The sequence below is a fragment of the Carettochelys insculpta genome, chromosome 1, assembly GCF_033958435.1.
Source record: "Carettochelys insculpta isolate YL-2023 chromosome 1, ASM3395843v1, whole genome shotgun sequence".
In the NCBI taxonomy this organism is placed as follows: domain Eukaryota; kingdom Metazoa; phylum Chordata; order Testudines; family Carettochelyidae; genus Carettochelys; species Carettochelys insculpta.
In genome coordinates this window covers 152,278,278-152,843,178 of record NC_134137.1, presented here as the reverse complement: position 1 = coordinate 152,843,178, position 564,901 = coordinate 152,278,278, and the positions used below count along the sequence as shown (strand labels likewise).

Genomic DNA, 564,901 nt, shown 5'->3' with positions numbered 1-564,901 from the left:
TGGGTAGTGGAGCACCTGCAGGGGGACACATCTTGCAGAACCCCTTCAGTTACTGTTCAAGGTGAGTAGTGACTCCCTGGGAGCTTCACTTCAGCTGACTTCTGAACAGCATCTCCAGATGGAGGAGTGAGCTTCAGGAAGAAGGCCAGAACCGAAACCAGCATTGCAGAGCCACAGTCTGTATTGGATCTGACAGCATGGAGCAGGGTGTAATGTTTCAAAAATGTATGTATTGAGCCCCATGTAGCAGCCTGATATATTTTGGACAGTGGTACACGCTTCAGTAATGTAGAGGCTGCTGTCAGGCTGACTGAACGTGCTGTCTCCCTTCCGGGGGGATGAATGGCTGCAGCATCATAAGCGACAATACATCCGGATATACATCTCAATAGTCTAGAGATCAAGGACTCCATGGACTTAGCTGCAAAACCCACTATAGAAATCATAGAAAAGCCAATGCATGCTTGAGGCAAACATACAGGGGGCTGTGTCTCGGGCTGAGGCAACTGAGAAGACATTGAAGGTGGTCTGTCCCCACCTCCATGCCCCATATCACTTTGGTATCCAGTAGGAGGGGGTGTGGGCTAAATGGAGACTGCTAACTGAAAATCACCAATCACGGGCTCAAGTGGCACATGAACAGCTGAACTGGAGCACCCATAGGGACACTACTTGAAGAAAGAATCATGCGAAAAATAGAAACAAAGGAAAATTGCCAGGGACCCACCAAACGAATGGCTGAAGCATGTGTGGAGAACATTTAAAAAGGCTGAGGCACAAAATGAGTAATACAAAGGACACAACAATCAAGAAGAAGTAGTTCCATGAATACATAAGGAGCAAGAGAAAGAAGAAGGGAAGTGTAGGTCTGCTACTTAAGGGAAAGAGCTAATAACAGATGATATCAAGAAGACCGACGTTTTTAACTGCCTATTTTGCTTCAGTCTTAGGTAACAAATTTTAACTGTGACCCCCATGCTTAAAAATTAATATAACAATGAGGAGGAAGGAACACAAGCCAGTATAGAGGAAGAAAAAGTTGAAGAATATGTAGATAAGTTAGATTTATTGCAGTTGGCAGGGTCTGATGGAATTCACCCTCTCATACCTAAGGAACTAGGTGAAACAATGTTGGGATCCTTAGTGATCCCAGAGGTCTGGAAAAGGACACAGTACCTATATTTTAAAAGAGGAAAGGGGACACAAGGGATTATGGATCATTCAGTTTAACTTCAATGCCTGGAATGATACTTAGTATTAAACAATCTATCTGTAAGAACTTAGAGGATAATAATGAATAGGAAACTTGGGTTTGTCAAGAAAAATTAAGCCAAGCCAACTTAATTTCCTTCTTTGAGAGCGGAACAGGCCTACTGGAGGGGAAGCTGTAGGCATAGCTTCAGTTTAGTAAGCTCTTTGACACACTCTCATATTATAGAATCATAGAATACTAGAACTGGAAGGGACCTCGAGAGGCCGTAGAGTCCAGCCCCCTGCCCCAATGGCAGGACCAAGTACTGTCTAAACCATTCCTGATAGATGTCTATCTAACCTGTTCTTAAATATCTCCAGCGATGGAGATTCCACAACCTCCCTTGCAATTTATTCCACTGTTTGACCACCCTGACAGTTAGGAACTTTTTCCTAATGTCCAACTTAAACCTCCCTTGCTGCAGTTTAAGTCCATTGCCTCTTGTTCTATCCTCAGAGGCCAAAAAGAACAAGTTTTCTCCTTCCTCCTTATGACGCCCTTTTAGATACCTGAAAACTGCTATCATGGTGCCCCTCAAATTTTCTCTTTTCCAAACTAAACAAGCCCAATTCTTCAGCCTTTCTTTATAGGTCACATTCTCTAGACCTTTAATCATTCTTGTCGCTCTTTTCTGGACTCTCTCTAATTTCTCCACATCTTTCTTGAACTGCAGTGCCCAGAAATGGACATAATACACCAGCTGAGGCCTAACCAGCGCAGAGTAGATCAGAAGAATGACTTCTCATGTCTTGTTCACAACACACCTGTTAATGAATCCCAGAATCATGTTTGCTTTTTTTTTTTTTTTGCAACAACATCACACGGTTGACTCATATTTAGTTGTGGTCCAGTATAACTCCTAGAGCCCTTTCTGCTGTAGTCATTCCTAGACAGTCTCTCCCCATTCTGTATGTGTGAAACTGATTATTCCTTCCCAAGTGGAACACTTTGCATTTGTCCTTATTAAACTTCATCCTGTTTACCTCAGACCATTTCTCCAATTTATCCAGATCATTTTGAATTATGACCTTATCCTCCAAAGCTGTTGCAACCCCTCCCAGTTTGGTATCATCTGCAAACATAATAAGTGTACTTTCTATGCCAATAGCTAAATCATTGATGAAGATACTGAACAGAACCAGTCTTAAAACAGACTCCTGGGTAACCCCACTTGTTATACTTTTCCAGCAGGCTTGAGAACCATTAAGAACTACTCTCTGAATAGGGTTATCCAGCCAGTTATGCACCCAGCCTATAGTAGCCTCATCTAAATTGTATTTGCCTAGTTTTTTTATAAGAATATCATGTGAGACCGTATCAAATGCTTTACTGAAGTCCAGGTATACCACATCCACCACTTCTCCCCTATCCACAAGGCTCATTATCCTATCAAAGAAAGCTACCAGATTGGTTTGACATGATTTGTTCTTTACAAATCCATGCTGGCTGTTCCCTATCACCTTACCACCTTCCAAGTGGTATGACATTCTTCTAGGCAAACTAGTCCTATGGAGGTAAATGCAGGCACCGGTATTATTCAATATTTTTTAATTAATGATGTGGATAATGGAGTGGAGAGTATGGTTATGGATTTGTGGATGACACCATGTTGGAAGGGGATCCAAGCACTTCAGAGGACAAAAAGTAGCATTCAAAATGGCCTTGACAAATTGGGAGTTTATTTCAGATAAGCAGGATGAAGTTAATAAAAGCAAATCCAAAGTGTAGCATTTAAAGATAAATCACACACACAAGTATAAAATGGGGAATAAGTGGCTAAGCAGTACTGCAGAAGTTGATTTAGGAGTTATACTGAACCACAAATTGAATGTGAGCCAATAAGGTGATGCAGATGATGCTAATAAAATTCTGGGGTTTATTATAAGGAATGTTGTACAGTAAACCCCTGACATATGCGATTTCAACTTACGCTTAACTTGCGTTAATGCAAGTTGAAATCTTGGGGTTCCCAGGGGTTTGGGGCTGGCGGGAACATAGCTCCTCTGCCTGCTCCAGCTCCTGGCTGCCCCAGCTGGGGGAAGCCAGGCCAACAGATAACTTCAGTGGTGAGGCTTCTCCCCAGCTTACCCCATCTGGGGGATCTAGCGCACTGGTCAGTTTCCTGGCTCCTGCCAGCAGAGGGGAACCAGGAGCCAGGATGCTGCCTGGTTCCCAGTCCCCCCACTGCTTTGTGAGCCAGGAAACTGACCAGTGCGGGTGCACTGGTCAGCTTCCCAGCTCCCACAAGCTCAGGGGAACCAGGACCCAGGCTGCTGCCTGGTTACCAGCTCCCCTCGACTAGCTCAAAATTTGAGTTACGCGAGGGTTTTGCAGGAGCACAACCCTTGCATAACTTGGAGGTCTGCTGCATATAAAACAGAAGATGTGTGCTACTCTGCTTGACATTCCCAAGGCCTCAACTAGCATAGTAGCTAATTTGAGGCACCCCATTTTTTTAAGAAAGGTGTGGACAAACTGGAGAGAGAGAGAGAGTCCAGAGAAGAATTTCACAAATGATAAAAGGTTTAGAAAATTTTATAAGAAAAGGTTTTTAAAAAATATCCCTGGGCATGTTTAATCTTGAGCCATGGAGATCTGATAAGTCTCCAAATATGTTAATGGCTGTTATAAAGAGGACAATGATCAATTGTTCTTGATGTCAGCTGAAGACAGTACAAGAAGTAATGATCTTAATCTGCAGAAAGGGAGATTTAGGTTAGATGTGAGGAAAATCTTTCTAACTATGACAATAATTAAGCACTGGAATAAGCATCTAAGGAATCTCCATCACTGGAGGCTTTTAAAAACAGGTCAGGCAACCATCTGTGAAGTCTATATCTACATGGTCCTGCCTTAGTGTAGTGGGCTGGACTAGATAACCTCTTGTGAGTCTTTCCAACCCTATATTTGAATGATATACAATTTTATATTTGTATACAGATTCCATGCTAGAGGGTTGAATTAACTTACTCTGTTGTACAAACAAATTAGTAAATTTGCTCCAAAATCTGTGTACGCCTACAAGACCTTAGGGTTACTTAGGATAAAATGTTTAAATAGTCCTTCAGTGGGTCCCCCTTGGACCTTCTTTCCCATGTAGAGTACAATTTCTCCTGAACCAACTTCAGTCATAGACATTTAATAGTCTAGCAATCTGTGGTATAGGCGAATTGATGGCATATTAAAGATCACTTTGGACTAACACAATGACAAAACTACAAAGCAATGCGAACAGCCTGACAAAAATATCTCTAAAAATTAATCAATAATGTGACATAACTTTCTCTTTTAAATTTTGATACATATTACATAAGAACGGCCATACTGGTTCAGACCAAAGGTCCATCTAGCCCAGTATCCTGTCTGCCAACAGTAGCCAATGCCAGGTGCCCAGGAGGAGGTGAACCGAAGACAATGATCAAGCTATTTGCCTCCTGCCATCCATCTACCACCTTCGACAAAAGGCTAGGCACCATACCTTACCCCTTGCTAATAGCCATCTATGGACCTAACCTCCAAACATTTATCGAGCTCTTTTTTAAACTCTGTTAGTGTCCTGGTCTTCACAGCGTCCTCTGGCAAGGAGTGCCGCAGGTTGACTGTGCGCTGTGTGAAGAAAAACTTTCTTTTATTAGTTTTGAACCTGCTACCCATTAATCTCAATTGGTGTCCTCTAGTTCTTATTTTATGGGAACAAGTAAATAACTTTTCTGCATTCACTTTCTCCACACCATTTATGATTTTATATACCTCTATCATATCGCCCCTCAGTCTCCTCTTTTTCTAGCCTGAAAAGTCCCAGTCTCTCTAGCCTCTCCACATATGGGGCCTGTTCCAAACCCTTAAGCATTATAGTTGCCCTTTTCTGGACCTTTTCTAGTGTCAATATACCTTTTTTGAGGTGAGGAGACCACATCTGCACACAGTACTCAAGATGTGGGTGTACCATAGTTTTATATAGGGGAAGTAAGATATTCTTTGTCTTATTTTCTATACTTTTTTTAATTATTCCTAACATCCTATTTGCTTTACTGTCTGCCGCTGTACACTGCGTGGATGTTTTCAGAGAACTATCCACTATAATTCCAAGATCCCTTTCCTGATCTGTTGTAGCTAAATTTGCCCCCCATCATATTGTATGTATAACTGGGGTTATTTTTCCCAATGTGCATTACCTTACACTTACCCACATTAAATTTCATTTGCCATTTTGCTGCCCAGTCACTCAGTTTGCTGAGATCTTTTTGAAATTCTTCACAGTCTGCTTTGGTTTTGACTATCCTGAACAGTTTGGTGTCATCTGCAAATTTTGCCACCTCACTGCTTACCCCTTTCTCTAGATCATTGACAAATACGTTGAACAAGATTGGTCCTAGGACTGACCCTTGGTGAACGCCACTAGTTACCCGCTTCCATTGTGAAAATTTACCATTTATTCCTACCTTTTCTTTCCTGCCTTTTAACCAGTTCCCAATCCATGAAAGGATCTTTCCTCCTATCCCATGACCACCTAACTTACATAAGAGCCTTTGGTGAGGAACCGTGTCAAAGGCTTTCTGGAAATCTAAGTATACTATGTCTACTGGATCCCCCTGTCCGCATCCTTGTTAACCCCTTCAAAGAACTCTAGTAAGACACGACTTCCCTTTACAGAAACCATGTTGACTTTTGCTCAACAAATAATGTTCTTCTACATGCCTGACAATTTTATTCTTTACTATTGTTTCTACTAATTTGCCTGGTACTGACGTTAGACTGTTAGACGTTACAGACGTTAGGTCTGTAATTGCGAGGGTCTCCTTTAGAGCCCTTTTAAAATATTGGTGTTATATTAGCTGTCTTCCAATCATTGGGTACCGAAGCGGATTTAAACAATAGGTTACAAACCACTGTTAATAGTTCTGCAATTTCACATTTGAGGTCTTTCAGAACGCTTGGGTGAATACCATCTGGTCCCGGATACTTGTGATAGTTTAGCTTATCAATTAGTTCCCAAACCTCCTCTAATGACACTTCAATCTGGGACAGTTCCTCAAATTTGTCACCTATAAAGGACGGCTCAGATGTGGGAATTTCTCTAACATCCTCAGCCGTGAAGACTGAAGCAAAGAAATCATTTAGTTTTTCCGCAATGGCATTATCTTCCTTGATTGCTCCTTTTATGTCCCTAGTGTCCAGGGGCCCCACTGCTTTTTTAGCAGGCTTCCTGCTTCTAATGTACTTAAAAAACATTTTACTATGATTTTTTTAATTTATGCCTAACTGTTCCTCAAAATCTTTTTTGGCTTTTCTTATTACATTTTTACATTTAATTTGGCAGTGTTTACGTCCCTTTCTATTTTCGTCACTAGGATTTGACTTCTACTTTTTAAAAGATGCCTTTTTATCTCTCACTGCCTCTTTTACATGGTTGTTAAGCCATGGTGGCTCTTTTTTAGGTCTCTTACTGTGTTGTTTAATTTGGGGTATATATTTAAGTTGGGCCTCTAATATGGTGTCTTTGAAAAGTTTCCATGCAGCTTGCAGGGATTTTACTCTAGTTACTCTACCTTTTAATTTCTGTTTAACTAACCTCCTCATTTTTGTGTAATTCCCCTTTTTTAAATTAAATACCAGAGTGTTGGACTGTTGCGGTGTTCTTCCCAACACAGGAATATTAAATGTTATGTTATGGTCACTATTTCCAAGCAGTCCTGTAATAGTTACTTCTTGGACCAGATCCTGTGTTCCACTCAGTACTAAATCAAGAATTGCCTCTCCCCTTGTGGGTTCCTGTACCAGCTGCTCCAAGAAGCAGATTTAAGGAATCAAGAAATTTTCTCTGAATCCCATCCTGAGGTGACATGTACCCAGTCAATATGGGGATATTAAGGCCCATTTTTAACATTATAAATCAAATTAATTTGTAAGATAACAGTTGGACATGATTAGTCTTAGTCTTGACAAACAAAGTCAATTCATAAGTCTATAATTAAAGCAAAATCTTTGGCTGTGATTTCTTGCATGTCTTCTTGCTGTAAGTAAAGTATTAAAAATTAATTATTTTATGCAAAATCAAGGTTATTGTATACAGCAAGTGTTCCACAAATCTGTGTCAACCATCTCAATATGGTCTGTAATAAATCCATTCTCTGCCTCTCAATCATTCAGAAAAAAAATTAAGAATTAATTTAGAGTGGACATAGTAGTTGTAATCTATCACCTCTTAAAACAACTGTCAAATTTCTAAAGGACTGCTTCTTTCAGCTCAGAGAACTTGAGACAGCAATACATTGACAGTAAAGAATGACTGAAGTCCACCAATTAATGCTGGTGAGTTAGTTGAAAGAAGTATCTAGTTCCAGAGCCTCTGCAGAACACGTCATCCCCACCCCTACCAGCACCAAGATCTTTGCCACCTGCTATTCGCTTCTGGAATGGAGAGGAAATGGTGCGGAGGCCAGAGGCTCTCTGGTCTTATCAAAGGGAAACTGGTAGCAAAACATAGCATACTGAAATTTCCCAATGCCCTGATGAGCCATCCAGTGTAACAAATGTTAATGTTTACAGTGTGAGAGAAAGCGTCAGTACCAAGCGTAGGAGGTCTGACTTCCCACAATTACAGAGCCACGCCCCTGGAAAAACTCATTTTGTGGGATGGGAAGAGCAGAGGTGGTGGATTGTCCCTTAACATTCCTAAGAGAAAGACACTCCTTAGAGTGTCTGGGACTTCTTGGATTTTTTTCCTTTTCAGATTCACTTAACTGTCCTGTTTTGGGTTGTCCCATTTTCTCTGGTGTATGTGTGCGCATGAGTGGGACAGAAATGTGGTGTCAAAGGTCATACCATTGTCTTTTTGTCTTCATCACAGCAGCTATCCCTGTCTTTCTATCCTTTCCAGAATACCAGGAAAATAAATAGCCAAATACACAAGGTGGTGTGAAAATTATTGCTGAGTACCCCAACAACAATTTAACCATTAAACTAACAAAAACTCTGCTGAAGGATAGATGCAACAAGTGAGCATGGGATGCTGAAGGACAGGAAACACACTATAAAACTCCAGGTACCACTGAAAATCCATCTTAAAGAAATTTTCTTTTGTTGAGCTATAGACTAATATTGCTGGTCCTAATTTTCAGATCAAACCCCAATTCTCCGGGCTAACTTGGTCCTTTCCCCAAACATGGATATTTTTGGCAGGAAAGTTGTCTACAAAAATTTATATAAATTAGCTTCCTACCTGTAACATTGTAATATTGTAGAGAAGCCACTGAGTGTAACTTGTTTTATTTGCCTTTATACACTTTGAATATAGCGGACTCCACTGCTAATTTCTAACTCCACTGGCAAGGCCACGAAAATCGGCTGCTACTTAGCAGAGGAGAAATACAGGGTCAGAAGAAGAGCCTACAATATAGTAAGTAAAATAAAAGGACATGTTGCTACCCACTTTGAAGGAACATAATTCAACATACTGAACTGGGCATAAATTGCGAAGTATGGACTTTGAGAACACAACACATGATTTATAAAAAATATTTTAGCTGCCATGAAGCTGCTTCTAGGAAGAGTGACTATAGTTTTTCATCACGTACAAATCCATAGGCCAAGAAATACTTTACTTCAACCACCTAAATTAGAAATAGTTCAAGGTTAACAAAATGTGTACGCCATTAGGCCTCACTTTAACCTTATCTATAGTAAACAAGGTTCTGACCCTCCCATGGCTGTCTACACTTACTTTAGGGCCAGTTTACACAAGCAGCACAGTGTAAAGAAACCAGAGCACCCTTGGTTTACCTGGTGGCAGGAGAATCTAATAGTTATTCCTAAGCTTAATGTTTTGCAACATACAGTAAGTAATCTTGCCCTCTGAAATGCTACAAGTTTATCACAATATTACTATAAAACAGTTTCATAAACCTTTGAGAACACAAGTAGATTTTAAAAAGTGAGTTTTTGCTATCTTGCATTAGATCAATGATGAAGATTATTTATCAAAATATTGGTAACCATAGTTAACAGGAGAAGGCCATTTGCATAAAAAATGGCTCATTTTTTTCCACTTCATTAATCCTATGTGCTAACTTGGTTGGAGAAGAGTTATTATGGAATGCTTACTTAACAAAATCTCGACACAAGGGAAATAGAACATAACTTAGTCATAAATGACCCTCATTTGTGCATCTTTGAGATCTGATTAGGGAGAAGGAAAAAGTACTCCTTGCCAAACCAAATCAACTCCTGATAATACACCATCAAGAAACAAAATCTGTCTGTGATAACTAAGCAAGTAGACATAATGGACAATACATTTGTGTTTTCTAAAAGTTATGCCTGATTTTAATTTTACATGTCCATGAAATAAGGGATCCAGTTTTCAGAAATATATCTAGACTGGACAATCACTTTGCCAAAGAATGACTGGACACAAGCAGATGTTAGGAATCTGAGTGCACATAAAACTGTCAAGTATCGGAGGGGTAGCCATGTGAGTCTGGATCTGTAACAGCAACAAAGGGTCCTGTGGCACCTTATAGACTAACAGAAAAGTTGAAGTGAGTCTGTGCTCACGAAAGCTCATGCTCAAAACTTTTCTGTTAGTCTATAAGGTGCCACAGGACCCTTCGTTGCTGTTATAAACCCGCCAGTGAACAAAGTGGGCCATACTATTAAAGACCTGAGACGATGCCTCCTACAACAAACAGACTTTAACAGCAGCTTACAAAAGAAGACATCCAAACTGGAATTTATGCTCAAATTTGATAATCTTGACAGTTGGCCTCAATAGTGATAGCAATTACCTTGCACGTTAAAAAGACAGGTTCGCCATCTTTGATATTTGTACTTATCTTAGGCAAGACACTTACAGTTAGAAATTCTCTCCCCTCCTCCTGTCTCATATATCTGATCTGTCAGTTTTTATTTCAACTTTTTTCGTCTCTCTGTGTTATAAAACTATCGTGCCAATTCATTTCCAGTACAGCACTACCTCCAGATCTGAAGAAGTGGGTCTGCCCCACAAAAGCTCATCAACTAATAAATTATTTTGTTAGTCTTTAAAGTGCCACAGGACTGCTGTTTTGTTTGTTAGGATATAGATTATCTCTGTTGCTATATCTCAGAAAGGTACTGTGCAACTTCCCCCAGTTATTTCCATTAGTTAATAACTTAGGTCATTTAGATTGTTGTTAAGCCCTTCTTTATTAAATATAGCATTAAGCCACTGGACCATTACACTCTTTCAGCATTTTTAGATTGTTAGCTAAGCAACAGTTGGCATAATCTAAGAGGGAACCTGGTACTTCTGACTAACTAAATGGTCTCTGGCTTAGAACATTCTTTTCTAAAGCGGAAAATAGAATAAATAGAAACTAACACAGATGCAGTAAATCGTTTTTGAATGTATCAGATAATGATTATAAGCTAGTCAGCCCAAAAGAAGGTAACCAAACTTATGTACTACAGATTTTAGAGAGTTTTTTTCTGTTTGATCAAGGACTCCTCCAAAACTGTAGGAGCTAAGACCATCAAATTCAATATACAGTTTCCTCTTATAACTTAAAGCAACATAAGGGTTTGGTTGTGCGTTGCCAGGAAAATGGTGTGTGCCTGGAATGGCATTGATGTGCCAAGATGTGCCCGCAAAACAGGATGAACCTGGAATAGGATTGCTTCTCAATAAACCTTACAGAAAAGAGCTAAAACAGAGAACTTCTGAATAACACTCTGTTTTAGCACAGCTAAATCAAAGCTTACCATTTCAAAACTATAACAAAATGTTATCAGAACTCAAATTGACTATGGCCCTTTTTGTTAAAAATACAGTTAGAGTTTTATGAAGATGAATTAAAAATACACTTGATGGAACTCCCATTGAAAAAATGTGCTAAAAGAAACTAAACATAAAAATTTTAACAATCCCTTGCGTAAGAAATCCACCATAAAAACAAACTTCATAAAACACTGTATTTTTGACAAATACAATTATTTACATAAAACAGGTACATTTTACTTTTATTTTCAGAAACAAACAAAAACCACAACCATGGGTTCAGGGCCAGAGCAATGCCAGGTACACCTGCTTGTGTTAAAGTGGCCTGATGGACTTAATTTACTTTTGACACAATGCAGAAAGACAGGGTAGACACTGTGTAACATTACAAAAGCATTCTGAATATAATGTATTATTGGAAAACTTCTGTAGAGTCACTTTCTAGCATCTATATTTTTGTAGTCCCTCCTTTATTTTGTTAACTTTACTAATGTGTATGTGACTTTTTAATTTTAACAATGCTATTCTCCCCTTGCTTATGCATTATAGTGAATATGAACAGTTCAAAGGGTTAAAAAATGGAATATTTAGCTGAGTTTGCACTAAAATTTGGCTTGCTGACCCCACACAGGCAGAAGAAAAATGGCTGAAACTGACTAACGTATTTATCTATTCTTTACCCACATGTCCAAACCAACCTTCTAAATTCAGTATCAATTAATCGCTCAATGTGCATCTGTTTGGGAGAAATAGTGTAGTTTTAATTATAAAAGTGGTCCTTTCAAAATGCATGAGCTCATATATATAATGTGAAAAGCTGTACTAATTTTTTTGCTTTACTTGTGGTCCCAGCATTTATCAAAGCCTCAACAGGTTGCAGTCAGCAAAGAAAAGACAAGCATCTGGTCTGTCCACTCTGCTAGACATTATCTCTTCAGCAGGCTGCAGTGAGTAAGGGCAGGACCTAGGCCCTGGCCCAGCTGCTTTCACTTCTGTGTGCCTCTTTAAAGCACCCACACCCCATCCCGCCCTCTTTCTCATATACCCGCTTAAGCAAGTCTGAACTTGGCTTCCCATGCTTCCAGGGAAATGTTTGTAGGGCCCGAGTTCCTTTGGGTGAAGCCAAAGATACAGAATGGGTTGAACTGAGCTTTGTGCAGGAAAAAAATCGCTGCTTCTCTTCACACAAAAGATGATGGGGGACAGAGACACTTATACCTTGGGCCTTACCAAATATAAGTTCATGAAGAATGTGTCACAGATTGTGAAATCTCATCTTCCCCATGCAAAATCTGGTCTGCTGTGTGTTTTTACTCGGTACTACACAGATTTCACAGACAAAAGGGGTGAGTATGGGGTTACTCCATCACAATTTGCTACCTCTCGCCTTTCCCTGTCCTCTAATCCAAGGGTAGAATTTTGTGACACGTTGTCATTTGTTACCTCTATCTTTCTCCATTCTCTGGTCCAGAGGTAGTAGACTGTGATGGATGTGAGTACGCCTGTCACACTTTGCTCTCACCTCTGAGCTAGGGACAGCAAGTTGTAATGGTTACCGGCACTTTACTCCCAATTTGCTTCCATTATGAAATCTCTAGCTTTAAATTTGGACACAAATATAATTTTTTTTCTAATTTGCAAAAGCATTCTATGAAATTAAACTGCAGGGCTCCTGTATGTAGACCCTTGCATGAAGGTGTTGTGCTTTCATTTAGTGTTCGTCAATTTGTAGATCAGAAACCGTACCATAAACAAACCTTTACTACACACAAAACAACAAAACGAGCACTAAGCATAGTAAACCTTATTTGAAATACAATGAATTAATTTTAACTGCAAACTACCGTGCAGAAAAATCTAGCCTGGCTCCTTACACAGACTGCCCCTCCTCACTGTCTCATAAATTTATCAAGTTCTCAAAACAATATTTGCACTTTTCCCCAAAGAGATGAGTGTTTTGTTTTCTCTTATTCCAGTGACATTTTCTCAAGCCTTTCTCTTACTGCAGGGGTCTCAAACTAATGGTGAATGCGCCATCCCCAGCCAGAGCAGTTGTGCAATTCAGCCCAGCAGTATTGGTGTGCACAGTCGGGGTGCGGGAAGGACAACCTGTCAATTCCCATCCTTGAAGCCCACTCCTTATGAATGGTTTGCTTGTCAAACTTGAGAACATCGTTTAGTGGGGTCCTGCAAAGATTAGTCCTGGCTTCAGTTTAATTCAATATTTTTATTAATGACTGAATTAATAGAATGGAGTGTATGCTTATAAAATGTACAGATGACACCCACCTGGGAAGGGCTGCAAGTACTTTGGAAGACAGGGTTAGCATTCAAAGTGATCTTGACAAACTGGAGAACATGGTCTGAAATAAATAGGCTGAAATTCATTAAGGACAAATGCAAAGTACTCCACTTAGGAAGGAATAATAAATTACACAAATACAAAATGAGAAATGACTGCTTAGGAAGCATCACAGCAGAAAAGAGATAAATATGAGTCCATGTAATATTTTGGGGGGAAAACATTGTTATGTATTAGCAAAACAAGTGGTGTAAACAAGACACAAGAAGTAATTTATTTGCTCTTCCAAGAATAGGTAAGGCCGCTTTGGTTGGCGGGGGTGAAGGGGGATGTCCAGTTCTGGGTGGCAAAACGTTAGGGTAAGATGTGGGCATTTTGGCAAAAGACCAGAGGGGAACAATGTATATAAGTAAAAATCTAGAAACATGATATACAAGAAAAGACTGAAAAAAAACGGGTTTGTTTAGTCTGGAGGGGAGAAAACTGAGGAAGGCCATGCTAGTTTTCAAATACATAAAAGGTTGTTTTAAAGAAGAGTGTGGCAAATTGGTGTCTTAATCCACTGAGGAGAGGACAAGAAGTAATAAACTTGAATTGCAGCAAGGGTGATTTAGACTGGGCCTTAGGCACACCTTCCTGTCAGGGTGGTTAACCACTGGAACAAATTACCTCTGGAGGGTTTCGAATTTCTGTAATTAGCGGTTTTTAAGAACTGGTTGGACAAACACCTGTCAGACCTGGCTCAGATAATGCTTAGTCCTGCCTCAGTGTCAGTGACTGGACTAGATGACTTGTCAGGTCCCTCCCAGTCCTACCTTTCTGCTCCATTACTTCACTCCTATTTGTACTAAAAAAAAAAATTGAAAAAAAAAAAGAAGGGGGTGGGGGAACACACTAGAACAGTACAAAATTTTAAAAATATCCACCAAAACTCAAAATCCTGCTGATTCACAGTGTGTGAGGGAAGGACTCCTGGTTGCCCTGAATACCAATGTCTAAACTACAGTCAGTTTTACTTCTGAACTAGAGTGTCCATACAGAAATTCAAGGAGATGTATAGGGATTTTGGCAGTGGCAGCCAGTCCATGAGAGTTGCTAACCTCAGTGCTATTTCGTATATATAGTAACATCATATCTTTAGTGTCTTCTCATGTAGACATACCCTTAATAAGGGAAGGGAATTTGGGGTGAGGAGCAAAGAGGGGAAGAAGCCTCTGTTAATTCCTTTAGTTTAACAGGGATTAATGGGTTAAGAGAATGTCTAGTTTTATCATGGTACTGATAACATGCATTAGCTATCTCCCTGGGGAAACAGACAAAACAAAAAGCAGTCAAGTAGCACTTTAAAGACTAGCAAAATAGTTTATTAGGTGATGAGCTTTCGTGGGACAGACCCACTTCTTCAGACCATAGCCAGACCACCTGAGACAAGGCTCTTTACTTCTCAAAAGGCAACGAATTTAAAGGCTAGTGACAAGATAATTCACCAAAAAAGTCCTTGATGTTGGCAGTAAAGAACAGTAAAGCTGTCAGGAGACCATCTGTGAAATGTATCTCAAAAATATGTGGCATACATAAAAGGATATTAAAATATGCAACTGGAAGCATAAACAATTCAGTAGAAAAATCAACATTTATGTAAGCAACAAATAAAGTACCAGAAGAGTGAAGCGTGAACTTGAGTATTTGGAGGATGGGGAATCAGAAAAATAAGTTTTCAAGGGTAAGGATATCAGAAGTATGAAGCTATTATGCCATAAAGACTCAGAAACAAAAATGCAAATTAAAATAACCCCAAATAATTAATGTTAATATTCTGACTTGAAGGTGTAAATTATGATTTTTGAACCCTCGTGGACAATCCATCTTGCTCACGGTTGTATAGCTACATTTAGTAAAATGGTACAGTGCAAGTTTACCTTTCAGTAGGATTTTATATCAAGACAGTATGGTTCCCTTCGGCCCAAATTTTAAAAGGTATTAGGCAACTAGTAGGATTTTCAAAAGCATCTAGATGGTTTCAGCTTTAAAAAGTATGGTGAAAATGTACAAACCAAGTTATAAACATGAAGCAACCCCTGAAATAGCACTGTGCTGGTTTGGAAAGTGATTGATCAAAGGAAACTAAAGAAATTTTGATACCAAATCAGGAAAACAGGCAGCCTTAAAATCATGGGATCCCAAAAAATAAACTTGTGTACTAAAAATAAAGGATAAAATTAAAAACAAATGCTGCAGTATCAACAGGAAGTGCTGCCCTGGGAAAACTGGGAGCTGGGACTCCACAAGCTGTTCCAACTTTTAACATATCAGTTGGGGAGGAGGGGAGAGGCACCCATCTGTACCAGGGTAAGGAGGAGAAACCAGGTATTGCACATGCTAAGACAATAGGGTGACCACATCTCCCTGTCCCAAATATGGGGGAGGAGTGGGGAGAGGGGAGAAAGGGTCAGCTCCTCTCAGGTCCACTGAGGCATGGGGAGCTGGGAACTATGTGGCAGCTGCATGGTCAGACTGCTGGCTCCCACCAGCCGTGGAGAGCCAGGAGCCAGGCGCAGCCACTCCGTTCCAGCGCCTGGTTCCTGCCAGCCACCAGGGGCCAACACAGCTGTGCCCATCTGGCTCCCAGGAGCTGTGAGTAGCCGGAACCAGCCAGCAGCTACACTGGCGAGAAGCAGGACCCCGGTGGCAGCCGCTCTCCCCCCCAAACATGGGGCAATTAGCCCTGTTTTGAAAATAAATCCGGACCCCTTCCTGGCGCCTGAAATAAGGGGCTGTCCGGCCAGAGCCGGGGGGGGGATGATCACTTTATAACAGAAGGACCTTTGCAAAGGAAGCCAGGGGAAACCTGCAGGGAAAGGCGGGGGCCAGTGCAGGCAGCAGGAACAGCCACCCAGACACTGCAGCGCCCAGACCCGAGCAGGAGCCTTTCACCCCCAAGCGCGCCGGCGAGGGTGGCTGCAGGTGACGCGCGGCCTCCCGCCGGACTCCTTGCGCAGCGCGGCACGTGCTGCGGACGGGGGACGGGCTCGGCCTTTGCAGCCCTGCCCTGCGACGTGGGGACTGAGGGGCACCCTCTGGCGGGGGGCGAGCTCCCCCCCTTCCCGCGCCGCCACTGCTGACAGTCGTTGTACCCGCAGCTCCTCCCCCGGCCTGGCACCGCCCCACCCCGCCCCGCCGCCAGCGGCTCGACCCTGGCGCGCGGGGTGAAGTGCAGACACCGCCCGGGAGGGAGCGACGGGGTTGGCCGAGGTTGCCCAATTCTTGCCCGGCCGCGGGGCTCGGGCTAAGCCTCCTGTCCCCCCACCCAGGGGCTGCTGCTGTTGCTGGGCGGGCGGCCGGCAGCGCCCCCTGTAGTGCGGGGCGGGGAGCAGGGCCATGGAGCACGGCGGGAGCAGCGCCGCGGCGGACCAGCTGCCCTTCAGCGGGGAAGAGGAGCAGCAGCCCGGGCCGGAGGCGGGCGCGGAGGCGGCAGCAGCCGGGGAAGGCGGCGGCGGTGGCGGTGGCCCCGGGCCGCGGCAGCGCTCCCTGCGGGCAGTGTACGTGCTGAACGACAGCCCGAAAGCCGCAGCCGGGGCGCGGAGCCCGGAGGCGGGGGCGCTGCAGTGCCTGGTGCGAGCCTGCGAGGCCCAGGGCGCCCAGCTCACTTCGGTCAACTTCGGGGAACTGGACTTCGGGGAGACGGCGGTGCTGGACGCCTTCTACGACGCCGGTGAGCGGGGAGGGGAGCTGCGCCCGGGTGGCCCTTGCCCTGGTATCCGGCGCGGGGTGTTGGTGTTGCTGCTGGTTGGCGCGGGCTTCCGCCGCTAGGGGGCAGCACTGGGCGGAGGTGGGATAGCTCAATGGGCACCCAAACGGGGCTCTTCCCCCCCGGCCCCCATACCAACTGCTTGGATTTAGTCCCCTGAGGCAGAAACACTGCCCCGCCCAGCGCATGGACCCTTCCTGGAAACGGCACCGCAGCTCCTAGGAATGCTGCAGCAGACTCCCCACTTTGCTGCTTGTGTTCCTGGGCAACCACGCCAAGTCAAATTTCGCACAAGTTGGGACCGGGTGGGAGAAGACCCTGCTGCCTTCGGGCCCTGGTCCTGGCTGCTCCTGGCTTCCGGCTCCCCTTTGCTTGAAGGAGCCGGGAGACTCTGCTGGTCGATGTCAAGTGGTGGGGAGCCAGGCTGCTGGCTGATTCCTGGCTCCCAGCCACTCCCAGGAGCCAGGAAACTGACCAGCGCTGCAGTGCTACTCTATTTCTCTGCTCCCCAAAGCTGAGGGGAGCCAGGCTGCAAGCCTGCTCCCTGCCACTCCAGGCAGTTTTTGCCACTCCGGGCAGTACTGGTCAGTTTCCTGCCTCCGGCAAGGGAAGGGGAGCTGGGAGCCAGGCTACTGCCTGGTTCCCAGCTCCCCACCACTCACTATTTTGACTGTGTTATTGAAAGAAATGCCAAAGTGGAAATCGTGTAAGTTGTGGGGGGGAGTCCTGCTGTATTAGCCAACACTTACAGGACTGCAGCCCCCTGCTGAGAATGGAACCTCTAACATTGGCTACTGTTAGCAGATAGGAAACTGAGCTAAATGTACAATTGGTTTGATTTCTGTGACCCTTCTCCTGGAAAATAAATCAGATCCTTTTCACTTGGTCTGCTTGGGGCCCTAAGCAATATCTTAGTTTTCTTATGCCTAATGCCTCCTTTTTCTCCCATGTTGGAGACGCCGGTGTGAGGGCTTTGATTCAAATGTTGCTCTGCTTAATCTTCATGTTGCTGGCTCATTAGAGACTGTATGATTCCCTCACAGCCCTTGAAATCAGGAGAGAGGCAGGAACAGAACCTGCCCTAGGGGTGTGTGACAGCCTGACAATCCCTGCTTGACAAAGGGGCTCCCGTGGGTGGCTCTAGAGCTGAGATGTCCAGCCAGTTCTGAAGCTACTGCTGTACAGAGCTAGCTACGTTATTCTGAAAATGTATTTATTGTTCAGGCCAACTAGGTACACTCAGCTGGTCAAATAGCCACAAGTGTCTAGCTGCTAACGTGCTGGACATCACAGCTACAGAGCGTGGAAAAAGCAGGCCTGATGGAAGGAAGAGAGCATGGGGGCTTCTTGGAGGGGAATGGTGTGAGCACACTAATGGCCTTGCTTTGTGTGGAGGAGAATGAGTGAGTGTCAAAGATGAGACTCAAAGAAACTGGCCCCCACCCCCTGGGAGCTCTTACACTTTCCCTATGTGAGGCGTCCTTAGACCTTTCTATTGCATAAATCTTTAGAGAGAGAGTGTCACATGGACAGATCCATTCTGATAATCTTGCGGACCTTTCCTCCCTCCCTCCACTGCTTCCTCACAGCGCTGCAACTTTTGGGATCACTAATGTCCTTTTGGCAGCTGTTGCTTTCATGGCAAAGTGATGTAGGGAGTACAGTAAATCCTTGAGATCTGCAGAAATGCAACTGCTGCCTCTGACAGGAATGGGAAACTGCTCTTGTCAGGCTGCGGTCCCTGACAGACAGCTGCTTGCAGCAGGGGTTCTCCCAGATAGGAGAAACCAGGCAAAAGTCTCTGTGTGCACACCAGGCTTCCCAGCGGGGGAGCCCCATGAGCACACAGCTCCTTGCTGCATGGTTTCTCAGAAACTGTGGCCCAAGCAGCTGTGTGCCCCCCCTCCACAGCTGGGAGAAGCTGGGGGCCACATGGCTGCCCCCCCAACCTGCTCCCAATTTATGCAAAATTCCATTTACACACATGTTGCCCAGGACACAACCACCATGTAAATCAAGGGATTACTGTATGCTTAATGTGTAAGATGACTATAGTTGTCCTTTAGTGAGATTTAATAGCTGGAAAGAGGAAGAAGTGTAATTAACTAGCTCTCTACAGATTACAAAAATGCTCCATGACTCACAGTCTAGAAACATCTTCTGTTCTGTTCTGGACTGGCACCGGGCTGCAATGGAGGGCGTTTGCCAATTGGACACAAAACCTGTTGTGTTTGTATCACCTAACAAGTTGAGACAAGAGTAACTCATCTCCTTTAGGTGCCTCTTTAAACCCCAGCCATAGCATCTGAAGATATTAAATACAATTACCTGGTTTCGTCATTTTTTAGGACCGTCAGTCCAACACTGTGCATAAAAACTGTATTTAATTTTTTTAAAAACAAAAAGTTACAAAATGTTGTAGTGAAAAGCCTGTTGTCACACTGGAAACAATCAGCCAGAAAACCTGTCGTCTTCTAGAGGTGTGTGGTGGGTGAGTGAGACCATAGAAGCAAGAAAGATTGGGTATTAGAAGAGACAAGTGGATTTAAATTTTCAAGAGCTTACTTAGCAGCTGTTGAGTTTGTGAATACATAACATGATTTGGAAAATTTTTGTAGTTATTCTGTTTAAAATATTTAAATGTACTTTTAATTTTCTTTTGCTTTACATTTTCTATTTCTATTTGAGACACCTACCCCCCAGTCCTTCTGGTTCCTATCGAATGCTGCTGATATTTGAGTTAAGTAGCCAGAACTACTATTCTTAAACAGGGCAAACATATTACTTTTGAATAATTCCTGGAATCCTAGCCCATCATGAGTGTGAATTCAGTAGACTGTCATGCCAGTGAGATGAAAATAGGCCTATACCGCCTTAAATTTGCCGACAAAACTGTTTAAATTCTAGTTGCTATTGTATTTTCTTCAATTCATATATACCCACTCAGTTTATTTCTGGTATCTTTGCTTTTGTGACAATACTATACCTTGGGAAGTTGAAGAACTACAAACAGGTGTGGTATCTCTTATCATGTGGTTTTTATTCTAAATTGAAATATGTAGTGATGAGTCTAAACCATCATCTATTAATTTTCAACATGACACGTAGCGAAGGCAGTGGGCATAGAAGTGGAGAAGTTTCTTAAAGGTGGTAGGGAGATGTTCCTTGAGTGTTGCCAAGACCTTCGTTATGGTGCAAGTGTGGGCAATGTTTTTGGCTGAGGTCCACATCAGATAGGTGTGCTAGGTAGGGAAGGCTGGAGTAGGCATAGCCCGGTGTGGCCCATTCTCTGCACCTTATCCAGCGCCCTCACTGTTTGTCCCCTGACCATGCCACACAGAGCATTGGGACTAGTGGCACAGCAGTTGCACTGTCTGGGCACTGGGGGAGCTGAAGGTGTGGGGAAGGGAGGGTCTGGGGGAGAGGCTAGGGTGCCCCATGCTGTGTAGAGGTTGGGCTGGCTCCTCCCTGCAAGGCTGTCTGGACCCGTAACTACAATGGGTGCTATGGAGCTGGACTGAATGGTCCAATGGGCTGTATGTGCTCTATGGTATGTAATTTGCTCCCCTGTGGAGCATGACCCTCTGAAGTGCTGAACCATATGAAAGCATAACTTGCAGGGCAATAGGGCCAATTGTGACATTTGGAATGCTTAAATCTAGTTTAAAATACTTTTCATTATGGACTGTATAAAATATCGAACACTGGTCTGTCCTTTTCTTTTTGTGAGTTACTGTTCAACCTTCATATTACCACTGATTACACAATAGTTATACTTTTCTATACTCTTTATTCCATGCACTCTCTTAAAGGGGGATGGAGAGTCGGTAATCATATCTAGTGTGCCTATGTCATGTTGTTGTTCTGTCTGTTTATTAATAAAAATTAGAAACCAAAATGAATTAAGCTTCAATCTAGGGTGTGAACTGAGTAAAATAAAGTAATGGCATGTATGTACCTGGGATTGCAGGGGCAAAATACTCTTCTCTGCCTTTAAGGGTCTTCAATCTAATTTGTTGCATTAGGTCTGGAATAATGTCTTTGCAGACTTTATACAATTCGTTGATTTCCCACTTCCTTGGTTTCTGTTGTCTTTCCTATATACCGTACTTCACTCTTTCAGCCTCAGTGATTCTCCACATTTTGAGATGTCCCAAGAAGCCTATAACTTCTAAAGAATGAGGTTAACCCAGGGGTGGATAATACACACACCTCCTAGCACTGGCAGGGACCTCAGGAGGTCATCTAGTCCATTCTCCTGCCCTCTCAGCAGGGCCAAGCAGTATCCCTGACATCTAGTTGCCTGAATCCCTTAGTGGCCTCGTCAAGGATTGAACCCCCAAACTTGGGTTTAGCAGGCATATGCTCAAACCAGGAAGCTATACCTCTTCTCAGCCTGCCTGTGATTTGAGGGGTGGGAGTTAACCTCTGGTGAGCTTCTGTCACTTTATTGACCTGTGGTAGGTATGGCTGCTTGCATCTCCTATTGCCCATGATTCATTGTTCCCAGCCAATGGGAATGGCAGGAAGTAGTATCCCGGTCTGGGCGGCTTCCCACAGCTGCCATTGGCCAGGAACAGCCAATCAATCAACAGCTGTGAGCAATATCTGCAGGGCTTGGGATCACCAGCTGTAAAGCAGGATCAATTTGTGGTAGCCAGTTTTTCTCACTACTGTTTTATGTTGTCATGAGAGGCTGACTCTTCTTTATAGTTTCTCTTCTTGTCATGTGAGCCACAGTCATCTTTATCGTCAGTCTCCTTTACATGGCCATGAAAACTGGACAATTACCCATGACTTTCCTCCCTTTTCCTCTCCTTATCGTAAAGTAAATCTGCCAATTCCTTCGTAATAGGCCTTCCATCATTTACAATTGGTCCTCAGTTTCCTTTGCTCTGCGAGTTTCTCTACTGCCTAAAGCCTGGTCTATGTTGTTCTGTTTCATGTAATTTCCCATCGGATTTGCCCCTTGCTGCAAACTCGATTGCAACTGATATTTTTGCTTCCTATACTGAGTTCCTGATAGCTTCTTTGGGGGCACCTTTTCTTTACTACAGGGGGAAAACATGCAGTATTAAGGAGAGCAGAAGTCTGTGGCCATGTCTACAACGAGCCCCAAACTTTGAAATGGCCATGCAAATGGCCATTTCGAAGTTTAGTAATGAAGCGCTGAAATGCATATTCAGCGCTTCATTAGCATGCAGGCGGCCACGGCACTTTGAAATTGATGCGCCTCGCCGCCGCGCATCTCATCCCGACGGGGCTTCTTTTTGAAAGGACCCCGCCTACTTTGAAGTCCTCTTATTCCCATGAGCTGATGGGAATAAGGGGGCTTCGAAGTAGGCGGGGTCCTTTCGAAAAGGAGCCCCGTCAGGACGAGCCGCGCGGCGGTGAGGCGCATCAATTTCGAAGTGCCGCGGCTGCCCACATGCTAATGAAGCGCTGAATATGCATTTCAGCGCTTCATTAGTAAACTTCGAAATGGCCATTTGCGTGGCCATTTCGAAGTTTGGGGCTTGTGTAGACGTAGCCTATATTCCACAGTTTTAGAAAGTCACCACACACTACATGCGAAGCATGAGAAAAGGAGTAACCATATTGTTTCAAATATGGGGTTTTAAATATGCATTTATACTTACAGGTCTTGAATCACCATATGCTTTCATAATGACACAGTAAAAACAAGGTTCATGGTATTGCAGCTGAGGCTTTCACTATTTCATTCTTATATCAAACTGGGTGGTGCCATTGCACCACTTATGTGCCTATTAGAGCATTTCTGACAACATTCTTGGGGCAGTTGATCTAGGGTGTTGAGAGAGCTCGCTCCTGTGGCATAGAGTGGCGACACAAGATCTAATTATGGTGCAGCTGCATTAGTACAGTTCTCTAGTGTAGATGTGGCCTAAATTTATGACTAGGACCTCTCCCCAAATCTACACTGGAACTGATACGAACAGGGTGGCACAAGGATTGAGTGTAGAAAATGCTCTTTTATATAATGGTAGTTATCTTTATTTGTTACACTGGCCATCATTCAATGGAAAAATAATCTTGCTGTTAGAAATTGTGGTGGTCCTTTGTTTTGTTTATTTTTCCTCCATCCAAAAGGTAGGAAATGTTCTTTCCATGCATAAAACCATTCTTGGAGTGATTAACTGCAGCACATAATGTTCCAATGTAAAAAGTGCTTTAGTTTAATCATATTTAGTCAGTTAAAAAAGAACGATCTTCCACTAAAATAATCAAACCAGGAAACAAATGTTTTGTTCCAAGACAGTGATGCTCACCTGTTTCCTTGACACCCCAGTCACAGCTGAAAAACTTCCCTAGTAGCTTCATGTTTATTGCATTTAGAAAAACTTGTAAATTATATATTGTGTGGCCTGAAAAGAAAGACATTACACAAAAAATCTGAGGGGAATATCACTTTCTTGATCCTGCCTCGAGGAACAAAGTCTTAACGCCAACTTCAGAATCTGAGAATGGTGTAACATACACAACATGTGGCATTGTTTCCGTATACTCTTACCTGCAGAGTTTCCTGACATCACTGTAAGACCTCTGTAGATTTCCATGACTTCCCCCAGTGCTCTTAAAGTAATTTACATCATGCTCACTGAGACTTACTGCAAAAATTCTTCTTCTTCGAGTGGACCTGTGCATGCTCTACAGTAGGTGCTGGGCTCGCCCCGGCACCGCAGATCGGAAATTTCCAGCAGTCTCCGTCGGGTCGCGCATGCTCCGATGCGCGTCGGTCCTTCGCGCTTACGGTCATGTGCGCAATCCGGTCCCCGCCAGTTCCTTCTCAACCACCAACGGCTGCAGACGGAATCCACTCCGGCTCCAACGCCTCAGACAGATAAACTCTGATTTACTTCTTGTTGATAGTTATTAGTTGATACCCTAGTTATTATAGTTGTTTATGTTGGAGTGTATATAGTTAAAAAGAAAAAGAGAGCAAGGAAAAGTACGGAGGTGGCTGCCTCTGGCGGGTCTGCTACCCTAAGGCTGTGAACGTTATCTGTTATCTGTTACCTGTTACTGGACTGAGTAACTGTTAAGTGCCCTGTTAGCACTCAAAGACTTTAACATTCAAACAATGTCCTCGCTGGGCTTTAAGAAATGTGACTCATGCCGGGAGGCTATGCCTGCCTCAGATGGGCATAGCAAATGTATCCGTTGCCTCAGGGAAGCCCACGTCCCTCAGAAATGCCCTCATTGCTCTAAGCTTACAGCTAGAGCCCGAAAGGACAGGGAAATGAGGCTAAAAATGTTTCTGTTCGATAAGGCCCTCCCGCCTGGGCCATCAGAGAAGCCCCACAAAGAGGGATCTTCGCTCTTGCCCAAGAGGAAGACGGCTTCCTTAACGTCCTCTGTGCAGAAGAGGAAGAAGCTTTCACCAGCTCGATCCCTGCCAGTCACTTCTGTGAGTGGGACGAGCGGAACACAGGGCCCCAGCCCTCTGGCTTCTCATAGCGGGAAGGCCGCGGCGCATGTACCCGTGCAGGGGCCTCTGACTGTTAAGGAGGCGGCACTGAGGGCCCTGCAGGCGCCGGAAATGGCGGCACCGAGCCTTGCGGCACTGACGGCACTGGATCAAGGGTACCCGGCACAGGGCCCATCGGTGCCGGAGGAGACTCCCCGTGTGACACTGCACTCAGCGGATCCGAGCACAGCACCGCGAGCAATGGAACCAAGCGCGGCACTGACTACGGTACCGAGGTCCCCGGCACTGGTGGGAACACCTACGTCTCAGGAACGGGGGAAAGCGAAGACCAAGACCCGGCACCGCAGTCCTTCCCCAGAGGTCATCGTGTTGCCGTTACCACCTCGCTCTCCGCCAGAGATTCACCAGGCAGCAACTCCAACAGCCTGCCTTAGACCTCCTCCATCTCCATTCCTTCAGCCACCATCCCACTGGCTTGGACACTTTTCACCAACCTCCAGCAGGGATCCCTATGAATACTATCACAGGGGATCCCCGCCATTCTCAACGTCATCTCGACGATCACGCCCCTCCACGCGTCACATCTACACTTTCCGGTCATGGTCCAGGTCCCCATCACCGGGCCTTTGCCCCTGTTGTTATGGCCGTCCTTACCATACAGGACACCGGCACAGGGGGTCTGGATCTCGGGGTAGATCCCCGTCCACGCCTCGTCAGCACCCCAGCACACAGTTTCACCCTGGGGGAACATCGCAGTTTTCCCAGTCAGAGAGTGGTCCAAAGGATCTGGACCCTCATCCAGAACCTCAAAAGAACAAGCACGTGAACAGAGTCAGGAACCTGAGGACTTAGAGAAGATGTATCATAGCGATGCCTCCTCGTCCTCCCCAGATGAGGCAGTTGTTCCTGGGGATATCTCTCCCCTGGACGACCTTAAACAGTTTCAAGAATTGTTCAAAAGGGTGGCTCAAACACAGGACATTCAAGTAGCAGAGGTGCAGGAGAAACACCATAAGCTCCTCAAAAATCTGAGACCCCTGGCTTCATCCAAGATTGCCATCCCATTAGACGAAGCGATTATGGAGTTGGCCACCAACATATGGCAGACTCCAGCTTCCATCCCTCCTACAAATAAGAGGGCAGATAAGAAGTATTTTGTCCCAGCGAAGGGCATGGAATTTCTGTTTAGTCATCCACAACCGAATTCCCTAGTGGTTGAATCGTTGCAACACAGAGCTAAAACGCCCCAATATAGGTCAGGGGGATCAGATAAGGACACAAGGAAATTAGACCTGCTCGGCAGAAAGGTCTACTCCTCATCTACCTCACTGCTGCGAATGGCAAATTATGCTGCTCACTTGTCAAACCACAATTTCGACAATTATTCGAGACTTACCTCCCTCATGGATTTTCTTCCGGAGGACAAGAAGCCGGTCCTCAAAGCGATCGTCCAGGAGGGCTACACAGCCTCAAGAGCAGGAGTTCAAATTGCCTTGGATGTAGTGGACACAGCAGCTTGTTCCACAGCCACTGCGGTAGTAATGCGTAGGGAATCGTGGCTCCAGACGTCCGGGATTCCCAGGGATCTGCAAGTAAAAATCACAGATCTTCCTTTTGATAGGCAGAAGTTATTTGCAGACTCAACCAACTTGGTCCTACACTCCAGCAAGGACTCGAGAGCTACACTGAGGACCCTGGGTATATACACTCTCCCCCCGTACAGGAGGAAGAAATTTTACCCACAGCAAAGGCGTTATGCTTACCAGCCACAGCGTACTCCATATCAACGGGGGTATGACCAGGGGTGCCACCAACAGCAGCAGCAGTACAGGGCCCCTAGACATCGCCCCCAGCAGGGTTGTGTACCCTCCGGGCAAACCCTGAGACAGCAGGTTTGACGGGTACGTCGGGGACTGCGAAACCAAGACCGTCTCTCAGTGCCAATCTCAACACATGTTTCACCATCGGCTCAAACCGTTCTACTCTCAATGGCAAAGCATCACCACAGACAGATGGGTATTGGAGATTATAGCCACGGGGTACACGATCCCCTTCCAATCACTGCCACTACTGAAACCTCCCACCAGGTCCTTTTTCAAGGACCCGTCTCACCACACAAAGCTAATACAGGAGGTAGACTGCCTCTTGTTCATAGGGGCAGTGGAGAGAGTACCGGAACAATTCCAAGGGAAAGGCTTCTACTCACGGTACTTCCTGACAGAGAAGAAGACAAGAGGCTGGAGGCCAATCCTGGACTTACGGGCCCTCAACCGGTATTTGCGCAAGCAGCATTTCAAAGTGACTACAATTGCTTCCACAATCACAGCACTGGACCATGGAGACTGGTTTGCAGCCCTTGACTTACAGGATGCGTATTTTCATATAGTAATTCATCCGGCACACAGACGTTTTCTCCTATTCACAGTAGGCGGGAAGCATTTCCAATACAGAGTTCTTCCATTCGGTCTTTCTTCAGCACCCAGAGTTTTTACCAAAACGCTGGCGATAGTTTCACCGTACCTACACAGACAAGGTGTCTTCATTTTTCCATACCTAGATGACTGTCTACTGAAAGGAACCTCGAAAGCAGAGGTCTTACGCGTGATACACATCACCACAAACACATTCGCCTCGTTGGGCCTAATCATCAACCTCTCGAAGTCAAAGACCGAGCCCACGCAAAATATAGAGTTTATAGGGGCGCGAATAGACTCTACTACATCAAGGGTATACCTGCCCGATGCCCGTTTCTGCTCCATCAGATCCCTGGTACAAGTAATAATGTACAGCCCCACTGTCCCAATCCTAACATGTCTACAACTGTTGGGGCACATGGCAACCACCACGTTTGTGGTACAGAACGCCAGGCTGCATATGCGAAGCCTGCAGCATTGGTTGGCGAGTGTTTACAAACCAATAGCTCATACTGTTCACAGGGCAGTATCGCCCACAATGGAGGTGTGAAGGTCACTGGCATGGTGGGCAGACCCCAAGAACTTACTAGTAGGGGTGCCTTTCTGCCAACCGCAAATTACCGCTTTTCTCACGACAGATGCATCCCATATGGGATGGGGAGCGCACATCGGCAACGAAGTTACTCAAGGTTTATGGTCCCCCGTGGAAAAGACACTGCATATAAACATACTAGAGCTGAGAGCAGTGTTCAATGCGTGCAAGCGTTTTTGAAATTACCTGCACAGCAAAGTAGTCGGGATAAATACCGACAACACTTCCACCATGTTTTATATCAACCGACAAGGAGGGGCCAGATCTCGTGCGCTCTGTGTGGAGGCTGTCCGGTTGTGGAACTGGTGCATTGCCAACAATATAACCCTAAAAGCCTCGTACTTACCGGGTGTCCACAACGTGAAGGCGGACCAACTCAGCAGACGCTTTGCACGCACACACGAGTGGCAGATCCATTCCGACCTGCTCCGACGAGTGTTTCACAAATGGGGGTTTCCCCCAAATCGATTTGTTTGCCACTCACAACAACAAGAAATACCCCCAGTATTGCTCCAGAGCGGGCATAGGGCAGGGATCATTGGGGGACGCCTTCATGATCCCATGGAAGGGCCCTCTACTCTATGCTTTCCCTTCCACAACACTCATCCACAAGGTTTTGGAGAAAGCCAAAAGGGAGAGAGCACGCATGATACTCGTAGTCCCAACCTGGGACCGACAGCAATGGTTCCCCCTGCTTCTGCGCATGGCGTGCCGCCGGCTGCTTCCCCTACCGGCATTGCCGGACCTTCTCACGCAGGCTCGGGGGTCAATAGTGCATCCACATCCTCAAGGACTCCGCCTACAGGCGTGGCTAATCCATGGCTCAGCGCCTTAGAGAGCACATGTTCGGAGGGAGTGAAACAAGTCCTGGAGTGCAGTTGGAGGACCTCCACCAGGAAGACTTACGAGCAGAAGTGGACACGATTTACCTCCTGGTGCTCTTCCAAGCAGTTAGCTCCTCTGGATGTCCCTATAACTGTAATTCTAGACTACCTGCTGGAGCTCAAATGGGATGGACTCTCCCTATCCTCGCTAAAGGTCCATCTGGCGGCTATATCAGCTTTTCGACACAAAGAGGAAGGGCCAACCATATTCGCCCATCCTGTTGTCACTTGGTTCCTAAGGGGGCTGGCAAACCTGTACCCCCCTCGGAAACAGCTACCACCATCATGGAGTTTGGACTTGGTCCTCCACACGCTGTCGGGACCACCCTTTGAACCATTGGCCACAGTTCCCCTCTGGTTACTTACCATGAAGACAACCTTCCTTCTTGCGATTACGTCAGCCCCTCGGGTGAGCGAACTTGCAGCAATAATGACGACACCGCCCTGCACAGTGTTCTCAAAGGAAGCGGTGATCTTATGATTACACCCAGCCTTTGTTCCAAAGGTTGCCTCAGAGTTCCATGTTAACGAACCAACAGTATTACCCTCGTTTTATCCTAAGCCTCACAACTCCAGCAAGGAGGCGTGGCTGCGCTTATTAGATGTGAGGAGGGTGTTGGCCTTCTACATAGACAGGACTAAGCTTTTCCGGAAAACGGACAGACTCCTGGTGTCCCTCGCACCCAGGTCGAAAGGGGAAGGCCTATCCTCGCAAAGGATTTCAAACCACATCGTATCTTGCATAAGACTGTGCTATGAGCTTCGCAAGACCCCTCTGCTAGTTCTGCCCAGGGCTCACTCCACTAGAGCGATGGCAGCATCGACGGCCTTCTTCAAGGGAATTGCGCTAAGAGACATCTGCAGAGCGGCGACTTGGTCATCCTATGACACCTTTGCCAAGCACTATGGCATACACCGGGTGTTTGATGAGGATATGCGCCTGTTGACAGCAGTCCTTTCAAGGGCAAGCTGCACATAAATTGGGTACCCACCTCCTTTTTTGGGGTCACTGCTGGGTAGTCACCTACTGTGGAGCACCCACGGGGACCACTCGAAGAAGAAAGGGAAGTTACTCACCTGTGTAGTAACGATGGTTCTTCGAGATGTGTCCCCGTGGGTGCTCCACTACCCACCCGTTCCTCCCCACTTCGGAGCTCTGTTTCGTGTTTTTCAGAGGCATCTGGAGCGGTTGATCAAGAACTGGCGGGGACTGGATCATGCACATGACTGTAAGCACGCGAAGGACCGACGGGCATCGGTGCATGCGCGACCCGATGGAGACTGCTGGAAATTTCCGATCTGCGGCACCGGAGCGAGCCCGACATCTACTGTGGAGCACCCACGAGGACACATCTCGAAGAACCATCGTTACTACACAGGTGAGTAACTTCTCTTTTCCTTTCCCGTCATTCTTGCATTCTATGAACCTTCCGGATAGCTCAGTGGTTTGCTCCTTGGCCTGCTAAACCCAGGGCTGTGAGCTCAATCCTTGAAGAGGCTATTTAGGGAGTGGGGCAAATAGATGTCAGGGATGGTGCTTGCTCCTGCCAAGAGGACAGGGGACTGGACTAGATGACCTCCCAAAGTCCCTTCCAGTTCTAGGAAATGTGTGTGTATGTGTGCATAGGATCCAGCATGTGTTGTGAAATGGACAAAAAGCATATTGTAGGCACTTTAATTCCAAAAGGATATCAACAAATGGTGAATTTGAAGCAGTTACTGAAATTTTGATCAACAACAAAGTGGGAGAGTTTTACAACTGCAGTGCATGGTTATCTGTCTGTACTAAGTCTCAAGTCCTGAAGCTAAACGTTTGCACATTTGCAAGTGAAATGATGGAAGTATTTCGGTACTAAATATCATGTATTCCTTCTACAAAGCTGAGGAAATGACAGTAATTCATTTCATGCCTTGCTTTGTCATGATATACTTCTTATGTAAACCACTAAAAATGAAAAGACAAAGTGCTTCATAAACATTACCACACTTGTAAGTTAAATCAGTATTATTATTCTTGTTTTTCAGATGGAGAAACTTGAAGTAAAGTGCTTATGACACCGTACACACAGCTAAATAGGCAAAGTACATCTAGCTAAAAAGCCCATGAACAATCTCAGTCATGCCGCTAAAAAAAGTATATGTTAAATATATCATCCAAGGTTGAGTTGAAACAATGATTAATCCTGTTCATTAGCAGCTGTATCATCTTTGTCCCTGAATTTTACATTAAATTATGAGAGAGAAGTTCCAGATTTTGCGCCGCAGTATTTTTCTGTTTCCTCTTATTTCTTTTCACCATAAGGCATGGGGATCGTGCTGTAGTTCTGTTTCTGCTGATGACAAGTAGCACTTAAACTGGGAGGGATACTATTCAGATCATTGCCCAACATTTTGGAGCCTTATTTCAAATACGAAAAATTTCAGAATCTGCAAAATCTCTCAACAACAGGCCCTTTCATAAAAGACTGGTACTTGCTGCTTCCAGTAATGTCAGCAGTGTTATGAGGAAAAACTTTTCTTCAATGGTAATATTTCACTGCTTCCAAGCCTGAGCAAAATGAAGTGTTGAGGAAGGACAAAAATCAGAGGCTGGCAGGATTAATGGAGGGGAAAAGCTATTCAAGCATGGTTCAAATTTTGCGTGATAACCTAGGTCTGCACTTACCGATTCTATTTTACTAGCATTACTAGTTATCACAGTTAACCTATAGCTTGTAGTATAAAAATTAAAACGATCTAAAATCAACATGGCATACAGATTCCAAGTGTGTTTATTCAGAGTACTCATGGATTCAGTCCATTTCCCTCAGCAGTCATAGATGTAGGGTTGGGATAACGCAGAGGATTAATTATATGACATTTAGGTTAAAACAGCAAATGAATTATCTGCCATGATAAAAGCTGAAGTTGAATTTATTAGTCCGTGAAAACTACTTCCCTTGTTGTCCCATATGTGGCAGTTGAAAAAATATTTGCGAATCTGAGTTTTTTAGTATGTCTTGTTTGTCTTACCTGCAAAGAGATTGACAGGTCGAAATGGGAGTTTGGAATCTGTAAATGAAAACAGTTACAGATTATACTGTGCGAGTCACTTTCAAATGGTGCTAAACCAGTCAACTCTATGGCTTAATGTAAGATGAAAGTCTGCAGTAGGAAAGCTAATGTTTACAGTGGTATTTACTTCCTGACACCAGGTTTCCTTGCTGAGCAGAACTGCTATTTGCGTTATTGCATAATGGTCCAACTGTCCACTTAAATTAGAGGCAGCTTTTCTGTTCGTGTGCTTGGAAGTTTGTGTATCTGAATTGTTTGTTTCTGGTTTTCTTTTTTTAATCTAAACGCGGGGTGGGGAGGGGTGTGTGAAGCTGCTGCTTGAGCTCACCAAGCTGTGGCCCCACTCGTACTCCATCCCTGCTTTTCCCCAGCCCCTTCTCCTCCCTACTGCCCCAAACCTTCCCCACTATTTCACTTTTCTGTCTGCTCACCCATTCTAGCCAAATCCCCAAGCCCAAACATAACAAATGATATTTAAAATAAAAATAAAACCTCTTCTAAAATTTTTCTTAAGAAAATGGAGCATGTTTTCCACTGCATGCCAGATTATGAACACTGGACATGCAGAAGGTGTGTAATTAAAAGGACCAGAATTGGGAATAAAAACGTTAAGGCACAGTTTTTTTTGTATGCCGTGAAGTTTGTCAGAGGTTTACAGTAAACTCTCGATATAACAGACTAATGGTGGGGAAGGGGTATCCCTTAATCCTGAAAGCTCATTAAATCTAAGGGTTTACTCACTGACCTTCCCGGCTCCTTTCTACTCAGCACTGTGGCTCTTCGGTGACTCCTCTAGGTCCCAGCTTCACTCTGCTCTAAGTGCTGGGGTGCCTCCTGGCTCCAAACTGCCCTCTAAATAGGCTACATTGCCTGTCAATGCTTCCAAGTTAGCTTCGACATTTCTGTGACAGCCGTTATGCTAATGAGGTGCTGCATGTGCATTGCAGCAGCTCATTAGCCTCCTCTGACCTGCCTGCTTAGCATGCCCCCTTCGAAGGAGGGGGCTAGTGTAGACGCACCCTAAATGTATGTAGCTTGGTTAGGAGCTTGATGCTTCCTGTGGGCTCTTTTCTGTTCATGTCTTTTGTAGACTTTCTAATCATGTCTTGGGGAGAGGGGAGTGGCACGTACCCCTTAATATCCCCCTGCGTTACCCACAGCATGTCTCCCCACCATACATGAGAATGCTGAGTACACAATTTTGGTCTTGATGGTAACCTTGTGTGGTGTTCCATGCACTTTTAGTTCATGAAAAAGGCATGGTAACCTGAGTACAAGGAGGTACACCGTGTAAGGGAGAAGCAATCTACAGGTTTATAGATAATTAAGACAATGTCATTACTAGTTCACTAGCTTCCATGAATGCAGAGCAGATGTAATTCCCAAGCATATGGCATGTTAATGTAACATGATAACATCCCTCTTTGTTCTGTCGTAAGAACCAAAATGGGTCAAACACATTATAATCTCTTAGCAGTCCTATGATCTGCACAAACCGGTGAATTGCCTCATTGTTCTACCCCAAGCTGGCAGTCTGTTACAGCATCACACCTGGGTTTTAATTTACAAAGAGAATTGTAATTTGATGGGAAGGAAAGAGGTTGGTTGTGCTGAGTCTGTGTTGCTCAATTCTGTATCTGGTAAGGACAGAAGCCTGAAGACCAGTCATTTTGTGTTTGACTATATGAATATGTTTTTTTTTTCAATACGTTAAAAATATATTTAAAAAAAAATGGAAGAGTTCATATTAAAATAAATAAAACTTTGGAAAAAATAGGCATCTTATTCCCCAGTGGAAAATTTGAAATTCAGAAATATTTTGCACCCTTTTCTTGCAACATCATATTTTGTTCACTTTTATGTTATCAATGTGCATTCAGTGGGAGGAAGATACTGACCAACGCTACTATATTTTTTTCAAATGTTTTCATTAAATCAGGATGAGCAAAATCTGACTTGCAGGAAGTGTGCAGCCTTGGCCGTTGCTGCCCATTCATTCTACGTTAAATGTATTCAATGTAAAATAATAAGTGACCATCAAGAGGTTTGGTTTGGATAGTAATCCAGAAATTCAGAGCTCGTCTAAATGTCTTAATCTAGAAATACATCTGGATGTATTGTGGAGATTGAAGGAGAACAAGCTTTCTTCATATACCTTTAAATACATTTACTCCAAAAATACCCCATGAACACTCTTGCTCAAGATACTTCACAGTTTTTCACTATGAGGAAATTCAGTACATCGGGGAAATTTTAAATAAGTAGAGTTAAGGGTTTTTTTAAAGTGGCAAGAAAGGTTCAGCTTTGTTTCCATTGTTCAGACTAGGTCACCCAGCCCTAGTTAATGCAGTAGTGCAAACGTTGTTATGTGACTATTGGCACATTTACTAGTCTAGGTGGTAAGGGTGCAATGTCAGTTTTTCAATTTGCAGTAATCTCTTGAAATGTGCAATTTCGAGTTGCGCTTAAGTGCAACTCAGAATCCCACTCCCCCTGGCCCTGGCTCAACCCCCCCAGCTCCGCATAGCCCAAGTTCAACCCACCCCACATAGCCCCAGCTTACCCCCCCCCATGCGGTTGTGTCCCCGGCTCACCACCTGCTGCACCTCCCTTTCACGAGGACTAAACTGGGCATAACAATGATGGAAGGATTTTAGGAACAATTTTTCCTCTCAGAGCAAGAATGGATGTGTCTCAAAATAAGTGGCCCTAATTTTCAAGGTGTTAAGGGCCTTTTAGTTCAGTGGAAATTTTGAGAACCCCCCACATTTCTGAAAATAGTCCCCAAAGACCTGAAAATATTCTATTTTTAATAGCTGATTAGTTCAAGAAGTGATATTTTAGCTCTGATGAAGTGAAGGGCAAAACTCCTGTTAGTTTCAGTGTGATCAGGATTTCGCGGAAGGCTTTTTCAGGTTACTGAAGTAGGCATAAACATTGGATACAAGGCCCAGAATAATTTAGCAGTAGCTGGCAAGCCAATATTTAAGACAGGTTTTATATTAGGGGAAAATGCCAGACTTCTAGCCATTGAGGCTGGTGATGTTGTTGTTACTTTATTGGATAGATAGAATATACAGAAATAGCAGTGTAAACTGTTTTATATTTTCACTGTTCTATCTGCTCTAAATCCAAGAGGTAATATGCCTATGAGTGAAAAAGTGTGTGGCCCAGCCTTTATGCAAATTATGCTTTGAATTTAAAAAAATAATAAATGTCTCATGGGTGTTTCTGTGGGGTGCTCTCATCACTGTATCATCATAGCCGGTGCCTGGGAACTGGTGCCTGGGCAGTGTGGTCCTGGCCAGCTCATGTACCCCCTCTCCTTTCCCCACAACCTTGAGTCCAGCACCCTCCCACACAGCTCCCTGCTCTGAGCCCCTACTCACCCTCCAACTCTGACTCTTGCATCCCCCAGGCTCCCAGCCCCCTTCTCTGATTTCTCCACACCCCAAGCCCCTTCCCTGATGCTTGCACTGCCCCCCACACCCAGTACCCTGCCCTAAAGGACATGAGTAATGCAGTGCACATTTTCTAGAAAAAAAAATTAAAAGCTTCTAGCTTTAATGGTGGTAGAAAGAGCCTGAAAAACTGATGCAAACACATCCTAAAAGCTCAAAAACCAGAAAGCAAATAAAAAGATTCCAACATTTAATGTTTAAAAAATCATGAGGATTTTTTTTTAACAATGGAGGTTGGCAATGCTGATGATCTGTTTTTGTCCGTCATTTCTTTAATTAGAATTAAGTATAATTTCTTGGGTAATAATTTTTGGAGCAATATAGTGATGTCTCATAATATTCTCATTTGTATCTTAGTTGTTAAATGTGTTGTTCAGTCTTTTAGTCACTGGTGCTGAAAGATAAACTGTGCTCAATTTTTCCTATGAGACATGATAGGTGAAAGAAGAGTGTGATAAATACTCTGTAGTTCTATTTTTGATATATATTCTTTATACTGACTGTACATGTGCTGTTTGGATTGTAACCCAACACAATGCTGCTGGTATATATTTAGTAGTTATGCTATTTGTGTATGATTGTAGCCTTGTGCTGGAGTTCAGTGTATTACTAGTATATATAGTCACAGAATTACAGAAATTAGAGAAGGAAAAGACCTGTCAGTGTTGTCAGTCTGTTCTCTTGTTTGTCTCATTTTGATGGGCACCTAAAAAGTGCCGTGACTTTTTTTCCAAAGGCGCTGAGCTATGATAGCTCCTATTGATTTAGGATAGATTTTAGCCCTTAGTAAGTCTGAAGCAACTTGATCAGGCTGGCCAGGCATTGAGGACAATAACACTATAGAACATCCCAGAGGCATGCTCCATTGCAAAATATTTACAAATGACCACTGAACTGAAGAATGGTGCCACTTCTAATTTGAAAATCTCCCATGTAAAACCAAGACAATATGTTTCTTTAGTTTGTGTGAGCCCCCTAGCTGGATTTAGGCTATATGTCTGATTAGCTCTACCAAGAACATGTATTATTTACCATTTAAGAAGTCCCCTGGTTGAAGTGACTATAATTATGCATGCCTTTTGATCCTTGAAGACTGAATTACTGTACACACATCCCTCATTAAACCATAGCCATACCAGAACAGACTCAATATTTAAGGCACAGAGAACCAAAAACAGTAATCAAGGTGGACAAATCAGAAACAAAATTATCAAGGTGAGCAAATCAGAGAGTAGAGGGGCAGAACGTGGGGGGTGGAGTGGAGGCAAGAATTAGATTAAGCCAAGTATGCAAACAAGCCCCTGTAAGTGACCCAGAAAGTTCCAATCTCGGTTCAAACCATGTGTTAATGTGTCGAATTTGAATATAAAAGAGAGTTCAGCAGCCTCTCTTTGAAGAGCATTGTGAAAATTCCTCTTCAGTAACATGCAAACTCTTAAGTCATTAACAGAATGGCCCACTCCATTAAAATGCTGACTAAGAGGTTTGTGGATCAGGAGTGTTTTTATGTCTGTTTTGTGCCCATTAACTCTTTGTCTAAGGGAGTTTGAAGTCTGTCCACTATACAAAGCATCCGGGCATTGTTGGCATATGATGGCATATATTGTGTTAGTTGAGGAACATGAGAATGTGCCCGTGATTCTGTGAATAACCTCATTAGGTCCAGTGATGGTATCTCCAGAAGAGATATGTGGACAAAGTGTGGCATCCTGATTAAGGATAGGTTGTAGGTCTTTAATAATTCGTTGCAGTAGTTTGAGTTGGGGGCTGTAGGTGATGACTAGTGGATCAGAGCAAATGTGACTATACCTAAGGGCTTGACTGTAAACAATGGATCTAGTTACGTGTGCAGGATGGAAGCTAGAAGGGTGTAGGTAAGTATAGCAATCAGTGGGTTTCTGGTACAGTGTGGTACCTACTGACAGAGACCAAAAACTACGAGATCTTTACCAAATATTCATAAACCTGAATTACCCACCAGGAGAAGTAAAAAAACAAATCGACAGGGCCAGATGCATACCGAGAGACCAGCTACTCCAAGATAGGCCCAAAAAAGCCAAGAACAGAACACCACTTAATCAGGATGCCACACTCCAGAAGGCCCTGGGTGACATGCCTGTTCTCTCCTACAGACAACCTCCCAACCTCATGAGGATTCTCACCAACAGCCACATCTATACCTGCTGGCCCCACAGCCTGACCAGCCCCGCAGCCCCAACCCACTGCAGCCTGACCCCCTGCTGGCCCTACAGCCTAACACCCCACTGCTGCCTGAACTCCCCCCTGGCCCCGCAGCCCCAAACCATGGCAGCCTGATGCCCCTGTATGCCCCACAGCCTGACACCCCTGCCGGACCTGCGGCCAGACCCTGCTGCTGCCTGTAATCCCCATGGCCAGACCCGTCCCCCCCTCCCCTGGTGGCTGCCTGTACATCCCCCGGCAGCCCCATGGCCAGACCGCTCTGCGGCCACCTGTACCCCCCCGCAGCCAGACCCCCACCCTCCTGCGGCCACCTGTACCCCCTGCAGCCAGACCACTCCACATCTTCCTGTAACCCCTGCGGCCAGGACCCCCCCCACCTGTAACCCTGGTGGCCCCACAGCCTGACCCCCGCCAGCCCCACGGCCCCAAACTGTGGCAGCCAGATCCCCTTACCAGCCCACAGCCAGATCCTGCCCCTGCAGCCCCAAACCCTAGCAGCTTGAACCCTCCCTCCCGCTCACCGCCCCAAACTACCCCCAGCCTTTAGCCCTCCCCAACACATGGGTCACTCACCTTTCACAAGCAGCGCCACCAGCTGCCACTCCTTCCATGAGTTGGGAGCTATAGGAACTATTCAGAAACTTTTACATGTAATTTAATAGGAATTTAGTTTCCCTCTTATGAGTTTCTGCCTCCGAGCAGAAAGTTGGGAACCAGTTGTGCTCCTAAAGTGAAGGATGAGTGTATATGCTTTCCTTGATGGTAAAATTCATCATTTGAAATTTCACCTAGTATGAAATGTGGCTCTTTGTTAACTTATGGGCTCACTCCTGCTCATATTGAAATCAGTGGGCATTCTCAGTTCCAAGGTTCGTACCTGGTGAGGAGATGGTGGCTGCTACAGGATAAGAAGGCGGCCTTGTAATGCTGCTTGTGAGCCAAGTTATCATGAAAGGGTGGGGGCTGTGCAATGGGTGGGCCTGCTGGGTGGCGGGGGGGCTCCCTCTCAGTGTAGGGATGGGGTAAGAGCGAGGGTGGGGAATGGTTTGGGCTGAGGCTTTGGGGCAGTGCAGGGGCTGAAACACACAGTGCCCTTGGCCCCAGTGTCAGCCCCTCTTGTGGTCGCTGTGCCATATATGATCCATCGCATTTGCTGCTCCCCTGTGGTTGTTGCAGAGCATAACTATCTCTGGTATCAGACCCCTATATTTCTGTTGAATGAGAAGCAATCAGATTCCAGGCACACCTCATTGTCCTGGCACATCCAAACACTTACTGTAACTCATGATAAGAAGAAGCTGGATACCAATTTGGTGGTCCTAGTTCTTATAGTTTAGGAGGAATTATTGAAGAAATACACTTGCAAATGGGTAAACAGATGCACGTTTCTGAAATATATAGTGAGATTCCATCCAGTGTTGTACAGTAGTTTCAAATTCTTTTCTTCACCAAAGGCAGTGTTCTCAATCTTTGTGATCCTGGGTCTTTATCTCTAGCTGATCCAGTCTCTAAGATGTGCTGGCATTAAACTGTGAAATAACAAGCACTACATACAATGTTGCATAATAACACAGAATACCTAATTAGTAGTAAAGTGTTGTACACTTTGTTAATAGTAATAAATTACCTTAATGGAATTGAGCCTATGTATGTATTTCAGTTGTCACAATGAAGAAAAGTTTAAAAATATATTTTCACCCTTTTTCAAGAAAGTGCTGAAATCCACTTGAAATTTTGTAATCACAAAAATCATGTTCAGAAAGAAACTATTTCCTCCTCTAACATGGATAGTACAAGGCAGCTAAAATTACTTTTTATGCTTCAGAAGGATTGAGAAAGTACAGATGTGTCGGGTTGGCTTCTTTGAATGTAATGGAAGTGATTGCTCCTGCTTAAACAAAGCCCATCTGAGTAACATTGCTTCTAAAATAAAATATTTTGGTATGTCTGCTGTCATTTTAATTAAATGAATTCCTGCAGTTAATGCATTATCTATATGTTTTTGTAGGATGTTAGGAAAATCTTTCCCTGGAACTGGAATGGTGCAATTTTACATCCACTGCATCAAGTTCAGTTCAGGAAACAGCTCAGACAGTGCTTTGAATCTTGGTGAACTTTTATGTTTAATAGTTATTAGATAACATTTATGTGATACCTTTTGTGTACTTTTATGTAGGAGAGAGTTAGTAAGAGCCTGCCATCTATCAGAGACGCTGACGCAGTCATCATTTATTTATGGGTGTCAGGCACTCAGGGTGCCTTGCTGAGCTACAATTCATCTGCAAATTCAATACCCTCAGCTCAGGATTAAACAAAGACTGTGAATGGCTGGCTAAATACAAAAGCAGCTTCCTCTCTCTTGGAGTTCACACCTCCAGATCTACTGATGACAATACAACTCAGCCTGCCTGACTGAGCTAACCTCGTTATCCCCAGCCTTGCTCTGGCCTATTTATACCTGGCCTTGCAGATTTCCAGGACCAGCATCTGAAGAAGTGAGTTAACTCACGAAAGCTCATGCTCTAAACTTTTCTGTTAGTCTATAAGGTGCCACAGGACCCTTCGTTGCTGCTACAGATCCAGACTAACACAGCTACCCCTCTGATACTTGGGTGTTTGGGTGGCTAGCAATCCACTGAGCTCAGATGATGCAAGTAAACCTTCACTAAGTCACTAAAAAACCCCAAGAAGTTACCACTGAAGACCTGTAAGACCATCAGCACTGTAGCTGCCCAAGGCATTCTATGCGCCACTGCTCTGACGGACTGTTGTCTTGTCTGGCCCTTTTTTCCACCTTTGCTTGTTCTGGCGTAGCCATAGTTCCTGCCTACCTCTGACCTTCTAATTTCTGGCTCTGACTACTGGCTTGTCTTCTGATGCTGCCTCAGCTTCTACCCTCTGACTCTGTTCTGACCACTGGTTGTACTGCCCATACTGCAGAGTTTGACCATAGGAACTTCTTGTTCTAGGCCTTCAAGCATACAGCCTAAATTTGGAATGGGAATCCAAGGCAGCACAGTTGGTGAACAAGCTGCTCTGCCATGGAGAGTGTGAACCCAGTAAGAACTGTATAAGTGTTTGATCTCTTATATCATTATTTCCACTGAGTGTCACTAGAGCGTGAGATTTCCCTGTGGATTTCTGGATGTCTGTAAGCAAGCTAATCCTTTGTTTTGTTTTACAACAATATTACAGCTTCAGTTTAAGTGCAAGGCCCTATGTCATGGTATGGAGGTCTCCAGATGATGAATTTTACCACTAGGATGGCATAGGCCATTTGGGGTGAGTGTACTCTTGGAGATGGGTGGGTAACCATCAGCAGAGTTTACGAGCCCACCCACAAAACTATATGCAGCAAAAAAGGTGACTGTGCCCTTGTTAGCAATGGGATAACAGAATTTGTAAAAAGCCAATGTAGGGAATCCCAGGTACCAGCAGTAACACCACCAGTCATTTGGAAATAGCCACTGGGCTTCCCTTCTTGCCCAGCAAAGGAAGAGAAATGAGGTTTAACCACATTTTGTTGAGTGTTTGTGGCTGATTTGTTTTGCCCCGACCTTTTACTACAGTTCCTGTGATTCATGGGACTCAAAAGCCACACTTTTGTCTTGAATTGACATAGCCAGTTTGGAAAATATAGCTTTCCTTTCCAGTCCCTCAGCGCACCTCTGGAGGAGGATGCTTACAATGCTCCAGAAAATGGGGTGTCTCCTAGCTGATCTACCCTGGATCCTAGTCATGTCCAGGAGCTAGTACTGGAGTGTTTTTTTTTCTCTCTCTTTCACCTTTCCATTTCTGCCTTGGCTCTGTATCCTGCCCATTCAGTAGAGGACTCTTTGTATTTCACTGTCATGAGATTGCCTGAAGCTGAGGTACCGACACTAACAATTATTTTAAAAATGAGAGGAAAAAAGATCCTGTTCTTTCTGCCTTTTCTTGTGATGCTCCTGTTACAGTCATGTTAACTGTATTGTTCTCTCTTATTTTTTTCTACATAAAAAAGTCATTAACTTAGAGTTAAGATGCCCAAGTGTAGTTTTTTCTCAAGAGGACAAATAGAAAAAAGCAAGGGAACTGAAGTAATGCTAGATTCATGCTCAGCACTATACCAGGCTCTGAGTATTAGCTAGCTACCGTCATGATGCTCAACTGCACTTTTACTGTAGTATGCACCTTTAGAACTGAATGGAAAAAGTTGGGGTAGTGTTTTCAGTTGGCAGTAAGAATTTCTAATTAACTGACAACCAGGAAATGCATATGTTTCTATTCTTGCACCAATTCTGCATCAATTTAACGTTTTTTGATCAGAACCTAATGTACTACAGTGTACCAAAGGTTGAAACTCTCTAGTCCAGCACATTCTTGTCCAGCAACATCCATCGTCTGATATGATTTTAGTTAGCTGGATGTCCACTTATCATGGTTGTAGCCAATTTTCCAATTGTCCCATAAAATTTGCTTACAGCCACCACTCCTGACTCTCAGTGTTCTGTGCTGTTATTTAGCTGTAATTTACCCCTAAATAGCTATGTCTACAACTGAATGCTACATCGAAATAGCGACATCGAAATAAGCTATTTCGATGAATAACGTCTACACGTCCTCCAGGGCTGGTGCCGTCGACGCTGGGCAGCACTACATCGAGGTAGGCGCTGCAGGGGAGCGTCTACACATGAAAGCAGCCCACATCGAAATAAGGGTGCCAGGAACAGCTGCAGACAGGGTCACAGGGCGGACTCAACAGCAAGCCGCTCCCTTAAAGGGCCCCTCCCAGACACACTTGCACTAAACAGCACAAGATCCGCAGAGCCGACAACTGGTTGCAGACCCTGTGCCTGCAGCATGGATCCCCAGCTGCCGCAGCAGCAGCCAGAAGCCCTGGGCTAAGGGCTGCTGCACACGGTGACCATAGAGCCCTGCAGAGGCTGGAGAGAGCATCTCTCAACCCCTCAGCTGATGGCCACCATGGCGGACCCCGCTATTTCGATGTTGCGGGACGCGGATCGTCTACACGTGCCCTACTTCGACGTTCAACGTCAAAGTAGGGCGCTGTTCCCATCTCCTGTTGGGGATAGCGACTTCGACGTCTCGCCGCCTTATGTCGTTTTCAACTTCGAAATAGCGCTCGCCACGTGTAGCCGTGACAGGCGCTATTTTGAAGTTGGCGCAGCTACTTTGAAGTAGCCGGCACGTGTAGACGCAGCTAATGTCTTCTAAGTAAGCAGTGGAAGTGTTGGTAATGCTTTTCGACAATACTGACCTCCTGTGATCCAGCAAATTCTCTCATTTGGCACCGGTCAAGATCCCAAGGGTGCTGGACTAGAGCGGTTCAGCATGTACTAGTCCAGCACCGTGTTCATTTGTTTAGACTGTACTGTCACAGATGAACAGTTGAGGAACCCCTGCTTCAACTGTGCTGATGGAGTCCATTGCTATCAGTGAACTAACTCCTGATTGTCACCAGTTTTTATGGAGTTTTAATGGATTAAATTATGCTCTTGCTGCTTCATACATTGTCACCTAACATGCAGTTAAATAAAATATATCTCATATGTAGATTATATTATTTTCTGGTGATGAATTGTGAATTTGAAAAAAAAAGTCTTTATTTTAATAAATTGTATTGTGGTTTATCAGTTATACACATTGCCAAATGCAGTATCTATGTCCTACAGTAACAGAGAAGTAGCCAAGTTCGTCTGTATTCTAACAAAACAAAACAGCAGTCACGTAGCACTTTAAAGACTAACAAAATTATTTATTAGGTGATGAGCTTTCATGGGACAGACCCATTCCTTTCGGTCTATAGAATTTCCGATCCACACCCAGATATACAGCACAGAGGTCCAAAAATATTTCAATGAAAACTGAGAAATCAAATATATGAACGGAAGGAGGGGAGTGAGGGATGGGGGATGTTAATGTTCGTATTGATCTCAGGCATGACACCTAATAAACCATTTTGTTAGTTTTAAAGTGCTATATGACTGCTGTTTTGCTATCTCCTACATGCCCACATTGTCTAGGTGCTCTCATCAGGAAGATGGTTATTTTATTTCATTGCATTTTTTCCACAAAAATAATTTACACAGGCACAAAGCCCACTTTTTTTTTTTTAGTTTTAGACTTTTTTTTCTGAATGTTAGCATGGGGATCCATAATCAAATTCTCTAAATTCTCCCTAGCTAGATACCACTTACATTTCTTAACTGTAGTGTTGAATTATTGCAAGGGGGGGAAAAAACCTGTAGATTTTCATATATATTCTGAGCACTGTGTGTTCTGCATCAAACTCTCTTGGTTTCTGTAAGTCTGTATGTACTATAGTTGGGAGGTGTAGTTCCCACTTAGGTAGATGTACGCATACTAGGCATGCTCAAACTGTGTGCTGAAATAGCAGAGTGGTTGCGGTGGCATGTACTGCAGTTCAGACAAGCCATCTGGATTACGTACCTAAGATATCAGATGGAATGATAGTCAGATGGGTACCCTGAGCTGTCAACCTGCAACCACAGTCACACGACTTTTAGCTCTCTAATTCAAGGACGGCTGGAGAGCGTGGTTGCCTACTTTAGCAGGGAATAAAGCTGCAGTAAAGACGTAGCACATGACATTCTGATACTGAATTCTTTAGCAAGTTGGAAACTCTGCATGGATGCTTCGAGAGGATCAGTTGAATGGGTTGGAAGGCACACCAATAAGTGGCTGGAAGGCACCCATTCTGATTTGGGTTGTGGGGACAGAGAATTCATTTCCCGTTAGACCCTCCCCCGCCATGATTTCTGAAAGATATCCAAAACTAAGGAATGGGAAGAGAGTTTGGTCTCATGAGGTACATTGAGGCCATGGTATGTTGGTACATTTTGGTCACCTGTACATGAGTTTGAATTGATTATTGACCTGGTGTTGGCTGGCATGCCCTGATATGGTTTTTCTAAAGTGGGCCCATGCTATCTCATGATATAATGGCATAGGTGTAGGCCAGTGTTTCTCAACCAGTGGTATGTATCCCCTTGGGGATACACTGAGATCTTCCAGGGGCTGCATCAGCTCAGCAAGATATTTGCCCAGTTTTACAATAGGTTACATAAAAATACTAGTAAAGTCAGTGCAGTCTAAAAGTTCATTCAGACAGTGACTTGTTTCTGCTGCTTCATATGCCTTTTGCTGGAATGCAAGTACAATATTTCTGTTCCAATTAAGTTATTTGATAATACGATGGTAGAAAGTGAGCAAGTTTTCACTAGCAGTCTTCTGTGGTATTTGTACATGTTTTTGTAAGTAAGTAGCTTTTAAATGAGGTGTAACTTGGTGATATGCAAAACAAATCTGACTATTGAAAAGGGTACAGTAATCGGAAAAGATTGAAAAACACTTTTTTTTCCCAAGACCTCAGATTACCTCAAGCAGTGGCATGTATACCCTTACTGGCATGCGTGCAAAGTCTGGAGGTACTTATAGTTTTTGTTTGTTGAAAAAAGGGTAGTTCATTTAAAAAAAAAAAAAGAAAAAGAAAAAAAAAAGGCTGAGAAACACTGGTGTAGGCAAACAGTGCTTGCTTTCCCTCTAATTCAGCATTCTTCTTTTTGGCATTATTAGTAACTGATGAGGATAGCATTTTAACCATTTGCTACGTTATTTACTAAGGGTGTGTAGCTGATGCAAACCTTATTTTTACGTGGACAAAATGTTGTATTAGATATATAGATTTTCATTTATCCATATTTTATTCCAACTTTTATTATTTTAAATTCTGTAAAATAAAAATCTTTGTGGAAATTAATTTTGATTTTTATTAGATATTTTTGTCTCTGTCCCTTATGACAGATGTTGCAGTAGTGGATATGAGTGATGTTTCCAGACAGCCATCACTCTTCTACCACCTTGGAGTTCGTGAAAGCTTTGACATGGCCAATAATGTTATACTCTACCATGATACCGATGTTGACACTGCTCAGTCACTTAAGGTAAGGTCCTCACTTCAAAATTCACTCAACTGCAGATATCCCTTTTAATTATGTTGAAATCGTAGAGCCTGATCCTGTAAACACTTGTGTACTTTGGAAACTTTACCCATGTTGCCAACTCAACAAAAGAGGAATACATGTACTTCTAAAATGGCAGGCAGGCTCATAGACCCATATCATGGTAATTGTTTTTTCATCAAACTGCTAGATATGGAAATGTGTGTAGTTCTGATTTTCTTTAATTCAGTCATAAGTAAGGTTTGTTTCTTCTTCTTGACTGTTGTACGTACCCTGTAAAAAGAGGCTAGGACTTTTGTTTAATAATGACATATGCTTTTATTGTTAGCCAGCTTACTCATCTAAATCATTATAGCCTTGCTTTGTATTTCCTTGAGGCTGGGTGGGTGGAACTATGTGCACACATGCTCATCATTTGCTTTTGCGGTGGGGTGAAAATAAGAAAGATGTCATCACAAAAGCTTTTTGTAAGCTTGCCATTTAATTTTAAATTAGGACAATAAATGTTACTACACTTTAAACACTGTCTGATTGTGGATAGATGGATGTTGACACAAATCATAACTCATGGGTATTTCTTCTCTGCTTGAGCAGAACAGAGGCAAACATCCTCTTCTGTGAAGTAGATTCCATTTAGACTTCTCCTTAATTTCACATCCTGTAGTGTTTGTTATCTCCACTGCCAAAACATTGCTCACAGAAAATAGAGTTTAAGATTGGAAGAGGCTACTAGATCATCTACTCTGACCTTCTGTGTATCACAGGCCAGCAACCCCACAACACCCACAAACTAACCCAAAAATGGAAATGAGACCAAAGTAAATGAGATCCGTACAAGACTGGATTATTATGTGCTAAACCCAGAAATTCAGGGATGGGGATGAGTTGCATTAGTGCTCAATGCTAGGGCAATGACAGCGAAAGTATTACTTGAGTGACACTGAGGTAATCCTGGCCAGTGACTTACACCAACATGTTGCGGTACAAGGAGAAAATCCCAATGTCACTGCAGCTCTGATCAGAAGAAAATTCTTTCTTAATCTGCCTATGGGGATTAATTATACCCTAAGCCTATAAGCAAGAACTAAGCATCTGAGAGGGAGAGCAAGAGAGAGATTGTATGGTGCTGCATCAGAGCCCAGGCCCACCCTTTGCAGTGCCCCATCTCCAGCACTGGCACCATCCTTCGTGTTCTGAGGAAGGAGATTTAAAGACAAATTCCCAGCATATATTGGAGTTGGGGACAGAAATCCCTTTCTGACCTTCAGCAGTGGCTGGCTGAAACTTTGAGGCATGGGCATTAGAAACATAAGATGCAAACTGCAGTAAGCCCTAGGGCTGTTGAGCCCTGCTCCCTGCAGTCATTTTATAATTGCATTCATGAGTTGTCCAGCTCTTTCTCAAGACAAATAAGCTATTGGGCCCAACAACTATTCCAAGGAGACTATTCCAAAGTCTTACCTATCTCAGGTTTAGAAACCTTCCAACTGTAGCTTGGATTTATATATAATTTTAAATTTATTTTTCTTCCAACATTGTCCTTTAGATTAAATGGCTCTTCATTCTCCTTAATATTTACTCCATAATATATATAAAAAGACTTTTCATAATCTCTCCTCAGGCTTTTTTGTACAACTAAACAAACAAAGGTACTCCAGTGTCCCCTGATAGGTCCTCCAGTCTCCTGTGGAATGTAACCAATCAGTTCAATCAACTTCTGTAACAGATGACTGGAGGACAGCTAATGTGATGACAGCTTTTAAAACGACTCCAGAGACAATCCCAGAATTTATAGGCTCTTAAGCTGACTTCTGTGGCCCCTTTTCATCTCAAGAATCATTGGTTAGCAGTGGCGGTGAGGGTCTAGGGGCAGTGTTTGAGTCTGCAGCTTCTCTCATGGCTTATCTGCTCAATATTGGATTTGCACAGTTGACTGCAAAAACCACGTCAGTCTATTTCCAAATGCTTGAGTCTGAGAGCTTTTCCTTCTAAGGCAAAGTTCTTTTGCGTGGCTTGCAGATATGCTTTCTAAGGATGATGTGCCCTGGCATAGCAGTCGTCGCCAGGTATTTCAATCTGATGATGTAGATAGCCAGAACTTTGGATCAATGTTGAATTTTTTCATGGTGTTTTTGCATGTATCCTTGAATCTTAGCTTTTGGTCTTACTTTTGTTCTCAACCCACATGACAATTCACCGAAAGGATTTCTTTGGGAAGACATTCGTCGCCCATTCTTCTCACATGACCAAGCCAACGTAGTCTTCTGCTGTTGAGGATTGCTATGAGGCTGGGTATGCCAGATCTTGACAGGACATCTGCATTTGAAACTTTATCTTGCCAGTTGATGTTCATAATTCTGTGGAGGCAATAAAGATGGAAGCTGTTCATTTTTTTTCTCTTGGTTCCAGTAGGTGGTCCATGCCTCAGAACCATATAACAAGATACTCAATACACATGCCTGGTAGATTAATATCTTTGTTTTCAGTTTAGGATTGTTTCATGCACATTTCGGAAGTCTGCCAAAAATGGTAGCTGCCTTCCCGCTTCTGATTTTCAGTTCTTCGTCCATGGATAGGTTTGTGTTGACCATAGATCCAAGACAATAGAATTGTTGAGCCACATCTAATGGGGTGTTATCCAGAACAACATTGGGTCACTGAGGTATACCTTGAGTGAATACAATGTCTTCTTCATGCTTATGTCAAGGGAAAACAACTTTCAGGCTCTGGACACAGAATCCATCAGTGACTTCAGCATGTCTTCATTATGAAGCTGACTTCAGTACCAGGAAAATTGCTCAAAACTGCCATAAAGAACAGAAATACTACACACACAAAAGAAATACATTTGTGATGGATTGTGGTCATTTTATTGAGGAAGAGTCAACACGACTTTTGTAAAGGGCAATTATAACTTACCGTTATATTAGAATTCTTTGAGGGGGTCAGCAAATGTGGACCAGGGTGATCCAGTAGATACAGTTTACTGACAGTTTCAGAAACCCTTTGAAATGGTCCCTTCACCAAAGGTTCTTATGCAAAGTAAACTGTCGTGGGGTAGAAGGGAAGTTTCTGTCACAGATCTGTAACTAGAGTTGCCAGCTGTCTAATACAAACCCAACCACCCTTGCCCTGCTCTTCCCCTTCCCCAAGGCTATGGCCTCGCCTGCCCTTTCTTGGAGACCCCACCCCTGCTTCCTCTCCCCCACCTTCACTCACTTTCACTGGGCTGGGGCAGGGGATTGGGGTGCAGGCTCAGAGTTGAGGGTGGGACCGAGGAGTTCGGTGTGTGGGAGGGACCTCAGGCCTGGGGCATGAGATTGGGGGTGTGGGCTCTGGAAGGAAGTTTGGGTGCTGGCAGGGCTCACACTTGGTGCAGTGGTTGGTGAAAGCTCTTTCCTGTTGGCTTAGGGTGTCTTCACCACAAGCTCTACAGCAGTGCAGTTGCACTAGTGCAAGTCAATAATATAGACCTGCCTTCAGACAAGTTAGTGGAGGAGAGTTCTGTCAGTGACTATTAGCCATTGACACAACCCCACCTGCTTGGGTCCTGAGCCTCTAACTGCCGCAAGCTGAGACAGAAGGACAGGGCAGTTATTAAGGGATCCATCCCCTGTCCTCTGCATTCCCTCTGAATAATTATTTGGCATTACCTGCATCAGAAGACAGGATCCTGGCCTTAGATCAGGGAGGGGCAAACATTTTGGCACTGCTCCCACAGCTCCCATTAGCCACAGTTCCCTGTTCCCCGCCAACAGCTGCTGTGAGGATGACGACTGTTAGTGGTAGCAACTCACGGAGCCCTCTGCCCTCCCTCTCCCCCACCCAGTGGTGCAGAGAGCCTGCCTTAGCCCCTCTGCCCCCACTGCACTGGTAATCCTAAGAGCTAGATTTAAAGCCCTGATGGCCTGGATGAAGCCTGCAGGTCATAATTTGCCCCATCCTGCCTTAGATGGACCACTGGACTGACCCACTATGACTGTTTGTTTTTGTTTTTATGGTGACTGTATTTGTACACAACAACCCAGATGATGTTTTATCAGTGTCCTGTATGATGGCATCCGTACTTCCATATCTTGGTCTTCTCCTGTTTTGATTACTATAACCTCCTCTTCATCTGCTCTGTTTTTCTCTTCTTCCCACTCCAGTTCTGTTAAAAAAAAGCCATTGCTCAATTCTGCTTGTTGTTGTGACAGTCTAACTGTGGTGAGCACCTGACCTGAGGCTCTTCATTATCTTTTTTGTCTGTTCTCAAATCATATTCTATCTCATTGTCCTCTTCTTCCCCTCTCCATTTAGACAAAGAACCTTTTCCAGTCTTTATGTCTTATTTTAACTTCACTCTCAAACCATCTCCTGTTTTCTTTCCACTTGTTCACCAGGCATGCTTTTTCTTTCTTTTGGTCCCTACTTGAACACTACTTCCTCTAGAAAGCCCTCCTCAGTTCTTCTCACAACAGCCTACCTTATCTGAACTCTTATGCTATTTCTTGTCTATCTTAGTTTGAACGTTAGCTGAGGTGGGAAACATGAGTTCTTCTGTCTGTAAAGCAGCATGTACATTGATAGGTCTATGCAAATTATTTTTTATTGAAAATAATAAATCCAGGCAAATGTTCGTAAATGTTTTCTTGATCTCTTTCTTTTCTAGGACATGGTGTCTCAGAAAAACACAGTAAGTACTAAATCTTAACTTTTTTTTAACATAATGTAAGGATTCCACAAAAGATTTGACCTGAAGTGACTAACATGAAAAACACCACTCAATATTGCACAAGTGGATCTGCCAAGTCATGCAGTAGTTATAATGTAATCAAGAAGGCAAACTTTCTTTAAATGCAATGTAAACTACTGTAACTCATGCTAACTTCCTCTCCAAAACACATTGTTGGTGATAATTTCAGAAAGTAGTTTGTCTTTGATTGCTGGGAAGATATATATAATAGATTTTCGTTTGACTACATGACCCTAGAGGTCAGGGAAAAAGCTTGAGAGTGATTTTAACTGTGATTATATGCAATGGATAGACAACCAAAAAAGCACATTTAAAAATGGGTTTTTCCGTTTTTGTTTATGTGCTGGGATGCATTTTGAATTCCAGGAAACATACATATAGAAAGATTCATGATCCTTACAAAAGACTTATTGATATGAAAGCTTGGTTCTCTAAGAGGTTGTTAATGCACATTGAAACTCTCTAGGCTGGCATCCTTGGGACCTGGCTGGTGCTGAAGGAGTGAACTTGCTGAACCCCAGGAGGTCAATATTTTCTGGCAGCATTACCAACACTTTCACTGCTTGCTGGACTCTTAGAAGACCTTTGGGGATAAATTACAGCTAAATAACATCACAGAATGCTGACAGCAAGGACTGGTGGCTGTAACCACACTTCACAGGTCTGCAGGAAACTTAGCCATACCTCTGATTGGTGGACATCTGGCCATCTCAGGGGTCTGCAGCTTGTGGCTCTGGAGCTACATGCGGCTCTTTAAGGACTTCTTGGCAGCTCCTGACATTATAATTGCAAAGTATAAAAACAAACAAACAAAAAAAAACCAAAAAAAACCCCCCAAAAAACACAAAAACAAAGCCCTCCTGATTCTTTTTGCCAAATAGTGAATGTCTAAAAGCCCCAAAATGAACAACTCATATCTAAATAGCAAACGATATGTGATCTCAAAACGTTGGATAACTCCCCTTAGCCGCCTCGAGAGAGAGAGACAGAGAGAGAGAGAGATGGTTGGGGAGTGAAAGTCAGGAAGACGGGTACAAACACACATATAAAGTGTGAGGAAATAGAATAAGTAAAAAGTTGGTGAACATACAACAGTAAACATGTATTGCATTACAAATCGTGTGTGTGTGCTGGTCTTAAAACAGAGGTTACAGAAAGTATAGTTTGATGTTATCTATTAAAAAAGTCTCATTCACATGCATTACAGCTCTTGAATTATTAATTTTTTTACTGAATTGGAACAAATGGCTCCTCTACCTGTTTTGGTTGCCAGCTCTTAGGCTAACTAAAATCATGCCAGATGACAGATGTTTCTGGAATCGAGAGTACAGGACTAGAGAGATTCAGCCTGTGTTACATATTTTAAATGCCAACTAAAACTAAACAGGCCAGAAAACTTAGTCCAATATAAAACATACTTTTGGATATTTTAGTTGTTGGCACATTACAGCTGCGTCTACACGTGCACGCTACTTCGAAGTAGCGGCACCAACTTCGAAATAGCGCCCGTCGCGTCTACACGCGTCGGGCACTATTTCGAAGTTAACTTCGATGTTAGGCGGCGAGATGTCGAAGTCGCTACCCTCATGAGGAGATAGGAATAGCGCCCTACTTCGACGTTCAACGTCGAAGTAGGGACCGTGTAGACGATCCGCGTCCCGCAACGTCGAAATTGCTGGGTCCTCCATGGCGGCCATGAGCTGGGGGGTTGAGAGATGCTCTCTCTCCAGCCCCTGCGGGGCTCTATGGTCACCGTGGGCAGCAGCCCTTAGCCCAGGGCTTCTGGCTGCTTCTGCGGCAGCTGGGGATCTATGCTGCAGGCACAGGGTCTGCAACCAGTTCTCAGCTCTGTGTATCTTGTGTTGTTTAGTGCAACTGTGTCTGGGAGGGGCCCTTTAAGGGAGCGGCTTGCTGTTGAGTCCTCCCTGTGACCCTGTCTGCAGCCGTGCCTGGCATCCCTATTTCGATGTGTGCTACTTTGACGTGTAGACGTTCCCTCGCTGCGCCTATTTCGATGTTGGGCTGAGCAACGTCGAAGTTGAACATCGACGTTGCCGGCCCTGGAGGACGTGTAGACGTTATTCATCGAAATAGACTATTTCGATGTTGGCTGCACGTGTAGACGTAGCCTACATGTTAAATGATGATTTAGCTCCTTCTGAAGTTAAAAATGTCATAAGTGGCCATTCTTAGTGTAATACAGTATTTTCTAATTTTGAGTATTTTTTGTATAGAGCTGAAACCTTGCTTTCTCACAGTTTTTCATTTCCGCATGTACCTAAAATGTTTTTTGTATTTTGCACTACAGAGTAAGAATCAAGACAAATACATGAGTTTTTTTTTTTTTTGAAAACAAGCAGTTTTAAAATTGTAATTGCAATTAGTGGTTAAATTTGGTAATTTTAACACACAGCATAGATCGGGGTCAGCAACCCCCAGCACGGGTGCCAAAACTGGCACGCAAGCCAGCTTCCTTCATGTGCGAGGTGGGAGCTCAGCCCTGCCTCTCGTCTCCTATGCAGCTAGGAGCTTGTTTAAAGCTGTGCCATCTGCATATTAACAAAAGACCAGCTAATGCCACCAACCACTACCTAAATGGTAAATTTCTGTGTCTTAATTAATTAATGAAGCTGTTGTAAGTAGGGCTATTAGGCTATGTTTACCCTAGAGTGATCTGTCGACAGACATTTCTGTTGGAAGATATCTTCTGACAAAAATTATGTAGACAGAGAGCAGCCAGACTGCCAAGCGCTCTTTTGACAGAACAGCCAACTGGAAGCACAGCAGACAGGGTTGCCCGGTGTGCTGGAAGCCTTGTCTGTTGACAGAGGACCCCCCAGAAAGTCCAGACTGGCTTTCTATCAACAGAACCTGTTGAGAGAAGCGTTCCGCCTCTTGGGGGCACAGCAGAACACTGTTGACAGAAGTTCTGCATTCTGTTGATTTACCATTGACAGAACACCTTCGGAATGTGGACACTTGGCCGGTTTTGTGGACAGAATGCTCTAGTGTAGGCATAGCTTAAGTGACTTTAAAAAGTATCCTTGGCACTCAGACTGTACTTGGAGGTCAAAAGGTCATATTTCAGAACTATACCTCAGAAAGTCTGATGACCCTTAGTATAGTCAGACTTTATTAAGCATCATTGCAAGTATTGTTCCATTTGTTCACCATGTCAAAGTAAAAATAGAGCGAGACCCATTTGCTTCAATACTCACTGCCCCTGGCTCTGCAAATTCTCTGGTTCAACTCTTGTGAGTTCCCAAGGGTGCTGGACTAGAGAGGTTCAGCCTATATTATCTCCATGTTCTATTTTTGTCCTAGTTATTATCCATTTGTGAATTTCCAGAGGATAACAGAACTACAAAGAGTAGCCAGCATGGATTTGTCAAGAACACATCATACCAAAACAACCTAATTTCTATCTTCAGCAGAGTTACTAACTTACTGAGTGGAGGGAAGCTGTAGACATGATACGTCTTGATTTTAGTAAAGCTTCTGATGCGGTCTCAAAAGACATTCTTGTGAGAGAACCAAGGAAATGCACTCTTCCTACATCTTGTGTTTTCTAGCTCTTGTGCCTTAGTTTTTGTTATATCTAGTAGAAATTTTCTGACTTTTGATTCATTGACCAAAAATTATTAATCTGTTACAAAATTTTTTGTGAAAAGTCAAGTTTTTGGCCAGCTCTGGTTCTGTTTTTTCTGAACTTGCACTCCTACAATCAATCAGTCTTGATTACAAAAAGAGAAGGTAGGAAGCATACAAGTTCATCCTGACCCTCTCAGGATAAATACACCATCCCCATACACTCTTTCTGCAAGTCTAAGAACATAACCTCAAGACAGCTCCCAGACTTTCACTGCTCTACGGTAACAGTGAAAAGATAAGACTGTTTCACAAGGCTGGATATTTATTTATTTTATGGATAACTGCTTTGACAGAAACAGTAGAGCTGTGTTTACACCATCCCTGAGTGAAATAAGCTGCTGACTGCACTTAATGCTACAATTAGTTCCACACAAAGGGAACCACCTAATGGAAGGAACATGGAGAATTTTGACCTTTGGTTACATGACAGGGCAATTCTACCTTGGGAACCGAGCTCCCTATTGCATACTGCATTTTTTAAACACCTCGGTGGGGCAGTAAATTAACGATGCAGAATTTTAATTGCTTGCTTTGGGGGAGTCAGATAGAACAGATTCTTATCCCTGTCTTATCTCAAAATATTTCATGACTGTTGGGTTGGAAGCTATATCTGCAGTTTTCCCACCCTAATACTTTTCAAATAATAAATTATTAAATCTATGTTGCAGTCATATTTCTCAGCCTTACAGAGCTGATCTGTGGTTTTCACGTTTCTGCTGTGGACACAGGCCAAGTCCCAAATGAACTGCTGGACCGTTTGCAAACTAGCATTCTTAGTTTATATTCAACTTTCTCTCTATTTCCTCTTTCCCTGAAGCAAAATTTGGTATAATGATTTACATTTCCTTAAAGGGGAAGCATTAATTGTTTTTCTAGGTTTATTTGAGATGAAGAAACAATCACTGTAAAGGAAACATTTGACATCTGCTCTGCATCTTTATGGGTTTCAACTACTGTTCTGCACTGTGATTATCTTTGCCCTTTTATGAGATTTGAACTTTCCAAAATAAAGGGCAACACTAAAATATTAAGTCCTTAAGGATAAGAATTTTGCAGTGTCTCTGCACCAAGTGTACAACATACAGAGGCCTGCTTGTGCGGTGCTGGGAAAAAGGCATAATGTAGCAAGGGATAGTTTCAACTACCCTCTTCCCCCAATACAGCATACGAGGTCGCAGGCATCACCACTTGCCTGACGACTACAATAGTAACTCTGTGGATTATCCGTGTCTCAAAACAGGGAGAAGAAATAGTCTTTTCCCTACTGGTCTCTACTGCCTGACAGAACACAGCCAATTTATGGTGCATACTGAGCCAAGGATTTCCCCAGTGGAGAACAAATAAACCAGAAATAAACAAAAAACAAACAAACAGCACAATATTAACCATTTAAACATAAAGGGCTAATCAGCAGTTCACTTCCCCTGATTTATATTTATGTTTACATTGATATTGTAATTATCCAAAGACTGAAGTGACCCTCCTTATCCAGGAACTTCAAATGAAGCATTGTTAGAATATTGTAAAAGTGACAGTATGCAATCTTGTCCACACTACAGCATGCAGTTACTTCTGGGGGCGGGGGAAACATTCTTGTTTATGCAGAGACAGCAATTTCAGCTTAGTCACACAATTTCAATCTACTAGTGTAATTAGCTTCTTAATTTAACAACATTGTAACTGTAATTTCAGATAAACCCGATCAGAGAGAATAAATTAATGAAATAAATTTAAACAATCTACTATCAAATTTCAAGCAAACCATATTTTTTTTCAAAAAGTCAAGAATACATGCTTGATACTGATAATTAGTAATTCTCTAATGTCATTTTATCACAAAAAATCAGTAAATACTTCAGTCAAAGACATCAGGAGTTACTGTAGGCTCTGTGGTGCTTTTGTGATCAGTCCTGAATGATCACATAACTTCTCCATTCCAAGAGCAAACCCTAGAACAGAGGTCGGCAACAAGGATAGCAAGAAGAGCCATTTTTTCCAATTGAGTTAAAAAAAAAAAAACCGCGGTAGTTCAAGAGATGTAATGCATGTGGAGATGAGATGGTTCTTAATACGTAACGTCAAACCATACTTTTTATACCCTTTATTTTAAGAACAGTGTGCATACAATGATTCGTAATGTGATATTTACTTACTGCAGGACGTTCACAAACTTTTTACATATTCTATTTCCTTCACTTTAGAAGTGTGTTTGTACCGCTCTTCTCCTGACTTTTACTCCCAAAGCTTCTCTCTCTGGGGGATGGTAGGACAGGGGCCAGCAACCTGCAGCTCTGGAGCTGCATAGGGCTCTTTGAGAGGTCACCTGCAGCTCCGAGAGCTGCTGCAGCTGATGCCACGTGTGGCTCTGGAGGCTACTGCTGCCGCTGCTGTTTAACCAAAAAACTAAATTCAGTTGCGCTCTTTTGAACGAACTGAATTTAGTTTATTGTTTAAGTGGTGGTGGCTGGAGCCACCGAGCAGTCAGCTGTGGCAGGGCTGGGAGCCCAGGAGGGGAAAGCTGGCTGGGCAGGGGGCTGCCCCACGTTGGCAGAAGTCTTAATCGGTGTGAAAGCTACAGGAACCGGTGGCCGAACCTGCCTCTGCCGAGGCCTCGTGGCGGCGGTAGGGAGGCAGTGGCTGTGGCAGAACTATGTGCTGAGGTGAGGTTGAGGTTCAGGGGGGTTAAGCCTGGGGGCAAAGAGGGGGAGGGGCAGCTCAGAACAGTTAATCCTGGTGATGGGTTGGGTTTGTGGCATGGGGCGGTAAAGCCTGGGGAGAGGGGAGGTTTTGGGAGCTGAGACAGGTACAGCCTGGTGATGGGGCTAACAACTTTCTAACTGGGACAAATCATTGTTTGCGCTCTTTCTTAAAATAGGGGTGATAAAAAAATAATGTCAAGCCATGCTTTTTAAGGACTGTCTGGTATTCATGTGCATTGTGGCTCTTGAAGGATTAATTTTATAACCGAATTTGAAAAAATGGCTCTTCTCATGATATTGGCTGCAGAGCCCTGTGCTAGAAGGAGTTATCCAACGATTTGAGATCACATATCATTTACTACTTAGATATAAGTGATTTCATTTTGGTGCATTTAGAGGTTCATTATTTATCCAAAATAATCAGAAGGGGTTTTTTTTGTTTTGTTTTGTTTGTTTGTTTGTTTGTTTTAAACTTTGCAATTCTAGTTATCAGGAGCCACAAAGAGGTCCTTAAAAAGCCACATGTGGCTCCGGAGCCACAGGTTGCAGACCCCTGGACTATACTGTTGCCTCCTATATAAGCCTACATCAAGCCAAGGCTGACTAGCATGTTTCATACGAAAGTATTAGTGCTATTACACAATTTTACTGTATTGGCACAAGGATATAAGTAGAGACAGCATAAAAAATATTCTTACGCTTAACAGCATTTCCAACTCTTCCACTGCTTGCTGGGCCCTTAAAGGATATTTAGGGGTAAATTTTAGGTAAATAGCAGCACAGAACATTAAGAGCCAGGACTGGCAGCCATAAGCCAACTTTATGGGCCAGCAGCAAACTTGGCCACACTCAAAATAAGCTGACATCCAGGTAACTGAAATCATGCCGGACCACGGATGTTGGCAGGCTATGCTCAGTTCGAAGTTCAACCTGTAGAAAGGAAATCCTTGAAATATGATTTTTCCTTAAATAGGTGGTTTTCTTATGATCTAGAATTAACAATCTGTTGTACTGTTGATTTGATGAAGGCATTTAAAGAAAATTAACACCAGGATTGTAAAAGAAATCCATGAATCAAGCTGGTTATGTTACTGAATATCTATGAGTCTGATTCAAAGTCCAGTGAAGTCAATGCAAGACTTTCCATTGACTTAGATGGGCTTTGAACCAAGCATTCTGTTAACTCTTTATTGAAATCCTGCCTCCTTTGAAGTTAATAATAAAACTGACACTGAATTCGATAGGCAGCATTTTACCTAGCCACCGGGGTGGGGAACCTCTGGCCTATGGGCCACACATGGTTCATCAGGATTAGCCACTGGCAGGTTGCCAGGCAGTATGTTTACTGAATGTCCACAGGCAGGGTGGCCTACAGTTCTTAGTGGTTGCCCTTCCTGACCAATGGGAGCTGCGGGAAGCAGTAACCCAACCTGTACCATTTACTGCAGCTCCCAATGCTGGGCATGGTGAACCATGGGCTGTGGGAGTGGCATGTGGCGCGTGGCCATGGCTATGGCTGCTCAAGTAAGCAAACTGTCTGGAAGACCACAAGGGCTAACTTGGACAAACCACCTGCAGAGTTTCCCCATCCCTGACCTAAAGTCATTGCCATGGTGGATTGCAATGTTACCGTCTAGGTAAGAAACCTGTATAAAGTTTCAGTAGTTAACTAGATTGTAATATTACCTGAAATTAATGAATCTGCAGGAAAGCTAAATATATCGGACCAGACTCTGCCTCCTGTACTCACAGTATGGAGTGCTTTACACAGTGCTTCCAATCAAACTGCACTGGGAGCCCAGAGACTACAGCAATCAGTGCCTTCTGTAGTAGTGCAGTAAGGAAGTGTAAGGGTCCAGATTAGTATGTATTTTAAATTAGTAATTTTTTCATACTCTTACTATAACTGTACTTCATAAAAATTTCTATGATGTAGTTATTTTAAAAATCAAAAGTGTATTTTTAGAGAAGCATCTGAAGCAGAAAACCTACCTCAAAGACTTCTGGGTAGGACACACAAATGAAAACTGTTTCATGTAGGATTAGACTCTTTATAAATACAGATAGGCAAAATTTAAAACAAACAAAAGCCTCTTACTAGGAAGTTTCTTTGAAGAAAGTAGTATCAAGAAACGAGTAACCAAATAAAATATAATTAGAAGTTTTTCTGTGTATTAATCATCCATGTAATATATGTTTGATTTTAATACTCTGCAAAGTAAACATGAAAAAAGTTAATGCAATTTAAGGAAATGCATTTAAGTGCAAGGAGGTCTATAAATGTAAAACGTAATTTTTAATAGGCATACTAGTCCTCTATTGTGTATATGTTATTACTAGCAGATGTTGCTCGGGTCCTGGCCCACCCCACCTGTCCTGGTGGGGGGTGATTTGGGTCGCAACTTCTGGCCCCTCTGCCTGCCCCCAGGTTGGGGGCCTGGATCAGGTCACAGCTCCCAGTTTCCCTGCCTGTCCTTTTGGGCGGGAGAGGGCTGGGTCAGGTCCTGGCTCCTGGTCCCTTCAGCCTGTCCCAGGGGTGGGTTAGGGTTAGGCCCTGAGTCCCGGCCCCAGCCTGAGATCCAGGGGACTGGGCCACAGCAGCCCTGGTGTATGATGGCAGGGAGGGTCTGGGCCACTTACCCCAGCCCTGGTGTGATCTCCCTGTGGGGTACAGGGGGTCCATGGAGGCCATCATGCTGGGCCTGGGCTGAGCTCTGGAGGTGCGGGAGCGAGGCAGGGGACCATAGTGCTGGAACTGGCCTTGTGCTGAGCTCCAGGAGGGGGAGGGGTTGGGCCAGGATGTGATCTGTCCTCTGGGGTGAGCTGGGGGGGATACCCCAGCTCTAGGGATGTGGGGGGTGCATTATGAGGGCCAGGTTGTGGTGCTTGGCCTGGCCTTGGGCTGTGTACCACAGGAGGGGCACTGGGCCAGGCCCCAGCCTGACGTCTTGGGTAGGCTGAGGGGCCACTGCAGCTCTGGGGGAGTGGGTGCGGAATTTGCACGGACGACTGGGTTTCTTGGAACCAGCATGGCTGGAGGGCTAATTGGGGGTGGGTTGTTTGGGGAGCAGCAGTGCTTCTCCTGTGGCACTTGCGGGGGCACTTACCCATCCAGAGGCAGGCAGGATCAAGAGCCACATCTCCACACAGCCACTGTGTTCCTGCTGAGGATGCCCCAGTGGTCACTCTGCAGTATGGCTGCCTGTTGCCCTCCAGTGATGAGTCTGAAGTATGTTGCTCCTTTTCTTAGTGCCCCTCCCTTTCCGTATTCTGGAAAATCCTGGGCTTTCGGGCATTTCCCACGTTCCAGGCACCTCCAAACCTTGACCCTGGTTTGTTAAAGTAAGAGGAAGCTGCACACTAAATTTTGTGATCGTGGCTTTTACGATTTAAGAGGACTTCTCGAACAAAGGTAGCACCAACACAGGCACACTCTAAAATATATGATTTTATATATATATATATACATATATATATATACACACACATATAAAATAATGTAAATGGTGATCACAGAATCACAGGGCTGGAAGGGACCTCAGGAGGTCATCTAGTCCAGCCCCCTGCTTCAAGCAGGATCAACCCCCACTAAGTCATCCCAGCCAGGATCTTGTCCAGCCAGGACTTAAAAACCTCAAAGGATGGAGAATCCACCACCTCTCTAGGCAACACATTCCAATGCTTCACCACCCACCTGGTAAAGTAGTTTTTCCTAATATCTAACCTACACCTTTCCCTCTTCAACTTCTGACCATTCCTCCTTGTTCTGCTATCTGACACCACTGAGAATAGTTTCTCACCCTCCCTTTTAGAGCTCCCCTTCAGGAAGTTGAAGGCTGCTATTAAATCACCTCCAAGTCTTCTCTTCTGTAAGCTAAACAAGCCCAAATCCCTCAGCCTGTCCTCATAGGTCTTGTGCTCCAGACCCTTAATCATTTTTGTTGTCCTTTGCTGAACCTGCTCCAGCAAATCCACATCCTTTTTATACTGGGGGGGGGGGGCCCAAAACTGGACACCAATATTCCAGATGTGGCCTCACCAGTGCCAAATAAAGAGGAATAACTACTTCTCTAGATCTGCTTGAAATGCTCCTCCTAATCTACCCTAGTATACCATTAGCCTTCTTGGCTACAAGGGCACACTGTTTACTCATATCCAGCCTTTCATCCACCATAACCCCGAGGTCTCTTTCTGCTGTACTGCTGCTGAGCCAGTCGGTCCCCAGCCTGTAACAATGCTTGGGATTCTTCCACCCCAGGTGCAGGACTCTACACTTCTCCTTATTGAACCGCATCAGATTTCTTTTGGCCCAGTCCTCCAATTTATCCAGGTCCCTCTGGATTCTCTCTCTACTCTCCAACGAATCTATCTCTCCCCCTAGCTTTGTGTCATCCGCAAACTTGCTGAGGGTGCAACCTAGTCCCTCATCCAGGTCATTAATAAAGATGTTGAATAAATACGACTTTCCTGAAAGCATGTTAGTGATAAAAGAAGAACATGACAACCCTGTAGTTATACTGTAATTTCTGACAGGTTTCACTGGTTGTTGTATTAGTCTGTTGCAGCAAAAACAGTGAGTCCAGTGCACCCTCCACCTGAAAAGCATGCCACCAACCATACATCCCAAAACAGAAGCCCTAACCTCAGAACATTCCCAGTAACAAACCCTGTTGCCAACTTTCCCCACACATCTACCCTAGTGGCACCATCAGAGAACCTAAACACATCAACCATACCATTAAAGGCTCATTCACCTGCACATCTATTAATGTGATGTATGGCATCATGTGCCAGCAGTGCCCCATGCCATGCAAATTGGACAAATTGGACTGTCTCTATGCAAGAGAATAAATGGACATCAAGAATGGCAACATACATAATACAGTGGGAGAAATTTTAACATCCCTAGACACACAGTTACAGACTTTAAAGTTGCCATCCTCAAGCCAAAAAAAAAAAAAAACCTTCAAAAGAGGCCTGCAAGGTGAAACTGCCAAGCTGGAATTCATATGAAAATTTGGCACCAACAGAATGGGTCTGAATAGGAACTGGGAATGGTTCTCATTACAGTAAGTAATTTTCTGCTTGAGGTATTCTCACCTTCTTATCCACATCCACCTGGACTGAATTAGCTTTGATGCAGCACTCCCATTTCTGTATTACCTGTTTCTTTTTCTTTCCCTTCATGCGTCTGATGAAGTGAGTAACACCTCATGAAAATTTATGACGTAATGAAACTTTAAGGTGCCACTGGCTCCTTGTTGTCATTTCTGAAAACGTCCCTGAGCGTAAAAGTTATACAAACTTGCTGAATGTGTGGTATATTTTTATTTTTTAGTTGACCCCTCTCTAATAATTTCTCTCCATGTGTCCTCTGTCTGTCTGTCTGTCTTTATGATTCTATGCTCGTGTGTTTTTTATCTTTTTTATTTTTTATTTTTCCACGCTATTTCATTTTGATTTGGAGTAGGCTGCAGTTGCCAACTACAAAGCTTCTCTTCGGGTCCAAGTACCGCCTGAATACCACAGTGATTATGTGATAGTCAAAGTATGTATTTCTTTCTATTCTGCCTTATGGCTGATTAAAAGACATTTTAAATTTTTCATTACTGTGCCTTCTAATCATAGTTATTTAAGAATATTTTAAAAGTAACAGTGGGCTGTCTCTTATTTTTCAGACGGTTATCTTGTAATAGTTTTTATTTAGGAGTTCTATCCTGTAGCCTAGAGTTGCATGGAGTTGTGTTGGAAAAAGACACCCTGCATTTAAACAAACATTATGTTCAGATTTCTAAACAGATGCACTGCATATCAAGTACTCTAATTTTGTTAGGAAAATAGTTGTATGCAATAGTTTTCTATGGTGTCCAGCATGTTTTTCTGTATTGTTGAAAATTGCCTTGATTGTTCAGTCAACTAATGACTTGAACTCCCTGGGTGTGTTCATTTAGGTAATGTGTTTAAAAGCACGGTCTTCTAATCCAGTGGTCCTCAGCCAGAGGTCTGGGGCCTCCTATGGTACCATGAGCAGATTTCAGAAGGTCCACCAAGCAGGGCCAGCTTTAGATTTGCTGTGCCAGGGGCAGAAAGAAGAAGTCACAGCTCATGGGGCTGAAGCCAAAGCCTGAACATTGTATAGCTTCACAAGGGCCCTTGTTGTGTAGAGCCCTAGCCAAGTAACTGCCATGCTTGTGACCCTCTGATGCTGGCCCTGGTTTGTATATGCCTAAAACCAGTTATTTTGACACAAGTGAGCATGGAGTTTTTATTGCATGCCGGGTGAGCCTCAGATTCATTGAATCCTGTAGTAAACACTGGCCAGTGAACATACTTCAAATACTTTTAATTTTGAAAGCCTTCAATAGTAAAGTACTAGTTCACAGGGGAAGGAAGGAGGCATGTTTTCATCTTGATTGCTTTATGCCAATAGAAATTAACTAGTTTGGAATTGCAGACTGTCGCAAGGCACACGTTTGTGAAGATAGGAGAGAAGGTCAGTATTGTTTTGTAGCTTTGTGAGGGTCTTAATCCATAATCTACAGATCATGTTTCCACTGGGGAAAAAGTTTGTCTTCACTAGAGTTCAAATCCTAGTTCAGCCAAAGGAGGCAACTGTGGTTTTAACGCTAATGAGCTTCTACTGTTAAACTCAAGTTCCCTGTATTTTTTAAGACGACCTGCTAACTCATGGGGTCACAGGCACTGGAACTGTGGATGCTGGGAGTATTGCCACACCTCCTTGCCTTGGAAGTGGTTTCTTTCACATACAGGGTTTACAGTTTGATCCAGTAACTCTCAGGACCCCCTGATACAAATGTAATTATGTACTTCATTGCTTGACAACATCTTTTTACGTTCTTAAAATGTATCATTTCTAACTCCAAATACTTACTTTGCTTGTAATTTAGATTAGAAATATTTCAAACTAATTAAGGTAACTACTGTCTTTAAATGATGTGTGCTGTCTTGTGCAGGCATTAATTTTGTCTCGCAGAAGTAGAACTGCAAATTAGCAGGTCCTCTTTGAGTCCCTGAGTAACAGCAATTGCATTTTGTTGTGCAAAATAAAATTAGAAAAAAAATTGGATTCACAGGACAGTGTTTTTTTTCCTTTAGACTTTTACAAAGGACTCTCAGCTGATGGCATTAGGAATTCTAGTTGGTGGAAAAATCATAGCGCATGGCTTCAGGATCAGGTTATATATTCGTTGCAGTAGTGAGCACTTACTTATGAATGTCAAGGTTTGTCTACACTAGCTCCATACTTTGAAGGAAGCACAGTAAGTAGGGTGTTGGGAGATTATTACTGAAGTACCGCTGTGCGTATGCAGCACTTTGTTAAATAAATTCCTCCTTCCACCCCCTGCGGCAACTCCAAAGTTTTAAACTTTGAAGTGCTGGCTTGCATCTAGCCGTGGCTCACCTGACGGTACTTTGAATTGCTCAAAATTTTGAGGAGTAAAGGGACTTCAAAGTACCCCGGGCATTTCAAAGTACAGGCGGGTAAACCGCAGCTGGACGTGAGCCAGCACTTTGAAGTTTAAAACTTTGGAGTTGCTGCGGGAGTCGGGGGGGGGGAGGGGGGGCAGTTAGCTTAATGAGGCGCTGCATACGCACTGCAGCATTTCATTAATAAACTCCCAACACCCTACTTACCATGCTCCCTTCGAAGTAGGGAGCTAGTGTAGACAAGCCCCCAGTGAAGTGTTCCCCTGCATGAATAAAATCTATATATCACAGGGATGGAAAAAACTACAGCAGACATCTATTTCATGCATTCTTGCTTTCTTTCTGTTACTTCTTCCACTTCCTTACGGTTTTCTTGAATACCTGTCATGATATTGCTTCCCCTATTAGCTTTCATTTGTGGTTTTTTTTCAGGTAATTTTAGGCCTTTACAGCTTATTTTGCAATACTTTTAAATACAAACCAGATCTCCTAAAATATTTTGCACAATAAAGCTCTCTTACATCATTCTGTTCCTTGCTCTTCCTAAAACATCTTGCTGCTCTTCACTTCCTCTTTGCTGAACAACTTCTGTGTTTATGGTGAAATTCTGATTATATGCTGCATGGAGGGCCATTTCCTGCTCACATTACTAAAAGCCATAGGACTGTTCATGTAAGGACATTGGGCCCATAGAGGAAAGATTTCCATTGATTTCAATAGGCCTTTGATCAATCCTGTGGCTTATAAAATGTAACAGGGTCATTTGCAGTAAAGGGACTATGTAATGTAAATAATTGAACATCATTTCACTTCTGGTAACAATAATTAGTGTGATCAGTGTTAAAAATAATCTTTCCTGATTGGATGGGTCACCAGTTTAGTTCCCACTCCTGCAATGGAGTCTGACTGTGCTCATGCATCTAGTTGAAGGACAGCGTATTGTTTGTCAAGATGGAATGTTTCCCTTAGGTCATAGGAACATGTGACCTGAGTCTGCATATTTTAATATATATATATATATATTTTATAGAAACAAAATAACATCAAACAAAATAAAGACCTGCAGCCACCGAATTGGCAATTTTAAACAGTTTTCAGACATCTCTGTCTAGGATATATCTTCTATAAATCTTTAACCTTTTTCTTATTTTCCCCTTATGCAAGACTGAAAAAAGTTCCCAGTGTTCCCAACTCTCATAATTTGATCACAAGTCTCAATACTTCTGTTTTTCTTAAAAGACCTAGCTTTTTTTTTTTTTTTTTTTTTTTTTTTTTTAAAGTTTCTGTTCTTCCTGGTTGTAGAGCCTGCGGGGTGGGAGAGACAATAAAAAAGCAAGCATCCTGCCAGGGTTAGTTCCCAGTAGGCCACTGCTGCTGTATTTACCTGTATCTCTGCAGGTATCAGGTGATCACACCTCTCGTTGGCTGCAGATCACCATTCGCAGACAATGGGAGTGACAGGAAGTGATGTGGACAGGGACACCATTTCTGCCCCACCCATTGGCCACGAATGGCAATCCACAGCCAATGAGAGCAGCGATCACCCAATATATAGTATTTATAGTCCCTGGCGGACAGGATCCAGCTGATATTTGCCCACCCGTTTGCAAAGAGAGCTGGAGAATACAGGGGTAAAGCACTGAAACATCAGTAAGTAGCCAAAAGAAGCAGAAATGATGTAGGTGTAACTCTGATTTTCACTGTCCTTTTCTGAGTCAGGGGGTCAAGCTTTGTGCCTTCCCCTGTCCTGGGATGGAATTCTGCCATTCTTTTGCTCTTAAACCAGCATGCGGCATATCATCTGTACTTACAGTGACACTGTTCGGTATTAACCAAGGAATCCTGGGTAAATCTCTGCCACCTGCTCACAGCAGGAGCAAGTCTCATCTCTGCTCACTGAAACCCTCCACGTTGGCAACACAAGTGGTTGGGTCCAGGCTCAGCAAGCCCTACACTTTCCCAGTGCAGCTTAGAACTTCGCACACCCCACTTCGTTACTTGTGTGCACATTCTTTTGTCTTACGGACACCTGCAGTTTACACAGGTCTGCTGCCTGTGCGGAAACAGTGCACCCTCGTTCACCTCTTTCACCTCAATTCAACACTCTTCTTAGGACAAGTTGTCTGTACGTGTCTGTAGTACAAACAAATTTAATTGTGTTTAACAGAGCTCCAGAGAAAAATGCAAAATAAAAGCAAGTAAAAGGGCCTGGAATCATAATGTTACCTATTTAAAAAAAACCCCACAACAAAAGCCACGAACCGTAATCTATAGCCTATACTTAATACTTGATTTATTAATAGTTGGGGTAGGTAACAGTGTTCCCTGTAAGCTGAGCACTTGGGCAGCTGCTCAGGAAAGATCCAGGTGCTGCCCAGCTGATTAGCAGACCACCCATAGCCACCCACAGTGGGAAGCACGTTTCTATTGTATACATCCACACATGCCTGGTATGCATAAAAAATTTATTCAGCACATGGATGGAAAATACAGGATCTACCTCTCTTAACCAGAATTCTGTTATCCAGCGACATCCCTCGTCTGGCAGCCAGTGGGTTCTGGCAGTCTGCATCTGCTGTCAGCCGCCAGCCTGGCTCACAGCTGCCCGTGGGTCCTAGCAGCATATGCCTGCTGTCAGCTGCAGGCTGCAGGACCCGTGGGCAGCAGAGAGTGAACAGCCACAGGGAGCCAGGACCCTTGGGTGGCAGAGAATCACAGGGAACCAGGGCCAGTGTCTGCAAACATCACAGGCTGGTGGGATCTTTGGGCAGCAGGGGTCTGCAGTAGCCAGTGTCTGCTAGGACCAGGGGCAGCCAGAAGCTGGGACCTGTCTGCCAGGACCTTTGGTCAATGATGAGCCAGCTAGGGGACTGTGGGCTAGCGGAAGATGACTTTTCCTCATTCAGAAAATTCTCTTATCTGACTCCGGTCAGGTCACAAACGTTCTGGATAAGAGAGGCTCAACCTGTATTAAGCCTCGTCTACACGAGCCGGCTACTTCGAAGTAGCCGTGCCAACTTCGAAATAGCGCCCGCCATGTCTACACGTGGCGAGCTCTATTTTGAAGTTGAAATTGACGTAAGGCGGCGAGACGTCGAAGTCGCTATCCCCAACAGGAGATGGGAACAGCGCACTACTTCGACGTTGAACGTCGAAGTAGGGCACGTGTAGACGATCCGTGTCCGGCAACATCGAAATAGTGGGGTCCGCCATGGTGGCCATCAGCTAAGGGGTTGAGAGACGCTCTCTCCAGCCCCTGCGGGGCTCTATGGTCACCGTGTGCAGCAGCCCTTAGCCCAGGGTTTCTGGCTGCTGCTGCGGCAGCTGGGGATCCATGCTGCATGCACAGAGTCTGTAACCAGTTGTCGGCTCTGTGGATCTTGTGCTGTTTAGTGCAAGTGTGTCTGGGAGGGGCCCTTTAAGGGAGCGGCTCGCTGTTGAGTCCGCCCTGTGACCCTGTCTGCAGCTGTTCCTGGCACCCTTATTTCGATGTGGGCCGCTTTGGTGTGTAGACGCTCCCCTGCAGCGCCTACTTCGATGTAGTGCTGCCCAATGTCGACGGCACCAGCCCTGGAGGATGTGTAGACGCTATTAATCGAAATAGCTTATTTCGATTTCGCTACATCGAAATAAGCTATTTCGACGTAGCATCCCCGTGTAGACGTAGCTTTAGAGGGAACACTGGTTGGCAATACTAAATAAATTGCTTAAGAGATTATATGCTGCTTATTCCTCACCTAGAAGAGTAGTAATTGCATTTTCCACAGTGGCTGATTTTGATGAAACAGAGGGTGTTCTTTAAATATGGAACAGGTAACGAGAGCAGAAACCTCCTAAGGAACAAAGATGTTATTTTTAGAAGTCTGTGGTTCATAATGAAAACAATACAATTTTTTCTAAGTAGTGAAGATTCAAAAGAATAGTTTAGAAATTTGTCAACATATTGTACTGCGTGGAACATTTGGGTTTAATTTTTTGTCTATATATGTAAAACAGGCAAGAGAAACTGTTCATCACTAGTCATGAGACAGCATAGATGTCACTATTTAGCTTTGACAAGTATTCAGAAATATTTTTACCTCTGCCAGGAGGTAGCCTGTCTCCTTCTGTATAACACTGGTGGCTTATGTTGGAAACTGAATGAACTGGGTGATCCTGCTTTAGACAGGGGGCTGGACTCAATGACCACCTGAGGTTCCTTCCAGCCCTGTAATTCTATGATAGTGTGGCTGCCTTGGTATAACAAATTTTTGAGGCTAAATTTCAGCTGAAGTCCTACTGCTTGCCTCTCTGGAACCCTTCATATTAGACAATACGTGTAAAGAGAGAGAGAGGGCTTAATTTCTGCATAAATACAGGTGCTTCTACATAGTGTCTGCAAATTTGTGGAAACTTACATGGGATACAAAAATCCAAGAGGAGGCAGGGATGATGAATAAAATGGTTAAACAGTGTATTTCACTATTCCACCCAAGTAACTTTGAGAAACATTTCTGAATGTTGGTTGTGAAATTTAAATCTTTCCTTCTCCTGGCAAATAAGTACAGTTTTCATTACTGTTATAAATTACAGCCAAGAAATTTATATAAACTATTAAAGCTGATCATCATCTCCCACAGAACAACCAGCTCATGAATTGCTTGAAATTTAAAACCAAAATTCATACACAAGGCATATTGCTGTTCTGAAGTGTTTGTCTTTAGGGGCTTGAGAGGTGGGGTCAGACTTGCTTTCTCATTAGCTCACACTGTTCCATGGTAAAGACAACTTTAAAAATAAATTTAAAAAGCAAAACTAAGTTGTTGCAAAATGTACACTGAGCAACTTCACATACTGATTGCCTCAGTTGAGTTTGATTTATGCAGCTAGTTTTGGGAAAGCAGGTTTGTAGAAAACAAAAACAGAAGTGAAGTCCATGATCATCATGTCAAACGTGAATAAAGTTCTGCAAGAGTAGTCAATAGGCAGACCCTGGGCTGATCTGGACCACCAGATCCTTTTTGAATGGCCTGCAAAATCTTTTTAACAATAGTTATTTTATTAGTTTCTTAGGAGTCCGGACCTTAACTAGAAACCTTGGTCAAGAAATTTGGATCTTGAAAAAATTAAACAGTCCCTGCTGTAGTGTGTGATGAGACTTAGTTCAAGCATACTAAATGGGAATGTGGCGTTATTTTTATTAGAAATGTCGGCTCTTTTTATTGTTCTCGGTCATAACGAGCTCAGAGTGGCAAAAGGGACATAGTGTCTCGCTTACTTCCTCTTTCTCTGTCTTTGAGGTAACACGTGCCTGAAATAAGGATTCCAAATGAAAAATCTCTCCTTCTAGTGTCTGGTTTATTGACGTACAACAATCCGTTGTGCTCTCTCCGCTCCTGTATCAGGGCTTATTAACCCTTCCATTCCAAGGCTGTGCCATCCTCCCCTGTGTCGCAGCAGCTGGTGCTTCACTGCAGGCCGCTAGCTATCTTTCTACCCATCTTTAGAGCAGACTGCACAGTCTTTTCCAGTCTTTGGCACTTCTGAGGCTCAATATAGAGTGCTGCTCTGTATAGCCCTGCCAGGCATCCCTATGTCTCCTTCTAAATGCATCTGCACCAATTTCAAACAGCTTCTCTGCAGTACTTCAGGAGAGCACTAGGGTTAACGCTATTCCTACTGGACCAGGGGATGGGATCTGCATATGTCATCACCAAAAGCAATAGTTATCCTTTTTTGTTTCTCTTCAGATCTAGAGCCTGCTTCCTTCACCCTTAGTAATGTGTATATTCCTCATATATGTGAGGAGTCTCTCACTGAAGGTAATTTTGTCAAAACTTGTGATTTTCTGCAAATCTCACGATATATGGTGTTTTAAAGCCACAGCTCCTGAAGTCATGAATTTCGCCCCTGCCCCACACTTTTTTTAAGTAAGTTTTCAGCCCTCATCATTACAAGGGATTAAAAAGATTGCAGATGTGAACACTGATGTCTCACAAATCAGAAAACATATATAGAAAGGTTCATTATTGTTTAAAACCCCTTGATTTGCAAGGGCTTGAGTCACAATTTTTGGATGCTTAAGAGTTGGCAGTACAGATCTGGGCGTCTCAGTCTGGAATGCAGAATTCTCTCTGGACCTAAAATATTAAGTATGCCTCTTGGCATTGTTACTTCCCGCTTTCCTCCCCTCTGTTCCCCTCTCATCCTCTAGAACCATGGTGGGCAGCCTGTTGGTGGCATGCAGCCCCTCAGGGTGAAGTGACTGCTGGTTGCCAGACATTTTGCTGGCATTGATCATCCACAGGCACCATCCCCACAGCTCCTAATTCTCATTTCCCAGCCAATGGAATCTGCAGGTGTGTGCCTGTAGGTAAAGAGGCCACAGGGACTTGCTGGTGACTGGTTCCCAAAGCTCCCGTTGGCCAGGAACAGAAAACCGCACTTATTGGGAGCTGCTGGGGACTGTGTCTGAGGACAATCGACATCAGCACAATGGCCAGTGGCCCACAGTCTGGTTATCCTGAGTGGCCTCCTGCCACTTGCATGCTGCAGATTGCCCACCACTGCTCTAGAGGGAACCTTCCATCAACGCCTACAACAGCTGCTAATCCTGTTTTCTTTGACCACAGAGACTGTTTCCTAGCAGCTGCTTCCTTCTCTAGTTCTGTCTCAGTATGGGTCAGATAAAAAACCCACAGAAGTGGACTATATATTAATACCAGCTTTCTGTTCATTGTATATGTATCTCTATGAAGTGTGTCTTTTCAGTTACAAGAATGCTTCCCCAGCACCTTTTATTGTGATATTGTGGGACTGATCTACTGTGTAACAGTGAGAATATCATGGCAGCTGTTACCCTGAGCAGTTTGTCTTACACATATAGAAAATATTTAATTTAAAATGTCAGTTAAATAAAGACAATGTAATATTTAAAATTAGATTTATTATTATTTAAATTCTGAAGCTCTGGTGACACCACTATGACATCCTGATGGCTGCTGCTTCTTCATCGAGTGTCCCCGTGGGTGCTCCACAATAGGTGTCGTGCTCGCCCGGCGCCGCAGATCGGAAATCTTCCAGCAGTTTCTCCTGGATCGCGCATGTGCCGGCGCGTGCCGCTCCCCTGCGCGCCCCCGGCCACGTGCGCGATCCGGTCCATGCCAGTTCCTTCTCAACCGCCATCAGCTGCAGACGGAATCCTCTCAGGCTACGGCCAGAGTCAGATTAGATAGTGTTTCTACGTGTAAATTGTTGTATTTTTCCAGTAAAAAAAAAAAAAAGAGGACAAAGAGAATATAAAAAAAAAAAAAATATATATATATATATATATATATATATATAATAAAAAGAGAGAGAGGAGCAGAGAAGAAGAGTGGACGTAAGGCCAGTAGGCCGCCCGCTGCCCTGCAGGCCGGTGTCCGCAATTCGGGTAAACAGGCACGGATTAAGTGCTAAGTACCCTATTAACAGTAGAAGACTCACCGCGATGGCCTCTTCAGGCTTTAAAAAGTGTGAGTCTTGCCGTGAAGCTATGCCGGCCTCCGATGGGCACAGTGAATGTATCCGATGCCTGGGGGAATCACACGTTACCCAGAAGTGTTCCCACTGTGCTAAGCTCACAGCTAGGGCCAGGAAGGACAGAGAAATGTGTCTTAAAATGCTCTTGTTTGACAAGGCCGTCCAGCCGGAATTGCCGGAGAGGCCTCAACCAGAAGGGCCCTCTGGGTTCCACAAGAGGAAGGCAGCTTCTTTGACCCCCTCGGTGCAGAAACGGAGGAAGCTCTCCCCAGCTCGATCCTTGCCGGCGGTTTCAGCGAGCGGGACGGGCGGAGCACACAGCCCCCAGCTGCATACTCAGGCAAGCGGCAGCGCACGTGGCAGAGGCTGAGCCTCCGGTTACAAAACAGCTGGCACGCGCGGCGCCTAGAGCGTCGGCCAGGCAAGCGCCGGAACCGGCGGCACTGACCCCCGCGGCACCAACGGTGCAGGGCCAACAGGCACGGAGCCTGCAGGCACTGGAGGACGTTACCCGCGCAGCACCGCAGCTGAGCGGGCCGAGTGCGGCACCGACAGCGGGGCCGAGATCCCCGGCGCGGGACGGGGCGGTGCCAGCCCCACAGGGGAGGGGAAAGGCAAGAACAAAAACCCGGCACTGCAGCCCTTCTTCGGACAGGGCTGCGCTGCTACTGACAACAAGCCCTCCCCCTGTGCTACACATGCTGCCCAGAAGGCCTGGGTCTCCACCCCCTGTGCTACACACGCCGCCCAGAAGGCCTGGGTCTCCACCAGCCTATCCAGAATCTCCTTCTCCATTCCTCCAACCAATGTCACCATGGCTTGGGCCACCTTCACCTTTTCTGGGATTGGATCCCCTGGAGTACTACCACAAACCAGTTTCACTGCTATCTCTGTCATTGCGGAGGTCTCGCTCTCCCAGACATCGGGGGTACACACCCCGAGAGTGGTCCAGGTCTCCATCCCCAGACCCAAGCCCATGCTGCCATGGTTGTTCTTATCATGCTGGACACAGACACCCCAGGCCTACGCCCAGGGGCAGGTCCCCCCCGGCCGTCCAATACCCCCGTGGACACTCTCGATTGGGGATGGAAACACAGTTATCTCAAGGAGAGTTAATTTCAGAACCCCGAGACTTTCCTTCGCAATCCTCCAGTGAGCAGGTGTATCATCGGCCACAGGAAACTGAGAGTTCGAGGGAGGTTTATCCTAGTGGTTCCTCCTCATCCTCCCCAGATGAGGCCATGGCCCCCGGGGATGTCGCTCCCCTGGATGACCTCAAACAGTTCTAGGAGCTGTTTAAAAGGGTGGCTTTCAAGCAAGGCATTCAAACGGCAGAAGTGCAGGAGAAACATCACAAACTCCTGAAAAATTTGAGACCCCCGGCTTCATCCAGAATTGCTATCCCGCTGGACGAAGCCATTATGGAGTCAGCCACTACCATATGGCAGGCTCCGGCCTCCGCTCCGCCTATGAACAAGAGAGCGGATAAGAAGTACTTCGTGCCGGCAAAGGGCATGGAGTTTCTCTTCAGTCACCCACAACCAAATTCTTTGGTGGTCGAGTCGTCCCAGCAGAGGTCAAAGACTTCTCAGTGCAAATCGGGGGGATCAGACAAAGATGCCAAGAAGCTAGAGCTGTTTGGCAGGAAGGTATATTCCTCTTCCACCCTGCTACTGAGAGTGGCAAATTATGCGGCACACCTAGCGAACCATAATTTTGATAATTACTCCTGGCTTACTTCTCTCATGGATTCACTTCCAGAAGATAAGAAGTCGGTGTTAAAGGCAATTGTGCAAGAGGGCTACGCAGCTTCGAGAACGGGAGTCCAGATCGCCCTGGATGTGACAGATACGGCGGCACGCTCAACGGCTACAGCAGTGGTCATGCGTAGAGAATCTTGGCTCCAGACATCGGGTATCCCGAGGGACCTACAGGCGAAGATCGTGGATCTTCCCTTTGACACGCAAAACTTGTTTGCAGACTCAACGGACTCTGTCCTCCACTCTAGTAAGGACTCGAGAGCTACACTTAGAACCCTGGGTATTTATACTCCTCCATATAGGAAGAAAAAATATTACCCTCAGCAAAGACGCTACCCGTACCAACCACAGCGTGCGCTGTATCAACGGGGCTATGACCAAGGGCGACATCAACAACAGCAACAGTACAGAACTCCCAGACGACGTTCTCAACAAAGCAGTACACCCTCGGGACAGGCCCAAAGGCAACAAGTTTGACGGGCATGTCGAGGGCTGTACTATCACTACCATCGCGCAATGCCACTCTCATCTCATGTTCCATCATCGCCTCACTCACCGTTTCACTCCCAATGGCAAAAGATCACTGCAGACAAATGGGTGCTGGAGATCATAGCCACGGGTTACGCGATCCCCTTCCAGTCGCTCCCACCGACGAAGCCTCCTTCCAGGCCTCACCTCCGGGACACTAACCACGAGGCGAGGCTCAAGCAGGAGGTGGACCACCTTATGTTCATAGGGGCGGTGGAAAGAGTGCCAGAACAATTCCAGGGGAAAGGTTTTTGTTCACGCTACTTCCTCACAGAGAAGAAAACAGGAGGCTGGAGGCCCATCTTAGATCTTCGGGGCCTCAACCACTACTTACGCAGGCAACGTTTTCGGATGATTACAGTCGCCTCCATACTCACAACACTGGATGATGGAGATTGGTTTGCAGCCCTCGACTTACAAGATGCTTACTTTCATATAACGATCCACCTGGCACACAGGCGCTTCCTCCGCTTCATGGTCGGCAAGGAGCACTTCCAGTACAGGGTTCTTCCGTTCGGCCTCTCCTCAGCCCCCAGAGTCTTTACCAAAACCCTGGCAGTGGTGTCAGCCTACCTGCACAGACAGGGCGTGTTTATATTCCCATACCTGGATGACTGCCTACTGAAAGGGGCCTCGAAGGCAGAGGTCCTACGCATGATCCGCGTCACAGCGGACACGTTTTCTTCGCTGGGCTTAGTCATCAACCTCGCGAAGTCAAAGACCCACCCCACACAAGACATAGAGTTCATAGGGGCACGTATAGACTCTATCACAGCAAGGATGTATCTGCCCAACGCCCGCTTCTGCGCCATCAGTTCACTGGTGCAAGTCATCACATACAGCCCCATGGTGCCGGTCTTAACGTGCTTACAGCTGCTGGGCCACATGGCGGCAGCGACATTTGTGGTACAAAATGCCAGATTGCATATGCGAAGCCTGCGGCATTGGCTGGCGAGCATCTACAAACCGGCATCCCACACTGTCCACAGGGTGGTGTCGCCACGACAGAGGTGCGCAGATCCCTGGCGTGGTGGGTAAACCCCAAGAACCTGGTAGCAGGGGTGCCTTTCCACCAACCACAAATTTCTATTTTTCTTACTACCGACGCCTCCCACATGGGATGGATAGCGCACATCGGCGACGAGGTGACACAAGGGCTATGGTCCCCTGCAGAACAGACACTGCACATAAACATACTGGAGCTCAGAGCAGTGTTCAACGCCTGCAAACATTTTCGAGACCACATATATGGCAAAGTAGTCGGGATCAATACCGCCAATACCTCCACTATGTTTTATATAAATCGACAAGGAGGAGCCCGATTCCGTGCCCTATGTGCGGAAGCAGTCCGACTGTGGAACTGGTGCATCGCCAACAACATAACGTTGAAAGCCTCGTACTTGCCGGGTGCTCACAACATGAAAGCAGATCAGCTGAGCAGGCGCTTCGCACTCATGCACGAGTGGCAGATCCACTCCGATCTGCTACGACCGATCTTTCATACATGGGGGTTTCCCCAGATCGATCTGTTTGCCACCCAGCACAACAAGAAGTGTCCCCAGTACTGCTCCAGGGCAGGAGTGGGGCGGGGGTCCCTGGGGGACGCATTCATGATTTCATGGAAGGGCCCCCTACTTTACGTGTTCCCCCCCCACAGCGCTTATCCACAAGGTCTTGCAGAAAGCCAGAAGGGAGAGAGCTCTCATGATACTAGTAGTCCCAACGTGGGATCGGCAGCAATGGTTTCCCTTGCTTCTGCGCATGTCGGACCGCCCACCGCTCCCTCTACCGATGGCTCCGGACCTACTCACGCAGGCTCAGGGGTCCATAGTGCACCCGCACCCTCAGGGCCTGTGCCAATAAGCATGGCTAATCCATGGCTCAGCTCCTTAGAAAGCACATGTATGGAGGGAGTACAAGTAGTCCTGGAAAGTAGCCAAAGGACCTCCACCAGGAAGACTTACAAGCAGAAGTGGACTCGATTCACAGCCTGGTGTTCCGCCAAGCAGTTAGCTCCCCTTGACGTTCCTATACCGATAATACTAGAATACTTATTGGGCCTCGAGAGGGGCGGGCTTTCCTTATCCTCGCTAAAAGTCCACCTCGCCGCTATATTAGTCTTTCGGCATACAGAGGAGGGGCCCACGGTATTCGCCCATCCTATAGTTACCAGGTTCTTGAAGGGGTTGGTAAACCCGAACCCCCCTCGGAAACCGCTTTCACCATCGTGGAACTTGGACTTGGTGCTCAGCATGCTAACGGGTCCACCTTTTGAACCATTAGCCACAGTTCCGCTACGTCTCCTTACGATAAAAACAACCTTCCTCCTTGCAATTACGTCAGCTCGCAGGGTCAGTGAGCTCGCAACAGTTATGGCAACGCCGCCCTGCACAGTATTCTCAAAGGAGGCGGTAACCTTATGGCTGCACCCAGCCTTTGTTCCAAAAGTTTCTTCAGAGTTCCATCTTAAGGAACCAACAGTGTTACCCTCGTTTTACCCGAAGCCTCACAGCTCCAGCAAAGAGGCACGCCTGCACCTCCTGGACGTGAGGAGGGCGTTGGCCTTCTACATAGACAGAACTAAATCCTTCCGGAAAACGGACAGGCTTCTAGTGTCTCTCGCTCCCAGGTCAAAAGGGGAAGGCCTCTCTTCACAGAGAATTTCAAAGCAATTGTGTCCTGTATAAAAATGTGCTACGAGCTTCGAAAGACTCCTTTGCTGGCCCCGTCTAGGGCTCACTCCACCAGGGCGGTGGCAGCGTCAACAGCCTTCTTCAAGGGCATCGCCTTGAAAGACATCTGTAGAGCGGCGACCTGGTCATCCTACGACACCTTCGCCAAGCATTATGCCCTACATCGGGTATTCCAAGAGGATACCCGTCTGTCGACAGCAGTCTTTTCGGGGGCAAGCTGCATATAAACCGATTACCCACCTCCTTTCTTGGGTTACTGCTGGGTAGTCACCTATTGTGGAGCAACCATGGGGACACTTGATGAAGAAAGAGAAGTTACTCACCGTAGTAACGGTGGTTCTTCGAGATGTGACCCCGTGGGTGCTCCACCACCCGCCCATCCTCCCCGCTTCAGATCTCTGTCTAGTGTTTTTCAGGAGCATTCGAGGCGGTTGGTCAAGGAACTGGCGGGGACCGGATCACGCACGTGGCCGGTGGCGCGCAGGGGAGCGGCGCGCGCCGGTGCATGTGCGATCCAGGAGAAACTGCTGGAAGATTTCTGATCTGCAGCGCCGGGCGAGCCCGACACCTATTGTGGAGCGCCCACGGGGACACATCTCGAAGAACCACCATTACTACGGTGAGTAACTTCTCTTTTTTAAACGAGCAAAGTGTGCACCGTAAAGTAAACTTGGATGTTTTTTTAAAATCCTGATTTCCAAAAATGTCTATATTTAAATATAGACTCAGTTGTACCCTCAAGAAGACAACTCTTACTGGAGTCAGTAGGAACTGTGGTCCTTGACACGTCTGTAAAGCAGGCCCAAAGAATCTCAAGTTAAACACCCAAAAGTGGAGGCATGCAAAATGTAATGTACATTTGTATAAAGCTAGCAGTCCATTGTTTATTATTAAGCAATTTAATTAGAAGATTCAGAATGAGATCACTCCAACCAATTTCAGTGTGTTTACTGCTCCCATTTTGGCATCTGAATGTGTGTGCTTTTCCTTCTAGGCTTCCAGTGGGAATTACTATTTTATTCCATACATTGTAACACCTTGTGATGATTATTTTTGCTGTGAAAGCGATGCCTTGCGGAGAGCCTCTGAGTACATGCAACCTAACTGGGACAACATCCTGGGACCTCTCTGTGTTCCACTGGTGGACAGGTTTATTTGTCTTTTGAAGGACATTCACGTTACATCATGGTAATTTTGCCCTGTTTACACTTCTTGCCCATGGATATTTTTTCCTACTCTACCAGGGGCTTCAGAAAGTCAGTGTTGAACTTGTTTAACCCTGAGTTAAAAGAAATTCTTTAATTTCAGCTAAACTGTATTGCTATCATGCAGCTGTTGTAGTAAACTAATCATCTTATGACAGCTGTGGATTGAATTTGCTCTCCAAAATATCAGTCAGCAGACTCAGCAGCTTGGAAAAAAGAGGAGGGTTTAGAAAAGAAAATATAGTGCATGTTGCTGTGATGAGACCCGTTCCTCCTCCTCCTCTTTGGAATTCTTAAAGACAGTCTTTTCTCAGCACTTTGTGAATACACTATGGTGTTGATGGCAGTCACACAGACTAGTATCTGAGTGGCACTGTGTTGGCAGTTGAATTGCCCAGTAATTGTAGAATGCTGCTCTGGGCTTCAGCTGTCCAATAGTGACACTTGTTTACTGACACGTTTTAATAACACTTTGTTTAGTAGGCACTGCCCATTGTACCACTTCTGCACTTTCTGCATTCTTTTACTCAGTCAAAATGTGTAATGTCTGTTTTGTGCTATGCCCTCCTTCCTACTTCTGTCTCCATAGTGACAAGAAACTCCTGTCCTATGGCACAGGTCCCATGTGATGGGTAAACTCCATGATCATTATCACCCTTCAGTTGTGCTTGTTGGCAGGTCATAGCACCATCATAGGCAAACTCAATTTGGATGCATGCTTTGCATTATTTGAAGCTGCAATGCAGCCTTAAGTAAAGCTCACCGGCACCTAGCATGTGCTGGTGCTATTGTTATTTATTACATAAGTTAGTGTAGCAGATATCAATGCTAAGCATGTACCAGGACCCCATTATGCAAGGCTGTGAACAGACACAAAACAAAAGCTGGTCTCTGCCTCAAGGAGCTTACTGTCTATTTCAGTTGCTGAACTGCAGCCATACTGTTAAGCAGAGTTGTCTTCATTCATTATCAATAAAGCTCAGGTTACAGTTGGTACATTTGTGAAGCTGCTGTGAGGCACTCAGTTCTTACAGTGACCCAGAGTTTGTGATGTATTTTTTTACTAATTTAAAAATAACTAATTATGATGTTTTGCTTCTCTATTTCTTACCCTGCCATTTACAAGCATATTAATATGAATGGGAGGAGGTAAAGGTGAGGGTAAGGTGACACAGTCAGTAAGGCTTTTATTTTATGTTGTGCTTTTTCTAGAAACTCTCTCCTAAAATTCTTAAAGAAACTAAGTGTACAGTTAGAGAGTTAGTAAGAGTAGTGGCAGATGGATGTGACTATTGGTAGTAGAGGCAAGTGACAAAAGACAAGTTTTAGTGAAAACACTGTTGAAAATGGGATTCTGGCTTTAAAGCCGCTTAGATGGACACTGGGTAAAACTTAGATGCTTTGAAATTTTTTGAAAATTGAAAATATATCCACGTGTGTTAATGCAAAGAGAACAGATTAATATAAACCTGGAAAAAGTTCATGAAACTAGGAATGATAATATGCAACAAATTAGATATGAGTGTGCAGAGATAGTAATAAAATGAGAAAACCTTCTGTTGGATTCCGTGGTCATTTCTTATGGCCTTCACTATATTATCTCATGAGAATACTTTGCAAGTGAGTTATGCTGTGGATATTAGTGTCACAGTGTGAGTGGATGTTAAGAGAGAGCTTAATATCATCTGCTACATTTAGAACTTAGGAAGAGAACACTTCAACAAGAAAAGGAGTTATATGTTGATTAAGTACATAGCAAGATATGGATATTTATTAGTAAGCCCCAATGTTTGCTACCATTTACATTTTAGATAGACTACATTTTTTAAACCTTCCAAATTTGTGGTATAAATGGATTTTAATAACAAAAAAAAAGTACAGTTGCTATTATGGCTTTTAGATGCCTCCTATGTAAATAGTATGTATTATGTTTGCTGGGTGAACTACAGCTAGTCAGATAATTGACAGCTCTGATAGGTGTATTTAATAAAAGCTGCTATAAGTAAAGGATTTTGTTTTATATCGCTGTTGTATCTTTGTTTAGCTTGCCATTTTCTGCTTTCTTGAGGATAAATGTGTAGATCAATGTGTTTTACTTTGGGCATTGTTCCTCTACCTAACTAGGTATGTTAAATAATAATTAAAATTTAATGTGTAATTTAATAACGCTTCATATAAATGTTTCTTAAAACTATAAACTGCGAAGAATAGTTATCTTAAACTTCATTCTGATGAAGAAATATTGCTGCTGTGTAATAGTGTAACCAAACTTCCATTTAGAAAATTCTAACACTTTTTGTCTCCATTTTTATTTTTAGTGCATATTGCAAGGAAACACTGTTGAATGATATTAGAAAAGCTAGAGATAAGTATCAAGGAGAAGAACTAGCAAAGGAGCTGGCAAGGATTAAGCTCCGTATGGATAATACTGAAGTCCTTACTTCTGATATTGTCATAAACCTGCTTCTTTCTTATCGAGATATCCAGGTATAATATTGATATGAAAGTAAGGAAGATTCCCTTTGCAATTGGTTTAATCCTTTGTTCTTGTTTGTTGCCTGTTTATTGGGTATCTTCTTGCATCTGGAGCACTGTATTTTGGTTTCAAGCTAAATTCAGTTATACTGTAGTTTTAAGGGAGTTTCTTTTTACTTTTTACCTATGAAAACAGGAAGTTTATTGGGATTTTAATTCTACATCCAAACTTTAAGCCAATGGAAACTAAGCAAAATAATTTGTTGTGATTTCCAACATTTTTTACATGAGCCCAGATTACTATAATAACTGATATGAAAAGGAATGTTTTTGTTTTAAAACCCTCCTGAAAAAACTCTCTTTTGGATTTTTTTGAAAAGCTCTGCTTTTGCTAAGACAGGGCCTCTTGTATAATACTTATAAACTGCCCAACTTTGTGAGTGACATTCCTCTTAACACTTGTTTTCACCAATCCAATAGGATTTGCTCTGCTGACAATGGCACTTTTGATTCTTGTGACCCTCCCTCACATTAAATCTACTCTGCAAATGAACATGGGATTGCAGTGTGCACCACTCTCTCTTTAATCTAGCTGGCCTGGGTACGCTGGCACTGAGGAAGTGGTGGTGCAGACTTTGGCACCCCATTACAAGCCAGCTGGCTTGCTGACCCTGCTGAGGTCTGTGACTCCATGTTTTGTTACCTGCCCTACCTACATCAGAGTTAGCTGAGTTAGGCCTCCCCTTTCTGCAAAAGCACTGTCATTTTTAGTATAGATGTACCTTAACTGGGTTTTTGTCAATTTTTAGCAGGTCAAAAGAGAGATCGATAGTGGTCTTGTTTTATCCACCTCTCCATTGTAGGTTCCCTTTTATCCTACCCCAGTTTATCTATCTGTTTAATTGCCAATGATGAAGTTCCCGGTAATCTGTTACCTTTGGATGCTTCTTCCGATTCCTTGGAGGGCTTTCTTCTCTGGGCAGTTTAATTATATTTAAGCACCCAACTTGACTGGTCTTCAAATTGTAAGAGAATGTTGGCCCCATGGGAGCTCATTAGTATATTCCCAAACATGTCATGGTCAGTAACCTGTCAGCAAGAGGAAACCAGAATGTTTTCTTTGAGTGGTGTCCCAGTGGGTGCTCCACTGTAGGTGTGCTTGCATACCTGTGCTGCTGATCAAAGAACTTGGGTAGCCGTGTCCATTAGATTGGCATATGTGCTGTCCTTACTTGTGCTGCATCATGAGGCTGGCCCCCCTCAGTTCCTTCTCAACTGCTTCTGCCTTAGTTTTTAGTAGTAATTATTCTGGTATATTTTCTCTAAGAATATTTATAGATAGGGCAGAAAGCAAAAAACAAAATTTTTCTTGTTTGGAGCCCTTTCCCTTAACAAGACATGTCTTGTTGTTCAGGCACCAAGAAGTACCTCTCTTATAACAAGACTGTTCTGGCTGCACACATGCCCTGACAGTGCATTTATTGTCTCAGGGAAGGACATAATCCTCAAAAGTGCACTCTCTACCCCCAGCTTAGACCTCAGTCACACAAGGACAGAAAGCTGAGGCAGATTATGTTCATGGAGGCAGCTCTGATGCCCTTGCCGGACCCATGCTAAGGGTCACTAGGCAGACATGAGGCTATGGGATGAAGAAGTCATTGATCCCTCTCATAAATCAAAAAAGAGAGTGGGAAGGACCCACACTGAGCCATGAGCTAGCTGCAAACGATCTCTGGCATGTATGGTAATCTTGGCATTCTTGACATCGAGGGAGGCCAAACCTGGTACTCACCGTGCAAGGAAGACCAGCTGCAGGTACTCCTGATGTGCCTACAGACCCAAAGGGCACAGGCACCGAGTCAGTGGCACTGAGGAGAAGGTAGGAGTAAGCACTCAAAGATGCAACCTGTGTGTGATGCCTCATCAGTAGCAATGCCCCATCTGGCACCTGAGCATCCAGTGCAGACAAGATGGCCATCTTTCCTGGCCCTGTCACTCGTGTTAAGTAATTCCAGCAACTGGGGATCTCTGTGTAATCAGTACGCTGAAGTCTCCTCTCTTCAGTACTAGGACCTCCATGTTTAATCTTTCTCAAGAATGGAGATCTTCCTGCTGCCCTGCCACGCTCCCCTGCTCTCTGGTGCAGACTTGGATGGTGAAATAATGGAGGAGGTACCTCAATACTCCTACAGTGCCCAATACCACCCATACCCCCAAGCATATCTTCATATGGCCCCACGGGCATCATCCTGATGTGGGCAACCATGGCAGCTCCACCACCAGACTTTATGCCATTGCAACTCCAATGGTCATACTGGGGTCCCTAGGCTGCATACCTCCCCCATATCTATCAGGCATCTGCTCCCACCAACACACCCTTCATTCCCTCCACCACGGTGTCCCAGGCTTTGGAATCTCCAGGAGAAAGTTCTGGAGGAGTGTGAGGGCAATGTCAAGGAAGAAGTGACCGCAAGACCGTATCCTCCTCCCCCTAGCTAAGGCTGTCATGCCTCCCTCACTGTCCTTGGCAAATGACTTTCACCACTTCCGGGATCTCATGAAGAGAGTGTTGGACTCTCCTTAGTTACCACTGGAAGAAGTCAAGGGCCCACACACCACAAGTTCCTTGTCATTTTCTTTTCATCTTCCAAAGGTGCTCGCTCTCTCCCTATAAATGAGGCTCTCTTGGACTCCACAAAAACCACATGGTAGAACCCAGCCTTGATCATGCCAGCCTGCATGTGAGTTGATCAAAAATTATGTCCTGGCGAGAGAAACAGAATTCCTCTTCTTCCACCCATCCCTATTCCATTGTGGTGATTGCTGTAAATTCTCAAGTTTAACACTAGATGAAGTCCAATCTCTGCAATAGGGACTAGAACATCTAGACTTGTTTGGGAGAAAGGTATACTGTACTCCTCAGCTATGCTTCAGTTTCAGAACACCAATTAACAAGTCCTCATGGTGAAATATGATTATGTAAACTATTTAAAATTGAATGATGATGTTGATGTGACTCTGGCTGGTGTCTCAGATCAGTTTAAAGGCCATCATTCAGGAGAATCAGCAGTACAGGGAGCACTGTAATCTGCCCTAGGTGTAGCTGATGCCGTAGCTAGGTCTGTCTCCATGGTGGAAGTGATGCTGCATGCCTCTTGGATCTGTCTGTCAAGCTTTCCAAAGAGTTACGGTCAAACAGTCCTTTGAGGGCAATGCCCTCTTTGCAGAGAAGGCCAGTGCCTCTCTTCAGGACTTGAAAGATTCTCAGGCTGCTTCTCTGTTTGCTGAATATACAAGGACAAAGAAAATTTAGTCAGCAGCCACATGCCTCCTAACTCCACGCTTAATGCTATTGTGAGCCCTGGAGAAAGAAAACTAAAATTTCAAGATCTAAATCATCTGGCCAGCAGTCTTCCTTGTTCCAGTCATCCATACCCAGGTATCCATTTCGATGTGTTAATCGGGTGGTTCTAGTGGACCATTCCCCACCACTGCTACCACCCATTTGCCCACCACCTGGCAATGTTCTGCAGCACCTGAGAGCACATAATGTTGGATCAATGGGTACTCTGTACACTTTACTTCCCCACCCCCTCCACAACACCTTCCCCATCCTTCTTCAGGGACACTTCTCACAGGAGTTTACTTCAACAAGAAGTAAATCATCTCCTCCAGTTAGGAACCGTGAAACCAGGACCTCAGTGTATTCGAGGCAAAGGATTCTACTTTAATTATTTCCTAATACCCAAGAGGAAGGGAGGTTGCAGACTCCCTTCTAGGCTTCAGAGCTCCCCAAAAGCTTGTCAAGACAAAAACTCAAAATGGCCACTTGAGCAATGATATTCCAAGGTGACTGTTTTTTCAGCCTCCGGGTTTCAGGATGGCTACTTTTATCTGAATCCTACAGACTCAGGAACAATTTCTCAGATTCATTCTGTAACTAGACCACTACCAGTAAAGACCACTGCAGCCCTTCAGGCTATCATTGGCCCCAAGAGTATTTTCCAAATTCTTGCAATTTCCCCACCTTTGATATTCGCAGGAATGGCACCCATCCCACTTAATTTACTTCTTCCCCTGTTCCTATTAATGACAGGTGACTTCCCCTCCACAATTTTTCCCCCCTTCTTCCTCCATCCTTCCCTCGCTCACCACCCCCTAGTATATAAATCCTGGATCCTTATTATCTGCTCCAAATCTGAATAAGTGGGTCTTAGCCATGTAAGATAGTTACCTAATAAATACATTTTTTAGTCTTTAAAGTGCTACAGAGCTGCTTTTTTTTAAAGTGATAAGACTATGCCAGACTTCACATGAAGTGCCTTCAGAGGTGGTTCATCTCAGTTTACAAATCAAACAGGGACAAACTAAATAAACCTGTTACACTACCCACCAAGGTTCAAATCTCCTTAGACTGGCAGAAAAACGCACCTAATGTTTGCAAAGGGGTTCCCTTCTTGTACACCCCACATCATTGCTTCCTGCACCAATGTGTTGCTCATATGGTGAGGTGCACAGCTAAATGGCTGTCAACACAAGGCATATGATCACTCACAGAGAGATCCCTTCAAATCAACCTCAGAGAGCTAAGGGCAGTCAGGAACCTCTACACCCACTTCCTACTGCTGATCCAAGGAAAGCACAGGAGTTCTAACATACTATGCAACCCGCTTACTGTACCTGAATTCGGAAGGGAGAGTACAGTCACCCTCTGTTGGCATGGAAGCGATGAGACTATGGAACCAGAGTACCGCCCATGACATCACTTTGTCAGCAGCTTGTATCTCAGGCACACAAAACTCAATAGCAGGGAGTCTCAGCTGCAGATTCCTACATGACCACAAGCGGGAGCTAGGTCCCGTAGTGCTTTGCAATCTATAAAGTCAGTCAGAGAGGCCTACTATGGCCTAGTTTGCCATTTATCTGTCCAGGAAATGTCCAGGCTACTCTTCCAGAGCAGAGATAGCACAAGAGTCCTTCAGCTATGCTCTCGTACTCCTCCCCCTCCCCTAGGACAGGGACCTCCTTTACACCTTTCCTCCTTTTCACGTATTATCAAAGGTCCTGTTGAAAATAAAAAGATCATGCATCATTCCAACTGCTCTTACTAGGCCAAGATAGACATGGTTTCCTTACCTGTCACAGCTTGGGATGCTCCTGCCAATCTCTCTGCCAGTCACTTTGTATTTCCTCTCATGGAACAGAAGATGTACCCTGCATCCCAAACTGCCAGTTCTCCATCACAAGGCACATTTCTGCCTCAGTTCAAACACACAGAAAGCTCCTATTCAATAGAGATGCAAGAGGTATTGCCACGCAGCAGAAAGTCCTTGATGTGCTGTGTTTACTTGCAAAAATGGTCCACATTGTGGATTTAGTGTATTTCCCAACACACCTCCCTGACATCTATAAATCTTCCATGCATCTTAGACTATGCACTGACCCTAAAAATATCGGGTCTGTATCTAAGCTCTCTGAGTCCACCTAGTGGCTATAACAGTCCTCCACCATCTGGCGGAGGGGTATTCTGTGCTGTTGTATCCAACCACTGAATGGTTCCCCAAGAGCATAGTTAACTACTTCCTACAACCTCAGCTTCCTACACCCACATGGTACTTAAAGTAAGTACTGAAAGGATTAACTAGCTTTCCCTTCAAACCCAGGGCCACCTATTTGCTTAACGTAGCTCACAATGAAAACAGCCTTCCTGATAGTGCTTACTTAGGCTAGGAGAATAGGGGAAACAGTGGTTCTGATGGCATATCCCCCCTACACGTTATTCTTTTGGGACGTGGTTATACTTTGACCACATCTTAGGGTAACCTCCCCATTTCACAGGAACCAGCTGATTCATCTTCTAGTGTTCTATTCCAAGCCTTACTTAGACAGCAATATTATATACTCTGGGTGTCAGGAGAGCCCCAGCCACCTATCTGGACAGGAAAAAGGCCTTCGGGGACTCCCCACAGGCTTCTTCCTCTGTGTTGTGGAAAGGTCCATTGACTCGGCAATATCAGCCCAACAGCTCCCCAAGCTGGTCTCAAACTGCACCAGACAACATCACCCAGTTCACAATATGGCCTGTCTAGATTCTGTTTGTACACATTCCACAAGGTCATTGTTCACGTGCCTCACCCTCTTCGAGAATGAGCCTATCCCAAAGGTCTCTAGTGGGGCAACGTGAGTGTTGCGTTATATGATCACAGGGGACTCCCTGTCGAGTGCCATCTTCAGCTCCATGGTGCTGACATCAGTAAGTGAGCTGACTGAAGTCCCAGCCTTCCATGGGGGATACTATTCTGGAATCATGCACAGTGGAGCACCCACAGGGACCCTGTTCAAAGAAGTGATTCACCTTGTCTAATAATGATGATGCTTCAAGATGTGCCCTTCATGGGTGCACCACAACCCACCCTTTGTCCTCCTTCTACCCTACTCCAGACTTCTTGTTGATGACTTGAAAGTTGAGAAGGAGTTAGTGGGGGAAGAGGTTAGACTGCATGTGTGGACTGGACTGGTGGTGTGACACAAGGAGAGAGAGTGCATGTGCAGGCCTAATGGACATGCTACAAAGTTCTCTAATAAGCAGAGCCGGGATGCATGCACACAGGTAGTGAAACTCCCAGAGGGAGACATCTTGAAGAACCATGGTTACCTCACAAAGCAAGTAGCAACTTCTTGTGCAGAACTAGCTTGCCTGTTGATGAAATTGGTGGTGGGTGTCCTCTCTGACCAGGAATAATTATTGTAAATACTTGGATAACGTTTCCAAGTGAAAAACCTGGTTCAGATGGAAGTGATACTGGTTTAGTGATATTTTCTTTGATTGGATTTCTTTTTTATTGATATCAGGACTATGATGCTATGGTGAAGCTGGTAGAAACGCTGGAAATGCTACCTACCTGTGATCTGGCTGATCAGCATAACATTAAATTTCATTATGCATTTGCATTGAATCGGTAAGGATAACTGGTGAGGTTTTTTGCTTGTCTTTAGGTATTTACGTATATCCACAAATTTAAAGTATGTGTAAATATACTTTTATGTGTATGTGTGTATGTATATATGTGGAACATCTTTCTCATTCACACTCATGACTCTGGGGTGATAGTAATGAAATAAATTACTTTGGCTATGTCTACACTAGCCAAAAACTTCGAAATGGTCATGCAAATGGCCATTTTGAAGTTTATTAATGAAGCGCTGAAATACATATTCAGTGCTTCATTAGCATGCGGGCGGCTGCGGCACTTCGAAATTGATGCGGCTCATCCCGACAGGGCTCCTTTTCGAAAGGACCCCGCCTACTTCGAAGTCCCCTTATTCCTATGAGCAGATGGGAATAAGGGGACTTCAAAGTAGGTGGGGTCTTTTCGAAAAGGAGCCCTGTTGGGAAGAGCCGCGCGGCAGCGAGGCGCGTCAATTTCGAAGTGCCGCGGCCGCCCGCATGCTAATGAAGCACTGAATACGTATTTCAGTGCTTCAGTAGTAAACTTTGAAATGGCCATTTGCATGGCCATTTTGAAGTTTTTGGCTAGTGTAGACATGGCCTTTGTTTGTCATAATCATTTGCACCAAGGTAGATTTTAAGGTTTGAAATCTCAGAACAGCTTTGAAACAGCCATCATTTGATAAATGAATAGCCTGCCCAGAGGAGTAGATGAAAGGCTTGATTCACAGCCCAGTGAAGTCAATGGAAAAACTAACTATAAGCCCAAATTGCTTAAAGGTTTGAGTTCTTGATTACCTTTAACTAACAGTAATTTAGCAAAAAGGAAACATGGGTGAGTTATTAAAATAATCAATGGCAAGTGGTAGTTGAACCATAAATTGTAGCTCCAAATGAGGGAAGAAAAGTCCATTTGAGCCTTCCTGCTTTATCCACTCTACCTTTCCAGGAGTGACAAAGATAAATGTTCTATTTTCTCCACGTATTCCTCTAAGATGTTTTTTTTTTCATAGCACTTATCTACAGTGGCTACTACATTTTAAAATTGTAGTAAGAAAGCTTCTAGCTTGTTTTTGTTTTGCTCTTTTGATGAGATTACAAGTTTGGCTGATAAAGGTGATTATATAAATGTAATATACTTACATTATTGTAAGACATTTGACTTAGCACAGAACAACATTCTTACAATTGTGCCCAAACGTAACCTTTCGGCTGAAGTTTTCCATTTTTTTTGCCCATCTGACTGCATTTTTATGTACGTTATGAGATGTTTTTTTTTAAACAAAAAGGTTTCAGGCTTTCTGAGAATGAAGCTTATCCAAACTGCCTAATCTCCCCCGATGTAAAAATGTTTGCCTACTTTTTTTAATACCTCTATGGATTTGGGGATGTGATGTAAGAAGTTGGTCAGGGAGGTAGTTCTGGGATCAGGAAAGTATCTTTCATTGTTTCTGTGCAAATTTCTCTGTATTGGACCAGATTATGAGCTGCAAAAAGCTACCCTTTGCATGTCTGCAGTAGAGGTTATTAATTAATCATGGTTATTATCATAATGCCTTAGGGTCAACCTAGAATGGTGCTCCATGTGCTAGGCCATACAAGGAGAGTAGTAGACAGCCCTTGCTTCCAGTCTAATTAAACCACACCGAAAAAAGCGGAGTGTACAGTGGAATGGCTGCAAAAGTCATGTTAATCCCATAATTTTAGTTATTTATGTACACAGGTGAGGATGAGCTGAAGGGGAGGAAGAGGGTGCATTTAAAAGAAGGAAGGACAATACATAGTTAAGGATGAGCAGAGCAGATTTAGTTATGTTTGCATATGTCTTAAAATGTAGGTGTCTCTTTGCTTCAAACTGAGTGATTCCGGGGTGAGAGTCTGGATCATACAGCTTTTACTGTGGCGCTTTGTCTGGGGTGGCGCTTGAGTGGCCTGCACTTTTGCATTATGTAATTTCAATGACAATATGGATAAGAGCTCTTCTCAGCTGACTTGGGATTTCATGGTGTTTTTTGTGGCAAACATGGGTCTCCCCCAAATAATTTCGGGCGGTATGCATAGAAGTAGGCACACCGGTCCTTAGTATGGTTTTGTATTTGAGGAAGGTGAAGATTAGATGTTGTAATACTCTTGACATTTGAGGTCAGGGATCACCTTTAAAGAATTAATATCCTCTGCCCCTTTGGGCATAGTCTGTCAAAACACATTTATGAATCCATTTGGATTTTATATGTCTCTAAGGGAGAATGTGCAGCATTCAATGGCTGTAAAGTGAGCCTGTCACAGTCTAGAACCTTATTAATAGCTATCTTTTGTCCTCTGCTCCCAGTACAGTGGTTCCTAAGCGTCTTCCCGTTCCATGTCCTCATGAGTCAGCGTTTGTCTGCCTCAGGCTGAAAGTGTTTGCAGAAATTGACCCAGAATGGCTTGGCCATGGTTTCTTTTGCTCATGCAGAAAAATCATCTTTTTTTAAAGCGCGCTAGCGTTTAAATGCTTTGGAGACAGTCACTTAACATTTTTTCAGCAGTTGGGCGGCTTTGTATCAGGAATGTGCCTTTTCCTGCCCCATGAAATTCCACTCAGATTTGGTATGCTTAGTGGGCTCTTCTTAGGTTTTGTCAACTGAATTCCCCCAAACTCCATCCCTTCCAGTCATGCTGTAGTCTGAGCCTGAGCAGGACTTGCAATTGCAGGTCTTTGTCTCTTGTAGCTGCAGGCTTTGCTGAGCCTGGGAACCTGAGCTGAGGTTTGGAGACTGTCTCACCTGTGCTGTCAGTGCCGTGCAGAGGGAACAAGAACTGAACCTGTTGAGAAGTAAATGGAGACAAGGCTGAGGGAAAACTAGGGCTGAAAACCGAGGCTGTCCAGGGAAACTGGGGGACTGGTCTACGTGGAAGAGTTCAGTCAACCCAGTTGTGCTGTGCAGGGGTGTGAAAAATCCACCTCCCGGGGCCATCTTGTTCACCTGACCGGACATGCAGAGTAGACAGAACTAGGCTGATGGAAGAGATTTTTCATGAGCTGCGCAATTGTCTCTTGGGGAGTTGGTTTGAATAAAGTTCAGGGAGAGCCCTTGCCGTCGCTGTAGAGAGCATCCTCACCGAAGCGCTACTGTCATGCAGATGCAGCTGTGCTGCCGCCGCCGTGTTTTAAATGTAGATGTCGCCTGAAGTAGGGTAGAGGATGACTGGGGCCATGAGCAGGGTGACCAGGAGAAGGAAACGGACTGGGAAATGGGAGGAGGGAATCTGATATCAGGTGAGGATTTGACGGGTGGCAAGAGTAGAACTGGGAAAGTAAGAAGACTGGTATGGAGAATCAGAGGGGCACGAGATAGGAGATCAGAATGGGAGGGAAGCAGATCTGATAAGGTGAGGAGTCTGGGGGTAGAGCTGGGATGGCTGAGTAGAGAGAAAATGACAGAGACCTGGAAGGGGCAAGGACACAGACTGGATGAGGAGCCCTGGAAAGGAGACTGGGACAGGGCATTTGATTGGGGATCTGGAGAGGAGGTTGATTACAGGCTCTAACTTGCCTATAATTAGGTATTTTAATGTTCTGAGAATAATCAAATGGCACATTAAATTGGTGCTTGGTTGTTTTACTTGTTATGGTAGTTTGAATATTAATAAAATCTAAATTTTTACTGTGAGTAGAATTTTACCATGATGACTGTCCGTGGCTGATTTAGAGCCTTGGTCATGGCAAAAAGGATTTCGATCAACTGAAAAAAAATGTAACAGTTATTTTGAAGAGTCCTTGTGGACTAAATCAGGGCAGTCCAAACATTACTAAAGTGATGGCTGCTTTGGCAGCTTGCCCAGCGACCAAGGGCTACGTCAGATTTTTCCTAAAGTAGAGCAGATTGTAACTACCTTAAGGCTGATTTCATCTCTTGCATAAGGCCTATGGCGTAGATACTACAGTTCCCACTATTAGGCATCCTGGAGTGTGTGATTGCGTTTTAATCCCCAAGCAGTTCCATCTTGATTCATATTAAAGATGAGGGAGGTGCAATCATCACTGTTTATTAACAGTACACTAGAATAAAATGAGCATGCTGTTAGAATGATGGGAATAGCACTAAGCAAGGGATTCATTAGTAAATAATGAGTTATTACAGTTAATAATAGCCATAAGAAATTGTTCTTCTTGGAAGTGATTAGTGGCTTAAAGTGTAGTTCTTCCATAAAAATAGCATCCTGAAGGGTTCACAGTGTACTGTAGATCAGTGATTTGCATCTGACATTCGCAGAATTTAAAAAATACAACTTTATTTTCCCTAACTGGAGCTCTGCATATTCAATCTACAATCTGAAAATCAAGCTTAGTTCTCATCATGTTGTGCCTTATCATCAGTATTGAAGGATCTGAAGGCCAAATTGTGACCTTACTGACACACGCATAACCTCATTAACCTTCGGGGGACTCATTATTATATTTTGAGTGACATGCATGTGGAGTACTACTAGTTTATCTGTTGTAAATTATTCTAGGCCTGTTTCCTGCCATAGATTTTAATATATTTAGTGGCACTTCAGATTACCCATCAGTATTTGTAAACTCCGCAAATCTGACATGGGAATAACTGAGATACAGTAAATGTTGTGATGCCATTTTTTCAGCAATCAACTCATCTTCAGTTTAACTTCTTTGCTATACATATGGATGCATTTTTGTTTATTAGTACAAGTAAGTGTTCCCCAATGTATTAAGTCACAGTAAATAGTAAACGCTGCTTTTCAATGCCATTTATTTTTGAATAGTTATATTAATTTTTATTGTGGACTGTACTGCCTCATGCTCATTACTCTGCAATATGACATTGAGGTCATGTTTATAAATTCTAGCATTCATAGTAAACTGTTGATGACAGCTGTTACAAGGGTGATGTCATCCATCTGAACAAAATACTGGCTTGTGTGGATGAAGTGAAACCTGGTCACCCTAACTACTAGCCCTGACCTGTGTGTGGGAAGACGGGAGAATCTGTTCCCCCTTATGCTGATATTCAAAAGGTATTGTGTAATAACCAATATGATGAGGTCAGAAAATACGGAGAAAATATTTAATGTCCACAGAGACAAATACAGACAAGATGAAGTTAAAGATAACGGAAACCAAAGCCCCCTCCCCACCAAGCAACTTTTCTTTTGCTTGAATTAGAGCCCTTCTATAATCGAGTCTCTCTTCCAGAATAAACAGGATTCTATGTACCTGTTTAGCCGTGGTGTAAACAGAAGACATACAAGGGAAAATGTCAGCACAGTTTTACAGTGTCAGTGCTTCCACTTCCCTAATCCCAGCGGGCCAAACCCTCTGCCAAACCCCAGTGACAACAGGCCTGTTGACTTCAGTGGGGTAAGGATGTGGCTCACAGTATAGCTCTGGCTTGTTAATTCCATTAGTAATAACTAGGAGGCTGTGTCCCCTGCTCACTATGCTTGCCAATCTTCCTCTTTTCCTGTGGGTGGTAAGAGGGGTTTCCTGGGGTCTCCCCTCTGCCCTAGCCCCTCTCCCTGCCTCCACCCCAACCCCCCGCCACCTGCCCTGGTCTGTCTGTCTGCCAGCCAGGAAGGCCTGGGGGAGGTTTCTGTGGATGGCTCTGTCAGGGCGATAAGGAAGGCAGGGTGGAGCTGGGTCACATCCAGCCATGGGCGAGGGGAGGAGCTTCTCAGAGCTGAGTTCTGGCTGCTGCTATTAACTCCACCTGCCCCTAACCTGGGCAGCAGGAAGGGGCTCCCCTGGCAGTAGCTGGAGCTGGAGCTTGGCACTGAGCAGTTCCTTCCCTCCCTGCTAGAGAAGATGGCTCTGACTGGGCCCTCCCAAGCACAGCTGCTGCTACTGACGTGAGTCATGTCCTGCAGCCCAGCCCAAGGACGGGGGGAGAGGGAGGGGATCATTAGCAGCAGCCAGAGTGCAGCCTTGAGAGGCACCTTCTGCACGCCCCCCGCTCCCCACCATGGCCTGGCGGTGACAGCTCCTCCTACTCCTCCCATCCCAGGCACGTCCCATGGTCGGGAGGAGAGGAGAAGGGCCAGGCAGTGGGGAGGTGACGAGAGGGGATCGGGTAGCCGCAAGGCCAGCCCTAGCCTTCCCAGGGCTGCTAGCCTCACCCCCTGGCCCCTTTCCCCACCTCCACCCTCCCTACAGGCATTTGTGTCATGACATCATTCTGTCGCCTGGCAGAAAACAGAGCCCCACCAAATTCACAGTCCATTTTGGTCAATTTCACGGTCACAGATTTTTAAATTAATGCATTTTCTCATTTCAGTTATTTAACTCTGAAATTTCATGGTCTTGGAATTGTAGGGGGTTATGAGGTCATTGTCGGGAAGGGTTGTTGTACTGCTACCCGTACTGCTGCGCTGCTGCTGGTAATGGTGCTGCCTTCAGAGTTGGAGAGTGTCAGAGCCACTACCGGCAGCAACACAAAAGTAAGGACGGTGTGGAATGGTATTGGTACTCCTCTCTGCTGCTACTGGCCGGGGAGGTGGTGCTGCCTTTGGTGCTGGGTGCCTGGCTCACAGCTGACACTCTCTGGCCATCCAGCTCTGAAGGCAGCGCAGGAGTGAGAGTGGCAGTACTGCAACCCCCCTCCAAAGTAACCTTCCAATCTCCCTGCAGTTCCCTTTTGGGTCAGGGCCCCGCTTTGAAGAACCCTGGTCTTCCCTGTGACATCTGTGTAGTATTAGGGTAACAGTAAAGAGAAGACCCAATTTCATGGGGGAGAGATTTGATGGTCCATGGCATGTTTTTCATGGCTAAGTATTTGGTAGGGACCTAGTGATAATGGCACAGTTACTGGTGAGAAATAAAGAGCAGAGGGAAAGCTTACGTGAAAAGTGAAGCCTGGAAAGGATAAAAGAAAAAATAATAGTGTGTGCTTGCTGTGGTGCAGAGCCAAGAAAACAGGAAGTGGGGTTTCAAAGTTCCCAGAGCTTTATGGAGGGGAGGGGAGTATGTCTGTTTACCTCGCATCAGAGCTGCTGGCAAGAGCAGTCCCCTCACCTACGCACTGTGGGATATCCTCTGGAGGGTAAAAACTGTATAATCAGGAAGAACTTGTCACAAAAGTACCACCAATGAGAACTGTACAGCCCTTGCAAAGGTGGTTTTCTGAGTTTCACCACAAAGAGACATTGGCAAGTGTAGATATTCCCCCAGCGTTTTTGCACAAAAAGGGTTTTTTTTTTTTGCACTTGAAATGGCAAGTGTGGACATGACTTATCCTTGCCGGCTTTATTTGTCCTACCATGGAAACAAACAAACAAACAAGCAAACAAGCAAACAAAAAGCCTCAGTAGTACATGAAGTACATTTGGGTTTCTAAATCCGAGCAAAAATTCCTTTAATGAGAGCTGCCAAGTTACAAATCTATACTGCATGGTTGGGGGAGACAATCCTTTCATTACTTAGTGTTAAAAAGTTTTCAAAACATATCCTGGCTTTTTAAAGAAGTCCAATTTATTCCAGTGTGTAGAGTATGTATAAGTATGACACAAGTTTACGGATGACACAAAACTAGGGGGAGAGGTAGATTCGTTGCAGGGTAGAGAGAGAATCCAGAGGGACCTGGATAAATTGGAGGACTGGGCCAAAAGAAATCTGATGCAGTTCAATAAGGAGAAGCGTAGAGTCCTGCACCTGGGGCGGAAGAATCCCAAGCATTGTTACAGGCTGGGGACCGCCTGGCTCAGCAGCAGTACAAAGGAAAGGGACCTAGTGGTGATGGTGGATGAAGGGCTGGATATGAGTAAACAGTGTGCCCTTGTAGCCAAGAAGGCTAACGGCATACGAGGGTGCATTAGGAGGAGCATTTCGACCAGATCTAGAGAAGTAATTATTCCTCTTTATTTGGCACTGGTGAGGCCACATCTGGAATATTAAGTATCAGAGGGGTAGCCATGTTAGTCTGGATCTGTAACTGCAACGAAGGGTCCTGTGGCACCTTATAGACTAACAGAAAAGTGTTGAACATGAGCTTTCGTGAGCACAGACTCACTTCATCAGATGCTGGTCATGGAAATCTGCAGGGCCGGGTATAAATAAGCCGGAGCAAGGCTGGGGATAGCAAGGTTAGCTCAGTCAGGAAGGGTGAGGCTTACATTTGCATATTCGGCACCTCACTTGGATATTCTAATTTCAAAAGAGCTTCTTTCAAAAGAAGAAAGCCAGTGTAGACACTGCTCTTTCGAAAGAAACCCATCTTCGAAAGAATCCTTTTTCCCTTTATTTAATGGGACGAATGATTCTTTTGAAGATAGGTTTACTTTTGACAGAGCAACATCTACACTGGTTTTCTTCTTTCGAAAGAAGCTCTTTCAAAATTAGAATACGCAAATTGGGTGCTGAATATGTAAAGTTATACCTGATTTGCATTTTGATTTACCTCCTTTGCATACTTCTTTTGAAAGAGGAATGCACGTGTAGACACACCCATAGGAACATACTGAAATAGAGGTTTCTGACCCTACTCTAGAGTCCGGTGATAGCAAGGTGGAGCTGGATAGAATGCTAAAGGGCTGATGTAGCAGAAGTGCATGGAGGCTGTAACGGTGTGTTACTGTTGTGGAAGCTTCCTGCAGAGAGATGGGGCATGCTACCAAAAGCCAGTATTTCCATTAGCCCAATTCCTTCCTGCGTTACCTCTCATGGTGACAGCTGGAGTCAGACCCTACCTTGAATTACCAAATATGCTGGCTACCTCCTACTGGTATGTGGTTCCTTAAAAACCATTACAAGGCAGCAGAAATAAAAGCTGTCTAACCCTTTAGACCAATATAGTTTTGTTTGATTGTATATTGTTAAAGACCTTTAATCGCAATATGATTGTGGAGATGAAAATAACAATTACCAAAGATGTCATCCTGCAAAAACTGAAGTATGTGTTTATCAGTAAGGACCATTTATTTCAGTGATACTGTTTGTGTTCTTAAGTTATGCACAATTACAAATGTTTGCAGCTGAAGCCCCATACACTTACGTGCATTTGCTGGCTCATTCCTGCAGACTGGCCTGCTGTCGTTCATCTTGTGATCTTATTTTCTACTAAAAACGTTCTTTGAAGTTCTGGGATTGATCTTCATTTCCTGGAGCTTTGATTGCTGATTGAAAAAAAAACCCCACTCAGTGTAACTTGCTTATGCATTATTTTAAATGATAAGGAATAAATAACTTTTATTGCACTGATGCACAAGATGGTAAGAGAGAGGGAGCAGCAGCTGTTATCTTAATTCAAGTGGCCCAGGGTATAGTAGGAAGTATACTTGATGAACATGCATGAACTTGATCCTTCGAAAAGGATATTTTTAGTCCCCAAATTAACTAGCGCATACGCTTGCTGCTGCTAGTAGAGTATGTCACAGCAGGTTGGCAACACAGCAAAAGCGCACAAAACACATTGGCCGTGGCTACACTAGCACCCCCCTTTCAAAAGGGGGATGCTAATGAGACACTTCAGCAGATGCTAATGCAGCGCTGCCATGCATATGCAGCACCTCATTAGCATAATGGCGTCCGCACGCGTTCTGAAAGTGCTGATTTCGAAATGCACACCGCTGGTGTAGATGGGGGCCTTTCGAAAGACCCCTCACATTTCGAAAGCCGCTACTTCCCAAAGCCAAATGGGAAGAAGGGGCTTTTGAAATCCGGGGGGCCTTTGGAAAAGCTCCCGTCTATGCTGGCAGCGTGCATTTCGAAAGCGCCACTTTTGAAATGTGCGCCTCTGCCATTAAGCTAACAAGGCACTGCATATGCATGGCAGCGCCTCATTAGCATCTGCCGAAATGACTCATTAGCATCCCCCTTTCGAAAGGGGGGTGCTAGTGTAGTCACGGCCATTGTGATGTTTTCTCAAGTTTTACTTTTGCCAGTAAGATTTCTTAGACAGAGGACATGCTTAACTTCATTAGTTTGTCCTCACTGTGCTGACTCACACATAACAAGAAAATATGTTATGTCTCTGTTAGCTCTGCTGGGACATTATAGCAGAACGTACTTTAACTCCGCCACTCTTCCTTCTGCTGTAAGGACACTGAATAAAAAACACATTAATACAATTCATGTTGGGTCAGTGACAATGTTAAACAGAATTACCATTTTAAACAAACAAAAACAAATCACGTAAGCTGATTCAGTTGCCATATTGAGAGCACCAGAGCCTGAAATATATTTTTAGACTTTGTCAGATATTTGATACCGTACTGATGAGCAGGATATAAATAGCTAGATAAATAGGAATTCTCCATCTGCAGAGCAGGTGTAACAGTGTTACACCAGAGCTGCGTCTACACGTGCACGCTATTTCGAAGTTAACTTCGACGTTAGGCGGCGAGACGTCGAAGTCGTTAACCTCATGAGGAGATAGGAATAGCGCCCTACTTCGACGTTCAACGTCGAAGTAGGGACCGTGTAGACAATCCGTGTCCCGCAACGTCGAAATTGCTGGGTCCTCCATGGCGGCCATGAGCTGGGGGGTTGAGAGATGCTCTCTCTCCAGCCCCTGCGGGGCTCTATGGTCACCGTGGGCAGCAGCCCTTAGCCCAGGGCTTCTGGCTGCTTCTGCGGCAGCTGGGGATCTATGCTGCAGGCACAGGGTCTGCAACCAGTTGTCGGCTCTGTGTATCTTGTGTTGTTTAGTGCAACTGTGTCTGGGAGGGGCCCTTTAAGGGAGCGGCTGGCTGTTGAGTCCGCCCTGTGACCCTGTCTGCAGCTGTGCCTGGCATCCCTATTTCGATGTGTGCTACTTTGACGTGTAGACGTTCCCTCGCTGCGCCTATTTCGATGTTGGGCTGAGCAACGTCGAAGTTGAACATCGACGTTGCCGGCCCTGGAGGACGTGTAGACGTTATTCATCGAAATAGCCTATTTCGATGTTGGCTGCACGTGTAGACGTAGCCTAAGTGTGGTAAACTATCTCACCAGCACACCTCCATGCTGACTTGGAGTTGCTACCTTCAGATATTAGGAAAGTGGCTTACTTTTCCATTCCATTTGTCCCTTGGCTTCTCAGATGAAATTGCTTTAGAGGCTGATAATTTATGCCCAAGACTTACTGTGGTATAAATGCTTACCCCACAGAACCTGGATTCATTTCACACAGGCCAAAACCAGCTATCCTATGTTAATCACTTTGTGAATACTTACCCTGCGTTTAGTGTACATTGGGTGCATACCGGGATTTAGTTATCTCTTTAAGGGTGCATCTACACTAGCTGGCTACTTCGAAGTAGCTGCCACAATGTCGAAATAGCATGTGTTGCGTCTACACGCACCGTGTGCTATTTCAAAGTTGAAATGGACATTAGGCAGCTAGACGTTGAAATCACTGTTCCGATCCAAAGATGGGAATAGCACCCTACTTGGACGTTGAACGTTGAAGTAGGGCGTGTGTAGACGATCTGTGTCCCGCTACTTCGAAATAGCGGAGTCCTCCATGACGGCAATTAGCTGAGGGGTTGAGACGCTCTGTCCAGCCCCTGCGGGGCTCTTTGGTCCCTGTGCACAGCAGCCCTTAAAGCACCACGGACCCGGATTTCCTGTGGCAGGAAGCTGAGAACATGCAGGCAGCAGTGCACACATGTGCTAGCCCTGCACGCCCTCTACAGACCCCGAACATCCCACCTAGTGCCATGGCATCCAGCCAACCCCCCCGCAGACCCCCATGCCACCCTCCCCGCCGCTCCACCCAATGCCCCACCTGCCATGCCCCCTGCCATGCCACCTGGCACTCCACCTGCTGCCTAGCCTGCCTCGCCACCTGGCGGCCCACCTGCTGCACAGCCTGCCGTGCTGCCTGCCAGCCCCCCAGGACCGGAGCCAACTGGGGCTGAAGACCGGCCGGTGGAGACATCCCAGCCGTACCGCCCGGCCCCCAGCCAGCCACGTCGGGGACCGTGGACAAGGGGGTGAGGTCGCGACCTGCACCCACTGGGGGTCGCTCCTCTCTACACCCACCCCAGACTGATGGGACGATGGCCAAGCCATCCGCTGGGCCCCCATTTGTATATAGCCATCCCACTTGTGTATGGTTGTCCTGCTTTGTATATTGGTTGCAGTTTTGGTTGTGCACAAAGCACAGTTACCAGTTTTCAATAATTCAGCTTTATTTTCCAAAGAACCTGAGACGTGTGCTTGTTGGGGGGGATGGTGTGGGGGCAGTGTGTGGGTGGTGTGTGGGGGGCCCTCTGGGGAAGGCCATGGAGGTTCTCAGGGGTCTCCCTGATCAAAATGGGCCCGCAGGGCCTCGCGGACCCTACCCCCTCACGGTGGGCCTGGCGACAGGGTGTGGCGGCCAGCTGGGGGAAGCCCGTGACGGCGTTGACTGCCTACCCCTGGATGAAGGCCTCCCCCTTGCTCTTGATAATGTTGTGGAGTGTGCAGCACACGCCCACAACCTGGGGGATGTTCTGGAGGCTGATGTCCAGGCAGGCCAGGACACACCACCAGCGGCCCTTCAGGTGGCCGAAGATCCTCTCCACCACCTGGCGGGCATGGTTCAGGCAGGTGTTGAACCGCCCCTGGCTGACGTTGAGGTGGCCGGTGTATGGACAGGGCTGGAGGGGGTAGGCCGCGTCCGCCACGAGGCAGAGGGGCACGGTGGTGCCCCCAGAGGGAGATCCCTCGGCGGGATGTAGGTCCCCGCCTCCAGCCGGCAGCACAGGCCTGAGTTCCAGAAGACGCGGGTGTCGTGTGTGCAGCCGGGTCAGCCCACGTAGACATCCTGGGAGCGGCCCCGGCTGTCCACCAGGGGCTGCAGGACCACGGAGTGGTCGTCCCTTTGGTTGATGTATCTTCCCCCACTGTGGTCCAGGGCACGGATGGGGATGTGGGTTCTGTCCAGGGCCCCGAAGTAGTTTGGGAACCCCATGGCGGCAAATCCGGTGATGGCTGCGTCCAGGTCCCCGAGTCGGACAGCCCTTGCAGCAGCATGGCATTAAGCGCACGGACCACCTGTGGAGAGGGAACACAAGTGTCCATGAGGGTGTGCAGGATGCCTCAGACCCCCCCTCCCGGGCACCTCCCCAGGTACCCCCCCATCCAGTCCCTCCCTCCTCGGCACCCCTCCCTCCTCAGCCCCACACCCAGCCCCTCCCTCCCTGGCACCCCTCTCTCCCCAGCCCCACACCTGGGCCCCCAGCCCCAGCCTTCCAACTCCCACCCAGTGGGTGCGTGCCCAGGCCTCCTTATCTCCATGATGATGGCCCCGACCATGGCCTTTCCCACTCCAAACTGGTGTCCCACGGAGCGGTAGCTGTCTGGAGTGTCCAGCTTCCAGACAGCTATTGTGACCCTCCTCTCGATGGGGAGGGCGCGCCACATCCGGGTGTCCTGGTGCCTCAGTGCTGGGGTGCGCCACTGGCAGAGCTCCAGGAAGGTCTGCCGGCACATGCGGAAGTTCCGCAGCCACTGGTCGTCATCCCACTCCCCTACGACCAGCTGCTCCCACCACTTGGAGCTGATGGGGTAGCTCCAGAGGCAGCAGAGCACCCAGCGGGGGAGGAGGAGGGGAGCCCGGTGGTCAGGGGCGTCCCGGTCTGCCCCCTGGGAGGGCTCCTCTGGCAGGAGCTGCTGGGCAGCATCCCGTGCAGCACCTAGCAGGGTGCTTGGTCTCTGGGTGACTAAGTGGAGGGTTTCCAGCTGCTGCTGCTGGGGGTCCATAGCTGCTGTGCAAGAGTGTGGCTAGCGCTCTGCAGACCTTGTGCTGTGCAGGCCGGGTGTGTCTGGGAGGGGCCCTTTAAAGGAGCGGCTTGCTGTAGCCCCAGAAGGGCTAGTCCAGCCTGTGACCTGATCCGCGGGCTTTCCTGGCCCCTTATTTCAACAGGGAGTGCATGTCTGTGTGGACGCTCTGCATTTCCTTCTGGGGCAGCTCCTTTCAACGTTCCCCGTTGCTACTTCGACGTTGAACATTGACGGCACCAGCTCTGGAGGATGTGTAGATGCTACGTGTCGAAATAGCCTATTTCGATGTTCTTACTTCGAAATAGGCTACTTTGATGTAATGTGCTAGTGTAGACATAGCCTAAGTGCCTAAGGATATGTCTACATTACAGAGTTGTACTAGAATAGCTTATTCCAGAGTTATTTCAAAATAAGCTATTCCAGAATAACATGTCTACACTACAGGAAAGCCCCAAAATAAGCAAAACTTATTCTGAAATAGTGTGTCTTTGCACAATAGAGCCTATTTCAGATTAGAGCAGTGCTTCCAGGGGCTCTAATCCAAAATATCCTGTCTACGCAGTAGCATTATTTCAGAATTCTGGAATAGTTTTATTTTGAAATAAATAAGCCATCAGCTATTTTGAAATAGTGGTTGTGTTGTGTTGACGCTCACAAGTTATTTCGAAATAGCAGCCTTTATTTTGAAATAACTTAGGTGTGTAGACACACAAGCTGTGTCTACATGAGCCCCTTCCTTTCGGAAGAGGCATTTTAATGAGCAAGTTTGAAATATGCTAATGAGGCACTGTTATGCTGATGAGGTGCTGCATATTCATAATGCCAGCCGCAGCGATTCAAAAGTGCCGCTTTTGAATCGCACGCTGTCCGTAGAGATGAGCCTTTTGAAATGACGCCCCCCCCCGAGTCTTCAAAAGCTCTTTCTTCCTATCTGGTGTTAGGAAGAAGGAGCTTTCAAAGACTGGGGGGTCCTTTCGAAAGGCCCCTATCCTCCACGGGCGGCGCACGATTCAAAAGCGGCACTTTTGAATTGCTGCGGTTGCCTTTATGTTAATGAGGTGCTACATGTTCAGGAAACCGTAAGCAGATCTGAAAATGGGTTGATAAATAGCTGAATCCTTCAAGTTATTAGCAAAATGCTGGTAAGTGGATTTTAAGTTCTGAAACTGTGCTTGTTTTTCACTTGCAAATATGTTTTTTTCCTGTTCACAATGATGTGTCTTTTTGATGTAAACCATAAGAGTCTGTTTTAAACTTACTCAAAGCTACAAGGTAAATCTAAGAGTAATTAGCTAGCAGTTCTGAAGTTATATTAATAAAAACGTTAAGAGTATATAATATTTTACCTACTTGAGTTTTGTTACGAGTATGAATGCAAAATGTTTTTAATTAGAAGCTTGTTACAGCTGTTAATTTTAGACTCTTTTTCCACCCTTTATCTCATATCCACAAAGGCTATGTGTTGATCTTCCTCATTGTACTGGATAAATTGAGATCGTTCTGGCTTTCTCACACAGCCAGCCAATATTACCACAGAACTGGCTGGTGGTGCTCACTTCAATTATGGGTCCATCTTTGTAAACATTGCTAGGCATAGTGCAGTGGTTAGTCCCATTGAACACGAGGGGCATATGACGATCACCTGTGGCAATAGTTGTGGGCACTGAGCCTCATATGAGGTGCTTGTTTCCCCTTCACAGCGTGCCCAGCGCTTGTCTGTTCCTGGACGGAAGAACCAGCTGAGAGACGGAGGATCTTTAACAATCTGAATTGTCTGAACTTCATTCAGTTGTTGGATTTAACAAGTAGCGCCCCCATGACAGGGTTTTTTTTCTACCAGCCAATATGCAATTACATTTCACTGACTTTATAGCAAATCCTAAATCTGCTGTGCTTCTCAGACTTGTGAATTTCAAGTCATTAGTCTCATTTTCTGCTTTGATTTTAGAAGGAACAATACAGGTGACAGAGAGAAGGCGTTACAAGTGATGCTTCAAGTCCTGCAGACTTGTGATCACCCTGCTCCGGATATGTTCTGCCTGTGTGGGAGAATCTACAAGGACATATTCCTTGATTCCGACTGCAAAGACACCAGTAGCCGAGACACTGCCATTGAATGGTAAAAGAAAAAGCAAACCCATTTAACAGCATTGTCAAAGTTTTACACTCCATCTAAACACGGCTGTGCCAAATTATAAGGCTAAACTCCAAGGTCTTTATTTGCTTGTAGTCCTTTTTTAATCAGGTTCCTCCTGAAGTAAAATGTGTCCCTGGTATAGTAAGAATCGAGAACCTTCAGTAAGGACCTCCTACAGTTTTGGCTAACTGTATCTATTGGTGGGGGGTGGCTGTTTTTTAAGATGAACAAATTCCTGGTCCTTTGCTCTTCTTTGTGTAATGGCATGGGCTGGGAATGCTGCCCGGTGTATTCGTGGTAAAATTCACTTTTCCGCAGGGACTTCATACAAGACCTTGGGTGGTCACATGTCACTTAAACCCCACTTGGAGGGTTGAAGTGAGATGCAGGTACTGTACCAGCCTCATGCTGGCCTTCTGCAGAGGGAAGATTTCAGTTGTAGGTCCCACACGTGGGTGCTGAGAAAGGAAATAGCTTACGTTGTTCAGTTGTAAGTTGTTCAATTCGTTAAAGAAGCTGAACTGATAAACTCCATGGCAAGGTTTGTTAGGGAGGCCATGGTGCACAGATGTGCATGCACAGAGATACATATATGTATAAGCCACCTGTTGTATCATAATTATTCAAACTCCTGCAGATTCCGGTAATGTTAATTATGTGTTTTCTGGATTGTTACTGTAAAATACGGTATTTTTTTTCAAAAGGGATGTCTCGAGCAAGAGTAATAGTACAGTGTGTGCAGGGAATAATGAACTCCCAAGATATAAATGCGTTTCTCTTGAAATTAAATAAATGTATAAAAACAGTTGGCCCTAGATAGTTTTGCAAAGTTCATGGAAGTTTTGCTACTAAGGTACCGGATATTTTGCATAGAGATGTGCAGTGGTAGAACATGTATAGCTCACAGCCCTTTATATAAAATTATCACTAAAAAGAACATTTTGCTGCATTTTCTTTGCTATTTCTATATCACCAATAGAACAGAAGGATGGGGCACCTGGCAATGACCACTGCTGGAAAACAGGATACTGGGCTTGATGGACTTATGGTCTGACCCAGTATGGCTGTTCTTATGTTCTTATGGTTTGTTGCATTAAAGGTTAATTTAAAAAAAAAATAAGGAAGATTTTCCCACCTTCAAATCGTGCAAATTCATGGGACACAAACTTGAATGCAGAGGTTCTTCTCTCCTCTCTTTTCTGACAACAGGGTAAATCATGTTGTCTAAAGTGGGCCCCTTCTAAGATGGTGTTGGCACAAAGCAGGGGCCTGCAACCAAAATAGCAAGAAGAGCCATTTTTTTTCAAATTCAGTTACAACATTGATACTTCAAGAGCCACATGCATGTGACTACGAGACAGTCCTCAATAAATAACGTCAAACCGTACTTTTTGCAAGCCCTGTTTTAAGAACAGTGCATACACAGTTAGAAAGTTGTTACCTCCATTTCCAGGCTTTACCCTCCTCAGCCCCCAAATCTGCCCCCTGTCCCAGGCTTCACCCCCCACCCCACCCCCCATTCCCAGGCTTAATCCCTATCAGTGCCAAATTTTACCCCTGTCCCAGGTTTAACCTGCCTCAGCTCCCTTGCCTCAACCTGCCCACTGAATCCGGATCTTACTTGCCCACCCTCTGTTCTCCTGCCACACGCTCTGAGTTCCCTCCCCACCCTCTCGCCTCCTGCTCTGGGTCCTCCCAAACTTCTCAGGCCACAAGGTTCCTGCAACTTTCCCGGCTACTCTCCACCCAGCAGCACCGGCACCGGCTTCACTGGGTGCCGGCTCCTGGGGGAAGTGACCTTGCAATGCCGGGTGCAGCTCCAGGCTCCGGCAGCTGCTGCAGAGTGAGAAGGAACTATGGGGCTCTGCACTTCCCAGAAGGAAGCACTAGCCCCACAGAGAGGGAATCTGATCACAGGAGGCTTCTCCTGGCCCTTTCCCCCTTAGCATGGTTGAGCAGCTCCAGCAGGGTCAGGCATGGCCGCTCTTCCCCACTCACTTCCCCCATGGCCATTAAACCAATTCAGTTTAGTTCCGTTGTTTCAGCGGCGGCCGTGCAGGGAGCCTCAAGAGGAGTCAGCAGCAGCAACACCCAGAGTTGCAAGTGGCTCCTTAAAGAGCCATATGCGGCTTTGAGCCACAGATTGCCAGCCCTGGTAGAAAGTAATGAATGTATTACCCTGTCACTAAAAACACTGTCTTTCCTGGATACTTTCAGCTCAAATCACATTTTTTCCACCAACTATGCTCTGTTTTGTATTTAAAGTATAATAAGATGTAAGCTCCAGACTCATTGCCTCTACAGGTACCGCAAAGGATTTGAGCTCCAGTCTACCCTGTATTCTGGAATTAACCTTGCAGTTTTGCTGATTGTGGCAGGGCAGCAGTTTGAAACCTCTATGGAACTAAGAAAAATAGGTAAACAACCAAGAAGTTTGTGTTCTCTTTAATAAAGAACAGTTTTATTTTGCAGAGTTGCATCTGAGATTTATTCATCTATGCCTCTTGTCCTTTTATGCAACCATAAAAGGGGTCCACAGAAGAGGCATAATTCTGCCCCAGGGAGCAAACCCAAGATATGAGCAACCCCTGCACTGGCTGTAGAGGCAGCTCTGTGCCATCGTCTCAGGAGCCCTGGGGACAATGGGAAATTAGAGCACACAGCAGACACAGAGGAAGGTGATCTGGGCAGGTTTGAACCTGTGGTCCGACTATTTTGCACCACTGCAGTGGTTCAGTGTCGGTGTTGCAGCAGAGGTGCAAATTAAAGTGTGCTGAGGGCCACTACAGCCACTGACTCAGGGAGTCTTGTACCAAAGGACAGAGCTTATTCTGGGTCAAAATTCAGCCCATCACGGAGATAGGAGCCAGTTGCTCAACTCAGATTCAAATTTCAGGAGCTTAATTGAAACCCACATTGATATAGATAGTTCTTCTTCGAGTGTCCCCGTGGGTGCTCCACATTAGGTGTCGGGCTCGCCCGGCGCCGCAGATCGGATCTTCCAAGCAGTTTCTGTCGGACCGCGCATGCGCCGGTGCGCGCCGCTCCCCCGCGTGCTCCCGGCCATGTGCGCGATCCGGTCCCCGCCAGTTCCTCTTAACCGCCATCGGCTGCAGACGGAATCCAACTAGGCTAAGGCCAAGTAGCGTATTCAACGACCTTATCTGTTTTTCTTTAAAGTTTTTTTCAGGCACTTAGGCTACTACGAGTTAGCCGGTTGTTATTTTGTAAAAAAAAAACAACAAGGAACAAGCTACGAGCGGGACAGCTCAGCCAGTCCCAGTAACAAGCGCCGGAGGCCAGGAGCTAGGGCCATCAGCCCTCCTGCTAAGGCAGGCTATCGGATGGGGAAAACGGCACAAAGAAGGTGCTAAGTACCCACTTAAAAACTCAAAGACTCACCAACAATGTCCTCTTCAGGCTTTAAAAAAAAAAAAAAAAAAAAGTGACTCCTGCCGAGAGGCGATGCCAGTGTCCAATGGGCACAGTCTACGCATAAGGTGCCTGGGGGAGTCCCATGTGGCACAGAAATGCGCCTTCTGCGCTAAATTAACAACCAGAGCACGGAGGGACAGGGAGATGAGGATAAAAATGCTGCTTCTTGATAAGGCCCTCCAGCCAGAAGCGCCGGAGCGGCCGCAGCAGGAGGGACCCTCCGGGGCCCTTAAAAGGAAAGCTGCCTCCCTCACTCCATCAGCGCAGAAACGGAGGAAAGCATCTCCAGCCCGATCCCTGCCGGCAGCAACAGCGAGCGGGATGGGAGGAGCAAGCAGCCCCCAGCCGCGGCAACAGCTGATCGGCGGCGGCACGGAGAGCCACGTGGAAACGGCTCAGCCTCCGATACTCAGCCAGCCACCCCACACCGCAGGCAGGGCGGCAGCTAAACAAGCGCCGGTACCGGCGGCACCGCAGGCAGCGGCACCGACCCCCGGGGAACCGGCGGTGCAGAGCGCGCAGGCACGCAGCCTGCCGGCACCGGAGGACACCACACATGCGGCACCGCCCTCGAGCGTGCCGAGCTCGGTGCGGACGGGGCCGGAATCCCCTGTATGCTCCCCAGCCCGATCCCTGCCAGCAGCAACAGCGAGCGGGACGGGAGGAGCGGGCAGCCCCCAGCCGCAGCAACAGCTGATCGGCGGTGGCACGGAGAGCCACGTGGAAGCGGCTCAGTCTCCGATAATCAGCCAGCCGCACCGCACCGCAGGCAGGGCGGCGGCTAAACAAGCGCCGGTACCGGCGGCACCGCGGGCAGCGGCACCGACCCCCAGGGAACCGGCGGTGCAGAGCGCGCAGGCACGCAGCCTGCCGGCACTGGAGGACACCGCACGTGCGGCACCGCCCTTGAGCGTGCCGAGCTCGGTGCGGATGCCGGAATCCCCTGTATGCCCCCCAGCCCGATCCCTGCCGGCAGCAACAGCGAGCGGGACGGGAGGAGCGAGCAGCCCCCAGCCGCAGCAACAGCTGATCGGCGGCAGCACGGAGAGCCACGTGCAAGCGGCTCAGCCTCCGATAATCAGCCAGCCGCCCCGCACCGCAGGCAGGGCGGCGGCTAAACAAGCGCCGGTACCACCGACCCCCGGAAAACCGGCGGTGCACAGCGCGCAGGCACGCAGCCTGCCGGCACCGAAGGACACCGCACGTGCGGCACCGCCTTTGAGTGTGCCGAGCTCGGTGCGGACGGGGCCGGGATCCCCTGTATGTCAGGGGCGGAGTTACCTCCTCAAGGGAGGGGGAAGACTGCACACAAGAGGAGGCATTGCAGCCCCTCTCCGCACAGGGCTGTGGAGTTGCTTTCTCACAGCCCTCCGCTATGTTGCAGACTCCAACTAGGAGGCAGGGGTCCCCCCCCAGCCTACCCGGAGCCCCCTTCTCCATTTCTGCAACCAGCCTCACCCTGGCTGGGACCACGCAGGGCATAGACACCATCGGCAATCTACTAGGGAAAAATCCCTACAAACGATCTCGTACCCCCGAGAGCAATTGCGACTGGGGACAGAGACTTAAGCATCTCAGGGGGGACTGGTTATGGAACCCCGAGATTTTTCCGCGCAAACCTCTAGTGAGAGGGTGTACCATCATCAGCAGGAACCGGAAGGGTCCAGAGAGACATACCCCAGCGGTTCCTTGCTCTCCTCCCCGGATGAGGCTACGGCCCCGGGGGACGTCCATCCTCCGGACGATCTCAAACAGTCCCAAGAGCTGTTTTACGAGGGTGGCCTTCACGCAAGGCATCCAGACAGCAAAGGTGCAAGAGCAACACCATAAGCTCCTCAAAAATCTGAGACCTCCGGCCTCCTCCAAAATAGCAATACCGCTGATGACGCAATCTTGGAGTCTGCCACTATGATATGGCAGACTCCTGCGACTATTCCGCCTGTCCTCAAGAGAGCGGAAAAAAAAACAAAACAAAAAAAAAAAAACAAATACTTCGTGCCGACGAAGGGCATGGAGTTCCTGTTCAGCCACCCACAACCAAATTCTTTGGTGGTGGAGTCGTCGCAACGTGGGGGAACAGACAAACATGCCAAAAAGCTAGAGCTGTTGGGCAGAAAGGTCTACTCCTCCTCCACGCTGCTGTTGCCAATGGCAAATTACGCAGCGCATCTAGCGAACCATAATTTCGACAACCACATTAGGTTAACCTCCCTCATGGACTCGTTTCCAGAGGGCACGAAACCAGTGCTCAAGGCCATCATCCGACCATTTTATAACCAGTGGCAAAGGATCACCACAGACAAATGGGTGCTGGAGATCATAGCCACGGGGTACGCCATCCCCTCCCAGTTGCTCCCACCGCCATGACCTCCACCCGGGGCCCCACCTCCAGGAAGCCTCCCATGTAGCGAGGCTCAAGCAGGAGGTAGACCATCTCATGCTTGTAGGGGCAGTGGAAAGAGTGCCGGAGCAACTGCAAGGGAGAGGGTTCTACTCGAGGTACTTCCTCACAGGGAGGTCCATCTTAGATTTTCGAGGCCTCACCGGTACCTGCACAAGCAACACTTTCGGATGATCACAAACGCCTCCATCCTTACGGCACTAGACGATGGAAATTGGTTCGCAGCCCTCGACTTACAAGGTCCTACCGTTTGGGCTCTCCTCAGCCCCCAGAGTCTTCACCAAGACCTTGGCAGTGGTGTCGGCCTACCTGCACAGACAGGGGGTATTTATATTCCAGTATCTGGATGACTGCCTACTCAAAGGGGCCTCGAAGGAGGAGGTACTACGCATAATATGTGTCACAGCAGGCACGTCCTCTTCGCTTGGCCTGCTTATCAATCTGACAAAATCAAAGATAGACCCCACACAGGACATAGAGTTCGTAGGGGCACGCATAAATTCTATTACAGCGAGGGCGTATCTACCAGAGACTTGCTTTCGGGCCATCGGCTCCCTCGCGCAAGGCTTCACCTTCAGCCCTATGGTGCCGGTTCTGACGTGCTTACAGCCGCTGGGCCACATGGCAGCAGCGACGTTTCGTAGAACAGAACGCCAGGTTACACATGCGCAGCATGCAGCATTGGCTGGCGAGTGTATACAAACCGGCAGCACACACTGTTCACAGGATGGCGTCGCCCACAACAGAGGTGCGCAAATCCCTGCAATGGTGGGTAAACCCCGGGAACCTGCTAACAAGGGTACCCTTCCACCAACCACACGTATTGGTTTTTCTTACTACAGATGCCTCCCTCATAGGGTGGGGAGCACACATGGGCGAAGAGGTGACGCAAGGGCTGTGGTCTTCCATGGAGCAGTCACTGCACACAAATATACTGGAGCTCAGAGCAGTGTTCAACGCCTGCAGACACTTTCGAGACCAAATGAAAGGCAAGGTAGTTGGGATCAGTACAGACGATACCTCCACCATGTTTTATATAAATCGGCAAGGAGGAGCTCGGTCCCATGCCTTATGTGTAGAAGCAGTCCGGTTGTGGAACTGCTGCATCGCCAACAATATAACCTTGAAAGCCTCGTACTTACCAGACGGTCGCAATGTGCAGACGGACCAGCTGAGCAGGCGTTTCGCACTCACGCACGAGTGGCAGATGCGTCCCGATCTGCTGCAACCAATTTTTCCACGCATGGGGTTTTCCCCAGATAGACCTGTTTGCTACTCAGCACACCAAGAAGTGCCCACGATTCTGCTCCAGGGCAGGACTGGGACGGGGGTCCCTGAGGGACGCCTTCGCAATCTCATGGAGGGGCCCCCTGCTTTACGCTTTCCCTCCCACAGTGCTCATCCACAAAGTGTTGCAGAAAGCCAGGAGGGAAGGAACCTGAATGATCCCGATAGTCCCAACGTGGGATCGACAGCAATGGTTCCCCCTACTCCTGCGCATGTCGGACCGGCCACCGATGTCCCCTCCGGTGGCGCTGGATCTGCTCACGCAAGCCCAGGGGTCCATAGTGCATCCGCACCCCCAAGGCCTGCGACTACAAACGTGGTTAATCCATGGCTCAGCTCCCTAGAGAGCACATGTACGGAGGAAGTGCAGCAAGTCCTAGAAAGTAGCAGGAGGACTTCCACCAGGAAGACCTACAAGCAGAAATGGACTCGCTTTACGGCATGGTGTTCTACCAAACAGCTAGCCCCCTTTCGGTGCCTATGGCTGTGATATTAGAGTATTTACTGGACCTCAAGAGAGGAGGACTCTCGCTATCCTCGTTTCAGGTCCACCTGGCCGCCATTTTGGCGTTCAGACACGAAGAGGAAGGGCACACGGTGTTCGCCCATCCCATGGTTACCAGGTTCTTCAAAGGGCTGGTAAGCCTATACCCCCCTCAGAAACCGCTTCCACCTCCGTGGAACTTGGACCTGGTGCTTAATGCGAAAAGGGGACCACCGTTCGAGCCTTTGGCCACGGTTTCCCTCCGCCTCCTTATGATGAAGACGACCTTTCTTCTCGCAATCACGTCAGCTCGCAGGGTGAGCGAGCTTGAGGCAGTTATGGCAACGCCACCCTGCGCTGTTTTTTCCAAGGAGGCGGTAACCATACGGCTGCATCCAGCCCTTGTTCCTAAAGTTTCTTTCTGAGTTTCATACTAACGAACCTATTGTTTACCCTTGTTTATCCAAAGCCTCATAACTCTAACAAGGAGGCGCGCCTACACCTCCTGGACGTGAGGAGGCGCTAGCTTTCTATATGGACAGGACCAAGTCCTTCCGGAGAACGGATAGGCTCCTAGTCTCTATCGCTCCCAAATCAAAAGGAGAATGTCTCTCTTCGCAGAGAATCTCTAAGCACATCGTATCTTGCATAAAAATGTGCTACAAACTCAAAAAGACTCCTTTACTGGCCACGCCCAGGGCTCATTCCACTAGGGCGGTGGCAGCATCAACAGCCTTTTTTTCAAGGGCGTTGCGCTAAAAGACATTTGCAGAGTGGCGACCTGGTCATCCTGTGACACCTTCGCCAAACATTACGCCCTTCACAGGGTATTCCAAGAGGATACCCGTCTCTCGGCAGCGGTCCTCTCGGGGACAAGCTGCACATAATCCGATTACCCACCTCCTATCTTGGGTTACTGCTGGGTAGTCACCTAATGTGGAGCACCCACGGGGACACTCGAAGAAGAAAGAAAGGTTACTCACCGTAGTAACGGTGGTTCTTCGAGATGTGTCCCCGTGGGTGCTCCACTACCTGCCCATCCTCCCTGCTCCGGATCTCTGTTTAGTGTTTTGCAGGAGCATCCGAGGCGGTTGGTCAAGGAACTGGCGGGGACCGGATCGCGCACATGGCCGGGAGCGCGCGGGGGAGCGGCGCGCACCGGCGCATGCGCGGTCCGGCAGAAACTGCTTGGAAGATCCGATCTGCGGCGCCGGGCGAGCCCGACACCTAATGTGGAGCACCCATGGGGACACATCTCGAAGAACCACCGTTACTACGGTGAGTAACCTTTCTTTCTCCAAAACAAAATTGCATTACAGCTTCATCTGCTTTCTAGGAACATAATAGCCAAAAATAAATCAAAGTTCTACATTTAGAATCAGCTCCTCAGTTGCACCAGAACAGACCTTGCTGCAGTAAAGGAGATCAGGGGATGTACAAGTTGCTTTAAACCATGTTTACACCTCAGTTCTGGGACTGTTTTGCACCAGTCCCTGATGCAGACTGTTCCAGCACAAGGATTGTCTCTGGAACATAGGGATACCTCAGTGCATCCCCTACACAAGAAGCCGGGAGGAAAGAAGTGTAAGGACACTTAAACTGTGGCACTACAGAAAAGAAATCCTTTGCTGGCTCAGTTGAGCCAGGCTGGAGATTACGCTTTGCCTCCATAGCTGCAGAAAGTAGCTTTAATGGGTCAAGCATTTGGCCCTTTATTTCTAGGTAAGAATAACATTTCCCCATTCTTTCTTTAATGACAGTTCCATCTTTTAATCCATTGTTATACTGATAGTCTAATATGCAAGAATGTTCATTTAAATAGAAGTTTTCTTTTAATGTAAAATTTCCAAGGTGTACGGCTGAACAGTTTATTGGGAAGAAAAGGAAGCTTGGAAAAAATGAATAATTACTGGGACGTGGGGCAGTTTTTCAGCGTGAGCATGCTGGCCAGTGACATTGGTAAGGCAGTGCAAGCCGCAGAGAAACTGTTTAAACTGAAGCCTCCAGTTTGGTAAGTTGTGTGTGTTAATGCTGTGTGCCCTATCTTTTGGAATTTTCATAACTGGATAGCACAAAATGCTAGAAAATGTCCAGTAGAGAATAATCCTCCATAGACAGTTGCGAGAACTTAGATGGTGGAATACATTGCAAATCTCAACCTGTTGCAACTCTGCTCTGAGATTGGAGCTTGATTCTTTATTGTGGGATTTTTTCTGGTTGAAAATAAAATTATCCCTCAGAGTGATAGAGCAGGTTTTTAGATTTCCCTGAAATATGTATGGTCAGAGGAGGAGGATGGTGGAGGTGGCTCAGACTGAAGTAAAATTCTCTTCTAGGTATTAATAGATGCAATCCATTCTGCCTCCTGTCCCATCAGTACGTTAGCATCACGGCATAGGGATCCATGTAACGATGTACTTCTCAAATCAGATGTGCATAAAAGCACACTGTAGACTCATGTTCGAGCTTGGTATCAAGCCTATAAATCTGTAAAAAACAACACAATCATATGTAAATGAGAGTACCCAGTAGAGTATATTTAATTGCATTTAAAAATTACATTGAGCTACTAACTTATTCAAAGCTGCGGGAGCAGAGGTGGATTTTCAGTCTCTCTCTCTCTCTCTCTCTCTCTCTCTCTCTCTCCCCCTCCCCCGCCTTCCCTTGACTTACTGTCTGTGTTCTAGGTACTTGAGGTCATTAGTCCAGAACCTGTTGTTAATTCAGCGTTTCAAGAAACTCACCATAGAGCATTCTCCCAGACAAGAGAAACTAAACTTCTGGTTAGATATCATTTTTGAGGCAACAAAAGAAACAACTAATGGACTGAGATTTCCAGTAAGATGCCGAAATAGATTTTGTAACCTATACTTTTCATATGTTGTATTTAATATTAGATTGGCAGCAATAGGCATTAGAAGGCTATAAACATAGGCACTTAAATGCTGCAAAATCTTAATTTCCAAGATAATATTGAATGGGATTAACCAAAACCTGGTGTGTTCTCAATCTCCCTTCTTTTAAGTGGTCATTTGACCAGCCTAAAAACGGTTAGTCATAAGTATGCCACAATAGTGTTGTTTTATTATAAATAGGAAAACACTGATTTTATATGGTAAAAAATATATGTTGTGTCTGGTTAGAGATTGTTTATTATCCTATATCATTATCCTTCCTGAGATCTTACAGTGTAGGTACTATTACCTTTCACTAAGCAGAACTTTGTGTTTTTAGGTTTTAGTGATAGAGCCAACCAAGGTCTACCAGCCTGCATATGTGTCAATCAACAATGAAGCAGATGAGAGAACTGTCTCTCTGTGGCATGTCTCACCCACTGAAATGGTAAGACAAATAGCAAACGCATTTCACATGGCTAATGATGCTTTGTACTTATTATATTTGTATAGCTTCTTTTTCAATATTGATCTTAGAGCACCTTAGAAACACTGAAGCCTCACTACATCTGTGAAAATACGTTACTTAGTATCTCCATTTTAAACATGGGGAAACTGAGATATTATAGACTAGGTGAAATTACTTGAAGAACTGGGATTATTCAATGGCAGACCACAGATTAGAATTGAGGTGTGTTTGGCTCCTAGTCCTAGGCTCAGTTTGCTAAAACAGGCTTCAGAAAAGTGCTTTTGGGTAATGAGATTGATACTGTTTACTTAACTCTTTAATTTTTGGTTTTACATGAGCATCTGTGACTTTTCCAGAGCTACAGTTCAGAGATAAGATCCATGGATTATTAGTTATTACTGGTAAAGCATCAGTGCTGTAGAAATTGTAAAGATTTTCCAAACTTTGGAGGAAGCAGGAAAGAAGATTTAAGGTTGTGAGCCATGGAAGGGCAATAGGAGTCAAGAGATGAGCTTTATTGGAATTTGGAGTTATAAGAGAGGCTGTAGGAGGGTGTTTAGGAAAAAGAGTTGATGCAGCTAGTTGTGGAGCTATCCACATCCCTGAAAGTGAGAAGTAACTTTAATTTGATGTGAAAGGAGACTAGAAAGCTGAGAAGGACCAGTAAGGAGGGAAACATTTTTGGAAGACATAAGAGGAGAACAGCTTTTTTGAAGCCTCAGTGAGGTGAGCTGTGGAAAAGAGTTGTGATAGCCAGAGAGGTTATGGTAGCCAGAGTAAGATATGATTAAATAATGGGCACATTAGTGCTTCTCTGAAAACTAATATGATCATGGTTTGGTGGGGCAGGATGCACATATAAGAGACAATTGTATCTACAGAGCAGATTCTCTGTGGGCTGCCCTAAGCTGTGTTAGCTGAGAGCAGTACACAAGGCACAATCCACAAGCTGGTCTCACTCGGTCCATCTCTCTCTGTCGCTGCCTACAAGGCACTTTCTGTGCCAGAGCTTCCAGGAGAAGAGAATTCATAGGAATCAATTATGCTAGCTCTATATCTCCTGCAAATAGAAGGGTTCAGTTCCAATATGCACCATCAAAGAGAAGAGCAGGGCAGTGAGTCAGCCTCATGTAGCTTTTTTAATGTGAAAGGTTAACTTATTTAGTTGAAAGATGAACAGTTTGGTAAAATACGCTTCAACTTTTCTTTTGAGACTGAATGTTACTCTAGAAAATGTCTCTTAATCCACTGTGATTTTTTCTAAATTGCTTTTCCTCAGGTGAGTACATGTGGCATTTAATATAGATCCTACATTTACACAAATCTGTTCATCATGTCAAATTTCTAAAAACGGAGATGTGGCTGTTCTTGCCAGGCTTCTATGGGTTCTGTGACTTTGCTTTCTGAGATTGACCTGTGGTTGACTTAGATCTTTGTTCCTCACAGAAACAGATCCATGAATGGAATTTTACAGCTTCCTCCATTAGGGGAATAAGGTTGGTATGTTCGAAAACAATTATGGTTTCACATTTTGTGTTTCATTTACATCAAATGGGCCTGCCTTATGAGTTGATAGTAAGAACTCTGCTTTTCATTCCCTGTTAAATCTTTCTTCTGCCTAAGCTGCTTCAAAATGTAGCAATAGGGGAGCATTTGTCTTTCCTCGAGTCAAGCAGAGCAATGGTGTAGAGTCTGACCTAAAATGTGTGAGTGCTAAAATGTGTCATATACAGTATTTTGAACTGTATTTGTAATTTTTATATTCAGCTAAGTCAGAGGTTCCCAAACCTTTTCCCTCCCTGAATTTGTTTTAACTAGAAAATGACTCCCTCTGCACAGTGAGACCTTGTACATATGGTGCATGTGAACTCATGCTGTGTGGAGCGAAAGTGGTGTCCTCCAGGCATGGTGACTTTGCACACCCTTTACATGAAACGTCACACGATGTAGAGCCAAATGGCAGACTCTGCACACCAGCAAGCACCACACCCCTTCTGCTAATGGTGTGATCCCATTTGGAGTCATGACTCATAGTTTGGAAACCACAGAGCTAAACCTACCCTCAGTTGGTACAATTACACTTTTAGTTCCATGTCATTAAGTCTAGATTTCTGGGAAATAAAATATTCTTTTCCATGGTTCCTCGTTTTCTTTTTTAAAAATGGAGGCCAGCTGAAGGCCTCTCTTGCATTAGGAGTGTTCCCTGTTAGGCTATGCACTTGTGTGGCTGCTCAGGAGAGAGTCAGATGCCACCTAGCTGATTAGCAGAGTGCTCACAGCTAGGTTTGTGTTTCTCCTAGGGGTACATGTCACATATCTTGGTGCACAGAAGAGAATTGTTCCACCCATGAATGGAAAGTATTACAGGGGACGTTGCTCCAGCCTCTCACTTGTGTGGGTCCTGGCTTGTTCTCCACCCAGTGATGTTGAAAAAAAATGGCTGAGAGAACCTTATATCCCCCTCACTGGCTGTTCTTGGCCTGCCCCACAAATGTTCAGGTGCAACAGCATGCTGAGAGCCTCCACAGAGTTGTTGGCCCCTTGGTGCAAGGAACAACAAGGTTCCAAGAGAAATTAAATGATTAATGTTGCTGTCATGCATGGTAACCAGAAAAGGTGTCCCTTTTGCATGCTAATTTTCTAAAACATGCATTAATTACTTTACAATAGGCATAGTTTGTATAGTTCATCATTGCTTAGCATGGTAACTTTAATTAAATAATGACCAATATTTCATTTGCTCTAGCTGTTTTCTGAGTTGCTGCTGGGACTTTCAAACCTTGGGAGGGATAGTTTTTAATGAGATTGAAATAGGTTTGGTTTCTTTTAACTTTTGTATTTGCTGATTTTGAGTTATTTTGACCTCTTTTGTGCTTTTGAAATGGTCATCAGTTATTTAATATGTAATGGTACTTGTGACCTTAGTTCACAATTTCATTAAATGTAATTGTTCTCTTTATGGGAGTCAGCAAATCTTAAATTCATGAGGCATTCTTCCTCTACAGCTTCTATTATATTTAGTAAACTGAAAATCTTACATCTGGATACTGATTTGTTCCACCTGTGTAACCTTTGAAAACTAACATTGTTTTTTATTTTAGTTTAGTCAAGTAGATTAATCTGCCTCATACACTTCTACACCAGAACTTGCTTCATCAAAACCAAGTTATGCAGTAGCGTTTTAAATGGAGAATTGTATTGTATGTCCTGGAAAGTAATAGAGCTGGCCGCAAAAAACTGGAGTTCCCCCACCCCACACTTACCATTCTGGAATGGAATGAATACAGCTTTAAAAAAACCCATACAAAATGGTTCTTTGTTTTTGGCAGAATTCTTATTATGTATTTTAGAATACGTTTACATGTTACAGCAAGCAGAACTATTGAGCATTCAGTTATTTCATGATCTCAAATGAACAATGCTTTTACCAAACAAGGTACCTCAGTTGAACTGGGCTTCATGATAGTTCTGTGCAGTGTAATGTGGAGGAAGAGCCTGGCGACTGCTCAGTGAAGAGGAAGAGGTTGCAGGACTTTGCGGTTATGCACATCATATGATTAAGAGTCAAGGGACCGGGGCACTTCCGTGTGTATTGTGCATGGGCTAAAGGTAGATTCCATTTCCCCCAGTTCCATCATAGTTCCTCAGCCCCATTTACTTGATCTCTGTGCAGGGTTGACCATAGAGTGTCAGTTTTTCTGAAAAGGGCCTGTCCTCTGTAGAATATATGGTTACATATTATGCTGATATCTTAAGGTTCTAAGAAGTTGCATGCTTATGTTTACTACCATCATTTCCTTTTTACGATTCATTGCAAATTACCTAAAGTGTAAACTAAATTTGTTAACTTAGTCTTTCTCCTGGAATATAAATTGACCTTAAATTGGTTTAATTTTCACTGAGGGGCGGTGAAATATGAAGAAATTAGATAAGTTTACTAAGTAGGAGCAGGGGAAACATGCGGGATGAGGTTTGTCCCTGTCAAAGTCAACAGTATTTTGCCACTGACTTAAATGTAGGCAGGATTTCACCCTCAATTATATGTGACATATTTTATACGTAAAGAGAACAACACATGTATCTTGCATTTATGAGGAAAATTAACTGTGTCCTTGAGAAAAGTCTAAAATTAAATAATTTCTAAAATACTAGTATTTCTTCCTCCATGGTCTGTAACATGAACATCGAGAGTAAAACCTTTTTGATGAAAATTTTACAGCATATCCAAGTTTGACGAACGATGTTGTTTTCTTTATGTCCATGACAACTCTGATGACTTTCAAATCTACTTTTCCACAGAGGACCAGTGTAGTAGGTGAGTTCATTTTACTACTAATCAAACTTCTATTGTATGTGACTGGCAAGGGCATTGGAGCTTCCCCAGAAGTGTGGGTGGGGTTCAGGGGCCCAGCCCCTCCTCTTCCTCCAGAGGCCCTGACTGCAGCCAAGCCAGATGCTGGAGCGGAGCCAGGGAGCTCCTGCGCCCTGGAGGGGATCAAAAGCAGCCTCTTGCCTTTGTCTCTGCCCCAGAAGCCCCTCATCCAAGGCAGAACCTCAGAGCTGCAGCTTGGCCATGCTAAGAGCCATGTTGGCAATTGTGGAGGTCTGCTGCAGCTCTCCCCATGCTTGCAAGGTGGGGGTGGGGCCCACTGAGAGAAGCTCCCAGCCAGTATACTCTTCCCCCACCCCCGGGCCAGAGCCATGTGAGTAGCAGCAATGAGCTCCTGCGGAGCTGAAAACCTTCCACCTGCCTTGGGCTGGGCAGGGACACGAACCAGTAGCTGCCTATTGCTCCATGCCTTGTGGGTAGGTGAAGGGCCCACACAACTCGCAGGATCCTCAGTCAGGCTCCATGCTGGCTTGGCTGCGGGGAGAGGAGAGGAAGGGGCTGTTCCATCTTACAAATAGTGCCTGTCCTCTTTCAGAAAGTGGGAGAGCTATGGTCCCCTGGCTTCCCCCAGTTCTGACAGCCCTGGTCACTGGAAAATAGCGCTTAGTAGAGTACAAAACCTGACAATTCTTCAGAAAAGAAAGAAATGTTCATTTGTGCGCTTATCATCTTGAACTTTTTTTTTCTGATAAAGAAACTATGGGGCAAGTTCAGAGATGAATATGAGTTAGATCCTCTTATACTCAGACTGCCCTACATCTGGAGCTTCCACCAGGATTGACTTCAGCTCTGTTTGTCTTTAATATGTCTAATATTTTCCCTTGTTTAGACTATGATCTGTGCTGTTATTTATAGCGCGTATATAAAATTACTAACAAAATATGTGAAATGTAGGGCTGTCAATTAATTCACATTAATGCCTACAATTAACGCAGGACAGATTTAGCTCGTTAAAAAAGTTAATGACTTAGTCACAGGTGGTAACTGTTAATTGACAGCCTGAGAAAAAAGTAATTACTGGCCATGCTGTTTCAAGGCAGTGGTGGGAAAACCCTGGTAGCCTTGCGGCTCAGAGCCAGCTGGAGCATAGAGCCCTACTAGCAGCTGTGGGGACCCTGCAGCTGAGATTCGTCTGGGGCTCATAGTCCCACTGGCAGCCCTGGAGCAGTGGGGATCCCAGCTGGAGCAGGGGGAGCCGCAGAAGCCTGATGATTAATCACTCAATTAATGGCATTTAATTTTTTAATCACACGATTAATTATTTTTTTATTGTGTGAAAGCCGTAGTTAAGTGTCATTAAGGTTGTAAAGAAAAGTTTGGCAAATGCCAGAATTTGGGTTGTTTGTATAAGTTTAAATATAGCCCCTCATGTGTATTCATTAAGAGAGACCTTGACTCTCTCAGTGGAGAGGCGACACCTGCCCTGAGGAGAATGAGGTTGTATAGTAAAGTAGATCAGTAGGGCTATGCCTTATTTGTTTTCTGGAGTTGGAAAATGTGCAGTTAACAAGGCAGGAGGTTGTTAGAAGAGGTGCTCAGTGGGGTGTCTATTTTGAAAGTGTAACGTTTATGTAATACAAAGTACTCAAAATTGCCTCCAGATTAGGCACACAAAACTATGGGGTAGGGATAGCTCAGTGGTTTGAGCGCTAGCCTGCTAAACCCAGGCTTGTGCACTCAATCTTTGAGGGGGCCATTTAGAGATCTGGGGCAAATAGAAGAGAACAGAAAAAGGGATGGTGATAGGTCCTGCCAAGAGGGCAGGGGACTGGACTCAGTGACCTCCTGAGGTCCCTTCCAGTTCTGAGGTGCACATGTGTATGTTGTTTTTCCTGCCTTGAGGGCAGGGGCTGGACTTGATGACCTCCCAAGGTCCATTCCTGTCTTAGCATTCTATGATTCTAACTAGTGCAAACTTTTGACCGTGCTCGCTCAGGCTAAGGCTATACTACCATTTCTATTTGGGGATACATTTGTAAGTAGGAGGGGGAAGTCAGGTGGACTGCTCATCAGCAGTGCTCCTGGGCCAGGGCTGCTCCTTGCTGGTGGTGCCTGGTAACATGCCAGGTCTTGCCCCCATTTCCAGGACCCTGAGTTCTAGGCACCCCTGCCCAGGGTGGCTGACAGGGGACTTGGGTGGAGGGGACAGGGCTGGAGGCAGGCAGCCCTCAGCACCGCCCAGAACAACTTCCCCACTCCCACAGCCAGCCACGGCCCAGAGTGAGCTGCCTGGAAAGGGCGCAGGGCTCTGGCCACCACCGTTACTCCAGCAGCGCTGGTGGTGGCCAGGAGCCCTAGGCGCTTTTGAAGCCCTGTGCTCTGGGGCAGCTGCTCCCTTAATCCCATCAGTGGGCCTGCCCCTGCCAATGGTATACACAGCATGTAATATCTGTATGTTCAAAGGCAACACTGCCTGAGTTTCATAGGTGCCCAGCACTTATCATCTAAAAGGCAGCTCTTACCAAGGTGTCTGAGATTGTGCACCCCAAAATTGAGGTACTGGGTAGCTCTAGCCACTTCTAACTACCCTGGTTTTCATGTTTCTATAATTACATTCATAAATCTTAGGCCACATTAAGGCAGGTCTGTAGATTTATCTAAGTAAAACATAGTTAAAAGCATTACTTTTCAATTATGATAAAAGCCAAACACATCCTCAGGTATACTTCAGCTGATTAAACTCCTTAGTAGGTAAGGAATTCTGTATTTTTCAAGCTCTCTTTCCTTATTAAAACTAGAGTAAATCTGAAGTAAATGAAGGAAACCTATTACAGATTGTTAGCAAACGTATTGCTTGGTACATGGATTATGAAATTCTAGCTAATCCTGTGTGATTAGCTAATTGGCTGACTGTGTGATACTTACTGCTTGCAGGTTCTGTGGCTTGGTTAAGGAGATTTTGACAGATGCTGTGGGCAATGCTTTGGAGTTAGAAGGAGAGATTGATGGAGACACACTGGAAGTAAGTTATGTTTGTGGATAAAACGTCGAAAATCCCTAAACCATTTTCAGATACATAGGACACTTTCAGCAACATTTCCAGTACAGTGCTATCTCCAGATCTGAGAAAGTGGGTCTGCCCCATGAAAGATCATCACCTAATAATCCACTCTTTGCCCCTCCTTCTATCCTATGTGTCTGATTTGTCTGTTTTTATTTCAGTTTTTGTATCTCTGTGTTATATAATCGTCATGCCAATTCACTTTGACTATTTCCAGTACAGCACTAGCTCGAGATCTGAAGAAGTGGGTCTGCCCCACAATAGCTCATCACCTAATAAATTATTTTGTTAGTCTTCAAAGTGCTACAGGACTAAATGTATTGTTAAAAGTTCAGTACCCATCTGAACCATACTAACACAATAGTGAAACTTCTGGATTCAGCAATGAGTTTCTGGGTGCTCAGCTTAGGCCTAAAGCTTTGGCAAGGGCTTGCATCTGGTCTACCAACATCGCAGTGACACCATGAAAAATGCCAGGAGACATATTCTTCTTGGGCTTGATGAGCATGTAGAGATTGGCAAGCTTCACCTGGAAACCATACATTGCAGTATTCAAATGAAAAGAAACTTCGAAGGGAAAAAGAAAGTCTGTGTGAATTGTCTGAACTGTTGTTGCAGTTTTCAGTCTAAAGTCTTTTTTATTACAGTAGACCCTCAATTTAACAGACTAATAGGGGGAAGAGGTGTCCGTTAATGCTTAAAGTCCATTATATCCGAATGGTTCTACTGTAGGATTATGCACTGACCTTTCCAGCCCATCACTCACGCCTGTCCTCTGCCTCTCTCTTCCTTCCCCTCTCCTGCCCCATTCTTCCCCTCACACCTCCATCTCCCTCTCCCAATTACCAGGAGAGGAGCTGCATGCCGGCCTGGCTCCTTCCACCTCCCACAGCTCTTGGCATGCTCAGCACTGTGGCTCCTCTGGCCCTTGAGGCTCCCTACAGCAAGTCCCCGGTATTTATTGGGAGGGCGATGTGACAGACCACATCCATTATTTCCAAAGTCTGTTATATGAGGGTTCGTTAAATTGAGGCTTTACTGTACAAATGTTGTCTAGGTAAAGGGTTACAAGAAGGGACAATGGTAGCGTTTGAAAATTATAGTGACATGAAGTAAAAGCTACTGTTAACAAAGATTTAGATTTAGAACAAGAGCCAATTTTGGGAATTATTTGTATTATCTTTCGTGCATGTGTGGACACTGTTACTGAGGAAGTTCATGTCAGTTGAAGAGCTCTTACTGAATCCCAGATTCCCACACCCTAGGATCATTAGACTGCCTTGACCAAGGTCTTAAGAGGAAGGCCTGCTTGTTCATAGCTGCAGTTGAATCGTGCCTCAGGGAGGCTGGCTCAGTAGTTGATCATGCATACAGACTTTCTGCAATGGCAAACTAGTACGGACTTACTGTGGGCCTAAAGAAAACAGAATGGGGGCCTATAAGATTGAATTCAATACACAGTCTAGCCAACTTACTGTCTAGCTTTGAACTACACATCTTAACAGAATTCATGTATGCTGGTAAACATGCTAGGGAACCTGGACTCCTAGATGGAGAAAAATTAACTTATGATAAGTATGTTGCAGAGCTGCAATCCAACACCAAACTGTCATGCAGCTGATGTCTTCTGTATGAACAGGGTATCATTTCATAGGTGTGAAACCTGCATGTGCTACTGCTGAAGAACTTGACAAATTTTATGTATGACGTCATGTTCAGTTTTTCATTACAAAATAATGTTATGAATATCGAAGAGCTGAAACATGGAAAATGAAACTGTATTAAGGCTGCATTAATTCAAATACAGATTCCCTGAGTAGAATGTTAAACAGCAACAGAAATTTTCAGCACGTTCTGGTTTGTAGTGCTGTAAAGACAGTGATCGTTTTGTAAATAAACAGAGAATTTTGAAGAAACTCTGTAACAGTAGTGACCCAACTGGGACATGCTCGAAGAAGACAGAAGTCAGAGCTGAATTTACGTACAACAGCCGGAGTTGCACATTTTTAACATAGCAGAATATAAAGCTACATACCTCTTTGTAAATCAGATCTCTGTTTTCTGTTTGTGTAAAAGCTTTCCAAATGTACTACGCTAATTCTTCACTCTCAGATTTGCATATGAATCAAGAGCACACTGTTCAACACATCTTCCGCATCATAACAGAGGTTCATTAGTAACTGTGAATTTGCTTCATGTATCAATAGGCCTTTTGTCAGGAGAGAGCTTTGCAACAAGTGTTCTCTACAGAGAGATCACAGTAGAGGACTAGGTTCTCAGGTGGTGTAAATCAACATAACACCAACAAAGTTAATCACCTGCACTGATTTATGCTAGCTGAGGGCATGACTCAGAATTTTCCAACAGAAATGTGTACAGCTACTTAGCTTTGGGCTTGTCTACACTACCACCTTCCTTCAAAGGAAGGATGGTGATTAGGGTGTTGGGAGTTTCTAATGAAGTGCTGCCGTGCATAGGCAGCACTTCATGAAGCAAATTCCCCCCCACAGCAACTTCGAAGTTTTGAAGTTCTGAGTACCGGCACGCCTCTAGCAGTGGCGCACCTGTCGGTACTTCGAAGTGCCGGGGCGACTTCGAAGTCCCCTTACTCCTCAAAATTTTGAAACTTGAGTTTAAAACTTCGAAGTTGCCATGGTGGGGAATTTGCTCAATGAAGTGCTACCTATGCGCGGCAGCACTTCATTAGTAAACTCCCAACACCCTAATTACCATCCTTCCTTCGAAGGAAGGTGGTAGTGTAGACATAGCCTTTGTGTTTTTAATTTCCTTTTAGAAGATCAGCATATTTTTCCTCTTTAGAAAAAGCTTCTAATGAGGAGAAAATACCCAAAATAAATGAGCTACGGTTGAGCTAGAAAACAAGTATAATTTTTTTTTTAAAACAAAGCATAGGCATTGTAATGAGTTTTTTTTTGTTTTGTTTTGTTTTGTTTTTTCCTTTTCTATTGCTACATATAGGTTTCAAAATACTTGGGGATTTTCCATTTGTTTTTGTTTATTCTGACTGGTCTTTTGTAAACTCTTTCTTACTTAAGTACTCTTCTTACAGATGTCATCCTCCAAACCTTCCTGGGCCCAATCTTGCATTCCTTATTCAGGCAAATTTTCTGTTGAGTATATATATTTAGCAATTATGTATCTGGACACCTGTTAAAAAGGCCACATTTTTATAAAGCAAAAAAGTAAATAATAAAGAGGAGCAGTGAGCTTTAAAAAATGATGTATGCTTGTGGGCTAGACCAATAGGTAATCATTCTGACTAAACCTTACAATCTAGAAGATGGCTTCTATTGTAATTATTTGTGTACCATTGTGCCTGCCATTCTGCTTTCAGTATGAATATGACTATGATGAGAATGGTGATCGAGTAATACTAGGGAAAGGTACTTATGGAATAGTTTATGCTGGAAGAGATCTCAGCAATCAAGTCCGAATAGCCATCAAGGAAATTCCTGAGAGAGACAGCAGGTGAGTATTAATGTACTAATAAACCTGCCTCACTAATGAAAACTGCAGCTTGTTGCAGATAAGATTTTTCTCCTTCTAAAATGTATTTACATGTAATGGATTTTAGTGTAGTGTTCTAGTATATGAAAATTTAATTAGTTTATTAAAATTATGGCTTTAATCATTTTGTTTAGGGGCAAGTTCAGTTTTTTTTTTTCGCAGTGCAGGTTTAACCTCTCTCACCTGGAACTCTCTTGTCCGGCAACATCCGTTAGCCTGCATGATTTTAATTAGCTGGATGACCACTTATCCTAGGTGTGGCCAGTTTTTCCATCATCCAATAAAGTTTATTTCCAGCCACCATTCCTGGCTCTCAGTGTTCTGTGATGTTATTTAGATCTAATTTGCCTGTAAATAACTTTTAAGAGCCCAGTAAGCAATGGAAGTGTTGGTAATGCTGCCAGACATATTGACCTCCCATGGTTCAGTAAATCATCTTATTCAGCATGGGTCAGGTCCTGAGGGTGCCAGACGAGAGTGGTTCCACCTGTACTGACAAGTCTCTCCAAAAGTATATGCTTCTTTTATAAAGGTCGTGACTATGCTGGCCCCCGCCTTTTGAAAGTGGTATGCTAATGAACCACTTCCGCAGATGCTAATGAGCCACTGCCATGAATATGCAGCACCTTATTAGCATAATAGTGGCTGCACGCATTTCAAAAGTTCTGCTTTCAAAATGCACGCCACTCATGTAGACAGGGGCCTTTTGAGAGGACACCTGGACTTCAAAAGCCCCTTCTTCCCATTTGGTTTTGGGAAGAAGGAGCTTTCAAAATCCAGGGGATTCCTTTCAAAAGACCCTTGTGTACATGAGCTGCGTGCGTTTTGAAAGTGGCATGTTCGAAACGTGTGCAGCTGCTATTATGTTAATGAGGCACTGCATATTCATGGCAGCCCCTCATTAGCATCTGCTGAAGTGGTTCATTAGCATCCCCCTTTTGAAAGGCGAGGGCTAGTGTAGCCACGGCCAAAATATTTTGTTTAAGATGATTTAATTGTTTGAAAAAAGAGTCAAACATTATTTCTTTCTAGAAGCTTTTCTTGTAGTCTGAACAGCCAGCCAGTCATATTGCATTTTGAATTTAGCAATGGAAAGTTTTCTATGCAGTTGGATAAGATCACTAGACTCATTTTATTTGTAAACCATTAAGTAAAACTAGGTTTCCAAAGATGTTAGTACAATATATTTGCCTTCATCTTCAGCTGGTCCTCAATTTACTTTCTTTTTGATAGATATTCTCAGCCACTGCATGAAGAGATAGCACTGCATAAATATCTAAAGCACAGGAACATTGTCCAGTACCTTGGTTCTGTTTCTGAAGATGGGTACATTAAGATCTTTATGGAACAGGTGCCAGGAGGTTTGTATCATTCTGGGCTGGGATTTTTAAAGGCGCCTACTGGTATTAGTAATCCACCACCTAGGAACGGTCAGGAGGAGTGGGGCACTTAGCTGTCTTAGGAGCTTCATTAAATGGCAATACTTAATGTGTTGTTATGCTGCACATGTCCTTCCTGTTGAGAGGTTAATTGCATTTTTCTATTAATAAACAGATTCTCTGTATGTGAACAATAGATATGGAGTGGTGCAGGTCTTGTGATCCTATGAAATCCCTTTCTGTAATAATTACACACACACACACACACACACATGCACACATGCACACACACACAGATTACTCAGTAATTAAGAAATGCCAGAAGTAAGGTCAACAAAACAGCAGTCATGTAGCACTTTGACTAACAAAATTCTGTTAGTCTTTAATGTGCTATTTGACTACTGTTTTGTTTTGTTAGAATACAGACTAATATGGCTACCTCTCAGTTACTATTCAGAACTAAGGTTGTTTCCCTTTAGCCTGAGCAGTTGGTGAGTATTCAGCTAAGTAACTTAGGCTGTCTCAAATTGGGCATCCAGCGTTAGTTGAAAATTTTTAACTTAATCTTTGTGTACCATTAGGTTCTCATCTGTGAAATGAGGAAGTTTTTCAGAATGCTTAGCAATAGTTAGGACTTCATGGCTACGTCTACACATGCCCCAAACTTCGAAATGGCCACGCAAATGGCCATTTCGAAGTTTACTAATGAAGCGCTGAAATGCATACTCAGTGCTTCATTAGCATGTGGGCGGCAGCGGCGCTTCGAAATTGACGTTCCTTGCCGCCGCGCGGCGCGTCCAGACGGGGCTCCTTTTCGAAAGGACCCCGCCTACTGCGAAGTCCCCAAGGGGACTTCGAAAAGGAGCCCCATCTGGACATGCTGCGCGGCGGCAAGGAACATCAATTTCGAAGCGCCGCTGCCGCCCGCATGCTAATGAAGCACTGAGTATGCATTTCAGCGCTTCATTAGTAAACTTCGAAATGGCCATTTGTGTGGCCATTTCGAAGTTTGGGGCACGTGTAGACACGGCCCATATCTTCAAAGCACAGCTCCTATTGACATCAGTTGCTACTTTGACTGTTCGGCATTTCAGCAAATCAGAATCTCATGCCTCAAGAAGAGCACCCAAAAAAGGAGGAAACCCCATTTTGTGACCACTCGTGAAAGCTGGGCTGAATGTCTTGCCATACAAAGAACTCTGTAGCACAGGCAGGGATTGAATCTGGTTCTCGGGAGCATCAGTCAACTGACTTAACCACAAGACCATCCTTTCTCTTCTTGACGTCTCCTACTTCCTTTACTACACACCTTCCAAGTTCTGTAATAAATGAGACGTGGTTCTGTAGACACAGCTGCTTTCACTGTACACTCCTGATCCACTCTCCTACCCCCCAGGGCAAGTACAGTTTGTGCACTGCATGGGGCAGGGGTCCTGGGGGGTAAACATAATGTGATCAGGTAATTAAAGACAGTATTATAAATGCATACGCACAAGGGAGCTACCTTAATTCAGACATTTCATAGCTTTTGTGTGCTTAATAATGCTGTTTTTTACATAGTTTTTTCCTGGATGTTTAGTTGCCTAGGTTTTTAAAAATGGAAACTTGAAGACCAAATTTCATCTATAGAATCATATTGAAACCCACATGGGTTGTTGGCATGGCTGTAATTTTAGACTGATCATACAGTCCTCTGTCAATTGATGTAACAGAGTAAGTGATATCTCTAGTAGGTTGTCCTGTGCTCAGTGGACTAGCGCTAATAAGAGGTGATACACACACTTTGCTTGGTCTGGCATGGCCAAGAGAAGCTCAGAGCTACATCTGGAGGGGAAGCTCTTCTGAACCCTGAGCTGGAGCATGCCTAGTGCAAATGAAATGTTAAAGGCTTTTAACCACTAGATTCACCAAATTTTCTACTGATCGTGGAGAACTGTAGTTGTTGTTTTCCAAAAAAACTTGGCATCAAATTTGGATTAGATTTTTCAGATGGGTGGCAAAAAGTACATGCCCGACATGGAGTCTGCCCCCTGCCAAATTTACCAGCTCCAAAAATTATAAACATGGGCAAAACAGCATAATTTCCTCAAGCCTCATTCTCTGAAATAGCAGAACTGTTTTACTGAAATTTAAAAAAAAAAGAAAAAAACGCAAAAATTAAGCCTGAAACAGCTGCTTAGCATAGAAAATTCAGCCCAAATAGCTGCAACTTTGGCAAAAGGTTATGAGGAATCCAAACCAGAGTCTTCTAATAGGAAGGGGAGTAGAGGGGGCAAAAGACCTAACTAGCTTAAAGACAGAAGTCAGTAAGTGGATGGAGGGAATGGCATGATGAGACTACCTACAGCAGCAAGTAGCTGACCCGTGTCTGCTAGCAGCAAATAACTCCAGTGGCCAGAGATGGGACAATAGGTCTGGAGGGCTCTGAGTCACTGCAGAGAATTCTTTCCCAGGTGGCTGGCTGGTAGGTCTGGCCCTCATGCTTGGGAAGGAGTTATCCCTTGGGTCAGTTCGACATAGACATTGGGTTGGGATCTTTTGGTTTTCTGTTTGTTTCCCTCTACAGCATGGGGAAAAGTCATTTGTTGGTTTCAACCAATGGGGAATTCGCTGAAATGTGAAGTCCTTTAAATCATGATTTGAGAGCTTCAGTAACTCAGCCAGAGGTTATGGGTCTACTACAAGAGTGAGTTGAGGAGAGGGTGAGGGTTTGTAGTGTGAAATGTATGGGAGGTCAGACTAGTTGATACAAGTCTGAGTGACACATAACCATAAGAGTAAAGCCCCTCCCCCCCCGGCCCCCGTAATAATTCCCAGGCAGGTGCATTAAGTGGAGAGCACATAACAATATTTTGAGGGTAAAAATCTTCCCTCATGGTGTGTCAGTGCAGCTGTTAAAAAGGCAGGAAGATTAAAGTTATAAACGTCCAAGATTCAGACTCAAAAAGGGTGATTCAGAGTGCATTTTACAAGTACACTTGAGAGGCATGAGGTGCTAATCCTGTCTCCACTGTTCTCTCATCTTTAGACCCCACTCATAGGTGCCAACTACAGGGGGAAAAATAGTGAGTGCTCAGCAGCTACCAGTGACCCTGGGGATCATCTCCTTCTCCTGTCCTCTGGTGGGCTCCATCAATCAGCTCCTCCACCACCCTTTCAACACCTCCTGCCCACCCCAGTCAGCTGTTCAGTGGTGTGGGGAAGGGGTGGAGTGACTGCGGGGCATGCTCGGGGGAGGGGGAAGACCAAGGTAGGAGGAGGCAGAGCAGAGCAGGAGGAGATGGAGTGGGCCCTTGGAGTCAAGCACCTTTGGGCAAATGAGGAAGCAGGGGCCAGTTCTCCCATTGTCTCCTGGCTGTAGGGTGCACACTTGCCAATGAGGGCTGGCAGCTTTCTAACTGCAAAAGAAAGAACACACTTGCTGTGTCTTGAGGCTCTGCTCCCAGCTCTCGCCAGTCTTCCTCCATCCATCACTTGCTTTCTCTCTCACCCTCATGCCCTCATTTTCATTAGGCTGGGGTAGGGGGTTAAAGTATGTGTTGGGGGAGGGGAGGGGGAGAGCTCCAGCAGTGGACGCAGAGTCTGGGGTGGGGCCAAGAGGTTCGGGGTACCGGAGGGGGCTTGTGCTAAATGAATCCCAACGTCGCCACTCACTTTTCTGCCCCTGGGCAATACCAGCTGCTGTTGCTTGCCTGGTGCTTTTTTCTGTCTGTGCACTTCCCCTGCCATGTGTGTTATAGTTCATTCCGAATAGCTGCTGGCCATAGGGTATGGCTAACTAACACATTTTCTCGCCCCCAGCGCGTGGGCATGACAGCCACTACGGGCCCTGGGACAAGGTCTGGAGCCAAAGCAGGAAGGAGTGGGGCTTAGGGCAGTCAGACTCAGACTGCAGCGCTGAGCCTCCTCTGCCCTCTCTGTGCCGCCACAGCACTTGAAAGGGGCCTGGAGCAGTTGCAGCAGCCAGATTTCTGGAGCAACTACCCCTAATAGCCAGACCTCCGCCCCAACCCCCCATCAGTGGGCCTGCTACCAGCTAATCTTAAATGAACACCTACTTAGGCCGTGTCTACACCAGGGAGTTACAGAGCAGTAAATCTGCTCCCAGTGCTGTAGCACCCAAGATGTCCATGCAAGCAAGTCACTTTGCGTGCACCAACTTCACAGTTGCAGTGGCTTAGAAAAGCCACCTAGATGAGAGACACCGAGCTTTTTGTGCCGGGGCTCTACATTTATTATTACTGACCTGCAAAAATTGTACCTTGTGACTTTGTAATCTTGACATGTTTTCCTCTTCATCTAACCCAGGAAGCCTCTCCGCTCTTCTAAGATCAAAATGGGGCCCAATGAAAGAACCTACAATAAAATTTTACACCAAGCAGATTCTGGAAGGCCTTAAGTATCTCCATGAGAACCTTATTGTACACAGAGATATCAAGGTAAATGTTCTCCGAGTATTTGATTTTGTGCAGGTGGGGTGGAGAGCTTAATTTCAGCACCTCTTGCAAGATAGTTACTTTTGTTATAAACAGGAGTTGTACTTTTAATAGGAAGGAGCTTTAAAAAAAAAAGCAACCACCCCTGCCACTGCGAGTTCCCTTTGTAAAAAGTGTTGGTGTCATCTTTGTTATAAGTCTTGCTGGAATCTTGTTGTCAGCATGCTGGACTCTGTTCACATATATCTACCTCTTTCTTGTCTCCAGGGAGATAATGTTCTGGTGAACACATATAGCGGGGTGGTAAAAATTTCTGATTTTGGGACTTCTAAGCGGCTGGCAGGGATCAATCCATGTACTGAGACATTTGCAGGTAAGAGGAATTGAACACATTTCTTAAGTCTGCCCTTTGATGCTCTAGTTGGCATTCTTATTCAGGGTTCAGTTTTATCTTCCTCCCAGACCCAAAGCTTCTTTTGAAGCTACTGAGAGCTTTTAGTCTGCAAAGATAGAAAGACCTGGGGACTTCTGCTTTGAAGAAAACAGAGATAAAGTAAATTGGTGTATGCTGCCTGAGAGGATAGGCTTTTTTGAACCTTCTAATTTAAAATCTTAGATCAAAGAGATCTTTGAAAAATTGTGTTGCAGAATGTTGAACCTCTCCACATCACATAATACCACGAAACTGCACCATGAGGACCAGGGAGAATCTAATTTCAACTGACAAAGCTTTCAAAACTTTTTTTGGTGGGTGGATCCTCTGTAGATTTTGTCCCCATAGTTAAGTGTGCTGTGTGTTTCAACCACAGAATAGGATTTTGACCAGTGGTTCCTGTAAGCTGAGCACTTGGTGGGGGGCTGCCTGGGAGAGATGCAGGAGCCACCCAGCTGATTAGCAGAGTGCAGGCAGCTGGCAGCCTGTGATTTTTATTGCTGGTGCACATAACAAAATTTATTCCAGCCCTGGATAGAAAAAATTCAGAGGGGACACTGGTTGTGCCAATGACAAATACTTAAAATGTAAGCTGCAGTCAGGCCTACATAATTTTATGTATATCATCCTTTGTAAGAAAACTGGAGGAATTGCATAACTGTCAGCAGCGTGAGATTGTGAAAAAGCTTTTCTGTCCTTCTGAATGAGTACACGCTTGAGAAGCTGGAGGCAGTTTTCCGTCTCCACCATCTATGACCAATCACCATGTCTGTATAACTTTTTCCTAGCTCCAAAGGATTACTGCTGTTCTGAAAGCCAGTATATTATCTGTACTGTGATATTTAGAAAACAGATGATAATTCTAGGGATCTGAAAACATTATGCTTCCAGTTTTTCGCTCTTTATACTGAGCAAAGGATTGAGAAATTACATAAGCATGTTTTCCTTTTCATATCTATAGCTTCTTTGTTATATGGCAAGTTTTCCTTCCCCCTTGACTTTGCAAGCTTTTACTTCCTTTATTGTGTAAGAGTTTTTTTCTTTACGCAAATAAGTATCTGGCTAAAAGCAAACAGCCTTGTATTTCTAAACAATGTGAGCTCTTTTTTTATTGACCATAACAAACAGTGGGTCAACCAGTTGGTATCTATTTTGTAATTAACTTCTCAAATGAAAGTATTCAACATGAAGACCATGTCTCAGAAGTGTGCATTCCCAGATCAAAAGGAGCGATTTTAATCAAAATTTACTATTTTGGTTAGATATTGTTAGATATTTCCAGAGCTCTAATTTCTCCTTCAATAAAGAGAAGTACTGTTTCATGTAAAAAATAAAGTACTTGAAAGGAAAAGTGGTTATCAGTTTAGATATTTCAACTGCATTCGTTATCTTTGGGGCCATATGGCATTAGGTTTATGAATAGCTTATGTTATCACTGTGGGCCACTGTGCAACTCTGGGGAAGGGGAGAGTTGCCACAGCTCCTCCAGGAGCCAAATCAATGAGGGCTCACTTAGGTGGTAAGCCTATCCGGAGAGGTACTTCCCCACAGAGGCTTACATAGATTATCTCAGGATAAATTTTCCAGATGCCAACAGACAAAGAAAGGGCTTATGGTATAACAAGGCTGAGTTGAGTCTTTTCTGATTTGGCAAATGGACAGGACCTTTTCCCCAACCTTTGGAAAGGATTGGGATGATTTTGACTGTCTAGGACCCCATAAGACTGGGGGTTGACCTCTGGTGAGTTTTAGCACATGTAGGCTACGTCTACACGTGCAGCCAACATCGAAATAGTCTATTTCGATGAATAACGTCTACATGTCCTCCAGGGCCGGCAACATCGATGTTCAACTTCGACGTTGCTCAGCCCAACATCGAAATAGGCGCAGCGAGGGAACGTCTACACGTCAAAGTAGCACACATCGAAATAGGGATGCCAGGCACAGCTGCAGACAGGGTCACAGGGTGGACTCAACAGCCAGCCACTCCCTTAAAGGGCCCCTCCCAGACACAGTTGCACTAAACAACACAAGATCCACAGAGCTGACAACTGGTTGCAGACCCTGTGCCTGCAGCATAGATCCCCAGCTGCCGCAGAAGCAGCCAGAAGCCCTGGGCTAAGGGCTGCTGCCCACAGTGACCATAGAGCCCCGCAGGGGCTGGAGAGAGAGCATCTCTCAACCCCTCAGCTGATGGCTGCCATGGAGGACCCGGCAATTTCGACGTTGCGGGACGCGGATCGTCTACACGGTCCCTACTTCGACGTTGAACGTCGAAGTAGGGCGCTATTCCTATCTCCTCATGAGGTTAGCGACTTCGACGTCTCGCCGCCTAACGTCGAAGTTAACTTCGAAATAGCGCCTGACGCGTGTAGACGCGACGGGCGCTATTTCGAAGTTGGTGCCGCTACTTCGAAGTAGCGTGCACGTGTAGACGCAGCCGTACAGGAGCTTTTGTTGACTTTTATCTATTTTCTGTGTAATACTGTTACCTTAAAGATAAATGCATTTTGCTTTCTGAAGACTGGTTGGTAATTTGTAGACACTGTTGTAGCCCTTGGAGGAAGGTTAATGACAGGTGTGACAGGAAATCACAGTGAAATTCAGAGGGACTGCAAGCCTAACCCCATAGGCTTAAGGGAGAGAGATGTGGCTCTGTGCCTGAAAGAGTTTACAGTTGGAAGTCTGAAACCTTGTTAAATTGATGAATTAAACAATGATGAGTTACTGGACCAGCTAGTATTCACCCAAGAGTTCTGATAGAACTCAAATATGAACTTGTAGAACTAAAAACTTTGGAATATAACCTGTCGCATAAATCAACTTTAATACCAGATGACTGAAAAAATAGCTAATGTGATGCCAATTATTAAGAAAGGATCCAGAGGCAGGAATATTGCTTGGAACTACCATAAAGAACAGAATTATCAGAAATTTGGATGAATACAATTTGTTGGAGAAGATTTCAGCACTGCTTTTGCTGAGAAAAATCATGCTTCACCAATTTTATTAGATTGCTTTGAGGGTCAACAAATGTGGATAAGGGTGATCCAGTGGATATAGTGTGCTTGGACTGCCATAAAGCCTCAGAAAAGGCTCTTTAAGAAAGTAAATAAGAAAGAAAGGCTCTTTAAGAAAGGGATAAGAAAGAAGGTCCTCTCATGGATCAGTAACTAGTTAAAAGGCAAGAAAACAAGAGTAGGAATAAATGGTCATTTTTCACACTGGAGAGAGATATAATATTTACCTCTAGGAATCTGTGTGAGGATTGATACTATTCAACATATTCAGAAATTTATTTGAATAATCTGGATGTATATTTCTGAACTGACTTAGGCTCAGAGTGAGCTGGTCCTGTGAGAGTAAGAGATTCAAGCTAATTTAAAGTCTTTCTCGTAGGCTATGCCTACACAGCAGGCACCATTTCAGGATACCACAATATCCCAAAATAGCTGCTCAGCCTGAATGGACTATAATCAGTACACGGTGTAATATCTCCTTTATATTTCAAAATAAGCACCTCAAACCTTGTACACTATTCATCTGGTGTTTTTCTTTATTACAAATATTATTGAACAAGCCGGTAAGGACTTGATGTCTCCTTTCCTTGTGCGCTCGCTGCACCTGTCAATACTACTTCTGGCCCTGAGTCTTTCTCTTTTTTTCATTTCGCTAAGTGCATCTGCAACCTCCTCCTCTGGTATGCAGTCTGTCATATCCCAGTTTAGTTTATGTATTTTTAATTCCACCATTGCGTTCTCCTCACTCATCATGCTTTCAAAATAAACACTTTGTTGAGTAATTCACTGTTTATTTGCAAATACCATATTGATTTCTAATGTAAGCAAACATACTTCCCTCATCATTTTCTGTCCTGACTTGGCAAGTCTATACGTGATCTTCCTTTCCTTGTATCCTCCTAATTAGTTATTTAGCTCATAACATGCTTTTATACTTTAAGCTGTTGCAACCTTTCTTATGGTCTCCCTTTTCCATCCTCATATGCCATCTCATCACTACTGAAACACACTGGCCTCTCATTTTTTTCAAGGTTGTCTTTTTCCTCCTAACTTGAGGATTTAACTGCCAAGTCTTTTTTTGTTTTAAATCCTTTTCAGATAGTTCCATAGCCATGGTTTCCTGCACTGCACATGTGCAATAGCACTTCCTCATGCTATCTGGGGTACGTGTGATGCGGGCCCCTCAGTTCCTTCTCTACCAGTCTCAGTAGCAGATAGAGCTTCGCTCTTTCCGACTGAGTGACAATCACAGAATCATAGAATACTAGGACTGGAAGTGACCTTGAGAGGTCATTGAGTCCAGCCCCCTGCCCTCATGGCAGGACCAAGTACTGTCTGGACCATTCCTGATAGTCATTTATCTAACCTGCTCTTAAATATCTCCAGAGATGGAGATTCCACAACTTCCCTAAGCAATTTATTCCAGTGTTTGACCATCCTGACAGTTAGGAACTTTTTCTTAATGCCCAGCCTAAACCTCCCTTGCTGCAGTTTAAGCCCATTGCTTCTTGTTCTATCCTCAGAGGCCAAGAAGAACAAGTTTTCTCCCTCCTCCTTAGAACACCCTTTTAGATACGTGAGAACCGCGATCGTGTCCCCCCTCAATCTTCTTTTTTCCAAACTAAACAAGCCCAATTCTTTCAGCCTTTCTTCATAGGTCACATTCTCTAGACCTTTGATCATTCTTGTCGCTCTTTTCTGGACCCTTTCCAATTTCTCCACATCTTTCTTGAACTGCGGTGCCCAGAACTGGACACAGTACTCCAACTGAGGCCTAACCAGCGCAGAGTAGAGTGGAAGAATGATTTCTCATGTCTTGTTCACAACACACCTGTTAGTGCATCCCAGAATCGTGTCTGGTTTTTTTGCAACAGCATCACACTGTTGACTCATATTTAGCTTGTGGTCCACTATAACCCCTAGATCCCTTTCTGCCATACTCCTTCCTAGACAGTCGCTTCCCATTCTGTATGTGTGAAACTTATTGTTCCTTCCTAAGTAGAGCACTTTGCATTTGTCTTTATTAACTTCATCCTGTTTACCTCAGACCATTTCTCCAATTTGTCCAGATCATTTTAAATTTTGACCCTATCTTCCAAAGCAGTTGCAACCCCTCCTAGCATGGTATCATCTGCAAACTTAATAAGCATACTTTCTATGCCAATATCTAAATCGTTGATGAAGATATTGAAGAGAACCGGTCCCAAAACAGGCCCCTGTGGAACCCCACTTGTTATACCTTTCCAGCAGGATTGAGAACCATTAATAACTACTCTCTGAGTATGGTTATTCAGTCAGTTTTACATCTACCTTTATAGTAGCCCCATCTAAGTTGTATTTGCCTAGTTTATTGATAAGAATATCATGCAAGACCGTTATCAAATGCTTCACTGAAGTCTTAGGTACACCATATCCACTGCTTCTCCCTTATCCACTAGGCTCATTATCCTATCAAAGAAAGCTATCAGATTGGTTTGACATGATTTATTCTTTACATATCCATGCTGGCTGTTCCCTATCACCTCCTACCTTTTAAGTGTTTGCAGAGGATTTCCTTAATTACTTGTTCCATTATCTTTCCTGGCACAGAAGTTAAACTGAACAGTTTGTAGTTTCCTGCTTTGTTCTGATTCCCATTTTTATAGATGGGCACTATATTTGCCTTCTTCCAGTCTTCTGGAATCTCTTCTGTCTCCCATGATTTTCCAAAAAGGACAGCTAAAGGTTCAGATTCCTCCTGTATCAGCTCCTTGAGTATTCTAGGACGCATTTCATCAGGCCCTGGTGACTTGCAGACATCTAACTTTTCTAAGTGATTTTTAACTTATTTTTTTTATCTTATCTTCTAAACCTACCTCTTTTCCCCTAGCATTCACTATGTTTAGCATTCCCTCCTCAGACTTCTTGGTGAAGACCGAAACAAAGAAGTTTTACCTCTTTCTTCAATGTTTGTTTCAATAATTTATCACAATCTTTAATCTTGGTCTTGTAAACAGATTTGCACAAACAGGTTGATGGCCATGGGACATGCAGATGCGATTGCAGGCATGCAGATGAGATTGCAAGATCAGGGCCTCATTTTGTTAACATGTAGAGTTGTAAACACTTGTAAGTTTAAGCACTGCAGTTCAGTATTCCAAGAATAGCCATTTTTGTTGTGTTATATGGGAAATGATTGCTTTCCAATTTTATGATAACATAAATCAGCAATAAAATGCAAAAGCTAAGTTCTATTTAAAATCAAAAAATCCATATGCAAACAGCATTTTATAATGAAGCAATTTTATACTTCATTTCTTACTAAAACACTTCAACCTTTGCAATCAACATATAAAATTGAATATCTTTAGGGAAGGTAAACCTTTTCATTTAAAAATGTTGTGACTTCTAAAAATTTGATTTACATTTCCCTAGGTTTTAGGTTTATCTCACTTTTCATACTATGTTGTTATTTTCCTTCTGACTGCTCCTGCCAATAGCACAACTCCAAAAAGTGGTGTTTAGGCATTTGTTTTTAGTGGCCTTACTAGACTACTATGTTTATAAGAGTTTAGTTTGTTTTCCTCCTATAAACAAACTGATCTTCAAGTGTCACTTCCTGGAATATGCATGTTTTACGAAGTGCACTGAGGTAGGTGTGGTAAATAAGTTGCTAATGCCTTTTTTTTTTTTTTTAAATTATACTGATAATACAAGGTAAAGCTATTTCTTAATAAATGAATTTTACATTAGTTAACATTCCAGGCATGGCCTTTTCACTTTGTTATTAGCGTCTCTTATACCCCAGAGGAAACTGTGTAATATGTATGTTACTCTTTCATTAGAGTTCATATATTTCTTCACAATGTGTGTTCATAATGTAATATTATAAGTCTTTTAAGTCTATTTCTTACTCAATTACTTTTGATGATTTTAAGTTACTGAGAGCCCTCGCTAGGTTCTGTTTCCTTAGTTTATTTCTTCTTGAGTAGTTTGCTATACTTACGAAGTTAGGGAAGAATAGCTTTCAGACTTCTTTTTCCTTGAAGCAATGAGAATGTGTTTATACTCTGGTTCATAACTGGGAATGGAAAGTGGCATTCTTCCATAATGGCAAAAAAAAAAAAAAAAAAAAGAACCCTTCCCACCCTAAAAAAATTTTTTTCTTTGCATTAATTTATATCTTGTTATATTTTGTTATATTAATTTATATATAACAAAAGCTTTCTATAAAGTGTATGGAACTATGTCTTCTCATCAGTAATCATGGAATGTCAAACACACGTTTCAGCCTGTTTCCTGTCTCCCCCATTTCTCACACACACACACACACCCCTCAGATGCAACTCTCTTCCCTGTGATTGGATCCAACTGCTGAATCACATGTGTTTGTAAGTACCTGGGTCTTAATAGGGACTGGTCACATTTTCCTAACTCTGGGTCTCACATGCAAAAGCTGAGTCTGACGCTCCCTGGGCAGCAGGACCTTTCAGTTAGTTGTGTAGACCCGGGAACCATCATCACAGTCCTTCCAAGGACCCAGTTGGTTACATCAGCTTCCCCAAAGATCACCTAGCCGTGGGAGCTCTGATTTCCTAGTTAATCCCTTTAGGGACAATGTGTCAATGAAGTAATTAATACAGGTTTAGAAGGGACTGTCTTAACCACAATTACATTTACTCTCAACAAAGCACAACTGAGTTACAGATCCATGGAAAACAACAAAACACTGAAGACAACTTCCTGGTCTGAACTCAGTCCATCTGAGAGCTCTGGTTCTGGTCAGCATTTTCTACCAAGAGAAGAGATTTCCCTCCCCACCCACTCCCCTCCAGTCACCTTCCTTCTTTGTTCCCTTCCTCTCTCCAGGTGAGTCTTCTGGCTTTCAGTGTTGGATGGTCCCTTTGTTCAGAGAAGCAGCCTCCGAGTAGAAGTCTCTTCTCTTTAGTCAGATGGTCAGGCAGAGAAATTGCATGTGCTACCACAGAGCCATCCCATCCGTAGGATGAGGTGGGGTGGCCACCCCAGGCCCCCTGCTTTTGGGGGCCCGGCAGCGGCCACTTCAACTGTCCTGTGGAGGAGAAGGGGGATGATTACTTGGGGCAGGGAGCAGCAGAGTCTCACCTCCCCAGTCCCTACCCTCTGCGCTCACTCACCTGGCCTCCGCTCCCAGCTGCCCACAGGGAGGCAGGGCTCAGCAGGCCGGGAGGCTGTGGCAGAGGAGATCAGGCTTCTGCTGGTGGGTGAGTGGGGGAAGGGGAGGAGAGGAGAGGAGGTGACTACAGGTGCTGTTGCTGCTGTCTGCCTGTCCCTGCCATCCACACCCTGCCCCAGGCAAGGAGGCAGGGTGGGGCTGGAGTGGGGGAAGGGGTAGGGCCTGTGCTGCGGGGCAGTTGCCTGGGGCCCAGCGCCTGGGGTACTGGGGCAAGGGGATTGCCCCATAGCCCCCCCTTCTCCCGCTCAGAACAGCCCTGCTCTCCCAGGCAGGTTTTAGTGTAAGAAGCCCGTTCAGAATCGCTGGTGCAGCTAGAAGAAAACCCATTGCTCCAGCAGCAAAGACATTCATCGTTAGTGGTCCTTGAGGGCTTTCTCATTATTAGCCTCTTCGAGGTGTCCTGCCCCCTCCCACAAGCCAAGAGAGACCCCCTGTGTCATGGTTTCATCAGCACCTGAATGTCTGACTCTACTATGGAGATTACAATACAGACCAAAGGTCACAGGGAGGGTTACAATCACTGGTGTTTTCAAAAGGAACAGGAATCCCAGAAGATGTATCATTCGCAATTTTACCCAGGTAGTCACCCTGTTGTCACATAGCTCTGCCACTTGCCTGCACAGGGCTGTTACTTTTGGTTTCTCTTACTCCACCCCAATACTTTGCTTATAATCTAGGACACTTTTTGTTGTTCTGCCTAATTTCTTGTCCAAATTGCTTCTCTCTAGCCCTCCCTCTTTCCATTTCACTCCCTCTTCACGAACCCTCATTCAGCTCCTGAACCTCTGCTACCAGGCCGGGCCCTCTCTTGCTGGACTAATTCGCTTAGTTATTGCTGGCATTCACCTACTCTGTGTTCCCCCTTGCTGCCTACTTGCTCTAAAAGAACCTGTCAACTCATTTGCTGCTTTCTGTGGCACTTTTTATTCTCGTATCTTCCTAGCTTGTTGTTTGTAGAGTTGGAGGTAGGCTTAGCTTAAATAAGGCATGGGAGAGCTTTCACATTGTACCATAAATAGATTTTCTCCCATCTGAATCCCTCCATGTGAGGGGAAGAAGAAGTTGTATAGAAAAGACATGGGAAGATAAAACCTTACCAGGCAGTGTTGGTGGTAGAGTTTGAGTTGCCCATCAGCTGCCTTTGAAGTGACAGCCTGCAAAGGATTTAATGATAATGGTGCAGTATGTTTGTTTGATAAGAAAAGCAAATATTTGACTTGCGTGTTCTTCCCTTTTTTGTCTCGATTCAGGCACTTTGCAGTATATGGCTCCAGAGATTATAGATAAGGGGCCTCGGGGATATGGGGCACCAGCTGATATCTGGTCACTGGGTTGTACCATCATTGAAATGGCAACAGGAAAACCTCCATTTCATGAGCTCGGGGAGCCGCAAGCAGCTATGTTTAAAGTAAGAATCATTTTATTTCCTGGGTGGCACGTTTGACTTGACACAATGCCGGCTAAGTACATTTTTGTATAAATAATATTTACAAGTTAAATATTCTGATCAATTTATTCTACATTGGCAATGCAATTACCTGTTAGAAAAGTTACTGTGTATAAGATCAAGGTCCAAACTGTGATTGCTGTATGCATGCAAATGCTTCAAGATGCCACAGTCCGAGAGGTGCCATTTCCATTGGGCAAAAAAAAATAGGTCAGCGCACAGTGTGCTACAAAATTAGGATTTCTAAAAATTGCTGGTTTTGACCAAACCTCTCATTCCCTGTGTTCCTTCAATCCTGTCAGCATCTCCCTTCACTGCTCTTCACTATATACCTGCTTTCTTGGCACTTCAGAGAGTGAGACAATTATGTGACAAATGTCCCCTCCGCTGCTTTAAATCTGTCCTTAAAAGCTTCCCTTCCTGAAAAGCTGTCTAGCCTGTCTTTCTAATACTCCCATCTTGTTAGGTGCATAGTGTCTCCTGAAATACACTGAGCACTTTCAGCTCCCAGTAGTTTCCATGAGAGTTGGGGGCACACTACCCCTTATTTCCTTAGATTTCAGAGACTTTGGACTAGGGATACATCTTTCTCCATTTTATAAAGTAATGTATACATGGACAGTGCTATAGGCCTGGTCAGAGTTCTTTTAGCTAACTTCTAAAGTAAACTTATTTTTATAACATCAGATTTATTTTTGTTCATTTTGTGTTCTGAGCACCAATTATGGCACATGATGAGATGTTTATGATCTCATAGTAAGATACGGAAGCTGAGAGGCAGAAATCTCTTCCTGGCTCTGCTACTGACTTGCTGTGTTCTTGAACAAGACACTTAAAGTCACCTGTGTAGTAAGGAAAACATCATCCCCCTAACCTGGCATAACATGGCTTAATTAGTTAACATTTATGAAGTGGTTTGTGATCTTCTGGTAAAGCTCACTGTGCAAATAGTGTTGAAGCTATCGAGAACTGTCATAATAAAATCAAATACCAGCCATTAGACCCAGTAAATTAGACTGCAGTCCAGCAAAGCACTTCAGCACATGCATCATTTTAAGCACAGCCAGTCCCACTGAACTCAAAAGGAAAAGAAATGGAAGAGGGAGGAATTTATTATAATCTTTTGGTTATGTAGTCTGATTTATTAACTTCTCAGATCCATGAAAAGCACAAGTTATTTCCATGTCACAGTCAATTTCCATTGTGATCTGTTTGTCAGCAGATGCCTTTTTTTAGCGTCTGGCCCTTTTTGTAAAGCCGTTCTTCTCTGCATGGGACATGAAAGGTATCTTTCCTTTAAGATATGCTCCTGAGCTGTTATTAAACTGTGGATCAAAGTCCTGAATGCCCTGGTGGGCCCTGCACAAGTTCTCAGGATGACTAGGGAGGGAGACAAGCGGGGCCTTGTGTGTTCCCTGATTCTACAATTGTGGCATTTCCACCCAATTTAGTTATGCTGCAAACCTGTTCCTGAACCACCTCTCACTTGCAATGTTTAAATTAGTGTTTGATGTTGCTTTATTTTTTAAGGCTGACTTTCTTGCCCTCCTGATTGTGATCACAACCTTGAAAAAATGCAGTGAATGCAAACTACTCGCTGCCTGAGTCAGCTAAGAGTCTGAAACTATGACTGTGGCCGATGTAAGCTGTCTCCCTTTCATCTCACTTAGGGCTCTGTGTAAACCATTATGCTCTGGCCATGGAACTTGATATTTTTCAAAGAATACCACATAACTCAGCATTTTAATAATGCGTTACAATATTTTATTGTAGCTACACATGCAATGTTTTTGCTTTTTAGTCTCCCTCCATACTGGGACCTGCCTGCAGTTATGTCTTGCTTGGCGCCTTTCCCCAAAGGGGGAATGAACCAATTGGTGCATGTTCTCCTCTATGTTCTATAGAACCAGTGAGGAAGGGGGCCAGACTCCAAGTTACAGCCAGGAAGCTGGTAGCACAGACAGAATAGGTAGGAGGCCTAAGAGAGGCGGGGCGAGAGCAGCAAGTACCTGAGGCCTGGATAGCTGAAAAGACAAACGACTGAAACTGACTATGAGCTCCCTTCCTACTTGGGTGTGACAGAGCAGAGGAAGAGGGCTCCAAGCAAACTGCCCATGGAGCATTATAACTGCTAAGGCCTATAGAGTTGAGCCATCCAAAAAACACGGTGAAAACATCCATCATTGCTCAGTTGTACAATCTGGAGTATTTTCAACTATGAGCCATAGTTGTGTGTGCATAGGGATGGCAATAAAGGGTATTTCACAGAGATATAATAAACTAACTTTGCTACAGAATGTAGGGGTGCTTGCTGTCAACTTTGGTTCCGTAGTGCCATGGAAAACATAAGGCCTTGGAGACAGGGGAGCAGCTGGCTGTAAAACAACATTGACAAAACTTCCTGTACCTCTAGGAGAGTTTGACTAAGGTTGGCTGAATGATTTGGGGAGATGCACTCAGACTTGCACTAAAGCTCCCAGACTGCACTGAACGGTGATATATTTTGGTGTCATCTGTGTCATAATGCTTCTGCTTTTTCACTGTCCCAGAGGAAACTGCATTATGAGAACCCTTTCCTTGCATGCATGGAGCAGGAGAGAGCCAATGCCATGGATTGACAGGTCAAGAAGAGCCCTGCAGTGTGAGGATCCATTAACTAAGCACTGGAGAGAAATGCCTCCAAGGGCTGGTTTCTTCTGCCATATGTGCTGCCTGGTACATTATACCAGGCTGGCACTGAGAGACAATAGCTGTTTGATTAGCAGAGCACTGTATTTGGTGTGTATGGTGCTTTACAGATCGAATGGAGATGGTCCCTCTGACAGGTTAACTGAAGTGCAGAGGGACCAGATGGCGTGCTGGTCACATCGTAGTAGCAGAACTTAGGAGAAGTTTGTGCCAATGAATTTGCAGCCCGGAATCTTATGCTGTGCACAGGAAATATTAGGTCTAGTTTTTAAAATCATAGCTTTCGATATGCATGAAGACAGAGTTTGGGAGTGCCTAATGCATTGATATTTTATACTCTGCACTACAATTCAAATACAGACTCCATTGCTGAGCATTGTGGCTTCAGCCTGCATTGTGGGCAAGCTTTACTGGTTCCGACAAAGCTAAACTTCTATTGTAAATGTGTAATAATGCTTGTGTGTTAATACAGTTATCCAGTGTGATTATTTAGACAAGTCTTTATTTCAGCAAGCTGCTGCCACTTGCTTCATCACTTAGCTACTATCTGCCTTGTGGCCAGCATAATTTTCAGGCCTCTGCTGCTTGTTTTTCAGAGTCTATTTTACATAAATATATCAAGGCTGAAGACAATAATTCTGCCAGATTTGTACTGTACATGCTGAATGTATGGTACAGCTCTGTCCTAAAGGGTACACCTGTGGGGCAAAGAACTCCCTCCCCGGCTGCCACTGCCACAAGGAATGTCAGAACTCAGGTCAGCTACACGGTTCCCAGCGATGGGGCGAAAGATAATAGTATGGACATTCAGACTCAGGCTGGTCCCTGTGCTTCGGGCCTGGGGAAGGAGTTGGTGCCTAAGCTTGTGATCCAGCCCTCACCTGAATGTCCACAAGGCTTTTTATTAGCTCTGCCTGAGAGTCACAGCTGTGGGTTGTTTGTTTTGTGTGTGTTGTAGACATGCCCAAAAATGGCTGTGGAAAATCAGCACTGGGATTAAAAATCGATAGCTCACACCAGAGGCAATATTGAAATACTGTACAGTGATGTTTTGAAATAAATATCTGTCTAATCACATTATCACATGGAATTACATTGGTTGTACAATTTCCAGGTGGCCGTCTGGGAAGATTCTTAGCTGACATGGGGTCTTAACTTTGGGGATCATGAGTGCATCTGGCTGCAGGCAGGGGCTGGGTGTTGGTGCTTGTGCCTGAGAATGGGTACTGGGTAGTTTGACACCTGCAAAGCAGGACAGGTCTGGGCGCCAGACAGAGGGAATGGGGTATGAAGGGAATCAGCATTATGGCTGGAAGCTGGTTTTGATACGTGGAGAGAAGTGTCTGGGGAGGGGTAGCACTGGCTGTGCTAGAGAACAGAAAGGCATGGCAGCTAGGAAGGAGAATAAAGTCTGGAGCATTTGCAGTGGAGATAGTTGGATCTGTCCATGTCTCAGTGTTTGAGTTGAGCCAGTGTAACCAGTTAGGGGTACACGTCTGAAGGTGCCAACATTTGCAGTAGATATACACCCAGACCCCCAGCTGGTGTAAACAGAGCCTCACTGATGCTCAACTGACTTCAGTGGACTTCTTCATTGCAGCTGTCAGACTCTCCACTCGCAGTTATTGGAGCTATGCCAATATATGTCAAGCCAGGAGCTTCTAATGGCCTTCGTGTGGCTGTTCGTTGGAGGCCACATAATTTTGTATCCATATTTTATTTACAGGTTGGGATGTTTAAAATTCATCCTGAAGTCCCAGAATCTCTATCCGCTGAAGCAAAGGTCTTTATTTTGCTCTGCTTTGAACCTGATCCGAATAAGCGTGTCACAGCATCTGATTTACTCAAAGACCCCTTCTTAAAGCAGTTCAACAAGGGCAAGAAAAACCGAATTGCATTCAAGCCTTTAGGTAAGGACTTATCAGCCAACTCACATCTGCATTCGTAAGTGTTACATAAGAAGATCTGAATCATTAGCCAATTCCTCTTTTATTTAGGATCTTGAACATACCAAGAAATCAACTGGTACTAAACTGTAAAAGGTACCTTGTGGTTGACATGTATAACTTCTTTTGTCTTGTTGCAATCTTCCCATTAGCCCAGGGAATGAACCGCTTTTCATGGAAAGAGGAAAGCTCATTCTGCCAAGATTTTCCTAAGTTTCTTAAATTTTTGGGTGCTCACCAAGATTCACCTCAAAGATGTCAGATTTTCACAGGGTAGGTGCTCGGCACCTTCTGAAAATCAGGTCTCTTTTCAAATGTGCGAAGGTTGGGACCCAAATTTTAAGATACCCAAAGTCACTAATCATTTTTGAAAATCCTGGCAATACATTTTGATGTTTTATGTTCAATTTGTACATATTGGAGAGGATTTTCAAGCTTTCATCCTGTCACTGTGCATCTGTGGTGCATAGGACACAAGACTGAGGACACACTGCTGAGAAACAGGGGGAAACTCACCCCAGACTGTTCTTCATCTGTTGTTAGATTTACCAAGCCAGGAATATACGCAAAGTTCTGTCTCACCGCACTGGCGAACAAGGAGTCAGAAGTGCAGTCATATTAGCCACTCCAGCTTTTATTCTACCCCTCCGACATGAGATTTTGTGATGAGTGGTTGTTGAAAACCAGTTGCTTCAAACAAGGGGTTCCTCTGATCTCAGAGAGATCAGCCACACAGCTATAACTCTGATCTTGCCCAATAATCATGCTGCTGCCACTTCTTTCATTATTAAAATCTAATGGATTGTTAATTCAAATAGGAGAGAAGTAAATTGATTAATAGAACATAAACTACCCTGGCAGCACCAGGTCTTCAGCCCCTTGTTGGAGATTTTGTGTGAGGCATGCCATCCACCTGGTAGCCACCCACCCATCTGGAACCAAGAATACCCAGGCAGATTACCTCAACAGGACCTTCTCCTCTTACCCCAACGGGTCACTTCCTCCGGAGGTGGTCAGTCTCAGCTTCCAAGGTGGGGAACTCCACAGACAGCAGGGGATGCATCACATTTTCTAGAATCTTCATGACCACTTCCTGGTACTGTGGTGGGGAGCCCTGGTGTATACATTTCTGCTGGTGCCTCTGATCCACAGGGTTATGCTAAAGGTAATACTAGACAGAATGCCTGTCATCCTCATAGCCCTGACGTGGCGTCACCAACGTTAGTTCAGCGTGCCACTGAGCCTTTCAGCAGCTGACCTGCTGCAGGTACTTCTCCAGCCAGATCAGCTGTCCCAGAACCACAGCAATCCATTGCACCCAAACCTGATGGTGTGGCTGCTGCATGGCTAAGTATGGGTTAGTGGCAGTGATCTGCAGCAGACCAACAGGTCTTGCTGGGCAGCAGGAAGCCTTGAACTGGGGCTACCTATGTGGCCAACTGGAAGTGCTTCACATATTGGGCCTTGCGCAAGCACAGTTCGTCCCGAGGCAGCCTCAATGCAGGAAATTCTGAACTGTCTGCTGCAATTTAAGCTCTAGAGCTTTTTGTTGTGTTCAGACAAGGCACGCCTGGCAGCCAGTTTGGCACTCTGCTTCAAGGCAGGTTGACCTTCACCTATTCACTTATGGCACTGTTCCTGAAAGCTCTAGAGCACCTATACTAGCGTATTCAGGACCTGGTCCCGCTGTGAGGCCTGAGTCCGATGTCATTAAAGCTCATGGGTATTTTCAAACCCTTGGCTTCTTGCTCTTTCCTTCTTTCCTGGAAGATCTCCTTGGTCACTAAAGTTTCTGCCCAGTAGATGTCAAAGATCAGGTCACTCACATCGGAGCTGTCTTTTATTGTCTTGTACAGGGACAAACTCCAGCTCCAGCTGCACCTGCACCTGGATTTTCTGCCCAATATTGTTTCCCAGTTGCACACTGGTCAAGACATTTTACTTATGATCCTCTGCTCAAAGCCTCGTGATCAGGCAAGGAGTGTGCAGATGGCATACTCTAGATATCATATGGGCGTGGGCCTGCTCCACTGATAGAATGTGTCCCTTCCATAGGTCAGTGCAGTTGTTCGTAGCTCTCATGGACGGGAAGAAGGGGCTACCCAAAACCAGTCCAGAGAGTCACCTTGGATCATGGCCTGCATCTGCTACTACTATAAACTGGCAAAGGTGCCCCACCAGCACCTGTGACATCTCATTCTACTAGAGCATAGATGTCTTCATTGCCCTTCCGAGTGCAGGTGCCAGTCCAAGAATTTGTCAGGCTGCCACCTGGATCATATATTCGCATCGCACTATGCGCTGACCCAGCCAGCTCGAGGTGACATTGGCTTTCACAGCACAGTGTTGCAAGCTGTGCACGGCTGTGAACTCTGAGCCCACCTCCATTGTTACTCTTCTGAGTCACTTAGAATGGAATCGACGTGAGCGGGCACTCGAAGAAAAATGGTTATCTGCATATTTTACACTCTTGTTCAAGATGTTGCTCATGTCCGTTCTAGTACCAGCCCTGCTGCCTCTCTGTCAGAGATGTCAACAAAGAGGAACTGAGAGGACGTGGGCCAGGAGTGCCTGATATACTGCAGCTAGAGCACAGCACGTTAAGGGGGTGCTACAGTCAGCCCTATAGGTACCGCTAAGCGGAAATCTCTGGCTGCACATGTGGGCTCGTGCACACCTAGCATGGACTGCACATGAGCAATGCATCTTGAAGAACAGTTGTTATGAAATATAGGTGACTTTTTTTTTTCATTGACACCATATTTGATTTACTTTTTACAGGATTTGCTGCAGTTGTCTGAGAGTGGCACTACTAATGATAGTACCTAATGCCAGAGTATCAATATTTTAGCACACAGGGTTGTAATTTTTCAGTTACTGCTGTTTCCATTGAAAATCTGGCCAGTTTGTTAGCAGGATAAATAGTGAGACTGAACTTTGACATGCTGAAGAGCCCCACTACAGCAAGAGAAAACTTCGTGTGCAAAGATCACAGAATGCAAACTTGAAAAGTCCTTTTTTTCCTCAGCTCATCTGTTCTCATCGTCCCACCCACATTGACAAGAAAGGTCTGCATATGCCTTCCTCCCATGTTAGGAACGGATCTATGCCAGGCAATCTTGCTTCCTTGCCTTTCCCTGCAACTGGTGTCTCCTTGTGTAACCAACTTGAGGTGCTCCAGCTCTTCCGAGTAGATCACAGGCAAATTCACACTGTGACGAGTGGAGCTGGGCCTACACTTTAAACACAGGACTGTGAACAGCCACATATTTCCATGTTGTTTTCTTTTGCTGACAATTTAAACTCCCAACTCTTTGAAAATGAGCTGTGTCCTAAGGACCATGCCTGGATTTTAAACCTAATCCTCCCTTCCAAAGTATAAACAGTTTGCAGTGGTGGAGACAAAGGCCATGTCTACACTGTCACAAAACTTCGAAATGGTCATGCAAATCTAACAATGCATGGCCATTTTGAAGATTACTAATGAGGTGCTGAAATGCATATTCAGCACCTCCTTAGCATGCCGCCGGCCGTGGCTCTTCAAAATTGCCGCATTTCGCTCACGTGCGGCTCGTCCACATGGGGGTCCTTTTCGAAAGGACCCTGCCAACTTTGAAATCCCCTTATTCCTAACAGCAGATAGGAATAAGGGGATTTTGAAGTTGATGGGGTCCTTTCGAAGAGGATCCCTGTATGGACGAGCAGCGCAGGAGCGAAATGTGGCAATTTTGAAGAGCCGCGGCCGGTGGCATGCTAATGAGGTGCTGAATATGCATTTCAGGACCTCATTAGTAATCTTCAAAATGGCCATGCATTGTTAGATTTGCATGGCCATTTTGAAGCTTTTTTGCCAGTGTAGATGTAGCTAAAGTCTCAAAAACTTGCACGACCTTTTAGCATCCCAATCTGAAACACCCGCCATTCAGTGTATTTTGGTAAATAGATCTGTAGAGCAATAATGGTCACCTAACTACTCATTTTTTCTCACTTCCACTTCATCGCCGTTGGAATAGCTCCTGTTTTGAAATAGTTATTTTGAAAAGTTAAGACGTGGGATAGTGCTTATTTTGAAATAGCTTTTTGTGTTTAGAAAATTTATTTCAAAATAGCTAAGTGCTATTTTAAAATATATTTCTGTGTGTAGCAGCATTATTTTGGAATAGCTCTTCTGGAACAACTTATTTTGAAATAAAAAAGCAGTCATGCAGCACTTTAAAGACTAACAAAATCATTTATTAGGTGATGAGCTTTTGTGGGACAGATCCACTTCTTCAGATCAGAGCCTTACCAGAACAGAGCTAGAAACAGAAACAGAAATAGAACTGTTGTGTAGATGTAGCCTGAGAGAGCAAATCTTGGTCTGAGTCCAGGGTTATTGAATCCACCTGGTGTTAGTTCTAGCATAGGATCACAATGTAATTTAATTAGATAAAAATTCATCATATGCTCAATGACCAACATCACGGGATTTCCCCTTAGGTATTTTACCACATGTGGGTTTTATGGCATTCAGTATGTTTGAGTTCTGCGGTTTGGTTTTCAAATCACTGCCCTCTCACACAATTGTGTGACATGCTTTATTTAATGATGGGTGTGGTTTGCTTGATTGCTCTCGCTTGTTAGACTATAATCGCAGTACATCCCTCCCACTGCCAGTCCAGGGGGAGCAGGCTGGCAGTAGCAGCAGTGAATATGGCTCTGTGTCACCAGATTCTGATGTACAGCATGACGTGTTCTTTGAAAAGACAAAGCGATCTATTTCAGATATCCCAACGAAGCATCCCATTTCTAATTTACTAAGGTAAAGCTCTCTAATTGCTTCTGACCTAGCCTTCGCAAAGCTAGAGCCGCATCACATTTTACGCAAGGCAATTTGTGCATATAACTAATGGATAGCCAGATGTGTTCAGTAATTAAATCTATTGCTTAACCAGAGTGTCATAACATAGGAACGACAATACTGGGTCAGACCAAAGGTCCATCTAACCTAGTGTCCTGTCTTCCAAGAGTGGCCAGTACCAAGTGCCCCGGTGAGAATGAAAAGAACAGGCAATCATGAAGTGACCCATTCCCTGTTACACATTCCCAGCTTCTGGCAAACAGAGGCTAGGCACATCATTCCTGCCCATCCTAGTTAATAGCCATTGATGGACCATCCCACATGAATTTATCTAGTTCTTTTTTGAACCCTGTTATCGTCTTGGCCTTCACAACATCCTCTGGCAAGGAGTTCCGCAAGTTGTGCATTGTGTGAAGAAATACATCAGTTTGTTTGTTTTAAACATTTTATCTTAGTTCTTGTGTTATGAGAAAATGTAACTAGCACTTCCTATCTACTCTCTCTGCACTAGTCACCACATTATAGACCTTAGTCATATACCCATTGTGCACATACACACATTCATGCTTCTAAATGAACTATCAGACATATCTAACATTCTAACAGCTAGGATTTCTTACAGACTCAAGGTATCGATACACAATTGCCCTCTAACTTATAATACACAACACAGACCCAGCAGCCACTACAAAACAAAGCTTATAAAACAAAATATAATTATATAGAACAAAGCTAAATCTGTAAAACAAAGCTACTGTTACAAAGCTTACAGAATGTTACAGGACTTAAAGCCAGCGATGACTGAAAGTTACAGAACTTACGTCTGCATTGTACTGGACTGAGAAGAGGCTTTATACAACACATACGTGGTCTCTGAGGAGCACAAACTCCTTGGCGGAATCACACATATGCCACTTGCCCACAGGGCAGGTAATCATACATGCTGCATTGGGTGCAGTAAACGGGTTAGGCCACATTTAAACATTTGATTATATTTAATGTATTCATGGCGATTTCCCCCCAAATTTTTCCAAGTATTATCATAGAATACTAGACTCCTAGGACTGGAAGAGACCTCACAAGGTCATGGAATCCAGCCCCCTGCCCAGAGCAGAACCGGCCCTATGATGGATCAAACCTATTATGCAGGTTTATAACAGCAGATAAAGCATGGGGAGTATGGGATCTCCCAAGCCTACTGGAGTCAGAGGCAGTCTTTCTGTTGATTTTGAGCAGGATTTGGTTCAGACCCTTGAACAGTAACTGCAAGTAAACATGAAGAAGCCTTGGAAGAAAATGGTTTCCAGATCAGAAACATGACACCTTCAGATAAATTTGTTGCAACATTTGATTGGAATAATATTCATTGTTATGCTCATTCTATTTTACTTTCACTATTTGTTGTTGGCTGACTTGGATCAGCAAACAGGGCCACGCTATGCCGAAATGAACTGGTGTTGTTCCCTTGACTTCAGTGGAGCTAGATAAAGTATGCCAGATGATGACCTGAAGTGTTTAACGATTGTTCTGAAAATTGCGGTGACAGTAAAATAGTACTGATTATTATGGACTCATCTGTGTACATCTCTCTACCCACTCCTGGCTGTTTTATTTCTAATGCTTAATTATGTGCCTCTTGTCTTATCTCTGGTCTAGTGTTCCTGACGAAAATTCTGCCTCAGAGGACCGGAGTGCTTCTCCTTCCTTTGAGGATAGAGATTCTGGTCTCTTCCTGCTCAGGAAGGACAGTGAACGCCGAGCAATTCTCTATAAAATTCTTAAAGAGGAACAAAATAAAGTTGCCTCAAACTTGCAGGAGTGTCTTGCCCAGGTAATATCATTTTAATGCTGCTTTTTGTGTTCAATGAGGAAAATTAAAAATCTAGACATATGTAGCATTTCTCTTTTTAGTGTTCACAGTAACTCACCCTTCCACAGTCTAGGTTTATACTGTAACCCCTTTTGATGGGCACTAGCTACTAATCACAGCTGACGATCTGATTTTGTATTTCTTCACTGTCTTTTTACTAGAAGAGGTTTCTGTAATGGAGTGCTAAATTAGTATTCTGGTATGTGTGACATTCCTTACGTGAGTGCGTAACAGCTATAGGTGGCAGTGCATTTAAGGATCTTGTAAAGCAGTTTTTCTTCATCTGTGTTCCTGAGAACACTGGTGTTCTGGGAACAACGTGGAGGTCTGCCGCGAGAGTTTGGAAAAATACGTTGATGGTCTATATTTTCTATCATTAAAACCAGATACAGTGTTCTTCACTGCTGTGATACCTGATTAAATGCCTTCATTTTGTTTTTGCTGCATATGTTGCTGGTTTGGGGCTGATTGTTTGTTGTTGTTGTTTTGGTCTGACAATTTTTAATAGGCGCTTCACAAAAAAACAAAAAACAAAAAACTATTGTTTGGTGTTGTGGAGTCTCAAAAAGTTTAAGAAACACTGTTGTAGAGCACTGATCTCTTGTACCACTTTCTGCGATGGCTGCTCTGTAGCCAGTCCATATCTGGTGTCAGACATTGACCTGCTAGTAGCAATCTGACAGCTATAGTGTTCAAGAAGTTTAGGTATATTGTGTCAGAAGTGAGTTCTGTGACTATTACTGGCTCACTGAAACACAAGGGAGGGGTAGGTAGGCAGAATGTAATTATCCAAATTGGAAACTGGCCAGGAAACACGAGGTTATGACCTTACTTGTAGGAGAAGCTCCACAAATGGTATACTTTGTACTGGGGCGTTGTTTCAGTACCAAGGACAGTCATTACAACCGTGGGTTTTGTTTTGATGAATAAAATATGGGAGTAACAGTATATATGATTCTTAAGGTTTGGCAAGGACAGAGAATACAGTCTTAGTAAGGCTTACAAATAGGCTTGTGTGTGGTTGTGTGAGACACTGTAACTTGTTACATTAGCAGTGCTAAACAGTCAGGTTCTTAAATGCAGGGCATTTATTGTTTCCTTCCTTCGTTTTATTGTGAGTCTTGACATAGTGCATTGCAAACCTTTGCTCCAGAATGCTGAAGAACTGCAACTTTCAGTCAACCACATCAAGCAGATAATTGGGATTTTAAGGGACTTCATACGCTGTCCCGAACACAGAGTGATGGCATCCACAATATCCAAGCTAAAAATGGATTTGGACTTTGACAGCACTTCCATCCATCAGATTCACCTGGTGCTGTTTGGATTTCAGGATGCAGTAAGTCCTCCATTTGTCAGCAGAATCTAGAAACAGAGAGAACAGGCATTCCACTCTGATAAACCAAACCCCCATACTTCTCCTCCTACCCCATGGGTTCTCCTGGCTGAGTCCCCTCTGCTTTCCCTGCTCCTGTCTCTGCTCCTTCTTAATGGTTTCCTCTGAACAACCATTCCCTCCCTTAGCTCCTCTGGGGCCTTGTATGTGGTGTGTCAGAGGAGCAGGGGTAGGCGTGTGGGGCAGTGCAAGTGGTGTTTGAGGCTGGTGAGCTGGGAGGTGAGGAGGAGTGTGATGTTGGGGGTGAGGGAGAAGGGTTGTTTGGCTCTTGGGTAGTAGGGAGCCCAGCTGTATGGGCAGCCTGGGGTGAGAAGGAAGCCCAGGGCTTCTGTGCTGAGCCTCCAGTGCTAAATTATCTCTCTGGCATTCTGAGCACTATGCAGAGCCCTTGTTGCATGAAAATCTTAGTGCAGAACCACTTGGGGTCCCAGGCATGAGTGAGCCAAGGTCATGGATGCTTTAAGAGCTTCCCAGCACTATTTCTAGTGTAGGTGATCCCAGCAGCCTTGCATAAAAACTGCATCTCAGCATGTCCCTGATATATCCTTGGTGCCCCCTCCCCTCCATTACAACCCTGCCCATCCCCGCTCTCTGTTTGTTGCCTCATCCCCATTTATACATCGGAACCCTATTAATCTTATTTAACTGGGACTGGGGCCAGAGCAGATCAGAAGTTCAGATAATCCAGTATCAGAGGGGTGGCCGAGTTAGTCTGTATCTTCAAAACCAACAAGAAGTCCTGTGGCATCTTATAGACTAACAGACATTTTGGAGCATAAGCTTTCGCGGGCAAAGACCCACTTTGTCAGATGCATGAGTGGGGGAGTTTCAGAGCAGGGTTTTAAGAGGGAGTCTCAGTCAAGGGATGGGCCAGAGTTGACAAGGTCTGTTCGCTCATGCAGGATGTAGCCCATTGTCAGTTGCTAATGTGGAGGTGTGAACGTCAAGAGCGGAAACTGCTTTTGTAATGGGCCAACCACTTCCAGTCTCTCTTCAATCCTTGGTTAATGGAGTCAAATTTGCAAACGAATTGCAGCTCTGAAGTCTCTCTCTGGAGTTTGTTTTTGACATTTTTTTGTTGTAGGACTGCTACTTTTAAACCTGTTACTGAGTGATCAGGGAGACTGAAGTGCTCTCCCACAGGTTTCTGTACATTACTGATCCTGACGTCTGATTTATGTCCATTTATTCTTTAATGTAGAGATTGTCCAGTTTGGCCATTGTAAATTGCAGTGGTGCATTATTGGCCCATGATGTCATATATTATATTAGTAGATGTGCAGGTGAAAGAGCCCCTGATGGTGTGGTTAGGTCCTGTGATGATATCGTTGGTGTAGGTATGTGAGCAGAGTTGGCAGCAAGGGTTGTTGCAGGGACTGGTTCCAGGTTTAGAGTTACCGTGGTGTGGTCTACTGTTGCTGGTCAGAATTTGTTTAAGGTTGGCAGCCTGTCTGTGGGCAAGGACAGGCCTGCCTCCCAAGGTCTGAGAGAGGGAAGGATCATTGTCCAGGATGGGTTGTAGATCACTGACGATGCTCTGGAGAGGCTTTACCTTAAACTGATACAGACAGACACCATCTTCCTCTCCAAATGCAAACAGATGCACATCATACCAAAAGAACTGAAGGTGAAAAACCCACTGAAATCAACATACTTTCCGGCTTAATGGTGAGAGATTGTGCCACACACTCTCTAAGAAAGTGAGGAGCCACCTGATCAGCATCCTGTACAGCAAACAGGAAAACATCAAAAAAGAGCTCCTAAGTCTGGAGACTCCCATAAAAAAAAAAACACAACCTTCAACACAAACCTCCACATGGCTGGACTTTACTAAAACAAGACAGGAGGTTTACAATACACATTTCTCTTCTCTACAGAAGAAAAAGGGCTGTAAACTGTCTAAACTCCTGTTTTCCACATGGGGCCGCAATAGTGTCACCCTTAACTCACCCAGCAATATTGTAAGTATATCCAGCTACACACTCAGCCCAACAGAAGAGTCTGCCCTTTCTCGAGGACTGTCTTGTTGCTCCACAACCCCCACAAACTTGATACAGTTCTGCAGGGATCTGGAAGCCAACTTTCACTGTCTGCGACTCAAGGAATACTCTGAACAGCACACTGACCCACAGGTACGCTCCCACCTACGGTACAAGAAAAAGAATTCTTCGTGCACTCCCCCTATGGTCAAAATGACAAACTGGCCCTATAGATAGAATGCTTCCATTGACACGCACTGGCAGAAATTGTGGAAAAGCAGCATCGTTTACCTCATAACCTCAGCCGTGCAGAACGCAACGTCATCAGCAGCCTCAGAAACAGCTCTTGACATCGTCATCCAAGAGGCTGACAAAGGTGGTGCTATTGTCATCCTGAATAGGACAGACTACCAAAAGGAGGCTGCCAGGCAACTCTCCAGTACCACATTCTACAAGCCACTGTCCCAGGATCCCACTGAGGAGAACACAAAGAAACTACAGTATCTGCTCAAGATCCTCCCTATAAAAACACAGGAACAGATTTACAAAGACATACCCCTTGAACCCAAACCAGGTTTATTCTATCTATTACTCAAGATCCATAAACCTGGGAATCCCAGACACCCTATCATCTCAGGCATTGGCACCCTCACCACAGCATTGTCTGGATAGGTGGACTCTCTACTCAGACCCTATGCTACCAGCACCCCCAGCTTTCTTCAAGATACCACTGACTTCCTTAGGAAACTGCAATTCATTGGTGACCTTCCTGAGAACACCATCCTAGCCACCATGGATGTAGAGGTCCTTTACACCAATATCCCACATGAAGATGGACTCCAAGCTGTTAGGAACATTGTCCCTGATGAGACCGAGGCATAAATGGTGGCAGAGCTTTGTGACTTTGTCCTCACCCACAACTATTTCAGATTTGAGGACAATGTATACCTTCAAATCAGTGGCACTGCTATGGGCACCTGCATGGCCCCACAGTATGCCAACATTTTTACGTCTGACCTGGAACAATGCTTTCAGTTCTCGTCCCCTAGCACCCATCCTCTACTTGTGCTATATGGATGACATCTTCATCATCTGGACCCATGGAAAAGAGCCTCGTGAAGAGTTCCAAACCGTGACTTTAACAGTTTCCGTCCCACCATCAACCTCAGCCTGGACCAGTCCATGCAAGAGATCCACTTCCTGGACACTACTGTACAGATAAGCGATTGTCACATAAATGCCACCCTATACCAAAAACCCATGTACCAGTATGCTTACCTTACATGCCTCCAGGGCACACTACACAATCCATTGTCTACAGCCAGGCACTAAGATTCAACCGCATTTGCTCCAATCCCTCAAACAGAGACAAACACCTACAAGACCTCTACCAAGCTTTCCTGAAACTACACTACCCACCTAAGGAAGTGAAGAAACAAATTGACAGAGACAGACGTGAACCCAGAAGCCACCTGCTACAAGACAGGCCTCACAAGGAAAACAAGAGAACACCACTGTCCATTACATACAGCCATCACATACAGCCCCCAGCGAAAACCTCTCCAACGCATCATCAGTGATCTACAACACATCCTGGACAATGACCCTCTTCTGTCATAGACCTTGGGAGGCAGGCCTGTCCTCGCCTACAGGCAGCCTGCCAACCTTAAACAAATTCTGACCAGCCACTGTAGACCACAACACAGTCACTCTCAACCTGGAACCAATCCTCGCAACAAACCTCGGTGCCAACTCTGCTCACATATCCACACCAGCGATATTCTCACAGGCCCTAACCACATCAACCACACACTCAGAGGCTCTTTCACCCGCACATCTACAAATATATGTCATCATGTGCCAGCAGTGCCCCACTGCAATTTACATGGGCCAAACTGGACAATCTCTACATTAAAGAAAAAATGGACATAAATCAGACATCAGGAATGGTAACATACAAAAACCTGTGGGAGAACACTTCAGTCTCCCTGGACACTCAGTAACAGGTTTAAAAGTAGCAATCCTACAACAAAATAAAACTTCAAAAATAAACTCCAAAGAGAGACCTCAGAGCTGCAATTCATGTGCAAACTTGACACCATCGCCCAAGGATTGAACAGAGACTGGAAGTGGTTGGCTCATTTCAAAAGCAGTTTCTCTGCTCTTGATGTTCAGACCTCCACATCAACTACTGATAAAGGTCCACATCCTCCCTGACTGAACTGACTTGATTGCTCCGCTCTTGATGACTTCACATGAACTGGGGATAATGGGCCACATATTGGTGTGAACAGACCTGCTCAACTCTGGCCCGCCGCTTGACTGAGACTCCCTCTTTAAACCCTCCTCTGAAACCCCCCACTCATGCATCTGATGAAGCAGGTCTTTGGCCACGAAAGCTTATGCTCCAAGATATCTGTTAGTCTATAAGGTGCCACAGGCCTTCATTTAACACAGAGGATGGGAAGTGGTGAGGCTGCAGCACCATCTGGTGGCCGCAGGAGAAATCAGCCACTTCTGGACCTACGTGCATTGGCTGTTCGGGTAATTGAGAGATGGTTAATGGAAGGTCAGTTTGACTGAACTGCAGATCTCCGTATAGTCCCATCTCTTTTGTTGTGTCATCCCACGATAATCAGATCAGGCTGTGTTGTGGAGGAATGAATGTGGGAACTCTTATAGGGGATTTTGTAAGGACGTCAGATCCTAAAGGCAGCTATATGATCTTTCCTGCCCCAGAGACCACTCCCAGACATGCTACTGCCCTTCGTCTGGGTTTTGTATGCCTTAGTTTTGTTTGTTTACAAAATATCAAAAGGATTATATTTTTGTTAATCTGTGGCAGAAAATATTTCAGAGCAAGGTCCTTCAGCACCTCCATATGCAGAATGTCCGCTGGGTGTCTGTGGGTGCTGGAGCTGCACAGTGACAGTAGCAGCATTGTGCCTGTTATAGTGCACAATTTCCTTGGGACCCCTTTTAAGGTTGGCTAAGCACTCTTAACCACACGACAGAAAATCCTTTGGCTTTTACATTCCATGTAATCATTTTAATTATTTGCATTTAAACAAATGACTGCTTGGTTCCATCATCTCAGTTGGAGGCCCACTCACCAATTTCCCTGTAAAACTAATTCTCACATTCTTCTTATGTACTTGGTATATTCCCTTTCTGTTCTTATTCTTGTCTCGTTCCATCTTCTCTTACTCTTATTCTGTCAAGGCTAAATAAGGTTTTGTCAGGCTCCCTTTATCTGTGAACCTCTCCATTGCATTTATCAGTTTTGTTATTCTAAGCTAAATTGGAGCATCTTCAAGACACTTGTGCATAATTTTAATTTTATTCCATGTGGCTACAAATGCTGAGATAGCTTAGTGGCTGCTGAGAGCACACACAGAATTTTATCAGCAGATGGGAAATTTGGAAGTTGCTATCCATGAGCTGATGAAGTCTAATCTCAACATGTAAGTGGAGAGGGCTGGGCTGACATACAGTTCCAAGACCAGCATCTGATGAAGTGAGTCTATGCTCACGAAAGCTCATGCTCAAAACTTTTCTGGTAGTCTATAAGGTGCCACAGGACCCTTCGTTGCATATACAGTACAGACTCCTATTAATTTACAGGGTGTTATGGGAATACTTAAAAAATAAAATTTTGTCTGTGCTCTGTGTCCTTTGCTGATGCTTTTGCTTACTTCTGTGCTTGTAGGTGAATAAAGTATTAAGGAATCATTTAATTAGGCCTCACTGGATGTTTGCAATGGATAACATAATTCGCCGTGCAGTCCAAGCAGCAGTCACTATTCTTATACCAGGTAAATCAAAGCAAGTTAGTTCTAGTTTCTAAATGAAATACATAAACGATTTCCCTTTCTTTCTATCCAATTGATCTGTCTCATTTCTGAAGTTTGTTAATATGAGGAAAATAGAGGCTTGAGTGATTTCAGCTGGGGGCAGGACGGTGGACAGGGACTACCCATTTTCACGTTACCAATGAAGTGGGCTGTACAGATTGAATTGGATTTACTCATTTGTACTCTGCAGTTTTACAGCTGGGGAGCCTGGTTCTTTTGGAACTAGGCCATACCTTAAACCAAAGGCAAATAGAGGGAAAGGGGCTCAGGGTGCAGCAGTTGTCGCTCTAATTATTTTTGCAGTTTGACAATTTACAAGTTTGATTGTGTCTGTGTGTTTTGCAGTTGAGGTGCACATGCGCTTCATACCCGAGACCAGAAGCCTTTGCGTTATGAACGTCCACTGGTCCATGCCTCTGGTGGTTTTCTCCTAGTGCTCCAAACCAACAGTGTAACGAACAATGTAGATGAGCTAGCTCTCAGGTTCCTTTTTATTACCTGTGATCTGAGACAGGGCTCCTCCAGTGTCCACAACTTTGGGTTCTTTGTTTGAGTGTATATCAGAGAGCTGGAATAACTGGTAGAGTGGAGGTGTGGAGAGCCATCAAATCAAAGTGGGAGCCCTGCATATAATGGAAACAAAGCCACGGGGTGTTGCAGCACCCCCAGCATCCCTAGTTCCAGCATTGACAGTTTACCTAGTAGAAAACGATTTGTTTTTCTACAAATTTCTTCTAGAGTTAATTGGTGTGAGAAACCACTGTTTGGGTGTCACTGGACTTCCCACGCCCATGTTAAGGGTTCCTAATATGCCCAAGATGCCAGGATTCAAGATCTCCAGGACCAACTTCCAGGTCTTTCTGGTCAGCGACAACCACAACACTTACTGTTGCCTCAGGGAAGCTCACATCTCTTCCAAGTGTAATATCTGTCAGCAGACCTGCCGGTGGAGAGGAGGGCAGGTGGGAGAAGGGAGCAACTGCCCCAGACCCTTTATATTGCAGCTGGAGTCCTGTGCAGTGCACTGAGGGCTGGCTAGGATAGGTGCAATGTGCTTAACGGCTGTCTGGGATAACTTAGCCCCAGCCTCAACTCTTCTAGGGGCACAGAGTGCCACCCCCCACATCTTGTCCCAGGGCCAGGCGAGTCTGTCGGCCTCACTGTTTTTGGTCCATCCATCCCTTAGTCAGCCCAGCAAACAAGTTATTTCTGACTTGAAACATTGCTGCTGGGCACTCAAGGAGGCCACTGTCCAATCTTGGCACATCAGACCCCATGTACATTGGGCTGAGGCATTGAGAAGCACTCCTAGACTGTGGCTGTGTCTGCACTGGAGCAGAATTAAGAACGCCAGCAAATAAGCAAACATGAGAGAGTGAACAATTTTACAAGGATATATGTAAGAAATCCCTGTCAAAGTCCCCTGCCATATGGGAGGACAGAGGACAATGATCTTGACCTTTTACCTACAGTGGACAACATCCTTCCAGAATTTTCTGAACTATGTCTCCTTTGTTCTCCTCCCTCTTCTTGGCAGTCTCCTCACAGAGACTTCCTAAATGGATTTTAGCCTGCCTCCTCTTTGCTATGACTTGACAGCAACCCATCCCCCACAACTTGAGAGAGCCCACTTTTCATCTGTAACTTCACTTCAAGTTCCTCTTCTAGAGATATGCAGAGCAGCAACAAACGTGGGGCTCTGTACATACCTTTGACATATATTGCCCTGGTACAAACTTCTACAGAAGACGTATCCTTCAGTCTGTATTGCAGCATGGTTCCTCACTCCCTTCTGCATCCTGCTTGTGAGTCACCTCAAAACGAATACACGTATGGAGCATTGTTCAAAGAAGACAGTCTGGCTAGTTACCTTGCACTGTAACTGGAGTTCTTTGAGATGTGTCCCACTGTCCACCTTTCTTCCCCTCAGCTTCTGACCCTTATTATCTAAAAGTTATTTGTGATAGAGGGGAAACTGAAGAGAGTCCACAGAACCCCATGCCCTTGGTTTGTCACAGGAGAGGATGCATGTATTAGCCAATCAACCATGCTCATGAAAAACCTTCTGGTCTCAGGGACATGGAGTTCATTGCAGCTCAAGTGGAATACAGGTGGGAGCAATGCATCTTGAAGTTGCCAGTTAGTGCACAAAGTAACCAACCAGACTTTTCTGGAATGCTCCTTCCTCTAAAAGCAGCTCCATTTCCCCATTATGTAAAGAGACTCCTGAATATCTACCAGTGTTTCCTCTAATTTTTCCATCCACAGGCAGGATAAATTTTATGTGCATCAAGGTACGCACAGATGTGCGCCCCCAGTGGAAGGACATGTTACCTACTGTGGGTGACTGTAGGTGCTCTGCTAGTCAGCTGGGCAGTACCTGAATCTCTCCTGAGTGGCTGCCTAAGTGCTCAGCTTACAGGTAACACTGGTATCTACCCATCTATCCACACTATTACTTCTGCTACACGGGTGCACCAGTCATTTTATAGGCAAGCGAGAATGTGACTGCCATTACAAACAGGGACCAGTCCACAGATGAGTGCACTAGTCCTCTCATTGGTGTCATTTAATGCTTTTTAGAAATGGTATCACAAAGTCTATAGTCCAGATAATGCAATAAACTGATACGATCTTGTGCCAGTACTTCCCAAGGTTCCATTTCACTCCCCACTACCGGTATTTGCCTTATTTAACACCATATAAAAGTGCACACCATGTAGGAAATGTTAGTGAAAAATCTCATTGCTGCTTTATTGAGCTGGGGCAGCTTTTTCAATTAAGGAGGAACTCTCCACCCATAAGAAGTCCAGAAAAGGTATTGCTTTCTTGTGGTTTTACCACATTCATCGTCTCCAACAAAGCAAGTGTGAATGGTGCTGTACTGATTTTTTTTCCCACTGGTCTGTGCAGAGCTTCGAGCGCACTTTGAGCCAGCTTCAGAGAATGAAGCAGTGGAAAAAGATGCTGATGAAGTGGAAGATGATTACCAGCCAGTGGTGCAAAATGGGAATGAGGAGCCAGTTGTGACATCTGGAGTGAGCACACTCAGTTCTGTGGTGTCACATGAGTCGCAGCAGCACAGTCTTAATCTGCAGCTTGCCGCACTTAAACAAGAGACCAACAGGTAACGTCTCTTGTAGAGCTATGTCTTTTTTCCACATGGTCTTCTGAAAACTTTCAAGAACAAACAACATACTCGAAAAAGAACGTTTATTCCGAGGCATATTTTCATCCAACCATGGTATCCACTAGTCAAAGTAGAATTTGCAGGAGTTCACACAGATAAATTGCTGACAACCTTTTCTGAGACTAAGTGTTTATATTACTTTAATCAAATACTTAAAACACAGTTTAAGATCTTGAAATCCACAGAAAGCAGTACACCAAAAAAATGTTGGGAATCCCACTAAGCTTTGACATGCTTTTTATTTACAAGTAAGTGTTCTCAGAGAAGGGAGCTAAACACTGGATATTAAATAAAAGCACGAGATTTCCAGTGTGATCTAAACTACAGTTTTTTCACCATTACTGTGGAGTAGTGGCACATAAAATGAGAATTTCCCATTCACCAGGTGTCTAAAATTTTACATCAGAAAATTCCAGATTATCACGGATGAGTACTAGTTTAAGAACTAACTATATAACACCCATTGACGGGGAAACAGTCTGCATTAGACCACTCAGAAGGTTTTGTAAATCCCTGTACAGTAGGACTCACCTCAACCACTTGGCCCGAATAATGATTTTCAATTCTCAGTGCCCCTCAGGAATTCTTCTCTGATTAAAAGAGAATGAGGAAAATATGTGGAGTCCTGATACTAGATGACACTATGAAAGCTGTAGCATTGTCACCACGGACTTTATATGGGACTGTGCGGTAAAAGAATTAATGCTTTCATTTGTTGAATTATTTAGATTTTTGGTTCTCTGGGCATTGGCAGGATGATGATAATCTGTCAGGATTGGGGCACAGTAGAAGAGGTGCTGTGCAAACATTAAGGGAATATAGTGCTTCATGGGGGGAGAAAACTCAGTGTAGATGTAGAAATTGTTATTGATGAAAGAACAGCTTTTTGTGCCATAGTCACTATGGTTATTGTACAGTAAAGATGCATGGTTCTTTGCAATGGGTTGTACATATATGTTCCAGTTCAGGTGCACTCATGCATCATGTATGCAAGATTGGATTCTTCGAGTAGCAACATCCATTGAGGCTGTATATGTGTCCTTCCGTGCTTCATAGCTGAGGGTGTAAAGTGCCGCCACTGCTGTACAGTTGCTTCACTGATGCTGCATCCAAAAGGGCAAGGACCATACCGGTAGCTTGGAAAGTGTAGGCCATGGAATGCATGTGGGCAACCCATTCTGCAGTAAAGATGGTGACCAATTTTGTAAATAGTATTCTTCAAGATGTGTTGCTCGTGTCCATTCCATGTTAAGTGTATGTGTTCGCCCATGCATGGTCCCAGAGGTTTTTCTCTCAGTGGTATCTGTAGGGGACCAGCCCTGTTTCTCCCTGGGGTGGCACCCATATGGTGTGGTATAAGGTATGCCACCGGCTCCCCCTACTCTGTTCCTTCTTGCCAGAAATTCTGACAGTGGAGAAGGAGGGCACGGAATGGACACAAGCAACACATCTCAGAGAACACCAGTTACCAAACAAGTCTTTACTTCGACTGCTTATTCGCGTCCATTCCTTGTTAGGAGACTTCCAAGTAGCATCAATGGAGATGAGTAGAATTCATGGATGTGAAGCTTGTAGTACAGCTCTGCCAAAGCCAGTGTCTTCTCTGGTCTGTTGGATGATGGCATAACATGCTGTGACCGTGTGAAATGAGAACCATGTTGTGGTTGTACAAATGTTCTGGATGGGCACATGGGCCAGAAAGGCCACTGAAGATGCCTGCACTCTTGTTGAGGGGGCTGTGCCCAGAGGTGGCAGTTGAACCCATGTTAACTCATAATCATTCCAAATCCAGTACCTAATCCAATTGGAGATCCTTTGAGAGGAGACCAGGAAGCCCTACATCCAATCTGCTGTGGCAATGAAGGGGTGTGACAACTGGCAAAAAGGCTTGATCAGCTCCAGGTAGAAGCCAATCCTCGGCAGCCATCTAGGGCATGTAAACACCTCTCCTTGCTAGATGCATGCAGCTCAGGGCAAAACACCAGTAGGAAGATGTCCTGGTTAATGTGGAAAGAAGAGATCACCTTCAGAAAAAAGGCCAGATGAGGTCGCAGTTCTGCCTTCTCCTTAAAAGACCATTTTCTGAGGACAGTGCTTCAATTTCCAACACACACCCGGCTGATGTTCCCTGTCCCATGACTTCTGGGAGGTCGCCATATTGGTAGGAATTACAAGAACCCTGGGGCTCAACTGATGGCGCTGTGTGCCTAGCTATAACCACAGTAAGGACCTGTTGAGAGGCAGGATCCTTCATGGTTGAGAACAGATGCTCTTAGGCTAGTGAAGAATCGCCTTGGCATCTTGTGTGGGAACACTGAGGAACCTTGAATTGGGAGGATGAAAAGCTGAAATGGCAGCTCTATGGACCCTTTTTGTTGAGGCTTAGCGTTTTTACAAAAGCAGCACTTGTCACTAATATGCACCTTGCCAAAACAGCACATCTGAGAATCACTGACCAGCATAAGCTTCTTGCATCAGTCACAGTTGTTAAACCCCAAGGAACAGGCCATGCCTCATCCCGAGGGAAAGGCGCTTTCAGAGACATTAAACATTAAGGCTGGGTCTACACTACAGAGTTTTGTCAATAGAAGGGGCCTTCTGTCAATATAACTCAGGGAGCAGCTACACACTCAAACCATCCTGTCAACAGATTCTCAACAGAACTCTGCATTTGCCTCGACAGTATTAGCCTTCAAAAATTTGAGGCACAACAATCTCTGGACATAGTACTGTTGACAAAAGTGCAGTGTAGTAAGACACTTCTGTCGACAGAGAGGGCTTGCATGTGCTGAGCGGCCCTTTGTGCAGAGCTGCCATTCTGCTTTTTGGCACCAGAGGGCAGTGCAGTCTGGCAGTTCTCTGTTGACAGAGCAAGTTGTGTGTAGAGGCAATCTGTTGACAGAGGTTCTGTCAAGATTTCCGTGTCAACACGTGCTTCTAGTGTAGACATAACCTAAGGGATAGCCACTTAAGTGATGAAAAACTATAATCTAACAACTATATGCAGAAAAATTTGGGTGAACAGTCTGAAAAAGAGAAACTGTGCTAGAGCAAACGGACATTCCATGCATGATGGTGTGGGGAGCCAGCAGAGCCCAACTACTGTGCCACACAGGCATCACCCCAGGGGGCACCAGAGCTGGTTCCTTATGACTACCACCGAAGGAAAAGCTTCCAGCACAGGCATTTGTGGCGAGCGTACACGCACGCGCACACACACACACACACACACAAACATGAAATCGACATGGAATGCAATCGAAGAAGAATCACAAGGTTTGTAAGATAAGTTACCAGTCACTCTAAGTTGCTTGTCCACGCGGATTCCACTTTTGGTGACTCCCAAGCAGTGACTCATGTCCTGGAGGCAGGTGTTCTGAGTCTGCTAGAATGATGGCTGCTGGCCAGTTCTACAAAATCAGATGTCACAGATATGGAGCTGCCTACCAGCAAACAGTGAGGGGTGGAAATGCAAACTGAATTCCAGATAGCTGTGCTACACAGTTCTGTGATTCAGATGCCTCACAGAAGCAGCCCAAGCGCTGGTGCAAAGGGTCCTAATCTGGCCTTCTGCAACAAAGGGTGTCATTACGTAGCATGCCTTAATACAGTCAGAGACCCACTTTGAGTTTTTTCAGTGGATTTAGATCAACATCCCCACCCCCCCACAACAAATGCTGTGAGCAAATGCTAGGAACAGCGGAGGAGAGTTCCTAACTGGTCCATTCAGATAATATTTTGATACCTTACAGTGGCAGGAGGAAGGCTCTGAACATAGTCCAGATGGCCCTCTATTCCAGGCTGTTTAAGTGAATATTGGCTTTTTGTGGGGGGGGGAGCAGTCTTTGGATCTAACAGCTCAGAAGCACTGCCCCGCCCCCCCCCCTCCCCCTATGCTACTATGGATAAATCTGTCACAAGTATCATGCTGGGGAGAGATGTGGAACACAAAACTGCTGGAGATGTGTGATGTTATCTGATTGTGGTGTGACCATCTGATTGTTACAACCTGTTCCATATGTGCCAGAGATTGTTTATAAATGTTAGTGTGAGATATTAGAAAAGTCCTGATTATCCCATTTGTGTTCATGTATAATTGTTGTCTGTGAAGATATGAAGACTAGCTGTGTTCCTGTATTTCAAACATTGGCGCCTGGAGTATAACCCACAAAACTAGTCAGCATGTCGTGGAAAGACTTTTTACGTTGACTGGCTCATCAAGAAATAGTCAAATGAAAGTGAAGCATGGGAGGCACCTACTTATACTGAACAGACTTTCCTGCCAGTGTTCAAACTGGAATTTGGGCAGTGGTTTCCACTGCAAAGAACTGAGTCATGCATGGGCAGGTTACTTGATCATGTGACTCCAAACACATCTTGTTACTGTGCTTTTTCACAACATAAACTATGCACTTCATGGCACACAGCAGCAGATATAAAAGGCCCTAGAAACTCTTCCATTTGGTCTTCAAGCCTGCTTACACCTGGAGAGCTTTGCTGCAGACTGAAGCTCTCAACAAAAGGACTGAATGACCTAGTCAAGCTGTGGATATGCTCCAGAAATTTAACCCAGCAGTTTATTCCATCACTGATACAAGCGTGCAATTATTTGACCCCTTTAACCAGTTTTCTCTCTGTTTAAAAAAAAAACAAAAACGAAACGTTTAGCTTTTTTAGACACTAAAAGATTGGCAATAGTGTGATTTTTTGGATAAGGTCTGAGTTAGAAACAGGCCTAGGCATATGGCTTTGGGATCGGAAAAGTTTGTTTAATGAGACTGATTTTCATAAGCACTCATCCATACAAGGGGCGCTACGGGTGATGATACAGGAGAAATGGAGGGTCTTAGGAAATCACTTGTATGACTTCTTCTTAGCTATTGTTGTGAAACAGGAGTTCTCTTTGGGGCTGGGTTGGGGTACCTTGTTAGTGAAGAATCCCCAGTTTTGGACTGTGGCAGCCCTGTTTCTAAGTTCGCCCTCAACCAGATACTCTCAGTAGTTTTCCAGAGCACCACCTTCTTACGTGCAGAAGGTCCTTTAGTGAGAGGACTTCCTTTAGCATGACATAGTGTATAAACACTACACCAGTGTTGTATCACAGTCCCTGGCAGGTAGAAGCAACTGGAGTGCAGTTATAGCCACCTTTTAGCATGTTAGGTAGATACGCTGAGATCAATTATCTTTGCATGCCGTGCAGGGACACTGGCTATTTCGCATGGCATGAGACACATGACGTCCATGCACATGCAGTATTACAAACTTGCTTGACTGAATTTTAAGAACGCTCCAGAAGGTCTGTTTTGTCAACAGCACAGACGCCCAGGGTGTCACAAAATGAAAATACCCTAGGCATAAATCCTCCAGCTATGTTTACATGAGCTCTGAACTACATACCACTTTTACCATTTTAACTTTTCATAACGTTATGTTTTGAAAAGTGTATATAAAGTAGTAGTTTGATTAGCTGTTTATATTTAAATTGCAAGTTGAAAATGTAATGGAAATTGTCAGCCTTAAATCTAAGGACCATTTTGGTCAAAAGGGCCCGTAGACCAGAAAAGTTGTTTGACCAATGTGCATCCCTCGTGTATGAGGGAGAAGTCTGATAGAGAGGTGAGGTTTGTCTAAAGCAGGAGACTTGGTAGGCATGTACAGTTACCAGAAGCCAGACATATGAGCCTTCCCACCAAAGGAAAAAACAAAACAAAACAAAAACCTTCATTTTAAAATCTCCGCAAAGAATTTATTCTGAAACACTTAGTGATGGTTAAGTGGCTTATCTAGGTGTACATATTTTGTATTTCAGTGCAAGTTCTTAATGTATTGTGGGAATAGTAATTTGTATAGCAAGGTCATTTGCTGCTGTAACCAGTGACTAAAGTAAAAAGCCGCTTCAGTAGAGATTTATATTAATGTGGGGAACCAGTTCTCTAGACCTGCATAAGCAAATTACTTACCAAGAGTCACTTCTCTACTGCCTTCTTGAATGGCTATTTAATTTTCAAGACTGAAGTTTAAAGACTATTGAGAGCCGCTAGACCTCAACATATGATAAAAGGGTATATGGACCCATCTGAAAAACAATCTCAATTATTCAACCCCCCAAAGGAATTTGATGGAGATAGAAGGAAAAGTTTCAGCTTTTGCTGGAAAGTTCTCAGAGCACTTTTAAAGTCAATATAGCCAGTGAATAGAAGAAAAATTAAAACTCTGACGCATGGGCAGTAGCAGAGAGCATGTTTCTGAGCTGAAGGTGTTGCTACAGTCAATCCATGAAAACAAAGTCAATGAAAGAAACTAATATTTTAATCCAGCAAAAGAGGGGTATTTTCCTCCTTCGGTAAGATTATGGAAAGATGAGTAAAACTCTTGTTGTGCTGAGCAATCAGCAGCACTTGGCTTACGTCCGTCATTTCAGCAGGCAATACTCAGGAGGGGACACAGCCTGTTTGACACTTGCAAGCAATAACAACAGTTGGACAGCAAAGCAAGAGGTCACAAAACAGCATCAAGATGCACTGATCTTCCAGTTCAGCATGATGGATGTGCCATTATTTGCCAAAGGACTGATGAAGAACTTAATTTTTTCTCATAAAGACTTTTAGAATATTGAACTGCTATTGTCATTCAGGGTCTTAACAGCTTCTGTTTGAAACAAGATTGTTTAGACTATGCATTTCTACAGCTCTAAACTCTAACCTTGGCAAACAGTGGAATTAAATTTGGGTTTAAGATTCAGGATTATTTTGTCTGTCTCAAGACATCTCTGTGAATGGGATCTTTTAAGTAACTGATGTGTCCAAAGAAAGTATTTATAAGACAGCCTCTGATCACTGACTTTTGATATAATAAAACAGTTTGTAGGGGTGCCAACAAGCTTCACGCTTAAAGTTCATTTGCCCTTCTGAAAGCTGTTTACACTGACACTGGACTCAGTACTTATCTGGGGACTATACTATGGTCTTAATTTAGGAAGAGAAACACTCCTCCACTAGAGTCAGGCACACTTTTAAAAAGTGTAATCTTGTTAAATCTTCACAGGTTGACTGAAGAGATTGTCACTGAAGCACTGTTCGTTGCTTGCTTGTTGAGTTTTAATGTTATTAGTAAAGGTAATTAATTGTGATTTCACTTGTTTTTAATGTGTCTCCTGTGGCCTGGTAAAAAAACTCCACCTGATTAAAACAGGGTGAGGCCCATTGCTGAACTGGAACATCATGAAGATTTAGCTTACCCTTGCTCGTTTCTCTACGCTAGAATACAGAGTAGTCCAGAAAAGAAAATTATGGGCGCTTTGTCAGCCTTGAAACATTTTTTTTTCTGCTCCCCCTACACAGAAGCCCTAATAAAGCATGACATGTTAAGACAGGATAAATTTCTCTGAATGGCCACTTTTATACTTTGTTTTACAGATGCTTAAACATCAACATGTACTTAATTAATAAAAGAGCAATAGTTACAAATATCTGAATACATTTATTGAATTTGTATGTTTACAGAAAAGCCTTTCAACTCTGGGTTAGGAATTTGACTGCATTATGCTTGGCTGACTACTTTTTTCCAAACACAACTACATAATCATTTGGAAGGGAAATTAACTCAACAATGTGTAGAAATAGCACCTGTATAAATATTCTTGTTCAACTAATTTGTGGATGTACTCAAGATACTTAGGTTATGAATAAAATCTATATTCACTTTTATTACCTCTGGCTTTGGTCACGTTTGACAGGCTTTTGGAAGTGTTGGTCCAGAAGGAGCGTGAGTATCAAAACCTCTTACGGCAAACTCTAGAGCAGAAAACCCAAGAGTTACACCTGCTTCAGTTACAGTCCAAGCCTGGAGGTAGGAGGGGGCAGTATTTGTTCATTGTTTTGCACTCACTTATCAAAACCTCTGCTAGAATCAGACAAATGGAATTTGCTAAATAACTTTGCATGATTGCATTTTTGGCCTTGGAATAGTCCAGCAGTTCTCACACTGTAGGTGAGGATCCCAAAGTGGGTTGACACACATTTTAAAATGGGGTCACCAGGGTGGGTGATAAACTTCAGATTTGTGCATCCCTGCCTACCCGGCCACCAGTGATGAGCGAGCTCTGGCTTCAGCTTTGTGTCCTTGGTACAGTGAGGCTCAGGCTGGCTCCAGCCCTACAAGTACGTAGTATTTTCTGTTGTCAGAAGGGGTTCATGGTGCAATGAAGATTCAGGAGTAGGGGAATAGTCTATGAAGATATGTGGCCCACAGACCTAGACTCCCCTTACTGTGAGGAAATCAACAGGTTGCTGATGCTAACTGCTTTGGCCCTAGAAAATACTGATTCATTTGTACAATTCTATATGTGGACCTATTAACCCAAATATTTACATTACATTTCAGGAACTCCTCTACACAGGGTAGACCAGGAGCTTCTAGACTGGTTAAGACAACAAGGAGCTGACGCAGATGCAATTGAGAGGGTAAAACCAAACAAAAAATAATACCCTTTATTAAAACTAATTTGGTTCAATAAAATAATTTAGGGCTAACTCTGCCTTTCAGTTTACTGAAGAGGATTACACATTAAATAATATCCTCAATGATATCACAAAGGATGACCTGAGATACCTTAGGTTACGGTAAGGCTACATTTAAATAAAAAACATCAGAATTGTGTTTGCCTAGGGTACCTGCTTGCCAGTCTATGGGTCTTAACAAAGATGTCAAGGATCACCGTAGTGGCCCTTATTAAAATTGTTTTGCAAGAGCTTCTCTAATAGAAACTCTTTAGAAAGGCTCTTGCTAGTATAGCAAATATTTAAACATTTAAGTGTTAAGGCACACTGAGAGAAGTTTAATTTTAAGCTGAAACAGGTATCAGAGGGGTGGGTGTGTTAGTTTGTATCCACAAAAAAACAACAAGATGTCCTGTGGCACTTTATAAACTAACAGATTTATTGGATCTTAAACTTTCATGGGCGAAGATGAACAAGCATCTGATGAAGTGGGTCTTTGCCCATGAAAGTGTATGCTCCAATTGTGTTAGTCTAAAAGGTGCCACAAGACTTCTCATTGTTTTAAAGTGAAACAGTTGACATACTACAGGCTTACTCTTAAGTAAGGTTTTCATTACACAGTTTTTTTTTGCTGTAAGGGTCCTTACAGGTGGGTTTTTTATATTCCAGAAAGTTCATGCAGTTTGAATTCCTTACTAGTTTACAAAGAGCATGTTTGTAAATAAATACCTAATTTTTTGAAAAATTACTTAAAGCCTTTGATAGGTAAAGGATGTGTAGTTTATTTTAAATCAAATTATATATTAACCTCTGACTGTACTGGGAAAAGTAGTTTGTGTTTAGTGATAGATGAAAATTATTTTGGTCAGCGCTCCCTTTTATCACTATTTAGAATTTCCTGTTCCTTCATAGCAATCACATAGGCTGTGGCCACACTTGGCCAAAGTGAATACTAATGAGGTGCTAAACTGAATATTCAGCACCTCATTAGCATTCACAAACCTCTGCCCGCACTGCCTTCAAACGCATGTGGCTCGGCGCATTCATCTGATAGGAATAAAGGGATTTCGAAACATGCAGGGTCCTTTTAAAAGGACCGCCCCACCCCCCCCCCGGTAGCTGTGCCAAGCCAAGTGCATTCAAAAGCAATGCTTTTGAAGTACCGTGAGTGGAGGTATGCAAATGCTAATGAGATGCTGAATACTCAGTTCAGCACCTCATGAGTTTTCCTTGATTTGGCCATTAGTATGGCCATTTCGAAGTTTTGGCCAAGTGTGGCCACAGCCATCCATAGGTACATCAAAAAATCTTCCAGTGCTTTCTATAACTACTGTTATTAATATTTTGGAAGCTTAAATATAGTTTCTAATTCACTGCTATTTTCATTTCATCTTTATAGCGGTGGTCTTCTCTGCAGAATCTGGAGTTCAATATTAAACCACAGAAAAATGGCTCATAAATCCTCCGAAACCAACAGTTAAATCTTTCTCACAATACAGCACATTCCAAGTAGTCCTTAAATGATTGGATTTTTGCATATTTGTCCTGCAGTTTTGCACAGCTAAATTGCCTGTTATCAGTGTAATAATTCAGCTTCAAAATGTAAGCACATTACAGATAGCTTTCAGTCTACTCTAAAACTTATATTAGGTACCACTTAATGTAAATACATGCCATATACTTGCAGCAGACTGTTGAACAGGCATATTTAAAATGCATTTTATTGTAGACATCCTATTTTTTAGAATGTATAGTTCTATCATGGACACTGATAAATGTCAACCAAATGTACATAAGGTCAGGAAAATGTATGTGGTTACAGGGGCATCTAGAGCTTCTGTACAGCTTTTTTTTTGGAACATTAAATATTGAAATGTTTGCTTGTGTTGCCAATTTAATACACTCAAAACATGAATTTCTAAGAACTTGCTTTGGAATTCGTAAGTTTGTAGTAAGGGATTATACAAAGAGTTCGGCTTGACATCTAGCAACAGCAAATAAGTTGTACCACAAGCCTCTTAAGAGAAGTAGGCAGGCAGCCCATTTTAGTGTGATAGTTAATACATTTATATACTGTACATAACATGATTTTTTTATTCCAAACACAAAGTACTAACTTTCATGAGTAAAGCAATCCAAAACCACCCGAGGCAAACTTATAGCAATTGCTTTATCCGAATTCAGCTCCATCAGCATGTTCTCCTGCATTCTTCGACATAAGGTGTTCTCAGTTTAAAGCCATTTTATTCTTCCAAGCAAACTTTAAATATGAACAGTTTTCTTATAATACAAAATTTAATTCTCCCCCACCCCCAAGGCCATAATGTGACAGACTGTTGGAGTAAATGCCATTCATTTTAGCCAACTGACTTGTATTTGATCCACTGACTTGGACCTCGCACTTCAAAAGGTGGTTCATTTTTGTAGATATGGTTGCCTAATTCTTCCAATGATGGTTCTGGATCAGTGGTAGCAAACTGTGTAGCGTCCTCAATTTCCTTCCTTACCTCCACATCAATCTCCTAAAACACAGAAGACAAGTAAGCTTTGACTGACTGTTCCACATAAAAGGGAGCGACAGATGAAATGGTCATTGCCCATTGCTACATTTCTTCCTTTCAGCAAGTAACATTGAGAGAGGATCACAGCATCAGATCCATAGTCAAAACAAACATCTACAGGCATAACCTGTCCTCATCCCACACCCTCAGGACCTGAACAGTGCTGAACCCCAGGAGGTCAATATTGTCTAGCAGCATTACTTCCACTGCTTTCTGGGTTCTTAGAAGGAATGTAAGAGTAAATAACAGAACTAGTGGCTGTAAAACTTTCTGGAACCATGAGAAACTCAGCCACACTATGATACATGGTCATACACAGCTAATTAAAATCACGCCAGATTACAGACATTGGCAGATGAGAAAGTGCCAGACTTAGAGAGATTCAATCTGCAGTGACATCCAACAGGAATGGCAAGGTTTGGCTGTAATGCAAACATAGGAGTTTCAAATGCCTAAGAGGCTAAAATTACAATTCAAGCCCAAAGATCACTCTTGTAATGCCACAGGGATCATCCTATCCCTTTCCATTACAGCTGCTGAGTGCTGATTCATGTGGAGACAACTTTTGCTTTACCTGTTAGTTAAGCATATAATTAACACTCAAGCATGGAATAAGCCATTTTCTGAGAGATTAGTGAATTCTGACTACTAACTCCTCCCCACCACTCCAAAGGCTGTACTGCAGTCATTAACCCCAGCTAGGTCAATTACTTTTTAGTTATGCGCAGGACAGTCAGACTTAAGTGGTTATTGTAGAGAAAAGGTTACAATCACAATCAATCAGACTTGTAAAAACTCTTTAGATAATTGTCCAATGCTCCCTAATTTTTCACATTTTGACTCAATGTCTCTATCTTATCAAAGAGTACAGATGCACTCAAGTGTTACCTCAGTTACAGGTAGTTTGGTCTCAGTTAAAGTTATGAGATTCTTTTTTTTTAATTTCAAAAGCAATTAATATTTTCATTAATCCCTTATTTTTCACCAATAGCAATTATATGCTGAGAGAAGAAAACTATTGGCAGCACGATCACAGGGCCACTTACTACAATCTACCACGCTTTCAAATCCCACCACCAAAAGTTGTCTAAAAAATTCAAACTTAATACCTTCAATTCCTCTACACTAGCAAGATTGTTGTTAACCATTCTGTCCTTCAGCAGAGTAATAGGGTCACTTTTGCTTCTGACTTCTTGAATTTCTTCTCTAGTACGATAGCTATGAGAGACAAGCAGACATACATTATGTAAGCTCCACATAAGTTATACACATCTCAGAACTGGAAGGGACCTTGGGACATCACTGAGTCCAGTCCCCTGCTCTCTTGGCAGGACCAAGCACCATCCTATTTTTTTTTTTAAAACATCTATTTGCCCCAGATCTCTAAATGGCCCCTTCAAGGATTGAACTCACAACCCTGGGCTTAGCAGTGATTACCTACTCACAGACAGTAGTTCCTTCAGTTATGCAAGGGTTACGTTGCCACGCACCCTTGCATAACTCAAATTTTGCATAAGCTGGGGGGTGAGGCAGCTTTCTTCCCCCGGTGGATCGCATGTTCTGCGGCCAGGGAAGCACCAGGAGCACCTGGAACTTCTTTTGAAAGGTGAGTCCCAGGGTTGGGAGGGGGAGGGGCAGTTGGGGCAGGTTAGAGCTGCAGAGAGCCAGAGCCATGCGGGGGTGGGGGTGGGGGGGGTGAGCTGGAGCTGGGCATGGGTGGGGGTGGGGAGAGCCAGGACCAGCAGGAGCAGCATTTTGAAGTTGTGTTTAACTTGTATTAATGCAAGTTAGTGTGATGGGGGGGTGGGGAGAGATACAGGTGTGTATGTGAGTGGCTCACAGAGGGTGTGGGGCTCCTGCTGAGGGTAACCGAGACAACCAGGTGACACCTCTGGGCTACAGACAAAGGAGGAGATGGAGCCTGAGGGGTTTTAATTGGAACTGGGAGTTGGAAAGCAGTTAGTCTGGGCTAGGGGAGACAGAGACAAAGGAGGGGGCAAGGCCCTGGCTCCAGGGGGGCCCCTTGGGGCCTCCTCTCTCCAGCGTGGATTGGATTGGCTGTCTCTGCCTGCTGTACTGACTTTTCTGTGAGACACTGTGCCCTGTCAGTTAATAACCCCCCTGTTCTCCTGCGGAGTTTGGGGACCCCTGAACCTCATCACATTAAGCACAACTCAAAATCGCGTAGCTTGTGGGATTACTGTATAGCAATAAAACGAACAGTTAACTTACTACTGAAATAAGATGAAAAAAAAGTAATTATTGGTGTGAAGACTAATAAAATTATTGTGTTGGGACTTAAGTACTGGGTCTAACTCCCACTTCACTAGATTTTCAGTATGACTGGGCAAATGACTTACTCCCTCTAAGGCCTTGTCTGCACTACAGGGGTCAAGTGACCTAAGTTACACAACTCTGGCTACAGTAAAAACATAGGTTGGGTTGACTTACTTCATTGTCTTCACCACTCTGCATTGATGGATTTGAACTTTTTTTTTTTTTTAAAAAAAAAAAAAAAACATGCCTAAATGTAGATTTCAGCAAGGTACAATTTCAAAATTTTGATCAGCAGCATTAATGTTTTGAGTGAGTGTGCAGATACAGGAAAATGACCATCCTGCCTACCGTTCACGAGGCCTCGTATGTATATTAACCAAGACAGTAAGTTCATGCAATCCTTTTTACCGTACCTGATTCCAGGGTCACTCATACTGTGTCCATGATAACGATATGTCTGTAACTCCATCACCATTGGCCCCTGCAAAAAACAGTTCATGAATGTTTTCATAATCCTAAAGATGAACAATAGCATATACTACACAACCAGCATTACCCAACTGTCTCAGCTACTCATTCTGTGTTTGAATGACATCAGTGCTGCCATAAACCACATTTCCAAGTTTGTTTTTGTATTGCATAACATTTCTTGCAACATGAACAAAACATATTTCATGATTAAATCGTAGAAGAACCTGGGATCCACATTTAGTGAAGGCAATTCAGTAATCTCACTTGACAACGTGCGCACACAACCTGATTCTTATTAAAACAGCTGATCTAACTCCTCAGCTTCAGATGTCCTCCATGATTCAGCAAATGTCAGTTGTGTAACATTGTCCTTCCTTTTCAACAGAGCTGACCTTGCTCCACCAGTGGTGAGTATGTCTCCTGTGCTGCTTTCATGCCAGTACACTTCTGGTGTCAAAAATACTATTAAAAATAACTTATCTCCTTTAGAACCAAAAAGAGTAAGACGTACGAAGTGGAACAAACACTCCAGTACAGAAGATCTTCATTGTGCTGAGTATGTGCAAATCACAGTACAGGTGTACCTCCTGGTCTAGCACCCTTGGGACCTGACTGGTCCAGAACCAGGGCATTTGCCAGACCAGGGGAGGTCAATGCCAGCCCCTCTGTTGCTGCTCCACTTTGGCAGCAGCCAAGGGGCCGCCTCTGCCCAAGCCAGGAGTGTGGGGGTAGATGGGGGAAGGCTGCTCAGGGGAAGAGACAGGAGGGTTGCAGATCCCCACCTCTGGCCACAAGGCTCTGCAGCCATCCTGCTTCTTCCTCCACACGTTCCCCCCTCAACCTCCCACTCAATGCCAGGCCCATTGCTGCCACAGACTGTGGGGCTCCACTCCGGCAGCAGCAGTGATGCCACCATTGACCAAGCAGGCAAGTGGTCACTTGGGGGAAGAGGCAGGGTGGATGTGGAACAGACACAGCCTCATGGCAGGTGGGCTGCACTCCCCTGTCCCCACCACCAGCTGTTGGTGCCTCGTCTCCCTCTCTGAGATTGTGGCACCCTGGAAGCTCTGGAACAGGTTAAATAAAAATGGGGCTTTTTTTAAAATTGTTTTTTTTTTTTTTTTTTTATTTAAAGTGGATTTTTGATTTTAAAATGAAATACTAAATTTCTCATTTTAAAATCAGATGCAATTAAATCTCATTACAAACGTGCTACGCATATATCTGATGTTCCACAAAAATGAATTAATGGCTCTAGTGTCTTCAGCCTAGCTACTAGCTCTTGCTTCTTAAAAGTCCTGGGCTTCCACTTACTTTCTAATCTGCTGAGAAACAGAAACATGTGCAAAGACACAAACTGGATGGGATTGTGTTTGTTCTGTGCTTATGTGATGATGGACCTTGACCAAGCACAACAGAGGAGTTAGTTAAGATATCTTCTTAAAGACAGAGAGAGAATATATAGGAAAGGACAGAGCGTAGAAGGGAACATTGAAGAGGACCAGAATGAAAAAGGGAAGATGTTATTCAGCACGCATACAGCCTCTCCTATTGCCCCATACTTTTGTGATAGAAAAACTGACACGGCTTCTGGTTGTAAGAAAGACCCCATGTGAGACTACTTTGAAGAAATTAATTCCCCAGGTTAAAAAAAGAACTGTGTGCAGTGCAAGATGATGATACAGGACTTAGCTGCAAGAATGAAAGTTCATAGGAAAACTGCTTATTGGGAGAAAGACGTGGGTATGTGAGTGTATCTACTTAGATAGCAACGAAGGGTCCTGTGGCACCTTATAGACTAACAGAAGAGTTTTGAGCATGAGCTTTCGTGAGCATCAGAGCATCTGATGAGGTGAGTCTGTGCTCATGAAAGCTCATGCTCAAAACTTTTCTGTTAGTCTATAACGTGCCACAGGACCCTTTGTTGCTGTTACAGATCCAGACTAACACAGCTGCCCCGCCAATACTCTACTTAGATGATAATGCACTTTGCAATGCATCATTCTCCAAACATGATCTATACCTTTTAGAACCAGAGAATAATCACAATAATAATCAAAGAATCACTACCCTAGGTCTGCTGGAAATGCTTCGCTTAATGCACCCCTGTATGACATTAGCCTTTTTGACTACAGAATTTTACTGTTGACTCATGTCCAGCTTCTCATCCACTGTAATCCCCACATCTTTTTCTGCCAAACTGCTACTTACCCAATTGGTCCCCAGCCTGTAACACTGTTTGGGATTCTTCCGGCCCAAGCACGAAACTCTTCACTTGTCCTTGCTGAACCTCATCAGATTTCTTTTGGCCCAATTACTCAATTTGTCTAGGTCACTCTGGACCCTGTCCCTACCCTCCAACGTCTCTACTCTCCGCCTAGCTAAGTGTCATCTGCAAATATGCTGAGGATGCAATCCATCCCCTCATCCAGGTCATTAATAAAGATGCTGAACAAAACTGGCCCTCAAACAGATTCTTGTGGCACTATGCTTGAAACTGTCTGCCAAACAGACATCTAGACATTGGTCACTGCCCATGGAGCCCAAGAAACCAGCCAGCTTTCTATCCAACTTAGATTCCATTTATCCAATCCATATTTCCTTAACTTGCTACAGTCAAGTTATATCACATCCACTGACTTCCCCGTGTCCAGACAACGAGTTACCTCTTCACAGAATACACATTTAGTGTGTGATTTGACAAGTAAATTCCCAAGCTGTTAGATGTTGCTAGAAAAATACTATACCTTAGCTAATCCTTATGGCTTGTTAGATTCAAAACCTAGTTAATTAATCAATCACTCACATACAATACCGGAAGTAGGGATGCAATAGAGTATCCAGTTACATGGCTCACTGATAAGCATCTGCTTATCGGATAGTAATACTGGTTACTCACACCCTCCCTTCCCTGCTTGCCCAAGTAAATAGGGACTAGCTGGCTCAGTCTCTGTCCTTGCTTGTGCCAGTATCAGGCAGTTCCTCATACTTCCATTCTGCATCTAATAGGCAGACCCAGCACAGAAAGAGCCTGATCCCCATGGCACAAACAGAAGCTGAGCCAGCCTGCATCCTGGCCGCAGACCATAATGGTGATAGCAAATCTATTCACTATTTTACTTCAGCATCACTCAGCTTTTCCAAGGCACCCCCATTCTGTACTTGTTTTCTCAAAAAAAAAGACATGCCAGTGAGTTCAATGGGGCTTATTCCAAAAAACAAGTGCACTCTAAGCACGGTCAGTTGTAGATTTTTTTGGTAACATGATTTAAACCAATGGATGTCCTCTTTCTCAGTAAATTTATATCAATCCACACTGCTCTGGGAAGGCAGGGCAGGAATTGCTGAATAGGGGGATGGTTTTTCCCTGTAAGTGCTCCAGCTGGGGGAGCTCCCAAGGGGATGCCAGACCACTAATGGTGCCGGACTATAGAAGACCAGTCCATGGAGTTAAAGCCAGCATATGCCTTCTTTTACAGTTTTACTCTGAGTGCCCAGCTCACAAAAAATTTAATTTGGTTATTTTATAGTTATTGCAAATAGAGTAGGATTATTAATTTTCCCCCATTGACCTTTTACCTTTAAAACATAGTAAGAATACTCTCAGCAGAAGATGCAAATGGTTGAAAATACACACTTTTCGGTGTTAATGATCTTTTTACTGAAGTCAACTGATACTAGTAAAAAGGTCTGTTTCTGTTTAAAAAAAGTCTTTCTGTAAAACTGAGAAGAATCTTAAATATTATATAAACAAACATTTGATACTGAAACTTCCCTTAGTTGGGTAGAGAGGCAAAGAGAATTTAAAAAAAAAAATTATCTGCAGAATCCTGGCTAGGTATGAGATTTTTGTATGCAAGAATAATACAGCACAAAATAATACACACCAAAGGACTGATATTTGGTAACTTACTTTTCCAGATCTACAATAATTGGCTGCAAATTTTGTTGCCTCCCTCACACAGAGAATATCCATGCCATCCACCTGTTAACAGAAAAGCTTTTTGATTAGATAACAGAACAACAGATACCAGAGGGTGAACCAACAACTGAAATGTTCCCCAAAATTCAGTATGAATTCATGATCTCTAACACACTGCTCCATCACAAATATGGAAAAGATGGAAATTGTTCTTACTCTTATCCCTGGAATGAAGTCTCCTCTTTTGTAATAGTCAGTGCTGGCTGCAGCTCTTTCTACTGAAGTACCCATTCCATACCTGTTGTTCTCGCAGATGAAAATGCATGGCAGCTTCCATAAGGCTGCCATATTATATGTTTCAAATACCTGACCCTGGACAAGAAACAGAGAATATGCAAGTTGAATCCCTCTTTGGATTCTTTGAATTTTAAGTATCAAGGGCTAACAAGGATTCTTTCACTTCCAACAAAAGTTTGGCTAATATTTAACACTGATAATGAACTTAAATTCTGAAACAGTTCAGTTTGGAAAGAAGAAAAATCCTAGGATGTAAAGATCTAATTTTCATCTTAACCTGTATGTAATAAAATACTCTCACTTAAAAAAAATATCCTTAGCCCATTGACAGCCATAATCAGGATAAACTGTTGCACTAAAGAGTTCAGAATACAAGTATTTTCAAGAGAAAAATTGAAAATTGCATTAATAAAAGCTAAGTTGGACTACATATGTAAAGGATTATGGCTCTACTTCAGCTACATAAAGACAGCCCCAACAACACTGTTTATCAACTACTGTATGCAAGCAGAGGTCACAGAAAAGGTCATCACTTGAGAACTCCATATGCCAGTGGAAACTGGGATGGCTTCCAAAGCTGTTACAAGACGACATCCTAAAGCATACATTTCAGTAGAAATTGCTATAGTTATGTTTATAGCCCTTACTGCTAAAATAACTTCATATATAAATCAAACATAAGCTGATGAGGTTCTATTCCCCACCCCTGGAAGATGTATTGTGTCTCCTACTGCTCATGGATTTCCCCCAAGCATCATCGCATCATCATCAATAACTGTGGGCTCAGCGCCTGTTGGTGTCTGATGCCTCTCTCACTATTTCCTTCCATCTTTCCCTATCCAGTGCAGAGTGGCTTAGTTTCTGTAGACTAGCACCAACAGAGCAATCTCAGAATGAAATTAACGAGTGCTGTCAAGAGATAAATTTTTATTCTCACCATTAATTGCACCATTAAATAACAGAATACCATTTATTTAAATACTTTGGATGTTTTCAAATATACTGATTTCAATTACAACACAGAATACAAAGAGTACAGCACAGTTTATTTGTATTACAAACATTTGCACTGTAAACAAAATAATATTGTTCAATTCCCCCTTTACAGTACTGTAGTACAATCTTTTTAACATGAATTTATAAACACAGAATTACATTAAAAACCTGAATTCAAAATATAAAAAACGTACACTTTTAGATCTGACACGTCCACTTACTCCTATTTCTTATTCAGCCAGTCACCAAGACAAATAAGTATCTTGACATTTGCTGAGCAAATGCCTATTCTCACTTTCAGCTAAAATTGTAAATAAGTAGCATGTGCTGTAAATATCAACAAACTTGTTTGCCTTAGTGATTGGCTGAATAAGAAATAGAACTTAATGGACTTGCAGGGTCTACATTTTTACATGGTTTTGCTTTTGAGTGCAGTTATGTAACAAAAACCACCTCTGCATTTTTAAGCGGCACTTTACTATGAAGAGATTGCCCTTCAATACTTCTATCAAGTGAACTGAAAAACACTATCATTTTTAGAATGCAAATATTTGTAATCAATAACAAAATACAAAGTGAGCAGTGTACATGTTATATTCAGTGTTCTAACGAAAGTCAATATATCGGAAAATGTAGAAGAAAATCCAAAAATCTACTATATATTTTAGACAGTTTGATCAAGAACTCCTCCGTAAGGGTAAGAACTAGGACCACCAAACCAGTATACAGCTTCCTCTTATCATAACTTAAAGCAGTTTAAGGGTCTGGTTGTACTGCCAAAATGGTATGTGCCTGGAATGGGATTACTTCTCATAAACTAAAAAGAAAAGAGACTAAATGAAATACAATCCTCAAAATTTACATAAATGAGTGAATCTTGAAAAGAGGCTGAACCAAGATGAGCCAGAAAAAATAAGCAGAACTGGAAGAGGATTGCTTCTCAATAAAACTTACAGAAAAAGGATAAAATGAAGAAATTCGGATTAGTGCTCTATTTTGGCACAGCTAAAACAATGTGTAAAGTTTGAAAACTAGAAAAACATGTTATTGGAAACCAAACTGACTACAGCTCCTTTTGTTAAAGCATAGTGAAAGATGAGAGTTGTAGAGATGAAGAAATACACTCAATGGAATCCCCATTTTAAAAAGTGTACTAAAAAAGTTAAAATGTATCCATTTTAACCATACTTTTTTTTTTTTTCCAAGAAATCAAATAAAAATAACTTCATAAAAATAACACTTTTTTCAAAGATACAATCATTTAAATACAGCATATACATTTTCCTTCTATTAAAAAACAAACAAACAAACAAGCAAACAAACCACCGCTACCCAGCCCTTAACTAAGTGAAGCATCTGAGCAATGCTGGGTAAATCTGTTACTTTTTAATATATTTTCAATTGGTATTCTATTGCTTAACAGTGCAATTAAGCCTGAAATTGTCATGAATTTTTTGAGTTAACTGCAGTTAATCAACAGCCCTGAAATTAACACTGCTTAGTCAGTTTTGAGTGCTGCATTTCAGAACTCTAGACAGCAGAGAAACTCAAGCATCATGTCATTTTTTTCCTACTTAAAAAAAGCTGCTAGCAACAGCAGAGGCAGGTGCTGAGAGCTGTTCACAGGGTAGTTCAGTATATGCAAAGCCATCTTCCCTCAGCATTAGGAGGCTGAGGCAGGGCTAGAATTGGGAGGCTCCAACTCCACCCTCACAGCTTTTTGAGAGAGAAGAAAGCTCTAATAGTGGAGAGTGGTTGAGAATATGGTGCTTCAAAATCATAAGGCACTCACTAGCAATAAGGTTAAGTGAAAGATGTGCTCTCAAGCAGGTTCAAGACCCTAGTAGGAAAGGACCCTTTGCACTTCCAACATGTGAAGAAAACCTGGGGTAAAGACTTTATCATCACCACTTCCCTTGTCTTTCAGATCTAGCTATGGAGAAAAAGCCTAGTTCCCTTACTTACATGATTTCCAAACTAAAAATTTTCAACATCTAAAATATTTTCAGAATTTAATCAGTGTGAATGTTTGAAGTACGTAAAGCAAGGAGACAGAGCACCAGTCTGATTGTGAACCAAATGTATCTGGTAACTGCTGAGCAATCTATACAACTGGAGTTTGGCTTTTAACCAATTACCACTAGGCAACTGCCCACATTATAAAACTCTCCCCCATCACAACTGCTAACTGACTTCTACATACAAGTCACAAAGTGACTGAAATGTCAATAGGGCATACCTAGGACTACTTTCACTATACATGTTTAAATCAAGAAAGCTTACCTGATTGGCAGCACCATCTCCATATAAAGTCACACAGATCTCATCTTTGCCAAAGTACTTGCACGCCAAGGCAATCCCAGCTCCAAGAGGAACCTACAGTTAATTATAAAACAAACTGGTATTTTAGAGCAACATTTGGAGACACAACTTTGAACTATAAAAAGTAACTCTTGTAAATGTATGCAATTAATGAGTATAACTACAAAGACCATTCCTATGTTACCATGAAATTTGATTTGTGTTACAATCCAAATTCTAGTGTTCACAATAGTTTAATCTCTGTTTGTTAAGCTAATTGTTTTGGATTCTAAAAGATTAAGTGAAAAACAATTAAGCATACAGCAATGATTGTAGCTGACACAAAGCCCCTCTCAGAAAAATTAATTTGTGATTTTAAAATGCTAGACCTTTGCATATAGTAACATTTACCATACCTGAGCACCAACAATGCCATTGCCACCATAGAAGTTCCGGGCATACATATGCATTGATCCTCCTTTGCCCTTAGCACATCCTCCTCTTCTACCTGAAAAGCACAGGCATACAATGAAAAGAAAACCCATTTTCCAAAGAGGCTGCATTTTAAGTATCTGACAACAAGTAGCTACAAACAGATGGGGAACAGAAGAAAACAATGCAACAATTTTAATTAGAAAATACTAAACGACAGGGAGAGAAACGAAACATCTACTGGAAGGACCCCATTCATTCTATGACATTTTAGTATTTTCTAGCTTGAAAATACTATTTGTGTTCCAACAACCCCACCATCTCTCTGTCTCACACACCATGCTGTCTGTTATAGCAGAGAAACATTGTGGGTGTGTCTACACTAGCAGGCTACTTCGAAGTAGCTAGCACAACGTCGAAACAGCACGTGTCGTGTCTACACACACCATGCGCTATTTCGACGCTGAAATCGACGTTAGGCGACGAGATGTTGAAATCGCTATTCCTATCCGAAGATAGGAATAGCACCCTACTTAGATGTTGAACATCAAAGTAAGGCGTGTGTAGACAATCCACGTCCCACTACATTGAAACAGCAGGGTCCTCCATGGCAGGCATCAGCTGAGGGGTTGAGAGACACTCTGTCCAGCCGCTGCAGGGCTCTATGGTCGCCATGTGCATCAGCCCTTATCCCATGCTGCTGCTGCAGCTGGGGATCCATGCTGTGTGCACGGGGTCTGCAACCAGTTCTGTGGACCTCGTGCTGTGCAGGCTGAGTGTGTCTGGGACGGGCCCTTTAAGGGAGCAACTTGCTCTTGCCCCAGCAGGGCTAGTCCAGCCTGTGACCCTGTCCCCAGGCTTTGCTGGCTCCTTATTTCGACGAAGAGTGCTTGTGTGTGTGGATGCTCCGCATTTCCTTCTGGGGCGGCTCCTTTCGATGTTCCCCGTCGCTACTTCGACGTTGAACGTCGACGGCACCAGCCCTGGAGGACGTGTAGACAATACGTGTCGAAGTAGCCTATTTCAACGTTCTTACGTCGAAATAGGCTACTTTGATGTAGTGTGCTAGTGTAGACGTAGCCTGTTAGTCACAGCCTTGTGTAAATATGGTTCCTGAAAGATTCTAACATGGGTTTTCCTAACGAGTCTAATCTATTACCCCCCACCTTCTCTATAGAATTACTACGATAACAAGATCGCCCTGTCACAGTACAGGCGTGCTTTATAGATGAAGCCATGCTGTGCTGTGCTACAGTGCTCTTAAAAATCAAAGCAATAGTATAGCAGAGTCTAAGCCATCCAAATTGCAAGACTGGAGGGTGTCAAGTGCTATCATGAATACATAAGGTCCACCAAAACACAGCTTACATGAGACCTGTTGCACAGATGATGATAAAGCTACTGCAGCAGAACATGCTTTAGATAATGCTCATGTATAGAGTCTATGATATCAAGCTTCCAGAAGTGCTGTTAACTGAAAGGAATAGCATTTTGTATGACTCAAAGTTATGACAAGTATGTGAGTATTAAAGTTACCTTGCGACTTGATTGAGAGGCATCAGGAGAGGCCACAGAATATTGCTGATTCACTTTGTCACGTTACCGTATGACAGCCCATGTCCCAATTTATTTAATACAGTAAGGTCTCAGGGTACGCGAGTTCCATGCACCCTTGCGTAAACATGGATTTCACGTAAGTGGGGGGTCTGTTTTTTCCCCCCTGGCAGAACACATGTTCTGCAGCCAGGGAAGCAGCAGAAAGGTAAGTCCTGGGGTGGGTTAAGCGTAGCGGTAGTTTGGGGCTGAGGGAGGGAGCTAAGCCGAGGGTGGGCTGGGACTAAAGTGAGGGTGAAGGGTGGAGTTGAGCCAGAGCTGTGCACAGGTGGTGAGCTGGAGTCCTGCTCAGCTGGTGAGCTGGATCGCAGGGGGTTGAGCCAGAACCAGAGCTGTGCGCAGGTTGTGAGCCAGCAGGGGAGTTGAACCAGACCCATGTGGGGCGGGCGGCTTGAACCAGAGCCACGCAGGGGTGGTTTAAACTGTGGTGGGGGGGGAGGATGAGCTGGAGCTGTGCATGAAGGGTGGTACGCCAAAGCCAGGAGTGGGCATGCAGGGTAAGCCGGAAGTGTGCACAGGTGGTGAGCCAGCAGGGGTTTGAACTGGGGCCAAGGAGGTTGAGCTGGAGTCACGCTTGAGGGGTGGTGAGTTCGAGCCAGACGTGGGGATGGGGGGTGAACAGGAGCTATGCATGGGTGGTGAGCAGAGCTTGTGGAGGGGGAGGCTGAGCTGGGACCCTGCGGATCTGGGGGGTGATTGTTATATATTTTAGTCTCATAGCAAAACGATAAAATATTGTTTTATCAACTAAATTGGTTAGCAGCACAGTAAAGAAGCATCTTGATTGGTTAATTAAATCACAGTGTGTTTGAGCATCATGTGCTGCAAGAGATACACTAGAGTCACTTGCAGCTCACGAGCCTGAGTCTGAATATTACTGGTTTAGATGTTATCTGGCAACATGAACGCAAGCAAAACACAGCAGTGACTGTACCCCCTTTTCTCTTTATTATTGGTATTCAGCATGAACCTGTAAGCTCAGCAAGGACCTCTCTGACAGGAGTGCCACGCGTGTAGGTATACCCATGAGCCCGGTATGCTGTTATCAAGTGATCGGTTGGTTTTATAGCAGCTTCAAGTCCAACACAGCACGCTTCCTGTTGTAAAGGAAAAATAAGTCTGAGAATGGGGTAAAACATGAGACTGCCCTAGCTAGTTCTTGAGGCTGGGGGCTCCGGTCCCCATTCATTCCATACTCAGAAGAGCTCTAGTAATGGAGGGCACTAGATACAATCAGCTGTCAGGCACCCCAAAAGAGACATATGCCTAATATATGAGATGGGAGCTAGGTCTTTTGAAAGTCACACTACAACAATCTCCAAAATACAGAAAACCAGTATAGGACACTGATAGTTAGGGCAAGGAAGGTGCGAAACTGGGAAAGCTTGTCGATCACTGTCACCGCCTCTCTAATCAATCACTTAAGCATTTCCCATGCTCACCAAGGCTGGCCTTTGTATTCTCTGTGATTATGGCTAAGATTTTGTCATATGCATTTTTCGTAATGTCAAACATTCACAGAAGCCCATGGCTTATCCATGACTTTTACTAAACTTGACGAAGTGGAGAGCTGATGGTGCTTCATGCCTCCCAGAGGGGCCTGGCTCAGAGCTTCAGTTACCCCTCTGCCAATCGCACCACCCATGGCAATTAGGGCCTCAGAATCTCCCCTCTACCCGCCGTGGCTGAGATCTATGGAGCAGCCCTAACACCTACAGTGGTCAGGCACTGCAGACCACCCTCACTGCCTGTAGCAGGTGGGAGCTCCAAGGGTGCCCCTTCCCCCTACCTTGGCTGAGAGCTGCAGGGCACTACTGCCAACTTCTGTGGCAGGGGCTTAGGCCCCTGCAGCTCACAGCCACCAAGAGTGGCAGGGGATCTTACAGATCCCATACACCAAGGGCTCAAGACACCAAGGTCTCTGGAAGTCATGGATTCTGTGACCTCCATGACAAAAATCACAGCTCTACACAGGACTGGCAAAGGGTGAAGACAAGTATCACCAGCTATCTCCCACGAGAGAGGATTTTGCATAACAGACCCAAAAAGGGGGAAGGTGGGCAGTAAAACTAGCTCACAGACATCTCTCAAGTTTTTTCCCTTCTGGCTGATGCTATTTTGGAGGCCAAAGGATTTTTGCCCCAGCCTTTCCACAGGACCTCTGGGAAGCCTGACGTAGAGGAAACAGGCAATCCCACCTCTGCCTCCACCTCCAGGTTAATTGTAAACAGAACACTGCAGATCCTGGCTTCCTGTGCCCATCTTCAGCAGCCTCCTGCTTTCTCCCTCCCCACTGCTGCTGTGAGGAAGCTACAGGAAGATCTTCTTACCTCATTAGCTGGGGTACATATGATCTAAAGTGGGTTTTTGGGCTTTTTAAATAAGGACAAATTGACTAGGTTTTGTGTCTGTACATATATTGAAAGAAAAAGGAGTATCCATGATCCAGCTATACTTGAAAACGAAGAAACTAAGTTATTTTCCACTGTTACATGCTTCTAAACTTAGCTCCCTCTTCATTCAAACCCCTACAATAAATAAAGCTCCACAAGAAAAATCCACAGTTTTTTTTGTTTTAAAGTAACTCTAGGGACTTATAAACTCACCTGACCATCATATAAATGGCAGAAGCCACGAATAATCTTCTGTTTATAAAGCTGGTCTGCTTTCAGTTCCATGCGCCGAATAGTCTGCATAGTCCGATAATAACAGAGTCCCTCCTCCCGAGTCAGCACTGCTGTGACAGGAGGGCCTTCTTCCAGGAGATGAGTATCGCATTTCTAAACAAACAGTCAAGGAGTTATTTTAATAAGGTACATGTTTGTCACCTCAGCACTAAAGATCTGCATATGCAGATCTAAACTAATGGGTCTCAATCTTTCCAAGTTGGTGTACCCATTTCAGGAGTCCAATTTGATTTGTATGTCACCAATCTTCACTCAAATTAAAAACAACTTGCTTACAAACTCAAATATACAGGCGTGTCACAACACACCAATGCAGGAAAACTGCTGACTCATTTTTATCAAATAATTATAAATCAGTTGGAATAGTGTACTTGCACTTCAGTGTACACGATGTAAAATAGTATAAACGGACGTTGCTAAGGCTTTTTCATGAAGCCTGTTGTAAAACTGGACAAATATCCAGAGCAGCTGATGTAGTGCCTCAAATATTGTAGTATACCTCTATTTGATATCACTGATCCAAACAAATAAAACTGAAGTTTTCATGCCACTTCAAATCTCAGTGATCATCAGAGATGGCATTGGCCTTGGGGTGATAGCCTTCCTTTCTTGAGACGAAGAACTGCAATACCTACTAGTTATGGATTGAACTGTAATACTCATAAAATGCTGACAAGACACAATCCACTGCAGTTTGTTGCTCAGAATGACTACTCTTGAGACTGAACTATACTGTTCTGGTGAAAGTGCTGACCAACAAAACTTTTCAGATTGATTTCTGAATCACCACAGGCCTGCATGGCACTTTGTAAGTGCAAATGCCTATCCAGCAGATCATACAATTGCTGGCATTGATCCTGCAAACTGTTATGCAGATGGCCAGCTGTGCCCATGCAGAACTCTGTGCAGGCATACATACCTGCATGCATGAGGCAACTTGCAGAATCAGGGCCTACATTAGGTACGTAATTATTCCAAACCAGGAGAGGTGAATGCAGGGGAGGGATGAAAAAGAAAGACGACAGAGACTAAAACAAAGAGAGAGGAAATACCATCTTTGGACAGTCGTTTCCATCCGCCCACAAAGAAAGCAGTAAGCTTCTTCTAATTTTTTTTCTATTATTTCCTTTTCATGTCTTTTAGGCATCATTGTAACCATCCTCTCCCACCCCATTCCCTTTAATGCTTCAAGAGATACCCAGTTCTTCAGTAAGACTAGCCCTTTTTAGCAAGCCAGTCTAGGATGTCTGTGCCCTACCAAAGAGCAGGAAAAAAAGAGCCATAGCCTTTTACATGTCTAGCTTTTTTGTAGAGGAAGGGGTCACACAAGGAAGTCATGGTGATCTACTTAAGTTCTGCCCTCAAAACTGTGACTATCAGAATGTTTGTTAAAGCGAGTCAACTGTAAAAAATTAAAATTAACAGTAGACTTATAGTCTGTTACAGTCAAGGCTAATGCTCCATTAAGAGCATGGCAGCATTTTGTAGTCCACAGCCAGAGGTCCACGGACAGTTCAGGACAACAGCTCCTCCCCGGGGACTGGCAGAGAACCTGGCACCGACACCTGAGATGCTCCTCCTGCCCTGCACTCACCAGCAACAGCAGGAATTGGAGCAACCTGGTCCTAACTCACTCCACTCTCCCAGCTGTTACACTCAGGAGGAGCTTTGGGGAAAGGATTGCAACACACACACTCCAGCCCACCTGCCCACTCACCAATGGTAAGAACCAGAATGACGCGGCTGAGAACCAGGAGAGTGGAGCAGGTAAGGGCCAGATAACTCCACTTCCTGCCACCACAGGTAAATGCAACAGGTGTCAGGCCCCCACAAGTCCCCTGGGCATTGCTCAGGGGAGAGAGCTTGAGGTAAAGGGGCCAAATCAGATCAGGGTGGAGCAAGAAGATGCAGGTGAAGAGAACTGTACTGAGTCCCACACCACCCTAGATCTACTGCCACTGTAGATGCCTACGTCTATTAGAGCAGCTTCAACTCCAGGGCCAATCCACTAACACCAACGGGCTCATATGAGGAAGAGGCTGACCCAACCATTTGATCTGCAGACTCAGGAAGACAGCACTGCTGTAGCAGTCACATTCCAAAGAATCTTAAATACCATAATGGCTAGAAACATAGGTGTGACACACTGTACCTCAACGTGGCATCCTGGGCCCCCCATATTCACCAGGGTGATGTTCTGATAAATTTTGTACACAGAATAACTTGAGAGATATCATTTCCTAAATCTTGATCTGTTGAACATTAATATCCTGTGGGATTGTATATATTCTTATTGTATGTGACATTACCAAGTACGGCTATGTGTGTTAAAGAAACATTCTGAGGTCGGGATCACCCATAACCAACTTTTCAGTTTCATCAAAGGAGTAGCCAGACAGAATTAATGACTCATTAACACCCAATTAATTATTCCCAGAGACTTATCAGAAAAGGCATGTAAGCTGCTGGTAGACTAACATGTCACAGCAAAGATCTTCCCAGCAAGCTGTAAGAAAAGTATGAGACACGTACAACAGGCCACTTTCCACACACATCCACCTCTCGGAAGAAAATCTGAAGGACAAAGACTTTGAACTGGAGAAGTTTTGTCCCAGCCTGGAAAGTGTCTCCAGTATGTAGAGTGAAGAACTATGAACTGCTTGTACAGGTTGAACCTCTCTAGTCCAGAACCATCAGGACCTGACCGATGCTGAACGAGATAATTTGTTGGACCTCAGGAAGTTGATCTTGCCTAGCAACATTACCAACACTTCCACTGCTTACTGGGCTCTTAGGAGACATTCAGGAGTAAATTACAGCTAAATAAGAGCATGGAACACAGAGCCAGGACTGGTGTCTGGAAACAAATTTTATGGGTGTAGCCAAGTTTCCCATGGTCCCATCATAAGCGGTTGTTTGGCTAACTAAAATCATGCTGGATTAGGGATTTTGCCAGATGACAGAGTGACAGATTAGAGAGGTTCAACCCGAATCATCTGTCAGGATAAGAAAAGCTGTTTGATCCAACACTTGCTTATAGTAGTTTAGGGTTTAAAATGCATGTTTCTTTTTATTTCTTAAAGTAAGTATAAGTGATATACATATAGGTCAGAGATAACCATTCTGTAATTAATAAGCCAATTAAAATGTTTTCTCTTACTAGTGCGTTTGTCTAAAGTGCTTGGGAAATCCACTCATGTCACAAAGGCTGTTGCATGTCCATTTTCCTATGATGCAGTGGTGAATTTACACTGGCCAATGCAAGATGGCACAGATCTGGGGTGCAAGACTAGAAAGCTGGGAGGAATTAGTCGGAACCTCTCTAATGATGGCTTATAAATTGCTGGGAGATCATTCATGTCACTTGTTTTGGTGTGTCCCTGTCTGTGGACGGCTGTGTAAGTGCAGTGCTGCCACAGGTATGTAGCTTGACATCAGCATCATAATGTGAAAGGCAACCCCAGTTGGTGGCTTTGGAGGGCTCAGTGGTTCAACAGTGCCGGTTGCACCCCATGAACCTGATCGCAATAGGATCACGTCGGATTTTATACACCAGCACAGAGGACCTTTTATGCAGGATCTCCCTTTACCTGCCAAGCTGCACCCCCTCCACCCTTATACTATACAGGAAGATTCTGTGTTCTGGTTCCAACCGTTTGGATGAGTGGATACTTCCCAAAACCTGAACAGGAAGTGAACATAAATTACTGCAGATAAAGTCTGAAGAAACTGAAGCTGTGCTCCCCCTCTCTGTGCTTCAGAACACACTCTCCTTTCTAGGGTAGCTAGCGGCAAAGAGAACACGATCTCTAGATGCTGCAGCAAATCAAACAATTATAGTGGATGACCCATTACTTCTTACATGTTCCCCAGCACCCACAGAGACCTGAAGGTAAAGCTGCATGTTTGGGATATGGAACCCATGGCTTCTGCTGGGGTGTGACGATCTGGGAGTCCACCAAGACCAGGTTGCCTGACCTCTGGATGACTTGGTGCCGTGCAGTTGTGGTTCATAGCTCTGACACCAGCAGCCAGCTCATAGGCATAAAATAAAAGCTTCTTTCACCCTAGCTTTCACCAGTCCACTTATTCGTTGGAGGCTGACACTAGCCCTTCCAGTCCCAACTCTCCATAAATTTGTCCTTGCCAAGTTCTTAACAACCATATACTTGTATTTTTCATATCTGGTCAATCTTCCCTGAAGACATGAATCCAGTCCCCCAGATACAAGTTGAACCTCTCTAGTCAGCCACCCTTGGGACCTGACTGGTGCCAAACTGGAGAATTTGTCAAACCATGGGAGATCAATAGGTTTAGCAGCATTACCAACACTTCCACTGCTTATTGGGCTCTTGGAAGATATTTAGAAGTAAATTACAGCTAAATAACACAGAACACTGAGAGCCAGGACTAGTGACTTTATGGGACCATGGGAAACTTGGCCACACCCATGATAAGTAGACATACTGCTAAATAAAATCATGTCGGACCATGGATGTTGCCAGACCAGAGTGCCTGACTAGAGAGGTACAACCTATACCAGCTTATTTTGGCACACACACTCCACAGAGTTTGCACAACAGAGACCTGGTTGGTATGAAACTAGAGATGACCACAGGCTTTGCACTTTCTTATTAAAGTCCCTTTTCTGAGAAGGGTTACATATTGTCTTAAAAGTTTCCCAGCTTGCCCCCTTAGCTATAAAAAGAGATCCAGTATTCAGAGGTGCCAGCTTCTTTCTTGATGCATGGGTGCCCTACTCACACTCCAGCCCTCTTCCCAAGTCCCCAACCCCACCTGCCTCTTCCCACTCCTCTCTGCCAGAACAGCTGATAGGTGCAGGTGGGAAGTTTTTTCCCCCCCATGAATACTCTAGGACTGAAGCCCACACAGAGTTGGCACCTATGCCAGTATTCACAAATAGCCTCCTCCCTTGACACTGTATCCCAAGCCCAATTCAAACCATTTCCATTTCAAAATGGTTTGCCTTTTACTTTTCTCTACAGTCATTACTCACAATGGATATTCCAAGTGGGGAAACTCCCTCCTTTCATTGCATCCTCCTTGCCTCTGATGAAGCGGGTCTTTGCCCACGACACCTTATGCTCCAAAATATCTGTTAGTTTATAAGGTGCCACAAGACTTCTTGTTGTTCTCCCTCCTTTCTTATTTTTCAAAGGCTGCATTTTTCAGCTTCAAAGCATTCCCATTTCTTTTGATGGTTCCTCTGTTTTTTCTTGGACCTGCCAAGGGCTACATGTTTGAAGCTAATCTCCTCTTGCTGGGAAGCCAGTTCCTCTCTGTTTGATTGATTCACCACCCTGTTGTGAGGTGATGTTGAAGTCACACCAGTTTCTATTACAATTCACAGACACACACACACACACACACACACTTACAACCATAAATAATATACTTCTGATAATGACTATTAAGGTCTGTTTATGACAAGCTTTCATGACAGATCTTACATGTTATAGTTTTATAGTACAAAACCAGAACATACAATCAGTAGTGGTGCTTATTTTGGGGGTTTATACCCTCTGTTCTCTCCTTATCACAGCTGGGGGGTCAGCAAATGCTAAAGCAATAAGAGAAGACCAAATAGTAGAGAAAGACTGAGCTGCTTTAAAAAAAAGCCACTGACTTCAAACTTTAGATTTTGCAGAAACTCAAAAGGACCAAGAAATGAACAAAGTAAGAGTCAGGTCAATTCAATGCCTGCATGTATGCTGGGTATGAACACTGTCCCTCATCTTCATGAGCCCATGCAGATGGATAGCTCTCAAGATGTACTAAAGGACAAAGCTCACACAACAACAAATGGGTATAAACTAGTCATGAATAAATTTAGACTGGAAATTTGAACATTTTTAGCCATCAAAGGAGTAAGGTTCTAGAAATGATTTCTAATAGAATTAATGGTGGTAAACAACCTACCTAATTTTAAGATATATCGTGAAGTCCTTTTGAACAGGATTATATGTGAAGGTTGCTTCAAAAGCAGAAGATTGGGTTCCATGACTCAGGATGTCCCTTGCAGTTCTACATTCAGAGTATTTTAGTTTTTCCATCTCAATAATATATGCTATTTTCTGTATTTTGGTTACCACAAAAATCTTACATTAACATTTTAAATACCCCAACCATCAACTTTATTTTTGCCATGTACCTTGACATTTTCCGCCCCCCCACCATGCACTGAAGAAACATTAGCAGGTGCTGAGTGCTATAAAAACTTCTGGTTCTTAATATTTAGAATTACATCTTTTCTTACAGAGAATGAATATGTGAAATCCACAGTGATGGTATCTATAACAATGCTTCTATTTAGTGCTAATTCTCAAGACTGAAATATTCAGCTTTCTTACCTTAATATCAAATGTAGCCTCAGTTGTGAAGTCTGCATAGTTACGAGATGCTACTACCACACGGGCAACCTATAAAAAGCCATAATATTATTTAAATTTATAAGTGTAGAAGAATCCCAAGAAAAAAGAACATTTCCCCTGTCATTTAAAGTCACCATTACAAGTAGCACACACAGTTCTCCCACATACCACTGGAAAGTGCTTAACTCTCACATTATTTTCGTCTTCCCACAGCACTGGAGTAGTTTGGATTTTAACCCGCAGCCCACCTGGATAATAGAATACCTTTTCTAACTTCATTTTAGATTGTTTTTTTGTTTTTGTTTTTTTTTTAAAAAAAAGGCAAACCAGAAGATTGGGAGTCATATTAAGCTCACAATAGTGATTAATAACTAAGTCATAGTGGAAACATAAGGATTGTAAACAGCTCCTAAAATCCTATAAGAATCAAGAGCAGGTTGGGCGATAATTTTTGCAGATGGGCCACTCCAGAAATTTCGGTAAGTCATCTGTGCTCAGCTCCTAAATGGGACATGGCCTCACGGCTAGAGAGCATGTAAGAATGTGAGAAAGAGAGAGACTTTATGACACATTGTGTGTGCGTGTGCGCATGCGCGTTCATTCCAGAGACTAGAAGTATGTGGATGTGTGATGGAGTGTGTGTACTGGCTCTTGCTGCGTGAGATTCTGAGAGATGTCATACACAGTCTCTTTAAGACAGGGAAAGTTGCCCTGCTCTATTGTCCTCTAGTCCCCCGTGGGGCAAAGATGGGCTATATGAGGGGAAGTGTGTGTATGTAAGTGAATGAGAGAGTGAGAAAACTGCCTGCTTGGGGGCAGGGGAGGGGGCAGAATCAAACAGTACATTGACTCCTAAGACAGGCACTCACCACACTTCAGCCTGGAGCAGCCTTGTTGTGTGTACCTGTCTTCCCAGCCCTGGCTCTGCAGGGGACATCCTGACTTCAGTACTCCCCTCTCTCTCCCGCATAGCTAGTAGCAGAGTCCTGGGAGCAGCTCAGCTGCAGGACTGAGCAGGTGGGGAGCAGGGGACAGCTGATCATATGCTGCCAGCATACTCTGCTATTCAGCTGAGTGGGCTGGATCAGATACAGCCCGTGGCCTGTATTTTGTCCACTCTTATAAAGAGCACCAAAATCGAAGCACAGCCATCTTTTTGTGTGTGAAATTTACCCTGCACAAACACAGCTTGAAAGGGGCATAGGATTTGTCTTGATTCTCTACATAGGAGTGAATTTCACCTATATTAGCATAACAAGAAGAATATGAATCTTCTGAAATTTAGGCTGCTCTAATCATTTCAAGTTAACAGCTACTCTTCTTCCCTTGGCTGGATTTTCAGAATAAATTATTCACTTTTAGGCGCAACCCAGACCCACTTTAGAAAGATAATGACAGAAGCAGTTACAGGTTGAACCTCTCTAATAGGGCACTCTTATCCCGCAACATCTATGATCCAACAAGATTTTAGTTTGCCAGATGACCACTTATCATGGGTTTGGCAAAGTTTCCTATGATCCCATAAAGTTTGTTTATAGCTTTGTTTGCTTGAACCAGTCCTGGCTCTCAGTGTTCTGTGCTGTTACTTAGCTGTAATTTACACCTAAGAGCTCAGTAGTCAGTGTAAACGTTGGCAATGCTTCTAGACAATATTGACCTCCCAAGGTCTGACGAATTTTCTCACGTGGCACCAGTCAGCTCCTTAGGGTACCAGACTAGAGAGGTTCAGCCTGCAGTTGAGGAACGAAGAACAGCACAGACTAAGCCAGAACAACACAGTCATAGCTTGGAAATAAATGTGAACGCATAAGGGACAGGTACCTAAGACACAGAAAAACCAAGAAAAAGTAACAGAACAGGCAGTACATTTTAAAATAAGTGTGCATGAATTTGGGAGCTGCTTGAAACTCAACATTACACACACACACACGGATTATCCATATATTCGCTGTCTTTACAGTATAGTGAATACAGTACTTCACCTTTGGTTCTAAAATCCCAAACTGCTATCCAGTTTTACAAAAGAGCAATTCCAATAACTCGTTCACCCAAGCAGCTGACATATATATATGGCCATCTAAAATAGTCATAGAGCAAAGCTTGTAGTTCACCTGCTGTGATGGATGGGAGGGCATCCCAACGTTCAGTTAACTATATTGATGATAAAGATTTAACCCCAGAGACAGCGAGACCCTGAAAATCTCTAAAAAGTGCTGGCAAGCAGCCAGGCAAGCAAATGGGAAAGGAAAGTGATTTTCTGAATTGAAGCAATGATTTGCCTGTTGCAGTTTTGTTTGAGAAAAGATGAGCAGAGAGATTAAGCCAGGAACCAGGAATGGAATTTTCAGAAATATCGATACCTAGAGAGGAATTTTGGAATAAAATATGTGTGAGTAGCAAGGGGATATTTAGTCAGACATGCTCAGGTTTTTTTGTTTTTAATTCTGCGTTTGGTTTGTTGGACTTCTTTGGGTGATTTATGTACCCCCTGCACACTTTTAAACTGTATCCCAGGGAAGCAATTCCTTGTGTTTTAATCTACCTTTTTTCAATTGCTCTGTAATACCTAGCAAGTAGGTATAATTACCAAGTACATCATCTTTGTTTTGCTAATAAAATCATCTTTTAAAGACTATGACCTGATTCCTGCATTCCAGAAGGCAGAACATTCTTTAGGCAAATGCCTGTGATTGAAAGGTCAGCTATTAAGCAATTGCAGTTTGTTTTCAAGCTCTCTCTTGAATGAGGGTTAAAATCTTGGGGTTACCCCACAGGGAGATATCCCAAGTGTCTGCCAGGGTTCTCAAAGGGGGTTTTCCACTTGGATGGTGGCAGCATATCTCCCAAAGTCCAGGAATTTGTGACCTTGGGAAAGTTTGTTTTTTTTTTTTTTTTTTAAGCAGAAGTCTTTTGTAGCGGTCTACTTAGAAGTTCTTGCAGGCCTCCACCTTTGGCACTCAAAGTGCCAGAGGAGGAATAGCCTTGATACATATCACCCCATGATTTGTTTAAATTAAGTCCATATGGATGGATGGATGTTACTCTAGTATTAGGATTGTGATCTTACAAGTTACCTTAGCAGCTTGTTCTATTGTTCTACTGATTTCACAATCCTAATGTTTTTCCTAGTATGACCAGGTAAGATATGCTAACATTCTATCCAGTAGCAGGCGAACAGAGAAGCCAGTATGTAATACTGCATTCACACATTAAGAATCAGAGTTTCAGGGGTACATTTCTACACTATAGAAATACCCAGTAGCACTATAGTGTATTCACTACCAACACTGGCACACAAGGTTTTCCATCGATGTATTTAATCCACTTTTGAGAGGTGATAGCTACACTGATGGACGAATCCTTCCATTCACTTCACCGCATCTATACCAAGCGTTTGGCCAACCTAACTCTGGCACTCAGGATACAAAATTTTTTCATAAAGTTGTAATTAATTACCAGAACCCAGAGCGAACTGCAGGCCTAAGTTTGGTCTACAGTTTAAACTTAGGCTGACCCAGGTACAGTACTCAAAACTGTGGAAAAAAAAAAAATCACACACACACACAAAATTTATATTACATCCACACACGCACGCATGTGCATGCACACCTATGTACAACTACTACGTTATTTTATACATATATTGTGTCATCTCTTAGGCATATTATACTTCAAAATACTACAAACTTACTACCAGTCTTCAGAACATCAGCAAGCTAAATATATCCCCATTTTCCCATCTTAACCTTTGAACCTTCAGCCTCCAACCCTTAACTTACCATTCATATTTAACAAAATTTGGTGTACAGGACATTACATGACTGAATGCACTGGTACTATCCCTAAATTTAAAAGGACACTGACTTCTTTGTATCTTCATTATTTACTCTTTAAAGTCTTGTGGAAAGGGGCTGTGTTTTTATCCTGTTTTGGTAATTGCACATGGCATTTTTCACCAATAGTTTCAATGGAACAGGTGATGCATACAGTTACCTCTCTTTTCAAACTTTGGCCAGAGATTTGGTAAACATCTTTCTTCGAGTATGACCATAATTCCTATCAGTCATTCCGGGATTTGAGATACCTATTGTTAGTTTGTTATTTGGCATTAACTGATATAAATAGTTCTGTTCTTCTACTCAAGTACTGTTGTTCTACTTTCTCAGAAAGTGAGTACAAATTAAAAAACAAAACTGAAAAAAAACAAAAAAAAACAAAAACAAATAACCCTCTGCTTTTAGATGCTCAAGGACTTTCCTCAGACTATAAACCAATGCAACCTAAAAACCCCCAATATCCTTTTAACTCTTCTTTAATGCAAGAGATTAAAAGAAAATACTAAGATTAAAGAAAAAAGTCTGAAAATTAGATTAAATTAGTAAAATGTACCAATACAACCATGTGCTCTCTAGCCATTTTATACGTGTAGTTTAAAATGAGCAAGGAATTTACGTTTACATAAAAATACTTGAAAGTTTGCTAAGCAAATTATGTACATGTATAATTTTAACTGACTAAAAGCAAACTTAAGTGACATGGGCCTTACCTCACTAACAGCTCCCTAAAGTAGCAGCAATTGGAGGAAACAAAAGAAAGAAGAATCAACAGCTGTAATAAAGCATTTCAAGGAAAAATACCCAGTAGATTACTAGTAAAATAAAAAAACAGTACTATAATTTCTCTTCTTTATGGATATACTTTAAGGACTCATAGCTTGATTCTTCCCTGGTCTTCATGAAGACATTTAACACCTGTGCACACTGCATACAAAGCAGATGTAAAACATTACCTTATGAAGTAGATGTAAGTATGTTAACACTGACTTTGCATCACTATGGCTGTGTCTGGACTAGCCCCAAACTTCGAAGGAGGCATGGTAATTAGGGTGTTGGGAGATTACTAATGAAGTGCTGCCGTACATATGCAGCACTTTATTAGGCTAAATCCCCACCGCTGCAACTTCAAAGTGCTGGCTTGCGTGCAGCCACAGGTCAGCTGTGGGTACTTTGAAGTGCCTGCGCTCCTTCGAAGTAGAGGGACTTTGAGGCTACGTCTACACATGCACCCAACTTCGAAATAGCTTATTTCGATGTTGCGACATCGAAATAGGCTATTTCGATGAATAACGTCTACACGTCCTCCAGGGCTGGCAACGTCGATGTTCAACATCGACGTTGCGCAGCACCACATCGAAATAGGCGCAGCGAGGGAACGTCTACACGCCAAAGTAGCACACATCGAAATAAGGGAGCCAGGCACAGCTGCAGACAGGGTCACGGGGCGGACTCAACAGCAAGTCGCTCCCTTAAAGGGCCCCTCCCAGACACACTTTCATTAAACAGTGCAAGATACACAGAGCCAACAACTAGTTGCAGACCCTGTATATGCAGCACGGACCCCCAGCTGCAGCAGCAGCAGCCAGAAGCCCTGGGCTAAGGGCTGCTGCCCACGGTGACCACAGAGCCCCGCAAGGGCTGGAGAGAGAGTATCTCTCAACCCCCCAGCTGATGGCCACCATGGAGGACCCCGCTATTTCGATGTTGCGGGACGCGGATCGTCTACACGTCCCTACTTCGATGTTGAACGTCGAAGTAGGGCGCTATTCCCATCCCCTCATGGGGTTAGCGACTTCGACGTCTCGCCGCCTAACGTCGATTTCAACTTCGAAATAGCGCCCAACACGTGTAGACGTGACGGGCGCTATTTCGAAGTTACTGCCGCTACTTCGAAGTAGCGTGCACGTGTAGACGCAGCTTGAAGGAGCGTGGGCACTTCGAAGTACCTGCAGCTGACCCGTGGCTACACGCAAGCTGGCACTTTGAAGTTGCAGCGGTGGGGATTTAGCCTAATGAAGTGCTGCATATGCACTGCAGGCCTTCATTAGTAATCTCCCAATACCCTAATTACCATGCCTCCTTCGAAGGTCGCGGCTAGTCTAGACACAGCCTGTAAGTAACAAAACCAAGGGAAAAGAATCAGATCTCAAATTTGCAAACATGGAAGTCTAGAATTAGATTTCCAAATCTATATTAAGGTATTAATAGAACTAACGTAGGCACTCAAATGTGCAACATGCCAGAAAGCCCGAGCAATTTCTAACTGAGTGCCTCAGTGTAGGCTTAAGATCTGCATATCAGTGACTGGACTTTATGACTTAAAGATCACAGGTGGTTAAACAACATGCATTAGAAAGGAAATATCCAATGAAAGATTACTTCCCAACTTCCAGAAAAAGCAATCTGCTACTTCCAGTTACAAAAACAGCCCTTTAACTTATTAGAGTTCCTGTTCAGGGGAAAATCATGAAGTTTCCTTCTGCAGGGACTATCTTTGTCGAAAAAAAGGTTAAGGAATGCTTAAATTGGAGTATGTAGTTCTGTAATAAAGTGTCCTGAAATGTATTTAAGATTTCAGTTCCTGACTAAAATGACCTTTACAAAAGCAGCAACAACATGTATTGCCAGGAAGTAAAGCCAACGTAAAGAGTTAAAAGCCTGTTTCTAGCTTGCTTTCTACTGAGTTCATAAATAGTCAAACAGTATGTGGTATGGAATAAGGAGATGGAAGTAATATGTTACCCTGCTCCACTCATGGGTCTGCAACCTGCAACCCGTGTATTCAGAGCCACATGCAACTCTTCAAGGGCCTCTTTGTGGCTCCCGACACTATAATTGCAAAGTAAACACACCCTCCTGATTATTTTCGATAAATAATAAATGCCCCAAAATGAACAACTCATATCTAAATAGCAAATAATATGTAATGGTGAAACACTGGATAATTCCCTCTGGTGTCCTTCAGAGAGTGAGAGTGAGAGTGAGAAGGAGAAGGAGAAGGTTCAGGAGTGAAAGTCAGGAAGATAGTGCTACAAACACGCATGTAAAGCGTGAGAAAATAGAACATGTAAAAAGTTCAGGAACAACCTGCTGTAAACATGTATCACACTACAAATAATTGTGAGCACACTGTGCTTAAAATAGAGGTTACAAAAGGTATGGTTTGACGTTATTTATTAAGGATCGTCTCATATTCACATGCATTGCAGCTCTTGAATTACTAAGGTTTTCACCAAATTGGGAAAAATGACTCTTCTTGCTATGTTGGTTGCTGACCCTAGTCTGTTATATTCCTACTCAGCCCTCAAACTTGCCAATCTTCATTTACAATTTTTTTCTATTATTAATGGCCTCAGAATGTTTCCCATTCATCCATTTTGATTAATGGATAACCTTAGGCAAGTTATTTCACCTCTGTGCCTCAGTTTCCCACTTCTGTAAAATGGGGGTAATTCCTCTTCTGTAAAATGCTTTGAGATATTTGGATAAAAAATATATTAGAGTTAAGTATTACTAACCATTTTCACTTTCCATTTTTGCCCACTAAATCCTCATCTTTGTCAAAGTAACTCCTACCCATGACAAGACCCCCACCCACCCAAGGTCCTCTCTCAAAACAAGAAGCTGGATTCTGGCTTGATACCAGAAATAACTTCACTGGAGTCAGAGCTACACAGGAATAAAACTAGTGTAAGAGATAAATGGTAGAGAGAATTGGAGATGATAAAGAAAATTCAGGAAGCAGTCACAAAAAATCACTGCCAAGCAAAGAACCAAACAGAGTTTGAAGGTTCTCCTGCACTTAAAAAGCTACAGTAACACACACATGCAGCTGTCGTGCTTCAGTGTGGATGCTATCCACCTCAACAGGAAGGATCCCCTCACTAGTGAAAGTTAGCTGTCATCTCAGGGAGGTGAATTATCTCAATTAAATAATTTGTCTTTTAACTCACCCTGTCTACACAGGGATTTGATTTAACTACACTGCTCCAGGGTGTCCGTTTTCACTTCCTGACTGATGTAGTTAAACTGATTTTCTAGGGTTGGCCTGAAGAAGTGGGTCTTATCTATGAAACCTTATGACCTCATAAATTTGTTAATCTCTAACATGCTACATGACACGTCTGCTTGCCAATTTTTTTAGAGTAAATCGGGACTTGAGACACTGAACCGGCTACTCTGGGCAGTTCTACACTACAAAGGAAAGTTGAATTAAGGTATGCAATTCCAGCTACGTTAATTATGTAGCTAAAGTCAATGGACCTTAATTCAGTCTTTCACACAGTCTCAACTAAGGACGGCTGACGGGATTCTCTGCTCCTGGTGACTTCCCTTACTCTGAACAGAGAGCAGGAGTACCACGGTCAACAGCAGTACCTTCTAGATTCAATTTAGAGCATCCCCAGGAGGTACCCTCAATCGAACTTCGGAAGGTCAACCAGGGCAGGGCTCTTCTCTGCAGTGAAGACATACCCTCAGCTGGTGGGAAAGGGCACCCATCTACACCCACTAAGGCTGTGACCTGAATTAGGCAGCAAGCCCGAAAGCGATGCACCGAGGGACAACAGACAACAGACGCGCACGGGCAATGGAAGGTGACCTCAAGGAAATGTTTTTAACCGGTACTGAATCTAAATAAACCGACCACGTATACCCGTGTCCCGCTTGGACCCGCAAGCGCGCGCCCCTGGAGGCAACGTCCTCTGACTTGCTAATAGAGGGTCTCACTCCAGCAGCCGGAGCCCAGGCTCGGCACTCACCCCCTCCGGGCCGGGGGAGCCCCGCCCACGCCCACGCCCACGCCGGGGTTTCCCTCGGCCGCCGCGAACTCGCAGGACTCCGGCGTACGGGTGACACCAACGCCTGCGGCAGCCCAGAGGGTCGTTTCTATGTCAGCCACAGAAACTGGGGCGCCGGGGGCGGCTCCACATCCCCGCCCGGTAGCGGCCCCCGGGCCGGTCCCACTTGGGAGCCACCCTGGGCGCGGCCCTTGCGCGGCGGGCCCAACCCCAGGCGAGGCTGCAGCCTCGGATCCCCTCCCCGCGGGCACAACGGCCGGGCCCGATCGCGTCCCCTCACCGGTCTCGCGGCGGTGGCGGCGGCTGCGGCTGCGGCCGGGCCGTGCAGCACGCGGGAGAGCGCGGCCACCAGCATTCTGCGCATGGGGGAGGGGGAAGGGCGCAGCGCCTGGCGCGAGCGGCCTCCTGCCCTAGAGTCTCCTTCAGCGAGCGCTGCGCCGCTGGGCCGACCCCAAGCGGCCCGGAGTGACGGCAGCTGCAGCTGCAGCAGCTCGCGGCTTTGCTTTCCGGCCGGCCGGCCGGCCGACGCCTTTCCCTGAGTTCCGACGCGGCGCGCGCGCCCCCAGCAGGGCTAGAGCCGCGCCCCGCCGCGCGCCCGCTCCTCTCGTAAGAGCGGCGCACGTGCGCCGAGCGCTGGAGTACAGGCGGGGCAGGCAGCTGGGGCTGCTTACAGTGTCCTGCCCAGGCAGGGCGGGAATGTTTGCAAAGCCGGACGTGAAGCGTGCGGCGCTGCGAGTTCGGGGCGTGCGCCGAGTCCGTGGGCGCCTCGGGTTCCGCGGGTGGGAGGTAAAAATGTGCGTTTCTAGCCTTCCCGATGGCCGGAAGACGTGAGCGCTCAATGATCAGAGGTCGGGAGCCTTCCCCTCCCCCCCGGGATCACCAGTACTGGCTCTTTGTCATTGCTTTAAAACAAACGCACGTTTGGGAGCGGGGGAGAAGTAGGCCCGCGATCTTCCAGAGCAGTGTTCAAGACGTCGTCGTCCGACACGACGGGCTACCTACAGGTGTAGTGCAGAGGGGAGTTAGGAAGGAGGCAGAATGGGAATCTAGCTAGAAAAGCAGGAGTCAGACTAGAGGTGACTGAAAACAAAAATGAGATTTTGCAACAGAAAGACATATATTTTAAAATAAATTACATTTTTTTCACCTTGCTTCAGTTAATTCCTGTCAATGCTTAGACTATCCAAAACGGACTAGCTCTCCACAAAACAGCAGAAATGTAGCACTTTAAGGACTAACAAAATGATTTATTCGGTGATGAGCTTTCGTGGGACAGACCTACTTCTTCAGACCATAGCCAGACCAGAACAGACTCAATATTTAAGACACAGAGAACCAAAAACAGTAAGCAAGGAGGACAAATCAGAAAACGATGATCAAGGTGAGTCCTTGCAATGTGTGAGGTAATTGATGTCTCTGTTCATTTCATGTGTTAATGTGTCAAATTTGAATATGAACTCCGATTCACAGCTTTCGCTGTAATCTGTTTCTAAATTCTCTATGTTGCAGGACACAAATTCTCAGGTCTTTAACAGAATGGCCCACTCCATTGGAGTGTTCACTGACAGACTTATGTGTATTGAGTTTCTTGATGTGGGCAGTGTGTCCATTTATTCTTTGACGAAGGTTTTGCCCAGTCTGTCCAATGTACATGGTGACAGGGCACTGTTGGCACATAATGGCTGCATCTACATGTGCACGCTACTTCGAAGTAGTGGCGCCAACTTCAAAATAGTGCCCGTCACGGCTACACGTGTTGGGCGCTATTTCAAAGTTGAAATCGATGTTAGGTGGCGAGATGTCGAAGTCGCTAACCCCATGAGGGGATGAGAATAGCGCCCTACTTCGAAGTTGAACGTCAAAGTAGGGCGGACGATCTGCGTCCTGCAACATCGAAATAGCGGGGTCCGCCATGGCGGCCATCAGCTGAGGGGTTGAGAGACGCTCTCTCTCCAGCCCCTGCGGGGCTCTATGGTCACTGTGTGCAGCAGCCCTTAGCCCAGGGCTTCTGGCTGCTTCTGCGGCAGCTGGGGATCCATGCTGCATGCACAGGGTCTGCAACCAGTTGTCGGCTCTGTGGATCTTGTGTTGTTTAGTGCAAGTATGTCTGGGAGGGGCCCTTTAAGGGAGCGGCTTGCTGTTGAGTCCGGCCTGTGACCCTGTCTGCAGCTGTTCCTGGCACCCTTATTTTGATGTGTGCTACTTTGGTGTGTAGACGTTCCCTTGCAGCGCCTATTTCAATGTGGTGCTGCCCAACGTCGAAGTTGAACGTCGGCGTTGCCAGCCCTGGAGGACGTGTAGACGTTATTCATCGAAATAGACTATTTCGATGTCGCTACATTGAAATAAGCTATTTCGATGTAGCGTGCATGTGTAGACGTAGCCAATAGCATATATAATGTTGCTGGAAGTGCACGAGAATGTGCCTTTGATCTTGTAATTAACATGGTTAGGTCCAGTGATGGTATCCCCAGAGCAAATATGTGGACAATGTTGGCAACATGGTTTGTTGCAAGGAAAAGTTCCAGGATTAGTATTACAGTGGTCTAGCCTGGTGAGAATCTTTCTCAGGGTGAAAACAAAAAGCAGTCAAGTAGCACTTTAAAGATGAGCAAAATAATTTATTAGGTGAGCTTTTGTGGGACAGACCTACTCTATGGTCTGAAGAAGTGGGTCTGTCCCATGAAAGCTCACCTAATAAATTATTTTGCTCATCTTTAAAGTAATACTTGACTGCTTTTTGTTTTGATAGTATATAGACTAGCACGGCTCCCTCTCTGTTACTTTCTCAGGTTAGGAGGCCATCTATAGGAAAGGACAGGCCTGTCACCCAGGGCCTTCTAGAGTGTAGCATCTTGATCCAGAACAGACTGTAGGGTTTTAATGGTGCATTGCAGGCATTTGAGTCGGGAGTTGTAGGTGATGACAAGTGGTGTTCTGCTATTGATCTTCTGGGACTTGTCTTAAAGTAGCTCATTTCTGGGTATTCGCTATGCTGTCCAGTCTCAGAAATAACTTGGACGTTGTAATCAAACCAGCTGACAAAGGAGTGCTATCATCATCATGAATAAGCCAGACTACGAACAGGAGGCAGCAAGACAAATTTGCAACACCACATTTTGTAGACCTCTTTCCTCAGATCCCACTTTAGCATTCCAAAATAAACTACATCATCTACTTAAAGAACTCCGTGCTTCTACTCAAGACCAAATTCACTCCCAACACCCCATCTGAGCCTCAACCTATTTATTGCTTAAAATCCACAAACCTGGAAACCCGGGATGCCCTATAATGTATGATTGCAATGTACTGCACTATCTTGAGCTAAAACACTTGAACCCTACTCCAAACACTGACAACACAACAGAGAAAGAGTGTCCCATTGCCTAACTGAGCCAAACAAACACACATAAGCTACGTCTACACGTGAACGCTACATCGAAGTAGCTTATTTCGATGTAGCGACATTGAAATAGGCTATTTCGATGAATAATGTCTACACGTCCTCCAGGGCTGGCAACGTCGATGTTGAACGTCGACGTTGGGCAGCACCACATCGAAATAGGCGCTGCGAGGGAACGTCTACACGCCAAAGTAGCACACATCGAAATAAGGGTGCCAGGAACAGCTGCAGACAGGGTCACAGGGCGGACTAGCGCTTCCGGGGCAACAGCTAGCCGCTCCCTTAAAGGGCCCCTCCCAGACACACACAGCCTGCACAGCACGCGGTCTGCAGAGCCATAGGCACGCACACCTCAAGTGACGCAGTCATGGACCCCCCAGCAGCAGCAGCAGCAGCATCCAGAGGTCCACACAGCCGCCCCTGCAGGAGCAGTGCTTGCCATGCTCGATGCCATGCAGGAGGCAGCTGAGCACCTCCTTGCCACAGAGGAGGAGCTGCCCGCAGGGGAGGAGGACTCAACCCCCAACCCTGCAGCACCCCCCCCCCCCCCCCCGCCGCACACGCCGCTGGCTGTGGAGCTACCCCACGAGCACCGACTGGTGGGAGCGGCTGGTGCTCAGAGAGTGGGACAACAACCGCTGGTTCCAGAACTTTTGGGTGAGCCGGCAGACATTTCTGGAGCTATGCCAGTGGCTCACCCCCACACTGAGGCACCAGGACACCGCCATGCAGCATGCCCTCAGCGTTGAGAAACGGGTCGGCATCGCTGTCTGGAAGCTGGCCACTCCAGACTGCTACTGATCCGTGGGCCAGCAGTTTGGCGTCGGCAAGGCCACCGTCAGGGCTGTCCTCATGGAGGTAAGAGGACCCACGGGGGGAGGGGGAGGCAGCCCTGGCAGGGGAGGGGAGGGGGGCCCTGGCAGGGGAGGGCCACACACACACCCTGCACACCCCTCATTGGTGCTCTCCCATGTGCTTCCCCTGCAGGTTGTCTGCGCCATCAACGCCCTGCTTCTCCACAGGCGCGTGAGGCTTGGGGACCCGGATGCCGCCATCGCCACCCTGGGCTTCCCCAATTGCTTCGGGGCTCTGGATGTGACTCACATCCCCATCCGCGCCGTGGAACACAGTGGAGGACGCTACATAAACAGGAAGGGCTACCACTCAGTGGTCCTCCAGGCCTTGGTGGACAGCCGGGGCCGTTTCCTGGACATTTATGTGGGCTGGCCTGGCAGCAACCACGACGCCCGGGTATTCTGGAACTCAGGCCTATGCCGCCGGCTGGAGGCGGGGACCTACATCCACCAGCGGGAGATCCCTGTGGGGGACACCACCATGCCCCTCTGTGTCATCGCAGATGCAGCATACCCCCTCCGGCCCTGGCTCATGCACCCGTACATGGGCCATCTGTCTGCCAGCCAGGAGCGCTTCAACCAGCGCCTGAACCATGCGCGCCAGGTGGTGGAGCGCACATTTGGCCACCTCAAAGGGTGCTGGAGGTGTCTCCTCACCCGCCTTGATGTGGGCCGCACCAACATCCCCCAGATTGTGGGTGCGTGCAGCGCCCTACACAACCTGGTGGAGAGCAAGGGGCAGGCCTTCTTTCAGGGCTGGGCTGTGGAGGCCGGCAGGGCCGATGTGCAGCCACCCGCTGCCCCCAGTCGCCAGGTGGACCCCGAAGGGACCCGGGTCTGGGAGGCCCTGCAGGCCCAGTTCGATGAGGCCGCGGGGTGAACACTGGCAGGCCCCCCACTGCACCCCCCCCATCCTCCACAACACTCCTTGCCCCTACGCCCACACCACAGAGCACCCAAGAGCACACCCCCCCACTTTTCTTGTAAAAATAAAAGCAGACAGTTGTTTGTCAACTCAAACATCTTTACTGGAACTCTTATTATTATGATTATTATTATTATTATGAACAAGACAAGCTATGTACAGGGGAAATCTAACTGATACATATATACACATTATAAAAATCGGGATAACATGAAAGGGGAAGACAAGGAAGGGGAGAACTATTTACATGGGTGGGTAAGGATCAGCATAGTAATGGGTCACAAATACAAACTATTTACAACAAAATAACAATAAACTGGGGGGAATATATACAAGGGGGGGGGACCATGTCCTGGGCCCCACACCCCTACAGTCCAGCGCTGGGGGTGGGCGGCCGGGATCCCCGCCTCGGCCACAGCCCTGGCCAGGGCTGGCTGGGGGCTGGGCAGACCAGGAGATACGGTTGGCGAGTGTCAGCTGGCCCCAGGTCCCCCTCGGCAGAATGGCCCTCGGTGGCGGGTGGCGGTGCAACGGCGGACGGCGCAGCGTCTTGGGCAGCAGGTGGAGCAGGCAGGGCGGGCGCTGTGGCGGACGGCGCAGCCTGGGGGGCCAGAGAGTCCGCGATGCGGTTGAGGGTCCGCATGTAGGCCCCCCATGCCTCCTGGCGCCAGGCCAGCGCCCGCTCCTGCAGCTGGAGGCGGCGTTCCTCCACCCGCAGCCACTGCTCGGCGACCTCCAGCTGCCGACGGTGGAGGGCCAGCAGCTGGGGGTCCGTCGCCGGCGGCTGGTGGTGATGTGTCCGCCGTCTTCCCCGCCGTGGGGCCGGTCGGTGCTCCGCTGAGGGGCTGGCCTGGAGTGATGGCCCTGGAGGGCTTTCCGGGACCACTGATGCCTCGCCGGCGCTCTCCGGTCCTTCCGATGGTGCAGCTGCGGAACACAGGACGGGGGGAAGAAGAGTGGAGACAGCCGTTAGTGTGGGCCCTGAGCCGTGGCCCTTGTCCTCCCACCCCTCTGCTGCAGGTTCCCCATCCCCGTCCCCGGGAGATGCTGCTGTGATGGGGTTCTGGGGTCCCCCTGCACTGCACCCCGTCCGCTGGCAGGAGTGACTCTCACTCAGCAGGTACAACAGGAGGTTTATTAGGCAACAGATGCCCAGTTTCTCACAGAAGCGACAGTACAGCAGTCAGAGACGGTCCTTCCAACCTATCCTGGGGAGAAGACCCCGAGGGGTGCCCCTCTGGGGTGTAGCTTTCCCTCTCCTCAGGCTGGCTGCCTTCTAGCTCTCCCTTCCCCTAGCCTCTAACTGCGGCCCCCGATTCAAACCCAGCTCGGCTCCTCCCTCCTCTTTGTTCAGGGCAGAGGTGTAACCTGCCAGTTGTAGCCCCAGGATCATCCTTAGCCACTGGGAGCTATTCAGCTTGTTTCTCATATCTAGCCTGAGTCTCGCATTTGCACTCCCCCCACTCTATCACGTGCTGCTGCTGCTGGGTGTCCCACCCCCTCCCCTTGGGGGACCCTAGAGATTCCGCTCCCCCCAGCCCCAGGGATGGGGCATGGCACTGTCGTGCTGGGGGCGGGGCAGGGGCTGATGCACTCTTCTGAGGGACATGCCACTGCTGTCCTTGGGGCCATGGTCATCTGGGCATGTGGAGGGCCCTGGCCATATCTATTACCCCCGCCCCTCAACCCTGGGGGTGTGCACCAGGGGGGGTACATACCTGACAGTCCACTCCCACGGTCGGGGGACACCCGGGGGGCGGACGCCCGGCTGGAGCTCCTGGATGGGAGAAGGATCTGGAGGCCTTTGTCTATGGAGGAGGAGTCCCCCTCCTCCTCCTCCTCCTGCTCCGGTGCCCCAGGGGTGGGCTCCTGGGGGGGCCCCCGGGATGCGGGGCTTGCTTCTGGGGCGGACTCCACCTCCGGGGCCTGCTGGGGCTCCTTGGCCGAGGTATCAAGAGTGGCCGGAGGGGAGGAGGTGTGCCGGGGGCCCAGGATGTCCCTGAGCTCCCTGTAAAAGGGGCAAGTGACGGGGGCGGCCCCAGATCGGCCGGCCGCATCCCGGGCCCGGGCGTAACCCTGCCGCAGCTCCTTCACTTTACTCCGGACATGATCTGGAGTGCGGGCAGGGTGACCCCGGGCGGCCAGGCCCTCGGCCAGCCGAGCAAACGCATCTGCGTTCCGCCTCTTGCTCCCCATTACCTGGAGCACCTCCTCCTCGCTCCAGAGCCCCAGCAGGTCCCGAAGCTCGGCCTCCATCCAGGAGGGGCCCTGCTGCTGCTTCCCGGCCTGGCTGCTGGGCTGTGAGCCCTGGCTCCCCTTGTGGGGGGTCCCCTGGGGGGGCTGGCGGGCAGCCATCACGGCGGGTGGGGGTGTGTGTGGCTGTGGAGGAGCGTGCAGGCTAGCCGCGTGTTACTGCTGCTGCCTGCACGCTCTCTCAGCTTCCTGCACAGGAAGGCAGGGGGCGGGGAGCTTTAAGGGTCCACTCCACGCAGCCACCATTGAGCTCAGGGGCTGGAGAGAGTGTCCCTCCACCCCTCAGCTGATGGCCGCCATGGAGGACCCTGCAATTTCGATGTTGCGGGACGCACAACGACTACATGTTCCCTACTTCGACGTTGAATGTCGAAGTAGGGAGCTATTCCCATCCCCTCATGGGGTTAGCGACTTCGACGTCTCGCCGCCTAACATCGATGTTAACTTCGAAATAGCGCTCAACATGTGTAGCTGTGACGGGCACTATTTCGAAGTTGGTGCCGCTACTTCGAAGTAGCCAGCACGTGTAGACGCGGCTATAGAAACTTAAGTGATACGTAATCCACTATTAATATTTAATATGCTAATTATCTGAGTGCCAGGTAATAGGGCTTTTACTACCTAATATTTTAAGCACTTTGTTTTTGCCAGAAATTAAGGGAGAGATCAGGTAATGGGTGATCAGACAATAATTATTTAATGATAATAGATGTTGAGATTCAAGAAGTTTATAACCATTAAACAGATTTTATCAACATCACATGTCAAAACTTACAAAATAAATAGCCTTAAATAAAACTGCAGTAAGTTCTCAAGCAGCATTTTTCCTATTTTGTCTATCCTTGAATTTCAATTACTACCGAATATTTTTTGTGGTTTTTATGTTTGAGGAAAATGATGCTTACCAATAAAAATCTAGTCCTTCCAAGCCCATGTATAGTGGATGGAGGATCTTAGAGATGTTTTCACAGTTACTGAAACAGTCAAACATCATTTATCTGAACCTCAGGTATCCAACGTCTGAAAACTGTTCATAAGGTTTGTCTTTAGGACATAAAAATTACTTCCTGCCACCTCCATTAGCCAAATCTATGACTATCTAAAGAGTTAGGTGCTCCCAAAGTTTTTGGATAAAAGTTGTTCTATAGATTACATGTCTGAATTAAAACAGCTGGAAGCCTTTCAAGGACAAAGACCATGTAACCGAAAACATAAAAAAGCATCTGGTATGGCTATGATCTGAAGAAGTGGGTCTGTCCCACGAAAGCTCATCACTTATAAATTATTTTGTTAGTCTTTAAAGTGCTACTGGACTGCTTTTTTGTTTTCATTGTAACAAAAATGCCATAAGGTGTCGCTATTTCATAAGGCATGGAGAAAAGTCTTCCTTCCACACTTTCAAATATTGACATCAAGTAGCTATTGAGAGAGAGTCACAGTGGTGACTCAATTCATGTTAGAAGAAAAGCACTGTTACTTGGTGCTGCCCCCAACCAGCAAATGCACATGGATGGGGTCCACATCTGGGATGCCTTGTGGGAGAGCTTTGCTCATGGCCCCCAGTGACCCTCCCCAGGGCACCCCCCAGCCCTGCACCCCTCCCTTCCACCACCCACCCTCAGACCCCGCACAGCAAGGAGGGATGCTGGGGTGGTGCATAAAAATAATCTTTTACTTAACAAAATAGAACTTGTGTAAAAAATAAACTGTGGTCAACCAACTATCTAGAGTGGGGAGGGGGGCAAGGGGGCATCTGAACTGGAAGAGGGGAGGCCTTAATTGGGGGTGGGGTGGAGGGCTGCAAGCTGCGTCAGCCATAGGATCCCCTCCTACCCCATGTGCAGACACCCCCTCAGGGCTGGGTTGGGCCTGGGAACATGGGGAGGTAGGGAGGTGGGGAGGGGTGCCACAGGGTCCAGCCTGGCCGGGGGCGCAGGGAGGATGGGGGACACTGGGGGGCATGGGCACCAGCCCTATCCATTGCCCACCACAGGGCCTGTTGGAAGACATGGGGCCAGGGGGACCATGGGTGGGGGGTGACGGGGCAGGACGGGGAGTACCAGCTGCAGTGGGGAGGGGAGTGGTGGTGTCCACGGGCAGGGTGGTTCAGGCCAGCTAGGCCTCCACAGGTCCAGCAGCCGGTCGACCTGAGCCAGCCACTGCTTGGAGGCCCGGTCCTGGTGCCACTCCTTCTCCCACCATAGCCGCTGCTCGGCAATGCCATTTTGCTGCCAGAGGGCAGCCATGTATGCCTGTAGGGTGTCCTCCGCCAGTTGGTGCCATCGCGTCCGGGCGTGGGCATGGACTGCCATCTCCAGGGGCGCAGCTCCGGGTTCCGCCCGCTCCAGCTCCTCCATGGGGCTCCCTGGGTGCGCGGGGAGGCTGGCCTGGCCCTCGGACAATGGTGCTTTGGGGGAGGAAGGGGAGAGGGTGAGTTTTTCATGCAGCAACGCCCCCCCCCGTGCTTTGCCCCATGGCCCCTGTGAGCAGCAGCCCCCGCCCCTGGGCCATAGGACAGAGCTGTCCCATGTGTGAATGTCCATGCCCCCTGCACGATGGGCCCCACCGAACAGGGAGCACATGGTGTCATGGGGACCAGCCTAACCACTGCCACCCCTGCCCCAAAAGACTGGCCACAGAGGGGTCCTGTCATGGGTGTTGGGTGACCCAGGTGCAGCTGTGCCCTCCCGGACCCCCACCCCCCCACACTTGTGCAGCTCACGCTACTGTCCCTGCAGGAAGTGCTGCACATTGCTTGGGTTCTGGCCATTGGCCGTGTGGCCGTCCCACTCCCAGCCTTGGCGGGAACTAGCTGGCCCTCCCACCAGGACCCAAGGTTCCTGTCAGGCTCCCTTGAGGCCAGCAGCAGGCTGGCAGCTGTGCCTGGGGGCTGCCTGCTGGGTGTGGGAGGGACATACTGCCATGGACAAGGGCTCATGTGCCGAGCTCCCAGCACAGGTGCCTGCCTGAGCTATCCTGGCGATCCCCATGGCGTGCCCTGTCTCCCCCCTGACCCAGCCCAAGGGTGTGCAACCTGCGGGGTACTCACTGGATGGTCCTGCAAAGTGGTCCAGAGACGTTCATGCTGAAGTGGTGGCACTACAGGGCCCCAACTCTAGGGCTATGGCGAGGGTGCCCTGGCTGAACTCAGGGTCGGAGGGAGGGTCGTGGGCTGGCTCCAGGGGGGTTCTGGGGACGGGGGACACCATCTCCATTGGGGGAGCCTCCTCCCCTCTGTCCATTGTGGCACTGCTGGGGGCCCTGTCATCACCCACGAGGAGATGATCCAGCTCCCAGTAGTAGGAGCAGCTGGGCCATGCCTGCCCTGGACTTTCGCTGCACGTCCAGGGCAAGGCCACTTGTACCTATATGCTGCAACACACCTGGTGCGGACACCAGCCTCTCCAGTGATGCTTAGCCTCCGTGCAAGGGCTGGCTTGGAACAGTTTGAGTAGGGTCATGACTCTGCCTTGTCTGGTCCTTTACTTTATCCAGTGGTGGCGTAACCTGCAGGTAGCGTGTGCAGGGTTCTCTTTGCTTGTCTTCAGCCATGCCTCTCGCTAGTGACAGGCACATTAGCCTCGGGGTGTGGAGCACAACTGGGAGACCTCAGGACAGAAGGGCTCTGGTCTCAGGCAGAACTCACTGTCCACATCAAGGTCAGAGAGCTGTGTACCTATCATACCAGACTTTATGAGCCAACTTGTGGGGAGGTGTGTGTCACTTATGAGAGAAAACACCATGGTGATGTTTTATAGCAACAAATAGTAGGGTGCACACTCCTCTCTCAAGAGTCAGGAAGCCCTCAGGTTGTGGGGCTTTTGTGCAGAATACTTGATACAACTACAAGCATCTCACCTTCCTCGAGCACAGAACAAGTTGACAGACTATCTCAGCAGGTCATTCCACAGCCAGGAGTGGTCCTTACACCTGGACGCTGCAAACAACATCTTCCAACAGTGGGGCTTTTCACAAATAGACTTCTTTGCTACGTGACAAAACAGGAAGTGTCAGCAGTCTTGCTCCTTCCTGAATTGCAACCCAGGCTCCATCATGGATGTGTTCCTCCTTGCATGGGGCAGCCATCTTCCAAACATATTTCTTCCTATCCATCTCATTCACAAGGTGCTTCTCAAGATACAAAGGGAACACGCTTCAGTGATATTGATAACTCTAGCCTGGCCATGCCAATACATTGCTTTTGGAAATGTTCATGGAAGCCCCAATCACTTTGCTGCTCTTCCTGGACTTAGTAACTGAGGATCATGGCCATCTCCAGCACCTGAACTTTGAGTTGTTACACCTCCGGGCATGGAAGCTTCATGGCTTAACACATTGGAGCTCTCCTGCTCAGACAGGATTAGGCAAGTTCTCTTTGGTGGGACTTTCTATGAGGGCTACCTCCCTACCTTGCCAAGTGGAAGAAATTTTCATCTTTTGTCCCTGACATTCACCTCTGTGCCAGTCATACTGAACTACTTTTTCCATTTCAAGCAGTAGGCACTCTCTATGTTGTCAATAAGGCTTCACTCGGAGAGGGCCAGTCACTCTTTGCCAGCTCTATGATCAGCTATTTCCCGAAACATTTCGACAGGCTGTATGCACCTGTCTGACAACTAGTTTTGACCTGGGCTCTCAGTCTGGCCCTTTCCAAATGGATGGGTCCACCCTTTAAACCATTGGCAACTTGTCCCCTTCTCTGCCTCTCATACAAGGTAAAACAGCAGCTATGTAGCACTCTAAAACTAACAAAATGATTTATTAGGTGATGAGCTGTTGTGGGGCAGACCCACTTCTTCAAATCTATTGCAGAAGAAGTGAGTCTATCCCACAAAAGCGCACAACCTAATAAATCATTTTGTTAGTCTTTGAAGTGCTACATGATTGCTGTTTTGTGAGAATACAGACTAACACCACTACCTCTCTGTTACTATTCTCATACCAGTTATGATTTCTAGCAGTGATAACTCAGCCAGGCGGGTGTCTGAGCTCCAGGCCCTAACATCAGATTCCGCTTACTTGGTGTTCTGTAAGGACAAAGGTCAGCTCAGCCACATCCAGCTTTCTGCCCACAGACTGTCTCTCAATTTCATATCCACGAGGACATCTTCCTTCCAATGTTCTATCCTGAGGCCCATGCAAGTGGCAGGGAGCCGAGGATTCACTTAGATGTCTGCAGGGCAGCTGCCTTTATATTGAAAGAATAGATGTACAAATGCATATTTCTCACAAATTATTGTTGTTGCTGTATACCTCCCACAGGATTTGGCAGTTGTCTGTGAACATCAGTAGTCTTTCCCTGCAGAGCTAGTTCTCTTTATTACAGTGACTTGAGGACAAAAGGTTGCCCACAAAGCCTGCTAAGTGGAACATTTGCTATGTCTCCAGTTGCCATAGCAACAAGAACTCATCTGTCAGAACACATCTGATGGAGCCCAGGAGCAGGTCATATGTGGACTTGCACTATCTTGATGAGAAAAAAACATTTACAATGCTAGTTTTCAGCTTAGGGACCTGTTCCAAAGGCCCCTGAGTTGATGGAAAGTCTCCAAGGATTTTCATCGATTCACTGGTCTTTGGATCAGGCCTGTTATGCATTAGTTTTCAAATATATCAATAAATATGCTTATCTGTGGTCATGCCTACCTGAATAGATATACAAATAAACAAAATACTTTTGTGTCTAACAGTCCTATTTTTGAAAGGTGAAAGGCTCAAATAACATGGGGTATATTGTATGACCACCACTTTGAATAAAAAATATGCTGCATTTGTTGACAAACTAATTTATATTCTTAGGTCTTAGTTTCTGTGCCATTAGCTTATCTGTTTTAGCTCACCAGCTTTAGTTGTTCTTGATTGATGCCTATTTTACATAAAGATTATGTCTGTGATATTTTTTTCCAATGAGACACTATGTCCCTTGACTTTGCTTTTTCTTCAGCGTATCTCTCCAATTTCCTGTGACAAGCAATGCTCGCGTACATCCTTCCTCTCCTCTCTCACCAGCTAGACCCCAATAGTCTGGCTGCACTGCCATGGAGAGTGGCTCAGGGTCAGCTGTCATTCTGATCACAAACCCTATTGTTAACTAATTTGCTTTAAATGACATTGTGTGGAACTTTTCACATTTGGGCATTCAGATGACTCTATTCTCGAACACAAAACATTGTTTACATTGATCAGTTACTTCTGATTATCAGATTGGCTAAATAAAATAACCTTGCAAGATGGCCTATTCATCCACGTGGTGGGGAGCAGGGGATGGGTATGTGGGGGAGGGAACATTCTTGAGTTAGATCGTAGGTTCCCAAACTGGGGAGCATGCCCCACAGGGGGAGCATGAGGTGGCTCAGACCCCCCCGTCAATCACCCCCACCCCAGCAACAGCCCACGCTGGTGTTACCTCCTGCAAAAATAGAGGTAGCGCCAGCTTCCTGCAGCATGTAGTGGGGGGTGCAGGAAGTCCCACAGCTGCATACCAGAGCCAGCATCTCAGGAACCACATGCGCTGTTTCCTCTCCCCAAAGAGCCAGCGTGTTTCCTGAAAAGCCGGGCCTTCCTTCTGCCTGTTGCCTTTCTGAGCTGGGGGAGGAGGAGTCCTGGGTCTGTGCCAGCTCCAGCTGCTCAGGCAGCATGCAGCTGCCATGGGGAGTGAGAAGCAGGACCTCAAGGAAGGGGTGGGGTCTCCAGGCTTGCCCTGGCATTTAAAAAGGGATTTGGGGTGTAAAAAGATTGGAGACCATAAGCATTTTTAAATTTCAAATTTCATACCACAAAATGCCAATTTTTTTTTTCTTTTTGACATGTAGGTCTACAAATTGAATTTTTTGTTAAAAGGGAGGTTGGATGATGGTAAAGAAGTGGGGGGGGCATGAAGGTGTCTCAGAAATCAAAAAGGGGGCATGATGCTGAAATATTTAGGAACGACTGGGATAGATTTTTCCACTGCAGGGTGGCAGTGATTCCCAAAAAAGCTGGAGGCAGTTTCTCTTCTCCTGCTGGAGAATTAGGCTCATTAGTATTTTGCATCATCAACTTTACAGCGAGGGTGGATGAGCAGATTGTGTATCTGGCCTCATGCATTTCCATGATAAATCTGCAAGGCTGAAAGGAAGAAACTGATTTAGATTTTCGATTTTCAGGGTTATTGTGTTTTCTGGCCAACCTCTATGTCACAATAAAGTAACTTCTAAAAATAAAATATTTTAAACTGTTATTAGTTGCAGTCCACAGTCCTTTTTATAGTCAGTTAAATCAATACAAGTATCACAGAAGTAGCCGTGTTAGTCTGTATCTTCAGAAACAACAAGAAGTCCTTGGCACCTTATAGACTAACAGATATTTTGGAGCATAAGCTTTTGTGGGCAAAGACCCGCTTCATCAGATGCATGAGTGGGGGAGTTTCATAGGAGGATTTAAAGAGGGTGTCTCAGTAAAAGGGAGGGCCTGAGCTGACAAAGTCTATTCAATCAGGGTGGAAATAGCCCATTCTCGGCAGTTAATGTGAAGCAGTGAACATAAAGGCTACGTCTACACGTGCACCCAACATCGAAATAGCTTATTTCAATGTTGCGACATCGAAATAGTCTATTTCGATGAATAACGTCTACACGTCCTCCAGGGCCAGCAACGTCGATGTTCAACTTCGACGTTGCTCAGCCCAACATCGAAATAGGCGCAGCGAGGGAACGTCTACACGTCAAAGTAGCACACATCGAAATAGGGATGCCAGGCACAGCTGCAGACAGGGTCACAGGGCGGACTCAACAGCAAGCCGCTCCCTTAAAGGGCCCCTCCCAGACACACTTGCACTAAACAACACAAGATACACAGAGCTGACAACTGGTTGCAGACCCTGTGCCTGCAGCATAGATCCCCAGCTGCTGCAGAAGCAGCCAGAAGCCCTGGGCTAAGGGCTGCTGCCCACGGTGACCATAGAGCCCCGCAGGGGCTGGAGAGAGAGCATCTCTCAACCCCCCAGCTGATGGCCGCCATGGAGGACCCAGCAATTTCGACGTTGCGGGACGCAGATCGTCTACACGGTCCCTACTTCGACGTTGAACGTCGAAGTAGGGCGCTATTCCTATCTCCTCATGAGGTTAGCGACTTCGACGTCTCGCCGCCTAACGTCGAAGTTAACTTCGAAATAGCGCCCAACGCGTGTAGCCGCGACGGGCGCTATTTCGAAGTTGGTGCTGCTACTTCGAAGTAGCGTGCACGTGTAGACGCAGCTAAAGAGAGGAGAAAACATGTCAGTTCATTGGGGGGATGTGGCCCATCGTCAGATGCTAATGGGGAGCAGAGAAACTGCTTTTCTAACGGGCCAACCCCTCCAAGTCTCTGTTCAACCCTTGGTTGATGGAGTCAAATTTGCAAATGAATTGCAGCTCTGAAATTTCTCTTTCCATTTTCTTTTTGAAATTTTGTTTTTGGAGGACTGCTACTTTTAAACCTGTTACTGAGTGTCCAGGGAAACTGAAGTGCTCTCCCACAGGTTTTTGTATGTTACCGTTCCTGACGTGTGATTTACATCCATTTGTTCTTTTAGGAAGAGACTGTCTAGTTTGGCCAATGTAAATTGCAATGAGGCATTGCTGGCACATGATGGTATATATTATATTAGTAGATGTGCAGGTAAAGGAGCCCCTCGATGGTATGGTTGATGTTAGGTCCTGTGATGATATTGCTGGTGTAGATATGTGAGCAGAGTTGGGAGGCAGGGTTGTCCTCGCCTACAGACAGCCTGCCAGCCTTTAAACAAATTCTTACCAGCAACTATAGACCACAACACAGTAACTCTAAAACTGGAACCAATCCCTGCAACAAACCTCGCGGCCAACTCTGCATTACAAAAGCAGTTTCTCTGTTCTTGATGGTCACACCTCCCCATTAGCAATGACAATGGGCCACATCCCGCCAGTGAACTGACTTGTTTTCTCCTCTCTTCATGTTCACTACTCCACATTAACTGCTGATAACCCTCACTGAATAGACCTTGTCAGCTCTGGCCCTCCCTTTTATGAGATCCCCCACTTTAAATCCTCCTCTGAAAGCCTCCAACTCATGCATCTGACAAAGCAGGGAAGGGAGTGGGGGAAGGATCTAGGGAGGGACCCCGGGAGGGACAGGGGAGGTAACAGGAACACCCTGACACGCACTCACGCTGCACTTGCCCTCTGTGCCATGCAAGTCATCCAAGCAATCAATGCCATTCTCCTGCGGAGGGTCATCCACCTCATGGACCTCAATGCCGTCATGGAGGGCTTCACCAGCCTGGGCTTCCCTAACTGCTTTGGGGCCCTGGATGAGACCCATATTCCCATCTGGGCCCCGGACCACAGTGCAGGCCATTATGTTAATAGAAGTGGGTACCTGCAAGCCCTCGTGGATGCCCAGGGCTGCTTCCTGGACATCTGTGCGGGTGGTCCGGGCGGGCCCGTGATGCCCAGATCTCCTGGAACTCCTGGCTGGGCCACAGAACACAGGAGGGGACCTCTGTGCCCCCACGGGACTTCAACTGGGGACACCACCATGGCTCTGTTCATAGTGGCCGATGCTGCTTACCCCCTCCACCCATGGCTCATGCATCCCTACACGGGACACACCGATCCCACCCGGGAGTGCTTCACCGAGCAGCTGACTCAGGCCTGGGGCATGCTGGAACAGCCTTTGGCCTGCTCAAGAGGCGCTTTCGGTGCCTCCCCACAAGGTGGGAGGTCAGCTTGAGGAATGTGCCCATGATGGTGGCCGCATGCCTCACTCTTCACAATACTGTGGAGAACAAGTAGGAGTGCTACTTCCCGGGCTGGGCCGCGGAGGCAGTGCCTAGGTACAAGCAGCCCTTCCCCCATGCCCTATGCTGCCTGGAAAACTGTGACAGGGTGCGGGTGAGGCAGGTCCTCAGAGTGGCCTTCAATGAGGGGCCCCAATGACCCTCCCTCCAGCACCCTCCACCACGGCCCCCCATGCATTCCCCACCAGTGCCCCCCTGTGTGTGCCCCTCACCATCGCCCCCCACATGCACACATCTCCCCCTCCCCCACCTATCACACGGGCCACAGGGGTGTTGTCAAATAAACTTGTTGAAACTTAAAGTGATCTGTCATGAAACGAGTACAAATGGGGGAGCTGTGAATGGGGAGAATTATATACGCCAGGCGGGGGGGCAGTGGAACCAGGAGGGTGTGGGCCTTAGTGCCTTGTGAGGGTGGGTGGTTGTGACCCACGTCAACTGCAGGGGGCCCTACTGCCCTGGGTCCGGAGGCCCCAGCTGGGCTGGGCTGGGGCTGGGACCGTAGGGAGGTAGGGGCATGCCGGGGGTGCAGAGACCACTGCCTGGGAGCAGAGGTGAGTGGGGGTGGCAGTGCAGCATGGCCCACCCTGAGCAGGAGACGCTGCGCCAGCTCCAGCAGGGCAGCTGGTGGCACATCAGGCTGGAGGAGGGCAGCAGGTCAGGGCAGCAAGGGCACTGGCGGGAGAAGCAGCAGGGATGTGGCACGGAAGGTAGCGGGGGCAGGCGCCAGGTGACAGTCTGGGTGAGGGCCCATAAGGCCCCAGCAACCTTGCCCCAGGCCGCACACTGCCACCCCATGTCTGCCTCCTTGAGACTGAACCACTGCCAGAGCACAGCCATCGGCTCCTGAATCACTGCTGTCTGGGAGGCGGCCTCCTCCTCCTCCTCCTCGTGGCAGTGGCAGTGGCAGTGGCAGTGGCAGTGGCAGTGGCAGTGGCATGGCCTCCACACACAAACCCACACTCGTGGTGGGTGGCCCCACGGTCCAGCCCCCTCAGCACGTGGGTGTGGTGGTATGCTGGCCCTGGACAGGGCTCACCTGGCCCTCGGTCAGTGGTGCTATGGAGACAAGAGGGGAGGGGGTGACCCATCAGCCCCTTGCCCAGGGGCCGTGCCCTCCCCCATGGCCAACCCTCCCTCACTGGCAGCCGTTGGGCTCTGGGGGACCCGGGGCACCTGGGGGTCCCCACATTGGTGGGTTGTGTACCGGGAGGGCCCCTTCCCCAGGCTTGCGGGTTGTGGTGCTGTCCACAGCACGGAGTGCTGAGTGCCGTGCGCAAGCCATCCTGCGGGCCGCAGCCAGCCGGAATGTGTTGGGACGGGACAGGTAGCCAGGTGGCCGGCCCGCTGCCAGCTGTGAAGGTTGTTCCCCCACCTCTGGCCCAGGGCATCCGATTCCCTGGTCATGTATCTGATGGTCACTCGAGGACTTCGGGGGTGGCCCAGGTGGAGGGTTCCTTTCTGGAGGAGCCAGAGGGGATCTCAATAACCAGGGCCCCTCCCCATTCGAGGACGAGTCCTGCTCTTGGCCAAAGTTCATGCCAAGGGTCCCGCCTGCTCACCGGGCACAAGCTTGCCGCCATGTTCGCCATGGTCTCTGACTTGGCTGCGTTCCTTGGCTCCAGCAGCTGGTCGAGGGCTTTGTAGTGGGGGCAACCAGTGGGTGCTGCCCCCGAGCGTCCGGCTGCATTCAGGGCCCAAGCGTATGCCTGGCATAGTTCTTTTACCTTCGGCCGGAATTAGTCAGCCAAGGTGGTGGGGTGACCCCAGGTCTTCAGGCCAGCTGACAACGGTACGAAGGTTGTGGCATTCCTGCAGTGGCCCATGGTGTGGAGGAGCACCTCCTCCTCCCCACACTGCTCCAACAGGTCTTTTATCACCCTCTCGTTCCAAGAGGGGGCTCGTTTTTTTGGTCCCTGGCTACCTCCCACGGACTCCTCAGGTGGGTTGGAGGGGTGACCCTGAGGTCCACGGGGGTCTTGGAGCGTCACCATGGGACCAGTGGGATGCCTTGCTGGCCTCTCTCGTCGCTGTAAGACTGTGATGCCGCAGGCTCGTGCGGTGCCTGCAGCTAGCACACTCACAGCTTCCTCCTTGGGGCTTCTGGGCCAGTGTTTCTTTAAACATGGCCGGACATGATGGCCATAGAGCCCCTCATGCTGGCAAAAGCAGCTCTGCATGCCAGCTGGCCAGCACCATGCAGGATGGGTCTTTCAAAAGAGCAAGTCTGAGGCACATCTACAATGGCCATCTTTCAAGAGAGACCTTTGAAAGGAGGGCCTCTTCCTGAAACAGCATGGGCAGAGCGATTTTGAAAGCTGCTCTGTGATCTTTTGAAAATAATTTTGAAAGAGCACTTTGTGTGTGTGGGCATGTCGTGGGTTATTTCAAAAGGGGCCCTCCTTTCGGTTTCACTTTCGAAAGGGCTTGCTAGTGTTGACGCGGCCTCAGTGTTTTTTGTGTCCTGAGAGTTGTCCCTATTTAAAGACCTCAAGTTTATTTTAACAAGTCCAATAATATTTTCAGAAGATTATTTTGGAGAGCTAGTAAGAAAACTAGATTGGCTCTGAGCAAATTACAGTTTCTACTATCTCTGAGAGGATTTCATTTTCCCAACTTGGAAAATGATATCATCTGTTAATTCAGGGATCTTAGTGGCTGTTAGATATGTTGGGTTCAGGTTGAACAAGAATTTGAGAATTGCTTGGAATGGAGATTTGGATACTCAACTAACTCTGATGCAATGGAATAGAAGTATATCTAAAATTAAAAGAGCAACTATAGACCTGATGCTATGGCTTATTCCCCACAAGACACTTTTTTGAATATACTAGTCTACACATAGACTAACAGTAATGAGCCTTATAAGTGCCAAGTGTTGTTGGAAATGTAACTCTGCTCATGCTAAATTAGATTGTATCTTTTGGAAATGCCCTATATCAAGAATTTTTAGGCTGAGGTGGATCAGAGGACCTATTTGATATTGTATGCTCTGTTGGAGCATTCCCCCTTAAGTTTCATTCTTGAATAGATTCCTGATATCTGGAGCTTACCTGTTAACAAGGCAGCTTGGTTCCAATGTGCAGGTTTGCTTGCTAAAAATTTAGTTCTACAAAAATGGAAAAGTCGATCCTATGAAATATTGATGCCTGGCTCAGAGATTTGTCTGACATCACTGCAAACCGACTACTGGCATTCCAAACACAGTGCCTAAAACGTTCAAAGAAATTTGGCAATTTTAGAGGTCTATGACTAACATGGACCCTGGCTAATACTTTTAATTTACTTTGAATCTGGTATTTTGGTATATTTGTTGTATTTGGAAAATTAATAAAAATATAAATATGAAGATCCCCAAAATATGGGACATCAAACTTGTTTGCCTGGTTCTGGGGCCAGAGAGAGACTGGTGGTACAGTCACAAAATTTGGGGATGATGGCTTTTCTGAATCTGGAATCCATGCTGTTTTACTGCTTTAATCAGCCATTGATTATTGATTAATTTCACATGTTAAATCTTTCAAGTACAGTCCTGAATCCACATAATGACCCTAATTCTGCATTTGGCATCCAATATAGCTGAAAGACTTACAAGAACTTATGTAGCAAGACAGCTCCCAGTTGGACACACATCCAAGGAAATTCAAGAGCATAAATTATTCTGGGAAGGATCTGGAATACATTACTGAACAAATTGCCTCCAGAGCCTTCTTTTTTTTTCCTGACAAAAGAATAGGAATAACTTACTCATTCACCTATTTTTGGCCCAACTAGGCCTCTTTGTATAGGCTGGCCATCATGATTGCAAAGGACAGGTGGACAGTGGACCCACACATTCTGCAGGTGAGGAGAAGAATGTTGGTCAGACAGAATATTTGGAATGAACAAAGCAGTCAGATCCTCCAAGGCACATTTAATCTGAGAGTGGTGCAGTAGTCATTAATTTTGATAATGTTACTAAACTAGTCAAAGGAGATTATGACTAGAAAACACTATTCCATATCTTCTCTCCAGGCCCTCTATAACCCACATTAGAGTTAATGGGGAATCCGGTCACCCACTGAAGATTTCTTACTGTGCTTATTTCTTACCATTCTTAAACACTAGATGATAAAATCATAGAAATGAAGCATCTTTGCGCAATCATTTAATCCAGCACCAAGTCTGAGGCAGAATCAGGGTAAACCTAGACCATGCCTGACAGGTGTTTGTGTAACTCGGTCTTAAAAACCTCCAATGACAGGCTTCCACAACTTCCTCAACAGCCTAATCCAGATCTCAACTAGAATTAGATTTTTTTTTCTGTAATAGCTAACCTAAATCTCCTTTGCTGCACACAAAGTCCATTACTTCTGGTCCTATGTTCAGAGTGAACATTGAGAATAACTGATCACTGCCCTTTTTGAACAGCCCTTAACAGATCTGAAGACTGTTATCAGGTCCCTCCCAGTCTTCTTTTCTTGAGACTAAACATGACCAGGTTTTTTAATCGTTTGCCAAAGATCAGATTTTCTAAATCTTGTATCATTTTTGTTGTTCTCCACTGGCCGCTTGGATTTGTTTATTTCTTTGTTAAAGCAGAGTGCTCAGAATTGGACACAGGGCTGCAGCTGAGGCCTCACCAGGGCTAAGGAAAGTGGAACAGTAGCCTTTCATTTCTCATACATGATGGTTTTGTTAATGCACCCCACAATAATAATTTCATTTCTTTGCAACTGTGTCAGAATGTTAGTATGTATTCCATTTGTTATCCAATATAACTCCCAGATCCTTGTCTGCAGTACTACTGTCTAGTTGGTGATCTCTTGTTATGTATTTGTGCTTCTGATTTTTAACTCACTAAGTGTAGTGCTTGACACTTGTCTTTATTGAATGTCATCTTGTTGATTTCAGGTCAATTCTCCAATTTGTCAAGGTCACTTTCAATTCTAATCCTGCACTGCAAAGTACTTGTAACCCCTCCCATCCTCATGTTATCTGCAAATTTTATAAGGCTATTTTACATCATATTGTCCAAACCATTAACGAAACTGTCAACTAGGACCAGACTCAGAACAGACCCCTGCAGCACACTGCTAGAAACATCCCTCCACCTTGACAGCAAAACTCAATATACTATAAATATCAGGTATTAATGTATGCTGACAATATTCCTTCCCTCCCACCTTGCAACCACTTCTACTGGTATCTACAATATTTTTGACTGGATAATGATCTGTAACTCCTGAAAACAAACTAAAGACCCAATCCTGTATTTGCATGTACAAAATTTCCACCATTGTCAATGGGAGATTTACGCACCTAAGAAATCATAGATCAGGCTCTAAAATAGGAATTCAAAAGGTTTCTGTAAATAATCTTTAGACAGATATTTTACTGATGAATTTGAATATTTAAGGTTGCTAAACTAAATTTTAATTCTACCGAGAGGGAATTAAAAATGTGTGTGCTTGTTCTGCAATCCCCAGGCATGTCAGTAGCCTTACAGTCTTTCTCTCTGAAGCCTATAGAACAATGAAATCAATAGCACTAGTCACATAACCAAGGATTGCTTAAGTAACTAAGACTGCAGGTTTGGGGACATGTTTCAGGTCACAGGGAGATCTAGAGTTTGAGTCATATTGCAAATGAATCTTGAAATGATCCCCATTTTCAGAAGGGCAGTGGAAAACCCCAAGTCAAAATCTTAAGCCTGATCTTCCTCTTGCATCAATTTTACGTCCACACAACTCCACTGATTTAAAAGAAATTACAACTGATTTTCATTGGTGTTACAGAGCAGAATATGGTCATGTGATTGCATGCTGGGGACACAATTTAATTTTAATTTCATCAGCCATGAAATCAGTTATGATTCAGATATGATAACTTAAACATCTGGTACTGGCATTGACTAAGACAATACATTTTTAAAAATTTTAAAGTTTAATCTCCAATATATCTCATGTATAAGTAAACCAAAACAAATCAGCTTCTCTTATGGATTCAGAGCAATGCCTACCACATGCTAAGTAAGTATGGCGTGCTTAATGGTGTCCCAGCTGCCACTTCTTATTAGTGCATTTATACTACTCTTGTGAGGAGATGGGTAAAATAAAGAAGCAGTGTGTTTTTAAAATGTAATCTTCATTGTCACCAAAAAGATTTTAATCTTTTCCTATTTTACATTACTACATGTTTGTTTATATTCAATTTATAAAAGAAAAAATGGAGGTAAGACTCACAAAGAGAATCTGGGAGTTCTTTGCTTTTATCAGCAATCTTGGCTTCCTTTATCAGTTACTTCTGTTTCTTCTTTCAAAGGTCCTATAAAACAATACAAAACCACAATAGCTCTTGAACAACAGTGCTCCAGATGACTTTGAGAAGGTTTTTCCCCTTCTATTTGGATAGAGTCAAAGCAGGGCAGACAGTGCAGTTGGTTTTTAAAATCATTTTAAAAACTCAAGAAATGTTGCCAACTATATTGCTGACCAGGACAAAGGCTACCTTGGGTAGAAATTGACAGATCAGCTTGGCTTGGCTTGGCTTGGCTTGGTCAGCAAACAGATGGTAAAGTTGTTTTGTTTTTTTTTATAAATTAAAAACTCTTAATGTGCCTGCTGTGCTTCATCTCCTGCCAGTGATGGAAAATAAATCAATAGGAAGCCTATACTAAGCAGTGTGCTCTTCAAACTTGCTACATATTAATAATTTTATTTTAATGAAGTACCTAGTCTCTAGAATCAAAGCCAAAAATGTCCAGTTGCATCATTTCTGGACTCTTTGGCTACGTCTACACGTGAAGCCTACATCGAAGTAGCCTATTTCGATGTGGCAACATCAAAATAGGCTATTTTGATGAATAACGTCTACACGTCCTCCAGGGCTGGCAACGTCGATGTTCAACATCGACGTTGTGCAGCACCACATCGAAATAGGCGCTGCGAGGGAATGTCTACACGCCAAAGTAGCACACATCGAAATAAGGGTTTCAGGCACAGCTGCAGACAGGGTCACAGGACGGACTCAACAGCAAGCCGCTCCCTTAAAGGGCCCCTCCCAGAAAACAGTTGCACTAAACAACACAAGATCCACAGAGCCGACAACTGGTTGCAGACCCTGTGCATGCAGCATAGATCCCCAGCTGCCGCAGCAGCAGCCAGAAGCCCTGGGCTAAGGGCTGCTGCCCACGGTGACCATAGAGCCCCGCAGGGGCTGGAGAGAGAGCGTCTCTCAACCCCCCAGCTGATGGCCGCCATGGCGGACCCCGCTATTTCGAAGTTGTGGGACACGCAACGACTACAAGTTCCCTACTTCGACGTTGAACGTCGAAGTAGGGCACTATTCCCATCCCCTCATGGGGTTAGCGGCTTCGACGTCTCGCTGCCTAACGTCAATGTTAACATCGAAATAGCGCCCAACACGTGTAGCCGTGACGGGCGCTATTTTGAAGTTAGTGCCACTACTTCGAAGTAGCGTGCACGTGTAGACACGGCTTTTACCTGTCACACTGTGTAATGTAAGCTCCCGGAGGGCATCTTGACAAGGTGCTGGTTTTGATCTCTGGGAGAACAAAGTGTCAAAGTTATTTTTTACATTTGCCTTTTGGCAGTTTGATTTTTTCATGCAGCCAGTATTTTATGAAGGATGGTTATGCCACACAGTTTATTTTAGGAAAGAGACTGCAATCAATGGGTATGTCCACTCAGCAAAGTTATTTCAGAATATTGTCCGTTTACAGCCATGATTTCTGGGCAAGGATCCCAGAGATTCCATCAACGCTGATAACTGCAATGGACTGAGGATGATCATACACGGCCTTCCGTGAAACTCATACCTACTCAAGTGGATTCTGGAAGGAGAGGCCAGACTCTGAAAACTCTCACAGTCCTGACCAGGAACATTGTGGAAGCCACCTTACCACTGCAAGCTGTTATTGTTGGCGGGTTCAGAAATGAGGCAGCTTGCAACTATGTGGCTGTGCTGAGAAATTTAACTCAGTAAGAGGCCTCAGGCCAGAGTGAGTTATGAGCAGTGTAGGTTAGTGAAATGGCCAACCTCCTCATTTTTGCACGGTGCAGGGTACTCTGGAACAGCCTGGGGATGGATTAATATGACTCACATTATAAACAATGCTGATTTCTATTCATCGACTATGATATGACTGAGTTGACATTTGACTTCTGTTGTGGTTAAGCCTAGGAGGTACAACTTGTAGAACAAGTCAGATATGACTGAGAGAATTTTGTGTTTGTTTTGTGTTCAGAATGTGTTAAATTTGTGCTGGAGGGAATGATCTCGCTAAACATAAGCAGAATTTGTGCATCACAGAAGCTGTGTCTACACTAGCTCCCAGCTTCGAAGGGAGAATGGTAAGTAGGCTGTCAGGTGATTACTAAGGTACATGGAAAATGGGGGCAAAATTCTCTGGCTTGTGATATACAGATCAGGCTAGATGATATAAAGATCCCTCTTGCCTTAAAATACTTCTATCTATGAAATTCTATAGACCTGACTGATCCCGCAATTCACATGCACATTTGTGTTTATTTTAATGGGCCTACTGTTGTGTCTAATGGTTTCAGGATCAAGCCTTTCTGTTCTTCTTCTCCCCTCTCTACAGCTTGCCATTTGTTGTAATGGCAAAGAACACCTTGGTGCATTATTATGCTTCCTGAGACATTGTTCTACCTTAAAACTTCCTTGAGAGACACACCTTAGTGAGGAAAACCATATAGGTTCCCTTGAAAAAGACTGTGAAAATAAATTGATATTCTTGGCCCATTAGTAGCAGGGTAAAAATAAGCCTTAGAGCTTCCAAGATTTATAGCATTACATTTGTCCATTTAATTGTTTTTATCTGAAACAGAGACTGGTCATAACTCTGAGCTCAGAATAAAAATAGCATATTTATGGCCCAATTTATTTCTTACTGTGATATTTCTCATTTGACTTTACTTAAGCCTTCACTAAGGAGGAAGTCTATTTTGCCATCTCGTTTTATTTTTGAGAACTTATGTCTCATCAGCTTATGGCTTCATAAACAATTTATGAAGGAACTTTTGATGGAAAGTAACACTAAATCCTATCTGTAACAGCATTTAAAGTCATAGCCTGATTTAAATTATATATATTGCAAACACATTTCATTTGATATAACAAACTCGCCAAGTTACTAATTTGTATTAGCTCTAGATTTATATTTAATGCAAAGAACATTAACTGCCAGCATACCTGTGAAGCTCATATACAGGATTTTTCATAGACCAGATCATTTTGAGTGAATGAAGTCATGGGCTTGTTTACACATATAGCAGCATAATTTCATCATCTTTAATAGGTTTATTCCAGACTGACCCCCTTTTAATGAGAGCAGAATCAGAGTTGTCCATTATTCGATATTAATGCTGAATATCTGCTCTCATGGAAAATCATGGGCTATCTTCCATGTGCAGTGAGAGGACTCAGTCCTGCAAAGGTACAAAGCAACCTCAACTCCCATTTCCTCAGACTCAGTTGACACAATCTCGCTGAATCCAACTGGAGCTGAAGGATCCTCAAAGGTATTTAGGTATCTAAATTTCATGGAAATCAATGGGAGTTGGGTGCTTAGATATCATTGAGGATAAAGGCCCAGGTTCTTTGGACCATACAGAAGAAGAACTACAGAGACATCAACAGGAAGTGTAACCAATATATAGGTTGAGCCTTTGTAATCCAGAACTCTCTCATCTGGCAAACTCTGTAATCTGTCATGATTTTAGTTACCCGGATGACCATTCATCATGGGTGTGGCCAAGCTTCCTTTGATCCCAGAAAGTTTGTTTACAGCCACCAGTCCTGGCTCTCAGTGTTCTGTGCTGTTATTTAGCTGTAATTTACCCTTAAATATCTTCTAAGAAAGAACCGAGTAAGCAGTGGAAGTGTTGGTAATGCTGATAGACAATATTGATCTCCTGTCATCTGGCAAATTCTCTTGTTTGGCACTGGTCAGGTCTCGAGGATGCCGGACAAGAGAGGTTCAACCTCTACTAATAATTATACATATATGAAGGAGTTAGAAAGCTGATTCTGAACAATTTCTTATTCTATGCTGAGCGGAGTACCTCAGCCTAGAATTTAGTTCCATAACAGCATGCTTCCTTTGCAGCAAAGGCATTGACTCATTCTAAGGAATGTATTCCATTACAGCTCTGCTGGCTTGTCGTATGACTTTATGTAGAACCAGTTAGTTGCCGTGGTGACTCTGACCAACAAACAACAAAAAAAAGAAAACTTATGAACTCTTTCAAGACTCTTCAGAGTCCTTTTTAATGGCGGTATAAAGCTCAAGGCTAGCTTTGTTTTGTTTTTTAAAGAAAGGGTCAGCCTCTCCTGTAAACATATCTCCTTGAAGCCATTCATGTTAATCTCAGAGAAATCCTGGCTATGTTTCTTATAGTTCTTGGATTTAAAAAACATAAACTAAAACCATTACTCCATTGTCACCTAATCTGAAGCCAGGGTAACTGAACCACAAGGTAGACCACGTTCACCCTTGGTGCAGCTTCCAGGTTTGAATATGAGTTAGTTTGCTTCGAGTAGTTACCACTTCATATTTAGATGCCTTTAGATAACACTTTGGTGACTGTAATGCTCCGGAAAAGTATGATTTATTAGTAATTACACATACACGTACACATATGCTGCTTAAAAACTGCACACAAAAAAACCCAAAGGCCAGGTGATCCTTTCTGTAGGTGGTTTTACTATTTAAATATTGTAATCATCTTTAGAAAGGTACATTGTAGAGGAGAATTTTTGAAAAATTGGTAATTTCTCCTTGTTAATGAGAAAACTACTCACAAGCAATATTCCCTATAAGCTGGGCACTTGTGTAGCCCCTCAGGAGAGATTCACATGCTACCCAGCTGAGCAGCAGAGCGCCCACAGGGAGGTTTTTTTCTAATGGTGGTGCACATCACACATGTCTCAATGCACATAAAATTTATTCTGGATGTGGATGGAAAAGATTAGAGGGAACATTGCTCAGAATACCCCTGATTCAATGTTGAACTTGGTATAATCTCACTTCGCTATGTTAGACCACTCTTCCAACCACAAGTGCCCATCCTATGAGTAAACTAACCAATAATATGACTGATAGGATGTAGGATTGCTCTTGGCTCCCTGGTGAATGAGGCATTTCAGTTTCCCACTCTGGTTTCACAGGTGCTCTACAAAAGAACTATAAATTAGCTGCTTTGGTGATTGACTACACATGTAGGGATCTCAGTCTAGGTTGAATTCCAAACTGGGGCTGGGAAGTCTTTTCTGTTCATTTTTTCCATATGTTGACTGTTTCTATTTTCTTGCTGTAAGCATTATTCTGCTGGGTAAAAGACTGCTGAAAGCAACTGTTACTGTTTAGGCTTTAGTTTCATATTTTACAGTGACTGTAAAGAATGCAGTAATAGATCTTCCTATTGTGTAGTCGTGGGAAGAGAGCAAGGGGTCTTGCTCACTTTCTCTGCATTATATAACCCATGGAGACATGTTAAAAATAAGAGTGAGAAGCCGTGATTTTAGTACAACACCTGCAAACTGCTATAAACGTACCAGCTTCAGAAACAGCCTCATGGAAACTTAAAGGATTTTTGAATTGCAAAAGCTCAGTGTAAAACTATGCAATTTTACAGTTTTGTGCAGCCAAGTTTTTGCATAGCACAGATCTGGACACATGTGCACAAACTGCATTTTCATACACCTGAGCAAGTCAGTGTTTTTCTTGATCCATGAAAAATAGCACATGCAAAAACCTACTTGGGTTTTGTTTGGTTCTCTAGTATTTTTATACTGATGCATCATCTGAATGAAGAATGAAATACATAATGGAATAATACAAGAAAGGCTGGTCTGAAGAAGTGGGTCTGTCCCACAAAAGCTCATCACCTAATAAATTATTTCGTTAGTCTTTAAAGTGCTACTGGACTGCTTTTTTGTTTTGACAAGAAATGCAGTAACTCATCATTTATTCTGAGATCATATTTATTTAATTTTAGCCTTTTCTGACCTTTCCAAGTGCTGCAGAACTTTGTGACTGATGCTGCATAAGCGTATCACAGAAATTCTCAGGAGACATCAGTCAGTTAGGCTATGTCTAAACTGCAGGCGTCTGTCAGGACACCAGAGATCTCTTGGCAGAAGTCTGCTGCATCAGGAGTGTTCTGCCAACGTCGGGAAGAAGGGCTTATCTTGGCAGAGGGGGGGTTTTCTCGACATTTGGCCCCGTGTGGATGGGCTAAATGTTGGGAAAGCCTCTCCCGACAGAACTGTCAGTAGGAGATACACAAATAGGTTGAGCAAGTTGCATATCTTTTTGCAAACAGTTCTCGGCAATCTAGACATAGCCTTAGGGAGCAACTGTGGCTTTTGGCATCTGGGGAGCCAGTTTAGATTGTGGGATAAGCACATGGGCTGATAGCTTCTGTTAACACGATCGGACAAAGTGAAAAGTATAGTTTACGTCTTTCAAAGTAATGGCTTCCGCCAATCTGCACACACATGAAGGCAATGTTTACACTCAAGAGTTTATATTTTTTATTTTATTTTTATACCCATATGTGACTGAAAAATAATTTTTCACCTACGGATCTGTCATGGGGTGTATACTCTACTGCCAGTCCTCACTCTAGTATTTGAGCACATTTCACTTAAAAGTAATACCAGTAGTGAGGGTTCTCCTGGAACTCTGAGAGAAAGGAGAGATTATTCATCTTGTGCCGTAACTGGAGTTCCTTGAGTTGCATCCCTGTGTATGTCCCACTTCAGGTGCACTTGTACCTTTGCTTCTTGGTGCCAGTGCCCATTCAGCCTACACAAATGCCTGGGCCAATACGTGGGGTGGGCAAGAAGGGGCACATGCACACCCACACTGTGGGTGGGAGGGGCAATGGCCTGGCAGCAGAAGGGGAAGCAGAGCAACGCATTCCAGCTCACTCTTCTCTCCCAGCTGGGTCACTCGGAGGAGGGGTGGGCCCGCTCCTGTACTCATGGGCAGGAAACAGAACGCAGAGATGGAGGGGGGTGTGAAAGCGAGCTGGAGCTACGCTGCTCCACTTCCCCGCCACTGCCAGTGAGGGGGGAGGGGCTGGGCTCCCCCTGCTGGTGCCAGCCCCCCAGCCCTGATGTTCTCCTGGGCCAGGTGACTTGGGACAAGAGGGGGCAGGGGCAAGGAAGAGACCAGGAGAGGGAGGAGCAGGGGCAGAGAGGGGTGGAGAAGGGACATGGAGAGGAGAGACCTGCAGTGAAGGGGGTTGTCCTGGCCTTTCCCTGAGCTGGGGGGTTTCACATGGCCGATGGGCCCCTCCATGACCTCCTTCCCCTGTTGCCCATGCATGTGTGCCACACAGCCTCATGCCCCTCACTAAGGCTGTTTTGGGGCTGTGCAGGCAAACTGTCATCAGTTCGACCACAAAGTCTCACCAGGGAGGCCCCCAGGGACACCCCCTCAAAGCACACCAGGTGAGTAACCACTTTTTCCCTGAGTGGTGTCTCTGTGGGTGCTCCAGTTCTAGTGATTCCTGAGCAGAACCCCCTTAAGGAGGTGGGAAGTTTAGAAGAGAGTCAATATAGAAGAGACAGCTGCATTGCCTGCAGCAGCATCTGGTCTGGCCACAGAAACCAACGCATAATCCATAAATATATGAACAGAGTTGCCACTCTATGTATTTTTGCACCTGATACAACCTTAAACCATAGGCAGTTTAGGGGCATGTGGGGCCACAGTAAGGGGGGACTCCTCCCCACTCCTCCAGCTGTAGTCCCCCTCTCCCCCACCTCTCTCCTGGTGCTACTGTGGGGGAGCAGGGTTAGGATGCAGGGGCTTCCTGCTCACCAGTAGGCATCTCACCAGGGATGGAAAAGGGAGTGCTTCTCACCCCGATCCTGCTTCCTGGCAGGACAACCAGGTGGGCATAGCTGGCACCCCAATTCTGCTCCCTGACAGTTGTGGTGGGCGGGTGGAATGGGGCAGGTCAAGTGCAGAGGCACCCTAATTTACTGGGACCTCTGAGTGCAGGTCCCTTTGGTTCAGTGGCTAATCCACCACTGCCTTTAGAACAGGCCACAGAAGTAGGAAGTGCTCTTGTGGAATGTGCTATCACCCTTCAAGGGGGCTGAACGTGAGTTTGGTCATACCAGATCTTAACGCACCTGGAGATCCACTTCGACACTCTCTGTTTCAAAATTGCTGAACCCTTGTTTCTGCAATGGATGCAAATAATCCCGATCATCTTCTAATGGATTGGTCCTCTCTAGATAAAAGACTAACAACAACCTCACATTTAGGGTATAAAATATGATTTCCTGAGTAGGTCAGTGTGTTTTTTAGGAAAATACAGAATAAGACAAATGGTTTGATTAATATGAAATTGTGAGGACATCTTAGGTATCTTGGATGGGTCCATAGCAATATTTTCTCTCTGGTGAATACTGTAAATGGGAGGGCTGGAGGTCTGCCCCTGAAGCCCCTAGTTCTCCAGGCCTTTGAGCTGAAGTGATAGGTATCAGGAAGTAGCTTCACAGATAAATCCAATAAAGAGCACAGAGGAAGTGGCTCAAAGGAAGGACTGGGTGGAGGTCCCAACTAGGAGTAGGGATTTGTGAGGGCAAATTTGACAAACCTCCTAGGAATTGTGTTGTGGTAGGGTGACAGATAGGATACTTCTACTCCCAAGAACCACCAAGAAACCATGCAGGTTCTTAGGGTACCTAAATCCCTGTGGCATCAATAATATCAAGGACAAGATCAAGTGAGAACATGTAGAGAATGACTTTGGTACTGATGCAGCTGGTACTGAATGTTTGGCATAAAAGTTAATTGATTCCATTTCCACCAGTATTTAGCCAGCAGAGAGGTCTTTGGTTACCGAGTGCTGCTCAGGGATTGGCTTAGAATTCTGGGAAACACAGTGGTGTGATTCAAATGGGTCGGGGAGGAGTGCAAGAAAAGAAGAAAGTTCTATTCCTTTAGATCTGCCATAAAGCATTCAAATACTTGACATGCAGCATGTTCAGAAGAAGACATCCTTGTTGCCCAGTTGTTCCAGTTTCTTGGGGGTTATGCCAGAATTGGCGACCTAAAGACAGCAAAAAAAATCATGAGCTTGGCCTTGAAATCATGACATTGAAAAAACAGACTATACTGGGGTGGGGTTCTTGGTCTGTCTTTTCCCATTAGAACTCCCTCTGCCCATTCACAATGTGTGAGAGAGAATTAGTGTTGCGGATTGGATAAGGCTCTTTTAACTGCAGCTTCAGCAGCTCTCACTCCCTTTCTCCACAATAGCACCCGACCATTAGTTTTGTTCCCCCTTCCCAAACTCAGTCGCGAACAGTGCTGTCCCTGCCTCCCCGCTCAGCCTCCCCAGCCTCCCTTTTTCCAGACCTGGGCGTGCTGCAGCTCAATCCATTGTTTCCCCTCCCCAGATGCGGACAGCACGTATAAGGACTTCGCACTTCCACTCCCCACTTCCCAAGCTGAGCGCTGGAGGTGGGTGGTGGGGAGGAGCAGAGGCATTGTCCTGTCTGTATGTCTCACAGAAGTGGTGGGGGCAGAGAATAATGGAGCCAGAGGTGCTGGGGGGGGGTCTTTGCTTCATCCTCTCTTCCCTCCTCATGGGAGAATGGTGAGTTAGAAAGAGAGACCTTGACAGCTCCTGAAGACTCAAACTTGGCAAGGGAGCTGGAGCTTCTCCCATCATCACAAGAGGAGCTCCAGCCCCCTCTGGAATCTCATCACTCATAAAAAAAACTGCAGAGGGTTGGCCAGAGTGATAATGGGCTAGGTCACTGCCTACGTCAGCTCAGCCACACCAGGATAAGAGAATGCAAGGAGACTCCCCTGCCTTTTATACCATTCCAGCACTTCAGCAACATTCAAGCACAGTTGCAGTCCTTAGGCTCACCTAGGTACAAAGATAATGTGGTGACGCTAGCCGAGCCATTCTAAAGAGAAGTGTGGGAAAAGCAGGAACATGGTCCCTGTACCTCTTCCAAACTTGCCTGCAGAGATGTCTGGGGAAAAAAAGAAGCACTTGTCGCATCTATTTTTTAGGTGTGCCACGGTGATCACACTCCTATTACACGTCACGGAGCTCTGGAAAATATTGTGCCATTGATGTACAATTTCTTCTGGGCAGGACACTCCCTAAAGCACACAATCCAGACTTATATATTTATGCAACCTTAAATCAATGCCAGCATCAAATGCTCAGAGATAATCCTTTTGCTGATCTACAGTAGAACCAACGATGTACATACCTGAAATTGTCATACACAATGACTAATAGAGCTCAGAAAAACAAAGAACCCCCTAACACTGCAGATTAACACACATTTCTTCCTCAAAGCACGCCAGCATTAAGCCACCTGAGTGACAAATGCTGTCACACCTCTATTAAAAAAAGCTCTCAATGCTCTTACATAGAGCCATTTCATCAAGGGCTTCATTTGTTTGACCTGTTTTGTTTAGTTAAATGTTAAGTTTCATGACTCCCTTTCAGTTCTGCATAATAAATAACACAGTATGTGTTCAATTATTACTTGGACACCCAAAGGTCTTGAGCAGATGAAACATTAGTCAGAGGAAATTTCTATCGGTCACTCTAATCTATCTAATTTTGAATACCTCTGATTCAGGAGATATCTACACTGCAGTGAATAACTTCTGGTATAGAGTCTCTGAACTCAGCTCTATTGGCTCAAGCTCGCAGGCTGCAGGGATAAAAATAGCAGTGTAGATGTTTGGACTCAGGCTTGAGTCTGGACTCTGATACCCAGCTGTCTCTTAGGGTTTCAGAGCCTGGGCTCCAATCCAGTATCAGGTTTCCAGTGGTTGCCATGATGCCAGGCCCACTCTCACAAGGGGCTCTGGCCCTAGTGGAAATGGGGGTGTGGAGCCTCAGGGTGTAGAGTGGGCAAAGTTGGGGGTGGCCTAAAGTCTAGACTCCAGAGCCCACAAAAGATTAATCCAACTCCGATCCAGCCCAAGCCTGAATGTCCACATCACTATTTTAGCTCCCCATCTGAGCCCCATGAGCCCAAGTCAGTTGAGTTAAGCCACCTAAGCTGCGTCTACACGTGCACGCTACTTCAAAGTAGCGGCACCAACTTCGAAATAGCGCCCGTCGCGTCTACACGCGTCGGGCGCTATTTCGAAGTTAACTTCGACATTAGGTGGCGAGACGTCGAAGTCACTAACCTCATGAGGAGATAGGAATAGCGCCCTACTTCGACGTTCAACGTCGAAGTAGGGACCGTGTAGACGATCCGCGTCCCGCAACGTCGAAATTGCTGGGTCCTCCATGGCGGCCATCAGCTGGGGGGTTGAGAGATGCTCTCTCTCCAGCCCCTGCGGGGCTCTATGGTCACCGTGGGCAGCAGCCCTTAGCCCAGGGCTTCTGGCTGCTTCTGCGGCAGCTGGGGATCTATGCTGCAGGCACAGGGTCTGCAACCAGTTGTCAGCTCTGTGTATCTTGTGTTGTTTAGTGCAACTGTGTCTGGGAGGGGCCCTTTAAGGGAGCGGCTTGCTGTTGAGTCCGCCCTGTGACCCTGTCTGCAGCTGTGCCTGGCATCCCTATTTCGATGTGTGCTACTTTGACGTGTAGACGTTCCCTCGCTGCGCCTATTTCGATGTTGGGCTGAGCAACGTCGAAGTTGAACATCGACGTTGCCGGCCCTGGAGGACGTGTAGACGTTATTCATCGAAATAGACTATTTCGATGTCGCTACATCGAAATAAGCTATTTCGATGTTGGCTGCACGTGTAGCCGTAGCCGTAGGGTGTTATTTGAAGAGTAGAAGTGCCCTCTGTCTGTAAGCCTGGACTTCTCAATTCTCAGGTTTATCTCTATAACAGCAATGTTCTATAATACTGAGGTTCACCTATCCAGGAGTCTTTTGGGAAAAGAACACAGGAAGGCACAATTACCCAACAAGGTCTTGAACTGCACTGGAGACAATTTTTTATTTCAGAAGGTAGAGAAAGCTAAAAGGTGGAGGCTGTTTTAGACTGGATTTTAACAAACAGGAAATAACTGGTTGAGAATTTAGAAGTGGCAGACAGTTTGGGTGAAAGTGATCATGACATGATAGAGTTTATGATTCTAAAGAGTGGAGGAAGAAAGAACAGCAAAATAAAGACAAGGATTTCAGGAAGGCAGACTTCAGTAAACTCAGAGTTCGTAGGTAAGGTCCCATGGAAAGCAAGCCTATGAGGAAAAACAGTTGAGGACAGTTGGTAGTTTTTCAAAGGGACATTACTAAGGGCATGAGAGAAAACCATTCCTCCACATAGGAAAGTCAGAAAGTGTGGCAAGACACCAGCTTGGCTTAACCAGGAGATCTTGAATGACCTAAAAATCAAAAAGGGATTGCATAAAATATAGAAACTAGGTCAAAGTTCAAAAGAGGAATATAAACAAAAACCACAGGAATGTAGGGGCAAAATTAGAAAGATGAAAGCATAAAACAAGCTCAATCTAGTTTGAAACATAAAGGAACACAAGAAAACATTCCAGAAGTATATTAGAAGCAAGAGAAAGACCAAGGGAAGGGTAGGCCCATTGCTCAACAAAGAGGAAGAGACAATAACAGAAGACGTGGAAATGGTGGAGGTACTTACTGTCTTCTTTGTTTCAGTTTTCACCAAGAAGGTTGATAGAGAGTAGATGCCTAACATCATGAATGCTAGTGGAAATGGAGTAGGTAAAGAAGTTCAAATATGGAAAGAAAATATTAAAATTACTTAGAAAAGTTAGATCTTTTTCATGTTACGAGGATCTGATTAATTGCATCCTAGAATACTAGAGGAGGTATCTGAACCACTAGCTATCACCCTTGAAAAGTCATGGAAGTCAGGAGATAGTCTGGAATACTGGGAAATACTGCCTGTCTATAAAAGGGAAATAAGGACAACCCAGGAAATCACAGACTGGTCAACTTAACTTCAGTGCCTGGAAAGATGATGGAGCAAATAATTAAGGAATCCATCTACAAGCATTTGGAAAATAATAAGGTGATATGTAACAGTCAGCATGGATTTGTCAAGAACAAATCATGCCAGCCCAATCTCATAACTTTCTTCAATAGGAAAACAAGCCTTGTGAGTAAGGGAGAAGAAGTGGAAATGGTACACCTAGACTAAGAACCAGCAACTAAAATAGCAAAAAAGAGACATTTTTTTCGAATTCAGTAAAAACTCAAGAGCCACAAGGCATGTGAATACAAGACAGTCCTTAATAAATAAAGTCAAATCATATTTTTGTAACCCCTATTTTAAGAATAGCACACACACAATGATTATTTCCTTTTCCTTTTCAAAATCAAGACTTTGTTAGCAACACATTCAAAACACAGATAGGCTACGTCTATACTTACCAAAAACTTTGAAATGGTCATGGTAATGGCCAGATCGAAGAATACTAATGAGGCGCTGAAATGCATATTCACTGCCTCGTTCGCATGCCGCCAGCCACGGCACTTCGAAATTGCTGCATTTCGCTCCCATGTGGCTCGTCTACACGGGGGTCCTTTTCGAAAGCACCCTGCCAACATCGAAATCCCCTCGTTCTTATGAGATCAGAGGAATAAGGGGATTTTGATGTTGTGGGGTCTGTCCAAAAAGGACCCCCATGTAGACAAGCTGCAGGGAAGTGAAAAGCAGCACTTTTGAAGCCACAGCTGGCAGCATGCTAATGATGCGCTGAATATGCATTTCAGCCCCTCATTAGTATTCTTCGATCTGCCATTAGCATGCTCATTTTGAAGTTTTTGGCAAGTGTAGACACAGCCATAAGCTGCGTCTACACGTGCACGCTACTTCGAAGTAGCGGCACCAACTTCGACGTTAGGCGGCGAGACGTCGAAGTCGCTAACCTCATGAGGAGATAGGAATAGCGCCCTACTTCGACGTTCAACGTCGAAGTAGGGACCGTGTAGACGATCCGTGTCCCGCAACGTCGAAATTGCTGGGTCCTCCATGGCGGCCATCAGCTGGGGGGTTGAGAGATGCTCTCTCTCCAGCCCCTGCGGGGCTCTATGGTCACCGTGGGCAGCAGCCCTTAGCCCAGGGCTTCTGGCTGCTTCTGCGGCAGCTGGGGATCTATGCTGCAGGCACAGGGTCTGCAACCAGTTGTCAGCTCTGTGTATCTTGTGTTGTTTAGTGCAACTGTGTCTGGGAGGGGCCCTTTAAGGGAGCGGCTTGCTGTTGAGTCCGCCCTGTGACCCTGTCTGCAGCTGTGCCTGGCATCCCTATTTCGATGTGTGCTACTTTGACGTGTAGACGTTCCCTCGCTGCGCCTATTTCGATGTTGGGCTGAGCAACGTCGAAGTTGAACATCGACATTGCTGGCCCTGGAGGACGTGTAGACGTTATTCATCGAAATAGACTATTTCGATGTTGGCTGCACATGTAGACGTAGCCAATGTGTCATATCCACAATGCACTGCACATATTAAAGGAAGAATTATCTAACATTTCAAGATCACATATTGTTTGCTATTTAGATATGAGTTGTTCATTGTTGGGCTTTTAGATGTTCACCATTTATTGAAAGTAATCAGTAGAGGTTTGTTTGTTTGTTTGTTACTTTGCAATTATAGTGCTGGAAGCCACAAAGAAGTCCTTAAGAGTCACATGTGGCTCCAGAACTGCAGGTTGCAGGCCCCTCACCCAGCCTTTAGTAAAGCATTTGATACAGTATTGTGTGATCTCATCAGTAAACCAGGGAAATGCAAACCAGATGGATCTACTATCAGAAGGGTGTGTAACTGTTGCATAATCATTCACAGAGAATAGGTATTAATGATTTACAGCCATGCTGGAAGGGAATAACAAGTGGGGTTCCACAGAAGTCAGTTTTGGGGCCAGTTTTGTTCAACATCTTAATCAATGCTTTAGGTAATGGCATACAGAGTACGCTTATCAAGTTTGCAGCTGATACCAAATGGGGAGGGGCTGCACGTGCTTTAGAGGGTAGAATTCAAAATTGTCTGGATAAACTGGAGAAATGGGCTGAGGAAAATAAGACAAAGTTCAATAAGGACAAATGCAAAGTACTCCACTAGGGAGGCACAATCATATTCACACATGCAAAATAGGACAGAGTACTGCAGAAAGGGACATAGGGGTCACAATGGATCACAAGCTGAGTATGAGTTAACTGTGTGACACTGTTGCAAAAAAAATGCACAACATCATTCTGGTATCTTTTAACAAGAGTACTATAAGCAAGACACAAGATTTAATTCTTCTGCTCTATTCTGTGCTGATGAGACCTCAGTAGGAGTACCGTGTCCAATTCTGGGCCCCACGTTTTAGGAAAGATGTGGAGAAATTGCAGAGGGTCCAGAGAAGAGCAACTAAAATGATTAAAGGTCTAAAAAATATAACCTACGGGAGAAGATTAAAAGAACTGTGTTTGTTTTGTTTGGAAAAGAGAAGGCTGAGAGGGGACATGGTAGCAGCTTTCAAGTATCTAAAAGGGTGTTACAAGGAGGAAAAAAAAACTTATTCTCCTTGGCCTCTAATGATAAGACAAGAAGCAATGGGCTTAGATTGTAGCAAAGAGAGGTTTAGGTTGGACATTAGGAAAAACTTCCTAATTCATAGTATGGTTAAGCCCTGGAATAACTCACCTATGGTAATTTGTAGACTCTCCATTATTGGAGATATTTAAGAACAGGTTGGATAAATATCTAACAGGGATGGTATAGATGATACTTGGTCCTGCCATGAGGGCAGGGGAATGGACTTGATAACCTCTTGAGGTCCCTTCCAATTCTAGCATTCTATGATGTCATGATGTCTCAGTCACTTACACCATTTGTTCTTCACCCTTCTTTCCCCCTTTCCTTCGTATTTTCACCTGCCCTGTACTCTTCATGCTTTGTTATTCAAAGTCCTCTCTCCCTTTGACTTTTCACTAAGCGGGTCACAGTATACTATCCATGGCAGGACCAGGTACCATCTAGATCATCCCTGATGTCTATCTAACCTGTTCTTACATATCTCCCATGACAGAGATTCCACAACCCTTCAAGGCAATTTATTCCAGGACTTAACCACCCTGACAATTAGGAAGCTTTTTCCTAATGTCCGACCGAAACTTCCCTTGCTGCAGTTTAAGCCAATCGCTTCTTGTCCTATCCTCAGAGGTCAGGGAGAACAATTTTTCCTCCTCCTCCTTGTAACATCCTTTTAGGTAGCTGAAAACTCCTCTTCTAACTAACCCCACCACCACCTGGGCACCACAAATTGAAGCACCACTATGGTGTTTGCAGAGCACCTCCTTGCACTTGTATTCTGTCCCTTTTCCCTTTTTGTCTGTCTTTTCTATTTAGATTGTAAGCTCTTTGGAGCAGGGGCTGTATTCAACTCTCTGTTGCTACAGTTCCTAGCACAAAGTGCTCACTCTCTCCTTAGGGGCAACACCACAAATAGAAATACTCCTGAACCAACAGATGTGTGTTATATGAATTGTTGTCAAGAGTAGGTGTTCTCAACCTTTTTTCCTTATGAGATCCTCCCCCAACATGCAATAAAACACTCCACAGCCCACGTGTGCCACAACTGTTTTTCTATATAGCTGTATTAAATTGCTAGTTATAGAGTTATGCACCCATACACACATACATACAAAATGCACACATACCTATAATATAAAAAAGAAAAGGATAATAAAGGTACAAAAATAAAAACTGAAAATTATTTTTGGTTTATTTACTCAGTGTGAAACTTGTTGCTGGTCCTTATCCAGTGGCTGGATGTCTCACTGTAGTGAGTCAGGGGGTGGAGGTGGCATTGCTTCCATGAGCCCCCATTGCCCACGGCTGATGCCCAAACCTGAGTCCCACCACCTAGGCTGAAGCTGTAGACCCACAACTTGGGACTGAAGCACAGTTAATTTTGTCAGATCCCCCTGAAGCCTATTCATGGTCTGCTGGTTAAAAACTGCTGCTTTAGCCTTCTTATTTAATTGCCATACAAACGATCCCATTGAACAAATAAAGGCCAGTTTAAGCATCTGTTCAGCTGATCACTGACCTAATACAGGAAAAAGTTGGGGACAACATATTATGGTAAATTTGCTCTGAAATATAATTTCCTTTGGAAAATTACAAACTCAGTGGTTGCTGTCACATCTGTAGTTGCAGAATGGAATGAATCCCATCCGTAGGCAGAAATGAACGGGAAGGGAATCACCTTAGTAAAGTAAGCTTGACAAGTCCAGGAGAGAGAGTTAGACAAAACTTAGCTGGGCCTTCCCTTTCAGGTCACAGTTTTGACCTTTTTCACTTGAGATGGAAGTACTGAAACATCTGTACGCTACAGATTTTCCTTGATCCATACAATTTGGCTGTTCTACAATTTTTTTGTAACCAGCTGAAACTGTTGGACACCAAAAATAATCAGATTTCATCAGCTAACAGAGCTACTTTAAAAAAAAACCAAAATTGCGCTTGGATGGTTACCAGTGAATTCTGGGTTTGGATATTATCCTCTATTTATATCAGAAACAGATTTTTTCCCCTTTTTCTGAAAAGAAAAACACTGGTATTTCTCAGCCAGGACATTTTTATTTTTATGAAGGTGTTTCTGTGGGTCAAATTGTTTTTATGTAGTGGCAAAAAAGTGCAATTAAAAAGTCAGTTTAAAGGTCAACAAAACCCAAATGAAAGATGATTCCATACCAACAGGGTCAAGGGTGAAGTCAATGTCAAATGAAAGTGTAAGTTGCCTAAGAGGTTTTGTATTAGCATAATAATTATTGAATTTATTGAGTCAACAAGTTTTGGAATCAACTATTGCAAACTGTTTTGTATGCAGTTCTATAATAAATCTCTAGCAAGATCCTACTCTCACTTGTATATTGTCCTTTTAACATATCAGACCACAAATGCATGACAGTATGTTGACAGAATTTAGCTCAGTCCACGTTTTGCTAATAACTTCCTGTATGGGCATGCCTTCTGTATGGCTTAGGTGCTTATTAGAACTAGAAATAAGCACAAACTCTTTTTTCCAAATACCAATTAAGATGCCTCAGATATCCTGACAGCAATTGCAACCTACACGGCTTGTGTCTTCAGACTGGTGGGGCGGGGGATGGGGGATTCAAATTAATCAATGGTGTAGTTACACCAAATTCTGTAGGATTGCACCAGAGTTTAGCCTGGCCCACTGGGTCTTTGTTACTTTCTATATCAGGCTTCAAAAACCTTTCTGAGGTGGAGAGCTGAAATTTGACTTTTTGACCTCTGTGTATGGTCCAAGTGCCTAAAGTCACTAATAGCTCTTCTTACAACGGGGTCATTAATGAATAAATCAAGATGCAGAGCTTTACCGTTCAGGTAGTGGTTGGCAGCATGGGGGAGGAGGGGTGAGGCTGGAGTAGATGATGGCATCGTGCTGGAGCACATGACCAGAAAGCACCAGTCAATGTCAATAGTCTTCACCATTGCAGGAGTAAGCAGATGAAAACGTACAATTGGAGAATTACAAACCCTCTTTGAAGGCAAGTTGTACTTTGAGATTTCTAGGTCTAATTATTAAGTTAACTAAGGATAACAATTAAAATATTATTCTTAACTTGATAATATTCATTTAAACATATTTAATCTGATGCCTACCACATGGTCACTATGAAAAATAAGTGACCATTTGCCAGCTCTTCCTTAGATAGGGAAATACTGTGGCATCTCTATAGTGACTCTTGACTATAATGGCCACCACTTTACACATTAACCAAATTCAAAAGGAAAACTAAAACTGTTACTTAACTAGGAAGTAAAACATGTTTTGTTTTGTTTTTTTTTAAGTACAGCACACAAAGTCCCTCTCTGGAAGTTTTTGGATTGCTGGCTGTACTTGTTAGCTTGTCCACCATATGGCCTGAAGTGTGACACTTTATACAGTGAAGACACAAAACAAACATTGATAGGTAACATAAGAACAACCATATCAAAGGTCCCTCTAGCCCAGTATCCAGTCTGCTGACAGCAGCCAATGCCAGATGCTCCAGAGGGAGCAAACAAAACAGGTAGACATTGAACAATCCCTTCCTTGTCATACATTTACAGCCTCTGACAAACAGAGGTGAGGGAGACCATTCGTATCGATCACAGTCATCTAGTTTCAACACACAATCCCCATGAGCTTATTATTCATCCATTTAACTAAATATGTCATAATAACATACCCAAACGTAGAGCAATGGGGCTTTAGGTTTTGAGACTTGCTTGGGCTCTGGTAAGAGGAAGAGGTGCTCCAGGAAATGGGGGTGAAGCAGTAGTATGCGACTGCATTTGTCTACCTGGCCAAAGGGCTGTCCGCCTGAGGCCACCTGCCCACACCCCTGAGCAAGAATGCAGGAAGGTGAAGGAGCTGTGGCAGGGATATGCCTGGGCCTGGGACTCTGCCGGCCACTCAGGGGCAGGTCCAGGGACAACTCCCCACCCTACCCTTCATCTCATACATAGCAGCAGGTGAGCCGCATCTTGGGGGAGGGGAGGAGGAGGATCCCAAACCTACAGAACATGCTGTGTCCATGAACTGCTATCCATGAACTGCTATCAATATGCGGAGTTAACGACCGTGTGTCTATAGAAAGCAGGGATGGGGAATCTCTAACACGCTGGCCTCAGGTGGTTTGTCTGGGTTAGCTGCTGGTGGGTTGTGAGACACTTTGCTCACTTGTGTGTCTGCAGGCATGGAGCTCCACAGCTCCCAATGGCCACAGGTCACTATTCCTGGCCAATGGTAGTGGCGGGAAATAGCACAGGCTGGGTTACTGCTCGTTGAAGCTCCCAGTGGCCAGGAACATCAAACCATGGCCACTAGCTGCAGCGAATGGCTTTGCCTTTGGACACTCAGGTAAACAATTGTCTTGCAGCCTGCCAGCAGCTAATCCTGATGAACTGCATGCAGTCTGATATAAGCCGTGTCTACACGTGCACGCTACTTTGAAGTAGCAGCACTAACTTTGAAATAGCGCCCATCACGGCTACACGTGTTGGGCGCTATTTCGATGTTAACATCGACGTTAGGCGGCAAGACGTCGAAGCCGCTAACCCCATGAGGGGATGGGAATAGCGCCCTCCTTCGACGTTCAACGTCAAAGTAGGGACCGTGTAGTCGTTGCGTGTCCCGCAACTTCAAAATAGCGGGGTCCGCCATGGCGGCCATCAGCTGAGGGGTTGAGAAACGCTCTCTCTCCAGCCCCCGCGGGGCTCTATGGTCACTGTGTGCAGCAGCCCTTAGCCCAGGGCTTCTGGCTGCTGCTGCTGCAGCTGGGGATCCATGCTGCATGCACAGGGTCTGCAACCAGTTGTCAGCTCTGTGTATCTTGTGTTGTTTAGTGCAACTGTGTCTGGGAGGGGCCCTTTAAGGGAGCGGCTTGCTGTTGAGTCTGCCCTGTGACCCTGTCTGCAGCTGTGCCTGGCACCCTTATTTCGATGTGTGCTACTTTGGCGTGTAGACGTTCCCTCGCAGCGCCTATTTCGATGTGGTGCTGCGCAACGTCGATGTTGAACATCGATGTTGCCAGCCCTGGAGGACGTGTAGACGTTATTCATCAAAATAGCCTATTTCGATGTCACCGCATCAAAATAGGCTACTTCGATGTAGGCTTCACGTGTAGACGTAGCCATAAAGAAATAATCAGAGGAGGAGCAACTAGCTTTTGAGGTCAAGTTATGAATGTGGCACAAGAGGTTATATGCTGCACTAGGGTTTTTATTAATCAAATTAATTATGTATCCTGTTTTGTGTATTTAATTAAATTCCAGTTACCCCCCTAATTAAGGTTGACCCAAACCATGAACAAAAAGTGAAATATCTAGTAAATAAGTAATATAGCAGTCATCACTTTGTAACATACTACAAATGCACTATTAATTAATAAGAATCTGAAAATATCAAGCTGCATAATTGTTTAAGTAAACATATACATTTATAGTATACCCCCTAGGTAGCAAAACGGTGTACCCAATTTGGCATAAAGGCTATGTTTAGTGGTAAATCAACATATTTTAGCAGTTGTATCACAAATGAGAATGCACCTTTTGGTAGAAAACTAAGTACAAATGGAAAGCTTACATCTGTAAGTTCACCTTTCATGATAAGAAGCTTGCACTACAGCATTTGTAATAGAGGAACTGCTTTTATTTTTACATTGTAAATATTTATATTAAAAATGAATATAAAGTGAGCACCATACACCTTATATTATGTTGTAATTTAAATCACTAAGTTTGAAAATGTAGAAAAGATCCAAAATAATTTTAAAAAATGGTATTCTGTCATTGTTAAACAGTGTGATTAATCACAATTAACTTTTTTCATCACTCAACAGCCCTAATGTAACTTAGTCCACCCTGAATATTTCTATTGCATTGTTATCAAGTTGGATGTGTTAATAATAAAAATTTATAAGCAGAGCTATATATACATTTCCTGAGTGTACACATAACACTTTAAATTCCAGATCTAATTATTGGATCTGCCCCCTCCCCCATTTATTTTCTTGCTCCTAAATCTGCCAAGCTGTAGTTTATCGATGGGCATGTGCAGCTATATGGTTCACATAAGCAGGATTGATGTCCAGTCTTCACCAAATCAGATAACAGAACAAATGCCGGATAAATCTGAAGTTGCCTATTGACATTTTTTATAGTGCTTATCAACCTAGCATCTAGGTGTTGGAATGGGACAAGTTTCTCAGTTAACAGCTTCTAACAAAAATATTTATCGTCCAGAACCTAGATTCATATCTCAAGTATGTGAAACTCAAGTATTTTTACTCCAGCCGAGATCAGAAGCAGTAGTGCTGAAACACAAGAACAGCTGTTCTTGGTATTTCTGGTCAGGTCAGGTCAGGGCAACCATATCTCACTGCCCCGTATTTGGGACAGGGAGATACGGGGGGAGGGGTGACTCGTCCCAGATCCACCAAGCCCTGGGGAGCTGGGAAGGAGGTGGCAGCCATCCATGCTCTCCCCACTTCCCCAAGGCTCAGAGAAGTGTCTCCCGCCAGCAGCTGAGCTTGCGCAGCTGTTGGTGGAAAAGGTCAGCGGGGGAGGGCCCAAATAAGGGGACAGTTAGTTCCTTTTAAAAAATAAGTAGGGATGCTTTTTTGGCATCTCAAATATGGGACCACCCCACCTAATACTGGGCAGATGGTCACCTTAGGTCCTGGGGTGGAAACCTCATACAAGCCTATTCTCTCGAAACCTCCAATCCAATGTTATAGAGCCTACTATTTTTGATAATTCTTATTGGAGTTCATTAAACAGCTAAAATATTATAAATGGATGAACACCTACAATTCACAGATTCACATTAGTCACAAATATCTGAATAGCTTCCAAGTATCACTGAAATGTTTGTTAACCTGGAAAGTTTCAAATTTTTAGCATGAAGATTAATTGGCTGATGATTTCAACCATAAATGCCTTATTTACTATCCTCTTCTTTAAAATATTTCAAGCCAAGTAGAAACAATGACCTGTTCACAGAAAAAGTTAATAACCAAGGCAAATGGCTTGCAAAAAACTCAGTGTCAAAATTATTTATCCAAACTATAAATTAAAAACATATGAACACATTATTGCCCAAAGAAAATCAGGGTCTGTTAAAAATCACTCTCCAAAAGGGATGGTAAGTGAAGAGTAAATATGTTTTATAGCAAATGCATCACTCAGCTCTGATCCTGGTAACCTTTTAAATGAAGAGACCAGGGGCCAAATCTTGAGGTCCTTATTCAGGCCCAGATTCTGATCCTTTTTCACACTAATACCCTACTGCACAGTAGTTTAACCTATTTCTGTGGGATTACTCAATAAGTAAGGTACTAATCAACATAAAGCAATTAGACTACGTCCCTCAGTTGAGACCTTCTTCTGACAAACTTCCATGGACTTCACCCAGAACTTTCCGGATGACTAGTTTAAACCAGAACAAATTCTTCTTGTATACACTCAATCACTGGTCTCTGGTTTCAACTTGTTCCTCTTCCAGATCTTCAGCTGGCATATATTAACATTGATGGATCCATGCCAGTTTACACCATAACATACAACCTTTTCAAATACTTTATGTATAACATTGCATCTTCCCCACTAAGAGGAAAACCATCATCGTTTGAGGACACTGTAATTTGACCAGTTGCTCTCCAGCTCAGGGTCTGGATTTTATTTCTTCCTCCACCAGGACAACTGCTGTCCTACCTGGCCTCGTCTCTGTCAGAATGTAGAAAGAGATGTTTAGAGCTCCAAATAACGAGCCTGTTGGTGTTTGCCAGCTAATACTCAAGTTTCCTTTATGGCTCTGAATTAACGAAGTGGGATGCTCATTTCCCAGCTTCGTTACTAAGAGAAAATATTATTTCACTGCCCGGGGAACATTTATGATCCTGATCCTTCATAGAATCATAGAATCATAGAAGAGTAGGACTGGAAGGGACCTCGAGAGGGCATTGAGTCCAGCGCCCTGCCCTCATGGCAGGACCAAGCACTTTCTAGACCATCCCTGAAAGCCATCTATCTAACCTCTTCTTAAATATCTCCAGTGATGGAGATTCTACCACCTCCCTTGGCAATTCGCTCCAGTGATTGATCACCCTGACAGTTAGGAACTTTTTCCTAATGTCCAGCCTGAACCTCCCCTGCTGCAATTTAAATCCATTACCTCTTGTTCTATCCTCAGAGGCAAGGAAGAACAAGTTCCCTCCCTCTGCCTTATGATGCCCTTTTAGATACCTGAAAACTGCTATCATGTCCCTCCTCAATCTTCTCTTTTCCAAACTAAACAAGCCCAATTCTTTCAGCCTTTCTTCATAGGTCATATTCTCTAGACCTTTGATCATTCTCGTTGCTCTCATCTGGACCCTCTCCAATTTCTCCACATCCTTCCTGAACTGCGGTGCCCAGAACTGGACACAACACTCCAGCTGAGGCCTAACCAGCGCAGACTAGAGCGGGAGAATGACTTCTCGTGTCTTGTTCACAACACACCTGTTTATGCATCCTACAATCATGTTTGCCTTTTTTTGCAACTGCATCACACTGTTGACTCATATTTAGCTTGTGGTCCACTATAACCCCTAGATCCCTTTCTGCTGTACTCATTCCTAGGCAGTCCTTTCCCATTCTGTGTGTGTGAAACTGATTGTTCCTTCCTAAGTGGAGCACTTTGCATTTGTCTTTATTAAACTTCATCCTGTTTACCTCAGCCCATTTCTCCAGTTTATCCAGATCCTTTTGAATTATGACCCTATCCTCCAAAGAAGTTGCAACCCCTCCCAGCTTGGTATCATCTGCAAACTTAATAAGTGTACTTTCTATGTCAATATCTAAATCGTTAATGAAGATATTGAACAGAACCGGTCCTAAAACAGACCCCTGCGGAACCCCACTAGTTATACTTTTCCAGCAGGATTGAAAACCATTAATAACTACTCTCTGGGTACGGTTATCCAGCCAGTTGCTCACCCACCTTATAGTAGCCCCATCCTTATCCTGATCATTTTATTAATACTGTTTTGCTGCAGGAATCTCGCCACGGGGATTTTCAGGCAGCCTCAGATTCTGCTTGATCATGCTATCCACGTCAACTGCCAAACGCCACATATTCTTCTGGCCAGCAAGTTGCTCTGTGAGTTCCATTGATCCTGCTTGTGCTCTTCCCAAGTTAGAACACATGAAGCCAGATAAGGAAGGCTGTGGTGAGTCCACTGTACTTCTGTGTACGGCCACAGCTAGATCTTAACCAATAAATTTATATCAACAGCTTGGATCAGAGGAGAATGCTGTGTTGTCCCCTCACCTTTTTGTGTTCCTTGCTTCAGCATCAACTCCTTTCTTGAATATTTCCCATATGCATGTACTCTCAGAGGAAGCAAGGCTCCAGCTCAGGAAGACAATGGAGCAGAGGCTGTCCATCTGACCTTTCCCCTGCCCCCACTTCATTTGTTTTTAATATAAAATTCATTACCATCGCCATGCTGTTAGTGCCTGGAACACAGCTCTTTGAAATCCATGGGAGTTTTTTCACTGGCTTCAAAGGGGCTTTAGATCAGTGCTCTTGATGCAGAGTCTGCCAATTAATTATTAAGCCACTGTTACTGGGTAGTTATTTCCTGTAATATGTATTAGAAAATTACTGTAGACAAATTGGCTGGCTACTGGAGAGCAAGAAATTATTTCTTTACCCATTATAGGTTTTTCTATTATAAATTTATTGTTTTAATAATTTTGTGTAATTAGCCTCCTGTTTTTCTACATATTTGTATATTTAGAATGTGTCTTTGCTACAGCTTGTCCTCTGCACCACGGGGCTTGATATTAGGACGAAGAGTTATTTTTCTTCAACATTTTGGGATAAGAAGGATTTTTGGTTTGTTTTTAACGTCTTGCTTGAACAGCAGTTCTTTACATTTGCCTGTTACTCATAAGCACCAGACTGTTCCTCCTCGGTGGGCGGTATATTACTGTATTCCCCAAGGGGAGCTACTGGAGGCACTGTGCTAGGGGAGAGGGCATGTTGGCCAAAGCTTCCTTTAGATAGAAGGTCACATGGTGTGCTTCCTTCCACAACTGGCTGGTATAGAATAGATTTATGCCCATGGCCCTTCTCCTCCCTATGCCTCTATGACTCTATTTCAGCGGTTCCCAACTTTTTCCAGAGGGGGACCCATTTTGACAATTCAGGAAGGCTTGGTGGCCCATGGCAATTCAAAAGTGGGGGGTGGGGAGAGAGAGCAGTGCCAAAGCTAGCTAATTTTCACCTGAGGCAAGAATATAAAACTGTGCCCCCTCCTGTTTATATATTAATGGTTATCCATAAAGAGGGAAAATACATTCATAAAACAGCACTGTTCATTTATTATAGTTTATTTTATTATTATAGTTAATCTGAGTTGTGGTGGGGGAAAAACATCTTCAAACTGCTACCCCCTACCCCTAGCTTAAACCCCACACTCTGAGGCTGGGGGGAGTCACAAACAAAAAATGAAAGCTGAGAAATCAGCCACAAAGAAGAGAAGGGGCAAAAGAGGGGAAGCAGGGGTGAAAATTACTGCTAGAGACTATTAAGCGGCTTGCCTGGGATCACTACAAATATCAAAGACACAGAAGCAGTCTTTGTAATCTGTAAAGCAGGAGTGACCAACTTTTTTTACACTGGGGGCCACATGGCAATTTTTTAAATGTTGCAGGGGCTGAACACAAAATGGCCCCAAGCCACCACCACCACCCAGCCCCCAGTCTTAGAAACCCCCCTGAAGCCCCAAACCACACCCAGCCTTAGACACCCCCCCAGCAGCCCCAAACGGTCCCCAGCCTTAGGTTCCCTGCCCCCACAGCCCTAAGTGGCACCAGCCTTAGACAGTCCCCCTACTCCTGCAGCCTCTTCACAGGGGCTGCTACGCTGGGTGGCTTCCCCAGCCCTCCTGCTCCCAGCAGGTAACAATCATTAAAACCAACTAACTCAAGTGTTAAGTTTTCGGCACCTAGGCATAAGGTAATTGCTATCCCTAGTGATAGAGGTAGCTGCTGGAGATGGCAGCTATCTGTATTGACAGAGATATGCCTGAGGCAGCAGTATTAAGAAACTGCAAATGGCTTCTATAATAGTCACCTGCAGCTGGGAACTGCCCAGCTGCCGACCTTTAACAAAATCTAATGGGACCCATGTTTGGGTCCCGACCCACAGGTTGGGAATCCCTGCACTATTTGGAGCGACTAGTTCCTGCCCCTCCCCACACCCACTGGGGGTTGGCAGGGAGTAATCCCTATGTTCAGCAGAGAACCTGGCCCACACTAATGTTTGGCTCCTATTGGTAGGGTGTGCAAAGAGAAAAAGGCCAAGCTGGGATTTTTGAAGGGGCCTAAGGTAGTTAGGTGCCAACTGCCACTTGCTTTCAATGAGAGTTGGGAACATAAATCCCTTATTTCTTTGGAAATCCCTGCCAGGGTCATGGCACTGATTCTCTCCACCCTAACTTCTGCACCCACCTCAAGTCCCAGGACAAAATAAAAAATAATTAAAAATATTTTAAAAAAAATAATTGAAATTAAGCAAAGTGAAATTTATTCTGAAGAGCAGAAAAAATTCATAACATTGAATTTGATTATGGAATAGTATCCCAAAGGAAATAGTGGAAGCTTAATTGTTTAAGACATTTAAAACAAGGCTGGACAAAGCATTTGATAATAATATACCACAGACTAAAATTCTGCACTGATCAGAGATGGAGTGGATGACCTAACAGGTCTTCTCCCTCTCTACTATAATTTTATGACTTATTACTGCAGAAGACTATAACTTCAAATTAACAATGATTGTTAACAACGCTTGGTTTTCTGCCTCCAGCCTTCACACCTTAGTCCCACATATACTCAGATTGCAGTTATGCCATGAGATTACCATTTGGAAGAGGAAAGACACATTCAGATAAAACAAGAATCCAGCATTTGAATTTAACCTGTTGTATTCATAGAAGAAATGTTAAACTGGGAGGCTAGGATTACTGTATAAAAGACACATTCATTTGCCATACCAAATATTTTGCCTAAAAGACAACAAGGAAACCAATGAAAATGCATAGAAGAAGTTTATTGTAAAAGTGGTATGAGGAAGATTCTTTGTGAGATCATGAAGACAAAAGTTCCTTCAATCTAAAGAACAACACCTGATACAAGAGCACTTAAGGAACTTGGCAACTAAAACCTGTGATAAAACTAGTTGATCCTGCATTGCAGGAAATTCAAGTTTTAATGTTCATGCCTATCTTAGGCAAAACAAAAACGCCAGAAAATGAAAGAATAAAGTAAAGTACTTAAATACATTGACTGAATTGCTGTCTGTAGAACAACACACTGATCCTGAGAAACAGCAGTAGGGTTTAGACCATCTGTATTGTGAAGCGCTATTTAAATACGCCGAGATCCAGATCCACGAAAGTTCTAAAAATCATAATGAACAGGATTAAATTACAGTAATAAAAATATCATTGGGAAAAGTCCAGTTTCTGGAAATGGTTCTGTTAGGCTGGTTCTGACAGGACTTTTCCATCATTCTAAAGGATTTGTCTTTACTGATAATATTCTGTGGACCTCAAAAGATTCAGATAAGAGAGATATCTGAAACAAAAGATTAAAAAGCTGTGTCTGTGAAGATAGTTAAACTCTGGAAAAAAATGGGGTCAAAATCCAGGCTCCATCTCTAGCTTAAGAGTTTAGTTTGGATAAGGCAAACCATGAAATTCTTATCCAATTTTCAAAAACTCTGGAGTATCATAGATTTTGTATCACCAGCTTTCTTCAAACACCTGGAGGCCAAGGACCAGTACATTTAATTATTTTCCAAGCTGTCTTCCATTTGCAACAGCAATGATTTTTCCCAATATTCTTATTCCACATTAATGAGTTTTGGCCTGTGGCACTGAATTCATTCCAGGCACAAATTGCCTAAAACCATCCATTCTAATATCTGTGTTGCCACATGGAAAAGCTACATCAACACTTCAGTTATTTCTGCACCATAAATATCTAAAAGAGATTTAGGTTAGGTAAAATCTTAATTCATTAATCTGTGAACATTGACTGAATGTTTTTTCTACCATGTATGCCTTAGGTCTCTACCTACGTTCAGTCATGTTTTCAAACACTTGCGGGTAAAGGACCTAAGAGACAATTTTGGTACATAGGCAAAATATTAGCTATGTTCTATTATGGTATATTTAATTATACTTTTCTATCTCTACATTTTAGAAATGTGCATCTATCTGTCTGTCAGTCCATTTGCCCATGAACTCTGCCTAAATCATAAGAGATAGGACCACCAAAATTGATATGCAGCTTCTCCTTATCACAACTTAAAGCAAGGGCAGGATTAGGTCGTGCCAAGAGAATGGTATCTGCCTGGAGTGGGACTGTAGGAAGGGGTCTGCTAGGGAGGACAGTTATACTGAAGAGCGACCACAGCTGGGAGGCGGCACCAGTTAGACAGTAGCTGGCTTCAAGAGAAGCTCTGAATGTTGCAGACCCTGCAACTGTTCACAGCTAATGTTCCCTTTTTGGTGCTGGGCGAGGCTCCTCCACCCCTCCCATGCTGGCCCCCAAACCCCACAGCGCAGGGCCATCCTTACAGATTAAAAGGTGGTATGCAACTGAGAGTCTGGCCCAGATTCTTCTGGGGCCTGGGGCTACCCTCTCTCATCCCCATGTGGCTCCTGTGGGGAGCTTGGGCCTTCCCTCCTCCCCCGGCAGATCTTACTGGAGGCTGGGGACTTCTCTCTTGGGCCCACTCACCCAGCATGGCTCCTATGAGGCCTGGGGACTTCCCTCCCTTCTTACCCTCCTTCCTGTGCTCCATCCCCTCCAGCTGAGCAGGACTCAAGGGCTTCCCCGGGCTGGAGCAGAACTGCAGAGGCTGGGGCTCCTGTCTGCTCCCTATCTGACAGCAGGAAACCCTCTGCTTGCTGACAGAAGCATGTGCAGGAGGGGACGGGGAAAGCCCTGCTGCGTCCTGGGCATACAAGCCCTTAGGACTTCGTTAGGCCACCTGAATATGCAGCACAGCCCCTGTTGCCCCTCCCAGCCTCAGTGAGCCACCAGTAGCTAAAAAGCACAGCCCCAGGTGCCCCAGGGAGCCCCTGCTGCCATCCTGGTAGTGCCACTCCCCCACACCATGTGTGGTCCCAGTGAGCCCCCCATACCTCTGAGTCTCCTGCTCTGAGCCCCTCCTCATCCTGAACCCTCGCTCCTGCACCCCAGCCCCCTCAGCCCCCTGCCATGTGTCTCTCCTCATCCCCAAACCCTCACATTGACACCCCCACAATGTCCTCCCCCTGCTCTTAGCCGCTGCTCACCCTGAAACCTCACTGCAACTCTCCACACCAATGCCATTCCCTTATTCCCTCCTCATCCCCCAAGCCCTCAGTCCTACAACCCTTACACCCCCAGACCTCTGTCCTAAGCCACACCGCATCCTCATTCTCTCACTCTAGCCCCCACACTAACTCCCTGTCCATAGTCCTCCTATAGCCAACCCTGCCCCCCAGCCTCCTGCATCCCTTCAAACTCTGCCCTGACTACTGAATCCCCCCGCCCTGCCTGCCACCACCTTGCCCTGAAAAGGTAAGGGACCAGCAACGCTGGCACATCTCCTGCTGCTTAGCTTATTTTCAAAAACTTTTCTCCACAGTAGTGAAGATTAACTGGTGTACCACACCCATGAGAGGTGGCCTGGAATAATTTGTATAGAGTGATTGTTCACTCTTTCCTTCTATACTGAGAAATTCACTTTTGTACTTCTCTCATTTTCAGATTATGTTCTCTCTTTTGTTTCTCTCCTTCTAGTTGCTTTTGCTATGTTATTATTGTAATTAATACCATAAATTGCTGAATACAAGCCGTTCACTCACTACAGCCTTCCCTCTTTACCAGTCACCAACAGTCACAATTTCCACAGCAAGGGACTTCAGAAGGTTCCCTGCAAGCCGGCTAAGATGTTTCAGCAGTATCACTTGCCAAGGATCAGCCCCTTGGAGAGCTCATTGAGCAAAATAAAGCTGTTAGGGGTACTGACAGACAGCTTGGAAGCTGTTGCTCTTATTTCCCAGTTCTCTCTTATTTTTTCCCCACATCCAACCAACACTGCACTCTGCAAAGTAATTTGGACAGCCATGCTATAAGCCCAGTTCAAAGCCCTATGATGCCAGTGGAAACCATTCAAGTCATTTCAGTGATTGGATCAGGCTTGGCCATTCTCATGGATCGCTTTTTACCACACCACTTCCATTTGGCTTCATTTGGAAACATTTGTAGTTGAAGAACAATAACTGGTTACCAAATTTGTGGGATACATAGAACCAGTAATTCAGTGGGGTGATCAGATGTGATTGGATGCCTTCAGCAGAACAGAAAGTTACTTATATCGTGGGTGAGGTGATTCAGGAGTAATCAATTATTTTTATCACAGTTCAAATTTATTGGTTAAGGTATGGTATAATCAAGGTCCAGACTCCAGAAAGAACATGTTTTCACACTGCAATAGCAATACTGATAATAAGTAAATAAAATGATTTCCTAGTCTGTTCAAACGCATCTGGCCGTGTAGATTTGGACTGTGGTGCACCTTCTGACTACCTCTGAGGTAATGTCTTTTATTGGACCAAATTCTGTTGATGAATAGGAACAGAGAGGTAGCTGTATTAGACTGTATCTTCACAAAACAAAAAACCAGTCCAGTAGCACTTTAAAGACTAAGAAAATAATTTATTAGGTGATGAGCTTCTGTGGGACAGACCCACTTCTTCAGATCTGGAAAATTCTGATCAATTCTGAAAATTTTCCAGATCTGAAGAAGTGGGTCTGTCCCATGAAAGCTAATAAATTGTTTTATTAATCTTTAATGAGCTACAGGACAGCCTTTATGTCTTCTGTTGATGAGAGAGACAACATTTCAAACCTACGCAGAGCTCTTCTAGAAAAAAAGAGCTTGAAAGCTTGTCTCTTTCACCAGCAGAAATTGGGCCAATAAAAATATCACCTCATCCACCTTCTCTCTTCAATATCCTGGGACCAAAACTTCTAGAATAACACTGTATATTGTCTATATTGTAACAAGCAAAGATTGTTTCTGCTAGAGTTTAGATTACCAGATACAAAGGCTAGAAGAGACAACTGTCAGAAAGTCTGACCTTCTGTATAACACCAGCCATTGAACTTCCCCCAAACAATTCTTACAGCAGAGTCTTTAGAGAAGTATGCAATCTCAATTTAAAAATTCTCAGTGGTGGAGAGTCCATTACAAACCTAGGTAAATTGTTGGTTAATTATCCAAACTTAAAAATGTACATCTTACTTCCAGTCTGAATTTATTTAGCTTAATTTTTCAGTTTGCAGACTGTGTTATATCTTTTATTGCTACGTTGAACTCTGCTACACTTAAAGTTGCAAAAATGATCTCCACTAAAAACTGTTTATAGGTGACTTTTTTGGAAGTATGAGCAAAATCCGTTCAGCTGCTTTTGAGTTTGATGTTTTAACGGACAAATTCTAAAAATTGGCAGGGACATTGTCTTCCCTGAGGAGAACGCACTTTGTTGGTTTCAGAAAGAACAGTTTAAAATAAAAATTATGTGTGATTGAAAAATCACTTCCAAGTATGCTAAGAGGGGATCTACTAAGATTTTTAGCTTATCCTAATGAAGCCTCACCCTTTCATAAATCACATTGTCCTGGTCTGCGGCAAAGGGACACTGCTGCTAACTTGCGGGAAGTGTCAATTATCTAATTGGCACTCACACGAAAAAATCCTCACCTCTCCCCACACAGAGGGGACACATGACAATAGGAGACATGAAAAGAAATTATGAATCCCACTATTAGTCTCTCTGGTCATTTTTCATGTGTTCTGGAAAGGCTGACTTTTCATTTTATACATTGTATTTACAGTTTCAGCCATTATGATAATGTAAAACAGACCTTCTACACTTATCTCTCTCATATATATAAGGCAAGCTGTGAAAAACAAGGCAATTAAATGCAAAAACCAGATGGATCTGTTTTTTACTGCTGTCCTGTTCATATCACAAAATCAGGAAATGCAATAGCTATAGTTCCTATAGCAAATTAACTTGCCCAGACTGTATCTATTTACCATTCCACCCACTTTGTTTTTTACTCGTATAATTTTGGCTTCATGGTGCCTTCCCCTGCAGAGAGACTGGGCACTGTGCTGGACTCCAATTGTGCAATCAATGCAGAGGTGCTCAACTTTATGTGCATGACCAGTCCAACTGGCAACTGTGTGCAGAAGCAGAGCCTCACTCTCTTATTGAGGGGAAAAGACAGACAGCTCTGGGATAGCACCTGCAGCAATGACAGTTTCTCGAAAGAAGGAATAAAGGAGAGAGATTGGTGGTAAAGCAGAATCGTCCAACCACAGAGGGATATATGCATGCTACACTCCTTTGTAGAGTACACCAGAAGCAACACTGATATCATTATCATCATCAGAATCAACAAGCATGGGCTCAGCACCCATTGGTGTCTGCTGCCTCTTTCATTATTTCCTTCCATCTTTCCCTGCCCAGTGTGGAGTGGCTTAGTTTCTGTAGACTAGCTCTGCACCAATCTATTATATCATCTACCCATTCTCTTTGGGTCTGCCTTTCCTGTCCAAACTGTCCATTATGCTGAACAGCAGGCTCTTGTTTTTTCATTTGTCATTCATTCTGCAGATGTGCCTGAATAGCTGTAACTTGTATTGTATAACCTTCTGCAGTAAGTTCTCAAAAGGCTGTATCTGCCTATATAATTCCACATTGGTGACTTCTGCACCCATCCTGGTCTCGGGATCTTTCTATAACGCCACTTGAATGCTGATATCCTTCTCTTAGAATCTTTTGTTCTCACCCATGTCTCACATCTGTACAATATGCTCTGAATATACATTTCCAAGGTGCTCAGCTTTGTTCCTAAGCTAATCGCTTTGCTTTTCCAGATCTTATGCATCACCTTCAAACTCACTCTTGATTTGTCCTCCTTGATTACTGTTTTTGGTTCTCTGTGCCTTAAATATTGAGTCTGTTCTGGTAAGGCTATGATCTGAAGAAGTGGGTCTGTCCCACAAAAGCTCACCTAATAAATTATTTTGCTAGTCTTTAAAGTGTTAATTGACAGCTTTTTGTTTTGATAGCATATAGACTAGCACAGCTCCTTCTCTGTTACTATTGATCTTCCTTCCTTCCTATTTCCTTATTTCCAAATACCATTGCTTTTCTTTTATAGATGTTCATAACCAATCCATACCTCTTCCCTCCTCTTTTAGCACCTGCACCATTTTCGCTAGCTTCTCTTAATCTTCCTCAATGATATCATCCGTGAACCTCAAGTTGTTGATTCTCATCCCATGCACAGATATCCCTTCTGTGTCATCCTTGATCCTGTCCATTGCTCTCTCTAAGTGCATGATGAAGATACTCAGCGATATCGGATCTCTTTGTCTCGTACCTCTACTCAGTCTAAACCAACTTCCCAGCTCTCGCACATTCTCACAGCTGCCTCCGCATTGTTGTTGATATCCTTCAACAATTCTATCAGTCTGCTATCCACTCTGTATGACTCCAACACCGCCCAAGTCACTTTCTGATCTATAATGCCAAATGCCTTCTGAAAATCGACAATGCAATTGTAGATGTTCTTCTTTCATTGAGCTTTCTCTGCTATCAATCTTAGTGCAACTACCTGCTGTATGGTACTTATATCTTTCCTGAATCCCACTTGCTCAACCACTAGATGTTCTTCTACCTGTGATCTCAGTCTCTTGGTCAGTATCATCATCAGCACCTTGACTAGATGACTTGTTAGGGCAATTGTTCTGTAGTTCTTGCACTCCAATCTACTGCCTTTCTTGTGTATTGTCGCTAGCATGGATTTTGTCCATTCCTTAGGTGCCGTCCCCTCTTTCCATGCTACATTACATAGTCAGTGTATTTCCCGAATCATACTTTCTCCACTATATTTGATCATCTCTCCTGTGATCTTATCATTTCCAGGGCTTTTGTTGTGCTTCACTCATTTCACTGCTTTTTCTACTTCCTCCTTTGAAATATTGGTCTCACTCTCAGTTTCTCGGCGGAGATATTTCTTTCAGTTCGTTGATCAGTCCCTCTGAGACACTCGGGTCCAACTGTGCATTGTACAGATTAGTGCAATATTTTGTCCATTGCTGCACAACCTTCTCCTTGTTCATGAGCACCTGGTCATTCTTGTCTTTGATCACCATCTGCTTCAGCTGCCACTTCCTATTAATATTCCTAATCATTTTATACACTTGCCACAATACCTCTCTATATCTTCACACTGCTCCTCTAACCATTACCTCTTATCCATTCTGTCTGCTTTCCTCACGTCATTGCATTTCACTCTACATTGCTGTTCTGCCCTCTCAGAAACATCCCTTCTAATCTTCAATATTCTCTTCTCTTGGACCAACTTCAGTGTTTCCTGCATAATCCACTTCCTGTTGATCTTCTCTTCTTCCAGAATAGTCTGCTCAATTGCCTCTTCTATCACTGTGGCTATCCCTTCGACTCTCTATCTTGGTCTTTTTCTGTGCACACGTTCCTAATCTTCTCTTTGAGTGCTGCACTGTACACATTTCCTATTTCTTCCTTGCTTAGCCTTGCCACATTGCTTTTTTTCTTAAACTGTGTCTGATACTTTCTTTCAAGTTTCATCTTGATGTTTGCAGTCACTAGACTGTGTCTTAGTCTATATCTGCTCCTTGGAAAGTCTGACACTGCTGTACTGATATCCACTTCCTACACTCCTTTTGTTGGAATCTCATGTTGCAGATCACCATCTCGTGCTCCATAGCAAACTTTAGCAGTTTCTCACCTTGTTCATTTCTTTCTCCATATCCAAACCTTCCCATGATTCTATCCCGACCTTCATTATCTATTCTGACTTTTGTGTTCCAATCTCCTCCGATGATCAACATATCTGTCTTCAGTATCTCCTCCAGTGTCTTCGTCAAGTCTTTATAGAATAGCTCAATCTCTTCCTCCATACTGTCCGACCTGGGTGCATACACTTGAATGACAGAGCTGTTGAATGGTTTTGCTTCAAATCTCACTGCCATCATTCTTGCACTCAACAGTTTGTATCCTAACAATGCTCCTCTAGCTCTTTTTCTATGAAGGAATCTGACTCCTGCCTCATGTTTTGTTCATTCCTTGACCAAATGGCTTTGCAACCACACATCTCTCCCAATCTTGTCCAATGCAACCTGCCAGTCCAAGTATATAACATTGGTATCTCTCCATCTCCTTTCGAAGCAGCTGTAACTTTCCAGTCACACAAAGTGTTTGGACATTACAAGTTCCAATTGACAGTATTTGTGTTAGTTGTAATTTTCTTTTGGTAGCCAACTTATTGACCCAACCCTGATTGCTCGATTGGTGGCATGGACCTTGTTTTTCTGAGAGACATCCAAGCCACCACCTTTTGTCATTTAGTCATACTGGCATCAGATTTCATTCATATTGTTGTTTCTTGATCAGCACATTGACAGTCATCTGACCAACCTCCTCCTCCTCCATCCAGGCTTGGGACTGGCACGGAACTCCTAGAGGCATCATGGAGGAGTTACATTGAAATACCTTACCATTTTATTGCAACTCTTGTAATATTTATTCATTTTCTTAATGTCCACACTTCTGAAATTGAGAATCTAGGCTTTTATTTTAAAAATTCTAATTCTCATGATTGAGGAGAAGAGACTGAAAATGTGAATTAACTGTGCCATATGTAACCAGACCTCCAAAAACCAAATAAACAGTACTGACAACTGATTGCTTTAAAAAGTGTCATTACTTTTAAGCTACTCTCATGATCTGGAGTGGCTTGATGTGTGCATTTGCATTCTTGGTGTTGGCAACACAATTGCAGCGACTGTGCTCATCCTGCACTAGAAGTCAGAGAGTGCCTCCCTTCATGGAGAGAAAATATCTTAAATTCCACAATTCACCCCTCACCCTCTGTTAATGCCATAAAATACTATACACTGTGGTGGAATGTAAGGCAGATGAGTTAATGTTGCTATGGAAACTTCAAACGTTTGTCTTCCTTAGTTTTTTTAATTTTAATTACATGACCCAAATGTTGTATTAACATAGTCATTTGAATATAATTAGATCAGAAAGCTAGAACAGCATAAGTGTCAATTACGTTAGGGGTGTGTTTGAAAGAGATGAGTTGGCGCAGAATTCTCTAAGTGATGTTTTCTTCATGTAACCATGGCCAATAAAGTATTTACCCAAGTGTTGTACAGTTATTAAACTTTCCAACAATACAGAGTGGATCTGTCCTCACTTAGAGTATTACCACATTTCTGAAGTTTCCAAGAGATTTTAAGTGAGCACTGGAAATAGAAATCCCTCTTCTACTTCTCTCATTATTTCCGACATAAGACAACAAATGTTTCCTAGTTCCTTTTTCTGAACTTAATTTAGAAGTAAAAAAAGGCCACTTATGTTGCAAATTGGTTAACTATAACTTGACATTCACTCAGATACCAGATAAGGCACATTACCCAATGTCTGAAAAAGGAAGAAGAAGTCAGATTTATTTCAGCAGCCTAAGTAAAATTAAATAAGTAAGAGATAATGGTGTTTTATACTCAGCACCGCATGGCCTCCATTTCATAGGAAGACCTCATTCCTACAACAGATAGCTTTCAGGTGGACTGATGCTCCTAGAGATAGAGCTCTATTGATTGACTTTTGTTTTACATAATCTGTGACAGGAGAAAAAAACTACTTGCAAACTGAAACCTGTGATTCTGATATTAGTAAGTAAAATAAATGTTCAGAGTGTTAGACAAAGAGATGGGCTGAAATCCTGGCCCAGTCAAACACAATGAGTGTTTTGCCATTGAATTCAGCGTAGCCAGGTTTTCATTCAAAATCCCACATGTGCTCATTACATCTTGAGCACAGCTTTCCTTTACAGGTTGCTGGATTAGTAAAGTAGTTATCTACCCTTCACTTTTATGACATCAGACTCTCCAGTTCCATATCTATTGGCCCAAGTGTGTTTGTACGATTGGCTCGTTGATGGCTGTTAGTAAACTCAGATCAGTTACAGCACATAATAAGCGGGGTATGACACATCACAACATCAACAAATTATCAGTTTCTCTATAAAATGTGAGTGGGGTGATCATACATATTTCCCAGTTTCAGATTAATAATGCATATTACACCAATCATGAAAGCATGCACTAATGACTTCCTAATGCAAATACAGAGTATGGCCCCTAACTTAGTTACCAATCAACACCTGACCCTGGAGAAGTCTGCATGGCAGAGATGCTCAGTAGATGCTGCTTATGGAAGCCATAAGCTGCACTGCTTTGGAGATAAGGACTCTTTAAGACCTGGGATCCTCAGCAGACTGCCAGGCCTGTCAGGACACCAGGCAGGTTTTTCCATAGAAACCTGCCTGTGATTCACTGAAAACTTTATGAAACAGATAGGTTGCCACAAGATATTTAGGTTTAATTGAATGAGCATTTTCTGATGATAACATGTTTCATTGTACAAGTCTCGACTAACTCTATTATGGACAGTGTTTGCAGCGCTAGAGTTAAGTGGCTATCTAGAAAACTTATAGCTGAATTGGTCTTACTAGGTAGCCACATGTATTGGGTAGCATAGTAATCCAATCTTCCAAGCACAGCAAGAGCAATGAGTAGTACTAGAGACAGCACTGATTCTATAAATAGGAAAGATACAAGCATCATGGCCTTCTACTAGAATGGAATGGAATCCAGAACTGAACACCGCCTATATTATATCACACTTCTTTTCTCAATCAATCATTCTAACCACAAAACATCAAGATGGAAGTGTTTGAGATTAAAATAACTGTTGGCCTAAATCCTACAAACTTTACATATTTGCTAAACTTTATAAAAATGAGCCATTCTATTGAATGCAAGGGGACTATTTAAATCAGTAAAATTTTGCACAAGTGTGTTTATAGGATTTGGGCATTGATGGTTGTTAGATCAATTACAACACATGATAAATTGGGCAGGACACATCACAACATCTACAAATTATTACCTCTAGTATAACGACAAGTATCAGAGAGGTAGCCATGTTAGTCTGTAGCTTCAAGGACAACAAAAATCTTGGGGCACCTTATAGACTAACAGATATTTTGGAGCATAAGCTTTCGTGGGCAAAGACCTGCTTCATCAGATGCGTGCCCCCCTGTCTGATCTGACTTGTTTTTTTCCTCTTTTGATAAGTACTGTTGATACTGGACCATTTCCACCTTGCTGAATAGACCTTGTCAGCTCTGGCCCTCCCTCTTACTGGGACCCCACTGTTTAAATACCCCTCTGAAACCCCCCCCCACAACTCATGCATCTGATGAAGCGGGTCTTTGCCCACAAAAGCTTATGCTCTAAAATATCTGTTAGTCTATAAGGTGCCACAAGACGTTTTTTTTTTCTCTATTACAATGTGAGTGGGGTAATCTTCTCCTACCTAAATTAAATGAACATAAAAATTTATAGCAGCAGCAGCAGGATATGGCAAATGACACCACTTTAATAAAATATTTAGAAATGGTTCATTGTAAAATATGCAAATACACGCATGCAAAGGAAGCACTTTACCATTGATTTTATGTGTCCAAACCAAGATGTGATATCACAAAATAATCATGAGCTGGGCATCTGGCTTTGCTGCACAGCATTTCTGGAATTTCCATTTAAAATTTCTCTCCTTCAAATCCCTCTTCAACACTTTCCTTTTTCCACAGCCTTTGGAACAACTGTTCCACAGGCTACAGCAGAGTTGTGGTTATGAAGTTAGAAATGGGCAGCACACATAACATGTGCCTCTTGGCAAGTACACATTTTAAGTAATGTATTTGTTGCTCTTCGCAAGCAGCCATTCCCTTTTTTGCATTCATATCTTTCAGGCTGTGTCTACACTAGCAAATTCTTTTGAAAGATTTTTCAAAAGAAGGGTGCTCTTTCGAAAGATCCCATGGAATGTCTACACACAAAAAGTATTCTTTTGTAAGTAAACCAAAAGAATGTGGTGCTCTTGCTCCTTTTGAAATCACTCTTCCTTTCCTGTTTCAGGAAAAGCGTCCCATGTCGAAAGCTTCTTTCAAAAGAAAACGTGCGTAGATGCTCTGCAGGCCTTTTTTTTTTTTTTCAAAAGAGCAGTTCTCATGGGGCCTGTTTTTTCGATCCCTGGCCCATTCTTTCGAAATAGCAGGGGTGTGTGTGGATGCTTTCTTGCGAAAGAGCAGATCTCTCTGTTGATTCACTTTTTTGTTTGTGGATGCATTTTTTCAGAAGAAGTTCTTTTGGAAGAGATCTTTTCGAAGGGCTTCTTTCGAAAGACCTGTGTAGGGTAGATGTAGCCTCAGTGTCTCTGGTTTGGGTCATGAACATTCTTTCCTCTTTTGAACACAGGGACATTAAATTAAATCCCCAGAATAACACAGCCATTCACATAATTCCAAATGAAATAATACAGAGGGTTTTACTTGGTACAACATCATTGTAATGTGTGACACCTAACACTAAAAAGGCAGACTGGGGTAGTTAATGATTTTATCACTGATAACTGTGACTAGGTATTGTACCTACAGCCATGTGATGTGCCCCGTTCACTCTCAAACTACAAAAGGAGGAAAATTGCTTGTAGTGAGCTAGCCCTCCCAGTCTCTGTTCAGGCTCAGCCTGAAAGTGACAAGTGTGCAAATGAATTCCAGCTCTGCAGTTTCAGGATGCAGTCTGTTTTTGAAGGGTTTTTTTGCTGAAGTATGGCGACTTTCAAATTTGTTACTGAGTGTCCTGGTGTGCGTGTGCATGTGTGTGTGTGTGTGTGCGCGTGTGCACAGTGCTTTCCAACTGGTTTTTGAATTTTACCTTCTTGATGTCATATTTGTGTCCATTATTCCTTTGCATAGAGACAGTCCAGTTTGGCCAATTTGCATGGGAGAGGGGCATTGCTGGCAAGGCATCGATCATGTTAGCAGATGTGCGTGTGAACGAGCCCCTAATGGTATGGCTGATGTGGTTAGGTTCTATGCTGGTGTCACTTGGGTAGATATGTCAACAGAACTGGCAGCAACTTGTTGCAGGGATTAATTCCTGGGTTACTGTTTCAGCTATATGGTGTGTAGTCGGTGGTGAGTATTTGCTTCAGGTTGGAGGCTAAGGACTGGCCTGCCTCCCAATGACTGTGAGAGTGAGGGATCATGGGGATTGTAGGTAATGACCAGTGGTGTTCTGTTGCTGTGTTTGTTGGGTCTATCCTCCTGTAGTAGGCAACTTCTGGGTCCCTGTCTGGCTCTGTCAGTTGGCTTTTTCACTCCCCAGGTAGGTATTGTAGTTTTAAAAATGCTTGACAGATATCTTGTACGTGTTGATTTCTGTCTGAGGGACTGGAGAAAATGTAGTGGTGTCTTAGGGGACCTGTCTCATCACTGTCTAGTGGCTGCTCCACATGGGAGATGATGCTAGGATATATATATATACAGGCCTGCCTGTAGAAACTTTACTTAAAAACATTAGGGTGTTCATAAAAAATTAACAGCACAGTCCATCTGAGGCCTTGTATGGCATATTCCAAACATTCCAAACCAGTCAGGAAGATACAAACCATACAAGTCACTGAAATTTAGTTTGATGGCTGGCTGGCTGGTAAGAGCCCACTCCCCAGCTCTCTATAGTTTATCTGTCTGGCTCTGCCTGTGTTTGTCCATGTCTCCATTATAAGTAATTTTGCTGGGTGTAAACCAATTAAGGTGATGGCATGTAATTGGTTAGACAATCATGTTGTAATATGTTAGGATTGGTTAGTTTAATTCCAGTAGTATGATTGGTTAAGGTATACCTGAGAATATATTACTATATACTTTGGGGGCAAACAAGAAGTAGGAAACAAGGCAAAAAGGAAAGGAAACTGGATTCATGCTTGCTGGAAGCTACCACAAATAAACATTGACTCAATTGCATCTCTGGACTTTGGGTATTGCTGTTCTCTGGTCATGTGAAAAGGACGAAAGAAGGAAAAGGCTGAAGAGACAAGCCCTTCAACAGATGTTAACCTACTACTGTTACCACTAGCAGTTCTGTTAGCGCAAGTGGTAAAGAGAGCTGAGCTGTGGATCTAAAGGCTTGAACCCTGCTGATCAGCCAAACCAGGAGGTCAGTGTGGTCTCCAGTTAAAAAATTGGGCAGCTACATCCAAAACACTATGGCAACAGTTACACTGATCTGAACTGCAGGCCGCAGTATGCAAATAGGCGGTATTAAAAATGCAAATATCAGCTCACTTACATATTTGCTCACTGGCAGATGCTGCTGCCGGCAGAAAAAAAGCAGTGTAAACATGGTTCTGCCGGTGAACCCCGTCCCCTGCTTTGTCGGCAGCCTTTTATGCCTGATTTTTTGCATTGTAACAGAGAGGTAGCTGTTATTTTATTTGATTATCCATTGATTTGTTCATCTTTAAGGTGCTACTGCTGGTTTGTTTTTTCCACTGGATGTTTTTCCAGCGAATCCTCAATTATTAGGAATTCTACCAAAGTATGCACTAGAGTAGATTTGTGCACGGTTTGGATATGAACAGGACAGCTGCATTGTCGTATTCTTTAGAGCTGTCTGGAGGATAACAATTCCATTTAAAGACAGCTTCTGATGTTTCAAAATTTGCTTGGTAGTTGGGGCACTGGCTTAGCATGTGGGGAAACCCAGGCTCAGGTTTCTGTGCTGGCTGATTCAGAGCAGAGTTTGTCATGCCAGATCACCCTGAAGTTTTCATTGAAACTGATATGTCTCCACTAAAAATATCAGCTTTGTTGAAATGAACTAGCTCTATTTTTTATGCACTACGGTCCTGAGAAAAACAGTGGGTGGTTTAACAATTTCAAGTTATTTTAGATGCTTTCAAAATCTGTGGATATTAATTTGGTGTTCAATAGTACTGAAGCACTTATAACTAATTAATTAACCTGCATGCTGTGAGGTGTGAATTGTCTGTAATAAAAGTTGTTATGTCCCATTTTAACTAGACAATCTGTTTTTTTCAGGAAACAATTTTCTCTTTGACCGGATGTTCCGCCTCTTCAATGTTTACGAGAAATGCAGTGCCAAAACTTTCATCAGAGGCATCTGTTCGCATTAGGAAACTTTTGGTAAGAATATAAATAGGCCAACACAGGATAGTTCAACAGAGCCATGTTGAGCTGCTGAAGGCAGTTGAGAACACTTGAAACAACATAAGTTCATGGTTGTTAGTCTTGATTTTTTAGTTGAAATTTGCATGGATAACAGTTTCTTGCTGTGGGGGTAGCATAAATGTTTTTGAGGTAGGTATTCAGTCACACAACTTATTGTCTTTACCATGCCTTCTGTACCACCTTTTATCAGATACTCGGAAAATCTTCTGTTATAACAGTCTCCCTTTAGCTATACTAATAGTTATTGCCTATATTGTGGAATATTTCTGTTAGAAATTACGAACACTGGATATGGTTAAGAGGTATACAACTGTAAATTAGTTTGGATTATATGGAAATTCTCTCTCTCTCACACACAAAAACTTTAATTAAGATGCATTTAAATTACTGATTATATATATATATATATATATATATGAGCTCACAGATTTTCCAAATAACCAACAATGTGCCCCTGTTCCTGTCCCTGTAATGACATGAAATGTCCAAACTCTCCTTTATATTGTTCATATTCAGGGTCTGATCCTGAATACTCTTACTCATACGAGTAATGGTTTTCAGAAGCAGCTACCTACTTTGTCAAATGTGCTGTATTTGGATCAAGTTTACTGCGGATTTAAGAAGTTACAGACTATGGCTCAAATTTGAGTTAATCTCAGCACAGTTTAAGAGTAGGGAGCAATGGCTGATACCCATGGTTGTGGAGATTCCCTCTGTGGTTTTACAGATTTTAGAGCTGGCTGGCAATCATTCTGGTCCCTAAGTAAATAAGAATAATTTGCATTATATTGTAATGGACTCAGTAGCTGAGAGCAGGCAGAGTGTGGAGGTGTTTGGCTGTGTTCCTCACTTCCACTTTTGTAGATAATCTCTAGGATTGCAGAAATCAGTATGGAGCAACATGGTCACAGCTGTCTTTCAAATATGATAATGATGCTTTTGCAAAGGTATTAAACAATAATAGAGCAGATCTGGTGTTGCAGTTAGGCCTTAGCAAATTATCCCACTTGAGCCAAATAACTTCCCCTTTGGTAAAAAAGATACATCTTCCATTCCTGAAGGTTTTTTGTTTTTTTTTTCAAATTTTCATCTCCAGGGCTTGCTTGTTTGCTTGTTTGTTAAAGGATTGCTTTTCTTACATGGCTATGCAAAGATTTTTTTTCCTTTGAAGGAGAAACACCTTTGTTTACCAGATTCATCTGCTGCATCTTTTGTAACTCATGAGCTAGCCATTTATAATACAGCCAATAAAATATTTCATGGCAATAATTAAGATTCATTACTTTTATCAAATATTTCAGGTATACTGTACCCAATTTTTCAGCACAAAGGCAGGATGTTTCAGTGTACACCTAGGAAAAGCACACATTTTTAATAACTAATATCTGGGGTTTACAAAACCGCTTAACATTTTCAAGTAAGAGCCCAATGAAAACTGAATAGTGTATACAGTATTATCTGTGGGGACTACAAAAATTCCTTGTATTAATTCAGAAGGACTTTGAGCCAAAGTAGTTATTAAATAATCTTACATACTGTGGTGTTTACTAGTATGGCATTGTTCAAAAAATCACTATTGACACTGAAGGATGTATGATATTTCCTGATGCAGGCCAATTTTCAGGCAATATTGGTTAGCTTTTCAAGAGCAATAATTCTAGGACAGGCTCTGCTCTTATTTTTCATTTTTCTTACTTCCATGTGTAAATCTGGGAGATTATCATAGGAACTACTTGAATGACTAAGACTATGGGGAAAATTGACATGTCCTACTACACTAAATTCTGGAAAAAAGGTTTAGAAAATATTTCTCCTGGATCTCCCTTCTCTGATTCCATTCACTGCCCTCTTTCCTTTTGTCCATGCAGCAGAGATTTTCCATGCAGGAGTTATTACAAATTCAGGATACATTTTCAGCCAATCACAGTTCTATGCTAAAGCCTCCAGAGCTTTTCTGCTGAGCCAAAGGTGGTCTCATGAGAACATTAAGAGTTGTTTCCTCATAGTACTTTTAAATGTATTATGAGTTAAATAATGATTTAAACACTGTTTTTCCTTCATTTCTCTTGTATTCCGCTTTAAGCTGTGAATATGTATGCCAGACAAGTATCATTATGGGGCTATTTTAGGAGGAAATCCTGGTTTCCATCCAGTAACTGAGGTGAGACCCATCAGAGCCCTGCAAATTTGTGTGCTTCCAATAGTCCATTATCTTTCCCTTCTGTCCCTGATTGCTCTTTCCAGTGTGAAACTTGCAGCAGTTAGTCTCTCTCTCACTCTCTCTGGGTTTTCTGTAGTCGCAGGTCTTTTTTTCTGGCCGTACATGGTAGTATTGCATACTGGCACCTCCTCACCAGGGTTCCCACAACTGGGGCTGCCAGCTGGGCTCAGCACCCCAGTCGGTACCCAGCTGTGGGGCTGCAGGAGACATGCCCTCCCCCCGGCCCCGCAGTTGTGAAGGGCCTAGAGCTGGAGCTCCCATTTGCCTGCAGTAGCGGGGGCCATGAGCTAGAGTCCCCCCTACCACTCCTCTGGCAGCCCCAGCCACTGGAACTGGTGGGGGGCGGAAGGGAGGTGGGAGAGGCGAGGAGCCATACCGCCTCCGCATTTTTTACAAAAAAGCACTGGTAGTTCCTATCGCTGTATGATGGAAGTACTGTTTCAACACCAGGAGCAAACAAATCAGAACCTACACAATAGAACGTAAGGATCTCAAAGCACTTCACAAATATTAATTAAGCCTCAAAACATCCATATATAATACCTACGTTTTAGTAAATTTCCCTTTCATAACTAGAGAAACAGGAAGACAGAAATGTGAAGTCATTTGTTTGAGGACCAAGGTTGTAGAGCAAGTCACCAGCAGTCACAGGAGTGTGGACCCAGGAATATCAGAGGCAGGGCTGGTGGCCGTTCCCCACATAAAATCCTCTTTATGGTTGCTCGTAACTCTTTTGTTCTAATTCCAACAAAATCTGTTCTGCTCTTCCGGAGACCAACAGCAGCCTTCATAAAACTGTTGCCATCCCAATGCAGCACCCAGGCTCTGCTTTGTGTCCTCATGTAGCATGTAGCTCTGGCTTCAACTTGCTGGGCTGCCAGTGTCTTTTTAAGATGGTAACATGCTCTGCGCCTATGGTTCTATGCTCAGCCCTGTTTCACTGTAGGGCCTGTGGACCCCAGCACACTCCCAGATTTAAACACCTTTGAAAACTCACAGATCACACGTGCTTGATTTTTGCAGCTCAAAATCTCTGGGCATTCTATTCTCTGTGAGTGTGTTCAGATCCCTCATAGCTCCTTTTGCTGACTAGACCAGAGTTGTAAGTTTGATCCTGGAGGGGGCCATTTAGGGATCTAGGGCAAATAGTTTTTTTTTTTTTAAAAAAAGGGAGAGGTGGGGTGATGGTGCTTGGTACTGCCAAGAGGGCAGGGGATTGGACTTAATGACCTCCAGAGGTCCCTTCCAGTTCTATGAGATGTGTATCTCCTTTTGTCCCCTTCCTCACAGGGCGACCGAGCATGAGCTGTCTCCTCAGAGCACCTGTGAGTGACAGGACTGCACATATGCCACCCCCATATAGCTGAGAATGCTGCTGCTCAGGACTTTCACTGATATTTCCCCCCAGAGAGGGAAGAGGAGGAAGCTACCCAAACCAAATGCAGTGGGGGACAGAAGCTGGACCTGAGGGAAAGAAGGGGATAAATTAGGACCAAGAGTCTGGTCAGCTGGGAGTGGAGGGGGAGAAAGGAAGTGCAGCTGAGAGTTGGAGGTAGGCGACTGGGAGTGCCTTGGTAAGGAGACTAAGAGGGTGTATGTGACAGACAATTTTCTGCACTACCCTTGAAAAACCTTATTGAATAAAGCTTAAGATTTGTTGGAGCCTATTTTATTAAATGAAAAGATTATGTATTATTGTGGGGCAGGGTTCTGTGTGACCTCTCCAGGTAGGGTGATGTGACGTGAACCTTGGGAAGTGTTGTGGACTTCATAGGACTGTACTGAACAATTTGCCACACAAGGGTGGACTCTGGAGACAGAGACAAATAGTTTGCCTGGTGAATCTCTAGGAGGAAGTGAATGAAAATGCCTCACTTCCATTATAACCCTGCCCCTCCCACCTTTTGAAACCATGCACCAAGGAAATACCCTTTCTCTGCTGTTTGCCTCTTCTCAGACTCTTGAGATCAATGGTTCAAACGATGGAAAGGAAAGACTGAACTATTCATGCATGTGCTGGTTGTGAGCAAAGGTTGTTATGAACTTACACCCACAAACATACCCCCTGGGTGGAGTCTGAAGGACTGACTCCTGCCAGAACCCTTGTTGGAGCTGGGGATGATCTCTAAGCTTTTTAATATGCATGCACATTCCTTTATTGTTTGTAATGTGTTTTGCTCTGTAATGCTCTCACCTTAAGAATAAATGTGCTCACTTGGTAAGAGCAGTCACTGCTGGGAATTCACACTGTCTGAAATGCCACACATGTTGCTACCATATATGCCACAATTCAGGGCAACTGCACCTGCATTCCCTCTCTTCCGTTCCTTGGGAAAACACTAGGCCGTTGGTTCTTCAGTTATCTCCCTTTTGGGGAGAGGCCCATGTCTCGCTCCTTCCACACCAATATTTTTCCAATGTACACAGTGCCTTGCTCATATTGTGATAACCCCAGCAAGCCAGACTGCCTAAAGAGGCCAGTGCCTGTACTTTGCTTTCTCTTTGAAAGCTATGAACTGCTGCATCCAGTTTTAGGCACCACGCTTTAAAAACGATGTGGACAAATTGGAGAGAGTCTAGAGGACAGCAACAAAATGATAACATGTTTAGAAAACTTAACCCACGAGGAAATGTTACGAAAACTGGGCCTATTTAGTCTTGAGAAAAGAAGACTGAGGAGGGCCCCTATTAACGGAAACATGCAGATCAGAGGGAATATATATAAAACCATGCTCCAAAGACCACTGAAGTCAATGGAAAGACAAATTACTTCAAAGGGATTTGGGTAAGGCCCTATTTGCTTTATTATTTTTAGTGCAATGCATTTCTTTGTACCAGACAATCCAAATAAAGTATTTCCTGTGACTCACTGAACAGTAAACATGTTTTAATGTGATTGCCGTGTTAGTTTTAATGGCAGCAATCTAACACCTGTCCAATGTACAGGAAGTGTTACACAATGCAGTAAAATACTGTGTGTTGCTGACATGTTAATAAGGGAATAACAATTAAAACATCATTAGCCAGAAAGCAGTCCCTGGGGATTGGTTTAGGTAAAAGGAATATTTGATTAAAGATTATTTATCTTGCAGCATAAATTGATTTGTGAAATCCTGCTCTTTATTATTGGTTACATAATTTATTTACTGAACTCCTGTATTTCTTTTCTTTTGCCATAGAAAATGAGTTTGTTTAGTCATTTATTGATAATTAAATGCACTGAGATATAATTACTTACCATAGTAACTTTCTGTTTTTGAAAATGGAATCTTATGAAGACAAAAGAACTTACATCCCCATTTCATAAACTTTAGTAAAACTGTTGGGAACATGGGGAGAGAAAATATATAGAATCCCAGCTTAAGAAAAAGACCCAGAATTCTTTTTCAAACAAGCTAACATGAAAAGGAAACCAAGACTAGTGATGATTTCTCTGGCTAACTAACATTTAAAACAGATTGAAATTATTTTTTATTGCAATGTAGTTGTTACACCCATGTAACTACACAATACGTTCCATTATGTGGCTCTCTTATTACATAGGACCAGGACTATCCAGAGACATTTAATTCAAGTTGTGTGTTATATTAGGACCAACAGAATTGTCTTTGAACTAAACAATAACAGTGTACCTGAACATCTTAAAATGTAGGTGGATTTTAAGTCAACAGAAAGCTCTTCCTCTGCTTGCTAATTCAAATGAAACATGATCCATTCTAAAACCTAGAAAAATGTCAAGGTCACTGCCAGTAGCTCAGATAAGCAATAAAAAGGGACATAGAAACAGGCTAATGGTATAAAGACATTAAAAATTAAAAAGGAGCTATTGATCTAAAGGTGCTATCTCAAAGGTTAAATGGCCTTAACTATTGACTAGATGGTGAATCGTATATTTCTTGCAACGTGTGCACCAACCTATTAGTGTTTATCAGTCTTTTCCAGTCGCCTTGTAAATGTTACCCATTCTATATTTTGTCTGGACAGTTTGCATGTAGTTTTTAAAACCATAATAACTAAAGAAAATGGGCATTCCAACCGTTTCACAAATCATTACAAACACTAATCTGAGCTTCTATAGTTAAGAAAAAACTAGGAAAGGTAGTAAAGAACAGAGATTATTGTAGGCCACATGAAAAGGTTTTGCACTGTAGTGCAAATCTCTCTGAGCACTATACTCATGGGATCTCTACTGATGGAGCTGGGGAATCCCCTTTGGAAGACAGAATATCCTTTTCTTTATGGGTGGAGGGTGGGCTTGCATAGATGCGATCAGAGAACAGGTGAAATGATGCATCGTCTCTTCTCTGGTCCTCCAAAATTTTGCTCACATCTTATGCTCTCACTGTACTGCCAGGAATGTTTGCACATGAACAGAGGTGAGGTAGAATTTGTCCCTATGGGTTCAATTTATAAATGTAGACATTATCTACAGCGTGGGTCACTCAAACGTGCGATTTTTTCTATGGATGTGACCTCCCCCACCATGGTATACTTGTTGTTGCATCTCCAGAAACCTGCCTTTGCGGTAGCTACTCTTAAGAGCATGACCTGCTTGAAATGCGCGCTGCCACAGAATCTGCTGCCTCTTGAACCACAGTTCCTGCTGACTAGGGAGCAAACTACTTTACCCACTTTTGAAGTGCAACTTACTCCTGCTTTGCTCTCAGGGAGCCATTCTTCCTTTTCCCTGCCACCTTGCTCATGGGGGGACTGTAACGAGGAAGGGGCAATCACCTCATGTGAGCACTCGCTCTGCTGAGTACACGTGCCTGCCCTCTCTCTCTTTCTCTCACATCATCCTTGCTCCAAGATAAAGCAGTGCCTGGAGCTTCTGCCCTGAAGGCAATGTCTTTGCCCCACTGGGCTTCCTGGCTACAGCTGTTCAGCTGGGCCACAATAGTTCAGTTCCCTCCCTGTGGTGCCTCAATGTCCAGGCCATTTCCCCTAATGGGGAGTGGTGGCCTGGGCACACCCTCTATTCTGTGTTACAGCCCAGGCACCCTGTGGATAGCAACCATCTGCTGTGTCCTTTATTTAAGGCACACTGCTGCTTGATTTCCCGGGCCACTTTCCCACAGCTCTGCTCTATCTTCACACTTACCTCAGGGCCTCGTCCTCATGGTGTCCCGGAAACCGGTTCAGTGCTCCTTCTTGTTCTCACAGCTTCTGGCCTTCTGCAGCTTTGTCAGCCACCCACACATCATCCACATTCCACCAGCTCCAGCAGGGAACTGGACTCTCTCTGGCCCCACAGCTCTTCTCATACTGGGGCCCAGAAAGCCATTCTAGGCAGCTTGGAAAACCTTCTCCGCTGTACTCTGTTGGGATGGGGTGTGTCAGGGACACAGGGCCTACAGCAGAGGCCTCAGCAGGTCTGGTATACCTCCTTATACGGGGACTATTGCGTGGGCTGCCACTGGCTGCTTCATTCTGCTGAGAGCCACCATGTGAAGTAACAGGGCCTGACACACCTTCAAGAGCAAGGAATGGATAGGGAGAATGTAGACCTGCTACATTTATGCCTGTGGAGAATCAAACACACACAGGAACTGATGCTGGATTGAGTGAGCTCAGATTGAGAGATATCGCTGGAAAATTTGTTGTTTACCACTGTGTATATCCAGGGTAACTTCATCAGCTTCAGTGTGCTCCCCTGAGAGGGAGCTAGTGAAGTGAGACAGAAAACCAGATCAGCTACTGTAACCTGATCTAAATCACCCCATAGGGTGAGGGAAGGTACAAATGCATCCCCGCTCCCATGGGCTGTCCCACCCCTTCTCACTCTGCCCCCACCCTGACACTGGGCCCCCTCCCCAGCCAGCCTGGCTGGGGATTACTGGGGCAGGGGGTGGGCAGCACACTTCAGTGGCAGCCACAGGAGATTGCCCCCCTGCAGCCTCCCTCGCCCCCTATACTAACCACAGGGTGCTCAGCTGCATCCTCCAGCTCCACTGAGCCCTGCTGGGCAGCTGGAGGCCTCCCAGACACCCAAGGAGAAGCGGGCCTCCGGAGGCCAGGAGACCAAGGCAGAGCTCCACGTGGTGAGTGCTGGGAAGGTGGAAAGGAGGCCGTTGGGTGGCTGCTGCTGACGGTCACCTTCCCCCTGTCCCAGTAATCCTCCTCCTCCTGAGCTGAGTGTGTGTGGGAGGAAATGTACGGGATGATCTGCAGGGTAGTGGGGTGGAGGCATGTCCTTGGGCTGAGCGGGGATGGGAGAGATGGTTTCGGGCTGAGCGGAGATGGGGTGTTTGGGCTGAGGTGGGTGCTGGGGCCTTATGGGGGCGGGTGGGTGTCAGTCTGAGCAGGGGTGTAGGGCGTCCCTGGCCTGTAATCTTCTGTCTCACAAACATTGTGGCAATTAGCTCAAGATAATTTATCCAATGACCACATTCATACACAGTTTACCACAATCTTCAAAGAGACATAGAAACAATCGTACAGGCTGTACCTCCCTCATCCGGCACCCTCGGGACCTGAGTGGTCCTGAATGAGGGGATTTACAGGACAAGGGGAGGTCAGACCAGCTGTCTGGAGGGGCTCCCCCACAGGGCTATCAGGCTCCCCATCGCCTGTCAGCGGGCCCGGGGGCTGTGGGGTTGCCAGGGCTCTGTGCCCCAGACAGCTCCCAGCCACAGAGCTGCTGGGATTCCTGGACCAGGTTCCTTGGAGCTGTGGGGCTGTGGGCTGGGGTGTGGGCTCCCTTGGCCCCGGCTGGGGTTTCCACAGCTGTGGGGTTGCTGTGACTCTGTGCCAGGATCCTCGTGACTGTGGGTCTGCCAGGGCTCTGAGCCCCAGCTGGCTTCCCACGGCAGGGCTGCCGAGGTTCCCCTCCTGGGCCCTGAGGCTGCAAAGCTGCTGGAGAGTCTCTGCGCCCTAGCCAGCTCCCAGCAGTGAGGCTGCAGGGTTCTCCCTGCAGGGCTGCTGGCAGGGCTAGGTGCACCATCCAACTCTCCCACCCCACCAGCAGGGCTCTTGGCAGGGCTCCCTGCTGAGACTGGGCTCCCCACAGTTGGGCTCCCCAACCCCAGCCAGGCTCCTGGTAGTGGGGCTTCCTGATGTGCATCCCTGCCCTGCAGCTGCCCTGCAGCTGCCCCTGGGGCTCCCCAGAGCAGACTGCCAGCGGGGCTCCCTGCCACCAGCAGGACTCCGTTGTTCTAGGCACTGGTCTAGGTGCTCTCTCCTCCACCTACATCCATTGTCCTGCCAGACAAAGGGATGTTGCAGGAGGAGGGAGTTACAAACTGTACTACTGCAATCAAGTTTTCTTGTAGAATGCCAATATTCCCTTCTCATCTCAAAGCAAAGCTATAGTAACAGACAAAGATTAAGTTAGAAGCATTTTTTACGCTACTTCCCTTTTCTCTCCTAGGAACAGAGTGCAAAAGCGCTTCTCTTTTCCAGCAACATGTTAGCGGTTGGTCAAAGCCTCAGTGATTTTTGCTGCTGAGGCTTACTTTGAAATCACAGGTTACAGGCAGATAGACTGTTACCTGGGTGGATTACATGGGCTGGGCTAAATGCATTGTTACAAGGAGAACAAAACTTTGGGACTTTCTGCAAGGTAAGGTCCCTTGTTTTGCTGATCCCTCTCAGTCAACCATTTCTTTATATTAGTATTTAATTCTTCTCCTGGGATTTTTTAACATTCTCTTTTGGTGGAAGTGGGATTATATTCAGTACAGTGCTTAGGCTTCTAGTTTTGTTTTGTTTTTTCATCTGAGCATTATGCACTGACAAACATTAGTTTTATATTACCTTAGATGTATGACCATATGACTAAACCCTTCCCCCTCCGCCATTAGAGTGACTGAAAATAGCCTTGCTATGTGGCATTTGTACAAATCTTTCCCCCTGACCTTTCATATATTCATATGTTTCCAGCTGACTACAGGTTGAACCTCTCTAATCCAGAACACTTTAACCTGGCAACATCCGTAATCTGGCATGATTTTCGTTAGCTGGACAACCAACTATTATGGGTGTGGCCAAGTTTCCCGTGGTTGCATAAAGTTTCTTTACAGTCACCAGTCCTGGTTCTCAGTGTTCTGTGCTGTTATGTAGCTCTAATTTACCCCTAAATGTCATCTCAGAGCCCAGTAAGCCGTGGAAGTGTTGTTAATGCTGCTAGACAATATGATCACCTATAGTCCAGCAAATTCTCTCTTCTATCTAGCACTGGTCAGGGCATGAGTGTGCCAGACTAGAGAGGTTCAGCCTGTACTTCACTTCCTCCAAGGGCTACTCCAAATGAGCTCAATTTAATCTCATTAATAGCTTTACCCTAAATCTACACACAACAAGCACTTAACAATATATATAGGCAGAGGTGTCCCTTCTTCAGTAATTAATCCCTTAACCCACTTTCAACAACTATTTAAACAACGCACAAGAAAAACAGAGAGGAAGGGGATTTTGTTCCCTCTATCTTCCCTGGATGTTCTTAGCTGATTGAGAAGTTACAACCCATTTGGGACATACTGAGAAGCAAGGGGGAAGCTGGAGGCAGACAGATCTGGCTGCAGTCCAGGAGAACTGAGGGGATGGAAATTACAGTAGGTCAAACTGTACAAGTTCTGAGTTTCTGAGGCTTCTTGGTGGCAATTAAAACTTAAATCAATCAATTCCTCTGTCACCTCAGAGTAGGGTCACCAGCCCCTGTGAAACTGCTATTTTAAACTATTATTGGTACCTAATAGTACCTTAATATTACAAGTGGAAGCTTCCTTTGTACATATATAAACACCAGAGATGTGTGAATAATATCTAGTGAGGAGTGCAATAAGGTGGATGTCCTGCATCACACTGCTTGCATCCTGTCACTGGCACGCCAAGTAAATCTGATGGTCAAGAACTCGAGCACTTCTTTCTTTACTGTGTCTGTGTTACTACTCTCCTCCAGGAGGAGGGGTGACTTGGCTCCTCAGTCAAAGCCTTTGCAAGCTGGACTGTTAACGTAGGTGAAAGCTCTTGTAGTTGTAATGTCTTTTTGGAGTACATAGGGGAGCCACACTTTCTACCAGTCTCTCATCCAGGGCCCTATGGTGGACAGCTCCAGCCAGCACTTTTGGATGCTAAGCAGCCACCTCCCTGACCACTTCTGACCCTGGCCTCCATTAGATTCCAAAAGTAAATCATCCCAGTTTGTTCTCTGACCTGAACACTCCATCACCGGCTTCTTCTGGGACTTTTTATATAGATCTGTGGTATCAGGTCTCAGGCAATGAGCTTCTGAGCAGCGCTTTCCCCACACAGCAGCTGTCTGCTCCTGTCCATTGTCTGCCAACCCTCCCCTCAGCTGCTCTACTCTCCTTTTTCCTGTCCTGTCTCTCTATCTCTGAAGACTTAGAAGTGTGTCCAGGTGGGGCTGTCTGAGCCCAGACCTGTTCCTTGCTCTCCAGTGTGGGGTTTTTATACACCATCACAGACTCAAAAAAATTACATTGTACTATTTGTGACCATCATATCTGGGGCTTAGAAGTACAGTTACTTCGGTGATCATGGGGCTGGGATTACATGACGTTCATGGTACTACATGATTGACCTCTGGGGACATTCAGGTAAAGATTGAAGTTAACTACTTGCCCCGCCCCCAGTTTGGTAGCTTTGAGGTACAGGTTCTGCTATATGTGAGGTTAGATTTAAGTGAGGGCTGGTGCTTCAGTGTGCCGGAACGAGTCCCATACTTAGCTTAACACAACCTCTAATAGGACATCATCTTCTGTGACAAACACTAACCGGAAAATGTTCATGTTTGTGCTAGGTAATCTGAGAAACTTTTTGTGTCTTATCCCAGACAATATTTGAGAACAACAGGAAGTCCTGGGCCACTTTACAGACTAACAGATAATCTGTTAGTCTGTAAAGTGCCCCAGGGCTTCTTGTTGTTCTTAAAGATACAGACTAACACGGCCACCTCTCTGACACAGACAATATTTGCTAAAACTATCAGACGTCCTTAGTGTTCTTTGCAATTAAATTAGAAATACCGAAAGAGCTTGTTTCTATCAAGGTAAATCCTGTTTTCATTACTGGAACTTACTGAGAAGGTAATGGCTTTTGATTCATATTGTGGAAATACAGATATTATACTCAAAGCCACAGATGCTGGTTACTAAAAATGATACTTTCTATGCTTATTCTATGGGGGGATGAAGAAGGGAAGGCAATAGATAAACAATTTCTTATTATATTTACAATACTGGCAGTGAAGCAAACCTCAAGAACCTATTGTATTAAGAAATAAATACATACCCATCTGCAGCTATATATTCAGTATCTAATACCAAGGAGTATAGTTGGAAGACTAACAAGCAATCTTCAAGGATGAGTAGTTTGACAATTCCCATTTTCATTCAGTTTGAGCTACTTTCGATGCTCTTTGCTCCTAACCCCAGCCTTGGCCTGCAGAGCTCTGGAAATGCTACAGTAATTGACTTCAGAGCAATATTCAGTGGGTTTGTTTGTTTAAGGTTTATCCTCGGGAAATCCAAGTAATTGTTATTCAGTACATTAACCCACAGCCGGAAGACAGGCAAGAACCTGATGATTCCCTAAGGATTCAGCCAAAGAAGGCTATTAGATTACTGTTGCTCGGAAATTATCAACATTGGTACAGGACCCAAATTGGGTCAGAATTAGCGGCACATATTCCAAGCTGCTTGTCCCTCCTTGTTCTGTGTATAGAACCTCTTTTTAGCTGGGATATTTTTCAGATGATTCCCCCTCCTTAGGATGACCATCCCTCCCATATTGGGCAGGACAGCCCTGTATTTCAGGTGCCAGAAAGGTGTCACAACTTATTTTTTAAAAGTGGCTAATTGCCCTATATTTGGCCCCCCACTGGCTGACCTTTTCCCTCAGCAGCCAGTGCAGGCACAGCTGGAGAGCATGTGGAGAGCTTCTGTGCTCTCAGACCACAGGAAGAGGGAGCCAGAAAGGGGCCCTCCAAAGATAGGGTAGGTTGGTGCTCTGCTTCCTGGCTCCCTGCGTCTTTGGGAAGCCAGGGAAGCACCAATGGCTGCTGTCTCCTTCCCAGCTCCCCGAGGCTTGGGGGGAGCACCCGCCGCTGCCTCCTCCCTCCTGGCTCCCAGAGGCTTGGGGGAGCACCAGCAGCTGCCACCTGCTTCACAGCTCCCCAAGGCTCAGCAAAGCCAGGGAGCCCTGGCAGCTGCTGCCCCTTTCCCGGCTCCCGGAGGCTCAAGGAGCTGGGAGGAGCACAGGCGGCTGCTGCCTGCTTCCTGGCTCCCTGCACCTCAGTGGGGCTGGAAGAGGCACCCCTCCTCTCCATATCTCCCTGTCCCCTATTTGAGACAGGGAGATATGTTCACCTCCCTGCTCCTCATCACATTACATCAAAAGGAAGAGACATTTGAACATTTCTCACTGAATACATGTCAAGGAAATAATTTTCAGCATTATTTTCTTTTCTGATCATTTCTACTTCATGAGCAAAAATATATCCAGAAAGAAAGAGTGAGTGCTGGTGGAACAGAACTGGCAGTGAGAAAGGGGAAATTGAAATCCCTTTTTGTTTTCCATGTGTGAGCCAGGGGAGATGGTACACCAAGTTCTATCCATTGTTTTACTTGACTGACAACCTACAAAAACATTATTCTGATTGTCAGTGATCAACATTCTGTGCCTTCACTTCAGCAGTGACAATATATCTCATCCATTCCTCCCCATGACTCCAACATCCATGACTGTTAGGTTCATTCTGTAGCCCAGTAGGAAGAAGGACCCTAAGAGCCACTAATGATCCATGCACCCTATGCTGAGAATGGCAGCTGAGTGAGAGATGAAAAGTCAAGATCTACCTCTCCTGGGCTACGTCTACACTAGGACACAACGTCGAAGTAGCCTATTTCGAAGTAAGAACATCGAAATAGGCTACTTCGACGATTATCGTCTACATGTCCTCCAGGGCTGGCAACGTCGACATTCAACGTCGAAGTAGTGCCGGGGAACATCGAAAAGAGCTGCCCCGGAAGGAAATGCGGAGCATCCACATACACAAGCCCCCTCTTTCGAAATAAGGAGCCAGGAAAGCCCACGGACCAGGTCACAGAGCACACTAGCCCTTCTGGGGCAGCTGCAAGCCGCTCCCTTAAAGGGCCCCTCCCAGACACACTCGGCCTGCACTGCACAAGCAGCCCTGCATTGGTGATACAAGCCTCGCAGACCTCGAGCCCGCAGACATGGACGTCCAGCAGCAGCTGGAAGTCCTACAAGCTGCCTCCCGCGGAGCAGGTGCCCTTCTATATGCTGCCTGGGCAGCCGCCCAGCAGATTCTGGAATGGGAGCCCTCCCCAGGAGCACCAGGAGACGCTCCCAACCATCGGACACTCCTCACCCTCCCCCACTGGGTGCCCCACCGACTCTGGAGCTACCACTCCAGCACCGAGTGGTGGGAGCACCTGGTTATGGGGGAATGGAACGATGACCAGTGGCTGTGAAACTTCCGCATGAGCCGGCAGACCTTCATGGAGCTCTGCCAGTGGCTCACCCCCGCACTCAGGCACCACGACACCTGCATGCGGCGCGCCCTCCCCGTCAAGAAGAGGGTCGCAATAGCTGTCTGGAAGCTGGACACTCCAGACAGCTACCACTCCGTGGGACAGCAGTTTGGAGTGGGAAAGGCCACAGTTGGGGCTGTCCTCATGGAGGTAAGGAGGCCTGGGGCTGAACTCCCTGCTGGAGAGGGGGGCCTGGGTGAGTGGGGCCTGGGAAGGGGGCCTGGGGAGGGGGCCTGAGGAGGGGGGGCCTGGGGAGGGGGGCCTGGGTGAGTGGGGCCTGGGAAGGGGGGCCTGGGTGAGGGGAGCCTGGGTGAGGGGGTCACACTCTGCCAACCCTCACAGGCACCCATGTTCCCTCCCCACAGGTGGTGCGTGCACTCAATGCCCTGCTGCTGAAGAGGGTCATCCAAGTTGGGGACCTGGACGCGGCCGTCGAGGGATTCGCCGCCATGGGATTCCCCAACTGCTTTGGAGCCCTTGATGGGACCCACATCCCCATCCACGCCCCAGACCACAGTGGTGGCCGCTACGTCAACAGGAAGGGCTACCACTCTGTGGTCCTGGTCATGGTCATGGCCATGGTCGACAGCCGTGGCCGCTTCCAGGACATCTACGTGGGCTGGCCCGGCTCTACCCACGACGCCTGCGTTTTCCAGAATTCAGGACTATGCCACTGACTGCAGGCTGGGACCTACATTCCCCAGAGAGAGATCCCTCTGGGGGATACCACCACTGTACCCCCCGCCTTGTGGGGAATGCGGCATACCCCCTCCAGCCCTGGCTTATGTGGCCCTATACAGGCCACCTCTCTAATAGCCAGGAGCGCTACAACGCCCAACTCAACCATGCCTGACAAGTGGTCGAGCAAGCCTTCGGGCACCTGAAAGGCCGCTGGTGTTGCCTCCTGGCATGCCTAGACCTGAGCCTCCCAAACATCCCCCAGGTTGTGGGGGCCTGCTGCATACTCCACAACTTGGTGGAAAGCAAGGGGGAGGCCTTTATGCAGGGCTGGGCACAGGAGGCTGCAACAGCCTACCCCCAGCCAGCTGCCATCCCGAGCTGCCAGGCCCACCAGGACGGGCTCTGGGTCCGGGAGGCCCTAAGGGAGTACTTTCACCGGGGGCCCAGTGAGCAACCCCCGGCCATCCCTGCACCCCGCCCCAGCACCCACACCAAAAGCACACAGGACACAGGTTTTTGGAAAAATAAAACTATCATTATTTACAAGAACAAAAATGTCACCTCTTTTTGACAAATAATATTAGCAAATAAAACAGATTCAATGAAAATAATAACTATATACAAGTGGGGACATCTCTAATGAACTATTATGGGGGAGTCAACTATAAATAACTATATACAGGGTGCGGACAACTATGTACAGGGGGGAGATGTGGGCAGGCCACACATAGGCCCATCATTCTGGGGCGGGGGTGGAAGGGCGCGAGCCCCGCCGCGTTCGGCTGGCCGGTCCCCTCTCAGCTGGGGTCCCTGTCGAGGCCAGCTGGGGGCCAGGAGCATGGGGAGGTATGGCCGAGGCGGGTCCTCGGCCCCAAGTGGCTTGTGCTCTGAGGAGCTGGTGGATGGGGCAGCAGGCGGGGCAGCAGGCAGGGCAGCAGGCAGGACCTCAGCAGGCGGGGCAGCAGGGAGGGCAGCACGGAGGACATCGGGGGGAGGCAGATGGGCCACCAGCTCCTCAAAGGTGTTGGCCACCCGGTTGAAGGTGGCCATGAACTCCTGCCAGGCCTCCCGTCGCCAGGTGGCCTCCCGCTCCTCGAATTGTAGCCTCCGCTCCATGAGGTCTGCCTGGTGCCGGAGGGCCGCAGCCACCTTGGGGTCACTTGTGGTGCGGCGGTGTCCTCGGCGGGGGTGGGCCTGTCCTGGGGCAGGCAGTGACCCTGGGAGTTGGTGCTCCGGTGGTCTCGGAGGGCTGTCTGGGACCACGGATGGTGCGGCTGCAGAAATAGGGGGAAAGGGGGAAGGGAGGCCGTGAGTACCCAGCCTTGACCCGTGGCCCACCCCCCCATCCCCCCAAGGGCCTGTGTCCCCCGCCATCCATCCCCCATTGGTGCGTGCAGTGATCCTGTGGGTGGCCCCCTCCAGTGGTCCTCCCCTCTCCCCTCCCCGGGGTTGGGGCACAGCACTGTCCATGGGTGGAGGTGCTGCTGGGCACTGGTGGCTGTGGCACTGTCCCTGTGCTGTGGATTGCCCGGGCCATGGCAGGCTGGGGTGTTGTGGGGATGTGGGGGGCCCCCGGTCAAGTGGTGCCCCCGCCCCATGCTCAGGGGGTCTGTGCCCTGTGGGGTACATACCTGACGGTGCACTGCCAGGATCAGGAGATGCCCATCTAGCGGACACCCGGCTGGAGCTGCAGGATGGGATGTCCAGCACAAGCTCCCCCTCCTCGCTGGACCACTCGGTGGCTGGGGTGGAGGGTCCGGGCTCTAGCCGTGGGGGGGCAGGGCTGGCCTCTGGACCTGACCCTGGCTCCGAGGCCGGCTGGGGCTCGTCAGCTATGGTGTCAAGGGTGGCTGGGAGGGAGGAGGTGCCCCGGGGGCCCAGGATAGCCCTGAGCTCCCAGTAATAGGGGCAAGCGGCGGGGGCAGCCCCAGACCAGCTGGCCGAGTCGTGGGCCCGGGCGTAACCCTGCTTCAACTCCTTGACTTTACTCCTGACATGGTCAGGAGTGTGGGCAGGGTGACTCTGGGCAGCCAGGCCCTCGGCCAGCTGGGCGAATGCCTCCGCGTTCCACCGCTTGCTCCCCATGATGTGCAGCACCTCCTCCTCCCCACAGAGCCCCAGCACGTCTCGGAGTTCAGGGTCAGTCCAGGAGGGGCCCCGCTTCCTACCCTGCCGGCTGGAGGCCTGGGATCCCTGGGATGGCCCGGAGGGGGAGCTCTGGGGGCACTCAGGAGGCTGGCTGACTGCCATGGTGTCCCTCTGGCTGTGCAGTGACACCTCGCGGCATGGCTGCTGCGCGCACGCTGCCAGCTTCCTGCTACGGGGTTTCCGTGTCCCTGTGGCTTTAAGAACCGCTGGGTGCAGAGATCATAGAGCCCCCCAGGGGCTGGACAGAGCGTCTCAACCCCTCAGCTGATTGCCGCCATGGAGGACCCTGCTATTTCGAAGTAGTGGGATGCGGATCGTCTACACACACCCTACTTCGACATTCAACGTCGAAGTAGGGCGCTATTCCTATCTTCTGATTGGAATAGCGATTTTGATGTCTCGCCGCTTAACGTTGATTTGAACGTCGAAATAGCACACAGCGTGTGAAGACGCATCATGTGCTATTTCGACGTTGTGCCGGCTACTTCGAAGTAGCTGGCTAGTGTAGCTGTAGCCCTGGTGTGCAACAAAAACTACTGCAGTAAAATCATTTTCTGCTTGTTTAATAAAGGTTAGGCATATGCTCTTTGAACCTCTAATTCACTTGGAACTGTAAACCAAATATTAACAATATGACAGCACAGGTTCACATACAAGTACTGGATCAGAAATGGGGCATCAGAAAGAGAAATTCTTTTAATTTACTAGCTCTCTGAAAACAGTCAAACAGCCTAGTAGTAGGCAGTAAAATGTGCGTAGGTGTGGAACAGGTTCTTCTTCTTACATTAAATAAAACTTTCCCTTCCTGCATAATTTCTGCATACACCAGGCACCGAGGAAGAGAAGTGCTGCAGATCGGATGGCTTTGTCATCCATGAATCCCCAATAATTTGCTAGGAATGCACAGTATTCCTTCAGACATTCTTGCTACGTGTATGAGGGAAAAAATTGAAAAAATTCTACTTTTTGTGAATTTGACACTAGAGCCATGTCTACACGTGCACGCTACTTCGAAGTAGCGGCACTAACTTCAAAATAGCGCCCGTCATGGCTACAGGTGTTGGGCGCTATTTCGATGTTAACATCGACGTTAGGCAGCGAGACGTCGAAGCTGCTAACCCCATGAGGGGATGGGAATAGCGCCCTACTTCGACGTTCAACGTCGAAGTAGGGATCGTGTAGTCGTTGCGTGTCCCGCAACTTCGAAATTGCGGGGTCCTCCATGGCGGCCATCAGCTGAGGGGTTGAGAGACGCTGTCTCCAGCCCCTCAGCTCAATGGTGGCCGCGTGGAGTGGCCCGTTAAAGGTCCCCACCCCCTCCCTTTCTGTGCAGGAAGCTGAGAGCGCGTGCAGGCAGCAGCAATAACATGCGGCTCACCTGCACGCTCTTCTTCAGCCACCCACACCCCCAACCGACCTGATGGCCACCCGGCAGCCCCCCCAGCACCCTCAGGGAACCCCCCCGAAGGGGAGCCAGGGTTTCCAGGGCAGAAGCCAGGCTGGGAAGCGGCAGCGGGGCCCCTCCTGGACGGAGGCCGAGCTTCGGGACCTGCTGGGGCTCTGGAGTGAGGAGGAGGTGCTCCAGGTAATGGGGAACAAGAGGCGGAACGCGGATGCGTTTGCTCAGCTGGCCGAGGGCCTGGCCGCCCGGGGTCACCCTGCCCACACTCTGGACCATGTCCGGAGTAAAGTGAAGGAGCTGCGGCAGGGTTACGCCCGGGCCCGGGATGTGGCTGGCCGATCTGGGGCCGCCCCCGTCACTTGCCCCTTTTACAGGGAGCTCAGGGCCATCCTGGGCCCCCGGCACACCTCCTCCCCTGCAGCCACGCTTGACACCTCGGCTGAGGAGCCCCAGCAGGCCCCGGAGGCGGAGTCCGCCCTGGAGGCAAGCCCCGCACCCCGGGGGCCCCCCCTGGAGCCCACCCCCGGGGCACCGGAGCAGGAGGAGGAGGAGGAGGGGGACTCCTCCTCCATAGACACCGGCCTCCAGATCCTCCTCCTGCCATCCTGGAGCAGCAGCCGGGTGTCCGCCCCCCAGGTGTCCCCCGACCGTGGGAGTGGACCGTCAGGTATGTACCCCCCCGGTGCACACCCCCAGGGTTGAGGGGCGGGGGTAATAGATATGGCCAGGGCCCTCCACATGCCCAGATGACAATGGCCCCAAGGACAGCAGTGGCATGTCCCTCACAGGAGTGCATCAGCCCCTGCCCCCCCAGCACAACAGTGCCATGCCCCATCCCCGGGGCAGCAGGGAGCGGAACCTCTAGGGTCCCCCGGGGGGAGGGGGTGGGACACCCAGCAGCAGCAGCAGCAGCAGCATGTCATGGAGTGGGGGGAGTGCAAATGCGAGACTCAGGCTAGATATGAGCAACAAGCTGAATAGCTCCCAGTGGCTAAGGATGATCCTGGGGCTACAACTGGCAGGTTACACCTCTGCCCTGAACAAAGAGGAGGGAGGAGCCGAGCTGGGTTTGAATTGGGGGCCGCAGTTAGAGGCTAGGGGAAGGGAGAGCTAGAAGGCAGCCTGCCTGAGGAGGGGGAAAGCTACACCCCAGAGGGGCACCCCTCGGGGTCTTCTCCCCAGGACGGGTTGGAAGGACTATCTCTGACTGCTGTACTGCCGCTTCTGGGAGAAACTGGGCATCTGTTGCCTAAGAAACCTCTCCTGTCAGACCTGCTGAGTGAAGTGAGAGTCACTCCCGCCAGGGGACGGGGTGCAGTGCAGATGGACACTTGAACCCCATCACAGCAGCATCTCCCGCGGATGGGGTTGGGGAACCTGCAGCAGAGGGGTGGGGGGACAAGGGCCACGGCTCGGGGCCCACACTAACGGCTGTCTCCACTCTTCTTCCCCCCATCCTGTGTTCTGCAGCTGCACCATCGGAAGGACTGGAGAGCGCCGGCGAGGTGTCAGTGGTCCCGGAATCCCCTCCAGGGCCATCGCTCCAGGCCAGCCCCTCGGCGGAGCAACGACCGGCCCCACGGCGGGCAAGATGGCGGACCCAGCAGCAGCAGCCGCCGGCGACGGACCCCCAGCTGCTAGCCCTCCACTGCCGGCAGGTGGAGGTCGCGGAGCAGCGGCTGCGGGTGGAGCAATGCCGCCTCCACCTGCAGGAGCGGGCGCTGGCCTGGCACCAAGAGGCATGGGGGGCCTACATGCAGACATTCAACCGCATAGCGGATTACCTGGCCCCCCATGCCGCACCGGCCGCCACTGCGCCCGCCCTGCATGCTCCACCCACTGCTCCAGTCGCCACGCCGTCCGCCGTCACCCCGCCACCCACCACCAAAGGCCATTCCGCCGAGGGGGACCTGGGGCCAGCTGACACTCGCCGGCCACTCGCCATATCTTCCGGTCTGCCCGGCCCCCAGCCAACCCCGGCCAGGGCTGCGGCCGAGGCGGAGATCCCGGCCGCCCACCCCCAGTGCTGGACAGTAGGGGCGTGGGGCACAGGATATGGCCCCCCCACTTTGTATATATTCCCCCCACTTTTTTGGTTTTTTGCCCTGTACATAGTTTGTATTTATTTATTTGTGACCCCCATTTTCACTGTCTGATCCTTCCCCCCCCATGTAAATAGTTCTCCCCTTCCTTGTTATCCCTGTTTTTATATTAATATACATACATGGGGGGGGGTTGTGCTGTTGGGTGCTCTGTGGTGTGGGCGTAGGGGCAGGGAGTGTTGTGGAGGATGGGGGGGCAGTGGGGGGGCCTGCCAGCGTTCACCCCACGGCCTCATCGAAGTGGGCCCGCAGGGCCTCCCAGACCCAGGTCCCTTCGGGGTCCGCCTGGTGACTGGGGGCAGCGGGTGGCTGCACAGAGGCCCTGCCAGACTCCACAGCCCAGCCCTGAAAGAAGGCCTCCCCCTTGCTCTCCACCAGATTGTGTAGGGCGCTGCACGCACCCACAGTCTGGGGGATGTTGGTGGGGCCCGCATCCAGGAGGGTGAGGAGACACCTCCAGCGCCCTTTGAGGCGGCCAAATGTGCGCTCCACCACCTGGCACGTGTGGTTCAGGCGCTGGTTGAAGCGCTCCTGGCTGGCAGACAGATGGCCCGTGTACGGGTGCATGAGCCAGGGCCGGAGGGGGTATGCCGCATCTGCGATGACACAGAGGGGCATGGTGGTGTCCCCCACAGGGATCTCCCGCTGGGGGATGTAGGTCCCCGCCTCCAGCCGGCGGCACAGGCCCGAGTTCTGGAATACCCGGGCATCGTGGGTGCTGCCAGGCCAGCCCACATAAATGTCCTGGAAACGGCCCCGGCTGTCCACCAAGACCTGGAGGACCACTGAGTGGTAGCCCTTCTGGTTGATGTAATGTCCTCCACTGTGCTCTGGGGCGCGGATGGGGATGTGAGGCCCATCCAGAGCCACGAAGCAATTGGGGAAGCCCAGGGTGGCAAAGCCCGCGATGGTGGCATCTGGGTCCCCAAACCTCACGAGCCTGTGGAGGAGCATGGCGTTGATGGCGCGGACGACCTGCAGGGGAAGCACATGGGAGAGCACCAATGAGGGGTGAGCAGGGTGTGTGTGGCCCTCCCCTGCCAGGGGACCAAAGCCTGAGCCCACTTGAGCCCTTCTGACTGGGGTCAAAAGTCACAGACTTTCAGCTCCAGGCAGGGGCCCTGTTACCTGAGCCCCACCACTTATAGCTGACACTCTAAGGTTTTGGCTTTGGCTCTGGGCAGTGGGATTTGGGCCCTAGCCCTCAGCAATTCTAGCACCAGCCATGGAAACCCCATTATAAAAGGGTTGTGACTCACTTTGAAGTCTCATCCCACAGTTTGAGAACTTCTGAACTAGCATGTCTTTTTGTAATCTCTCAATTCTAATAACGTGAGTCAATTGCGGTGATATTCTACCGACCTAGCCAGCGATTTCAGTCTTTCCTACCTACTAATTATATCTGTAAAATAATTATTTTGGCTTTGTTTTTAGCTTCCTTTTTTTCTGTCTGTCCTTACTGGCTCACATGACAGCAAAAAGCGGATAAGACACACGCAACAGAGCAGTAATGTACTAAATTCAACTTTTCAGCCCCACCCTTTCCTTGGCTCTCTGTGTGCCCAGCCTACCTACAGAAGGTTCTGTACAGAAGAAGGTGAGTGATGATGGGTCTCCTTAAGAATGAGATAAAGGAGGTTTTTGGAATGTACACTGCCAGTACAGAGATATTTTTCTGCTCTAATTTTAGCCAGACCTCTAAAACGAAAGTTTTTATTAATGGATGGAGCAGAGGTTTTTGGTTTTTTTTTATTAAGTTAAGGCCTCTGTTCAGGAAGACATTTAAGTATTTGTTTTCATTGATCTCTATACAGCACCTCACTTGATTTTTGCTTTTGCGTTCACAGTCACATCTGTGTGTTTCACAAATGCAGATAGGTCAAATCCTCATGTGAATACTCGGTGTTTATTGAGGCAAAGTATCAGTGATATAAGTGGCATTTTGCTGTCAGGAGAACCGAAGAATGTAGGATTTATACTTATATTTGGATTAAAAAATCACTTCCAACTTATTTTAAGTAGCAATTGTTGTCTTCTTTTACGGAATTGTAGTTTCATACACAAAGCCACATCACTCAAATAAACCTTACAATGGAATTTTAGACATCTTACAGGAAAAGGTCAGTACCATATAAAACTCAAAGGGCCTGGTCAGGCCCTCTACAGGAAAACCTGCAAACAGACCCACAGATACTGCCAATGTCTGACAAATGGCTACATCAGTGATGGGAGAGAATTCACCTATATCAAGCACACAAAGGCTCTGGCCTACTGATCTCAATACATCTTTCCAAGTCTGGAGCATTTGCATAGAGTCCCAGTAACAATATTTTTGTGCCTGCACATTCCTTGTGGCAAAATGGCTTCTACAAGAGACATGGTTTCACTTCTGCACTTGTCCCTAATTTAGCTCTCCAAGGAGCATAGGCTCTCAAATAAAGTCATAGGTAATGCAGTCAAGACCAGTACTGCACAGGGAAATCTCTGTAGAGCAGACGGGATAGATGCTGAAAACTGATGCTCTCAGGTTTCACCACTAATTCGTGCCCTCAAGTACTGATCAAAAACTTTCCTTTGGGAAAAAGTGTTGAAAGAGGAAAATTGGGTTTTTGAATATATGAAATGTGACAGATTTGCAGAATGTGGAAATTTTGGCTTTCCTGGATATTTTCCTAATTTTTGTTGGAAACCTGGAAGTATGGAAAAAGTGCCAAAACACGAAATACTCATTTTCATTGACATTGGTGGTAAAATTTTTTCACTCTTGATCAAAAACTCAGAAACCCAAAAATTTTTACAACTGATTTGGCTGAAAATTTGGGGCCTTCCAGGTTTTTGGCTTTTTGATCAATAGACAAAACATCACTGCCAATTTCAATGCAAATGATTTTTTTAAAAATGTTTGTCAATATTAGCAGTGGGGAAACCCCTCTATTTTTGACCAACGCTATTGCACTGTCAAAACTGCAGAATGACAAAAACACAGAAAGGGGCTTTTGTTGCTCAGAGGAAGGATTCTGATGAGTTAAGAGGGATCATTTTTCTATATACATGCTCACTAAAAAGCATTAGCCTTTTTGCAAACATGTATTGGTTTTCCTTTGCTGGGTGGGATTCTTGTGAGGACACAGCCTAGCCCAAAGTAACTTAGTTAATCGTTGATAATCCCTCTGTGGAACAGTTTCAAATCATATGACTGTGTAAGTAATAGATTGAACTAGTAAAATGGAGGAAGAATGTAGTAAATAAATATTTAGTCAATAGCATATTAAAGGCATGTGCATTATGTAGAGCAAACAGAGCTATTTCCTTGCTATGGAAAAGTATTGGTAATACCATTAAATATGCTGATTTTACTGAGCAATAGAGTAAGTATAGGTTTTTCATACTGCCATTTCGATCAATAGACAAACACTGGTCCATTAGTGAATATTTTATGTGCTGTCTTTATTTATTCAATTATATTGATTAATGTTGAAAATAATCTTATGGAATTACAGTAGAGTCTCAATATTTGTGAACCTACCGTTCGTGAATTCAATTATTTGGCAGCAGCTGGAGCCGCTGTTTCCCCAGGTAGAAGCGTCAGCAGCCACTGCTACGCTGGGGCCCCAGGCAGGAGAGCCAGCAGCTGGGGGCTGCCATATTCAAGAAATTCAACATACTGAAGGGTTCCCAACATAGAACCCTCACGAATGTTGAGACCCCGCTGTACCATGGAAAAGAACAGACATAAGATTTTAAAAGAATCTCAGAGTGTTATAATTACATTTGTGTTTTAAAAATTATTATGCAAAAAGACCAACTGTAGAGGAATGGTTCAAAAATACGGTAAATTGAGGTTTTGGAAATATTAACACCAGTTACATAGCCAGCAGAATAAGCAGAGGACAAATACATACTAAAGGTACATCTGATGTAAGGAATGTGCCAGCAGGAGCTCAATACTGCTGAAGGAGTTGGGGCATCTGTCCTGCAGAGATCATTTGCATGAAAATACAAAAATATGTATATGTAATGCCTTGTAAACAAAGCCTGCTAGGAGCAGGCAAAGCAATGAGGGTTTGTCTATGGTAAACAACATGTTGTAAAGTCACAATTTATGCTATCACCCGGTGTAAGAATTGTGAAGTGTCAACAATGCTTGAAGTTTCGTGGGGGTACAGGGCAGTTATCACTACTGTATAAGATATGGATTGCAGAGGGCTCCCCCACTCCCCCAAAGCATTGTGGATGGGAAATGGGGGAGGCATAGTGGTTGAACCAGCTGGCTGGAAGCCTTTCAGCTGTACAGCTGCAGAACTGGTTTGACTAGTTTTCTACCCCCCACTGCTCACAGGTAGACCTAAATTTGGATCTATAGTTGTTCTGTGAGCATCCACCTTGGTGGATACTGGCATGTGGCTATGCCCAGAGCTGAGTACTACTATGAGCTGAAATCACTGAGAGCTGGAATCACAGGGTTTTGCCTATAGCAAAACCCACAAGACAACAGTGGGTGGACAACCAGTAGGAGGAACAGCAGGCAGATGGCAGGCGCGACTGGTGGACAGCTGGTAGGAGGAGCAGTGGGCAGCCAGCGGGCATGACCAGTGGGGCAGCTGGCAGGGAGCAGGCAGAACACCAGACCTCACGTAAAGGTGGTATTGTCTCAGGTTTAATGAGAGAAAGCATCGGAGTGATGTGTCAGGGCCTGCACAGACTGGACCGAGTTGTAAGTGGGGCATTTGAAAGGGAGGTACGAAGAAAATTTGGGTGCATGGTTTGGCTGGTTACAGTACTGGACTGGTGAGCCTGAGAGGCAAAGGACAGTGCTTGATCAGCCTGAGCTGGGACAGTTACTTGAGGATTGGTTATGAACTCTGGAGTCGTGTCTACACGTGCACGCTACTTCGAAGTAGAAGCACTATCTTCAAAATAGCGCCCGTCACGGCTACACGTGTTGGGCGCTATTTCGAAGTTGAAATCAACGTTAAGTGGTGAGACGTCGAAGCCGCTAACCCCATGGGGGGATGGGAATAGCACCCTACTTCGAAGTTGAACGTCGAAGTAGGGCACGTGTAGACGATCCGCGTCCCGCAACATCGAAATAGCGGGGTCCACCATGGTGGCCATCAGCTGAGGGGTTGAGAGACGCTCTCTCTCCAGCCCCTGCGGGGCTCTATGGTCACCGTGTGCAGCAGCCCTTAGCCCAGGGCTTCTGGCTGCTGCTGCTGCAGCTGGGGATCCATGCTGCATGCACAGGGTCTGCAACCAGTTGTCGGCTCTGTGGATCTTGTGTTGTTTAGTGCAACTGTGTCTGGGAGGGGCCCTTTAAGGGAGCAGCTTGCTGTTGAGTCCGCCCTGTGACCCTGTCTGCAGCTGTGCCTGGCACCCTTATTTCGATGTGTGCTACTTTGGCATGTAGACGTTCCCTCGCAGTGCCTATTTCGATGCGGTGCTGCGCAACGTCGATGTTGAATGTCGACGTAGCCAGCCCTGGAGGAAGTGTAGACGTTATTCATCGAAATAGCCTATTTCGATGTCGCTACATCGAAATAAGCTACTTCAATGTAGGCTTCACGTGTAGACGTAGCTTGGGTGTGGTATTTTCCCAAGCTTATGCCATATCACTTTTCTGCCTTTTTCATTAAAAGTTTCTTTTCTACACTTAAAGGGTGCGATCCATAGTCTATGCAGACTGAAGGATGCCTACTACTACTACTACTACTACTCTGTGCTTGTGAGTGGGGAAGCACTGCTTCTCTCAGGCGCTCAGGGGTGTATGAATTTCCCAGGCTCCTAGGTGAGGGCTGGAGAAGGTTCTGTGTGAGATAGATGAGAAGGAACCCCTAGATGTTGAACCTGGCCCAGGTTGCTGCCGACTCCTTCCAGCAGAAGGGTTACACTACACTGCAGCTACGCTCCCAGCACAGATAGACTTGCTCTACCAGGGTCTGAGCAAGCACGTCGAAAATAGAAGTGTGGATGTTGCAGCTCTTGTGATGACTAGGGCTGGACACCCAGACTGAGACCCAAAGGAAGTGGTGGTCTAGGGAGTCTGAGTTAATGCCCAATCTCCGTAATCCACACTGTTATTTTTAGCATGCTCATTCCAGTCCTGTTGATGTGAATCTGTCTATTCAGCCTGCAAAAACAATAAGAAAGAAGAACATACTTGTCCAGTTTTTAATATTAACATTTGACAGATATGACGATCTTTTAAATATGTATAATCAGGGATTTCACTCAATAAAATCACTAGAAACCACATGTCATAGGTGCAGTGGGGCACACTCTGTAATACTGTAACATCCTGTTAAATAGCGACATCGGATGACAATATTTCTGTATAATTATTTTTAAACAAAAGCTCACAGCTGCTACTCTAATTGCCCTTCATTACATAGCAAGGATGAATAAACTCTGTAATACTTTCCATTTATTTTGAATGTATTTACACCGATTTAAACTTAGTATTTGTTTCATGGGCACTTTACATTGGCCTGTTTCCCAGTAGGCGCAGTTCCCTATATAGAATGCTTGTGAGCTCTAAGATTTAAAATGTTTTGTGCTATGATTATATCAATAAGGTGACTTGCACTGATTTAATTTCATATTGCACAGTTAGTAATTTAACCACAGATTTCAAGTTATCTGCAGATCCTCAGGAAAAACAGAAAAGAAGGAAGCTGATGTTATCCCCTGCCCCTAATAGTACTGGACAAATTATGAGATTGTTGCTATATAATCAGCATGAGCAAGACACTGAGGTGAAACTGGGAACAATGCAACTAGTTCTGCACATTCCAATGAAGGAGACACAGAATACTGGTACTGATGTGTTATTAAGCACTCGTGTTTTCATGTAAAAATAATAGATATGTGCTCTAGTAAGCCATTTCCTCTTCCAATTTTTACTGTGAAATGTAACTTTAGATGCTCTATTTCACAAGCTGATGTTGTCTTTTACATCAGATGTGTTCGTGTGTTCAGTTGGTGCCATTTGAGGTTATGTTTAAAATGTTGTATTGTTGGTTTATTCATTATTTGCTATTCAGTGCTCATTAATCTACCATCTAAAATGTTTTGGTTGTTCAGTGGGAAAGTTGGGACAATATCATGAGATAAAGAATAATCACATACCATGAACCGTGAACAGCCAATAGTCAAATATTCTGAAAAACAAGTTGTGAAATATGTGTGCATCAAAGATTGAGTGCATATCTAACAATAATAAATGTTTGTCATAATTAGGATCAGTTGTAAATTAACCACAAATGGAAAAAAAGGCTTATTTGCAATAAATAGTTAGACTAGCGCTAAGAACAGTAACTACTAACTGAGAGAGTTGATAATATATAAGTAGCTGTAGGACATTATCTCCCAGTGCTTTGTCTTCACTGCAAATTAATGTACTGCACTTGAGTTACCCTAGTCAGAGTGATCTGAATAGCTGTTGGTGAGCTGTACTAACTCACTGAAGCTACATCTCCGAAGTATTGTTAGCTTCAGGGTCAGCAAGCACTTGAGATTTAACCCACACCTCTGAGTGGTGAGCAAGCTTGAGTGTAAAGCTCCATTAACTTGAGCTAGAACTCAGTATATGAGAACCAGAGTTGGGTTAGGGGCAACACTTGAAGTATTCTTCATGCAAGTACTGCACTGAGATGAGGCCAGGAAGAGATAGAACTACTTGGACATGTTTAATGCGCACAAAATCTATAAATGGTCTTTGAGCTCTTCTTCATCCCATATTTAATTCAGCATACCCACAAGGTTTTAGGCAGGATAATAGCCTTTAAACTCCTTATCTTCATTTTATTTTAAAAAAGGAAAGTAGAGGTAATTACTTTAATTGTTATCTGGATGTAAATGTTAACATGCTACAAGCGTCACAGGCTCAAGGATGTTTTTAGACAGAGGTGATTGGATTTCCTGCAATACATCTTCTTGATATCATATAACTGAACTTAAGTGCACTCTTGAAGTGGACAAATCGGATCAAGTGAACTATACCATGTCATAGTTGTCTGAAGAGTTGGGCAGAGATAAGACAGGTATGATCCATTTTTAAGAGAATTCCCCAGTCAGAAAAAATGGGGACGTCTGCTTAAGAATGAATAACAACAGGGTCAGTAACTTCACACTCAAGCTCACTTAGTTTATAAATGAAAATTTAAATAATGTTTTTTCTTTACCTTCATAAGTCAGGCTGGGATTTGAATGTCCAAGTGGGACTTTTTTGGCAACATCAATAGGGATTCTGCAATTGGAATATATTTGACAATTCTGTTGACGTTAAGGTTAACTGAATAGAAAGTCTGGTCCATTAAGCATATTGTTTCCCTCCTACTTTAGTTTTAAAGAAATTACTGCAAACAAATGTATGTGTGAGCTGTTACCATCGGTGACAGGGTGGCCTAGTGGCTAGACCTCCTTGCCAGGGCCTGGGGTGTGGGTCTTCAGCCCCACCCGAGAGTCTGTTGGATAAGTTTGGGGCATGGCCTTGAGAACCTAGTTTCCTCTCTGATGGGACAGGGTTCCCCCTCCCTGCTTTTTGCCTGGGGGAGGGTCCTGAGGCTCTGCCCTCTGGTGGCCAGCTGGGTGGCAGCTCTGGCCCTGCTGCCTCAGAGCCAGCTCCTGCCCCTTGGCTGGTCAGCCCCAAACTGAACCAGCTTCCCTCCCTTTGTATTCCTCCAGGCCTGTTGCTGGCTGCAGGTGAACTGGGGTGGGACTGATTGGGCCAACAGGCCCTGTTTAACCCTGCCCTGTCTGGCCTTGCTCTCACACTTTTGCAATATGTTAACACCTTTCCTGATGCCTAGCCCTCACTGAAAGCATTAGCCCACGATGGGATTCTCATGTTGAACAGCAATCTGAAAACAGCCCTTCCTTCTCACTCTTCTACACCTGTATTAGCCCTAACAGCAATATAGTGGTAATACCTTATATTTGCAAACAATGTAAGCACCTCTGCCTTGGGACAGATGCAAGGAGATTGTTTAAGAAGAAGTAATTTTTGTCTACAGCAATTATTGCTGTAAAGTTAACATTTGCTCATAGCTACCACGTTATGGTATCTGAGATAGTAGAGCATTTTCTTACCTTAGATGAAATTCTGATCGCCTTACTCTTTTTGAATAACACTTTATTCTACAAGCAGTCCCATCAGTTTTGATGGGACTTCTGGAGGAGTAAAGCTAATGCACAATATTGTTCAAGAGTATCAGAGGAATCGCATCCATTATTGTGTCTCAGAGCTGATCTCTACTGTGGAGGGAGACCTATCTCAGTTCCACAACTTCAGCTATGTGACTAATGTATCTGAAGTCAATATACTTAGATCTATTTACTGTGGTGATTTCACTGTGGGGTGTTGACAAAAGGTGTACTTCCGTCAACTCCCCATGTGCTTCTTGTTTTGGTGGAGTACTGTAGTAGATGGAAGAGCAACTGTTGGTTGATTTAATGAGTCAGTACCCATGATTTATTATGCCACTTAATTATTGGTTTTCAGGTAGTTCACAAGGCACATTTTGTACAAAGATTATGGCAGTGGTATGTAGGATTTGGTGGTTCCATGGTATTATGTAGTGGTTCTATGGAGTAGGGGTTAACCTAGCTGTTTCACATTGAGAAGGTCCTAGGTTTGTGTCCCAGAGCTTAGTTCTTTGTTTTTAATAAGCATCAGGTTTAAAACAAACATAAGAAAGTTTTTTTTTGCTTTTTTCCACACAATGCACAATCCACCTGTGGAACTCTTTGCCAGAGAATATCATGAAGGCCACAATTATAATAGGTTTATAAAAAACCAAGATAAATTCATGGCAGATACGTCCATCAATGGGTATTAGTCAGGATGGACAGGGATGGTGTCCTAGCCTCTGTTTGCCAGAAGCTGCAAGTGGGCACCGGGAATCAGTTGATGACTCGCTGATATGCTCATTCCCTCTGAGGCATCTGGCACTGGCCAAAGTTGGAAGACAAGACACTGAGCTATGTGGACCTTTGATCTGATCTAGTATATCCAGTCTTTTTCTTGTTATTGTTTGTTTCTCTATAGAAATATTTCTATTAATTTTGGGGATTTTGTCAGTTAAAAAATAAAGTATAGCTATAACATCAGAATGTCTTCACCACAGAACAGGAAAGCCTAGAAACTAGAAATCACAAAATCCAAAACAAGGTACCAGGTTTGATCCTGCAAAGGTCTGAGCATTCTCACCCAGATCCAATAAGCACATGAGCACATTTTTTAACACTAAGCTTGCTAGTATTTCCATTGACTTGAATGGAAGCACCCATCTGAGTAAATGCTTTGCTGAACTGGGGTCACTATTTAGCATCTCACCGGATTGAGCTCTAAGTCCTGATTTAACTATGAGAATTGCAAAAATCTAATATATCTGAACAAGATCATAGAATTATAGAAATGTGGATCTGGAAGGGACCTTGTCTAATTCTCTGTTGTCAAGGCAGGCCCAAGTATTATTAATACCTTCCCTCACAGTCTAACCTGCTCTTAAAAACCTCTAATGATAGAGATTATACTCCTTCCCATAGCATGTTATTCCAGTGCTTAATTACCCTGACAGGAAGTTTTTCCTAATGTCCAACCTAAACCTCCCTTGCTGAAATGTATGCCCATTGCTTCTTGTCTAGTCCTTGGTGGTTGAAAACAATTTATCACCTTCCTACTCTTAATAATCTTTTACATATTTGAAAACTCTTATGTCCTCCTCAATCTTCTGATCATCAAAACCACTTTTTCAATCTTCCCTCATAGGTCATGGTTTTTCGACCTTTAATCATTTTTGCTGCTCTTCACTGAACTTTCTCCAGTTTGTCCACATCATTTCTGAAGAGTGATGCTCAGAACTGGATACAATACTCTAATGCAGAGGTCAGCAACCCTCAGCATAGGTGCCAAGAGTAACACGTGAGCCAATTTTTATTGGCATACAAAGCAGGAGCTCAACCCTGCTCCTCTTCTCCCACGCAGCTGGGAGCTTGCTCAAGGCCATGCCAGCTGTGGTTTAACAGAAGACCAGCTAATGCTACAAACCACCACCTAAATGGTAACACTCTGCATCTTAATTTATTTATTAATGATGCTGTTCTAAGTAGAACTAGTAGTGACTGGAAAAAGTATGACCGGCACTCGAACTGTACTTACAGATTAGAAGGTCAAATTTCAGCACTCTACCTCGGAAAGATTACTGACCCCTTCTGTAATGAATGCCTTATCGGCTTGGAGTGGTGTGAAAGAATTACCTCTCTTGTTTCGCTTATAACACTCCTGTCAATACATGAATGGTGTTAGGTTTTTTTTGCAACAGTGTTGACACCTATTAGCTTGTGACCCACTATAACTTCCAGATCTTTTCCAGCAGTATTCCCTCATTCCTAGGCAGTCACTTCCCATTTTGTATTTGCATAATTTATGATTTATTCATAAGTGTAGTACTTTGTACATACTGAGTTTCATCCCATTTAATTCAGACAATTTCTCCAGCTTGTCAAGATCATTTTGAATTCTAATTCTGTCCTCCTACACACTTGCAACCTATCCCATTTGGAATCATCTACAAACTTTATAAGCATATTCTTTATGCCATTAGCCTCCTCACTTATGAAGATAAAGAATAGAACCAGACACAGGAGAGATTCCTGGGGAACCTTACTTGAGATGCCCATCCAGGTCATATGTCAACCACTGATAACTACTCTGAGTATGGTTTTCCAGCCAGTCGTGCACCCAGAGAAGGTTTGTCTCTAGGCTCTCTTTCTCTAGTTTGTTTATGAGACTCAAATGAGACTGTACAAAGCTGTTGTTCAGTTTGTGCAGTCTTATCCTGCCTTTCCCAAATGTATGTGGTTTACACAGAGATTAGAATGGGTCTGAGGCCAGATTTTTGCAGGTATTTGGGCATCGCTGCACTTGATGGCTGCGTCTACACGTGCACGCTACTTCGAAGTAGCGGCAGTAACTTCGAAATAGCGCCCGTCACGTCTACACGTGTTGGGCGCTATTTCGAAGTTGAAATCGACGTTAGGCGGCGAGACGTCGAAGTCGCTAACCCCATGAGCGGATGGGAATAGCGCCCTACTTCGACGTTCAACATCGAAGTAGGGATGTGTAGACGATCCGCGTCCCGCAACATCGAAATAGCGGGGTCCTCCATGGCGGCCATCAGCTGGGGGGTTGAGAGATACTCTCTCTCCAGCCCTTGCGGGGCTCTGTGGTCACCGTGGGCAGCAGCCCTTAGCCCAGGGCTTCTGGCTGCTGCTGCTGCAGCTGGGGGTCCGTGCTGCATATACAGGGTCTGCAACTAGTTGTTGGCTCTGTGTATCTTGCACTGTTTAATGAAAGTGTGTCTGGGAGGGGCCCTTTAAGGGAGCGACTTGCTGTTGAGTCCGCCCCGTGACCCTGTCTGCAGCTGTGCCTGGCTCCCTTATTTCGATGTGTGCTACTTTGGCGTGTAGACGTTCCCTCGCTGTGCCTATTTCGATGTTGGGCTGAGCAACGTCGAAGTTGAACATCGACGTTGCCAGCCCTGGAGGACGTGTAGACGTTATTCATCGAAATAGCCTATTTCGATGTCGCAACATCGAAATAAGCTATTTCGAAGTTGGGTGCACGTGTAGACGTAGCCGATGAGACTAAATCTCATTTTCAAAGGGATTTAGGCATTCAACCGTTAATGGGATTTTGGCTCCTAAATGCCTAGCTCTCTTTTGAAAATGAGATTTAGGCTCTTAAATCTGTTAGGCATTGCAGCACTGGGTACAGCAATGCTCAAATAGCTTTAAAAATGGGTTTGGATATTTTCCCCCTGCTGCTACATATGGATACAGATAACTTGCTTTGAGTATAATACACTGAAAATGTGTTTAACTATGTAAGCATTCATTTTTGTTCTGCATCTGTACAGCACCTACTGCAATGTCATCCTGATCCACCCCGTGTGTTGTTAAGGTAGTCAAGTGGGAAAAAAGTAGAAAGCACAAGCTTTTTTGTTTGTGTGTGTGCTTCATAATATAAACAGGACACATTTTTTTACATATTTCAAAAAAAAAGAGATCACTTGGGGGATAATAATTTCCTAGGCAAATTTTACAGCTTAATGAACACCTTATGTTATGCATATTCATATGCAAAAACACATTCCCTAAAATGTGAGCATTAATTAATATTTATAAATTATCTATTAATTATATTGAATACTTAAGAATCCCCAGTTATCACATTAAGGGTTGACAGGTTCTTCTCACAAGATCAGGACTAGTATTCAAATTATTATATAACTGGAAACCTCAGTGTGCAGAGTTGCAGTACTGCCACTATAGGAACTCTTCCGTATTACAAATAGTTTATTAATAGGTTTAGCACAGTCACAGGGAGGTTGGGAGAAGCTGAAGCACAACAAAGGAAAAGAGCTTTCACAGAATTGGCCCTGACCTTTGGCAGAACCCAAACGATCGAGGTGGTTGTGTGTATGAAATCTCTGCCTCTACCTTATTTATGGAAGAGAAGGGTAGGGAGGGGAGAGCACACACCTGGGCTGGTCTTACACTAGTATAATTCCACTGACTCCAGTGGAGATACTCCAGATTTCAATTATGGTGGGAAGAGATTGTCTCACCAAACCCCTACAATTCAAGGAAGCGTTTTATACTATTCTACCGATAGGGAGAGTGGGGTATGGATCTTTCTCCAGGACGCTGAGCAAGTAAATGGCAGAGTCAAGAATATAATTGTCTCAATTTTCATGTATCTGCTCTGATCATTGAACACCCTGCAAATATGTACAATGGGCTCTAACTATATCTAAACATTTGGAATCACAATAAAATACATATTGACACTGAAGTCACTGGAGCACTGCCAATTCACAGAGGCAGAGAATCAAGACCTGCACTTTCTGCATATGTGATGTTAAAACATGACCAAATTCTCCCCTCTGTTTCACCAGTGCGACTCGTCTCATTTCAATTATTTACTGAACTCATGTATATATTCAGTCTTAATTAGTATCCTGCACATTGCTATATTATGTTGATTAAGCTTATGCACTAGCTTTAATAGCGTTCTCCCCATGCTTCTTGTGTTAACATCAGCATTAGCCCCATGTATCTTTAGGCCAACACTGAAAAGAGAAAATCTTGGGTTTAGGCTCTGATTGACGTCGAAGACAAGGGAGCAATATTTTTTTCCTTTTCACATATAAAATGTGGCCGCACTTGCAGTGAATGTAGTTCTCTGAGAAAAGTTCATGATAAAGTCACACATATTTGCTTTCATACAAATTTCAGATTTGCACTGACTACATTCACACTCTTTTTGGCTGAGTCTACACAGACTTGTAGTGTCAACAGCTTCATGGAAATGAGCAGTCTCGCAACTGCAAATGGTTATATATATATAATCATGTAGCTAATTAGCGTAGAAGTGCGACATCTTCCTGCCAGCAGAGGCTGCTGCCAGCAGTAAACAGGCCATGTAGGTGTGCCTTTGCCAGCAAAAACCCCTTCTATCGCCAGCCACTTATGCCTGAATTTTTCCAGGCATAAGGAGTTGGCAACAGCAGGGATTTTTGCCGACAGAAGCACGTCTACACCACCCGTGTGTTGCTAGCAGCAGCCTCTGCCAGTTGGGAGATCTTGCTCAGCTATGGTAATTAGCTGTGTGATTATGCTAATGAGCAGTCATTTGCAATTGCAAGACATCTCATTTCCATGAAGCTGCTGCCACTACAGGTCCGTATTGACCCAACGATGCAGTTTACACAAAAAAAGTGATTAAGTTCTCATGCTTGTGTAAATCAGGAGTAATCAGCGAAGTCAGTGCAGTTACACTAGTGTGCAGCTGGAGTGAGAGCAGAAAGAGGGTTTGGAGCATATACTGTACAATACAAATATATGCATTTTCAGAGATATAAGGACTTCCTTATGATTTGGTCAACTGCTAATGAAAAATAAATACACTTTAAAGGTGTTATTTCATTACTAAAGATAATTAAAGGTTAAAATGTTATTATGTCAGAAGATGGTTGAACGCCAAGTTCGGGAAGCAAGTCCTGTACTTTTGTACTATAATTATTTCTCCTGTTGCTAAGTTTACTAAATCTTAAAACTTGAGCTTTCAGCTTTTTTGTTTCCAGTTAGCAAGTGTGAAATTAAATTCTAATTATTCACAAGTTCTTAAACTTTAAAGTTTCTTTTGGTCACTTTAATCACATAACAATAGTGAAAGGCAAAGAGATGAAACATCTGCTACCGGGATTAGCAGAGTTACCAGGACCTTAAAAAAATCTCTTCTATTATGCTGTTGCTAATCCAGTTACTATAGTCAAGTTCCCTTACACTTCAGTGGACATCTTTTAAACTTCTGTTCTATTTCCAAATAGAACTATAGAAACCGAGTGCAAATAAAAGAAACCACTTGCATGAGCAAACTTTAAAAGACCAATTGAACTAGAGAACAGCACTCCATAGATTAAAGTAAGAGGGTCAGGTATTTGTGCTGATTTTATAGAAAGAAAAAAAAAAATTTCTTGGTTTTGAATAAAAACAAAAAGTGATATTTTTTTTGTTGACAAAATGCAAAAAAAATTTGCTTTCAGAAATGATTTATCAGCAAAACAACAAAGTTAAATTGTGAAAATAAAGACTTTTCTCCTGGGGCAAGGTGGGAAAAAGTGATTAATTAGAGGTCCATCATGTAAGAATCTAATGTGGATTTGAATATTAATGTATATATTTTTTCAAAAATATTCTGTGGCATTTTTAGTCAGTGTGGTAGCTCTGTGCCCTGGTTAAGGTGCCTCTGTCAAGAAAATCAGTACTCCTCTTACTTACAACTGTTCTACACTGAAGTCAGCCAAGAGAGTTACACCAACAGTCTTCTGTTTTACATTGTCTAATGAGAACTGAACCATAAAATTCTATGTGGTGTATATTATCAAGCACATAACAATATGTGTTTTATTTATAGCATGTTATCGTTTCTTTAATCATTTGTTTTTAATTTGGGGGAAGGAGTACCATTAGCTACTTTCTCCCTTCACACTGGCACAACTTTGTTTGATCAATGGAGATGCACTGAAGGAAACATTCAAGGCACTAATCACTACATTTTTGAAACACCATGAAGACTTTGTGTCCCTCACTAAAGTCAATACCTGCTGTATGCAATTAAATCCCACATCATACCTTTTGAAACTTTCAGCATACCAGAAATTACTTTTTCAAAATAATTATTTCTCAGAGAAACATGCAATTAAAATATTAACATCATATATTGAAAGCAAGAATTGTTGAACTGGTTACCTTACTAAATTACCCTTAAATAAAAACAGTGACATGACTTGTTGTTTTGAACTGGAAGCACATTTCTTGACCAATATCTCAGCATATGTTAAAGGAAATAAACCAGAGCGAATAAAGAAGCCACAACTAGTGCACAGAAATTTGAACAAGAGCTATGGCAATTTTACTACAGGTTGAACAAACAACAAGAAGTCCTGTGGCACCTTATAGATTAACAGATATTTTGGAGCATAAGCTTTCATGGGCAAAGAACCATTCTAATGCGGCACCCTCAGGACCTGTTTGGTGTCAAACAAGAGAATTTGCCAGACCACAGGAGGTCAATATTGTCTACAAGCATTACCAACACTTCCCCTGCTTACTGGGCTCTTAGAAGACATTTAGGGGTAAATTAGAGTTAAGTACAGTAAACTTTTTTATATCTGGCAGCCCCAGAACTGGAGGTTGCCAGATATTCAAATATTCTGGCTAATAGAGAGGCACACCTAGCAATGCATAACACTAAAGAAAAACGAGTTTAAATATTAAGAAACTAACAAAAAAGTATGCGGAGTACTTTATTTACCAACAACAGTAGTATTGTAGTCTGTAAACTTATACTGTATTTATTTGTATTACTTTCACTATACTGTATGTATGGAAAACGTAACTAAAATTTACTTATGATTAAATTCCGGTTATCTGAGTGTTCCACATGATAGAATGCTGGATATGAAAGAATTTACTGTAGCAGCGCAGAACACCGACAGCCAGGACTGGTTGCTGTAAACAAACTTTACGGACCACGGGAAATTCAGCCACAACCATGATAAGTGAAGGTCTGGCTATCTAATATCATGCCAGATTACAGATGTTGCCAGACAAGAGAGTGCTGGACTGGAGAGGTTTGACTTATAATTTTGTATTGTTCTGTGTATTGTTTACCCATGGTGGTGAGGGTGTCACTTCTCCAGTGGCAGCTGCTGCCCGGGAGCCAGGGCAGCGCTTCCTGGAGAGTGGCTCCTTCTGGGAGGAAGGAAACCAGGGCTTTGTGTTTGCTGGGTGGGAGCCCCAGCCTCCAACTGCTCTCCCTGGCTTTCAGCCTGTCTGGTTGTTGTGGGGGGGGGGGCACAACACTCTGGGGGCAGCCTCAGACCTGCTGCTGTTCCCATAGGCCTGCAGCTGCTCCTGGGGGTCTTGACTTGGGGTAGTTCAGCCTGTTGGTGGGGTTGGTGCTCTGTAGGCTGTCCCCAGGCTCCAGTTGGCCCCTCAAGCCCTGCACTGCTCTGGGAAGCACCACTTTGGGGCTACTCCCAGCCTCCAGTGCTCCCCTCCATCTTGCAGCCCATTTGGTGGGGTGCTTCAGGGGCTGGCCAGGCTCCAGGGACTGCCTGCACCTCTGGTGACCTCTGTGACCTACAGGCTGTCTGGGGTGGAAACAGCTCTGGGGGCTCCCTCTCCCTCCAGCAGACACCTCTCCCCTGTGGCCTATAGGCTGTTGAAATTGGGGCAAGGGTCCTACTTCAACAGTGGCCCCCATTTGGCTTGCAGGCTCAGGCATACAGCTCTGGGAGGTGTCCCCCAGCCTCTAGTGGGTTCCCCCTTGCCCACAGCCTGCAGGCTGTCTGGGGTGGGGAGTCAGGCTCTGGGGAGCTACCCATCTCCAGCTACCCCTCCTTGGCCTGCAGGCTGTCGGCAGACGGGGACAAGATTCAGTGGGTGACTCCCCTTCCAGCTGCCCCCAAAGTCTGTGGGTTGGCTGGGGAAGCCAGGCTCCAGGTGCTGTCCCCACTCCAGTTATACCCTGCCTCTAGCAGCCTTCCACAGCCTACAGGTTGTTTGGGTGGGGTGGGGTGAGGCTCCAGGGGCTGCCATCCTCTCTTGTGGCTTGCAGGCCGTCTGGGGGTAGCCCCCCACCTCCACCAGCCTCCTCTGCAGCTTGTAGACACGCCACAAGGGGGCAGTCTCTGTTTTTGGGGCAGAGGAGCTACTTCCCCAGTCTTTGTGGCAGGCTAGATGGTGGAGCCCAAGCCGGCTTTTCTCTTGATGCCTGCCGCTGCCCCCAGCAGCCACTCTCAGTATTGCATCCCTCCTGTCTTTTTCTGTCCATTTCACCTCTCTCTGCCTTTGGCCTTTCTATGTTTTGGGAAACAACCTTTTTCTAGCACCTCCAAGTGTCCAGGCACAACCAAATCCTGATCTTCATTTAAGTTAGGGTAAGAGGAAACAGCAAACGTATTGCTCATAGCTCGTACAGTTTAAGAGGAGTTCTTGAACAAACATAGCACAGACAGACACACTGTAAAATATATGGGGAGATGTTCAAAATAGAATTCATAAGAATTCTTCTCATCTCTGAAAGGGTGTCCCACAGATGCACTTGGAAGCTTTATTCTGCATACGCTACAAAGACAAGTTCTTTGTAATTATGTAACTGTGACTTTTTAACCATAGGGCAAGAGTTACAATATGTAATTGGTTTTAAAGTTACAACACTAAGCTCAGACTCAGTGTAAAATGCAGATATTTTAAGAGACTTAAATTTTAAACAAGCCTATTTGGGAGCAATGTGTGGCAATATTTGTGGTGCATGCAGTTATGATGTATTATATCTTTGTTTTCTCTGTACCGAATCTGTAAACTTTTAAAAACTAGCAACAAAGGACAATAATTGCTCTGGTTTGCTGCAGCCTGATACATAAAATAGACATGTTGTGTGCTCTCATAAAATATTACTTTTATTCTTTCTTCTTGTTGTTTCAGTGCTCCAGAAATAAAGGTAATTTGAACTGAAACCCTATGGTTGCTCTTTGAGTATGGAAAAATAGATCAATAATATCTTTCTGTAATATATGGAGCCATCTGGTCATTGCAGCATGGAAAAGATATTGCTAAGAATGTGACGATGCGGTGCAAGAAAATGGATGTGCTGGTGTGGAAACTTATTCTCAATGCAATGACCCTTTGACTTCGATGACAGTGTTTGTTAACATAAGACTTACATCAGCTTATCTATTTGCAAACACAGTGATGTCCATTTAAGCAATGTTTCTTTTTAAACCATTTGCAGTGGAGTAAATAAATGTCCGAATTCATGATCTTCCTAAAAGTAGCCAATCAAATTTTATCAGTTCATATGAACAGCAACATTGGAAGTGGGAGAAAGTAGTGGTAGCACGGGGGCGAGGTCTAGATTACTGCAATTTGTTGACAGAAGTTTTTGTCTGAAGCTATCTTCCAACAACACTTCTGTTGACAGATCATGGTCAAACTGAGCAGCCAGACTGCCCAGCTGCTCTATCAGCAAAACAGCCAACCAGAAGCACAGCAGACAGGGCTGTTTGGTGTCCCCAAAGCCCTGTCTGTCAGCAGGTGTGGTGGGGGGGCGGGCAAAATGTCCAGACTAGCTTCCTGTTGACAGAACTCTGTCAACAGAATCCTTATGCCTCATGGGGAGTGGGGTATATGGCTGTTGACAAAAGTGCTGTGTTCTGCCACTTTAGTGTCAATAGAACGCCTTGGGAATCTGAACAATACCCAGGTTTTGCTGACAAAATGCCAGTTTTGTTGACAAAACCCTCTAGTGTAGATATATTCTGGGTGCGTTAGGTGTGATCAGGAAATAATACACAGCAAGCAACGAAATCGAACTATAGGAGGTAGCAAGGATTCAGCAGAAGAGAATCAACGGAGCTGCTCCCATTTACACCGGATGAGTCTCTGGACTGGAGAGTGCTATCCAGCAAGTTTTTGAGAAACAGTTCTAATAGCAGAGTGATGAAGTCTGGAAAAGGAAAAGTCAAAGCCAGAAAGTATCTTTCAATAACACCAAATGTAATGGTAATTATAAAAATATGTTTTATTAAACTGGGTCATTTCTGTTGAGAAAAGATATGCTTCTTTAAAATAAAGTTTCATGACAAATCTAGAGTGTTTTTTAAAAACATCCCAAAGTATTTTAGGCAATAGACATGATGAAAATAATGAAATTGTAGTTTTCTGACAACTGAGGTATGATTGTGTTATTTTTTCAATATCAGTCAGCAAGTATTTGATACTATTTAAAAATCAGAAAAGATATTCAATAAGTATTTAGAACTGCAAATTATTTGGGCAGAAATAGGGATTCCACACATAGTTTTTCGTAACTGATCATTCAGCTAGATCATTTTAGGTAGCTTTGAATTGTGATTCATCATTAAATCTGCATAGGTTTTTAATCAGATGACAACTAAGGTGCAGCAGTGAGGTTTATTAAAGTTCCTGTGGTTTACTTACTCAGCTTTCTGGCATCACAGAAAATGACATATTATGACTTTCAGTTAGGATCAGCATCGCTTCAGCATTTTAAATAATAACTGCATACGAAAAGGTTGAAGAATTATATTTAGCTAGAAAAAAATAAATATCAAAATCATTTTTAATATGAGAAGCGGACTTTTTTTCTCTACCAGATAATGGGGATGTCACTGGCAATCGTGATCCTGTGCACTCTGATGTTGCTAGGTATGTCTCATGTCCATGTGATGGCTCGCACAAAGTGCATGGTATGCCTCCAGTTAGATTTAGGGGCACCAGAGCATTGCTAGAAACTCAGCCAACATCCAGGTCCTACAACAGGCTCCCCAGCTGTACACGGCCTCGCTGAACAAAATCTTCTTGGAAAGTAACCAGAAAAAATGCTAATCTCCCTTGTGAAGAACTTTTCATTTCTAAATCTAGACTAAATTATATGGAAATCTAGATCTTTCTTTCATGCTAGCTCCTACACAGTGAAGCAATACAGCTATTGGGCACTGCTGCCTCTCCTTCCCACATTCAGGACTGTCCTTAGTGTGTGTGGGGTCTGGGACACAGGCACCACATTTCTAATCTGCAGGGGTTGCTCCTCCCAGCTCCACGTAGGACACCCCCCGACTCCACCCTTTCTCCGAAGGCCCCACCTCAACCCTGCCTCTTCCTATCAATGCCCCACCTATTCCTTGTCAATTTCTGACCCTGAGCCCTCTAACTAGAAGAATATTTGAACTTCATAATAATCTATTATATACATGGCACACATCTCATACTGGAGGTCTTGTAATCTGATGCTTGGGCGAAGTATTCTGGGGGTCCCTGGTCTCCAGGGCTAAGCAGTTTCTATTCTGTATATTGTTGTTGTAATATGGACCTAAAGATCTTCTGTGACCATTTGTTGCTGCCTTCCTTCAGATGTGAGTTATTAAGCATTAATGTATGTTTTGCCATTCCCAAGGGCCAGTATCCAGTGTTGTATAGGCACACAATAAAGGAGTCAGTGAGCAATTTTTAGCTCATGAAAACAAACAATTTTCTGGAAATAGTTAAAAAACCAACTGGAGTGAAAACTTGTTCATTATTTATTTATCTAAGCCTGTGTATTGGAACCAGTGTACTCAAGAAGATAAGCCTTCTCATGGGACTCAGCCTTTGGCTTGTATGTGATAGTTATAAACTCCATAAGTGGTCTTAAAGCTGTAGAGATGGATTAATACTGAATGCACAAAGGATTTTTTGAGCTCAAGGTAGTTATCAGAAATATACTTTCAGGCTGAAGTTCTTTTATGTAGTCTGGTATTTCAGTTTTTCATTAACGACCAAGTAAGAAATCCTGCTTGCTTTATACTTCTGAATATGTTAGCAGTCATGATCTAGTTTTACATAATGTACTGGAAAACTGCAAACATTAATGAAGTAGATATTTTTGTCTTTTGTATTGGAAATTATACAGTATTTTCCCCTTCACTCAAGTCTTTATGGTTAATACTTTCTTCGTCAGGCACACTGCTACTTGATGGTTTTTCTCCTAATAATGAGCTTAATCCAAAAGAAGAGGGAAAGGAAGGAGAGAATTAATTTCTCTAGCTGCTGATAGATTTAAATGTTTAAAAATTCATCAGCTGGTTGGGTTTTCAGAAGTTTTATATAATTTATCCAGAAGAAAGTATGACTTGTGAAAGGTGCTAGACTGACAGTTCTAGATGTACGAACATTTTTCTATCAATAGTTACTATTACTCTCTGCACAGGTAGCAACACTGTCACTTTCCTTCAACTGCTGTGCCACTTGCCATCTCTAGGGTTAAGTGCGTGCTTCAGTTTCCATGTCCTTTCAGTCACTGGCCTTTCTGCTGATGTTTCCAACAAACCAGTAATTGTTAAGTGGCATAGCTGTCCACTAGGGACTGGTATGGAAGTCCCTTGCCAACAACACACAATGCTCAGTGTCATGTTTTCTGCTCTTCTCTTATTACTGTGAGGTCCCAAAGCATTAGTTTCCAAATAAAGCAAGTGAGATACCAATTAAATCTTTAAAGTTCTGAGAATGAATATGATCTCCTTAAGGATCCAGAAAGTGGACTCTACTGCAATCATTTAATACTTATCAGATGTGGAGCTTTCCAAGCCGCATCAGTGAATTGCAGAGCCCTCAGATCACCAACACATTTAACCACTGACTATTATTGGCCATGACTGCATGTGGAATCCTGCTGATGGCCTCAGGTGTGTAAGACTACTGCATAGTGACCGTGTCCCCTTCCAAATTGGTTCAGAAATGTCAATGAGAGGCATGGTAAATAAAAGTCAGGTACACATTTGGTTGGGTCCATTATGAGAGACTGGTGTCTGACATTGGCAACAGATTATTCTTTACTACACACTGACAACGTGGAGAAATATGGTGTAAGCAGCCCTCAAACTGCACCTTTTGCACTGGTGCCAATGACTTGTGATGATGACAGATCAAGTGTCCACTCTTGCCAAGGCTTTAGGTCACAGCTGACCACTGACAAATTCATTGCTGGAAACCAGTCTGTTTCAGCTGTGCATTAGTGTAGGTGCAGATGGGTATCGGACTCATAACCGTAGGTGCTGACTTCCCCGTTAGCCAGTGAGTGCTTGACTCCCTCTGCTCTGTCCCCACCCCACTTCTTCTCCCTAAGCCTCCACCTCTTCTTGTCACAGATCTGCCTCCATCCTGCCCCACATTCCACCCCTTTCCCCGAGACCTGCCTGTCTCTTCACTGCCTCTTCCCCCAAGCACTCCCTGTCCCTAATCCCCCCGCCTCTCCTGGAGTTTTCTGAAAGGTGTGAAACAGCTCTGTTGCAGTGGGAGGGAGGGGGAAGACAAAGGACATGGATCACTTCTCAGTGTCAGGACCTCAAACCCACTGATGGATGAGCGGTGCCGGGGGAGGGGAGAGCTTGGCTGCAGGTGGGCACTGAGCAGTCACTAATATTTTCCCCTGGGTGCTGCAGCCCCAGAGCACCATGGAGTCAGCACCTATACTTATAAGAATGTGTTTAGTGTTTGGGCTTTATGAAATGCTTTAATCTCACATGCAGCATCTTTATGTAACTTTAGCACCCTGCTGGCCAAGGTGGTGTCTGCTCTGCAAGCACCTCTGGCCAAGAAAAGGCATGAACAGCAATGAAACAGGGAAGCTCCCATACCTGTTCCAAACCCCCAGAGGGACCATCCACCCTGAACAGTATAAGGCATATAACAAAGGGATATATTTATTTACAGAGGGATAAATAGAGAAAAATAACAGGGAGAGGAAAAACAGGATTACACACACCACCTGGCCTCACAGGCCAAGAGTTATCTCAGCCTGGAAGGGTTGTCTTTAGGATGGGGCCCTTTGCAGGACTATTAAACTGGCGTACCCATGCCCAATAGTGGTGGGGCGGGAGGATGGAGGGGCAATGACAATTTTTTAGAATGTGATTTTATAATCTTCAGCAACAGACTAATGAAATGTTTTAAAATAAATTTTAAATGAAGGTCCCATAGACAAACACAGTAAATTCAGAAAGTGACACTATATTCTTGGGGTTGGCAAATGCCTGTTAAATGGCTTTATTACAGTTTGAATGGCTCTTTCACAGGTTCAGTGTTCTGCTAATAGCTCTGGCAGCTTTTCCACTTTTAAGTTAATTAGCCACAAAACAGAGATAGGAAGAAGTGGGTGGACACAAAGACCCAGAGGAGCCCCAGAATTTCAGATACCCTACAGAGCGGCATATTCTGCACGTGGTTAAGGGTGGTCCCAGCCTCAGGGGAGCAGACAAGAGGCACAGGTGGTAGCAAGCGGCACAAGTGTTGTCCAGAGGACTGTGGAGAGGCAATAGGTAGTTATGTAGCCAGTGGCTGGAGAAGTGGTGCTTTGAAGGGGAAACCGCTGCTTCTCTCTGGCCATTGGCTGCAAGGCTGCTCCCTGGTCTCCTGGAGCATTCTGGCTCATGCCACTCGCTGAATCCTGGTAAGAGAGGGCTGTATGCAGCTTGTGGGAGCTAGAGATGGGTGGCAGGGGATGGAGTTGGCTGCAGGAGCTGACGCAGAGCCTGAGGGGGGAGTCTGGGAGAAACCTAGACGTCCCCCTCAGGCTTACTGTCTAACTCCTCATCTTCTAATTAAACCTGCTTTTCTGCAAGCACCAGCATTCAGAGTTAAATTTAGAAAAGTATTTCTTAGTCAATTTTATAACTTGTCTGTTTTGTTTAATTACAGTATTGCAACAGTACTATTTTCTACTATATTTTCATTACAAATATACAGTATTTCACCTACCCTATGAGTTAAATAGGCTTTTGTGGGCTAGTCTGGGAATTTAACCACCATTTATAACATTGGTTCTATGGGAAAATGCATTCCAAGTTCCAAACAACCAACTTGAAAACAAACTTTTGGAACATAACCCCTTCGTAAGTTGAACACGTCCTGTAAATCCTTGAATAGTTTGCCATAGGACCTGCCACCAGCATTGTCTTTGGTGTGAAATATAACATACCAACTGATCAGGGATAAGCATCCGGTCTCTTGAAACTGGGGACAAAGTGAATATTTTGTGATCTTCGCGCAGCAGTCACCTATCACTAAACCCAGCTTGCCTTGGTGGTAAGATGGACTATCCGTGACTCTAGTCTATCTGCCAGTGCTCTAGGATGGGGGGAGCAAACTTTTTATGCCAGGCCCCACTTTTTGTCACTGCAATTAGCAACCCTCCCCCAGCCTGTCTAATGTAATCCAAACAAACAGAAATTTCAGTTATATTCATATGAAAACAAACCCCTTTCAGCACGTGCAAGAAAATAAGTATGTAAAATGTAAAAACTTTTATTAATTGGTATGTAAATGCGAATACACATACATAGAAACAGTAACATATTTCAACATTTTTAATGACATGGGTGAATCCGAGGCTCAGAGCTGATCATACTGCACCCCCTGTTCCAAATTTCATGCCCCCCCAGGGGGCCCATCCTTCACTTTTTGCACCCCTGCTTTAGGAACTCATGCTTGTTCCTGGCTTAGTGAAATCTAATTATAGAACAAATTAAAAAAACCATAGTAGGGGAACCATTGAAAGCCCCACCATGGCTAAAAACAAAATAAAAGAAGCAGTGAGAGACAAAAAGACAGTTTAAAAAATGGAAGTTAAGTCCTAGTGAGGAAAATAGAAAGGAACATAAACTCTAGCAAATGATGTACAAAAACAGAATTAGGAAGGCCAAAAAGAATTTGAAGAACAGCTAGCCAAAACCTCAAAAAGTAATAGCAAAAAAATGTTAAGTACATCAGAAGCAGGAGGCCTGTTACCAGAGGGGTCAGCAGACAAATGAGGTGCTGCAGGAGCACTCAAGGAAAATAAGGCCATTGTGGAGAAACTAAATGAATTCTTTGTGTCGGTCTTCATGACTGAGGATGTGAGAATGATTCCCAGCCCTGAGCCATTATTTTTAGGTGACAAATCTGAGGAACTGTCCCAAGTGAGGTGTTATTAGAAGAAGTTTTGGCACAAACTGACAAACTAAACAGTACTAAGCCACCAGGTGTAGATGGCATTCACACATGAAGGCACCCAAATGTTAAATTGCGGAATTACTAACTGTGGTTTATAACCTATCATTTAAATCAGATTCTGTACCAAACGACTGGATGACGGCTAACAAGATGCCAATTTTTCAAAGGGTTCAACAGTGGTCCTTATGAATTCTGGTGCCCTAGGCAGCCCAAGCACCAGCACCCTCCCTCCCTGCTAGAGAGCTGAGCAGCACCTCTGCAGTGGAGGGCGGGAGGCTGTGCTCAGGGCTGTGGAGGCAGGAGCAGGACACGGAGGCTAGCGGGGAAACAGGTGGAAGAGGAAGAGGTGCAGCCCATCCGTGACGTCGGTTGGGAGGCGGAGCAGGGGGCCAGAGGTCTGGGATCACTGGAGCTGGGGGGAAGGTCTGAGGGATTTGGCCTTTGGGTCTAGAAGGCAGAGTGCGGAGCGGGGGGCGGGGGGCAGGGGATTGGGCTGAAGAGCCAGGAGGCAGAGTGGGGTTGCAGAGGGATTGGAGGTGTGGCTCTGGAGTCCAGAGGTGGAGTGGGAGTAGGGGGGAGGTGAGGAGCTGGGGGACTGAGCCATGGAGCCGGGAGGTGGAGCGGGGTGGGGGCTGAGGGGCCAAGGGATTGGCCCATGGGGCCAGGAGGTGAAGCAGAGGTCCAAGGACCATGCGATTGGGTGGCTCCAGGGCCAGGAGGCAGTGAAGAGGCCAGGAAATTGGGGCTGCTTGAGGCAGCACTGACCTTCAGCTACTCTAGGCATACATGGGTGCAGCACAGGGCACTATTTAATTTGGGGTAAAATGGTGCCCTAGGGCTTGAGGTTATCCTGGCAAAAAAATAGGAAGAAGGGTTCTTTTGAAGATGGGGATAACTTTCGAAAAAGCCACATTTCCACTGCTTTTCTTCTTTTGAAAGAATATGCAAATGAGGTGCTATATATGTAAATATGTGCCTCATCTGCATTTTTCATTTCGTTCATTTGCATGTGTCTTTCGAAAGAGGAATGCTAGTGTAGACATAGTCTCTCTTGACAGAGTTTCTGTCGACACAATTCTATTGAGGGACATTGCTGTCAACAGATGCTTCTAGTGTAGATGTATCCATGGTGCCTGATTTTTCCATTCCTGGCCCATTCTTTCGAAAGAGCGGGGGCTGTCAGGACACTCTTTCTAAAGAGCAGATTGATCTTTTGATCCACTTTTTTATGTGCGGATGTGCTCTTTCAGAAGAAGTTCTTTTGTGAGAGATCTTGCGGAAGGGCTTTGTTCAATAGATTGCTGTGGTGTAGATGTAGCCAATATCTTATTGCCGTTATATAAATCCTCGATACACCCACATCTTGACTCCAGAGTGCATGTGTGGTCACCTCATCTCAAAATGATATATTGGAACTGGAAAATGTTCTGAAAAAAATAACAAAATTGATTTGAGGTGTGGAACAGCTGCCGTATGAAAATAGATTAATAAGACTTGGACTTCTCAGCTTGGAAAAGAGATGATGGGGTGGGGTGGGGTCAGATGGGCAATGTTCCCTGTAAGCTGGGCGCTTGAGTGGCTGCCTGGGAGAGATTCAAATGTCGCCCACAGCCAGCAGCATATGTTTCTATTGGTGGAACACAGCTACACATACCTTGCAGCACATAACAATTTATCACTCACACGGATGGAAAAATTAGAGGGAATGCTGGGGGAATCTCAGGATAGAAGTGTATAAAATCAGGACTGATATGGAGAAAGTAAATAAGAAATTAATAGGCAGAAGGTTTAAAACAAACAAACAAAAAGGGTTTTAAAGAGAACTGGATAAGCTCGTGGAGGATATGTCCATCAGTGGCTATTGGCCAGGATGGGTAGGGATAGTGTCCCTACCCTGTTTGTCAAAGCTGGGGATGGGTGACAAGGGATGGATCATTTCATGATTACCTGTTCTGTTCATCCCTCTGAAGCATCTGGCAGAAGACAGGACACTGAGCTAGATGGACCTTTGTTCTGACCCACTATGGCCATTCTTAGGTGAACAGACTGCCAGTTTGGAGTCTCTGCCAAGGGTTCCATTTTGGGAGGGTGGCAGCTGCCATGCTTTCTGGGACACTGCTCGATCTTCTTTCTGTTTCCTGAACTATCAGCAGCCAAGGGTAAAGTACACAGCTTGTGAGCATTCCACTCACTCCTAGATGGTGAGTGCAGGGGCGGAGGTATACTTCATGCAGTCTGTGTACTTTCCACTTGCTTCCTGATAGGAGAACAAGAAGAGCAAGTGTAGCTGCTGACAGGCAAAACCGAGCCTGGGACCTGTAAGCATAGAGAATGAATCTATATAGTTTGAGGTAAAAGTCAGCTGGCTCTCAGCTAAGGTTGCAGAGGGGAGACAGTCCTTATCTTTGGAGGTGAAACAAAAAAGCAGTCCAGTAGCACTTTAAAGACTAACAAAATAATTTATTAGATGATGAGCTTTCGTGGGACAGACCCACTTCTTCAGACCATAGCCATATCAGAACAAGATTCAATATTTAAGGCACAAAGAATCAAAAATAGTAATCAGGGTTAACAAATCAGAAAAAGTGTAATCAAGGTGGGCAAATCAGAAGAGAAGAGGGGCAGTAGGAGGGAGGGAAGTCAAGAGTCAGATAGAACAAAGCATGTAAAAGAGGCCTTATAATGGGCCAGATAATTGCCATCCTGGTCAAACCACGTGTTAATATGTCGAATCTGAATGTAAGAGAGTTCCGCACTTTCTCTCTGTAAGTGATCCTTAAAGTTCCTTTTCAGTAAAACACAGACTTTCAGGTTGTTAACAGAATGGGCCACTCCATTAAAGTTCTGGCTGGCAGGTTTGTGAGTTAGGAGCTTTTTGATGTCTGTTTTGTGTCCATTCATTCTTTGTCGAAGAGTGGAAGTGATTTAAGTGCCACTACATGAGACATCTGATGAAGTGAGTCTGTGCTCATGAAAGCTCATGCTCAAAACTTTTCTGTTAGTCTATAAGGTGCCACAGGACCCTTCGTTGCTGTTACAGATCCAGACTAACACGGCTACCCCTCGAAACTTGACTACATGAGACAGTGAAACAAACCCAGTAGGTGTGAAGGTTACACAAGCAGCAGCTGGGTACGTACAGCAGCTCCCCTCTGCCCTCCTTAAATGACACCTTTGGTCTCTGCCCAGCTTCCTGACAGTCTGTCTTGAAATTGGCATTCACAGGGGTGAGCCATTCCAGACAGCGTGACACCCAGGAACATCTGGCCCACCACTGCGGAAATTGAAAGGTGCTTTTTCCCCACTTGTTCATCCGAGCTTCTACAATTAGAGTTAAGGTGAGTGAGACATGCCAAGTCAATTTTATGTAGCCTGTCAATCTGACCACTAGCAGCATCACTGCAATTTCATATTGGTGTGATAGACCTTACGCAAGTTGCAGCAGTAGAATGCAGACTAACCAGTCCATTTTGCAGGCATAAAGATCACCATATTCATGCACAGTACTTCCTGCAACTGTTTCAGGAGTGTTAGACTCTTGCATGTATCCCACAATTTCCAGCACAGCTTCCAAACAGAGAGACATTGTATATGTTATTCAATGTAAATTTTTAGTTCACTGACTGAGTTAATTGTACCACTGAAGCTGCACTACTTTCCTGTTCACAGGAAACTGGTCCTGCAAGAGTGCAAGATGATATAGTGGTGCTTAAACTTGCTTATTTTATAAGTATTACAGGCATGTCAGGATGTTGCAACCACTCAATGTTAGATCTAGTGTGAACAACCCTTTAGAAGCACTGATGGCACACACCCCTTCCAAGCAGGTGAAAAGGTCGTACTTAAACTTATGCTCACCACCTGGCAGCCTCTTTGCACAGACTTGTTTGGGAGTTTGTGACACTCCTTTCAGTGCTCTATGAATCAGTCTTGCCTCTCCCAAATGTCTTGGTCCAGCTTGGTATCCAACCCCCAAATGACTTCCCAACACACATGTGGGTATCCATTGCCCTAATGCATTTCCATCAATCTCCTGGTGGCTTTCTAGACTTCTGCCCTGGTTTTCTCTTACAAGGGGATTGTAACTCTTTGGCAATTATCCCATCTCATGTATACATGGGCTTCCTGCCCTTCTCCCTAAGTATACTGTTTATACTGGTGCAAAACCCAAGCCTGTTACAGTCAGCAATCCAAAGAAGCAACAGAGTTGCTGTCCTGGCAACAAAATTCTTCTACAGCCTGAGCACTGTGCCATAGTTCCCTTTCCATTCCTTGCATATTAACTCCACCCAATTGCAGGGTGCCCAGAACTTACAAAAACAAAATAAAAATGATTAAATTAAAATAATTTTGTGTCCAGTCTCTGCATACGATTGGCAATCCATTTCTTTAATACATTGCTCGGAACAATAGTTTGACAGGATATTTTAAAAAAATCGTTGTTTATTTATTTATTTAATTTCTACAAACCTGAGACTGCTAGAGCCAAACTTGACCCATGGTAGTTTTGGCACTTCAAAGAGCCTGAGTCTACCAAATCCCACTTCACTGAGCAATGGAGGGTGATGGACTGGAAAAGGGGAAAGACAACAACACTGAACAGGAGATACTTCAGGGAACTCTCTTGCAGTCTGAATGGAAATGACCAATGAGAAAAGACTGAAAAAAATTGGACATATTTAATCTAGAGCAGGGATGGGGAACCTCTTTTCTATTGGGGGCCAATGACCCACAACAAAAATCAGCCACAAGCCATATGCAGCCCTGTGAAGAAGCATGCAAGCTCAGGGCTTCCCTAGCACTCCAGGAAGGGCCAGAAATGAGGGGGTTGAAGTGCAGGGGGTGGCACTGGACTGGACCTAAGGAGTTTATAATGTGAGTGCAGGCATGTGGCTGGGGCATAGGGGTAGAGGTGCAGGCTCTGTGAGGGAGTTAGGATGTGAGAGGGCTTCTGACATTAGTGAACTGAAGTGCAGGTGAGGCTGCAGAGTTTGGGAGTGAGTTAAGGTGCAGCAGGGTGTTCTGATCTGGCACTGGGGGTTCAGGTTCAGGGGCTTGGGGCTGGGGTCAGTAGTTTAGGTCTGAGATGGTGAGGAGGGTGGGCTCTAGCTGGCATTGCTTTCCTCAGGCAGCTCCCAGTTGGTAGTGCAGCAGGGTTAAGGTCATCTCTCCTTCTGCCCTTATCCCACGCTACTCCTAGAAGCTAAAACAAGGTGCTGCATACTTCCTGCACATGCTGCCCTGTTCCCACAACTCTCAGGGTTCCTGGCCAATGGGAGCTGCAGACTCAGGGCAGCGTATGTGTCCTCAGAGCTTCCCTGTTCTGTCCCTGAGTGTACCTCAGTGTTTCTGCACACAGGGGCTGCAGGAAGACAACCTTCCTTCCCCCTGCAGTGCACCGAGTTGGCACGTGCAGTTTCAGCTCCTCAGAAGATGGAAATGCTCAGGGCTTCTGGCCCACAGCAAATCTTCATACTGCAGGCCAGATCAAATTAAGCAGGGGGCCAGATCCAGCCTGTGAACCATAGATTTCCCATCCCTGGTCAGGGGAGCCAACTGCCTCTGTAGGCCCCTGGGCAGGGTATGCATTTGGGGGTGGCTCCATGCTCCTAGAATGGGCAGGATCAAGAGCAGACAGCCCAGAGCACACTAATCTCCCCCTTCAATCCCCACCCCCCCGCCCATGGAGCATTGCCCAGAGTTTGTGGTGTGGCACTCCAGCAGTGACTTAAAGGGTCCGGGTCTCTGGCTGCTGCTACTGCCTGTCTCTGGTATAGAGAAAAGAAGACCGAGGGGTGACATAATCTTCAGCTATATTAATGGCTATTATAATGAGAATGGTGATCATTGTTCTTCATGTCCACCGAATGTATGCCAAGAAGTAATCAGCTTACTTTTCCACAAGGGAGATTTAGGTTTCATATTAGGAAAAGTGTTTAGTTATAAGAATAGCTAAGCAATAGAACAGATTACAAACAGGGGTTATTGAATCCCCATCACTGGAGTTTTTAAGAGCTGTTGAGAGAACTGTGTCAGTGATGCTCTAGGTATTCTTAGTCCTGCCTCAGCATGAAGCAGCTGAACTAGATGACCTGTGAGAATACCATCTCTTAATATCACATTTTGGATGATGGATTTTTCAGTACTTTGTTTTTTTATTACCTTGTCCTTTCTGTACCAAATCACACCTTACAAACCTCTTGCTCTCCCTGGGTATCAAAAATAATATTCTCCCTCCTCCTTAAACTAATCACTGAGCTACAGAAGATAACATAATGCTATAAATTATAAAAACACAGATTTAATAAGATGACCTTGTTTCCTCATTACTTTAGACTATTTTTTACTTTCCTGTGAACCTAAGACATTTATTTCATTATACTGATATGATTTATATGTGTGAGTTCAGTTTGGATAGTTTTGTGTAGTCAAAACATCTGCCAACTCAACGAAATGTCATCTATTGATCAAATTTTCCAACATAATTTCCTTCTCTTAGAACAAGAACAACAAAACTAAGTCTTACAGGGGAGCTTGTCCTTATTTAGAAACATTTATTAACATTAATATTCATGTTTTCTAAGACACATTTAACCTAACCCAGTCTAAAAGTGTTCTTTTGCACTGCTAAGATTTTTGCATGTTCATTACTTCAGCCTACAGCAAATCATACTGACATTTAACATATTGCAGTGTGTCCGCTCTGGTTTATTTGTAAGGATATTTCAATATCCTTAATTCAACATTTACAATGATGACTGCCTGACTTTAAAGTGGCTCATCAAAGCTCTATTGGCTCCAGAGATTTTTATTACTGCCTCAAGCAAACTGACCTGCCAGCTTAAGTGTTGTAACCCTGTGGGTCCCCGGATATTAAACAGACAAGGTGGGTGAGGTAATACCTTTTATTGCTCCAACTTTCCTTGGTGAGAGATGAGCTTTTAAGCTCACACACAGCGTTTCCCAGACCTGAAGAAGAGCTCTGGGTAACCCAGAATTTGGGAAGCTTGACTCTCCCACCACCAGAAGTTAATCCATCCAAAGAAAGAAACTGTCCCTCACCCACCTTGTCCCACCACCTGAAGGCACTTCTGGTGGGAGACTGGGAAGGGGGTATTTAGACAGGCAGGGCTGATGTCAGTGTTGTTTCCTGGCAACATCTGTCCCTTAAAGCCCATCAAGGATTCAGGACAGGGGTGCCCAGCTGGGGGTCTGCAGACCTGGGAGGTCTGTGAAGGTATTGCAGGAGGTCCTTGAGAAGAGTGAAATAAAATGCAAAGGGAGATGTACCAATCCCACAGAGCTGGAAGGACCTTCAGAGGTCCTTGAGTCCAGCCCCCTGCCCTCACAGCAGGACCTAGAACCATCCCTGGCAGATTTCTTTCAACTCTCTTTGCCCCAGACCCCTCAAGGGCTGAACTCACACGCCTGCGTCCAGCAGGGCAGCGCTCACGCCCCTGAGCTGTCTCTCCCCCTCCCCCAACACGGCCACGAGCACCGGCTGTGAGGGGCGCAGGAAGGGTGGGGGGCACAGGGCCGAGCCGCACTAGGGGAAAGGTCGGGAGCCTCCTGACCAATTGCACCCGAGGGAGCGAGCGTCTGCGGCCGGGCTCCGCGCCCCGCAGGCTTGTGCCTGGAGCCCCAGCCGGAGGGTGAACGGCTCGGGCGGAGCACCGCGGGGGGTGAGGGGGTGAGTAGGGGTCAGACGCACGAGGGCGCGCGCTGAGGAAACCCGCGCGCGCGCGCGGCCACCACGGCAGCATCTGGCGCCCGCCTCGCGCCGCCTTCCACCCCCCCCATCACGCCCCCCCCCGCTGCGGGCGGCGGTTGCTGCTGCCTGGGCTGGGCGCGCCGCGCGCTGCCCCGCGCTCAGAAGCGGCCGGGAGGGCAGAGCGGCAGCAGCGGGCGCGGCCGGGGCCAGGTGAGCGCCGCCCTCCGCGGGCGGGAGGCGGCCAGGGCAGAGCGGGGTACCCGGGGCCGGTGTCCGCAGAGGGAGGCGGCGGGGTACGGGGCTTGGCAGCGGGGGGGCGGTCCGAGCCCGGCGCCGCGGGCTGGGTGTCCCGCGCGCCGCTTCACCCGAGCTGGGCGGGAGCCTCCCTGCGGCCGCAAGGGCCCGAGTTTGCGCGGCCCCTTCAGTTCCCCTGCGCGCTGTGCCGGGGGAGCGCCGCTTTGGCCCGGCTGAAGGAAGAGGAGCTACAGAGGAGCCTCGGGATCGGGCCCCAGGCAAGTCAGCCCCAGAGAAAGAGCTCCCCGGTGCGCGCACACCTGGCCCAGATCCAGCCTCAAACTGTGCACCTGCCTGTCCCCGGCCAGGCTCCAGTGAAGTAGCAGAGGCAGAAAGGGAGGGGCTGTCGCCTTAAGCGAGCGGGGTGGAGTCGGACAAGTGCAAGTGCCAGAGGGGTAGCCCTGTTAGTTTGGATCTTCAGAAACAACAAGAAGTTCTGTGGCACCTTATGGGCTAATGGGCACTTTGGGGTGTAAAGCTTTGGCGGGCAAAGACCCGCTTCCTCAGGCGCAGGGGTGGGTCCTGGTGGGTCTGAATGTACAGCCTCATGGAAAGGAGGGAGTCCCTCCCAGTCAAAGGGAGGGCCAGAGGTGACAAGGTCTGTTCAGTGTGCGGGGGGATGTGGTCCATTATCAGTAGCTGATTTTAGAGGTGTGAACATCTAGAGCAGAGAAACTGCTTTTGTAGTTGGCCAGCCACTCCCAGTCTCTGTTCAGTCCTCGGTTGATGGTGTCAAATGCACAAACGAATTGCAGCTCTGTGGTTTTGCTTTGGAGTCGATTTTTGAAGTTTTTTGTTGCCTTGCCCATGCTGTCAATGGGACCGGGATTTGACCCTATGGTGTTTGGTTCAACCACTGCTCTGGGGTTCTGTTTCTGGCATCAGGAACAAGCAGCAGCAGTGCTGCAAGTTTTGTTAAGGTGTGCCCACAAACAATGGCTTGAAATGAGTGGCTGGCCATGTAATTAGGTGTGTTTAAGAAACAGGGCTGCAAGGGGTACTTTCTGACTGATCAAGAGTGATGAATTGATTAACTCCTCTTAAGGAGTCAATGCATTTTGCAATAGAGTGGTCTTCTTAAGTAGTAGTCTGGGGTAATCAGGTGTGGGGGGAGTCCAACAGACAGGGCCAGGATTAGACTCTTGGAGGCTCCGAGCAGAAAGCTGAAACCTGACAGCATGGGGCTGAGGTCAAGAGCCCTGAGCCTTACCACCTGGGGATGCAGCTGAAGGCTGAGCAAGTTGGCTTTGCTGGGGGGCCCTGTGCAGGCCTGCTGATGGTGGGAAAGGGAACAGTTGCTTCTGGGCCTGATGTTTCAAAGGGGCTTGGAGTTCTGGCTCCTACCAAGCCCCTTTGAAATGCCATGGCAGCGTTGCTCTGCTGCTGTACATGACTCTGAGGGAGTGTGTGGGTGTGCGCAGCTCTGTGATCCAGGCAGTGTTGAATACTGTAGTCCCCACCCTTTTGCCTTTGGTCCTGCTCCTTCTGGGGCACAGAGTTGGGTTCTCCTCTCACCTTGCCCCGGGGCCCACAGTGGCTGCTGGTGCTGCTGCCCCTGTGGCGTGTAGCTCCCAGCAAGTTACCCTACTTCCTGTCCACTAATGCTGGCCCAAGCTTTTATATGCAGAAAACCAGTTGTTGTGGGACAAGTGGGCAGTGGTGTTTTTACAGCATGTTGAGGTGAAGGTGGGGAATTAAGAAAGAAAAGGTGAGAATCTGTGGTAGGGAATACCTTATTTCTGTAATGTTTTGACTGGTGGGTTTCTAAAGTTTGGATAGCTCATTCTATTTAATATCTGCATCATGACTATAGTGATGGGGCTGTGGTCACAGAAGACCTCTTGAGATGTTCGCCGGTGTGCAGGTCATGCCACTGACACCGACTTTCTTGCTCTCCAGGGCTCCCACACCACCCTGTCTTGCTGGGCCAGATCCTCCGGTCTCCCTCTGCCCAGGGCTAGAGTTAGTGTTATTGCTCCCTTACAGAGCAGTGCAGACTTGGATTACCACAGCTCTGGCAGGATGCAGTTCTAGGTCACAGCACCTGTGAAACCATGAGGTTCTGTTTTCAAGAGGCTAATGGGAGTCAACCCCTACTGAGGGTCCAGACTTCACCAAAGGCATAAGGATCTTTTGGCCACCAACCAATTCCAATTCAGCCAAGTGCTCAATTAGGATATCTTGTTTCCTAAGCAAATCCCTGTAGAGTACAAAAATTTCTGCCACCAGTGTCTCTCCAGGCGGGGTTGATTTGTCCTTTTACCTTGACAGATTTCATGTCCCCAGCTTTAAATTAGCAAACTTTACAAACCCCTTCTGTGTCTGCACTGCATTTTCTCTTTTTCTTCTGATGTTGCAAGGAAGAAATAAATAAAGTCGAAAAATTGCATTTACATAGCCACAAAATTGCAAAATAGAGCATTCACATTTACAGCCACAGTTCACAGTCACCACATTGCAAAAGGAGCGTTCACATAAGCTGATAATAGCTATGCTTTGTTCACACATATTCAGTTTCGACCTTGAAGAGGGAGCAGGGTTGGGTGTGACAGTGAAAGTCATTTACAGAGCTGGAGTTATTATTTTGAGAGAAAAGCCCTCTTATCTCAATTTTTCGTTCATGAGCAGTGTGAATGTTTTCCTTTGCATTGATACTCATTTGATCAGTGGAATTACAGTGATATCTCTTAGGTACTTTTGTTTGCACAGGAGAACTGGGATGAGCAACAAGAGAGTGAATTTGGGAAGGACACCCCATCCCCCAGTCACCCTCCTTCTTCCCAGGGATAAAGTGGGATCCTTGCCTTCTTCACCTCAGCCATAAATCCATCTGCTTGAGGTTTTCCCTTTCCAGGTGCTTGTGACTGCTCAGACTGGTCAGCAAACTTAACAAGAATTTGCACATTTTCAACTGCTTTGTCCCACAAACACTGTTTTACATAATCTTTAACCATGTCCAGGAAATGTTCCTGTGAATACAAGCCTTCAAAGTTTGGGATTTCTCTCCTGCTCACTAGCTTGTCTAGCAGATCTCTCATTTGGTTAACACAAACCACATAGTTTAGTCCAGTACCTCTCTCAAGGTTTCTAAATTTCACCCTGCAAGTTTTAAGTGTAATCTGAAACTGTCTTAAAACCAAATCTTTGAATTTATCTTAATTAGAAACCTTGACAATAGCCATCTCATTGAACCTGCCCAAGGCCCTCTCAGTTTTGCAGCCAAAATGGTCATTTTCTGATACTCAGGAATGGAGTGGGTCTTTCAAAGGTGATGAAATATTCAACGATGTTCCCTGATTCATTGTAACTTGGGCACATTTTATCCAACTTGTGGACTTTTGGGGAGATGGGTCCTTCAGCGCTGGGGTGCTTACTATTCTAGTCCAGGGCAGCCAATTCATGAAGCCTGTCTTTCTTCCTTCCCACTTGAGAAGCATTTTGGGCTTCCTGTGGGCTTCCATCCCTTTGACTTCCAGTTCCAGGGTTGCTCTTTGGGCTCTCTATTCTTTGAACTTTTCAAGATCCATATCCCACTCATGGGCTTCTCTCTGGGCTTCCATCTCATGCCTTTTTAATTCATTCATCTTTCTTCTGCCCCCTTCTCTGCTGCTTGGGCCCTGTGACATTCCAGTTTCTTTTGGACCTCTCTCATTTTGCTGATTTTCCTGCCTCTACTTCTCTTAGTCAAAATAAGCAAACAGAAAACAACAAACCAGTAACAACTTTGTCTGTTCTCCAGTCACCACACTTACAACACACTTAAAATCACCACTAGAATCCAGAGCAACCAGCTGTGCACATCACCCTGCTCACTGCGCCACGATGTGGTTGCAGAATATCCCTTGTGATATTCCCCAGTGTACTAATAATGACACTGATTCCCACCTTCTTGCACTCTGGGGCTCTCTACCTCCCTGTCCTGCTTGGCCAGATCCTCTGGTCTCCCCCATACAAGGCACAGAGGTGGGGTTATTGCCCCCCTGCAGAGCAATGCAGCACAGATTACCACGCGCTCTGGGAGGATGCAGGTTTACAGCACAGCGCCCAAGGATGCAACCCCCAAAAGCGATCAAAATTCCAAATAAATGTGCCTCTCTCTGTGCAAAATATATACAGAGTCAGCAAATTTATATTAAAAATGATAGGTACAAATAGTGTTATGTCCAAAGCATCTCCACATTATTCATACTTATATTCATAACCCAAGTTTCGTAAAGCATGGGGGAGGGCTGTCATACGCATGTTTCTGTATTAAGCACAAAAGGTCAGTTTCACTCATTTACACCTGTACTTGCCTATTGTTTTTTATGAGGATAACTGCCTTATAACTGAGAACTGAATTTAGGCTAGTATTTGTAATAGCTTATCTTTTCATCTTATAGGCTACGTCTGCACGTGAAGCCTACATCGAAGTAGCCTATTTCGATGTGGCGACATCGAAATAGGCTATTTCGATGAATAACGTCTACACGTCCTCCAGGGCTGGCAACGTCGATGTTCAACATCGACGTTGCGCAGCACCACATCGAAATAGGCGCAGCGAGGGAACATCTACACGCCACAGTAGCACACATCAAAATAAGGGTGCCAGGCACAGCTGCAGACAGGGTCACAGGGCGGACTCAACAGCCAGCCGCTCCCTTAAAGGGCCCCTCCCAGACACACTTGCACTAAACAGCACAAGATACACAGAGCCGACAATGAGTTGCAGACCCTGTGCATGCAGCATGAATCCCCCGCTGCAGCAGCAGAAGCCCTGGGCTAAGGGCTGCTGCACACGGTCACCATAGAGCCCCGCACGGGCTGGAGAGACAGCGTCTCTCAACCCCCCAGCTGATGGCTGCCATGGAGGACCCCACAATTTCGACATTGCAGGACGCGGATTGTCTACACGGTCCCTACTTCGACGTTGAACGTCGAAGTAGGGCGCTATTCCGATCCCCTCATGAGGTTAGCGACTTCGACGTCTCGCCGCCTAACGTCGAAGTTAACTTCGAAATAGCGCCTGACGCGTGTAGCTGCGACGGGCGCTATTTCGATGTTAGTGCTGCTACTTCGAAGTAGCGTGCACGTGTAGACACAGCTATAGACTGAAACAAAAATGGCGAAACAGAGGTATTAAGATATTCTGAAAGTTGTCTGTGTATTGTAGATCATTTGAAACTGTATATATAGCAGCCTATCCTCTTATGTTGCCTTTCATAAGGAATGATGTACATGCTAAATACTAAAACTGTCTTTTTCTGATGTTAGAGAGAAAAGGTGGGCCAGGTACAAGTTTTCAAACTGAAATAGGTCTTGACGCAAGAGCTTTGAGTATATTCAAAAGGTTGTCTCTTTTCACTGGCAGAAGTTTGTCTAATAAAAGTTACGGGTTGGACCACCCTGGTCTGGCACCCTCCAGACCTAAGCGGTCCAGAATAAAGTCAGGCCTCCCAACTCTCTGGCTGGGGAGAGAAGAACTGCCAGCCTAATGGCTGGGCTCCTGGCCCCTGCTTCACCAGCCGGGCTCCTGACCTGCCAGCGCTGACCTCCTGCCCCGCCCCCGCCCTCCCTAGGCTGTGTCAGATTGTCTCAGCCCCAATATGCTGACAGCCTCTGCCTCTGGGGCTCTCTGGTGTAGAGGCTCTCTGGTCTAGCAACATCTGTGGTCCTACCAGAGAATTCCAGACCAGAGAGGTTCAGTCTGTATAACATCTATTACCTTCTCTCTCTAATATCATGGGGCCAATACAGATGCAACACCACTGCATTTCCCGAGCTTTATCATTTTGTTATCCTGAGTTCAAAGAAGATATGTATTTCTTTCATCATTTAGAGACTGTATTTGTAAGTGTCTTTTGTATACATCTTTTAAATTCTTTTTATGCAGAACAGTTTTACATTAATTCTTTACAGTTGCTGTTTGCTGTATGTGTGAGGCTGTTGTTTTGATTTGTTCAAAGAATGGTAAACAAAACAATTGTAAATTATTTCTTAGCTTTCTGTATGTCACCTTATGTATTGTTAAGTTGGCAGATACGATCATATTCCCTTTACTGTTTTACACACTAAAATTATGGGCCAAATCCTGCCTGCCTTCAATGTCATCACTGATTTGCAGGATTTGGTCCTATGCAAGGTAACACGGGTGGTGTTTTTGTTTGCCTGCATGTTCGATTATTTGTTTAAAAATGTTGGTCATTAAAGAGTTGAAAACACATTGAATTAGACCAAAGAACAGAAACTGCTAACTTTGCTATGTTGTCGTTAAAATATTACACATTGCCAGGAAAGCACACATATTGTAATTTGTGGCTGAAAATAGTTTAAAGAGTGAAAAAATTTGTAAGTCAAGTTTGCTTAGGTATGAATTGGAGCCAATGAAATCTTTCACGTACATGAAGTGGCAGTTTGATTTTAATATTATTATTTATCTGGATCTCTGCATCCATGAACAACTTTTTCCTCCACAGTACGATCCAAATTGAATTTCAAGATTTAGTATTTAATACCTCAGAGTATGTGGCTACAGCTGGGTGAGTGCGATGAAGATGAAACTTGATTTCTGCTATTAAATTAGCTGGTTTTGTTTACCGCACCTGCATATGGGCCAGGGAAGGGTGGTTGTATTCAGAATTCACCTTGAATGCAGTAGAAATGACAATTTTAGATCTTAGTGTGAGATGTGAGTAGCAGCCTAAACAAATATGTTGCTTTTAATATTAAACTCCATGTCTGAGTTACGAATGTTGTATTTTTATCTAAAAGCTAAATCAGAAGGTACTTGAAAGCCAAAATCTTAATCAATATTTTTAATGTATAGAAATGTATCTAAGGGTTTCACTCTAATTTCAGGCAAATGAACTAAAAAATATGATGTAGAATGAATGTTGTGTACACATCAAGAGATTATTGATATTTTATAAAACGAACAATGTTTTATACAGTTATGTTTAAATGCTACTCATTTGGGACCCAGTCCTGTATTTCTTATATGTCAAAAATTCCGTTGAATAAATTAGAAACAGGGTGGATGAAATCAGGCTTAGCCTTAGGGCAAGGTGTGCAAGGTGGTTGCCTTGGGCCTCATACCTTCAGAGTCCCATGCTCCAATTGTCTATAGAATCCACTGCCCACTGGCTGGACCCCCACTGTCAGTGTGCCACCGAGGGCTCTGCTGGGCTGGCTCTGAGTGAAGTAATATCTTTTATCAGACCAACTTCTGATTTTGAGCAAGACAAGTTACAACAACTTGAAGCACATTCTGGGTGCACAAGAAATGTAGGATTATACCCTTTGTTCAAAGACCATGAGCACAAACAGGATTTGTCTCTTGAACAGTACCACTCATGTGAGTGGCTGATCAAAATTTGTCCCCAGATATAAAGTAAGGATCCAATTCTGAAATTCTGCAAGATTTCAATGAGTATAATCTGCATGAGGACTGTGGGATCAGGACCAAGTTTTTCAGTCACAATATCTAAAAGTTATAGGCATTTAAAAAGTTGAGAGATACTAGATTTGATGTATTAGTTTTATGCCTTAAACTAAGGGTTTTCCACACATTAATGGATACGTAAATAATAACTACACAGACAGCTAAGGTATCTAGTATATGAGCAACTTTGTGGAGTTGTGCCACTGTTGTTCATTCTTTATTTCAAGAGCTGAGACTCAAAACAATATCTTATTAAAATGGTGGACATCTCTTTTGCTTTTATGGTCCTCGTGTTTTCATAGACAGCTACTCAATTGCAGTTTACTGTTATAGGATCATTTTGTAACTTAAAAATGCAAAATGTTTTTGAAGAAAAGATGTAGAAAGCCATGTGTATATGAAAGAGCAGATGAAAAAACATACTAGCATTTTGGAAAAGTCTGGTCAATTTAAGATACTTCATGGCTTGCAGATGAAGTTATTAGAATTTGTCATTTATATTTTGTAAAATTAGAATGAGATAATGTTGGTCAATTTCTTAGGCTGTGTCTACACTTGCATTCCTTATTCGAAAGAAGAACACAAATGAGGGAAATTGAAAATGTAAATGAGGCACTGATTTACATATTGTGTGCTTCATTTGCATACTCTCTTTTTGGAAGAGATTCTTTCAAAAGAGAGAAAGCAGTGTAGATGGGGCTTTTTTGAAAATAAATCCTATCTTCGAAAGAACCCTTCTTCCTATTTTGTTTCGGGAAGAAGCGTTCTTTCGAAGATGGGGTTTATTTTTGAAACAGCCTCATTTACACTGCTTTCTCTCTTTCGAAAGAATCTCTTCCAAAAAGATATTATTCAAATGAAGCACAAGATATGTACATCAGTGCCTTATTTGTATTTTTGATTTCTCTCATTTGCATTCTTCTTTCAAAAGAGGAATGCAAGTGTAGACATAGCCTTAGTCACCAAAACACTAATCACAATGCAGCATTCTTATTTATAGAGCGCTTTAGTGGGTATTTGTCAAAGAAGCAGTCCTGCAAATTTTTATGATGGTTAAACCTGAAACTGTTGCCCAAAGTCAAACAAAAATGTTTAGGAGCAGGTCCAGACTGCTTGTACCAGGAAAGTGAATAAAGTGTATATACACTGTTTAGGAACACAGTATTGTGAACTCATTTAAAAACAAAAACTGGTATCTATGGATATTTTAAATATTAAAATACACCACTTGTACTCAGAGAATAGTTTAGGTTGGCTCTCTGCCTGGATTTGAGACTTTGGGGCATGCTGGAGTATGGATATTGCCAAATTCTGCATTTTAAATTATCTTCCAACCATTGGATTTTGGATTGTTCTATACAGATTTTGCATAAAATTAATTTCAGGTGTTGTTGCTGATTTCAGTGGAGTTAAAAATAAGTCTGGCCCATTATGTCTGAGAGTTTTGATGTTTTGTTCTGCCATTATAATAGTTATTCTGTGCATACACCATTTTTTCCACAATGAAATGAAAAAGTGAGGTGATTACATTCATGTTAAACTAAGTCAGCACTTTCCTGAGTTTGGTTCATTATTAAGGAAGCTAATCTGTTGAGGACGAGGAGGAGGAGGAAGGAAAGAACCCAGAGCGAGTGTCAAGCCAGACAAACTTACTCCTGGTTGAGACATGGAAATTGACTTGAATTTAACTAAAAATTGCTTTTTACAGAGATGCTGGAACAATTTATCTAGTGGGGGTGCTGAGAGCCTTTGAAAGAAACTGTAAGCCTTGTATATAATGGGAACCACTGCAAACCTGGGGGTGCTGCAGCAGCCACAGCACCCCTAGCTCCAGAATGCATGGCTTTTTAAATCAGTGCTTTCAAAACCTTTCTAGACTACTCTACCCTTTCAGGTATCTGATTTTTCTTGTGTACCTTAAGTTTCACCTCACTTTAAAAAAATCAGACATAAAGATATACAAGTGCGATAGTACACTTACTGAAAAATTCCTTACTTTTCATTACTACAATATAATTATAAAATAAACAAAATAGAATATAAATATTGTACTTACTTTTCAGTGTATAAAATATAGAGCAGTATGAACAAATAGTATGAAATTTTAAGTCTGTACTGTCTTTACTAATGATTTTTGTGTAGGCTATTATAAAACTACTCAAAGGGTTTTGTACCCCCTGAAAAACTTGTGTCTAACCCCCAGGTTCAGAACAACTATTCTACTCTGATGAGGAGTCATATGGCACCTTACATGATTGGCAGATTTATAGGGCATAAACTTTCATGGATAAAAACCTCACCCTCAGATGAGTGGGAGTGGAAATTAGAGGCAGGGCTGTATAGAGGAGAACAACAAAAGAAATACTTGTCAAGTACAAGTACACTAATTGGAATTAATTTACAAAGTTAACTCCCTTAACTGTGGCCTGGACAGAAGATCTTAACTGGGTTTACAAGGGCAATTTCCCCACCTTTTGATAGTCACAGGAATGAGACACATCTAGCTTAGTTTGCTTCATTAACTGGTCCTAATAGTGACAGTTACTGCCCCCTGCACAGCTGTATAAACCATGCATTCTGTATTTCCACTGCAAATCCAAGCTGAAGAGGTGGTTTTACCCATGAGAGCACATGACCTAATACATTTGTCAGTCTCTAAAGTCCCAGAGGAGTGCTTGTTATTTGTGAAGTTACAGACTAGCATGGGCAACATCTCTGAGACTGATTTTAGAGGTGGCTAATATAAATTTAGCTTAATTCAGTTATGTTAACCCAATCTCATATCCTGGTTTGGCATGACCTTTTTACTGCCTTTTCTCAGTTAGCTTCTTGTGGGGACTCTGTCATGTACTCTTTGTACATTGTGGTTTTGCAGGGCTGCTACTACCACGTAGGGCTTCAGTACTATATATGAACTGGCTTCAGAGTTTCTGTTCCAGAGAGATACAGCAGATGCAGTCCCTAGGTCAGGGTTCAACAAACTTTCTCAGGCGGTGTGCCAAAATTTGACTTTTTGACCTCTATGTACAGTCCAAGTGCCGGTGATACTTTTTAAAGTCACTACTAGTCGTACTTACAACAGCTTCATTAATAAATGCATGAAGATGCACAGCTTTACCATTCAGGTGGTGGTTGGTAGCATTAGCTGGTCTTTAGTTAAACCACAGGTGGCATGGCTTTGAGCTAGCTCCTGGCTGCATGGGGGAGGAAGGGTGGGGCTGAGTTCCCACCTCTTGTGTGGATAAAAATTGGCTTGCATGCCACTCTTGGCACACATGCCGGGGACTGCTGATGCCTGTCCTATAAGATCCTTTAATACACTGCCAAAAGTGGCTGTTGTTGTGAGCTTATGTATACCACACATGGTACCACTTAGGGGTTAAACAGTAGTATAGTACAATTTAGCACCATGTAGGGGCAGGGGTTCTGGTGAGACAGCTTTTGGTGTGGGAGGGACAGCATTTGTATGCCTCTTTATGGGCATACACAAAAAAATTAGTGCAGTTCCCAGCGCAACATGCTGCTTTCTCCATGCTCTGCCCTCCTCATGTTATATCAAAGCTATGCAAAGACTTTACAATATACAATCTGAGCAAATCATTCCATCAAAATGAAGAGGCATTAGTTTCTGTGCTTTCCATCTGCTTGGCTACAATACATGTCAGCTTTGATTTTTTTTTTAAACAATTCTCTTAAATATTGCCCCTTGTAACTCCCTGGAATTACAACAGCTTTGAGGAGGGGAGCTAAGAGGCCTTCGTCATCAAGGCATCTTACTCCTTGCTGCACTATAGACAAGCCCTTAACGGTTCCTCTTGCCTTCCAGATCAAATTCAAGCCCTGTGGATGAATTCCAAGACTTTATAAAACTTTGCTTCTTCTTGGAGTGATTGTTCATGTGCATTCCAAGTTGGGTGTTCACAGGTGCATACCCAGTTGCTGGAAGCTTTTTGCCCTAGCCAGTAGCCCTAGGGTTGGTGCAGCACCTCCTGGAGTGGCACCCATATGGCGGCCCATATATGCGCTGCCCGCCCTGCCCCCCACTCAGTTCCTTCTTGCTGCGCTGTTGTTTGCTGGAGCTCTCTCACTCCTTGTGTATTTGCTGGTAGCCTTTATTTGTAAATTAGTTGATAGTTAGTGTAAACAGTTGTAAATAGTTTAGATGTCTTTTACTTGTAAATAGTTCTACTTAATGATTAGTGAACCAAGGAGGGACTCTAACCCGGCTCTCCAGGTTTTAAAACCTGCTCAAAATGCGGCAAATGAATGCCCAAAAGTGACCCACATCAGACTTGTCTGAGCTGCCTCAGTGAGGCTCACCTCTGGGACCACTGCTCTACATGCAAGGCCTTCAAGCCTAGAAAGTTGAAAAACAGGGCTCAATGGCTGAAGGTGCTGCTGATGGAGGCAGCCTTGAGTCTGGACATTGCCCCGGAGGGAACTCAGAGAGATTCATCATCGGTGCAGAGCATTCTGGCACTGTCGATGCCGTCAGAGACCTCCTGGCCCTGAGGACAGGACTTGGCACCTAGCGCTCCTTGACGCCATAGGACCAATCCCCGGTGCCTCACAAGAAAAAGAGGTGAGACTGGGATCGATCTCATAAGAGGACAAAAAGATGGCAACCCTCTGAGGAGTCTGCCAGATCGCATTGTGACCAGGGTCATGAAGTTCAGGTGTTGAATCTTTCACGAGGTGGGAGCCCGTGCTCTCCAAGGCTGCCCTTGACGCTGGAGGCTTTCAGTGCTGTGCAGGGCGTCTTACAAATAACAATGTCGTTTCCAATGCTGCTCTGAGAGTCTTTATCACCACCTCAGACACAGGCACTAGGGCAGTCTGCAAGGTCAGCAGCATGGTTCCTGACACCGATTCAACCCCCGCAGACAGTTACTTCCTTCGGTGCTCCTTATCACACGGTACAAGGCACGCAGGAACCAGCAGGCACCATGGGCCCCTCTGCAATGCCATGGTCATTGGTGTCAGAATCGGCATCGGAGTTGGACTCTTTTTACTCCAGCTCAGCTTGAAGCGGGAGTACGAGGTTGTCCTGGCACAGTGGACATCGGCACTGGTCCTGGTGTCCCGCAGTGGGGGATTGGCAAATGCCCCCCCCAAGATGTCCCCCAATGGCCTTTTTGGACCCCATGGGCGATCCATGAGGCACAGGGGCAGGCCATGGGACTCCTTACTAGGGCATCTGACACTCCCCAGGTGCCAAGATTTGGCACTGTCCGCTTTGCTGGGAGTGCCCCCACGAGAGCTGGCTCAGGAGCTGACAGTTCAGGAGGTGCCTGTAGTTTCTTCGGCACCGTCGTCGGCACCCACCCAGATGTGGGCACTGCCCCTGCAGGCGCCAGAAACTATGGTGCCATTGGTGTCGTCAACAGCAGGCCTGGTGACATCCCAGGCACAGAGTTACTCCACCATGATGGCACCACAGGACGCATTGCTATGGGGCGCTCCACCCCAGGCACTGAGCACGGCACCACACACCATGGTGCTGGGGACTCAAACAGGAGAACTTGAATCCCCTGGGCTGGCGGTCTCGGAGGGCATGGGGGTGTTGTCCTTGTCCTCTTCCAGATGAGGCATCGGCTGGGTCCTCAGCATCCCCAGTAATGGAGGATGGAAGGGCGTACCAGCAGTTACTGAGAAGGACAAAAAGCAGTCAAGTAGCACTTTAAAGACTAGCAAAATAATTTATTAGGTGAGCTTTTGTGGGACAGACCCACTTCTTCAGACCATAGCCAGACCAGAATGGACTCATTATTCAAGGCACAGAGAACCAAAAACAGTAATCAAGGAGGACAAATCAGAAAAAAAATCAAGGTGAGCAAATCAGAGAGTAGAGGGGTGGGGGAGGAAGGTCAAGAATTAGATTAAGCCAAGTATGCAGATGAGCCCCTGTAGTGACTCAGAAAGTTCACATCCCGGTTCAAACAACGTGTTAATGTGCAGAATTCGAATATAAAAGCCAACTCGGCTGCTTCTCTTTGAAGAGTGGTGGGAAAGTTTTTTTTTCAGTAACACACATACCTTTAGGTCATTAATAGAATGCCCCATTCCATTAAAATGTTGACTAACTGGTTTGTGGATCTGGAGTGTTTTGACGTCTGTTTTGTGCCCATTAACCCTTTGTCTAAGGGAGTTAGAAGTCTGTCCAATATACAAAGCATCTGGGCATTGTTGGCACATGATGGTATATATGATGTTAGTAGAGGAGCATGAGAAAGTGCCTGTGATTCTGTGAGTAACCAGGTTAGGTCCAGTGATGGTATTTCCAGAGAAGATATGTTGACAAAGCTGGCAGTGTGCTTTGTTGCAAGGAAAGGTTCCAGGACTGGTATTCCTGGGGTATAGACTGTGGCTGTGTGTGAGGATCCTCATAAGGTTGGGAGGTTGTCTGTAGGAGAAAACAGACCTGTCACCCAGGGCCTTCTGGAGTGTGGCATCCTGATTAAGGATAGGTTGTAGGTCTTCAATAATTTGTTGCAGTGGTTTGAGTTGGGGGCTGCAGGTGATGACCAGTGGTGTTCTGTTCTTGGCTTTTTTGGGCCGACCTTGGAGTAGCTGGTCTCTGGGTATTTGTCTGGCCTTGTCGATTTGTTTTTTTACTTCTCCTGGTGCATAATTCAGGTTTATGAATATTTGGTAAAGATCTTGTAGTTTTTGGTCTCTGTCAGTTGGATCAGAGCAAATGCGATTGTATCTAAGGGACTGACTGTAAACAATGGATCTAGTTATGTGTGCCGGATGGAAGCTAGAAGGGTGTAGGTAAGTATCATGATGAGTAGGTTTTCGGTACAGTGTGGTATTGATCAGGCCATCCTTGATTAGTACTGTAGTATCCAGGAAATGTATCTCTTGCGTGTTGTAATCGAGGCATAAGTTGATGGTGGGGTGTAGATTGTTAAAGTCTCTGTGGAATTCTTCTAGAGCCTCTGTACCATGGGTCCAAATCATAAAGATGTCATCAATGTATCTTAAGTAGAGGACAGAACAGAACACCACTGATCATCACCTGCAGCCCCCAACTCAAACCACTGGAACAAATTATTAAAGACCTACAACATATCCTTAATCAGGATGCCACACTCCAGAAGGCCCTGGGTGACAGGTCTGTTCTCTCCTACAGACAACCTCCCAACCTTATGACGATCCTCACAAACAGCCACAGTCTATACCCCGGGAATACCAGTCCTCTCAATACCTGCTCTCAACCATGGAACTTCCACGCTGTGAGATGTAGCGCCCGGAGATTGGGATGCTGCAGTCTCCTCTCCTCTTGTGTCACCAGGTCCAGGTGTGATGGGAGTGTCATTGGGTCGCAGACAGACATCTCCAGGAGGGTCGAGTACCAGTGTTGCCAAGCCCAAGCTGGGGACACCAGAATAACTGATGCTCAGTTTGACCAAATTTTGAGTAATGTTCGGTGGATGAGTGGTACCAGTGGGAAAGCATACAGCAGAGGGCCCGACCAGTGAATGCTGAAGGCATCTGCCCAAGAACCCGGGCTTCGATTCTGGTCAGAGCAGAATGTCCGGCACTTCACATTGAGATGGGTGACGAAGAGGTCTACCTGGGGACATCCCCACTTCTGGAAAATTAAATTCAGCACTTCCGTGTGTAATGATCACTCATGGTCCATGAAACACCTGCTGAGCCGGTCCACCAGGGAGTTGTAAGCCCCCGGTAGGTAGAACGCTTTCAGGAGAATCTGGTGCCAGATGCAGAAGTCCCAGAGTGCGAGGGCCTGGAGACATAGGGGAGAAGAGCGTGTGCCCCCTTGTTTGTTTATATCATAGATCACCATGGTATTGTCTGTGCTGACTGCAACACACTGCCCCATTAGGTCACTCTGAAACACTTTGCATGCCAACCGAACAGCTCTGAGCTCCCGCACATTTATGTGGAGCTGAGCATCATTCTTGCTCCACCGGGCCTGGGTCTGACAGTCCCCCAAGTGCGCTCCCCAGCCCAAGTCCAAGGCATCTGTGACTAGAGACAGGGAGGGTTGAGGGGGATTGAAGGGCACTCCCATGGAGACCAACTGGGCATCTAACCACCAGTGTAGTGCTCTTAGTACTTGTGGAAGGACTGTCACTAACTTGTCTATATTGTCCCTGACAGGCCTGTATATTGAGGTGAGCCATAATTGGAAGGGGCGCATTCGCAACCTGGCATGCTGGACTACGAACGTGCATGCTGCCATGTGGCCCAACAGCCTTAGGCACCCCTGCCAGTGTGGGACTCTAATTTGGTATTGTCTAAACGTATGGTGCCCCCATTTGAACCCCTTGCTTCCTGCTCCCTTTTATTTCTTAGTTACAAGACAGCGTTCTTGGTGGCCATTACCTCGGCCAGGAGAGTGTCAGAGCTCAGGGACCTGATGGTGGACCTGCTTTGTACAGTGTTCCACAAGGATAAGTTCAGGCTGACACCCTACCCAGTGTTCCTGCCAAAGGTGGTCTCCCCCTTCCATGTTAACCAAGACATCATCTTACTGGTGTTCTATCCAAAGCCTCATGCCTCCCCTAGGGAGCAGAGCTTACATACTTTGGATGTTCGGAGGGTGCTTGTCTTCTATATGGACAGGACCAGACCTTTCCGAAAGCCTCAACGATTGTTTGTTGCAGTGGCAGACAAGATGAAGGGGCTCGCAGTCTCCTCTCATTGGATCTCCTCCTAGATAGTGGCCTGTATCAGGGAGTGCTACAGACTGATGGGGGTCTCCCCACCCCTAATCAGAGTTCACTCTACCAGGGCACAGGCATCCTCTGTGGTGTATTTGGCCAGGGTCCCTGTCCAGGATATCTGCAGGGTGGCCACTTGGTCCTCCATTCACACATTGTCAATGCATTATGCATTGACACAGCATGCATGTGAAGTCACTGCAGTGGGTAGGGCTGTCCTACATTCCTTCCGGGGCTCCAACCCTGCTTCCTAGGCATTGGCTCACATTCACCCAACTTGGAATGCACACGAGCAATCACTTGAAGAAGAAAAGACAGTTACTTGTTCTGTAACTGGTGTTCTTGAGATGTGTTGCTCATGTCTATTCCAAAAATCTCCTGCTTTCCCCACTGTCGGAGTAGCTGGCAAGAAGGAACTGAGCAGGGGACGGGACGGGTGGTGCATATATGGGCTGCCATATGGGCGCCACTCCAGGGGGCACCACAGCGACTATAGCACTACTGACTAGGGCAAAAAGCTTCCAGCAACTGGGCATGTGCCCATGCACACCCAACTTGGAATGGACATAAGCAGCACATGTAGGCTACGTCTACACGTGCAGCCAACATCGAAATAGTCTATTTCGATGAATAACGTCTACACGTCCTCCAGGGCCAGCAACGTCAATGTTCAACTTCGACGTTGCTCAGCCCAACGTCGAAATAGGTGCAGCGAGGGAACGTCTACACGTCAAAGTAGCACACATTGAAATAGGGATGCCAGGCACAGCTGCAGACAGGGTCACAGGGCGGACTCAACAGCAAGCCGCTCCCTTAAAGGGCCCCTCCCAGACACAGTTGCACTAAACAACACAAGATCCACAGAGCTGACAACTGGTTGCAGACCCTGTGCCTGCAGCATAGATCCCCAGCTGCCGCAGAAGCAGCCAGAAGCCCTGGGCTAAGGGCTGCTGCCCACGGTGACCGTAGAGCCCCGCAGGGGCTGGAGAGAGAGCATCTCTCAACCCCCCAGCTGATGGCCGCCATGGAGGACCCGGCAATTTCGACGTTGCGGGACGTGGATCGTCTACACGGTCCCTACTTCGACGTTGAACGTCGAAGTAGGGCGCTATTCCTATCTCCTCATGAGGTTAGCGACTTCGACGTCTCGCCGTCTAACGTCGAAGTTAACTTCGAAATAGCGCCCGACGCGTGTAGACGCGATGGGCGCTATTTCGAAGTTGGTGCCGCTACTTCGAAGTAGCGTGCACGTGTAGACGCAGCTTTAGAAAAACACCAGTTACAGAACAGGTAACTTTTTCTCTCTTGCTGCTTCCTTTGTCCCTTCCATGGAACTTAGACTCCGTGGCAAACTGATTCCTTTTTCTCCAGCTTCCACTTATCTCTTTGACAACTTTCCAGAGGTCCTGTATGTTTGGAATTTCCATCCTGACTTTGAGTGCCATACTGTCACACTTCTGAAACCTGTAGCCTACTTAGAGTAAAATTTAACAACCTCCCTCCTGTGACGTTGAGACAAAACCAAAATAGATACTTTGCTGCTCATAGTAAGCCATCCTCCTCATCCTCTGTCTATATTTTGTCTATTCAGTTTGTAAACTCTTTAAAGTAGAGACGAAGGTCCCAGTGATATATTGCCTTAAGCCTTTTATATTGATCTGATCTTAAGAATTCTTAATAGATTTCTCCCTGGGAGATACCGCATGTGAAAGGTGATTTCTTGGTCAGTGTAAGGCTTGTTAAAAAGCTGTAAAATGCCCTCTGTCTAACCCTGGGATATGGGGTATGCAAGGCAGGGTGAAAGGAGAGAGTGAGGCAGCTTGACTGATCTCACAATAGATGGAGCCATTTCCAGAATGGCTTTGAAATAAAGGAGTCACAAAGGTGATGTAAGACTGTACACAGCTCCATTTCTGTCCTGAATGCAGTAATGCAGGAATTCAGAATTGGGATCATTGTCTCTGGAACAGCACTAACTGAATTTCTTATGTTATACAAAATAAGTTAAAATAAGGCAAAATCCTATATTGGTTCCATATTAATATTATGATTTACACGCACTCAGGGTCAGAAATTACAAAAGTTAAGGCTGAAAGTATAATCTTTAACTTCAAATGAAGCAGTCGTTGTGTTTCATTTTTTTTTAAATAGTGTCTGATGGCAGTCACTCAGATTGACACTGCTTTGGTTTATGATGGTCTTAGTCACTGAGTAGATGCTTAATGGAAAAATACTCAGTAGGCTGTTACACTCAGAAACTTCACATATGAATTTTATTTGAGTTTGTTTACATGTGTTTACATGAGTGTAACTCAGGCAGAACTTGGCCCACTGTGGATTGGCTTCTTTGCATTTGCAAGTGTCCATCCAATACCCATATCCTAGAATAAATCAAAATAAGATTCCCTCCAAAGGCTTTTTTCCCCTAATTACCACTAGGTTGAGTCAATGTTTTGAGAGTACTTGCAGTGCTGTACATATAATATTTTGCTCATTGTGAGCTGCTGTTAGGTGCTAGGATATAGCTTTCTTAGAAGTGAAGTACTAACCATCTATTAGTCATTCACAAAAGGTCTACAAAAGCTTAAAAGTGAAGAAAAATGTGTTGTATGCAAATTGAAACAGGAAGTATCAATTCAATTAAGCTTTACTTGTTACAAGTTGGATAAACTTGATGAAACACACATTCAGGGATATATAAACACTTGTAGCAGCCAAAGGAAAAAATGGTCATCTATCATAAGATAAATTGATTTTTACAGACTTGTATGTCTCTGTTTGTAGTCTTAGAAAACACCATATAGAGTATCAATGAATTAATCCTTCTACTGTCTTTTGAAAAAAACTGAAACCTACTCCTCCCCAAACTTAGGGTCAACATTTTTAAAATAATGATGCTATTTCTGCTCTTAAGTCAGTGGATGGAACAGGTCCAGATTTAACAGTGACATAAGACTTTCCAGCACAAGCATCCACCCCATTACACCCATCTTACTCTAGCCAAAGTTTAAAAATAAACTGTAAGATTTTACAGGTTTCTGATGCCATTCTGGAAAATAGAGGAGTAAAGCTGAGGGAAGAAATTGATCGTCCTAGATGATGCATTCAGGATACACAGGGGGGTACCCCCTGCACTGCCACCCCCCACTGCACTCACCGTCAGTGCCACACTGTGCCACTTCTGATTAGTGCTGAGGCCTAGATTCCTAGCTCACACTGCTCCGAGTCTCCAACACTCCAGGGAGCCGGGAAACTGCCCTACGCATAGTGGAAGTGGTGGGCAAGGACAGGGCAGGGGCTTGGGCAGGGAAGGATTGGGGTGTGGGAGGAGCAGGGGTGGGAGTGGCAGGGAAGGCATGGGGCATGGGATGATCAAGGACAGAGATGGGGCAGGGCAAGGGCACGTGGCCAGTGACTCCTCTGCAATCCCCACATCAGTTGTCTCAGTTATTGTTACAACATCCAAATAGCACACATCGTGCCTACATGCGCCGTGTGCTATTTCGACGTTGAAATCGACGTTAGGCGGCAAGACGTCGAAATCACTATTCCCATCCGAAGATGGGAATAGTGCCCTACTTCAACGTTCAGTGTCAAAGTAGGGTGTATAGACGATTCGCATCCCGCTACTTCGAAATAGCGGGGTCCTCCATGGCGGCTGTCAGCTGAGGGGTTGAGAGATGCTCTGTCCAGCCCCTGCGGGGCTCTATAGTCACTGCGTGCAGTAGCCCTTAGCCCAGGGCTTCTGGCTGCTGCTGCTGCTGTAGCTAGGGGTCCATGCTACGTGCACAGGGTCTGCAACCAGTTGTTGGCTCTGTGGATCTCGTGCTGTGCAGGCCGAGTGTGTCTGGGAGGGGCCCTTTAAGGGAGAGGCTTGGGGCTTTGCAGGCCCCTTATTTTGACAGGGAGCAGTTGTGTGTGTGGACGCTCCGCATTTTCTTCTGTTGAACGTCAATGAACGTTGAACGTCGACGGCAGCAGCCCTGAAGGACGTGTAGACGATACGTGTCAAAGTAGCCTATTTCGATGTTCTTACAATAGGCTACTTAAACGTAGTGTGCTAGTGTAGACGTAGCCCTAATGTTCTGCCTTTATTTTTAAACAGTGTTGAGTTAACATATGATTGTCCTCATCTGGCCTCGTTTTGCTCCAGTTATGTCTTTTTAAAAGTTTAAAACCTAATACAAATTAATATTAGCATAAATTAAAACAAAAATAAATAAATTTTTTAGATCAATACATTTTGTGTTAGGATTGTTTGCTAGTGGGATTTACAAATTTAACATTACAATAATGCTATTTTCAAATATGAAGAATACTTTAGGAAGTTTTTAAATAGCTCTGTATTGTAGGAAAATATTAGTATTAAAACCAAAGATCTTTAATGGGACATTTTCTAAGTAATGGAGGCAGAATTGGAATAAAATAGATTAAATTACAACAGTAGAGAACATGGTAAGAGATGAGTAACTATTATGAATGTTTGAAGTTCAAGTATTTGCAATTATTTAAAATAGCATAATAAGCTCCCAGTAGTTTATTCTTTTAAATATAAAAGTACAAAAGTGAGAAATACTTACTGGATGACACTATTACACCATAATAAGGCAATAATTAATAAAGGTCTTCTCTAATTCAGACAGCTCGCACATGTAATACTAATAATCATCTGAAATGTTAGTTGAGAAACAACAGCTATATCCCTAATGATCCCTTTGAAGTTCTTTAGATCTAGTTGTTGCAGCACATACAGACAGCAGTGTTCACTAACACACATGTACTGCTCTGCAACTGTGCATTAGAAATGTTGGGAAGTTCATTCACGGTAGGCTAAATGTGGCATAGCAGATGTTCTTCCCATTCCTCACTTCTCCCTTTGTGGTCTGCTGCTTCCTGTGACTCATCTGCTAGACATGTTGGCTATACATCTATATGAGAAGCCTCTGTTGAGAGAAATCAGTCAGAAGAGATTATCTGGTAAAACATCTCTTGACAGATTGCACCTACACATAAAAGCAAATATTCTGGTCTGCTTTGCTGATAGAACCAGCCGTGTAACCCCAGAAGTGCAGCTTTCATGGAGGGCAAGCCCTTCCAGGACCACTGGCCCCATGTTCCCTTAAAGAGCTCCCTTGACTCTCACTCTCTGCCCATGCCGAGGCTTGTGTACCTTCTGGAGGGACAGCAAAGCCATTGCGGGGCTCCATAGATGTTTGAGTGAGAAACCATTCTTGCCAGTCTGCTACCATACCAGAGCAGCCCCTGGGCTCACCATGGACCACCGCATCTTGGGGGAGAACCCCGAGAAGCAGCCCACAGAGCTCCGGTGTCCTGCCTGCCCTTGCCCCCTCAGGTGATCAGACAGGTCTGGTGGTACCCCACCAGCTCTGATTGGTGGGAATGGCTGGTCATGGGGCAATGGGCCAGCCAGCAGTAGACACAGAACTTCTGAATGAGGAAGACGACCTTCCTTGGCCTGTGCACCTGGGTTGCCCTTGCCCTCTGATGACAGGACATCAACATGTGGCTTGCTCCCACCCCCTCAAAAAGTGGGTCACCATCACCCTGTGGAAGTTGCCCACCCCTGACAACCACCGCTCCATGAGCCACCAATTTGAAATCAGGAGGTCCCCCATAAGGGCTGTACTGATGCAGGTAAGGCACCCTTGGGCTGCACGCCCTGCACGGAGGGAGGGGAAGGGGGGACAGGGCTGTGGACCTCTCAGGGGCCCAGAGGTGCTATCCCCCCACTTTCTCACAGGCATGTCTTGCCTCCTCCCTTTGAAGGTGGTGTGCACCATCAATACAATCCTGCTGTGGAAACTCATCTGCATCACTTACATTGACACCCTTGCAGCTGGCTTGGACGCCCTTGGATTCCCCAATTATTTTGGGGCGCTGGATGGGGCCCACAGCCTCATCTGGGCCCCAGAATGCAGTGCCGCATGCTACACCAACAGAAAGGGCAACCACTCTATGGTCATGCAGGCCCTGGTGGACCACCGAGGGCAAAGCCTGGATGTCTATGTCAGGTGGGCAGGCTGGACCCATGACACCAGGGTCTTCCAGAACTCCAGATTGTTCTGGAGGATGGAAGTGGGCACCTGCATCCCCTACAGGGAGCTGTCTGTGTGGGACATGCAGATGCCTTTGTGCATGGTGGAGGATGCAGCCTACCCACACCTGCCATGGCTCATGAAGCCCTACACCAGGCACCTGGACCCCACACAGGAACTATTCAATGCCCGCCTAATTCAGGCAAGGAACACAGTGGAGTGTGCCTTTGGGCACTGGAAGGGGAGGTCCCACTGCCTCCTAACCTGGCTGGACATGGGCGAGCAGAATGTCCCTGATGTCGTAGACACCTGTGGCGCCCTCCACAACCTGGTGGAGCAGAAGGAGGAGGACTTCCTGCAAGAGGGCAACAGCGGGTGGGGGCCCCTATGAACAGCAAGCACACATGGATGGTGTGTGCATCTGGGAGGCCCTGAGGAAGAGCTTTGCCCCCGGCTTCCAATGACCCTCCCCAGGGCACCTCAAGTGGGTGCCTTGGGCCTGCACCCATACCCACCACCACCCCTCCTTTCAACCACCCACCCAACCTTCACCCAAGAAGGAGGGATGTGGGGATGGTGCTTCAAAATAAACCTTTACTGAAGCACATAGAATTTGTGAAAAAATAAACCTGTGTTAAAACAGCTATTTACAAATGGCAATGTGCTTGACTATGTATGGCATTGGGGGGGCAGTGTTGGGAAGTGTGGACCATTCAACTGCTCATTTCTTCTGTTTGGTCCAATCCTTTTGCAGTGCTGTTGGCACATTCCAAAGCAGATGCATTTGCTCTTTTCTTTCTAGACAACATCATCCTAGTAATACAATAGACCCCCAACTTATGCAGAGGTTACGTTCTTGCACAATCCCACGTAAGTCAAATTTCGCATAACTCGGGGAGCAAGGAAACTGACCAGGGCAGCTCCACTGGTCAGTTTCCTGTTTCCCCTGAGTGGCAGGCAGCTGAGAGCCTGTCTCTGGGCTGCCATCCCTTACAGCAGCCAGGAAACTGACCAGCGCTGGTCAGTTTCCCTACTCCTGTGAGTGATGGAGAGCTGGTGCCTGGCTTCCGGTTGCTTGCTGCTCACAGGAGCCCGGAAACTGAACAGGGCAGCAGTGCTGGTCAGATTCCCTGCTCTTCTGAGTCAGGGGGAGCTGGTACCTGGCTCCAGGCTGCCCATGCGTGGGACCCAGGAAGCTGACCAGCACTGCTGTGCTGGTCAGTTTCCCTGCTCCCCTGAGTAGCAGGCAGCCCAATTCCAGGCACCAGCTCCCTGCCACTCAGAGTTGCATTAACCCAAGATACATGCAACTGGAGTGCATGTGTCTCGGGATTCTACTGTACATCTTGATAGACCTTTTAATATCAATGCCTTCTTACAAGTACTTGCAAAGATAAATACACTGTTACTGGGCAAGATTTTCAAAACAAAGTGCCTGAAGCTTTAAACCTATAAATATATTTTATTGATTTCCAAAAGTGCAGGGCACCCAACAACTCTGTTGACTGGCATAGCTTTACAGTACTTCCATCTCCTATCACCCACACTTGTCTGTCATGGTTCATATGTGGTAACTATTCATTTTGTACTAATAAAGTGTTTTCATAAACTTAAATGTTTTGTAATCACCTATTTTTCAGCTCTAACCTAAATATGAGTTTACAAATATGCACTTTTTGCTAATAGGAGGGACTCTTTTATAACCTAAAATAGTATGTGCAGAAGTATGGTACAGTTTGAAGTTACATAAATATATATACATTTGGTATGCTGAAGAGTCCTAAGATCTGTAGAATATCTGATCTATATATTACAAATAACACTATGGGTGCATCTACACTAGGAACTAATGTCAAAGTTAATTTTGAAGTTACGGCTACTTCAAAGTAGCCTGCAGAGTGTCTACACACATTTTCCCTTACTTGGAAGTAAGGGAGCCCAACTTCGAAGTCCTTACTCCATTCCCAGGAATGGAGTAGTGCCCTACTTCGAAGTTTAACTTCAAAGTAGGGGGTGTATAGATGCTCAACTTTGAAGTCTGGTACTTTGAAGTTGTACTTCAAAGTAAGCAACTTTGAAGTTATTTTTGTAGCGTGGACGTGGCCTTCATGTATTAAAGACTGTAGGGTTTATTCTAAATTGTAAGATAATCTCTCCTTGTTGCAATAAGTATGCATCTGTTAAGTCGGGTGGGGAACCTTTTTCGGGTCAGGAGTCACTGACCCATAGAAAAATCAGTTGGGGGCCACACAAGTAAGGAAGAAGAAACCTGTCACTGATGTGGTCCCTAATGGTACGGGGGTCTGAGCATGAGGGAGGGTGCACGAGCTGGCTGAGGGTGGGGGTCTTGGTGGGAAGGGGTACAGGGGCAGGCTGTGGGTGAGTGATTTGTGCAGGAGGGGGTGGAGGAGAGGGATGGGGGTCTGGGCAGGAGGGGTGCAGGATCAGCTTGGGGATGTGGGTCTAAGTAGTAGGAAGGGTGTAGGAAGTTTTGGGGTGGGGGTTCTGGTAGGGAGGGGTCAGGGTTGAGGGTGCATGTGGGGAGGCTGGGTGGGAGGGAAGTGCTGGAGAGGGGTGAGGGATCTGGGCCGGAGGGGTCAGGGTGTGGCTGAGAGGTCCTGGAGGAAGAGGGCAAGATCAGGGTGGGGGTGGGGAGTTAGGGTGGGAGGGAGGGCGCAGGAAGTTGGAGGTGGGAGTGGGGATCTGGATGAGAGGAGCAAATGAGTGGTACCAGGTCTGGGTAACCAGGATGCAGATTACCTGGGCAGCACCCCCAGCTGCACATGGTTCTCCACCCCCTTCTCTTGCTCCCAGACACTGCCTTCCACTGTACTGATTAGCCAGAATTCTGGCCAATCAGAGCAGCAGGAGGATGCTGCTGGGTACTTCTGCTGAGGCTGCTACTGCTCCCCCTCCCTTTCCCTGGTTGAAGGAACAGCAGCGAGCTGCAGTGGATCCCAGAGCTGCTTCCTTCTCTCCTGGCTCCTGGCAGAGCCCACAATCTGGATTAAAACTGTGGCTTGAGTCATCCATTTTGTTAGGCTTGGGGCTCCAAACCTTCCACCTTGTTGCATGCCAGATTCTGTGGAGTGGAACCCTGAGCCACTGGGGTCTGGATTCCTCACCACTGTGTTAACATTTAATTATAGCAACAAAAGAAACATTTAAAAATTTCTGGGTCATGGCAAATTCTTAACAGAAAGATTGTGTGCCCGATTTCGATACAAATAACAGAGGTGAAAAGATTTACATCCATGTCTTGGAAGTATCATTTAAATGTAATATCTGCAATCCTGTCCTTTTTGTTGATCATTGAGTATGATGTTTTTCCCTTGTGTGTTCTAGAATGGTCTCTTGTGGAATGCAGTACTGCTGTTCTGGCAGAATCCGCGCCTTTTTACTGAAATTCAAGATTTCTTTAGCTATCATCTTACTTCACCCGTTTCTGGCTACATCCGACATATGTAAGATATCTTTTTCCTTATTCACTGAACATTGATTGTGTGTGTGTGTGTGTGTGTGTGTGTGTGTGTGTGTGTGTAAGAGAGAGAGAGAAGTTAATTGTTATTAATGTTATGGGTGTTTTTCACATATGCTAATGATTGTTCAGATTCCTCTCGCTTTGAAATTTATGGAAGTATTTATAAAATTCAGCTGCATCAAAGGGAGCAGTTAGGTCAAAGCTGAGCAGTTTTGGAATATCCAACACTATATCTGCATTCTTTCTTTATTGCTAATAAGGACATTGTGTATAAGTAATTATTCAATAGCTATAGATGAGAAAAATAAAAATGGAACTTATTTAATAGGAATAAACCATAGAGGTGGTGTATCAGCTTCTGTGTCATTCCTGCTCTTTGTCTGTTGGGTGTAGCTTGAAAAAGGTGGTGATATCCAAAGAATGGAAGAAAATCATGTATCTGAATTTGGCAATTTTATGTTGTTTCTGAAATAATGTTAATAATATCATTAATGTTGAATAATAATAATAATAAAAATAATGTATGGATATGTTGCATAGAATTATTTTGTTTCTAATAAAAAGAAGGGGAGCAGCACTGTTTTGTGTATGCGGCACAACAGACATAGGAGACTAGTGATCTGGTCTTTATTCCTATCTCAGTCACTGCCTGGCTGTATGACCTTGGACTAGTAATTTCATTCCTCCTCCTCAGCTTCCTTTTCTAATGTTGCTTGTGTTCTTTCATAAAGCGTTTTGAAATCCAGGGTGATACATATATTCCACATATCACGTATTTTGTAATACTTAGTTTTAGAAACTGACTCCTATGCTCTGTCATGTATTTACATTTCAGGAAGGCAGACTTTTCAGGCATTTAAACACAGCAAATACAACAAATGGTGTGACACCATTGACTGTAGTGGGTTATATCAGGAGGTGGAATTTGGTACAATAATATGAGGGACTAGTTCCGAGCAGGCTGAAGTTTTCCACGTATGTCTTACTCAGGCATAGGTGCCTTGAACTATTATCAGAGCGGTAGCCATGTTAGTCTGTATCTGCAAAAACGAGAAGTCCTTTGGCACCTTATAGACTAATAGATATTTTGGAGTGTGAGCTTTTGTGGGCAGAGACCTTTGACATTGCATCTGATGAAGTGTGTCTTCATCAGGACTTCTCAATGTTTCTGAACTATTATCTGTATAGAAAGGGTAGTAATTCTAGAGGTCTGGAAGAGTAGGTGGAAGGATGTCCCTTCCCATACCCAGATAAGCCAGTGCTCCCTTAAGTGCACATAACCTAAATGGTCTTATCAGTGGCCCTGGCTTCACCTCACTCTGAAATTTTTCCTTTCTGTCTACCAGCAGCGTTAGCTGTTCTTCCTCACCTCATCTTATCCCTATTGTAAGGTGCCAAATCTTTCCTGTTCCGTGTTTGTGTACATTAGGGAAAAAAGATTGAGAAGGGCTCCATGTGCTATCTCTGACTTCTAAAATTCCCCCACCAAGTGGCATTCTTCTTCGAGTAGTCCCCGTGGGTGCTCCACAGTAGGTGTCGGGCTCGCCCGGCTCCACAGATCGGAATTCTTCTAGCAGTTTCCACTGGATCACGTGTGCGCCGATGCACTCCGCTCCCTTGCGTGCCCTCGGTCATGTGCGCGATCCGGTCCCCGCCAGTTCCTTCTCAACCGCCAATGGCTGCAGATGGAATCTGCTCCGGCTCTATAGCCTGAGACAGATAAGATAGTTGTTTTCCTTGTTAGCTCGTTGGTGTTTTTTTCCTATTATTAAAAAAAAAAAGCATGCAAAATAGTAGAGAGAAGAGGAATGGAGGGAAGAGGAGCGGACAAAGAAGTCTGTTTTAAGCCGTCCGCTACCTTGAGAGCCGTGAACGTTATTTGGGTTGTAGAATGCACTGATTAGCAGCTAAGTACCCTATTAACAGTAAAGACTCACCGCGATGGTTTCCTTGGGGTTTAAGAAGTGTGAGTCATGCCGTGAGGCTATGCCGGCCTCTGATGGGCATGGTGAGTGCATTCGTTGCCTGGGGGAGTCCCATGTTACCCAGAAGTATACGCACTGCGCTAAGCTTACAGCCAGGGCCAGGAAGGACAGAGAAATGAGGCTCAAAATGATCTTGTTTGATAAGGCCCTCCAGCCTGAGCTGCCGGAGAAGCCTCACACAGAAGGGCCCTCTGGGTCACATAAAAGGAAGGCGGCGTCTTTGACCCCCTCTGTGCAAAAGAAGAAGAAACTCTCCCCGGCTCGATCCTTGCCAGCGGTTCCAGCGAGCAGGACGAGCGGAATGCAGAGCCCCCAGCCGCAGGCTGATGAAAGCGGCAGCGCGGTCGCGCACGTGGCCAGGGCCGTGCCTCCGACTATGCAGCAGTCGGCACGGAGGGCGCCGCGGGTGCCGGCGCCACAAGCGCCGGAATCGGCAGCGGCGCCGCACGCGGCACTGGCTATCGCAGCACCGATGGCGCAGGGGCACCCAGCACGGGGTCCACTGGCGCCAGAGGAAGGTACCCATGCGGCACCGCTGATGACGGTACCAAGCGCGGCGCCGACAGCGAGGCCGAGATCCCCGGCACGGGAGGGGGCGGCGCCCACCCTGCAGGGGAAGGGGAAGGCTAGAGCCAAAACCCGGCGCCTCAGTCCATCTCCAGACAGGGCTGCGATGCCCTTATCACCCAGCACCCCTGCCCCCCCCGCCCCGAGATACACACACCACATCACCGGGCAGCAACTCCACCAGCTTATTTCGGACCTCCCTCTCTGTTCCTCCAACCACCTTCGTCATGGCTCAGGCCACCTTCACCCTTTTTGGGCATGGATCCCTATGAGTACTATCACAAACCAGCTTCACCATTATCAATGTCATCACGGAGATCCCGCTGTCCCAGACATCATGGGTATACTCTCCGATTGTGGCCCAGGTCTCCATCACTGGGCCCTTGTCCATTTTGTTATGGCTGTCTTCATCATACTGAACACTGACATCGGAGGTCTAGATCCAGGGGCAGATCCCCTCCCACTCCTCGCCAATACTCCTGTGTACACTCTCGCTCTGGGAGAGGAAAGCAGCTGTCCCAGGGGGAATTAGGTCCAGAGTCCCAAGACTTTCCTTCACAGCCCACGAAGGAGCAAGCATACCAGTGAACTCGGGAGCCAGAGGACTTGGGGGAGGTTTATCCCAGCAGTTCCTCCTCATCCTCCCCAGATGAGGCAATTGTCCCCGGGGATGTCTCCCCTCCAGATGACCTTAAACAATTCCAAGAGCTGTTCAAAAGAGTAGCATACACACAGGGCATTCAAATAGCAGAGGTACAGGAGAAGCGTCATAAACTCCTGAAAAATTTGAGACCCCCAGCTTCATCTAAAATCGCTATCCCACTGGATGAAGCCATTATGGAGTCAGCCACGAACATATGGCAGACTCCAGCCTCTATTCCGCCTACGAACAAAAGGGCAGTTAAGAAATACTTCGTCCCAGCCAAGGGCATGGAGTTCCTGTTTAGCCACACACAACCCAATTCTTTGGTGGTCGAATCGTCCCAGCCGAGGTCGAAGACGTCTCAGTACAAATCAGGGGGGTCGGATAAAGATGCTAAGAAATTAGAGCTGTTCGGCAGGAAGGTCTACTCCTCCTCTACCCTATTATTGAGAATGGCAAACTACGCAGCACGTTTATCAAACCATAACTTTGACAATTACTCTAGACTCACCTCTCTCATGGATTCCCTTCCGGAGGACAAGAAGCCAGTGTTAAAGGTGATTGTCCAGGAGGGCTATGCAGCCTCGTGAATGGGAGTTCACATTGCCCTGGACGTGGCGGACACAGCGGCACGCTCAACAGCTGCAGCAGTGGTAATGCGTAGGGAATCCTGGCTCCAGACGTCCGGTATCCCCAGAGATCTACAGGTGAAGATCGTGGATCTTCCCTTTTACAAGCAAAAGCTGTTTGCAGAATCAACCAACTCGGTCCTCCACTCTAGCAAAGATTCGAGGGCCACGCTTAAGACCTTGGGTATCTACACTCCTCCATACAAGAAAAAGAAATTCTATCCTCAGCAAAGGCGCTACGCTTACCAACCACAGCGTGCACAATATCAGCGAGGCTATGACCAGGGGTGCCATCAACAGCAGCAGCAGTACACGGCCCCCAGGCGACATTCTCAATAAAGTCGTACAACCTCGGGGCAAGCCCAGAGGCAGCAAGTTTGACAGGTATGTCGAGGACTGCACTATCAATACCATCGCACAGTGCCACTCTCACCTCATGTTCCATCATCGCCTCAAACCGTTCCATTCCCAATGGCAAAAGATCACAACAGACCAATAGGTGCTGGAAATTATAGCCATGGGTTACATGATCCCCTTCCAGTCACTTCCACCGATGAAACCTCCCACCCGGCCTCCTCTCAGGGACCCTTCTCACGAGGCGAGGCTGAAGCAGGAGGTAGATCACCTCATGTTCATAGAGGCAGTGGAAAGAGTGCCGGAACAATTCCAGGGGAAAGGTTTTTACTCATGCTACTTCCTACCAGAGAAGAAAACAGGAGGCTGGAGGCCGATTTTGGACCTACGGGGCCTCAACCGATACTTGCGCAAGCAGCGCTTCTGGATGATTACAGTTGCCTCCATACTTACGGCACTGGACGATGGAGACTGGTTTGCAGCCCTCGACTTACAAGATGCTTACTTTCATATAACAATCCACCCGGCACACAGACACTTCCTCCATTTCACGGTCGGCAGGGAACATTTCCAATACAGGGTTCTTCCGTTCGGCCTATCCTCAGCACCCAGAGTCTTTACCAAAACCCTGGCAGTGGTATCAGCTTACCTGCACAGGCAGGGCGTGTTTATCTTTCCATATCTGGACAACTGCCTACTGAAAGGGGCCTCAAAGGCAGAGGTCCTACGCATGATACGCGTCACTGCGAACACGTTTACTTCGCTGGGCCTAGTTATCAACCTTGCAAAGTCAAAGACCGAACCCATGCAAGATATAGAGTTCATAGGGGCGCGCATAAACTCTATCGCATCAAGAGTATACCTGCCCAACGCCCGCTTCCGCACCATCAAATCCTTGGTGCAAGTCATGATGTACAGCCCCGCGGTGCCGGTCCTAACGTGCCTGCAAATGTTGGGGCACATGGCGGCCGCTACGTTTGTGGTGCAGAATGCCAGGTTACACATGTGAAGCCTGCAGCATTGGCTGGCGAGTGTTTACGAACCGGCATCCCATACCGTCCACAGGGTAGTATCGCCCACAACGGAGGTACGGAAGTCGCTAGCGTAGTGGGCAGATCCCAAGAACCTGCTAGTGGGAGTGCCCTTCCACCAACCACAAATTTCCATTTTTCTTACAACCGACGCCTCCCACATAGGATGGGGAGCACACATTGGCAGCAAGGTGATGCAAGGGCTATGGTCCCCTGCGGAACAGACACTGCACATAAATATACTGGAGTTCAGAGCAGTGTTCAATGCGTGCAGACATTTTCAGAAATACCTGCACGGCAAAGTAGTCGGGATCAATACCGACAATACCTCCACCATGTTTTACATCAATCGACAAGGAGGGGCACGGTCCTGTGCGATATGCGCGGAAGCAGTCCAATTGTGGAATTGGTGTATTGCCAACAACATAACGTTGAAAGCCTCGTACTTGCCGGGCGCCCACAACGTGAAGGCAGATCAACTGAGCAGGCGCTTTGCACTCACGCATGAATGGCAGGTCCGTTCCGACCTGCTACAACACATATTTCGCACTTGGGGGTTTCCCCAAGTCAATTTGTTTGCCACCCAGCACTACAAGAAGTGCCCTCAGTACTGCTCCAGAGCAGGAATAGGGCGGGGGTCCCTGGGGGACGCCTTCATAATCTCATGGAAGACCCCTCTACTCTACGCGTTTCCCCCCACCAACACGTATCCACAAGGTTCTGCAGAAAGCCAGAAGGGAGAGAGCTCGCATGATACTCATAGTTCCAACTTGGGACCAACAGCAGTGGTTTCCCTTGCTTCTGCGCATGTCGGATCGTCCACCACTCCCCCTACCGGTAGTGCCGGACTTACTCACACAGGCTCAGGGGTCCATAGTGCACCCACACCCTCAGGGACTACGCTTACAAGCATGGTTAATCCATGGCTCAGCGCCTTAGAGAGCACATGTACGGAGGGAGTAAGACAAGTCTTAGAGTGTAGCCGAAGGACCTCCAGCAGGAGGACTTACGAACAGAAATGGACACGCTTTGCTGCCTGGTGCTCTGCCAAACAGTTAGCTCCTCTTGACGTTCCTATAACTGTAATTCTAGAATACCTGCTGGACCTCAAATGAGACGGGCTCTCTCTATCCTTGCTAAAGGTCCACCTCACAGCTATATCAGCTTTTCGGCACAAAGAGGAAGGGCCCACCGTATTCGCCCATCCTATCGTCACAAGGTTCTTGAAGGGGCTGGTAAACCTGTATCCTCCTCGAAAACCGCTACCACCATCGTGGAGTTTGGACTTGGTACTCCACACACTATCGGGACCACCCTTCGAACCATTAGCCATGGTATCCCTCCGACTACTTACCATGAAAACGACCTTCCTTCTTGTGATTACATCAGCCCGCAGGGGGAGCGAGCTTGCAGCAGTGATGGCAACGCCGCCCTGCACAGTATCCTCAAAGGAGGTGGTGATCTTACGGTTACACCCAGCCTTCGTTCCAAAAGTTTCCTCGGAGTTCCACATTAACGAACCAATAGTATTACCCTTGTTTTACCCGAAGTCTCACAGCTCCAGCAAGGAGGCGCGCCTGCATCTCCTAGATGCGAGGAGGGCGTTGGCCTTTTACATAGACAGAACTAAGTCCTTCTGGAAAACGGACAGGCTTCTGGTGTCTCTCGCTCCCAGGTCAAAAGGGGAAGGCCTGTCTTCCCAGAGAATTTCAAAGCACATTGTGTCCTGTATAAAACTGTGTGCTACGAGCTTCGAAAGACCCCTTTGCTAGCCCCGCCTCGGGCTCACTCCACCAGAGTGGTGGCGGCATCAATGGCCTTCTTCAAGGGAATCGTGTTGAAAGACATTTGTAGAGCGGCGACTTGGTCATCCTACAACAGCTTCGCCAAGCATTACGCCCTGCATTGGGTGTTCAATGAGGATACCTGTCTGTCGACAGCAGTCCTCTCGGGGGCAAGCTGCACATGAATCGAGTACCCACCTCCTTACTTGGGGTTACTGCTGGGTAGTCACCTACTGTGGAGCACCCACGGGGACCACTCAAAGAAGAAAGAGAAGTTACTCACTTGTAGTAACGATGGTTCTTTGAGATGTGTCCCCGTGGGTGCTCCACTACCCGCCCATCCTCCCCGCTTCGGATCTCTGTCTAGTGTTTTTCAGGAGCATCCGAGGAGGTTGGTCAAGGAACTGGCGGGGACCAGATCGCGCACATGACTGAGGGCGCACAAGGGAGCGGCGCGCATCGGCGCATGCGTGATCCAGTGGAAACTGCTAGAATTCCGATCTGCAGCGCCAGGCGAGCCCGACACCTACTGTGGAGCACCCACGGGGACACATATGGAAGAACCATCGTTACTACAAGTGAGTAACATCTCTTTATTTGTCTCCAAACATACAAATAAATCAGGGGTTAAAATGGAGAGACAAAAATAATGCTAAGCAAACAAATTTTATTTTCAAACCTCCCACGCATTCAAGAAAAATGTGCAGGAACCATATTTTTAAAAGTACCTTAAATGCTTTTTAAAATTTAGTGATACAAAATTACAAAATATGGAAGGTATGTAATGAACTAAAGATTGTTATGACTTTAATTATAATGGTTCTTGTAAATCAGATGTGTTAACTATTTACGAGCACTTCTACTAAATCCTAGCAACATATAAACACTTGATTAACTTTACTCATATTACTTATCCCTTATATTGCAGCCTAATGTAAATAACTCATGTGCCTAATTATTTACAGGATCTACTCCTGTGTTGTTTCTAATTCTGCTAATGAATATTTGCATTTGCATATAGATGTCCCTTAGTTATCTGTGCAGAAACACAAAGAAAATATGTGCATGTTATATGTACCACCATTTTTCACTTAACTAGTACATCATTTAAATAATATGTTCCTTTGAAAATATCTGTATGAATCCAGTCGTTCTATTAGTACTTGCGACAGCATATTTAATTGCTAGTTCTCGATTTGGGAAAATGCTGAGAATCTAAGTTCTCATGTACTTCACGCTCGTGAAAGAGGCCAAGTGCTATATTAAAGGAGGAGCCCTTTAAAAAATTTCTTTTTTTAGCAACAATTATTATTGCATAGATTTTAAGTAGCGGGACAAACTGGTAATCTCAGATACCAGTATTTAACGGAAGCCATTCTATTATCTTACTGCTAATTCATTAAGGTAAATTATCAAAAGCACAGTATGGGATTTCTGTGAAAATACTTTTATTATACACAAGTGTCAGAGTGGCATTATCTTTGGAAAGTGAGCATGTTTGGACGGTGATTCATATCTCATTGTTTGGTGTGTCAGTTTTTTTCCATTCATATGCAAGAGGTGTGGGTTTGTGGGTTTTTTTGAGCTAAGAAAAATATCAAAGAAGTCAACTCTGATGATAATTTAGGTGGTAGGTGTCCCAGAAGGAATCATGGCCCCATCGTACAAAATGGTGTGGTGTACAGAAAAGAGGTAAAAATATTTACCCTGACCCAAAGAGCTTGAGATTTTGTTTAAGATAGAAAACAATCCTGGACTCAAGAAACAGGTTGGGAAAGGAAGTGAGAAGATAAGGTAATAGTATAATGATGAAGTTCTTTGAGTAGTGTCCCTATGGGTGCTCCTCTGTAGGTAACTGTAAGTAATTGTAGAGGTGTGTGCACCCCTGTGCTTTTAATCGGGGATTTTTGGTAGCAGTGTCCATTGAGCCTGTGCATGTGCTCTCCCTCCGACATGGTTGGCCTCCAGCCTATCTGGCATGGAAGTGGGAGGAAGCAGGAGAGGAGACCCTCACTTCCTTCTCAACCACTTTTGGCCTCTCCCAGAGAAAGCAGTTGTCCTTATCTAGATCATTAGCATAAAGAGTAGTTGTTTTTGGTTCCTTTTTGTTCTCCTTAATAGTCTAAGATAGTTTAACTCCCTCACTAGGGACCACAGTCTATACCACAATAATACTAATCCTGGAACCTTTCCTTGCAACAAACCCCATTGCCAACTTTGTCTACATATCTCTTCTGGAGACACCATCACTGGACCTAGCCATGTTAACTATAGAATCATGGGCACATTCTCCTGTTCTTCAACTAACATCATAAATGCTATCATGTGCCAGCAATGCCCTCACACCATGTAGATAGGACAGACTGCAAACACTCTTTGACAAAGAATGAAAGGACATAGAACAGACATCAAAAAATTCCAAATACACAAACCTGTCAGCCAGCACTTTAATGGAGTGGGCCATTCTGTTAAAGATCTGAAAGTTTGAGTTCTACTGAAAAGAGACTTTAACAACCATCTACAGAGGGAATGCCCAGAACTAACATTCATATTCAAATTTGACACATTAACATGTGGTTTAAACAGGGACAGCAATTACCTGACCCATTATAACGACTCTTTTACACACTTTGATGTTTTATCTAACTCTTAACTCCCCTCACCCCAACCCCTCTCGCCATCCCTCTGCTCTTCTGATTTGCTAACCTTGATAACAATTTTTCTGATTTGCCAACATTGATAAAAATTTTTTGGACCTTTGTGCTTTATATATTGAGTTTGTTCTGGTAAGGCTATATCTGAAGAAGTGGGTCTGTCCCATAAAAGCTCATCACCTACTAAATTATTTTGTTAGTTTTTAAATTGCTACGTGTCTGCAATTTTTTTTAACTCCCTTTGGAGTTAAGTAAATAGGAAGCAAAATAGACAGAGAACTTTAGTTATTTTTCTTCTCCTGTTTTGGGGCCTCCTTGAGCCCCTCTTCGCATTTAGACTAGTTGTCGTCTTTTTCAGATAAAGAAAAGCAAAGAAAGAAAGAGAAGAAAATCTTTCTCCTGAATTCCTCATGTGTGGAGCTGTTCAGCTCTGAGAAGTGCCTCCCTACATACAGTTCTTATAGCAGCCAGACATTCTCACTGTGTCTGCTGCCTGGTTCAGCCTCCCACAAAGTGCCTCACCTGCCACAGCTAAAAGAGCAGTCTAACAGTAATTGGGAGCTGAAATTAAAACTCCTTACGGAGAGGGTACTTCCATCTGCAGGGGCCTCCTCTGTTGAAGGACCATCCCAGAGCCCTTAAATGCAAAGGGAGTAGACTCCTCCTGTAAAGGACTCCAAAAGAGGGGGGCAGTGAGTGATTGGCCAGCTGGAAGGGACTCCCCCAAGCAGCCTTCTGCATAGGCAGCAGAACATGAGCATGGGATAAAAACCAAATTGCCAGTGATTGGCCAGGCAGAGGAGGCCCTCCCCCACGGCAGCCCTCCACACCAGAGAGAAACAGTTTGCCAGCCAGAGGTGTGCCCCCACATGCTACCCCAACCAGTCCTGAGCACAGGAGAAAAACTCAGAGGGAGAGAGGAAACAAAACAAAACTGCACTTGCAGCTCTCGGCACCAGCAGAGAGAGAAAGAGAGATGGGGGGAAAAATCCAAAAACATACTATGGAGCATTTGGCCATCCCTTTGGCACCCAGGGCACCATGCCCACTTCTTCAGCTGTTCTTCAGCGGGGGCTGCATGTCACCTGAAAAGCCAAAGGCAGTCAGGCTATAGATAGACAAACAATTACTGTAATGTCTGTAAAAGAGTGGCAGTCAGGAAACTTTTGGCACCAGGTGTGACAAAACTCCCATCTAGGAAGTGCTCTGTAACTTCCCAACCATTAGTCCTGATAATGTGTTATAAACTCTTCTCTGAGGTACCATGTGAAGCTGTGAAGGTACCATGTGAAGCTGTAACACATGAGCTCTGTTATATTCTCATGGTTTAATGTGCATTAAGCTATGGAAAAACAGATATACAAGATGGTCCTGGTATCAACCATTATTCCAGCTCTAGAACGACAAGATTTCCTACAAGTATCAGAAAGGTAGCCATGTTAATCTGTAGCTTTGAGAAAAACAAAAAGTCTTGTGGCACCTTATAGACTAACAGATATTTTAGAGCATAAACTTTGATGGGCAAAGAACCGCTTCATGCATCTGATGAAATGGGTCTTTGCCCACGAAAGCTTATGCTCCAAAATATGTGTTAGGCTATAAGGTGCCACAAGACTTTTTGTTTTTCTCAAAGATTTCCTACAGTCTACCTTTGGGTAGGACCATTATCAGTACAGACTGCTCTAACCAGAAGACAAAAAAGCAGTCCAGTAGCACTTTAAAGACTAACAAAATAATTTATTAGGTGATGAGCTTTCGTGGGACAGACTTCTTCAGATCTTTAAACTTCTTCAGTCTTTAAAGTGACACTGGACTGCTTTTTTGTTTTCATAGTATATAAAACAAGTACAGCTTTCTCTCTGTTACTGCTCTAACCAATTTATTCTACAAGGTTGTCCTCATTGAACTGGAGCACTAAGCCTAGTACAGTGACCAGAGTTTATCAGTGGCACACTCCACATAGTACACAAATTCATTATCCTGGGAGAGAGAACTTTTTAATAGCCTAAGGGGCTTGCCTACACAACCACAAGGTTCAGGGCAACTAGCTTCCACAGAAATGACCCTCCATTTCCCTTTGGAGCTAAGTGCTGTCAGGAATGCTTGTACACACTCCTGCCATTCATCAAGAATGCCCACAAGGTCATGATGGACCTCTATGTTTTACCTAGATTGCTTAGAGTGTCCTTGATCTTCCTCCCTCTTCAGGGATGCCATCAGCCTTCGGAAATGGTATATCCTTCAGAAGGTGCTTGTCCCAGCTGTGTGTCTACCAGAGATACAGGGCATGGCAACCAACAGCTTCGGTCAGAACTTCTGGCACAACCATGAGTGGGAATGTAAATTGAAGCTGTTTTTCACGTGTATTTTCCCCTTTGGAGAAAAATTATTACAGATCTCTTCACTATTTACTGGAAAAATAAATATCCTCATTACTGCCCCAGGGCTGGCCTGTGGAAACATTACCTCTGAGGTGTGCCCTCATCCTCCCATGGGTCAGGGACCATGCCTATTCCCAGTTTTTATCTCTTATCCAAGACCCTGTTGAAAATTCAACAAGACCAAGTGAGAGTTACTTGGACTACCCCCATTTGACCAAGACAAGTCTGATTCTTATACCTGACACAGATGGCAACATGTCCTCCTGTTCCCCTTGAGCTGACTTTGCACCTGATCTCTCAGAACAATGGACTGCTCCTTTATCCCAACCTGTGAGTCCTACGTCTGCAAGTGTGGCTCCTTTTTAGTTCAAGGCCTAGAGGCAGAAACCTCTGAGGAGCTGAAAGACATGTCACTACATAGCCAAAGTTGACTGTATGACATACTTACCTACAAAATGGAAACTGTTCCAAGTCATAGCTATTCTACTCATGTGGCCATAACCTCATTTTCCCTCCCTCTGATTCTCTACCATATTTTAGACCTCAAAAGGTGAAAACTTTCACTTGGCTCCATTAAGGTAAATCTTGGTAGTGAAGATGTCCTTCTGCCACCAGGTAGACAAGTACTCTGTGTTTGCTCACTGGCTAGATTCATAGATTACTTAATGACACTGAGAATCTTTTCTCACCTGTGACACCATACTCCCCAGCCTGGGATGTTAACCTACTTCTTAGTGCTTTGACTAGACTTCCCATGGTGACTTGTTCTCTCACAGATGCCTGTGAAGACAAATATATGAAAGATAATATATTTGTAACTGCTATCTCCTCAATGAGCCAGGTAAGAGAAATAGCAGCCCTGATGGCACACCTGCCATTCATGGCCCTTTTAATTACTTTAAGAAGTCCAAGGCCATATCTCAAGTTTTTCCACCACCATCTGCATTTCCAGAAGAATCAACAGATACATCTCCCAGTTTTTTTCCCAAAAGCACTTTGAGAAAACAGGGAGATGATTCTGCATATTAGAAGAACAGTAACATTTTACTTGCACTGGACTAAGGATGGTAGAAGATCTCTTAAACTCTTCTTTTAGTCCACAGAAAGATTTCTAAGTTGTGATATTGGTTTAAAGCCTATCCAAATGGGTCTCTGATTGCATTAATCACAGCTAGCAAGGACACAACATATTCCCATCCCAGGTCCATATGTACTTCATGAGGTCAATTTCTACCTTGTTGCCTTCCTTACAGCTATTCCTGTCTCAGCGATCTCCAGGGAACTGACTTAGACCTCTGCCTTCACACTCACAGATCATTACGTGATCAGTGAAGATTTGGCTCCTAATGCCATCTTTGACTCCATAGTACTCTATGTAATAACAGACTCCACTCCAAAGTCCCAGCCTGCAGTGCTGAGTATTGCTTAGGAGTCACCTACAGTGGAGTGCCCATAGAGATGCTACTTGAAGAAGAAGAGGAAGTTACTCACCTCATGTAGTAATGATGGTTCTTCAAGAAGTGTGTCCCTATGGGTGTTCCACAATCCACCCTCCTACCCTTGTAGGTCTCTGCAGTGGAGAAGAAAGTGAGGGGCTTTCACCCATGCATTACTAGATAGCCTCGAGACAGATCATGTGGGAGAGAGAACACATGTACAGGCTCAAGGGACATTGCTACCAAAAATCTCCAATTAGAGGCGTAGGGGTGCAAAGTTACCTAAAGTGGAACACCCTTAGGGCCACAAATCTTGAAGAACCATCATTACTGCACAAGGTGAGCAACCTCCTTTTTTGCACTATCAGCTTTAGTCTCTGCTGACCACCTGTAAAACAATGGTTATCAGACAAGGTTTTGTAGGCATATCAACAGAGGGGAGTCTTAAAGAGAGATTAGAAGGACACTTACAGATGTATTAGTTCATTTTGAACTTTTTATTATTTACATTTTATACATGTAGGTTCTGACTTTTAAACTGTTCTAGTCACCGGGCAACTGTGGAATAATTGGCAGGCTCAGTATTTTAAATATTAACATGGGAGTTGTGCTATCTCAAAGCCTTTGTTGTTCTCAAAGCAGATGGAACAGATGAACAACTACAAAAATCAAGAAGACAAAGGGGAAGGAGGACATGTTGTGAAATATAGTATGGGCAAATTTACGTAAATAATCAAGAAATGTTAATAGATATGGTCATTACAATGTTAAATTAAAAAAGTCATGATAAAAGAATTTATTTAAAAGTTACCTCTTCTTTATTTAGCTCAGGATTTCCTATGACAATACAGAGCTATTTTTAAGAATGCATGTGAAGAGGCTTGATCTCTGTCACCAAGAATTCATGTGCCTGCTCTGAAAGAATTCACAGTCTGTGTGTACCTTCAATTAGTTATTTCTAGTAATCCATGGACTGGTTTTGTATACAACATAAAAAGACCTGGTAGCACTATCTCTGCAAATAGACATGAACTTGGACTTATGGGAGAACATGACAAATTGACATTTTGGATGTTTGGCACCCAAATAAACTTAAAAGGATAAACTGAATGTAGATACCTGGTACCAAGTATGCATAGAATGGAGAAGTGAAAACAAAGAGATGAAACTATTCATAAATGGAATAAAAAAAGATGCCAAAAAACTGACTAAAAGAAAATACCTTATTGCAGATGGGCAGATTTTACTTGGCTGTTCACAATCACCAAGGGTATGGTTGGTGATCTGTACTGCCAAGGGCATAGTTGCTGAGCTGTACTTGTTCAGAATGTGAAATGAAGCAGATAAAATATCTGGCTGCAACATGGCAATATTATAGGTCGGAGAAAGAGAAATTGAGTCTATAATCACATGTTAGAAGAGAATACCACTTCACCATGTGGTAAGTACCATTATGTCACAATTGAAAAAAAATATTTTTGCTTCATGCTGCTTCATGCTGCCACAGATACATGCCCTCTGTATTTTTGATAGTGATTTTAATTTCACAAATTCTTTTCTCCCTAAAATTCTCCAGTTATCAGTTTTCACTTACAAGGTAAAAAAAAGACAATTCAAGGTTTTAATCCAATTCATATAATGTCAAATGTAAAATTATGTCCCCAGTCATGCAAAAAGCTTCCTTTTAGCAGACGTTTGTGACCACATAGCATCCCAGTGGGTTTCTGAATAGTTGCAGTCTTCTTGAAAGAAGTTCAAGATTCAAGCCTATGTTAACTCTCTGTGATTTTAAACACATATAAGACAAGAAATGAAGGTAGGAGGCTACCACTCGGTCCACACAAAGAGTGCCAGATGTTCATCTAGTGAGTCTTGTGATAGCTCTAAATTTCACCAGCTCAGAATCTGGCCTGTATTTTAAATTGCTAGTTGGATGATAAATGTATACCTCCACATTTACCTTGTGCTATATTTCCCTTCAGTTCTGTCTTGCTGATGTCTATGTAAGTTTCTATGCTATGCTCACTACTGTAGTAGCTGAACATATTACAGAAATATCGTATCTCAAACTGCATGTTCTTCCTTTACCTCTCCTCTTATCCCTTTTATGGGAGAGGTGAAGATCTTGCATTTGATCATGAGATAGTTGGGTGTATGTGGATTTGACTTGAGTAGAACTGCACTAGGTATTGGTAAGAACGAATTACCCCACCGAGCACAGAACAGTTAATATTACTTCTTAGATCTTTATCTTTTTTCATTTTCTGTACGTAAAATACATAATTTCAAGGTAGTCTTTGATTTTTTCTGTATCAGTGTCCTCTCAACCTTCAGTTGAGGGGAGGGAAAAAGCTAAGTGAGATGCAATTGATAGCCTAGGAGTGATGTCACTCTTAATGTTATGGTAGCTGTGTGTGTCTCAGGATATCAGAGAGATAAGGTGGGTGAGATGATCCAGGCAAATTAGCTGAAACAATAGTAAAGAATAAAATTGTCAGGCATGTAGAAGAACATAATTTGATGGGCAAAAGTTAACATGGTTTCTGCAGAGGAAAATTGTGTCTTACTAATCTGTTAGAGTTCTTTGAAGGGGTTAACAAACATGCAGACGGGAGATCCAATGATATAGTATACTTAGATTTCCAGAAAGCCTTTGACAAGGTACATCATCAAAGGCTCTTACGTAAATTAAGTTGTCATGGGATAAGAGGGAAGGTCCTTTCATGGATTGAGAACTGGTTAAAAGACAGGAAACAAAGGGTAGGCATAAATGGTAAAATTTCCTAATATAGAGGGGTAACTAGTGGTGTCTCCCATGGGTCAGTCCTAGGACCAATCCTGTTCAATTTATTCATAAATGATCTGGAGAAGGGGTTGAGCAGTGAGGTGGCAAAGTTTGCACGACACTAAACTGTTCAAGATAGTCAAGACAAAGGCAGACTGTGAAGAATTTCAAAAAAGATCTAATCAAACTGAGTTATTGGGCAACAAAATGGCAAATGAAATTTAATGTGGATAAGTGTAAGGTAATGCACATTGGAAAAAAATAACCCCATCTATACTTACAATATGATGGGAGCTAATTTAGTTATAACTAGTCAGGAAAGAGATCTTGGAGTTATCATGGATAGTTCCTTGAAAACATCCACACAGTGTGCAGAGGCTGTCAAAAAGGCAAATAGGAAGTTAGGTATTATTAAAAAAGTGATAGAAAATAAGACAAGGAGTATCTTACTGCCCCCATATACATCTATGATACGCCCACATCTTGAATACTGTGTACAGATGTGGTCTCCTCACTTAAAGAAAGATATCCTGGCACTGGAAAAGGTTCAGAAAAGGGCAACTAAAATGATTAGGGGCTTTGAACAGGTCCTGTATGAGGAAAGGCTAAAAAGATTGGGACTTTTCAGTTTAGAAAAGAGGGGACTGAAGGTGGACATGATAGACGTATATAACATTATGACAGGTGTGGAGAGGGTGAATAAGGAGAAGTTTTTTACTTGTACCCATAATACAAGAACTAGAGGACACCAAATGAAATTAATGAGTAGCAGGTTTAAAACTAATAAAAGAAAGTTATTTTTCACTCAGCGCATAGTTAACCTGTGTTAATCTTGCCAGAGCAGACTGTGAAGGCTAGGACTATAACAGAATTTAAGAAAGAGCTAGATAAATTCATGGAGGTAAGGTCCATAAAAGGCTATTAGCCAAGTGTAGGAATGGTGTCCCTGGCCTCTGATTGTCAGAGGTTGGAGATGGATGGCAGGAGACAAACTGCTTGATCATTGTCTTCAGTCCACCCCCTCTGGGGCACCTGGCACTGGCCACAGGCTATTGGGCTGGATGGACCTTTGGTCTGACCCAGTATGGCCGTTCTTATGATACCTTCTAGTGGATCAACTTCTGTGAGTGAAAGAGAGAAACTTTCAAGCTTACAAAGAAATCATCTTCAGGTCTGCGAAAAGGTGCTCTGATACCTGAAGCAGAGTAAACTGTAAAACTTGTTTCTTTCATCAGCAGAAACTGGTCCAGTAAAAGATATTCCTTCACACACTTTCTCACTCTTCTTGACTTCCAAAGATCCTGTCCGCTTCCTTCAGCTAAAAATGGAGGTATGAAGCTCTGATGTTTCTCATATTAAAAATACCAAGCAGGAAAAAAAGCCATTTGGAGGATGTGGGGAGAAGCAGGGATCTAGTTTGCTGTTCACTTTCGGAGAAGATTCTTTGCTAATGGTTGTTATGTGTTTCAATAAGGCATTTTTGAAGTATTTCACATGCCACTTGTCTCAGCAGCATTTTGAGAGCAGCAGTCCCCTCTCCTTTTGGGCTGGGAAGGCTGTTGTAATTTGACAAAGATATTCTTCTTCTTGAAGGATTTCAGTAATATATCAGATTTGGAAACTTTTGGTTCAGCCACTTATTAATTATTAATAAGCAAAATAAGACTTACATTTCCCTTTGATCTCAAGTATATATGTTTCAGTCTCCCTTATCTGAAAAGTGACTGCTGGATTTTCTTCCAGTTTTCCAAAAATTCATTTTTAAGATGAAGGCCAAACATAAAAAGCTTCAGTCTGAAAAGACAGATTATGGGTATGTGAAAATGCTGTAATAGTCATAATGCATTATATTGGAAATAAGAACATAATCTCAACTATCCTGTTGAGAAAGATCTATGGGAAGATAATTTTGAATGTATTAATGTTCATACTGTACTTTTTAAAAAGAAAAATATTATACGATGGCTTAGACAAACAGTAAGTAGCTTCACACAATTAGCTCTTATTCAACATGTGATCCAGTATAACTCCCAGCTCCTTTTCAGAAATACTACTGCTTAGTGAGTTATTCCCTGCTTTGCACTTGCATATTTGATTTTTCTTTTGTTCCTAAGTCTAGTACTTTGCACTTGTCTTTACTGAATTTCATCTTGTTCATTTCATCACAATTACTCATTTTTTCAAGGTTGTTTTGATTTTAATCCTGTCCTCCAAAGTGCTTGCAACTCTTCCCAGCTTGGGGTCCGCAAATTGTATAAACATACTCTTCATTTAGTGCATGAGATAGACTTACTGTAGGGATGAACCAGAGTTGTGTTGTTCAGAAAGTTGTTGCCTATTGGATCCCTGTCTAATATTTAGTGATAAGACCAAGGATTGCAGGAAGTGAGTAGAGCAGTTCAAAAACCATTTTGGGGGGGCTTCAAATTGGGTTCCCAAAATTAATGGATATTTTTTTACCTTAGTCTCTCTGTACCTCAGTTCATCATCTCTACAGTGGAGATAATGACATCTGCTCAACTTGCTGGGGCTGTTTTATCGTTTGGTGTTGTATGGACACCCACGTGGCTTGCCAGCAGACTTGGAAACTTTAGATCCACTACACAGTTGTCTGTTGTTTGTACCAAAACAATAACTGATTCTAGTAGTAAGTAATCTTCCATGCGGAACAGCAATAGAGGGGAATTAGAAACTGCTTTTCCTGTCCCTCTCACCCTTTGGCCCTTCCTACCCTGTCCCTCTGTTGGCTCTTCCCTATCCAGGCTCATAGGTACTGGAAGTAGGGTTGAGGGGGTTCTACAGTACCCTCTGGCTTGAAGTGGTTTCCATTATGTGCAGAATTCACAGTTTGGTTCATCAGTTCTCAGCACCCTCACTAGAAAAATTGTTTTTGCATCCCAGCTTGTGCCAAACTCCTCATTTAGTTAGTTCCATTCTTCATTCCTCCAGTTCCTTGCTCATCATCCCAGTTCTGGTTTCTTTTCCTAACCAGTCCTAGTCTTCCACGTCAGAACCTCCTGTTCCAATCTCCCACTTCCAGTTCTCCCACTCCGCTCCTAGGCCCAATGTGCCCTTTGTCACCTCATTCAGTCTGTTTCTCCTTTACCTCTGGCACCTAATTGTTGCCTCCAAGATCATGACTTCCTTCCTCCCCCAATCTAGTATTTCTCTGCATCAAACTATTTTTAAGCCTGTAATATAAATGTGATTTTTGCCTCTGGTTTAATCACACAGACTTCTGGATCTTCAGTTTGTTGCAAGCAATCAAAATGGTAGCACACCTGCCTTTTGCACATTCATCCATAACTACACAAGGTGCCAGGCAGTGGAGACTCAAGCTAATGAAGTCTGCACCAGTACTTTGTCCTTCACATTTTTCAGGCCTCTGTGAGCACTGTCTTATTTCTGAAAAGTGACAGCTAGCATGACATGTGCTTTAGGAAGAAATAGTGCCACAGATCTATCCTTTAAAAATCGCCTTTGAGTAGTGCCACAGATCTATCCTTTAAAAATCCCCTTAGAGTAGTGCCACAGATTCATCCTTTAAAAATCCCCTTTGAGTAGTGCCACAGATCTATCCTTTAAAAATCCCCTTTGAGTATTTTAAAGAAATCTGTAACTGGAGCTATACCTGTTCAGTGTCCTAGATAGCAAATCAAAAAAAAAAAAATAGAATGGAATGCAACAAATAATTGATTTTAAATTTTATTTTTATTAACCTTTTTGTTTTGAGATGGCACCTGTTTGTGACATGCCCTAACATGGACTAGAGCAGTGATGTGTCAGAATTGTAATGCATACAGAGGAAGGCACAAACTGATATAAACCTATCTGTAACTACTGAGTGTAAAGAAGAGGGGAAAAAAATGAGGTTAAAATTACATACCTGTGCAAAGAATATATAAGTTTTCCTTTATGGGACATTTAGCACAAGTTTGCAGTTAGATTTTTTTAAGGGTTATTTGCAAGATGCCTTTAATGACTTAACAATCAGAAAAAGAATTACTGTTTAAACATTAAACTGTCAGGTAACATATAAAATACCAACCTGCTTGTAACTGTAAATATTAGAGTTGTTGCTGCATTGTGTATTTTTATCTATATAAGAACCATGGAGATCATGGGATGGCTTTTATGGTGGCTATTCTATCATTAGATTATACCAAGCCAGTAGCAGAAGGAAGCTTCTGTCTTATCACACTGTTTAACAGGAAGTCAAAAGTGGAGTCCTTCTTAGCCATTCCAACCCTTGTCTCACCACCCAGACATGGGACTCAGGTGCACTGGACAAAGAGTTCAAGTTCTCTGGTGTGTTTATATCATTGCTGGAGCTCCATGCTATGCACTGCAGAGCTCTGGACAGAGTTTAGTGGGAGTGTGGTGCAGAGGGTGCTGAGAGTTGGTTGCCCCAGGCCACCTGCCCGAGGCCCAGCACTTTCTGGTAGTGCAGCGCTGGACCCAACTCTCATCTTGCTCAGGGCCCTGGTGAGGCTGTTGGCTTGCCTGCTCTGTAATGAGTGGTTACTGAAAACCAATTTAATCAAAGATAGGTTTATTCTAATCCCAAGAGATTAGCCACATTTCCAGGTCTATTTATAACCCAAATCTTTCCCAGTAATCATACTGATGCTAATTCCTTGTAAATAAAACTAAAGGTTTAATAACGAAAGAAAAGACTAAAATAGTTAATGGTTAAAAGATCATACACCTATAAATAATTGCCAAGACCTTATCTTATGTTTGCAGCACTGATGGAATAGATGTTTGGCTTGTAACATGGCCCTGGTAAGTCTAAAAGATTGAAAGGTCCTCAGTCCATAGTTCAGTATGCTCCTTTTAGTTGTAATTCCACCACCCAGAGAATCAGCGCAGAATGGGGCAAAATAGGTATATCTGTGGGGTCTTTTATATCCTTTACTACATGCCTGGAAACTTACTGTCTCTGGTTGTGGAAAGTTACTTGCCTAAGATAGAGGCTAGGGTCACATGAGCATATTGCAGGTGCTTGCACAGCTTGATGACATTGGAAGAGTTATCTTGGTGGAATGAGTTTTTTGCTACGGTATTTTGTAATAGTTATGTGTCCTTAATGTGTCATTAATGCATAGCTGTCTGACTTTAATGTAAATTTTACCTGGTGGTGTTCCCTAGAAAAATAACACACATGAATGATCCCAATTCATAGCCAATAGTCATAACTTCAGATATAAAAATGGTAAGTGCAAAAAATAGGATAATCATACTTAACAAATCGTAACTTTTCCTTAGCTGCCATACTATGTACAAGATTTGTTACAGTTGTATAACAGTTACAATATCTATGTGAATATGACCATTTATGAATTTAGGAAATCAGCCTAAGAACCTGAAATCCATCATACTAAAAAACAAACTCCATAAAAAATAAAATAAACTACATTGTGTATACATGTTAAAAACAGTACCTATTAACACTCACTCTATAGAGGTAGCATCCATTGTGTAAGGAGCACAATCTACTGGAAATGACCCACAACTAATTTTGGTTGTCTCTCTATCTCTCTCCTTAGACTTCTAGGCCTTAAGACTGAAATCTGTGCTGTAAGACTTCTAACAGTGTAGATACAAAACTATTGAAGTGAGGAAATTCCTCTTTTTCAAAACAGAATTTCAGGGAAGTTCTACAGCCTGTGCTATGAGCGAGATTAGACTAGATGGTCACAGTGGTTTCTTGTAGCATTAAAGTGTGTGTGTGTGTGTGTGTGTGTCTAATATACTAGCAGATTTGCCTGGCATTGTTCGAGTCCTTAACTCAATTAAGTTTTTTTAAATTTTTCCTTGGAAAGACAGAAATGTACATACTTTATTTATATTATTGTATTTTTCAAAAATAGTGTTATTTTTATGAAGATAATTTTTATTTTTTTATTTCTTTAAAAAAGGGACTGTTAAAATTTTCTGTTTAATTTTTTAGTCAATATTTTTAAAAGGGAATTCCATCAAGTGTATTCTTTTCTTCATCCCTACAAACTCTTATCTTTCAATGTCTATGTCTACACTAGCCCCAGGACTTCTAAAGGGGCATGATAATGAACGTAATCAAAAGATGCTAATTAGGTGCTATCATGAATATGCAGCACCTTATTAGCATAATGGCAGCCACTTTCGATTGCACGTGGCTCATCTACATGGGGTCCTCCTCGGAAGGTCCCTGCACACTTCAAAATCCCTTTATTCCTATAACCAAATAAGGGGATTTCAAAGTGTGCGGGGTCCTTTTGAAAAAGACCCCATGGAGACGAGCTGCGTGCAATCAAAAGCGGCACTTTGGAAGTGCCGTGGCCACCATTATGCTAATGAGGCACTGCATATTCATGGCAGGGCCTCATTAGCATCTTTTGATTAGGTTCATTATCATGCCCCTTTCGAAGTTCTGGGGCTAGTATAGACATAAACAATATGTTTCAACAAAAAGGGCTATAGTCAGCTTGGTTTCCAATAATGAGTTTTTCTTGTCTTGAAAGTTTTCATTTGTAATGTACAGCCTTGATCAGATGGATTTTGGAATTACACGACACAGATCCCACTAACACCATTCTGTGGCACTGGTAAATACAAGTCACAGAAGACTGTGTTCTTTAGTTAGTTGCCAAGCTGTAGCTTGGAAATCTTCCATCCATATTACTGCCCCAATCTTTTTTGTGAAATATGATATGAACAGAAGACATAAGCTGCGTCTACACGTGCACGCTACTTCGAAGTAGCGGCACCAACTTCGAAATAGCGCCCGTCGCGTCTACACGCGTCAGGCGCTATTTCGAAGTTAACTTCGACGTTAGGCGGCGAGACGTCGAAGTCGCTAACCTCATGAGGAGATAGGAATAGCGCCCTACTTCGACGTTCAACGTCGAAGTAGGGACCGTGTAGACGATCCGCGTCCCGCAACGTCGAAATTGCCGGGTCCTCCATGGCGGCCATCAGCTGGGGGGTTGAGAGATGCTCTCTCTCCAGCCCGTGCGGGGCTCTATGGTCACCGTGGGCAGCAGCCCTTAGCCCAGGGCTTCTGGCTGCTTCTGCGGCAGCTGGGGATCTATGCTGCAGGCACAGGATCTGCAACCAGTTGTCAGCTCTGTGTATCTTGTGTTGTTTAGTGCAACTGTGTCTGGGAGGGGCCCTTTAAGGGAGCGGCTGGCTGTTGAGTCCGCCCTGTGACCCTGTCTGCAGCTGTGCCTGGCATCCCTATTTCGATGTGTGCTACTTTGACGTGTAGACGTTCCCTCGCTGTGCCTATTTCGATGTTGGGCTGAGCAACGTCGAAGTTGAACATCGACGTTGCCGGCCCTGGAGGACGTGTAGACGTTATTCATCGAAATAGACTATTTCGATGTCGCAACATCGAAATAAGCTATTTCAATGTTGGCTGCACGTGTAGACGTAGCCATAGTGATGTAATTGAAGTAGTTCTGCAGTGTGTTATAAACTGTTTTATTCAAGCTCTATTCAAAATCAGAAATTGTATGTAGTTCTCTTTTTGGATATAGACTTTTGCTATGGAAATTTGAGAAACTGAGCTAGAAGAATATTGTGACTTTGCAAGGTTAGATCTAGGAAGACAATTTCAGTTTCTCTATTTAAAATGAATATGAAGCAAAATGAGGCTGAACAAAAGCCTTTATTATGTAGTACTATCTGTTTAGCTAGGTTCAAAATAGGCCTGCAAATGTGTGGGGGTGTGTGTCAGAGGAGGCAGTTACCCAAGTATCCTCTGTTTCAAAGGGACCCAGATCTGTGTTCTGAGCCCCTTTGAAGTTCGGTGGCAGCGCTGCCCGCAGCTATCGGGGGGGCCAGCACCCTGGTCTGGGCAGCACTGAGGGCTGACTGCCCTTTGCCCCACTCCTTCCACTCTTGTCCACACCCCTTCTGGGCATGGATCTGGGCCCCCTCCACCTTTCTCTGGGGCATCTGGTGTCTGTTGGCATCACTGGTACTAGTGGCTCACCAATGCTAACAAATTTATCCTCCCTACAACTCAGAGTTGCTAGTCTATGTTTACCATTTGCTTTGAGGGGCTCTTCTGGGAACTGTGTGATGGTGTGATGCAAGGAATCTTATTCTCCAGGTAAACAGTATGTAACCCCAGGGATACTGAGACCACCAACTAGGGAGAGTGAAGTCTGCTGTACAGCCATGGTTCAGAACAAGCTGGCCTCTAGCTCATGTAGTAGAGCACATGGCTTTAGCCCTTAAAATCACAAGTTCAATCCTTTCTGCTGCTGATCTGGTCTGTTGGAATTACACTTATATAGTGCCATTATGGAGTGTATTAGTGCAAAAACTGCTAAGGTGGATTAACTCCTTGGAAAGATTTCTCCCTGCCCTTGCATATGGAGGTAATTCTCCTGGGCTATGGCTACACTAGAGAGTTTTGGCAACAAAACTTGCAGAGAAAGGTCTGCTTGTTTTATTGCTGTTGAGAGATGCCAAACTCCTGAATAACCAAGAAACTGTTTGCATCAAAGGATTATATAGCAGATCAGAATATAAAATGCTAACAATGGGTCTGAACCTATACTTTACAAACAGAAAACCCTGCTCCCAGGAATAACTCCTAGCCGTATTCCTAACCCTGCTCTTGGAGAAGTGAATGGGGGCTTATGATCAGAAAAAAATGCTCTATCTCCTTGCATGCAGTGCCTCCAGATCTGCAACTTGGTTCTAGTTTATTACTCCCTGAATAACTGGTTCTTCTTCAAGTGACTGCTCATGTGCATTCCAAGTTGGGTGTGTGCTGGTACATGCCCAGCTGCTGGAAGCTTTTTGCCCTAGCCAGTAGCCATAGGGTCAGTGCGGCGCCAACTGGCATGGCGCCAGTATGGCAACCACCTGTCCCCATCCCTGCTCAGTTCCTTCTTGCTGCACTGTCAGTTGCTGGAACTCTCTCTCTTCTTTGTAGTCCGCTAGTAGCCATCACTTGTAAATTAGTTAGTAATTAGTGTAAATAGTTGTAAATAGTTTAGATAGAATCATGGAATGCTAGGACTGGAAGGGACCTCGAGAGGTCATCGAGTCCAGCTCCCTGCCCTCATGGCAGGACCAAGTACTGTCTAAACCATCCCTGATAGACATTTATCTAACCTGCTCTTAAATATCTCCAGAGATGGAGATTCCACAACATTCCTAGGCAATTTATTCCACTGTTTGACCACCCTGACAGTTAGAAACTTTTTCCTAATGTCCAACCCAAACCTCCCTTGGGATTAAACTGCACCATTGCTTCTTGTTCTGTCCTCAGAGGCCAAGAAGAACAAGTTTTCTCCCTCCTCCTTAGAACACCCTTTTAGATACCTGAAAACCGCTATCATGTTCCCCCTCAATCTTCTTTTTTCCAAACTAAACAAGCCCAGTTCTTTCAGCTTTTCTTCATAGGTCATGTTCTCTAGTCCTCTGATCATTCTTGTTGCTCTTTTCTGGACCCTTTCCAATTTCTCCACATCTTTCTTGAAATGTGGTGCCCAGAACTGGACACAGTACTCCAACTGAGGCCTAACCAGTGCAGAGTAAAGCAGAAGAATGACTTATCATGTCTTGTTCACAACACACCTGTTAGTGCATCCCAGAATCATGTTTGCTTTTTTTGCAACAGCATCACACTGTTGACTCATATTTAGGTTGTAGTCCACTATAACCCCTAGAACCCTTTCTGCCATACTCCTTCCTAGGCAGTCGCTTCCCATTCTGTATGTGTGAAACTGATTGTTCCTTCCTAAGTGGAGCACTTTGCATTTGTCTTTATTAAACTTCAGCCTGTTTACTTAGACCCTTTCTCCTATTTGTCCAGATCATTTTGAATTTGGACCCTATCCTCCAAAGCAGTTGCAGCCCCTCCTAGCTTGGTATCATCTGCAAACTTAATAAGCATACTTTCTATGCCAATATCTAAATCATTGATGAAGATATTGAAGAGAACCGGTCCCAAAACAGGCCCCTGTGGAACCCCACTTGTTATACCTTTCCAGCAGGATTGAGAACCATTAATAACTACTCTCTCAGTATGATTATCCAGCCAGTTTTGCACCCAACTGATACTAGTTCCATCTAAGTTGTATTTGCCTAGTTTATTGATAAGAATATCATGCGAGACAGTATCAAATGCCTTACTAAAAATCTAGGTAAACCACGTCCACCGCTTCTCCCTTATCCACAAGGCTCATTATCTTATCAAAGAAAGCTATCAGATTTGTTTGACAAGATTTGTTCTTTACAAATCCATGCTGGCTCTTCCCTATCACCTTCTAAGTGTTTGCAAATGATTTCTTTAATTACTTGTTCCATTATCTTTTCTGGCACAGAAGTTAAACTGATGGGTCTGTAGTTTCCTGCCTATTTTTATTTCCCTGGGCACTATATTTGCCTTTTTCCAATGTTCTGGAATCTCTCCTGTCTCCCATGGTTTTCCAAAGATGATAGCTAAAGGTGCAGATACCTCCTCTCTCAGCTCCTTGGGTATTCTAGGATGCATTTCATCAGGCCCTGGTGTCTTGCAGACATCTAACTTTTCTAAGTGATTTTTAACTTGTTTTTTTTATCTTCTAAACCTACCCCTTTCCCACTAGCATTCACTATGTTAGGCACTCCTTCTTCAGACTTCTCGGTGAAGACCGAAACAGAGAAGTCATTAAGCATCTCTGCCATTTCTAAGTTTCCCTTTACTCTTTCTCCCTCCTCACTGAGCAATGGGCCTACCCTGTCCTTGGTCTTCCTCTTGTTTCTAATGTATTTATAAAAAAGTCTTCTTGTTTCCCTTTATGCCTGTAGGTAGTTTGAGCTCATTTTGTGCCTTTGCCTTTCTAATCTTGCCCCTGCATTCCTGTGTTGTTTGCCTATATTTATCCTTTGTATTTGTCCTCATTTCCATTTTTTGTATGAGACCTTTTTATTTTGAGATCATTCAAGATCTCCTGGTTAAGCCAAGGGAGTCTTTTGCCATATTTTGTACCTTTCCTACGCAGTGGAATAGCTTGCTTATGGGCCCTTAATAATGTCCCTTTGAAAAACTGCCAGCTCTCCTCTGTTGTTTTTCCCCTCGGTCTTATGCTCCAAAATATCTGTTAGTCTATAAGGTGCCACAAGACTTCTTGTTGCCCTCGGTCTTGCGTCCCATGGGACCTTACCTACCAGCTCTCCGAGTTTACCAAAATCTGCCTTCCTGAAATCCATTGTCTCTCTTTTTCTGTTCTCCTTTCTACCCTTCCTTAAAACTGTGAATGCTATGATTTCATGATCACTTTCATCCAAGCTGTCTTCCACTTTCAAATTCTGAATCAGTTCCTCCCTATTTGTTAAAATCAGATCTAGGACAGTTTCCCCCCCGGTGGCTTTTTCAACCTTCTGAAGTAAAAAGTTGTCTCCAATGCAGTCCAAGAACTTATTGGATAGTCTGTGCCCCGCTGTGTTAGTTTCCCAACATATATCTGGATAGTTGAAGTCCCCAATCACCACCAAATCCTGGGCCTTGGATGATTTTTTTAGTTGTTTAAAAAATGCCTCATCCACCTCTTCCTCCTGGGTAGGTAGCCTGTAGTAGACTCCTAGAAGGAGATCACCCTTGTTTTTTCACCCCTTCTAGCCTAACCCAGAGACTCTCAACACATCCGTTTCCTATGTTCCTCTCCATCTCAGTCCAAGTGTGTGCATTTTTAATATATTATGCAACACCTCGTCCCTTTTCCCGTCTGTCCTTCCTGAGCAAGCTGTACCCTTCCATACCAACATTTCAATCGTGTGTATTATCCCACAAAGTTTCTGTGATGTCAACGATATCATAGTTGTATTTATTTGCATTTGTATGTAGGCATCTAAGATATTGATTTGATCTTGCCTCCCAGTTTTGCTCTGACCCTCCATTTACTCTGCCATTACAGCCCGTGCTCTCTCCCATTTCTGACCCACCTCCAAGGTCTCCATGTTCTCCACTTACCTGTGGGCTTTGCTCCTCTGTCCCTGTTGAACCTAGTTTAAAGCCCTCCTCACTAGGTTAGATAAGTCTATGCTCAAATAGGGTCTTCCCTCTCCTCGAAAGGTGAACGCCATCTCTGCCTAGCAATCCTTCCTGGAATAGCATGCTGTGGTCGGGGAAGGCAGTGCCCTCCTAGTGACACCATTTATACAGCCAGGCATTCACCTCCAGGATACACCTGTCTCTGCCTAGGCCCCTACCTTTCACAGGAAGGATTGAAGAGAATACCACCTGTGCCCCAAACTCCCTCACCCGTACTCCAAGAGCCCTGTACTCACTCTTGATCTGCTCAGTGTCACACCTCGCAGTGTCATTAGTGCCCACCTGGATGAGTAGCAAGGGATAGTAGTCAGAGGGCTGGATAATCCTCAACAACACCTCCGTAATGTCTCAGATACGGGCCCCCAGCAGGCAGCATACCTCCCAAGATGAAATGTCAGGCAACAGATGGGTGCCTCTGTCCCCCCTCAGAAGAGAATCTCTGACCACCACCACTCTACGTTTCCTCCTCACAGTGGTGGCAGCTGACCTCCCAGCCTTGGAGGTACAAGGCTTTGCCTCTGCTGTACAGAGTGATTCCTTGTCTCGTGTATCAAGTAGAGCATAACGGTTTCCTAGTACCATGGTGGGAGGGTTCAGAGCAGGGGTGGAGCACTGTCTGCTGCCAGAAGTAACCAGCTGCCAGTGTCCACCCTGAGCCATCTCCTCCTCCACCAATGATGTGTCAGCAGTTTTGTGTACTGGGACAGCTACCTCACCTGTCTCCACATGAAATAGATAGTTACCTTTCACTTGTAAATAGTTTTAATTAGTTCTCAGTGAGCCAAGGCGGGACTTTAACCCCTCTTGGCGCTTTGGCACCTGAGGATGCCTGGCTCTCCAGGTTTCAAAACCTGTTCAAAAGGTGGCAAGTGAATGTCTGAGTGATCCGCACAGGACTTGTTTGCTGGTGAGGCACACCTTCATGAACGTTGCACCATCTGTAAGGCTTTCAAACCTAGGACTCTAAAGGACAGAGCACAACGTTTAAAAGTCCTACTAGTGGAAGTGGCTTTGTGCCTGGACATTTCCCCTATGGGAGCTCAAAGCACTGCATTGTCAGTGCAGAGCGCTCTGGTGCTGTCAGAGAGCTCCCAGTGGTGAGACAAGGGGTTGGTGCCTAGTGCATCAAGGTGACACAGAAGCCAGTCCCCGGTGCCTTGCAAGAAAAAAGTATGAATGGGACCAGTCCCCTGAAAGAGTCAAGCACTGAGGCTCCTCCAAGGCATGTGCCAGAGCACACCATGAGTTGGGTTAGGAAGTGCGGGCATTGACGCTGGTGCAAGGCGGGAGCTTGTGCTCTCTGAGGCTGCCCTCAATGCCAGAGGCATACAGTGCAGCACAGGGCATCTTACAGGTCATGGTGCTGGGACCAAGGCCACGACAGGAGTCCTCATCGCCACTGGAAGGACCATCTCATGCATAGGTGCCAGCGCAGACCACCAGGCAGGCATCATCCTTTATGGCACTGTCACAGTTCCTGGCATTGGACCAGCGTCAGTGAGGTGGACCAACGGTGACCCCGTTCAGTGCTCCTTATCATACGGTGCAAGGGAGACAGGACCCTGCACAAACCACAGGCCCCGTGGCACTGCCCTGGTCATTGACATCAGAGTCGGCATCAGAGTATGACTCTTATCACTCCAGCTCAGTCAGGAGTGGGAGCACGAAGTCGTCATGACGCAGTGGACTTCAGCACTGGACTCATCACCCAGGCGACAGGGGTTGGCAACCGTCTTCTCAAGCAGCTCTCAGTGGCCCTTTTGGACTCCATGAGCAGTCCATGAAACGCGGGGGCAGGCCATGGGACTCCCTGCTGGGGCATCTGGCACTCTCCAGGTGCTGAGGACTATGCCATCAGCGTCATTGGGGGTACTTCCGCAGGAACAATCATAGGGCTGGCTGTGTCGGAGGCCACTTTGGTGAGCTTGGCACTGGCACAGTCAGCACTGACTCAGTTTTGGGCACTCCCTTTGCAGGCAACAGGAACCCTGGCACCATCAGTAATAGCACTGGCAGGCCCGGTTCCATCCCAGGGGCTGAACTACCCCGACATCCCCATAATGCAGCCTATGTTTTTATTGGGCACGGCACCCAGGTGCCAAGCACAGCACCGCAGACCACTGTGCTGGGGACTCAAACAGGGGAATTGGAACCCCTTTTGTTGGTGGGCATGGAAGGGGCAGGGATGTCGTTCTCGTCCTCCCCAGATGACGCCTTGGCTGGATCCTCAGCATCCCCAGCAATGGAGGATGGTTAGGGCATACCAACAATTGCTACGCAGGGTGGCCCAGGGCCTGGGTATACAAATAGAGGAAGTCAGGGACTATATGGACCTGGTGACAGATATCCTCTCAGCATCGGGGCCCACGAGGGTAGCAATGCCCATTATTAAAATGATTGCTAATACGGCAAAGACAGTGTGTCAGACCCCGGCCTCCGCCCCACCTGCAGCCAGAAGGAAAAAGCACCAGTACTTTTTTCCTGCCCAAGGCAATGAGCACCTTTTTACCCAACCTCTCCCTGACTCCATTGTTGTTGATGTAGTGAATCATAGGGAGAGACAGGGGTTTCAAGGCCCTTCCTCTAAAAACAGAGAGGCCAAATGCCTGGACTTGTATGGGAGTCCTACAGTTAAGGATTGATAACCAGCAGGCTCTGGTTAGCAGGTATGCGTACAACATGGCCAGTTCCTTAACCGACTTCTTGGTGCTGGTTTCACCAGAGAGTAAACCTGATTTAATGTGGTACTGGATGAGCATAAGCTCATATCCAGGGCAGCACTGGATGCAGCAGATATTGCCACTGGGGTTATGGCCTCTGGGATAGCCATGTGTAAAGGAGTATGGCTGTAGGTCTGAGGGATCCCCTACGAGGTCTAAGAGACTATCCAGGACCAACCCTTCAAGGGGCCATCCCTTTTCTCAGAAAAGACAGACAAAAGTCTCCACAGCCTGAAAGACTCGAGGGCCATCTTACGCTCACTCGGCCTACACAGCCCTGTGACCCAAGCTGGCATTTCACCCCTAGGCTTCAGTTCAGCCAATTCCCTCAACGACAATGGGATAACAGTAGAAGATGGGGACGCTCTAATAGGAGACATCATGGCCAAGAGAATCAAGACCAGAGTCATCAAAAAACCCCACCAGGGTCTAAACAACAATTCTGATGCTGCTGTCAGGAGCAACACACCGGTCACCACCCCAGTTCCAGCTCAGCTTTTATTTTCTTTCCACCTATCCCCCTTCTACTATGCCTGGTGTGGCATAACTTCAGACCAGTGGGTCTTGTGCACAGAAGAAAGGGGATATGCTATCCAATTTTCTTCAACATCCCCCTTTCCACCATCCTTTCCTGTCCCTCTTCAGGGACCTCTCTCACAAGACTCTGCTCAGGCAGGAGATAAAGTCCCTCCACCACTGGGGGGCTATGTAAGAGGTCCCTCATCAGTTTTGGGGACAGGGGTTTTATTCCCATTATTTCCTAATCCCGAAGGCAAAAGGGGGGCTAAGGCCAATTTTGGACCTGTGAAACCTAAACAAATTTGTAAAAAAGATAAGGTTTTGTATGATATTCCTGGACCTAATCAATCTGATGCTAGGATAGGGGGACTGGTTTGCCACTCTCAACTTACAGGATGCATATTTCCACATAGCAATTTATCTGCCCCACAGGAGGTTCCTCCACACTGTGGTGGGGAAGGACCATTATCAATTCACAGTGCTTCTGTTCAGTCTATCCTCCTCCCCGAGGGTCTTCACCAAATGCATGGCAATGGTGGCAAACTTCCTACGCAGGTAGGGGGGCACCTCTTTCCCTACCTGGACAATTGACTAGTCAGGGGTCACTCACAGCGCCAGGTAGCACAGCACATGCATCTGATATGACAGACTTTTGACACTCTCGGTCTCATGGTAAATGAGCCAAAGTTGGTGTTGATCGCCACCCAAGTAATGGAGTTCATGGGAGCCCTATTGGATGCTGGGCAGGCCAGAGCCTTCCTGCCACAGAGCAGGTTTCAGGCCATGGCATCTCTTGTTCACAAATTGATCAAGTCCCCCACCACGATGGCCAGAGGCTGCCTGAGGTTGTTGGGTCACAAGGTGGCATCCAAGTTTCTGAACCAGCACTCCAGACTGCAAATACATCCTTTCCAACTGTGGCTTACCTCGGTGTATCGGCCTATCAGGAACAACAGAGAAGTGTTGGTGACAGTCCCTCCACGAGTGCTGTTAACACTACACTGGTGGCTGGATGCTTGGTAAGTCTGCATGGGAGTGCCTTTCAACCTCCCACAACCCTCCCTCTCTCTAGTCACAGACACTTCAGACTTGGGATGGGGGAAGCATCTGGGGATCACCAAACCCAGGCCCTGTGGAGTGAAGAGGACACCCAACTCCACATAAATGTTTGAGAACTCGGAGCCATCAGACTCGCATGTGAGGTGTTTCAAAACAATTTAAAAGGTCAATGTGTTGCCATGAGTACAGACAATACGACAGTGATGTATTATATAAACAAGAAAGGGGGTGCATGCTTCTCTCCCCTGTGTCACAAGGCCCTCAGGCTCTGGGAGTTTTGCATTCAACATCAAATTCTCCTGAAAGTGTATTACCTACTGGGGGGCTGACAACTCCCTGGCGGACCATCTCAGCAGGTCTTTCATGGAACACGAGTGGTGACTACACCTGGAAGTGCTGCATTTAATTTTCCAGAAGTGGGGACTTCCCCAGGTAGACCTATTCACCTCTCATCTCAACATGAAGTTCTGGACGTTCTGCTTGTACCAGAGTCGGAGCTTGGGCTCCTGGGCAGATGTGTTCAGCATTCGCTGGTCAGGCCCTCTGCTTTACACCTTTCCTCTGGTGCCACTCATCCACCCAACCCCACTCAAAATTCGGTCAGACCAGGTATCGGTCATCCTAGTGGCCCCAACATGGGCTCAACAACACTGGCACTTGACCCTCTTGAAGCTGTCCATCTGCAACCCAATGGCACTCCCATTATGCCCAGATCTATTGACACAGGAGGAGGGGAGACTGCGGCACCCCAACCTTCAACTGCCACATCTCGCAGTGTGGAAGCTCCATGGCTGAAAGCGGTGAAACTCTCATGCTCAGGACTAGTGAAAGATGTTCTGTTGAATAGCAGGAAGCCCTCTACAAGGGCAACACGTATAGCCAAATGGAACAGATTTTCTCTCTGGGCAACTAAAAAGGTTATCCCTGGTACAGGCTCAGATACCAGTTATTCTGGACTACTTGCTGTTCTTGAGTCAGGAAGGTTATCACTAACCCCTATCAAGGTGCACTTAGCAGCTATCTCAGCCTTTCACCCTGGGCAGGGGTCTATCATCGGTGTTCTCAGACTCTTTGGTAAAAAGGTTTATGTAGGGCCTGGGAAGGGTCATGCTGCAGGTGTGTCCCCCTCTACCAGTGTGGGAGCTCAGTCTGGTATTGTTGAGACTCATAGGGACCCCTTTCAAACCCCTTGCCCCCTGCTCCCTCCTATTTCTTCATTACAAAACAGCATTCTTGGTGGCCTTTACTTTGGTCAGGAGCGTGTTGGAGCTAAGGGCTCTGACGGTGGACCCATTCTACACAGTGTTCCACAAGGACAAGGTCACGTTGAGACCTCACCCAGAGTTCCTGCTGAAGGTGGTCTCCCCCTTTCATGTTAACCAGGACATTTCCCTATTGATCTTTTACCCGAAGCCTCATGCCTCCCCTATGGAGCAGAGTCTGCATACTTTGGGTGTTCGGAGTGTATATTGCTTGCCATATCAGCGCCACTCCAGGGAGCGCCGCACTGACCCTATGGCTACTGGCTAGGGCAAAAAGCTTCCGGCTACTGGGCCTGTGCCAGCACACACCCAGCTTGGAATGCACATGAGCAACACATCTCGAAGAACACCAGTTATGGAACAGGGTTCTTTTCTGCGTGTATGGTACTGCAATAAGAGATCAATGGGGCATGATCTGATAAGCACCACAAAATTCACACAGTGGGCTGAATGAGGAGAGGAAAGTAGAAATTTGTTTTCATGGTTTTCTGTTGGTGTGACCTGAGTAGGAGGTTTTAGTCCTAGGGAATATGAGTACTTAGGATATGTAGGTTTTGTTATTTTTTTTAAAAAAGGCTGCTGCTACTGCTCATTTGTTTTCTCCTGTTGAGCATGTCCTCTTTATATAGCAGTTTTCAGGGTACCACAACTGTTGTAGTGGACAGAAGAGATGTGAGTTCCATGGGCACTGCTCTGCGAGAAGCTGTCCATTTCAAGATTAAGAAGCCCCGTGTGGTCAGTTCCCATTAATGTAATTGGAACTGAGGAGCTCAGCGAGAGTTACTCAGAACTTAGTAAGACTCGGCCTGTGGTGAGCAAATCTGTGCGGGAGATGGAGGATACTTTTCATGCTAGCTTGCTTATGCACTGGAGCGTAATTCTCCTTCTCATCCACTTCAACTTTGCAGATTGAGTCTAATTATGCTAATTTAGCTGTTTCCATCTGAATAATTAATTTGCATATTTTAGATTGTTACATTGAAAGGTAGGTAGGTAAATAGGTAAGGTAAGTAGCTGATGGTAAGGAGATGTGCCATGTTCTGTAGCTACAGAAAGCGATGGACAGCGAATGCAGCAAATGAGTTAGGCTTAGATTGCACACTTTTCCACGTAGGTGACAAAAGGGAGCACTACTGAGTCAGGGTGGTTGTTAGAGAGGATCTGAAATAAATGGTGTTTGAAATTTACTGGAGTAAGTGACAGACTTGAAGGGTGTATAAGTCATGTTTGTGATATTAGCATGGGCAGTTCAACAAGGATGTGAGGAAGAGTTAAAGAAGAGACTCCTTCATGACTTGCAGGGTCTAGTGGATACAGTTGCCCCTGAAGGTTCGTGTGATCTGAATGCACAAACAGATGCAAAAGAGTGAGGGTATGAAAGGTGTTAACAAAAATGCAGCCTATGCTCTATAAATGAGGAAGGGAAAGTGCTACTAGGCATTTGTTTTGCCAACCAGTACGTGGTTCCAAAAAAGAGTGAGTCATATGTTTGCATACACATCTGTGGTGGAAACCAGAGACAAAGTGATATGATGATGGCGAAGAAATCTCATAGGGGCTGAGTTGTGGGCTGCTAGTAATAAGTAGTGAGACAGCAACACTGAAGACAGACCTCTTGTGGCAAAAAATCCGTAAGGGTGTTGGACAAGGGGGGAACTAAGTTATAAGAACAATGAAGAAGGCCATAAAGAGTGCCCTATATGCTTCTTACACCCCACCCCCTTGTAAATGACCCCAGACGACTGACAAAAAGACCTACAGCATTGCAAAAATAAGTTGCAGAGGGAAGAAGGATGGTACCTTAATACCATTTGTAAATGATGATTGGGCAGACTGCTAGAAGTAATAGAAAAATACTTTCAGAGGCTATGTCTTCACTAGCCGCAGAACTCAGAAAGGGGCATGATAGTGAACTTAATTGAAGGATGCTAATGAGGCACTACCATGAATAATGCAGCACCTCATTAGCATAATGGTGTCTGTGGCACTTTGAAAGTGCTGCTTTCGATTGTGTGTAGCTCGTCTACACAGGGTCCTTTTCGAAAGGACCCTGCACACTTCGAACGCACTAGAGTGCCGAGAGGGCAGCTTCTGGGTTTCTACAGACCTAGGAAACTCATACACTAAGGTAGACAGAAGGTTTCTGACACTAGTGCTGAGAAAATATGCAGTGCCTGAGGATTTAATAACTATAGTGAATACCCTATATTGTTCACCTAAAATCAGTGAACTGAATATCTTTTGAAATGACAAGTCCCTTTGAAAATGAGGGTCAGACAGCACCAGAGGTTGGCCATAAGTCTGCTGCTGTTTATCATGCTAATTAACTATAACTATATAAGCAAGAAGATCCCAAACGGAAAAAGTGAGAAGGTGATATATACAGAAGAGACAGAAGAAGGGCACCCTCAAAGAAGACCTAGAAAAAACAGCAAGACAGAAGTCTGACCATCTAAACTGGCATGGCAAGAAAGTGAACAGGAATAATACTGAGGGTCTGTGGGTCTGTAGAGATGCCCCAAGGAAATGAGTGAGTGAGACTAAATCAGGCCTATCAGTTCTAGTGCTTTAACAAATGGGCCACAGGGAGATGATGAGTTTGAACATGAGTGGGGAGTGCTGAATGTGGACAGATATCTCCAGGGTTGTGTATGACTAACATATGCCACTGAGACTAAAAACCCAACTTTATAGAACAATGCTGCACCTGCAAAGGTTATGGCGCAGAAGCATGGGAATAAAAAGGTCATAGGTTCAGTGGTACAGGTGTTTTGAGATGAGATGTCTTTTCCCCATAAGAGGAGTTACACAAAGAGACAGATTTCAAAATAAAAATATTAGGATGGAAATCAAAGTCCATGATGTAGTGGACAAAACCCAGGAAACACGACTTCACTGGTTTGGATCTAAGCAAATGGTGACTGAAGGGTACCTGTAGGCTGTGGAAGATAGTATGGCAGGTGAGAGTGGAACGAAAAAACCCCTTGAGGAAAGCTGAGGGAGCTATGGTTAGATTGCATCAAACAAGAGGGTAAATAGGTAAGTTTTAGTGCTGTCTTGGACAACTGAAGATGATGGATGTTTGCGTGGAGATAATTGCGGCTGATAGGAGAAGCAGAAGAAGATAGTTAATATAGTATTTCAAACACCTTTACAAGAAGCTGTTTTGTTTAGCATCTCATCACTATTATTCCCACAACAGTAATTGTACCTATTACTTCAGTAATGTTACATTGTAAGAAACGTCTATAAAGATAAACATGGAGTGAGAAATAGTTTTATAGATGGCATAATGCTTACATACAATAATATTAAACCCCCAGCATTTCTACAGAACACGCTTCTTGTGGGATGGAATATTGTAATTTGATTCTGTCCTCTCTAACATTTAAACAGATATCTGTATTTTTTGCATTGGGGAATATTATGGCTGCTTGATCTTAATGTAAATATACAGTAATTCTCCATATTTCATATTGAATCATAGCAACTTGGCTTACCAGGCAATTTTCACCATGCCCCATTTTGAGGGCACCAAGTTGGGAGCCAAATCCTGCTTGTTTCAGAGTCCCACTGACAAAACCAATATCTGGTGAAACTTTAGCTAAATCAATGACTCCACTGAAGTTGATTTGTTTTCAGTAGGACTATTGTATTTGTTAGACTAAAGTGATTTGGCCCTTCTTTTTATTATTATTATTTTTTTCCTTGAGAAAATCCTTACCTTTATCAAGAAGTATTGAACTAGCTAGCTAAAACTAGCAACCAATGCATGGGGAGGGAAGGGTGAAATGGCTATAAAACATGCATGAATGGCTTTAAATCTCTGAGAATACTTTCCATCTAGATGTATTTCATGATTATTTCTTTAGCTCGACATATCATGTCTAGCAAAAATGAGCTGCGGTTTCATTATATTTTGTAATGCAATTTATTTAATTTCCTTAGAAAAGGGACTCTGTTAATGTGAGAATCTCAGACTGCAGTTATACTACAGTGATCTGTTGACAGAACTCACTGTCGGAAGAGATTTTCTGACAAAACTTTTGTCAACAGAGTGTGGCCACACACAAAAGCCTATAAGAAGAACACTCTGCTCCACCTGGCTGCTCTCTCGACAAAACAGGCAACTGGAAGCACAGCAGACAGAGCTGCCCATGATTCTGAAAGCCCTATCTTTTGAGAGAAGGCCCCCACCAAAGTGTCCACACAGCTGTTTTGTTGACAGAACCTGCTGACAAAAGGCGTTCTTCCTCAGCTGGGAGAGGTAGAAGGTTGTCGGCGGAAGTGCTGACTTTTGTGTGTGGACATTATACCAGTTTTGTTGACAAAATCAGGGCTTTGTCAGCAAAACTCACTAGTGTAGCAGTAGCCATAGAGTGATCCCCATATATTGTTAAGACAAAAAGCAGTCAAGTAGCACTTTAAAGACTAGCAAAATAATTCATTAGGTGAGCTTTCATGGGACAGACCCTCTTCAAAGTGCTTTAAAGTGCTACTTGACTGCTTTTTGTTTTGATAGTATATAGACTAGCACGGCTCCCTCTCTGTTACTATTCATATATTGTTAAGGATTGCGTTGGTATTCCAACAGAGATTTTTTAACTCTCTGTTTTCTTGGAGCTTTACAAGATTCTGTTAATGTCCTTTTAGCAGGTAGGCATTGCCCTCTACTGGTAAGTACTAACAAGTTATTGCTGGTGCATTGAAGACCAGTAAAAATGCTTATATTTTTATTTGAACAGATTCAGCTTCCTCCAACAAACTGTGTTATATTTTTTTTTCTCTATAGCAAATGGTGTAACTTCGAGATCATCAGCTGCGAAATCTTCAGGAATCATTTCTGGTAAGAAGATAAATAACTGTAATATGTTGTCAAGTATCAGAGGGGTAGCCGTGTTAGTCTGGATCTGTAGCAGCAACGAAGGGTCCTGTGGCACCTGATAGACCAACAGAAAAGTTTAGAGCATGAGCATCTGAAGAAGTGAGTTAACTCACGAAAGCTCATGCTCTAAACTTTTCTGTTAGTCTATAAGGTGCCACAGGACCCTTCGTTGCTGTAATATGTTGATTATTGCAATTCATGGCAAACAAATGTCTGCCTCATGATCACTGAAGTAATGCAGAGAATCTATCGTGTAAATATGCTAGTATATTTCATCAGTCTAGTTTTATGCATAAGAATAAAATTATCTGCACCATTTAGACAAACTCTTCTATTCTTAGTACAATCACTCCAGTTTAGCACTGGACTGATAGATTCAAGTTGCCTAGCAGATAGCCTTTGACAGCTTGCTAAATAGTGAATGATTCATGGAGAAAGGAAAGGAGGGTTAAGACAACGTGTAGATTTCCTCCCACCCCACAAACACAAAAGAGTGAGACTAAAACAGACTGCTCAGTTTCAGTGCTATTCGATTCTATGAGAAAACAACCAAAAAACCACTTTTCAGCATGTTTAGGAACAAAGAATAAACATCACCCTTAAAAATATTATCTATAGCAGACAATAGGTGGATAAAATTGATATACGAACACACAGCTCACTGTTTGCTCTTTAAAACTTACCAAAATGTTTTGGCAGCTGTTGCTTTTTAAATAGAAATAATTTTATATATGTATGTGTGTATTTTTATTACAAAAACAGCCTTGTGTGTAGACTTGGTTTTGCAGGAGACCGGACTTGATCTCTCACAGTTCCTTCCAGTTGTAGTGTCCTATGGTTCTATGTCCCCATGCTAAACAAAAAGTTGTGTCTGGGCACCTGGCCAACAACCACCACACTCTGAAGCTACGTCTACACTACAGCGCAGTTTTGAAAGACGAGCTTTCGAAAGCAACCTTTTGAAAGATAGCCTCTCATAATTGTGCTTCTACACACAAAAAATGGCTCGAGGTCACAAACCACTCTTTTGAAAGACTGGCCTGCTCTTTTGAAAGGGGGGCATCCACACAGCCCAGGGCACTCTTTCGAAAGAAAGGACCAGGAAACACTGCTGACAGAGTTGCATGGTGGACAAGCCCTTCCATGGGCCTCAAACAGCTGCTCCCTTAAAGGGCCCCTCCCAAGCACCCTTGTCCTGAACACGCTGAGGGCTGCTTTGCTACCCAAAGCCATACAGATGCCTCAGAGTGAGAGAAGCCACACTGGGTAAAACTACAGACCCCCAGCAGCTCCCCAATCTGTCACCCCTCAAGGCAGTGGCTAGCCTGCTGGCCATGTTGCTAGTAGCTATCCCCTAGCAGCTCCAGGGGACCACCCTGATAGCTGCCCTGCTACAGGTCATCCTCGTGGGGTGACGCCCATGCCCTCTTACTGGGTCATCGGTGCTTGTGGGGTTATCCCACCAGCAGTGAATGGTGGGACCGGCTGGTGCTGGGGACTCAGATGATGACCTCTAGCTCCAGAACTTCCACATGACAAAGCAGATGTTTCTGGAGCTATGTCACTGGCTTGCCCCAGCCTTCCAGCACCAGAACACCTGGATAGGGCCCGTGATTCCCCTGCAGAAGAGGGTAGCCGTTGCCCTCTGGAAGCTGGCCACCCCGGACAGCCACTGCTTAGTTGGCCACCAGTTTGGGGTGGACAAGGCCACCGTTGGGGCTGTCCTTATGGAGGTAAGCCATCCTCAGGTCAGACATCTGCCACAGGGAGAGGGGAGGAGGCTTCCAGGCAGGGGGGCCCTGGAGGACAGAGGGGAGGGGGTAGAGAGGCAGGGTGGGGCTGGGGCCAGGTGGGCATGGGTGTTCTCCCTCCACCCCATGCAGGTCATCAGGGTGATCAACACCATCCTCCTTCACTGGGTCGTCCATGTCGGGGACCTCGACATCGCCCTTGCAGGGTTCACTGAGCTGGGCTTCCCCAGCTGCTTCGAGGCTCTGGATGGGACCCACATTGCCATTCAGGCCCTGGACCACAGTGCTGGTACATACATCAAGCAGAAGGGGTACCACTCCATGGTGCTCCAGGACCTCATGGACACCAAGGGGTGTTTTATGGGCAGGTGTGTGGGCTACTCTGGGCGAGCCCATGATGGCTGCATATTTGGTAACTCTTGGCTTGGCCACAGGATACAGGAGGGGACCTACATCCTTCAGTGGGACCTCCCAGTCAGGGGCCTGACCATGCCCCCTTGCATTGTGGCTGATGCCACCTTCCCCCTACACCCAAGGCTGATGTGGCCCTACATGGGACATACGGACCCCAGCAAGGATATTTTTAATGAGTTCCTGAACTGAGGTCACAACACTGTTGAACGGGCATTTGGGCATCTGAAAGGACACTTTGGCTGCCTCCTCACATGGCCCCCAAGCAACTGGCTAGATCCCTCCCCTGGCAGTGCAGCTGCCTTAAGTCCTTAACCTTGGAGTGTACCTGGTCAGCAGTGTGGCTGGGATGCTCCCCGGGACATGAGGACTGTGGACAGGTGCACAAATGCTGCAGCATTCCGACAATGGCCTGTTGTGTGCCAGAGGACCTCGTCACCCCACAGTGTGAGGAGGTCTTTGATCTCCGCCTCTGTCCATGAGGGGGCCCTTTTTTAGGGGCCCTGGCTGGGGTCCTAGGCACCTTCTGCCTGCTCTGTGGGGAGCTCCAGGAAGCACGGGGCTCTTGGCTGCTGGCCATTTGGAAGGATCAGGTGCCTCTGTTGGCTGTAGGACAGGCTGGAGATTGGGCTGCTGCAGCCTCATGCTGTCCTGTTACCAGCACTCTCTCAGCTTCCTGCCACGGGGTTTGTGGGTTCCTGCATCTTTAGAGGAAGCTGGACACAAAGACCATAGAGTCCTGTTTGTGTTGGCAGAAGCGTCTCCTCATTCCAGCTGACTGGCACCATAGAGGACCTCCTCTTTTGAAATCGCGATCCATGGAGTATCTACACACATTCTCTTGCAAAAGAGCCTATAGAAAGGGGCACTCTTCCTGATACGGGAATGGAAGAGTGAATTCAAAAGGTGGGCTGCATTCTTTTTAAATTCTTTTAGAAAGAACACATTTTGTGTGTAGATGCTCTGCAGTGAATTTTGAAAGAGCTTCCATTTCTTTTGAAAGTACTTGCTAGTGTAGACACAGCCTGAGGCTATGTCTACACTACAGAGTTATTTCAAAATAAGATATTTAGAAATAGCTATTTCAAAACACCTTATTTCGAAATAAGGCAGCAACACAACAAAATGTATTTCAAAATAGCACCCAGCTATTTCAAAATGGCATTTCTGGACACACAGACATTGGACGTCATTGGCTGTAGCTACACTGCCTCTCCCTTTTGGAAGGAGAATGTAAATACGGCCATTCAAAAATGCTAATTAGGCACAGATTTAAATATCTTGTGCCTTGTTAGCATAATCCTTTGGGATCTCACTTTCAAAAGGGGCTGCTTTTAAAATGCAAGCAGCCGTGTAGCCACGGTTTCCTCAGAAAGATACCCTGATTTCTGAAGTACCCATCTTCACAATTTTTTTTGGGAAGAAGGGTGCTTTTGGAATCGGGGTTTCTTTTTGAGGGAGTCCCAGCTACATGGCTGCTTGCATTTTGAAAGCAGCCTCTTTCAAAAGCGAGATCCCCAGGGAGTATGCTAATGAGGCACTAGATATTTAAATCCACACCTCTTTAGTATTTTTGAATGTCTGTATTACATACTCCTTTTGAAAGGGGCCACAGCCATTGTGACTTATTTCCACATAGCACTATTCCATGTCTTAACAGTGCCTATTTCTAAATCGCTATTTTGAAATAGGTGTTATTCCTCCTTCAATGAGGGTTACTGATTTTGAAATGAAGCACCTGCTATTTTGAATTTATTTTGAAATAGTGTATGCGTAGCGTATACACTAGCAAAGCTATTTTGAGATAACAGCTGTTATTTTGACATAAATCTGTAGTGTAGATATTGCTTGACTGCCTAGCTTTGAAGGCATTGCAGAAGTAAGGGTGGCAATATCACAACCCTCCAAAAATAACCTGGGAAAACCTCTTGCAAATACCTTTTTGGGTCAGGACCCCCAATTTGAGAAACACTAGTTTTTGCCATGAAATCTGCATACAAAAAGCACACAAAAGACCCGATTTCGTGGAGAGAGACCAGATGTCATAGTCTGTGACACATTTTTAATGGCCATGAATTTGGAGGGGCCCTACCTATGAACAAAGAATAAGAAGGTACTGTACAAGAGATTGTAAGAAAGAAAGGCAAAATAAATTTATGTCCTGTGAGCCGATGCCCAGATGCCAGCTAAAGGTCCGGTGGGGCAAAGGGCATGATGCTGCGCTGGTAGCTACGCTAAGCAGCCAGGGCAGGCTGGGTTCTTTGGTTTGCATTTAGTTCGGGTACAGCAGCAAGAGGAAAATTACACTTATTAGAGACGTTAACAATTACTTTTTGTTTATACAAAGATAGAAACAATTTAACTAAGACAAATGATTAAAGTACCCCAATTGTGAATTTTTGTTTATAACTTTAGCAGTGGTTAATAGGAAACTGCTGGCAGCGATTTTACAACAGAAGCGGCTGCCGCGAGTAAAAGGGGGTTTTAAACTGACCGCCCAAATTTATGAATGAAACCAAGATGGCCACCGAGTTTGAGTGACAGGATAATGATTTTCTTGTGGTTACTAATGTTTACAGAAGGTAATTGCTGACCGCAGCTTGCCAATTAAGGTAAGGACACCCTGTGGTTTGACAGACAAGATAATGATTTCTACAGTTCTATGTAAAAGATAATGGCCAATCTCAGTTTTCTAATAGATTTAAACGGTAAACTGTTTTAAAGATAAGATAAGGGCTTCCCGCAGTTTGATTGACAGGCTAATGGTTTTTAGCAGTTTATAGCCAAAAACAGTTAGTACCCGCGGTTTTTAAAGGGGAAACAACACAATTTAACTTAAGAAAAGTTTTAGACAGACTAGCTAGCTTAAACTAATACAATTAATGTGTACACAAGCAAGGCACGTTGCAGGTGTGATTTTTACCCCTGCCTCTTAGACCTGGTAGAACCAGAGTCTTTCCCTCAATTCCTATAGGAAAGAAGTGTAATACGGGTATAATTCTTACCCCTGCCTCATAGATCCGGTGTGACCAGAATCTTTCTCTCAATCCCTTGGGAGGAAGTAGAGATGAACCAGGCGTCCCCAGTCTTGGGAGTCAATACCGGACCTGTCCAGCAGGTGTAGGTGATTGGAGCTCAAAGGGGGTGGGCTGCCAAACCCCTCTTTATACCTCTTTGGTCACGTAGGCTTCTTCCTGGTCTCATGTGGCCAATCGGGGAGGAATGTGTTTGAACCCCAGGTTTCCCAGGGAAGGTGCAAGGCTCAATTCGCACCTGTGAATTGTGGACAGTTGGGCACCTTTGGAGGTGATGGGCGGAGGTTCCCCGTCTTTCCTGGAGCAGTGATCAGGCATGTCAATTACTGATATCAGCCAGAAGGGCGGCCATTAGCTAGCCCATTCACTGTCTGGTTTCTGTGTATGGTGGAGAGTCTGGGTGAGACAGCACACCTGCGTTCCCAGGGCATCACAGGCTGCCTGTCTCCCTCTCTGTCTCTCTCTCTCTGTCTCTCCCAGTGGGGGGAGAAGAAGAAAAGGCCAAATGGGGGGTTCATGTCTGGCTACATGTCCAAAATAAGATAATCTATTAAACAGAAGTCTTTTTGTCTCTTCCCGCGTGAAATATACTGCTTATGTCTTGTGTACAGTTCTCTCATCAATTACGTAATCATTATTTTAGTACATTTATGATTTTTTTTTAATATAATGACAACCACCACATTAAACATACTTTGGAAAACGTAGTACTGGTCTCTTCTGACAGCTTGACAAGCAGTTGTCAGTTTAGAGCCCTTTGAGGTTGTAACTGAGGCATGAGGTAGTGACCTAAACTAGGTTGCCCCGGTCAGAACACTATTTACTTCTACATTATATTGTGTGGAAATAGTTTTAAAATCATTGTTCTCATGAATAAGCTTTTGTACACATCCCAGACTTTAAAGAATAGCTTTTCTCTTTATGGCTTGTATTATTCTAATTTAATTTTGTTTTCTGTATGTAGCTGAAGTATTTGTTTATGTCCTTTTTCATTTGTTATTAAGTACAGCTAATTTGAGGTACAATAGACAATCCATATAACACATAGTTTGCCACAATCCCGTGTAACTGTGAGTCTTTTTTTCAAAAGAGTCACAGCACTAAACTGGCTGGGCCACATTCTGCAATAGAATAGTGTTGGAGAAGTTAATTGCTGCTAGCCAGGCTAATTTCCTTCTTTTATGAGTAACAAACAAAACCAAGGAGACACATATCACAAGAGCTCAGCTATCGACAACTTCAATTCAGGCACTTAAGCAGTGGTCAGGAGTTTAAAAGTGCTCAACATTTGTTGTTCTGAATGTCAGCTGATGGTGGCCGAATATTTTGAAAATGTGTCCAGTTACAGGAGCTGAGCAATTGAACATCTAGCACTAATTTTATGGCTCTTCCCTAAGCTTGTCCCCTTTTGGTAGAATTGTCTTTGTCACCAATGGAAGGTAGTCCAGTCAAAAGTCTTATCTCACCCACCTTGTGAGTCTAATGTTTTGCTGTGTGGGTTTTGCTTCCCACAACTCCCTCCCCTTTACCCAAGAGGCTGGTAAAGGCCAGAAGTTTTTGGCATTGGTTAAAGAAGTAATATTAGAAGCTGAAGAAAATTAGAAGCTGTTTTTAAGTTGGTGGCTCTACTGAAAATATTTTAGGTAAAATGGGGAGCGAAAAATGTACCATCCTAAATTATGGAATTATTTGGATTTGGATTTATTTGGATTACCAGATGACATTAGAAAAATCTTTGTTTGAGAAGAGAAGCAAAGTTGGAAGTCTGCCTTTAGATACAGATGTAGGATTCTCTTCCCCAGAAATTAGCAAAACATAATGTCTAAAAAGAACATTTAACCCACTTTGTAACAACAGTTTGATACATAAGGGACATTCTTTCCTTTCCAGAAGCTTGCACAGCAATGCCCAACTAGTGTACAAAATTTTCTTTTATAGAAATGATGGTATACTAAGCAATTGTTGTCATCATTGATAGAAAAAATTGATACCTCACATAAAGTATCTGGACTCAGAATAAGGTACTAAAGGTGCCTGGGAAAGTACATATGCTGTAATATTTAATTAATATTCTGTTAAAACAAAACTTCCTTTTTTATCCACTACTTTTAAGTTCTGGATAAATTCAAGTGCCTCGTGCTCATTTACACATAAGATTTTTTTCTATTTCTTAATTGGTATTAGAAAATAGCTATGTTTTCCATTTTTTGTAGTCCTTAAATGTAGATGGTGTTGGGCCCAATTTCCCCTCCCATTTACATCTCTTCTAACTCTATATCTTCATTGTAGTTTTACACTGGTAAAAGGAGAGATTAAAGCCAAGAACGCTTTAGACGGCAAATAGATGAAAGAGAGGCCAAGAATCTCTCTGTTAAGAGAATAAAATGTCTGAGAATTCCTGCACTTTGAGAGTTAGCAAAGGACAGCTATAGAGCAAAACTAGTGTTCTCCATGATCATGTTGAGATGAAAGCGATATTACAGAGTATGTGCATTGCAGTCAAAGAAGCAAACAGAATGTTAGGAATCATTTAAAAAAGGACAGAGAATGAGACAAAGAATATCTTATTAGCTCTATAAATCCATGGTACACCTTCATCTTGTACAGTGCATACAGATGTCTCAAAAAAGATATATTGGCATTGGAAAAAGTTCAGAAAAGCACAACAAAAATGAGTAGGGGCTTGGAAAAGGTGCCACAAAAAGACTGGGACTTTTCAGTTCAGAAAAGAGGAGACTAACAGGGGGATATGATAGAGGTCTACAAAATCATGACAGGTGTGGAGAAAGCAAATAAGGAAAAGTTATTTACTTGTTCTGATAACAAAAGAACCAGGGAACACCAAATGAATTAATAGATGTCAGGTTTAAAACAAAAAAAAGGAAGTTTTTCTTCACACAGAGCACAGTCAACCTGTGGGACTCCTTGCCAGGGGATGTTGTGAAGACCAGAACTTTATCAGGGTTCAAAAAAGAGCTAGATAAATTTGTGAAGGTTAGTCCCATCAATACGTATTAGCTAGGATGTATAGGAGTAGTATCCCTGGCTTCTGTTTGTCAGAAGCTAGAAATGGATGAGTGGAGAGGGCTCACTCAATGATTACCTGTTATGTTCACTTCCTCCGGGGCATCTGGCATTGGCCACTGTCAGAAAACAGAATATTGGGCTAGATGGACCTTTGGTCTGACCCTGTGTGGCCAATATTATGTTGTTATGCTCTTATTTCTAGAATTGAGAGGTATTCCCTTTTCTATTAATTTGAGGTTACAATGACAAAGAACCTGACCTGTATTTCATAGCTAAATGCCATGAATAATAGAGTGAGAATTTTTCTGGTCGTAATGCAAATAGAAGAATCATGACTCACTGGTTTTATACCTGAACTCATAGGAATAAGGGGATTTCAATGTTGGTAAGGTCCTTTCAAAAAGGACCCTCATGTAGCTGAGCCATGCGAGAGCGAAACTTGGCAATTTTGAAGTGCCGCAGCCGGTGGCATGCTAATGAGACGTTGAATATGCATTTCTGTGCCTCATTAGTATTCTTTGATCTGGCCATTAACGTGGCCATTTCAAAGTTTTTCATAAGTGTAGACAGAGCCTTGAAGCGTGCTCTTCACTCTGTGTTATACCCCCACCAGGCTTTTAGGGTGAATTTAAGTAGTTCTGTGATACATACTAGAAGGCTGTGTCTACACTTGCATTCTTCTTTTGAAAGAAGCAAAGCAGTGCACATGTGGACCCCCCATCGTCAAAAGAACCCTTCTTCCCTCTTGTTATGGGAAGAAGGGTTCTTTCGAAGATGGGGTTTACAAAAGAGCCGCATCTTCACTGCTTTTCTTCTTTCGAAAAAATAATACGCAAATGAGGTTCCAGATATGTAAATCTGCACCTCATTTGCATGCCTCTTTCGAAAGAGGAATGCAAATATAGACACAACTTAGTAGTTTTATGGATCTTCCCAGTAAGTGTTATTGAAGTTAGCTGGTGCTGATGTGTGCTCATATATTGGCAAGCATTTTTGTAGAACCCTTCCAAGTAGTCCTTGAGTTATCACAACTTGTACCTGAGTTACATTGTGCTCTGAGCTACTGCCCTTTGAACACTATTCACTCTTGTATTGCAATGTGGGCAATTCATATTGCATAGTTTGGTAATCTTTGCTCAGTACAGTGCTGGTGCTGACATACTTGAGATAAAATTTCTGGCATGGCCATGATCTGGGAGATCAACAGGAAAAACTGTCTCATCTGCTTCCCTTACTTCTCGCTGCCACGAGGAGTACTGTAGTGAATGGTCGGAGGGGTAGCCGTGTTAGTCTGGATCTGTAACAGCAACGAAGGGTCCTCTGGCACCTTATAGACTAACAGAAAAGTTTTGAGCATGAGCTTTCATGAGCACAGACTCACTTCTTCAGATGCTGGTCTTGGAAATCTGCAGGGCCAGGTATAAATAAGCCAGAGCAAGGGTGGGGATAACAAGGTTAGCTCAGTCAGCAAGGGTGAGGCTTACTACCAGCAGTTGATCTGGAGGTGTGAACACCAAGGGAGGGGAAGCTGCTTCTGTATTTAGCCAGCCATTCACAGCCTTTGTTTAAGCCAGAGCTGAGGGCGTCGAATTTGCAGATGAATTGTAGCTCAGAAATTTCTCTTTGGAGTCTGGTCCTGAAATTTCTTTGCTGTAGGATAGCTACTTTTAAGTCTGCTGCTGTGTGGCCTGGGAAATTGAAGTGCTCTCCCTAAGCAGATCAGCCACACCATCATGGGTTCATTCAGCCACACATCTACCAATATAATTTATGCCATCATGTGCCAGCAATGCCCCTCTGCTATATACATCGGACAAACTGGACAGTCTCTATGTAAAAGAATAAACGTACACAAATCAGATATCAGAAATGGCAATATACAAAAACCTATAGGAGAGCACTTCAGTCTCCCAGGCCACACAGTAGCAGACTTAAAAGTAGCTATCCTAGAGCAAAGAAATTTCAGGACCAGACTCCAAAGAGAAATTTCTGAGCTACAATTCATCTGCAAATTCGACGCCCTCAGCTCTGGCTTAAACAAAGGCTGCGAATGGCTGGCTAAATACAGAAGCAGCTTCCCCTCCCTTGGTGTTCACACCTCCAGATCAACTGCTGGTAGTAAGCCTCACCCTTGCTGACTGAGCTAACCTTGTTATCCCCACCCTTGCTCTGGCTTATTTATACCTGGCCCTGCAGATTTCCAAGACCAGCATCTGAAGAAGTGAGTCTGTGCTCACGAAAGCTCATGCTCAAAACTTTTCTGTTAGTCTATAATGTGCCACAGGACCCTTTGTTGTAGTCAGTGGGGCACCCTCACAGTTTGATTTAGTGTGTTCTTTCTCGGTCAGAGGTCTGCAACTGAAATAGCAAGAAGAGCCATTTTTTTTCAGTTACAAAATCAATACTTCAAGAGCCATAGTGCACGTGAATACAAGACAGTCCTTCATAAATAATGTCAAACTGTACTTTTTGCCACCCCTGTTTTAAGAGCCGCGCACACATGCAATGATTTGTATCAATTAGAAAGTTGTTATCCCCATCTCCAGGATTTACCTGCTTCAACCCCCAAACCCTCCCCACATCCTCAGGTTTAACCCCCTCAGCCCCAAACTGCCCCCCCATCTTCAGGTTAATCTCCTCTGAACCCCAAACTGCCCCTCATCCCAGGTTTAATTCCTTCAGCCCCTAACCCCCCACCATCTCCAGAATTTACCTGCCTCAGCAGATTAGCTCCACATGCTGCTGGTGCTACTTCACAGCTGCTACCTGCCCCCCTGCTGTTCCCCCTGCCACCTCCTTCTCAGCATGGCTGTGCAGCTCCAGGAAGGGCAGGCTCAGCCTCCCCTCCCTGCAGCTCTCCTGCAGGCTGACTTTCCCCACGTGGAGTGCATGGGTGGCTCCCTGCCCTGCTGGCTTCCCCCGTTCTGTGGCTGACTGCTTAGTGGCTCTGGAGGCTGCCATCGCTTAAACGAAAAAACTAAATTCCATTTTAACTGCAGGCATTGTTAAGTGGTGGCAGCCTCCAGAGCCACAAGTGGAGTCAGTGGCAGCAGTGCTCGGAGCAGCAAGTGGCCCCTTAAATAGCTGCATGCACTTCCGGAGCTGCAGGTTGCCAACCCCTGTTCTAGGCACACTAAATCAAACCCCAGAAAATTACCTGTGGCAGCATCAGTCTTCCCCTTAATGTAGACATCCTCAGACTCACAGGACTAGACTGGCAGAGCTTCCACAGGTAAAGACTGAGTTAAAACAGAAGAAATCTTAGGAAGTGCATTGCTACTGGCCTAACAAAACCAGACTAATATCTGTTTTTCATGATTACTACCACCACCATGGGAAAATTTTCAGAAGAGCTGTTACCAACCAAAAGTATTCAATGTCCGTTGTTCTCAGTGCACATTCAGGGTGAATGTATACTTGCCTGATGATCGTCACCACTGTGGTCCATCTTCCAGAGTTTGATTTTGCAGTGTGTTGAGAGGCAGCAAAATGGATCTCTCTGGGCTTGGCTGTCGACTGTGGTACTCCATGCTATCACATGGAGTAAGGGACATCAACATGAGCCTGAAGAGCCCCAGTCTATACTAGGTAAGGAAGTCGATTCCGATACGTCGATTCTAGCTATGCTAACGATGTAGCTAGAATTGTCTTTTGGAAATTGACTTCCTATCCTAGTGTAGATCTAGCTTCAGTGTTTTTGAAAATCTGTCTACTTTCTGTGTGCACTTAAGCTGAAGTTTTAGCTTTTTGAACTTCTGTCTCCATTTATTGGTCTTGACAGCTTGAAATACTGACCCTGACATTCTTTTGAAAAATAAGTGAATAAAGCGCTAACTTTATGTTTGTCTATATTTTTTCCACAGAAGAATCCTCTGTTACTGTTATCACATACCCCATTAATGCTTCAGGCAAGATACTAACATTTCTGCTATTGAGATTTATTTAGCTTAAGCTTTACTTTTTATTTTTCCATTGTTTAAATTTTTGTAAATTCTTATTATATTTTCCAGCTACAACTTCAGATACAAGCTCTGCAGGTGAGAATTGTATATATTACACAAATAAAAGCCATATAATTAAGGCAAAAAATTCAGATGTGATAATGGCAAATAAAACTCCATTGTATTCAATAGATTTGTGATCAAATTCAAATCATGCTGTTTAGCTGCTCAATAGTTAGGATTGCATGGGTAGAGCTTTCTTTTTTTAATGTTAAATTAATGTAACATAATATGTCAGTTATCCAAAATATACTCCTTTCCTTTTCAGCCAGAACTTTAAGTGTATTGCCAAAGCCAAACCACACAGGTACTTGCTTATTTTTATGGAGATCTGCTAAATTAATTTTCATTTTAAAAGTATTAAGGGAAAATGGTTCTGTTTGAAAAATGAATTCAGTGAGGCTGAGTCTACACTAGCCCCCTCTTTTTGGAAGGGTCATGTTAATGAAGCAGTTCGAAAGATGCTAAGGAGGTGCTGACATGAATGTGCAGCACCTCCTTAGTATAAAGGTGTCCATGTGCGATTTGAAAGTGCCACTTTCAGAATGCACACTGCTTGTGTAGATGGGGGCCTTTTGAAAGGAACCCCTGACTTTGAAAGCTCCTTCTTTCTATTTGGTTTTAGGAAAAAGGGGCTTTCAAAGTCAGAGGGGTCCTTTTGAAAGGCCCCATTTACACGGGTGGTGTGCATTCCGAAAGTGGCACTTTTGAACAGTACATGGCTACCATTATGCTAATGAGGTGCTGCATATTCATGTAATTGCCTCATTAGCATCTTCCAAACTGCCTCGTTAGCATGCGCCCTTCAAAAGTAGGGGGCTAGAGTAGACACAATCTCAGATTACCAAGACTACTTAAAATATTTGTGAATGACAGGTTGGACTTTCCTGGTCTGACACCCTCAGGACCTGAGCAGTCCCAAACCAGGGATTTTGCCAAGCCAGGAGACGTCAGTGCTCCCTGGATCCCCTCAGCCTGGGCCACTGAGCTCCACTTTGGGTCCAGTAGGGTTCCCAGCTGCTGTTCCTCCCCAGCTGCCAGCCCAACTAGAGCTTCCCAGCCCAAGGTGGAGCTCCCAGCTTTGGCTCCCTGGCCCCAACTGTAGCTTCCTCCTCGGCTGCCACCGCTGGCTTCCCAGCCTCAGCTGTAGCTCCCTGGTTGCCTCCAACTTCCTGAATATTTAATAATGCAGGTTGAACCTCAAAAATCTGGGACTCTCTAGTCCTTTTCCCTGGCTCCTGCCATCCTGGTCCCTGCCACTGGCTTCCTGGTCCATGCCAGCCTGGCTGAGGCTGGACAGAGTTCCCAGCCACTGGGACTCTCTGGTCCACCAGACCACAGATGTTGCTGGACTAGAAAGTCCCAGATTTTAGCAGTTCAACCTGTATTATTAAATATTTAACACATTCATTAGTCACTGTTGCATTGTGTTCATTACTGTGGTGTACAGGCACACATTTCATGGTTAAAATTGTTTCAATCATGTTCTATACAAGATGCACATAACTAGCCAACTTACCTGTTCTCTGGACTTAAGACAGGTGACCGAATTCTCCTTTCACTTGCAAAGATTATATTCTGAAGAGAGTCAGTCATCTTTTACAAGTTATAAGGGATTAATACTAGTGCAAACAGTAAGCAAGTCCGAACTAAAAATCGGAAGAGGGACCTGGCAGCTCATCTAAATGACCATTAATCATAGGCTTTTTATCAGAAATTCTTATATTTAATTTATGTTTTCCTTCAGAAACTACTAATATCCCTGAATTTAACTTTTCCACAACAGTAGGTAAGACTTTATATTGCTGATAGTTGTATTCTGAGTGCCATAAAAGCATGAGCCTGCTGCTGCCCCCGAGGTCTGTTGCTGCTCCAGGGGATCTTTGCTTGGGGTAGTGGCTGCCCCTTCTTGAAGCCTGTGGTGGGGCCTGGCACTCTGAAAATTGACCCCAGCCTGCACTGGTCTGGGAGAGTCAGTGCTTTGAGGGATACCCCATCCTCCAGTAGCCCTCTCCATCCTGCAGCTGTTTGTGGGGCACTTCAGGCACTCAGCAGCCCCTGGGGGCTGCTCTCCACCTCCAGTACCCCTGCAACCTACAGGCTGTCTGGGGGCAGAGGGGTAACTTACCCAGTCTTTGTGGCAGTGAAGACGACAGAGCCACAGCCTTGCTGGCCTCTCTTTGTGCTGCAGCTGCCCCCAGTGACCACTCTCAGTATTGCATTCTTCCCATCTGTGCCCCTACCTTTTGCCTCCCTCTGCCCTTTCCTTTCTGGGTTCTGGAAAATAGCCCTTGCCCAGCACTTCCCATTGTCCAGGCGCAACCAAACCCTGACCTTGGTTTAAGTTAGGGTGGGAGGAAGCTGTGTGCTAAATTTTGTGGTCATAACTCTTAGGGTTTAAGAGGAGTTCTTGAACAAATCTGGCACTGACAGACTGGCAGAGACAGTCTAAAGTATGTATATAGATTAGCAATCAGTCTTACTGTGGGTTGAGTTCATATGATTCATTGTGTAAATACCTGGGAACTGAGATTACAAAAGCTACAGAGCTTTGTCGTAAAACATGCAGTAGCTGAAAGATATGAATTTAATGTTACCGTTTCATCTGAAGTTCTCAACTTCTGTTTGAATTTTTACCTCAGCATTGACCTCCTGTTTCTACTTTTATTTTATATGTATATATATATATTTATAAATAAAATACACACACAACTCTGTTTTGTGTACATGGCTGAAGCAATTATATGCATTCTTTTGTCAATTTTTAGTAAAAATAGCTGTATGTAGGGACAATGGAGAACCACATGACCATATTACACATAATATACCACCATTTAGAACAATTGGTAATCTTTGTAAGAGAGCCACAGGACAAGACTGGAAGGTTTGTCATAGAAGAATGATGGGGAAGCTCATAGCTACTGGGATGGCTGTACCAGACTAATCTATAATTTATGAGTACTAAGAAAACCCCCAAGGACAAAATTTTCATAAAAGCTCACTTATCAGCATTTTCCATTTAAGGACTCATTCATATTTTCAAAACTATTCAGCACCTCTTGTTTTCAGTGGGTTCTAGGTATTTTTGAAAATCTGGCCACTTCTTTCAGGTGCCTAAACTGTAGTCTGAAGTTTTTGAAATTATGTCCCTGGTTGTTGGCATAGTGAGCTTAAAAATCATGCCCCATATTCTTACAAACAAACATTAAGCACTAATGTTTTGCTTCTCTATTTGTATTTATTTATTTTTCAGCAGAATCTTCAATCATTACTTTTATCAACTACCCCATTAATGCTTCAGGCAAGATTTAATTAATATTTCTCATATTTTGATGAATTTAGCTTAAGTCTTACCTATGTGTTGTACTTGTTTTTACTATTTTCTATTTTTGTTGTATTACTCAGATGGAGCTTCACTAGAACCAAGTACAGAAGGTGAGAATTATTTTTATACAAATACAAGTTTAGAATGAGTACCAAATTCAGATCTGGTGTATGAGATAAAACTCTTGCGTTAAGTAGAGTTGCACATGTTTAAACTGGTGTTAAATTTGGCCCTGCGTTGTTACTTTAATCTTAAAAACGTTTAACATATTGGCTGGTTAGCCACACTCTTCATTAAGTTTCCATTGACAGAGTTTTGAAAATGATAACTTCATGTGGTACTGTAAAAGAGAGAGAGCTGTGCTAGTCTATATACTATCAAAACAAAAAAGCAGTCCAGTAGCACTGTAAAAACTAACAAAATAATTTATTAGGTGATGAGCGTTGATGGGACAGACCCACATCTTCAGATCAGAGCCATACCAGAACAGGCTCAATATTTAAGGCACAGAGAACCAAAAATAGTAATCTAGGTTGACAAATCAGAAAAATATTATCAAGGTGAGCAAATCAGAGAGCAGAAGGGCAGAAAGGGGGGAGGGGAGTCAAGAATTAGATAAAGCCAACTGTGCATAAGAGCCCCTATAATGACCTAGAAAATTCCCATCCTGGTTCAAACCACGTGTTAATGTGTCGAATTTGAATATAAAAGAGAGTTCAGCAGCCTCTCTTTCCAAACTGCTGTGAAAATTCCTCTTCAGTAAAACGCAGACTTTCAAGTCATTATCAGAATAGCCCACTCCATTGAAGTGTTGACTGACAGGTTTGTGAATCAGGAGTGTTTTTATGTCTGTTTTATGCCCATTAATTCTGTGTCTAATAGTTTGAAGTCTGTCCAATATACAAAGGACATTGGCGTTGTTGGCACATGATGGCATATATGATGTTAGTTGAGGAACATGAGAATGTGCCTGTGAGTCTGTGAATAACCTGGTTAGGTCCAGTGATGGTATCTCCAGAATAGCTGTGCAGACAAAGTTGGCAACAGGCGTTGTTGTAAGGAAAAGTTCCAGGACTGGTGTTTCTTCATTATAGACTGTGGTTGTTGGTGAGAATCCTCATAAGATTAGGAGGTAGTCTGCAGGAGAGACTTACAGACCTGTACTATATCATCTATGTACATAGGAATACTGCTTTGGGGTTGAACAGTGAATTCAGTAAGATTGCTAAAACTGCTCATAATATTTTTGAAATGATTTGAAATATCCATCTCCTTCATTACGTGGCATGATGGAATATGGGAATGTATTTAATTGTTAAAATTGGGTCAGTTGCATTCTAAACAAGAGCAACATAATTACTCCACTCTGCAGCTCTCTGAATTTAGAGACAGATGGCCAAATTCTCCTTCCACTTGCAAAAAATTTATTTTGAAGTAACTAATTTATATTTTAAAATAAATTATTACTGTTTCATGCTAGTTCAAACAAGAGGAGAGTCTGAATTAGAAATCAGAAAATGACCTGCCTGCTCATTTATATAATCTGTACTTAATAGGGATTGTATTAGATATTTTTGTATATATTTTTCCTGCAGAAACTACTAATATCCTTGAAAGTAACTTTTCCACAACAGTAGGTAAGGCTTTATATCCTTGTAAAGCTCTACTTTAGAATGACAGAAAAGGATGATTTATGAGCTTTCATAGTCTGTGATCAAGTAGTTTGAATATGATTTTACTATTGTCTTTCATATGAACAATCAGTCTTGTTTTTGTTCAGATGATTCCATTGCACATACATTAAAGTTGAGATTTTAATCCTACGGAGCCATATCATAAAACACCCAGTAACTGAAAGGAATAAATTTTAAATTATATGACTCCTAGCTTTGAATTTCCTAACTCCTGTTTGATTAAAACATTCACAGTAATGTACTGTAGTTTTGAGGTGCTACTGTCTACTGCACTGATAGTCTACAGGCTCCTAACTATCTGAAAACCTCCCATCCAGCTAATAGCAAGGTCTACTTGACTCAATTTATAATAGCTGACAAGATCACACAGTTTATTTTGATTAATTGCTGTTATCCAGTGAAGCCTTTAAGATAAGGTAATGGATGTGGGCAGTGGATGAAGACCCAGCTGCAGAAGGCAGGTCCCAGCCCCACCCTTTCTGCTTGAGGCCCTGCCCCTTCCGTAAGCCCCATGGATCCAATGCTAGCCCACACACCAGGTTACTGCCCCAGTCCCTGACCAGTCCCGGACTTCTTAGTGCCCCCATCCCAGTGAGTGGTGTGGCCCCATTTTCCTAGCTGGTGTCTGGAGGGCTGGGCTGCTATGCCATGGCCCCAGCCCCACCCACACAGCCAGAGAGCCACGTCATGGACCCAGCCCTCCCTGGGCTGCTGGGCTGCAGCCTCATCCTCAGCCATCCTTGGGCAGCTATGCCTCGGCTACAGCCGAGGCTCTCCCCAGGTGGCCACACTGCTCCACCATAGCCCTAGCCCTTCCCAGGTGGCTCTAGAATGTAGGCAGTACAGAACAATCTTACAGAACAAGAGAGTGCTGTTTGACTGCAGAACCCCGCTTGTTCTGATGTATGTGTCCGTGAAAGTAGTAGGATCAATACAATGAGTTATGCATCTCCAGTATGATGTGAAGCTCAAGCCCACAATAACAACAGAGACACAGTATTTTTGGTAGTGGGGCATCAGAGAGCGGGGAGGAGTTAGGGTGTAGGATATGCTGAGTCAGGGACCATGTTTCTTCAAATAAAATGAACTGGTTTTTAAATGGGTGGAGGATGACTCCTTAAACATAGTGTTTGCTGGCCAAATCAAATCAACAAGGTAAAACTGAGTTCAAAAGGTTAATATGGTCCAACTTGTGTAAGAATTTAACAGATTGGGTTAACCTAAGCAGGCTCTGACTTTATTCAGTCAGACATAATTTGATTCACTGTGTGAATGTGGAATAAAAGAAAATCACAGACGTGACAGACAGCAGAAATGTTTTGCAGTCTTGAGGCCTAAAAGCATGTAGATGGTCCCTAAACTTGCTTTATGACATTTATTGTATCCTTATTATTAATTTATGTGTATTATAGTAGCACATACACACTCTAAACAAAATCAGGGCCTCATTATACTAAGACACTGGTTCTCAACATTTTCAGACTACTGTATTCCTTTCAGGAGTCTCATTTGTCTTGTGTGTACCCCAGGTTTCACTTCACTTAAAAACTACTTGCTTACAAAACCAGTACAAAAATACAAAAGTGTTATAAGCATACTTTTTCTCATTTTGTCTATAAGAAATTTTAGGTTGTACCTACTTCACTAGTATTTTTTATGTGGGCTGTTGTAAACCTAGGCAAATATATAGATGAGTTGATGTAATGATGGATGTCAGAACAAGGAGCAATGGTCTAAAGTTACACTGGGGTCAATGTAGGTTGAATATTAGGAAAAACTATTTCACGAGGAGGGTGGTGAAGCACTGGAATGCATTACCTAGAAAGGTGGTGGAATCTCCATCCCTAGAGGTTTTTAAGTCCCAGCTTGACAAAGTCCTGGCTGGAATGATTTAGTTAGGGGTGATCTTGATTTAGGCAGGGGGCTAGACTTGCTGACCTCCTGAGGTCCCTTCCAGCTCTGGGACTCTATGATTCTATGTATCCCCCGGAAAAACTCTGTTAGAGTATCCCTGGCTGAGGACCCTAAGGTACTGTATCATCACAGAGAAAAAGACAAGTCTGTTCTTGTAACCTTTGTGCTACTCCCCAGATTATCTAAACTGAGCCAATATAGTGTGTTACTTTTAATACAGCATTAACTATTTTAATAAATTCAGTTATCTTTATTTCTTTTAGGGAAATTATCAGCAAATATAATCTTCAATGAAACTGACAGTGCTACTCCACCAACTAATGCCAATACAGATGGTAATACAAATTTAATTAAAACAGTGAGCTGAGCATATTGATATTTTTGTAATAGTGTATGTCAGGGATCCTCCCCCACTCTGGCACCCTGAGTGCAGAAAGTGAGGTCCTGCAAAATCTTTAAAACACCTTGCCTAGTCACAGACTTTACTTTAAAACATCACAGGGTCACAGATCCCCTGGACATTGGAGAGTATTGCTGCCACCACCCGAATGGGAAAAGACCCCCTAACCCAGGAAGACGGAATCTTCAATGGAACTGACAGTGTTACACTGCCACCTACTGCCAGTACAGATGGTAATACAAATTTAATTAAAACAGTGAGCTGAGCATATTGGTATTTTTGTAATAGTGTATGTCAGGGATCCTCCCCCACTCTGGCACCCTGAGTGCAGAAAGTGAGGTCCTGCAAAATCTTTAAAACACCTTGCCTAGTCACAGACTTTACTTTAAAACATCACAGGGTCACAGATCCCCTGGACATTGGAGAGTATTGCTGCCACCACCCGAATGGGAAAAGACCCCCTAACCAAGGAAGACGGAATCTTCAATGGAACTGACAGTGTTACACTGCCACCTACTGCCAGTACAGATGGTAATACAAATGTAATTTAAACAGCGAGCTGAACCTACTGGTATTTTTGTAATAGTGTATGCCAGGGATTCTCCCCGACTCTGGCACTCCGAGTGCAGAAAGTGGGGTCCCACAAAATCTTTAAAACACCTTGCCTAATCACAGGCTTTACTTTAAAACTTCACAGGGTCACAGATCACCTGGGCCTTGGAGAGTATCACTGCCACCACCCGAGTGGGAAAAGACCCCTAAACCCAGGAAGACACTTGGGACATCTTCCTGTGGGGTTCCCCAAGCTCTTAACCTTCCCTCAGGAGACAGCTTATACATAAGAACTGTAATTTAGTAGCTGACCTTTCAGTCTAAGGCATGCTTGTACACAGACCCTTCTTATGACACAGGATCAGATCAATTGCTTAAAAACAGTGATTTATGCACAAAACAAGAGAAAAGTACATCATGGGTTGCACACAGAGAAAAATATTTCCCTGAGATTCAGCTTAAAAGTTACAGGGGAAAAATCTCAAGTCAAACAACACAAAACTGAAAAAGAGAGCAGCCAGTCCAACCAAATTCAAAATAACCATAACCTGATCATATCTAACTGTACATTTCCCTTTTACTTAACACCTTAAGAACTGGTTTTGCAATGGTCAGGATATTTCTGATGTCATTTCAATTTGCCCGAGAGACATCTTCCTCCCTTCACTTTCTCTCTGCTCCTGCAGACAAAAAGCTGCAATTTTTCTCTGTTTAATCAAAACTACTTCACTCCCATTGGCTCACCTATACTCAAGTTACATTTGGAGAGATTAACCCTTTCCCTACACTCATTCGTGACAGTGTATAATGAAGAGAGTTAAACAATTAAAGATTCAAACAATGCTTAAAAAGTGTCCTCGCAGGACTGGAATGAAACGTTTTACTTTTGTAAAATAGGTTCAAAGCTAGATCATCTAGTAATCTCAAGTCACTGCCTTTTGAGAACTGCTTATCTGCTAAAGTGAAAAAAATGCATTGGAGATATTAGCCCTTTTTATGGTATAGCACACAAAAAAAACCTGTACAAAAATGAGTAAACCATGCCTCACGTTTGGCATGAGATGAGAGCTCAGAGAAATCAGCAACTGATTGGGAATGAAGAATGAAATACTTGTCCCAGAAAGTGGTGCCTACACAACAGAATCGGTGACAAGGAGAGGTTTGATTAAGTGGGATGTGGAAGTTTTCAGTGCCATTAACTCAGCTGATATTACTTGATGGACAAATAAAAAATAGAAGTACATTTCAGTGTTACTGTATTATGCAAAAGAGCTGTTTCTCTTCTGCAGCATTTATTTCTGATCATTACTTTTTTTTATAGGTATAAGTCATTGTAAAAATGGTAAGTATATGACTTAACATATATACAAACATACTGTATCACATGAAAGAAAAAATAAATACCACAAAATTTCATATTTTATCAGAGGCTAAAATAATGAGCTGGACTAAATAGAATAGTTTTGAATCTCGTGTTCGAAAAGAAAACAGCCAGGGGAGGAAGACCATCAAAAACACATGATAAAGATTTATAGTGGTTGAACATAATAATATATTAAGAGCCTGTTTATGATAGGCTGATTTATAGTTCATGGTGGTACATAGTATATTAACCTCCAAAGTTTGTTTCATTTAATATTCAACAACAACAACTGTTAGATAAATGGCCCTTTGCACCTCGAAAGTTGTAATATAGCTTATAGAAATCAACACATTATTTGGTTGTTTAAAGAAGAAGCTGCTTTCCCTGAGTTTGGCTGTCTGTCTATCTAAAATGCTACTAAATTAAATTCCTATTCCAAGTATAGGGAAACAGTGGCACACTGTCTCAGATTCTAGTTTGTGGAAAATATAATTGCTGCTTTTTTATTTTTAAAAGGTGACCTCTAAAATATATTTCTATTATATGTAGGAAGAAGACAAACAAAGCAGTCATGTAACACTTTAAAAACTAACAAAATAATTTATTAGGTGATGAGCTTTCGTGGGGCAGACCAATTCTTCAGATCTGGAAATAGTGCTGAAAGTGATCTGGCAGGATGAATATATAGCAGAGAGAGAGAAAAAAAAATGAAAAGAAGACTGACAAATCAGCTATATAGGACAGAAGGAGGGAGATGAAGAGTGAGGAGTATGGAGATGAAAATCACTTACTGCAAGTGTCTATTAAATTAAGTGAGTTGCCTGAGATCACTGCAACTATCAAAGATGGGGAAGTTGTCTCTGTACTTTGTAAGGTAATTTCTATCTTTATTAAGACTGAGGCACAAAGTGTCGAATTTGAGAATAAATTCCAGTTCAGATGTCTTCCTTTGTAAGGTGGTGTCTTTGGTTTAGGGCACAGGTTCTCAGGTCTTTAATACTATGACATACTTCTTTGAAATGCTCACTGACAGGTTTATAATCACAGAGAGGTCTTCCTTGCAACAAACCCCGTAGCCAACTTTGTCCACATATTTACTCTGGAGACACCATCACTGGACTTAACCACGTCAGTTACATGACCAGGGGCTCATACTCCTGTCCCTCCACTAATACTATATATGCCATCACATGCCAGCAATACCCCTCTGCTATGTATATTGGACAGACTGGACAATCACTTCACCAAAGAATGAATGGACACAAATCAGACATTAGGAGTCTGACTACACATAAACCTGTCAGAGAGCATTTCAGTGGAGTACCATAGTATGAGAGACCTAAGAATCTGCATCCTAAAACAAAGACACATTGACACAGATTACAAAGGGAGACATCTGAACTGGAATTTATTCTGAAATTCAACACTTTGTGGCTTATCCTTAATACAGATCATAGAATCATAGGGCTGGAAGGGACCTCAGGCGGTCATCGAGTCCAGCCTCCTGCGTCAAGCAGGATCAACTTCAGCTACGTCAGCCCAGCCAGGACTTAGTCAAGCCAGGATTTAAAAACCTCTAGGGATTGAGATTTCACCACCTCTCTAGGCAACACATTCCAGTGCTTCACCACACTCTTGGTTAAGTAGTTTTTCCTAATATCCAACCTACTCCTCTCCTCCTGTAACTTGAGACCATTGCTCCTTGTTCTGCTGTCTGACACCACTGAGAACAGTTTCTCACCCTTCTCTTTAGCGCTCCCCTTCAGGAAGTTGAAGGCTGCTATTAAATCACCCCTCAGTCTTTCCTTCTGCAAACCCAAATCCCTCAGCCTCTCCTCGCAGGTCATGTGCTACAGCCCCTTAATCATTTTCATTGCCCTCCACTGAACCTGCTCCAGCACATCCACATCTGTTATATACTGGGGGCCCAAAGCTGGACACGATATTCCAGATGTGGACTCACCAGGGCTGAATAGAGAGGAGCAACAACTTCTCTAGATCTGCTTGAAATGCACTCTAATATGCCGTTAGCCTTCTTGGCTACAAGGGCACACTGTTTACTCATATCCAGCCGTTCATCCACCATAATCCCTAGGTCCCTTTCCGCTGTACTGCTGTTTAGCCAGTGGGTCCCCAGCCTATAACAATGCTTGGGATTCTTCCACCCCAAGTGCAGGACTCTACACTTCTCCTTGTTGAACTGCGTCATATTTCTTTTGGCCCAATCCTCCAATTTATTCAGGTCACTCTTGATTCTATTGCTACCATCCAATGTATCTACCTCTCCCTGTACCTCTAACAATTATCCCATGCATTACAAAGACAGCTTCCCCATCTTTCATATTTGTAGTGATCTCAGGCAATTCACTTAACTTAATAGACACTTACTAAGTAATTTTCTTCCTCCTCTTCCCAACTCTTAGCCCCACCTTCTGTGGTATATAGCTAATATGTCAGTTTTCATTTAATTTTTTTCTATTTCTCTGTTATATATTCATCATGTCAGTTCACTTTCAGCACTATTTCCAAATCTGAAGAAGAGGATCTGTCCCACAAAAGCTCATCACCTAATAAATTATTTTCTTAGTCTTTTTAAAGTGCTACATGACCACTTTTTTGTTTTGTGAAGATACAGATTACCATGACTACCACTCTGAATATATAGGAAGAGTATGTTTATGTGTGCAGATATTCTATGTAAGTATGCTGGAGGAAACGTTACAGAACAACTTAGGTAGATATACATTGCATATTAATACTGAGACTTGGATCTCATGGTGAAAAGGTACCTTAAACACCAATAATAGATAAAAGCATAAGTAGAACGTAAGGTATTTTGAAAACCCAAAGACATTTAGGATTATAAAAATATTCATCTTTTAAATATATATGTTGAACAAGATTACATTTGAATTCAACTGGATTGATATTTTTTGCAGACACAAAGCTATCTGGTAACAACTTACATAATTTATCAGCCATCTGTGGTGATTCAGGTTAGTATGGGTTTTTTTAAAATGCATTCATCTCCAGATATTTCTCTCTTCTAAATAGTCAGGCATACATGCAATGTTGTTATAAAATCTCCTTTATGGAAACCTTGGACCAGTGCCAGACTATCCTTTTTCTTTCAGCCACACTCCCAGACTGGTCACAAGGAGGGAGAGAAGATTTCACCTAAACCAGCCTGAAATACAGAGAACAGATTAAAATTGGGGAAACTGAAAAATTTTCTTTATGCAGATCAAGGTCTGGGTCAATGTGTATAATCTAGTTTTCCTGTCTTGAAAATGATACAGGAGAAATGGAAGGAATTCAGAGAAAATAAAGATATTGAGAATATTTAGTTTAGGGAGTAAATAAATAGGCATAGCAACAGAATAAAAAACGAGAAGGTAGACTGAATACTCTTGGTTTTTATCACAATGTACAAAACAAGTGAAATATATGGTTCTGAAAATGGCTCTAAATCATGCAAATAACCATAAGCATTATTATTAACTTTGTCTTTTTGTATTTAGTTTTCTACATGGGCTGTGTAACATTTATGTTCCATGCAAAAAGCAATAATACTTCAGGAAATTATGAAATAGTAAGTCCTATGATTTTTTTATCATTATCCTTTCTATATATTTAAATTAACCTTATCCTAATATGAATTTTAAAATGTTTTGTGAATTGTTAACTCTAATATTACACATTTTCTTTTGAAGTAAATGTTAGCAGAACAATATCTGATGACTATCACAGTTAGGCCATTCTTTTAGGGATGTTCTGTTCCATAGTGGTTTGCTAGTTGAGAAGATTATACCATGTTAATCTTATTCCTACAATTATTCAGCCAGTAAGCATTCAAGAATCTTTGAAAATGCTTTAGAATCTCTAATGGTTCCTTTGGCACCATATTAGTGTACTAAATGTCAAATGTCCCTTTCACCAAGATGCCACTATGTGGAATAACTCTAGAAATATTAGTTGCTGGTATGATGCTTCCTGGAGGTACCCAGGACTACGAGGCTCCGTCTACACTGCCCCTCCCTTTCAGAAGAGGCATGTAAATACAGCAGATTGAAAATGCTAATGAGACGCAGATATGAATATTCAGAACCTTATTATCATAATGGCAGCCATTTGCTGCTTTGAAAGTGCTGCTTTTGAAATGCAAACTAGCCATGTAGACAGGGTTCCTTCGAAAGGAAGCCCGGCTTTCAAAAGCGCCATACTTCCTCATTTTTTTCAGGAAGAAGAGTGCTTTTAAAAGCAGGGCTTCCTTTCAAAGGAACCCTGTCTACACAGCTCGTTTGCATTTCAAAAGCAGCACTTTCAATATGGCCAGTGGCTGTTGTTATGCAAATAAGGCACTGAATATTCATATCAGTGCTTCATTAGCATTTTCAATCTGCTGAATTTACATGCCCCTTCCAAAAGGGAGGGGCAGTGTAGATGCAGTCTCATAAACATTCACTACCTGCTCTTGGTGTGGAGAAGTCTTGTCTGTGCCTGTTGTGGATTAACTCCCTTACTCCACTGACCATGGACAGCATCAGCACTCCATTCTAAGCCTCATAGGTGCTGCTGTTAACTTACAGATTAGCAAGTGGTACACTCCAGCCCTGGAGTGTCTCCCTTACGTGTCTGGCCCTGGTCCACTCGACATATACAGTAATCACACACTTGCTGCTTCCAAAGCACCAGTATACCCCGGCTTACCAGTTCCATCTCAGATGTTCTTCGTAGATTGCACCTTGCACCTAGGTGCATGTATAGTGAAATTAAGTATGAATTTATTTAACAAAGCATATTAATTCAAGAAATAGCAACTAGAAGTACTGACAATACATGCTTACATATAAAATAAACTAATACAACATTTTAGAACCTAGGCTTTATTAACAAGATGCTTTTATTCCTAATCAAGACTTCACACAAATGCCTGATCAAAGACTTCACACAAAGTCCTTCAGTGGGTTTCAGCCAGATTGGTGTGACCCTCCTGATGTGAGACAAGCATACTGTCAGTTTGCTTTCTCTGTGAAGGACTAAGAGTGTTTTTTGCCCTCCCAAAATATCAATCTCTTTCTTTGTCTTTATTCATAAACAGGACCCCAGCCCCGTTATTAGTTTATTCCATTATATTTTCTCTCTTGTAGATTTCACTGTCTCTTCTTTTGCCTGTGGTTTGGTTTGCAAATAGACCTCAACAGTGAGGCATACAGTAGACAAATGACCAGACAGAGATGTAGGTGTCTGTTACCTCATATCTGAAAGGAGAGTTTCTTTTGTCACCCTTCTGGTTACCTGCCTGAATTCCAAAACGTTAAGACGGATGGTCAGTAAAATAGCAGTGGCCTGCCAGGGTCAGTCCAGGTAGGCAGCCATTCCTATGTTTACCAATGCCTCCGCAGTGCCTATATTTACCAATGCCTGCCACCAATGCCTCCAGTTCTAATTGACTATGGATTGCCGTTCATGGCCAATGGAGCAGTGGGAAATAGGGTGGGCCAGGACACTGCTTCCCGCTACTCCCATTGACCATGAACAACGATTTGACTCCAGCGAGAGCTGCAGTCATCCAATACCTGCAGAAGTGCAGGTAACTGCAGAGATGGGACCATTCAGGAACTAATTCTGGCAGACCGGATCTGACTCACGGACCAGTGTTTGCCCACTCCTGCCTTAAGATCATTTTCTTCAATATAGTTATACAATCCTTAAATATTCTCCATACATACATTTCACAATGATTATGAATACCAGTGGGTACTGGCTTTTCGTAGACATCACACATGGCACTCTTTGATGAATTATCATGCATATGTCTGACACAGGAAATCCCTGAGAAATCCTGTTTACTGTCTGTGCTCTCTGTCAGTTGGCATCCAGTAGTCACAGTTCTTAAGATTTGTGTTTATGACTTGATTCACAGGGTGCATCTCACTTGCATTCCTCTTTCAAAAGAGGTGTGCAAATGAGGGAAGTTGAAAATGCAAATGAGATCCATATTTGGTACCTCATTTGCATATTCTTATTTTGAAAGCGCTTCTTTTGAAAGAAGAAAACCAGTGTAGACGCTGCTCTTTCGAAAGTAAACCCCATCCTTGAAAGAATCCTTCTTCCCTTTATTTAATGGGAAGAAGGATTCTTTCAAAGATGGGGTTTTCTTTCGAAAGAGCAGCACATACACTGGTTTTCTTCTTTTGAAAGATGCTATTTCAAAATAAGAATATGCAAATGAGGTGCCAAATGTGCAAACATGCACCTCATTTGCATTTTCAATTTCCCTTATTTTTCATACCTCTTTCAAAAGAGGAATGCAAGTGTAGATTCACCCATGGTGTGTTCATAATGGCTGGGTCTACATGAGACCCTTTCTTTCGAAAGGGGCTAATGAGGCGCTGCAATGAATGTGCAGTGCCTCATTAGCATAATGGCAGCCACAGTGATTCAAAAGTGCAGCATTTCGAATCGTGCGCTGCCGTGGTGACAGGACCTTCTAAAGACCTTCCCGTGGAGACAGGACCTTGCATAGGAAAAAGGGCTTTCGAAAACTGGGCGGGGGGGGGTCCTTTTGGAAGGTCCCATCTCCACGGGCAGCACACGATTCGAAAAGCCGCACTTTCGAATCGCTGCAGCTGCCATTATGCTTATGAGGTGTTGCATATTCATTGTAGTGCCTCATTAGCATCTTTCGAACCCCCTCATTAACACGCCCTTTTCAAAAGGAAGGGGCTTGTGTAGACACAGGGAATTAGTGCTTCTTACCTTTGCAATTTCAGATGGTTGGCTTGAGTAAGACATGCGTTGATGCTTTCTAATTTTTATTATTTGAATCTGTGTTTCTAACAGATTGATAATGTAACCAGCAGCAATAATGTTTCAGAAGTGATTCCATTTACAACATCTACTCCGCAAGTATCAAAGTATGTCACTTATAATTATCACTATAAATTGACTCTTCCAATTTTGCTGAATACTAATTTTATTTAAGATTGAGAGAGAACTGTTAAGTTATCAGCAGGTTCTTCATTTCTCATTTCTATATTTATTCTAGAATGAATAATCTTTTAAAGAATGTGTAAGGCATTTCAATATTTTCTCACCATATGAGTAAAATTTACATTGCTTAGACAAGGAGTGAGCAAAGTGGGGGGTGGTACCTCTCATGTGAGCATGAAATTTCTTAAGGCAGGTATGCAGCATGATTGGCTGCTGGGTCTCAGGGTCATCCATCTTATTAAAATATTGAACTATGTTGCTATTTTTATGTCTCTGTATTCGCATTTATATACCGATTAATACAGTTTTTATGTTCTGCATACTTATTTTCTAACACATGCCAAAAGGGTTTCTTTTCATATGAACATAACAGAAATTTCCATTGTTTTGCATTGTATGGACAGGTTGGGGTGGGGAGCTTGCTAATTGCAGGTCAAAAATTGGGGCCCGATGTAAGAAGTTTGTTCACTGCTAGCTTAGACTATTCTTAGTTTTTAGTGCGTGTGCGTGTGTGTGTGCGTGTGCATGTGTACATTAACATTTTACAAGTGTGCTATTTACTGTCCTCCTGTAAACTCTTATCCTGCAACTTCAGTTGTGCTCCACGCAGTTGCAGAGGTCTATCTACATCAGGGGAGTGAAACCTTTTTTGGGTCAGGGGCCACTGTTCCACAGAAAAATCAGGCTCATGCAAGTGAAAAGCAAAACAACCAAACAATTTCTCATGGCTATTGCCCCGACTGATAAAGAAAAAAAAGAAGACACACTCATCTCACCAATGCAACTCAGGGCATGAAGATTCCCTGTGAAATCCAGCCCTGGGCTAATAGATTTTGTGCCCCCTCCCCCAAGGCTCTGGGATGGGGCCTAATGAGGGGTTCAGTGTGTGGGAGGAGGCAGCTGAGGAGTGAACTGAGGGTGGGGGTTCCGGGTCTGGGTAGGTGGTAGGTGGTAGGGTGCAGGAGTGGGGTGGGAATGGTGGGTCTGGGTGGGGGTGTAGGTTGCAGGAGTGGGTGAAGGTTTGGAGGTTTGAGGCACAGGATCTGGGAAGGAGATAGGGTGCAGGAGCAGTGTAGAGGTGCAAAGTCTGGGCAGGAGAGCTCAGGAGCAGGGTTGGGGTGCAGGAGGTAGGGGGTGGGATCTCAGATGGAGGGTACAGGAGTGAGTTGGCAGTGCGGGGTCTGGGTGGAAGGAGAGGTGCAGGAGCAGGTAGGGGTGGGGTGTCTGGGCTGGAGGGGACAGGTAATGGAGTACCTACCTGGCACATCTCCCGGGGTAGGGGTGGCAGTGTCTCCACATTGCCCCCCACCACTCCTATTGGCCATGATTCTTGGCCAATGAGAGCAACAGGGGGTGGAGCCTGCATTCAGTGCAGGGACAGAGTTTCCCTGCACTGATATTCCTCAACCAAGTGGGGCAAGGTGCACAGCCATGCCCTCACCCCGTCAGGCACAGCCTGCAGGCTGGATGTCTCTGTGCCTTGATCTGGTTCTTTGATATGGTCCATGAGGCTCGGGGGTTCCCCCCACCCCACCAGTGCACTGGGGAGATGGCTTGATACCCCCTCCCTGCATGACTTGAGTGCTAGCGCCTGCTTTCCCCGCTGCAGGGGAGCAAGGAGCCCCAGGCCTCGCAGGCTGGATGAAGGCAAGCTAGGGCTGGGCTGTAGGTCCCCCAATCCTGATCTATATGAAGTCCTTTGCTGGATAAGGACCTTAGTAAGGAAATAGCAAAGTGTGTTGAAACTGTGTAAAATTCATTATGTATACTGGCAGCCTGATTAAAGGGAAAAAATTTCTACAATTTTTCTGTGATCAGCTGTGAACTGAAATCTGAGTGGTCATCAGGAAAAGAGGGTTGACTCAGTTTGTCTCATTCTGCTTAGAAAATGAAAATGAAATATTGTTGTTACTATGACTGTCTACATGCATTTGTCACATTCACCTTGTTCTGTTTTTGGACTCTGGTGCCACTTCTCTCATAATTTCCAAAGATATGTATGTTTCTTTCTTTACAAACATCCAAAACTTTTAGCTGGGAAAAGCAAAGCTACTATGATCATTTTCCTAACTCAATACTCTGATTAAATTACCTTATCTTTGACTCCTTCTGCTGGCTCTCCCTGTTTCACTACATCAAATTTATATTTTGAGGTGAAAACAAAAAAGCAGATCCTCACCAACAGTCACAGTCTATACCTCAGGAATACCAGTCCAGGAACCTTTGCTTGCAACAAAGCCCACTGCCAGCTTTGTCCACATATCTTCTCTGGAAATACCATCACTGGACCTAACCAGGTTATTCACAGACTCACAGGCATGTTCTCATGTTCCTCAACTAACATCATATATGCCATCATGTGCCAACAATGCCCAGATGCTTTGTATATTGGACAGACTTCTAACTCCCTTAGAGAAAGGGTTAATGTGCACAAAACAGACATCAAAACACTCCAGATCCACAAACCAGTTAGTCAACATTTTAATGGAGTGGGCTACTCTGTTTATGACTTAAGAGTTTGCGTGTTACTGAAGAAAAATTTTTGCACCACTATTCAAAGGGAAGCAGCTGAGCTGTCTTTTATATTCAAATTCGGCACATTAACACGTGGTTTGAACCGGGATGGGAATTTTCTGAGTCACTATAGGGGCTCATTTGCATACTTGGCTTAATCTAATTATTGACCTTCCCCTCCCTTCTACCCCTCTACTTTCTGATTTGCTCACCTTGATCATTTTTTTCAGGTTTGTCCTCCTTGATTACTGTTTTTGGTTCTCTGTGCCTTAAATATTGAGTCTGTTCTGGTATGGCTATGATCTGAAGAAGTGGGTCTGTCCCACGAAAGCTCACCTAATAAATTACTTTGTTAGTCTTTAAAGTGCTACTTGACTGCTTTTTTGTTTTGATAGTATATAGACTAGCACGGCTCCCTCTCTGTTAATATTTAGGGTGGTGTGGGTCTGAGCAAGGTTGAAGTGGTAAGCTATACATTATAATTCAAAAATTTCCTGTTTAGGTTTACATTTATTGTATAGTTGAAGGACACATCTTGTTTTCAGAAGGGGTCTATATGTCCCTTCAGTTCCCATGCTTGTATTTCATTTACAGGTTCTAATTGTGTTCTCCAAATTTGCTTGTTATCAGAGCACCAGTCAGAGCTTGTCTATTGCTCAACTTACATTTCTTTAAAATAAGTGAACGGACAATAAATAAGTTTATATGAATGTGATGACAGAAGGTTAAATTTAAATTCCTCTAACATTATCAAGCAGCAAACAGGAATTACTGGGCTTCACCCAGAATGCCAATCTATTCTTTTGTTAAGAAATATAATAATAATAGGAATTTGCCCCATCAAAGTAATTATGCAATTTAATATGATTTCAAGTGAGCATGGTATGAAATCATTGCCAAATAGATTTCAAAGAATAGTTAAGAAACTGTGTGTGTGTGTCTATATATATAGACATTTTTTTAGTTCCTATCATTTTAATTTCTGTGACTCTCTTTTTTATATACAAATGTAAAATCCCTCATTTTGCTTTTGCTTTTAAAGAATTTCAGAATTCAATAAAACATTGCAAGAACAAAGTGAGGTAAGCACTTTTATTTATGCACTTATTTGTTGTAATGGCTATTTGGAAACATGTACTTCCTATTCATTTCCCAGTATCTGGTGATCAAACATGTCTGCAACGGACAGAATAATTCTTATTTTTTTTTCTCTTACAGTCTTCTTTTCTGGAGTGTGCTGTCGATGAGCAAAGGTCTGCCACGTAAAATTATTATTTCAAATGTTAACGTCCTACCCCAGAACCTGTGCTGTATTGTGTACACAAAATGGATATGTAGCAAAATTGAGCAAAGCTAGCTAGGAAATCAAATGTGGGGATGATCCTGCCTTGGTTGAAGTAAATGGAAACAGGACCAAGGTCTTATATATATGAACATAGGGACAGACGTGGATCAAATCTTAGCCTTACTGAAGTCTCTTTGGATTTGCCCTAATGGGTTAGGGAAGGGAGGAAGACTGTCCAGTGTACATCTTTAAGGACCATTGCCAGTTAATCCAGCCTCCTCCCTGTAAGTCATTGATTTTGAAGTGGGTCATCATTTTGTCTCATGGTGTTCTTGGGTCTCGTCAGAATGCTCCACAGTGGGATCTGGAATAATTTTTCCTACTGAGCAGAACTGACTGATATACTGAAAGTATTTTGGCTTTTTCATGTCTCCTGGGAAGCCCAGGTTGGGAGGAAGGACATTCCAATTATTTCCACTGCTGCTCAGCGTGCGGGAGGGTGGTTGCTGGCTGGCTTGCTCTTGGAGTAATCTGATTTTTCTGGGATTGCCAGGTAAATCTCTTAAATCTAGGGCAGATGAAAGGATTGTTATCTTCTAGTTTCATTTTCATAAGGGAGGCAACTGCCTAAATCCCACGGGAGACAGTGAGGTCAGGCAGCAGCTAACTGATTTTTTGTTTGTGGGTATGGTGTAAAGCCATGGGCTCTTGCATTGGCTCCTTATTTTGCATGATGGGATTTGGGATACTGATCTCATCCACACTACATTACTTGAGCAGAAATTTCAGCCTGTCATTTAAATTCATTCACTGTATTGTGTTTTCATTCACCTGCTTGCCTGACTAAACTGAATGCAGTGGGAAATTTGGCCTTGAGACTTGGTTGGTTTCTGTGGAGCAAGGAGAGAGCAAACAAACACAAAGTGAGAATTTCATTGCCTCTATTTTTAAATTAAAAGGGTAGTTTTATGATAAAAATATTCATCACACTTGAAAATAGGTTGGGAAGATGGAACTTTAATTCAGATATTATCGGTATTTCCGTATACAATATATAAACATAAATCTTTTTCTTGTTTACAATTTATTTTCTTCTGTTTGCAGTACATCAGTCTGCAAGTTTATAATAAAGCTGAACAAGACTGCCAATATGAGCAATGTAATAGCATTTTTAAAAGACAGCATTCAAGAAGACCAAATTGGTAAGTTGTCTTTAATATTTAATACAGTTTTATTACACTGTCCCTCTTCAGTCTTAGGATGAAAATTTTAAGATGACCTGTAAATGTTTTAACAGAAAATAAGGAAATGTATTTTTAAAATATAAAGGTTAATTAGTGTTAGCTGCAGGTACAGTATATCTGAAGTGTTTCTGTGCCATGTTTCATATTTTGGATATTTAGACATGGGAAATATAGTTAGTGTTTGTATTTTTCAGGGAGACTTAGTATTAGAAAAACTGATGATTACGTTTATATAACAAATTAATGAAGGACCAGCTGCCATGCTATTTGATAAGGTACACGTATTTTTATGTTAATGGATCGTGTTATCTTTTGTTCAATTATAAGCCATGAAATTGTGTTTTTTACACTCTATTTGTTTACAACACCCCAGAAGAGACATTTCTGCTGACCGTGACACCTTGTACCTCACCTTGCAAAGATGTGATGGTGACTATGAATATGAAAAAGAAAGTGTGACACAAACTGTATCTCAAAATACTTCATGGAATTAAAACTATCAAATACATTATTTTCACCAATTTTGTATAATGGTTATCAACAAATTTCCATGCTACTGGACAAATCAGGATAATGCTATTTTGTTTCTTTGTCACCATAGAACTCTTCTGTTCATCTATCCTGTCTAGCTACTTAACTGCTGAAGAGTTATCCAGATTGCAGTGGTAAGCATAAATAGCAAAGGCTTACTTTCCTAACTAAACTATAGTCTCTTTTTAGCTTGAGATGCATTAGAAAACACTCCAGCTACAATATAACAATTGGGAAGGGAGTGTGCATGAATAAAAGCCCATGAAATTTTCTTCTCCTTTAGCTCTCTCACATGGATTTACCCACATGCTGTTTAGACACCAGTGTTCCCTGACCTCCTTCTGCCACAGGCACCAGTCGCCCCTGCCCACCCCCCCCACAGGCATCAGTTGTCCCTGCCCCTTCCTGCCATGGATACCGATCACCTCTACCCCTCCCACTGGCACCAGTCTCCCTGTCCCCCTCCTGCTGCAGGCACCGGCGCTCCAGGGAATGTTCATGCTGATTATAGTGGGACACGTGAGGAGATGGGCTGGTGGTGAGCTGTGGAGGCTGCAATCAGGAGGGCAATGGGAGGGGCTGGGGATGGGGGAGGGAGAATGGAGGTGTAGCGGGGAAAGGGGTACGGGATATGGGGGCTGCAGTTGGGAGGGGGCCTCCAGGGAATGTTCACACTAACTACAGTGGGACACGCGAGTAGACAGGCTGGCAGTGAGCTGTGAGAGTGGGGCGGAACTTGCAGTGAGGGGTATTGGGAGGGGCTGGGGAGAGGAGGGAGCACAGAGGTGTGGTGGAAAGAGGGGTGGGGAGGGCTGTGGGGGCTGCATTCGAGGGGCGAGCAGGGAATGTTCACGCGGACTACAATGGGGTGGACAGACGGACGGACAGATGCCTCTCCTTTTATAATAGTATAGATATTTTACTAGTGCATTACAGGCATCTGGTCTGATGTAGTTTTGTGGTGATGATGATGACATGCCTTTCATGTAAAGGTTTCCTTTACTGAAGCCTTATTAAATAGTGTTCATTAATACATAAAGAACGCTAAGCTTGCCACAACTGTAATATCATTTTCTTTTATTTTTCTATAGTGATGGACAGTACACAGTTGTATGTGCTGCCACTAGTCAAGCTGGCTCTCTGGGTTCTGCTTCTTCTTCCACTGAAGTGTCTAATGCTGTTCAACCCCCAACATTTACTACTGTTTTTATTCCTCATCTTTCAACCAAACGTAGTACTACAAATCTTTTGACCATACTTACTACTATGCATTCCACCACAACAACAATTATACCTGCTATGCCTTTTACTTCTTCCATTACCCAGGCTCCTCCTTCTACACATACCACTACAGTTCCTCCTGCTACATCTTCTCCTCCACACACCAGTAGAATTTACTCTGCTATGCCTTTCACCACATCTCTCCCCAAATCCACCACAATTTCGTTTCCTGCATCTATACCCAACCTTGTAGTTTCTTCTGCCATCCCTTCAATCAAAACTACAAGAGTGGCTCCTATTCCTTCCACTAAACCTACCATCATTGCTCCTTCTGGTATTCATTCCACTACAGATAGCCAGGCTACCGGGACCAACAGCACACGAGGTAAATATGACAATCTGATGGACTGGCATCTTCTGTCCAGGGAGATTTTCCCCACTCACTGAACTGATATTTTACCTATTTAATAAAATTTCAGAGCTTATTTAAGTAACAGAATTTTGAAGGAGCCTTGTACTGTATTGTTAAGAACCTTAAGACTCAAGCTTTCAAGTTTACACAGAACTGTCCTTCTGACCTGACAAAGAGACCTATGTAAGCTTGAAAGCTTGTTTTTTGTCCAAGAGATGTTGGTCCAATAAATATTATCTCATCTACCTTGTCTGTCTAATATCCTGAAATCGACACAGTTACAAAAACAATGCAAGCGAATTGTGTGCAAGAGCATTTTAGTGAAAAAGCAAACTGATGTCTATTTCACTGTGGGATTTTGGATGAAAAATAATTGCATCACTCTATGGGATTTTGTAACAAAAATAGTATTTTTTGTTTTATTTTAATAAGAAATTATTAAAACAGTAACATTGTTTTATGGGAATCACCTGCTTTATTATATATTTTATTTTACATTTTGTATTAAAAGCTTGACCTTATAAGCCTTGCCCTGACCTGACCATATGCAGCCAACAAATATTTATGCATGTGGGTAAATGACTAATGTACTTGCAAGGCTGAGGCCTTATGGATGATCTATTGTTAAACCTCTTTGTTATGTAATTATAAATGTAAAAGGGTTGGCGTCTGCCTTTTACAAGCACTCCCCTGATCAAATGCATGTATGCCTGCAGTCTCTGTTTATGAAACACAGTTGGCACCTGCATCTTGGGAGCACCCTCCTTGGTCAATGTTTTTTTCATTGGGTTTTCAGTGAGTCAGTGCTCTAGCCAAGTGACACACATTGTCTGTAGGTGGAGCAGAGCAAACCTCTTCAAGGGTATACAGTCTTTAACTTGTCCAAACCCTGGTATGGGGCTGTACCCAAAGGACCTCCTCCCCAGCAGCATTGTCCTCCTGCTCAGTCCTCACAGCCAGCCAGGAGCCTTCCTATCTCTCTGGCTCGCTGTTGATACTGAACTGTCCGTGGTCCTGCTCCTCTTCCAGCCAGCTACAACCATGGTCAGCTTTCTTCCAACTCCAGATAACTGACTGCTCTGTCTCTGCTGCTTCTTTTTATAGTGTGTCCCACCCCTGCCATGCTCTCAGCCTCTGTCTGGTAGCTCCAGCAGCCCCTCCGATTGGCTGCTTTCTCTGTGCCTCTGTAGGCTGCCTAGAGGACTTCTCCTGTGCTATTTTTTGGGGTGGGGTGAGACAGGACCACATGGCCTCCAGCAGGGGGCCTCTGGAATTAGTCTTCCCCTTCAGAATAATTCAGGAGTAAGTGTATGTTGTAAGTAGGCCTCTCTGCCACTTAATAGAGGGTGGGAATCTGTTACAGCCTTGACTTTGGAGTCTAGTCTCCTAAATTCACTCAAACCTTTCATCTTCACTATATGAGCCTAAATCACTTAAATCTTCAGTATATGAGCCTAGATGGTAGACATCACATAAAGGCTTATTTTTCCCCTTCAGGCTTATTCCCTTTGATATATACATATGTTAATGATTTTCAGTTAATGTACACAATTTTTCTTCTGTCATAGGTGCCATTTTGGATAATCTGTTCACCATTAATGAATCTGAAGTTGAGAGCATAATATCCAAATTGGAGAGTGCTCTATCAGCCCAGAAAATAGAGCCAAATATTGCAAAAGAGATGGTCAATACAATTAACAATCTCCTAAATGCTCCGTCTTTAGTAGTAGCCCCACTGTCTAACAGGTATGGATTTTTGTAAACAGATCAACTGAATGTTGTGTTTGTCATTTTGGTAAAGCAACACATTATAGGCAAATTATCAGCCTACACTTTTTTATTACCCAAACTGAACCTTTATATCTGAGGCACAATTCTGATTCCACTAGTTTTACACTGATGTCACTCCATGAGCTTCAGTGGAGTCCCTTCTTATTTACACTAGCATAAGATTGATAAGATAAAAGTCCTGTTGGTTTCACAATATGCTTGGTTTGCTCTTTCACAGCATATTTGAAAATGAAGAGAGTGTCACATTTTAATACTAAGCATATTTTGTCTTAACAGAATAATAAAAATAGTGGATGCCATTGGCTTAAAATTGAACTTTGCAACACAGTCCATTAATATTACCTCCCCGGCCTTGGCTATTGCAGTCACCAAAGTCAACAGCAGCAGCTTTGGAAAAATGTCATTCGCTGTCCAAGATTCATCAGATCTTCAGGTAAGGCTGTCTATGATTTTAATCCTTAAAAATGTAATTCCTGACTCTTTGTGGAAAAAGGGCATTTGTTATATTTTAAAAAATAGAGGGAGATTTAATCAAGAGAATCTTTAATCCAGAGCTGCATTTAATTTTGCTTGTTAAATTTTGTATAATACTATATAATGCAATGTTTTCCATGTGTTTCTGCTGCAATCAGAGGATCATTATTACCAATATTTTAATTACTTTGCTTTTGAAATCTTAAAAAAAATTTTATTCTTCCACTAAAACTTATTGGAGGAAAAATACACTTGCAGAAGCTGATATTTTGCTAACAAGCTGTTAGCCAGGGAAAGGCCAGAACAGAAGAAGGGTTTGTCAGAACACTTTCTCCACTCCACCCGCCTAAAATCATGGATTACTTAATAAACTACTCCCAGAGCACTGAAGAATGCCACAAAGTTTTGACAACCCCCAAAAGCTTAGTTAAAAGTTAATATCTTGTCTGTATAACTATGCATCTTTACAGTCTTGGGAAAACTATACTACAGTTTATCTGAACAAAAAGCAGTCAAGTAGCACTTTAAAGACTAGCAAAATAGTTTATTAGGTGAGCTTTCGTGGGACAGACCCACTTCTTCAGACCATTTGATCTGTTATACACTTAAGGACATTTTGTAAAATTTAGGTTTAAATCTTAGATCATTACTTGAACACCTTCAAAATGTGTATGTCCTTCAGAACTAGGATGTTGCTGTGGACACATCTTCAATTATGACTGCTACAAAGCAAAAGTCTGAAATAATAATTTTTTTCTTAAACTGCTTATTTTAATTCCCTTGTTTATAGTACTGATTATGTCATTCTTTCTGGTAGATGAACCAGATAAACTGTAACAGAGAGGAAGCCGTGCTAGTCTATACACTATCAAAACAACAAGCAGTCAAGTAGCACTTTAAAGACTAGCAAAATAGTTTATTAGGTGAGCTTTCGTGGGACAGACCCACTTCTTCAGACCACTTCTGTCCCACGAAAGCTCACCTAATAAACTATTTTGCTAGTCTTTAAAGTGCTACTTGACTGCTTGTTGTTTTGATAGTGTATAGACTAGCACGGCTTCCTTTCTGTTACAGTTTATCTGGTTCATCTACCAGAAAGAATGACATAATCAGTACTATAAACAAGGGAATTAAAATAAGCAGTTTAAGAAAAAAGTAATTATTTCAGACCTTTGCTTTGTAGCAATCATAATTGAAGATGTGTCCACAGCAACATCCTAGTTCTGAAGGACATACACATTTTGAAGGTATTCAAGTAATGATCTAAGATTCAAACCTAAATTTTACAAAATGCCCTTTAGTGTATAACAGATCAAATAGTAATTCTGTCCTGCAGACCTTTAATTTTAGGGCTTGATCACATCTTCTAGGTATGGTGTCAGATATCTGGCAGAAAATCTTAAAGTTGAAATAATTGTTTTAAATTTTGTTTAAGATGCGTTGTTAAATTTCACTCCAAACAATGGTTCTGTGGAGCTGTTTTATATTCATATAAAAATGTTTGAGGAATCCTTTCTAAAAAATAAAAATAATATTTCAGTAAATGTTCAGTAATGTTGTTACCACTGCCACTTCCTTCCCAGTGTCTGGGATTTAAGTAGTTAAATATTGCTGTACTCCTGTATTTCTGTGCTACAAAATACTAGCTTTGGATAAAATAAAATACCTGAAGAACTATGTCTGTTTCCCAACTCCCTCCTCCTTACCATCTCACTATTTCTCCTAAAAGCATACATTATTTCCGTTCTCCTCGCAGCATCTGGAATGACTCCTTAAGGGTTAGATTGTTGCTAGCCGCAATGCAGCCATACAATGTCCTACCTCCTGTACAGTTGCATTAATGTTACCCAGGTTACAGCTCTGGCTCCTGTGCAAACACACTGTTACCCACAATGCCAATGTTCTGTCCCCACAAGCAGATATGCAAGATGAGCAAGACTAGAGCCATAGCTGCATGCAAGAGCTACACACTTTTCAGGGCTGAGATAAATTATTCCTCCCTTGGAGGATCCAAAAGAGAGCAGGGCATGCAGTGGCAGAGTAAGACTGAGGCAAGGAGGGCAACCTTCCCCATCAGCCTTTACAGCAGTGGTATCCAAAAGCAAGTCAATCAATTGCCACATGTCCCCCCCACCTCCAGCCAGGCACTTTACCCCCCGGCTGCAGCCAGGTACCCTACCCTGAATCCCTGATGACTCACTGCAGCCACCGCTGGCCACCCAGCCCCAAGTCACACAGCCCCGAGAGCTGTGCAGTGCAGCACCAGCCCTGAGATCCATGCCACCCGAGCAAGCTGCCCAAGCCCCAAGCTGCACCACCTGAACTGCACAGCCCCGAGCTGTCCCATAGCCTGAGCCAGCCTCAGGTGGAGCTGCCTCCGCTGCTGCTGCCACGCTTGTCCCACCAAATGGTGGGATGCATACACAGAGGGGTGGCGCATGTTCCACATGTGCAGCTTTAACAAGCTGCTTTTGCCACATCACACTCTCCAGTTCCCCACATGTGGCTTTAGCCTTTCTGAGCATATTAAAGCATGTAAAAGAGGTATGGATTGGATAAAAGAACAGCAAGGTGGATAGAAAGCTGGCTAGATCATCAGGCTCAACGGGTAATGGTCTACGGTTGGTTGGTGGATGATATCAACTGGAGTACCCCAAGGGTCTGTTCTGGAGCCAGTTTTGTTCAACATCTTTATTGGTGACCTGGATGAGGGGATGGATTGCATCCTCAGCAAATGAGGGGGAGAGGTTGATATGCTGGAGGGTAGGGACAGGGTCCAGAGAGACCTGCACAAATTGGAGGATTGGGCCAAAAGAAATCTGATGAGTTTCAACAAGGACAAGTGTGAGAGTCCTGTGTATAGTACAGAGGGATCCCATGTACTGCTACAGGCTGGGGGCCAACTGGCTAAGCAGTAGTTCTGCAGAAAAGGACCTGGTGATTACAGTGGATGAGAAGCTGGAAATGAGTCAATAATGTGCCCCTGTAGCCAAGAAGGCTAACACCATGCTGGAGCGCATTAGTGGGAGCACTGGCAGTAGATCTAGGAAAGTGATTGTTCCCCTTTATTTGGCACTGGTGAGGCAACATCTGGAGTATTACATCCAGTTCTTGCCCCACCCCCCATTAGAGAAAGGGTGTGGATAAACTGGAGAGAGTCCAGTGGAAGGTGACAAAAATGATTAGGAGGCTGGAGCACGTAACCTATGAGGAGAGACTATGGGATTTGGGCTTATTTAGTTTACAGAAGAGAAGAGAGAGGGGAGGATTTGATAGCAGCCTTCAAATACCTGAAGGGGGATTACAAAGAAGACGGAGAGAGGCTGTTCTTAGTGGTTACAGATGACAAGCAACAATGGTCTCAAGTTGTGCTGGAGTGAGGTCTAGGTTGGGTATTAGGAAAAAAATCCGTTTCACTGGGAGGGTGGTGAAGCTCTGGAATAGGTTACTTAGGGAGGTGGTAAAATCTCTTTCCCTAGAGGTCTTTAAGTCCTGGCTTGACAAATCCCTGGCTGGGATGGTTTAGTTGGTATTGGTTCTGATTTCAGATGAGTGGCTGGGCCAAAGCTGAATGGCCCTGCAAACACATTCTTCAGGGCTCAATGTCTAGAATGTGGAGCTGGGCCCAGCCATGAGTCGTCATTGCTGGAGGCAGGTGGTGGGCTTTCTCTCCAGCCTCTCTCTGACTCCACCTGAAGTTTCAAAAGCTGGATCTGCCACTGAGAGGAAATATGATTCTGAATCATGATTCCTTCCCAGTGATGCTCTTGGGGTATACAGGCTGCTCCTATACTTAGCCTTGAGCATAAAGCACAATCTAATTTTCCATTAGCAACAAAAATGATTGTGCCTTTTTATGTTTAATTTACAGATTGCTCTAGGCACTCAAGCTCCTATAAACAGTGTTGGAGCTATTGAACTGCCTTCATCATTGTTGGCAAACCTAACTTCTGAAGATATGCATCTGGCGTCTAGAATTATATTCAACTTTTTTGAAAAGACATCTCCATTTCAGGTAACTTTTTGGGACCCTGTACATGAAGGATTCTTTATAGTATTTAACTCTGTTAGCACTGATCAAAAATGGAAGGTGAGAATGGCAAATGAGCGTAAATTTTCACAGAAAATCATTCCTTTTCTCATCAGAAGATCTTCACATTTCACACATTTTTTGCCCAGGTCTGTCTAGTTAGTATAACAACTGAAATTGTGGTGTGTCCCCCTTACTGTATTTAACTTTTTTCCTTTTATTTTATTTTATTTTATTTTATTTTATACTCTTAGTTATCTTTTTGTTGTTTCAGGATCCTTCATTGAAGGAGGTCTCTCTCATCAGCAATGTCATTTCATCAAGTGTAGCTAACCTCACGCTTAGTGACTTGCAGGCAAATGTTACTGTCACACTGCAGAACACCCTGCCTGATCTGGTATGTCTTAAATTTTAGCTGTTTACAAAATGCCATTTTACTGACTTTCTTAGAATTGTTTTGGAACTCATGCTATGCTGCATCTGCCGACTACTTCATTTGCTCTGTGGTACTTTCATGGTTTTCCCACCTAAGTTCATTGGCTTCAAGGGCTTCCAAACAGATCTCATGTTTGCCAAATGTTAATTAATAAATACTACTTTTTCATACTTGATTGCAGTTATTCTGTGATTTCTCTCTCTTCTTCCAAATTCTTATCCAGATAGCATTATTTTTTGGTATTTCCCCTCAGATGAATGAACATCTCATGAGTTGGGGTTTAGGCAGTGAAGGCCAGGAGTGAAACACTGGCAACAAGGCTTTCAGAGACAATTCAGTAAGGAAACAGCATATAAACTTGGTCTGTGTGGTTGCCCTTAGATCCATACAGATTTGGTTAATATGTACATTTTGGGGGCTGATACCCCCTGCTTCTTCATGGATGACGCCCAAGAAACATTCTGAATAGAAACTGGCCAAGATTCCAGACCCTGTGTGGGATTTTCCCAAAGCTATCTCTCTGTAATTAGAATTTGCATCCATAAAATGTTGGCCACAATGCAAAAATGTAGTATTGTTGTTCCTAATGTTATATATCAGTTACTAGCTGCTAAGTTCAAGGAGCCTCAAGGATACAACACTTTTAAAACTCTATTATGGCAATAATAAAACATGACCAAAAACCTTTTCAAAAAGACATTCCTTGGTAATTCTAAAACCAGAAGAGATGAAAAATTCCCAGGTCTGGCATCCCAGATACGGAACTTACAGATATCACCGAATCTGCTATTATGCTGTGTATTCTAAAATTAAAAGTTCCATTTCCCCGAAACTAAGAGTTTGATTCTGCTTATGAGTAGCTCATATTTCCGTGAGTAATCCCTTTGAAACCACAAGTAAGAAGTTTAGGGCTGTGGTCTGTGACATGTCAGTATGCCCCTTTACCCTCCGATTTCTTTCTGCGAACTGTCCTCATATGCCAGTAGCTAGTTCAACTCTGTGCTTTATTTATAATATTCTCTGCAAGCGTTTGTTCCCTACAGCATAAAGCAGTGGTCCCCCAAACCTTTGCCTGGTGCCAAACCACAGAAAAAAGTGAAATCTCACCTCCCAAGCTTCTCTGGCCTTTCCTTTGAGCCTTTCCCTCCTGCCTCCTACTGTCTCTTTTTAAACTGTCCCCAGCTGATGCAAAGTTAACTGGTTAATTATCTGGTGCTTAACCAAGTGAGGAGTCAGTATTAGGCAACTCCCACTCTGTGCCATGGTCCAACAAGTTAAGATAATATATAAGATGTGAGAAGCGCCTATTCCTACCACCAATAGTAATTATTCTGCACAAGCCGAAGGCTAGAACAGAGCTACCTCTATAGCCCAGTTTTAGTATGTGTATGTCCACATTTGTGTAGCTGTCTTCATCCATTCTCAGTCTGGTACAACTTGGGCTAGCATTGAAGAAACAGCTTTTCCTTATTATGTTGTACTGCTATAGCCAGTACTTGCTTTTCTGTCCATTTTACACTCAGAACTGCTTTGCTCATCAACTTACAATTTAGTAAAATGTATGTGTATTTTTTCAAACAGGATAATTTAACAGTTAGATGTGCGTTTTGGGACTTTAATGAAAATGGTAAGTATTTGATATACCCATTCTATGTGCCACACCGTCTCAGCTGTCTTAAATGTCGTTAATAGTTTTAAGAGATACTGTTTATTATATTATAAGTAATTAAAATCTTGATATCTGTAATAGGTGGCAATGGAGGCTGGTCTTCTGAAGGATGCATGGTTAAAAAAAGAAGAGCAAATGAAACCATTTGTACTTGCAACCACCTCACAAGCTTTGGAGTTTTGCTGGTAATTAGTTATAAATAATATCCTGAAGCAGTGCATTTGTGTCTCTGGTTCAGGAAGGCTCTCATGCACACGCCTAACTTGAACCAAATGAGGTTGTGAAACTCATGAACGCTCCCAGTGATGTCAAAGGCTATGTTTAAAGAGCAGTTAGACACCAGCCGTTGCCCTGCGCCAGCTGACTTTGGCTAAGAGGGCTTGGGTTACGGGGTGGTTTAACTTTGGACTATATGTTTGGGCTCAGGCTGTAGCCTGAATACTGGCCTCCTCCCGCATCACAGTGTCTGAGAGCCTGGGCTCTGGCCCAAGCCCAGAAGTCTACACTGCTAGCTCCTTAGCCTAAGGCCAATGAGGCTGTGATAGCTGGCGTGGGACTTAAGAGTCTTGCTAAATCAGGGATCTTAATTTAAAGCAGGGATGATTCTTTATGAGAGAATATGGGTATAAATTAAAACTAAAGAAATGTTCTTGGGGCAAGTATAATCCCATGTTTAGTTTTTAATATAATTTAATATCATATAAAAGCAACGAGGGGTCCTGTGGCACCTTATAGACTAACAGAAATGTATGAGCATAAGCTTTCATGGGCAAAGACCCAATTCGTCAGATGCAGCATCTCACAAGGTGGGTGTTTGCCCATGAAAGCTTATGCTCATACATTTCTGTTAGTCTATAAGGTGCCACAGGACCCCTCATTGCTTTTGCAGATCCAGACTAACACAGCTACCCCTCTGATACTTAATATAATATAATCATCTTTAATACAGTCTATCTTGAGCGAAAACATTTTTATATTTAAAAAAAAATCCAGCAGAACAAGTTTGTTTATTTCCAAGAAGCATACCTCTTAAAGATAATTTCTGTTTTCTTTTAGGACCTGTCTAGAAGTACTACTTTACCACCAATCCCAGCACTGGTTCTGACATTTATCACCTATATAGGCTGTGGCCTTTCTGCAATTTTTCTTTCTATTACTCTTGTAACCTACGTAGCCTTTGAGTAAGTTGTACAGTTAAACTTATGTTATAAACTTGATCATGATTGTCTATAACCACTGTCCTCAAGGACAATGGATGAGTCCTTTCTTCTTCAAGTGGTCGTATGTGACAATTCCAATGTAGGTATGTTTGTACCCCAAGCACAGGTGCCAGAAATTTTTCCCCATTTGATACTTGTTGGGGTAGCTCTGGCATTGTCTGGTGCTGCACTCTCATAGTGCCAGTATAAAGGACCCAGCCAACCCTGTGCCACCTTAGTTCCTTTTTACTGCCTAAGATGCTTGCCTAAACTATTCCTCTTGATAAGTGTCACAGTGGGCTTCCTTTCTGATGCTATACAGAACTTATCTCCAGTGAGTTAGTGGCATTTTCTCTGTACCACTATTGAGGCATGTCTCTGTCACCGGGCTTCCATCCCTGTGCATCCTGCGGTAAGGCAGTGCCCCCTGAGCAAACCACACTCAGTTGCCTGAGTGAGGCTCCCATCATAGACCTTAAATCCTGTACCAAGAAGGACCAGCAAGCTAGATTGAAGTGTCCCCTCCTGGACGCTGAGACCTTTCTCAGAGCCAGACTGGTTGGACTCAGCATCAGTTACAGTGGTTTCACTGAGGAGTGCTCCCCCTATGGTGAGGGAGTCTTGGCACCATTTGCCATCCCTGGTGCTGAGGAGGAAACACAAAGGACCACCAGCCCAGAGGGGACATTCCAACTTCTCAGAAGGCCAAGCCTGGAGAGCAGAATGGGAGCGCAGCCAAAGTCAGACCTCTCCTCTGCCTCAGCATCACAGTTGGCACTGCTGACTCCGGCCCTTATGTGCATACTGTTAAGTCCAATACTGGACAGACTGTCAGCACCGGAGGGACAGCACAGCACCAGCACCTCTGAAATGCTGTCTACAGCAAAGGTATTTGCTGCTGCCAGAGGCCTGCTGGTGCTCTGGATACTGCTCTCAGCAGCAGTACAGGGAGCAGTCAGGAGGGATCACGTAGCCTCCGAAGGCTGCTCAGGGCAGTGCTGACTAGAGCGAAACCAGTGCAAGGTTCCTCATCTCAGCACTGATTTCTGGCACCAGTGGGAAACTCACTTCCTTGGTCCCTAGAGGGAAGCTCATTGCAGGAGTTGGCATTTGGGTCAGACTCCTTTCAACAGAGCAGTCGCCCTGCTACCCCTCCAGTCATCCCTTCCCTGCTGTGGTCCCCAGCTCAGAAATGCCATCAAACACTTGGCCTCTGGCTTGCTGGCCCCTGTGGAACTCAGCGGTGTTTCTCTGAATCCTGCCTGGGGCCTCTTTTGGGATGCTCCTACTTAGTGGTCTTTGAGAGAAGAGTGCATCAGTCACATTGGATAGCGCTTGATCCCACACGTCTAGCAGGAGTGTGCTGCTACCTCTGGACAACACTGTGGCCATGTTCTACCTCTGCAGACAGGGAAGGGCTTACTCTTTGTGCCCCCTACCCCCATCCCCGATGTTGGGAAGATGCCCTCTTATGGGAGCTTTCCTAGTCCACTCAGTTTGTCTTGAGGCTTCTCGTCTTCCACTTGAAAGTAGTGGTTCACCTCACCAGGTGAACCATGAGTGTGGTTTATTTTCCTAGACATTACCAGGGACGTTTTTCAGTTGTGGGAGACTCACCCAGTAGACCTGTTTGAAACTGGGCTCAGCAGGAATTGTCTCCAGTTTTGCTCCCTGCCAGGACACAGCCATTGGCAGTGTGTCCCTTCTCATACCTTTCACAGAAGGTGGCTATTTAGTGGCTGCTGCTTCACCCAGAAGGGTCTTGGAGATCCATGTCCTCATGTGAGAGCCTCTGTATGTGGGTTTTTTTAAGGATAAGGTGCAGCTGCATCTTCACCTCGGCATCCTCCTAAGGGTGGTTTCCCGGTTTCATAGTAATCAAGCAATCTTCCTACCTGATTTCTCCTCACACCCACACATGAGTAGGGAGGAGCAGTGTCTTCATACTCTGGATGTCAGACAACCTTAGTACTCTGCCCAAAAGACACAAACCTATTACAGCAACGAAGGGTGCTGTGGCACCTTATAGACTAACAGAAAAGTTTTGAGCATGAGCTTTCGTGAGCACAGACTCACTTCATCAGATGCTGGTCTTGGAAATCTGCAGGGCCAGGTATCACAAGGTATCACAGGGATGGTTATCCTTGTGATACCTGGCCCTGCAGATTTCCAAGACCAGCATCTGATGAAGTGAGTCTGTGCTCACGAAAGCTCATGCTCAAAACTTTTCTGTTAGTCTATAAGGTGCCACAGGACCCTTCATTGCTGTTACAGATCCAGACTAACACGCCTACCCCTCTGATACTTGAAACCTATTACAGTAAACCTTTGATTTAACAGACTAATGGGGGGAAGGGGGGTGTCCATTAATGCCAAAAGTCTGTTTATATCAGAATGTTTTTAACCCTGTATGAGGATGCATTGAACTTCCCAGCCCACCACTCACTCCTGTCCTCTGCCCCATTCATCCTCTCACATCTCCATCTCCTTCTCCCAATTACCAGGAGAGAAGCTGAGTGTTGGCCTGGCTACTTCCAGGTCCTGAGCTCTCAGCACTGCAGATCCTCCAGCCCCCGGCTCTGAGCTGCCCGTGTGAAGGTAGAACATGGTCGCCCTGAGCCTGCCAGGGGGCAGCAGCCTCCAATATCATGGCAGCTGCTCAGCACCATTGCAGGCAGCTGTGGCTGGGTGCTGACATGCTCCATGTACATGGGGCTAGAGGAAGAGGGCTCCAGCACCCCGCCACAGCCCCTCCCCCCCGCCCAGCTCCTCTGGCCCCAGTGGCTCCAGCCGCTGCGGTGGCCTCTCTAGTCCTGGTGCTGGCTCTGGTGAGTCTCCAGCATTTATTTTGAAGGGGCTGTCAGACAGCCTCCGTTATTTCCAAAGTCCATTATATCAGGGTGTGTTAAGTGAAGGGCTTACTGTACATAGGTCCACCCAGCTCTTACTTCATGCATTTGTACCTCTTTTTGAGCAGGCAGGTGTTCTTCCACCAGCTGTCTGGACTGCCCACTGCATGAGAGTGGAAGCAGCAGCAAGAGCTTTCCTTGCACAGGTCCCTGTTTAGGACATTTGCGGAGCAGCGCTTTGGTTGTCAGTGCATACATTGTCTGATCACTACACCAGTATTCAACATACTGGGGATAGTGTCCATTTCAGTCAGGCTGTTTTACAGTCAGCATTTCCATGAACTCCAATCCCACTTCCCCGGCAACTGCTTGGGATTCATTTACACTGGAATGAACATGTGCAATCACTTGAAGAAGTAGTAGTAGTATTTGCTAACCTTTCTGTAACTTCAAGAACAACAAGAAGTCTTGTGGCACCTTATAGACAAACAGACATTTTGGAGCATAAGCTTTCGTGGGCAAAGACCCGCTTCATCAGATGCATGATGAAGCTGGTCTTTGCCCACGAAAGCTTATGCTCCAAAATATCTGTTAGTCTATAAGGTGCCACAAGACTTCTTGTTGTTCTTGAAGCTACAGACTAACACAGCTACCTCTCTGATACTTTCTGTAACTGTTGTCCTTCAAGACGTGTTGCACTTGTCCATTCCACAACTCGCCATCCTATCCCTCTTTTTCTGAGTTAGCGGGAAAGAAGGAACTGAGAACCGATGGGGTCACGTTGGCCCTTTTTAATGAGTGCTGTGAAAATGGAACACCAGGGGGTGCCAGAACCACTCTGACAAGTATCACTGTGGGAAAAGTTTCTCATGACTGAGATGTGCACACACTTACATTGGAATGGATATGTGCAACACATCTCAAAGAACAGTTACAGAAAGTTTAGTAACCATTTTTTCTAGTAGTTCTTATTTCTACCTTGATGGTAGTACAAAAACTAGGTACACTTTAAGGGGTATACAGTAAGGGCTGAGATTACGCGAGGGTTCCATTCTGCACGCCCTCACGTAACCCAAATTTCATGTAAGAGGGGGTCCAGCTTTTTCCCTGGCAGAACACACGTTCTGACACATGTTCTGCAGCCAGGGAAGCAGCAGAAAGGTAAGTTCTGGGGTGGAGGGCAGTTGGGGAGGGTTAAGCCTGGTGCGGGGTTGTGGCCATGGGAGGCAGGTGGGGGGGAGGGGCTAAGCCTGGCGTGGGTTAGGGCCGCAGGGGGTGAGGGGTGGATTTGTGCCAGAGCTGCGCACAGGGATGGTGAGCCAGGCTGCGGGGGTGGGGGCAGGGGTTAGGCTGAGCTGGAGCCGCACGTGAGGGGTGTTGAGCCAGACGCCGGGGTGGGAGATGAGATGGAGCCCTTGCGGGTGGTGAGCCAGCAGGGGGTTGAACTGGGGCTGGGGAGGTTGAGCTGGAGTCACACCCGAGGGGTGGTGAGTTAGAGCCAGAGGCTGGGGTGAGGTCTGAGCAGGAGCTATACATGGGTGGTGAGCAGAGATGGAGGTAAGGGGGGCTGACCCCGGGCCATGCAGAGCTGGAGGAGTTGAACCAGGGCTGGGAGGGAGCGAGTTAAGTGCAGCTGGAAATTGTGCATTTCCAGGGTTTACTGTAGGGATCGGGGTCAGCCATGTAAGAGTGGGGTCACGTACTCTGGGTCTGCATACTCTGAGACCTTACTGTATATCAAGATTTGATTCTCAATAGGGAAGAATATCTTATAAATAAAATAATTACCATGCAGTTTTGTAGAGCTGGAAGCCAAGGATTGGGAAGAGGTTCCTACAAATTGTCCTAATCAAGTGCAATGTACAAGGAATCTTTTTAAGAATGAGGGTGGGGGGGGGTGTTATATATAGAAATAGATACACACAATACATTTCTGAAATATCAGCATGCTGTTAGACTGTGTTGCTCTTGTGTAATAAAATATAGTTACAATAATTAGCTTTTCCGTTAAGTTTTAAGTTTCCCTGTACATAATAGGAGCCTGTTATTTAATCCTTCAGGCCAATTTTACATCTTGAGGGAGAATCCCTAGATATGATTTTTGAGCATCCTTTTATTTTCCTACTCACTTACCATTATATTATTATTTGCCACTGTCAAGTTTCCATTTACCCCATAAAAAAGGCTTTCAGGGCTAATCTAACCTCTTAATAATAAAGAAAGTAATGAGTGTTGGTGTGATAAAGTACTCTAACAATAAGAAGCCTAGTATAGAAGTATTAAAATACAGACAAAAGTAATAAAATGTCTAAACAAATATTAAACTGAGACAACTGGAATTTAAGCAATGATGTTTATATTTAGTTGAGTATAGAACACAGTTTTAACAAAAATAGTGATGTCACAGATATTAAACTTGTCATTTATAAATATTTCATAGCCATATAAAATGTGTTATCTCAGTGGCTTTTCTGCATTAAGGACCAAAGAACACAGGATCAGTATGGGATCTACAGTAATGCTCACAGACTGATGAAACCTTATGTTATCTCACTAAATTTCTTTTTAGGAAAATCCGGAGAGACTACCCTTCTAAAATCCTTATTCAGCTGTGTGCTGCATTACTTTTACTCAACCTGGTTTTCCTCCTTGATTCGTGGATTGCTCTGTATAACATACAAGGCTTGTGCATCACAGTTGCTGTATTTCTTCACTATTTCCTCTTGGTTTCTTTCACTTGGATGGGCCTTGAGGCATTCCACATGTATCTCGCCCTTGTCAAAGTGTTTAATACCTATGTACGGAAATACATCCTGAAGTTTTGTATCGTTGGCTGGGGTATGTATACTTTTCTGGTTTTGCAAGCTAAAATAAATATAATTGCTTTACAACAATTTCAGTGGATGAAAGAGTATTTAAAAGTAACAACAACGCAAGTATCAAATACCATTTTCCTGTCAGAAACATCACATGCGTTGTCAATAAATAGGGTTCTATTTACTTCACTGTTCTCTGACTTGAGCATGCACTGTATATTGTGGGTACTGTTGCAATTCAAATGAATAATAAATTGTTCCTTTAGTGGTAACTATCTGAGAGCCAATTACATATTTGACTATTTCCTTCTCAAATCAGATGGTATCTCTTCCACAAAGGGAATTAATCTTAGCGCTCCTGAATATTAACTACATATTCTACCTTTACATTAATTTCGGAGGGGTAGCTGTGTTAATCTGTTTCAGCAAAACAGTATGGTGTCCTACGGCACCATAAAGACTAATGAATTTATTTGGGCATAAGTTTTTGTGGGCTGGAGTCAAATAGATGACAAAGTGAGATCCAGCCCACATAAGCTTACGCCCAAATAAATTTAAAACAAAAAAACCCAGTCCAGTAGCACTTTAAAAACTAACAGAATAATTTATTAGGTGATGAGCTTTCGTGGGACAGACCCACTTCTTCAGATCATAGCCATACCAGAACAGACTCAATATTTAAGGCACAGAGAACCAAAAATAGCAATCAAGGTTGGAAAATCAGAAAAATATTATCAAGGTGAGCAATATTTTCCTGATTTGTCAACCTTGATTACTGTTTTTGGTTCTCTGTGCCTTAAATATTGAGTCTGTTCTGGTATGGCTATGATCTGAAGAAGTGGGTCTGTCCCACGAAAGTTCATCACCTAATAAATTATTTTGTTAGTCTTTAAAGTGCTACTGGACCGCTTTTTTGTTTTGACTGTATATAGACTAGCACAGCTATCTCTCTGTTACCAAATAAATTTGTTAGTATTTAATGTGCCACAGAACTCCTTGGCCGTGTTTACACTAGCCCCAAGCTTCGAAATGGCCATGTAAATGGCCATTTCACAGTTTACTAATGAAGCGCTGAAATACATATTCAGCGCCTCATTAGCATGCGAGCGGCCACGGCACTTCAAAATTGACGCGGCGCGCAGCTCGTCCCAATGGGGCTCCTTTTTGAAAGGACCCCGCCTACTTCGAAGTCCCCTTATTCCCATCTGCTCATAGGAATAAGGGGACTTCAAAGTAGGCGGGGTCCTTTCGAAAAGGAGCCCCGTTGGGACGACCCGCGCGGCGGCAAGCCGGGTCAATTTCGAAGTGCTGCGGCCGCCCGCATGCTAATGAGGCGCTGAATATGCATTTCAGCGCTTCATTAGTAAACTTCAAAATGGCCATTTACATGGCCATTTTGAAGTTTTGGGGCTAGTGTAGACGCGGCCCTTGTTGTTTTTACCTCCAGACTACTACAGTTTCTATCAAAAGGTATCAAAATAGTGCCTGTGACTTAAGTGATGAGAAAATCCTAGGTCCATTCTCATCTCTCATCCATTCTTTCAAATCACAAGTAACTGCACTGAAAATAACACAATTAAAATAGCATAAAACAGGTGTGAGAGACAAAATCAAGCCTCTTGTATGTCATGTTTGTCATATCAAAGAGCATATGCAACACATGTTGCTAGTTTACCTTAGGTTGCAAGTGATGTAATTGGATTGTCACTTAGAACATATTGTCTTGTTCAGAAAAAACAAAATTGCAAAAGTGTACTAGCTTATTTTGTATCTTACAAAATAAGATATCAGGATATAATAGTCTCCTATATTATAATTTCCTCTTAGTTTGTAAAAATCTGACAACACAGTTAGGTTTTGTAGGAAAATATTATAGTTTCATCTCATCGCAAAACTTTAATTCAGAATTACAACTGTTATCTAATTTTTCAGGTGTACCACTTTTAGTGGTAATCATTGTATTGGCTATAACGCCAAATAACTACGGGCTTGGATCATATGGAAAGTTTCCTAATGGCTCACTGGATGAATTGTAAGTTAAAAGATAGTCACCTTTTAAAAGTGTGAATGATAACAGAATGCCTTCGCCTAATGGTTATGTGTGAGTGGGTATGTGAATTTCTTTCTTGAAAGTGAGACTTCTATGAATAAATCTCTCAAGGATATAAGAATTTAGTTTTCTTCCTGAAACTGTTTGCAAGGCTCAGATATAGTCACAAAAGAGGGTGTGTTCCAAAATGTGACATGGAGCTACAGCATCAAATTAAGTGAAGGCAAGAAAGGTGATGGGGGATGGCGAGACAGAGTGTAGAAGAAAGCAATAATAATAATAATAATAATAATAAAAAAAACGGAACAAAACAATACAAAAATATCCACCGGGAGGAAACAAAATCTAAGCCTAATTCAATAGGTTTTTTGTTTTTGTGTTTGTTTTGCATTACCGCTTAGGATCCACTCAGTTAGGACAATGGTGGACAAAGGTATGAAAATCTTGATAGACAGATTCAAATTTAAGTCAGTAGATGTGGCCTTGAACAGTGTTCCTCAAACTGTGTTCAGCAGAACACTGGTGTTTCATTAATGTCTTGCAGGTGTGCTGTGAGCATTTGGAAAGATACACTGGTGCATATTTTCTGTTATTAAAATCAGATACTATGTTACTTCTTCATTGCTATGATACCTGATTAAATTACTTCATTTTGGTTTTGTTGTATATATTGCTGTTTGTTTGGTTTTGATTTTGGCCTGACAATTTTTTGAAAACAACTTTCATAGGTTTTCTGCATAAAAATATTATTGTTTGGTGTTCCATGCTCAAAAAGTTTAAAAAACTCTGATCTTGAATATTGCAGGGTGAAGTGTTTTAAACAAAATATAGCCCTGCCTAATGCTATTCCTTACATAATTTTATGACTAAGAATGAATGTCTGATAGTATGATTTTTCCTCCTTTGTTTTTGTATTCTAGCTGCTGGATCAACAACAATACTGTTTTCTATATTACTGTTGTGGGATACTTCTGTGTGGTATTCCTGTTGAACGTCAGCATGTTTATAGTGGTATTGATTCAGCTTTGTCGAATCAAAAAGAAGAAACAACTTGGAACCCAGAGGAAAACCAGTATTCAAGACCTCAGGAGTGTTGCAGGCCTTACATTCTTATTGGGAATTACTTGGGGATTTGCCCTTTTTGCATGGGGGCCAGTAAATCTGGTATTTATGTACCTCTTTGCCATCTTTAACACTTTACAAGGTAAACTTAATGCTTTGTTACTGCCTTCTGTATAAAATATAATGAATAATTCAGTTTTAAGAAATACAGGTTGAACCTCTCTAGACTGGCACTTTCTGGTCCAGCAACATCCATGGTCTGATGATTTAGTTGACCACCCCCATGGTAAGTGGTCATCTGGGTAAGTTTCACAAAGTCCCATAAAGCTTACAAGCCACCAGTCCTGTCTCTGTGTTCTGTCCTATTATTTAGCTGTAATTTACCCCTTCATGTCCTCTAAGAGCACAGTAAGTATTGGAAGTGTTGTTAATATTGCTTGTAATACTGCTAGACAATATTGACCTCGTGTGGTTCAACAAATTCTCTGGCTTGGCACCAGTCAGGTCCCAAGGGTGCCAGACTAGAGAGGTTCAACCTGTACTCTATTATGCACAAGAATTTACCAAAAATTATATCTTTACTGTTATATAAAAGACAAAACTACTGAAGATGACCCTTGCTAATTGTATTACATTTAAATAAAATTAATACAAACACTTTCTGAAGTGATATAATAATGTAATGGTTAAAGAGTACTAGTTAATGTACTGATGCAAATTTATGGATGTGAGTCCTTTGTAATGAAAATTATTTTCAAAGGCTATGGTTATACCACAGTGGTCTGTCAACAGAAATTACTGTCGGAAGGGATTCCCGACAAAACTGTTGACAGAGTGTGGCCACACACAAAAGCCAATCAGAAGATCGCTCTGCTCTGTTGACAGAGCGTCCGGACTGCCCTCTCGCCAAAACAGGCACCTGGAAGCACAGCAGACAGGGCTGCCCATTTTTCTCGATGCCCTGTCTGTTGAGACAAGGCCCCTGCAGAGCATCCACACAGCTTTTTTGTCAACAGAATCTTTTAACAGCAGCGTTATGCCTCATGGCTGAGAGGCAGAACACTGCCAGTCAAAGTGCTGAGTTTTGTTGACAAACTGTCGACAAAATGTTTTTTGTGCATAGATGTTGCACCAGTTTTGTCAACAAAAACAGCGTTTTCTCAGCAGAACTCACTAGTGTAACCATAGCCTTAGAGTCCTTTCATAGAATCACAAAAGCTACAGTACAAAAGACCAATTGGGTGACTTAGTCTCTGATGTCATTATTTGCTTTTTAAAATTTTTACCCTAAATTGCATTTTCAAATATAAGTTAGGCATTTAAGCCTCAATATTTAAAAGTAATTAGATAGTGTTCCACTCAGCACTGCAAGGCATAAGTGAACTAGATGTCTGAGTCCCATTTTCAAAAGTAACTTAGACACTGAGTAGGCTGAGTCCCATTGACTCTTATTGTGACTTACACTTCCCAGTGCCTGAGTCACTTTTGAAGATGTGACTTAGCTGTATAAATCACTTAGGCGTGGCTGTGCAAAGGTATTTAGACCCTAACTCCCACTGATTTCCATGGGAGTTAGGTGTCTACACATCTTTGAAGATGTGGGTCTGAGGTCTTATAACAATGAGCAGAACAGCAACTAAATACCATAAAAATCTGAGCATTAGGACCAAATTTAAGTGTCCAAAAATGCAGATTTTTAAAAGCATCTAGGTGCCTCACTCCTGTTGAAGACAACGGGAATTAGGTGTCTACTTTATCCAGAGGATTGGTCCAGAAAATGTTACTCTCTGTCTTCTCCTGTCTGTATTTGTAGCTTCTCCTTTATTTTTCATTTCCTGTAATCTAGAGAATTGCAAAACAACATTCTTCTTTGACTAACTGAAGATAGTGGGCAGTGTAAATATTTGACACACTTTCTCAGAAAAGTGGAAGGTTTGCAAACAAGTACGTCCCACTCTAGTTGGAAAGCATTGAGCACTGTGAAGCAGGTGGATCTGTGACCTGCTACAGTTTGAGGCACCTCATGTGTGAGCTGCATTCTTCCAGGAAAAGGTGTGGCTCTGAACTTGTGGCAAAGAGTACTACAACTACTGTTATTTGAGCATGAGCTGCTAGTCCACATGGGGTTTTACTATGACTTAATTGTGACTGGTGGCAGGGGGAGACCAAAAGCTGCCTGGTAACCTTGAATTTGTATTAGGTTTAATAAAATTTGTGCCAGTGGCCTACTAACATGAACACTTGTCTGTAAGTATGAATGATTCCATCACAAGTAGCAGCAACGGCATATGTTAACTCCAAATAAAATAGGGAGAAATTCCACAAAGTATGTAGAGAAAGCCAAAGCTATTCAGTTGATTGCACCCCGTAGCTGAAATTGTACTGCTATGATGAGATCATCTTGTTATCTGGTCTTGATTTCTGTACTGGAAGGCTCAAATAAGATTGTAGTTCCAGATAGATCTTCATATTTTAAACTTTGGTACCTGATGTGTAAATATTGTTGGTACACTTTATCCCCCTTTATATCTAATTCATACTGTACAAGTGTACTGAGAAAAAGCATTTCAGTTCATCAGTTCATTGTTTAGACTATTAATGTGTGTAATGAAGAAGTGTGTAAGACATTTGATTGATCAATTGACTTCAGATGTAACAAAAGAAAAACAATGCACCTATTTTTAAAAAGTTACAAAACAGCAAAATTGTATGGCTTGAAATAATATTCTGACATTTGGTGTTTTTCAGGTTTTTTCATTTTTATCTTCTACTGTGTAGCAAAGGAAAACGTCCGCAAGCAGTGGAGACGGTATCTGTGTTGTGGGAGATTCAGGCTGGCTGAAAACTCTGGTAAATATTAAACACTGTTCTCTACATTTGTAAATTATATAAATACAGTCAGGTATAAAGTCCACTTTGGCCTTAGTAAATATTGTTATGCAATGAATGGCATAACAATACTTACAGATACATCTACTACTTTATTTTCTTTTCCTTGATGCATGAAGTATGCATTTTATTTAATTGCAAAACACTGCTGTATAAAGTATTATCGTGAGTGGTGCTCTGCATACATAGAAACTTGTGGAGCCCTTTGTATGACTGGGACCTGTGTTCAGCCCTAAAGTCAATGGTAGTCTTGGCAGTGACTTCAATGGAAGCAGGGTGAGAAGCAACTTTGAGCATAATGTGTCATCCTAACAATTATGTTGGGGTCTTTTATTGTACCATAATTGTATTCAAATAGTTACATGTCGTACCCTTATACAGTTAAAGCTCAAATGTTACATACTCCAGTGGCAGTTACTGGTAATCTCTAAACAGGCCTACAGTCACAAAAGTATGATTTATAAACTAAGAAACTAAAAAGGAAAAAATAAAAATTCTTACACATATAGAATTATGCCATTCCTAGAAGAATAGTTTTCTATCTGGAATATTGGGCAAAGCTCTGCTAGAATTTAAATTAAATTGCATTATTAACTGTACACTTTGCTTGAATGCACTGCATTATTTTCTGTAACACTTATTCTACTATAGACTGGAGCAGAACTGCTACTAATGGTTTAAAGAAGCAGACAGTAAACCAAGGAGTATCCAGTTCTTCCAACTCCTTACAATCAAACAGTAACTCTACTAATTCCACCACACTGCTAGTGAATAATGATTATTCAGTACACACAAATGGGAATGGTATGTATGTTACAAAATAGTACTTCTCAAACTATATCCTTCTGTTTATTTAAAACACCTTTAGGCTCTCTTGTGGAAATTTAAAGTGAGCAGTGAACCAATTATTATTTGTGAGTACAGAATCAAAATGTTTTAGCATGGTCTTATAACTAATAATATTATAATTATCCAGTTTAGGGTAATATAACAGCACATTTAAAAATACTCACTTCTCACACTTTAAGTAAACTAGCAATTATATGCAAAATTGTAAATGGTATACATTACTCAAACACCCAGCAGAAGTGCTACTTATGCCAGGCTTGTCAGCTGAAGACAGAACTAGCAGTGGGAAACTTTTAAGAACATTTTAAAATAGCTTTACCATGTTGTATCTACTATTACAGAAGACTCAGTCTATAGATGAAAGAAATGTGATGACACCCAAGAAAATAATTTTTTAAAACATGAAAACTATCATTTGGGAGTATGTTCTCCTATTTGCGTGTAAGGGCTTACTCTGCAGAACCCTGGCTGTCATTACCAGGACATCCACTTGTAAAACCCCTTATGAGGCTGGGTATTCAGAGTAAGAAAGGGAGAGTGGAACAATAGAGGCCATAAAATCGTCTCACTGAAGAGGCCATAGCCAGAGAACTGCATACCTGGGTAAGTAATGGAGCTCAGTTGCAATATTTTTTCTGTGACTTCTGTGGCCAGTCATCCCTAATGGAAGTGTATTTATGTGTTGCAGGAAATGGATAACATGTTTCATAACTTCCATTCCAAATGTACATACTTCCATTTAGGACAAACATAATGCTGCCCACTAAATCTTTATTCTCTGTAGATATTGTCGATGTACTCATTCTCTATCCATCTCCCCTCTCCTGGCTCATGGAAATGTTGGTGTTCAAATGTCTCTTCCCTCTATGTCAGATGCAAATTGGAATGGGTAATGAGAAAATTAGATATGCACATAATTTGAATACACCCACGAAAAATGAACCTCTTGTGACTGGAGGTAATCTAAGTTTTGCATCTTTATCTAATGCAGCACAAAAAATACAGCATGACTTATGCCAGGGCTGGCCGCAGGCAGCTCTTTTACGGTTGAAGTGGAGCGCACACATTCCTTGCCTACCAGACCGGTGAAGGTTGGAGCTTGGAGACGGGGACTTCTGTCAAGCAGGGATGGGGATTGTAAGGCATGTTGTGTGGCAGGCACACTGCGGGGCTCAGGCCCTGAGCCCCAGCAGGCATGCCCCCTGAGACAGAAACCTGCAACCCACTGCAGGGCTGACGCCCCGAGTCCTGGCAGGCACACTCCAGCTCTCAGCTGGCTGAGGATTGCCGTATGTGACTTAGATAGTAAGTTTAGCCACCCATGACATATGCTGTAGCCATGCTCAGGCGGTGCAGCACTGCCTCTTCCCATGCCGAAACTAAAAGTGTCATGATTTAGGCTGCTCCACAGGACATAAATATTGCACTCCTGTATGCTTAATGCCCAGCGTTTCTTTTTCACTCCATCAAGAGTTTGGATCTCAGCACCATTGTTATTACTCAGATTGTTTTATGTGCAGTTGTTGAACTGATGGTTTTGTCTATATTATTGGTGCTGAGATGCTAAACATAACGGCCATTTTGTCCTTCAACTGTTATTTTTTGAGTACATCGGAAGCAGGACATTTGCTAAATAACCAGTGAGGCCGCTGGATGATCAAGATGCTAAAGGAGCACATAAGGGGGGCTGAGGTCATTGTACAGAAACTAAATGAATTGTTTGCATCAGTCTTCATTGGAGAGGGTGTGAAGAAAATTTCCATACTTCAGCCATTCTTTAGGTGACAAATATGAGGAACTGTCCCAGAATGAGGTGCAATTTGGGGATGTTTTGCAACAACCTCATCAAAGAAACAGTAATGTTTCACCAGAACCAGATGGTCTTCACCCAAAAGTTCTGATGGACCTCAGATTTGAAATCGTAGAACTAAAAACTATGGAATCTAACCTATCACTTATACCAGTTTCTGTATCTGATGACTGGAGGATAGCTAATTTGACACCAATTTTTTAAAAAGGCTCCAGAGGTGATCCTGGCAGTTACAAGCTCGTAAGCCTAATTTCAGTTCTGGGCAACTTGGTTGAAACTGCATTAAAGAACAGAATTATCAGACACACAGATGAACATGATTTACTGGGGAGCAATCAACATGTTTTTATTAAATGGTCACCAGTCTATCAGAATTCTTTGAGGTGGTCAACAAATATGCAGACAAGAATGATCCAGTGACTATAATATTCTAAGGCTTTCAGAAAGCCTCTGATAAGTTTCTCCCTTATGGCTCTTAAGCAAAGTAAGTAGTCAGGGAATAACTGGTCCTTCTATGGAGGTGTAACTGGTTAAAAGATAGTAAACAAAGGGTAAGAATAAATGGTCAGTTTTCATAATAGAAAGAGGTAAATGATGTCATCCACAGGTCAGTACTTGGACCAGTACTGTTCAACATATTCATAAGTCATCAGGGAAAAACGGAAGGACAGCAATATTTGAATATCATACAAAATTACTTAGGGTAGTCCAAAACAAAGTGTAAAGAGTAACAAAGAGATGTCACAGAACTGGGTGAGTGGGCAACAAAGTGGCAGATGAAGTTCAGTGTTCATAAATGCAAAATAACGCACATTGAAAAACATAATCTCAACTATACATGCAAAATGATGGAGTTTGAATTAGGTGTTACCACACAAGGCAGAAACCTTGGAGTCATTGTGCATGATTTTCGGAAAATATCTGTTCAATGTGCAGCAGCAGCCAAAAAAGTGAACAGATTTTAGGAACAATTAGGAAAGATAGAGATAACAAGACGGAAAATATAATGTCTCTGTATAAATCTGTGGTATGCCCACATCTGTGTACAGATGTGATTGCCTCATGTAAAAAAATATATTGGAATTGAAAAAGGCTAAGAAGGGGGCAAGAAAATGATGAGGGGGTATGGAATGGCTACCATATGAGGAGAGATTAGTAAAATTGGAACTTTTCAGCCTGGAAAAATAGATGACCATAGAGGTCTATGAAATCCTAACTAGTAAGGTAAAAGTGAACAAATGTTATTTAGAAAGAAATGTTATTTACTTGTTCACATAACACAAGAAGACGTCACCCAATGAGATTAAAATGAAGTAAGTTTAAAACAAAAGGAAATACTGCTTCACACAACACACAGACAATCTGTGGAACTCTGCCACGTAATGTTGTGAAGACCAAGACTATAGGAGAATTCAAAACAGAACTAAGTAAGTTCACGGAGGGTAGATTCATAAATGGCTATTAGCTAGGCTGGTCAGGGAGCCAAAACCATGGTCTGGAGTGTCCCTGGCATCTGATAGCCAGAAGCTGGGAGTGGATGACAGGAGGTGGATCATTCAGTGATTACCTGTTCTGTTAATTCCTTCTGAAGCAGCTGGCATTTCCCAATGCCAGGTGACAAGATACAAAGGTAGATGGATGATTGGTATGACCCCAGTATAGCCGATCTTATCTTATTTTATGTTCTTATGTCCTCATATTTCGATATCTTCTATAAGAAAAATAAGTAAGCATCTCTCATATATAAAGATGCTGTTGGATAATAATGTTAGTTAGAGTAAAATCTGCGGTTCAAATTCAAATGTCCATATATGGAGGTGAATTACACATTGTGAAGAAATTGCAAGACTTGAAGTAATAGATCCTTAATGGCATTTTGACATGTTCTCAATATCTTAAAATATTAATGAGTTTGTGCAATAGTTTCTTATGGTGCACCTCTCTCAAAAATCTTCCCCCTGTTGTTTGATAGTACACTCATCCCTCATTTAACAAGTACTTTACTTACAGGTACTCGCTAAAATGAGGAACATAGATACTTACCTTTATTCACTATGGCTGCATCTACACTATAGTTCTGTTTTGAAAGAACGTCTTTCGAAAGAGAACATCGAAAGATGGTCTTTCGAAATGGAGCATCCACACACACCAGCAGGGACCAAAGGTTTGGTCCGTTCTTTCGAAAGACCCCCCAGCACAATTTTGAAAGAGCATCCACACATTCCAGGGTGCTCTTTCGAAAGAGCAGGGACAGGAGGCACCATGGGCAGGGTCGCATGACAGATGAGCCCTTCCAGGGCCACTGCCCTCCGTCCCCTTAAAGCCCCCCCCCCCGCCACCAACCATACCTCAGCCTGCACATGCCGAGGGCCAGCAACCCTGTCCCCAGGCAGCACGAGAGAGAGAGCGAGAGCGGGAGTGAGAGCAAGAGGCATCGGAGGTGGCATCCCGGTCTCCCATGGACCCTGACCAGCATCCCCCCCTCCATCGTAGCTGTGGTGAGCGCTCTGGCTGCGGTCCTGGCCACCGTGCTGAAGCGGCTCTGGGTGGCCACCACAGTAGCCACCCTCCTGGATGCCATCCTCAGGGCGCAATGTCCCCAGCCAGTCCCCTGGGTCATCTGCTGCCTGTGGAGCTTCCCCACAAGCAGTAACTGGTGGGACCGGCTAGTGCTGGAGGACTGGGCTGATGACTGATGGCTACAGAAATTCAGGATGACCAAGGGGACATTCCTGAAGCTGTGCCGCTGGCTTGCACTAGTCCTCCAGCACCAGGACACACACCTGAGGCTGGCGCTCCCCCTGCAGAAGAGGGTGGCCATCGCCCTATGGAAGCTGGACACCCTGGACAGTTACCAACCTGTCAGCCAACAGTTCGAGGTGGGCAAAGCCACCGTCGGGGCCATCCTCATCGAGGTAAGCTGTGCCCAGCTCACACCTGGACTGCATACGGGGGCGTGAGGGGGCAGCCTGGCGATGGGCACCATCAGGAGAAGGGCGGGCACCCTGGGGATAGGGGCGGGGATGGGGACAGACCTGGGCAGGCACCCCTGAGACAGGGGTGGGGATGGGGATGGGCACCCTGGGGCAGGGGCAGGGGCAGGGATGAGGATGGTCATGGGCAGGCAAGCTGCACCCCCACCCCACACTCACAAGCACGCTTCTGTATGCCCTGCAGGTCATCCGGGCAACCAACAAGGTGCTCCTGAGGCAGCTGGTGCACATCGGGGACCTGGGTGCCGCCATCCGGGATTCCAAGAGCTAGGCTTCCGCAACTGCTTCGGGGCCCTGGATGGCACCCACATTGCCATCTGGGCCCCGGAGCACAGCCATGGGGCCTACGTGAACCACAAGGGCTACCACTCAGTGGTTCTGCAGGCCCTGGTCGATGCCAACGGCTGGTTCCAGGACATCTACGTGGGCTGGTCAGGCCATGCCCACAATACGAAGGTCTTCAGAAACTCAGAGCTGGGATGTCATATGGCCAAGGGGACCTTCATACCCCGGAGGGAGCTCCCCATCTGGGACATGACAATGCCACCCTGCATCATGGCGGATGTGGCCTACCTCCTGCAGGCCTGGCTGATGCAGCCATACACTGGGCACACCCAGCCGAGCCAGGACCTTTTTAAGAAGTGGCTGAACTGCACCTGGAACACTGTCGAGCAGGTGTTCGGCCACCTCAAGGGGCATTTTGGGTGCCTCTGCACCAGGCTGGAGGTGGGCCCCCCCAATGTCCCGGCAGTGGTCGGGGCCTGCTGCACCCTCCATAACCTGGTGGAGGGGAAACACGAGCCCTATATGCAGAGGTGGGCTGCCAAGGCAGGGCGCAGGTACAAACAGCCCCCTGCAGGACGGGATGCATGTAAGGGAGGCCCTACACTAGGCCTTTGAGCGGGGGCCACGGTAACACCCCCCCCCCCGCATCCTGCACACACACTGCCCCCTACCCGCACCCTGCACACACACGCACCCCCACCCGCACCCATGCACAGGGGACACAGGGTAAACCATGAAAATAAACCGTTTATAAGGAGAAACTGTGCCCCTCATTATTTAGGGGGAACTACATACACGTGTGGGGGGAACTATTTACATGGGAGGGGGGAAGGTGAATGGGGGAACTATTTATATGGGAGAGGGGCTGGGGTGGAGGGTCCTCACCCCTCCAGGGGGCTTGATGGCCAGGAGCCCTGTAGCCCGCGCCCGCCCCCGCCCCTTCCTCCCCAGATCCAGGGGCCCTGTGGCACGGGGAGGTAGGGGGCGCAGCTCGGGTGCAGTCCCCGCGCCTGCGCCGGGCTCGGCCTCCACCTGGCTAGCCCTGGCTAGTAGGCTGTGGGCCAGGCAGATGAGCCTGGCCAGGGGGAGGTGGGGAGGGATCAGGGCCTCCAGGTTGGCCTCCTTGGAGGGGGTTGTTGGGGGGGGGCAGGGGGCTGTGGGATTGGGGGAGGGGGATACACGGGCAAGGGGGGTGTGGGGGACAGTAGGGGAGCAACGAGGGGTATGGGTGTGGGAGTGACCCGCAATGGAGCAGCGGCAGGGGCCAGGTGGCTGACCACGGCCTCAGTGAGGGCGTCCAAGTTGGACACCACCTGGCCCATGCCTGCCGCTCCCACACGACACTTATCAGCTCCCTCAGGGTGGCCGTGTGGGCCGTGTCCTCTGCCTCCTTTTCCCCCTTCCCAGCCTGGTGTCACTGGCGGAAGGACTGGCAGCAGCCCCGCGCTGTCCCGGACCAAGGCCTGGGCTGCTTGCCCTCGCTCTCTGTAGTGGGGCTTCCACGGCCTGTCGCGGGGCTGGTCCAGCTGCTGGAGCTGTGGAGACAAAAAGGGAGAGGAATGGGCCATTAGTCCCGGTGAGGGACCCCCTGAACCCACCCCTCCATCTCACCCGCCCCATCCCAGCGGTCTGGCAGGGACCGTATCCGGGGTTCCCGGTCTGGGTTGCAGGAGCGCTGGCTCTCCTCTGGCTCCCTCAATCTCTCCATGGCCTGGCGGCCCGCGGTACTGTCCAGCCCGCATGGTGCTGGGTGCCACACATCAGCCCTGTGAGGCCGGGGCGGTGGGGCCGTCTGGCCTGTCCCTGCCTTGGGGCTGATGTCCCTGTGGGTGGGCTGTGGCCATCCTGGGTGGGACTGCACGTCCCCTCTCCCCGCCCTGCGGCCACCAGCGTGCATGGTGCATACCTGTGTGTCCCTCCAGGAACTCAGGCAAGGTGCAGTCGGAGGTGGCTGGGCTGGATGGGCCTGAGGGGACGTTGATGACGAGGGCCCTCTCGCCCGAGCTGGTGTCCTGGATCCTTAGGGGGTGCCTGTGGGTGGTCGGTGGTCCGGGCCGGTCCTCCCCCTCGGTCCCTGTCTCCGTCTCCTCCAGCTCGGTCGGGGGGTCGACGATGTCCACATACACGGCCAGGGGTTCCGCTTCCTTGGGCCCAAGGAGGTGGTCCAGTTCTTGATAATGGGGCAGCTGGTGGGCACTGCCCCTGATCACCCGGCCGTGTCCCAAACCTGGCAGTACACCTGCCAGAGCTCCTTGAGCTTGGACCTCACCTGGTCCAGGGTCCGTGTGGGGTGACCCCAGCCGGTGAGGCCCTTGGCCAGGCGCTCAAAGGCGGGCACATTTTGGCACCGGACCCCCATCTGCTGCAGGACTTCCTCATCTTCTTAGAGGGCGAGGAGGTCCTGCAGCTCAGCCTCTGTCCAGGAGGGGGCCCGAAGTTTGGGGGGCTGGCTGTCCTCCCTGATGGCCCCTGGGGTAGACGGGAGTCCCAGCTGCTGGTCATGGTGCCGGAGGTGCTGCGGCTTCCCCCAGGCCATCGCGGGTGGGAGCTGTGTGGACGGCAGTGTGGGCTCCCTGCTGCCTGCACGCTCTCAGCTTCCTGCCTGAGGGTTTCTGGGAGCCTGCATGCTAGGAGGCAGCTGGACACAGGAGCCATAGAGCTCCACTTGTGCTGTGAGCGGCGCTGCCACCTGCCCGCTGATCGTGGCCACGGAGGACCCGCTCTTTCGAAAGAGCAGGCTGTGGAGAGTCTACACTTGCTCTCTTTCGAAATTGTCTTTTGAAGTAGGGCGCTTTTCCCATCCCAGGAGCAGAGGACCAACTTTGAAAGAATGGGGGAGTTCTTTTGAAGTTGCTTTCGAAAGAGCACCATGTCAGTGTAGACACTCTGCGGCTTTTTTCGAAAGAACTCGGTCTTCCGATCCTAATTTCAAATGTACTTGCTAGTGTAGATGCGCCCTATGTGAGTGAACTTCCCCTGCTTATATGAGTGGGGTTCCTGTCCAGGGGCGGGGAAACCTGCTGCTGGAGCCTTCTCCCTCTGTTCTCTCAGACATGCAGCTGTCTGACAGTCCTTCGGCTGGGGGAAGAGGGGGAGGCTTTTAGCCTGGTTCCCTCCCCTGCGCTGGTGGGAACATGAAACTGGCCAGCCATGAACCGATCAGTTTCCCTGCAAGCCATGGGGAGATTGGAACCAGCCTGCCCCTGGTTCCCAGCTCCTGCCACTCTGAGAGCCAGGAAACTGACCAGCCCTGGTGGTTCCTGGCTCCACTCCACTCCATTTGCAGGAAAATTGGAGTTATGCAGGGGTTGCAGGAACAACCTCTGGGTAACTCCAGGGTTTACTGTATTAGTTCCCCTGCCTGCCCCACAGGCCTCACCCTTGGCCAGGTTTTAACTCCCCCCTCCACAAGGTCCCAAACCACCCCCAGCCTTAGAGCCCCTCAGCAGCCACAAACTGCCCCCTGCTTTCACCCCTCAGCAGCCCCAAACTGACCCCAGCTTTACAACCCACCCTGCAACCCCAAACTTCCCCCAGTCTTAGACCCCCCCGCGTCCCTCAACAGCCCCAGCCTTAGACACTCCTCCTCCTCCCACAGCCTCTTCACTGGGGCTGCTAGGCTTGGTGGCTCCCCCAGCACTCCTGCTCACAGCAATTCATTCAAGTGTTAAGGTTTCAGCACCTAGGCATGAGGTAATTGCTATCCCTAGTGATAGAGAGAGCTGCCATCTCCAGCAGCTATCTCTATTGATAGACATCTGCCTGAGGCAGCAGTGTTAAGAAACTGCAAATGGCTTCTTTAACAGCCACATGCAGCTGGGAGGTGCCCAGCTGGCAACCTTTAACAAATCTAATGGGACCCATGTTTGGGTCCTGACCCACAGGTTGGGAATTCCTGCTTTACATACATACAGTACATCCTATTTCTGGTGCCAGACTATTCAAATACATCAGAAAAGTACCTAAACTCAACTGGTTCATGTCAAGTTACAAGCACGTGGAACGAATTGGAGACTTTTACATGTATTTTAATGGGAATTTAGTTTCGCTCTTAAGAGTTTTCACCTTTGAGCAGAAATTTGGGAACCAGTTGTGCTCGTGTAGCGAGTGATCAGTGTAGCAGGATTAATGCACTTGGTACCTGACAATTCATTTAACAGTTTATAAAAGAAAAACGGTAATTCTCACTGCCATTAAGACAATGTGAATCTCTCATTGGACCAAATTCTGTTGGTGAGAGAGGCAAGCTTTTGAGCCATATGGAGCTGTTCTTCAGGTAATTCTCCCAGCTCTGAAGAAGAGCTCTGTGCAGCTCAGAAGCTTGCCCATTTCATGAACACAAGTTGTTCCAATAAAAGATATTCCTCAGACCACCACCACCACAACTACAATAAATAGACGTACAGTGCTCACTTAGACCTTTACTGTACTTGGGCACTGTGGTAACTGAGCCATAAATCCCACCACAGGTTTCCAGAGCAGAGGATTTTTGGTCCTCCATGGCATTTTGGAATTATAGATGAAATCCAACAGGTGAGCATTTTCCCTGAATTGAGGTCATCTGCCTGTCCTGTCCTGTCCAATGGAAGCATCTCAAAAGGCTCTGAGTCTATGGTCTACATCTGCGGTTAGGTTCTGTCCTGGCTGAGGATTTCAGCATATGTCCTGAGTTGGAACATCATCTTCCTTCTAATGCACCATTGCAGGCTGTGCAGATAGACCATTACAGCCTAACCCACCTGGACTCCTGAAAGGCTTTTATGATAGACTCTGCCACATATACATGGAGGTAAATCAACTATTTGTACTTATTTTAATTGAATGTTTTAAATGCTATGAGACTGACCCTGCAGTCCCCTCTCATACCAAAAAGTTTTGTTGAGTGGGTTGAATGAAGCCTCAGATCCCATATTACACATGCCTTTACGGTTTCTTTCTGTTTTCTTTCTTCAGGATACGGAGGAGCATCTGAAGGAAGTAGGTCCTCCTTTGATGAACCAGTTCCTGCCACTCATCTGTCAGTTGTAACTGAGGAGAAAGAAACATGCTGACAGAGTGACAGGAGTTTGCTGGTGGTGGATAGAACGTCCCAAGATGGTACGTTTGGACTTTTGGATGTTTGTAGCCTGTGGGCTTTGCTTAGTTGGTAGATCAGTAATTTTTAATTCACACTAATGTCTCCTCTTCTTCCGTCCTTTTGCAGGTCTGTAGAGTTCATCTGTGTCTCCCAGATGAACATGCAAATCCGATCCCTTGGGAACAGATACAACATTGTTTTTCAGTCTTTCTGTTACCTCTGCCTATTGTTTGCAGCCTTTATGTTATTACAAGACATGAGGAGAAACAAAACTCCTGTTTGTTTTACCTGTTTATTTGTACAAGTGTTTCAGTTTTGTGCATTAAATTATATGTTTGGGTTTTGCATTCTGTGTATTTTTCCAGGAGCAGCTCAACAAATTTGCAAGGACTCAGGAATTACCATTAGATAGTTCACTGTCATCATTTTGTAAAATGAGAGAAAAGCTTGCAAATCTAGTCCTCATCAGTTAGATCAAGACATAGATATTACAGTTTTGAACTGATAGAGCCTGAGCTCCTGGCGGTATGTGATTACACCAGAACCTCAGTTTCAATGTAAAATAAGTTAGTGTGTGGCCCTTTGTGCAACGAGAAGCTCAAAAATATGACCCAACTGCAACTGATATGGTAACATCTGCTTCAGGCTGCAGTGAAGGTGGAGAGGCATGTACTCCACATAAAATGGGGTGTTAGATCCATGAGCCACTGCTCTACAAGATATCACAACTGCCCCCTCTCCCGCTGCCCCGCACACAATAGAAGACCATCTGGAAAAAGAAAAGAGAGCACCAGGCCAAGCCCTGCTACTCAAGCAGGAGAAAGCCTGTCTGTTGTGGTAAGTACTGGGTTCCCATTACTGGCACTCCTCCTATTGTGCTGGCACTGCCATGGGACAGTCAGGGTGTTTTGTTTTGTGCCTCTATCCCTGAATGGCCTTAATTTAGCTCTGGTTTTGACTGGATCGAATCACTGTCCCTCACACAGAAGCCCATTTTGCAGCCATTACACTTGTTTTTGTATTAATCCTAAAAAACAGAACTGTGAATTTCCTTCTCCTTTGTTAGTCAGAAGGCTATCTTCATGCACTGCATTGATGACCTCAGATTGAGAGGTGTTATTTTTTTTTAAGTTTTGCCCATATTCATAGCAGTGTTTTTATTTTTCTACAGTTTCTAGCCTTAATAACAACACTGCACTTCTGCTTGTGAGCTTTTTCCCCAACATTTTCTTAACACAAAACACTCTGTCTCAAAGGAAATGTTGATTCATTACTTCTCTCCCTCATCTTAATTTTTTCATCACAATCTACTCACATCCTTTTTTAATTCTGTTTTCATATCTTGCTATCTCCTCTGGCTCACTAACAATGCATGGAGAAAAACTGTTTTAAAATGCATTATTTTCTTTTGACTTAATAGTAATTAAATTACTTTTAGTAACTGATGAAATACCCTGGAAGTTTGAAAATCATTTGACTACAGCTCATAACACAGTCCTTAAAAAGCCCATATAAAATATTAGCAACCAAATATATGTTATGTCTGACTTCTGACAGCCCTTTCAATTTGGCTTATTTTACAAGTAAGAACTGTAGAAACTCTACTTTAAAGCATTTTTGCAGTTCAATTTTATCAGAAAACCAAAACAAATTCAAAAAAAAGAATAATAATTAAATTACAACTGAAGTATCTAGCATGCAGAGATAAGAGACCCATAACCAAGGATTTGGGACTCTTAGAAATTTCAGGAATTTTGTAACCTTTCAAGTATTTTTGAAGTTTCTTTTCCACTGTATCAATAAACTATAATAAGTACAACCAGGACTTTTTTTGTGGTTGGACGCCTCATCAGGGTTCCCACAGCTGAAGCTGCCGATGGGCCTCAGTATCCCAGCCAGCTCCCAGCCGCAGAGCTGCCAGAGCCCCCACCAGCCCCCCTGTAGCGCAGGCCGGGAGCCGGAACCCCACCACTCCTCCAGCAGCCCCAGCCTTGGGAACCAGATCCTCCCACTTTTTTAAAAAAAAAGCAATGAGTACGAGTATACCAGAAATGGTCAAACTTTCTATCCATGGCCGTGTCTACATGGGAATAAGGGGCTCATGGGAATAAGGGGACTTCGAAGTAGGCGGGGTCCTTTAAAAAAGGAGCCCTGTCTGGACAAGATGCGCGGCGGCGAGGCGCGTCAATTTCGAAGTGCCGCGGCCACCCGCATGCTAATGAAGCACTGACTATGCATTTCAGCGCTTCATTAGTAAACGGCCATTTCGAATTTTAGGGCTTGTGTAGACGTAGCCCATATGTGGCTTTAGATGAGCACTGTGCAAGGCCTGTATTTCATATGTGTCAAAAATAGAAAATTCCACAAACAAGGGGTGTTTTAAAGGGAAAATAGTGTTCTAGATGTCCTGCAGAGCAGGTAAATGCTTGAGAACTTTAACAATAAAGTTTTCTTTCAAAACTGTTTTATTTATTGTTTTCTGGGTTCCATGTTCTTAGTAATTAGTGTCAATTGATATAGTCTGATGATTTGACATTTCTTGTTCTATTTTATTTTGTTTATGTACTTTTTTATTGCATTTACCTTATTTAGCACATACATTTTTCATTTTGTGTGAGTCAGTTAGATCTGTTTTGTTTTGTTTGTGCTTTGGACTGAGACCCTATCAATAGATAAACTATATCACACATTGCTTGACTAATATGGAGACAAGGAATTAGTAGGAGACAATTGTACAAGTAAGCGGAGTGGGATTTGGCCCTCTGTAATGGTCTATACAGTCTGGATCAAATTCTGTCCTCTGAATTATTATATAACAAATTAATTACAGAAAAATCTCTACTTAAAACTCATTCCAGGAAGCAAAGAAGAGTGAAATATGAAGGTTCTCCGTATACTAATTGAAATAAAAAAAAATGTATTTCTCTGCTGGCTTTTCACTCTGAATCCTTTCTGATGTATGCCATGCTTTTGTTCTTGCAGGTTATGTCTCCAGTGAGAAGAATGGAGTTTCTTTCAGTGTACAGAATGGTGATGTGTGTCTTCATGACTTTTCAGGAAAGCAGCTCATATTCCATGAGAAGAATGGTGCAGACCACAAAAAAACCCGTATCTCACTCAGAAGGACTTCAAAAAGGGGAAGCCTAAATTTTATTAAGCAAATGTGATTTTTTTTTAGAGCACATTGTTTTCTAGTGTAAAACACAGATATTTACTTTAACTTTTTTACATAATGTGAGAAGACCAGAAACTGATCCTTTTTTAATATGCAGTACTGGAGTCGTGAGGCTGTCATATATTGGGTTCATAAGGAGAGTTACAATTTTTTAAAAAGTCATTTGCTACTATTTGAGAAGGCACTTCAGAGAGATACTCTATCACAGGTGGCACAATTTCCAATATGATTTTCTATTTTTAAAAGACTTGAAAGAAAGTTTGGTTGTAGACTCTTATTTTGTCAGTAAACAAGTATATCTGAATAGCAGTACATAGTATTGTATAAATGTAGGAAACTACAAGAGACACAAGCAAGATTCTAAGTTCTCTTTCAAAATGTTACAATGTCTACTACAACATTTTTAGATTATAGTTGCAGATTTTATAGCATTGTAAATAAGCACAACAATATCCACCATTAAGCATTTTATGGTATTTTATATTTATTTCATGTAATATAAATTTTAAAACCTTCCATTGTATAGAAAAAGATATGATATTTTGTTTTAACATTATAGTTAGAATGTAGGTAAAGTTGATTATTTTAATTAACTTCTGAAACTTCCTACATTAGATATTTATAGATTATTTGTTCAGTGTGTGAAATAATGTGCAGTAATTACAGTGCGAAGATGTCCACAAGACAAATTTCTAACTGGGACCCAGGAGTATAGTGCATGGGTGTATTATCAGAGGATAAAACTCAGGAGAAGAAAATGATGGATAAAATAGGCAATAGTCTACTAGATACACAGGCTATGTCTACAGAGCAGCATTATTTCAGAATAAGCTATTCCAGAAGAGATTTTTCGGAATAGCTTATTTCGAAACACTGCATCAACACACTAAATGCATATCAAAATAGCGTTCAGCTGTTTTGAAATAGAGTGTACAAACACACAGAGCCTATTTCAGATTAGAGCCCCTGGAAGCACTATAGCTTATTTCAAAATAGTCCCTATTCTCTGTCTACACAACCCCCTATTCCATAATATCTATTTCAGAATAGGTGCTATTCGTCACAGAATGAGGTTTACAGAATTCAAAATAAACTCTCTGCTATTTTAAAATTATTTTGAATAGAGGTTTTGCTGTGTAGACGCTGACAAAGTTATTTCAGAAGAGCGGACATTATTCCGAAATAACTTTGCTGTGTAAACACACCCTCAGGATGGAAGTCAGTGTGAGTTTTGCCACTGATTTCAGTGGGGATATATTTTCTGTCATAGTGCTTGTTACAGAGATAAATACATAGCCAGTTCTTAACTGCAATATTTTAGGAACATTAATTATCATTAAAAATAGTAGCTGTTATTCCTTGGGAGCCAAGCCAAGCATCTGTTCCATTATTAGATTTTATGAAAGATCTCTGACATCCTGAACGATAATGCAGATTTCTGTTTACTTTGTGGTCTGTGCTGACAGTCAAATCCTGAGGTCCTTACTCAGTGTTTATTCACTACCTTCTCAGGTAAAACTTATAATGACCTTCAGTGAGTGCTTATGAGGCAAGACTAAAAAGACTGACTTTTCAGTTTGGAAAAGAGACAGTAAGGGGGAATATGATAGGAGTATACAGTCTCATAAATGGTGTGAAGAAAGTGGATAAGGAAGTGTTATTTACTCTTTTCCATAACATGAGAACTGTGGGTGACCCGATGAAATTGATAGGCCACAGGCTGAAAACAAACAAGGTACAACATAGAGCCAGTCTCTGGCTCTCACTTCCCCGGGGTGTTATGTAGATCAGAACTATATTGGGATTCAAAAAAGAATTAGGTAAGTTCATTGAGGACAGGCCCATCAATGGATATTAGCGGAGATGGTCAGGGACACACCCTATGCTGTGGATGTTTGTAAACCTCTAACTGCCAGGAGCTGAAACTGGATGACAAGATGGATCTCTTGACAGAGCACCCTGTTCTGGGCATTGCCTCTGAAGTACCCACCGCTGGCCATTGTCAAAAGACATGATTCTGGGCAAGGTGGACTTTCAGTCTGACCCAGCATGATTATTGGTATATTCTTATGTTTGCCTGAATAAGGACAGCAGGATTTGGCACTATATGTTTAATATCTCATAGTAGAGAATGCCTTCTTATGTTCTTGGAAAAGGACTGAGTGTAGTCGGAGTCCTGTGTTCCAGGGCTGTAACGACTGCTACTGGCTAGTCCCCACAATAGTACCAGGCTCTCTGAAGCAGATTGTTAGGGGGCCGGATTACCTTGCTGAGCAGCCTTTGAGGTTAATGCACTTGTAGCATTCCCTGGAGAATCCCAGAAACACTGTTCTAGACTGGTGAGCCTTGATCATGCCTCCCAGTTTGGACTCTGTTGCAATGCAACAATTATAAACCTTAACATTTGCACGAATGTGTGGATATAATACATGGGTTCTGTTTGCCATCTCTGTCTGATACCGTCCTAAACATATTTTTATAATGATAATTTGAAACATTTCTATTTACCCACAAGAATCGTAACTGCATGTGACCCACATGTAAGAATCATCATGGTACCAGCATACAAATGCTAATAATCAAGGTGTGCATTTCTGTGAGGCTACGTCTACACTAAAGAGTTTTGGAGACACGCGAGGCGGCACTTCGAAGTTTAATGTTTTGGAGTTGCCACGGGGGAGAATTAGCTTAATGAAGTGCTGCGTATACAGCGCAGCACCTCATTAATAATCTCACAATACCTTACTTACCATGCTCCCTTTGAAGTAGGGAGCTAGCGTAGACAAGTCCAATGTGTTTTGTTGACAGAAACTGGCAACAAAAAAGCCATGTAGACACTCTGGGGGGCCCCTTCTGTTGATAGAGTGGATCAAAAGACTGAACTGCTTTTATGTGTAGAAGCAATCTATCAACAGAAGTTTTGTCAGAACATCTCTTCCAACAGTAACTTCTGTAGACAGATGCTTCTGGTGTAGACGTAGCCTGAATGTTTTAACTATCTGGCTAGGGGCCTTTGCACTGTTTCTTATAAAATTATTTAATTTTCTTGTATTTATAGGTTCAAATGTAAAAAGAAAATAAATTTGTAGTAAGTAATGGGAATGAGCTATGGAATTTATTTCATGTGGCTATATATAAAATTATGAATTATCTATGTACATTTCTTAGAATAATTTGGTCCAGGCTTCATGTCTTGTACGAGGAAATGCTATGAAGCCTTCTATATTTGTTTAGGTTCCACCTTTCAGGTTTTAGCAGCCCTACTCTTAGCAGAGTAGATTTGAACATGATCCCACCCAGAGCTGGTCAGTGCCATTCTGAGTCTGCTAGAGCCAAGACCATGGCACGAGAAGCACCAAATGGCTACGCTTCTGTCCAGCATTCTGAGTTCCTGTGAGAAAGTATGTTGTACCACCATTATACTGCTTGGCTTTTGAACTTGGTTTTACATTTTGAATCAAGTGTGTCCAATTTTCATTTTTGATCCTTTTCAAGTTCTTGATTTTAGGTATCACCTACATACACCCTTCTCTATTAAAATGGTACATATCTCTCCCAATACACTGCATCACTTTAGCTCAATGAACATTCTCTCCCTAACCCCATTTGAAAAAAATTCCTATACAATCACTTTTGTAAGGACTCATTTGGTAGCAGTTAAAGAATAAAAAAAAGAATACAAAAGTTTAAAGTGTATAAAGTTTTATCTGAAATGTCTCATACTCCTCACAGAAAACATGTTAAATGCCAGTGGCTTAAACATTTTAGGTCTGTTAATCAAATTTTCAAATAATACAAATTACAAATCATTAGCACTTATACAGCCATTTTGGATGTGTGCCTGTCTAGGCATCTGCTGGATGTGCCAGTTCTCCCAGCAGTAACGTTGCTATTTAAATGGCAACCGCTGCTAAGCAGAATTTCTTGTACAAGGGGAAGAAAGATGTCCTGCAGGCTTGGAAACTACTGACTTGGCAGAGGAAAACACATTCTTTGGACTCTTATGTCCATATAAGTCCAAAGAAACAACTGCTTGCTTTTGAAGCCAAGATAATTAGAAAAACTGTTGTCGTGCCCACTAAGACACTGTTTGTTGTACTGTCAATGCCTGTGTCTTGTAGAAGTGGACAGGTGGTTGGAGGGATTGGAAATACCTACTTGTGCAGCCAGAATGCCAAGTAGAGGACAGGTGGCTGTGTGGGTGAAAGCAACCCAGCTGAAGACAGACAGCTGGTGAGTTACAGCAAGCAGGGAAGGGGAAGAGAATGGAAAGCCAGAAGCACTCTTTTAATCCCTGCTACTGTCATAATAGACAGCTATTGCCAAAATGCTATTTATACTCTGTCCCAGGGTTTGCATGACATTTTACTGGCATACTGTGATGGCCTTCTAAAGCCAGGTCTACACTAGGAAAATAAGTCAATTTCAAATACACAATTCTAGCTGCAGGAATTGTGTAGCTATAATCAAGTTATCTGAAATCAGCTTACCTGATGGTTCTCACTGAGGAAGGTCAACGGGAGAGTTTCTCTCATCAACCTCCCTTACTCCTCATGATAGCAAGGAATACAGGGGTCAACTGCCAACACCTGATAGATCCATTTAAAGTATCCCTACCAGATGCGTGAAACCAAAACCTGGAAGATCGACCTGGAGCAGGTTGATCTTCCAGGTAATGTAGACATAGCCTTAGGGTTTGGGGGTGCAAACCAGACCACTGAGAGATTAGGTTACCATTTTCCCTGTAACTTTGGGTGCCTTGTGATGCTTTCTTGTTATAGATTCCCCTCCTTGACCACTAACAATACAGGTCATACCTGAAGTGTCTGTGTATTAAATTGTTGGTTCAGCAACTCTGAGCCCAGCAGCCTCTTTACAGTCCACAGCTCCATGCTGGTCTCCAGCTGTCTTGGTTATTACTTGCAGGGTGATCCCAACACATACGCAGTCCTGAATTTTCACCTAATAATTTGTTCTGTAATGTCCAGCCCTCTCTGGGACAGGTCAGAGAAATAATATCATTTGTTCCTCTAAAAACACAAAAACATGTCACACCTTATTAATGGTGGTGAGTACACACCTTATACTTTGCTGAGTTGATTTATATTAAAATAAAACAAATTTATTAAAAGCAGGTCATAGATTAGTTTATGCTAAGTAAGAAGGAATAAAGTTAGAAAAGATTACAAGCCTATAAATGTAAAAATGCATCTAAAAGTCAAACTTAACCTAGCAAGATGTAGGCTTAGCAGTGATTTCTCACCTGTCTTCCTTCTTCCCCAGCCATGGCTGACTTTCCCTCTGTTGGGACTTTTCACAGTAGTCCAAAGTGCTCCTTTCACTTGTCTTAGTTAAAGGATTTCTCACCTATATTCAGTTTCAGAGACCTCGGCCCTACATTGGTTGAAGGCCCCGTCCTTCTCGGCTTGCCAGAGTACTGTTCTTTGAGGAGTGTCCCTGTGGGTGCTCCACTTCAAGTGAATGTATATCCCAGCACCTTCAGTTGGAGAATCTCAGCAGCAGTGCTCACCTGGGTCATGTACATGGTATACCCATCTTGCAGCATTGCAGGTTCCTGACTAGCGCGGTGAGACCAGACCCTCCTCAGTTTCTTCTCAACCTCCTGTTGCTTGAGTCAGACATCCCAGCAATGTTAAAATCAATAGTTATCTTTGAGATTGAATAGTCTCTTAGTATACTAGTTAGATTTATTTATAGCTTTCTTCCTGTTTCTTTCAAAAACCACTCTTTTCCATTTTTTTTCGGTCCTCTGTAACCTCTTAGAATAGTTTGTGTTCACCCTTAGCACTGAACTGCTATAATTTGAGTCATGCCTTGTTCCCTAGGTTACAAGCACTGCCCTTCTGTCAAGTGGTGATCCTGGTCTCAGACACGCTCAGTGTGTCTGGTGCCTATGTGAGAGATATTCCACAAAAGTGCTCTCATTGCAGTAACTAAAAGGCTCAGGCCGGGAAGGACAGAGACCTAAGTCTTAAACTTATCCCAGTGGAAAAGTCTCTGCATGCAGCATCCGATCCCAGACAGGAGACACCCGCCTGCCCCTTTTCTGGACAGCAATCTCCTCTGATCTTTCTGAAACACAACTTTCGTCTTCTAGTGATTGCTCATGTGGATTCCAAGTTGGGTGTGTGCTGGCGCATGCCCAGTTATCGAAAGCTTTTTGCCTTATCCAGTAGATATAGGTTCAGTGCGGCGCCCCCTGGAGTGGCGCCTGCATGGTGACCGGTACAGGCACTGCCTGACCCGCATTCCACTCAGTTCCTTCTCGCTGCACTGTTGGTTGCTGGAGCTCTCCCTTCTCTTGTAGTTTGGCTGGTAGCCATCGCCTATAAGTTAGTTAGTAATTGTTAGTGTAAATAGTTGTAAATAGTTTAGGTAGTTCTTATCACTTGTAAATAGTTTCCACTTAGTTGTCCGTAAACCAAGGCGGGACTTTAACACCTCTCAGTACTTCAACGCCAGGGGATGCCTGGCTCCCCAGGTTTCAAAACCTGTTCAAAATGTGGCAAATAAATACCCAAGAGTGACCCGCCCAGGACATGTTGGAGTTGCCTGGGTGAGGCACACGTTTGTGAATGTTACTCCATCTGTAAGGCCTTCAAGCCTAGGACTCTAAAGGACAGAGCACAACGTTTAAAAGTCCTACTAATGGAAGCAGCCTTGTGCCCAGACATCTTCCCTGTGGGAGCTCAGAGTGGTGCACCGTCGGTGCCATCAGAAAGCTCCCGATGTCGGTGCCTGTCACTACAAGGCGACACAAAAGTCAGTCCCTGGTGCCTCACATGAAAAAGATGCATGAATGGGGCCAGTCCCCCGAGAGGATAAGGTGCCGAGAACTCTCCAAGGCGTCTGCCAGATCGCACCATGAGGTGGGTCATGGTGGGCATCGATACCAGCATAAGGCGGGAGCCTGTGCTCTCTGAGGCTGCCCTCAACACCGGAGGCACTCAGTGCAGTGCAGGCCTGGTACAGATCACAGTGCCAGGACCGACGCCGTGCCGGAAGTCCTCATCACTGCCAGAGGGACCACCCCAGGTGCAGGTGCCAATGAAGACCACTGGGCAGGAGTCATCCTTTACGGCACCCTCACTGTTTCTGGCACCAGACCAGCCTCCACAGGGCAGACCAACCACGATGACCCCGTTCAACACGCCTTATCACATGGCGCATGGGCAACAGGAGCCTGCACAAACCGCAGGCCCCATGGCACTGCCCTGGTCATTGGTTTCAGAGCTGGTGTCAGAGTCTGACTCTTATTACTCCAGCTCAGCCAGGAGCAGGAACACAAGATCATCATGCTGCAGTGGACATTGGCACTGGAGCCGTCATCCTGCAGATGAGGGTTGGCAGGCGTCCTCTCAAGGTGCACCCCAGTGGCTCTTTTGGACCCTGTGGGTGGTCCATGCTAGGGTGCCCAGCACTCCCCAGGTGCTGACGGCAGCACCATGGGCATCATTGGGGGCGCCTCTGCTGGAACAGTCATAGGGGCTGACCCTGCCGGAGGCCCCTTCGGCCAGCTTGGCTGCAAACAGCACCAACCCAACTCTGAGCACCACCTTTGTTGGGACCAGGACCTACAGCACCACTGGTAATGGTATCGGCAGGCGTGGTCCCGTCCCAGGTGCTGAGCTACCCCGACATGACCCTAACACAGCCTACATTTTATTTGCGTGCTCTACCACGGTGGGCATGGAGGGGTGGGTGTATCATCCTCGTCCTCCCCAGACGAGGCCTGGGCCTGTTCCTTGGCATCCGCAGTTATGGAGGATGGTAGGGCATATCAGCACCTGCTATGCAGGGTAGCCCAGGGCCTGGGTATACAACAGGATGTCAGGGATGAAACGGACGCAGTGACGAACATTCTCTTGGCATTGGGGCCCACAAGCATGGCACTGCGCATTATTAAAACAATTGCCAGTATGGCAAAGACAGCATGGCAAATCCCGGCCTCTGCCCTATCCATGGCCAGAAAGAACGAGCGTCTGTACTTTGTTCCTGCCTAGGGCAATGAGCACCTGTTCACCCACCCTACCCCCCAACTCCTTTGTTGTCGATGCAGTGAATCACAGGGAGAGACAGGGGTTTCAAGGCCCATCCCTTTAAAACAGAGAGGCCAAACGCCTGGAATAGCATGGTAGAAGATTTATTCGACAGGAGGCCTACAGTTAAGGATTGCTAACCAGCAGGCTCTGATTAGCAGGTATGTGTACAACACAGCCAGTTCCTTATCCTGCTTCTTGGGGCTGGTTCCACCAGAGAGTGAGCCTGATTTTAAGGTGGTGGTGGACGAGCATAAGCTCATATCCAGGGCAGTGCTGCAGGTGGTGCTGGATGGAGCAGATGCCGCCACTAGGGTCCTGGACTCTGGGATAGCCATGCGTAGGGGGGCATGGTTAGAAGTTTTGGGGCTCCCCTACAAGATCCAACAGACTATCCAGGATCTACCCTTTGAGGGACCATCCCTGATTTCAGAAAAGGCTTTGCAGCCTGAAAGACTCGAGGGACACCTTACGTTCACTCGGCCTGCGCACTCCTCCATTGGCAACCACAACCCAATGTTGGCATTTCACTCATAGGTCTCAGTTCAGACAATTCCCTCAACAACAACGGGATGTCAGTAGGAGACAGGGCCACACTAATAGGAGGTGTCATGGCCAACAGACTCAGGGCCAGAGTCATCAAAAACCCCCACGGGGGCCTAATCACCAGTATGGATGGGGCAGTCAGGAGTGACACGCCAGTCATCACCCCAGTTCCAGCTCGGCTTTTGTTTTCATTCCACCTATCCTCCTTCAACAGTGCCTGGTGCAACGTAACTTCGCACCAGTGGGTTCTACGGATGCTAGAAAGGGGTAGGCTATCCAATTTTCGTCCTACCCCACTTCCCACCCACCTTTCCCCTTCCTCTTCAGGGACCTCTCTCACCAGACTCTGCTCAGGCAGGAGATACAGTCTCTCCTGCAACATGGGCCTATAGGGGAGGGTCCTCATCAGCTTTGGGGACAGGGGTTTTATTCTTGTTATTTCCTAATCCTGAAGGCAAAAGGGGGGGGCTAAAGCCCATTTTGGACCTGGAAAACGTAAACAAATTCGTTAAAAAGATAAGGTTTCATATGATATCCCTGGGCCTAATCAATCTGATGCTGGAACCGGAATCAATCTGATACTGATTTGCTACTCTCGACTTACAGGATGCATACTTCTACTTAGCAATTTATCTGCCCCACAGGAGGGTCCTCCATTTTGTGGTGGGAAAGGACCATTATCAGTTCACAGTCCTTCCATTCGGACTGTCTTCCGCCCCAAGGGTCTTCACCAAATGCACAGCAGTGGTGGCAGCCCTCCTACACAGGTAGTGGGTGCACTTCTTTCCCTACCTGGACGATTGGCTAGTGTAGAAGTATAAGAGTTATATTGTAATAATATAAGAAGTATAAGAGTTATATTGTAAAAATCACACTATGACACAATGTTGCTTCTGAGCTCAAGAAGGGGAAGTTATGTTGATGCTGTGTGAAGGAATGTAGGGTGGGTTTCGATGGAGCCAGGTGTGCCTGGGAAAGCAGGAACCAGAGCAGTAGGTGTTAGACAGTAATTAATTAAGGTAACCAGAGAATCATAAATAGGAGATTGCTGAAGGTGATATGGAAATGAAGATACATGACTAGTGTCAGGGGCAGCTCAAAAGGGGTTATCCCCGGTACAGACTTCGATACTGGTTATTCTGGACTACTTGTTGTTCTTGAGTCAGGAAAGGTTATCAGTCTCCTCTATCAAGGTGCACTTAGCAGCTATCTCAGCCTTTCACCCTGGGCAGGGGTCTATCATTGGTGTTCTCAGACCCTGTGGTAAAAAGGTTTATGAAGGGCCTGGGAAGGGTCAGACTGTAGATGTGACCGCCTCTGCCAGTGAGGGATCTCAATCTGGTATTGCCAGGACTCATGGGGGCCTCTTTCAAACCCCTTGCTTCATGTTCCCTCCCATTTCTTAGTTACAAAACTGCATTCTTGATGGCCATTACCTTGGCCAGGAGGGTGTTGGAACCAAGGGCTCTGATGGTAGACCTGCTCTATATGGTGTTCCACAAGGATAAGGTCAGGTTGAGACCCCATCTGGCATTCCTGACAAAGGTGGTCTCCTAGTTTCATATCAACCAGGATATTGCCCTACCAATCTTTTACCCAAAACCGCATGGAAACCTAGGGAGCAGAGTTTATGTACTTTAGATGTTTGAAGGGCTCTGGCCTGCTATATAGACAGCGCCAAACCCTTCAGAAAGTCCCAGCAGCTGTTTGTGGCAGTGGCAGACAGGATGAAGGGCCTCCCAGTCTCCTCACAGTGGATCTCCTCCTGGCTGGCGGCCTGCATTAAGGAATGCTATAACTGGCTGGGGTTCCCACTCCTCTGATCAGGGCTCACTCTGCCAAAGCACAAGCTTCCACAACAGCATATTTGGCCTGGGTTTCAATCCAGGACTTCTGAAGGGTGGCCATCTGGTCCTCCATACACATGTTTAGGGCCCATTATGCATTGATGCAGCATGCTAGAGACAACACTGCCATAAGTGTAGGGCTGTCCTACATTCCATCCAGGGCTCTGACCCTGTCTCCTAGGCATTGGCTTGTATTCACCCAACTTGAATGCATATGAACAGTCACTCAAAGAAGAAAAGATGGTTACCTGTTCTGTAACTGGTGTTCTTTAAGATGTGGTGTTCGTGTCCATTCCAAAACCATCCCACCTCCCACACTGTCGGAGTAGCTGGCAAGAAGGAACTGAGTGGGGAGGAGGTTGGGTGGTGAATATATTGGTCGCCATGCAGACTCCACTCCAGGGGGCGCCGCACCGATCTTACACCTACTGGCTATGGCAAAAAGCTTCCAGCAACTGGGCATGCGCCAGCGTACACCCAAGTTGGAATGGACATGAGCAACACATTTGGAAGAAGACCAGTTACAGAACAGGGAACTGTCTTTTCACCCTTCATCTCCCACAGGACAGATCACTCCAGTGTGGGTGCCAATGCCTGCAATTGCAATGGAATCTTTAGTACTGACCAGCTCAGCATTGCAACCACCAGCACTGCACCATTTCCTGCACTATAACGACTTGTCTCTGGTATGCACAGTGCCCTGTCAAACCACCTCACTTCTGGCTTCCCCATTTTCCCAATCGGGAAGAAGACAAGGAGAAAGGTGCTTTCTGATCACACCACTCCTCTCCCATCCAAAACTACTTCAGAATTAGGCCCACCTGTACAGTCTAGCTCACATAACAGGGTTGACACCCAAATCTGATATGAGCCACCTATGGATGTCTATGCCATTCCCCATGCAATAGCCTTACTTGAGCCCTTGGGGGGCACATAGGAAACAAATATGCAGGACCCCTAACCTGTTACATGGAAAGGATTAGATCTCTCCCACCATCTTCAGTGGCTGCACCATCAGAATCTCCTGAGGAAAGTACTGAAGAAAAGGAAAAGGCCCTGGAACAGGAAACAATGCCACCGATCAACATTACCTTCTCTTCCCCAGATGAGGTCATAATGGCTCCCCTAGCTGCAGCTGCTGCTGCTATCAAAATTTCCTAGGAGCTCTTCAAAAGAAACGCTGGTTCCCTAGAGACCCTGCTAGAGGAAGGCTGAGAATCCCAACATTCTCCAAACTGGACATCCTCCAAACTTCATCCAAAATTGTACTTCTGATAAACAAAGCACTTAAAGAGTGGACTAAAGCATATGACAGACAGACAATATTACTGCCTCTTTGCAAAAGAGCAGATAAAAAATATTACATCCCTGCAGAGGTGAAGGGTGGACTTCTTATTTTCTCGCCCTGTACCACGCTCCTTCCAGCAAAGAGGCAGAAACCAGCAACATTACTGACAAATGGAAAAAATGATAAGTCCTTGTGCTAATGAGTTAACAGCCCACACTGGAAAAACCACAAATGGGAATGAGAGAGGCATTTGAAAGGATAAGGGTTATGACAGTCAAATTTAATGAGTTATGCTTATTGTTAAATATTGTTGCATGCACAATTGTAGTTGGTCTCAGGATAATTGAGAGACAAGTAGGGCAAAGTAATATCTTTTACTGGATCAACTACTATTGGTGAAAGAGAAAAAAATTTTCAAGCTTACACACACCCTTCTTTAGGCCTCTTGAGAGTTGAAGGAGAACTCTATGTAAGCTTGAAATCTTGTCTCTTTCACCAACAGAAATTGGTCCAATAAAAGATATTACCTCATCCACCTTGTCTCTCTGCTGTTACATATGTAATTTGGGAATACATGTGACATCCTAACAAGACATCAAGTCTCCCAACTCTCTGGTGGTGGATGCAGTCCGAAACAAAATGAAGCTATTTAGGTCCACACCCAAGGATAAGAACAGTAAAAAATAGGACATCATGGAACCTAAGGAATAGTTGTTTGGCGTGCTACTGCTCCATGCCACCAACTACATGGCCAGGCTGGCTAATTATGACTTCCAGAACTATTCTAGATTGCAGGAACTTTTCTCAGCACTACTGGAACACCAGCACCAGACACTCTCTGGCATCATCAAGGAGGGCTGTAACACTGCCAGCAAGGCTGTGCACTTGGCCAGGGACAAGGACCTTCCATTTGACTGCCAATACTTATTTTCCAACAAAACAAGTGAGGTTCTTCATTCAACGAAGGACTCCAGAACAACGCTGCGGACCTTGGGCATGTATACACCCCAGCTAAATGGGCTCAGTACTCTCTGTTGTAGCACCCTTGGCACCAGTATCAGCAGTCCTACCAACAGCCCCAATTCCAACAGCAACATCAACCATTTCACCATCATCTCCATCCCTTCCTGTGTCAGCGTCAGACTATCACCAGGGACAGATGGGTCTTTGAGCTGGTGGGAAAAGGATACTCCATCCCCTTCACCTCCACGCCCCCTACACACCTGCCAAGCCTGTCTCTCTTCAGGGACCCTTCTCATGAGAGTTTCCTTGACCAGGAGGTCCAACATCTCCTCAGTCTGGGGATGGTCAAGCCTGTTCCTGAGGAATTCCAGGTCAGGGGGTTTTATTCCACTTACTGCCTCATTCAGAAGAAGAGTGGGGGATGGAGACCAATTTTAGATTTCAGGCAACTCAACAAGTGCATCCTTCACAGGCATTTCAGGATGGTGCCTCTTGCTACCATTATTCCAGCCCTGGGCAAGAACAACTGGCTCTCAGCTCTCAACCTACAGGATGCATATTTCCATATCACCATCCCTCTAGCTCTCAGACATTTTCTTCTTGTTACAGTGGGGTGATCCCACTATCAGTTTTGGGTTCTCCCATTCAGCCTTTCCACAGCACCACGGGTGTTTTCCAAAACCCTGGAGGTAGTGGCCACTCACCTTCGTCATTGATGGGTCGTCATTTTCCCTTACCTGGACAACTGTCTTATGAAAGAACCATTGCTTCCCAAATCGCAGCGTATAGAGCACCTCACCATGCACTTTCTTCTTAGTCTGGGGTTCCGTACCAACTGCACAAAGTCCATGCACAGAGTCTCCCCCTTACAAGCCAGCTTGCTCGTTGCCCCCCCCACCGAGGAGCACACAGGGCACGGAAATGGCTGCTGACAGCACAGTCTTTGATGCCCTCATTGAGGCCCAGATATGCTAGCTTATCGTGACCCTGAGAAGCAGAAAGTACAGATGGAAGGCTAACAGGCCAGACTGTCAACAAGGGGGGGGGAACCTCAGAAATCACCCCAGCTGGCATTGATTGATATGATGCACACACACACAACCATCCCAGAAGGGGACATGCCCCGCCCGCACAGAAAGAATGTCCTGTACTCCTAAATTGCTTATCTCTTGTCTTACAAGTGCAAATTAAGTAAGAAATGCCCTTGTAACAAACTGGTGTCACAAAGACAGACCAGTATGATCTGGCACCATAGATAAGAAAGAGAATACATAACCCAGAGGGGTATAAAAGATGGGTCTAGTAGAACTCTAACTTTGAGTGCATTCCACCAACTACCTGCTGGTCGGGTCAGGTGATTGCCTCCCGAGGTCCACAGCTGGGGATGCCCAACCTCGTATTCGTCTTTCCGCGGAATTGAGTGACCGATCCAGCTTGGCTACACTGGTATCGAGAGACGCAGAGAGGGTAAGATACACCCATGCTAGGTCTCCGACTTTTTTTGTGCACAGCTAAAGAATTAGAGCTCTGTAACTAGTGTCAAGATATCATTGTGTTAGATGGAAACAGATATCTTTGTATTGGATTGTAACGGAACTTGTTAACACCTGTACTTTGCTAGCATATAAGAAGTAAACAATAGCCTTTTGTAACCGCACGCTTATAACTGTAGCTTAATAAACTTGTAACTAGTTAAGCTCTGAGCCTAACCATTTTGTTAACCCTTTTGTCACTGCAACGCAGCCGGCACAACAAAAGAACTTTAACCGTTTGGTTACTACAGCCTGGCCGTGAGTGAGTGTGCTAGGAGCTGCCTGCTCTAACAGTAAAAAACTGGGTTGTTTAGGACCCAGGGGAGTACCTCACCGCACATTACCTGGCCACCGGCTAACAACATCCCACTCAAGCTCTGGACTTCATAGAAGCGCACATAGACACCATCACAGCCATGGTTCCCCTACCCATTCAAAGATTTCACACTCTGTGCAACCTTGTTCAAGTGGCATGCCTGTCTCCTGCCACTACGGTATGCACCTGCCTAGTGATACTGGGCCACACGGCTGCCACCACTCATGTGGTCAGACTAGCGAGGCTTCACATGCAGTGTCTTCTAACATGGTTGGCCTCATGCTATACCCTGGCCAGGGACCTGCTATTCAAGGCAGTGGCAATCCCTCCGCAGGTTCTCGTTTCTCTCCAATGGTAGACATGTCTGGGCAACGTTCTTGCTGGCATGCCTTTTCACCAACCACCACCGTCAGTCGCTCTCACCACAGACACCTCTGTCCTTGGTTGGGGAGCGCACCCTGGTTGTCACATGGTGCAGAGCATGTGGTCATTCACCGAACAGATGCTCCACGTCAATCTAAATGGAACTGTCATAGCACCACTGTGAGCCCTGATATACCTGTGAGATGTCCTGTGAGGATGGGGGCAAAAATTGATTTTAATAGGGTTCTCATATAAAAAACCAAGAGGACACTGCTGAGAGGGAGTGTAGCTGTATTAGTATCTCCCATCTCACCCTGTATTAATGTCAAAAAAAAATCAGTCTAGTAGTACTTTAAAGATTAACAAAATAATTTATTAGGTGATGAGCTTTCATGGGACAGACCCACTTCTTCAGACCATAGCCACACCAGAACAGACTCACTATTTAAGGCACAGAGAACCAAAAATAGTTATCGAGGTTGAGAAATCGAAAAATTATCAAGGTGAGCAAATCAGAGAGTGGGGGGCGGGGAGGTAGTCAAGAATTAGATAAAGCAAAGTTTGATAGGATAACGAGCCTTATGGATAGGGGAGAAGCGGTAGATGTGGTCTACCTAGACTTTAGTAAAGCATTTGATACGGCCTCTCATGAGATTCTTATCAAAAAACTAGGCAAATACAATTTAGATGAGGCTACAATAAGGTGGGTGCATAATTGGCTGGATAACTGTACCCAGAGAGTAGTTCTTAATGGTTCTCAATCCTGCTGGAAAAGTATAAAAAATGGGGTTCCGCAGAGGTCTGTGTTAGGACTGGTTCTGTTCAGTGTCTTCATCAATGATTTAGATATTGGCATAGAAAGTACGCTTATTAAGTTTGCAGATGATACCAAGTTGGGAGGGGTTGCAACTACTTTGGAGGATAGGGTCATAATTCAAAATGACCTGGATAAATTGGAGAAATGGTCTGAGGTAAACAGGATGAAGTTTAATAAGGACAAATGCAAAGTGCTCCACTTAGGAAGGAACAATCAGTTTCACACATACAGAATGGGGAGAAACTGTCTAGGAACAACTACAGCAGAAAGGGATCTAGGGATTATAGTGGACCACAAGCTAAATATGAGTCAACAGTGTGATACTCTTGCAAAAAAAGCAAACATGATTCTGGGATGCATTAACAGGTGTGTTGTGAACAAGACACGAGAAGTCATTCTTCCGCTCTACTCTGCGCTGGTTAGGCCTCAGCTGGAGTATTGTGTCCAGTTCTGGGCACCGCAGTTCAAAAAAGATGTGGCAAAACTAGAGAGGGTCCAGAGAAGAGCGACAAGAATGATTAAAGGTTTAGAGAATGTGACCTATGAAAAAAGGTTGAAAGAACTGGGCTTGTTTAGTTTGGAAAAGAGAAGACTGAGGGGCGACATGAGAGCGGTTTTCAGGTATCTAAAAGGGAGTCATAAGGAGGAAGGAGAAAACTTGTTCTTCTTGGCCTCTGAGGATAGAACAAGAGGCAACAGGCTTAAACTGCAGCAAGGGAGGTTTAGGTTGGACATTAGGAAAAAGTTCCTAACTGTCAGGGTGGTCAAACAGTGGAATAAATTGCCAAGGGAGGTTGTGGAATCTCCATCGCTGGAGATATTTAAGAACAGGTTAGATAGATGTCTATCAGGGATGGTTTAGATAGTACTTGGTCCTGCCATTGGGGCAGGGGGATGGACTCAGTGGCCTCTCGAGGTCCCTTCCAGTCCTAGTGTTCTATGATTCTATGTAAAAGAGTCCTTATAATGGGCCAGATAAGTTCCATCCGAGTTCAAACCATGTGTTAATGTGTTGAATTTGAATATAAAAGAGAGTTCAGCAGCCTCCCTTTCCAAATGGCTGTTAAAGTTCCTTTTCAGTAGAACGCAGACTTTCAGGTTATTAACAGAATGGCCCACTCCATTAAAGTGTTGGCTGACAGTTTTGTGAATCAGGAGTGTTTTCTAATGTCTGTTTTATGCCCATTAACTCTTTGTCTAAGGGAGTTTGAAGTCTGTCCAATATACAAAGCATGTGGGCATTGTTAGCACATGATGACATATATGATGCTAGTTGAGGAACATGAGAATGTGCCCGTGATTCTGTGAATAACCTGGTTAGGTCCAGTGATGGTACCTCAAGAATAGATATATGGACAAAGCTGGCAACAGGGCTTGTTGCAAGGAAAAGTTCCAGGATTGATATGGCTAGGATCTGAAGAAGTGGGTCTGTCCCACCACAGCTCATGGCCTAATAAATTATTTTGTTAGTCTTTAAACTGCTACTGGACTGTTTTTTTGTTTTGATAGTATATAGACTAGCATGGCCAGCTCTCTGTATTAATGTGTTCTAGTGTATATAGCACATGAACACATGAGTTGGCATAGCTAACCCAGGGGAGGGATAGCTCAGTGGTTTGAACACTACCCTGCTGAAGCCAAGGTCCAGAGCTCAGTACTTGAGGAGGACACTTAGAGAATCTAAGACAAATATATTTAAAAAAAAAAAAAAAAAGAAAAAACCATCAGGGATGGTGCTTGGCCCTGCAAGAGGGCAGGGGACTGGACTAGATGACCTCCCAAGTTCCCTTCCACTCTGAGACGTGTGAGCTGGCAGATATTCCCTCTCCGGGCGGCTTCTTTTTCCGATCGGTCAAATTTGCAATTCTCCTGTCTGGATTTGTGTACCTAAGATCAATGTTATCGCCTAGCGCTTCCCCCCACCAAGACACACGTCATTTTATCTGCCTGTGGGCTCCTGCTCCTCTGCGGTTCTCACCAGCCGCCTCCTGCAGCCCCTCTGGGGCTGCGTAAAAACACCGCATTCGGGTTTCCCGCCTTCCACCGACCCCGGGGCTGAAGCGGCCAGAAAACAACCCCCACCCAACAGCTCGGGCCCGGCCGGCCCCAGCGCCCCGCAGCTGCACGGGCGCGCATGGAATGCCTGAGGGCGGGCGGCGCGGGGCGGTTCCCCGCCCCCTGCCAGGCAGGGCCCGGGCGGCTCCCGGGGCCGGATGCTCGCGCGGGGCTCTCCGAGCTCTGCCGCGCCCGTCCGCAGTGCAGCGCGAGTGCCGCCGCCTGGCGGCCGCGGGGCGCCTCAGCCTCGCTGCAGGAGCAACCTCGCCCCTCCCGCCGAGGCGGGTCCCCCTTTGTCAGGAGCCCGCGGCGGTCCTGGGCGCGGCTTTGCACCGGCGCCTCCGGCATCCCGTCCCCGCCCGGCCGGGGGAGGCAGCGCAGGCACCTGGCCGCCGCCGGGGCGTAGCTCGGGGCACAGGCGGCGGGGCGGGGAGGGGCGGAGTGCGCCCGCAGCCCCGAGCCTGGGCACGGGTTTGGTTGCTGCTGGCAGACGCGCCTTCTCCCTCGGCCGCAGCGGGGCCCGGGTGCCGCTCGCCAGGTCGGGGGGTGGGGGCTGCAGGGCGCCCGGTGCGCGCATCTCCCCGAGCCGGGGTGACTAAGGAGCCGGCGGGGTGCTCCGCCCGCCGCCAAAGAGCCGCTCTCTCGCCGGCGCTGGGGCACGATGGCCAAGTCACCGGGCCAGCGAGTCACCGCCCCCGCGCGCCCTTAACCCCGGCGGGGGGAGGGGGTGACAGCGGCTGACTCCCGAGCCGAGCCGGGTGCTGCTCTCGGGCGTCCTGAGCCGCCGGCCGAGAGGCCAGTCCCAGCTCAGCCGGCGGGGCGCGCTCCCACTGCGCCTGCGGCAGCCGGGTGCGGAGCCCGCCATGCCCGCCGGCGAGCTGTCTTTCTGCGGCACTGAGCGCCCTTACCCCGCGCGGCCTGGCTGTCGGGCGTGGGGTGGGGGTGTTGCAGCCCAGAATCGGCAAGCAATGCCCTGCGGCTCACTGCAGGCGGAGGAGGGGTGCAGCCAGCACACCTGGGGTCGTGTGAAACTCCTGCAGTCGGTGCTCTGTAAAAGGCAGGACTTCTGGTGTACAGCCTCCTTGGACACTGGTACTACGTGCTGGTGGGTCACAGGGACAGCCTGGGGTCTTGTGATAACTAGCAATATACGCGACAGACGTGATCTGTCGCAATATGTGATATTTTTGTTCTCAGTGTTACCATAGTGCACTCAGTGCTTGGCCTGAACTGTTGTTTTTTTTTTTTTTCTTTCACGCTAGTGTGAAGGCAGGACCCAGAAAATAACCCCATCGGGTATGGTGCCTGATGATGCGAGAAGCGTGTAGATAATGGCTGCAGTGCAGTATGCACACTGATTACTGGCCAGGTTAGTCTGGGCAGGATTTGCATGTAGATGAAGGGGTAAACCCTCTCTGTTATCCCTGCTTTGTTGACAGCTGCTCTGTTTATTTTGGAACAAGGGCATCAAGTAGCCAGCAAGTGGCACAGTAGAGCTTCCTGCGGCAATGAACCAGGAAGAATAAGAGCTGCTTCAAGGAGAGGACCCCAGCTGCACTCCTTCTGCCCTTGTTGCTGTGAAGTGCAGGAGGGAGACAGACACACAGGCAGAAGAAAACCTCAGGCCTTGGGGAGATGAGAAGCAGAAGCAACTCTGGAGTCCGCTTGGATGGGTATGCCCGACTGGTTCAACAGACCATCTTGTGTCATCAGGTGAGTCAGAGTCAGCACGGAGAAGAGTGGGACCTTGTTTCTGCACCAACCCCTGTGGCCTTTTATGTTGAGCAAGCTTTTTATTTTTTTCCCCTCTTCTGGATTTTTTTTTTTAAAACCTTACTCATAATTTCAGTCCGCAATGCAGCATTCCTGATAAGGATTAAGTGGGCTGGTTAATTGCTAAGGGACAGATCCAGAGCAGGCTGTGGTTGTTGGAGTCTGTGCCAGGAGTTCAGAGTGGAGTGTGTTGGGTCAGCATGTTGCAATGGGGAGCAGAGTATGTTTGTGGAATCTGTTATTGTAGGAAGTGAAGCACTTGTGGGGAGTTATGCTGTGAAGTATTTCTCATATTGTGGTATGTTATGAAGGGGAGTATATTGTACAAATGAAATGGAGTTTTAGTTTTGGAAGAGAATGGAGGAAGTGCACTGAGGTGGAGTCACAGATAAATATCCTGTGTTGTAATCATTCTGTAAGACGGACGTTGGACATGCAGCATTTATAAATGCTCTCTAAAGTAAATGGTGTCTCCTTTTCATTTTGAGTGGGCCTTAAATACAATTGGCCACTATAACTGGGCAAGGATACTTAGTAGCTGATTATACAAAATGTGAAAAAAGCATGTCCGTTGGTTTTTGGAAACCCAGTGAGTTCTTTAATGTTACTGTGACGTTGTTTGGGTTATGTTCAATGGCTTGCCTTCACTCTTGCATATTTGAACATACATCATGGTATGTGTTTTGAAACTGGTGTATGTAGGCAAAATGGTGACTTTGTGGTACATGACCATGAATGTCTCTTAACTGAAAGTAAGACTACCTCCAAAATAGAGTTGGTTGCAGAGTCACCAGCAAACATAATTTGTTCATTACGTGTTTATTAAAATACACTTTCTACCACCATCTTTGGCCAGATTCTCCTCTCAGTTACATTGATGAAAATCTTCAATCATTGTGTTAACTTTAGTGGAGTGACATCAAGTTTATATAGCAATGTAACTCAAATCAGACCCTGACCCTTTGTGTGTCTTGGATACATAAATAGTAAAGAATGACACTGTCAAGGCTGATAGGCAAAAAATGTGACCTATTAGTTATGTTTTGGCTCATGGACATGCATAAACACATACCACAGTGTTCTCTGTTTCCCCAGCTTGTCTGTTACATCCTTAAGAACAGACATGCAAAGCACAAAAGTTACAACCTTCTTGGAGATGATGTGGCTTAATTTAAATAGTTTAGCGTATAAAGATGAGAGCAAGGAATTTTTCCCATGAGTCAGTTTCTAAATATACTTATTACTAATCACTGAAAAGAGGCTGCAAGGCAGTAGAGGAGGGTGTTAAGAATCCAGATCTGCTCCCACCGAAGTCATTAGAGGTTTTATCATTTCAGACCTATTGTACGTATTTGTGAATTACTGTGTTTAGATGTAATTTGTTATAAGCAAAATGGAAGTTTAATAAAAAGGAATGCTTTAATTAGTGTTTACTTCAGTTTATACCAGCTGACCCAGAATCTTCAAATCAAAGATTATATTTTTAAGCAAAATATAAGTGAGGAACTCTTGCCTTTCCATGGAATTTGGCCTTTAAAAAGAGAACCCAGTTTCTCTTTAGAAACTGATTATCCAACCACAGGGAAAATTATTATCAAAGCAGTGCTTGTCCACCTGTGAACAAAGAAATGTTATAAAATGGTGCCGCTATTTTTTACAGGCTTGAAAAGTACACTTTTGTGATAGCTGTATGTTTAAAAAGAAAGAATTGTGTTCACTTCGCTAAGGGGAGTCTGTGCTGGCTTTGAGAAACATTATGTTTGGGAACTAGTAAGTAGGATGAAAATACAGTAGTGGGCATTTAGCAGGCTAGGCGTTGTGGAAAAAAAACAAGTATCAGAGGAGTAGTATTTGTTGTTCTTATTTGCCTTCATATTGCTCAAAACAAATTTATTTAAAAAAATAATTTAGAAAAAGTGTTCTGATCCAGGCCTAGACTCCAAATGCAGGCCATCATACTGTTCAGAGTTGTGCATGGGGTGACCTCCTGTGTCTGTTTGGAGCCACGTTTAAGTCAGAGCTCTTTGCAGGACTCGGACCATAGTGAAGATTTTATTATCTGCTAACATGTCTGACCTGCACAGTGTGTAGACATCTCTGTGGTAGGTGCTTTAGAAAAACAGGTGGATAAATTAGATTTAAGTCCTTAACTGGAGTTAACATGATGGAGGAGGTATAACCACGATGATATATTTAGTAAATGTCGAGGAATATACGTTCACTGTCTCTTCTGCGTGAAATATAATTTTTTTGCTGATTTATTGCTGTAAAAGTTTTTATTTGGAGAGTTTTGCTCTATATTATTTATATCCTCTATAGCCTGGTGTGCAGAAGACTAATGACTCAACTATTTTATTTCACTAATCAATTTAGGCACTTTTTAAATTTTTTTTTGTTTTATCCAATGTCAATATCCATTTTACTGATAGATTTTTTTGGTTTTTCTTTTTATACAAGTATGACGCGGGGTACTTAAGGAGGAAAGCATGTGTAGCTAAAATAGAAACCACGTCTGATTATCTTATTTTTATCAGCTGACATTTAGTGGTCACAAAAATACATTCCATTCAACTTCTTCCGGTCAAACCCAGCTGCAGATTAGTGAAGGTCTGACTTTAATATCACTGCTTCACTAGATCAAAGCAGTTGTTATATAAGCCAATGTGTTTGCTAAAATTTGATCTGAGTGAAACTCTGAATCCAGTTTTCTCTATGTAATTCTGCGGTATTAACAACAGTTAATAAAATTATTAGTGAATAAAATTATTCCATTTTAACACCAATGCCAGTGAGATTGAAGTCTGGTCTTCCTCTTCTTTTTTTAAAGCAGATTCTTGTGTTTTATTTTCAGAAAAATAGATCTAGTGAAATCCAAATATATTAAATAGAGAGACAGCACAGTGCACACACTTCTTATTAACATTCTTAGGCCTTGATCTGGGTATCAGATCTCTGCAACAGAGGCTGCTGTCCTTGCAAGAACCCCATCTACTTCAGTGGAGTTTCTCGGTACATGGCTCTACTCGTGCAGATATCACAGAAAAGGCCCCATACTGCAAACTAATTTCAGTTTTGTAATCACATGGTGGGCCTAAAGTTACCAGGTGCCATGATATGGTTTTTACATCTATGGGATTTCAGCATGCCTATTACTTCTGGCAGGAGTGGACTCTTTTGTAGAGTAGCAAGAAATATCTGGAAAAAAAAAATCTTATTTTTAAGAGCAAGCATTCTATGGAGCAAACTTGTAAAAAAAAATAGTGGTTATTTTTTGTTTCTTCTTGTGAAGATGGTACAATGATGCTGTAGAATTACCTTTGTTCATGATTTTGCACAAAAGGCCTGATTCAATATTCGTCAAAGCCCATTGGACTTCGATCAAGTCCTGAGTATTCAGGTTGGATTCCTTTGACTCTAATGTAAAGTGGAAGAAGGGATTGCCTCTGGATATTATGTGTTTTCTAGACATGGCACCTTTTAAATCTTTGAAAGCAGGCAGGTCCCTGGTGGTTGATGGGTCTCCCGGTGTCATGTGTCAAAGCTGATATTTTTCCAGAAGCAGTCTTAGTGCAGTTTAGAATTATCCATTGCACAACTGGCGCTGGGCCGAGAATGTAGCGGCTAGGCAGGGGGAATTGCAGTGCAATCTTTGTTGTGCTCTAATTACAGCTATGTAGATGTTCTTTGTGTTACAAGGGAGGGATGAACCAAATCTGTATGAAGTAGATAGAAATATGAGATTTGACTTTGAGGCTCACTCTTCTCCCTATTCTAATGAACTTCTACTGCAGGTGGCTTCTGCTGAGTCACTTTTCCCCTCCTGTTTCTCTCCTGTTCTTGTTTTTTCTGACTTGGAAATCGCTTTGAGCAGTTAATCCAAGTGTGAGTATTTAAGTGAATGGAACATGTTGTATAAAAGCCTATGAAAAGACAGGTGTATTTCCTTCTCCCCAAAACTACTTTGTTACAGCTAATAAGGTTATATAAACATTTGACTGAACCAGCCCCTGGCAATAATAAGGAAGCGTATGATTCTGTTATTTGTACCCCTTGTCCTTCTGCACGCTCCCCCGCCCTGGCAAGCTGTTCGATACTCTTATTAAGTTTTTTTTCCTGCACCATGGACATCAATGATGCAGAATTTACTTAATTTAAACCCCTGTACTCCCAGTGGAGCATACCTCATTTACAAGTCTCTTCCACTTCACACTGTTTCAGGACAAATCTTCCATGTGACCCCAGAAGTACACCAGTTGTTGTCTTTCAGTCTCAGTAGATCTTCTCCATGTCGTCCAAGGTCTTCCTCTTTTGCGTTTTCCTCATGGGTTCCATTTGCGAGCATGATGGACTATGCTGGATGATGATTTTGTTGGAGTGTGGCCTAGCCATACCCACTCTCGTCTCTTGATTGAGTGTCAAGTGGTTCAAGGGTCTCTTGATTTGAGAGTCAAGAGATTATTTGGTAACTGAGATTTTGGGCGTTTGGTAGGCAGATCAAGGTTGTATCCCTCTAGGAGTTCACAAGTCGCCATTGTCTAAGGGCTGCTACAAGGATAAAGTCTCGTGTGGTTCTTTTTCCAACATCATCATTTGGTATGGAAGGTGCTGCTGCAGTATAAGGTATCTTTCAGGTGACCAGTGTGTGCTGATATTCTTTTCTTTCCTCTTAGAATCCAGTTACTGGGCTACTTTCGGCCAGCACGGAGCAAAAGGATGCTTGGGTCCGGGACAATGTCTACAGCATTCTGGCTGTGTGGGGTCTGGGAATGGCTTATCGGAAGAATGCAGACCGGGATGAGGATAAGGCAAAAGCCTATGAACTTGAGCAGGTAATTGTAAATGTCACATGTAGTATATGTACTGTTTATCATCTCAGATCTTTTCTTTTTCATGTGATGGTGATTTTGTATTCTAATGTAGTTGTTATTCATATAGTTGTTGTGCCCAGGATAGACCAGATTTTTCCATACACATGGAAAGTGCCAGTGACAGCCCAGACTCAATCTGTTTCTTTGGGTACTTATCTAGTCCATGTAACAACAGTATCTGAACATTTTACAATCTCTAATGTGTTTGTCTTCACAACACCCTTGAGAGGTAGAGAAACTGCTCTTGTCCCCATTATACAGGTGGGGAATTGAGGCACAGAGAGACTAATGGACTTATCTAAGGTCACATGGGAAGTACGGGTGGAGCAGGAAATTGAACTTTGATCTCCTGCGTTCCAGGCCAGCATCCTAATCACTGAACTTGCTCTCTAGAACAGCTTATAATATAAGATCCCAACACTCTGAACACATATTTGAGTAATTTGGCGGAATTCCATAAAGTCAGATGTCACATGCATGAGGAAACATTTGCAAGATCAGGCCCTAAAAAGGCATAAAATTAGGGCAGTCCGTGGGGTGGTGGGTGGGAGACAATAGACAAGAAAAGTGATGAGAATTATAATTGACACATGTATTGTTAGTTCTGTTGTCTTGATTTGTTGTATTCATTATTATTTGTTTTATTAGGAGGGTCGAGGTAAGAGGTTGGCAAGAAGGGTGCTTTAGGATGACCAAGGAAGAATGGGAAGGAAGGGAGAGAACTGAGGGCTGTCAGAGCAAGATTAGCTGTGAATGGGGAGTGACAATGATGAGCAGCATGAGGTTAGGGGAAGAGTCACAAGGTCAATTCTTCCCACTTGGAAACCCTGCTCAGCTCTCCTTCCCCAGGTAGTAAGCAGAATGGAGTTGTCTGTTGTGCACTTCTGCAGTGTCCTCTTGCAGTTTTGGAAGCACTGGGTGTATTTTAATGGTTGACGTTAATCCCTAACCCGTGATTGCCTTGGAAACCTCTTATGCGAGAAGTAGCCCAAACTCAGTAGTGTGTGTTATCTCCTTGAATTCTAAAGCCATTGCATAATTTTTCTAATGTTTTTCTCTTGGGCACAAAGATGTACTTAATTACTGGATTTAGGAGAAAATGCTACAGTCTCATTGTTTGGAGTGGCTCTCAGCTGTGAGTGCCTACTTCAGGGCAGATGGTCAGAAAACAGGGCAGAGACCTAACGTGGGTGTGTTCTATAATTAGATTTCACCTAGCCAGTTACTGTAGTGAACTGCTGGATCACTACACGAGGTTTATCACAGAGCTACAGACAGTCCCCTCAGTCTCTCCAGCCTTATCTTGCCATCCAGACAAACTGGACCTTGTGATAAAATGGAGAGTTACACCAAAAATCACATTACATGTAGGTTGCTGCCCAAAATCCAGTCACTCACCCCAGATCAGTTGGTACTCTAGATCAGCAATGGGAAGCCAAGACTAGTCAGTGGACCACAGCAGCCTGCAGGGCTTTGCCTGTGGCTCCCCTATCTCCTTCCCTGCTGCATGTGCCTCTCACGCACTGGAGCCCCACACTTCCTACTCCTCTCCTCTATCCCAACATTTTCTCCCACCTGATTCGTGCTCTGTCCCCACTCCTCCTCCCTCCCAGAGTTTGAACAATCCAGAGATTCAGGATTTTTTCTTGAGTCCATACTTATAGCTTCTCCTCACAGAAAACAAGCTGACAAGTATCACTACCCCTGCAGGCTTTTCCTTCAATGACCAAGAGTGAGAAGTGCATTTTGATTACTCTGGCTATCATACATGATGATAATTTGCTTTGAAATTTAGCACTTTAACAGAAAAGTTCTTCATTTGAATTCCACAAAGCTTCTTTCTTATTTAGTTGCAGGGATGTACACAATGTAAATGTCATTTGAATTCCACAAAGCTTCTTTCTTATTTAGTTGCAGGGCTGTACACAATGTAAATGTCATTTGAATTCCACAAAGCTTCTTTCTTATTTAGTTGCAGGGATGTACACAATGTACATTAAAGTGCTAAATTTCAAAGCAAATTATCATTATGTATTACATTATAATGGGATAGAGATAAACAATGCAAGTAACATCCCTCTAGTTTTCATGAAGCCTAAATACCAAATACACAGTTACACATTTAACATTGAGGTGAAAATGCCAATTTTTTTTTTCAAGTGACTTGTCATTTTCTCTGAACAGCACATTCAGGCAAAAATCTGAAAAAAGAAAATATGCAGAAATGTATTTCTTTGAAAGTATTTTGGGATGTTCATGTTCACATTCATGGCAGGCCAGTAGTAGAAGCCCTGAGCCCTGTTGTTAATTACTGTCTAATACTAGTAAGCAAACTGGTGAAGTTAGACTTCAATTATTCTCTTTTAATCTTACAGAATGTCGTGAAACTGATGCGGGGACTTTTGCAGTGCATGATGAGACAGGTAATCTAATAAACCATGAGTATTTACTGGTCTCATTTGCAAGGCCAGATCTGGTGCTTTAACATCAATTGGTGCATGAAAGGGAGAGAGTAATGGTGAGATTAGGTTGCCCATGTTGAAGGAATGATTGACATTTCTAAGACCTGTGATTTTCTGAAGTCTTTTTTATATGTTAAAGAATGCATCCCTTTGGCACCTCTCTTAGCCTCATAGATTTGAAACAAAAGGCAATACATTTTTGATTAAAATTTAAGCCACCAGTCATATAAATGGATTGCATATGAGGAAATACATTTATGCCATGCATATCTGTGGACAAGTGTTTGTTACTTACAAGGCATTTCAATTCAGAGCAAATTTTTCTTTTCTTTTATCTGAGACTTCCGTGGATGTGGGTCTAATAAAAGTATTTTAATATGTTCAGTTGCTATAAGCAAAGCTCTGCTCTGTTATACTTTTATGACTGGTCCCACCTACAACAAATTCCATTTATAGCTGTGCATATAGATTGCACAGGTGTAGTCTTAAGTGCTTTGTGGAATTGTAGCATAAGAGAGTAAGATGAAAATCAGAGCATCAATATATTGTTTCCTATTTTTGGAGCATATATGTTCTTGGCTGAAAAGTCTCTCTTGTAAAGTTTCTTGACTTTAATATCCTGGATGTTCTTTTTTAGGTGGATAAAGTAGAGAAGTTTAAATATACGCAAACTACCAAGGACTGCTTGCATGCCAAGTATAACTCAGCTACTTGTGCCACAGTGGTAGGGGATGACCAGTGGGGACATCTACAAGTAGACGCAACTTCCCTTTTCCTGCTCTTCCTGGCTCAGATGACTGCATCAGGTGAGCAGAAGATGTATGTATATTTGGCCATGGTCAGTGATGCACATTTTTGATAAGTTTTAATGTTGTAGCTGCATTCCATCAGATCAACAAAAATAAGCAATGAAAGTTTAAGGGTGCGGAATTCTGCCTTTCTTCTACAAAATGGAGTACACTTAAAAAAAAATACCAAAATTACCAAAACATATACTTGGGAATAGAAGAAATTTGTAAAACAAAACTCCTTAACTATGTGCTAGATGTTACAATTTCCTCCTCCTTCATATACAAGAGGAGAGAATGGGACTACCTTTGTTTATATGTTAGCATCGTCACTGACCACTCACCACTTTTCTATGTATGATGGGAGCACTGTCTCCAATTTATCTCACATTCTGTAAGTACACGGAGTAGTCAGGGCTGCCTCTTGGGTTTTGTGCATAATGGCTTGAATGAGTTTTGCCGGCATGGTTTTGCTTGTGGAACTCATGTCTCCTTTTTCTTCATGGGAGCACTCACAGAATACCAGCCCTTTCCTTTAAGTCAAAACTAGAGAGGATTTGCAAAGGGGTATCGTTCTTAGAGGAGATGGCACTTGCATCATTTACCTAGCTGTGCATCAAAAGCAGTTATTGCTTAACCATTTTGTTGAGTTACGTGTTTAAATAACTGATGGCAAAATGCCAGAAATAATAAGGCCATGATTTACACCAGTCAAGAGGAAGCCCAAAGTCTGTTCATTGAGAGTAGGATTCCAACCTGAAATGTTCAAGCCAGTTTGAGTCATGAGGGTACATGCAGGTGGGAAATCAGATGAGCTTATCGGTCCATATGGAGCTGCTTTGAAAATGGAAACTTGCCTCCAGTGGCTGCCTTTCCCTTTACACACCCACTCCCTGCCATGCATAAAGTTTTAGAGGAGAAGAGGACCTGGTACAGTGAGCTGTAATGGAATACCTATTTCTTTTTGGTGCCTCATATGACTCCTTGATAACTGGCAGGAAGATGTCTCATACTCCTGGGGTGAAATAAAACATAGACTATCTCAGATGAGAGTGCTACATTTTAAGTTCTCTGTGTGCTGTGCTTGTGGAGATGTAGTGTCTCTGTGAAGAGAGACCTGGATCAGATGACATTCAAATATTTATTAAGAAAACAATAACTCGAAGGCTAGTTTCAGTAAAACTGGCTTGTGGAGATGTACAGCACACAGTGTGTCCTGATTCATGGAAGTCCTTTGGGCCTAGGTATGGTAGTGGTAGTTCTATTGCTGTCCTTCCCAGAGCTTAGGCTGAGCTCCATTGTGGGTCAGTTGTTGGTAAACTGATCAGAGAGAGCTACTGTATGAAGATGAATTCTAGCTGTCCTGGCCATAGGTCCCTGCTCACTGGCAACATCTTATTTGAGGGCTTTAGAGAGGCCACCCACCCCATGGTCTTCTGGTACCTTCTGTCCTCAGGCCCCCTTGCAGCTGTCTTCCTTGTAAAAATGGGTGTCAAACCTTCCAGCACTCGCCCTATGTGTGAATGTCGCCCTGAGCATTTTACAGTTTTGATGAACCTTTGAAACAAAGAATAGGCAATAGCAGCCTTTAAAGTACTATCTCAGCCATAGATAGTCCAGGGATCTCTAGGAAAATCACTGATTTCAGCAGGGATTGGTTGCTAGTGAAGTAAATGAAAATTTGGAACTTATTTCCTGTCAAACATTTCAATTTTTATGTAGGAATGTAATTTTTTTGTTCTGTGTTTAATCAGGGTTGCATATTATATTCACCCTTGATGAAGTTGCCTTTATACAGAATCTTGTTTTTTACATAGAGGCTGCCTATAAAGTTGCTGTAAGTATCTCATTTATCTATAAACAATTTGACTATTTCCTAGGAACTGACTGAACAGAATTTCATGTTTCTGTGCTGGAAAGGAATATATTCTGACTGACGGGTGGGGCTGAAGCAGCAAATCTGATCATAGGATTTCATTACTGGTTTGTACAGTAATTTGTACAGCATTCCCGTTGCTTGGAACTTGTTGCTCTGAATAAGAAAGACAAGAAGTGAGGAACTGAAATGATTAAAGTTTAAGGATAGGTTCTTTCAGAAGAACTTCTTCAATCCATGTTCAGTCATTTAAAAGGATTATTTACTACATATATAGCCTGAATTTGGTTTAGCAAGGAGAGGCTCTGCAGACTGTTTCTCATTCAGTGCACAAATGAAATTACCCCCATTAGAAAGCATTGCATATGTCTGAGATGATACATTGAGTCTGCTTTGATAAACCATTTAACCAACTGTATTGTTTAAAAGAGGAATGTACAAGCACAAATGTACCCAGAGTTTGAAGACTTTGAAGGAAATACAGGTTAATGGGTCAAACTGTGTTCTCCCACATACCCTTGAATTCCTGGTGGGCCTGGTTTGGCATTCTGGAGTAGCACTTTCCTTTGTGAGTAGCACCACTGAAACCAATGACATGTCCATGGTCATTGGTCTCTGAAAATAGGGACTTCCAAACCTTATCATGATTTGATGTAAGATTTGCTTTTCTTGGTACTTATTGTCCCAGTTTGTCATTTAAAAAAAATCACTCTTTGTATAAAAAGAAAAAAGTTACCAAGTTGTTTTTTTAAAGAGAAAGGAGGGAGTAGTGATGTGAAGGGATAGAGAGAAGGTGTGTGGCACGGGAGTTGCCTTCTTTGCTTTGACATTCCTCCTTAATTAGAAAAATAATATATGACTAAGGCTCCACTCCTGCTGAGGTTTACGTTAAGCATGAGTAAATGCCTTCGCAGGTTCAGTTCCTAACTCCATAAATAAGTGGGTCCTTCCCACATTGCTGCTGCTGCTGTTGTTAGCAGCTATGGTTTTCTAACTTGACTGGTTTTGCTTCTTTTTGTCCAGGACTATGGAATATGGGAGCGTGGTGATAAAACCAATCAGGGTATCCCTGAACTGAATGCAAGCTCTGTAGGTATGGCCAAGGTGAGAATATTTTTACTGGTTTGTACTTCATATGTAGATTTAGAACCATGATTCTCTAACATGTTCACTTGCCTACCTGGTTTGGGTCATCTGACTTTGTGGTTGCTGATTGATTACATTGGAATATGTATTTTAATGGAGATCGTACATGAATGTTAGTGTCTTTTAAGTCCTCTTATCGCCTTATTTCTAATCTGTGAAGTCTGGATATGTCTCTTTCTGGTGAGGGTTAAGACTCTTTCAGAGATGTATCTAGATGTACCAGCACAGAGTGCTTGTTCTTTCTTGGGTGTTAAGGATGCAGCTTCCACAGTAATGTCAAGTAAGAAGAAAACTCTGGAGAGGAAGTGAGCAATAGATGTGCAAGTCAGATGTTGTGAACACTTCTGTCTCACAGTGCAAGGACAAAGAGACATTTAGTGAAACCACCCGGCAGCACACTTAAAGCTGGCGTTCTGCTTCTTTACACAGTTCCTAATTAATCTGTGGAACTCACTGACACCAAGTAACTTGATGCCAAGAGCCTAATAGGTTTCCAAAACGGATAATAAGGAGCCCTCTAAGTAAAGTTCTATAGACATGTTAGATAGTAAGAATGAGAATTCTGCGTGTTCTTACTGACCAAACATTGATGGGAGTTAGGATAGCTTGCTCTGTAATTGTCTTGTACATTCTTATAAAAAATCTTTACTGACCCCTGTCTGTACTGGAGGCTGGCCCATACGCAGGAATGTGTGTGTGTGTGCGCGCGCATGCGTGCTTTCCATGTAAATATGGACAACCACACCCACAGTGGGCCCTGTTCTTCTCCCAGCACCCTGGCTCTCCAGCTGACCCCGCCCTCTCATACTCCCTCTAGCCAGCCTGGTCCTGCCACTCTCCAGCAGCCATGCCCATGTGCACTGGGGCCCCTGCTGCACTACCCCTCTGCTGCCCCTGCTACCTGACCCGTGTACTGGGATCCTGGCTGCCGTGCACCCAGGGCTCTCCTAGCTGCCCCAGCCCCACGTATGCACTGGGGCTCTCTGATGGCATGCAGGGCGTAGGAGCCGTTTTCCCTCTGAGATTTTCCATCCTTGGATGGGTTGAATTTTTTTTTTGGGTGGGCTACAATTTCTTATATGCAACACCAATAGTGAGGAGCTACATCTCCACTACAGTTTCTGTCGACAGAAAAGCCGTGTAGACGCTTCGAGGGGCCCTCTGTTAACGGACAGGTCTTCCAGTTACCCCGGCAGCCCTGTTTGCTGAGCTTTTGGTTGCCCCTTCTGTCGAGAAAGCGGCTGGGCAGTCTGGCCACTCTCTGTGGACAGAGCGAATTGCTCTGTCGACAGAAGTTGTGCCGGTAGAGCTCTTCCAAAAGTAACTTCTGTTGACAGATCGCTGTAGTGTAGGTGTAGCCAGGTAGCGTATGGATGTATGAACAAAAGCCTTGATATGAATATATACTGTGAACAGTCCATAGGTGTGGAAGAAAATATATTAAAATGAGGGATACTTAACAAGGAGCAATACTTAGGATGTTCATTTAATATGAAATCAAATAAAAGGAAAATGAACACAACTCTTGGAGTACTCGCATTGTCATCCTGTGTAACAGCTCAAGCCGGCGAACACCCCAAAATGCCTATTTATCCGCACACAGCTCAGCTTTAAGCTGCTAAACAAATGTCCCAGTCAATTAGAAGAAATACTCCAGAAAAGTTATGGGGTGGTGTGTGAGAGGCTCTGGGCAGTGGGCTGGTGGTGTGGGGTGCCAGAGTCAGGGCTGGGGTATATGAGGTGCTTAGGGTATGGGACTGGAGTGTGGAGGGGTGCAGAAGTCAGGGCAGGGTGCTGGGGACATGGAGACACAGGAGGCAGGGTTGGGGTGGATGAGGGGCTCAGGGCAGGGGGTTACAATATCTGGGGCTGCAGAAGTTAGAGGAGGGTGCTGGGGATGTCAGGGATTCAGGAGTAAGAATTGGGGTGTGTGAGATGCCCAGAACAAGGCAGCAGTGCTCATGAGGGGCTCAAGGCGGGGTGCTGGAGTGGGGAGTACAGGGGGCTGGGAGTGATGGTTTAAGATACAGTGTGTGTGTGTGTGTGTGTGTGTGTGTGTGTGTGTGTGTTTGTGTGTGTGTGTGTGTGTGTGTGTTTGTGTGCGGGGATGGTGGGGGGACAACCCTATGGTCTGGTTATCTCAGCCCAAATACCCCAGGGCGCAAGTGGTGCAGGGCCACCGCACCTGCCTCTCCCCTGCAGCCAGCTGAACTTTTCAGGAGAGCAAAATGCCCCTTGATGCCCCCCTGCCCCTCCCTGTCTGGGGGGCAGAACCCCACAAAGGGGCCAGCAGCATCTCCCCTCCACCCATGAACTCCAGCTTTCATCCCCTCACCTGATCTTTCCCCTCCAGCCCCTATTCTCCCTCCCTCTACAGGCACTGGGCCCCCCAGGCTGGTAAAATTGGGCACCCTCCTCAGACTCTTCCCATCACCCCACTGCCATTTGCCTCCTTTGCCCCTTTTGAACCCCCGTGAAGAGTCGACAGCTGCGTCTGCGTGGAAGTGAGAGCAGCAGCTACGTGTGGTGGTACTGAGTATGCTCAACATGCCCTCAGCAGGAATTTCAGAGGTTCTGATTCTACAGCAGGGCCGCCACCCTGGGTTTGTTCCTCCCCAGGCCCTGCCTCAGCCCAAGCACCCCTCACCTGGCCAGCACCGGGCCCAGGCTGTGGCTGCCACGTTCACCTTTGCCCCACAGCTAGCTGAGCTTTGCAAGGGAGCCCGGAGGGCCTCCAGCGCTGTGGAGCTTTTCGGTGCCTGTGTGTTTCTGCCTGTGTGGGTGTTGGGTGTGTGTGCATGCACCCTTCCTTTGTTCGGGCCTGGGAGTGAGCACTGTGCAGTATCTCCCTGCTCTGAGATAATCTGGCTGATGTCGCACGGCAGCGTGGATGTTTGCTTTTCGCTGAGCAATCCACTGTGACACTGAGCAAAGCAGGTGTTTGCACATGGGTGGGAGCAACGTGACTCATCGTGGAACCAAACAAAAATGAGGGTGTTCTGCGTTCATCACCGTTGCTCTTTCACTGCAAATACAAGAGATAAGGGAGGGATCTGTGCAGTGGAGGATAACTACAGTAGAGTCTCAATATCCACGAACGTAAGGTTCTCAAATTCAATTATTTGCGAGCGGCTGGAGTGGCTGCTTCTCTGGGGCTCCGTGGCATGGAGTGCTGGCAGCTGCCACTTCCCCCAGGGCTCTGAGCAGGGAGCGCCAGCAGCCACCACTTCCCCAGGGCCCTGGGTGGGAGTGCCAGCGGACGGGGGGATGCCATATTCGCAAAACTCAACATTTGTGAGGGTTTCCAGCACAGAACCCTTGCGAATGTTGAGACCCTGCTGGGTCCCATGGCAGCAGTGCGGCACAGAGCATGGTTTCTTGATGGGGTGTGTACATGCTTGCTTGCCTTTAAGACTGTGTGAGTCTAGCTGTAAATTCCTCTGCAGGAAATTCTTGTCATCACTGATCTACAGGTTTATACAACAGACCAGCAGAGAGGGACTACTCATAGTATCAGAGCTTGGCAATAACACTCCTGATACTAGCTTTGAAGGATTTTATATATCCATGTCTCCAGAGAGAACAAGGCAGAAAGGGCTACTCGCACACTGCTTGTGTCAAAAATCAATTTGCTCTGCGGTGACCTCCGAGAATGAAAACGGACAAGGGGACACATCCCCATCTGGTGTAACTCCATGGATGTCAATTCCAGCACAGAGCTCATGAGAAATTCAGCTCTGCTTGTCTGGCTCCTGAGCGCCAGGCATCAGCTGCCTCTTTGTCTTGTCCCCATTGCAGCTCAACGTTCCCCATCCAATCAGAGTTATAAATTTCACTTCCCCTTTGGTATAGATCTTCTTGTCCCCATCATTAATTTTGGAGATACTTCTCCAGCTCCCTTGGAGGAGCCCACCTCACCCTTGTTCCTCGTAAAGACTGTAACAGCTGAACTAGAAGGATCTGGGTGTCCTTTGGACTGAAATAGCTTGGGCTGGTTGACTTGGAGGCATGCTGTAAAGCCCTTATTTTTGAATGGTCACTTGAAGAATGGTGAAGCATGGGATTCTTTGGGAGTTTGAGAACTGGGGAATCAGCAATATTATCTTAATGCAGTAGTGATAGATTGTTCTTGTAATAGTTTGATCGTTATGCATTTCATTTTTAACTGCTAGAAAGTTGTGGGGGAATCATCTTACGTCTGCTCAAATCTAAATTCAGAAGAAAGTTGTATTAATGTAAGAGTAAGGTCAGAAGTTCCCGCTATTCCTTACCAAGTGTGCAGGAGCCCAATCCACAAATTTTTGAAGTCATTCGACAGCTTTCCATGGTCTTCAATGGATGTTGGATTGGGTGGGCAATGCATAAATCTGGATTAATGTGTGTCTGTGTTTCTGAAGGCTGCACTGGAAGCAATTGATGAACTCGACCTTTTTGGAGCCCATGGGGGTTGCAAGTCAGTGATTCACGTCCTTCCTGATGAAGTTGAACACTGTCAGGTAAAGTGTAGCCTTCAAAGTTCCTTTGCTATGAGGGAGTCCAAACCAGCCAGCAAAAAGCACTTTGCTTATAGAACATGAAGACTAAAAAAACCCAGAACTTTAGCATACAGGTGATTTCACACACAACACTATATATCTTATGTGGAGTAGGTTACCTGTCATCAATCAGTCATTTTGAACATTCCCGTGTAGACAGTTCTCATTCAGTAACTTCCCAGCTGTTTTGAACATGGATGATGGACTCTTTCTGCATCTGACATAAACCCTTGAATGAGGCTGATTGGCTTATGTATTTTTGTTGTGTGTTTTGTGTTTTGCTTAGTCTATTCTGTACTCCATGTTGCCAAGGGCATCCACATCGAAGGAAATTGATGCTGGACTCTTGTCCATTATTTCTTACCCAGCGTTTGCAGTGGAGGATGTGAACATTGTTAATGCAACCAAAAGTGAAATCATCACCAAATTGCAAGTACGAGTTCTCTTTTCCCCCCTTGGTCTGTTTGTTGGAGGGAGAGGACAGGGCCATCCTCATGTCTTTGGGTGTCCTACGCAACCTGAGCACCTGCACCCTTCTTTCCCCTGCAGGGAGCTGGACAGCAACTCTGCAGTAGTGGGGACTATGCTCAGGGAGTTGGGAGGAGGGCAGGGAGGCTGGTGGGGCAGCAGGTCGAAGGGGGAGCTATGTGTCCCACCAGAGCTGTGGACTGGGAAGCTGAGCAGTTGCCAGAACATTGGGGCCACCAGAGATGGGAGGCAGCTGGAGAAAGGGGGTTGGGGAACTGGGGGGGATTTGGTTGGTGGGGTGGGAGTCAGGATGTGGGTAGAGGTGCTGGGGTATTGCGCTGTGGGGCCAGGAGGTGGATGTGCTGGGGTATTGGCCTGTGGGGCCAGGAGGCAGAATGGGGATGCAGAGGGGCAGGGGAATTAGGCCCCGGGACTGGAAGGTGGAGCGGGGATGTGGAGGGGCTGGGGGGATTGGGTCAGGAGGCAGGGCAGAGTGGTGGCCAGAGGAATGGGGTTGCTTGAATCAGCATTGTTCTCTGGCATTACTAGGCATACACAGGTGCAGCATTTGGGGGGCAAAGTGGTGCCTCAAATTTGGGGGTACCCTACACAGCTGCATACTGTGTGTGTGACTAGGGACAGCTCTGAGAGAGGAGGTAATAAGTTGCGTTATCTTCTCCTGCCAGTTAGCTGAAGGATGGCAAGGCACAGCATGTGTGAGTAGGAAGAAGAGGTAGCTGTCCCCACCCTTAATCTGATATAAAACAAAAAAGAACTACTATGCAATGTCAGCTTTTTCAGGAATGTTTTTTTCTCCTCCCACAGGGGCGTTACGGCTGCTCTCGCTTCCTTCGAGATGGCTATAAAACACCAAGAGAGGTCCTTCTGCAGATTTTCAGTAGACATTTTAAAGCCTGTTTTGTTATGTTGTGCTACATCTAGTGAGATAGCCCAAAGCCTAATTAAGATTATGTATTGTCAGGAAGAGTACACAGCAGTGGTGCATCAGTCATGTGAAGCTCACCAGGGGAAGCCACTGGTGGGTCACCAGACAGGTTACTTTTCTTGCCTCCATAGGCACAGCTGTCTGCAGCACCCATGGGCGGCAGTGCGCTGTTCCTGGCCAATGGGGCTGCTGGAAGCAGCATAGGCAGCGGGGACCGAAGCTTGCCACAGCTCCCATTGGCTGGCAGGGATGAGGTGCACGTGGCCATGTCTACAGACACAAGGTAAACAACTTGTCTGGCAGCCCTCCGGCAGTTTACCCTGAAGAACCACCTGCACCACATTGGGCACAGGTTGCTGGCCACTGTTGCAAATGGTTGTGTGATCCAAAGATCAACACATCCACGCTTTTGATGAGTGCTGGCCAAAGGAGCTTCAATTATAGCAAAATAATTATTAACAACAAAAAACATAATTTGCCTTTCTAATATCAAAATATATGTTTGTAACTGTTTATTGTTCCTAAGGCGAAATAATCGCATGCTCGATGTCACACCCACCTAGGAGCACAGGTTAATTCCACATGCATACAGTCCTCCAAGAGTGGGCAGAGCAGAGGGGACTTTGAGTCCTAGGTTCCTGGGATCTCATTGGGATTTGGTTCATTGAGTGTGGGTACATATGTGTGAGAAGAAAAACCATGTGTAGGCATGTGACTTGAACCTGTGTTTCCTTTGGGTTTGAGAGGGCTTAGATGCAATATCTATCTGTAAAGAATATTAAATGACTATGACTTTATTTTTAGGATCCAAACCGGTTACACTATGATCCTGCTGAGCTCAAACTGTTTGAGAATATAGAATGTGAGTGGCCAGTGTTCTGGACCTACTTCCTAATTGACGGTGTGTTTAATGGGGACAAAATTCAGGTAAGGTGGGAACAAACTGCACGAGTTAGGCTGGAATGGAAAAGCACTAAGAAGCATGGCTGTTCCTGGGCTTGGTTGGATTATCAGTTACTTTTCTTTGTTTCTGAGTAAATCCCCTGGACTACTTCCACCCCGTGCTCCCTGTTGGCTGTTTTAGGGAAAAATCCTTCCCAAGTGCCTGAGGAGATGGACTATGCACGGAAGGTGCTGTGGGAGGCCAGAGGAAAGAATCCTCTCCCTTCACCTGGACTAATGAAGTAGCAATGGCGCTGTGATGGGGCTTCCATAAGGGCACAAGAACCTTTGGAGTGATTTTCTTGGGGCAGTGCCATGTGGATCAGTACAGCATGTTTCACCACCCACATGTGATACCTCTTCTCTGTCAGCCTGACCCTTTGTCCCCCGCATCTGCAAACCCGATCTTCTGTGTCTGCAAGCCTCTGTGCTTCAGGATTGGCTCCCTCGAAGAGCTTCTGTTCTGAGGAGGAATAGTAACAGAGAGGGAGCCGTGCTAGTGTATACACTATCAAAACAAAAAGCAGTCAAGTAGCACTTTAAAGATGATCAAAAATGAACTCTCTGAACTTGAAATTATCTCACCTAATAAACCATTTTGCTAGTCTTTAAAGTGCTACTTGACTGCTTTTTGTTTTGAGGAAGAATAGTGTATCTTTCATTGTTGATTCAAGCACTCGCTCTCCAAGAGTGCAAAGTTGCCAGCCCTTTAATGACCACCATTTGAAGGAGGTGCTGCAGCTAATTGTTAAATTCAGGCCTGCTGATGGGGGTGGGGGCAGTAGAGGTGATTGAAAGGGCCTGGGGCTTCCTGGCTGCTGCCAGCAGTGTGGTGGGGCTAAGACACGCTTCCTGACCACCCTTGCTCCTGGAAGTGACTGGGTTGTCCCTGTGGTCCTGGGGCTATTCCTGTGTGCTGTCCCTGTCCTGAGTGCCCACTCCGCAGTTCCCATTGGCTGGGAAGTGCAGCCAGTGGGAGCTGCAGGGGTAATACCTACAGGCAGAGGCACTCAGAGAATCCCTGACCCCACACCTAGGAGCTGCTGCCAGAGGGGTGTGTCCATTGCGTTCAGAAGCTGCCCTAGGTAGATGCCAACTCCCTGACCCCTCCAGCCCCAAACTTCCTGCTGGAGACTGACCCTGCACCCAACCCCCTGCCCCAGCCTGGCAAACTGAGTGAGGGTAGGGGAGAGTGATGGAGGGATGGAGTGAGTGGAGGATGGAACCCCAGAGAAGGGGCAGGACAAGGGCCCTTGGAATTACACTGTTAGACAGTTGGCAGCCTTACTGAGTGGGCATGTGGTGGTCCTGATTGTGCCAGAATAACACGCCCAACAGTGCTGCTGGCAGCTTGCTGGGGTCCAGCTAGTGCAGGTCAGCACTGCCCAAATGTCAGGCAGACCTCATCCTTGTGGATGGGGCTTGTGCAAAGGGCCTGTCATGCTTATAAGAAGCACACAGGAGCTTTTTCAGGGGATAAAGCAGTCGGCTGTGTTTATTAAGAATAGAGCAGTAAACCAGCTAGCATGCATGCACCCACACACTGTCTTGCCAGTCGATGCCACAGTTACCAGTCCAGGGCTGGTACAATCTGGTGGCCAGATGGATTGATTGTGGGTAGAGAGGAGCTGAGTTCTGTTGGTCATGATGCAGTGCTCTTGGGGGAGAAGTTTTGGTAGGACAAACCTGAAGAACCCTGCAAGAAACCCCATCTTCCACAGGTCTCCCCTCTCATGTTAATCTACGGATATTGCTGCATCATGTGGTAATCAGTCACTTTGCAACATGTGCTTATCCAGAGATTGTTTTCATTGTTTAATATCAGTCTACTGATGACTTTTCTGGGTGTTGCCCCACCGTGGTTTTGATGGGATTTGCTATCTTCACAGATTGGGCGTCCTTGCTTCTTACATCAGGGCCGCTAATCTGGCCTTCTTCTGACCATATGGGTTCTGTACTGGCCCTCAGACAAATCTCTTTTCAAATTCTCCCATGCTTCACTCTCACAAGCAAGAATTACAAAACTGTAAGACTAAAGTAACTGCTGCTATTACAAATTCATTCATAATACAAAAAAAGAAACCCAAAATCCCAATGACCTTACACTTTTTAATGACTGAGGAAATTCAGTCCTTAAAGTAAAAGGGTGACAGCATTGAGCCACCAGGACCCTTTTGGTTTGTTCCTGATTTAACATTAATAACAAGCACAAACAGCCTGCTTGATTCATCTTTACCAAGAGCACTAGGTGGTTCCTTTCGACTAGTCAGAAAGGATGTCTGGCAAGGTACACTGAGACACATTACATTGCATAAGGCTACATTTTAGCTTTGTTACTACAGCCTCCTTGACTCCTTTGTCCTGCGTCCTGATATTAATCATAGAATACTAGAACTGGAAGGGACCTCGAGAGGTCATCAGTCCAATACTGTTCACTCATGGCAGGACCAAGCACCATCCAGACCATTCCTGACAGATGTTTATCTAACCTGCTTTCAAAAATCTTCAGTGATGGAGGTTCTATAACCTCCCTGGGCAATGCATTCCAGTGCTTAACCACCCTTACTGCTGGGAAGCTTTCCCTAATGTCCAGCCTAAACCTTGCTGCAATTTAATCCCATTTCTTTTTGTTCTATCATCAGAAGTTAAAGAGAAACATTTCTCTCTCTCCATTTAGGTACGTGAAAGCTCTTATTGTGTCCCCTCTGTTTGCTCTTTTCCACACTAAACAAACCCAGTTCTTTCAGTCTTTCCTCATAGTCATGCTTTCTGGACGTTTAATCATTTTTGTTGCTCTTCTCTGGATCTTCTCCAGTTTATCCACATCTTTTCTGAAATGTGGTTCTGAGAACTGGACACAGTACTCCAGTTGAGACCTAATCAGCACAGAGCATAGTGGAAGAATTGCTTCTTGCGTCTTGTTAATAGTACTCTTGTTAATACATCCCAGAGTGATGTTTGCTATTTTTGCAACAGTGTTACACGGTTGACTCTCATTTAACTTATTCACTATGACTCCTAGATTTCTTTCTGCAGTACTTCTTCCTAGAGACTCATTTCCCGTTTTGTATATATGAAACTGATTGGTCCTTCCTAAATGGATGGTTTTACATTTGTCCTTGTTGAAGTTCATCCTGTTTACCTCAGACCATTTCTCCAGTTTGTCAGATCATTTTGAACTATAACCCTATCCTCCAAAGCACTTGCAACCCTTCCTAGCTTGATCTCATTCACAAACTTTAAAAGTGTACTCTCTATGCCATTGTCTAAATCATTGTTGAAGATACTGAACAGAACCAAAACTGATCCCTGTGGAACCCTGCTTGTTATGTCCTTCCATCGTGCGTGTGAACCATTGATGAGTACTCTATGGGAATGCCTATCCAACCAATTATGCACCACCCTAGTAGTCCCATCTGGGTTGTGTTCCTTTAGTTTATTTATAAGACGGTCATGTGAGACTGTATCAAATGTTTTACTAAAGTAAATAAAGTCATGTGAGATTATGTCAAATGTTTTACTAAAGTCTAGGTATACCACATCTACCACTTCCTCCTTATCCACTATGCTTATTATCCTATCAAATTGCTGTTGGCAGGTTTGGTCAAATTATGCAGCAACAACTCAGCCAGATCAGATGGTATCAGTTCAAGTGTTATGAAGAAACTCAAGAATTAAGAGGCTGAGAGACTAATACAAGTACGATTAATATGTAGCGTACAGGTGGTTGAAACAAGGCAAAATACTGTACTCGCAAAAAAGGGCACAAGGGTGATGCTGGGAAGCACAGGCCAGCAAGCCTCATTTAAATAGTTTGTGTGTAAAAGGAATGAAAGAATAGCTAGAAAGAGAATTTTGAAACATCTAAACGTCACAATACTAAAGAAAAACTTCACCACAGCTTCTTGAGAGGAAATGCAAAACTAGTCTGTGGAATTTATTGCTGCAAGATATCACTGAGGCTAAATGCTTAACAGGATTCTGAGTAGGATCAGCACATTTGAATACCAAGAGATTAGCCATTTATAAGGGTTATAAATCCTTATACTTCAGGATATGAGCCAGCCACTAACTTCCTTTAGTCGAGGAGCAACTTCCCCTACAGGCAGGTTATTTTGTAAATGGCAGTTATGGGGTTTCTTGTTGTGTCTTCTAAGCTGTGTCTACACGTGCACGCTACTTCGAAGTAGCGGCACTAACTTCGAAATAGTGCCCGTCGCGGCTACATGCGTCGGGCGCTATTTCAAAGTTAACTTCGACGTTAGGCGGTGAGACGTCGAAGTCGCTAACCTCATGAGGGGATCGGAATAGCGCCCTACTTCGACGTTCAACGTCGAAGTAGGGACTGTGTAGATGATCCGCGTCCCGCAACGTCGAAATTGCCGGGTCCTCCATGGCGGCCATCAGCTGGGGGGTTGAGAGATGCTCTCTCTCCAGCCCCTGCGGGGCTCTATGGTCACCGTGGGCAGCAGCCCTTAGCCCAGGGCTTCTGGCTGCTGCTGCGGCAGCTGGGGATCCATGCTGCATGCACAGGGTCTGCAACCAGTTGTCGGCTCTGTGGATCTTGTGTTGTTTAGTGCAACTGTGTCTGGGAGGGGCCCTTTAAGGGAGCGGCTTGCTGTTGAGTCTGCCCTGTGACCCTGTCTGCAGCTGTGCCTAGCACCCTTATTTCGATGTGTGCTACTTTGGCGTGTAGACGTACCATCGCAGCGCCTATTTTGATGTGGTGCCGCACAACGTCGAAGTTGAACATCGACGTTGCCAGCCCTGGAGGACGTGTAGACGTTATTCATCGAAATAGCCTATTTCGATGTTGCTACATCGAAATAAGCTATTTCGATGTTGGCTTCACGTGTAGACGTAGCCCTAATGATGGCAGAAAGACACTAGAGTAACTGACCACTGACCTTATCCAGAATGACATTTGTCTTACCAGAACCCTATTCATTTGAATATCTCAGAAGAAAGCTTTCTCCTACTTTCAAAACAATGTTTGTGTTTATTTTCTTTTTATAGTCTTTTCATCCCCCAGGAATTGCAGAATCTTAGATCCTGCTTCAGATTCTAGTTACAAATCTTGCCAAAGAAGTCAGGAGAAGTCAAAAGCTATATAATATAATCTTCTTTTGTTTTGCTTATCTTTGGGGAAGAAAAGACAGTTAGTTAAAACAATGAAAATGCTTCTTTTTGTCTTTCCCACAACCTAATGGGGACTCTTCATCAATTTAAAATGGGAAGTTCAACAAACTCAGTGACTAAAATCTCAGATCAAATTCATTTTGGTTCATAAAATCTTGGAAAAACCTGATTCAGCTGAGACTTGGAGATGTCTGAAGGGCAAAATAGGATCTGAATGAAGGAGAATTAATCATATTGAATGCTTTGGGCACACTGGAGGGATGGGGGTCAACACAGGTGTCTAACCATTTTGTCATTACAGTGACATGTTTAGAACAAGTAACAGTCATTATTCTTTGTACACAAAAGGTCATGGCACACCTTTTAGAATGTAAATCGAAAAATACACTGTTGAAAGGGAATCTAAAAATACAGTTTTTCCTTAGCTTTTCCATACTGTGAAGCATGGCACAGCACAGAAGTTTCAAGGTCCCCTTCTTCCTAGATAAGATATAAAGAAACGGGGTCACAGCTTTCTTGGAGGCAAAGGAGAATTTGTGTTCCAGCTGAACTGGATACTAAATTGGTGGTGGTGGTAGTAGTATTAGTATTAAAATAAGTGTTTTTTGCTCACCAACCTGGAAAACAAGTCTAGAATTTGAACCCAGGTCTTCCATTTGGCAGCACAGTATAATCTCTTCACTGCTGCACTGTCTTGAATCAGACCTAGTTAGAGCAGATTTATTAGCTGCTTCTAAGATTTCAATATTGTTTAATGTTCTTTCCATGATGCATAACACGGGCTCCTTTCCCTCTCTTTTTAAGGCAAGATGAGCTTTCACCACCTTTTTTACTTTTGTTTCCAGGTCCAAGAGTACAGAGAGGCACTGGAAGGAATAATTATTAGAGAAAAGAATGGAATTCTTCTGATGCCGGAGTTGTATGCTGTCCCTCCAGACAAGGTATTGTGATAATGCAGCATCTCTCATAGCTTTCAAAATAAGTATCCATGTAATCATTTCTTGTACTTGACCAATATAGGTTTGCCACATGAGAAATGCCTTTGTCCCTTGTAATTAACTAAAACATTTGTGTAGCAGCTTTGGCTTTTTATGAGACGCTGGCAAAACTTCGGGTTTCTATCTGGCTAACTATCTAATCTGAGGCTTATGAAAGAGGCACAAAAAATGATAGTCAGTTTTTATCTGTGTGCATGTGGACATTTTAGACCTAGTGAAGAAAATCCAGATTAGAAAGTTGTCTACATTAAAAAACAAGGACAATTGGTTTGTAGCTTTTCGGTGGGGCGGCGAGAAGGAGAGAGAGGGGGTTGGCCATTGCAAGGGGATAATTATGAGAAATGTGTCTACACTGGAAGGAGAGCAGATCCCCATTCAAGGAAATAAAGTGGCTCTGCCTTGCCTTTTGTAGTCTGTTCATCATCTGTCAACTCTGTGTTTTTGAAAACCTGGGAGTCAGAGGTAAATTCCAGATAAATCAGATTTTTTTTTTTAAGGTTGGATTTAGTGAGCTACCTGATGCACTCTTTGGTCACAAAACCCAGCCAGCCATAACTGTTTGCTAGTTCAAGCTACTAACCTATGAAATACCTTCCTTCTAAGGCAGCCTCTCCCTCCCAAGCTAAAACTTCCCAATTCTCACCAACTCAGAACATTAAATCCAGAGCAGGCCAGACTAAAGACTGAGTGTTGACATCTCCAGTCATCTTTACACATCTGAAGCTAAATAGGAGTAAAAATGCACCTCCCTGCCTGCTATGTGCACAGCACTTGAGCCTTTCTTTTGGCCTTCATTGGGAAATGGTATAAATCTGGTAGAGGTTTCAAGAAGTGTGTAGATGGGGCTTTGTCCATACTGAATGTGTCTACACTTGCATTCCTCTGTCGAAAGAGGAATGCGAATGAGGGAAATCGAAAATGCAAATGAGGCACTGATTTACATATCATGCTTCATTTCCATAATCTCTTTCAAAAGAGATTCTTTTGAAAGAAAGAAGGCAGTGTAGATGGGGCTCTTTTGAAAGTGAGCCCCATCTTCGAAAGAACCCTCCTTCTTCCTATTTTGTTTCAGGAAGAAGGGTTCTTTCAAAGCTGGGGCTTACTTTTGAAAGGGCCCCATCTACACTGCTTTCGTTCTTTCAAAAACATCTTTCCAAACAAGATTATTCAAATAATGCAAGAGATATGCAAATCAGTGCCTCATTCGCATTTTCTGTTTCCTTCGTTTGCATTCCTCTTTTGAAAGAGGAATGTAAGTGTAGACACAGCCAGTGTGGGTAGCACAGTATGTACTTTCAGGGTGTATGTGCAGCTTTCATTCCAGGTTTACTTGGTAAGGAGTTACAAAGCAGATCCCACACTGATTCAAAGACAGCAGGGGCAAGGCAGCAATAGGAAAAAGAAAATGTAAAGTATAAATCATTTCACTGTATTCATGCCCCAAAGTCTTGGTCAGCATGGTGGCTCTGCTGCGTTAGGCCCTGTACAAAGTTTGCTGTGGGCTTTGTCCGAAAGAGCGTGCAGTCTCAGCGATGGAAACATGGTGTTACTAATGATGGCAAGTTAAACATCTGAAAGATTCAGATCCCTTAACAGCAAAAAGTGTTTTGAAACGTGATCTGTAATATCTCTTGTAACCAGGTATAGGGCTAATCTCTTGCACATGTTTGTTGGCAGGTGGATGAAGAATATGCAAATCCTCACTCGGTGGATCGTGTCCCAGGTGGAAAGTTGCCTCATCTGTGGGGCCAGTCTTTATACATTCTCAGTTCCCTATTAGCAGAGGTAATTTACCTGCAAAATAAGCGAGTTAATGTTTCAGTTCACTTTGAGGTGCGCTGACCTCTCAGAACAGCCCAGTCCAACCTGCTCTCATTCATTTTCAACTGGATCCAATATATTTTGTGGCAGAGGCATGTCTGTGAGTCAGTTAGAAGTGGTGATTCTTTCTGTTTCTTGATCCAACTTGAACTAGTTAGAAAGTATTTGTTCTTTTTGACACACAGCTAGCTTCATTTCCGTACACTTCTTACCTTTTTGCTTTACTGTATGAAAATGTGTTGTACTGTCTTGGGCTACCTCGTCAGAGACTACTGCAAAGCATTCTAGCCTGAGACTGAGGCAGGACCACAAACTGTTGTGAAAGTAGAAAAGGCCAAGCAAGAGGACCAAACAGCTATAATGGCACCCAATGACACTGTTTTGAAATAGTGCTATGTCTCTGGAAATGGTATTTTGAAATAGCTGGGTGCTATTTCAAAATGAGTTTTGTGTGTAGCTGTGTTATTTCAAAATACCTCAGTATTGTAGCCATAACCTTACTGGGCTCTGTCACCATTCTTAGAGACATGAGAAAAGTGAAGAGCTCGAGAAGGATCATGCGGAGGGATGATCGCAGGGAAGAAGCTAGGGGCTCCTTTGGAGTGAATGAAGCAGGAGAAACTCCTTCGGCGGTTTAAATAGCCATTAACATGCTTATGCAGATTGAACTGAACCTTCAGTTTTCTGAGATTAAACCCCAGATGAGTCCTAGCCCAAGCCCAGTAAAAGCTCAGTAAAGGGTTAACTTTCTGGTGTTTCTCTGTAGCTACAAAAAATGACAGAAGCAACCAGGTAGGAATGCAAACTGACTTCAGCCCTGAATGTAAACACCTTTCCTGCAGGATTTTTTTCAAATTACAACTAAAGTTTTACTGAAAACACTGTATAGTAAAATAGAGGAGATAGATGTTCTGGGTTGTGTTTGTGGGAGGTTAAGGATTAGCATGCAGATCCCTTATAACTGGACTGAATGTTAAAAGCATCTTACTTGAGTTCTTTCTTTTTCCTCTGTATCATAGGGGTTTCTAGCTACTGGCGAAATTGATCCCTTAAATAGGAGATTTTCAACTGCTTTTAAACCTGACGTCGTGGTGCAAGGTGAGTGATTTTTATTTTTGATACATTCTGAGTGAATGGAGGGGCTGAAGCAGGGGTGGGGAACCTGTTTTGGGTCAGGGGTGCTGACACACAGAAAAAGCAGTCGGGGCTCACATACAAATGAGAAACAAACCCCTCAAAGAAACCCACACTGATGTGGCCCGTGACTGAGACACTTCCCTCCACTCATGCTTCAGCACCATGGGCAGGAGGGTGGAGAAGTAGGGACTGCAGTACGGGTCTTCCCACAGACCAGATTAACGGGGGTCCTGGGGTGGGACAAAAATGGGGGGTTCAGGGTTCATAGTATGAGAAGGGGGCTACAGGGGAGCAGGGATGGAGTCTGGGTGGGAAGGAGGCCACAGGAGTGGGGTGAGGGTGGGTGTTGGGGTCTGGAACCAAAAACGGTGGCTGAGGAAGGAGCGTCTGAGACCTCCATATTGGGGGATTTCCCAAACCCAGCAGCTTATGGAGGTGGTGGATGAACTAGATCATAGATGGCTGGCAGGCTGCTGCTGTGGACGACAGGGTAAGCTTGCGGCCACTCCTTAAGTATGTCAAAGAGAGGTAGGGACAGAAGCTTTATCCTATGAACATCCCATGTACCTTTGCCAGGTGCCTACTCCTTCCCTCAGTGGGGGCAGCAGCCAGGAAGGTGAGATGAGGAGAGCATAGCAGATAGCTGGCAGAAGTGCGAAGCTGATCAAGAGATGAAGGCTCTTCCATTGTCTGTCTGTGCAGCTCATGAGAAACAGTTAGGAGCCTGGATTGTCAGGAGGAGCCTTCATCCCTCCCCCCTCCCTGCTGCCTGTGACCTTAGCTGCTGTTTGTCTGGTTTGTCTGCAGATAACACAGATCCTGTGCTTCACAGGTCTAGCGCTCCCCCAGAGCTAGCTGTGAGATTGTTGCACAGAACCTGTGTGTTCATCCAAACTGGCACCTTATGGGAGGAGGATTCTCTTACCACTGACAGTGTCTCCTTCTGCTGGGATTGTCTCTGTTCCTTTCTAGGAAACTTAATAGGGTTCGCTTCTAGCATAGATAATCTTCATTGTATATTTAATACTCACTTTTTGTCAATATTCATGAATGCAATAGTATTAATGATCAGCTCTGTGCTAGGTTGTTAGACCCCAACCCAGAAAACTGACCCACATTGGCGAAACCCGCCCCGCCCCCGCCCCACGGCATTTTGCAAGATCATAGACTCATAGATACTTAGGGCTGGAAGAAACCTCAGGAGGTCATCTAGACCAACCCCTTTGCTCAAAGCAGAACCAACCCCAACTGAATCATCCCAACCAGGACTTTGTCAAGCCAGGCATTAAAAACCTCTAAAGATGGATCAGGGCCTTTAGATTATAAATTCCTTGTGGTAGACCCTTCCTCTGTGTTCATATATCACCTATCACAATAGAGCTCTGATCTTAACTGGACACCTGCATGCTACTGCTATAGAAATAAAAAATCACATTTATATCATCTGTATTCTACTGACACAGATGAGTTGGCTTGCTATAATATCTTACAGCAGCATCTTTTGGGGAGAAGGGAGGTGGAAAAATTTTAGGGAAATGAGCCACAGATAAGTGGGGATGGTGAAACAATAAAGAGTATGACCTTTAGCATTTTTAGTAAACCACCTAAATAGCAGTAATGGGTAATGTCAGAGTGAAGGAGAATGAGGCTGGTTAAAATAATGCTGCTGCTCTTTTCTCTTGTACAGTAACTGTCTTGGCAGAATCAAATGAAATTAAGGAGCTCTTGAGAAGTCATGGAATCAGAGTTCAGAGCATTGCAGACATCCATCCAATCCGAGTGCAGCCAGCACGGATCTTGAGTCACCTTTATGCCAAGCTTGGTAGGTGCTGGAATGTAGAAGTGTATGGTGGTTGTTAGTGTGAAACCTAATTACTTTTCCACTTCCTCTGCTCCCATTTCTCTCCTTTCATTTCTTTGCTTTCACAATCATTTTAACTTTTCATATGTCGCAGGCAGTGCCTGTGGTAGTGCAATATACAGCTCCTGAAGGAAAAAGTAGTAGTGAATATGCTAATAGGAACTGAAGCCTGACCCTGCCCCCACCCCAGCAGGAGGTCACCTCCCCATGACCTCCTGACTCATCACATGGCACGAGTGTCAGTCTGCTCTGCTCCGTTGTGCCTTCCTGGCCTGCTGCGCTCTGCTTCTCCCTGTGTGGCTGTGTTGAACTCCCAGCTGCCTGTGGGGAAGCAGGGCTCGCCTGGCTGGGAGGCTGGTGTGGAGCAGAGCAGATGCTGCTTGTCCTGTGTGGTGAGTGCAGAGAAGGAAGACAACCCCCCTGCCCCCACCCCACTGCTGCTGCCACCTGCCACCCTGGCCCAGGTACTACCCCCCACTCCCTGGTCCATGGGACAGTTGGAGTGGCCACGGTGGGGCTCTCAAAATCATGGGGCCTGGGGCAGCTATCCCACCTCTTCCTGTGGATGGGACAGCTCTGCCTCCCTGAGGCTACTGCACATGGTGGGCCAGAAGAATGCCTGTGATAATGGGAAGAATGGCCATGTGTGTAGCTCTGCAGTCATGGAACCACTGTGCCAGACGAGGGAGTCGTTCCAGCTCGAGGGCCAGGTGGCTGTATAACGCTGAGTTGGCTTTCAGATGCTAAGTGGCAGTTGTGATTGGCTTCTGTCCCTGCTCCCCACCCCAGGACCTCACACCCAGATTCCAAATGCTTGTCCTAGTTGTATTTCTGAAGTGAATCTGATCCAGTGTGGTTAATGTTTTGATTTCCTTCTCAAGAATGTGTTTAACCGTCTAGCAGGCAGAGTTCATCTGTTGAAACTGGAAAGCTGTGGAATGTGACTGCTTTGATGATGATTTTTTGTAAATACAGAATGTTTAATGCAAAGATTTATTTTGCAGAAATAGCTTGAAAAGGGAAAAAATAGCTGAAACAAGGAACATCAGTGTCACATTTGCGTGTGCTGTAACATTCTTACCTTCCAACAGAGCCATCAATTTAAAAAAAAAATTCTAGCACCACAGATGCTTTACAGTGAAATATTGCAGTCATGATCAATTATCTATCAGTTCGTGTACCCTGTGGGAGTGGCAGGTCTCTGAGCACTTTTGAAAATCTAGCCCTAAGTTCTTATAGAGGCTGATCCAAGACTAGAATAGCTGGGAAAAGCCCACTGAAGTCAATGGAAGCTTTTCCACTGATCTCCGAGGGCCTTTGAATCAGACTTCTGAAGACTCAGAAGCAGGGTGCTAAATGCTCATGGTTTTCTCATGGTGGGTGCCATAGAAAACTTTAAAGGTAGGCACTAACGCCTCAGCAGTTGGATCCATTCTCTAATTCTTTGCTGTATGTGACAGGTGTCTCTGACTGAAGATTTTATGTGCATGTTTATCTGAAGATCACATAATAGGATTTATATACTTGTAGATACTTGGAGAAGAAAAGGAAATATTAGCTTAGGTCTTTTTTTATTTTTACAGGCCGAAACAAGAACATGAACCTCAGTGGCCGACCTTACCGACATATTGGTGTGCTTGGAACATCCAAACTGTATATGATACGGAATCAGATATTTACTTTTACCCCTCAGGTGAGCATATTAAGCCAACAGAAGACTTCCACTTCCCTCGTGCCTAAGACATTCTCTTTGTGACTCCGCCCTATGTCCAGCAGGGCTTATAAAGCAGCTGCACTTTGCTTTGCTCTTTTATGTAAGTTGGATGGCAGCCAAATAATAATGCTCTTTCTGCCTCTGGTCGGAGCCCACCTCTTACAGGCTCCTGATCCAGTGAAGAGCACACTAGATCAATAGTATAAAATCACTGCTGATCACAGTCCTCAACACAGTTCTGGCTGCCATAAAAAAAGAGAGAGAGAAAGAGAGAGAGTTGAAAGTGTAGTTCCAGTTTATCATGTCAAGAATTATAAACTTCCAGGAGCGTTGAATGAGATCTGTGCATTATGTTGTCACCATTGCCTGTAGTGCTACAGAAAAGAAATCTCTACTCTGTTTTCTCTTGAATGTACGTTGGCAAGGAAAAGCCTTTATTTTAGAATAAATGGTCCTTTTGTCCACTTAATAAAATATTGGACACTTAAGCACAGCCTAATTTATAGGCTACAGTAACTCATCCTTTGAAAATTGTGCACGCCATAGAACTCAAAATCAGAGCCCTATGTGGTTATAAAATTTGGATCTGCATCCATCCACAGTCAGCACAAATGATAAGTGGGTATTTACATTCATGGCTATAAAGCAGTTATTCATGGATTTGCAGACCTCTACTCATAATTTCATTTTTTCATAGACACATAAAATGCCATTTCATTCATTGTCACCTGTCTTTTTAGGCTAGGAAAGTAAATTTTATACATGGGCTAATGTATTTTCATCACTGTAACAGGCAAGGCAAGGTTAGATAGGATTGTTTCCTTTTCAGCTCAGCAATGTCTATAGGGCTTTTATAATGACTTAAGGGATGAAACTGTAGGAATACAACCACAGGTAAAGACGTACGTAACGTGCTTTCTCTTCTCTAGTTTACTGATCAGCACCACTTCTACCTGGCCCTAGACAATCGGATGATTGTGGAGATGCTCAGAACAGAGCTGGCTTACCTCACCTCTTGCTGGAGGATGACTGGAAGACCAACCCTCACTTTCCCCATCACCCACACCATGCTCAGTAAGTGTCATTTTGTTGCTGTGATTATGCTGGGGCACAGATCGTGAACATGGAGGAGTTGGAGTATGAATTTGAGAACAGGCAGATTTCATGTCTATTGTTATTTTCTCTGAATGTTAAGTATTAAAAACACATTTGACTTCCTCAGGCTTGTGCCATATTTGGATTGCAACATGATGGTTTAAAAGGCATTATAAGTGTTTTACCCCTCATCTCTATCCTTGCATCTCTCCACTGCACCCGTCTTGTTTCTGTCTGAGGGACACTTGATAGAAATTCTATTTTGAAGCCTACTATCAGTGCTTTTGAATAAGTCAGAGTTGTGCGCTGTCTTTTATAGCCCTCTTGGCTTCAGTCGTGAACCGATGCCTAGTTTGACTGAAGAGGGCAGCTAGTCAGGCTACTTGCTGGCCATATTTACCCTTTACTAAAATGTTTCTAATCACAAAACCTCGTCCCCAGTTCAGCGAAGGACTCAGTTGCACTCAGCTGTGTAAACACAGTTGGGATCGTTAATCAGTGATTCAATATCCATTTTAAAATTAAAACTATTTTGGTTACTTAGAAGAAACGTGATCATGCTAAAATGGTCAAGTGATTTAAAAATACTAAATAGGCTTTTGTTCCCCAACTAAGTAAAACTTTCCTGTTTCTTTCTAGTTGATGATGGCTCTGACATTGATCCAGCAATTCTTGCAACCGTAAGAAAATTAGAGGATGGGTATTTTGGAGGGGCAAGGTAATGATGTTACTATCCAAATTATTCCAGCTTTTTTTTTTTTTTTTGAATTAAGAAGTTCCACTTAAGCCCCCACCCTTCCTTTTAAAAATCTAAGTGATTCAGGTGCAAGTCCTCTCCATAGGGGTTAATTTCAGTCTGAATTGTTACATGTCACTAACTGAATTTGCAATGCATTGCAAAGTTCTTAGTAGAATTCAGGCTTACAGCTCTAACAGCCATCATTTTTATTAGCTGTTTATATTGAGATTTCCAAGGCTTGACATTAAATCTAAATTAGGTACCAATATTGGGGATTTGTGGGTTTTCAGATATATGGTTTAAAAACAATGATTTTTGTTAAATATTCTCAAATTTTTGAAAATAAATGTGTATTGTATATGTATGTACGCTTCCTCTCTCTCTCCTTCTTCCTGTTAGGTTGTAAGTTAAAGTGATATTATTCAGTGCTTACATGTTTGTTATTTTCACACTAGTTTTCTACTAACCTTTCCACTGTTGGCATCTCTCTAAACATTAAATGAGCTTTACATCCTACTGTGGCTTTTAATTTTTGTCACAGGAGGCTGAATCCAAGGTCTCAGTAGTGCTGAACAATTCTGTGAGAATTAGAATGTTTTTTTAAAGTAGGGACGATCTCTTACCGTATTTCTGTACAGCTCCTTGTGCAGTACAGCTGTGACCTTGATTTAGGCCTGTAGGCACTACTATTATACACATCATAGCTACAATAGCATCCACCAGATCTGTGATTATTTACTGAGCACATTTATTGGTTTGTTTCCTTGCTGGTACCAGTTATTGCCTAATTACCAAATGTGGATGTGACAGTGAACCTGGGTGGATTTTGAATAGGTTTCCAGGGTTATCCAATGAAGCACAATACAATGTGAAAATGGAAGGATGCTTTTTTATTTTTTTCCCCTTGCATGGTTTCCTGTTCACAGGGTAAAGCTAAGCAAACTGTCGGATTTTCTTACCACCTCGTTCTATACTCACCTGAGCTTCCTGGATCCAGACTGTGATGGAAAGCTGTTTGATGATCCTAACAATGGCCGTGATAGTCCTGAAAGTGGATATGAACTAAAAGACTATCCCAATGATTTCTGTGACAAAGGTAATGCTCTTTAACTTGAAAGTATTATGCCTCCCTATTGTTGTAATTAACTCCTAAGTTTACCGTAATAGCTAATTTAGAGGGGGAGAAAAAAGGTCTTACTTTTCACTGTTTATTTTGTGTGCATCTGATGGTCAGTTGCCGTATGTCTCAGGCACCACTATGATGACACATTGTGTCTTTGGGAATGGAGCTCATGTACACATTGTTCTCTAGCCCTCAAAAGAGGGTGTTCACCAGGAATATCACTACCAAAACTGACAGTGCAGTTAGGTGTGTCCATGAATGTGTGTGGCCCTGCCAAAAGACCCCTCAAAACATCAGCTGGAGAACAACCTCCCCTGCTTTTTAATGGGAAAGTCCAGGAAATATCACTCAAAAGAGAAATGTCTTAGAAACGTGATTGTTCCAAGTTCAATTTAAAAAAAAAAATCAAGTTGACAGTTGTGTGTGTGTGTGTGTGTGTGTGTGTGTGTGTGTGTGTTTTACTATGTAGTCTCTGGTCTTTCTGTCCTTTTTGCCTCTATTATTTTTCAATGGGGGGAAAAATATTGTGCCTCTAAAGGGGAGCATGAGTAAATTTTTCCAATCACTTATTAAAATAAGTGTTTTCTATCTGTGTCTCTCCAGAAAGCCATGATGAGCTGGACCAGTATATAAATGATATGCTGCAAAGTACTGCACTGAAGTCCTACTTGCCTCCAATTTCAAAGAACGCTGATCAGCCTCATGTATTCAGTGCTGCTCATTCCATGCGAGAGATACTGTCAATAATGGCCAAAGCAAAGGGTCTGGATGCTCCATGTATGTGCTCTCTCATTTTCAATTCTTATTCGATAATAAATGTAAAAACCAGAATTTTGGCAATGTGTGACTCAAGTAAATTGCAGTTGCTAGAAAGTAACAAGATAGTGTGCTATTCTGGTTTGAGTGTGATATTTTCATTATTCCTGCAGTCCTAGGTCATTTCATGGTAATTGTGCAATTAATAGGCCAGAGAATTTAAACATATAATCCAAATGGATGATATGAAATCAGCTGCAAAAAGACCAATTTATTTTGTACTCCAATTTACGGATGTTGTTCATGACTGGAACCTACAATAATAAAAGACAGATAAAGACAAGGGGAGTGGGATACAGTAATTTTATTGGGTGTTTGGAGATTTTTTACACTTGTGTTTTAAGATGGACTGAACTTTTTATTTTATTTGATTTTATTTTTAGTAAGGATATTGGGAAATGAAACACCTTTAATACCAGAAAATGCCAGTAGACCTACATACAGTTCAGAATTATGAAAGCATATAGGTAAAAGGGCAGCATTATAAAAATAATGGGTAGATTTAAGGGTTATTAGATAATTTATCAGTTAAACCTATCTGTCAGTAGACATGTAATATATATGGAAATTCAGAGTCCATTTAAGTTAATTGAAAGACTCCTCTGGACATTGGATCAGACCCAATTAAAATAACATATATTTAGGGTGACTATATTTCCCCATGCTGAATACAGGACACCTGGTAAAATTACTGGTATTCAGGCGAGTTCAATGACAATCATAATTGTTGAGTTCAAATGAGCATCAAGTTGACTGAGCCCCTGTTGAAAAGAAATACAGGATAGCTGGATTCTTTATATTTGCCTTCTTACGTTTAAGGGTTGCCTGGGGAGAGGCGACACTCACACATTCCCATATAACTCTTCAGTGGGGATGGGGGAGACTGGCTGACCTGACTCAACACTCCCTACCCAGTGCCGTCTCCCTTCCACGTTCAGCTGGGCCCCCAGGATGGACCCACCTGTCCTGGTACCTGGCACTGGTCTTCTCAAGGCAACATGCGGGGGACATGCAGGGTCACAGGCCTGCCTCTCCAGAGTTCTGTCAGGATTCACATTGGAACATGGCAAACAGCAGCCTTTTGGCACAATGCAGGAGGGAAGGGATGGGAGCTGCTTCCTGCCGACATAGCCTGTGGGTGTGGCTAGGAAGGACCTGACCAGTGTTTTTCCAGGTGTCATATCTTCCCACCGTCCCATCTGCTCTGTTCCCCTATAGCTAGAAGCGGCTTGAGCCTTCCTGCCTGCACAGTGTAGAAAGGCAAATAACACCTCAACGCTGCTGCCGGCCATCTGTCCTGCTGGCTATAGCATGGGCTGGGAAGGTTTGAACCCTAAAAATACATTGAGCACCAGGGCCCAGGGAACCTGACTGCAGGTCTGAGCCAGAGAGGTGACTCAGTTGGGGAGGGTGCCTGGGGGACAGAGCAACCCTGCAATCTCTGGGAGCAGACCCTCTGGTGAGGGGCAGCATGTGAAGAGAGTGCTAAATTCCCCTGCCTAGGGGCCTGTGGAGGGTGGAAATAGCTTCCTCTCCGCCATTGCAGAGCCTAGCTCCGGGGAGGAGAAGCTGCCCCATACCAGTGCTGTGCAGGGCTTTGGCCCGTGCAGGCTTTGGCAGCTTGTGCACCTCACAGCATCACAGGCCAGTGGGTCTTGAGCTTTCCCTGGGTGCCAGCCCAGCCAGACTCTTGGTGAGCTGAGTGATCTGACCAGGGGCTGGTTCTCCGCACAGTGCCAGGAGTGGGATGCACCCCACTGTGGGGATATGGAGGAACAGCAGGGCTGGAGGGGATGAAGCGGCACAGCAGTGGGAGGACAGTGATGGGGGAACATTTAAAGGGATGATATGTGGGTAGCAAAGGTGACATACTGCGTCAGACCCTTTTAAACAGCTTGGAAGCAGGGGCTGTGGGGGAGCCTGCTGGTATGCGGCCGGTACTGCACTGACTGACCAGCAGGGGGAGCCTCTGGCGTATCATGCTGCTGCTCTGCCTGACCACTGGCGGTGGACACTCACCTCCATCAGCCACTGGCTCACGCCCCCCACCCTCCAGACCTCTTTGCTTACAGCTGGCGGGTGGCTGGCTGGCTGGCAAGCAAGGGTTTGGCCGGCAGAAGGTCCACCACTACTAATAGGGAGAAAGAGACTCAAAGTATGGAACAATTTGCCCACTTCTTAAAAAATAAGTAGGGACATCTGCAGGAGGGCTTAAATGCATGACTGTCCCTTTAAAAGCAAGACATCTGAGCACACTGTGTATATTAGTATTGTATAAACCTATTATCCCTGTCCTTTGCAAACAGCCTGACTATACTAAAAACAATATGAAATTAACTAGGTATTTGAAATCGCTTTGCTTCTGTTATCCCACTTTCTTTGTCTTCATTTGTCCTTTTAGACCCCAAGCAAGGAGAGCACATCCTTAACTGAACGCATGCCCTACTTGCCTTAGGTGGACTCTCTTTTGTGTTTCAAGTTAAACATGGTCCTAAGCACTGTGCTAGGTTGCATCCTTCGACTGTAAGATCTCTGGTGCACAGACTATCCTTCACTGGATATGGAATCTAACAGAAACGGGCACTGTCTTCAGGTGCTACCGGATGATAACATTATATCAGCAGTTCTCAAGGTGTGGGCCAGGACTCCAACATAGGTTGCAACCCTGTTTAAATGGGGGCACTGAGGCTGATGTTAGAGTTGCTGGGGCTTGTGGGCAAAATCTGAGCCCCAGTGGCCTGAAAGCATCAGCCATGGGTGGCAGAGCTCAGGTCTGTTGGCCTGGGATGGCTGGGCTTGAGCTTGGGTTTTGTAGTAATTTTTTGTTGTCAAAAGGGGGTTGTAGTGCAGTGAAATTTGAGAGCTTTGCAATAGATTAATCAGTTTTTCTTTAAGGAGATAAGATAAAAATCAGAGTGTGGAGATTGGTTTGTAAATTACGTGTGCTGTATCCCAGTCAGTATGGGTCTCACATTCTGATTATCGGGGGAAATGGGGGGTGTTTCTAACATTTTCCCATGAAGTATTATTCTTTTGCCAGGTGTTGCATTTCTTTTGCGTGTTATTTTAGATTGTTTTGCTTTTCAGGTGTTTCTATGTCTCTGCCAACTAAAGTTTTGAACACTCACCGTAAATCTCTGAATCTCATTGATTCCCCACATCCTCTCGAAGTGAAGGTGAGTTAGTGGAATCGTTTATGCAGCAAGTTCTGGTAAATTACATTTGGAATTAATTTTTGGCCATTAACAGGATTTTTGTTCTGAAATTATAGTTAATTATATGATCTTGAATGGAAAGCTTTCTGTAGCATTGGCAAAACAAATAATAAAATAACATGTACTTTTAGGGGTAGAGCCTGCCTCACCCTCTTTAGACCCATGTAGGGATGGTAGGCTGAGAGACTAGAACGACAGCACATTAGGAGGTTGTAGTGTGGTTTATATTCCCCATCCACCATTGAGCTATTCTCCCAGGACTTCAGTTCACAGTCATGTGTGGGAAGAGGGATTTGTGAAAGGACAGAGCATGACTGGTGACTATGTGGCTTCACCAGCCAACACCACCAGGTTGGACATGCAGCTCCAACAGAGGCTGCTGCGGTCATACAAGTGCACTGTCACCTGCAAAATGTATCAGATTCTGGATGGACAGGGTTCCTGTGTTCACAGGCTTATGTGCATGAAAAAGAATAGGGTCCTGAGTGCATTAGTCATGCAGCACCCAACGGTTTGCTAAACAGAAGCGCCTTCTCACCTAACCAGAATTTTCCCTCAACTAATTTGCTGTCATGACAGTTCAATTCATTGTATTCATTGTTTAGAAAATGGTCTGTTGGGAATTAGAGTCTTCCCTTTGAAAGTACCGGTTAGAGCAGCGATGTTCAATAGGAATTCAAAGGTCGCCAGACTTGTGGTTGTCATCTTTCCATATTAACCATATTGTATTATACAAAACTTTATTAAATAATATAGGAATACTGGTAGCTAAATAAATGCCCTCTTCAACCGTAAGAGCCAGGCACCTCCAGGCCCCATTCTAATTCAATGCTAGTGACTCACCAGAGCCACCACTGGGGCTACTGCCTTGGCTGCCACTGCTGCTGTTCCCATGCACTTCTCTCGCCAAACATTGGGGCATGTGTGGAGTGGGTGGATGACACTCACCGCAAGTGGCTCTCAGGAGGAGCCACATTTAAAGGCTCCGAGAGCCACAGGCTGGCATTCGCCACATTGCAGTGTCCTATTTGCCACATGTGGCGAGTGGCGAATGTATTGGACACAGCAGATTTAGAACTACAGGTGAAGACACCGACAGAACTTGTTGGACAATCCACTTTTACTTGATTTCAACTGAATTTGTTAGTTTAACAAAATTATGAAATCAGGCTGTTGATTAATCGCAGTTAACACGTATTATTAACTCTTAAATTAATCTTGATTTAAACTGCAGTTTTAATCACACTGTTAAACAGTAGAATACCAACTGAAATGTAGTAAATATTTTCAGTTTTTCTACATACACAAATGCATTGATTTTACTTATATCACAGTGCACAAAGTGTGCAGTGCTCCCGTTATAATTTGGATTACAAATATTTGCACTGTAAAAATGATAAAAGGAATAGTATTTTTCAATTCACTTCATACAAGTACTGTAGTACTGAGTACAAGTACTCAGTCTCACTTGTTCAACCAATCACTAAAAGAAGCAAGTTAATTTATATTTACAGGAGATAATGCTGCCTGCTTCTTGTTTAAAATGCCAGCTGACAGTAAGAACAGGTGTTTGCATTGCACTTTTGTGGCTGGCCTTACAAGGTGCTAGCTGTGCTAAATATGTATATGCCCTTTCATGCTTTGACTACCATTCCAAAGGACCTGATTCCAGGCTGATGGCACTCATTTTAAAAATGTGTTAATTACATTTGTGACCTAAAAATGTGTTAATTATATTTGTGACCGAGTTCTTAGGTGGAGAATTGTATGTCTCCTGCTCAGTTGTATCTGCATTCTGCCATATAGTTTATTTTATAGTAGTCTCAGATGATGGCCCAGCACATGTTGTTTACTTTAAGAACACTGTCACTGCAGTTTTGACAAAACACAAAGAAGGTACCTAGGTGAGATTTCTTTATAAAGCTTACTGTTGCAGCCAAGGTTTAAAAATACGAAATGTCTTCCAAATTCTGTGAGAGCCAAGGTGTGGTGCATTTTCTTTCAGAAGTATTAAAAGAGAAACACTCTTGAAACATTTCTGATACAGAAACTACAGAACTTGAAGCACCCAAAACATTTGCCTTTCTGCTGGTGGCATCTGGGTCATGATGAAAATGAACACGTGTTGGTTCATGCTGCTTTGGGTCATTATCAAACAGAATCTGCCATCAGTAAGGATGCATGTCCTCCAGAATGATGGTTGAAGCATGAAGGGATATGTGAATCAGTGCATTTGACAGGTAAATATTTTGGAACACTGGCTACAACATGCCAGGCAAATGCCCATTCTCACTTTCAGGTGACCTTGTAAACGAAGAGCATGCAGCATTATCTCCTGCAAATGTTGTTTGTCTGAACAATTGGCTGTGCATGAAGTAGGGCCAAGTGGACTTTTAGGGTCTAAAATTTTACATTTTTTAACGTAATTCTACATTGCATTCTATATTCATACACTTTGTATTCTGTATTATAGTTGAAATTGATATATATTTTCAGTGTAGAGAGCATCAAAAATAATAAATATCTGTTGATAGTCTGTTTAAAAGTGCAGTTAAATTGTGATTAATTTATAATAGTTTGATTGCCCTAAATTAAGTCAGTGTCCATGTGCACCTGATTTATAAAGTTAATAGCAAATGAAAATAGAGAGATGAGAATAGGTTTTCCTTCTATTATGAAACTTCTAGTTTCTTTGGCCAAAAGTCTTTCTTGCATTATATCTCTGGTAACTTGGTATACCCAAAGTATCTGTGATTCTAGAGTGAACGTTCCACACTAGCTGCTATACTTTCTGGGATTAATCACAATCTTTATTGTATCATGAGACAAATAAGGTATTGCATTATTACATCTTCTTCAGTGAATATCCAGAGCTAGTGAGTTAGAGCACTACACCTATGTATTCTTTCATACTTTTCATTGGGTTCTTTAATCTCTTCTGTCTTTGATCAGAATCCTGAAGCTGTTTTACATTTGCCCAAAGATGATCATGGTGATTTGGATTGCCAGAAGTTAGTTGAACAGCTGAAGGAGTGCCCATCTCTACATGACCAAGCAGATATATTATACATCTTGTATATAATAAAGTAAGTCATCAGACGTTTTCTGAATTTCCTCTTTAGCTAGTCTGGAAGTTCCATCATAGGTTTCCCCAAAGAAAGTTGTAGGCACTGTTAACATATCAGTCTACTTTAATAGCTTATAGGTACCTCAAATACACTACTATATCTATGTGCAGATTTTAGCTGAGACAGATAAGAGCACCTGGTCCTTGATGAAGAATTGCTTAACATAAAAATATGCACTGGCACCAGAGATCTGGAGCAAAGTTCACTGGAATCAAATACGTAAGTTCTCTATATATCCAAAATACCATACATAATAAATTATTATTCTGCACCAGTAAATTCACAAGACATTGGGGTAGAATTTTTATATGCAGGTAGGTAGATGCACGAACATTTACTGCAGAATTGTTGTGCTGTGTTATTTTTCGGTATGTGAGAGAGTAGCATTACTCTCAATAGAATACAAATGCAGTTTTAATGAGTTTTAAATCCTTTAAATCCTTTAAATCCACTTTGGTACCAAATGACTGGAAGACGGCCAATATAACACCAATATTTAAAAAAGGCTCTAGAGGAGACCCTGGCAATTATAGACCGATAAGTTTAACATCAGTACCAGGCAAATTAGTAGAAACACTAATAAAGAATAAAATTGCAAGGCATGTAGAAGAGCACGAATTGTTGGGCAAAAGTCAGCATGGTTTCTGCAGAGGGAAGTCGTGTCTAACTAATCTATTAGAATTCTTTGAAGGGGTTAATAAACATGCGGACAAGGGGCACCCAGTGGACATAATATACCTAGATTTCCAGAAAGCCTTTGACACGGTCCCACACCAAAGGCTTTTATGTAAATTAGGTGGTCACGGGATAGGAGGAAAGATCGTTTCATGGATCGGGAATTGGTTAAAAGACAGAAAACAAAGGGTGGGAATAAATGGTAAATTTTCACAATGGAGGAGGGTAACTAGTGGTGTTCCCCAGGGGTCAGTCCTGGGACCGATCCTGTTCAACTTGTTCATCAATGATCTAGAAAATGAGGTAAGCAGTGAGGTGGCCAAGTTTGCAGATGACACCAAGTTGTTCAGGACAGTCAAAACCAAAAGGGATTGTGAAGAACTACAAAAAGATCTCAGCAAACTGAGTGATTGGGCAGCAAAATGGCAAATGAAATTTAATGTGGGTAAGCGTAAGGTAATGCATGTTGGAAAAAATAACCCAAATTACACGTACTACATGATGGGGTCAAATTTAGCTACGACAGATCAGGAAAGGGATCTTGGAGTTATAGTGGATAGTTCTCTGAAGACATCCACGCAGTGTGCAGCGGCAGTTAGTAAAGCAAATAGGATGTTAGGAATGATTAAAAAAGGGATCGATAATAAGACAAAAGATATCATACTTCCCCTATATAAAACTATGGTACGCCCACATCTTGAGTACTGCGTGCAGATGTGGTCTCCTCACCTCAAAAAAGATATATTGGCATTAGAAAAGGTTCAGAAAAGGGCGACTAAGATGATTAGGGGCTTGGAACGGGTCCCATATGGGGAGAGGCTAGAGAGACTGGGACTTTTCAGTTTGGAAAAGAGGTGATTGAGGGGCGATATGATAGAGGTATATAAAATCATGAATGGTGTGGAGAAAGTGAATATAGAAAAATTATTTACCTTTTCCCATAATACAAGAACTAGGGGACACCAAATGAAATTGATGGGTAGTAGGTTCAAAACTAATAAAAGGAAATTTTTCTTCACACAGCGCACAGTCAACCTGTGGAACTCCTTGCCCGAGGAGGCTGTGAAGGCCAGGACTCTATTAGGGTTTAAAAAAGAGCTTGATAAATTTTTGCAGGTTAGGTCCATAAATGGCTATTAGCCAGGGATAAAGTATGGTGCCCTAGCCTTCAGAACAAGGGCAGGAGATGGATGGCAGGAGATAAATCACTTGATCATTGTCTTCTGTTCTCCTTCTCTGGGGCACCTGGCATTGGCCACCGTCGGCAGATGGGATGCTGGGCTGGATGGACCTTTGGTCTGACCCAGTGATGTTCTTATGTTTTCTTTGTTTTTTGCGTGTTAAAGTGATTCCACTGTCCAAAATCAAACAATCCACAAAACATTCTTGGGAATGTCTAATTGGAGCAGTTAAACATAGAAAAATAGCGGTTCGACTAAACAGGGTTGATTAGAACAGAACACAAATTCATCCACCAACAGTCTTGTAAGAATGTATTAACTAATACGTATTAATTTTTTTTGTTTTGTTTTTTGTTGAAGAAAGTGTATGTGATATTGGAAGGGAGTTTGCTTATGGATGAGGGACACTTCATCCACTGCTGGGGTTTTTAACCGCACACATCTTTTGTTTTGTTTTTCCTTTTGTGTTTTGCTTCTCACAGCAGGGTCTTTTTCAGTTGAGCATGCAGAAGATGAATCAAATGTTTATCTGAATTTCTTCTTCATGCTGCTTCCTGAAGTTTAGAAATACAAAAGCTGTACTGTGCCAAGAAGCATGGCACTACTATTTCATTTCTGTAATCTCGAGCAGTTTTCTCCTGAGCGTCTGAATTCTTGTGACCTATTGCTAGAACAGTGGAGTCCAGTAATAATGCAAGGATTGACACCCTTGTGGTTATGATCCTTGCATATTCTCCACACCTCTCCCTCAAATGAATGCCCTCTCTGAGACGGGCCCCCCTAGGCAGCCCCACCCCAAACGTATATTCTGGAGTCTCGCTGGAGCTGGGGCTGCTGGGGTTGCAGGAGTTGCACTGCTCTGTGCCCACCCGTGACCGAGCTGGGGGAGGAGAAGCCACGCCGGGGCAGGAGAAACTCTGCCAGCATGCCAGCTGCGCTGGGGCAGGAGAAACAGCGCTGGCCCACATCTGCACCAGGGCAGCAGACATCACATGGCCCCCGGCTGGAGCTGCACCAGGGCCAAAGGAGCTGGGTGGCTCCAAGCAGGAGTAGCGCGAGTGTGCCAGGGCAGAAGGAGCCATGCCAGGGAATCTGCTGCAGGGGTCACCACTGCCACTGCTGCCATGCACACGTCTCACCAACTGGTGGGGCTTGGGGGGTCATGGGGGTGAATAGGGAGCGTATTGGACACCATGGTGCTAGAATGTCAAATTCTTAAACTCCAAACACAGATGCAAAAATTCGATAACTGCTTCTTTCAACAGCTTCATCATGACAGCAGCAGCAGCAGCAGCAGCTTCACAATGTTCTATTGATACCTAAATTTCAAATAACTTAGGGTATAGTGTGGAAGTTTGGTTAACAACTTGAGGAAAGGCAACTTGAAAAAATTCATCAGAAACCCCATCTAAGAAACAAATGGTGCAATCTTCAGCACTGTTGATGCTAGCTGCCATTATAGAACTCTGTCCTGTAAGTTATTAAGCACTTTGGTCATGAGCCAACAAAGTTTCTAATCATATCCTGATTTTAAGCTATGAATAACAAGCAGTCCTGCAGCACCTTAAAGACTTACGTATTTTTTTATTAGGTAATGAGCTTTTGTGGGTAAGACCCACTTTCTCAGATTCTTACCCATTGAACCTCACGAACTAATAAATAAGTGTGTTAGGTGCTACAGGACTGCTTGTTATTTGTGGAGCTACAGACTAACAGAGCTCCCCCCCGAATCTATTAAAATGTGGGAGCAGTTCTCATTACTTCAGCAAGACTACTCACATGCTTAACTTTAAGCAAGTATGTAAGCGTGAGATTTCCAAAGTGATTTATGTGCCCAAGTCCTATTGCCTTCTAATAAATGCCTAAGTACCTTCTCTGCTTGTAAATTCCTTCCCAAGTGACCTGTCGAATTAGCGCCAGGTTACTCCTTCTTAGAGGGGTAACTTAGTGGTTTGAGCATTAGCCTGCTAAATCTGTGGTTGTAAGTTTGGTCCTTGAGGAGGCCATTTAGGGATTGGGGCAAATAGATGTTAGGGAGGGTGCTTGGCCCTGCCAAGAGGGCAGGGGACTGAACTAGATGAACTCCCTTCAACCTCTAGGAGATGTGTATCTCCAATTTTGATATCATCGTTGGACCCGACGGACTACCTACAGGGAGGCTTGGCTCCTTGTAGGAATGTGGGGGAGTTCTGCTTCCTGCTTTCATTTCTGTCATGTCGCTGCATGGATGGTCTTTAGAAATCTCCATTCTGTGCTTCTGGACACCGAAGTTATCATTTCTGCTTTTTCTTTTTTTTTTTTTTTTTTCTTCTGACAGAGGCCCAGACTGGGACACAGAGCTGCATGGACAGTATGGAGTCACCATTCATTGCCTGCTCAATGAGCTCTACAGCAAGGCAGGCCTGAACCAAGAGTGGGGGTTAATTCGTTACATCTCTGGCATACTTAAAAAGAGAGTGGAAGTTCTGGCTGAGGTAAAATAAACATAAATGTTACCTGTTCCTTCAGTTTCCCTCCTGTGTGTCCTGACAGAGGTACTCTCAAATAGATTTGTCTGTTACAGTGGAGGGTAATAATTTTAGATGAGGGACTCCAAGATTCTGGTGAGTGGACAAGGACTACACTTCTTTATCTCGTCGTGCAGGGCCTGAGATGGAGGCTGAGTGCAGAAGGGAGTTTGGGGTAGGAGACTGGGGTGCAGGAGAGGTTGTGGGGTCTGAGGAGGTGGGGGGGGGCGGGGGTTATGACCTGGGCTGGTGAGGACTCTAGCCTGGGGGAGAAGAGTAGGAGGGTGTGCAGGGTCTAGAACAGAGTTGTGACCTGTGGGAGGAGGGGTACTGAGAGTTTGGTTGTGACCTGGGGCAGGGAGTTGGGGTGCAGGATCTGGGAGGGGGAGTGTGGGTGCCAAAGATTCCCACCTGGGGGATGGGTGTGGGGTGCAGTGCAGGGTCTGGGCGGGAGTAGTGAACTAGTCTAGAGGGAAAGGGGGATGCAGCGGGTTTAGGTGGTGATGTGGGGCAAGGAATTGGAGAGGGGGAGTGCTGGGGTGCCGTCGGCAGGCTCTGGCCAGGAGTTGCTTATTTAAGGGGCTGTCAGCCTGCATCCCAGTGGGTCCCCAAGGCAGACTCCCTGCCTGCTGCAGCCCTAGGCTGCTCAAAACAATGGGCGGCTCCCTGCACTTACCTTTTCGTGCCATGTGCCTCTTCCAGGGATGGGGGGAGACTTCACATGCTGCCCCTGCCCATAGCCCAACCCTCACAGCTCCCATTGGGCAGAAGCTAGCCAATGGGAGCTGTGATGATTGGTCTGAGAGCAGGGGCAGCCCATGATGTTCCCCCACTTCTCCACAAGGGGCACACAGCACCTAGTGGCGCTCCCAGCCATTTTGAGCAAGCTGGGGCTACAGCAGGCAGGGAGCCTGCCTCAGGGCCTCAGTAGTGGGGGATGTGGACTGAATCAAAAGGCCTGGTGGGCCAGATCTTGCTTACCCCTCTGTTAACTCTCACATGCAAATTCCACTGTGGCCTGTGTTTACACCGTTTTGGTTTTACCTTCCACCAGTGTGTTAAAGCAAATAGGATGTGTGGTATATTTTAGACAGCAGTGGAAGCTCAGTAATGTGAAACTGTACAATTATGTCTCTGCCTTTGAATTTCTCTGACAAAAGTAAAATCTCAGTGATATAGTACGATTGTTTGGCGAGTAGGCAGTGGTGGAGCAGTGAGGTCAGACTAGAAAGGTTCTACAGTACTGGGTAAGATTAGATGACACTTTAAAAAAAAAAAAAAGAAGGTGTTTTGATACCAATAACTATGTATTTGTGTTACTGTAGTGCCCTGAAGCCCCAGGCACAGAGTTTAAGGCCAGAAGGGACCATGAGCTCATCTAGTCTGATCGCCTGTGCATCACAGGCCACTGGCACCCACTTACTACACCCCGATATCAAAATGAGACCCAAGTATTACAGCCCACAGGAGACTAACCTGTTACATGCCACAGGCAGAGATTAGGCAGGAGCAAGGTGCACCAGTGCCCAAAACTCCTGTAATTGTTGGGAAATGACAGGCTAGTACAGAAAGAGGGCTGAAGTCTATAAGTAGCTTGAAATACCAGGGATAACAAAACAGCTGGAGCTATGTAAGGAAAATAGCGGGGGGGTCAGTTGCCAACACATGAGACTTGTCTACATGTACAGTGCCGCTGTATTGCTTTAGTGATGAAGCTACTCTGCTGATGGGAGAGTGTCTCCTACTGGCATAGTAAGTCTACCTCTTTGAGAGACAGCAGCTATGGTGTATGCAGAGGCTTAGGTTAGTATAACTGAGCCACACAAGGGAGTGGATTTTCACATTCCTGAGCAGCATTCCCTCTAATTTTTGTTATCCATGGGCGGAATAAATTATGCTATGTGCACCAAGGCATGTGCAGATGTCACACATTCTCCTCGCTGTGGGTGGCTGTTGAGAACTCTGCTAATCAGCTGGGTGGTGCTGAATCTCTCCTGGGTGGCCGTCCAACAACTCTGCTTACAGGGAATGCTGTCCCTGCGTGACATACTTGTGTAAGTTTGTAGTGTAGACCTGACCATTGATTTCTTCCTGGTCATTAACAATTGGTTCCTTTTGGCTGTCGTAAATAAGTCCCAATTTCCTTGCTTTTGCTTGGGTACAGTAAGTTACTGAGATCGGCATCCTGCTACATTCCTAGCCATATTTCAGCTTGCTCTTCGTCCTGTGCCTTGCATTGCAGAGCTTTGACCATCATGCACACAAAGGCTACAGTGAGCAATTCCTTGCCCCATTTCCCAAAATGTAGAACACATTCTTTTCTTGTCTTCCTAGAGGGGCCATGAAGAGCAAGCTGGGCATGTGGGCCTGGAAAAATGTAAAAATTAGGGTGTCAGGGTAGTGGAGTGCAGGGAGGATGGGTGAGGGTGTGGTTAGTTCTTCTTTGAGAGGTTGGGAAACACTGCTCTGCCCTCAGAAGGCTTTGATTTAAGGCCTTATAACTGTTAAACACCCGTCCTACCTTTGAACTAAGACCAACATGAAGAAGGTAACATACGGCAGGACTGACGGGCACTGCACATCTAAACTGATTGTAGGATAGTATGTTACATACAGAAAAAAATGTTTGAATGGATACAATTGTTCAGAAGCTGTCAATGGTCTATGCTTCAAGATGGTGGAGTGGAAGAGGCTTACTACTAGTCTTAGGGCTTCTCTACACTAGCTCCCTACTTCAAAGGGAGCACGGTAAGTAGGGTGTTGGGAGATTATTAAGGAAGTGCTGTGGTGCATATGCAGCACTTCATTAAGCAAATCCCCCCCCCCCCCGCAGCAACTTCAAAGTGTTAAACTTGAAAGTGACGGCTCGCGTCTAGCCATGGCTCACCTATCAAAATTTTGAGGAGTAAAGGCACTTCAAAGGACCCCAGGAACTTCAAAGTACCGGCGGATGAGCCGCAGCTAGACACAAGCCCGCACTTCAAAGTTTAACACTTCGGAGCACTTCATTAATAAACCCCCAACACCCTCCTTACCATCCTCCCTTCCAAGTAGGGAGCTAGTGTAGACAAGCCCCTACTGTCTAGCTTTAATACCCACATTCTCGCTGTCTTTCATTTGCTTGTAATTTTATCTATCTTCCTTGTAAATAACAAAGTAATAATATAGAAAGTGTTAGAACACTCCATAGACCTGAACTGAGTAAGACAGCTGAGGGTGAAATTGTCATGTCTCCATTAGCTTCAATGGGCCTATGACAACATACATTTAATCTGCAATAGGTAATATTCTGCCTCTGAACTGTATGTTTAGTAGCAGGTGCAAATACACTGAGGAATTACCGAAGAAATGCTTTTTTCTTGAATTAAAAAGTATTACCATTGTTGCCCTATAACTTAACGGAGTGGACTCTCTCTTGCTTTCTGTATTGCACTGTAATAGGCATGCACAGACCTTCTGTCACACCACAAGCAGCTTACAGTGGGCCTGCCACCTGAGCCACGTGAAAAAACTATTACCACGTAAGTGTTAGCTCTGTCTCCATCTGACTGTCTTGGGTTTCAGAGTTCCTCCTGCTGATACAGTGTTTCCAAACTGTTAACTATCATTTTAAGAAGGAATCACAGGTCCATCAGCTGGAAGGTATAAAGCTATAAAGCAAAACCATTGTGATGCGTTTTACATTAGATACTTCCGTTGAAAATCTCTTAATGCTGAGCAGTTGACACATGTAGAAAATAACAAGCATTGTAGGCTGTAACTGTCTGGTTCGTTTTCCTCAGCCCTCTACCACCTGAAGAGCTGTCAAAACTTATTTATGAAGCAAGCGGGCAAGACATCAGTATAGCAGTCCTTACACAGGTATAAAGCCCATAGAAGGAGATGGGTTTTTTTCTGTTCTGTACCTTCTGCGTTGTTGTCTGGTGCTGGCAAAAGTTACAATGACTGCCCCTAAATAGATATCCTTTGTTCATTTGCTCATGCCAGGAGATAATGGTGTATTTAGCTATGTACGTGAGGTCACAGCCAAGCCTTTTTGCAGAGATGCTCAGACTTCGCATTGGACTAATAATTCAGGTGATGGCTACTGAGCTGGTTCGCAGTTTGAACTGTTCTGGTAAGTGCAACCTTACTATGATATTGTAGTAAACACACACCTCTCCTCTCCCCACTGCCTGTGGTAATGTTTCAGTTACGTAGGACAAAACAAATAATTTGCTTTTTCTGTAACATATCCCTTTTCTTAAAATTCTGTCAAAATTCTCCCTCCAGTTCACACTGTAAAGAAACATTCAGGGAGAGTTGGGGAGGGGTGAAAAACCCTAATGTAATAATTCTGTTTTTAAGCAGATGTGCACGTGTGGGTTTTGTTTTTATTGTTCCAGGAAATCTGAGCTTAAACAATCAGTTTTTTAATTAAATCCTTTGTCCAGCTGACGCATCTACAAACTTCAAAAATAATCTGCATTCTTAGCATCCTTTTCACATAAAGAAATGCCCACACTCCTTTTAAAAATGTTTCCAAGGCATTTAGGCTATGTCTTCACCACCCCACAGTGCAGACTGTGAGGTGGAAGTACTGTTACTCCTCAGTGTGGATGCTGCAGGCATTTTAGCTTATGTTGACTTCAGCCCTGTTTAGTGAGTGCTTTGTGAATATGAGCTAGATGACATTTTAGTTCATGCCTGCAGTGCCCACATGGGGTGGGAGAGAGACAGAGCAGTACACGAAACTGTGCTACCATTTGCCCCACTCCATCCCAAGTTCAAACTGCAGAGCTGTGTAGTCAAGCCCTTAGGGTGCCTTGAGTAAGTCACACTGAAGCCTGGTCCAAAGATAAAATACTGGTTAAATAATCTAAATTGCTCCAGGCTGTGAAAAATGTAATACCCTGTTCTCGGTAGTTAGGTCTATCTAATTCCACTGTGGACACCATTAGATCAATGGAAGGCTTTGTCTATTGGCCTAACTATCATGCCTTAAGGGGGTATATTTATTACTTTCTGTGGCTGTAACAAGTGTCTACGCCAGTGGTTTGCAACCAGCGTGCCATGAGAACTGTTCAAGTGTGTTATGAAATTTTTTCAGTTTCCCCTCCCTGTAGCTCTTTGCAGAGCCACTGTGGTGGTGGTGGTGGGGGGTGGTGGAGGGGGGAATTGATGACCCCATGCCAACTGGGGCTCAAGCAGGCTGCCCGAGTCCCAGCTGGTGCAGGGTTGGTCAGTTTCCCTCCGCAGTGGCTCTTTGCAGAGCTGCTATGGGGGGAAATGCTGACCTCACAGGAGCCCATTCATGCTGGGAGACAGCTGAAATGCTACTTCCTGGCCCAGATGGGCTGGCAGCAAGCCTGCCCCCGCTGCCTGTTGTGGTGAGGAGAGAGGGAGGCAGGAGCCTATTGGAGCTGGGACACTGTTTAAATGCCCCAACCCGGCTCCAGCAGGCTGGTGGGGAGGGCTGACGTTTGAGCAATTGATTCAGTAGAAAAAGGTGCTGTGCTGTGCAGTTGGTTGTTTCATTGAAGTGTGCTGTGTTACTGAAAAGAGTGGCAACCACTGGTCTACGCTACAGTGGTGTACCTGTAGCACACTGTCAGTCAGTGCGACTTAGTTTGTAGTGTGAACATGATGCCACTCAGGGGTGTGAATATTCCACCTCTCTGAGCAACATAAATTAAACCAACATCAGTGCCTGTGTGGACATTACTGTGTCAGCGGGAAAGCTTATGCTGCTTGCAGAGGTGGATTTCTGCTATGTCGATGAGAAAACACTCCCACTGGCAAGAGTGTTTCCACCAAACAGGCTGAAGTGGTGCAGCTCCCTTGGTACAGCTCCACCATAGCAGCACTGTATGGATGGATGTGGCAAGCCTGCCAACAGGATGGGCAGAAGGGCCAGCTACCCTGGGGCCCAGTGTTTTAAAAGAGTGTAGGGCTTGCCACCACGGCCACTCTTCTGGCAAGAGCAGGGCCTAAAGCCCTGAGCCCTTTCAGTTGCCTCCAGAGCCCTGGAGGGTGGCACATGCCAGGTGGTGCTGAAGGGCTGGCTGGGGGAGGCTAACTCCCAGCTCTGCCCCTTCTTCCTGAGGGACCCCCTATCCCCAGCAACCCTGTGACATAGTCCTACGTGCTTTTGTACTTGACATGACTTTAAACCAATTACAGACTTTAGAGACAATTGGCCTTCCTCTAGCTGCGCCCCCGCTCCCCCCACTCCTAAATAGTCTTGGCTGCGGTAGAATTAATATCCAAGTTTTCTGAATATTGGTGCATTCATTCTTCAGTTTTATTTCTCTGACCTCCCAAAAGGAATATATAGGAACTATTCTGTGATATTACCCATACTGCAAATGGAAATGTATTAAATAAATGAGCTGCACACTGCAGAGCTAATACAGCCTGGAAGTTCATCACAGGAGGGGATAGTGAAGCTGAAGGGAAATCCATGAATAATTTAAAGACTCACCGAAAAGCAGATTCTCAAGGTGTTACAGTCCTGTGTAGCAGTAGCAGCAGTTATCTAGAGTAATAAGAGTTCATAATCAAATCTCGATGCTGATACTGGGTGCACATGGGGTCTGCCTAGACTTCTGTGTCCTAGGTGGTCTCAGTGTCTGTGTCACACCAAGTAAATGCAGTGTGGGAAGCTTCTTGTCAGTATCACCTGATAGGCTTTTGAGTTTTTCCATCTCCTTAGCATGAAGTCAGAAACTTTGGCAAACTGGAGCATACTGCTAAAACAAGTATTACCCCTTGTGGCCAAGAACTTAGCCAGTATTTGGGAGCTGGTGGGTTTTTTCCCATTAGGAGAAGATACTGATGGTGGAGTTAGGGTTTCTTTTTGCTACAGTCCTGTTTGTTTACAAAAATTATATGAAGTCACATTTCCCAGAACATAATAAGAATGAAGAACCAGGTGATAGTGTCTTTGTTCAAGATTCCAAGCCTCTTTGTAGCCAGCACTCTGCCCAAAAGCTTTTTCTCAATTGTTTCTCAGAATTATGCTATGAATACTTCCATGACCATTTCTGGGATTTCCTTGCTGTCTTCTTTGTCTTTTTCTCTGTTAATTCTCCTGTTTCTGTGTCCCACACAGACTGTTCCATCAAACAATGCCCCACCCTCTGCATTTGCCATTATTCCTCAGGAAAACGCCTCTGTCCACATAGTTCGGATTCCTCACCAGCAGCCTTGCATGTGGTCTGTGTTTTGGGTGGTTGTTTCATCTACTTTGTTTCATAAAGGAGCCTTAACTGTTTCTTGCATCATTCCCAGTGAAAGATAGCTGGATTATAGCCACTAGCTTCTGTGAAGTTTTCCCCAAGCCCTAGTACAACTAAAATTAGGGTTCTTTTTATGAAGATTATCTCTTCAGGCTTTATCAACAATTTTTTTGTTTTTAAAAAAATAAGGAAGCATTAACAGCAGACCATAACTAGGAATTAGCCCTGGTTTTGTAGAAAAACTGCGGTATGAATGACCTGGAACAGTGTTTTTTCACTAGGTGAAGAAGCCTCAGAAAGTTTAATGAATCTAAGCCCCTTTGATATGAAAAATCTCCTGCACCATATTTTGAGTGGGAAAGAGTTTGGCGTTGAAAGAAGCAGTAAGTTGTCTGTCTGTTTGCTAGAATGTGTTATAACTTGTGCATGTATATATTGAGCAAGATCTATTTAGATGAAGAGTTTGTTTTATAAACATCAATATCCTCTTTAGAAATGTTTGCTGTGGAGATACTGCGTATGAGAAACACAGGGATTTAATGTCCTAAAACCGAACATACCTGTTATTTTCAATACTCCAAGTTTATTTTGAACTATAGAATTTTAAATTCAGCAACATTGTAAGACCACTTAATTTTTGGGGACAGCTGCAGAAATATGTGATCATCTCAGCCAGGAGGAATAAACTGAGAATTGTAATGAGATTGTATCCGGCATTTTTATACTGTGGTCTGTTTATAACCTATTTTGCCCACTCAACATGTGCACCAGTCAGATGACATACCTAGTCATTGTAGAGATAATTTCATTGTTATGCCACTTTTGAATGCAAAGTAATCCTTAAAATGTAACAGAGAGGCAGCCATGTTAGTCTGTACTCCGTCAAAACAAAGCAGCAGAACTGTAGCACTTTAAAGACTAACAAAATGATTTATTTGGTGATGAGCTTTTGTGGGATGCCTTAAAATGTAAATGAGTCTAGGGTTGGGTTTTGATGTGGCCACTCAGCCCTTACAACTTGTTGTGGAGAGGGCCAGATGCATGGTGTCTCAGTGGGAGCGTTGGAAGACGTTCTTTACTACATTTAGGCATGGAAGACCATATTCCCAGTTGGTGTAAATGACTGAACATCTGAAAGTGCGAGCCAGAGCAACTCCTGCCTTACACCCTTTTGCACGGTACAGTGTGTGCGCCCTGCTCTGCAGGATGTTATAGATGAGAAGGGGAATGACCCTCTCTCTTCCACCTGTTTAGGGTAGGCTAGGGTTGCTTTCAGGCCCGTCAGGATCAGTCTGAGCACAAGGACTAGGATCGTGTCTGATCTCTCTGCAGGGGCACAAAACTGAGAGGCTCCTTGTGCTGCGGAAGGCCAGATTCAATGTGTAGTATTGGGTGAATTCGCTTGTGTTAAAGGCTCACTAATAAACTTAAAACATATGTGGGTCTGAAACGGAGAGCTGGTGAAAATGCTTTTAAATGGTAGATATTCATTGAGGCTAGAGATGGAACATAGTGTTTCTGTCATTGATTGGGGACACATAATGGATATGGATAGAGCAGAATTCAGTCTGTGTCCTACCTAACCACCATTTTTCAAGGCTCATCCTATCACAGGTTTGCAAATCAAGTAACTAGGCATCCAGTTGTTTCAAAATATACAAAAATACAGAGCCCATTGTGTACTAAAATAGGCCACATCAAACTCTTAATGATGTGCAGACAGACTTTTAAAATGAGAATGTCTAATATGACCAGGGTTGAAGGGTATTGGGAACAAAAAAATCTGGCTTGTCTAAACTTCAAAGGGCATACCCGTAGTTCCTAGGAATTTCGAGTGGTGTAAGAACTGGCTCCTAAATCCATATTTAGGTTCTGAAAAATCAGGGCAAAATATTTGGAAGGGTTGGGCTCTCCGAAAAAGCCCACTGAAGTCATTAAGAGCTGCAGATTCTCTCACTAGCTTTAAAATTGGGGCAAATATATAAATGTTTGAATGTGGAGTTAGGAGCTAGCCATTCTGATCTGAAAGTTTGGCTTATGCTTTTAATCTTACTAGAAATATAGAGATCTCTGGGAAGGTGTATAGTCCAGAGACAAAACTGCATGCAGAAATTAAAGGAAAAACACTTTATAAGTTGTGATCTTCTGATTATTTAAACATAACTCTGTATAATCTATAAAACTGCTTTGTTTCTTTCTTCAGTGCGGCCTTTAGATTCCTCTGCCTCCAGCCCTGCAATTTCTATTCACGAAGTGGGGCACACGGGAGCAACTAAAACAGAAAGAAGTGGCATTACTAGACTGAAGAGTGAAATGAAACAGGTGGGAGGATCTTCATTTCTGTGCATTCTTTAGGCAGCACAGGGTTTATGACAGTCATTCTTTTTAACATTCAAGACACAAAACTGATTTGTTTTTAGTTTATAGCTAGCCCCACTTACATTCATGGGAAATTGAAAACTTTTCCTCTCTGTTTTATTTTTTGAGGTTGTAGTGGCTGTTTAAAAATAGGGGTGAGGGCTAAGGAAATAATTCTTTTCCCTGTAACAATTTCTTTTTGGTTTTCATTTAAAATTCTGAAATTTAGCATATTTCAACCAGCTTCTGATTTGAAGCATTAATGTTATCTGACTTAGACCAGATTCCCATCTTTCCTTACTTAGGTACAGATTCCATTTGCAGCAAAATAATGATGTGGCTCAAATAATATACATTCTGTTTTTCTAGCATGCAAATGTTGAATGTGACCCATGTGTCTCAGGTAAAGAACTATGTTTATTTCAGCATACAATAGGTTGGAAGGTGTTTAAAAAAACAAAAGTATTATTGCAGTCAATAGAGGGATTTGTGAGCTACCTCTTCTTTCATGCAGTAACATATGTATGGTAAAGATAAGATACTGAGACAGTTGGAAGAGTTTTTCTGTGCATACATCTTTTCTGGGAACACCACATTTAATTTTTGCTTACTCTGGCATGCAAATGTAATTCTTAAATCCAAACAAGTTTGTCTAATCTAATGCTTTGGTCTAAATAATTAAGTCCTGATTTAATTTCTTCTGATGAAAGCATTTGTATTTGGCTGAATTAATAATGAAGAGAAAGCCAGCTAAGTTATAAGTATACCATCATCCAACACTGGCACAAGGATCTGCAAGCAGGGACCTTTTGCTCTCCGTATCTTCCACAAGTCCTTCTACGCAGATGGAAAGACTCACTCAAAAAAGAAATGTTAGAGCCATTTTTTCATGTGTTTCTGTGTAGGAGGGGTGAATGTCATTATACAGTGACACCAGTAGGCGTCTTTTTTTGGTAATATGTTTTCTGATGCAGCAAAGGAGCACATGAGAAGATACAATAACGAACACAAACCAGATTGTTTTGAAACTTTTTGTTTATTTTTGTACATTTGTTGAAATTAATTGCATAACTAATTTTTAATTCCAGATGAATAGGAGGTTACCTGCAGATGAAAAGGTGAAATGAATCTATATGTTCGTAAAAATGTATGTTTCCCTCATTCACTACTGCATTATGCACACTTGTCGTAGGACTACGGGAACTAAGAGGCTTTTTGTACGGTCTGAATACAGAACATTTTAACATTCAAGTAGGAAACAATTTAATTAATATAGTTCAGTTTTGCCTTTGCTACTGCTGCTGGTTTGTTCTGAGCAGAATGATCTATGTTCCAGTCTCTCCAGAGTTCTAGCAACTTTTAACATTATACAAATTTAGAGTGTGGCTAAACAGTCACCTGACATGTTGTGAATATCTGAGTTAATTTCCTTTCAAGTAGAGAATACAGGTTACGATGTCCTGCCTTTTGAAACTCCTGACTGGCCAGTAGATGGCAGCATTATTATGCTGTTCCAAATAGAAATCTAGCAAGATGCAGCTTTCTGGAGAAATTTAAATTTAAGGAAAAATGCTTCCTGAGATTAGTCATTTTGGGAGAGGTGCCATTTCTGCACAGAAAAGGAGTTGGGTGGGTTCTTCTGTGCTGTAAGGGTCAGACTTTTTCCATTTATGGTGATTCCCATTAGGTGTCATTGAACCATTCAACCTTTAGTACCATGGGAGAAAAACTGACATGTAAAGACATCAGCTTAACGGTGAACATTTTGGATGCTTTGCCTTGGACACTTTCTAATTTGGAAATGATTTTCAAATGTACTTAGCACCTCCAGTTCCCATTATTGATTTATTTGGATGCTCCATACTTCAGAAAATTAGTCCCATTACTCTTACAGCTTGTCTGAATCCTCATAGTTTAACCAAAAGGAAAGTTATTAGGAGTACTCTGAAGTACTAACCAACATCTAATCATTTCTCTTGGAAAACTACCTCACTAGTTTTGCTAAGCATTACCAGCAGGGCTGGCAACTTGCATGATTGGAAAGCATGGCATAACTTACTTTCTAGCACTGATGTAAGGTAAGGCAATATGAAAACAAAATGCAAGCTTGCAATATGAACCCTGCATGTGAAGGCAGCTGAATTTTTTTTATTTCATTTGGGGTTTTACATTTTTGTGCCATCTGAGGTAGATTCTGTGGAAAATTTCTGATAGCATAGTAAGAGACGACTGTAAAACTCAGAAGATTCTTAAGCATAAAGAGTCTAATTATGATTTCACTTGCACTAATATAAATGAGGAGCACCTTCCCTGATGTCAGTAAGTTGTACCAGGATGAGAGCCCATTCCGACCCAAAGAATGGTTCTCTCTTAAATGAATAAGTGCATTTAACTTTTATTGCACATTTTCTTGTCTTTCCATACATGTGGTACTTCATCTTGTTCATCTCACTGTGACTGACTAACTTTTTTTTTCTTTAATTTCTGTTTTTTAGTTCTTTTATGGGGGCCATTCCATGTCCAGCAGCATGCATGCTTCCAGGTCCACGGTAAAATACGATTCAGAGGTTTCCAGTGTGTTTCTTTTCCCTTTATGCAGAGAATCTAAACATAACTTACAGTTTTCCTTACATGAAATGTATAAATTTATATTAAATCCTAGCTCTTTGTTACATTCACCTTCATGGAGAGCCAGGTCTTATTGCTGGCCTTTTGAAATGGAGGTGGTGTTTTCCACATTTTGAAAAAATTTCCTGGGTTATGACGGATTTAGTTACTTGGCTTGGAGCTGCATGGCTAAATCCTGGGCAGCCCTGAACATTTAAAGATAATGTGGAAATATAAGTTTAACTAAGTTTATACCCAGTGGGATTTTTAGTTACAAAATTTTGAATTCAGAAGAGGAAAGAGTCAATAGTACTGAAGAGAGCAAAGTGGGAGCTGGTTTCCTCACACTATAATATCTTGCCTTCTGTTCTACCCCGTCGTGATAAAACTGAGGAGTAATTTTGTCTGCTAGAGACTTGGATAAGATTCCCTTCAAATTCACCATGACTACTTCTACAGCCAAATGAGAGTTTGCAATTAGGCGTGCCTTTTGATCTGAAGGATAAAGCATAGTAATTCACTGTGCCAGCTGCTCCTTAACTCCCAAACTTTCCCAGTCTGCCTGGGCAAATAGGCATACAAGTAAAATGACAAGTACCCAGAGTTAGATATCTTAGGTGGTAGAATAACAATTAACACTGGGCCTACCTGTACTGCACCCAAAGACCAATTGGCTTGACTGTGAAGATGAGTACATAGGGGCTGGGGTGCTGCCACACACCCCTATCTTGAAGTGGATTCTAACATGTAGAAGGTTTACAGTTTGATTTGTTGGCCTTCAGCACCTCCAATATACAAAATGGTCTAGAAACCCTGGGCAAGTACAGTTAAAATCTTCAATGTTAGTGGCTGAAATATTCCATTTTACAGGCTTCTAATTCATATCCTCAAGAATAACTTTGCAGCATCTTTAGTTTATTTTAATACTCTAAAAATAGTCTGCTTCTTCATTGCCCCATAGAAGGTTCTGTTATCTGGCATCCTGGGAAACTATTGATGCTGGATAATCAAATGTGTGGTCTGACACCACCAGTTCCTCTGCCACTGCCAGTTATTGAGCATGCCAGTTATCCAAATACCCAGCTTTTACTGTGACTCTTAAAAGTGACCAACTAACCCTATCAATTCACTGTTCCTTGGACCAGGTGCTGTATACGTTGGATGCAATACGACCCTTTTCACAAGGTTTGCACATGATACAGACACCATTTAAAACCTGGGAAATTAAATGGCACATGGGAGTGGTCTGGCCACTGTGGACACCCATTCTGAATATTCACAAAGATCACTGGTACAAATACCTGGTTCAGTACACAAAGGTGAATTAAGCCCATTGGCCTTTAGTGGCGTAAGCTTCCTCTCCAGCCAGTCTAGGCAAGCGTGCCAAACACGCGGCCTGATTGAATTTTTTGTGGCCCTTGACTACGTGCTGATTAAGTAAGTGCAAACTGCCTCCCGCCGCCGCAGGAGTGCGGCAGCTGAGCCCGGCTGCCCACCGCCCGCCTGCCTGCGTGGGGGCAGTGGCAGCTCCTCCTCCCCTCAATCCCATTGGTGTGGGCAGTGGTGGGCTGAGGAACTGGCTGGGAGCTGCTGCTGGGCACCGGGAGCTGCAGGCCGCCAGCCCTGGAGGCATGTACTCTGGGAACAGCAGCAGTGGCCCCAGCCCGGCCTAGGGCAGCAGGAGCAGCCCAGGGGACCTGCCCTCTTCAGCCCCAGCATCTGTGAGCTCCGGACACTGCTCATTGCCATGAGCTCCTGGCACCGCTCATCGCCACCATCAGCATCCTGGCTTTGTGCACAACCTGCTGGTGCTGTACGGCTGCTTCTGGTACCTGCACCCCCCAACCTCCCTCTTCCCGCTTAACATCAGCCTTGGCCACCTGCTGGTGTCGCTCTGCAGCGGGGCCCTCGCCTTTGTGTCCTGCCTCTGCCGCTGCTGGGCCTGAGATTCAGCCGGCTGCCTCTGGGACAGCTTCAGCAGCAGCCTCTTCAGTAAGGCAGGGAGCCCCTCTGCCCCTTCCCTACCACGTCCTCCGCTACCACCCTCCTCCCCGCTTTCTCTACCTTCCCCCACTATTGCCAGCCACCACCCATCAGAGGTGAATTAATGAGTCATGGGGCCCTGGGTCAGAGTATGTGCCCCACCCCCTTTTTTACTCTTGCCAGGGAGATGGGATCAGGGCATGGGGGCATGTCCCGCTGTCCAGCAGGAGTGCCAGGCAGGCAGAGCAGGTTGGGCACAGGGCTACCTATTTTTATAGGGTCTCCAAATTGGCCAGGATGCCTGTTCGTAGCAGGTTGGATCAGTAGCTAATCCACCACTGTCCCTATCATCACCCACCTCACCATAAACTCACTCCATTTCCCACCACCCCTTCTCACTTTCTCTTCCCCATCCTCCTGCAGCCCTGCTACCCACTTACTGTACAATCAGCTTCTCTCTCATTTCACTTTCTAGTTCAAACCTGCGTTCACTCTTTATCCTCTGCCTTTCACCACCACCTTACCCCAGCTCCATCCCCTTGACCCCAGTTCTACAACATTCTGTAGCTCATCTTCCCCTGCACCCTCTCCAGCCCTCCATCTGGACAGCCATGTCTCTACTCCATCAGTGTATTTTCTCCATATCCCCTACTGACCCTATTCCATTCTATCCGTCCACTAACCTGTTCCGACAGTTTGATTCTCTTATTGATACTGTTTCTCCACCACCTCTTCCTTCCCTTTTTCCACCCGCACCTTAAATTTATATTTAAGTGAAAAATTATTATACATGAGCAAATAACATCAATTTTACACATCGGATTTTATGAACTATTAATGAAATTATAGAACAATAAAATTCATATTAAATATTCTCAATTAAAATAGTGTATTATAGTCAAAAGGCCTGAAAAATGTTATAAAATATACCTAAAACATAATCTATAATCAGAAATAGTTACAATGTTCTGACAGAAGTACAATTTCTTTGGTGGCCCTGAAAGCTATCAGTTTTCGTTTGTGCAACCCTCAGTATTTGAGTTTGACATGCGTGCTCTGAAGCCTTTAATTAAAAGATCTTCAGCAACTTCTGCTCCTTCCGAGGCTATCGCTCTTGAGAAAGAATTGTTTGTCCCCTTCCCAGTATACCTTGATCTAGTAACCTGCAGTTCCAGGTGCCCTCTTTGCTTCAGGCCCTCAAATTTTCACTGTGCTATTGTATACAGCAGAAATCGGGCAGTGCTAGACTTGGAAGCATCTTTTCACTGTTTTAAAGGAACAGCAAGCTTCATTTTCTCACACTCACCCACCGTTGTGCTTTTGGGCAGTGTACTCCAGAGTCATTCTGGAGGTTGTGGTGTTGAAGGTTGCCATCGTCAAGCCACAGTGGTTCCCATGTGAAAATGTCACTTTTGTTCCACCAGTCATTTATGTTTAAGGGGACGAATTCAATTCCAGTTCCAGTGGAGGAGTTCAGCAAGGTACACATCCAGCAATTGCAGGCTTGTGCAGCAGTGGTGATGGTCTGAAGGGCATCTCTGAGAGGGTGTTCCGGTACAGCAAAAGTTAATGAGACAGTCAATAATAGTATAACTGTTTTAAACATCTCCATGCTGTGACTGCTTAGGTCGAGGTTTACCACAAAGCCAAGTTTTATGACTAACAACAAAAACTATTACTACTATTATTGCAAATGGTATGAAAGCTAAAAGTCCTTGAAGAGTGTCCAGGTCTAAATAGTTGCTGCCTTTATTCCACTCCAGTGAGGTAGTAGTATTCCAGGTCATGATCTACCTGAAATAAAACGCAAGGTCAGCCAGTCTTGGATACAGTCCAAGCCTCAGTGATGGTTATTAATGTTCCCCAAGGATCCAGTGCTTTCCAAACTCCTTGGTTCTTATATGACTGCAGAGTGCATTGTTGAGCTCCAAGACTGGGATGTTTGATTACAACAGTGTCCCCAGGAAGATAGTTAGAATCTTTTAGTGGCGCAGTTTGAGGTAGAGAGGGTTTACCCTCTGAAAAGAATCCCCTGCTGATCGGGCTACCTGTAGGGGTTTGTCGATTATTTAATCGCTGTACCCCTGTATCCAGTTGGTTTCCCCACGTACCGTCTGCAGTCTGTAGGTGGCATTCCAGTAACCCATTCCACCTTTCAATTATGCCATTAGACTGGGGTCGGTACGGGAGATGAAATGTCCATTGAATGCCATTCTGCAAAGCCCATTCCTTTACAAGCTTGTTTTTGAAGTGAGAGCAATTATCAGACTGGACTTCCTGGGGTGTTGGGACAAGAGCTATTAAGCGATTCAGTCTCATACCTGTAGATAACCCTGTTCCCAGTCGAGTGGGGTAAGCAAAACCAATTCCAGATATAACTTCCACCCCAGTTAGGACATATTTCCACCTTTGCTTAGTAGTGGGTAGTGGGCCTATATAATCAATCTGCCAGGTGGTCCACAATGTTTTACCTTCCCTCAGTCTAGCAAAACGGTTCCCTTCAGTTATGTGCCTTTGGGTTTCAGCACAAAAAGTGCAGGCCCATACTAGGTATCGGGCCTGTTGATGTGTTAAAGGCCACCCCCGATATGTGCTTGCCGCACTAATTCATCACTTCCTGTGTGTCCCAGGGTCTTTTGTAGCCACACATACAAACGTTCCCAATCTACCTGGATGGCAGAAATTTGAGCCATTGTGTCTACCAAGTTATTAAGTTTGGCAGTTAGGGTGTTGCTCTGCTGGTGGGCGGACACATGGCCTATGCTGAGGGCTTGTTGCGCTGCATGATCATATATCCATTTCCAGTAATTTACTCCCCATACTGGTTTTCCTCCAGTTTCTCAGTTATTATTTTTCCAGTTAGTTATCCACTGTGTAGCTCCTGCCCATACAGCATAGGAGTCAGTATAAATAGTGCTAGCCCCCGCCTCACAGGCCAGCTTGATTCCTGCTAATTCTGCAAGCTGGGCTGATCCTTCTATTTCAGTGGTTAGAGGTGCAACGGGGTTGTCTGCTGGCACTGCAGCAGCCTTTCCTTTCCATTTCCCTTTAACCAGTTTGGCACTCCCATCTGTGAACCATACCCCTTTAGGGTGAGATGGATTGAATGGGGCAGCATTCTGAACAGGAGATGGTTGTGGGGGTAGATAGTACTCATTAGGTATTCCCACCTTCAATAGGGATTCCTTAATTAAGGTGGGGTTCTGTGCGGTATCAGCACCGCCTACCCGGTGATGTACATAGAGAGCCCGTTTCTGAACAGTCATATTCTGGGCTACACCAGACGGCAACTCCTTCCCCTCTATTATGGGTTTAATGATGGGGAGAGGAGTGTGAATAGTTATGGTCTGGTTTTGAGTCAACTCCTCAGTCTCTCTCAGGGCAGTAAAAGCTGCCAAAAGTACCTTTTCGTAGGGTGTGTGATTTGACTGCGACCCTTGCCATGACTTTGAGCCAAACTGTATGGGGTGTTTGGGTGCAGCTTCACCCTCCTGCCATAAGGCATAGGACAGGCCAGTGTTTTCCACAGTAAGATACAAATGAAAGGGGGCATTGGGATGGATCGGGCCTAAGGCCTGATAAGTATGGATCTCCCTAATTATCTGTCGTAAGGCCTCCTCATGAGCAGGGGTCCATTCCCATGTGGAACTTTTCCTTAAGAGGTTGTACCAGCAAATCCAGGTACATGCTTTCTCCAGAAGCCCAGCACTCCTAGCATTTGGTGTAGTTGCACCTTATCCTCAGGTGACGGTGCTGCAATTAGTTCCTGCACTGTTTCAGTGGGTATTGACCTCTGTCCTCCCATCCAAATAGTACCTAAGAATTTTACTTCATGGGAGGGGCCCTGGCATTTATCAGGAGGTAAGTCTAATCCAGGACTCTCTAGTGTGTCCTTTACGCTATTCATGGCTTTCTGTACTTCCTCAACGGTATTCCCCCATCAGGATATCATCTATGTATTGCACAATTTGGATACTAGGTGGCATGATTAAACCATCCAAGATTTTAGCCAGTGCATTGTGGCAAATTGTGGGGGAATATTTGAAACCTTGAGGTATTCTAGTAAAGGTATACTGAACACCTTTCCAAGTAAAAGCAAATCTTTCCTGGTCTTCTGGCTGCAAGAGTACCATGAAGAACATGTCCTTTTCATCTAATACAGCCAGCCACTGTTTATTCCATGTTTGTATGTTGTTCACAATGTCAACCATACTGGGGACTGCAGCAGTTAAAGATCCAGCATTGCTGTTTAATTTGTGATAGTCCACAGTGAGCCTCCATTTGCCATTAGGCTTCTTTCCTAGCCATCCTGGTACATTGTACAGGGAGTGAGTGCGCTTTAATATTCCCCATCCAGATCTGTATTTAGTTCAGTAAATGGCACCAGGGCTTCAGCTGGTACATTATACTGTTTTACATTAGTTACAACTGACGGAGGTAGGGCAGGGGCATGTGCTAACAGATTGATAGTACGGGAAGGAACTTCTCCCTCATCCAGAGCAGATGTCCTTGGCTTAAGGCCTGGCCCAAATGCCCATTTTTCTCCGTTTACAATTCCCTCTTTACCCCGGAGAAAGTCCATGCCAAGGATATTGGCATTCCCGAGGATTACCTCGTACTTCTGGGGCTGTCAGTAAGGAGTCAAGGGAATATCCAGTTTTGCCTTAACCAGGGGGTAAGATGTAATAGTGCCGTTTATGCCAGTAATCAAAACATTTCTCCGACCTAAGGGTGGAGGACCAGGAAAATGTTGTCATTTCATCATAGATATCTGGGCTCCAGTGTCTATTAAGAAAGGTGCAATATGTCTGTCATTGACTGTTACTAAGATCCGGGGGTCATTGTTGGAGTTCTGTGTCTCAGTTGCTTTAAACTCATTTACACAGAGAGACGTTTGACCCCTGCTGCCTAGTTTCCCTGATTGATGTCATCTGAAAGCGGCAGCTCCCGAAGTTGCTGCCATAGGGGAGTGTACAGCGTATCGGGGTTCGGGGGAGCACTAGGACTTACAGATGCCCGTCCCCGATCTGATCCCTTGGCAGAGACAGCCAAAAGCTTTAGTTTCCCTGTTGGTAACCCATATAACGAGTCTCTGGAGTATCCTAGCTGTAGGCACTGTTTCCAAAGTGCATTCCTTAAGTCTTTCTTCTCAGGGATTAATTCCCGTCTGTGTCAAGGATTTGCTTGGTTGGATCCAGATCCTTTCTGCACGGTCCGTACCTTGGTTTTAGCTGGTGATACTTTCCCTCCTCCTAGTTCTCGGATGTCTTGTATTCTCAAGTATTTGCCTGAAGCCGATGTTTGCATCTTGGGCTTGATTTCTTGTGGCTAAGGCCATAGCCTTGTGCGGACCGGGGGTCCCCTTCAGTACTGATCTTAAGTCTCCTGGCTGGGCTATCTGTTCCCAGGGATTTCCCTCATCTGTCCCTGCTGCTGGGGCTGTTTAATGCAACATTGCTACAACTGCAGCTGTTAGCAGGGCACCCTTAAGCCCATCCTCAGCAACCCCTGAGGTGCTGATAGGTTCACCCCTATCGGCATGGCGAATTTCCCGAGCCCACCGGCAGGTAAGGGTCCACAAGGTGTGCCGATTTTCGCCAGGCTGGGGCACGAGGAAAACCCCTGAACCTAAACTGAGGCTCCTGCTCTCAGTAGAGGATAATATTACATTAGCAGCCCCATCCTCCCATATCCTAACCAGCCACTCAACTGCACTTTCGCCTGGTTTCTTAGCCAAATCTGATTGGAGCTGCTGCAGCTCCTCAGGTGTATAATTCCGAGTGGTAGTACGGGTGGTTGTGCGATCCCGTGTTCGGTCCTGGCCCCGGCCCTCTTCAGGGACAGTCTCTCTCCGGTGTACAACTACAGGCCTCACTTGAAGTGCAGAATCCTCAGTCCCTGGGGAGTCATCATCATCAGATGAGTCCCAGATATCCTCATCCCACTCCTGGGGGTCTAACCATAGGGCAGCTTCTACCTTAGCACAGTTAATGCTCTGGGATTTCTCCTCTAACTTTGCCCTGCGCTCAATTCCTTCCTTCTTTACCAGTGGGATTAATCGCTGTTCCAATCGGTGTAGATCGCTATCTAGCAATCATACCTGAGTGTCTAAATTCTGACACTGTTGCTGTAACGCATCTCTCTCTCTCTCTTTGTTTTGCATAACTCTGTCTCTAGCTTTTGGTAGTGTTTATAGCCTGCCTGTAAGGCACCCTTTAATAGCCAAATACAGGCTGCTTTCCCTCTCCCTCTCTTCAGTTTACAAGCAGTTCTCCATTTGCAGAACTGCGACTACAATTCCTCCGGATTGTCCCAATCTTTTTCTAACATGTCTTTGTCCCATGTCGGCTTACCCCATCCTTCCTGGGTGAATTCCTTCTCTATTTTACTGAAATCAGTGTTCATCGTGACTGTCTCCAGGTAACTGTACTTGAGCCAGTAAACACAGCCCTACCTGCTGCACCAATTTCTGTTAGCCGACACTAAAAGGGGTGGCTGATCAGGGTAGTGCTTGGTGCAAGAGAGAGTCCCTTTTACATCGGAGTCTTTAACTGCTAGCACAGACTGTCCCTTTGCAGCGGACAGCCAGGGTGGCTGACGGATGCCCCAGTTTCCAGCACACTAGCACCACTGACCCTAAGGGGTTAAGTAGCCAGAAGCCGGTTAGGGTTCTTTGGTTGTGTGTGGCTTGACACAATCACTGGAGGAGTCAGGTTCGGCATAATGGTTACTATGATTTATTAAAGTGAAAAGTTTAGCATGTAAGAGATGTGAACTTACAGGTCATTTAGATCATAAAACTTTACTTCAGTTACAGCTTAGCTTTAGTTACAACAACGACCCTTAACCTATTGAATGCGCGCAAAAATAATACATAGCAGGTATATTCTCACCCTGCGTCATCCGACTCCAGGGTAGCTAGCGTCGTTCGCTCAAGCCCTGGGGAAGAAGTAGTACGAGGAGGGCGTCCCCTGGGTCCCCGGGAGACAAAGACCTGTTCTGACCAGAAGGTCAGGCAATTGGAGCTCAGTTCGTGTTTGCTGCCAGGCCCTATTTTATACCCTCCCCCCCCCGACTTAGGTCACGTACAGATCTTCCTTAACACCCGTCGTGCTGGTACGTCTTAGTGACGCCAGCCTCAAAGAAGGTTACTAAATTAATTTGCATTTGTTAGGTGAAGATAGCTGAATGTTAGCCAAATCATTAAGACACAATATTCTTTTCACATGGGTGCCGGATTCCTCTCCTGATACGTTATGTGGGCGTATCACTATCAGTACTGTTCAAGGGCAGCCTGAGGCCCCTGGCTCCAGGAACAGCCTGTCATCCTCTTTGTCTATTCTTCTGTGCTTCCCATGATTTCAACGGCTCAGCACATCTGTGCTTCGAAGCAGTTACAGTGGGGGGAGAGGAGTTTGTCTGGCTACACCAATACAGATTGTGACCTGCCTTAGTCCTGCAAAGTAGAGGGGTGTGTGTGCGTGTGTGTTTTTCAGTCCTTTCTGCATCAGTGAAAAAAGTTACTGAATTTTGCCTCATATCCCCAATGCATCTTGTTAAAGCATAGCAAGTTATTAAATGAGATCTGGATAAACTGCTTAGTCAAAAAACAGCGATAAATGAAAGAAGTGACTTTGCACACAGTAATTCTACATTGGCACTCCTGCTGAACTCCTTCATTACTTAAATGTCATCACTGCATCAGTCAGGATTCTGCACAATGAAAATGAACATATGGCATCAGAAAGTAGAGCCATTGAGTACGTATATCCTGTGACGGGCTGCGATCACAGAATGCCCCTTGAAATATTCCCTGGTGAGCTGATCATGCCACTGACACCCACATTTTTATTCTCCAGGGCTCCCCCATCACCCTGTCCTGCTGAGTCAGATCCTTTGGTCTTCCCCAGCCAAGGCACAGAGTTGGAGTTATGGTCGCCTTGTGGAGCAATCCAGACCCTGTTTAACCACAGCTCCAGGTAGAGGCAGTTAGCACAGCACCTAGGAAATCAACCCCTGTGAGGGATCAAACCTCCCTAAATAAATGTCTGTCTCTGTGTAAAAGATTTGCACAGGAAGGGCTCATTTGATAAGCTTCCTTTATCAATGAAAGATCGAGCTGCACAGTGGTAACTCTCCCCAGGTAATAACAGTTTACACTGAGCTTGATTATAAACGAGGTTTTTCTTTTTTTTTATTGAGCAAAACAGTAGGATTAAAATGGTTATGAATGAGAACAAGCAGATCAAAATGAGATACCAAATCAAACAAAAGAGAAAATGCATAGCTAATTTTGTTCCCCTAACAAGCTAGTTACTTGTGAGTTCTTACCCTAAACAGCTGCCTTTACAACAAGTGAAATCTTCAGGTCAGAAATGATCTTATCGTGGGCCTCCAGTAAAGTTCTCTGTCTTAGGGTTTGTTATACAATTTCCAAGGCAGGCTGAAGCCAAAAGATGGAGGGTCCTCTTTATATCTTTCCCTTGTGGAGGGAATCCCTTTGTTTTCTTGGTCTAACAGTAAGAAGTCTTGTGTCACCTTATAGACTAACAGATATTTTAGAGCATAAGCTTTCGTAGGTCCTTGCCCATGAAAGCTTATGCTCCAAAATATCTGTTAGTCTATAAGGTGCCACAACACTTCTTGTTGTTCTCGAAGCTACAGACTAACACAGCTACCTCTCTGATATTGTTCTAACAGTGTATTCCAAGGTGGAGACTGTCACATGAGCAGATCACCTGTCCAAGTCCTTTTTAGGCAATCAGCTATTGCCTGTCTGCTGGATTGCATGTTTGCAGTCAAGTGCCTCAGATGTGGATTGCCGCCTATTAAAAGCTCTCTGTTGGCTAAGTACTGCTATCCCCTCACAAGCCATACTTTCTCAGTAGGGTAGCCAACCTCCTGTTGAGGTGTTCAGAGAGACAAACATTAGGAACACAGATATGTGGACAGTACTTATACCTTCAACTACAAACACGATACATGCACAAAAATACGATTTACAGCTCCAGCAGGATACAATATGAAAAAGGGTAGGTCACAAGCCACATCTCATCCAAAGCATTGCTGAGTTATTCATAGTTATATTCACAGACCATTTTCTGTAAAGATAGGTGATGGGAAATGGGTCTGTCATATATCACATTTAAGATTTCAAGTCTGCAGTATTCTAGCATTCTGATCCTTCAGACCTTATTCTGGCTCAGTTCCCACAAACTTCAGTAGCAGTTTCCTTTGAGAAGGGACTGGCAGGATCAAGCTGTCACTGAACTCCTCTCTAGGCAGTGCATACTCCAGCCAAAGTTGTACCTGGCCTTGCATGGGTGTGGAAGAGGGAATGAGGAGTCTGTCCTACCTTAATAAAAACAAATTAGGCATACTGCAATTGACCGGAAGGTTTATGCAAGTCTAGGAGCCACAGCTGGTGCAAGACTCTTCCTCCTTTGCACAGGACAGAAGAGCTGGTTATACCATGTGCATCACTTTGTCATAGCATTATAGAATCTCTCTGTGCTCCTTTTTGGGCATTATACATTCATGTTAGGGTCTCTACGTCACTTTCTATCACCACTGCTTCCTAAAAGGAACCAGTTTACCCCAGAGAGCATTTAAACACTAATGTTTTGAAGCTGACCTGTGGAAGTTGTCCATATTTGACAAGAAATCCCATTTTAATGAATGCTTGCAGTTCTGGTTTTGTTTTTAAGTTATAGTCAAAAAAGCAAGTCCTTTGAATCATGAAGAAGTTTGTCACTCAACTTAGCTTTTATAGTTTTTTTTTCCTTTTGCATTAATGGCTCATTTGTCCAGTTGATCCACTTTAAAATGTTTGGGTAAACACCAATACATACAGTATAAATCAGCTCACTTTATTTAACAGCAGGAGTCCATCTATGAGAAGTTATTTCTCCCTTCCCAAAAAATGGAATGGGCTGCTATTGTTATTTTGTTACTTTGATTCGCCCTTTAAGACATTGGAATATGCTGTGAGGCCCCAACCCCCAGAGTTCCAGGAAGATATTTGTGAGCAAGGGAAGAGACTCTTGCTTTTTTGTAAAAACCTGAGGAAAATGGGAATGTTTGCCCAGGAGTGCTATAGGTTAGGAGCAGTGAATGATTCCTGTATTCTAAGAAGGTTCCAGTATAGCCAGGCTGAAGCAACTGGAGAAGCTACAAGCAGACGTGAGAGCTGTTGTTTAGAATGTCACCAAGTTCAGTCCCCACTGGGCTCCATGAGAACAAGATGGAATGTTGGTGTCCGAAGGTTCTGCGGCAGTTAGTGTGTGAGAGTTGAGCAAAGGAAATGGGAGTAACAGCTGTGCAGGCTAACGAAGAACAGGTGATGCTTCCAGCTGGGGGTGGGTCTGTGCTTGAACTTTGAGGAACATATATGTAGAGCCCTTTGTGGATACAAAATTTTATATCTGTATCCGTATCTGCAAAACTGAGCCATGGATATCTGCAGCCACATCCGCAGATGCAGATACCTGCGGATATAAAGCTGATATTCATGGATTTGCAAAGCTCTATGCACATGAACAGCAACATGGTGTATTACAACACACAGTGCATAGAAACAATAGCACTTCAATATTACCCCCTTACATTGCTTCACTGTGTGACTTCCTGTTCACTAATACACACTGCTTTGTGGTATACCGTGTTAGCATGTTTATTGCAGATGTGTTTTGTGAGTGTTTCCTGCTGTGGTGTTCAGCAGAATAGTACAAAGACATACTGGTGTGAATGACTGCAACAAGTACTAAAATAATCTGATTCCAAGATGTGTAGAATTGGGCACAAGTGTAAACTCTTCTTATGGCTATGTCTACACTAGCCCAAATTTGCATGGCCATTTCGAAGTTTACTAATGAAACACTGAAATACATATTCAACGCCTCATTAGAATGCTGGCAACCGGGGCACTTCGAAATTGCCACGTTTCGCTACCGCGTGGCTCATCCAGATGGAGCTCCTTTTCAAAAGGACCCCAGCAACCTCAAAATCCCCTTATTCCTATCTGCTGTTAGGAATAAGGGAATTTCGAAGTTGTCGGGGTCCTTTCGAAAAGGAGCCTCATCTGGACAAGCCGCATGGCGGCGAGCTGCGTCAATTTTGAAGTGCCGCAGCTGTCAGCATTCTAATGAGGCGCTGAATATGTATTTCAGTGCTTCATTAGTAAACTTTGAAATGGCCATTTGCATGGCCATTTCGAAGTTTTGGGCTAGTGTAGATATAGCCTATGTATATCAATACTATGGCATTGTTACTAGAACCTGTCTGAGCTTTGACCACATATCAGGAAAGCTAGCTACCCATGCTGGCCATAAAGAGGCTAAGAAAAGGAAAACGAAGTGGGAAAATAATCAGATACAGAACAAAGGTGGTTGTTTACTTGTCCCAAATGTCATATCATATGACATCACTCATTTTCATCTAATAGCGTGTGTTTGATATATTGAATAGTCCCATGTGTCAAAATAGGGACTCTTGTCTGTCTCTTTTCAGTAGATTTCGTTAAAAGAGTAGGTTTTGCCTCTGTAGTTTGTGGACCGGCTGCTGAAAATGATAGACTCATTCTTAGTCAAGAGAGAATGAAGGCTTCTAATGCAGAACATAGGTGATTTCTACTGGCCCTGGAAATAAGAATCTCATGATAATGCCCAAACTTTACAGATGACAAAGAGCAGTAATCTGTTTGCCCAATTTGTTCATGATCAAGGCTGAGAGAGTAAATAACAGTTACATACAGAACAAGAGTGATAGTGTTCAGGAAGTCACACCGACGTGGTGAGATATGTACATGATAATTGAAGGTATAAGACAGTTTCTCAACCTGTGTGGTTTTTTTTTTTTTTTTGCTTAAAAAAAAAAAGGTACCCCTTTAAGTACCTTCTTTTGTGTATCCCTCGGTATGTATGCCACCAGTTGAGAAACATGGTCCTAAGGTAATCTGAGGTTTTGAAACAAGTGCCAGTCAACCCTTCCAGATTACTGTACCCTTTTCAGGAGTCAGATTTGTTTTGCATACCACCAGGTTACACCTCACTTAAAAACTACTTACTTAAAAAACATGCAAAAATATCACAGAAGACTACTACTGAAAACTTGCAGGCTTCCTACCATCTTATTGTCAAATAAATGATAATTTGTTGTACTTTCATTCTAGTGAAAGGCATATGAAGCAGTAGAAACAAGTCATTGGCTGAATGAACTTTTAGTTTGTACTGACTTTACTAGTGTTTTTATGTAGCCTTTTGTAAACTTAGGCAAATGTGTAGATGAGTTGATGTACCCCTTGGCTGACCTTGCTGTACCCCCAAGGGTACTCGTACCACTGGTTGAGAAACACCGATACAAGACATTACAAGACAGCCCCTGTAGCTTGTTGCAAAGTCCCTTCTTTTCTTTTATTCCCTGTAATTTCTCTTAAAACTCAACTGTGGATCCTATAATTCCTTTCACAACAAAGGCTGTGGTGCAAAGCATTTATAAGGTCTGCAGACATTCATGGTAGAATGGTAAGTTCCACAAACCAAATGAACTGTTCAGGAAAGTTGTAGGCTCAGCTGCCAAGCCCAGTAGAATTTTTTAAATGCCAGGAGAGGTCTTTTGGCAGAAATGTCATTCCTGTTGCTTGTGTCTCCCAGTGATTGGTGAGATAGTCCAAGGGAAGGCCTTCTCATTAGGGTATGTGGGCATTCCTTTGCTTCGCTCTAGCAGATATCCAGATACAGATTTCTTTTGCAGCTATCAGAAAACTGGAAAACTCTAGCTGTGATAATTGGCCCAAAGAGGGGAAAGAAGCAATCAAGATAGTCAGTCCTGCCATGTTTGCAGAGGGGCTGAACTAGATGACCTCTTGAGGTCCCTTCCAGTTCTGTGATTCTGTATTAGTCAAACGGGCAGATTAACAACCATTCCTTGAACATAGATGGAAGGATCCTTCTCCATACACTGCAGTGTGAGCAAACAATAGGGTTACCATATATGACTGTTCAAAAAAGAGGACCCCCCTCTGAGTGGGAATGTATCTGTATCAGTATGTACCAACTCACGTTGTATTAATGTACTTTATATATAATACACACACTAAAGCACATTTCTGCAATGTGAGTTGGTACATACTGATACAGATACACTCCCTCTCAGAGGTGTTCTCTTTTTTTAATATGGTAACCCTTGCAAACAAACCTACTTAGTAGTTCTGTTGAGTTTAACCATTTGCATGCCTCTGCTCTTTTCATAGGACACCGTAAAACCAGGGCTTGGAATAGATTTACAAAAAAGTTAGAATTCCTTCTTATTACTTTAAGCATTAAAAATCCCCAATATATATTTTGATCTCATAAGCTAAGGAGAGACTAGCCTGTTTAGTATTTGAATGGGAGAGCTGAGGGGAATTGCAGGGGTTGCCAAGTCAGAAATGATGCATTTGTTCCAGAGTTTTAGTACGCTAACAGCAATGCCACTTAGAATTAGGATTCAGGGTTGTGTGGTTGTTCTGTCAATTAAAGATATCCTCTCTACCCCCAACCATGATAGAAAACTTTTCTAAACTCACTTTATTAATCAGGTCAGATCAAACTGCAAAGTCAAGCTGATTTTGTTTTGCTGATTGCTCATTGGTTCATTTTTGGAATCAAGACAAATAAGCAAAATGTGAAGAGATTTGTTGCGCGGGAAGGGAACCCTTGATGTACCGTCAGCATCTTCAAAAACAATCAGTCAGTATACGCTTAAAAATGCATTGAATTGGAACAGTAGCTGCAACATTCAAGGGTGGGTGCATGCATGTTAACATGTTATAGTGACTACATGGTCTTTCTCTTGCAGAGGGGCAGTACTCCATCATCTCCCAGTAGGACTTCATCGCCTACAGGGTCTGGTGGAAACCACATCAGTTGGGGTGATCGCCAAGGGCAGTGGCTTCGCAGAAGAAGACTTGATGGCGCTATTAACAGAGTTCCTGTAGGGTTCTATCAAAAAGTATGGAAACTCCTTCAGAAGGTAAGTTAATAGCAGTAGAGAGTGTAGAGTATCTTGGGAGATTGGTATTTCAGAGGTAATATTATGGTCAGGAAAAACTATAATACTTTGTGGAATATGTTGACAAACACACAAGAGCTCCATTCATATGTGCAGTATGTCGATATATTCCCTCTGGAAACAAGCACTGAACTGCACCTGCATGATTAAATTCTACAGTTTCACATTCTTCCCCATTTCAAATGGGTCACAATCATTGCTACCCAGTGGCTCATAATACACATACTTCCAACTCCAAATGATAAGTCAATAAAATAGGAAGGATTAAATAAGATGCTATGTTTCTTAAAAATATCTGAGTTCTACTTCTGAGCATTTAATGGCTATGTTATTTTAAAAACCAAACATGACTTTCTTGAGACTATTCACCTGATTCTGTGTATTGCTGGATACGGGTAACAGTGTTCAGCACGTGAGTACTGTACATTGAGTACTACAGCAGAGGTAGGTTATATGGTATGAGTCTAGTTAGTTCACAGTTGTGCAATTCAAAGCTACACACTAAAATGCTGGCTTAACTGTTGCCAGCGAAGACCTAAATCTTTCCTGAATTAATCAACTAGGTTTATTAAAGGGACATTGACAACTTAATGTGCATTTATTTGAAATGTACCATTTTTACCTAAAATAACAAAAACTGACAGAGACCAGAGGAAAAGTTATTTGTTTTCCTTATGCATGGAAGTGCTTTTTATAATCTGTGTCACAAGTTTCTCATGAACAATCAATTTCCCTTGTTTGAATGACTTCTACTCAGTAACAAGGGAATTAGCGGACTTTGGAAACAGTGGACAACCCTGTTGTTCCCAAAGTCCGCTGGGGTCTGTGAAATCCTAGCCCCACCCACACCCCCAAAAAAGTTAAGGGACTTACCGCTGCCACCTGGAGGAGCCACCACCGCAGCTGCATGTGGCTGGAGGTGCCTCACTGCAATGGCTGGAGGAGCCACCATCAACGCCAGAGTCGCCGTGTGCTCCTCCCACCAGGGGTGGGAGGAGCACATCCGTGAGTGCCGTCTGCCTATGTACACACCCCACCCCTAGTGACAGGAGTGCGTGGCAGCTCTGGCGTCAGTGGCGGCTCCTCCAGCAATGCATGGTGGGTGGCAGGGTCCCAGCCGCGGTCCCAGCAGTTCTATCTTGAGTGGCCACAGTCAGGTGAGTCCCCGGCTTGTTTGGGGGGAGGGGAGGGGAGAGGGACTGAGGCTGCGGGAGCTTAGCGGGAGTGGATGGGTAGTAAACCCTCAGATTTAACAGACTTTCGGAATTAACGGACAGCGCTCCCCCCATTAGTCTGTTAAATCGAGGGTTTACTGAACTTAATTTGTGATATTGTGGAAATTACAGATGAGGTATTAGGGTTCCATTGCAATTTTGAGTTTAATTAGCTTATTTTGCACACGCCACAATTTTGCATATATCTTGAGGTTTGCTACACACTTTTTCTGCATTTTTACAATAGAATTCCATTTATCTAAGTTAATGTGGGTGAGACTTAGGTTGTCAGATCCAGGCAGCGAGGCCTCCTGCTGTCAGCCCTGCACATTAATGGTTGTAATATGATGATGATGATGAATTCTTTGGGCTCCTAGTGGAGCATAGGGCCTCCACAGTCATTCTCCATTTCTTGCAATCTTTGGCTATAGTCTTGATTTGATCCCATGGTACGCCAACGGCTTTTACTTTGTCCAGGAAACTTCGTCTCCTTGGCTACGTCTACACGTGCAGCCAACATCGAAATAGTCTATTTCGATGAATAACGTCTACACGTCCTCCAGGGCCGGCAACGTCGATGTTCAACTTTGACGTTGCTCAGCCCAACATTGAAATAGGCGCAGCGAGGGAACGTCTACATGTCAAAGTAGCACACATCGAAATAGGGATGCCAGGCACAGCTGCAGACAGGGTCACAGGGCGGACTCAACAGCAAGCTGCTCCCTTAAAGGGCCCCTCCCAGACACAGTTGCACTAAACAACACAAGATACACAGAGCCGACAACTGGTTGCAGACCCTGTGCCTGCAGCATAGATCCCCAGCTGCCGCAGAAGCAGCCAGAAGCCCTGGGCTAAGGGCTGCTGCCCACGGTGACCATAGAGCCCTGCAGGGGCTGGAGAGAGAGCATCTCTCAACCCCCCAGCTGATGGCCGCCATGGAGGACCCACCAATTTCGACGTTGCGGGACGCGGATCGTCTACACGGTCCCTACTTCGACGTTGAACGTCGAAGTAGGGCGCTATTCCTATCTCCTCATGAGGTTAGCGACTTCGACGTCTCGCCGCCTAACGTCGAAGTTGGTGCCGCTACTTCGAAGTAGCGTGCACGTGTAGACGCAGCTCTTGTTTGTTTGGGACATCCCCTTTTCCTCTTTCCCTTTGGATTCCATTCTAACACTTGTTTCATGATACATTCCTCACAGTTGTTACACAGAATATGTCCTGCCCATTGCCATTTTCTCTTCTTGATCTCGACCTACATTGGCTTCTGGTTTGTTTTGGTCCACAAGTTTGTAATATAGTTACAGCAAAATATCTAATTGTCAAAAAAATTAGCAGGCATAACATAATTGAGTGTTTCTATTGTTCCAGAAAATGTTTCTTAAACTAATAGATTTTTTCTGGCTTTTCCAAATTATAACAATTAATAAAGGTCCATTATTACCTTTCTTCAGTTTTCCACGTCTTGTCCAGCACTCAGCTGTAATTGTTTGACTAAGGTCCTACTTGAAATGCCATGTGATCAATATTACTGCAATTTGTAGAGTGGCTTCAATTACCTGTCCTCCTTTTAATTTTTTCTCTGGATTGACCAGGTTTCAAGTAGATAGTATCAATTTAAATTTAATGGTGCAAGTAATTATAAAAAGGCAAGTGTTTGGGGATTATACGGTCCTTTTAAAGGAATAGCCAGACAATGTCCAAAATGTTGGACTTCAGTGATTTTGTACCTTGCAGTGAAATGCTCCACAAGAATTAAATATACAAAGAGTTGTGTGTTTATAGGCATTATCAAGATTTTATTAGTTGAAGGTGAGTGCTGTCTCGTCAGTGTTGCATTGGCAACAACTGGCCTTTGTCATGTTTCTGTACATGAAAAGCTAATGCCCCACTTTCATCTGGATTTCATCGCTGATCTGCAGGCTGTCCTGATCCCTTTATATGAGTTGTACCATTTTCTTTCCTGAACTACTGTACATGTAAGGTTCTTTTTGTTTTGTGTTTTGGAGAATCAAATAGAATTTTATTTTGTCAAACTCAGCCTATATTTTCCTTTGCTCATTGTCATCCAATTATTATTAAAATCCCTGCGAGCAATTCTGAATACTTGTCTATGCTTGGTGTTTTCAGACTTACTGTCCCTAGATGACTATCACACTCTGAACCTGACTTAGCCAATCTGCATGTATTTAGTTTTTTTTTTTTAAAGTCTTTCTTCATATGTCATTTTGTTTAGCTCCTCTGTAATTTTGTTGCTCATTCTGAAGGATACTTTTCATGTACTGATATCGTTATATGTAGTGGCCCAAGTCATAGACCCTAAATTCAGTGGCATTTGACCTAGGGGCATGAAAGAGGGGGATCATCTCTTTCCTGATTCCTAACAATGTTTTCCCATTGGTGGGTGGTGGTGGTTGTTTGGGAGGGAGATGTTTTCTGTCCTCTTCTCTAATTGTCCTTTCATATTGCAAGTCCATATCTAAATTGCTCTGTTTTCACTTCTAGTTTCTACTGCTGTTACTGTTTTCCAAGTAACTCCTTCCCACTGAATAGTTGTGTTTCACTTTACATGTGTCATAGGGTTATATGTAGCCTTCATACGTTCTCTCCAATAGCTTTTTTGTCATATGCTGATTATTTTTGCGATATGAAATTACGTATTTCAGATCACTGTTTTTAAGGATCAAAACAGCTTTTCCCGAAAGAATTTAAAACTCAGAAGGAATATACATTTCCATATATACAGTATTGTGTTTTTAATTTATCTTGACATTTGTTTTTAGTGCCATGGCCTGTCCATTGATGGCTATGTCCTTCCTTCCTCAACTACAAGAGAGGTATAGTAAATAATAATATTAATGAGGTACTTGCAAGATTTTATGGCAAATTGTATAACGCTAGAGTCCACTATGTAACAGGAGCATTGGAGGAAACACTTTGTTTTACAACATTTAAAATCTAAATTTACAATGGAAGTTTTACAGTTTGAATCTTAACTAATAGTTCTACCAAATGTCTGAGTGACAGGGATGGTGCAAGGCCAGATGTTAATCAGATCCATGATGTTTACAGATGTAAGTCTTGAAAATAGTAGGCCTCCTGCAACATCATGATTTTTAAAACACCTAAGGTTTGACCATGGTCGTATAATTTCTATGAAGTATCATAATGTGAGCCTCATTCACTTACTGAACATCAGTTTTAATTTCCTTTTCCTTCTTTGCATTTAAGCGAAGGACGTTATTTTTAACCACAGGCAATGAAGTGTAAGAGCTCTACACCTGCAGGGAGTTGGTAATTAATCTTGACAGCACAATCTGAATATAGAAGCAACATTTCCCACTTGACAAAGTTAAAAACAGTCCTTGACCTCTGAATGCTATTCTCTGGGAGAATTGCAATAATGTGTCATTGTTTTTGTTGGCTAATGTACATCATCTTTTTCTCTTAATTTACCTATTCAGTTACTAACTTGTATTAGAGTGGTTAAAGTTTAATCAGTTTTGTTTAAATATTATAAAAGAGAGTGGCAAACACAAAAGGGAATACAAGCCATGTTAGGAAAATGTTCCAATTTGCTGAAATTAAAGGCACATACCTGCTTAAAAATGTGTGACTGCAGACAGAAAATATATTTCAGCACTGGTGGGTACAAAACCTAGTACGAAATCACAGAAATGTGGTTGACCCAAATGTTGCTTTAGTTTCCACCTTAATTCAGCATCCTAGACTTTGAAGACACCTACCTACCACCTCTTCCACCTCCCCAACCACAAAATGTCTCAACAGAGTATGATGTAGTGCAGGGGTCAGCAACCCCTGGCATGGGTGCCAAGAGTGGCACGCAAGCCAATTTCATTGGCATGTGAGGTGGGGGCTCAGCCCTGCCCCTCCTCCCTCATGCTGCCTGTGGATTAACAAAAGGTTAGCCAGTGCTACCAATGACTCCTTAAAGGATAATGCTCTGCATCTTTTTTAATGAAGCTGTTGTAAGTAGGACTGTTAGTGACTTTAAAAAGCATCACCAGCACACAGACCATACATAGAGGTCAAAAGGTCAAATTTCGGTACTCCGCCTCTGTAACGTTGCTGACTCCTGATGTAGTGTAAGGCTTCCCTGAACCAATCAAACACGGAAGCAGACCTGCTGTTAAAGGAATCAAATTAAATAAGCATAACTGCCTGAGGCTATTATTTCACATGACATCTGTATAGCTCTGCCCATGCAAAGTGGGTTGTTCTACAAGCTATGGAGATATCAGTCTTTGGGACAACATTTAGTCTTAGCAGGTGATGTGGTGAGTTTTTTCATCTGTGTAATATCTTTCACTTCTTAAACAAAAAGATCCAAAAAGATGCCTAGACAAATTAATGTGAGAGGTTAATGTCTTGATCAAAGAATTAATTTGCAAGACAATAAGCATCAATATTCCCATATGTAAGCAGTGGTTGTTGACAGAGAGTACAACAGACTTCCCAGTAAATCAGAATATTTTTCGACTGGTAGGCCTGTGAGTCTGCAAACAGTTTTCCAAGTGCTTAGCTTTACATATGCAAGTATTTGCATTCATTTCCATAGGAATACTTACATGTGCAAAGTTAAGCACATGTTTAAGTGTTTGGAGGATCTGGGGGCCTATCCTCTGGCATTTTTCTATTTATTTGTCAACTAACCTACCCCCTAACTTTTCAGATGACCCCTTGTGAAATCAAGTTTGCTGTGCATGTGGAGTCAGTGCTGAACCACGTACCCCAACCTGAATACAGACAGCTACTGGTGGAAGCTATTCTTGTTCTCACGCTGCTGTCAGACATAGAGGTGACCAGCATTGGTGGCATAATCCATGTGGATCGAATTGTGTATGTGGCTAATGATCTGTTTCTTCAGGAACAGGTGGGTATAGCAAATTTCCAGTAATACCTCAGGGTGAGCTTGGGAAGGTATTGCATGTGAAGCCATGTCTAATTCCATTTTTGGTATTTGGGACAAAATATTTCTCCCTCTTCAAGAAGCAAATCATGTAACCTTGTTTTGAAAATTTAATTCAGATGACTAAAACGCCATGCAGTTAATGAAACGCCACCTCTTTAGGTGCAGTTTTACAGTCCCAATGGGAGAATGTTCTCTCAAGTCGAAATATTTGTTTAAAGTCAACCTTCACTTCACCAGAAAACTAAACACCAAAGGACCACTGTTTAATAGAGATGAAAAAAATAATAGCTAGTCATGTGTTATCAGAGAAATGCAAAAGTAAGGCTCATAAAGGGGAAGTTAAGATTGCTGAATGAATATAGGTAGAGAAAAGGTTTGAAATACCCTATCTTGTTCAGTGGTCTTTAGAAAAGGACATCATGAAGGAAGAACTGTTTTCCATATTCAGCGCATATACAATACTAATCATGGCCTAGTGTTTTTAAGTTTAGTAATTCTGATCTGCATGTGGATGTCTGATTTTTCTCCTCCCCTCCTTTTTATTTTCTCAGAAATCACTTGGAGCAAGTGATGACTTCTTGGAGCGAGACCTTGCCACAGGAATTTGCCACTTTTTCTATGACAGTGCTCCAAGCGGGGCATATGGAACTATGACCTACTTAACAAAAGCTGTGGCCACCTATTTACAGGATTTCCTGCCTAGCACAGGCTGCCTGATGCAATAAGCTATGCCTCTTGAAGAAGCAAAAAAAGTAGAGATTCAGAAGCTTGGTTTTTCCCGCTCCTCTCTTTTCTGAATCTATATCACTTTCACTTACAGAAAATGTCTTTCACTCTTCAGGATTTAAACACCACTCATTGTGTGTGAGCACCAAACCTATTGGAGGCAGCTGAACAAGGAATATAGAATTTGGCCAAATTCCATAATGATGAGAAACATGAGTGAGGCCCTAGTCTGCCCTAAGTGCAATATGTAATTTAAAGTAAATTAAATAAGAATTATGCACTTATGCCAAGAGAAAAGTTTATTAGTGTAGCAAAAAATATATAAATAGGGAGATGCACGTCTGATATAAATTTCCCAACTAGGGAGAGTGTATTCTTCTGTATATTGGTATTAATTAACTCTCTCTTAAGCCTGGCTTCTGTGAGTTGATGTTGTGAATGGTTAAAGCACAGTTTCACAGTATCCTTCTCTGATTTATTCAGTTTCCATAGGACACCTGGGCATTATTTTTAATTCAGATTGAGATTCTGATCTCAGTAACACCAGAGTGATGCAGGAGTACCTACAATAACATGAAGTGTGAGGTCAGAATTGTGGCTGTCATATGTTAGTAGCCTCTCTCTGATGACACTGGGGAGGGCTACATCATTTGGACCAATGCTGTGTTGGAGAAGCTGGTCTCACACTTGCCCTTTTACAGACAGTTTTCCGCTTACAGTCCTTTTGGTTTGAATAAACACCTGCCTATAGATCCAAAAGATATTTTCCTTCACCCAGGCACTCTTTCTAGATATTAATATCATGTCCACTTCAATGGCTAGGAGATGAGATACATAAGCATCACCCTTCCAGAATACCATGTCTGCTTACTAGAGGAAGAGAGTTAATGTTTGCTTCATGCCCTTTGAAGGACCATCTATCTAATCAGTAAATGTAACTAGAACCACGAGTGTTGTTCTCCCTACTAAAGAAGGCTTTCTTTAAACAGCACGAGAGTACTACTTAGTACCCTTTGAATGTGCGGGCTCTCATTGCCTGTGTTTATATGACAGTGCTCCATCCTGAAGTTTCACTCAGGAGAGCTCAAGATGGAGAAAGATGGTAGTTTTCCCTCTGTGGACTTCCACTAAGGAAAGAGGCCTGCCGCAGCATAGGCTAAATAGCCACCCATTCTTAGCTGGAGCCATGTTAAAGAAAGATGCAATACAGAAGGAGGATTCAGAGGAAGCAGATGGCTCTCTCAACAGTACAGCTGTTTGCTGGTGCAGTTACTGACCAGTACACAAGAATGAGTTGGAGTAGATTCCAGGTGGCAAATTATTAGTTAGAGGGTAAGTAGAAACTATACCATTCTGTCTCTCATTTTTTACATATTATAAAGTGGCCTTTAGTGGGATCTTGCCTTTAGCACCAATGCCCTGATGAAGAAAAATGGTCCTAGAGCCCTGAGAACTTTTGAACAGCACTTATTTGAATCTTTCTAAAGGGAAATACCCTTTAAAATGTGTTGACAGAAGAAAAACAAAAAACATCTGCCCAACGCACATGATCTCAACCAAGCTAGGTGGCAAGAGTCAGATTCACCCCCAAACCTTGGTATGCCATAAGATACTACAGTACAGTACCGTCACAGCAAGACACGCCCAGAAAGTGTTTTTACAGCTGGACGGATGAGGGTCATAGGTAAAAAATTGTCCCTTATCGTGTCTTAGACTTAGGAATTTCCTGAAGAGCAAGAGGATGCACAACTTTCCTGCAAGGCATGTACATGTGGGTGGAAGGTGCATGTGTTCACATAGCCGAGGCAAAGAATTGTTAATAGTGTAAGGTGCAGGGATGAGTACCTCAACTGCAGTTGGAAGTTAATATCTTATATGTACATATTTGCACTTTTGTTAAATCTGAGCTCTGTTTTTATACATGTGCTGAGAGATTGATTAGTTCCTTTTCTAAGTAAATGAAAATATGTTTTTTTCCAATTTAAATAGGGTAAGCCTTACACTGAGCAGTAGTTTATACTGTGTGTGCATGTTCACAGAGATGGGATTTATATAAACTCTTGGTTTATTAGATTCCCTGTAAGGCTCTGGTAATGTCAGTCATTTTTTCCTTTTCATGCTGAGCCCTTCAATTGAGGAGCAAGAAGATTCTCTCTGTTTTAATTTTCTTTTTTTAATTCAGTTTGAGACACAAACAGGCTAAACTGTGCAGAACCAGAGAAGACTGCTAAAATCTGACATTTGTACGGGGCTGAATTAAAGGTTTAAAACAGATCAGGGCCCACAACAAAATACTACAATTTACACATTTTAATTTTTAAAAAGGAAAACTTGTGCTTCATATGAAGTAGCTTGGCAGAGAGACAGTGGTTTTAGTGCATCTAAAAGAGATAGTAACACAATCAGTGAAGTGCAGTAGTAGCAATAATTTATGGGGTTTAGAAGGCTGAGACAGTTCAGTACATCAGGGTGAGAGACAGCACAGGGCATTTTGAAATGCAGTGTGAATAGACTGATTACCCATTTATACTTCTAGGTTGGTTAATCGTCTATTGCCTTTTCCCCTGAAATTCTGTTTTAAGAACTATATTAAAATCTGTACCATTCATTCCTGAAATCATTGTTCCTGGAACAGGGCAAACTTAATTTGTCATGCAGGTATCAGCGTGTGTCAGTCTGTAACTTTGAGAACAACGAGAAGTCCTGTGGCACCTTATAGACTAACATATTTTGGAGCATAAGCTTTCATGGTCATGCAGGTGTCTTGTAGCAACCTCTCAGGAGAGAATTCAGATGTGTTAGGGAGTTGATGAAACAACCGTGATTAATTACAGTGTGTGTTCCCAGCTAGACAACTCTCTTTCAATTTATTTTGGGCAAGCTCATCACCAAAGACTTGATTTGGTTCTCAGGCATCCCAGAAGAGTGAACAAGTTGAACATGTCATTCATTTAACTCTGGGAATTTATTTCTGTAAAATAAGTAACACAAGGGTAAACAGCCACCTCATGGCGTGTCTTGGAAATGGGGACATTTATGGAATGCAAACAGAACCAACTAGGATTCACAGTTTTTAGTTTGATAGGCAGTGCTGTTGCATGACCAGACTGCAGCTGTCAGGAAGGAAACACCTTCCCTATTTCCTTGAAATATGAGATGTCTGCAAACAAAAAATTTGGTCTGATATGGTGCAGCGACCACAACAAAATGCTATTAGTGTATAGTCAATAGTAGTACTAAATCCAATTTTTTCATGAGGTAACATTAGGGCTCTGTCTCCCTTCCTCCAATTATATCACATACTTAATCTGTTTAACACAGTTGTTAGAACTTTAAGCTTTTGTGCTTTAATGATTGGTTCTGATGTGTCTCCTGAACTGTTCACTTTCATTGCGAGTCATCAGTCCTTAGACTGCCTTACAAAAGACTGAGGAAGACTTACTGGGCAAGCACTAAAATCTAGTAGTATTAGTTATGGGTTACTTGCTCATCAAAATAATTATTTAAAAAAGCTTGTAACGGGGGAGTAGAATTTAGCAAAGTTGTTCACAATATCCCTGAAGGTAAATATTATTCACAGGCTGCAGCTAGGAAAACTGAAACAGAGCAGTTAAATAACTTGACCACTGTGTAAATGCCAGGATAGCCTATCATTTACTAAGAATAAGTGGATGTGCATGATCATGATGTTTAGCTCTGATATTAGTTCAAAGGAATCCATGCCAGAACTCACTAGGACTGTTTGCTTTTTTATAGCACAAATGGAGTGGAACCCCCACCACCACCACCAAAGACATAATATAAACTATCATTTCATGAGTGCCTCACTTCCCCCAGCAGGGCCAAGCCTAATTTAGGGCCTTCTCCACTGCCCGTTGAAGCCAGTGGAAAGATTTCTGTAGGGACTGAAATAGCTGCTGCTAGCTGAGCACGGTTGGAAAAAATCTGAGAATGCACTAGACTAAACAAAAGGCACAGTATGTAAGCCGGTTACAGACCCATTCTTGCAGTGTAAGTACAGCAGAAATCTCCACTGGCTATTGCCATGTGCATGTCTGCAAATCACTTGACACTAAGTCAGCAGAGATGGGTTTGCTATTAGTGTTATACAAAATTGTAGCTAAAGGTTTGTGTACGCATATGCCCCTAACAATTTGTTTTACAGATACAGATTTCCATTAGTACTCATAATAAAGTGCTGTGAGGCTAACAGTACCTCATTGTTCAGTCTGCAGATAATGCACAATATGGATGGAAATTTGTTTTCTGAAGCTATTACTCAAAATATCCTAGCAGGCCCTCCCTGCAACACCTGCTGTGTTGTGTCATGGGCTTTTAAAAATTCTCTGCTCTCAAAAGAGGACTCCTTCAGGAGAGATTTTAAAAGTAGATATTAAATGCTACTTTTCTATAGCTGCATCTTTCTTCCCCAGCATGGGCGGAAGGTGTGGACAGGGTGACCAATACCATGAATATAGCAAATGCTGCAAGGCAAGAAAGCATATAATCCAGCCATTGTGGCCTATAGCCTTTTCTACATGTCTATATGTCTGTGCTATGATCAGCTCTAAATTTTTTTGGAAAAAAAATAGAATGTATCTGTTTGCACCATCTGTATTCATAGAAGCTGGAATATTTTTGAAATATTTAAGTATGAAATTGGACATATGAAATTGCAATATGACTTGCCAGCTGTAAATGGGCTTTACAAATGGTGGCTCAGCAGAGGCTGTTACTACATTCTGGGATTAAAAAGCTTTATATGTGGTTATTTTCTTCTGCTTATCAATAAACTATCTGTATCTGTGTTATTCTTAAGTAAAATTAATTCTGATAAAAGTATCTAAAATTTTCCCTGGACTGAAACTTTCTAATGTTTGTTTTGTTTTTTTGTTCTTGTTTTTTTAACTCGAAAAACCTTAGATTTTTGGTAGGGCTTTTTTTTTCTTGTTGTAGAGATCCTAAATTGCTTTTAAAATTGCACTCAGAACACCATCTGTGCTGGGGGTGGGGGTTTAGTTCAAGAGCTCTCAGCAGCCCCATGACGCAAATTGTTCCAGCACCTCTTTTACCTTGAGCAAAATGCTGTTCTTTTGAAAAGCTTTGTGAAA

The 564,901-nt window shown here is 44.5% G+C and overlaps 4 protein-coding genes across 17 annotated transcripts; 3 read left to right on the top strand and 1 right to left on the bottom strand.

Moving 5' to 3' along the window:
• Positions 1-16,501: 16,501 nt before the first annotated feature.
• On the top strand, positions 16,502-172,977 carry MAP3K15 (mitogen-activated protein kinase kinase kinase 15). Of its 5 annotated transcripts, XM_074993981.1 has the most exons (30): positions 16,502-17,023; positions 44,944-45,083; positions 49,753-49,776; positions 61,657-61,734; positions 77,111-77,304; positions 79,640-79,808; positions 86,649-86,755; positions 102,378-102,548; positions 104,871-104,983; positions 112,025-112,184; positions 112,861-113,011; positions 113,408-113,515; positions 114,983-115,032; positions 117,756-117,851; positions 120,801-120,888; positions 124,283-124,416; positions 125,689-125,816; positions 130,143-130,273; positions 130,538-130,643; positions 140,168-140,325; positions 144,779-144,962; positions 149,622-149,799; positions 151,495-151,669; positions 152,862-153,047; positions 158,793-158,898; positions 161,851-162,064; positions 169,863-169,975; positions 170,510-170,589; positions 170,672-170,748; positions 172,025-172,977. In XM_074993981.1, the coding sequence occupies exons 1-30, from the start codon at positions 16,690-16,692 to the stop codon at positions 172,104-172,106; spliced, it is 4,035 nt and encodes a 1,344-aa protein (XP_074850082.1). In that variant the 5' UTR covers positions 16,502-16,689; the 3' UTR covers positions 172,107-172,977. The 5 variants fall into 5 exon arrangements, with proteins under 5 accessions (XP_074850082.1, XP_074850086.1, XP_074850087.1 ...); XM_074993985.1 differs by lacking the exon at positions 61,657-61,734; XM_074993986.1 differs by lacking the exons at positions 104,871-104,983; positions 112,025-112,184.
• PDHA1 (pyruvate dehydrogenase E1 subunit alpha 1) lies at positions 172,329-203,683 on the bottom strand. 2 transcript variants are annotated; one of them, XM_074994003.1, is made up of 12 exons: positions 203,491-203,683; positions 199,122-199,136; positions 194,555-194,623; positions 188,103-188,276; positions 186,467-186,593; positions 183,867-183,958; positions 183,433-183,525; positions 180,073-180,228; positions 179,848-179,919; positions 175,877-175,944; positions 174,296-174,404; positions 172,329-173,147 (listed from the first exon to the last, which is right to left on the bottom strand). In XM_074994003.1, the coding sequence occupies exons 1-12, from the start codon at positions 203,572-203,574 to the stop codon at positions 172,983-172,985; spliced, it is 1,224 nt and encodes a 407-aa protein (XP_074850104.1). In that variant the 5' UTR covers positions 203,575-203,683; the 3' UTR covers positions 172,329-172,982. The 2 variants fall into 2 exon arrangements, with proteins under 2 accessions (XP_074850104.1, XP_074850113.1); XM_074994012.1 differs by lacking the exon at positions 199,122-199,136.
• Positions 203,684-324,287: 120,604 nt separating this feature from the next.
• ADGRG2 (adhesion G protein-coupled receptor G2) lies at positions 324,288-463,056 on the top strand. Its single transcript, XM_074987931.1, has 34 exons — positions 324,288-324,365; positions 349,964-350,082; positions 388,738-388,791; positions 401,065-401,091; positions 401,324-401,362; positions 402,803-402,844; positions 404,309-404,356; positions 404,461-404,490; positions 405,976-406,017; positions 408,252-408,323; positions 408,490-408,621; positions 408,788-408,919; positions 410,262-410,282; positions 413,243-413,299; positions 413,825-413,895; positions 417,150-417,223; positions 420,856-420,895; positions 421,032-421,066; positions 422,203-422,300; positions 422,944-423,007; positions 423,965-424,479; positions 426,075-426,252; positions 426,574-426,730; positions 430,643-430,786; positions 431,076-431,198; positions 432,819-432,864; positions 432,988-433,091; positions 433,963-434,087; positions 439,524-439,792; positions 441,703-441,802; positions 442,741-443,024; positions 445,631-445,732; positions 446,423-446,575; positions 459,768-463,056. The coding sequence occupies exons 2-34, from the start codon at positions 349,965-349,967 to the stop codon at positions 459,950-459,952; spliced, it is 3,681 nt and encodes a 1,226-aa protein (XP_074844032.1). The 5' UTR covers positions 324,288-324,365; position 349,964; the 3' UTR covers positions 459,953-463,056.
• Positions 463,057-478,133: 15,077 nt separating this feature from the next.
• On the top strand, positions 478,134-564,639 carry PHKA2 (phosphorylase kinase regulatory subunit alpha 2). 9 transcript variants are annotated; one of them, XM_074993921.1, is made up of 35 exons: positions 478,134-478,285; positions 479,010-479,116; positions 479,211-479,460; positions 484,191-484,349; positions 486,764-486,811; positions 487,488-487,656; positions 489,393-489,475; positions 490,538-490,618; positions 495,058-495,156; positions 495,482-495,628; positions 496,489-496,542; positions 497,414-497,536; positions 503,536-503,631; positions 505,366-505,473; positions 506,529-506,607; positions 508,334-508,468; positions 510,091-510,200; positions 511,151-511,295; positions 511,956-512,034; positions 512,982-513,151; positions 513,782-513,955; positions 517,082-517,170; positions 520,162-520,295; positions 524,511-524,667; positions 528,142-528,221; positions 528,483-528,561; positions 528,688-528,817; positions 532,202-532,303; positions 534,124-534,242; positions 535,367-535,396; positions 536,774-536,845; positions 552,705-552,878; positions 556,915-556,968; positions 558,825-559,025; positions 559,616-564,639. In XM_074993921.1, the coding sequence occupies exons 3-35, from the start codon at positions 479,383-479,385 to the stop codon at positions 559,787-559,789; spliced, it is 3,732 nt and encodes a 1,243-aa protein (XP_074850022.1). In that variant the 5' UTR covers positions 478,134-478,285; positions 479,010-479,116; positions 479,211-479,382; the 3' UTR covers positions 559,790-564,639. The 9 variants fall into 9 exon arrangements, with proteins under 9 accessions (XP_074850022.1, XP_074850072.1, XP_074850030.1 ...); XM_074993929.1 differs by lacking the exon at positions 478,134-478,285 and adding an exon at positions 478,550-478,852 and having other exon boundaries at positions 536,774-536,827; XM_074993911.1 differs by lacking the exon at positions 478,134-478,285 and adding an exon at positions 478,550-478,852.
• The last annotated feature ends 262 nt before the right edge of the window (positions 564,640-564,901 follow it).

Coding starts and splice junctions, on each gene's coding strand:
- PDHA1 (XM_074994003.1), bottom strand. CDS start 203,574: ATGCGCAGAATGCTGGTGGCCGCGCTCTCCCGCGTGCTGCACGGCCCG. Junction 180,229..183,432: donor GAGATGGTGCTGCCAATCAG/GTAAGCTTTCTT, acceptor TTTCTTGTCCAG/GGTCAGGTATTTGAAACATA. Junction 179,920..180,072: donor ACTTCATTCCAGGGATAAGA/GTAAGAACAATT, acceptor TTCTGTTAACAG/GTGGATGGCATGGATATTCT.
- ADGRG2 (XM_074987931.1), top strand. CDS start 349,965: ATGGTCTCTTGTGGAATGCAGTACTGCTGTTCTGGCAGAATCCGCGCC. Junction 413,300..413,824: donor AGCCATCTGTGGTGATTCAG/GTTAGTATGGGT, acceptor TTTTGTATTTAG/TTTTCTACATGGGCTGTGTA. Junction 433,092..433,962: donor CAAGCTTTGGAGTTTTGCTG/GTAATTAGTTAT, acceptor GTTTTCTTTTAG/GACCTGTCTAGAAGTACTAC.
- MAP3K15 (XM_074993981.1), top strand. CDS start 16,690: ATGGAGCACGGCGGGAGCAGCGCCGCGGCGGACCAGCTGCCCTTCAGC. Junction 140,326..144,778: donor CGCAAGCAGCTATGTTTAAA/GTAAGAATCATT, acceptor TTTTATTTACAG/GTTGGGATGTTTAAAATTCA. Junction 151,670..152,861: donor TGCAGGAGTGTCTTGCCCAG/GTAATATCATTT, acceptor CCTTTGCTCCAG/AATGCTGAAGAACTGCAACT.
- PHKA2 (XM_074993921.1), top strand. CDS start 479,383: ATGAGAAGCAGAAGCAACTCTGGAGTCCGCTTGGATGGGTATGCCCGA. Junction 495,629..496,488: donor AAATCATCACCAAATTGCAA/GTACGAGTTCTC, acceptor CTCCTCCCACAG/GGGCGTTACGGCTGCTCTCG. Junction 513,956..517,081: donor AAAGGGTCTGGATGCTCCAT/GTATGTGCTCTC, acceptor TTTGCTTTTCAG/GTGTTTCTATGTCTCTGCCA.